A 522,253-nucleotide genomic window follows, 5' to 3' on the forward strand; every position below is an offset into this window, starting at 1 on the left:
AGCTGGGAAACCTCAAGGGAGAAAAGAGATGCTGTAAGAAGTGGTGTTGGCAGTTTAATAGGTGATGCTGCTTCCTCTGAGTCAATACAGAGGTAATGTTCCAGGAGAGAGGTTAAACTAGCAGGGGGTGGCTGGAGGCTGCTGGATGAAATGTAAAATGGATATCCTGACGACTCACGGCATCTGTTGCGAGGGCAATGTAGGTAATCTTGATGTCCTAGGCAAACAAATTGTAGCAGCATAAGCTTCTCTGATAGCCATCGCTGAAAACCACACTCCATTGTAAGACAGTTCACTCCAGAAAGGCTGCATTTTGGCAAAGGAAAGATCAACCATTGCAGTTATCTGTAAAGATGCTAGTGAGGTGGAAGTGACTATTCGTAAGTAAATACTTTATTGTGTTTAGAATTCTTAATCTCTTTTGAGAAAACAATTATTATTACAAAATACCAAAAACTTCTCCAGAGTCACTTTTCCTATGAAGCAAGGTCCTATTTATTTTCATGTCTAAAAAAATTCTCAAATACAAACAAGCAAACAGCAAAGTGCTAAACTATTTACAGGGGATGCATGTATAAGATGTCTGGTGTGCCAGTGCTCTAGTGCAGACTGAGGTGCTCCTCTCTCTCAGATTGTCCCAGGTCCCACTCAGTCACTAGTTCTGAGGACACCTCTGTGAAGAGATGGTCCCAATCCCAGCTGACATCATCCTACCAAGAGGAAAAAGACAAACATGCTGAAACATTACTGGTGACACCCAAAAGTCTCTGAATGATGCCAAATATTCAAGATGAACAGCAAAGACAGAAATTAAATGGCAATTTCCCCAGCCAGGGAAGCCCCAGATCCAGTTGGCTAGGACAGGAATCCTAGCCAGAATGAAATGTGAATCCCTGCTACAATTTCAAGATGTTGACAGAATTATTCATGTTCCAAAATTCCATAAAGGACACAGTTTTTGATACCTGTTAATATTAGATACTCCCAAGCATGGAGTACAGAGGAGCCATAAAAACATTCCACCTTTCTTCACTTCTGCTGAAGCATCTGCAGTTCTGAGCTGCCGAAATCCTTTGCTGCAAGTCCTGACCTCTTGCCTGCCCAGTTGTATTGAGACTGTTCTGTCCTGCTTTAAAACATGCCCCTGCCCAAACCCCAAATGCTTTCTGCCTTTGTCCCTCTGTACCATCCTGTAGAACCACCTGGAGCTCATGGTGGCTACCAAAAGCTAATACGTAACAGAGCACTGTTTCTGCAGGGATCTGTGACAGCGCTAGATCCTTCACATTTTCCTTACTAGCTCTTTCATGCTGAAGGGGGCCAATCATAGTGATGCCGTAACACCACACAGAGAAAGCCCTACAAATCTTTAAAATAATCTGCTGGGGAAGTCAAACCTCCATCAGCTTGGACAAACTACCTCCTCACCTCTCTCCTCTGCCCCACTGACAAAAGGCTTACTTTCCAAGTGCAGTCTGAGACACATAAGAAACTTTTGCCTTGTTGGTGTTCCCACAAAAGACAGACTCACCTCTCGTAGTTCATGCTCTGGAGCCAAAACTTTGGTGAGAAGCTTCAGGTCAATCTCTCCATCCTATGAACACACAGTCACAAGTCTTACAGACAGCGAGAAAGTGGACACCATCATTTCACCAGGTAGGTCTTGCTAGAAATAGGCACATTTGCCTTATAAAGGAAATACACTTTGTCCAGGACAACAGCAGGAGCCTCATCTGAGCAGCAGACACCATACTCACAGTATTTACAGACACAAACAAGCAAGAAAGCCACACTGCACAGAGGAACAGATTAGCAGACACGTTGCAAATTGTTTGTATGATAGGGCCATGCATTTTATGCATCTGAGTATCCCTGCGGAGGATGACCGGAGCTTGGAAGGAGAAGGAGTCACATCGGTCACCCCATAGCCATATCTACTTACCAGAGTTTGAAAGGCAGCATACTTCATTAGATCTTTGTCCAGGTCATGGTAGGTCAGCACCCGGTTCACCTGCACACTGCAACCAGAAAGGGTCAACATACAAGCCTGGGTAAGCGTGGAAGCACATCTAAGGAGAAGGGTGGCATGAACAGTAGTCTGGTGACACCTATCTTGAGTGTCCACATCACCCATGTGGACTCTTTGAGATGGACGTCCCTGGACAGAAGCACATCTCATTCAGCAAATGAACAGGCACTGACAAATTTGCATGCCAGGTTGTGCGTGTGCGTAAAAATAAGATGTGGAGCAACCACAGACTCCCTCAGAGAAGCCAGCATGGCAGAGAGAAGAGCCACAGACTAGCCACAAGGGCCAGGAAGAAAACCGGAACGTAGTGAGCGTTCAAACAGCCCCAGTGCCGTAGCTAAGCCCCACCGTACAAGCTACAGAACAGTAGGGACTTGGTGACTTCCATGTCCGAGCCACAGCTATCCAATACAATTTCTTAAAATGTAGCCTTCAAAAAGAAACACAGTGTAGTGGGTAAAATACTGTTGTGCCACACTCCCCTTCATAGGTGATGCAATACTATAGAAAAGACCTATATTAATTTAATTTCTGTTTTGTGTTTGTCCATGAAAATCACTTGTCTTTTCTGTTGCAGGGAGACTATGGACACAGGAGGTACAGATGGGATTATAAAAAAGAGGAAATAAAGAAATGAACACTGGTGAGAAACAAAGCAATTTTAAATTTACTAAGAAATGACACTTTAAATTTTTGTTAACAGCTATTTAATTACAATAACTACTCCATACTTGTGAGAGAGGCATCTGTGGTCAGGAGTAAAATATCCCACCTCCCCAGATAAGGGCCAACAGAAATCCCAGTCTGTGATCTTGTCAATAAGCCCAACAGAGGAAAGAAGACTTTCTTGATACGTTTAAGATAAAACCCCCAAAAACTTTTGTTTTTGAAAACCTGCTGGTCTCCCTTAAGCTAACCCCAAGACTACCCTGATAACACCTTCAAACAACAGGATTGTACTTTGCAAATTAACTAGGCACTTGAATATCCTTCTGGATATCCTGTGGAGGGCAAAGCAGCCTTACAACCATGCATAATGAAAGCGTGTGTGATAACACAAGTGTACTGGAGGCATCTGCGGTTTTACAGGCAGCCTTAAATCAAGCATTTCCTCACTTATGAGAGTTTGATTTTGCAACACCAAATGTATTAGTCTAATGTAGGGGTTTTATATATAGAGAAAATATGCAGTAATTGCTTTCTCTGTGTAATAGGAAACAAGAAGTTTGCACTGTTCAGCTTGGAGCCCTGCTGCCACAATACACAGCACCAAATCCTGCTGAATGGCACCGCTGCTGACATCCAGAGAGCATGAGATAACATGGAGTTTAATTTCACCAGCCATTTCACACTGCTGATGAGAGCCTCAAGAGCACCTGGCAGTTCTCTTACCTGGGGGGAGCTGCCACTTGCATGGCCAGATCTTCCTCCTGGACTTCCTCCAAGTCGGGGATCACGGGAATGTCTGCAACAAAAGAAAGCAGCAGCAGTAAGTGGAGAGCGTTGTGCTCTCCTCTCACTAGAGACAAAGGTTCCCTTGCTTCACAGATATGAAACAGCCTGGTTTTTTATTAGAGGAAAACACAAGAGAGTTATTTAGCAATGATTAAAAAAATATTGTTTAATATGAAAACAAGACAATAAAGCTTTGAAGCTTGGGGTCAAAAAGAAACCTTGCAAGAGGAGCAGCTCTGGGCTGGGAAGGACCCCACAGGCCACGGACCATGCACTTCAACACAACCTTGAAGCTGAAAGAAGCCAGCTGCGCTAAACGCTGCTGCCTACCTGCAATCATTCTAAGACTGGCAAGAATTTGCTTCTTACGAGACGTGTTATCATTTGCTCAGCTCAGCTGCCAGTTGCCTCGACTGTTAGAAATGAAACGTGGGGCAGAAACTGAGAGAAGCCATTTCAAACTACATGTTGAAGGAGCTGCTGGTGGGGTCTCGGGCTGTGCAGAAGCCCATGACCTTCCTGATAGCTGAGGAGGGAATTGCTTGGTGGTCTGGCTGATACAAAGACTAGGGAAGACGCACCTAGCTGTAATGTCATAAAGCTTTTTGTGATTTCCAGGGTGACCCTGGAATGGCTGATGTCTGGGTCATTCCCAGCATATTCCCTTCCTAAGGACTATGGCTATTCCACCTAAAAAGGATGCTAGAGACAAAAGAATGGAGGAGAGGAGGAAGGACTGGGTGTACACTGAATCCTGCTAAAGGAGCAAGGCTCTGACAGCACTGCATGCTTTTTGATTTGATATAGCACTGTAAACAGAGATGGAGAGAGCAAAAAAGGAGCGAGGAAGAGAAGGGAAAGTAACTGCAGGCACAAAGCAAGGACAGGTTATACCTGCTTGCAGAGTACAGAGCTGCTTTAAAGACTCAAGGCCACAAAGGCTCCCCAGAGACCCCGAGCCCTCAGACCACGGATTTGCTGGCAGCTCAGCTCTGGGAAGAGGTTTCACTTGTACAGTGTGCGGGCAGAGCTGGCACCCTTGCTGCTGGAGCGAGAAGGCTGCTCCGTCGGCAGCGCGGCCATGCTACTGCTGGATGGCAGCAGGCGGCTGGGCCTGGCGGCTGGGCCTGGCTTCGTCCCGTTTTGCAGCCCAGGCTGAGATGAATATTCAGGAGCCGGAGAGACGTTCCTACCTATGATGCTCAGGGCAGGGTCCTCCTGAAAAGCCCCTTGTCCTGCCACCTGTCAAGAGCTTGGCCGGCTCTCGGCTGCCCTTGCCCGCCGCACGCCCAGCGCGTCCCCCCCAGCTCGGGCACGCCAGCCGTGGGTGAGGGGCAGCCCTCGCCCAGCTGCGCCAGGGCACGGGTCAGCCCAGGCCGTGCCGCGGTGGCCGTTTGGAGCCGGCCACACAGTGGGATTTCTCGCTAATTGGCTGCCTGGCGGAAGGCTGAGGGGGACGGGGCTGCCACCAGAGCCTGGCCACGGCGAAAGGCAGTGACAGCTTGGCCGGCCTCGGCAGAGCTGTGCCCCCAGCTCCCCAGCCGCCCATGGAGCCAGGTGCCTGCGGAGCCGCTCTCCAACCACAGCAAACTTCCCAAAGACATTTAAAAGGGAAAATGCAGCAACAGGCCCCAGGCCCCCAGACGGAGGCATGTGCAAGAAATGCCTCACTGGCGTGTCGCTGGGCATCTGGGGCACAGCTCTGCCCCCTCGGCTTGTAGGGACAACACACAGTGGAAGCTGCTGTCCCGATGGCTTTTCCCTGCAGGGGCTCCCGGCTCCTGGTAAAACTTGTAGGAAAATGCAATTAGGGGACAAAAGCATCTCCATGGACAGACAGTGCGACCTGTGGAGGCAGACGGTAAAACCTGCTCAGGGATAATGTGGGAGAAAGTCCCTGCGTATAAGCAACAAAGACCAAAGAGGGAACAGAGAGGTGAGACAGGTCCAAGGGGAGGAATGAAGCACGGGGCAGAGGTGCCCTCCTAACTCCAGGCAAATGGGCATGGGAATGAGGAACAGTCTAAACTCTCCTGAGCTAATTTATCCTTTTCAGCAGGGGACCATGAATGTTGCTCAGCAAAACACAACTAAATGAAGAACTACCTGGGAACAGAGCTGCCTTCACCCGTGGAGCAGCATTCCCTGCAGCAGGAGAAGGTCATATCCTTATCCTCTCTTGACAGCAGAAATGTGGAAGGTGTTTGCATCAAACTGAATTTCTTCACTCACTGCTTGTTCTGGCAGCTATTTCTGGGGTCTCCTCCTCCCAGTTCCCTCTTGCTTTTGTTGATCTCTTTTTGCAGTAGAAAAAACTGTAAATTTAGGGCTCGGATCAGTAATGTCCCTTCCATTTTGCAAGTTCCCAAAGACTCCTGGATTCTCCAGTGATGATTTTATCTCATTGCCATTGAATTACGTGGAGAGACTCCCAAACCCCTTGCCACGTGCTACCTCTACTCTGTATTAGCAAAATCCAGGCAATCACGTATAAATTCTTTCCAGAAGAAATTGAAGGCTCTGATATTTTATAGACACTTTGAAAGTATTTCAGACAGAAGAGCTGGAAACACTCTGGGGGATCCTGCCAGCCCCACCAACAAAGGCCAGTGCATGATTTCCTTACTGCAAAGCGTGGATGATTTGTCCATTTCTAGGCAGAAGCAATACCCTTTAGGACTGTCAGAGACTGACAGAACAAAAACGTCACAAATTATAAGAAAATACCTGCTCCCCAGGCTAACTGCTGTCAGTGGCAAATCAGCCCTAAACTATTTGGGTCTTTATTTCACTTGTTACTCAGCTTCCTCTTCCCTCTGCCAATTCCCATGGTGCCACCTCTCCACAGTCCCTCTCCCTTCTCTCCCTGTACAGTTTGCAAAGTGTCTCAGTTCTCACTTTATCACCAAGGTCCCGGCCCTTCCCCTTAGTCAGTCTTCAGCCCCCTAATTGTTTTCGTTGCTTTTCTTAGGACTCACATCTTTTCATTCCAGTAAGCTCCGGTAACGCAGCCAAGTCACGGCACTGTGTCAGCTGCAGGAGGAAGAAGCACACAGGCTATTGTCCTGCAAGAGCGTAGGCGTATGCTCTACTTTTAATATTCCTGTTACCTGCAGTGATACTACTTATGTATAACATTAGTACATGCAGAAATGTTCACATGACCACATCCTCCCAGTCTCACACTGCAGCTTTTTCCAACGACAAGGTTACATTACAAGCCCACACCCTGTGTGCTTTGCTCTGTGACCCACATTTTTTCCCTCCTGTTCAGTGCAGGGGTGTCAGATCATTTTCCATAAGCTTGTGTTTCTGGCGCAGAATCTTGACACATACTTCACTGTCCAAGCTCTCATGCCTGAATTTAGTGCCCACGTAGGTAAACCTTAGAAATGACTGCACAGTGTACCTACACGCTAAGGAGCCGCCTGTGTGCAAAAGGAAAACCCTTCACAGGTACCAGGTCACTGCAATGAAGTGAACAAATGGCCTGTGCCTCACAAAAAGAAATTTTTTTGCAGCTGAGAACAAGGGGTAGCTTCAAAACCTGGAAACAAAAAATTATTCTCTGCAGCCTAGTTATAGGGGGGGCGGATAGTGGTGGATGCTGCATTTTGGAGGAGAGTGCAGCTTCCATATTGTCTTTAATATCAACAAATTTTAATCAAAACTGGAGGCAAATCTCAGAAGCAACGTGAAAATCTTACAGCTTCAGCTGTTCTTCTCCCACTTCCACATCCTTTCCTGCAGACTTTGAAATCAGAACAAACTGCTGTGATACTAACAGTAAGATACATTAAAATAAAAGTTGAGTTACTGGTAAAAAGTATTTAAAAGGGGATCAAATTGAGTACAAACCATCTTACCAACCCTGGTCTCCCAGCTGGCCTCTGAACGCTGTGCTGCAAAGTGCTGTGACCTATGTCACCTCCCTCAACCAGTCTCCCCCAGACAGAACTCCTCTGAGTCTCTATTTCATATGGGAGATAACATTCCCGGGGTGAGTGCTCCTAAAAATGAGCATTTGGGAATACCCTGCATTCATTTCAGCTGAAGGGAGGGGAGAATAGGTAGACACATCAGGTAGCATTTTATAAACAGAAGAAATGAGTGTATGCAAGAGAAGATGGAGAGGGCAACACAAAAACTCAGTGCCTGCTGTGACCTTAAAACAGGTATAAAAAATAGATAAGGATTCTCTTTATGGCTCAAAATGGCTGGGAACAAAGTAACACAAAACCTTTCCTCATGGATTTCTCGGCCCATAAAGAAACAAGATGTTGGCTTTAGAAACTGCTCATGGCAGAGATGTAGAACGATGAGTGAGCACCAAATGCTAGACGACAAATGCAAACCCCCCTCCATCTCCCAGATGATGGTGAACAGGGTGAACAAAGAACGAAACCAAAATGAGGGTATCCATGCGGTTACGGTGTTACGGTGGGGTAGGAGACACCAGTACCAAACGTTGACTAACAGGGGAGTTACACTGCACCAAACTGATGGTCTCAGAACGTCTAAGTCCCGACATATAAGGGCAGCATTTTTATTACAATACCTGGACTGAGCTAGCTTCATAGCTAAGTTATGGCAAGACACCAACAGCATAAAGCAGAAGCGTGTGGATGACAGGAAGAAAAAGATGAAGAGGGAAGACCGAGGGTGACCCATGCAGGTAGCCAAACCATAAGCAAGGAACAACAGCTTTTTAAGTCAAAATCAAAGGAAGGCTTTTACGCGTTCATATTAGAGCGCATGCAGTAACCATCACCTTTTTTGCCTCTTAGCAAATAACTTACTGACAGCTGAGGAAGACAACCACAGAAAGCAACAAACAGGAGGTGGGGGAACCTGCACCACCTTAATACCCAGCTGCTCCAGCAAACTGGTGAGTTGCAGTTCCCCTCCCACACAGAGCTGATTTTTGGTTTAGTAGCAACACCTGCAGGCTGGGTCCCTTACAATCCTGTAAGCTCACAGTAAGACCTGGTCCTAGCCCCAAAGAGCTGTTCTCTGTTAGACACAAGACAGCACCTAAGTCAGGACAGACAGAATCTGTTCAAGGTCAGGCACTAAATAAGCACCAGAGCTGGACCTAGAAACCACGTCCCAGGTCAGGCTTGCGGTTAGTCAGCACTGTGGTTGCCACTTTCTCCCTGAGCTGCTTTGAAGTCTCCTGAGCCAACACCTGATACCCAAAAAAATGACTCCATCTCACATAGCCTGATTTGTTTCCCCCAGCTGGGTGAGCATTTCCAAGGCCGGTTCTGAATGGACACTCTTGCCGTGGCGCCCGTGCTGCCCTCCCTGTCCACACACCACCATACCCAGCGCACGCAGAGACGGTAGCAGCATCTGGAGCAGGTGGTCCCCTGCCACTAAGCAGGCATCAGAATGAAACCAACTTTCGTTTAAGTTGCTTGCTCATAAAATGTAAAACTGAAATAATTACAGTATTTCTGCTGCTGCAAAACTTTGTTTTACTGAATGCTGTTACCTTCTGCATCACGTTTGGGGAATTTTAAACAGGCAAATGGAAGAAGGTCTGATTGAAGATGAAGTTAAGTGAAAGAAATTGGTCTCATTTAGCACATGACAGGATTCATCTGTGTTCCCAAGTCCACTGAGGTAGCATCATGGGCGTTTCATATTCATGAGCTGCTGCGACACTGTGTCCCCTCATTTACAAAGCACCGTGTTCAGCAAATTCTGTCCCTGTGGACACTCCGTGCATTTCATGGTCTTGTCAGAGAGACATCAAACACTTCAGTAACCAAATACCAGAAAATGGCTTTAATTAGCGCATCTCAATGCAATAAATAATTTTTCTCTCTAAGTGGAAAAATGGAGAATTAAAAAAAAAAAAAAGAAAAGAAAAAAGTGGAAAGCAACAGGCAAAAAAAAATCTTCAAAAAAACATAAGGAACAAGGGACACAGACAGCTTCTGCTGAACACACAAACAAGCTTGAAGCCTCTTGGAAGATTTCTCAGGAGAGCAGCAGGCAAATGGAGAGGATAAAGAACACTTCTTTGGATGCTTGGACATTAATTTCATAGGGATGCCTTTCCCTGACTGAAATTGCCCTACTAGTCGGCCAATATGGAACAGCGTACCTGCCTGATCAGCCGGCAGGGAGATGAAAACAGCAGAGTGAAAAGCAGGCAGTACCACAGCTACTAGGGCACTGCCTTAAAAGCTGAGACAAGCAAAAGATAACCCGAGTGTCCCACATCCCAAATCACCCTTTTGAGAAGGGAATGGTAACAGCGTAACCCGGCCAAGCTGCTCGGAAAAGTCACTCAGTGAGCCAGAGGATTCACAGTACCTAGGGGAGGCCACGCAGCAGGTGCAGTGCTGACCCTCTAGCCTTGCCTTAAAAGATTATGCATTTGCCTTGCATCAGACAAAACAGTTTTTTCGTCAGCCACCAAGCTCTGATGATACTGTCAGCTAGGTAGACGGCTGGCTGGGAGGCTGCCTGGTCCACGACACGCTATTTGCTTCAATAGCGTTGTGCTTTCACAGAGTGCTTGGCGTGGCATGGCTTCTTCCTCACCTGAGAGCTTGCCGGGGACGGGCACCAGGCATATTTGTTCCTTCCCAAGGCCGCTGCTGACACAAAGCCCCTGCCCAGTTTCAGCCCCTGGGAAGTGTGAGCACAGACAGGGCACAGAACAGCCCTGTCAGGTGAGTCGCGGGGCTCAGTGCAGGGCTCCAACAGGCAGTAATCCATGGCTTTGTAGTGTGCAAGAAGTAAGAGCAGACACTGGTGGCTTTAAGGATGAGGAATCTCTTAACGCATAGGTTTGTTCACCAGCAGCAGAAGACTGGAGAGACTGGAGGCCAGCCTCAGGACCTGGAATCCACCATACTCCTGAGGTTATCAGCATTTAAGAGTGGTAACACACCTCCTAGCCTTGCCAGCAGCCCGCTGACAGAGCACCGTGCCTGCCCTCCTTTTCAGTAACATCTGTTTTCCGTTTTTCAAAGGCTGTTCCCTGTTCCTTTGCAGTACTCCCCTGCTGAAACACACTCAGAAGGTGGTGGGGCAGCAGATGAGAAGGCATGAGGTGCCCAGGGAGGGTCTGGTGAACTCAGAAACACAAAACCCTCCTCAACAATGCTGGAAGTGAGTGATTTTGCGTTAGAGCATTACTGTGGCAGGGAAAGCAGCTTCTCAGGATGCTCCTGTGGAAGTATGTTCGGGAGCAGGCGTGTCTGATTCTATTTCATCCTCTTCGTGTTACACTGGAAAAACAAGACAAACTACATTTCTTTTATGCTAAATCCTTAGGTTTTTTATTTTTTCTTATATATATTTATTAAAAAATGCCTCTTTGATCGGCAGCACCCATGACACTTCCACATCCAGCAACTCCTCAGAAGCCTCCCTCCCTCCACACAAGGCCAGCGCTGCTGACAGCCAGACGGGTTTGATCAGAGCCACTCAGAATCGGATTTTCATAAGACAGATGAAGAATCTTACTGCTGCTCTCTCTCATATCAGATGAGAAACTGAGGGGGAGGGGGGACGGCTCCTGAGGGAACAACACTACAATCAAGGGCTACGTGGTTCTCTCTCTGTCCCTCCACTGCTGCAATTTTCAAAGGAGTTTGCCTCAGGCAGTTTTAAATGATGGTGTCTCAATTCTGTAATCATCTTTCAAGAGCTTTTTCTTAAAGGGTATTTTAGGTAAACCTAGTCCGTCAACTACACTTATGGACTCGGCAATCACAGACCCAATATGACTGTGTATCTACCATATCACAGAACTTAGTGATGGAAGGTGCTTACCCAGACCACCATTTGCAGCCCCCAAGAAGCTGCATGTGCTGCCTTTCAATTAACCTGCCCACTGCCCCTTGGCTAGTGGTCTGCTGCTTCAAACAGGGCTTCAGACATACCCCTTGGGACATACTCCCTGCTCCCCCCTGCCCACTGTGGCTGTCAGGATGGAGCTTTCCTTGAACACCAGAGGCTCTAGATCACAATGCCAGCAGTCACTGGAGGAGTTCAAACTGGTCTGGACCAACAGCTCAGTGGAAAGCATCAGGCTGGGCAGAGTCTGCCCTTCGTTGACTTTGCACAGAGACTCGGGGTAGCGCGTTAGGGGAGCAGCCAAGGGGAGGACTGCGGGGTGCTGACAGAGCCACACACAAAGTCACAGTGCAGAATCCCAGAAACTCAGCAGACACTGTCACTCCCTGTCCCAGGCCCCTCTCTTCAGCCACTTCCAAAACACCATGTTTTTCACTCTGTCTCCACTGACGCTCAGAACTTTGTGACCATTTAGCTCTCCCCAAACCACTCCACCACTGCCTCCTGAGCCGACGAAGCATCCGCTGGCCATATCCCTGACTGTTCCTGCAAACTGCCCCCCTCTCTTACCCGCATGCTCAGCCAATGCAGCTGTCCTTGCAGCTCAGACCTGGAATCTGCCAGCACTTGGTGTGCTCTGTAAGAGCAGCAGCTCACCGGGGAAACAACTGGCAAACTTTATTGGGAATGACAGAGCCAACAATAACCCACACTGCATTCTATTCTCAGCTCGGTTTGGAGCAATTTTATCATTGGTGTTTATTAGCACGCAGCTCAAGAGGTGTTTGATATTTTACGGCTGTGAATTCCAGGTGCCAAATATCCTGTGAGGGCTGTTCCCCACTTAACAGACAAGACAGACACGGTGTACTCAGAATGATGTGGGGATTGTGCCACATGCCCACTTCCTCCTCTGTTGTGCACACAGCCTGGAATCCCATGCTGTTCAAATGCAAAGGAGCTGCTGGCACACTCCAGAAGGGTAAGAAGTCCTTCTAGAGGTTTGACATTTGTATAGAGAGGTCTAATTGTCAGCTCTCCTTCCTTGAGCAGGCTTCCCAGCAGGCAGGAAGGGGGTTTGCCTTGAGGGCACAGATCTAGTGACTGTCTCCTGGCAGCTTTCCTCACCTGCAGGTCAGGTTTGGGTTGTCTGTGTAGCATAGTCAGGCTTTCATTTCAATCAACTGTCTCATTCACACACACTATCTGGTTTAAAATAACAAGCCGTTGTTCCAGCAGACAGAGGATCACACATCACATCCCAATCCTCCAAGAAAAGCCCTGTTCTAGGAGCTACACATTCCAAGGGTAACAGAGAGAAGGAGGGAAAGGACTCCTGCAGGTGGGACAATAGTCCATGGGGGAAGACAGCTGGGAGAGAGATGACAACGTTAGTTAACAAGCCCCCATAGAGTGCGGAGGAGAAAAATCCAAGGGCAATGTAGTGAGGAGACAGGCACCTGAGGTTGTGCAGCTCAACAGTGCAGAATTGGTGAGCCAGAAAGGAACAACAAAGAAACCTTTAACCAAAAGGACAAAGCAGTTTGCTGATGGGGGGACGTTGGGGGGTGGGGTGTGGAGCGAGGAGGGTGCCAGCATTTCTCACCCCAACAGGAAACAGCCCTTTGTAGCTGCACACCAGAGAGTAAAGCCAAATGAAACACCCAAGGCTGAAGCAGAGACTCTACCGCCCCGGTGGAGAAAGAAGCAAAGGGAGGGGAAAGCCCTTCCACGTGAAGTTGGTTTTTCTATCTTCCCTCCCACCACACGGCAAAGAATCGTTTGCACTTGGGAGAAGCTCTTGGCTGCTACAGAAAAGGAAGCAGTGCTCTGCAGATAGCACTTTTAAAATTCTACCAATAGTCTCACGTCTCCCATCTCATACACGTCCCCCTGCCATACAGAGCTCAGTCACTGCCGCCCAGTTCCCCTGTTGACATGGACAGAAAATTGAGCAATTACCCTTAAACTCCTCTCTCTCAGATTGCCCAGATTGCTACATACACAACATTAAGCCCCCAATTGCCCCTGGCCAAAAGTGACTCAACCAGGTCTGTCCTTTAGGAATTAAACACTTTTGTGTTGCTTGTGAAGGTTTATTACTCCTCAAGCTGTGATGCATTAAATCCTGCTAAAGCAGGCTTCCCACCACGCAGAGGGACTGGGTGCCCCCGCGACAAGGTTCAGCTGGACACACACCCACCTGGCAGAGGTGCATTACCCATCTGCTGTGCCTCTGTACTAGCAGGTACCGGTGTGTGTTCAGGAGGATGGGGACCAAGCTCTCAGCAGGTGCTGTAGGAAAGCCCGATATCCATCACCTAGACACCCCAGAGCTATTTATTTCTGGAGAGACACTGCACTTTTTTAAAACGGTCTTTCCAGCCTGAAGCTTTACAGGAGCAAACAGTGCTTTCAGTCAAACGCAGGTCTTTGCTTTCCTGTAACTCAAAACTGGCTCCTCTTTAAAGTGACTCTCTTGTCCTGGACTAGCCTTGATGAAGAAGAAATATAGATGAGAGAAAATGAATTCTGAGCATGATCTGAGCCAACGTACTTCACTGCTAGTATTTCAGTGGTTTGTATTCCACAGTATGGATGACTTGCACCTTCTGGGTTTCCCTGTGCAACTCTAAGGAATGGCTAAAATTCCAGATAGTTCCATGCATGTCCTGGTCTGATCTGCCCACTTACAATCTCCCATATTACCTCAGTCTTTCCACACAGCCTGAGAAGCGACTGTCCTTCCCTCCCAAACTCCCATGGAGATGGGGAATCAGATGCTATTTCATGCACAGGGTGAACGGCTAGGAGCAGCGAGAGAATTCTACTTTTATTTCTGAAACTAAGAGGCACATCAAGCCCAAAAGTCTCCACTTGGACGTACACCCTTCCCTTCATTCTCCATATGCCAAACCGGGCTCTCTCCAGGCCCTATGCTTTTTTAACACTTTCTCCAATGGACTCCAAATTCTGAGCCTCGGGGTGTTAGTGATGTATAAATGATCATAACTGAGCACATTTCAAATACACAAGAACACCTTTTTAAGGGCATATTGTTTTGTCCTTCATTCTTCTAATGAAAAGGTTGGATGGCGGACAAACAATGTTAATGGAATGGTACAGCTCAGCTTTCTAATAGGTTAAAGGAAGGCGATCCAAATGTATTGGTTGACAGCAGCAATCATTACACAACTGCGCCTGTTCATATTAAGGTGCACAAGCTAACACATTATGCAGCACAAAATAACCGTGACCCATCCTTAGGGATCCATACACCAATGTCTTGATTTTTGTATGTTTAAAATCTGAGCTTCACTGCTACACTTAAGGATACAAGCTCAAGTGCAGTTCTGTGTGAAGGGGAGGCTGATACAGCTCAACTTACTGCACAGTCACAGCATGCTGCTCCCTGCCTTCCACACTGGGCAGTTTTTTGTGTCTCTGCTTATTCAAAAAAGCAATTTTATTCAGGTTCTGGAGTTTGTTTATATGTCACCTTTCTTCACTGCAGTTGCTGAGCCCATATGGAACGCTCCTCTCCCAGAGGAGCTTGCTGAATCTCTCTGTAGAAATAAGACCACAAGCATGCAATGCACTGATCCATTCAGAGATTTTCCACATGCAAATCAGATCCACAACCCCGTATATTTGACTGTACCAGAAACTGCCTGGGTAGGAACCATAATCAGATCAGTGGGATCTTTCTTCCAACACATAAGATGTAATCCACAGCTGAACTCTGGTTTGCAAACAATCCAAAGTCAACTGTTAACCACAGGCTAGGCACAGATAAATAAGTGAAGTGTATCAGGACTTGCCATATCTTCATACCACATTCTGCATCAATTCTATTCTGTATTTATTACCCAAGGTCTTGGACCACTAAAAGTCACGCACCGCAAACATGTGGCAAGCATTTTTATGCCTGGTTAGCAAAGACAGTTATTATACTCTGAGTACAAGACCAGGGTTCAACAAGAAGGACAGCATGTATGCAAACAGTCAAAGAGCTGTTCAGAACAGACTATCAGCCTCAGTGACATACGCTGAAATTTAAGAAGCCCAGGAAACTTCCCAGGGGGAAAATTAAGTCTATTCTGAAGATGCCAATGCTATAAAGGTGCCACTTCTGGCAGTCATATGTTGCAATGCTTAATCTGTCTGGAAGACCCAAATAAGTCTTCATTTAATCTCATTAACCATACTGATGTCTGATCCTTTGTGACTCCTGGTAATTCTTCTGATGCTTGGTGATATTTTACAGATGCAACTTTATTTTATAGACTGTATAAAATTCTTAGCCCTTGAAAACTGAGCTAGCTCCTAGAGACTTTAATGAATTTCTATGCTCCCCACAGTTCTCCAGTGCTCATCTCAAAATTCATACTGTGGATTTTTCCTGAGATTTCTCTTGGCTTATCCAGTCCTAGAAGAGCAGGTGATATACACTATAAAGAAAATTAGTGCTAAGTCAGGAGTCCAGTAGACTTCACAGCAGCCTGTACAGGGATGAGATGGGATTACCCACCAGTGCCTATGTATAGCTTATGATCTATACGATCTTGGGTTAGGGCAAGTGGATTTTTTGTATTAGCAATTGCTTCATGACAGAGACCCCAGGAGAGTGGTGCAGACACTCGTCCTGATGGAAGCAAGACAAGGATGCTACCATAAAACACGAGAGGCTTTAAGTAGAGCATACTATCACCTAAACTAGGGGACAGCAGTGATCTCTTTCCCTGCTCTCAACCTTTTATTGCTCTTTTAGCTCTCTTTTTGCCCCAGCCTACTATTCTCCACAGTGTAGGTAATCACAAAGAAAACCATATCCTCAACGCTTTCCTTCCTCCCAAAGGCGCTTTATCATTCTGTGTTAATGAAGAGCCAGAGTCAGACTACAGGTTCGCTTCCTCACCCTCCTCTCCATCTCCTTTGCTCTTTCTCCCTCGCTCATCAGCTGGGGAGACTTAAGCAGCTCCCCATTTGTTTACCCCCAGGATGGTTCATTTCCTTTCAATTTCTTACAAGATGCCTCTGCTCACTTTACTGATGAACCCCCAGACATGCATGAAGGCACTTCTTGCAGTCAAGTAGGTGTTACCTTACCTCCTCCATCATCTGATGCCTCCAGGCTCTGCTGTCTGAGACGATGGCTGCAGCAAAACACAAGGAAAAAATAATTTCAATTGCAAGCCCAGAAAAGCATTTTGTTGTGTCCCCTTCCTCCCCACAAGTCTCATGGCTTGTCAGGGGGAGAGTTCCCAAGTACGCTTAGCCTGCAGACCGACCTTCTTTCATATCCCTCATTGCTGGACTCAGCAGAAAACTCAGCTTAAGGATGCTTAAGCAAGATGCCTTGTACCTGAGACAAACCCCTAGGCTGCACAGTCAGGCTTGGGGTGTGTCTGGGAGGCAAGCAGCTGCTTTCTACTTTTCCTTCTTTCTGTCATATGGGAGTGACAGACCCTACTCCACATCCAGGGAACTACAGAGTGACCAGCTTTGCCCCATCCCAGGACACGTGACATGAATTCATGCCAGGCTCTGCGCCCTTCCCAAGTTCTAATCTTGGTGCACTGGTGCTTAGAGTCACACATCCCTTCTCCATGAGAGCAGATGTAAAAGCTGTGCAAGAAGTCTCAGCAACAATGGGAACTTACTCTTCTACTTCTTCTGCATGCTTTCTTCCCGACCTGCAAGACAAAGAAAGGCTTATGCTTAGAAAAGGCTAGAGAAAATTAAAACCGCACCTTTCCCTATATCACGTTATTGTGCAAAACAGTTCCTACACGAGGTCCAATAATACATCACACCTTTAAAGAGTTCTGAGTGACCATTAAAATGTATCAAAAAGTCCCTGAGCGCAGCAGATCAAAGCAGAACCATTTGGGTCCAGAAAGACAGCCATCCCCAGACACAGTAAGAGTGTGTCTCTTTTTTTTTTTTTAGCTTCTCAGGTATTTTTTCGTCCTTTCTGCCATCATCAGCAGGTAAAGCTTGCCTTACCTGAGTAGGGAGGTCAGCACGTTAAGGAGTAAAGAAGATGCTATACTTTGTCTGCCTACCCCTGAGAGATCAACAGGTCCTTCCTCCCCCTGGTCATGCATAAAGATTATCTGGTTGCCTTTGTAGGTGAGGAGCCCCACCTGAGCTGGCCAAGTTCAGGTCAGACATGCTGTCGCTGCAGTAAATCAGGGTTGATCTGGCTGAGTTAACAGGAGTTCATAATAACAACACAGGGGGGAGGCGACGACAAATGGCAGCTCCCTTGCTCTCCACCCCAGCAAGCCCAGAAGTAATTCAGTCCCGATTAGGGACGCTTGTTCAATATTCAAAATGTAAAACATGGAGGTTGCTGAACCAGCACTTTGAAAAGTTAATTAAATGCCAGGTTTCTTTTTAGCAGATACTCCATCACTCGCTGATTGCTTTGGCCATTTTGCAGACTGAAGTTTCATCTCTATGTGTTGGGAATAAATATTCTCCCCTCCCTTGAAGTCAGGGTGCCGTGACAAAGAATATGTGGGGCTCTCCCCTACCACATGCCCTGTCCCAGGACACACCAAGATGCAAGAGAAGTTGCTTCATTGCCTTGCACTGCTCCTCTCAAAGCATTTCCATGGGATGGGACAGGCCTCTCCTCACCTGCTCTCTGTTCTAGCAGGCTGTGGTCCTCACTGAGCTCTCCTGTGAATAATCTACTCTTCTAAGAGCAAGGAGCGGGGCACAAGAGGATGTCTAGGTATGAAGAGAAGAAAGCCCCTTGACTCCATTGCTCTCCCTGGAGCTTGCAGTCTGTGAGAAGCTGAATGTGACACTGAATCAGTGATCTAAGCCCAGTAATGTCCACTGCTATAACTGGAACCGCAGCTGTGTAGGTGACTGTATCTGCACCCTTCTGTTCATCAGAAGAGGCAGAACTGCAATGGAGCTGGGGAATTTAGGAAAGAGCTCTTCCAGAGAGGAATAATGGTCCAGCTCCACCCTTCTCCCTAGCGGTACTGCAAAGCACTTTCTGTGCAAAGCCCTTGACGGTACGAAGAAGGAAAGGGATGGATGGCTTCAGAGAGCCTACCACCAGATCTTACCGGAGTTCAGAATCTGCGAAGACAGCGATAGAAAGATGATGCAAGATTTATCCTGTTTCATCCCTCCCTTCTGCCTTCACAGAACTGTTTCCCACACCTTGTCTTCAGAGCCTTTGCACAGCCTTGCACAGTGAGATGTTTTCCTGGAGGTGCAACCTGACCTCTTCTTAGCTTGATTCCGTTACTCTAGATAATTGCTCAGCCCCAAATAACACACTGTTCCTCAGTACTCACACTCCTTACATCTTTGCTCATCTCCTGTCCCCAGGCAGGAGTGAAACACTCTGCATGTTTATACTTCCCAGGAGAGGGTCACTCCTGCTATCCCTGTAAGCAATTTCTGTTTCTTTTTCCTGAGCTCCCTGTCATGACAGATATCCAGACGGCCCGCAGGGAACGCAGTCATATGTTAGTCCTAGAGGCAGAGACTGCTTCACTCATCTTCTGAGACTCAACCTTTCTCAACTTTTCCATGCTATGTTAGGAAAGGACTTCTTCAGGGCAATAAGCAAATACTTCATTATGAAATAGCAGCACTATATTGGAAAAAAAACGGTAACGTAGGGAACAAATTCATAAACCGGTAGGGGAGAATAGTACCGACTCCTTTAATCCCAGACCGCAGGTGTGTTAGAACACTCTGCGGTCAACCAAGAGAGCTCCCTCCTCTCTCCAGGGCAAGCTAAAGCCCTGCAGTCAGCCCCCCGCCCCGAGAACACCCTAGTCCCTATGCCACAGGGTCTGAAGGTGGCAGTGGGTGACACGAGTCTCCCATGCCCACAGTACCGTGGGTGACACAGGGCATTTAAATACCAGCAGCACTACAGCATGAGCTAGAAATGACTGTTGTTTGGTTTAGGTGAGACACCTGCTTCCAGCCGCCTTTTATAGATGTGTTTGTTAATGTATGACTTGGAATAGCATTATTTGATGAAACTGGCATTTCAAACCAGCTGATAAGCTCATGGGTGGAGAACTATCCTGGAAATGTAGTCTGAAACTTCTGGAGCACAGGAAGGAATTGCGTATTTTATGCTCTCTGTGGCCTTAATGATTGAGTTATTAGGTAAAGGAGATATCAACCAACCTACTATTTCCCTTCTGGTTTTTATAAGGCTTCCTTTCATTGTGTTTGATGCCAAATTAGTTTTTCATTCCTTGTTTCAGACTGGCAGGAAAAAAAAATCACAAAATATTTTTGGTTTGTTCCTGACTAATCCTTTGCTTTTTTGGCTCAATTGCATTACCTAAATCTACTAACAATGGGACCCTGAGAGAAAAGACAAACTTTGCCTTGTGTCCTTGAAGGTTAAAAACCTTCAAGGCAGTTATGGAAGTCATAAATAGATCCTCAAAAGGTGCCCTACCTCCGAGCCCCTACATTCCACAAGCTTAGCTGAGGGCTAAGCTATATGCGGAGATACTGCTCCTGCAGAACCTGTCACCTGCTTGCCTCTTTGCCCTCCAGGTGCTACGGAGGCCCCGCAGGCATTCTTCATGAAGTTATCACACTGCTTTAAGCATGATGGAGAACGGGCTCAGTTTACCAATGCCAATTGCAACATTCTGAGACCAACCTTTCATCCTTCAGGACTATCAGGCCTGAGTACACTGCATCCTCCTCTTTCACCACACGGGAACAGCTTTCTAGTGATGAGTAAAAGCAGGCATGGAAGAAACCAGACTGTAAACTCAAGCCAGCACAGACAGATTTCCTACCCTTTTCTTACGGTCTCAGCAACAAGAAGTGCACTGCCCTGGTTTGGTTGCTCACTGTAGCAGGAGGCACAGCCCAAGGAGGGCAGCAACAAGCACCTACAATGAACGATTCTCTATGAACTATAGATACATTCGCTCAAGTTAGGGTAAACAAAACAACAGAATCGTGGGAGCAGTGCTCAGAAATGCCTACAGCGCACCAGTCACCGCCAGTGTCTGTAAGACAGTGATACCTCTGTTTCTTTGTTTCTTTCGTTTCTTCTGATAAACCCATTGCACCTGGAGGACCAAAGAATGTGGACCGACTCTGTCACCTGGACAGCCCTGTTTAATCTCCTTTCTACCGCAGGGCTGTCTGTGCTCCCAAATATAACCAAAACCCCAGAATATTCCCTCTGGTTTTCATCAGCTGCTGACCCCTTCTCTATTTCAAGGTGTTGAATAGCCGAGAAAATGGGCAGAAGACCCTGACAAACCCCATGTAACGTAACTCCTGGTACAGAACACCTATTTCTCTCCTAGCTGTGTCCTGGAACAGAGGATATAGACCTGATCTTGCACTTGAGCATTGCCTTTGCGCAGTTCTGGCCAGCAGGAATCCTCCCTCCACATGAATGAGACGGGGTTTAACCTCAAAACCGAGGCTTTCCCCCCCCACCCCCACTAAGGTACAGCTGAGCTGCCTCAGAGCTGCCTGCAGCTTCTGTGCTGAAGGCTGAAAGGCAGTTCTAATGTAGACATCATCTCTGTTAAACTGTTTCTTTCTCATTTAATGGACTACCACGGAGATCTAAATGGAGATAAAGTAGCAGGGCTCAGAGAACAGCCAGGATGCTATCTTTATGCAGCATGACAATGTGCAGTGGTTAATTAGACACCGTTAACCTATTTTAGCAGGGGACATAACTGGGATGAATGGGGGGAAACGTCCTTGAAATCTTTCAATGCCCAGAGCCGAGGAGAGCCCTGGGCACACTCGCACGCTTGCACCGAGCCACAGCCGGGTGGCCAGCGCGCAAGGTCCGAGGCTCTCTCCGGTGTGCCCGGGGAGGCGTGAGGCCGGGCGGCAGGAGCAATGCCGGTGGCTCGGTCGAGAGAACCGGGAGGCGCCGGGCCAGCCGTGCCTGCGCTGACACCGGCGGGCGGCAGCCGCGGAAGGGGGATGGCCGGGAGCCCGGCCCGGCCGCCGCTGCGGGACGCTTTGCCCCGCCGCCGAGGGGCCTCCGTGCGCCGGGCCCGCGCTGCTCCGCGCTCACCGGGGCCGCCGGCGCCGCAGCATTGCCGGGCCGCGGCCGCCCTCTGCCGGCCCCGGCGGCGTGTGCCCGGCCCCCGCCGCCCGCCGAGACCGCGGCCCCGGGCCGGGCCGCCGCCGGGCGGGGAGGGAGGCGGGCGGTCACCCCTGCAGCCTGCCGGGGGGCTGCCCCTGGGGGGGCTGCCCGGGGGGGGCTGCCCCGGGGGGGGGACTGGGCTGCCGCGGGCGGGGGGCTGCCTCCCCGGGGAGACGGGCTGCCCCGGGGGGTCGGGGATGCTGCCCCGGGGACGCGCACCGCCGCTAGGTGAGACCGAAGGGTCTTTTCGGTGTTTTGCCGGGCCCTGGCAGCGGGGAGAGGATTTCGCCTCGGCCGCCTGTTACCGTGTTGCCCGGCATGTCTCGACCCACTGCTCTTCATGAATCACGTGGAACCAAAAAGCCACCTCCAGCTGCCCTCTTGCTAAAAGGGTGAGATGGAAGGTCCAGACCTTCAGAGAGAGGTTTTGTTTTGTTTTGAGAGAGCTGGGCGATGCAGGGGGGAGCCGAGGTGGGCTGTGTGTGCAGGAACCCCCGCACCGGCCGGCATCCATCCCCTGCGCCCCCAGCCCAACCCGCGCCCACCTCCATGCCAAGGCTCAGCCCGCAGTGAGACATGAAGCCTTCTGCCTCTAGGGCACAGACTGTAATTCAGGTCTAGGCCTGAGGGAGGAAGATTAAAAGGACATTGTACTCACTTGCTCAAGTATTTTTTGAGTGCCCATCACCACAGCGAGTGGGTGGTGAGCAACGAGTTGCAGCTTGTTCGATAGCCTAAGGCACAACCAAGTTACACATCCAGTATGACGCACAAGCGCTCAGTGATCAGTTCTCCTGGCTCTCCAGGCGTGGGTCTTGGTCACTGCTTGTTTGCTCAGGCACGGGGAGAGAAAAACATGTATGTAAACCAGAACTGCAGCCTATGCTGAAAAGCACTACCACAGGGTGTCTTCTCAGCTATTGCACCACCTTCCTTTGGGCTCTGACCACTTTAAGTTTCCTCCCTCTCTCCCTGGACTGTGGCAGCCTGGAAAAACCAGATTTGCCTTGATTAAATCGGGGAGTTCAATCTTCACATCTCCTAAGATCAAGGCGAGTTTTGCCATTGATTTCAGCAGAGTGAGGACTACCATGAGCCTTTACTTCTGTCATTGGATGCCACCTCACAGCCTTCCACATCCAAGCCCTGTGGCACATGGCTATCTGTAGCTCCACAACAGGGTTTTGGGCAGACGCATATTTTTTTAAACTGTCATGGTCCTACTCTCCACTTTCTGACACCTCACAGGCTCCCTGGACCACACATTGAGCACACTGCCCTAGAGCATGAACACTGGAGGGAGAAGGATGCTGGGATGAGTGGGCACGCTCTGGGAGCGGGATCTGAGGTGCTGCGGCTAGCCAGCTCCAGCCGAAATGGGCTTGTGAGGCACTAACCATTCTCTAGCCTGAAGTGGTGGTGTTTCTCCTCATGTCCTAATACGTGGGCTTTCTTAACAGAGACAACAAAGGAGGAAAGCTCTGGAAAGCAGGACTTCAGGAACTGGCACGAAAGAACAAGCTGACAGAGAGTTCACAGGGGTCACTGAACCTCAGCCTACTCACTGCATCATCCCCGTAATAGATGTTCCCAGGGCTCCCCCACTCACTCGCTGGTGGAGAGCTGACCAGCAGAGCTGTTCAGAGCTCCTGCTGAGCAACAGAAAAAACAACAACACTCAATACAAATTCCTGCTGTGTGGGAAAACAGCGCTGCAGTTTCTAGAGGTATCCACCACACATCTTCGGTCCCTGAGAACGGGGGCTTCTGTCCAAGAGATCACATCTTTGGTCTCCAGTAAGCACCGGGGCCAATTCTCACACCAAATGGTTCTTGAGGTTACAGGAGCATTTCAGTTTCCATTTAAAGGGAAGGGCACACTTCTGATCCTCATGGTTACATGGAAGAACTGACTGCTAAAGGAGAACCAGAATGCAAAGAAAAAGTATCTAAGGATGTTTCTTTTTTTTTTTTTTTCCCTTCAAAGCCCACAACAGAGAAGAAACGGGCCAAAGACTTTTTACTTGTGATGGGCCTCACTGAAACCATTTCAATGAAAAACACTAGAAAGAACGAGGTGTTTATTGCTAAATGGCACCTTGTGCTGTCATCTGAGAGCAACAGCTTCTGAAAGAAGATATTTTAAGAACTTGGATTAAGAACTTGAGAACAGTAGAGGGGTTATATGGGGAGGGGGATGGGGGGAGGGGGAAATAGGGCCAAGCAAGTAGATCAGGTCATCTTAGGTCTCTTTCCACAGGTAAACTGCATTAAGCTAGACTTCACAGCCAAATTAGAGGTGACCTACAAAGGCTGGACAAATTTTTAGCCTTGGCTTTGACAGACTCAAAAGGGTTGCAAGTTGCATGTCTTTTTCATGAGGGTTTTGCTTTTTTAAACTAGAAGTATTTGGGACAGGAAGGATAATATCCCCTGAATTTGCTGGTAAATTCCTTGGAGATAATAGAACTAAGAAAGGAAGATGCTTTGTCCTCAATCAAAAAGATCAAAGAGACTTCACCCTGAGCACACTGCCACCTCAGCAGCTTACATGGACTGTTACCAGAAACGTCACACTCCTGCTCAGTTTTTGTCATGCAGGCTTCATTTTCTAGGGGAGCAAGAGGCTACAACCCTACTATTGCAGGAAGGAAGGAAGGAAGAAATCCTTCTTCCATTGCCCAGTGTCTTTCAGGAAAAAGAAGTCAAAGAAAATTTAACTAAAAGAGACAATATAAACAGAAGTCTACCTTAAAAAAAAAGAAAGAAAGAAGGAAAAAGAAAAAACAAGAAAAAAGGCTCCTTTGGGCACTGCAAAGACACAGGAATGGGCACAAGTCTAGCATTTTCCCTTTGCAGGAAACCCTTGCAAGTCACACTAAGCAGGATTAAAAGGAAAAAAAAATTCCATCACAGCCATGGTACTGAGGGATTCTCAGGTGACTCTTCTGTCTTTTAGGGACTTTCCTTTTTCTGCCAGTTATCTTTACTCAGTCTAAACAGAAACACCAAGGAGAGCTCACCCCAGCAATGACATGGAGGGACAAGAGGACAAGAGCCTGTTAGCATTCCTGGAACATCCAGCCTATTAAAAAAAAAAAAAAAAAAAAAAAGGTGGGGGGGTGGAGAGGAAAAAAAAAAACCCACCCTGGGCCTGCACATTGCAGCTTACCGCCATCTTGATGTCCTTGATGCGTGCCGATGGCATGGAGGCGGCTGGCACCAGATCAGCCCAAGAGAAGGAATGAGAGGCCAATGGAGATTTATGTGAGGAGAGTGAGATGGACAAGGTAAAATTGTCAGGAGGAGTTGTTAGAAAGTAAAATATATTGTGACAATTCCACTCCTGCCGTTCATCAATAAACTGACAGATCATTTAGTGTCAATTAGGAGTGATAGATGGACAAGTCCCCATGATCCTGGGCCAAAATTAATGGCTGGGAGGGAGAGGGTGATTGAAAATGACGGCTGACATTGAGAGGAAAGTCCTGAAGGTCCCCAAGGGGCCATTACTTGCCTCATTCCCTTGCAGATCAATGCAGGGACAAACCCAAAAACAGACACTTCAAGACAAAACTTAATCAGACTTCCTTTCCTTTCTTCTCCTTCTAAGTTGTGCCCCCTCACTTGGCAGCCTTGATCCTTTGTGGCTATGCTCTTCACATCATTGAGGACACCCACAGATGGCTGCAAGATGCAGGGTGAGCCTGCCATCTTCCCCGCAGCCAGGCTGCTGACACGGCAGTGTCACAGGGAAGCCCAGCCTGAGATTTACCTCGGCACTGCTGGACGGGGAGCGGAGGGCAGAAGCAACGACACAAGCGTCCCCTACCATGTCAGACAGAGAAACTCACGAGCACTTTACTACTCCCATTTGCAAGACAGGGATGGCTACAGGTTCTATAAAACAGGCACTCTCAGGGGTCATTTCGTGTAGATACACCACAGGATAGTTTAAGCCCGTATTTTTGAAACAGGAGGTTTTTAACTTTGCTTACCTCTAGAGACTTTGAATCATAAACCCCCTTAATCTCTTAAATAACTTTCCGCCAGCTCCAGGGTGCAATCTCATCATTGCCCACCCCCCAGAGCCCTACATGGTATCTACACAGAGGCTGGGTTACCCTGCTCTAAAGGTCACGCTGACTGCATCCCCCCTCCCTTCCTACGGGCCCTTAATACTTGCCTCCTGTTAAACCTATTCCTGGACACTGCACCACCACTTCTGTTCCAAAATACTTCAGCATTGTCATTTTCCTAAACAAAGCCTGATTATTCCAACTCCGCATAACCTATCAGCCAGAAAGAAGACATTTTAGTTGCAGCTGGAGCATCTGTTGCTAAACTGCCACGATCCCTGTAGAAGAAAGGAGGTACATGTGCAGGCACTGGAAGGAACTTCCTTCTGAAAGCAGCACTCGTGTTTGCTTGCAGGGCCACCTGAAACGAGCTGTGCTTTTTTTCCACAACAACCCTAGCTGCTGTCTGCAGAACTGTATGAATTTTGAGGGGTTGACTGCAAAACCAGAGGGATCAAGAACCCAAGTAAACTGGAAGTGTCCCGAGAAGCTGTCCTGGTTTCAGCTGGGATAGTTAATTTTTGACAGAAGCAAAGAAATAAAGATACTAATAGAGAGAAAAATGGAAGAAATTCTATCAGGGAAGTCAGATAGATGAGATCAGCAGAAGCTGGGATTAAATGGACCCTGGAAGCACCTCTCCTGTGTCAAATCCTCACCAGCATGCAAAACTGAGTTCCCTTTTCCTTTTCCCATTGGCAGGCACTTTGTGTTTCTTCCTTCTGATGCATGAGATAACCTGACAATAAACCTCTGCTTTGCTTGTCACAAGTGTCAACACCGATGTCATTACGGACATCAGCACAGCGTTCAGAATGGCACTTGGGCTCCATCCAGTGGTTAGAGAGCTGCTTCTGTAGCAAATCCAGCTGTAATTACTATTATTTACGTAATCTCAGCAGGGTACTAGGCCCCAAGTGGCTGCCTTTGGTTCTTGGCTGGTCCCCTTTCCTCTAATACTGGGGCCAGAATATTGCTGGGGCAGCAATGGGACTGCCTCTTCTCATGGAGACTGATTCTTCTCTCTGAGTACAAATTTCAATAAATACAGCAGATTCAGATGCAGAGGTCCCCATCAGCAAAGAAAAAAGATTCTTCTGTCACTACTCTGCACCATTTATTTGCTGATTGCAGAGAACCAGTCTGAGTGTTTGCTCAGACACTTAACTACAGCCTTCATCATTATCCAGATTTACAAAATGGGACTCCTAGCAATGACAGCTGTTCTACAGAGGTACTGGGAGTCCAAAGGAATCTTTCCATGCTTGACACTTGAAAACTCAGCAGTAAACAACCGCACTTTGGTAGTTCTCAGGAATTTAAATATCTGACACTTGTAAATGCTATGGGAACTCATAATAAAATACTTTATCTTACTTGCACACCATCTGTGCAAAGATTTCAAAACTAATTATGGGCTGGAAAACTTTAAGGTCCCTCCTCCTCTTCCTATCTTACAACAGTCTGAGACAGCAGCAGTCTGATGTAAAGAATCGGCAAGATGGTGAGAATATTTGCAAGTTTACCTAGGGATGACAGGAGCTGGGCAGGTAAGGGACTAAGACAGAGCAGCAAAGTTAGAAAAACAGGTCGTCAATTAAATTCTACTCTAGCATGTGCCAAAATGGAAACAAAAAGAACAATTTCAAGTGATCATTCCACATTGAGAAGACTCTGAACTAGAAACACAGCAGAAAAGACTTTAATTATCCCTGCAGAAAAAGCAACAACTGTGCAGTTGCAACTGGCTGAATCTGTCAGAAACAGAACTAAAAACCTGGACTTCAAATGGGGAGAGACTAACACATAAACAGCTACAAGAACATTGCACAAGTGGCTGCAGTATCCCATCTGATCCACAATATATTTACTCAACACAGAAAACGTAAATGTAGCCACTCTGCTCATCCTTCCTAAGTAAAAAAAAAAAAAAAAAAAAAAAAACACAAAAACAAAATATCCCAGATTTTAACACTGTTAGTTCTGAAAACAAAATTACTTAAAGCATTACAGTTCCCAAGTGTAGGCTCAGTTACAACGGCATAAAAGTGTTTATACCTACATCAGATATATCAATAGAAGCATGTCATTCTAACTACAGCAACACTACTGAAACTGGAGCAAGTTAACTTGATGGGCTTCCAAAGTGAGTCAAATTGTTTGAAAAGCTGTGGGGAGATAGAGCCTGAGAAAACAGAAACAACAGAGCTACAGCAACAGTGGCATGACATCAGCCGATGACTCAGACTTTTCACATGAAAGCTTTACTCTGGGATGTGTCACAAAGACAGCCTTACAGGCCAACATCTCAGACTTTTTTAAGGGAGAGAAAGAGAGAGATCAGCTTGGGCAGAATACACAGCTGAAGGAAAGAAAAGACAGGAGAACTAGTTGTACAAAATCCTTGTACCTCACATGACTAAATAAAGGCAGAACAAACCTCCCCTTCACAAAATTAATTCAATAAAGGCTCTTAACACAAATGAAAAGAATACCGTCAGGTATTACGTGATATTGTATGCATGACTGAGCAAGGGACACATCTTGACCTCGTGTTCCATCTGCAGGGTCTCACAGGTGGCATGGTCTGCAGCCCTCCATCTCCTGTTCTGCTTCTTCAGCTGAATTGTGTCCAACCTCATACAAGCAGCTACTCCAGACACCTGCTCTATCTGTAAACCACGCAACTGGGATGCTGGAGAAGCACCACTGACAGCTACTGCTCCAGATCTATCTCATGAGGCTAATGGCAAACAGTGGAAAACACCCTAAATTAGCACTGGCACAGTGCTGTTACATTAGGAACCTGTGCACTGTCCTTCAGGGCACGTTAGGCACAGCCCTGAATAACTGTATCACCTCCAATCCAGTCCTTCACCTAGCCAACAATTACACAATTTATTTTTCCTAAACAATGCAATTCACCCGTGTTCTATGCTGTCGCACTTCCATAAAGCTTCTGCTGGGTCCTACGAAGATCCAGGATCACTGGTGGCATTTCTTTTATAACCCCGAGGTAGGTACATCTTTGCAATGGCAACTTCTAGCTGCACCCAGCCTATGAAAACTAATACTATTATCAGAGTTAAACTGGAGAGGAACAGAAGGAATTCAGGCTGAGATCTTTATTCCTTTGCTTTAGTCCAGTCTCCAGATTTTCAGCCGATTTATTCTTCAGAGACAAACAGAATGATGATTTTCCCAGAAAAGTACTGTTTTCCCGAAAGGCTACCCCAGAATACAGACCGCCTTGCTCACTTCCCAAGAAATACTGACCATGTAACAGGTTTCTGGATGTCCCCTCCAGAATTCTCGGGGTTCCAGGAAAGAAAATATGTAACTTTTCCATAAATCAGAATGCCTCCAGAGTATATGTCCAAACATATATACTCTTACTACAGGCCTTAATGTACACAAGCAATCTCACACCACTCCATGACTGAGCCCTTCAGCTCTCTGAATAGGAAATACAACACCAGCACAACTTTACAGCTTGAAAAATAACAAAAGAGCTTGAAACCAAGTCATCTCCTCCCAGTCTGAACTGTCCTTTAGTTTTCATAACCATTCTGTTACCATGCCCAGATTTTTCCTTTCCCTTAGGTGTCCTTCATAAACATCAGGCTTCTCAACCTACACTCTACACTTTATATACTTTTTTCCTCCCATCTCTTCTCGCTGACCACCTTCATTCATCTCCATTATACCATAACCCCATACACACATACACATTGACAAATTTCACCTTTACTGTCAAGGCCGATCAGTAAATCCTGAACCGATCACTGCATTCTTGTCAGTGGGGCACTGTCATGTGTCACTCTCCTGGAAAGGACGCAACCAGTCAAATCCTCCCCTCCCAGTTCCTGCATTTAACATGCTTATTATGTTCTTGACTCTTTCCAGTTACTGTACCAGGTGAGGAATACACTGCCTCTGGCAGACAGCACATGTACACAGTTCTGAGCCCCACCAGGCCAATTTATAAAGAGCATTAGCCAGTGGAACCAAGCAAGAGCAATATTTCAAGTGCTTTGAAGGAGCTGCAATGACATTGGAGACACAGGCCATCTATAAGATCCAGAAAAACCGTTCCAATGCCTGTGACAGCAAAGTCCAACTAGTGACGTTCACTTAATCCATGCCTAAGCCCCTCTTAGTAAGGAAAAAGGTGAGGACTCACTTGGTAGATGCCAGTACAGGATCATCTGCCCAGCCTCCTTGCCGGCGTGGGGGTTTAGGTGGTGGACCCTTTAATAAAGAGAAGAGACACATTACAGCCAGCTCCAGTCAACACAAAGTCAATTGAGACACCAGAGATGGGTTACAGGGACCTGTGATCATGAGAAAAGATGACTGGGTAAAAGATGTCCCAAAACAGGGAAAAAAGGTAACTGCAAAGAAGTCCAAGCTGGAATGATGGGGGGGGGGGGGGGGGGGGGGGACACAGGTGGGTCCCACAGCTTTTATTAAGAACGGGAATGAGCTGGGTGACTCATGAGGATTTTTGATTTGACAGAGAGGACCTTGCATGTGTGGTGGGGTCAACTCTGAGCCAAAGCCAAATTACCTCTTGCCACAGATGAGGAAGGGGTTGAACTAACCCCTGATGGTAGGGGTCTCCCGTGTTTATTTCTTGAAGCAGAAGCATTGTTTGTGAGTGTGGGAATTGAAGAGACCCTGCCAGGGGCAGCCACTGCCTGCTGCAGGGAGGGGGCACGACCCTGCATAGCTCCCCGATAGGAGCAAAAATAGTCATCCTCCAAAAATAAACAAGGAGCAGGAATGAGGCAGGAGCTGCAGTCCCAAAATACCAGCTTTCTTCGGCAAAGGGAGCACAGGAGGCCAGAGGGACAGGCAGGGAGCACGGAACGCAGGAAACAGCCTCCTTATACGGGCTCATCCGCAGGGGACAGAGCTCAGTCGACTGGAATGACCATGTCACAGAATGTGAAGCCTTCAGGGGCCCAAGTGAATGGAGTTTTCTGATCTTTAAATGATTCCCCCAGATTCTTAAGATGCCAAACCAGAGAAGAGGCTACAGTGCCAAAAAAGGAGCATTTTGAATTCAGTTGATCTGGACACACCCAGAGCCCAGGAAAAAGGGGAAAAACACACCACATATGGGTGTGCGTGCCCACGTAAACATCCCCATTCCCATTACACACACCCCTACCCCAAAAACACACTCCCTCCCACACCGATCCTTCCCGTGCAAACAACCCCCCTCCCTCCTGCCCTGACACCGTCCCTCTGGCAGCCAGCAGGCCACGTTCCCAACACACAGCCTCACAACTCCTTGCAAAGGTGCACGGAGCTACACAAATGTCACCAAAGAACCTGGGTCGTAAGGCTGAAGGCAAGTCCAGGGCATTCCAATGGCACCTGCAACGTAATTCCCTCATCAAAACTAGCCTTCAGATCAAAGGTATCTCAAGCAGGACACTCCAGATCAGAAGGTGACAAGAATGACTGCCCCAGTCTTTGCACAGGGCACGATTCCATGGCATCCAAGGGTTTGATTCCAGTGTCTTGCCAATATTGTAACGTCTTCCCGTTGATCATACACACCAGGCAACCCTGAATGTCTGTCAGACCCTGACAAACACCTCACATATACCTACAGGTCTTTTATTCCTCTTGCAATAAATCAGGTAATTCTTTTTGAAGTGCCTACAGGAGCACTAGTAACAGGAAAGGCAATGTTAACTGTCAGCTGAGGATAAATAGCTTTTCTTTGCTAGTTGCCTGGAAAGTGCAGCAATAAGGTCACATGCCACATGCATTTTTGTCAAGTAAATAAACTTACCTTCATATACTTTCACATTTCCAAAACCTCAGCATAATTTAACAATTGAGAATGCGATGTTGTGCATTGCCATAAGATGGTGACAGGTAGGGACATTGCAGCTGCAAGCAAGAACTTGAGGCAGAAAGTAGGAAGAACGTCAACCCCAGATGAAGCAGATCCGAAACAGAGGATATTGTTCCTCTGTAATGGAGCAAGTGTGCTCCTGAACACACCTTTTTGGTGAGAAAGACTGGGGGCTTGAAATGATCAGAACCTGTTGGTACCTATGTGTTGTATCTTGGATAAGATTTTTATGTACGTTCCTGAATGCAAGGCTGAGCTATACACCCAAACAGCCTGGTGTTCAAAACACTTGAGATGCCACCAGCTCCTGACAAGTGTTGTCTCTTGGCTCTTGCTGCTCAGTCTCTTTCACAACTAACGCAACTAACCTCTTGCTTGCTGTGGTTTGCTTTTCCACTTAAGTTTTGTCAGTTGTTTATCTCCAGAAGTCCTCTACCTTAGTTTCTGCAGATCGTCCCTTTTCCAAGGAACACTGCCAATGGTCTGAGCCTTTTATTTTATTTTTTCTAGAGATCTAGTTCACCATTTTTGTGAAGGCACTTTTCCAGTATTTCTTAGGCCACACTCCTCACCAACGCTTTCATACTACCACCATGATCAGTATTTTATCTCTCCCTTTGAAAAATGACTGGCCTGAATTCCATCTCACCTGCATTAAAGTAGGAACTCTACCTTCTTCTTTATATGTAGTCAGGGCCTTTCTTATCAGACAGATGTAGAATTCCAATTTGGCTTCCCCATTAAGGCAGAAATTTCCAGGCTACTTGTCAGATCATGTCTGCAGTTCTGGAGGTAGCTAGTTGGATGCTGCTTCCCTCATGGAAGCAACTGCCCTGTGTGACTCTGGATCCTGAGGGAGGGTCCAGCAGTTTCTTTTAGGACCTACCATGACACAGGCAGATTATGGGCATACTGGGTCCCTCAGATTCTCAGGTGGGTCTGGAAATACAGATTAATTTACCTTCATCAACATAACAACTCCTTTGAAACTGTGAGCACTCTGTGCAGGGAAGCAGGGACTCAAATGACATTGACAGTGCGCAACAGAGGACGCATAATTTTTCTGTCATATATATATATATATACTACATCTCCTAAAATGTGCAGGACCTATGTTCTGCTCAATATACAAACACTGTGAGATTTTGTACAGTATGTAGGTGCCTTGTTTTTATCCAGTATTGACCATGGAGCGGAAAGAAAGAAGTATGGCCAGTCTCGACTTTCCTCTTCTCCAGCACGTTGCCTGAGGCTCCCCTGACCGAGGAAAAGCAAATCTCCACAAACAGGCCTGATGAATTAGTTTTGACTGCTGCCAATTAAGGAGCTGTAAGTCAAATAACCCCACTGTCTCTGAGCAGCCACGTAACGCTTACAATCTATACTGATCTCAGAGCATATATGATATCAAAAAGGGTTCAATTCCCAGATCAAAGCCTCGGTTTTTTGCAAAGAACAACCCATCTCTGCTAGCCCTCTTTATCATGTCCACGGATGGTTCAAGCAGTGCATCTGATTTTAATGAATACCCTCCCAAGGATTTCTGCATGTCTTAAATGTCTAGCAGAAAACACTGGATTTCCATTTCATCCCCAAACTGTCCTTCTCTAATGGTCACTGACCTTCCTTTACTGGGGAAAGTGCTATCAAGACAGAAAAAGTTCTCAGGGGGCTTCACATATTCTCTGTCATCAGCAGGTAAAGCAGCAGCTTGTACCGTTAAAGAGCTATCAAGAATTTCTTCCCTCAACCAACGGCAGCTACCCAGTCAGCTTACACGTGCGCCTGCCAGGAAAACTGTCATATTGCAGGCATGGATTTGGCACCTTAACCTGTCTCAAGAGTTACTGCTCTCCCCTGCGTGAAAACAGTGAAGGCCAGCACACAACCATCTGATTCTCTGAGCCAGGGGTTACCAGGTAGAGCCCGCTCACAACCCGCAGTTCCAGGGATGCGCCCCTCCAGCCCCCCCAGCCACGAACACCCCTCACACAGTTTGCTACTACCTTGTGCTACATCCTGTCGGACACGCTCCCATCCATCCCCACCACTCCTACAGTTCTTTTGCTGCCTTCAGGCGGGTCCAGGAATACTCAAAGCATGGAATAAATGTGCGGAAAAGGAAAAGCTCCTCATAAAATTGTTTTCGATGGGATCGTCCCTGATCCACGTCAAGGTAGCCAAGCAGGAAGGATACTGGTGGAAAAGCTGGGAAACATGGCTGACTAGAAATGCTATTTTAGTAGATGTCATCAAAAGGCTAGTAGATAAGCTCGGAAAGCTGGAAATAACTGCCCTGCTAGCCAGCCACTCGGGGTGCACAGGAGAGAGGCAGCGCAAGGCCTTGGGGAGCTCCAGCCCATGCAGTGCTGGGGCTCACACTGGGGAAGTTGGCCTAATTAGGGAACAAAAGTTCAGCCGCATTTTTGAGATTCCTCCTGGAGAATCTGGCCAACTTCCAGCCGAGCGGTCCCCAGGAACAAGCTGGGAGTCCAAGCACTTCTACAAGCAACCAGAAGACCACTGGGGAAAAAAGCAGCAGTCCCTGTAAAATGGAAGCAGGTAAAAAAGTCAGTGCTTCCTTGGATGCTGGTTCCCTTCGGTGGAGGGTGTTTAGTAGCTCAATGCAGGAATCCAAACAGATGACAGAAACTCTGGGACATCACAAATTCAGCTCAGCCCAGGACAAACACGCAGCTGAGAGGGCATTCACAACATGCAACAGTTACAGGAAATTCTGCTTCAGAGAACCCTCCCAGGATCTCAGAGATGCCAGTTGCTTCAAAAGCTATCTGCTGCCAATCCACCCCACTCCCAACTCCATGCCTAAGAAGGCAAAACCCTGGCAACGTGCTGCATACAAAATGCAGCTAGCCCCTGGTGAGGGCCCTTCTGCAAGCTGAAGATCACGGGAGAACAGGACGCTAGAGGAAAACAATGCATTCAGACCGTAAGGTCTTTGGGAATAGGAAATTCTTGTCCCAGCCACACGCCAACCCTCTCTAGATCTTACTTCAATGCAAGCTGTAGATACACAATGGGTTGTAAGGGATGGCATTACAATTACACACAACCTCTTAGGTCATAAACTCTCTGAACTAGAGTGGCTGGGCAGTGCCTAAACCACTGTGATTACTTTTACAAAATTAAGGTCCTTCAGTAAGCCCTCAGCTAAGTGCAGCCAGCGCTGGGCTCCCCAGTCACACGTTTCTAAGTGTCAGGGAACATGGGGAAGAACCCTTGGGGGCTGGCTGCTGTGCAGATCCAGACCGGACCAGACAATGGAATGAGAGTTTGGAGCTGGGTGCCAACCACTGCGTGAGGGTAAGAACTGGGTCAGGAAAACACCGCTCTGATTAAAGGCCCAGATCATATCAAGCCCCAGGCCATGTCTACACCACAGGTGCAGACACACCTGCAAGCAGGATACGTGTGAGTCAGCTCGGATCTGGAAGCAGCCTAGCTTTGGGTGCTTCTGGTAACCAGCTGGTACTTCCCCGGGCAGAGCGCAGGTTGCTTCTCACCAGGAGATCTCTGCATCATCCTGCACTATATTTTAAGATTCAAACACACTCACTCAAACCACCCCACTGAACCGGGCAACTTAGCAACGTAAGTCCACAACCGGCTTCCTATTTCAGGTACTTATTTTTTTGCTAGTTGTTCTTCCAATAAATATTCATTGAAAACAATTGTACCTGACATCATCTCTTAAATCTCTTAAACAGCAACAGCCCATTTTCCCACCCACGTTGGTTTAAAAGCACTGGAAACTAAAACTACAAAAAGCCTTAGTTGTCCCCTCTCAAAAGGTCAGATCCTCAAATCCTCTTTCCTATTGCTGCCTTAAAGCATGTCATCACTCAAACTTCGACTGATATAGAGCCACACAGGTCAGCACCCACCCAGCTAAGAGTCAGAAATCAGATGCTCTCCCTGCTTTAGTCCATGAAGGACCTTGAGACTACCTACAGCATGTCCACCTAAGCACAACTAGAGAATGAGGTCCCAGCTGGACTCATGAGGACTGGAACAGATGCCTTCCCACTGAAATGTTGCTGCCTTCAGTTACAAAGTCCTTCCCTGCAGCCCAAAAATTCTTTTAGTCCCATTTGCAAAGCAGAGTGCTTCAGGAAAAAGGACTGAACCTTCTCAGACCCAGAACAGCTCATAGCTTTGTCATAATATATAATATTCTCCAGGGAGGTAGAAAACATTATTTGATACATTTTTTTAGGAGGAAGAGGACAATAAAATCAGCACCTTCCAGTTTGGAAAGGAGATGGTGGGTTTAAAAGTTGTATAAAGCACGTGGCTTCAACATCAAAATTAACACCTCCATCTCTGGAGGTCCCCAAAGGCAAGGAAAAGCCCTGCTCCACTGCTGAAGGCTACAAAACACAGCACAGGGATCAGGATCACTGCTAGTGCAGGGACATGCGGTCCCAGAGCCACCCCAGTGGGGCCATAACGCCACCGAAGGACAGGGCTTCAGACACACTGTGTCCCCAGCCATCCTGACATTGTCTACATACTACACAGGCACCTAACACAGGCTGTGGATTTTGCTGCGAGGATAAGGCATCTCAATTGCCCTGTGGATCTGCGTTTAGGGAATCCCCACGGTTCTTCTGCATAAAGTTCTAGCCCTCCTTTCAGACAGGGACTAAAGCAAACTAGAAGAGGAACTTCTCCAAGGCCTCAGAGCAATTGCGTGGCAAATCCAGGAAAAGAACCCAGCAAAATCTTGGCTCACAACCACGTTCATACTCCTCCTGCCTATTCTGCCTCTGCAAATTAACTCAGATATTAGGATACACCCTTTATTATACTATTGATCAGCCTTACAGCCTTTGGCTAAATGTCCCAGGCTGCCTTGGAAGGTGCAGCCAAATGAGTGATTCAACTGGCAAAAATTCAGATCCAAGATGAGCGGTTTGCCAGGGGATGCAAAACAAGTCTCAGAGCAGGAAGATGGCTGGAGGGCAGGACTTCAGCAGGTACCTTCACACTGACGGCCCAGATGGGGCTGTTTGCTAGTATTCAGGCAGCCACAAAGTATCTTCAGCACAGCAAGAGGAAAGGGACCAAATCCAGGAAGAGTTCAGATTGTAACACTCAGCTCAGCCCAAAGGGAGTTCAGAGAAGGGTTACATGAGCCATCAGGGGGACGAAGGGGCCAACTTCGGACAAATGATTCAAGGAGCCAAGTATTTCAGCTTGGCCAGGCAATGACTAAGGGAGGGATATACTGCAACAAGTTTTGGATCACACTTTATAATATAAAGCTCCGCTAATAACTGGTTTGGAAGAGACTTAGGATACAATTAACAGAAGTTTGTAAGCATATAGTACTGTAAGTTACAAGTAGCTTACTGACCAGTCAGATTTCTGAATGCTCAGTTAACCGTTTTGTTACCCTTCACAGGCATTTACAAAAGGAAAAATACTATAAAGTGTGACCGCGATGCTTAAGAGGATAAGCCTGAATAAAGGGTGCAGGAATTAGCCAGACAAGAGGGGTTTCAAAGCAGGGATCGCTTCATACCAAGGAAAATCTCCTTGCCAGGCACCATTGCATAACATCCCTGAAGCAACAACAATTGCTCATGTGGAAGAGTCACATCAGTTTAGTTATTTTAATGAAATTTAGCAGCCAGGAGCAAGAAGCCGCCTGTGGCATGTGACCAGCCACCACTCAGTACAGCAGACCTTGGGAATCAATGATTTAGGGCACTGTATGGAGGTAGAATTAGTTCCAGTGAAATGACTATAAGGATTGGTTCCAGTGGGGGCGGGGGGAAGTTTAGATCAATTATCAGGAAAAATTTCTATTGGGTAACCAGTCCCCAAAACTATACCCATCAGTGGAAGGTCTCTTTGCCTGATAAATGGAAAAGTGCTCTGGGCATAGTCCTGAGTCATCCATCACTGATGAATAAACCCAGTGGATCTTTCCTACAATACAATCTCTAGCAGTACCAAGAGAAAACTGAGATAATCTGAATAGTCTTGACACCTTGTGATGAGCGTCCCCTTCCGAGGCCAGAATTAATGAGATGGGTGATAGGGGTTTCTTTTATGGGCTTTAAATTTCACAGAGGAATCTACTATGCTACCAACGCTGGACTGGCGCTTCAGCAGAAGGAATAAAGAGTATGGGAGAGGATGCTTTAATTGTCTAACATATACAGAGAGCAACTCTAGCCAGGAAAAACTGGCCAACACCAATGCCATGGATAGGAAGAGTACAAAACAATTAGCTCACAGACTTTACCAGAAACAGGTGCCAGTTCTCAGGTTGTTCTGAACAGCACCACCCTGGCTTCTAATGCCAAATGAACGTTGAGATGTACTTTAGCTTTGCTGCAGGATGAGAAAGGATATGTGTATTCCTTTTCTCTGTGTAACAGGAGCCTGGTAAGAAGCACTATGCCATCCTATCAACCACAGACGCTAGCATTCCAGTGCTGGTCCAGTAAAAAGGAAAAACCCATAGAAAATACAAAGGCACACATCCTTGTTACTACTGGCTGGCTTTCTCCTCTGGGGCACCAGCAAGACTTCATTATCTCTGAAGACAAGTTTTCCTGTTGTGGGAACAAGTTAACCATACTGGACAGCAAATCCAGGCTCAGTCAGGTTTTGTACTCTACAAGCTAATTGCCGCCCTGACTTTTAAATGAAAATAAAGTGTCTTTCCTAATGGCCACATATACATCTGTGACCTTAGAACAAGATGCAGCAGCTGGTAAGAGCAGCTGTTACAAAAGACAATAAAAAAACCTGACAGCAATAGGACAGAGGATGCAGGAAAGGCATTGCATCTGAGGCAAACTTTGTCTTATTCTCCAATACAAGAGTCTCCACTTAAGGTAGTCTCCTTGATTAGGTTAGTCCTCCTAGTCCCCTTCAGAGAAGCCAGCATCTACCTAGAAAGCCTCTAGTCTTACACGGTCAACCTTTTCCTCAGGGTCTTCATCCTAGAAGGATCAGGAGGGAAAAACAGAGAAAGAAGTTAAAAGGAAGAATGCACAAAATAGCTTGAAGATTGACATGAATGGCTGTCCTGCAGCACATGCTTTGCAACCTTATTCACTTGAACAAAGTACAAAGTTGATCCCACTGTTGTAAGATGTTATATCCACAGTCCATGCACATACCAACTGTGACGCTATAAAGCAGGTCTGTTTGACTGCAACAGCAGGAAAGTCTGCCAACCATCAGACCTTGAAATGCGTACTAAAGAAAATGAATACCTCCAACTGAGAATGAGAACAGACTTAGTTCCTTCTCCATATAACTCAAGAAAACCCAAATTATTCACGTGTGTACGATGCTAGAAAGATTTGTATGGATAGGCTCTGCAACCATGCCAGAGACCAGAAATTGGGGTTATATACTGTAGCAGGCTGCAGCCCTTTTTTCAGGAGCTGTTTTTCAAGGCAACCTGAGATCTTCCACTAAGAGCAGGAGCTGTAGCTGTTAGCATAAGACAGGCGTAGCTGACAACCATATTAGCTTTAGTAGATGAACTTTAGCTAACCACATAGTATAAGGGAGTAGCTTAGTTATGGGGTAGGTGAGTAACTCAAGGAAAGCAGCCTGTTAATCACTACAAAAGCTGCAAACTGGTTGAGAACCTTTCTGATGAGCAGACTGCCAGTACGAGCAGTGGCAAAAACCAGTTGTTAGGTACCAAATGCAAGGAGGAGGCAGTTAACAACTTGGTAAACTCTATGCTGTCCTAGAAAAGACAGTGTTTAGAATCACTCAGGGAGAAAAATCTAGGGTATCTCGTGACCCTGCACAGGATGGCTAGAAACACTACGTTAACCCACCTGACTTTTCTTCTGGACTGCATCATCTCCCCTGTGGAAGAGGGAAGCCATGTGATTCATAAATTGCATGTATCTCTAATTAAAGGAGTTTGGTATCTGAGTTGACTTCGTGTCTGTGCTGTCATCTGGTCTTACAGGTCTTACCATGACAGCAGCAGAGGGAAGCTACATGCAGCTTAGGGCAGCTGGGGTACAGAAGTGTCCCTATCAGTGATCAGTGTGAAAGAGATCAGATTTAGCCAACTGGTAGAATCTATTTGAAGTGTGTATCTGTCAGCCAGGGACCAACGACTTCACACCCCCAAGAGCAGTAAGGCTTCTGTGGGGCCCAACATGACCTAAGCTTCTCTGAATGTATGGAGCCCAAGTGCTACAGAACTCGCAGTAGCACAGAAGGAAATCCAGCTGGACAACACATGTTAGAAAAGCATTTAAATAACCACTACTTTGAGCAATCTGCCACATGGATTTCACCCTCAGCGATTGATTTACAGTTGTTTATTCACTTGGGTTAAATAACCAAGTCCTATTTAAACTATGCCTGGATGTCAGCCTAAAGAATCACTGCCAGGGCTGTTTGTAAGCTGGGTGGTGGAAGTCCAAATAGGTGCTTTGCAAAATTCACCTGTGTTAATATCCTTCCAATATGCAGTGGAGGTGGCACAAGCTTTTGTCTGTCTACATGAATCTGTCCTCAATAAGGTATTTTTTTTACAGCACAGAAATGCGCACTTTTTAACTGTCACCCACGGACCACAAGTACATAGGCAAGCTTAGAAATATCAGGTAGGACAACAAGAGAACAACATATTTTCAGAAGTGAAAGCACAGAGCCTTTCCCCAGCCTGTGGTGAAATGTGGGGAAGAGAACCAGCAGGGAACTTAGAATCTGATTTTTTGGGGCAAACCCCTACACAAAGTGAAAGTGATCCTGTCCTACCCGCATGGAGATATTCTCAACACAGCCTGGAAAACCCTCACCCTTCAGGCTGACACACTGGCTATTACAGCAATCTCCACTCACAAGGATCTACAAAGTGCTTCCAGAGAGACAGCGGCAACATCACACTGGGATTGCAAGAGGTAGAAACCAGGGAAGTCTTGAACAAGGTCCCAGGGGAATCCCATCACTGTAGGATGAAGAGAAAACAGACTGTGGAAACAGGATAACTTAATACTCATGCATACTGATTTCTTACAGAACAGCAAATAGTTCACCCTTGCTGAGAGAAGACACAGAAAAGGAAAAATTTGCTGATACATTTAAAAAAAATGGCTTTTCCACTCAGCTTTCCGAATCAATCTCCTCAAGAGATCTAAACCTGGCCAAACAGCTTCTTTTGGTGGATATCATCAAGCCAGCATTCAGGCTGTTGGATGCACTGATGTTAGAGCCGTGAAAAAAGTTTGACTTTTGTTCTATAAAAGTGTCCAGAAGGCCTGGTAAGATGGGACAGCAAAGATCTTCAGCAGATCTCATTATGTGATCGGCCCCTCCCATTATACAAATAACACGACCAGCTTAAGTTTGTCCAATTTTGTCAGAAACTTGATAGCATCAAGATGAGTAAAAAGTTAACACATCAAGCCAGGGGATGGGAAAGGCCTCCCAATGGAAAAATGGACACATTACCCCTCTGAAAATGAATGTTTGAAATGCGGAGTCCTGGCATGCAGCAAGCAGATTTATCTCTAGGAATTCCCATTTACAGCATATTCCCCTGGGTGCCCAAGAAGTGCCTGCCGATTTGCCAAGGAGCTCTAAAGGCCAGGAACATGCACAGCCATTGCTGTAGGAGGATGCTGACTGCACCAATTACAGCAAATAATCATGTTCCTTCTTGCCTCATGAAATAACACATAGCTGCAGCGTTGTTTGTTAGTACTTGTACTTCTGAAAAGGCAGGAATGCTCCGCATGTCAGATGGCAGACTGTGACCTTTGTGACCCTTAGCGAGCCCCTTGAGAGGACAAGGGTTCTAAATCTGAAGGTAACGCAGATACTTCCACACAGGAATGGGAATTAGCAAATACAGATTTGGGCAGAGGAACTGGAGATACACCACTGTAGCCAAGGAACTTATTGTGGGAGATACATACACACAACAGGCACAGAAAAGACACTTGAGCTTGGGGGAAGTACGTTGAGGCTACAAGGCACAGGAGATGGCAGCTGTGCCCTAAGGAAGGAGGTTTTATCAACACATTTGTGAGAGAAACACAGTTGAGGAGAGGCACCATTGTTTGGAGTCTCTTTTGGAAGACAGAATCCAGGTCAAGGAGAGATCAGGAGTAATGTGGTAAAATCTATGCTCTGAGTCAGATGACTTGCCTATTGACTTCAAAACAAAGATGGTTTTAATTGCATAAAACGAGCTGATCACCCCTCAGAGAGAATTTCTTTGTAATAATACCAAATGTTGAAACATGGACAGACAGGTACTCTTTGCTTCCTTCAAGCAAGCTGCTCTGACTGGAGAACGCTTCCCGCATGGTTCTCAGTGTCACAAAAAGACCAGAACAACTGCACAAACAGTACGTTCATACCAGAAATTTGAGCTGGATGGAAACTTGGTGGATTGACATGGAATTTAAAAAAGTAACAAAAGTAGAGGCGAATCTTAGAACAGTTTTAAAACTCTGAGGAAGTACTGAGCACAGAATCACCACCCTGAACGTGAAACTGCACATGAAGGTGTGAATACAGCAAAGGTTTAAGACAAAATCCTCTGTCTTCAAAATCAGTAATAAGAATAAAACCTCCTATGCTGAAATTAATCAGGTGGGGCCTCCGCTACTACTGCCAGTTCCATTAAAAAAAGTACTGTTCTTTTAATTTTGCATTTCTTTTGGGAAGGTTCCCTGAAAAGGTTTCCAAGATGACCAGATGGCTGAATGAGACACCCGTTGTAACAGCTGACCCCCCCACCTGGAGGCAAGCCAAGGCCAAGCTCCCAGAAAAGGTGATTGCCAATCTAGGTTGAAGGAAAAACCAACATTAGTTCTATTAAATGCTCACTTTGGTATCAAATACAAACATGTATGAGAAGCCTCCAACACTGGAGCAAAGGAAAAGGCTGAGGATTGTTTATAGTGGATTTTGTCTCTTCTCCAGTAGCTCCAAGGTTTTTAGTTAACAGCAACATTTAGCAACAAAGAACTGTCTGAACGGAGACTATTGACACAAATGATTCTTCCTTGTGGTTAAGATCCAGTAATAACATATTTGAATCTTGTAAGGCGTGGAAGGCCTCACCCTTCTTCTGCTGAAAAGCTCGCTGCTTTCAAACAGAAGATTGTAACTATTTCTTAGTTGTCTCCAGGGGTGCCCACGGACTGGAGCCTTTGTGACCCCTTCCCACCTATTATAATGGCTGTGCTGCAAGACACACCAAGTACAACTGCAGTAAGTTACAGTCAGTCAGCTGTACTCCTGCATCACACCCTGGTCTCCTTCTAACCAGGGAATCCGTCCATGAACTAGGACGGCCAGTTCCAGTAAGAGAACAATCTGACAGTGAGCCACCCTAATCTGGAGGCTAACCAATGATTACACCCATTTGAACCACCAGCTGGTTTCTTTAAGACTTTCTTTACCTATGAGGCCCATGGTTATTTCAATTTCTTACGTTACGCCTTCCGCAAACACCTTCACGGAATCCCTCCTGAACTCTTAGTGCATACCCGGGGAGGGGAGAACGCATAGCTGGGAGATGATTCTCCATTTTGCCTATCAAGAGAAAAGAGAATACTTTCTCCAGAAAAAAAAGCCTGTTCTGGGAGGTGAACAGTAAGCTAAGCTAAGCCTTGTAAACTAAGCCTTCAGAGTGTATTTCCAACAGCATCACAGGGACTCCAAGGAAACATCCTCCCACAAAACCATTACGGCAGACACAGTTACTCGGTGTAATAGGCGGGTTTTGGCACTGCACAGAGGATCAGGGAGTAGCCACTTCCACGACAGAAGGTTCCAGGGCTCTGAGCACCGTAGTCTGAAACACGGTTGGTGTCAGGGTGGCCAGCGGGTTTGCAATTTAAAGATGCCAAGGACATGGTACACTGGAGACCATGACTGGCATTGCAAAAAGCTAAGTATTATCTCATTTAAACAAATACCACTGTCAATAAAGCAGAAGTCTAATGGCCCTTTTTTCCACCTGAAGGTGTCAGGGGGCCAAATCTGTATGTCACAGGTGCTTCTTCCTGCAGCAGATGCCTGTGGAGAAGCCATGCTAACATCAGAGAGCAAACTCACAGGTGGAATTTGAGCATTCTGCAGTGCTAAGCAAGAAAGTGAATCAAAAGGGCTTAGGATTCATCTTTCTGGGCACCAGAGGATGTTACCTCACTTTCCCATGAAAGTGTGTTCCAGACCATCTTCTACTTTTTGAAGATGTGCTGACAGAACATACTCTGAACAAAAGTTTTTCTCCAAAGCCAAGCGGGAACAGAGTTTGCATATATTACCCACAAGACAAAGCCTCAGATGTTGCAAAGCTGGCTCCTAGCATGACCTTTGTAGCCTGCGCGGGGAGGAAAGGAAAAGAGTGTCACCACACGAACCTGATAGTGACCATCTCAGATACTGTACTCCGGCTCTAGCACAAGCAAATTGCAAAAGTATGGCATCTGCTTACCTTGCTACCATAGATGGTGGCGCAACTGGTCACAAAATGATGGGCCTGCTCTCCCATGGAAGATAGGCACGTACAGGAGGGAGAGGCCCCAAGCCCTGTTTGATGCTACCCTCCACGCTTCACACATGAGAAACCCTAGCCCCAGACATGAGCCTGTGCGAAAACTACACATCGCACAGAGGGCAACACCAGGAAGGGGACAGTCACCTGGGTCCCAGCGCTAAGGACAAACTTCAGAGGGCTGCGCAGCCCCGAGGGAAGGGCTCTCAGAAGAAACAGAGAATTCCCCGCTGGAGACCCCAGCAGGGCTACAGACACGTTCCCCTGCCGGGACACCCACCTCTCCCGGAGAAGCAGCCGGGCAATTCTTCCTGCTGAGATTTTCATCTGGAAAGAATTCCTGGTGGGCTCGACGGCCCATCTTTAGCACCTGCAGTGCGGGGGAAACGCAAAGGAGCAGAGGGCACACGGTTACCGACAGAAGCGCCTGGCAGCCGGGGGGACGCGAACGGCAGCTCCGCGGCGCGGCCGAGCCCCCGCCCGGCGCCGCGCTCCCCTCAGCGCCGCCGAGCAGCGCCCGCCGCCGGTGCCCGGCACAGCCCCGCCCGCCGCACGGCGGCCCCGCGGCCGGACCCACGGGGAGCCCCGGCCAGGCCTCCCGGGACGGCCGCCGCCGCTTCCCCGCCCTCCGCCGCCGCGCCGCGGGGGCTGCCGGCCCCGAGGCTCCCCCGGCCGGGCCGCGGTTAAACCCCCGCCCCAGCCCCCGCCCAGGGACACCGGGCCCGGCCCTGAGGCGGCCGCTCGCGCACCCGCCGCCGTTAACGGCCAGCGCGGGCCCGGCCTCGCCGCCGCCCGGGCCCGCTCACCCCAGCGACGCCCCCCCGCCGCGGCGCCTCCGCCCGCTCCGCCTCGGCCTCCATGCGCCGCCGCCGGTGCTTCCGGCGGACAGCCCGCCCCCGCCGCCCCGCCACGGCCTCGCCGCGACGCCCGGCCCGGCCCGCCGGTGCCGTCCCCGCCCCGTGTGTGGGCCCCGCCGCGGCCGCCCCCTTCCCCGGCCGCGCCGCGGGGGGCGGCGGGGCGCGCCCCGGTAACCGTGCCCGCACCGGGCCCTTAGCGACCGTAAGCCTCGGCCTGACTAACGGCGCCGCCGCTTGCCGGCCCCGCGGGCCCTGTGAGCGCCGGGCTGTCAGCGTTCCACCGCACCGGCGTCCGGCTCTTCATACACCGGAGCCACCACCGAGCTCCGGAGCCCCGCAAAGCCCCAGCCGTGGGGCTCTGTCTCCTCGCAGACGCCGGTGCCGGGCCCGGTCCCCAGCTCTCCAACGCCGGTTCCAGACGGGAGGCAGGCCCACGGGAGGCAGGTCCACGGGAGGCAGGCCCGGGGGTCGCACAACCAGCATTACACACACGCCTCCCAAGCGTGAGTTGTGCACGGATTTCCACCGACACAACCCCAGTCCCTTTCTCGGCTGGACAGACTGATTGTAAATAGACCTGGGTTTAACGCCAGGTGTTAAATAAACATTCTGTTCTCTGGTGATTTGTCCGTTTTGCCTGTATTCTGCTGGTATCTCTGACATTCCTCCCAATCTTCACCCATCCTCATTAGCCTAAATCATTGTCACCCATTTATCCTGCTGCTACAGTGAAAAACTGCGCCACGCCACAAACTACACCGTTAACACTTTGCCGTGATGAAAATTGACTGTGTAACCCAAAAGTTTTAAGCCTTCCAGGAATACCTTTTACCCAAGGCACCAGATCTCACCCTGTACCTGCTTAGCTTTAGTAGAAGCTCACAGTCTGGCTGAAGAACTTTAAAAAGTCTAAATAAATTGTGTCAAATACTTCTCCTTTTTTCCATTCCTTACTGACATTTTCAAGTCGTTTTGCTGTGACTGTGATGATCTAAGGATTAAGTGAAATAAGATTTGTGGGCAGAGGTAATAACTTTTTATTAGACCAACTGATACAGCTGGAAAAAAACATACGAGTGTTCCTGTGCCTGAAAGCTTGTCTGTTTTTTCCAGCTATATCAATTGGTCTAATAAAAGATACTATCTCCCTTTACAAACCTTGACATGTTCAAGGAATTCAATGTGAGATGTGATTTTCCTTTTTTTGAAGCCAGGCTGGTTAGGCTGTATGAAATGATGATCTTCCAGATACTTTGTTCTTCTCCTTTAATTAAGATTCAAGTCCTCGTGGGGTAGAGAGGGCAGTTTTCACCTAGCCCCATGCTTCACCACCAGGGCCGTGGGAATGTGGCCCTGCAGTTCCCAGTTCCAATCCATGCCTCCGAAGAGCTGCTGGAACAGTGCAGCTACACAGATACCAGGAGATGGAGGGAGCTGTAGCCCCCAGGTTGCAGTAGCAGGATGTCCAAGTACAAGCGTACGCTCACAGCTGACCTTCTTGACCAGGAAAAGAGCATCCTAAAAGGAGCCTGATAGCATCCAGAGCAACATCTGCTAAAGCAGGAAGGGCATCCCTGGCGCTGGGAATCCTTGGGTAGGACTGCCATTGCCAGCTGTGGCCCCAGAGAGGTGGCTGGTGGGGTGTTCCTACCAGCGTAGGAACAGTATGGGGTGCCACTCTGGGCAGACAGACCATGAAGCAGCAGGACCCATGGGTTAACTTGTCTGGAGCCGATGCCCCCCGAGACCCTCCTCACAATTCCCTCAGGTCTCCATCCCACTAGCACATCCCAGCTCCCCCCCAAGACACACCGTGCTGCTTGCTGCCCACCCCAGTGACAGCAGTCTCAGGCTGATTGAAGGAGGGTGGGGTCCACGTGCAGGACCGAAAAAATTCGAGCACTTGCGGAATCAAGCCTTGTCTCAGAACTGTGACTTCTGACTTCAGAGATCCTTGATGAGAGAGAACAAACATGCACAAAAAAATAAACCTAAAATCTGCCCGGCCTTCAGTCCCTCTGGACTTCTCCAGTCATCGCAGTGGGGCTTATCACCCACCCTGATGCATTTTGCCTGCTTGTGGAGGGCAACAAGGCAGAAAGAGTCTTCATCCATCATTTCGTGTGGTGGCCAAAATGGATCTTGCTTGCTTTAAACGCCGGGGTCACCTTTTCTGAACAGCTTAATTCTCCTCTGTCTGACCGGTGACAGCACAGGCAGCATTTGACCCTGGGCCTAGAGCAGCACCACTCAGCTGAGGAGGGGACAGTTAACAGGACAAATGTTTGGTGCTGCTGTCGCTGTCTAAAGCCATTTTCTGTGTTTGTTGTCCATCCAGTTCAGGCCCGTGGTGCCACGGTTTCTCTTTCCCAGCGTACAGCTTCAGGTGTATTCTCAGCTCTCAGTCTGCCTTACTTGTTCAGTTTTGTCCTTGCTATAAATCACACTGCTGCCACCCCCTCTCATCTGAACAGCAAGTAAGAACTATGCAAGCATTCTTTTCACGGACAAGTTCTCACACCTAAGCATGGACTCTCTCCATCTGGTTTCAACCCAAACCCAATCGCGCAGAATAGGACTAACAGGGTCCCCCACTAGTGCTGTTTGCTGTTGATTACTCCTTGACTGGACCTATGAATAGAGCTTGTGTCTGGTCTTCCTTCTACTCAAGAGAAAGCCGGGAGAGTCTGGGAAAGCAATCACACTTGAGCACTCCCACATGCTTCTGGTCCTAGACCACCTTTAGAGCAAGGGCACACATGCGTAGTTAAAGCTACAGCTATGGTGGAAAGCCCACACGTAGCACTACTGTGGGAGAGAACAATGACCACCTTATTCAGCGCAGCCAAAGGTTTTGTTCAGTAGCTCTCTGGCAGCAGTAGGATTTATGGGATGCAGGGCAATTCCAGTAGCAACCAGTGACACAGCGCTGCGCCTTTCTTCCTCACCCAGTGCTCGTGTCAGGCGGCCAGCCAGACTCCCGATTTCAGCGCGGGCCAATTCATTGAAAACATTAAGCTTCCACGGGGAAGCGAAGCACTCGGCGAAGACTGCTGCCATAGCCGGCTCCACGGCACTGCTAGCTCTAAGAGAGCAGCTCCAAGCACCCCAAGTTTGATTTTTCTGCAATTTTTTTCTCCAAGCACCCCAAAAGCATTTACCCCATCCCTAAGGGGTTTTGGAGGAGGGAAACAACTGTAAATATTCTGTTATTTGTGCAGGTTCCAGGACAAAATCTCCTGACAACTGCAAAGCTTCAAACGGGAGGTTCCTCCCTCTGGAAAGTGGAAGGGGCTTTGACAGGCAGAAAGGGCCCACGCATTTGCCTGTCTTGATCTCCATGAGAACAGACACTTTTCGGGTTACATCAGTCCCAGCTCAGACTGTCAAACCCCAGCCAGGGTTGCCAAGTGTGAAATATTTCCTATGATACTCACACGTTCAGTAGCCCTGTCGGGCTCTCCCTCAGCCCAGCTGGATTCCAGCACGTCCAAGACATGCAACCTGTTAGCGATGGCTCCAGTGCATGTCAGGCCACGGAGCTTCCCGGCCTCTTCTCAGCCCAGAGAGAGCAATACCTAGAGCAGAAAATGAGTGGCCCAATACTGGAACTAGCACCACACCTACTACGTCCTTCTCCGCTACTATTTCCGAGCGGCAAGTCCCCACTGTCAACTCCTAAAAGACAAGTCTGCTCTCAGCCACGAGCAACGTAACCTTACATTTCATGCTATTGCATTTCATCCCATTTCTACCATTTCAGCCATCAAAATCGCCTACCCCGTCCTATAGGATATCCCAGTCCTCCCCCATATCGACAATCCCTCCCGATTTTGGATAAGCGGCCAATTTCATTAGCACTTCTATTTCAGCTTGCCAAGATCATTAATGAAAACTGGGCCTGGGACCAGCCACTGGGGAACTCTAGAATAATCTCTTATAATTCCTGTACTTCTCTCCATCTTAACTAATAACTCACCATGCGGCACTGTAGCAAATGGATTACTGAAGTCCAGAGCAATCAGTTCTACCGCATTTAGTGTGACCTCCAACCTGACGCGGGGCAGAGGAGGTCCCAGAATGGAAAAGCATCCAGAAATCATTTCAGAAGCAGCTGGGGAGCTATAGAAACATCCACGCCGATCTACAGAAAAATATTCCACGGACAGTTAACAGCGGCGCTCAGACTTCGCACCTTACTCCAAGTCGTGATTAGCCTGACATCATCTTTGAGCCACCAGATCTCATTACATCTTTGTCTGCTCGGTCAAGGAACTCCAATTCCTCCTCCTAGCGACGCAGGCACAGCTCACCCTTTGCCCCCCTCGGAGCCACAGGGAAGGGGCTCACCGGGCGCCCAGCACCCCCAGCCGCCCCATGCATTTCCTCGACCCTCTTCCATGCTCCGTGTCACCGCTGAGCCACCGCTCCCCGCAGCCCTGCCCAGCGTGCCCAGCCACAGGGTCGCCGCGGACCCCACTGCCCCCAGTCGCCGGGCGCACCTCTCCCAGAGCACGAAGCCCCCAGGCCCTGCTCCCACCTCGCCCGCCGCTGCGTCCCAGCCTGGCCGCTGGCTTCTGCTCCGGGCAGGCGTGAAGCCGTCAGGCGCCTACGCCAGCCCCGGCTGCCCCTCTGCGGGCCCGGGAGAAGCGCCGGGCACCGGGCTGGGCGGCCGCCACACCTGGGGCAGGGGCCGGCTGCCGGCGAAGCCCCTGGGCACAGCGGGCACAGGCCCGCCCAGGGTAGGGGGCTGCGGCCAGACCCCGGGAGAGGAGCCCGGGTCGTGGGCCCGCAGCCCGGCCGGGGCAGGTGGCCCCTCTCCCGCGGGTGGCCCCGGCCCCCTGGAGGGCAGCGGGCGCCCGGGGCAGCGCCGTCCCCTCAGGGCGGGCTGCCGCGGCGGGGGGCTCAGCGCCCCGGTGGTCGCCCACCTGCCCTCGGGGCCGCGGGGCTTCACCCGGCCCGCCCGCCGCCTGCCCCCGGGGCCTCGCAGGGCCCGCCGGCCCCGCCGCCTGCCCGGGCCCCGCCGCCCCCCGCCCGCAGCGCGGCGCCCGGCCCCCCCCGGCCGCCGGGGCCCTCCCTCCCTCCCTCCCTCGGAAAAAAACCACATCAGGAAAATATTCGGGGTATTTTTAGCCGCTTTTAATGCGATTTCGCAGCTGGAAGCGGGAGGGGCCTCCCCGCGCCGCCCGCCAGCGCGCAGCCGACCCCCGCCACAGCCCCGGCCGCCCCGCGCCGCCGCTGCCCGGCCGGCGCCAGCAGGGGGCGCCCGCGCGCCGCCGCTGTCCGCGGTGCGGCGGCCACGTCGGAGGGCGCGCGGGGCCGCCCCGCCGCGGAGGGGCCCGGCCCCGGGGCGCGAGGGGCCCGGCGCCGGCGGCAGCGCGGGGGGCGGCGGGGGGGCCAGGGGGGGGGCTAGAGACGGCGGGGGAGCGGCGGAGGGCGGGCGGCGGCTGCGCGGCTGCTGAAGCCATTAGCGCGGTGCTGCGGGCGAAGGCCGGGCTTGGAGCTCCCTCCCCCGCCCGAGCCCCGTCCCGGGCACGTCATGGGAGGGAGGTATAAAATTTCAGCGGCGGGGCCGAGGCGGCGGCAGTGTGCGCGGGAGGGGCGGCGCGGCGCGGCGCGGCGCCGGTGCGGTGCGGGGCAGGGCACGGCAGCCAGCGCAGCCCGCGGTGCCGGCTGTGCCGCCGGCCGGGCTGGGAGCGGCGCGGTGCCGCGGTGCCGGCCGGCGGGGGCCGGGCAGCGGGCGATGTAGGGCGCGGAGCCCGGCGGGGGCATGAATGGTGCAGCGAGAGGGGCGGGCGCCGCGCTCCCCCCGCGGCGGCGGGGCGGTGCGGGCCGCTGACACGTGCGGCGGCGCGGCGCGGCGGGGCGCCCCCGGCTCCGCGGGACGCGGGGCGGCGCATGGGGAAGGAGCCCGGCGCGGCGAGGCACGGCGCCTGCCGCTTCTCCTTGCGGAGCGCTGCCAGCTCTTCCTGGAAGTCCTGAGTCGCGCACGGCGCAGTGAGTTCATGCACCTCCTCGCCAAGCCTCAGCCTGCGGGATCTGGGGAGGCTGCCGCCAGCACACCGCCCGGTCCCCCGCGCCCGCTCGCCGCCGCCCGGGGGTCTCTCCCGGGGGCCGCCGCCGCCCCCTCGCACATGAAGATGTACGTGCAAAGGGCTCTGGTGCTGCTCTCCCTGCTGAGCTTCGCCACCGTGAGCCTCTCGCTGTCCTCCTGCACCACCTTGGACCTGGACCACATCAAGAAGAAGCGGGTGGAAGCCATCCGGGGGCAGATCCTGAGCAAGCTGCGGCTCACCAGCCCCCCGGAGACCGTGGGGCCGGCCCATGTGCCCTACCAGATCCTGGCCCTCTATAACAGCACCCGGGAGCTGCTGGAGGAGATGGAGGAGGAGAAGGAGGAGAGCTGCTCGCAGGACAACACCGAGTCCGAATACTATGCCAAAGAGATCCACAAATTTGACATGATCCAGGGCCTCCCCGAGCACAGTAAGTGCCGCCCCCCCCCCCCGCCCCGTGCCGGCCGGGGTGCCGCGCCCGCGGGGCCGGCTGCCCGGGATCCCGGGCGCGGAGGACGGGGCGCGCTGCCCCCCTTCCCCCCCCCGCGGGAGGGGCCGCTTTCCCGGCGGGGCGGGCGCGCGCGGGCGGGAGGGGGCCGCCGGGCGTGGGGCGCGTCTGCGCGTGCGGCGGGGGCGAGCGGGGCCGGGGGCCGGGCCGGGGGGGCGGGGGGCGCCGGGCGCACCGACGGGGCGGCCTCGCTGCAGGTGGAGGAGGTGGGCGCTGGCGGCGGCGGGTTGCGGTGTCCCCGCCGGGAGCGGCGAGCGGGGCCGGCGGCCGGAGCCCCGACACGGCGGGGCGGCTCGGGGAGAGCGCTGCGCGCCCGGGCTCGGCGCTGGGTGACGGGCAGGTAGACGGGCTCCTCCCTGCTGTAAGCCCCGGCGCCTGCCGCAGAGAGACGGGCAACCTGTGCGGCACACGCACTGGGCCCAGCGAAGGTGGCGGGGCGGTGTCCGAGTGACGCTGCCGGGGGTGTCGCTCGGAGAGTGGCGGGGGTCGGAGGGTGAGTGGGAGATGACGGGGATGCTGAGCAGGTGCAAAGCAGACAGTGATGCGAAGGGCACCCCTCGAGGGAACGTGGGCACGGAGGAAACGTGACAGATGTTGAGCAGGTGCGGAGCAGATGATGAGCAGGCCCAGATGCGGTTGCTAAACAGATTCAGGTGCAGAAGCTGAGCAGATGCAGATGCAGATGCAAAGACAGAGACTGAGCAGACATGAACCCCAAGCAGATTGCAGATGCTGAGCACATGTAGGCACCAGCAATTCTTTCTGTCTGTGCTTGGGATTCCTTAGGATTAGAAGATGGTCGTGGGCATGCAGTCACAGCACCAGCCAGGGTGTCCTCCTGTGATGCAGCGTGGTCCTGGGGACACGATTTGAACGCCAGCAGTTTTGGGGAGGAGCTGTGACTTGGTGCAGGCAGCCTCAGAATGCAGTTACTCTGCCAGGTTTATGTTAATCTTGACATATGATGAGCTGGAATAAGAGCTACAGCGTGGTAATGCAACAAATTTCACTTAATCTCTAGCAGACTGCGCTCCATATGGTTATATGATTAGCTCTTCCTCAGGAGACACCAAGGCTCGAGGAACAGAAAGTGGACAGGGTATAGCAGCTTACCCTGTTATTTCAACGTTTTTGACCTACTGAAGTGTTGTTTGTGAAATTCTAAAAATAGATGGGGAAATCAAGTGTCTGTGCAAAATAGTACAGCCACCTGATGAACTGGTGTGTTTTGGGGAAGGAAACTGGGAAAGCACAACAGTGGGAAATGAAGTCAGAGGAGTGGATTTGGACGAATAGAGGGGAAAGAGGAATGAAGACATGTGGTGCATGAGAAGGAGCAGTGAGGAGGAACTGTGGGTTGGGAAAAATTCCTATGGAAATGAATGAACCTGTCCCTTGTCCCCGTAGGACACTAGGGGAAGGTGCTGAGCAGTGGGTTCAAAAGACCAAGTAGTGCTGAGATTGAATTCCTGGGAGTGGACAGTGTAGATGCCACCACCCAGAGAAAGAGGGACTTTGGAACTGGGTCACACTGGGAGAGACTAGCTCCAGACAGGCCGTGGTGTAAAGACATGTGCTCCTTCTGAAACCTGGGGAGTTTCATCGCTTACACCATGGCTGCATTTGGCCCTGTGTCTTCAGAAGTGGCTGATGTTCAACTTTCCCATGACTCTGTCGCTGTGCCAGGTGGTGATCTCAGAGCACACTCTGAGCCAAAGCCAGTCTCCTCTTGGAGGGGGGAAGGGGAGGACTGCTCCATTGAGGGAACTGCAAGGATGATATGGACAAGTCTGAAGTGTGTGCGCACACACACGAACTGTTCTAGCTCCAAACTATCAGTCAAGCGGCTCGCTAGCTCAGAGAAATCCTTCTCAAAGACTTAAGGCCCCAAAGTGAGGAGAGCTGAAGAACACAAATAACAGCTGGGAAAGCCCCATCCTTCTAGGAAGGAAGGATATTCAGGTCTGGGTTCCCCATTCTTGCTCTGAGCTGTTTGGTGACTCACAGAACGGTCTTTCTGCTGTGCCTCTCAGAGACATTGCCTGAATCGTAGGGGCCTTTCTTCCAGAGAATAACTTGCTCTCAACTGGCCATTCACTTCAGGGATCTCCTGAAACTCATGGGGGATGTGGCTCCCTTGAGCACTGACTTGGTTCAAGCTCAGAGAGCATCTGCAACGATCCTGCAAACAGCTCTGCTTACTTTCCTGAAGAAAACCAGATGCCATTTTCCAAGCCAGCTTGAGAGACAAGGCAATTAAAGCCATGGGCCAAGCGTCTCTTCCCTCCAAACCTGCCGCCTGCAGAGTTCCAGAAGGATCAATTTTTTTTTCTCCAAAGTTACGCAGCTTTTGCATGAAACATCTTGAAGTACCAATAGTCTCATACAGACTGAAGTGGTACCTGCTTGCAGACCACCTGCCCTTCCTTGACATCAGACTTTAATCACGCAGACATCAGCCTTCTTGGGGCTTGCCAGAAACACCACCTGTGTATCAGCAGCAGCATGTGGAGAACCTGCACCTCGCTGAGAGCAGAGGAAGAGGGAAGCTCCCAAAAGAACCTGCTCCGTGTATCACATCATCTGCGCCAAGAGGCTGCTGGGCTTATTGTTTGTGCAGTCAACAGCTCTGGGCTGCACCGTTATAGCAGGGTCCAATCGTGAGGGTAGGTCCTGTCGTGTCAGGCATAGCGTGGCATGGGTGCACAGGGTGTCACAGGTTTCCTGTCTCCAGGCTTGGTTACAGCCACTGAGTGCTGACTGGAAGAGCTTGCAGGAATATTGCCTGCAGGCTTTGTTCTGTGCTGGTAGTTGGACACGTCTGGATTCCAGTGTGGTTAATACACTTGAGCCTGGGACTGGACCAAGTTGCCTGAAAAATCACCTCGCCTCTTTTGCCTGTGACCTCTTGCAAAAAGTTCTTTGCCCCATGAGAGTCGGCTTCCTGGGAGTGAGACCTGTGCCCTGGACACCATGCTATGAGGAGCAGGTTCCAACCTCACGGTGTGCAGAGTGAAACACCCAACGCAGCTTGATCTCCCCATCACAGAGGGCTTGTTCCCAGCGTACAAAGGGAACATGAAACAATTTCTTAAGGAAAACAGCTATTCCTGGTGCCACTAGGAAGGTCTCCCAAGACACTAGTACCTTGCTCGTGAAGTAAATAAGTAGAAGGCAATGTGGGGACAGCAGGCAAAATACAGTAGATAGTGATCTCTTACTGCCATGGCTGCCTAGCTTGCCAAAAAGCTTAAGAATAAACAGTAAATTACTTTGTCTTATCTGTGCTGTAGGACCAGATCTACAGTCTCTTAACAGCTGGTCAGATAAAGCATTACTTTTGGAAGCAGATACTGGGCTAGACTGTCCGCTGGTCTGATCTAGAAAGGTGACTCTGATGATGACTGGGACACCCCTCGTGGACAGGCAGCCAGGTCTGAAATGGAAGGGCAGGCTGTTCAACAGCACTATTAATAGGGCTAGGAGTGCCAAACAGCTTAAGGGGGTATTAAAACAGTATCTGCCTGGGTCTAGGACACAGAAGAGTTATCAGCGTTAGACTTCAGCTGGGAAGATGCCTTTGGGCAGGCATTTAATGAGATCAGAGCTTGGATTTTCTGCTGTGCTCTTCTGTGGCATAAAACCTAGGACTGGTCACGGTGGTGGAGTCCCCACAGCGGGTGTTCTCACATGCCCCGGTGTACTCTCTGTACGGTTGTGCTGAGCGTACCAGCTCATGGGTGCAATGGGGTCTGCTCTCCTGGGATTACTGTTCAAACATCCATCCCTTCAACAGCTGCCAGAGACTCACCTGTGTGGAAAAGATGTTCCAGTCGTAAAAATGACAAACCCCCCTCCAATTAAAGCCCAGCATAAGCATCTTGTCATTAGCTTATTGAGTAAAACTTTAGCACCCTAAGAACACATCCTTGTAAGCCGGCAGGCTGCTGCTTGCTGAATCTGATTGTAGCACAAGAGGAAGACCTTCATCTTCATGGGCATGACTCTGGAAGTGCATCAGTGTTGCTCAAAGCAGAATTTGGCACGGGAGGTGAACCTCTGTGCTCAGGCGCTGAAACATCTTCAGAAGCTGCTTCCCTGGGGAGACAGTGGTGGTAGTGTGGAGAGGGTCCAACTCTGGGAATGTAACTTGAAGGTTGCTTCAGCTAGGGCTGCCAGCCTGTTTGTCACAGCCTGGCGCGCTGGCTAGGCACAGGTGATAGTTTTTCTTTCTGTTTCTTTTTTTGTTTAAAACAGACTTAAGTATCAGCTGACATGAGAGCCCCGTGTTGCGTTGGACAACAGTCAGAGGTCACACAAGAGGCTCTGTAGGGCTGCCAACAAACCTGCACGTGGTCATACAGCAGGAGCTGCTGTGCCTTGTCTGCAGGAAGCCTTAATGATGCTAGATCCCTGAAGGCTAGCAGAGGTCAATAGGAGAGGAACAACAGCAACGACAAAGACTTTTCCATGGGACCAAAATGGTTCTATTGGAGAAAGGCTTGTTTCCTCTTGAGGGTGTTTGTTTTGGACCTCCTAGCTTTTACCTACTCTCTTTCAGGGCATCTATGAAATGGATTTTTCTGTTCAGCAGGCACACATCAAGGCAGAGAATTGCTGCGTTATTTTCTGCTCCTGTGTCTGATTTCCGCAGGCTGCTCAGCATACTGCTCTGTCCTTGAAGAACCCTGTATCTAGTACTATTCATTAGTTGCTTCTCCAGTTTAGGAGTGAGACCTATCTTAAACCCCAGTTCTTTCAACATACACTGAATAGTAACTGCCCCAAAAAGCCTTCCACGCCTCATGCTTTGTGGATGCTTGGCTGGCTTTCATTCTAGGAGACAATGTCAAGGTTTGTAAAATTAAGATTCAGTGACAACGGGATCACCTCCTCTGTGGCTTCTTATCTCCAGCATAAGCAGAGCCACACCATCGTTGCTACTGGGAATGGGCCCCACTAGCTGCAGGGGGGTTGCCCCATTGCCTTGGCTGGGGTTGTCATTTTGGATGCAGCAGACTCACGACCATTAGCAATATTTGATGAGCAGAGTTAGAAGAGCTAATATTAAAAATACTGTGGTTGATCTCTACTGTTTCTCTGGCTTGTGGCATTGAAATGTATCAGTGGCAGTAGGGGGAAGATGTTGCAAAATGTTGCAATGAAGACCAAGTTTGAGGGAATTCATCCTGTGTTAGCTAGGTAGCCATGCTTCACAGGTGGCACGATGTTTGAGTGACAGGCCTCTGCTGGAAAGCTCTTTCTGAAACGGTATTTATTTGAGATCCCACCCCTCTGACCTATGGTTCTCCACCTTTCCATCTTTCTTTCTCCTAGATGAGCTGGGCATTTGTCCAAAAGGTGTCACCTCCAATGTGTTCCGCTTCAATGTGTCCTCAGCAGAGAAGAACAGCACCAACTTGTTCCGGGCCGAGTTTCGGGTGCTGCGTGTGCCCAACCCGAGCTCCAAACGCAGCGAGCAGCGCATCGAGCTCTTCCAGGTGAGTATTCTTCCCACCTTCCCCTGTGCCTGAGCCCAGAATAGCTTAGCTCCTTAATGGTTCCCTCAACTGGGACGTGCTGGGCCACAGAAGAGAGAGAGAAGTCCCATGCTGTAGCCCAGGCTTCTTCCAGCGTATGCAGTGATAGAGTCACCTACTTTTTCTTTTTACAGTGTGGTGCTGTCCTTTCCCCACTCACATCGGCTGGCTGCTCTGAGCACCCTGGCATGGTGCCCACCGCAGCTCTTCACTGCGCTGGGAAGGGGAGCTCCTCGCCAGTGCAGCAGCCCTGACCCTCCTGTCACGTCCACATGCCTAGGTCCCTTAGCAGTTTTGTTCCTTTGACTGTCGCAGTACAGTTGGTGCTAATCCAATGGGTGGAGCTCTCTATCTTGTTGCAGACTTACTGGAAAAATAATGCTTGCTTTCAACGTTCCCTTCAGCAGCAGTTCCTCAGGGGCACAATTCATGGCACTGTTAATTCAGGTACTTCTCTGGAGTTTGGTTTGAAGCTATGGACTCCCCTGGCAGGACAAGGTCTGGTTCGGGTTTGGAAGTGGTCTTAGGCTGGGCTGGACCATCCAGCTAATTGTGCAGTTTAGCGTCCAGGCAGCACATTCCCACAGGCTGGTGTCTGTCCACTTTGCAGTAAGGGTGCAGCTAAAACTGCCCTGTGGCTGGTAGCTCTTGAGAACTTCCTGGAATTCAGCTTCAAAGGTCAGAGCAATTGTCCACCAGATGACACAACTGACAAGGAGGCAATCCCTCCCAGAGCTTCTCCGTAGGTTCAGTGCTCTGTGGAGTGAAGCTCCTGCAGGAAGGAACACCTTGCACAGGCTGTGGCGGTTTGTCTGGAAGTGGGAAGAGATGCCAGAGCAGGGGGAGAGGTCTCCAAACCTGATCAGCCCTGCTGTGTTGTGATAGAAGCTGAAGAGCATCGGACACTTGAAAATACCACAGTGTAGGACCCGGCAGGCTTGCTGGGCAAGGGACCTGTGGCAAGATACTCTGTTGCCTACTGCTGGTTCTACTCTGAAATCCAGACCCACATCCCACAGGTGTATACGGAATCAAACCCCACCCGTTAGATCAATCACTGTGTGCTTCTGCCTCTGGATATGTGCCCCAAAATGAGGATGAATTGAGGGAGGTGGGCTGCTTAGGACACAGAAATAAGTGTTGTGCAGATCTCTGGAGCTCAGGTTGGTTGTGAAGCACGTCCTTCTCACCTGTGCCAGGGTATTCCTGGTGTCTCGCTCACTGGGGCCAGCCTTCTGAATTAGTTTTTAGCAAGCTGTGAAAGAAAAAAGAGCCAAGGCTGTCCCTTCCTTATGCACGGCACTGGCTGATTCTCTCTACCACTCACTCCTTCTGACGCAGATCCTTCGGCCGGATGAGCACATAGCAAAGCAGCGCTACCTCAGTGGCAGAAACGTGCAGACACGAGGCTCCCCTGAGTGGCTGTCCTTTGATGTCACCGAGACTGTGCGTGAGTGGCTTCTGCACAGAGGTAGGGGTCTTAGCTGGATCGGGTGTCAAAGCATCTGTAGCAGCGTGGATCAATGTTGACAGGAGTATCTCTCTGCTCCCCTTCTTGCGGGAGCCTGGGTCACGTAGAGGACAGCTGCTTTCAGTGTGAGAACAAGCCTTCCCCCAGAGAGCTACCTCAGTGTGTGACGTTTGCTAGATTCCTAGCTCTGTCCCGGAGTCCCCACTGTGTAGCTCTGTGGGCTGAGTCAGAATGAGGATTCATCCTCTGGAGGAGGAAATTGTTTTCAATGAGAGATGCCAGAACGTTTTTGGTTCTTCAGTTCTAAGCCCAGAGGGCACCCCTCTGCTTGTCTAAACTATCATCTGTAATACATATAAAATGAGGGTTGTCCTGGTTTAATTTTCCTGTGGAGCAGAGCAAATCTAGTAGGGGAAAAAACCAGCAAGGATCCTGGTTTCTGTAACAGTTTACAGCTTGTCAGGTATAAAGGTAAGGAAATACCAGAGGCTGACACACCTAGACAGATGGAGGCTTCAGCTCTGCAGCGAACATACCTCTGCCACCACCGGGCAGCCCAACAGATAGTTACGGGGCAGCTCCCAGCAAGAACACTGACCCCATTCACAGCTGGAACACAGGCACCGTGACTCACAGCTGGATTGGCCTCACAGATAGAAGCTAGGTGCCACTGAAAACTGGAATGCAGGTACTGGCAAGCAGCCGCTCGCTGGAAGGGTAAGCTGCGAACTTGCAGGCTCCTCCTTTTTCAAGCCATCTAAGTTGTGTCCTGATGGCTGGAGTTCAGGGCTGGAACTGCAGTGAGCTCTGGGCAGACACACTAGCTGACAAGACATCACAGAGTGTACAGTGCCTAGGAAAAAAGGTGCTGGGCACCTTGTCAATGCCCTGGGGAGCCAGATGTTTTAATTCATGGCACAACATAAAAAAGTATCTTTCATAAGAGCCTTGTATTCCCTTAGTCAGGCCCACACAGCATGACTGGTCCAGGAAGTTATTATGAAAATAGACTTGCCTCTGGAAAGTCTGTGTGACTTAGACTGCTAGCAGTTCAACAAAACAGGAGGTTGCAGCTGCTGAGAAAAATGCTTCCAGTGAAATTACTTGTCCACATCCAACTTGCTCATTTTCAGATCTCTGCTTCAGACACTAACCAGAAGCCAGATAGCAGACAGGTAATGAGGATGGCAAAACTGGTTTAACACAGACGCTGCAAGCCAGCTCTTAAAAATACTTGTTTTCCAATGGAGCTCTTTGAAGCTCACAAATGCTTTTGGATGCTGAACAGCCCAAAAAACATAGCCTGGAGCACCCTCCTCACCTGCCCAGGAAGCTCCCTTTAGCAAGAGCAAGGCTTTTGGCACAGGTGAAGCCACGAGATTCTGCTTCCCGTTCTTCTTTCCAAGGCAGCTTCTGTTCCCCAACTCTGATAGCATCCCTGACTTTGAGTCTGTCAACCCACAGTCTAGCAGTTATCACAGTACATGTCCTCAGTGAAACTTCCCCATGCCAGGAGTTGTCCCAGCTGAGGAAGACTGTTTCTCACAGAGTTCTCTTCTTTGCAGAGTCCAACCTTGGCTTGGAAATTAGCATACACTGTCCGTGCCATACTTTTCAACCCAATGGGGACATCTTGGAGAATTTGCACGAGGTCTTGGAGATCAAGTTCAAAGGTGATAAAGAGCTGGGTTAGGGGAGGCTGCTGGGGAAGCCTGGAATATCTAAAGAAAAAACGAGGTCCTGCTTTGCACATTTGAGCATTTTATGTTGCATAACATTCGTCTTAAAGCATACATATCTGGGTTTGCGTGTTGATTATGTGGGTATATCCACTTTGCAGATAGGTTAGAAATGGAAGAAAGTACGTACAGGCTGGGTGGGGGTTTGCACGAGTGTCTGCAGAAAGAAATAATTTTGTATTTCAGTGTCTCTCTGGGAAGTTCAGCTTGATGCCTTCTCAGATTTCCACGGAGGCTCTGCTTTCCAGTTAGGGTGACTGAAACACAAGGAAGTCAGGCATCCTGTGTGAGGTGGCCCAGCGAGTCAGTGGCTTGGCTGGCCTAAGAACTAGGAACCTCCTGGCTTGCAGCCCTGGGCTGCAGCCACTGGCCCCCACAGGCTCCATTTCTGAGGCTGTTCTGCAGAGTGCCAATGATCTGACATCTTCTTTAAACCATTCATCTTCCTGCCTGTCCTGGGACCGAAGCCAGGAGTGAGTGGGATGGATTAATGGCCCCACCAGCAGTTTGCAAATGGTAAAACAGGTGGCCCACAAGCCTCTATTTCAGGCCTGCAGCAGTCACATTCACCAGGAGCACGGGGGTCCCTGTGAGGGAAGAAGTCCCAGAGGAAGTGGACGTGGTGCCTGAATCCTTTTCACCCTGGTTCGAGGGCAGGCGTGAGGGTTTTAAAGGAAAAGTCTTGCTGCATCCTCCACTTCCATGCTGATTTCTTCTTTGGGGATCCTGTTTTTTCTGAAGGCATTGACAGTGAGGATGACTATGGCCGTGGGGACTTGGGGCGCCTGAAGAAGCAGAAAGACTTGCATAATCCCCACCTCATCTTGATGATGTTACCCCCACATCGGCTGGAGAGCCCAGCATTGGGAGGCCAGAGAAAGAAACGGGCCCTGGACACCAACTATTGTTTCCGGTGAGAATCCTGCCTGGGGTGACCAGGTCCCGTGGCTGAGGCGGGCAAGCATGGTGAGACACCATGCCACGGGGAAGGACAGAGCCCTCTGAGGGGGGTGTGGGTCACCATGGTGCCACAGAGGCCATGTGACATGCAGAGCTTAGCCAGCTGCTCCTTCTGGTGTCCAAGAAGAGGGTGCTGGCCAGCTCAGCAGAGTCACTGTGTGCTTCTGGCTGAGCCACTGGCTGGGGGGAGACTTGCAAGCGGCTACCTGGAGCAGGGACCGGTGGCAGCCCCCTGCTAGCTCCAGGTGCCACAGAGCAGCTGGGTGCTGCTGTGGACAAGTGGGGTGCTGCCTCCCTGGGCTGGTGGGTAAGCTGCCTGCCGGCAGGCACAAACAGCCCCAGGCTGCTGAGCTGCCCACCACTGCTCGCCTGTGCCACTGCCGGTAATAGTCCTGCTCAGAAAGCTGCGTCACACCATCGCGTATAAGGCCCCTCTTCAGATTCGCTGTGTTTCGATGCTGTGTTTCAGGAACCTGGAGGAGAACTGCTGCGTGCGTCCTCTGTACATCGACTTCCGACAGGACCTTGGCTGGAAATGGGTCCACGAGCCTAAGGGCTACTTCGCTAACTTCTGTTCGGGCCCTTGTCCGTACCTCCGCAGCGCAGACACCACTCACAGCACGGTACATCCATTACATTGTCCTGTCAGGGCTTGTGGCTGTGACTCCCCCTTCCTCCCTAAGTCTCATCAACGTTCGGTCACTTCAAAGCAGCAAAAGCAGTTCAGGTCAATACTTGTAAAAAAGCTGTCCAAGAGGCCAGGTGGTTCAGCAGGGAAAATGTGCTTCCTTTGGACTCAATACCAAGTCCGTATTTCCAGCCAAATGTTGAGGAGGGAGGAGGAGGATGCTGTCTCTTGGATAAGATGTGAAACAGCAGGACCGATGGTTTTAGGGTACTTATTTGGTAATGGCCAGAGCCTTAACTGAATTGTTCACATCAAATGTCAAGTCTGGTAATTATCTTCTGCCTAAATGTCTCCTGCAGTTTGCACTGGACAGAGGATTTTCCTGCGCTGTGTGCCATGCTGTCATGCAAAACTGTTGTGCCATGGCACGCAGTTGCCATCTGCTACCACAGGGGCAGCTGTAGCCCAAAAGTGAAGGGAAATCCACGTCCATGTCCAGAAGTCCATACAGCCATGCAGCAAACTCTCCCTTTCTGCACAGGCATCCTTTCCAGCTGTATAAATCCCACCTGAACTATGGCAGGGAGGAACCTACTAGGCAGTGAGATTCACAAGTAAAACTTAACAGAAAGTAAACGTCTTTAGGTAACTCGCGCATTACCTCTGTTTAACATGAGTACACTAGGCAGTCTTTGGGAAGAATACCACCTGAGCCTGGCTGCTGTCTGGAGTGGAAGAAAATAAAAGCAATAGAAAAGCACAAGCACAGGAGAAGTACTAGGAGCCGGTAGTTCATCGCCGAGGTACGAAAAGCCAGAGGAAAAACCCTGCGCTTCTGTCCACAGAAAAGGCGGCAGTGCAGACTGCAACAGCTCACTGGGAGCTTAGCCTCAGGCTTCACTAAAAAGTTACTGGAAAAAGCAGGTTCGGCTAAAGAACAGATAACTAGGTAAAGATGATGTTGCAGAAAAGATGCTAACATTTTCTTGACGGCTTGAGAGTCTGCACAGCAGCAAGGCTCGCTGAAGCTCAAGGACTAATACCAGTGGGAACAGTTGATCTGTGGGAATGAAGGAGTGAACAGATGCTGGGCATTAAGCACAAGACAAAACAGGGGAATGAACAGCTTTGAAAGGGTAATGGGCATGTTGCTTTACCATCTGGTTGTCCTGAGGAGCTCTCTAGGAGATAACTGGACTGAATCAGTGTGAGAGAAAGGAGATTTTAGAATGGTTCCTAATGTTCTTTTCTTGAGCGAGAAAGGAAACAATCAAGCATCAAGGTCAGTTGAGTGATCCAAGAAACTTTTAGAACAATGTAGCTGCGGACAGCTTGCCAGCAACACCTAGAAAAAACATGGTGAAAAGAAGATTTCTCACCAGTCTGTTTTATCTACTGTCTCTGTTGAGTAGAGCAGCCCTGGAGCACATGGTACCCCTCTGGTACAGCCAGGGGTACTTTGCTTGGTAACCCAGAGAGCTTGTAACAGAACGACTGCGATTACGTGGATCTGGATGACAGAACAGGATGATTCCTTAGCATCTCTCAGCCCAAAGACTGTAAAGTAGTTAAAAACCAATGTGCCAGACCCTGTCGTTTATACCAGATATGCATTAATCAGGTCACAGCGGTGCAGGTGAGATCATGGTTTGGCCCTGCAACTCAAGAAGTTGCTTACCACTGAGAAGTGGCCACCTCTGGCAAGAACGTGGCAACTGTTCTGTAGCGGTTACACGGCTGAAGCGTACAGTCATCTGTGGGCTGGGGCCAGCTGGGAGGAGGAATCCAGTGGGGTCCCACAGGACACTGTCCTGGCTCCAGCATTATAGTGTAATGACTTAGAGGACGCAGTGTAGGGAGAAAGCATCAGACCATTCAAAGCTGGGAGGGATTGGCGGATACTCCAGAGGATTGGCATCCAGCCAGTACTATCCAGAGATGTTGGTTGAGATAAGCAGCATTCATGTTCTTTCTCTGAGTTTCTTTAATGGAACCCAGTCTTGTTAAAAGCAAAAATTGTGATTAGACACCATACCAAATTAGAGATGAAAGGAGATGTCTACCTGTACTCCTTCAACCCTTAGGCATCAGGCCAGGGCAGGTGAGTCCCCTTAGAAGTAATCGGGAAGTGACAGGGGACTATTACTTGCCCCAGGGAAATACCCTCTGATGAGCACAGCCCAAGCACGTAGAGGCCTGTTGGCTTTGCTGTCCCTTCCTGTCCTCAAGCACTTAAATGTGTTCCTGACTTTGTCACCACATTTACTTCATCTCTGCAGGTGCTGGGCTTATACAACACTCTGAACCCTGAGGCATCCGCTTCGCCCTGCTGTGTCCCCCAGGACCTGGAGCCACTCACTATCTTGTACTATGTCGGGAGGACCCCCAAAGTGGAGCAGCTGTCCAACATGGTGGTGAAATCCTGCAAGTGCAGCTGAAAGGCACCCTGGCCCGCCCAAAGCCAAGAGAGAAACTGTCAGCACCCACTCTCCTGCTCCCAGGCTAACACAAAAGGAACTGGGGGTCAGAGACTATGCATGCTGAGGGCCGAGTGCCAAACTATGTGGCTTAGGGTCTGGCAGCCCTTGGGGATCTATTCTGGAACATTTCTTGGTCTTGTTGGCAGTGTCATGTTCTTTCTGGGAGTTACTTTGGTGACACGAAGGCCACACTCTCCAAAATGGCTGGACAGTTGGTGTGGAAGAGAAGGACAGGGTAGAGGAACTGCTGTGCGTTTGAATGATGGGTGGTTGAGCTGGAAAAGCAAGGGGATGAGAAAGAGCAGGTGAAAGGGGGAATGGAAATGGGGAGATGTTTTCTATTCTAGCTTTAGCTATCTTAGGACCTCAGCCCTCCCCACTGGCCTGAAGAATTAAAGGTTTCCCCTGGAGGAGGAAACCCTGGAAGTTTCTGTACAGAAAGAAAATGCACCAAGAAGGGAAGCTGCTGAGAGAAGAAATGCTCAGAGATACAGTTAGACTTTTGTTCCTCAGAGCTGTGATCCAGGAGTCCTGCAACTGAAACTCTGCATCTGCCAAACCTGTTAAGTTCAGTTGGCAGATCCTGGCTATTGGTTTCTAAATGCAAACTGCAAGGCTTCCAGCCAGCCTGCTGAGGGTGGGCAAATACATGGAAAGAGGGTGCCGAGTCCATTTTCAGAGGGATTGATGTCTCCATTCAGGTCTTTTCCCTTCCTGGAGTTTCTGAGATGGTTTCTGGGTCAGGGCAGGAGCAATACCTGTGGGTACCTGAATACTGGTCCCAGTCATTCATGGGCTGATACACCCTGAGGACCTCTTGTCTGTTGTGGTTTGTGAGGTGCTTTGGGGTGTTCTGCACCTGTTCTGCACGATGACCTGAACGTGGCCCAGGCCTTACCTGCCAAGACTTAAAAAATAGTAATCTCAAAAACATTGTAAAAAATAAATATTTGGCGGGGGGGAGATGCTCTTTTTTTCACAAGCAGGTTGTTTGTTGGAGGGTTAGATGGTTTGGGGTTTTTAAACTGCTACTGCTGTGGCATACTCTGTCAGTCAAAAATCTTCCCCTTTCCAAAATGTATCTTCAAAGGAACATGCAGAATTTAGGTCACCCAGAGACCCCCATAATGGAAATGCCTTGGTACCCTCAAACCGTGCCTGGTGTATACGTGCCCTGTCCCACCCTGGTCTTTCAGACACGTACTCTGGCATCTGCTTCTGATAGATTTGTATTAAGGTCCCCTCAAACATAAAATACTTCCAACAATAGTGTTTAAATAGCCAGGGCAGTGCAGTTGCCACAGCTGACAAATGTCCTATGTCCATTTGGATATATATGGTCTGCCAGTAAAGTACATACAGGTAAATAACACACTCCTCCCCCCAATTTACCATGGACACTGCAGATGCTCATATAAAGCTCACAGATACTGCCCAGGCAAGAAATCAATGTACTCTTTTTAAAAAAAGTATGGGCTTTTTCAGCTACAGATACTCCCGAGGGTAAAAATCTCCAGCGCTTGCATGCCACGTGACGCTCACCAGGCTACCTCTCTGACTCTCCAAACCACGGCTACTTCAAAGTCATGCTCAGGAGACCACAGAGGTTCCTCCCTGTCCCCTCCCAATTCCTGGCCCCCAGTAACTGCGTGTAAAAGGACACCTCGCTGGTTAATCGCTTGTGGCCAGGGCTCTCCATGGGCAGCTCAGAATCCAGCTCCTCCTTCCAGCCCTTCACAGTAGCGGCTGCTTCCATATACCTCATGTGAGGCTGCCATGACATGTAATCTCAAACATCTTAATAAACTGTAAACAACCCTTCCTGCACCATCACCAGCTTGCTAGAGGTCAGCAAGGATGGGTCAGTGGAGCGAGCCTGCCGACCTGTGTAACCTGTGTTTTTGGCTGGGGCACGCACGTTCTGACAGAGGCACTCCCCGGCGCTTAGCTTTATCCGTTTCATCTCCCTGGGGCTCCCTGACCTGTCATGGGTGCCATGACGAAAGGTGCAGCTCTGATCAGTCCTGCAGCACTACTGCGTTCCTGAGCGCTGGGCAGCTCTCCCTACCCATGCTTCGGGAACAAATAAATGCATTATGACTGTACTACCATGCTGATAGATAGGCCAGAAATTTAGTGGCTGCAGTGGGGGGTGGGGGGAAATCCAGATGCCAATTGGCCTAGGAATTCTTTCTAATCTCCTTTTAGCAGCAGCCCCTGGGGAGGTTTTGGTTTACAAGCTGCAGTCTGTTCTTCGGTCGTTGTTCCTCCTGAGCCCTGGGCTGGCTCTGCTGCCCATCCAATTGAAGGGCTTCCTTGCTAGTAAAGGGGGGGGGAACCACCATAAAAACCCAAACCAAGGAGGGGGAGCTGCAAAGGGCTGAGCTAGAACACTTGCACAGCTCACAGTCCTACGTGGCACTTGGAGCACGTCAAAACCACCCACGGATTAACCCCGGCAAGCCCCTTGAGGTGGGTCTGGTTTACTAGCCCTTGTTCACTGCTGCTCCTCAGTGGCAGGGTGGGTGGCAGAAGGACCAAACCATTTTGTCTCCTTTCCAAGGAGCAATGGAAAATCAGGGGAGAAGAGCCTTGGGGTGTCCAACCAGTAAGTACACCAGTAATCTCATGGGACACAGGTAATCTCGTGGGTACAGTAATCCTCGAAGTCTAACAGGCACACTTCAGTTACTGCTTCTCTGTCCAGCCTTCTGTTTCCCTAGCAACATTTGATAATTAGATTTGTGAGATTCAAATTAAATAGGATTTGAATTCATTTTCTCACAATTAAAATAGCTTTTCTAGGGGTGTTTTCACTGTAATTCAGCAACAAACTACACTATCTACATGGGGTTAATAACAGATTGAACACAAACCTGGGTGCAGGCTTACCAAAACACTTCAGGACTCTCGTATGAGAAGGCAGAGGGCAGTTCTCTGTATGCTGTTACTAGCTGGCAAATTGAGGAAGACAATGGGAAAGAAAAAGTGGGATCTTCACTGCCAACACTGAATACAGCTCCCAACAGTTCCCTTTTGTTGTTTGCAGGAACAAACAAAAGCTGATGAAAACAATCGCAGCACACTTTCTGCCTCTAACAAAGATCAATGGTTAGAAGGAGTAGAAAAACCCTATTCTGCACTGCCGTAAGACAGACCCTACACAGATGATCAAATGACCGTCGTCCCTGCTGCTCTCTGGCACACTCTGTTGTAGCACGCAAGAGGCCTAGACCTTGACTTTGTTTTCCAGGCTGTAGTGCATTGTAAAGCTCTGCAAGGAACACTGCTTCAGCAGTACAGGAACGGACACTGGTATTTCAGCAAAGAACAGTCTTTGCAGACTAAGTCAGTCTCTCTTCCCTGGTCTTGGGTGTCCAGCTATCTCACCGCACTTACAAAAAGCAGCAGCACATCCCCATTACCACTGTGTGAACTGGAATATGCTCCTTTGTGTTTCACCTTTCCATAACCAACAGACATCAATACACACAGTAAACAAGATAGACCGTGTCCAAAAGTAATAAAAGATACAAAAGACAAACATACCTGTCCACTCCTCTGGCAACATCATAGCTCTGTTCTGCTCTGTCCTGTGATGTCTCACATCTCTGTTATAGCTACCACATGTCTATTCTCTCAGTTGACATCCTTTCTTTATCTTTCTGTGCTGCTCTGAAGCTTTCCTTACCTGTCCTCATCAGAGCAGAAACGCAGGAGATCTCCAGGCTCAGACACCTTTGTAAATGAAATCACTAGAGCCATTCCATGACAGAAAAGGATCTATTGCAACGTCTCAAGAGGCAGACGCCTTCAGTATGGCCTGAAGCCCAGTGCAGAGCAGGTTCAGCACCACAGGGTGAGCAGGATGCAGCTCTAGGGCCAGCTCCATTGTGCAGAAGTTTCTTGCCCTCTACAAGTGATTCTAGTGGCATGCAAAACATCAGCTCTATAGTACTGGGGTGTCTTCTATTAACAGGTGATTGAAAGGCAATGAAATACATCAAGAAAATACAGTTTTCAATACATATGGAGGTAACAGTGTGGTATCTACACACCTGCAAAACTATACTGATTTGTGGTAGTGCAAAATAATAGAAGGTTATATGGGCTGCCTAAAACTTCCATTAATTGTGGTTTAGAGTAACAGCAGCAATTTGGGTACAGTGCAAAGAGGAAAACATGCCTTCTAAATCTTTAAAAATAAGACCTACTAATTATAATTTTTTTTACATTCAAAATCACGAGACTACATTGGTCAACAGCTGTACAAAACAAATAACTAACATGCACACTATGGGGTTTAGTAAAAGAACACCTGGACTTTCAGGTCTCTGCTTTACCAATATTTTTTTGTGTATACAGGGAGGTCATTTAAACCCTGGTTCATTTTTGACGCAGCTCCAGAAGTGACAGATGGAAGCAACTAAGCTCAGTGTCTTTTGTCCTCTCTTGAAAGAGGCTTCAGATGCCCTGTACAAATGCAAGATCCTTTATCATGCAACAAGTCAACACAGAAGAGACGAAACAGTTTTACTCATTGGGAAATAGATTGTCTTCGAAATTAATTCAGATACATCAACAAGAAATACAGCAAATTAAAATTGCTGATTAACGGTTGCCATTCTCTTACTTCTCTAAGTGACAGTAAGGCATTTGAGATGCTACTTATGCCCATAATTTCAGAAAGAATATGGTACGGTACCTTGAATGTCACGTGGTGTTTCCAGAAAAGACTAATTTCAAAGATTACAGACCTCAGTTACTCGGCTGCTTTTAGAACATTCTTATCTAGGGCCAGGTTGCGTAGGGAAGATGGCAGAGATGGCCTGAAGGCATTCAGCCAAGCAACTGGGCCTTTTCCAGTACGGGGTTATGATTTCATGGAAAATACACTTAGGGATAAGGACTTTTATATCTAGCACAGAATAAAGCTTTCTTTCCAGCTATAGTTTGTGGCAACCCCCCCCCACATATTATTGGTTTCCCACATCCTTAGTGGGAAGCAGACTTGGTGAACATCTTTCAGGCAGAAACTGTCCCCTGTGGTATGTGCTGGCACTGCTGAATTATACCAAGGAATACCAATCTTTCAAGTGGTATCTTCCGAAGACAAAGATTTATTTTTCCTCCTTTCAGAGGGGTAGTGGTCTTTGTGCAGGGTGATATTCTTCATCTCTCATTCCACTCAGTCGTCTAGGCAAGATGATACCTCGCTGCTGTCCACAGAGACTGACAGAAGCAGTAATTACACGTAGGGGTTACGCATGTTGCAGAAAGCAAAGGTGACTTCCTTTTCTGGTCTGCCAACGCTCAGACATTCCTCACTAGCTGTTTACAGATATTCATTCATCACATATAGAAATCAGCATGAGGCATTATCATAATATATCACAGCCAATGCATGTACATCACTTGATGAAAGAAGCCAGCCGGGTCATACCAAACCAAAGATTTCCTGACATTCTTCAGGAAGGATTTCTTTTTTCTCCTGAAGTTATTATCCTCTTCAGGAAGCAGACAAAACAAAGATTTGCTGTGCAGCCAGGGGCAAATCTTACAGGATTTGTTCAATACATGTAGAGTAATGACTGGGGAATGTCTTGGTAACCATGTTCTGGTTCTTTCTTGAAACAAAAACTTACTGTCTTTTGAAGTGCGGAAACCCTCTTGCAGGTAGACTAGATGCTTGGGAGATGTCCACTGTTTTAAAGAATTTGTAAGAAACTCCACTTGTGGGGGAATGCAGTAGCAGACAGTCTGACTCACAACAAGAGTCTCTGGAAGACATCCAGCTTGCAACAAGCTGCCTTGTGTGACACAATTTGATCTCCGCCCCCTCAAAGAACACTTGCTATAGAAATCTCTACCTATACTTTAGGATCTGAAGATCTCACTTGGATACTACCAAGCTAAGTTCTCTATTATACTAACCTGAAGAACTGGAAACAACAAACAGAACAAACAAAGAGAAACAAAATAAAGGAGATGGCAATAAAATCTCAGGGAAGTATGGTGTGGCAGCAGTTACAATGTGCTGCATACATTTTAAGTTATCTTTCATTTTTATCAGTTTCCCCTGCCCTCAGCCAAGCCATCGTTCAAAAGACCTAAGAAACGTGCAGAGCCACAATTTGGCAGGAGGATCCACCAATCTTTATTCTTAGATATTTTGCATAAGAAATTTTCAGTAGACATATGCAGACATGAGTTTTGTAGGTCTGTGGATAAGAAAAAAAATACTAGCTGATATCATAGACAAAATGTATTCTACATTGAATTTCTGGAATTAGAAATGGTGGAAAGAACACACTTTCAGGAGGGAACACAACCTTGATTTGAATGGGGGAAGAAGCATCATGCAACTGGAAGCATAAGTACTGTAACTAGTGGCACTGATGGGATGCCTACAACTTCATTTGCCCTCCCAGCAGATTCCCAGCTGTCCTTCTGCCCACCTTGAAGAATGGCACAGACAGCCGAGATGTATTAAATACATCTGAGACAACATGACCTTTTCAGAAGCTCATACAAATAAGCCAAAACCCCTTGAAAAATGAGGTGAATCCTATGTAGTAATTGGAAACAAAATTCCTTGTCATTTTTCTTCCCCAATCTCAGAAAAAAATAATTTTATAGTAGAATAAGGGAGTGATGACAGTCAAACATTTGGACTTGCAAGTAGAGGAACTTTTCAAAGATCTCTTCCTGACTTTTGACATGGTAGTACTCAAGACATAAGGATTAGATCTATAACCCCGAAACATTTTTTTGAGGAGATTTTATGACTTTTGAACACAACTACGCTGATTACAGTAACTTGTCTCCTCTTAGTCTGGCAAGAAGGAGACTACAATTTAACGTTGCTATAACTATGGTGAAATGAGATTTTCTAAAATACCATTGCAGGGACACCAAATTAAACTACTGTTCTGGAGTTGCCTTCTATTTCACATCCCAGAAGACCAGTAGGTAAAAGGCCAAATACAATGCTGAAACTGCTTTTAGAGAGAACAGCACCTCTTCCACCTGCCCCAAATGACAAAAATTCTGGTAATAAAAGATACACATTTAACAGCCCCCAAATCGTTGACAATTGCATCAAATATGTTTTAAGGCCAATTCAATCTGTTTGTCTGATAGGTCAGATAAAGAAGCCACTCCTTTTCAAAGAATATAAGATTTCTCAAGCTCATTGTGTGCGGTGTAGGCATGGACTTGTAGAGAAGAGGCCCCGTCAAGTCTACTCCTTTCCCTAGGGAACTGCTATGATTCACTGAATACCACTGGCAAAGGCTTCACACCAGGGTCTCCACAGTGATCAGCGATTCCTTCCTTTAAATTGGAAACAGCAGTGAAAACTCTTTTTCAATGAGGGCCAGTAAAATCCTTTTTTGGTAAGGTAACAGACAGAACAGACTCCTCAGGGCAGACTCAGTGTCTTGTTTGTCACCTTTAATTCAGTAGAGTTTGTCCTCTGTGTTAAAACAGCACAGACAAGCTCTTTCAAAAACTTGGAATCCAACAATTTAAGAGAAGATCAGCTTGTGTTTCCTAACTACTCATCTCCAAGGCAGCAGGGAAACTTAATCTCATTCTTTGGAAAAGGGCAGCAGGGTTCTGAAGTGGGAAGGAAAGCAGTTACCAGGTACTGTGGTTCTTTAAGATATGCTGTGGTTGTGCACATTCACCCTCAAGGTGCTCTGCACTCTAGCACTTTGGAAGACAAAGATGGTAAGAAGTGAAACGTGTATGAGTAAGATAACTTCAGAGCTTCAGTTAGTGGCAAGTATTTTCTTTCCCATATTTAAGCGATTACGCATTTACAAACATAACATGGATGACCTCCATACAGCAACCTACTTCCTCCTCAAATCATAACTGTCTAGAGGCGGATTTGGTGTCCTTTATGCTCTTGCAAGAGCTTCATCATTCTGAGACCCTCTGCAATATATAGTGCCCACCCTGGTGAAGGTGTAGACAAGCCGCATGTGACAACCTGGCAGATGTCAGCAATGGAGACATTTCTTAGAGAACCCAACACCACAGAGTGAATTCTGGGGGAACATGCCACTGTCATGAAAGGCAGCTTGCCTTGGCTATTCCAGTAGGCTGTGCTGCAACTGTCAAAATGAAACATCCATACAAAGTCAGACTACAAGAGCATCTAGCCCACCTCTCGTCTCTGACAGTGGTCAACAGCACATGACTGACAGACAAGCTAAAAATTGGAAAAGCCCATTGTGATTCTTCAGAATAGTCACTTGAAAAGTCTTAGAAACTTCCTGCTTGTTTTCAGTTTTAGTATTTAATATGCCCTAATAGATTACTTTTTCATGGATTTGACTACTTGTCTTTCCAAATCACAAACACTGGTGACAAGGAGTTCCATAGTCAATTACATACTATGAAAAAAATTTCCATACACACATCCCCCTTTTTTTTTTTCTTTTAATCAGATACCTGTTAGTTTCATTCGATGCTCCTGCTTCTTCTTGCGGGCAAGACTGTGAACAATTACTGCCCTTCCACCTTCTCCCTTACACTCCTCACCCATCTCTTTTCCAACTAACCACTTTCTGCATGCAGAGAACTATGAATATTAAGTTTTGTGCTCTTGGTATAACCGATCTCAAGGACTGTTTGACTGACTGGATTCTGTAAGGATAAAATAAGGTCCTCCTGATGTTTGGCATAAACAGAGATGTCTTAGCTCTAGAAAGAAAAAAAGGTGGTCAAGTCCCAGGTTTAAATAAAGCTCAGAAGCTTCTTTTGGAAGAAACTCTTGACAGATCCACAGGAAGAATGTGTCCAGGAAGGAAACAGTATGAAAAGGATCAATCAGCCAGTTACTGCAACCAAAAATATCTATTTAAACATCAACAAATAACCCATTCAGATTCAAACAACGAGCCCAGAATTATCATGAGCAGCAAAGGTAGGACTGACCGAGGAAAAAAGTCCTTGGCAATTTGATCAAATAAATCTTAACAAAAAAGTCAGGAGCCAGATGACTTTTGTTTCCAGCAAATAACCCAAAATGACTGGAACTGCTGTATTAGTACAAGATACAGACCTGAAAGGTGGCAAGCTGAGAATCCAGACTGTTCTGTGAACTCATCTCTAAACTGACGATCTCCTTCACAGGTACAGAAGAGGAATGGTCCAGCACTTACAGCCATTCCACTCCATGCACACAGAGACTATCCGTATTCCAGTATGAGGAAGAGGCACAGCATTAAGATTCCTACTAGTAAACAAAGGTCTCAATACCAAAACCTCCTGCCACAGTATGGAACCAGTATCAGAGATAGGTATGTTGACGTTCCAGGCACCGTAACAAGGAACATTTTCAACAAACCACGATTGTCCAAAAGCCCATCTAGTCTTGAGAATGGAAACTTCAGTATGTCTCACTGACATCTAAGATTAAGCGTTCTATCTAGTTTCACATGATCTCCCACTGATGGTACTTACATGACTTGTGAAGCTGTTTTAAAGGCCAAGATGAGCCATGTGAAAGTGAACTTAATACTTCATGTACTGGGTACAACTCAGCTGCTTCTGGAGAGGGGAGAATCTAATCTCCTTCCCTTAATTTTTTACGTTGTGGTATACTCATCACCTAAATAGAACACAAAATGCTTCTGTGAACTCTGCATTACCTCTGCCTCAGTGACTCTGATGTGCACCTTACTCCTTTCAAGACTAACAAGCCTGATTCTCTGTCACTGGAACAGGCTCCTTAACTTAGAAGTGATACAAACATCACTGTGTAGGAGAGAAGACAATGACCCCTTGGTTATATTATCTAGTCTCACCACTGAAGTAGATGCTAATAGATGTTGGGGGTCTCTCTTAGTAATTTTCTTTTCTCACAGTAAACAAAGGCACTTTTGATGAAACTCATTGATGAATAAAGGGAAGAAAATGTCATAAAAGCAGAGAAAACTAATCCCCACTTGAGGTGCATGTATATAATTGTACTTCCCTCACGTGCAACTATGATAAATTCAAAATGGTTTGCTATTCTCCTGCCCTCCCTTCTACTAGAAAACACTTCCTGTAAAATGCCTTCTCTCAAAGATGTGTGGGAAACGCTTCTGTGCCTCCCCACTGAATCTCTTCACTGAAGCACTCTCTGAGAGGTTTTTGAAAAGGGACAGACATGGAGGTAGCAGAGCTGCAAACAGACAACATAGATATGCTATCCTTCAGCACATAGTATCCACCATGCAAAAAGGCATACACGGTCCCCAGAGTTAGGAGTACAGGGAGGTGGAAAAAAATAAGATGCTGGAATCACAGAATTTGTTCCTGATTCTCTACTGCGTATGTTCCCAAGCATTTGTGCTCAGAGCTGGGACCAGCAGACGCCCAAGGCAAAGGAATACTGCTATTTCCTTGGATGCTCTGGCTGCCCTAATATATCCTGAGGCTGAACAGGACTTCAAGGTCTAGGTGTTTGGCTTGAGGTGAAGGACCAGCCTTGATATCTGGGTGGGTTTTTATTTGTTGGAGGCAGAAGAAAAATTTTCCAGGGACAAAGTATGCAAGACTTCACTGCTACTGAAGCTGAAAAAATTAATCCCTTCGAAATGAGGGCCTTAGATTAAAATGTGTATTTCTCTGAGTAATTCAAAAATCTTAAGAGACAAGATGTCTGACATACTGCTACTAAGTCAACACAGTTACAGATGTGGTGTTGGCTGTACCTAACATGCAATGCAAAGAAGTTCAGAAAACATGCTGGCTATAACTGAGTACAAATCATTATCCCAAAATGAGCAGGTGGGAGACTGGCAGAGCTGACAAAAGAATTAATTATGTTTATAATAAGCCAGCACTGGTTGGTAATTTGCCAGACAAAAATGTAAGAATGCTGTTTCTGCCAATAATCCTCTGAAGACAATCACCTTTCCTGGGCTAACTGTGCACTTAAATCTCTATCCTCCAAACTTCTTTATACTTTTCAGTGGTGGCTGTGACAACCTGAACAAAGAAACTAGAGAACAAAAGCAGAGATGAGAGTTCCACAAGAATGTATTTCCCATAGCTACTCGATCCTGAACATGAAACCCAGTGGAATAAGGGTAACTCAGATCCTCTGGGAGGAAGAAAGGAATGGAATCCATTATTTACTGAAGCTAAATCTTACAGGGAAATAGCCCCTCCAACAGTTCTGGAACAGAGCTGGGTGCTACAGCCAATACCACATGTAGCAGAGCAGGCTATGAGAAGGCAGACCCAAGGTCTTGAAGCCCACAGGTGCTGAGGATGTGCAGAAGTTTGAAGTAACAACTTCTGCAACTAAATTTTCTAATCATGAGCTGACAACTTGATACACCGGTAGAAACATGTCTGAGATACATGGGTGGAATTCAGTGATTACAGACAGCAGGGACATGATCTGAAAGTAACTTACAAGATTCTACAAATCTCTCGGTCACCGATATGTGATGGCAGCACAGGCAGCAGAAAAATGCTGTAGAGATTCTTGAAGAACAGCTGAAAAATGCAGAGAAAGCGAACAGGGTGATTATGACTATCTAGGAAATGAAAGATAAGCCGATGAAGAAAGGGAACAGCTACATCAGAGAACTGCATTTTGGACAACTGAAGCATTCAAAGTGTGTCATATGTGCACATGGAACTGCAACAGAAAAATGCATATTCTGTTCTATGAATTCATGCCTGGAGCAAGCAATAGCAAAACTACGGGGTATGAGCATAACTTTTTCATCTTCTCACAATTTATCTGGTCTTGAAAACCAGAAAATATGCACGATCCAAGAATGAATATGAACACAATCATTTCAAGAAAAAACACTTTCCCCCTCTGACTCTGTTTCTTCTGTCAGCCATTTGGGTTGATCATTATCTACTTGCCAACGCATAAGAACAACCTCTCAACACTGACTATACAGGCTAGAAATGACAGGGGAGCTGTGGAGCATGAAAACAGATCAATCAGTCTGTTAGAATCCAATTTCTGAGGGCTCTGATACAACCAACAGGAGATTTTGTGCCCTTTAAGAATTACAACCGTACCACTTGCTGTTTGACAAGGCAGGAGCTGCAAAATACTGAATTTTCCTTCAACCTGGCACCGACAAAGAGCCAGAGCTGAAGCTGCTTCCTGTTCATTTTAAGGATGGGTGGATCTTCTCTCCAATACATTTCCCAGCTGCTGATGTTGTTTTCTAACACAAGCAAATTAATTTTCATAGCATTAGGCAAAATTTAACTGGAGTGCTTCACCAAGCCACTATTGCAAATGACAGGAGCCACCTGGGCCTTAGGGTTCATGCTTGGGTCTGAAAACATCAGCCAATTAAAAAAAGTTTATAAAGCCTAAACAAACAGAAATCAAAATACAAAAATAAGCCACGCAGAACATAAGCATCCAACAGTGAAACATAAAGACTGATTTAAAATCCTGTCCAATATAACGACAGCAAATATTTTGGGGGTGTGAATTAATAACTGAAATTGTAACCAAAACCAACAAATGAAATGACTTTATTAAAACCAATAATTTCTATGGCTCTGTGCCAAAATGCAAGATGGCAACCAACAAAGATGTCTCCAGTCATATGTTCTAATATTTTTCTCTGCTGATGGTTGCCATGCAATGACAGCAGAGAATCTTGGCTGTTAGCAGGCTGGGACAGACTGAAACGGCTGAGCAAATAAGACTACGTTCAAATTTGGACCTTAGGAAGAATAATACAGACAGCTAGAGAAGCTCCGTCTTACAGGAAGATCTCATGGTTTAGTGATCAGGAAGAGGTGGAAGGAAGGGACTCCAAGAGTCAGCAGCAGAAGCGCTCAGAGGCAATCGTTCACCTCAGCTTGCAGGCGTATCGCCAGCTTCCACAGATGTCCAGGTACTCCCCTCAGTGGGTTGTCCTCTTTCCAGGGCCTCCTTTCTACGCTTTCCTGGGTGTTACGGGAGTGTGGCAGTATGAAGTCACTGCTGCTTCTTCCTCTGCCCCACACTTGAAGCAACATTCTGGATTCCTCACCTGGTGTTCAGTGTCAGTCCTTCTCTGCGAGCAGAGGCTGGAAAAAACACAAAGCAAAGAATCTGAGTAATCACAGGGGACTGTTTTGTGGGAAAACCTGCTGCACTACTCGGCAAATCTCAGTGATCACTAGAAATGTGGACCTCCCTATCACACAACCTCTCTCTGCCATAACAGATGAGATCACAGATGAGTATAACAAAATCTAACTTAACAAGCTACTGGGTGAAAAGGTACGCTTGGCATCTCTCTCAAGGCCTACAACACCTTCTTCACTCTTTGCCTCTGGCTGATGTGACTCATCTCTTCACATGCTCCTCCAATAGCTCTAAATCCTTCCCCCATATCAGTATGCTTTGTCTCTTTCTTTGTCTCTTTTACTCATTTGCTTGCATAGGTGTCTACCTTCCCACTCCAAAACACGCTGAGGACCTTGGTGCAGGAGAGATGGGGGTGTGAAAAGGCTGATCTTTGAAAGAAACAAAACGGGCACAAGGAAAAATTTTTTTCTTCCTGTTACTATAGAGATAGATTTTAATTCCACATACTGTGACATTTTCCGACTTAGGCGTTATGGGAAAAAGTCAATGTCATCTTCATTTCTTTTACTTGAAAATCCGTAGACAGTCTTTTAAAAAGAAAAATCCAAAACACTTCGAAATGTACCAAGTTTATTTTGGACAGTTTGCATTTTACAGCTAATCTAGTAGGTAAAGCTTGTCCTGTGTATTTAGCACATCAGCTTGCTCCTAAATGTGACTGACATTTGTTGAGAGCCATTTATTAAAAATATTGCTATATTTTTAAAAATACACTCTCCTTGAAAGCCCAGCACAGAGCCAAACATCACACAGCAGAGAGGATCTGGAAAGATGTTTAGAAAGCGGGATTGCCAGCTATGTCACTGCACAGAAAGTTTGGAACCTGAATTAGGAACCAAAATGTCAACCATGTGTATTAAGATAGGGTACCAGTCCAGAAACCTATCCCTTGGCAAGATGCTGAAATTAAGGAAACAAAGGCACATGAGAGAGGCAGCCAACTTCAACCTCATCTTCCTGTTTTGAAGAGACTTTTGAGCCTTCCTTTTCCTACAGAAATGCACAGTACATTTTGCCTTTTCTCACAAACAAAATCACTTTATGTGAGTTTCTCTTGTATGGCTACCCTGAGGACTCAACACAAAGAGCGGCGTTCTTACCTTTACGAGTAAATACATAGGTTTCTACCATGAATGCAGTTCATGGCCAATTTGATCATTTCATACATGTTCATGTATATCATTTATGAAGTTTTTTCTCATTTCAAAGCTGCTGGCAAGCATTCCACCTCCTTCTGGTTGAGTAGCACGGACAAAAACCCCCTCATTCCTGCCAGCAGCCAACATTAAGGGCTGATTCTCCCCAGTGATAAGTCATTGCAGTGAATTACCACGTACAACAGAATGGATCTCCTTTATTCTCTGCCTGCCAGGAGATGTTAAAGTATCTGCCTGTACGTCCACATGCTTACATACTATTATGTCATCCATGACTGCACTTCAAAACCTTTAACGCTTTTGGACTTAGAACAGTTACACAGGGGGAAGAAAAAGAATTACCTCTATTTTACGGACATGATTCCGAGTCACAGGAAAATCACAGGAGCTGTGTAACATCACGTACGGGACACCTGCACGCTAAAATTCAGTGCCACATAGACATCCCAGCAGAGATGTACACAACCGTGGTCAGCCACCATCTACTCTGCTTCTAAGCTGCAGGAATGAGAGCAGAGCACTAAGCTAGATGACAGCACTGGGTCAGGGACCCATGCTAACATATCTAGAGCTAGTTTGGGCTGTTTCATCATACCCACAGCAAGAACTGAGAAGCACGCTGAAGCCTCCTGAATGTAGTGTTGAAAACTGGAACTTTCTTTCTCCCTGAAAAGCTCTGATAATCCTAGAAATTCAGGTTTTTTTTATCCTAGAGCAGAGGGAATTTCTAATCCTAGAGTGATGCCCAGCATTCTCTTGATAATATATAGTGCAACTAAGGCAATAAATAGATGGGGTTTATTTATATCCATGTGTGAGTGACACTAGCAAGCCAGGACAGCTGACAACAAAGGCCAGCCTTCCCTCCCCCATCTTTTAGGCACAATTTCAAGTTGGCTTGCTGGACCAGGAGGCAAGGGAAAGCAGCAGTTCTGAGTCATGAAAATTGACTTAGGGGGGGACAGGGGATGAGATGACACACAAACAGTACACACAACTGTATTCAAATGAAGTCTCCCTGCATGGAAAGAGCAGTGGAGCCGCCTCATTAACAAGTGGAGCAATAACAGCGGAAGCCAACATGAGCCTTCCTGCTCCCCACGTTACAGAGAAGACACTGGGTGGGCTCCATAACCTGACTGATAATGCCTTTCTGTACATGACAGCCTTCATTCTGATTTCTCTTATTCAGCGCCCTCCTCCCTGATTTGTTGTGGCTCTCTCTTCTCTGGCTCTTCCCCACATTTCATTTCATAACTTCAGACACTCCTTTACCCTATTCACACACATTTTGGCTTCTATTTTTAGTCTCAATAAAGTAACGCCAGATTAAAACAAAATCCAATTTGGATGGGCAAAGTCATCTTCTCTATAGGTAGCTTAATGCCAAAGGGCCAGATGTGAGACAGAAGCAGCCAAGATATTATATAACCACTCCCCAGTCTTTGCACACCTGATCTTGAATGACATTTCCAACACAGCAAGGAAATACAGGCAGCTCGCCATCACCTAACTACCGAGAACAAGCAATGCTCAGCCTCCAGTCAGGCAAAAATGCCAGCTGCCTGAACTCATTACTTAGCCTGCTTCGGAGTTTTCTTTGAGCCTGTCAGAAGTGAAGGCTCTTAAAATTCAAGCTGGGTTCTTAGTTCTTCAACAGGGAAGCCAATTTCTAGAGACCGTCCTTGCATTTTTTTCCTGCTTCCCCAGTGGTCTTGAGACTTGGAACATCCTTTCAGTGGCATGAGACCTGTAGCAACAGGAAAAAGCTCCTTCCTTTCATAAAACAAAGGGAAAAGGTTGACTGAAGATGTGAGAGGCAGACTGTTCTCACAAGTAAAGGAATAAATGTCATTTGTGAACATGGGAAGTGAACACTGACCCTCAGCTCTAGCTGAGAGGTGACGGCTGAGTTGGACATTATCTTCTTAATCATGTGAGAAGGGCCTGGAATGCTGCTTTTGGGAGAGCTTTACACTCTGCCAGGATTTAATGAGACTTATATACAGTTTTCTGATAACTGGATAAAATCAAACATAGTCATTCCCTGTTGATAACTTTTATCTATTTTAAAGGTATCCTTTAGACACACCAGTATCTGCTCATTGCTAGTCATACGGTAATGGTTCCCTGTTCCTTCAAACAGTACCAAGTAATATGGTAAGGAGAAAGTCTCTTTACCCTTCTTTCCCTTCTGGTCCATCTGACTGCTTGACACGCTGGAGGGAAGGGATGCCATCCAGAAGGAGCCTGACAAGCTTGAGAGGTGGGCCTGCGTGAACCTCATGAAGTTCAACAAGGCCAACTGCAAGGTCCTGCATGTGGGTTGGGGCAGTCCCAAGCACAAATGCAGGCTGGGCTGAAAAGGGATTGAGAGCGGCCCTGAGGAGAAAGACTTGGGGCTGTTGGTGGTCCTGAAGCTCAACATGGCCCAGCAATGCGCACCTGCAGCCCAGAAAGCCAACCATATCCTGGGCTGCATCAAAGGAAGCGTGGCCAGCAGGTTGAGGGAGGTGGTTCTCCCCCTTCACTCTGCTCTCATGAGACCCCACCTGCAGTACTGCACTCAGCTCTGGGACCCTCAACATAAGAAGGACACGGACCTGTTGGAGTGAGTCCAGAGGTGGCCACGAAGATGATCAGAGGGCTGGAGCACCTTCCCTATGCAGACAGGCTGGGAGAGTTGGGGTTGTTCAGCCTGGAGAAGAGAAGGCTCTGGGGAGGCCTTATAGCAGCCTGCCAGTACCTAAAGGCAGTCAACAAGAAAGCTGGAGAGGGGCTTTTTGTAAGGGCATGCAGTGCCAGCACAAGGGGGAATGGCTTTGAACTGACAGAGGGTAGATTTAGATTAGACGTTAGGAAGAAATTCTCTGCTGCAAGAGTGGCAAAACACTGGCACAGGTTGCCCAGAGAAGCTGTGGATGCCCCATCCCTGGCAGTGTCCAAGGCCAGGCTGGATGAGGCTTGGAGCAATCTGGTCTGGTGGAAGGCGCCCCAACCTATGGCAGGAGGTTGGAACTAGATGATCATTAAGGTCCTTTCCGCCCCAAACCATTCGATGATTCCATGATCGGGTGCTAGGGGCTTGTCTGTCATTATTTGACCTGGAACAGATGCAACAACTGGAGCAGGGAAAGAAATTTCTTTCTCCCCTCTGCCTGCTTGCCCTCTTTATGAAACTGTGAAATTCAGCAGGGGAAAGAGAGAAAAGATCCAGGATGTTTTTGTGATGTGTGAAAGAAAGAACAATAGCTTTAGGACGATAAGTCTGAAAACAAATGTGAGACCAAATACCCTCCATTCTAACTGATTCTTTGCCCTCCCAAAAAGGGAGGCACGATAGTAGGATTCACCTCAAGATCCACTGTTTTTCAAACCATGATAAAATGGACTGATTCCATTTCTTAATAACCCTTTCTCTGCATGGAGATGGCACTATAGAGAGAGATGCTGACAGGATGTTATTACTGCTGATGACAAAGGCTGTACGGCTGCACTGAAGAGGTTTGATGCCAGGTGCTGGATATCACACTGCTGTTCCCTTTCAGTGACCCACCCAGAGCTTCTCAGCCAGACGGTTGGTTCTGGAAGTATTTAATAGTGGAAGAGCTCATCGTTACTCCATTCCTCGACCACGCTAAGTAATGAGGTGACATCAAAAGTTGCTCTTTTGCGTCATAAGATACCTTGTGCCTGTGTAACCAAAGTAGTCTGAGGCAGAGGTTACTCGAGGTGCCCATTTGAAGGTCACCTTTCCAAGTCAAGACCACTTGTGCAGTCAGTCACAGCAACAAGAGAGAACCAGGAGGGTGGCAAATGAAGACTGGAATTAACAGGATTAGCGGGAGGGAGGAGGCGTACCAGCAATGTGCTGTGCAGAAACCTGAGTGATTTCTTTTCCCAGCTGCTCCTGATGAAGGATTTGGACAGTGTGGTGAGACCAGCTGAAATCATAGCCACGGTTCCTCTTGAGAATGTGGTAACGACATAAAAATAAATACATTGGTGTTCAACAATCTTCTGCCTTCCGAGGCTGCAGAGGAGCCTGGCAGAAGCTGAGGAAGCCTGGACAAGGCTGGGCAGCTGGGAATTCCACCCTACTGTAGCAAATGGCTTCAAGTCTGACACAGGCCATGCAGAGTGGCAACAGTACATACCCCATCCCCACCCTTTACACTCCAAGAGAATTGAGAGACACTGGCTGATAAAAGAATCTCCAAATCCCAGGCATTTTCTTTTTTTAGATCTGGCAAACAATACAAAGTGATTGTATGCATCTTGTTTAAATGCCTGTTGTGTTTACTTGCCTTCTTTTTTTATTTTCCCTTTTGCTGGTGCAGGACAATTTTGAAGCTTGTACTTTTGCATACCTGCTAAAACAATCTCTTCTATTCTTTCCTTAAGCTTATATAAAAGAGACTGCATTTCAGGAATAATGTTATTCAAGCAGCAGGTGGACAACAGCCAGTCACAGTTTAGCACCTCCAACTTTAACTCTATTTCAGGTCTCCAAAAACAAGACATACATGACCTTAAGAAGGACCATACAATAATCTTGGACAGGAAAAGCTTTAGAAAAACACACTCTACTTGTAGATTTCCTGTGAAAAGAAAAAAAAAACATCTGGAGCATGCTAGATGCAGAGAAGAGTAAGTGCATAATTGCTCCTTACTATCACTAGTTTGCATGCAGGTTCCATTCATTGCTCTATACTGGAGCACACCGCTTGCACATGCATCTTATTTGGATGGCGTTCAGACACTGCTCTCCACCTTAGCCTAAAGAAGGAAATCACTAGAAAACTAAGAACAGCAGCCTGCCTTCTACATGGATTAGATCCAAACCAGCTTATTAATCCTCATATTCTTCAACTAGTCTCTTAGAAGTTCAGGATTCTGTTTTAAGCCCTTACAGATAACGATAAACTTCATTCCAAAGAGTTGCATACCTTCAGGACTTGGCATTCATGCAAATACGGGGGCCAGGTGAATGTCCAAAGTAAACGGACAACTGTGCATCATCCTGCAACTAAGCTTAGATACAAATCTGGGAATTACAGGGAATAAAATCAAGTCTCTACCACCTAGTTCAAGAAGTTTCCTCCCTAGCTTCAGATTCAGTTTTGACATTTGTCCTATCAGGACGAGGGGGAATGGCTTTGAACTGAAAGAGGGTAGATTTAGATTAGACGTTAGGAAGAAATTCTCTGCTGCAAGAGTGGTGAAACACTGGCACAGGTTGCCCAGAGGAGCTGTGGGTGCCCCGTCCCTGGTAGTGTCCAAGGCCAGGTTGGGTGGGGCTGGGAGCAACCTGGTCTGGTGGGAGGTGGCCCTGCCCATGGCAGGGGGTTGAAATAGATGACCATTAAGGTCCTTTCCAACCCAAACCATTGGATAATTCCATTTTTACATTTACTTGTAAATTTATGTGTAACTTTGCTTTATATACCCCACAAAAAACTCAACTTGAACTATACTGTTGATCAGAATCTTTGCCTCAACTATACATATACTACAGTGTTGATAATTTTATTTATTTTGATAATCCCATTATACTCCATTTCTACACTGTCACATTCCAGTGTGCTGTAAGGTCTTTTTTATGGACTATAGCTATTCACCCTATAAAATTTCTGGTAGGATAACTGGAGTTTTTGGCTTGTGGTAGTGCGTGGGAGACAGTTTGGAACTGTAAAGTAAGTGCATTAGCTGAATGTGCTAGAGGATCAGCAATAAAATCACTGACATTAATAATGGAAATGTCATCTTTAAGTTTCAGAGCTAAACATCCAAGAGATGAATTGGGTAGTTCACCCCTGTGCAAATTTTTCTTTCATCCTGTGAAAACAGAGATCACTGCAGTAGCAATACTCAAGTCATGTTTTCATAGCAAAACAAAAGGTCAAAACCGTATTTTTTAAAGCATTCTAGACCATAATTTGTCCATATATTCCATTACAGCACCATCACAAATTACTGTGGGTCATGGGTAATATGGGTTCATCAATACCACATTCTACTTGCTAATAGGTCTGCATCCATGAAAAATTGATTGGGTCCTCATTTACTGAGACCTTAACACCAAATAAACCTCTTTGAATTAATTAGCCACTAGGGAATGATGAAGATTTGATTCTGTAAGCCTCAGTGATTTCCCCTTGGGAACTTTCACCTCTACTGATTGACTTCACTAAGCAGCTGATTCACAAGTCTCAGCTATGTCTTTCTGAACTAAGGGGCTTTTCTGCAAGACTGAAGAAAAATGTAAAGAATGTCCTGGCCCTTTATTACAGGCCAAGCTTAAACAACAGAGCATCTTTGAGCCAAAGCCTAAAGCAAAGGAGCCATTTTAGCCAAGTTTTTTTTCCCAGCCACATTTTTAGGGATCTTCCTCTTCCAACTCTATGAAACTCAGCCTTTGCTCCCTTCTGTTTAGTCTTTTTAATCCCAGGAGAAATAAATTCCCTGCACAGCTGAACCCAGACTGTTACCTAGGAACCATTACATGGAGGTTAGGCAGCTGTGTTTCTTCTTCTTGCTGAGAAAGTTTTTTCCCTGCCAGTTCTTGAGAAAGATGAAAGCATCCCAGCATGCCCACCCCCACTTTCCTAGTCTTCAGCACTGGCACTCACCTGTGGAATTTGTCCCTGGCTCACAGGATGCAGCACTGTGAAGGCTGTTCTGGAATCCGTTCAGTTGCCTTTCAGTGGAGGTCACCCTAACAGGTAAAAGCATCAAATCAGAGAGAGATAAGAAGGGATATACCAAGGAAGAATAAAAGTCTCAAACAAACAAACAAAAAAAAGTGAATTCTCCCAGTTCACGTAATCCAGCAGAATTGCACCTATGTAGCTGTGCCTGAGCATGGCATGAAAAAGGTAGTGACAGCAACTGACTCCAAAAAGGCAAAGCAAGACAGGTGAACACTCAAGCCACCAGCAAGACTTCGCTATGCCTAAAACACTTAATTGTCCCACGTGCCTTGGAAGCTGATTCTGGAGCATAAAGGAGATAGTAAACGGTATTAGACCACCAAAGCACAATTCAACTAGTAATGCTAGTGGTTATATTATTCCAATGATTTGAAGTAAAATGATTAAGCAACCTTAAAACAGAAATGCACATGCTGGCAAAAACATGCTACATTCAAAAGTTAAGTCCTTGCATCTTGTCTGCGCACAGACAGCTCATTTAGGCAACATTTCTCACTTGTCTGGCAAACTGAGACTTACAGGATGCATTTAATCTCCAGCAGTCCAGTGCCAACCTTCAAGCAGATAGTTTATGCAAATCTTCCTGCATTTATCTTAGCATTTGAGTTACATCAAAACTATATTCTGTGGAGGACAACTGCACTTCCTTTAACTGTCACGCAGATTCATTACCAAAGGGAGACATGCCCTCCTATATAAAAAATGGGTCTACTCACAAGGTGAGTGCAAATTATACAGCTGCAATGATCTATTCTGTCCTTAATATCTATATAATGGATCCATCCATTCCTGGTTTGTCCTCTCCTCCCTTATCCTCTCCTTGCCTTCTTTCCTGCCCAGCTCTACTGTGATTACTCCAGACTCGTCTCTGCCAGAGCTCTTCTCCTTCGCTCATCCAGTGTTACCCAGAAGACCACTGTAATCGCCAATCCCCATCTGATGCCCTGATGACTAACAGACCCAGGTACATGCATGCAGTTTCTACAGTTTCGTCTGAAACCTTTTGCTTTTCAAGTCAGCAAGTTGCCAGTAATCCAGGTGCTCCTGGCAGCTAAAAGGCCAGTGAGGGACTCCTGTACTTTCTCTCCATCGGATTTTAGTGAAATAAATTGGAGCCTGTAGAGGAAGGGAGAGGGATGCAGATACAATACTTGCAAAACACAACCCCTTACTTCAGTCAGCCACAATTTGAAATGCTATTGTCAAACGAGGTGCCTGTTTCTATGTTTATTGTCTCTTGGAGATATTTTTGGATCTGTACTTATGGTTTCTTTTGTTGCTGATACTGCACAGTCCTTCTGGGAGCTGAGAATCCAGATGGATCTTTATGCTTCTTAAATAGAGATTCCATGCTCCTAATTAGCTTCTCCGCTTTGCTAATACAGCACAACTGACAGCCAAATTCATCTCACCCTTCTGTAGGTAGAATACAAAACTAGTGATTGAAAATGTCAAGAATACCAGTAAGAACAGCAACAACCTACCAACCCAAACAGACTATAGTCACATTTCTACCTTGAAGTGTGGTTTACGTTTAGAGAATCTCTTTCTACAGACTTGCCCTTCTTCTTTTCTGCCTACCCATTTCTTCTCTCCCACCACATTAAGCTCACCCCTCAAGTTCTCTCTGCTGTCCTGAATGGAAGCTTCAGTGCCAGAACATACTCACTGACTAAACTTAATTAATCTCTTTCCACTTTCTTCCTCCTTGGGTTGGCTGAAACCCTGCTGCCTTTCTCAGTTTCCTGCTTTTAGTATCTCCATTGGTTTTGCTTCCACTTCTCCAATGCAATCCATTGTTATGTTCTCCATTCCTTCTTCCTCAATACTAACAAAACCACTGCCCCCTCCACTTAAATATCTGTCATTGTCCTTTTCTATCTCTTACACAGCTAACTCCTCCTTGAAACCGATACAACTTCCTTCATTTAGGCACTAAACCAGCCCTAAGTTGCCCAGCCTTGGACTGCAAATTTGGAGGACGCTCTTGTCCCACAGGTGACAAAGAAATACCTTGACTAAATTTTGAACACCTTTGTTTTAACCACCTATTCCTGGGATGTTATGAAGGCATCTAATGATCGGGGGGACACACAGAACTGACACTAATAAATTCACATCACAAAAAGCCCAGGTTTGACGAGAGGACAGCAACAGATGTGAAGACCCAGAGCCAGGGAGGATTGTTCCAATTTGTTGCTCTTGGACAGGGTATCTCTGCATGTGTATCTGTGTGTATGATCTGAGGCTAGCCAAGGGCTAAGAGCTCTACAGGCCTAGTGAGTCCAGCTGTGTCAGGGTGTTAAATCAAGGCATGTCTCTCAGATGCACTACTTTTGCTGCCAAAAATGTCTAAGGGTCAGGCAGCCTGATTAACCCAGATGCTCAGGAGCTAAAAACACAAGCATGCCACAGCACAGCAGTAGCAAAAAAGTGAAAGGGGTTCCAGTAACAGTTACATGCTTGCTCTCCTGCTGCCTGTCCTCTTTTCAGTGGGCACTCAATTTGTACGTGTGATGTACCCAGCTCACTTACAACACTTCACACATGCCTATGAATAAGCACACATGGACAAGACAGGATACAAACCAGAATCATAATGTTTTACAGGGCTCAATCTGTGGCCATCATTCTACTTTTGGCACATTTGCCAGGCTTGGCCAGCCTGTCTTAGAACAGCTGGCTACTGCTGTATCCAACTGCAGTCAGAACTCCACCCCGCTGTGGGATGGATTTCCTGAACCCTAGAGAAATGCATCACCTCTACCCTATTTCTGTGCTAGTTACAACAGAGCAGAACTTTGGCTCTTCTGCTGCTGGCACCATGCAAAACAAATATACAAAAGAAGAGCAAGGTAGAAAGATTTTGTGCTGTGGTGTTGGGACTTGAAGGGAATATTCATTTCAAAAGGCTTCCTGAATAGAGTTGTTGGGAATGACATTTACAGACAAGTTCAGTACAAGAAATCATGCCACGTTGATCAACATCCCCAACAGTTTGTGATGTTCCAGTGTATTGCTAGTAAACTTGGTGATCTTCTTGGGCTCTCTCCCTCCCTGATAACACCTTGAACCATACGCTCCTTTACCTGGCACTTCCTCTCTTCATATACAGTGGTCTAACATTGGCAACTGAATTTTTCTGACATCTTTCCTTTGACTGCTAGTTCTGTTCACAGCCTGTTCAAGGTCTTGCTCTACTTGGTGCTGTCATAGTTAGAGAGCATGTTTCTGAAAAGTTACTACTGGAATGACAGTGCAGAAATTTGTATTGGTTGTGCCTTAGTCATTCCTAAAAGCAGGAAGATTTTCTACCACCTGTATCAGTTCACTCTGGGTTCTGACAGTTGAGCTACTATATTTTTCTACTTTGCATGCTGTCATTTGTAATGTGAAGACTTGATGCACCAAATGCTGCTTCCAGGGACATCTGCTTCATTCCACAGCTTACAAATACTACATCTGTGATCTCTAACTCAAAATGTTGCTCTCAGCTATCAGCAGGTCTCTTCGTGGTTCACAGACCTGACAACAGTAGTGGCAACACGAGCCCTGGAAAGGAGCCAGTCTGACTCTTAGAACGAAAGAAGAGCTTTTTGTGTTAGCTGTTCAAAAACTATCTTTCCACTTGTGATACGAGCACATTTAATCAAAACTATGGAGCCTCATGAGACCATTTTATGGGGCTACATTTCAGCGTAGAGCTACATATTAAACCATTTCTCCCAGTTAGTCTTTTTCCACACCTTAATATGGGCCCCCAGTTTTCCACTCTGTTAGCTTAAGCAAGGAGTCTGCTTTGGACACAATCCATTATAAAGTCAACCTACCACCTTTTACAAGTTGAGAGACTGAGAAAACAAGAGAGGCCAGGAACTGAAAAGACAAGACTGAATTGTCTGGCTGTTCCATTACTTTTTTCCTTTATGTTTTAACCAGGGAAGTGTCCAAGTTACTAGATCGTTTTTGAATTAGTCAGTAATGTTCATCTTTAGCATCTCATTCTGTTTGTAGTTAGTTTTCTACTTAGTACTGTCTTCTTCCTCTTCTGGAAGCCACGTGTGCTGGCTGGGAGAGAATTGATAACGCATGCAAGGAAAAGACAGGTCAAAGAGACAAAGTTGATTTTAGTTTGTCTTCACAATCCAATCTCTGGAGAAATCCTACAAAGAAATTTTAGAAAGATTATCTTTATTAAGATGTTAAACAAAAGCCAGGTGGTGCAAGAGCAGACAGGGAAATAAGGTCTGGCTTACTGAAATATATGGGGGAGAGAGGGGAAGACACACGAGAGCTTTAACAACAGAATAGCAGTCATTTCAGTCAATCTTGTGGAAATAATATACAGCACTGAGATCTTCTTTGAGGAAAGAGATCAGGAAAATAGCCAACTAAACAACTGTTAGGGGGTGAGAGTGGGCACTGAATCAAAAATGACCTGACAGAGAAATGAAGCAGCCAAAAAGCCAAAACCATATTAGATGTTATGAAAAGGGGTATTTGCCATGTCATAACCTAAGAATATGGTTGTCCCACACTGAAAAAGTACAATTATGTGTGCTACAATGCAAGCACCCTGACAAACTGAAGCAAATACAGTAAATTCAAGACAATTAAGGACTTGGCAGGTGGAACTAATACCTGAAGTTAACAAAACCTCAACAAGTCTAAGCAACAATAGGAAACTCCAAGAAGTAGAAGGATATTCAAAAGATGGAAAGTATCTGCAGGGGAAAGTGTCTAGGGAAGTTCAAGAAGAAGGAATGAGATATAACAGGATGAAACAAAGGAAAAATTCAGATTGTGCATCAGGAGAAACTTTCTGATGATAAGATTGTCTAGATTCTTCTATAATAGTCTTCTACAGCACATGGTGGGGTTTCTGCCACTGGAGTTTTTCGAAAGCAGACTACACACAGTGTTTGAGAATAGTTTGTGAAGAATAACTAGGGACCATAAGGAATGGGCTGAAGCATGGAAGACATCTTTTTCTTCTCTAATCTATAGTCCTTTGAGGCTTCTCTCCATTCACTCTCCTCTATCGATGCATCTCTGGTCTTTTCCTGACAAAAATGAATGGATTAAATTAGACTGAGACATAGCAGTTTTTAAATTATCAGCTCACAGTATGCTGGAAATTTAGCCGGGCACTTCTGTTTTCCATGTAAGTGAAAAAATGTTCCTGCAAGATCCCATGAATGGCAAGAATGGGTTTGGAGCCTCATGTTGGAGACTGAAAGGCAACTTGGAAAGTATTTCCGGAGTGGCTCCTTGCAGCCTTCAATACTTGGATTAGTTTTCTGAAATTTTGAAGGAATCTTTTGCTTTTTTTCCCCTTTCTGTGCATTTTTGGTGCTGAACTTTTTCCGGTTTTCCCACACTCCTGCCTGTCACAGAGCAGAAACCACAAAAATGCAGCAAAGTAAAGTCTGTCCAAGGAGCTGCAATTCCATCTCACAAGAATAAACATTTCCTCTGCCAAGAAGTGAGCACAGCACACCGGCATCTTCAAATACACATCCCTGCTGCCCGGCAGAGAAACCCACTGACATAGCCTGTCACCTATACTAACATGAGCTACAAAACATAAAAGAAATCAGATAGCAAACCCACCAGCATATACCTGGCCAGACCTGATGCACACATCTGCATTTGCTGAGCTGACAAAGTCTACTAACATCTTGTTTTCTTTTTAAATAGTTTTGGGGGATTAATATAGTGTGCTATCTCTTAAGATAGCAAGAGTACAGGCAGGAAATACACAAGCTTCCCCAAAGCAGTTCTGTCCAAGCTCCTCAAATATGCCTTGCAGTTCTAGATTTGAGCTACACACACACTGACAGTGCCGTAGCATCTTCATAAGCTGTCTTTCATCAGTAATCTTCTACTAAAACTTCTCTCTCTACACAGTTAGGGAACACGGACTCAGGAAACCTCACAGGAACCTGCTGTGAAAGCTTTACAACTCTTCTGGCTGTACAGTAAGTGTAAGGAAGGAAGTTACAAATGCAATTTTTACCCTTCAGTATTCAAGAATGAAATAAGTCTGAGGATATATGAGGAAAAATCTGATGAAGAATTTAGTCTAAAGCAGTTCTGTCATTTTAAAGCACATAAACAGAGTTAAGGAAGCTACCAAGAAAGGTAAAGGATAAGAAGAAAGCCCAGAAGTCTTGCTCACTTTCTCTCATAATGCATGAAAGAGAAGACACACCAAGAAATGGAAAGGAAGGAAACTTACAACCAGTAAGGAACATTTCCTGACGATTTTTTTTTGCTTTTAAAGGTAACACATGCCAAATCCATCTACCTTAGAATGGCAAGCATTGTATAACTAAAAGCTTAGTAAATGTTAAAAGAAAGGTTTCTACAGGTAATAAGGAAAGCTATCATTACATTAGACACAACACAAACACTTTAAACAAAATAAACACCTGTGCTTGAAGATGTAAGTCAATCATTGTGTGTTAAATTTATGGAGAAACTCAGCTCAAGGGCAGATTAGCTTGTTAAGGATATTGTTGGGGGTTTTTTGGTGGGGTTTTTTTGGCAGCCTTTTCTGACCCACCAGATTCTAGCCCCCATCAAAGATTAAACATGGAAGGAGTGACTCAAGTGCCTAAATATAGATGTCTAGTACCATACTTGGTACTGTCAAGTTGAGACATCTGCACGGGAATGGCGGATACAACACAAGATCTGAAGAAGACTTGTGTCTCACCTGGAGATCAGGTGGAAGAGCCCTGGGCATCAAAACATCACTAGCAACCTGTATTTAGGTAAGTGAATCCCACCCTGGATCAGATGCTTCTCTAATTCAATCTGGCAGTTCCTATGTCCTTATGTTTGCCTGATGTTACAGTCTTACCTACCTTACCATTGTGAAACACGAAACTGCAACATAACACGCACCTATTTCAGTACACACTGCTCAAGTTGTTCTGCGATTTATCTTGGACAGCATCACCAAAAAGATCAATGTCAGTCTCACATGGAGACAGGTTCTTTTCCGATATGTCCTTATGTTTGCCTGATGTTACAGTCTTGCCTACCTTACCATTGTGAAACACGAAACTGCAACATAGCGCACACCTATTTCAGTACACACTGCTCAAGTTGTTCTGCAATTTATCTTGGACAGCATCACCAAAAAGATCAATGTCAGTCTCACATGGAGACAGGTTCTTTTCCAATATTCCTTCTTGGGGGAACCAGTGCCAATTCCCTGTTATGGATGGGAACAGATCAAACTTACTTGGAAATCCTCTGGGCTGCAGCCTTTCCGACCACTGCCTGCCTGCTGTTTGGTGGAGGCTTTGGAACCAGCTGAGAAGGCGTACTCCGGGATGGCATCACTTTGTGCAAACTGGCTGCCTTCTGGATACTAGAAGTGGCACTTGATGTCTTGTGGGCATCAGAGCCAGCTGGCACAGATATATGGCTGGTACTGGACTGTGAGTAGTTGGCAAAGAGAGCCTGGGTAAAAAAAAAAAAAAAGACAACAAAAATATTATAGTAGCTGGTTACTACCTCTCTGAATATTGCTGAGAAAGCTGATGGAAGTGGGTGACATTTTTGAGAGGGATATGCCTGGTAAAGGCACCCCAGAGCTCCAGGGTCAGTCCCAGCCACAAAAAGAAGAGTTAAGTGGTCAAGTCAGCGAAGCAGTTTTTAAAGCTGAATTTTATACTCTCAGAAGCTGGGACTAGCTTCTAGGTAGGCAGATGAGCTTATTACTGCCACAGAATGATACAATTCTGGGTTGAAAAACAAGAGGTCCTATCCACAGCCTGATCTTGCAGTGGGCAAAGTAGTAAAGCTTTTATTACTTTGACTTTCTGCGTGTATCTTGCTAAATTATTCTTTGTGTGGGAGGTAGCATTGACATACAGTTCTAGGAAAGAAAAAGATTGTGGGATTGACATACAGTTCTAGGAAAGAAAAAGGTTATGGGGAAGACGGTACAATGCCAGTTCTTCAGTCTAACGCTGTAGGTGCTTGGAATAACAGAAAGGCTCTGGGGTCCCTTCTCTGAAAAAGGAACTTCAGATCAGCTGCTGAGAAAAAGGAAATCCCCAGTAATACCAGGGAACAGAAAATTCTATTCCTATCGCAGGTGGGAGAGTAAGTAAGTTGGAGATTTGTCACAGGCAACAAAAGCATCTGCCTGTTACGAGACACTGGAGAGCTGAGCAGTGGACTAGCAAAGCAAGGAGTGGGGAATGGCTCCCTACGGGAGCTCTGCAAACTGCTCAACTCTTTTCAGAAAGCAGCAACCTGCTGGGAGTTCTGCCTTTCCTCCAAGTCGGTCACATTCCCAGGGCAAAGAGGCAATACCGTAACCGTGTAGTCTGGCAGCTAGAGGTCAGCGATAGGAGACAGGGGAACAGCTGCGCACTCGCCAGTCACCTCAGCGTGACCCTGGGAGCAGCGCCCTTCACTGGGTTTGTCCTCAGTTCCTTCTCTGGTGCAAAACACCCAAAACCACAGCAAGTGGGCTCCAGGCTCCAGAGAAAACCACAGTCTGAGGGCTGGCTGAGTCTCAGCGCACAGACAGGAAAAGCCCCTCTCCCCCGCAATTCTCTGGCAAATGGCAGGGCAGTGGTGTGTGGGAAGGCGTTTCTGACAGGCAGAGCTCTAGGGAGAAAAGGAAGCGCAGGAGCCAAAACAGGCCTGTTTCCTAACTAGACCTCACTGACAAGATGCCCTTGAGCTCCCAAGCCTTCTTAACCTCTCCCTTCCCCGAAGCTCTACCTTCACCGCAGCTTTCAGATTTTGAATAAGTAGCTGGTACAAGTGCAGAAGTCTGGAAAATAGCAGTCACACCCCACCTCCCCCCAGCAAAATAAACTAAAATGGAACTTGGTTTAGTGTCTTGCATCTTAAGAGTCTGACAAATCATGAGGTTGGGATGGAGACCCTCAAGCCACTGCACCCCCTTCTTATTCAGAGTGACATTTCATTGTGCTCTCTTTGATATTATGCGTATTTCCTGTAAGTTCTTTTTCTTGTGATTAAAATCACTAAGATCCTGGAGTCCACAAAGCATACAGTCTTAGAGACCCTTCCCTGTGTTAATGTGCATAGTCAAGGAGGTCCATGACTTTCAAGAAACAGCAAGCGTGGATGCTCTAACGAAGTCTGATCAGCAAAAGCTGGGCTGAGACCTGCCTAAAGAAAGGTCATGGATGTTTTTCTTGAGGAGGATAATGGACTTCCAAAAAGGCCTTTGTCTCCACACTGTGCTGACATTCTGGCTGCCTTCCAGGCAAGGATGGGGAGCCTGGAGGCTGACACAGACCATGGCTTCTGGATTCAGCTACCAAGTATATACTGCCCTGCTGTGAACTCCATGGGGACAGGACAGGAAACCAGGAGAAGCTACCATGCAAACGAAGAGGGCAGCTGGGGAGAGCAGCCCCTGACCACACAAAGGGAGTGCAGGGAAGAGGTTTCAGCACATCTAAGAAGCAGGAGACAGGCCTCATCACTCAGAATTCTGAAGGCTTAGGGTCTAAGCACAGCACAAGCCTAGACAAACGCTGACAGAGGCAGTCCTGAAGCAGGTAGCACCCTACAACTGTTGCTGCTGCACGTAAAAAAACTTTGAACCACACTTCACAGGCTGGCAGATTTAACTTTGGTGCTGAGGAGACATTTGCTTCCCTAACAAGTTCTTAGGGCTACAAATCTGAAAAATACTTAGAACACTATGAGACTTTTTAAGCTAAAAATCACGCAAAGCATTAATGAGTTACTTCTCTTACGTAATTCTCTGGGGAGGTAGGACAGCATTAACCCTGTCCTGCACATGAACAATGTTAGCACTGGCAGAGAAACGGAATTTCCCTAAGACACAGGCTGAAGCAATATGAAAACCTAGGTTGAGAGCTCAGATAAGATTCTGTCTCCCAATCCAATATTTGCCTCATTAGATCACACCTCTCCTTGCTTCCACATCTACACATGAACACCATACACAAAGCGTTATCTGTACAAAACCAGTAGTTTTTAATTAGAAAATCTCAACATGTACAGCTTGTCAGTAAATATGATGCACATCTAAGAGTATTAGCCAGTAGCTGCTGAACTTGGGCTGCTCATGATTAAAAGCAGGGAGGTACTGTAGTACTTTGAAGAAAAGCAGATATATTAAGATCTTCAAAAACAGAAAGAATGTTCCTGGCAGTTAACATCCCTGTATCTAACACCCATCCCTAGCACAGTAACGGAACAAATGTTGCAAGCAAAAACATGTTCATTCTGTGACCAGAGGAGGTAATGAAGCTCATTTCCTGTGAATCTGTCTTGGGGCTGAATCGTACAGCATCTAATATAAAGCATGCCCCAAATTCTGCCTCCTTTCATGGGTTTGGGGCATTCTTCTGTTGATTTTCTGCTGTCTAATTAGGAATGCCCCCCCTGCTGCAGCACCTTTGCCTTAACGGGAACAGTAGTTTAATCCCCTTTCCAGATACATAATCTTTATTTTTATGAAATTTACAAGAAACATAGCTTTGAGATTTTGAACCCATAGTCATTCAGTTTACATTGGACCAGCAAGTCTGAAAACAATGAGAGCCAGCAGTGCATGAGAACAGACAGACAGATGCACACACTCATCTGCTGCATAAAGATCTGTGCAGCGAGTTCCAAATCACTAGCACTGGAAACTGAGATGCTTCTAAGCAATACACAATGACAAAGATTTAAGTAAAAAAAAAGAGAAAAAAAGAAAAAAACAAACCAAACAAAATAAAACCTGCCACTTCTGAAAAGCAACTCTATTTCAGATGACATTGAAAAAACACAGATAATTAAAAGGCTTGGAAGACCTTTGGAGTCATATAAATTGTTTAGTGGAGATTCTTTCAAGCACGTATTAATGAATTCAGTTAAATTAGTTTGGATGCAATAATCAATTGAGTTGCAAATTCTCAAAGTGGCAAAAAAGAACAGGCTCAAAATGTACTATTCACAGTGTTAAACACTGCAGTAAGAGGAACATCTTGGGGTCATCAAAAAACTTATGAAGAAAAGCAAATTCATGGTATGCAGAGACTGTCCTGAAGCATGTCTTCCTTGGTAAATTCTCCAGAATTAGACTAAAATATACTAAAATAAGTTGACTTGGTGCCACCTTCTTTGTCTCTCTTTTGGTACTGGGAGTTCTCGCTTTCGGTACTGGGAGTTCTCTGGGGCAAGGATTGGGCTATATCATTGTATTGGAAAGATACTTAATACATCTGGGAGTTACCATAATTCTAATAATAGTGACAGGATCAGAAACATGGGGACAAAATCTCAGCTGGTATAAACCAGCAGACTACTGCTTTCAGAACAGTTGTTCTGCTTTACTTAGACTGAGACTTTGACTCATCCGTATCACAAGACTCAAACAGGAAAAATGGTAGTTAGCACATTTAGTGGGAAAACAATCTGAGGGAGAAAGCTGCAAAACAAGAATGAACAAGAGACTTAAGGGGAAGAGAGACTGCAAATCTGACAGCAGTCCAATACATAATAGTTAAGAAAACTGTTTAATGATGTTTAAGCCCACAATCAAATAGGCCCTGTGTCCTCGGGCAGGAATAATGTTACTTCTAGCAATACTAGGAATATTGTTCTGAATACTCAGCATTCCCAGTCAGATCTAAACAAACTGTATGGAATTCAGAAGAGAGTCACATACATTCAAAGAAAAAATTTTGCTGAACTTCATGAACTGGAAAACATTTCACAGAACGTACGATTTTTAAATGATTGAGAGGAGAGTTATCTAAGATTAACTTAGCCCAATGTTTTATAACATAAAATCTAGTTAAACTTCTAATTGAAAATGTGATCATAACTGACCACACAAGTCATTAACATGATTTATGTCTTTTTTAACATGAGCTTTTTTTGATATAAGCAGGACTGATGAGGATCATTCCACTATATGACTGTACTTCTCTTGTTTTAGTTTAGTTTTTTTTCCCATGTGAAATGTTTGGCATAAAATTCTAAACCCAGTAGATGCTAGGCTAAGCAGACAGAACATAGCCACACAGAGAAGGAGGAACCTCCCTAACAGCTAATGGCATTTTTCCAGTACAGGAAACAATTAGAGAATAAACAATGATGGTATATTAACTGCCTTGCCAACTGTAGCAGTGATACTAACATCTAGGTCATAACGTGTCACATGAAGTCTCCTTTAAACATTAAAAATACTGCTATAAGCCTGTTTTTCTTGTCTTTTGGTTTGATTTTGTAATTCTTGTTCCTTGATTTTGTTGATATTAGATTTAAGCTTCTTGTCTCCACTTTCAAACTCTGCCCCTTTCTATTTTTTTCTCTCTTCTCAGGCTCTGTATTGCCTCTGTTCTTGGGCCCTACCACTGCATCCATTTGTTTGTTAGATTCTCATCCGGTCAGTTTGGTGTTTTTCTTTTTGTCCAGGGAATGAAGCACCTATTCTGGCACCAAAGCTCTGTTTCCACCATACTACACTGTGTGAACTAACTTCCACATACAATGAGCGAAAACTGTTGGTTATTATTCCTCTTCCTCTACATACACAGAAGAGAAACCATCATTCCTAAGTGTCTGGAAAATACTCAGCCCAGAGTGGGTGCTGCCACAAAGAAGTATGCAATAAGTCTTCCTAATAAGACACATCCACTGCGTGGCAGATGGGGGTATTCCTATTACACAAACACCTGACTAGGAACTTCCATGCTTTCCAACGCATCCACCTCAACTCCAACATATCAAACTGTTTAATGTCCAGGCAGAAGCATTTGCCTATATTATTAGTTACAGTGCTTCTGTTATTTGTTCACATGCTATCCATATACATAGGACCAGTCCATTTGTCACAGAGAGAAGGAAGGACTGGCATCTAGTCATGTTCTATGGTCATGCTATATTCAGGATGTGCCTTTAGGTACATTAATAAATGCACTTCACCTACTGACAGATGGCTAGCCCGCCTTCCAACCGTAACAAGAACTTCAACCATCAGGTGAAACAGGCTTGGAGATATCCTTGCACGCGTTCTCCAAAGCAGAGAGGTCATGACACCCTTTCAAGTGATAGGCCTTTGGGTTTTAGGCATATATTTCTTCTGTTGAGAGAAGGTTGAGGGTCTTGAACACAGCAGGCAAGACAACAAAGGGTGGAGAAGATCTCAATGTGTGGGATGGAACAGAAGGGAAAGAGCTGGCGACAGGAGATAGGTGGCTTACGTGATACTGACTAGGAAATGTGGTAAAGCAATGCAGGCTAGGATAAGCTACATCAGCGTGGGGGAAAAGAAAGGACAAATGATGGCCCGCAGGAAGTTGTGGGATGGAAGCCGAAGCAGTTTGAGCGGAAAAGAGATGTAGGGCATGGAGTGTGTAAGCAGCAGCAAAGAGAAGGCAGTTGTTGGAAAGGCCAAGTTAAAGGACTGGAGGAGTCTGAGAAGCTAACCAGCAGAAGGAATTGCTCGGCGACAGGAAATAAAGACAGAGCAAGGGATAGACAGATGAAGATGAGGGTAGTGCAGTGATTGGGAGGGGCATCAGAGGATCGGTGCAACTGTGACTGGAAGGGGAGGTCTGGTTGGCTCCATATAATGTCTAGTGGGAGAGGAAGCATCCAAGAGACAATAATTTTATTAAGACCTGATTTTCACTACAGAAAGTTTGAAACCCCCCATGTCCAGCAAATACCTTTCTTCATTAACGGCAACTTTGGCACAGCCTGAGCCCTGCGGCATGGCAATGGCCTCAATACTGCAACTCCAAACTGCTTGGCTCAGAAGGAGAAGGGAGGGTGAGAAAGGAGGGGGACGTTGTGGGGGTTAGAGGAGGTTTAACAAAGAATCACTTTAACAGAAACTCCTGAGTAATGGCTCTGCCCCAGGCCAAGAATAACATCAGCTCAATGTCAGCAATTAGAAGAGGGCTCAGCCAGGCCCCATGGCCAGCTCCAGCCTCCTCACAGGCACAAGCCAGCTTACAGCCCTTTCCTGAGCTCATGAGCAGCCACAGCTGCCCACCCAGAGCCCCTTGGATAGAGATGAAAAGAAGACCTCCTGCTCAGAGTGGGAGCAAGACAACTCTAAGTGAGGGAATTTAAGGATGGAAACCGCATAGCTAAGTGAGGGCCTTGAAAGGAGGAGTGCAAGGAGCAAAGGCATAAGGGCCTCTTCGCTTCAAGATGCTCCCAGAAAAGGATGAGGGCAATTTGCCTATAACCTATTCTCAAGGATCCTGACTAGTGACTCATCTGCTTCACAGGAGGGAGCGTGGGTGTTCAGACCTCCACATGTTAGCTCTATTCACAGTTTTGTTGTGAGTCCAGTCCTGCCCCACTGCCCAGCAAACAGCTCCTTCTTAACAGAGACCAATCTCTTTTGAGTGAAGGTTTGTTCACCCAAAGACTTCTTGGACATCACTCAGAAGAACCAATACACATCTCTCATCATAACAAAGAACGGTAACGAGTGCATCGATGAACTCATTGTAACCTTGGAAGATTCCTCAGGCAGGATGGAAATGCTGTTCCAGCCACCGTGGTCCCCACCCTGGCATCTAGATGTTGTCCAGAACATCAATAATACAAACCCTTTTTCATATTTCCTCTAGCTCTTGGACAATTGGCCCATCTTTTCTCCTTGCAATTGTAACAAAGAAGTCATGTATCTTGTCAGACAGTTCTCTGCAAAGCACTGAAAGAAGATCTTAAATGTAGTAATAACAAAATGTGTAGGAGGCCTGGAGAAGATTTTCAGGGTTGCAGAGAAAATTTGCATCTGGCATCAGAGTCAGTGGCCATGCCTCCTGCACACCAAAGACTCTTAAAAAAAATATGTTTGCTCAAAAGAATGAAGATTTTCCTAAATAACTTTTGAGTCCCCTTAACATAGTGCTCTTTTGGTAGCTACATCATATGAAAAGACATCCAGGAGGAGGAGAATTTAGTCGACAAAGCCTTGATGGGGTCTATTTGCCACAGAGGACAAAGCTGCAAACACAACCTCAAGACCCTATGTTTAGAAAGGCTGAAATACAACAGTGAGCCAGCTTGAAGCACCGCCCAGGAAGAACTCAAGTCAAAGCATCAGCGACAAGACTAAGTGACAATGAACTGTGCAAACCACAGACAGTTCCAAGGCTGTCTGAGGAACTATAAGGGGCTGCCCTGAACTGGTGCAGGAAAGCAAACGGCAGCATGCCAGTGGCCAAACAGAAGAGGATGGCAATGCAATGAAAGAAGCCTTTGGAACTACAGCATCAAAGTGCTATCAAAATCAGTGTACATGATACCAGTTTTGTTGCAACCTACTTGAAGAGCTACTGCCTTCATAAGAGCTGTGCCATACGTACTGGCTCTGGGGTGGTTCTGCACATTTAAGACTCGCGCAGCGCTGCTGCATCCCAGGCAGGATTTTTTCTTAGTTACCTGGTGCCGGACTTGGCTTTGCTCCAACAGCTGTTGTGACTGAAGTTTCTGCTGCTGAAGCTGCTGCGCAGCAAAATGGAGCTGATAGTTGGGATGTGGCAGTGGACTTCGTGTCACCTTGTTGTAGACACTGTTCTCCATCTCTCCTTCCCGGGCAAAACGATGACTTTCTGGAGCCCTGAGAAAAGAAGAGCCATCATACTTTCACCACTCTGCATATAAGGACTCCTGCTTACAAAGGCACTGCTGCTTCCTAAAATAATACTTAGCCAGCTACAAATTTGTATTAAGTGGCTCCAGCAAGCACAACACCTGCTACAGGTGTCATGTGCCAAATGCCATCTTTCTAAGGAGTTTCTTGAATTCCAGGCTGGCACTGTATTACTAGCCATAAAACCATGTTTGAGGAAAACAAAGGAAAAAACAAGAAAAAAATCTGAACTGGAGCATGTCTGTGGCTGATTAGCATTTAAGAGAGACAGAGTTGCAGCAGGAAAAGAGCTAAGGACTCCCATCACTAATGAAATAATTATTTATTTGGATTTGTAGAGATTTTGTTAATACACTAACACAAGGCTTACAGGAAGCATACACATGCTGCAGTGAGAATGGAATAGAAGAGACACATTCAGTACAATATCCAAAGAGAGGATAAAGGACTGGTAGGGTGAGGTTGCAACTAGGGCACATACTGACTCTATACAGTTACAACCTAAAAGACCTGAGGGGACTGAAGATAGGCTCATTTCTTCATCGGAGTAATGCAAGCCATTCCCAGAGAAGAAAAGGCCTCCTGCAAAGAGGCAGGAGCTCTCACAACCCAGGCTTTTACAGTGGCAGTTCAGCTGTGGCCTGCAACATGATAAGTACCAACAGGAGCTCACTGGCATGCTTTAAAGTTTGTAAGCCTCGGTGAGAAGGCAGCACCAACACACTTCTACACAAGGCCGAGGGGCTTTGCACAGAGCAGGTGGCAGACTGACAGGACCACAAGGTGTCCTGAAGAGGTTACAGTGGCCCAGCAACTCACACGTCCTGTGCTCACAAGGCGGGATGCCATATGACCCACTGAATCCTGACACTCTGGCTAATAAAACCTTTGAGGCCCAAGTTTCTGCTGATCTCTGTCATGTTTCTCTCAGCCAATCTTTACAAATATTTCCTTTGGATTTCAAGAGCAAACTTCCCTTGTATTTCCTACATATGTTCTTAGTAACTGGGATGTATAAGATATTTGGTATCTTTCACGCCACATTTTGGAATGCAGGGTCATGCTTTTGGCAAAGGAGTTAACTGCAATCTCCTTGCTTCAGGGTCCTATCAAAACTTACAACCTAGATCCTTTGAACATGTCACAGCCTCTCTTGAATGTGTTGCATCTTCCTCCACAAGCTTCATCATCACAGCAAACCCTTAAAATATTCAGAAAGCTGTTTCAAACAAGACCAGAAGCAACGGCCAGCCCTATGCACTTTCCCTCAAAAATAACCTAATGCATCCCTTTCGAAGGAAATAAGAGGACAAGGACAAGGGTCACTCTCCATACTCAGCTCTTCAGCAACAGAAGAGTAAGACAACCCAGTGGAAAAGGAGTTCAGCTACCAGCACCTCCACCCAGCATCCTCTGGGCCTCCTCCTGCTTGGAGCACCACTACAACTTTCACTCTTAGGGGCCACTAGCTGTAGCTAGACTTCCCTAGACTCTGTTCAAGGGATCTCACCCATGCTTCCTCAGTCCTTTGCTTTCACTGTACCACACTGCAACACTAGCTAAATGACTCTCACCCCCTGCTCCCTTTTGCTACAAGAGTCTCAGTCTTTTAGCTCTTTACCAGTGCTTGGAAAAGTGACAACCATAATGCTGCTAACAGTACTCAGGCCTTGAAACCCAAGTTGTATAGGTCTGAATCTGGTTTTGTGGTTAACCTTGGGAGAGCTCTTCCCTCTTCCAAACGTGCCTTCCCCCTTCTGCCCCAGTAACGAGGTCACCACCTTCTACTGCTGTGGTTTTACCTGCAGTTGCTCAGCTCTCAACCCATGGATGCACATGTGCTGCTGGCCGACCAGCACTGTCACCTACTGGGCACAGGATGCCACAAAAAGCATTAACTTCAGAGGAGGACAAGACAAGACACAAGGAATCTTGGAAATGATCGCCAGCTGTCCTCTCTCCAATCCCACCAGCTCACCACACAGGTTATCAGCAGGTTGCTGTCACCTGGACTCAACTCCCATCCTAAGGGTAGTATCTGCTCCTTCCACTGCATAGATACAGGTTCCACCATCCATTCAGATGTTAAAGCTCACTAGACTTCTCCTTTGCACCAAGCAGCTGGAGTCTCTGTTACCCCTCCCAGTAAAGTCAAGTTATGCTGATAGCTGAAAAGCACAAAGGACTGTACTGGGAGTAGGATGCACCCTTCGGGAGATAGCTGGGGGACACTGCAGACCAGCCCTTGAAACAAACATCAACTGTACCAGATACAAAGCTGAAGAGCATTCAGGAGCTCCATCATAGTCATGTTGCTGCTTAGTAAACAGCCCGATTAATTCCTCATCAGTATTACTGAAAGATTATGATCTTCAGCACCTCTGTTTTGAACTAAACAATTGGATTTGTCCATTTGCCTAGACTAACTTTTTCACACCAGCAATTTCTCAGTTGAGGAAATTTGGTAAATTCATTCAAAATGCTCCTAAATAGCATAAGCCAACATCGGTTAAAGGGGTTACGTCTCATAGATTTCATAACTAGTTAAAACACATGAAACCAGAGCTAGAATAAACGGAGAGTTTCCAATGGAGGCAAATTACCACTGGGGTCCCACAAGAATCTGTGCTACAGTCTCTGCCGTTTGAAACATTTGTAAGTGATCAAGGAGGGGGTAAGGAAATAAAGAAATAAAAATAAGTTTGCTGCTGAAAAGCTGAAAGTCACTGAGAAGTATAAATAAAAATAAACACATCACCGAATGATCAGACATTAAGGTGGCAGGTAACATCCAATTTAATAACTATGAAGTCATGTACCCAGGGAAATGCAATCCTAGTTTTAGGCAGTGATGGACTTTGAACTACTTATTTCTATTCAGGAAGGAGATCTTATAACTACAGCTATCAGAGATTTTTCTATGAAAACATGACTAAAATATTCTCAAAAGCAAACTCAAGTGTTAGAAATTATTAGGAAAGGTATAGGGGAAAAAAACACTACTATGCTAACATATAAACCAAAATTGCATCCACCTCTTGCATACTGAGGATAGTTCTAATGCCTGTGCCTCCTCTCTTCTCAAAAAGCATACAGTAGAACTGGAAAAAGTACAAAGAAATGCTGTAAAGATGATCAAAGGTATGGAACAGCTTATATACTGAGGAATGACTAAATAAATAAGGACTCCAGCTTGGAAAAAGGACAACTGAAAGGAAATATGAAAAATATCTATAAAATCATGAGCTTCAAGGAGAAGGAGAATAGGGAACAATTACTCACCTCTCACGATATAAGACATAGGAAAAACCAAATGAAGTCATCAGGTGGGCAGGTTAAAACAAACAAAAGGAGGTAGTTTTTCTCATAACACATAATTAAACTGTGGATGCCTTCTTACTACGGGAAGCTAAGGATGCCAAAAATTTACAGGGGTTCAAAAATTATTAGACAAACTCACAGAAGCAAAAGCCACTAACACTGTTTATATACAAAGATACCATCTCCTGGCCAGAAAAATCACTGATTATTGAGTCCCAGAGAGTACTGGGGAAAGTATCACCATTCCGTGACATCACCTACTGCTCCTCCATGGGCCACTGTCTGAGCAGGACATTGAACCAGATAATCCATCTCGTCTGTGAAAATGCAACTAGTACCGTTTATGCATCACGGGTTTGAAACTAGACTTGTCTCAGGTCTCAGTCAGAAGTCAGAGAATTCAGTCAAACACTCTTTAAAGTTTTTGAGTTACACAATTTATTCTAGAAACTAGTGTCTGTTCCAACTTCTCTTGTATCTACCTCCAGCTCAGAATCTATAAGGCATAAAATTTATCCCTTGATCCAAAAGAATGCTTGGGAAGCTAAAGACTGAGTGATTTGTTCTAAAACAGAAGTAAGACAAAACGCAGGAGATAAAACTGATGAAAATGAAAACTCCACTAAAGTTGGGCCTGCTGATAGCCAAACTGGCTTTGTGCCACAGAGACGACGGACTGTGACTGCAGTCTGTAGTACTGTGACAGCCACTAACTGAATGGGAAAACTTCAGGATCATTTCCTTGACCCTCATTTCTTTTGTTTTGAGATATCTAGCAAAGGAATAACAATCATGGAAATACAAATACTGAAGACTGATGGTCCAATTTTTAAAAATGCACTGGGATTGCTGCCTTGCTCCAACCTTCATCCACTTAATTCTCAAATGCTTTCATTTTGTTTCTAACCCATTTTAATCTACTTTTTCTGTTTTAACCAATATATGATCTAGAGTCCAAAATAAATTCTTTAGTATATAATATTGCCCAGATAAGCTTGGTTTAAACTACCCAGGAAAACACTGTGGAAACTATGGTATTATATCTTTAGGAGGAACTAAATAAATAAATTTAAAAAAACAAAACCAAACACAAAAACTTTGGCTAACATCTTTCTGCAGCATAAACTGTCTTGTATACAACTCCCTGCAGTTCCAATACCTCCTCTCCACACAATGCAGCACAACAGAACTTACTTTTCTGTAGATACTATATTGAAAACACTGTTGCTTGCCTGAGTAGATTTTACTCTCATGGCCTGCAGAATCCTTCTGGACTGAGTATGCTTCCGTTAGCTTCCATACTTCTTTATAGATGGAAATCAATACAAATTCATTATACATCACTTCAACCTTTTCCAATATAAGCATTAAATATTTCACAACAGAAACCTGCATATTTACAAGTCTTAGGATCACTTTCGCAGGAAGATGTTTCATCTGCAGTTTTGGAAAGTCCCCATGTAACATGTTATCAAGTTGCTGCTATTACATCTAACGTAAAGCTTGCCCTGGTACAGAACATGGCTCAGGATCTGAGACTCAATGTGCTGCTGCCAGAGACATACTCCAGCTCTCCATCTATTTGCCATGCTCACAGGAATGAATGCATCATGGTGCAGCTTCTATTCTCAGTCTCTGCCTGTCGGATGATTTATCCAAGGATGACAGCACCTTTGCTCCCTTCCTGAAGTTGGCTCTTCTGCTTAAGGAATTCTACAAGCAGCTCAGCATAGTAATGAAGGCTGGAAAAAAGCGGTAAAGGACCTCACACCTTAACAGATACTATAGAGTTCACATGGAACCGAGACTACATAAATACCCCAAACCGAAGGAAAAGCTTTTTCACAACTCGCACCGTTTTAGGCAAAGCCAAAAATAACCAGAAAAACCCACACACCCCCAATAGAAATGACGATTATAGAGTCAGCACTCACAGACCTGCTTGTTTTCATTTCAGTGCTTGAACACTAATGATTGACTCAATATTCATTTGCTCACATGTACAGATGACAGATATAGACATAGATGCACCTACATGTAAATGGGAAAGAGAAATTCCTGCCTGTGCCACCAGAAGAGATTGGGTTTTGTTCTGTCAGCCAGGCTGGTTGTGAGCAATCTTCTCACAGCTTGCTCAGGATTATTTATGAGTTGCTTAGTTTAGAGACCTGGCCAGGATTCAGGCCTTCACTATGTACAGGAAATCTCAGCCTTGGCATTATGGCCCATCCTTTGTAAGCAAGACTCTGTCCTTCCAGCAGCTCTTAGGGCTACTCAGTATTTTTGGCAAGAAACCCACAGCGTTCCTTTCTTTCAACTGTAGCTTTCATAAAGCCTGGGCCAGAATTCCCTCTTCCTCTTCACTGACAGCATAGGACCTCTCTGCAGCATTTTGCATCACAAAAGACACAGGTTTGCTTCTGAGACAGACTTCAACAGATCTCTGTGCTATTACGATCACAGCCCAGCCTAAAAGTGCTAGAACACCATGCACTCATCTCCAGGTTTTCTGGTTCCAAATTCCCCTTCTGCTCTAGTTCTCTCTTCCAATTCATTAGCCCTTTTCTGATGTAAGCAACACTTACGCGATCAACTGCTTACACCTTTACTAGAAACTAATGCTAGTGCACTAAAATACTAAATGCTAATAAAATATTAATACTTTTGTTCGTTGACTACAGGGGAAAAAAAAGTCTTAATAAAATCCAGCCTCCATACAGAAGGGATGTGGTTATCACCTCTTACAGAAAGGAGAGAGCTGGTTTCCGTTCCCACTTCAAATGGATTTGAAGGCAATACCAGGGACCGAAGCTGTAGACAAGACCAGACCACAGAACACCACTCATAGAATTCTTTGTAACTATGAGATTCTATCTGACAATCAGCAAGTCTGTACTAAAAGACTGATGCTGGTAGCTACTAATGATACAGCTCACGCTTCTCCTAGCATCCATCATCCCTAAGTAACTCATTCAAACACCTGACAAAGCCAGGTCTACTACCACACCACCACCGCTGAGATGAATAATACCATACAATAAAAGACAGTATTAGAGGACAGGGAAACAAAAAATCCTTACTAAAGTGAAACTACAAGGAAATAATCGAGGGAAGGGACAGCAGAAGGGATCCAGAATATGTTTTCTTAATGTGTAATTTGGATATAAATTGGGTTTAAAGCTTCCACTGTTCCCCCCCCAAAATTAAGGATTTTTAAATATCATAAATATTACACATAGGGCTTTCCTTTATATTTCAACTGAAGCCTTCTTCCAATGGCACAGCTGGGCACTTGTTTGACACCAACTCCTCTGTGGCAGGCAACAATACCAATTCATGACATATACTGACGTTCCTCGTATATTGCTCACTAAGCAGGCACTTTTGAAACATTTGAAATGTGCCTACATCCCATTGAAAGGCAGTGCAAACTAGGCTCAAATTACTTGTCAAAATGATACTTCAGCATTCTTGAAGAATACTCATCTATGTTTAACCCTGCTTAGTTTGTGAGAACTGATAGGATCATAGCAGGAGTAAGTATAGCTGGAGGTCTAGCAAACTGAGAAAAGAATTATCCTCCTCTTAGATGAGGAAACAAGCTGACAGCAAAAGTACTTTGCATCCTTTCCTGTAAAGGCCGGAGCTAAGGATGAACAAGGGCCGTTACTGGCAATAAGTTGAACCCAGTACATTTATAAATCAGTGTTCCCACCTTGCCACGGAATGCAAGACAATCTTGGGCAACATTTTCTTTCCCACAGGGCATTCAGGCGGTATGACAAGTCCAGGAAGCTTTCAGTACAAAGTCTGGGCGAGCACCAGCTGCTAGAAAGTAGTTGGCATAGTAACTGATGATTCTGTCTAGTATGGCAGCTCCCAGTATCCTGCTGACTTATGTTCAGGCACTCAGAAAAACACAGAACATTTTCTTTGGCACGCTACATGCTTCTACCATCCCTAACAATAGGCCCTAGATTGGGGCTGGCTATGGAGCAATGATAAATATAGTGGGACAAAGCCCAGGATGCTGGGGGCCTGGCTGGGATGCAGGACTGTCGGGCCTCTCACAGCGCCACTTGCCTCAAGGCCTTTCTTTGTCTTTTCTTCCTCATTCCCTCCCCTCAGCTTCAAAAGCAATAAATTAAAAATTGAAAAACAGAGCAACAAGTCTTTGAGGATGGCTTGCTCCTGGCTTCTACTGTTATCAGGGGCATCTACAAAAGAGTGACTTTGCTGTAGATTAGTCAGCAAGAGTTTGCATTTTAGCATGGTCTGTAGTTCTGACTGCTGCAATGTGCAAGCCCTTAAAGCATCCAGAGGCAGTTATGTTACAAAGGTAAAGGTAGCTTTTCAAAAAACAGGGGGGAACAAAGCATTTTTAATATCCCTAAAAGAGCTCAGCCTAGGACTTGGGAGTTGTCTGAGGCCCAGGGAGCTGTCCAGAACTCGCCACGGTGCAGGCACTTGAACAGGGAAAGGGCAGGCAGGAAGCAGCTGGCCTGTATAAAACAAGGATGCCATCACCTGGCCTGCAGTCTGCTTTTGAGCTCTGCAAGAGAAGTCAAGGAAAAGCTTTTAAAGTTAATGAGCAGCCTGTCAAGGCTGCACTGGCATAATAAACGTGTGGAACTGCATTTTGGGTTCAAATCCAGTTCAAAGTGACAAACACAATCTCCTGTGGTGAAGGTGTTGCAGAGATGTAGGAGTTATTGTCCCAGACCATCAATCAAACTTTCCCTCCTTAGTGATCAGGCACAGATGCAGGCATCTTGTAATAGTTCCAGCCTTAGTTCTTCAGCTCCCCGCTTGCCCAGCAGCTCAAGCTACTATTACCTACACAGAGGCTCTTACCATCAGTATCTTTGTGCCATGAGACAACAGAAGATGTACAAGGTCCATAGGAAAAGCCTTGGGACTAAATTGGTTGAGGCAAAGAACACAAAAAGTTCCGTGGACTTAACTACAATCTCCAGATCCATTCACAGGTTAACTGTAATAGCTACCAGAGGCATCATTCAAGCATCCGAGGACGTTTTAATGTGCATAATTACTAGCAAATGCCAGGAGTCCCCTTCTGCTATTCTCACAATTCCCCCTTTCAACTGAAAGAATTGATGTTGTTACAAGAATTTTATTCAAAAACAAAAATGTGAACAAAAGCATCCAGCTCATCTCCTTGTAGTGCAGGATTAGCACATGTTTCAGTGGCTGGAAGAGTTCATGTGTCACACTCTCAGCTGCATAACTCCACAGGCAGGTACAACAATTTTCCCTGAGATTCCTAATTAAACTTATATTTTCTGTGGTTTATTGCATGACCTTCCTCTTATTTCAGGTCTAAACCTTCACTGCTAGGGCTATGCCTCCCTTGAGCTTAGCCAGCCTTGGCACACTTAACTTCCTTCATCTTTTTCCTCATTTCAGTCCCTTCTGGCCTTTGCTTGTATATTGCCTTTCTCTGAACTTCTTCCACTTTATCAGTGTTTGGGGCTAGGCAAGTGCTCAAAACTGAGCACATTATTCCAGATGTGCATATACAATAGCTATACAGGGAAAGCCCACTGCCTTCTTGCTCCTTCACTTTATAAGTACTATCAAAGTTCATGGGCCTCCTTTTCTGGTATATGGTGCTGTATAATTTATTTCCTGCTCCCTGGCTTCTGAAAATTATTCCTCCTATTTCCCCGCCATTGAGAAACCTGCCTTTTGGAGCAAAAAGATTTTCTTATAACAAAGGCAATGTAGTGCCTACCCAGTTCTGCTGCAGATCAAGAATTAAGTGCATTTTAGGTCCTGGGTCCCCATATACAGGCACATTCATGAGTGTAGCAGGTTAGCAATGGGGTGCATCAAAGCAGCCTTTGACAGTCTAGGAGGGGAAGGGCAGGTGAGATTATGGAGCACTGGAGAACCTCTGCAGGCAAGGCCTAATCTACCTCAGCTATTCCCAGATTTAGCTAGCATTATCAACCTTTTACTTTCAGGAGCACTAAACCTGCCAGTCTTAGCAAATGAAGTATCTACCCTTCAGTGGAGCCAATTTCTGTTGGGCCCCTAGTAGCATCCTTGGCTCCATGTCAGTTACAAAATACTGTCAGTCTCTCTGATCTGGAGAATACTTGGCAGGTAAACACCACTGTATTTTTTTTCTTCTCTTTACATATGGCAGCTTTAAAATTCACTAGCAGAAAGGCTAAATCAAGAAAACTAACAGCCAGCTGGCTGCAGAGTTCAATGCCTTCGTCCTGTTGTGGCTCATCAGGTCACTGGAGAAGCAATGAAGGCATCTGAGCGTATCTCCTCCATGTAATCTAGATTACTGAGCACATCTCCATGTGATCTACATTAACAAAATCATATCACCCTTTCTACCCTCAATTAGTACAAACATAGGGGTGAACTTTACTGAAGTGGAAGGTGGTTCTGGCTTCATGTTTCCTGCACATATAGTGCAAAAGTATTTTAACAAGATATAGATACAATAAGATTGACACAGAAATCTGGTATCATTGTGGTCTCATAAGAAAACCTTGGGGAAGATTAGCTGCTTCAATCTGACATGCAACTGCCTGAACAGTGTCATGTGGTGTGTGTCCCCATCCCGCCAATTTTAAAGTATTAATTAAAGTATTAATTAATGAAGTTCAGACAGAGCAGGAAGAGTCTGAGTGAGGTTACTTGACTGCACTGTCTAGCTGTGCTTTAAAATAAGTAATTCAGACTCAGACAACACATTAAGTGCCACCTTGAATTTGATCATTTGTCTAGCCCAGGCAGAGTTTCTGGGGTGATTATACACAATCCACAGAACTCAAAGTACCAGAAACTTAAGATGGAATACTGCACCATTTACAGAGATGGGAAGGGTATTTCTTGCTGCACAGGTTCCACTGTAAAATGCTACCATGGATCAAGTGGATCAACAAAAACCATGACTTGTACTGACACTCTTCTACTTTTCTGCTATCAATGTAGGCAAGTCTATTGAAAATCAAACTGGAAAAGACTGATAGGCTCTATTTATTCCTAGCCATATATTTTTTTAGTGCTTTAGCCAAGCAGATTTTGCATTTTATGGGTGGATAGCAGCAGTAGCACATAAGGATGGAAACAGTAAATAGACACTGCTATCTGTCTAGAATAGGCTTATGACTGGGTCTGTAATTGAAGTCACTAATCTCTCCTGGAAACCGATATTCCCTACCTCTCTCCAGAGAGGCAAGGGTTAAGTCAGGACCAGTAAGTTAGCCCTGCACCCCGTAATGCCTCCTTTGTAAAGCCGATCACACAGTTTACAGGGAAGGAGTGAGAGTGCAGCTGCTGTCCCAGCCAACATTTGGTTCCTATTACAGTGAGTAAGTCTCCCTCTCCCCCGTTTCTACTCTTCCCCCCCCCCCCTTTTTATATTAAAAGTCCATCAAACACATTTTTTCTCCTTAATATTTTCCATGAAGTTTCCTCCTGCATAGGCTTTCCCAGAGTGTGGTGCTCTTTGCTATATGTGCTCAAGCAGCAGCTGCAAGATCCCACTTGAATAAGAGAATGGAGAATGAAGAAAGCAGCTCAGGCCCCCTGTTCAAGTCTCAAGAGGCAAGCAAGAAGTTACAGTTGGGCTAACCTAGTGAAATCTAGAGCATTTGAGAAGAATAAACAAACAAACAAAAAAAAAACAGGCTGTTGAGTTTTGTAGGGTTAGGATTCATGAGACAGGGTAGAGTAGTCAAAGCACACTGGGTCAGCTCAGAGCTAAATGCTCCTGCCACCATCAGCCTCCCAGAAGACATGGCACAGGATGGTGTTAACACTACAGGGCCTTAAGGGTTCCTCCAGGGTTGTGCTGTCCAGGTGTCACACCACTTGAAGCCCAAATGAATTATTCAGTTGTGCTGTATGACCATGGAGAAGAGATGTCATATGCTCCTAGCTTCAGGTGTTTTGTTGTCCAAATATTTAATACCAAGCACATAAAGAAACCTCTGAAGAACGTGACAAGTCTCTAGGTTCCACAAAATTTCCACTGACGTTCGCTAAAGCAACCAACTTTGCTTAGCATCCAGTACACCTATCATCTTGCTATGCGGTAGATGACCCTCCAACAAACATCTCAGAGAAGACTTGATAAATCTGAAAGCTTAAATGGTCTGTCTATGGGGATGAAGCATGCTGAAATATGAAGTTCCCTGATATCGCAGAACTTCACAAGAGAAGTGACACTTCTACACTTGCAATCTATACCTAAAGGGAAGGCCAGAATCTGTTCTGCACTTCCAGAGCAAAGAGGTACAAATTCACCTAGTCGGGGGCTGTGGAAAGTGTCACCTGGAAGCTAGCTAGGCCAGTCACGTTAGGAGAAATGCTCAAGGTAAGCAGCAGAGTAGCACGGCACCAGCAAGATGCATCTGCTGCTACCATGCGGTAACACAACTAAAGCTGTATAACATCTAGCTGCTGAAATACAGTAAAATAAGAAAAAAAAAAACCCCAAAAAAACCCCAAGAACTAAAGGTCACTTCTCTGGGTCCTTGCCGTGAGGCTGTATGCTTGTGGTTAACAGACTCTTGGTTTTGGACAATTCCCCAAGCATCAGTACAACGGCAGAGTAAAGGTCCTCAAGAGATCTTTTCCCTTAAACAACTGAAATTTATCAACCTAGCTCCAATGTAATGAAGCTAGAGGAGTTTCCCAATAAACAGAAGATAAACTTACGCAGCCTCCTAAGCCCAATGGCATTTATAAGCTGGCCAAAGAAGCATCTCTAGCACTCTTATCCTCCTGACGTTATAAACTTGATTCTGTATGCAGCTTCTGCTCTCCTTGTCCCTCAAGTGGGTTTAGATAAGGTAAGAACACGTGACAAGAAACAGACTGGATTTGAGAGTGATCTTCCCACCTGTTACACAGAACATTTTTTTTCCTCCTCAGGTTCCTTTTGCTGTTATGTTATGCTGGAATTAAGGGAGAAAATATTTTTACCTCTACCTCCTGCACAAAGATAACTCACCTGCTGTGGCTCTCTGAACATTTAACAATGGGTTAAAGAATAGGAAGAGATGACTGTGCCTGTGTCAGCACACACTTTCTAAAGTCTGTCACAAAGTGAATACATAAAATGTAATTGGGGTAAGGGGGTGGGTGGAATACGCTCAGATCCACAAAGAAAGAGTACTAGTATGAGTTACTACCTGTTGCAGAAGCTGACTCAGGAGCTGCATATGCTGCATAGACAAGACCATCCTATCGCAACACGTTGCAGAGAAAAAAAAAAAGCTACTGATAGAGAGAGACCACAGACAACATAAACCATGACATATAGACTTATGGCCAATGGCACATTGGCACCAAAGCAATCCCAGGGCTGCGGTGCTAGTTGTTTTACAGCTATCTTTTTTGGAATCCATGCAAGCCTCGTGATGGCCACACAATGCTGTATTTGTATTGTAAAAGTTAAATACTATTTTTCCCTCTCTCCACTGGTCGCCCAACTTCCTTAGATGTAACAGGAGATGCATTCTGGAATTGCTTATTTCAACCAAGACAGTGTAAGTTTCTAGCAATGGTCTTCAAACTAAAACTGACAGAAGTTTTCCAGGTCTGTAGTGTTCCTTTGCAGAATCCTCCAGATATACCCTACTTGCAGCAAACTTCTTTTCAGAAAAGAATTCTGCCTTAAAAATCCACAAGGTATTTTTCGAACAAATTTGCTGTATTTTGTTGACAGCTGAAGCCTAAAAAATACCTTCAGAACAGAATGACAGGTTCAATTTTGAATTACATGTTATAAATTTTAAATGTGGAAAGAGAAAATATTTTAGAAAAATCCATAGCCAGCACCAGAACAACAACAAAAATACCCCCAGCGCATCTCCTTCCCGAAACTTCTTGTGTATCCATCCCTCACTACTGCCTCCAGAAAGCTGTGGTCACATACCAGGACTGGATTATAAAGAACTACAAGAAAAGAGTGGAAAGACTTTCTTTTTATAAAGACTCACCTGAGAAAGCAAGCTCTTCAAGTACTGCAGCGCAAGAATCTCCCCATTTATTGGCAGTCTGTCCTCAAAAGATTAATACCACAGAAGCATGTTGCCTTGCCAGAAGAGACTATTCAGTTCACAATTTTAGCCTCCTTACTGGTATTTTGTTTTAAGCTCTACAGAATACAGTCCCCACGCCACTCTAATATGTTGTTCCATAAATTCCCACCTCCTATTGGGATCAATCTACTTTACCTGAGAACAGAGCTCAGCTTGCAGCATTTCCAGTAACCCAATGTTTCAACAAGAAAAATCATGGAGGAGTTCACCTTATCACAAAGGAGTTCAGTATTCAATGGAGTAAACCATGTTACAGCATCTTGTTTCTGGCAGAGAAGACTTAAGTGAGTAAAGGGGAAGCTTCCAGCAGATACGGCAGTGAGTAGCGTCTATTCCTGCTTTAATGAAGCTTTGGTTTAGCCACCACATTTCTCTCTCTCTCTCTTTCCTTATTGGAAAGATGATCTGGTCCCTCTAGTCTCCTCAAGAAGTTCTGGGGCATCAAGAATGTAAATCTCTGCCTATTTCATGTGGCCATTACAGGACAAAAGGTTCAAATTACTATGATTATATTAGGAGGGGGCAAAGCAGAAGAATCATGAGGAAGCAGTAATTAGGAAGGCAAAGAAAATAGAAGTGAAATAAATTTATTAGTCTAAAAGGCCCAAGCAAGTGCAAGGTGCTTCACTGACACGTGGCACAAGGCACTATAACTCAAAGAGTAAAATATAATAAAGCAATACTATTGCTAATGCCCACATACTTGGTTTAATTAATTTATTTTTATTTCCCTCTCTCTATCCTGGCACTGTAAAGAAGAATGCAACACACGACGAAGGCTGGGGGAAGAAGTGCTGCACAGGGCTGAGGCAGCATACCTGGCAGCTGCTAAAACAGAACTTCAAAGTCTCAGCTCCTTTTGAAAACCCATCAGGCAAGAACCACTCCTCCCCTTCAGCTTCTTTAGGAGCTGGTACACTTAACCACTTCAGCATGCTTGGCAGTTCTACAGCCACTTCCAAAGCAGGTGGTGGAGTGGAAAATTGTGGGAGAGCCCCAGATCACTCAGTTGTCTCCCTCTTTCCCCAGCAGGCAGCGACACATGTGCTGACCAAGCAGGCCAGCTGACAAACCACAATTAAGCACAGAAAACAGGGATTTTGTGATTACACCTCTGAAACTACAGAAAAGGCCCAGACTTACTTCAGTAAGCTGGGTCAATGATATCTTTCCCCAAGAAACTGTAAATCTGATGACAGACAACATCTGTCATTAGAGGAAGATGAGTAAAAGGATGTTCAGATAATTATACTGTATAGTACAAAGAGCTGGCACACTCTAAAGGCAGTTCCCAGACTTGCCTAAGATTTGTTAAAAGATCCCTCTCTGTCAGATCCTGTCTGCTGAAGATGCTCAAGTTGTACAAAACTTACTTGGATCACCCAGAGCTTGAAATCTTTTAAGTGAGATTTCTGCCTCCATCTACAACTACAGCTAGGAGGTAGAGACTGTAAGCACTGGTTTTATTTGCAGCACCTAGGAAAAAGCTTTTTGATTCTGTCCATTTGAACAGGCACCCATATTTGTGATGTTTCCTCCTCCGGTGTGGCAGAAGAGTCTACGATGCAGTTGCACCAGCTCTGCTGGTCATCCCCACTGCACACTATATCCATCTTTTCCCCTTGGGATTTAAGAATAGGAATCTATGACAGTGCTGCTTCCTTAGGAACGCAACTTTGCTTGATTCCTTAATGACTGATTATGGGTAGGCCTTTCAATTGCTAGGTCTTCTGGACTGTATATGGGTGTTGAATATTTCTAATGACTCTGAAATCCAAAAGCCAAGAGTAGGTATCTTCAGAGGAAGTGCAATAGCTTTCACAGGAATTTGTGGTTAAAGATGAAAAAAAGTTATGCAATTCTATACTCCAGTCCAACCCAATCCCTTTTTCTAGAGCCAAAATGGAATTGTTTCCTACAGTGTACAGAGAAAATTGTATAATTAGTCAGAAGCTCCCAGACTCAGGAACACAGATGGGAACCATGGAATCACTACCTCAGGAATTTCACCAAGTGATTGCACATAAAGCTAAGCATGAGCACATCAAAGATGCAGCTGCAGATACTAAACCCTTATAAGGACAGGCTAAAATATCCCAGCCACTTGGTGGAATAATGTCCTTTCAAGAGTCCCCTCCTAACATAGATAAGGCACATCAAGAGAGGACAATAACAATAGTGTCCACTGTTGGATCAAGACATCTCCATTATATGTCACTTCATACTTGAAGCCTTTTCGTGATGATTCAGCAAACATTCTAAATAGAGTAGACTTTTCTCACAAAGGCCACAACTGATATATTTCACAGAAAATGAGTCTATAGTAAAGGCAAATATGAGTGCAAACATGGCCTCCAGATGGCTTGAGCCGAACACAGGAACATTTACAAAGAGGTTAACCTTCACGTTGTGTACTGTTTATGGCTCTCTAGAGACTGGTTGGAGTATAAGACAATAAGCAAGCTCTTGCATAAAGGTGAATAACAGACATTAGAAAAAAGCTGAAAGTAAATGACGAGAGTAGTTGTTACCTGGTTTTGCTACCTAACAATATACACTATAAACAGAGTGAGATTTTGATAAGCAAGATGCAAAGAACCATGCATTCTGCAGCAACAAGCAGAACAATTCAGTCTATGAAGTTACATGCTATCAGGAACTTAGATAATTTCAGAGTGAGACATGCAAACAACAAAATACCCAGCACCACAGTTCTCTTGCCTTTCACAGAAGTGCTCCTGTAACACAAGCCTAATGTATACACTCATATATTCAGGTTCTGCAATGCTTCAGAGGTTGTAATATGTTAACAAAGATTTTGTTCTGTTTAGAAAATACCAACAAAGAAAACCACTGCACTACATGAATCTTACTCTGCCCCCTATGCCTCAAAATGACCTAGAAAGTCATGCATAGCTTCATAACTTCCCTTGTCTTCACACAGATAAGTAGAAGATACTTTAGTATTTATATAATTTAGGTTAGCAGCAGCAGCAAGAAAGTGGAATTTCAGAAACAAATGAAAACATGACTCTGACCTTTGAAAAAACCAAAATCAGTTATGCAAACAATGTCCTGAACAGGACAAAACACTTAAATGACTAAAACTGGATTAGATCCAAGTTTCTTGAAATCTACCAGAATAATCCAATTATTAAAACTGGGCTTTCAAAACTATTTTAGCAGTATCTATTAAGCTATTTTTTTTAAGAAATAATTTTAAAATGTTTGATATGCATTTAACTAAATTGAAGTATTTGTGAACTTTAATAAATAACAAAGAAAGTTATTGTTCCTTTGGATTTTTAATGAAATTAATTCCACATTAAAACACAGCTCCTTCTTGAGGGTTTTCAAATTTGAAGAAAGATTAGTGAGTTCTCCATATTCAAAACCAAACTCTATGAAAGGCAGCTGTTCCAAAAAATCTTAATAGGCAGCTTTTGTTGGAACTGTTCATAAGGGATAGGCTCTAAATTTGCTTTTCTTTTTTTTTTCTTTTGTAAGGAAATTTGAAAACAGAAAGCTAGGGTGATCAGTGTCAATAGGAAACAAAATCTCACTCTCTTGGAGAATATTCTTGAGATATTATATGTGGTTCTTTATTAGAAAGAGGTATGTTTAGCAACACACCTAATTTTAAGAACAGCACCGTCTCTGAAGAATCACTTTCGGGGCGCTCAGAGTTTCAAGAGCCTGTGCTTAGACCTTACACATGGTTTTCTTTGCTGATTTCTTCCCAACAGATGAGATAGTGTTCTCTTTGCCATGTTGACTGCCTGAGTTGGAAAACCTTTAACTGCTGTTCAAATTATCATCTACCAGAAGGCATTTACAGAGAAGCCAAAATCTGTAGCATCATGAGACTGGCAAAGATTCTTACACCCAAGTGTCTTCTAGTGGAGCTGCGATCAGAAATATATTGAACAGAACACTTTTTAACAAGTCATTTCAAGTTTTTTCTAACACCACAGTTTGAGATTTTAGGAAACAGCCATGGGAAATAGAAGTCAGTATGTTGTCTTTAATGAGTATTGGAAAGTTCTCATTTGAAATTCAGATTTTTTTTGGAAGTGACAGAAGTCATAAATCCTAGATACTTATTTATCAGTACCATAGAAGACCAACATAGGTGTCAAACCCAAGCTTCTGACTAAAGAGTATTATTCCATTTACGCTGTTCTGTGGCTAAAATCTCAGGAAAGAAAAATCCCTTAAGATGTTGTATTAGTTGTAATAATAGATGTGGATCTGAAAGTTCAAACCGTTTCTAGGAATGCCAAGCCTTTGTTGGTATGACTGTTACCTCCTTGCAGATCTACACTCAGTCATCATAAGCAAGAAAGAAAATTCTTAAAACTTACTCATTTCAAGTCTTGGTATCTGCAGCTTTTTAAAACGCTAGTGAAGAGAAGCTGACACCTTTTTACTCATCAGCATCTTTATCCCAATACCAAAAAAGAAACAGAAGGTCCAGACTTGAGGTTTCTTCCTCCTCTTCACATGGTCTACCAAACTGAACGTTTTCTGAGCTGAATTTTGCAGAAAACTCAGTTTTCAACACTGAAATACTCACAGCCCAACTTGGCTTCATTCTTCACAGAGAAGATTATAATATTTTTTTTTCTCAGGAAGAAGCAAATAAAGAATTCTTTATGCATACAAAAGATTTAGACCACATAAACCACAGTCCTTTTGCTCCAAAGGGTGACTCTTGCCCAGGCTAAGCATCCATGACCGACAGCTGCCAAGTAGCGTGTGCAGCACTGCCAGATAACAATCTTCTTCGACTAACTTTTCAGTCAAGTGCCATGTGCCAGACAGCAGAAAGATAGAAAGGGCAGTGGAAGACATTTACTGAGCCAGATGCAATCTGAAATTCAAGCAAAGCTGCCACGCAACATCATGAATGCCAGCAGTTGGAACATAAACAGAGTCTTTGATAAGGCTCTCGCACTTTGAAATTCCTTCTACTAAAGGTTATTGTCCCAGGGCCAGTTTTCAGTAGACTTGGATCAGCCAGGCTGCCTTGGCCTCTCCCCACCTGGTTTGCTGTGGACAGTAATTGGATGAGAAATGTTAATAAAAGTTCAGTGAATACAACAGGAGAGTGTCTGGAAACTGTGGTATCTTTAAGCACTACCTAGCATTCCCCCCCCCCCCCCCGCCCTCTTTTTTTTTTTTTTTTTCTCTTTCAAAAGAGGATATCCATCTTTCAACTATTGTTACAGAATTAAGCCCTAGAAATAACTGCTTGTGGTAAAGGACTCTGGATACGTCGGTGTTTCCACCCTGACATTGCAGAGCCTACCTTTAACAGAGCACTTAAACTTTGTAGTTGGCACTGGTTCTGGACAATCCAATAACCAGCTTTCTTGAGCCACCAAAACACTTTCTTACTCATTACCAGCCAAGCCCTCTTACTCAGAGCACTTTGTACTATCAGCCAGTGAGTAGTTTGACCAGTGTTGGGTAGACTAAGAAAGTACTACTGAGCACAAATGTTACTCATTATCGTAATTCAGACTATTCCCTAAACAAAAAGCTGGCATTCCACAGTGGCATTCTGGTTGCCCATCTTATATAATATACATACCCTTCAAAAGCCTATGAGCTAATCAACAGGATCACCAAGCAAAGCTGTCACCACATGCATAGGGAAGCTGAAATACTTGCTGCTTTACACTTTTTTTCCCCCCTCTCCCCTTTTTCAAAAGAGGTTTCTGTTAAATGCTGGAGCCTTGCAAGGCTCACAAACAGCTGCTGCTTGATACCTGCAGCCCAGGGAAGCCCTGGAGAATAACAGGCTGTCATAGAGCCAACGGCATACAATTCACAAACTCTTGTGTCAGCTACAAAACTCCCCCAGACTGAAAGGTGGGGAAAATTATGTGACAAAGGATCTTCATTGTAAAGGCTGACTAACACTTTCAGGGATAGAAAAGGGGTGTCTGTGCTTTTGGCAGGGAATTCCCATTTATATCACAAGATAAAACACCAAAAAGGGCACCATGTTCATTCTGAGCAAGCCAAGCTAAAGTGTGACCTCAGGCTGGATGGAAAATTTGAATATGCATTGGTGGTGGAAACTTCACTGTACAATGGAAGGTAGCCATGAAGCCTAGCAGGAAGGAAAACCTTTTGGCCCCTTTTGCTGTGTCCTGCTCTGGCATTTGTACTTGGTCACTGAAACCCTTAACTCATCTGAGCATGACTTCAGGCCCTTTGGCTGCTGACTTCAGAGTTGTCCAGGGACTGCCCCACATGAGGGCTGCCTTCTAGAAAGGCTTTCCATGTGGATCTCAGATCACACTCTGCTCCCAACATCTGACAGGCTTACCGAGATAGCAAAATAATCCTAATTCAATTTCTCATTCTCAGCTGTACAACACCAGTGTCTTCAACTCAGCTGTTCAAGACCTTTACTCTCACCAGTAACCAAACCTCCTTTCTAACACAACCCTCTAGACACCTCCATTTTCCTGGAGTGAAAAGGTACATGGCAGGCTTGGAAATCTCCAGAATATTCACAATGAGTTCAACTTCAGGACAGCCCTGGACAACATGAGGCAAATGAAGGAAAAGTTGCAAACCTGCCTTGTCCTTCATAAGCCTGGCTTACAAAGGGGATTTCCATTTTTACAAAGCAGCATTCTGTTGTGTGTCTGGTAGGGAGGATACAGAACATGCAGCTCTGAGATTTCAAAGTGCTTCACTGTGACCCACAGGAATAGCACAGTTCAAAGATGGACCCATTCAATCCCTCTGTTCTTAGGCCAGATGGACCTGCCCTAAGATCAATGCCAGAAAGGACGCTCTTCTGGGAAGCTTCCCAATGCCCTTCTCAGCTGCACAACTGTGAACTAATTCCAACAGCTATGGCATGGAAGCCCAACTTTCATTTCTACCTCACTACCTGCAAGACCAATCAACGGACAAAACTTGAGGTCCTTGTGTGGGGAAGAGCCAGGGATGGATAAAAATACTGCTCAAAAAAAATTAGGAAAGGGGAGAAACCAGACATTCGTGGGATTCCCTGACAGCTCTGTGCAGAAGGAAGGGCTGGGCTGGAAAAAACAGGGCCCCAGGTTCCTGCCAAGCTGTCTGAGGCCCGTTCTTTCCAAATAGCTCAAAGAAACAGCCAAGGCTTCCTCGTAACCCTTTCAGAACTCCTCTAGAGAGAAAGGCTGCTGTGGCCAGAGCTGTTCCCACAGAGCACCAGACTACAGGAGTCCCTGCATTCCTAGAAGGCTGTAAGCAGCAGAGTATCTCCTCCATGAGAGCTACTGAAGTGAGAGCTACAGCCACCTTAACCCTCTGAATACCACTCTGGAAAGCAGCTATTTTAATGGTGATCAAGAAGTTTAAATAAGAAGAAAGGGAGATCTGCCAGTCACTTTGCAATGTGAAATATCTGGAACCTACACAGGGTATTTCAAACAGATTTAAGATCAGAGATGGCTGGGGAGAGGTTATGAGTCAAGTAGCGCAAGACATTAAAAAGATTTCAACTTGTTCTATACTGAATTAGAGGCTTATTAGAAAACAGCATGTGACTTCCATCACAGCCAACAAAATCCACTGGTGGCACCTGAAAGCAGGAAGAGCAAAGTTCACCGGTGAGGGAAAAAGAATATATTGTATCAGCATGAACTTGTGTTAGCATGAGCTGCCTATACCTGTTCCCCAGTTTTACATTTACTGCAATAACCAAAGGAAAACAGCTGCATAATAATAAAAAATTCAGTGTTTAGCATGGTCAGAAGCCAGCAAGATATTAGCATATGTAAGTTATGAGTTAGAAAATACAGATACAATAGCTTTACTTACATAAAACCAATGTTTTACTCCTACTTGATGTACTGTTTTCATTTCTTGTCATCTCTATAAAGACAGCCAGACAATTAGAGGGCTGGGAAGATTTCCATTTAGAACTTGAAGGGGACTGTTTAGTTTAGGAGAGACAATTAAGAAGAATATGATAGAAACAGAGAATAAACAGTGCAGAAAATAAATCAAGCATTCCTGTTTGTCTTTAAGTAACAAGGGCGTAGAGACTTTTGTCAAATTTTTGGGAAAAATAAAAAAAAGGAAATTTTTGCATAGTATGTAATTCACCTGTGGAACTCATTGCTACAGCTCAATGAGACTACAGTTTTTCCAGAATGTAAAATTACATGACTAATGACAACATCCACACTAGACTATGCAGAACAGGGAGTATTGTGAGAACTACTAGCCAGCTCTTAAGAGTTGGAGGGTAAAAGCAAGCTTGCCCCCAGAGAGGGAATTTCACCGCTGCTCATGGGAACGCTCTCTGTTTCTACTGAAGATGGTGGTGGTAGTTGCTCTGAAGCACAAGATGGGCAAACTAGACAGATCAGCAGCCCAGTCCGGGATGGCAAATCCTGTGTGTACATTAGGGTAGGGTCAGTTTGTGCAGGGAGCTGAAAGGAGAAAACCCAAAACCGTTACACAGTATCAGCTTGGGGAAAGGTATGAAGGCCCTGCCACTCGCCTCCACCTACCAACATGGAGTGCTTGCTGGGAACAATGGGAAAGATCCACTTATCTTCTCAGAAAGGAAGTCACGCAAAGACAAAACACGCCCCCCTCAAATTTCAAGAGCTATTTGCAGAAACCGTAATTGCCCAAGGCCAGCAGACACACGTCATGCCGATGTTGTGCCCCCTGTGCTCAGCTAGAGCCAGTCCATGGGAGACCCCAGGCTGCAGCTCCAGCAAAGCCTCCCAGACGTAGCTGAGAGGCCATGCTTGCACAGGCCCGCTGGTGCCCCGCTCTGCCCTGCTGAGAGGCCCCAGCTCTCGCCTCCGGCTCACGGCCCCAGCACTGGCTCCTGCAGCCTCCCTGCACACAGCCCAAACCCCCTTCGCCTCTGGAAAGGGTCCTGCGATTAATCTCACTTATTACCTCGGAAAAGTAACAGCGCAGCGGCTGCCAGCCAAGTCCGACTCAACAGCGTCTGGGGAGCTGAGGCTGCAGGGCCAGGCCTCAGACTGTCTGGGCAAGTCACGAGCTTTCCGCCTTTCCTTTCCTGGAGGCTCCAGGCAGACAGAGCCAAGGCCTAGCTGTGGGAAGCAGGGATCCTTCAGGACTGTGCCAACCCATGGTGCTGAGGCTCAGGGCGATTTCCAAGCAGGATGAAGAGTAATTGGACCTGCCATCACAAGTTTCTTTCGTGTGACTAAAATACGTATAGGAAATAAAAAAAAAAAATATAAAATACAAGGCAAGCCATGTATTTCTGAAGTTTAAGTCAGCCAGTTCACTTCCACAGTTAACAAGTTGTCACCAGTGATCCTGGGAGACGTGTTAAAAGAAAAAAAGAGGTAAGAGGTTGCCGGGGCAGGGGAAGGCTGTTACAGACACAAATATGCATGAGTAGAGAAGAACATGCACAAACTAGAGACAGGATGAGCTGCAAGAACGTACAGCTACCCAGGCAGCATGACAATTTTTTGCTCACCCTTCTTAAACCTCCTCTGAGCAGAAGGTAGTGATAGACTCAAACACTGCTTCTCAGGGACCGCAGGCAGAATTAGCATGATAGAGTTGCCGAGGACCTGCAGACGGGATCAGTCATAGAAAAATCACCGTACCCACCATCAATCACTTCTCCGCCTCAAATAAAGAAACTGAATTAATTTAGGCATTAAGGTAAAGAGAAAAGAGAAGAGGACAAGCAGTATGAGGAGCAACGAGCAGACATGTGGCTACACTAGCACAGGGCCGGACTCAGTGCTGTTGGTCTGCTGCTGCTCTGGCACTTCTGTGCTTCTTAGCTAGGGAGGTGTTAAGGTCAACGCAGTTTGCTCAAACCAAACTGAAGGCCTATTGTGTAACCCTCTGTGCCTGCTGCTTTCTCCTGTCATTTCATCCAGAGCCATCAGCACAGCACAGTCTCCAAGTCAGCTTGCACCTAGATGCTGTTCAAACAAATAGGCTCCAACCACTTGGCAAGTGCGGCACACGACAGCAGCCAGGCAGCCTCTACCTTGCAAGAGACTTCAGGGAGCTTGAAACAAATTATTTGGAAGAGAATAAAGTCACTGTCAACCCTTAAGATGCAGAACTACAAGGCAACACATACATAACAAAGACAAATAGATTTATTCTTATGGAAACTTGGTGTTAGCTACCAAGATCCCTGGAAATTCTCTCCTCGTCACTTCTAGCTACAAACCCATACGTAATTAGCTCTTTCTGACAGCCCCTACTGCAACATCCTTGCTGCTTCTGCCACGCTAAGCCCACCCTGGCCTGGCTCATGAGCCTTGCAAAAAAGCGAGTGTGCCATCAACTGTTCACCCTTCTATCACTGTGAGAATCACCTTGCACGTTTAGTACATCCCTTCATTACTCTAGTATCACTCTTCTCATAGGTCTTCAGAGGCTGTCTAGTTACGGTCCAAGCCTGATTTCTTATTTTACATTCCACACCTGCAAAATTTAAAATAAAACTGAGGAAACAATGACACCACTTTCACCTTCCATTTACATCAAACACATCAAGCTGCCCCTTCGACATGAAGGATCAAGACCAGTGAATCACACCTAGCCTATGATGGTTGTCTGGAATCTTTTGGCAAAACTCAAAAGTCTCAGTGGAAATATAGAAGCCACTTAACACCTGCACAAAACAAACTCTCAAAAGAGGTCAGAGGCTCTTCCACATCCTCACAAGTCCAAAGGATATATACACACACTTAGTATGATCAGAGCAGAGCATCTGAAACCTAGAACACATAGTGCATCTAGCCCAGCAGTAAATGAAATGGCATGAAGCAGTAGCAGGCACTAGGTGGGGGAGGAAGATATTACGTATCCACTATCCAACCAAGGCTAAGGAAGACCAGTGATTAAAAAGAAGGTCCTGGTTTGGGAGACTGTTAAAGCAGTGTAAGATTGTCAGGGGATGCAGTACAGGAGTCTTAATTTGCAAGCAGAGGTATACAGGAGAGGAGTGTACAGTCATTTTCCTGTGTAGAATTTTTGGGATAAAACAGGCACAGGAAGCTAACATTTTAAGTGGTATTGGGTTTCCTGCACCCTATTGTTCAGTTGATTTGTACATGAGCAGTAAATACACACAATGTGACCCAGAAGCGCCTACTATGTGAATGCTCTAACTATGCTGTGAATGGGCACAAAGTCCAATTCCTTCAAATACCTGCAGGGTTCCTACACATTAGGTATTTCCAGAACTTCCAGACACGAGGCATACTGTTTGAGGTTTCTGAAAGCCTGAGATGGCAAATGTCTGGGCAGCATCTCCTAGTTTCCCATCCCATTCGATACATTCAGGCAAGGAAATATAAAAACGAAAATACACAAAGCAGAGCCTGTTTGGGAACCTGAACATATGGCAGGTATGTGCACACAGCCCATGAAACCCTGAGCAGTTGCCACTGCTACTACCACTGAGAACGACACCAGAGCAAATTAAACTCAGAAACGCTTAGATCAGAAAATTGATTAGACAGCCTGCCAACAAAACATCATTTTTTGAGGAACCTGAGCACCTTGGCTAAAATTATGAGCTAAGAAGTATTTCAGGCATGTCAAGTAATGAGAAGAGGAGAATCCCTTCTTTCTGATTGCAGTAGCCCTCCCAGGGTGTCTGTTATAATTTGGACTGCCATTCTACCCTCTGATTGATGACAGGGAAGCGTGCTTGCCTGCCTGTGCTAACAGAGTTAGATAAATCTGTCAGAAGATCCCAGGAAAAAAATACGCAGAGTACTTTAGAAGCACTAGGTTAGTCTTGTCTTCGGATTTGAGAAAGATGTTATGAAAGAACAAGCTAATGAAACAGAGGTCTGAGAAAACACTGTCCCTTTCACTGCTGAATTCTTGCCAACTGACTGTGCATGTGAGTTCTAAAAGATGAACTTGAGCAAGGTTGGCTGCTGCTGAATCCAAGGTGCCCACTGAGAACACAAAAATCTGTACCAGTGAGAAAGAAGTCTTTCTCACTAGCTTTGGTCCAGGTCTTGGAGACTAAGTGAACCACAGAGCCCAAGTTATTCTCTGAGGAGAAACTCAACTTTTATTTTTTTTTTTTTTGGGGGGGTGGGGTGGGGCAGGAGGGAAGGTTAAAAAAAAAAACAAAACAAAAACAACAAAAAAAAACAAACAGCTGCACATTCCAGTGCCAGAAGAGAAGCTTCTAGGAACCTCTACCACCATAGGGATTATGCAACTATTTGCCAACAGGTACTCAAAAGTTAGTTTAGGTTTGATTCAGCAGGCTTCATTCTCCTAAATGCCTGATTTTTTATCTTTATTATGCAGCTAAGAACACTTTCAAGAGAATGCCTTTTCAAGAACAGTTCTAGTAAGGACTTGGCTTCAGTGATGAGAAATTAGTTTCACTGGATAATAAGGAATCACTTTCATATATGTTGTCCTTAGATTACAATACTAAAGTTGTGATTAAAATTATGTATGAGACTCTTAAATACTTCCACTATAAAATATGTAACCATGTTTAGTGCCTTGACATCAGAATATGAAAAGGTAACAATCCTGCATGACGGATAGGGTAAGAAGCTGAGACAGAACTGAAACAGGGCACTGAGACAAGATCAGAGTTAATGGAGGAGCCAGCAGATTTGGCACAGCCTCAATGAGCTTCAGAGGGCAACAAAGGCAGGGCTGCAGCAAATGTGGCAGAGGCCAACAGCTGACTGCCATGTTACAGTAGTCAGAAGGAAGCCCATATACAACTGGGAACATTTCACCTCTTGTGTAGCCCTGGCAGGCTTCTTTGTCTGGGGCACAGTGAAAGCCTAAATCATCATTTAAGTGGGAATAACACTAATGCTTATAGAAAGTGACAAAAAAAATCAATCTCAAAAGGCACAGCAGTACAGATTAACACATCCAGAACTGCTCTCTGTCTCTCTATTACGAACTCAAGATCTCCTTTGCTTTTTGGTGAGCAGACTACCAATTCGGCACCTCATCTCTTACAGCCAAAAATTCAGCAAAAGGGAAAACTTCTTTTGAGAAGCATTTAGAGAAGTCAGTACTGGGAGAGTGGGAACTAAAGAGGCACATTTGTCAGTAAGAATAGTCTGAATCCTATAGATTGCAAGCATCTAAACAAAAATTTTTCAAACCAACATCAGCAGCACTAAAATGACTTAGATTTACCACAGAGGCATACAAAAAACTGAGTTACAGAGGCAGATGTTTGAAGTGGAGCCAAGTGCAAGCCAGATAAGAGATCCATTTACAAAATATTTCCATCCTTGCCCAATTCTACAACTGATAGACCAGAACCTTAATGGAACAAAACAGGAAGCTTTCCTTCAGTCATCCAGCACTGAGCACAGGCTGACATCCATCAGATGACTCTCTATGAATTTCTTGCTCCAACATAGCAAAAAAGACATTTACAATACAAGATAACCATCTCCATATATCATGACCCAGATATTCCTTTTGGAACCCTCTCATTAAATAAAAGTTCACAGCCTAAGTAATCCAGCACTGCCTCAAGAATCCCTTTTTTTCATTTCCAGATTTACATAAAACCTTTAACTCCTGGTATTCTGGCCATTTGATACAAACAGCCATGAAGATAAAGTCATTCAACAAAGCGTCTTAATACATCTTTCTGTCTCTTGCTCAGAGGATAAAAATAGAGCAACTGAAGTACTAAAAGACTAAATGGTTCATAAAAGGTTTGAAGATGAAGTCTTACACCAGCTGTGGCCAGAGAATTCTGAAGTACTTTTGGACTGCTGTACAAAATAAAACAATTCTTAAAGGCACTGAACTATGCATACAATGCTAGATGAGGCACAGCCCTTGCAGTCAGAGTAGAATTCTGGGCATTAAATGGAGGGTTCTTAGATCTACAGGTAACGTGTAACTGAAATGGTTTCAGAGCAACATGGTAATATTACAGTGACATCTGCAGAGTTCTGCAACAGAAGATTTTGACCATGTGTAATCATTTTCCGCCTATTTTTGAGTGCAGGCAGAGGTGCAAACAGAGCTGAGAAAGGAACAGAGGCTCTAGGACAGCCTGCATTCTGCTGCTTTCTCAAGCTATGTTGGAGGGGAAGGCAGTTTACACCTGTTGGATAGGTTCTTTATTTGGATTAGGTAATAGCTCACCTGGCTGGGCTCCAACAGTAGAATCACCACCACCTCTCAATAACTCTAAACCCCAGAGGCAAACATTGCGCTGGAAGAGAAACAGGCCAGGAATTCATTTCTCACATTCCTCTTCTTTAGGCAGGATGAAAAGCAGTGACTGATGAAATAAGAACAATTTCACTTGAGCTTTCCAAATCCCATTCCAATTCTCCTACTGAAGGATCCATTTGGGAAATGATGACCACTAAGGTCACATGCCTTCTGCACTATGTGTCTGCCTCTCTCACCTCCCTCCATTTTCCAGTAGCTTTCAAGCACCACTGAAAAGAGTCAGTATTTTCATGTATACAGTGCCTTCCAGTCCTGAACTCATGTACTGGAGAAGCTCTGTCTCATTATTCTATTTGAAAAGACAAAAGTAAAGGCTTAGGCAAAGGAATAAATAATATTTACTGAAGTGGCAAAGGAAGAACTCAAACCTCTAGCAGTTCTGGGCCTGTATCCAGCCTAGGCTACTGCAGCAAGGTCGCCTTGCTCCCAGCTTCCAAGATCCAGACTCCTTAGGGTAAATCTTACTGCTCTTTCTTCAATCGCAGGAAGAATGCTTTTACTGCAGAATCACAGTCCTCTGCCCTGAGTCCCATGAGTATAAAAGCCATAAATAGAAATTCCAATGTCCAAAGTTAATAGAGAGCATAAAGAAGCCATTTGAAAAAGAAACACTGCAAGATGATGCTCTATCTTTGAACAATCTAAACTTGATATTCAAGGAAAAAGCATTAAGTTGAGGCCTTTGTGGAGGTTTCTGCAGTATCAGGTATAAGTTTGCATTCTACATATATGTCTCAACACCAACAAACCTAAGCTTACAGATGCATGAATGAAAAATGATCAAAAAGAAACAGACATTTCCCTTCTATTCTACACACATTCATGCCCTTATTTCACCGTGAACCTGCCAGCTCTGGGAACACAGCTCTATTTTCACAGGCCTAGTTTCTAGGATAGTCCTGAGAAGAACCTGTACTAGGCCCTTAGACAGATTCATAGAATCATTCAGGTTAGAAAAGAACTTTGAGATCACCCAAGTCTAACTGTTAACCCAACACTGCCAAGGCCACCACTAAACCATGTCCCTAAGCACCACACCTGGATGTCTTTTAAACACCTCCAGGGATGGTGACACAACCACCTCCCTGGGCAGCCTGTTCCAATGCCTGACCACCCTTTCAGTGAAGAAGTTTTTCCTAATACCCAATCTGAACCTCGCCTGGTGCAACTTGAAGGCACTTCATCTTGTTCTGTCATTTGTTGCTTGGAAGAAGAGACTGACCCCCACCTCACTACAACCTCCTTTCAGGTAGTTGTTGAGAGCAATAAGGTCCCCCCACAGCCTCTTTTTCTCCAGGCTAAACAACCCCCCCTTCCTTCAACTGCTCTTCGTAAGACTTGTCCTCTAGACCCTTCACCAACTCCATTGGCCTTCTTTGGATGTGCTCCAACACCTGAGCAAGAAGCTAAACACAAATGACAAATGAGCTCCTGAGCGCATTGCATTCTTCAAAAAGCCACAGCAGCAATTTAAACTTACCTGACTGATGAAGAGACAGATCGTTTGTCAGCTATATGAGCATCTGACTGAACAGCCCACAATGACCCTCTTTTGTTGAGTGGTGACCGGTAGCTCTGTGGGATGGCTGCATTCCCCTTGCTTATAGCTCCACTTCCCCAGGTCAGGTTTGTTAACTAAACGGGTAAAAAAAAACCCAAAACAATAAAACACTGTCAGAAACAATTAAAAGCCAAGAGAAGAGCAAAAGGTGTCATTAAGTAAACTGAACAGAGTATGTACTAAGAGAAGACTGCTAGAGAAGGGAAATCTTTCGATGCAGAAAAACCATGCTAGTTGCATAAAGCAGCAGGAGAGACCACGCCAACAATTCAAGTGCCAGCATTAAAACTACAACTCTCTGCCTGATCCCTGGAACATGAACTAACATTGCAACTGGCAACACAGTTGCCACTCCTTCCCTGGTTTAGTAGCCCAAGGCATCTAAGCACTTTTGTAAATTCAGTCTTAACTCCTACTTCAAGTTCTGGACAGGATTAAATTGTAGTGGTTATGCACTAGGCTTCCGCCCACTTCTCCAAAAGCAACTGGTTTTGTCTCATCGCTTCTCAGCTCTGTCCCTTCCTGTTCTTATTCCTTGCCTGTGTGTCATTATTCCCACCCAGTCAGTCCCAGCTTCCATGTTTCAGGTGTTACTCTCTTTATTCCGCTCATTCTAGTTTCATTCTTACAGACTGCTAGCACTGGCCCACCCACTACTTCTGGCCTGAGTGACACAATGTCTGGCCTGGAACTTCCCACAGAAGCAATCCGATTTGTCTTCCCACACCTCTCTTCTTAGTTCCTCTCCTGGTTGCTCACATGCCCTATGTCCAAATGGTTCTAGTTTTATTCCCCTCTCCAGCCCACTCCTTTTGCTAGCCTCTTTGCTCATCCAGTACCAGAATGTGGGCTCCTCACTGGACCACCTCTACCACCACACTGCCATTCCTTCTGTTTCTGCCCTTTCACCCAAATGGTTCCCAGTGTCCTCTCCCAAATTATGTCCAGGTCCAGTTTCACAACCTACTTATCCTAGCTGTTCTCCATGCTTTGGCAGAATGCAGAATAAGTGGGAATTCAAGTCAGATAGGCTCCCAAACCCAGCACAGACCAGGTCACTGAGAACACAGAAGAACAGGGTCTCAAGCCTCAGTACTCTAGACATGCAAATACAGAGATATTTAGTTTAGCATCCTCAGTATGGAGGGAACCTCCAAGTAGCTGAGAAGCTCTAGTAGGTGTTGCGGAGTATATTTCACCTGAAGCTTTTCAGATAGTTACTGTGCAGTCAAGCTTGGACAGAATTTTAAATTCCAAAATGCTATTCTGAAGCATAGGAGATCCAGAGACTTAAAAGAAAAGTTTTACACATATTAAAACTCACAAAATATATTTATTTTTTTTTTATCCAGCCTTGGTTTTGGCTGGAACACTTCACCTTGCCTGAAGTGTTCCGAAAACTGAACATTAAACACAGAAAACATGCGTCCAAATGGACAACGTTTCAGAACATTACAAGCAATTTAAAACAAGGTCTTACAGTGGACTTATCAGGCAAGCTTAGTAATGGGCAGTGCTGCCTACCTGATACAGAAAACAGCATTAGGTGTCACTTTGGAGCCTCTACCTCACCCTTAAATGTGTTGCCTTCTGTAGAATTTAATTAAAATGTAAAGCATTTTCATTGCAATAACAGAAAGCTTCTAATTACGTTTAGCTCTGACTGTGCCAGGCACTATACAAACACCTAACAATGACAGTTTCTGGCCACAACGAGTATATTGTCTGAAAAGAAGCAAGAATGGCAAATGAGGCAAACAGAGGCCAACATGGTAAATGAAACAGGATATATACAATTCTTAGCTTGTCAGCAACAGCAATCACAACTTTGTTAACACATCCAATGGTGAAATGAAGATGACTTCATCCAATTTTCTCTCCTCATCATCTTGATACCACGACCCACTTTAGTCTGATGAATTACCACCTCACCCCTGCTCTGTTAACACAATATGCTTTCCTCTCTAATACCTTATCACTGTTTATTTGAAAGCTGTCTTTCTAAGCAAAGCAGGTGAGCAAATAGCTTAGCATGGGTAGTAGAGACATTTCACACATTCCAGATAGACAGGTGTTTAAACTACAGCAGGATTAAACACAAGCAAAGGATTCAGAATGAGGGAGAGAACACCAGCAAGAGTGTTAAGGTTTAGCTGCAGCCAGCCCACCCAGATGGGTGTTCCTGCTTGTTACTGTGCCATGTGCTGAGATATTTCAGCTGCTATAATTAGCTTGCCAGGATGTTGCCTTGGTAGATTGCCGGAGCACCCCCAACACATCTGTGCTGAGCCAAGTGCCTTCATTTTCTAGTGATTAGTCCTCCTGTGCACCTAATGAAACTCTATTCTTCCCTTCATACAGGCAAATACTTAGCAGCAAATCAGTTGCTACTTTGGTTTGAAAGAAGATAACATACAACACCTGAACCAAAGCAGGTACCAAAATTTCCATAAAGAATAGCTTTTGCAGCCTCAGAAACTGTGGCAGTGGAAAAAACCCCAACCAACTAAAAAACCCAAAACACAAACCCCAAAAACCAGGTTAACCCCAAAAGACAGGTTAGTGGAGCTCAGCAGGGAAGGTGTTTCTTGGTGTGGATTTACTGGAATAAAATTTTCACATTGATTTGTATCAAGACAGGTTCAAACTCTCCTGCTTGGTAAGGTTCCTGTTTCTCATTAGCAGTGAGGGACTTCAGAGTATTTTTTCCTGACACTGACAGTATGATAGGAGACATGTGTGCTGCACTGCACGCTTCAAGCATCCCTATTTTCAAACACCTCTCCTCACACCAATACGTTCTACGTGGAGCCTGTAAAAGGCAAAACAACACACAGCTAGTGTCTTTCATGATAGAATGATTCATAAAGTTTTGCCCCAATTTTTGAACTGTTGGGGACAGCAAAAAGGTCACAAGCCGAAAGGAACATGCTAAGTAAAGAACACAATGGGATAGTAAATTCCAAAAAGCTCTCATGAAATAAGGAGAACCCACTTGATGTACTTCTATTTATTATATAACATCAAGAAATAGGGGAGGGAAGAACACGTGAGTTGTCACAGCCATATCAGTAAACAGAGCCTTATCTTAGAAAACCTAACAGCATATATATGTACTGTTATAGTTAGTTCAATATAATGGTAATAACCAAAAGACAAATTATTGCATAATGCCATAATTTATTGATTTTTTTAAGCATTATAAGTTAAGTTTATGACTGCAATACACTTGCCTTCTTGACAGCAGAGACACATAAGCTTAAAAGAATTGGTCTCTATGGTCTTGCTTTGTTCAGAGAAATTTATTTCTGAATAAATTTAAGATTGAAAACAAGGCCAAAACAAAGAATGATAACTGAAAGTGCTGGATATAAGAGCTGAGCGTTTTTTTTTTTTGTTAGTCTCCTTTATAATTTAAGTAAGAAATATGAAATCTCCAAATACAGATAGGAAGAAAGTCAGTCCCAGGATAGAACTTGTTTCTAATGAATAGCACCCTACAGATAAAGACCCGTTGTATAGCAAGTTTAAGAAATCACAAGCAAGAGTCAGAAGAGGAGCATAATGTCTTTTCACATTTCTGATCTACACTATACTATCCTTTCAGTAGTTTCCCATTATCATATTCAAGAATCTTTTTTCTATAATAAAGTATTTTGATCTTGTCTAATGTTTCAAATAAGCTAAAGCATCAAATGTTAACAATGTCAAAAAATAAAAAGAATAACAATTAAAAAAAAAAAAGTCAGTGCTGCAGATCAACCCTCATGAACTGAGGAAAAGCCTCCTAAAAGCCTGAGTATGTCTCTTGCTAGTTTGCAGGAGTCAACCAGGGTGAACAGGGACACATCATCGCTAAAAGTTGTTACTCTGCTCCTCTTGGCAGAGAGTGGAAAAGTGACTTAAGTTTTCATTAGCAACATCCTGAACAGCAGATCCTGAGTTTCACTGGTCAGTGTGTGACAACACTGAGGCAGCAACACAAAAAATACAAAAAAAAAATGCCTACTTCACACTCCCCAGCTGGCAGTTTTAGTATTTTTCTGCCAGAGGTCAGTCACATCCTGTCGCCTACAAAGCACTCTGGTTCAGTCTGAAACAGGAGAAGACCTAATGCCACAATGTTTTTGGCACAACATAACCTATCAACAACTTTCAAAGGTATATATGAACATAAACCGTTCACCAAGAAACCTTTTCATATAAAGAAAGATTGGACAGGGATCATATAAGACACACGTTAAGATCACTGCTCCTCTACCTTGTGAGCAGAGCAGAATCTTTAGGTTTTGATGCTTCACACAGGACAAGATGACACTGTATCATAAGCTCAAAAAAGGAAACATTCCACTAGAAAACCAACAATGTGCAAAATGTCTCAGCATTTGTAAGATCTTCTTTGCCTTTTGATCTATTTCTTCCTGTGTGCTGTTTGACTCCTTCAAGATCCTTCAGTCAATCCTTGGTTTTCCATTTTATTACTTACTGTTCATTCAGCAATGTCATCTTCATCCAATAGCTTGTAAAAGAAATGTTTCTTTTCTTCCATGAGCTGGCTTCCACAGTCAATGTATTTTCAACCACCAAGCCTTCCTCAGACACACATACCCCTGAGGCTTTCGAGATCAGTAAAATATTTATATTTGCAGGAACAGAGAAGAAGAGCTAACAACTTGCCATGAAAAAAAATAAAATAATTTGCTGCATTCTTTCACTTATGTTTTTCTTCTTTCAGCCTCCAGAGATCGCTATGACTAGATACTACAACAATACAAATACTCACTGTTCATCTGTCCTCTCCTCAGTCTGTGTGCTGCATTTTCTGGGCTTCACCACAGAGCTCCCATGTACACCTGTGATCTAGCGCAGGCTAGCACGGCTTGGCCTAACAGAGAACCCAGGTCTTCCAGTACTATTGGAAACAGTCCACCTGCCTTGCCTGCCTTCATACACTGAGATACTGGGATCCAACAGGCCATGCCACTATGGGAAACATCACGGGATCTTAAACTACCTCTTCCCTTAAGAGGCCAAGGAAATCCCAAACCACAAATCTCTAATACATACGCTTTCACTGTCTGAATAGTGGCACAAAGTATACCTAAAACAAATTCCTTGAAGAAAACATATAATACAAACATATTTTTTTAGGGACACATTTTTGTTACCCAGGCCAGCTCGCTGACCACACCCCATATTAAAACACCTTCATTTTATGTACAGATTTGAATTTGCAGGAGCAACCAGACAGAAGAAGGGAAGAATTGGGGCTAACAGGCTGGGAAGTGTGAAAACTGTGTGTGTACCAAGGCTGATCTGGCCAAAGGCCTGTGACATTCCTTCTCTGCTCATGGAGCTTACCAGCTTACAGGATATACATATGCATACAGAGCACAAGTGTTCCCGTCTCCAGAAAATGTTTCAAAGACCTGCCAGAGACATTCCTGGGAAACCTGACAAACTTGCAAATTCCTTTGTAGTGTCTCCAGCATATGCATCCATTTAACAATAACAAAAAAACCAAAAAAACCCCCACCAAGTTAGAGCTGCTGCTGTGGATGGCTGAACTCCTCCATTCCTTCTCCTGAAAAAGTCAGGCTTTCATTTAGACAATCTCTGCCTCAAAACTTCCCAGTGGGAGTAATTTTGATAAGGCACAGTCCTGCCAAATGTTTGATGATCAGGGCATAATCTTTCCCATAACATGAGTTCTAGCTGCTCAGCCTGGCCCATTTGGTGACTCTCTGCAGATGTTGCTGCATCCTAACAAAAGCCTCTGCTCCCATTCCCTTTGGAGCCTCAGAGCAGAAGGGGCTCAATTTGAGTACTGCAGAAATTACACTGACATTTTCGCTTCCTACCACCTCTGCTGAGACCAGTTATATTCCTGCTGATGCCACAAATCAGTAGTGTTAAAAGTAATTCTAGATCCTGTGTGAACAGCATGGGGATGAGGAGGAGATGGGGCCCTTCAACAGTACAGAGCTATGTGAGAGAGGAAGGAAAACGTCACCCAAGACTTCACCTCCTGGCTTCTTGCTCCTCTTCCTAGTTACAGTGAGATGCTTTTTTCCCTTACACTTCCCTTCTTCTCCATCAGTGGAGAGGTAAAAGCCCACCAAACAGTAACATAAGGAAAATAAGTCTGATTAAGACTCGGATGAAGTGGGCTGAGTCAAGGTAAGGGACTAACATGGAAAAAAACCCTTTGGTGGGGAAAATATTCCCACCGAATTTCTGCAAATATCTGCTGTACCCCGAGTTTCATGGTCTTTCTGCAGCCACCGTGTTGCACTGCTGAGGTCTCGAACTGAAAGAGTTGATACCCGCTGGCCCACTGGGACTTGTACAGTGTGTTTTGGCACATGAGCGGTTTACTTTGTGGCACTTTTCCTCTGCTGAGGACAAGGCAGGCCAGAGTACCGCACCGTGTAATTGAGACGGGTAACTGAGGAGTGGTGTGGGTTTCCATATTGTTGTAGCTGATATGTTAAGGTGAAGCTCACTACTATGGGATTCCTGTGGCATATTATCCCCACAAGGTCACTCTGGGGCACTGTAAAGTACCTGTTCCAATTCTTCCTCTCTCTCTGCCCTCATCCTAAGGTTTAGCAAACTTATCTACTTCTTGCTAATTTCCACCTTCTGTCCAAGTGAAAAATGTAGAATGAGAGAAGCACCCCATCCTCCTATGAATCTGTCCACATGTTTGCAGGAATCCTGGCTGCCTAATCTTGGGCACTGACTAGCTGCATAGCAGAGATGGAGGCAGCTCAGTATAGCCCTTGCCTGGGTGGTCTGATGTTATCCCTGTGATTAAACTCCCTGGCTAGAAGAATTGGAGCTGTTCCTAATGATAGCTGGGTCCTGAAATCTCACACTCTCCTTCACAGAGAGGGGCAGAGCTCCCACCAGGCCTCCCCTCCTCCACCTCTTCCTCCTCCTCCTCCTGGCGAAGCTGGCCAATTCAACCACATTCTTCAGCTCACTAACATTAATAACTACAAAGTACTACAGCCTGGTACATATCAGCTGCAGCCCCGTACACCAGCCAGTGATAGGGACCTCACACAGATCCAGCACTGCAGAAGAAAACCTTCTTTTTACCTTACAGCATATTTCAGAGAGAAGTAGCATGCTATTTACAAAGAAAAAAATGCATACATATCTAGGATCCTGCCACCTGGCTTCAGATCTACACACATGCTGTGCATTTTAATGTCCTGCCTGTAGAAAGTCCCACAACGCAAGTACAGAGAAATATTTTATGCTAAACATACATGAAATAAAGACTTCAGGATTAATGCCTGGTAAGGAACACAGCAGAGGGAAAAGAAGCCTGGATTATTTTGGTCACAGCCTTCATCCATCTATCCATTAGGATAAGCCAATGGCTAACAGTAGGTACAGCCAAAAAAACCCTCCTAGTTTATCTGTCCAGAAGTAAAATAGTAGCCAGCAAGGTCCCTATAGCACAAATCAAGACAAGAAAAACAATTAGTCCCTCTAGAATGATAGGAACTTATTGAACTGCGTCTTCAGGCTTCATTCCCCAATTCATCACGAATGTATCTGCCTTGATTCTCCAATAGTACTGTTACTGTCTTAGGCTTATGCTAGGCAATGGACAAACTGAACACAAAAATCTCAGGACAATTGAAAAATTCAACTGAGTATTATTAACACACTGACAACACTGCAGGCAAACAATGACAGTACACACATTGACAGAGACATCACCACTTTCAAAAATAATTACCCATCATTTGCATGCCATAACTAAGGAAATTGCTAATTCTAGATACTGATTTCCTCACAAGTGTCTCAGTAACCCACTTACCATAAAGGAAAAATTTAGCTTGACTACAGTAAAGCAATGTAGTAAAGAAGTCATAAATATGGAAGCAGCAGCATAGCACACGTTCCTTAATATTAAAGACAAAAGGTCAGTTCAGAGCAATGGCCCAGCAAACTTGCTATCCTGCCTGACATATTTCAGAAGATAGAAAAACTTCTACTTTCCATGCATCTAACTGAACATCTTATTGCTAAGGAAAATTAATTTGTTGTTTCTGTATGTTAAAAGCTAGGGATCTATCATTTGCAAAATGATCGTTACTCTGTCTGAGGTAGCAATGGCCTGTTAAGCTTTCTGCCTTAATGGTACCTTGCTGTAGGAAGTTTCAGAAAGTATATTCTGTGAAAATAACTATTCACTTTTAGAACCAGTTTTTACTCTGATGTCCTTCTACTAAACTGAATATCCCCTTCTTATAAGAAACACTAATAAAGTGAGCTTTATTTACCTTGTCATCCACTGCTCTGTATAATCCCTTCATACCTACCTCCTCCCTAAACATACTTGGTATTTTTGCTTCCTTGTTAAAAATGCATTTTGCAGTTAATTGTTATAGTCATTCACCTGTGAATCCCAGTTATTCTTCTTACATTCACTTTAGGAATGGCAACCAGAACTGAAACATTTTCCAAGGGAGGGCATGTAATTGCTGCTTACATAATTACATACTATTTCCTATCCTGTCCTTTAAACATGCTGATAATTTGTTTGTTGCCTTTACTGCTTGACTTAGAACACTTACCTTCATGGAGCTTTCTGGAACAAAACTCATTTTTAATTCCCTAAATTATTTATTTGAAGCTTATTACTTTAAATGGTTTAAATTATTGCTTGTCACATCATCAGTTATTTGTAAACACCGGACTTTCTCTGCCTTCGTCTTGTCCAGTTAATGTAGTTAAATTTCTCTTTGTTAAATTAGCTTTTCTCATACTAATCAACAAAAGAATACAGATGTACTGACAAATAACCAGGAGGTAGGCTCAAGTTTAAGTTTACAGCACACACATAGCTTTACACTGGTTGAACATCTGGACACTTGTAGCCCACATTGCACTGAAGGTAACAAGAAGTTACCTTATGTAGTGAACATGAGCTGCACAAGCATCTGTTCACACGGATGAATACTATGGAGTAGTTAATCTACTGTAAATTCACACCCCTTATTACCTTAAAATAACTTGCTTTTATATTCATTCTTTAGATAAAATACGCCAGTCATTATGAACCTCCTCCTTGCAAATCTTTGATTTTACACTCCAGCATGTGTATTCTGAGTTTTCAGTTATCCACTTGCTGTATAGCAAACTGGCCAGTTGTTGGTTTTGAGAGGGTTTCTTTGTTGTTGGTTGTGTGGTAGGGGGTTTTTTTTGGGGGGTGGAGTGGTGTTTGGGTGGTTTGTTTGTTTTCTTTTTTCTTTCTGTTTTTCATCTGTAACAAAACTTTACCTCCCACCTTACAGAGACCTGGCTTGCTTAACAGCCCTTGCTGAAAGCTTGTCAAAAACTTTTTTGAAAGTTTGAACTCCACTTCCACTAGATGCTATTTTTTTCAGTTCCAATTCTAATAGATCAAGACACAGGTTGGGTAGTTTGGAGAGTTTTTTTGATCTGAATTATGTTTATCTGGGTGAATTAAAATTCCATTTTAATATCAATTTAATATATATCTGCTAGTGGAGCGAGATTCGCTGCTTTAATTTACAGGAAACGTTAGGATCCTTATTACAGGTAAGTGCATTTATTGCCTTTCTGTCCTCTTACACCAGTTTTACCACACCTTTCAGTAGAAACTTTGTCACTTTGTGGTTTGTTTCTGAACCTAAATGTACACTGTCCAGCCACAGAAGTCTCACAAAACATTTTTTTGCTCATCGTTGCTCCTAGGAGCTTAACTTCATTACCTGGAAAGAAAAATATTTCTCTTCTGTACGTACTACAGTGAAAAATAATGCACAAGATATTTAGTATCTCTAATGCCCATATCCTCTAAAATTTTGTTCTACAAACCTAGACTATATCCCCCCTAAACGAGAAATTAACCTATCCATAGCATATTTAAGGAAATCTGATTTCCTGTGGCATTCCCACACATCTCCCTGGCTAATAACCACATTATTCACAAGTCTGTTACATTTTATATTTTGAAGATCTTTCCTCTCTATGTTCCCCCAACTCACAAGGAAGTAGCAGCACACGTTGCATCTAGATCCAAATTAGAAGCCTGTTCACTGCTAATTAATATATACATTCTGACTGGCTAGGCAGCTGTCCAGCATGTTGAATTTCCCTTGATTTTAGCCCTCAACAGACACATTCTCATGGGCCTTGCACTTCTGTACACTTAACATTTTTCATAAAATGGAAAGATGTTACAGGTAAGATGTACTATCTTCAAGACGGATTTAGTTGAAATTAGTTGGGGAATTTGGACAGGGGCTTTTTCTTCCTTATATGTTAAGACCTTTTGAGCTCAGATACCTCCTTATTATCCTACTCAGCCATGAACCTATCAGGTTAATACTGGATCCTCAAAGATACACGTTTTCCATAGAGATCCCTGTGCTGCTAACTCCCAAATGTCCTGGATAGTTAACTAGAGGAACACCTTGTTATTTTTGGATACTATGGAGTACTATAGTTAGATGGTGAGTACTGCAAAAATCAGACAGTGTTTGAAAGACCTCTTATGGACAGAGGTACATAACTCTCACTTTGTCACAAACTTAAAATCAGCTTTTTTATTGGACTTATGTAATCACAAAAACATTGCAAATTTGTGGTTTTAAGTAAATAAAATGGAATAAGATTCCTCAGAAGTAGAAACTAACATTCCTTCTTAACAGTTATATTTAAAGATTCTCCCTAGCAGCTTCACTGCATTTATTAATATGTAATGCTGAATATTTTATCTTTCTTATTTTGACTGCAGACTGTCATACTCCAGTGTGTCCTCAAGGCAACACCTTTCCTGCACTTACTATTAAAGACAGCTACAAAAGTTACCCAAACAGCTGCTCCTTTTCTAGTCTAAGATATAATACTGCTCCTCTTTTCTCTCTATTCATCTCTCTTTCATTCCTGCAACTGGGCAGTAAGGCATCATACAGTGAGGCAGGAGATTAAGTGATGACTTACAGGTTTCAGACCAATATTTCTATTGTGTAACACTGTGAAGGCACCTTTGTTTTTCCATGTTATAAGCCTGTAGATGCACTGTGAAATTTTATAATGAAAAATATTTTTCAAAAATACAAATTAATGAAACGCCAAATGTTCTCACACACTTTTTGAGACAGTCTGTGAGGACTGAAAACTGTGTACAAGGGAATGAAATCGCACTTCAGTAAGGCTTTACCTTCCTACCATCTCCACCTCCCACATTATAAGAACTGTTCATTTTATGAGTATCACTGTGAAGTTCCCATCTGGCATTTCAGAAGTGAATGAAGAGGACTGACAAGACAGAAAACTGATGTAATCACAAAAATCTTGTTTTCTTAAGATGACAGATTTTAAGTGTCTTGTTCAAAGCTTGGCAGATACTTACACATAAAATCTTCCCTTTGAACATTTGTCACTTCAGCGGTCAATTGGCTTAATAAATTAAACCGTTCTAAATCAGAAGGTAGAATACAAGAGAGCAAGAGAGAAAATGTGAAACAGGTGCTTTGGGCATGGGTAGGAAGCTGTGAAGAACAGCAGAAACTGGACAAAGACAGAGGTGGACTCCCAACCATAATGGCAACATCATTCCAAGCACAGCTGCTGAGGTTACATTGCTGGGAACCCCGGAGACCCATGCTAGTACACAGATACCAGAAGCAATTATTGCAAGAATGGGAATAGAAAACAAGCTTTCCAGCTGCTCTTGGAAGGAGATAATGTATTCAGAGTGCCCCCGCCCCCAAGACACAGCTGGGCACAACACAGGGAGCCAAGGCACAGACAAAGGCATTCAACTCTCATAGATGTTCTTGCCCTTGGAAAAGAAACACGGTCGACAGCAATAGTAGTATTTTCAAAAGTCTCTCTTTCATACACCCCCCCAGATCAATAGTCCTAATCTTGCCATTAAACATAATTAAATCCAAATATCAAGTCCCTTTCATACCAGCCAGGTACTTTCCAACAAGGTAGACTAACTACAAGTTTCTGGAGTGGCTTAATTGTACTATTTTTGTTATTTAGGTAAATGATGTTCTTTTCCAGGGGTCATCTTCATGCCAATTTATTTTACAATGCTTTTAAAGTAAAAGGACTATTAAATTTCAAGTGACTTAAACAGAGGGGTGAAAAGGGGGGAAATAACTCAGGCTCCTGTCTAAAAATGCATAGGGAAGTAGTGCCCTGATTAACTAAATCACCCTCATACAAGCTCTATCTCTAACCTCCTCTCAGCCTTCAATCCCTTACTTTTCCTGTCCCAAAGCCATCATTTTCATAACCCAGAGTTCTTAAACGCTCCCATACTAGGTCTTTTGCCCTTTCAACACATACCAATGGCCTTTGACTTCTTACTTCTCTCCAGCTGTTTACTTCTACATGTTTCTCTACCTCCTCTGCCCCTCCTGGTTCAGACCAAATCCTTGTCTGCCCAAATCTATAACGATGCAGTGCTCAAAAATAACTTCACTAATATCTACCCTTCTGCAAATCACTTCCCAGACTGCCAGCCTACTCCGTAAGGCCTGCACTTCTCCTGTTCATTCCATCCCCCTGCTTCAAATCAGCATCCACCCCTACTGGCTCAGTGCCAGGTGTTCCGGTTCCAGGTCCCTCAACAATCAGCCCAACACTTGCACAGCTCCTCCAGTTTTGCCTGTACAGGCATCTGCTGCCATATTATGCTTTTATTGTATGCTGGTACCTCTTGTCACCCCTCATTGTCATACCAGCCTTGTCATCCCCCAGAACTAAAAGCCTTGGTCCTTGTTGCCAGCAGGCTTTAAAAGCCAGTCTTGGATCAAAAAAAATAATCAGAATGACTTAGATGACAGAAGAGTTGAATATGTCTAGGGAAAAAAAAACAAACACAAAACTCAAGTAGCAGCCATACGCTTGAGCTGCATTCCTTTGGGCCTTGCAGTTACACCTGAACCTTCCAAAACATCACCGTTTCATGTATGATTAAAATAATAGTCTCAGCTTAGTAATTAGTGTGCCATAAATTCAGTATTGAAGAATCGGATTGCCTTAAAAGAAAAACTGTTCTCAACTACACCACACAAATTTTCATACTTAGCAATCAGATTTCATCTCTCCAAAGGGATTATAGCATAAACATGGCCTGGAGAACCACAGCAGAGAGCAGATGTCTAGGGCTGAATGAATGCGGGCTCAGGAAGAAAATTCATTGTCAGATAGAGCTCCAGCTCTAAACTGTTCGTTGACTTGTGAATCCCTTTCTACACGGATCTTTTTCATGACAAGAGAAGACCACTAAGACACAACCCAACCCCTGTTTCTGTATTTCCCTAGAGAAGCAAAGCCTGTACAAACACTATGTAGCCAAATACAATATATATCAAGGTCACTCAGAAAATGTACGCTGTCTGCTAGGAGCTAAGGTCTTTATTGTTTGCTTGTCTTGAATAAGGGAATCAGCACCTTCATTCTCCTTCCATACATCTCCCACCTCTTCTATGGTAAAGTATCCTGGGAGAACCCAGAAGCAAAAAGCAATGCAGTCATATTTACCATGACCAACACATTTCCAGAGCTACCACAGCACTTCATATCCACTTTCAGACTTGAGTATACCTACCTACACTGACTGACTGACAGGTTTCAGCCTCCACCACCTACAATTACCTTTGTCACCCAACACAGCTGTGCTCAGGAAGCTACACAGCCCTTCCCATGCAGATCTTTGTGAATTCCGTTCTGGACTCCCCCTTTTATACTTCCTAATTTAACTAAAAGTAACTAGCTATGGTAGGAATACCAAAGTTTAAAAATCATCTAATAGCTATATAAATGGCAGCAAGAGGACAACTTCGGTTCTCTAGACAGACCTAACAAACCACAACATTTGGAGCCAAGTGGGAAATGAGTGATTTTATGGAGAGAGTCTATGAATTTATTTTGAAAAGCTCTTTTCTGAAAAGACTGAAATAAATTAAGATTCATTTCATTTTTTTCCCCAAATATTTGTTTAGACACTGATTTTTATCCGTGGAAGCAGTTTCCACCATACATTTAGCTTTCAACAAATCAGCATTTCCTAAATGAAAATGCTTCACTACCAAATCTCTTTGGAACAATTTTACTGACAAAGTTTAGCTTAAAAAAGCTGAATTCTGATTTCATTAAGCGAACCAGACTAACAGCTCTGAATATTACTGGACAAGCAAACAAGCTTCTCCCAATGTTCCCCATTCCACTTCAAGCTCTGAAAGATCAAATTCTCTAAGTACGGTCTGGCTTGATGCAAGATCAGGACTCAGCATCACTGGTATATTCAGCGCTCACATTCTCTGCTGAGTCCATCATCAAGATGGTGGTTTGTTTTTGTGATTTATCCTTTAAAGTTCAAGACCTATCTGCAAAGATCAGAGTGCCATGTTAGTTTTGGAACTGCTCAGACTGAATCAAAGCCTTTAACTAGAATGTAGAAGGGTCCAAACATCTATTCAGCTTCCTAAAGTTATAAATGCACTCCACCTTTTGAAAAAGATGTACTGCCAGTCACGCAACCAGATATTCAAAATCCAAACATATAACAATAAAACTGAAAGAAGCAAAAAACAGTGAATAACAGTAGCTATTACAACTACTAAACATGCCTCAGAAAACTTAGCAAAGTATCACTGTTAAAATAATACTTCCAAAAATCAAAGTACCAGAGTGAAGATACTTAAACTGTTTGTCCCTAGCAAGTAAAGAGGGGAAAAATTTATTTCCAAGGTGAAGTGCCTACCTATCCTGGAGAACATCCAGTTGGCAGCTTAATTAACTGAGAAGCGTCCAACTTGAACACATCTGATGAACTCAACTACAGCATATTTTAAAGAACAAAACATGACCACGTGTGTAGCCATTTAGGCCATAACAACTCAAACAGAATTACAAAACTAAGTGGAATTCTACCAGAAGCCAATGTAAATTTGATCTATACCACACGTTTAGCAGAAGGATTATCATATCCTACGCTAAGCACTTCATTCTGTCTTTACGATGTTATGTGAATATAGGATTTACATCAGAACCCATTCTGCAGACTTCCATTCCCAGCACTGTGATAACACACTGGAGGAATGAGGAAGCAAATTGCACAAAAGCACAAATCTGAGAAGACTTAGGTTTATTGTTTAATGAGACCAAGCATGGATTTGGTTTTTTAGAACATATTTTCTAATCCAGTCTCACTTTCTTCTATACAAGGACTTTACCAACATTCTTGTCATCTCACAGAAAATCAAAATTCTATTTGCTGTAAACACTTTAAAACAATAATACGACAGAAATAGATTTCATGAGATTTACTCCTTCCAGTATGTCTCAGCCCAGTGCTGACACAGAAGCCTGTGACAGACTGATGGCCTTTTCTGCTGTCACAGGGACTCCAGCTTTACTGCTTACATACCTGCTGTGTAAGGAGACTGATGTGGCTTGGTGGGGAATACTGACAGGCTGCTTGCTTTTCGGCCAGCTGCTGCAGTTCTGCTGCTACTACACTGGGGCTATAACGTTTGCCCTGGGAAGAAGCATCTTCTGCATCTTTGTGCATCCTGGCTGAGCCCACGCCCTGCCCACTTGGGCTGCGATGGCACAAACCTAGCAAACAAACATTTGGATATGCTTAGTGCGTGGTATGTCAGACTCTCAGCCTGCTGCTCACAGAGATACAAAAGCACATATGATACTTTCTGCAGATTCTAAGGAGAATACAACCCTCTATTCTGCATGGGTATTGCCTATATAAGCTTTCGTCAATTCCAAGCCTATATTCTCTTTATTATAATGTATCTAATGGCACCCAATTCAAGAGAATATTGGCTGCTGACACCTAAGATAAGTCTATAGAGTTTTTCCTTAAAAACAGATGCCCTTAAATAAGCTACTCAGTTGGAAAGTCAGATTTATTTTAATGCTAGAAAAGTTGTCAACAGCAACCCTAGTGAACATTTGCTGACCCTGATGTACAACCTAAAGCAAATGTATACCATCGTTAAAACAAAAATTAAAATATATGTATCAGGACCACAGCTATTAACCTGTGTGTCGTTCCCAAAACTTTCCTCATAGATTACAGTCTGCATCTATAAATCCTACAGTTTCTTCTACCCTTCAGATTCCTTACAACCTAAAGCTGCATTGGTAAGCCATGTTCTACAAGACTCAATTCTGGAAATGTAAAATTTCTAGCTAATCCAGAACAGAGATTACACGGTCTCTATACCGAACTAACAGGTTATTACGCATCTCAGAATACTTACCTACTTTTGCAGAGGATGGTCGGCACAACCTTTGGCTGTAGATCTGAACAGCTCTCTGAAAAGATGAGAACGGGCCAATGGTGTAGCTACCAGAATGACAATGGCGTAACCCTGCAAGGCTAGAAGTATCACTGGACACTGGGTTTGTGGAGACAGAGCAGCTGTCAGGAGCTGTGCTCTGTGAGGAGGGCAGTGGGGATGAGGACTGAATCGGCCTGGAACCCACTGGAGGAGCCAGCAATGAATGGTGACCAGGCACCTGTGAATTTTCAGAGGCTGCAGGCGGAGATGGTATCCAGGAACTGGTACTTCTCTGGAACGTGGCACCAGAAACAGAGGAAGAAGCACTAGGAGCACTGCACCGAGGTAATTTCACTTCAGCATTTAAGGAGAAGGTGGATCCTTCTGGAACTACACAAAGATAATGAGCACACTTCATGAGAAAAACCTGCATTTCAGGTCCTTCAAATAATAACAACATACCAAAGATAACTCAAACACAGTGAAGCCAAAACGGCCTCATCTACCAGCAAACACAAGAAGAGGCTCTACATGATGCATATCCTCTTTCAAAGCTTGCCATATCTAGATCTTCCCTCACAGAAGAGCAGGTAACTTTCATACTGCTCACTCTACAGTATCTTCTCTTGAGTTTAAACAAAAAACCTACAGAATCTTCCCCAGGACTGGGCATTTGAATCCCCAGTTTGAACCTGAAGGTTCCAACCTTTTTTTAAAGGACTATTAAAAAGAGTATGTGCAGTTGTTATTTTTCTTGATGATTATTTAAGCCAGTTCACTTACAGGTTGTTTTTACTTCTTTGGGTTTATAGCCTTTTAATGCTCCTTCTGCAGGCAGACCTGCAACTGAACTTTTGGGCTGATCACCTTTTATTTTTTTCACCACCTCAGGATGCTCTATAACAAAAATCAAGGAGTTAGAAAGTAGAACAATGCAACCGTGATATCTTTAGAATAGGACTGCAGAATTTAAAACTTGTTACAATGGACTTTCTTGCTAATATTTACTGTAGATCATGCAACTCTAATGATCACAATTGTACTGACATGGACTACTGGATATGTATAGCTGGCAATGAACTTCCTCCCATGGAACACCTAATTAGGGTCAAATATACAGACTCTGCATCCAATGGGTATGCTCACTGTAGGTAATACAGTTTAACAGGCCTTGATTTCTCTCATCCCTTACTTTGATTTCAGGATTCCCTGTTCATTTCAAATCTCAGTGCCTTCAGTCTGTTCATTCAACTTTTAGTCATGAGCCACCGTATCTATTTCTTTATAAACGCTAATCCAGATTCATCCCACTTTACTTCAGGCAAAGAAGGTATGATTACAGTTACTCTAGTCTTCCCAAAGTCAGTGGGGGGGGCAGGGGGGAAGATATGCAACCTCAAGAAACCTTAGCAACATTCTGGGGGGCCTGTTCTCTTTCCATAGACTGAAGTTATACATTTGTCTGGGCAACATCATCTCAGAACTGCCTGTAAAACTTACCACCTTGAAGCTGTTTCTCTGACTGGTTACTGGTGTTGCTGGGTTTTGTGCTTGTGGAATTTGCTCCTAGGAAGACACTTGCTGACTTGTTTCTGTGTGTGTAAAATGTCAGCACTTCTTCCAGGTCACTTTCACTACAGTAAGGAAAGAAGAACAGATATAAGTGAGGATTCCAAGCTTTCCTGCATTCACCTAACAATCAAAGACAAGAAATTATAAGGAGACTGAAGAAGGGAGTGTGGAAAAAAAGGTGAAAGTCAGACAAGGTGATGATTTGCAGTAATGATTTGCTCAGTTCTGCACGGTAGGACCAGAAGGAAAGGAACACGCCTTGGTTAAACCTGAGATTCCCACTGAAATGCCATTTTCTTATGCACTAGAAAATCCAAAGCATTCAGGAGCCTTCTCAAGATAAACAAAGAGTGAGTGAAAACGCCAAACATATTTTTGGTGAGATCAACAGGAGAGATTCAGTTCACAGCTAAATTTGTGAATCTTCCCCATGTGTTCTCTAGAACAAGCAGCTATCTTGTTTATGACAGAACTCAGCTCAGCTTCTGTTTTATAGTCATTGTTAGTAATTTCAACTCAGCAGTGGGAGGAGGAGAAGAAAGAGAAGGGAAGAGCTTTTTAATTAGCCAAAACTGTAGGACAAACAAACACAACAGTCCATATTTTTGTAAATCTCACGACACTTACATATGTTTCTTGTTTTCTTTACAAGAATAGAGCTTAACTGCCCCGACGTCCTAGGCATCTATGGGTCTCAAACTAGTATCAGTTACTTGGCCATTCATATTAGAGCTCGTGCAAGCTATAACTCTAATTGTTTTTATATCTAACATGCTTTCCTTTTGCTTTATAGTGTTGCCTCAGCATTAGGTAGTGAGTATATGGCACAGCAAACACCAAAAGCGAGAAGTATAGTGCCAGTAACACTACAAGATAACATGACACAGGAAGATAAATTTGCATAGCAGCAATTATAATCAATCCTTCAAAATGCCCTCTGCATATCACACTTGCACTAGTCTAAGCCTGCCTGAGCTTTGGTAAAAGCAATATCTAGAGCTGAAGCCACTGGCTTTTGGACCTTCTGCACGCTGCAGAGTTCACCTTTTCTTCCAAACCAGTGAGAATAGAGGTGAAGAGGAAATGTAAGAATGAAAAGTCGCTGGTGGAAAGGTGCTTTAAGCTTGTAAGTGAATTTACCAGCATATACTTTCCAAATTGCACTGAGAATGTTTAGAGGCAATAGCTGTAGCATGTGTATAACTAAACACAATGCCATCCATGTGATATCAAAGTTAGAGAGTCAATGAGACAATCCCAATTATTAAGTGGCAACAACGATTACCCATTTTCTCCAGTGTTGCGTTCACTGTACTGCAGAACAAACACTCAAAAGTGGAAATCTACACCCTTTGCTTGGCTCCAAATAACCAGCTCACTGATTTAAGCTTCAAGCACAATGCCAAGTAGTGTCAGGTATCAGGTTTCAAATGTACCTACTACTTCATAAGAAGCAAAAAATGATCGCTAGAAATTGTCTTAACGTTGGCAAACCGGCTTTTGCTGTTTTTTATTGCTCAAGCAGGTGATCCAGAAAAAATTTCCAGCCCCTGCCTAGACTGTGCATCAGGCCATGATGGCACAGTAGCCCATAACACAGAAACAGAAGAGTATGCAGTTCTGCCCCAAACAGTCATCTCTTAGCTTTTCTGGCCAAAAGCAAAAAATCCTGCCCCAAGAGGCAGCAGTCATTTTAGTGGCCAGAGATGTCAGAGAACCAAAAGCATGTTGTGGGCCCATGTAATCTACATTTCTAGTGACAGGAGTAGATGCTATGGTGTACGGTAGTCAGATGTCTTGAGTATGGTTTCTTTTATAGAACATTATCTGAAAAGCAGCGAGATTTTTCTTGGAGCCCATGAATCCGTCACAGTAATGACTCCATCAATTATATTAGCAAAATCTAAAACTCGTTTCCATGAGAATGTAGCATCAAAAGAGAGTGTGAAGCCTCCTGAACTTTAAGAAGCCTCAGCTATCATCCACTTCTTATCAGTCACTGAGAGTGGTATCCAAACAGAGAAAAAGAAAGAAGTTTTGTAACTGATTACAAATAAGCAGCAGTGACTGTCAACCTTCCCAGAGAAGATAGAAGGGCATTAAAAAGGCCGGTGAACTCCAGCTGTGTTCAGATACTGATGGGGGTCCTTGCCCATATAGTCATGTCATATATGGGTCAAATAAAGGAGTGGAAAGGAATTGGATTTTGTGCTCAAGGGCTAGAGACTTTGAGGACATAATTCTGGTTTGCTGAATATTTTCAGATCTCTCCATAGTCAGATAGCTCTAATACCATTGTTTTTCATACAGTGCCTTATGCCATAAAGAGTATTTACCTATTTTCAAAGTATGTTTCCTATCAAACTCCTGATAAGTTTAAGGCAGATAAAGTTCAGAGCATGCGCTATTCGAAAATGCTGCTTTTTCATTGTGACAGTAACGGCTTGCACTGAACTGCCTTAGCAAACCAAACAAGAGGCTAGGACAAAGACAGGGAGTCTAAATCCCTTCCTTCCTCACCTCAGAAAGTCCAGACCTAGAGAGTTCCTGAAGAGAGGCAGCAAGCATGAGATTTGTTTCCGACAGCAGAAACTTGAGAGCCAGAGCCACAACTGTTCAACCACAGCACCTCAAGGCCATCTGAGCAGGAGCTTTGTTTTCATTCTCCTTCCAAAGTACTGCCACATTTGCTCCAGCATCACAGGAAAGGAGACCATTAGCTCACCAGCACCAGTTTGAAATTTACACAGACCAGGGCAACCACTGTGTCATGGTTTAACCCTGGCCAGCAACCAAGTACCACACAGCTACTCACTCACTCCACTCCCCTCCCCTGCTGGGATGGGGAGGAGAAACAGAAAAGGTTAAAATCCATGGGTTCAGGTAAGAACAGCTTAACAATTGAAATAAAGTATACAATTACTGTTGTTGTTGTTGTTAATGAAGAGGAGAGGGAGAGAGAGGAATGAAACCCAAGGGCGGGGGACACGCACACCAAAAAACAGGTGACGCACGATGCAATTGCTCACCACCCACTGACCAATGCCCAGCCAGTCCCTGAGCAGCAATCGGCAGCCTCTGCCCTAGCCAACTCCTCCCACTTTATATACTGAGCCTGCCTGACATTCTATGGTATGGAACATCCCTTTGGCTAGTTCAGGTCAGCTGTCCTGGCTCTGCTCCCTCCCAGCTTCTTGTGCCCTCCTCACTGGCAGAGCATGGGAAACTGAAAAGTCCTTGATTTAGGGTAAGCACTACTTAGCAACAACTAAAACATCAGTATGTTATCAACATTCTCATACTAAATCCAAAACACAGCAGCGTACCAGCTACTAAGAAGAAAATTAACTCTATCCCAGCTGAAATCAGGGCACACTGCTGTCCTTTGGGAATCTACTTAATGGTCAAAACATCCACTGTATATCCTCTATGCACCAGATGCCAATGCTACAAGTGTTTGGCTGCTGCAAGGGAGAAAAGACAAGTTCTCTGTCCCCCAGCAAGAGCAGGAGCAGATGCTATGGTCAAAAAAGGTATCTAGAGGCTTACAGATCAATCAGATCACCTTTAGAACAACTCCATCACATTCAGAGCTGGGACATCCTTTATCAGAGGGAATAAAATCCATTCCTACCTTGCTCTGGTAATAAAGTTCTGAAAACCTTCAGGATTCACTCCTTCCTCCTCCTCTTCCTGTTTCTTTTTTGATCGCTTCTGAACCATCTGCTCTGTTTCCTGTTAATAAGCGGTATCAGTAAGTGTCTCTATGTAGTCACTTTATGTTCCACAGCATAGCTACAACTCAGAGAAGACAAAAAAGCAATTTCATGGGATCTAAGAAAAAAACCCATCAAGTCCAGAGAGCCATATTATAAGCATTTCACTATGTGCAACAGAATGGATAAATATAGACAGCCCCAGAGACAGCATGCTAAGCATACACTAAACTCGTTCCTCCACCTGACATAACTTATTAGAACTGATTTGCTGAGAAGAGGTCAAGTCTTCACAAATACATGCTGCTCCTTCCAATATACTCTTTGCTGGGAAATAAGGAAGTATGGAGGGGAAAAAATAGAATCATTCTTTACAGATATTAGATCCTCTTTCTACTTTTGCTGTTTCTGTCACAAATACAGAGCTCTTCAAAATAGCTTTTATTTGAGCGTCTTTCCCAAAAGGAGATATTCAGGAAGAAAGGAAAACAAAAATATAAAATTACATTAAAAGAAACTCAATCAAGGAGGTATGCTGAGGGTATCCACATTTCCTACTGTAAACTAGGAGTTCTCATTTGAGTTAATTTCTCTTGTCACGCAGCAAATTGCCAAAGGCTTATCTACATACCAGAAATACACTGCTTTAGCAAAAGCAAAGAAAGTAAAACAGTATTGTGGCAAATATGGATTTACACACTAAAACATACTGGAATAAAGCATGCTAAGCCTTTGTGTGTGAGAATGGGAGCAAGCTCTCAGATAAGTGATCTTTCTATTTTACACAATAGAACTTGTTGACACTAGAAGTTGTATTGATACAAACATTTTTGTTAATTAAAAAAAACCCTACAGGCCTGTCTGAAATACCTATACCAGCATACAAACTTTATCTGACCAGACTTGACCTCCCCTTCATTGTTTCCTACTGGTAGTTTGAGCATTCCCAGGATGAAAGGGTCAGATAGACCTTTTGAAAGATAATTCAAGAGGGGGAAGAAAAAGCCACTGTGGGACATGTCTCTACCCTTCACTACTCATGTAAAAGTCAGGACAATGTGATCTGTTTTACTCAGTTTGCTGGAGGTATTATTTTTTCTTCTGTGTCACTACGGAAGATACATAACTGCTAGTAGGAGTCCCCTACTAAATCTGAAGTTACAAGTCAGTTAAAGAAGTCTGTATGTTGGACCCTGACATCAAAAAACCTCATAGCCTAAGAGTCTCTCAATGGCTTAAAATGTGTACGTCCTAAAACCTCAAGTGATCTGTTCTCACTTGTTTTAACTGAGAAAATATGTTTATGCACTGATTTATTACCAGTTACACAGCTTTAGTTTGTGAATTTACTCAAGAGTTAGCAGAAAATCCTGATGCTTGAATACAATTTGAGTGGAAATTAGATCCAAAGCAGCTGCGTTCTTCACTCACCACAGAACCACCCAAGTGTTTTGTGGTTACTCCTAACAGAGTAATTCCGTGAGCATTAGGCATACAAGGCACTCCCTGGAACAGATTTGGTTCAATACCAACCTTGCTTTGACAGATCAAGTTACTAGATGTCAGTTCTGACAAGGTAATGTAAGTGAACATCCTCTGCTAATGTAGGAGCTTGGAGGCCTGTGGGCACAGCAGCCTCTGAAAGCAAAATTTAAACTACCCTTGTTCTAACACTAAAGAAATGCTAGAGGGCAAAGAAAAGGGGAAGCTGCTCTTGCAAAACAAGGATTAGCATGAAACCACTATGCTAAATACATCTTTTACATCTAAAGAGGTGAAAATTATTTAAATTAGGACCTACTTCTCCTTATCACTGCACATGCAGAGTCCCATACTACAGACAGGTAGCAGTCCCTCCATATACCAAACAAAGGTAAAATACATATTTCATACTGTTCTGTATTAAAAATTTAATCTCTAAAAGAAGCATCACAAAAATAGGGAGAAATGGGAAGAGGCATTACAAAGCACTAAAATCAAAGACAAACCAAAGAAAAAGCAAGGTGCCAGTTAAATTCCACTTCAAATCAACATTTCTTTTTACTTTTGTGTACATGATTACCGGACTGCATATATGATGTAGTAAAACCGTTGTCATTCTCACAATTTGAACAGACAAACTACCATTACTGGATGCGCAACTGTGAACAGACCACATAAATTACAGAACAGAGCCTTAAAAACACTCTGCTTGACAGCAGCCAGCAGGAGATACTTTAGAAGATGACAACAGAAACCAGAAGAGCTACCAAAAGAAGAATCAAGAAAGAATTAATCACCTTGTTATAACAGATTATGAACTCGCCCAGCTGGTGAGCCAGGATACGACGACGATCATTTAGTCCTAAACGACGGCTGGGGAGCAGCATCCTCAAGGACTGCTGGAGATTGCTGGCAGCTCGTTTCAGAAAGCGCACCACAAGTTCCTGCAAGCAAGACAGATGGAGTTAACATCGGACCAGCTTCAAGATGCGGGTAGAAGAGAACAGAGCAGAGGTACTACAGCAGCTAATGACTGGCAAGAACTAAACACACTGTCCTGCAATGTATATTTTTAATATAGCCCTACAAATCCAAGGTGGGGGGAGAAGACTGACAGCGTATCTTGCCTGAGGTGGGTCAGAATTGGGAACACTTGTGGAGTGTTTGTCTGAAAAGCATGGCAGATGAACAAACAAAACCACCAAGCAGCAAAAAGCAGCAACACAAAATAACCTGTGAAGTCCAATACCTTAGCAGAACAATTTCAAAAAATTTAACCTCCAATGTGTTAAAGAAAGCCTGTGGTGAAGTCTACTGACATAAAACCCTCTCAGCTCTATCACAGGGAAGGGGATCTTGGTCAGATATCTCCACTACAGAGATGAGCCCCATTTCATCACTTTTCATATATGTATACCAATTGCCACAGCCTCTCCACAGCAACAGATTACTGCATCTACAGCCATGTAATTCCAATCCCTCACCATGTCTGTTTGACCTCTGGTGGGGAAAACATATGGCAAGGCAAGATGCATCCTGTGGGTGTTTTGAACCCTTTCTGTCTCCCCTCTGGATTTGCTTTTGGTTAGGAGCTCTGCTAATGCATAAATGAGCAGTCTCACGGCCAAACTATTGGATTTCACAGCTCGCCTCTCACTGCCATTACTCCAGGCTGGTTTGATCTGTTATTTTAAACATTATTTTTCACAGTACAGCAGACAAAGTGACTCTCAAAAAGCCAGTTTTAATTTCCACTTGGAAAGAGAAGGGGTAACATTTTCCACTGAGTCGACTGATTATTCTTGACACACAATTTTATCTCTGAACTGCACTGGCTGCTTCCCTGCAACGTGCGTTCAGCAAGAATACGTTTGGATTTGCAGAAGGCTCAAGAGCCTACTGTATAAAGCTCTTTTTAGGAAGGTTTGTGAGGAGATCTGGGCTTGCTGCACTCTAAAATGTATATACATTAAATATAGGGCCTCAAAATACTGCCTAGAAAAAATAATCACATTTAAAAAACCAAACAAACAAACCAAAACACACAAAAAAATAAACAAAACCACACAACCACCTATGCTAGAAAGTAACTCTCTCTCCTCAGAAGCTTTTATTCCCCCCCACCCCCACCCCCACCCCCCCTCTATCTAGAATGCAAAGAAGATTCCTAAGCACAGACATCTGCAAAGAGTAAAACACTACATAGGAGAAAAGCAGGTACCTGTTTGAAAAAGCTTAACTAGGTACCTGTTTTATTTGAGTAGATGCATGCTTTCTTTAACACAGCCAAAACCAGATACTGCCAAGTAATCTTAAAGAATCTTAGAAAGAAGAATTCAAAAGTAGGTAAGCTCAGATCAGTAAAGGAGAACCAGAGAATCAGCAAAAGATCTGAGCAGCTTGGATGTCAACCACACTCTAGCCCTCAAGAGCTGCCTTCTTTATCGCTGCTCAGGTATCAGTCAGCAGCCTTTACCTTGTCTGTATATTAAGAAATACAGCACTGGCAGCTGGACAAAGATAGAAAACTATAATCTCAGTTGGACTTCAGTTCTTCCAAGGAAGGGAATTGGCCTCAAAACTCTCAAGGCAGATTTCAGCTCGGCTTCTCAGTCTGACCAACACAAAGTTTCTTACCATTTGCTCATCCTCTTTGGCAGCCCAGGCAGGATTCTGGATCTGGTCACCAGCCTCCTTCATCAGTCGCAACTGAACGTGCTGTAAATAGGCAGAGAAAGCCCTGCGAGCTTGCACTTTGCTGTGGACCAAAAGAATCAGTCAGATATCTTCAGAGTATTAATGGGAAGAGTTACAGCAGTCAGGCATAGCTTATGGACCCAAGTACAGTCAGCAAGGACCTCCTAGGTGCACAAATGTTGAAGCTCAAGGCAAGAAAGACCCCTTCACCCCACCAGTATTGTCAAGGAGACCTTCAGTTCACCAAGATGGGGTAGGTATTGCAGGAGATAAAAAAGGCAGCAGACTAAGTTCTAAAACAGTCACCAAAAATGGAATGTTCTCCTTCCCTTTTCACATCCTTAACCACTCTCCTCCAAAAGCCAGTAACATGAACATCAGCAAAACTGTGTATTTTTAAACCAAATTGAAGGCTCTCTTGGGCCTCTGTCTTCACAAGCATTTTGAACGCCACAACAACAGACCGTAAAATAAATAAAGGGCTCTGTACTGGTGCCAGAGCTACAACAAAGGCCCTGCAATTCCTATTGGAAATGAAAGAATTAAATCTGTGAAAGTGAGCCCTTCCCCTGCTGGCCCAAGGACACAAGCCAAATTTCATTGAGCAAGGCACCACTGGAGAATGAAAGAACATCAGAGAAGTCTGCTGTGCAGCTGGCTGAACATGTTGGGAAGCTGTGTGCATGAACTGAGGAGAGGATTGGGGTAGGACTGGGAGGGACACGTTGCTTTTCATTCCCTCACAATGGAAGTCACTTTAGCATATGCATCTGTTGTGAGAGAAATTGCTGAAGGTTTTGCCTAAATCTGTTCATTGTCATCTTGGCCTAAACCCTCTCCTCCTCCACTCTGCTCTACCAATCTCCACTCTTCCTCATAGTTTTTCCCACACTACAAGCTGTCCCTTGGATTGCCAAGCATGACTTCTCCTTTCCTTTTCATAAGAATGTAGAAGCAGATGGGCTTTAGTGTCAGTGACAGACTCCCCTTTCATCACAGAAAATGTCATCTTTTCTATAAAATTATCAAGTTTCATCTTTTATTATTCCTATCCTCAAAGTCACCCAGTTCTTCCCATATTTATTCCACTACTTTTCTCTCCTGTTAATGACTCAGAACTTTTTTCCAGCAGCAAATTTCATTAGCACATTTCTACATTTGACTTTATTATTAAGATCAGCTTCAGACTGATTCCTGAGGAACCTCACCATTTTTTCCTCTACTTGTTGTCTGATTTTTAGGAATATTCTCAGATACTTACACAGTCCTTATGACTCCAGGTACATGAGTCCCTGAAATTTCATTAAAAACTCAGTCCAGAAATATCTGTAAATTTCATGATCACTTTGTTAGGGTTACATAAAAATCATACAACATAGTAGCACTTACAGAGATCGATGCATCGATTTAATGTATTTTAATTTTTCAGTTCTTATCTAAAAGTATCCATGCATCTGCTTAATCATTAGCTTTTGATGCTTCTGGAAGACTATGCCAGGCCCAAAGGGGCTAAACAAATGATGAGTTCACAAAAGTCTCAAAACTAACATCCTCTGTGGATAGCTGTACTAGTACTGCCAGAACTAAAACATGATAAAAACACCCAGTTACAATTCCTGTCTTCCAGTGAACTACAGAACGCACAGCAGGTCTTGTAACACCTTCGAGCTCTATATACTGCTAGCCACCACACCGACCTATGTTCCACGTGTGTGGAACAACAGGAGAACATTCTAAACCCAGACTAAGAATTAATGCTCTATACATCAGGCCATCATATATCAGAAAAGGCTTTCCCCTGAAGGCTCTCTAGGGCTGCCAGGTTTGTTTTAGGTGGAGCTCAAACAACTCATGACCAGAGGTTCAAGATTTGCACTAGCAGGAATTAAGGAGCCCCTGTTATCAACATCAGCACAGTAATACAGTTCTTTGCCTGCACCTGATAATTCCGTGATTACAAAATGGGAAACTGGAGAAGGTCCTTGTGTAACACTGCCTCTCCTCTGGCGTGTGGAATATTGAAACCTGAGGCCCTAAATGCAGGAACTAGTAATTTCCTTTTCATTTTACTTCCCTAGGAATGGCACAGTTGGGGGAGCATGTTTCATTCAACTGTGACTTCTTCATGAGTAACACCCAGTGTGTGGAAGGCAGAGAGACTGCCTCATCAGGCCGACTAAAGGAGAGAGTAAAGTCCTACCACTTGAAAAAACAACTGACTACAACAAACCTGGTTTCTTTTGGATGAAAATTTCATTACCCCAGCTCCTCTGCCTGTTGATCCCACAAGCAAAGCTTTCATCAATGACAGATCAGACGGGGCCAAGCCCAGCACAATCCTGGAACAGGAGGTCACCACACTTCTGTGGGGAATCCCAACAGGACTGGGTACTCAGCAAGATTCTGCCAGAACATCAGACAAAGCTCATGTTCTTGGCAGGAGTCGGTTCTATATATAGGTAGATGACAGCATTGCTATGTTCATCCTCAAAACAGGTTCCAGAATCTTCCCTGTCACGACAGTAAGCGTCCTTGCCACAAGAATACCAGAACAATCCCCAAATCCATTTAATAATTCATAAATCCTCTCAGAAACTAATCTAAGACAGCAACAACAAGCAAAATTATTTTCTCTACCTTTGGACGTTTTTCCACAGAAAACATAACGTTGCTTCTTATCTAGATGTAAAATCCTCCTACACAGATATATATGATAACTCTTGTTGCCCTTCCTGTCCCTCTGCAGACAGACAGTTTTACTACACACATTTCACGCAAAGACCATGCTTCTAGACATCTAGTAGGACCCTGGTTGCTGTTATTCTATAGAATCTCCAGCACCTCTCTTTCTCAAGCGACAGAGCCATGCAGGAGAACGTGCCCTGCTTCACACAGTCATACTCAACAGCAGGCAATGAGACGTTTCAGTAATTTGTCTCTGTCAAATGACCTCCTGCCTTGTTCTCAGGAGGTGATGACCTTGAGCAGAGATTTTATCAGAGATAAAAATTCTATCACCAAAAATGAGAAAACTAATTTTATGGAGAGGCGACACTGAGGTATTCCTACCCAACCGTTCTTGGATAGTTTAACATATGTTTATACCCACTTTTTTGGAAGTGCAAAGAATGAAAAGCCAAATTTTAGAATTCAATAGCAGGCATCCTGCATTAAGACAGAGGCATTTCAGAAGCCTGAGCTGACCAAAGAACAGCTTACATCACCAGACTAAAGAACAGCAATGGAAACTATGGGTTATGCTTTATACTAATCAAACAGGTCAGGTATTTAGGTAAACTGTCAGTCTTTGCAACTATCTCCCTTCTGTGCCAACTTCTTGCTGTGGCAGCCCAGAGCTAAAACCAAAATCCAGGCCCCTTTCTCTAGGGTCCTCTTACCTCCTCACATTCATCATGTGGCACATTTTAACTGATACTAGTTGTTAGTCAAAACTCAATGCAACATGCAAAATTCTCTCACCTCAGGTTTCCATGCTTTTGAAGAATTTGCAGCAAGTTAAACTGAGATTCTGAGTCTTTTTTTTGAAGCAACGGCTCTCCTCCATCTTCAGTTTTCTTGTCAAGTTTTTTTGGCAACCTCTCCTTACAAGTAGTTTTCACCAAGTCAGAGAGCTTTGCCTTGCTTTTCACCTGGGTGTCCGAAAGAGAGCCCACAGTTCTATCCAGCTCTTCATCTGCATCTGCATCTACTGCCTCTTCCTCCTCACCTTCTGTGTCTGATTTGAGGGACAGTTTTGTTGTTTCTGATGTCCCTGTAGCAGAGGAGAAATTACTTACGCTGGTTAAGAAGAAAAAAAAGTGGGGAAGACTGCTCCGCTACTTATGCCCTTTGGTTTACTGCTAGGACAGAACACTACCATTTTAGAACATCATCTTCAGTATCACTACATTTTATTATTTTCTGTCTTTCTGCTTGTGTATCAGGCAGTTGAGAAGCCCATTCTCCCAGTATCAGAGAAAACAGACCAAGATTCTTGTCTTAACTTTACAAAACGGTGTGGGGAAGACACAGGACAACACCACAAAGGCATTTTCCTGACTCTTTATATATTTACACACACACATAGAGACTCATACTTAACATATATACATGAAAAAACAAAAAAGGAGTATCAGAAAAAACACAACTATAAAATATAAATGTGCCAATAAACATCACTTATCTTCACACAGCACTAAAAATCACTTCATGACATACAATCTCTCCCATTGCAGTCAGTATCACATAGCTACTAGAAAGAATTTAGATAACGGCTTTGGGAACAGCCACTTGTGAGGACCATTCACCTCTGTACACCTCTTTAAGTTCTTCCCACATCAGTTTGGATAAGGATTTCTCTCTTTCCAACAGCTTAGAGTCACTGCTATGAAGAACCACCAGCCTGGAAGGTCTCAAGTTTTCATCTTTCTCTGAAAAGCTGGAGGACTAGAGAAGCACACATGATGTTGAATTCTTGTGCCCAAAAATGCAACTGCAAGCTTGCCTTCAAGAAAATATTGACTATCTTTAGTCATATACATGGGGATGTGGAATGGTGGGAATGAAATCCTAGGCTAAGAAGACAGGAAACTCAGAAGAGTAATGAAGTGAAAACTATTAACACTTGAAATGAAAACTATTAACTTCAACCTGCGAATCCCTTAAGGGACTACAAAGGCCAGAACAACCCCATTCACACACATTTCAAATGAGAAGAAGTTGCTTGCTTGCTCTTGACTAGCTGCTCATCTAAGACTCTAGCCATGCATACCTGATGATCTTGCCCGTGATGCTCTAGTCTTGCCATGACATCGCCGGCGCTTCCGTAACTCTAGCGAAACAAGCTTTCTCTCATAAAAGAGAGCATGAGAGTCTACAGCTTCCAGCCTCATATCCAGCCTTCCATTAAGACTTGCTCTGGGAAGCATAATACAGAGACATCCTCAATCTCCCTCTCTCCTTCTCTCCCTGATGATAACAAGAGACTTGGTAGATTAAACTTCTTCAAAGAAAGTTTCCCTGACACAGGGAAAAAATATTTATTATCAGTCTAACTTTGTTCTGTTTAAAGCCTGCAAATGTTTGAAGGGAGTCTTTACAAGACATCGTCTCCTAAAGCCCCAAAATGCACTTATCTAATATGTCATGCTTTCATGACTGAGCAGCATCTCTCCATTGTGTAGCAGCTCAAAAGCACAATTAACAGGGAAAACGGAATTGCAAGAGTACAAAACAACGGAGAGGAGCGGAAAGAGTGTACATGGACCTGAGTCCAGTCTTCTGAACCTTGTATGTAGACAGCTTGTTCTTCACTGTTTTGTCAAAGATAAGAACATTAACATAATCTGAGTGGAAAATTACAATCTTTCTACAAGTTCTGCCTAAACCAAGGGAGAAGGAACCCTGCCAGACTCCTTAAGAGAGACAAATCTGGGTGGTAGGAATGCCAAAGTAGGAAGCCTAAGAACAATTTTAAGGTCTACTCCTTAAAAATTAAGCTCTCCATGTGCTGGGATACTCTTTGCTCACCCTATTTACTTTTCTAAAATTATTTTGACAGATTTCAGGTAGCAAAGGTGTTAGCCCAGGACTTGGAATATGAAGCTGTGGAAATCTAAATTCAAAATAAATCCTACAAAGTATAAGTTATTTAATTAAGAAGCCATTTACCGGGATCTCCCAGTGACAAAGTCTCTTTTCATCTTGCTCCTGCAAAGAGAAAAACAGCAAAAATTACCTTCCATTCTGGGTCATCGACTGGATTAAAAAGCCTCCAAAGTCTTTCATGTGTACAATGAAAAGGCTTTTCATTGTACAGATGAAATTTACAGAATTCCTTGTGAGCTCTAACTTAAAGGAGAAAAAAAGGCTCCAAAAGAGGAAGTCTGAGCAGCTGTTCTATAACTGATGCTTGCATTTGTCTGGTGTAAATTGTAGGTGTCGTCATTTGGACCTACCCTCCAGACATATCCCAAAAGTGCACAGAAAAAAAAAAATGTACAGTGCTGATGCAGGAAGACTTTCTGTAAATACCGTCTCCTCATTCAGCAACCTTACCCTTACTCGACGGTTACTTAATTGTAGATCTCAAATTTGGATAAGAAAAATCAAGAAGGAAGGGTGTTAAATATACAGTGAAAGATACTGGATACAACTCTCAATGGAAGTTCAGCTAGTGGCATGAATCGTAATTTCCAACCAAGCACAACCCAGAGAAGGAGGCATCTAATCATACTTGCACAAACAGGAATACTAAACCTTTGACAAATACAGATACTAAATCTTTGGAATAGATTTTAGTGCCTACTTTGCACGAGGACAAGCTCTAATGTGACTTTAGCTTTGAAACAAAAGGTAAGCAAGGACCACCTATAGTCTCTTCACAGAAGAGCCCAGGTGCTTGAAGGTTTTTCATATCTATAGTCATTTTTTTACTCCAGTGACTCCCATGCCCTTTGTGTATTGTCTGTTTTGCCCTTTGATTCAGAAGCTCAACATGTAAAAAATGTGAGAAACCTCCACAGCCACTGGCACACTAGAGAAGATACAAACAAATATTATCACCCCTGTAAATCACAGGCTGGTGTTTACAATACCGGTTAAAGGAGGAATCAATCCTTTTCATTCTGTTTGTGCCCTTTGCCTCCCTCCCAAACGGAAAAGCTTTCTACCTGTCCTGAAACAGACGTGTAGCCAGCATGTAGTTCATTGATGTCTTGTGCTCTAAAAAGGATCTAGAAAAACAAAATACAGGATGTGCCAAGATAAAGCTCAACACAATGAAAGGCAGCATAATACAGAAATAAATGACCTATAAAAAGCATCCCAGAAGTAGTTTGACACAATATGCTGTACCATAACAGAAAAGAGGAAAAGAGAGCTATCACTTCTCAGCTGAAGTTCCTGGTGAGGCAAGAGACAGAGAAACAGTGCAGACTGGAAAAAAATTAGAAAAGTGTAATACAGTATCACTCACAGGATGAGTCCTATATTATGCTTATGGCCTAATGACAGAGTACACAGTATATACAGCTCTGGGATGTAAAAGCAGGTAGCAGGAATAGATTACATGAAGTGAAGAAATTTTTGTTCTGACAGAAAAGCAACATCAGAAACAATGCTTGACAGCTTTTCATGCAGTGCAGTTAGGTGAAGCAGCAGCAGTTAAAAACAAGGATGCTTTTTTTTTTTTTTCTGATCCCTTAACACTAAAATACCTCTACCAAATCCCTCAATATATGTCCATCTGATTGTTAAGCTGGTTGATCTACATATACCTAACACAGAATATCCCTCAACACAGAGCAATCAGTGCAACACTGAGCCATCCAATTGGGTTCATATTCTTACCCATAAAGGTCCCATGTTAATGGGGTAGGGAATATCCGGATGAAGCCTCCCCTCCGTTCATTCTCCTCTCTCACTCGACGAAGAACTTTTATCTTGGAATAAAAACAGGAAAAAGAAAACAGCCAGTAAAATAGATACAATAAAAAACTAACCTTAGAAAAATCCCTGTTTCGGAGGACAAGACTATTACTGCAGTCCTGGGAACAGACTGGGCACATATGATATTCTTAAGAAATTTTATCTTGCATTTAAATTCTAAAGGAGTTATTCCACTGCTTGGAGCACATATGTATGCCTGGCACGACTGAGGGCAAGGTCAGTACCAGCAGTAAAACTCAGCAGTTCCGTTTCAGAAATTATACTACTTCTGCCATGTTATTCATATACATCCACTTGCTCTTTCCTGAGCAAATAGCCCCACATATTGCGTGAAAGCCAAGGTAAATAAAAAAATATTTAACAGTCTACTTACCTCCTCCATGGAGAGACCTAGCACAGAGCTGCCTTGCCTTCCTGTTGCTTTTTCCCTGCCTGAGGGCACTGGGTTTTTAATTTCAGCATCACTGGCAGACAGAGGACGAGTACGCTGTTGAGACAGTGTGAATCCAGATTTTCCCCTTTTCCTCTCTCAACTTACTTTAAGAAAAAAAACAACATTCAAATTCCAGGACCCCATTCCCAGCAGAATTTACACTCCAGAGTACTACAGCCAGAATTCACAATTCCACACTCCAGCTGTTGAAAACTCCACACCCCAGCAGGCATTAAGTGTGAGTACTTACATTCCCAGTTTTTAGCACAGCAGGACTCAGAATTCAGGCATCAGTGCCAGTATTTACACCCCTGGCCCCTTCCGGAAGAAAACCAGATGCACCATTTCCACGATTTCATACATGAAAATCCTCACCCAAGAGGCGCACTTAGAGCCAGCATTCACACTCACAGGCCCCACATACACTTGGATTCACACCCTAATGGTACCAGAACCTTGATTCTCTGTTCCAGTTCTGTTGCTGCACTAGAAAAACAGAACTGTTAATTCACTGGTAAGAAAGTTGCAGGGAAAAAGTGAAAAATTCAGTTCACCACCTGTTAATTCTTTTGTTGCTATACTGCTAGATCTCAGCTTGCTACTTAGTGCACTTAATGAACAGATCTCATATATGTACATAGGTATCTCATGCAAATTTGTATGCATATGCAAATTTAAAAAGTAAAGAAAGAAATAATGTGCAGTCAGTCTCTCTAAGCTCCTTCTTAACCTGATGGGCAGTCCTGACCAATTCTAACAAAGAACAGAAATTCAAAGTGTCTTGAAGTTAGCAGGATTGTAAAAATCTTAAAATCCCAGCAAGACTGAAATCTTTGAATGTGTTCTCAAGTACATTTCAACTGGTCTTAGGCCCAGTTCAGATAAACTACCTCTGCAAAAATAACATTGAAAGGGCCTAACTGAGAAAGTCCCATGCCTTTATACAGAATTCAAATTCTCTATTAGCATTACACTGAGCAAAGAATGCACAGAGGCTTCTTAATCTAGAAAGAAGAGAAAAACATGACAGAAACCATAAGCTGGATAAGGCCAGGGGAATATTCCATATTGCTCAGATACAAAAAAAACAAACTCATGGCAAGATCAGGCTGTACCTTTATTTGTAAGGATTACTGGAATTGAATCCCATTCTCTGTTTCATTAGAAATTGCAAGTGGCTATTCAGAATCTGCAGATGAAGCGATTGCGAAAGGAACAGGCACTGCACTAGAATGGGTTACACTGCAGCGACTGGCACAGAAAGAGGAAAAAAAAAAAAAAACAACCAAAACCAAAAGGAGACAGACATAGCAGGTGCCAGCTGAAACATTTTGTTAAGCCCAGTGAAAACTGATTAAATAAGCCAAGTGAAAACAAGACAATCTGAAAGAAGGTAGGAAACACAAGCATTTGCAGAAGAAATAAAAATGTCAGTAGTCAAACGGGTTTTCTTGATGCTGTAGATGGCATTAAGTTGAAAGGCTTTTAGTCTTTCTTCCTAAGCTTTCCTGCATTTCAAAAGCACAGCTCAACAACTTTTTTTAGTAGCTTCTTCCAAAACCTCCTACTAGGTAACCTCCTCTTAAAAACCATTTCCTGATGCTACGGTAACAATTATCGTGTGAGAACTGCTGCTCAAAGACAGTATTACAGGAAATTTTTCATCGTATCAGATTATCTCCTTCATTAAGGAAATACTTCAACGAAATCATCTCCAGTATTTCGATACAATTGAGATGATTTCATCTGTTACAAACAGAAAATGTATGCCTACATATTGGCAGTTCTGGCTCCTATGACTAGTGAAGCTCTGGCACCTGAGAATAAAAAACTACACTACTGTCAAAATACTAGAGAAAAACTTTACTGAACTTCCTGCACAAACACTTTTTTTCAGTGTTTCACTACAGAATTCTCTCTGGCTGTACCATAGAAGTATCTCCAACTTCACAAAGATCTTGTTTCCTGTTTGACCCAGCTTATCTTTATAAGTATATATAAATCCAACCACTTTGTTTTATCTCCAAATTCTGAAAGCATCTCTGGTTCCCACATCATGATTCTAATTATACTAAGCACTGACAGCAGTTGGCACAAAGATCCTTCCTATTCTCTATGAAACCTCATTATTCGATAAGACTCATCTTAGCCTCAGCTAAACTTACGGAGAATGACATAAACGGCAGCGCACAGAATGAATTAGGTTCTCAAGATGATTCCATCTGTCTTACCTTCCTTCCTGCTGGGAAATCTCAAAAAAAAAAATTAGAATCATTGCTATTATGTTCATGCAGGAAGCCCAGCAGCAAAATAATGCCTACCATGCCCCCAGCCAGCCAGGTGGTTAGACTTGTAAAACTAACATTGATTTCTCCATATGGCTTTGCAAGGAGGGTGCCAAATACAACATTTGGAAAGGTAGATCAGTCTGATTTATGCTAAAAATAGTTCTACATTTTTCTATTACCTTTAATAAACCCTTCTTATCTCTCTATCTATTTTGACCCAGTGCAGTCACATTTTTGCAGTTTCCTTCAGATGACTGTCTCACAGAAAATAATTACTTCTCTCATAGGGCCACCTGAATTTTATCAATACAAATTCACCTGTGCTATCCTTTTCAGTCAGACTTATTCTAACCCTGTAGTACACAAGAAAAAAACCTACTTATCTCCTTTTTGGTGGGACACTCCTATTTGCTGCTGCTTTCACCAGGTCTTCCTTTGTTTTTGCAATTTCCTTTTCAATCACCTACCAAATCCAAAACACTGTGCTGCCACTGTCTTCATTATTTGATGATCAGAGTGAAAACTTCTATCTTTAAACATCTACATCCAATCTCTTTAAAATGCAGCTTAGAAATACTTGTAGGCTTAAAAACTTCAAGGCGTATGATCAGCTGACCTTGACTCTCAGCACACCTCATCTACTCTGGTTTTAAGCTACTAGAACAGATGTAAATGTTTCACCAACCTTCGCTCTTGCCACATGGAAATGCATGCCAGTACCTATTCACCTCCTCTTTTCTTTTTGGCTACCCTCCCTCCTCACCCCCCTCCAGCTATTTAGCTGCAAAATATATTTTGGGACCAGCTGCACCAGCAGTATTGTATGAGGTAACATCTGAAATTGCATCCTTTATATTGATGAAGGGAGCTGAAGGTTACTTACCAACCTGGCGTTTGCTGTTTGTGACTGCGCAGACACAGGACGCTGCAATAGACACAAAGATAATAAAAAACTTGTGTTTTCCAAGACACCATAATCCCTGCCCAAGATGCAGAGAAGTGGTGAGTACCCTAAAGCAAAAGGGTATAACTGAAGTCCAGAGATGTAACTACTAGCTCCTATCGTCTCAGTTCAGATCTCCCATATATTCTCCACAAATGTATCCTGTCCCCATTCCAAACACAGCACTAATCCTAACCTCAGATGTGCTCAACTGTGCAGAATGCATCTGGACATACATGTAATTTTCAAAAGCACACAAAAGAGCTCTGCAGAATGGATGAATTAACTCATCTCTGATGAGCAAAATTCATATTTTTGTAAGATAAGACTTACCCAGAGGAAAATATTTAATAGCTATGTATTAAGGAGAAACAGATGTTGTCAAGTAGAATTGTTCATAGAACAGAGGGTATAAAAAAAAAAAGTAAAAATCCTGAAATTCCAGAAGCCATTTCGTTTAAATATCTCAACAATATTCCAGTTCTTGTGGAGAAACATGATGCTGTTTAACATTCCAAAACAGTGTAGAAACAGCAGCAGAATGTCAAAAAGCACCCTGTATTACTTATCTGGCATCAGGCCTACAAGACAGACCAGTTTAATGGTAGGTTCAAGAGAAAATTACTACCTTAGGAGTTTAGATTTTTCTTGCCTTCAGTGATACTCAGGCTGCCTTCCTCCTCTCCAATGCCCCAGAGGAGCAAATGGTGTAAGAAAGAATTCTCAAGAGACCTATCTATCATTTCTAGCTGTACTACTGCCGATTTCTTCTCTACAGTTGGTCTATACAAAACATGTTCAAGGTCCCTTTATTACTTACAACTAGTTAAAAGAGCTTCAACCCAAATCAACAAGAAGTTACAAAGGAATCAGCTAAACTGTTCATTTCCCTAGAGGGAGAAATGCTCAGCATCAAACCAAAGAGATTGCACAAGGAACTTGCAGTACAGTCTGGTGAAACTCAAAAAACAGAGTAAGTATCTCATGATCAAGAATGCTCGTATCAGCATTTCTTTCCCAAGAAGCAACTTTTACAATAATTAAAGATGGCCTACATGAACAATCAAAACTTAACACATGAAGGAGTTAAGGAAAACAAAAAAAAAAAACTCAGAGTACCCTTTGCAACTGAGAATGGGAACAGAAGTATCACAGATACAACAATCTAAGACAAAATGCATCAAGCAAAGAGCAGATCAAAACATTCTTGAACCATGGAAAGACCCATAAACCTATTTAGCCATGGGACTTCCATTTAGGTACTTAAAAACATGCCATAAAACGTTATTACTGGATTACAATCCTGTTCCTGCAAGGGGGACACCTGTCCCAAAAGATAAGTTAATCCCATCTCATAACCACTGCTCTGTCATATGAATCTTTGCACATTTCAGCTGGCTGCACCTTATACACATTTGTTTTATTTAAAAAACCCGAAAAGGGGTAAGTTTAAAGTCTCCTTAAAATTCAAAGCTCCCCAACAATTCCATTTTCTGAAACTGTCCTGTGTAATTTTTTTTCAGATAAGAGACATCAAGTAATCAGAATTTGATTGATTACAATCGCAGAATCTGATCACAGAAGTTACTACTTCTGAAATGGTTCCTAATTTATCTGACACATCTTATGGTCAGAGGGATCTGTCTGAAACCCTATCTATTAAATTGGCCTTAGAAGCTTTGGACTCAATCACACATCCTACAGATACTCAAATCTCACCTTACCAGCTATCCGCTTCTCTCCCAGTAACTCAAGAGTTTTACAAGAAGCAAAATTGCTATTTCTGTGAGTGTTCCCTATACCAAAATGGAAAGTGTATTGGTACTCTGCCAATGAACAAAAATGACTTTTCATTTCCAAACTGAACTTGAGCTACACAGCCATGCTGCATGTCCCTCACAGGAGCATACGCATCAGCTGCGGAGAGTGCCAGGATGTACCATTTGCCTGAGGAGAAGTGTGTCTGAGTGTCCAAATGACACAGGGGACCTCCCCGGCTTTTATGAGTGCTCCACTTCCACAGATATTCATGAAATCCATCTCATAACCAAAAAGAGATAGAGTGCTATCTCAGCGCAAAAGGTAATGGACAGTCACAGCAAACCACCAGTCCTCAGTCCAAGGATCCAGGGGAAAGGAAGTGAGAGATTCCAGGAGCAAGTGAATGCATTTGCAATGCAAAAAGCTCTTTCTGCCCAGAAAGTGGTCTTGAAGACATTCATAAAACTTTTGGGTTCTGGAAGCTTGTGGTCCGCACCAAAACAAAAGTGGCTGTACAGCCTATGGATCAGGTGCATCCCCCGAGTCTCTTCTGTAGTTACGCTAGAAATCCAGATCATCTCACTCATTCAATGGCTCTCTCACCAGTGAGCCAAAATCAGTTAAGAATGACTTTCATGCTACCCTCGTCAGCTCTGGCTTGTTGACATCACTTACCTGCAGCTTCTGGTACGGATTTCTCCTGACAGATTCAGATGAATGATAAATGGCCCGACTTGACCGCTGGCCTGGATCCTGGCACACGAAGCCTATGGGCATCAGGAGCCACATGAGAACTTTAGGACAGGCAAACCCTGAAATACAAACCTAGCATTCCTGTTAATGATCTCAGTCCATATATGACCATCCTGTCCCTGCACAAGAACCAAAAAGGATGCTTTCCTTTTTTATACCTTGCTTTGCTTAATGCCAAACTGTACATTGCCTTAGGGTTGTGGGTTTTTTTTTAATAAAACTGGAATTTGCTTCAAAACCAAGTACTTAAATAAGATGGGTTACTGAATAGCAGCACAGTGACATTCTTGAACAGCTGAGCAAGCTACGTGAATTCTGCTTTTTTTAGTATTAGGGGTAAGTTGCATCAGGTAACGTAACTAAGATGTACTAGGGACACCTAAAAGGTGCTGTGCACTAGACATCACACAGCTTTCAGGATCATGACTCCATTTCTAACAGAGCCTAATCAGAACCAACATATTCAACCTTAAAAATACATGAATACTGATTCTGAGGGCTAAACAGAAGTCACCTGCTAAAAAGTAGTGTCTTTAAATACCAAACTAGGGACTCTTAATACCACCTAAGCATCACAGCCAGATTATCCTGAAGCAGAGATGCCCACGTATAACTTCCCAGTGCTAAATACAGCTGCTCTCCTTAACTAGAGTTCTCCTCTATTACGTTCTTCTAATAACATGCAGCTCATAAACCTACTTTTTATTGCTTTTGAAAAGCAAGGAAAGATTGAAGGAGCTTTTTATTACACTCACCTACAAGAGTGAACATATCGGAGAGCATGCTAGCTTTGATCTTCAGGTCCAAAGGAGCATCACTATCCCCACATGCAACAGAGGACAAAAGGAATTATTTGTCTGGCATTAAATGAAAGGAAAGCATCAATATTTGAGATATCCTCCAATATAGTTGCTTTGTCCTTAACACAGACATAACCAACATGGGAGGAAAACTAGATGATTTTCATACACAGAGGTAAAGACAAAACAGCAACAGATTATCTGTTTATCTTTTTCACAGCTTTAGTCTTCTAATGCAGCAACATACAGCCTTGTTTTAGCTCTGCTTGGCTACAAACATTTTCTTTGAATGTATCTATGCTACATTTCATGGAGTAGACAGAGGTCTTTGTCATAGTATTCTTCAAACTCACAGTTACCTATGCCTCTTCCACATAACATCATAAAATTGGATAGGTTAGTTCTAGTGGATAGGAACAAATTATATGGCAAGGTGACAGACAGGAAGAGGTCAGACAGTGGGGACAGATGGGAAGCATCCAGCAGAGAAAAAAACCCTAAAAAACCCATCCACACATACACAAAAATCAATTAATACAGTTCAGATCAGACAGGCAAAGTTTGATTCCTTACAACCAGAAAAGTCAGACATATCTACAGCACAGTGATAGATGCCAACAGCTTGGACAAAGAAAACTGCAATCATAACTGCATCCTTTGCTCTGCTTTAAGTAGTAAAGGATGGAAATAGTTCAGTGTGTATGTATATAAGCACAAACCACCAAACCAGGAAATTGAATGTTGTGGAAACATTCTAGCTGCACCTGAAAACAAAATAGGTACTGTGGAAGCTAGAGAGTTAGGAACAGTGTGTGAAAATATTTCAATGCAGGATAAAGATGAAGGGAGAGGGTGGGGGGTGTAAAAAAAAAAAAAAAAAAAAAAAAAAAAAAAAGAGAGGAAGGTCAGATATGGCTATTCCAGGAACACATAACTTAAAGCTTATTTACACTGTCATGACTGAAATATTACTCACAGTATTACAAAAGTGTATTGTGCATCTGTGTCCTGTAAAGCTAAACAGTAGTCCAGAAAACACTCTTTAGATTTTAGCAAAAAAGAGTACTAGACCAAAAATTTGAGCTCAAGCATACATCTACGTACTCAAGTTAAGCATAATGCCTGAACTCTGCTTGGACTCCAAAAATCTTCATTTCTGCTCAGCCAATCAGATTGAAACCCCACACAATAGTCTGGAGAGTTTCAAAATTTGCCTAAGATGGGAGATTATGAAGTGTTAACAATGATGACGGACTGTGGAGGAAAAAGAATTAAAAAGAAAATGGAATCCCAACTGGGTTCTTTCAAAACCTATTGCTGCAATAAGTTTGTTTACGCAAAGGGAAAAGCAAAGGACTGTCCTCTCTGTCAATAAGCAGTGGAACAAATACTCCGCAGGCATCATGAAATTATGCCCTCCTAGGACCACAAGTTTTAAGGACAACCATCTCTAGCAACACTCCCAGCCTCATATTAAACTGGGAATCACTTACCAAGCCAATGACGGGGATAGGTTCACTTCCAACAGCCAGGGCTTGAGAGTGTCGTCAATAAGGACATCAAAACCATACAGCTCTAAAAATACAGCAGACACTGCAAGTTTACCTTACTGCACCTTTAAACATTCAGGTAAGGTCCAACACTAGTCTCTGTCAAGTCATTTCTAGCTATATAATTTATATTAAATCCAGCAAACTCTCTAGGGCTGAACAAATAACATTCACAAGTGGGAAATTTCACTTCCTCAGAATCAAGGTTAAATATATTCTGTTTGTGGGGGGAAAATGGAAGCAGAAAATTAGTCTTAGGAAAGTATTATATAGAAAAATAAACTCTTTTGCTGACCCAACTGCAGTTAACGTAGAACTCTACTACTTATTTTCACAAAGAATTGACAGAAGCATAGCAGGTCCAATCTACTTCTTCCACTAGATGCTGGAAACCAAAGAACTTCATTCTCCTTTTCACTTTTTAATCTCTATATACATTGTTCCAGTCAGGTATAGAAAAATCAGCTTCTTTTCCATTATTCTTGTATGTTTTTCTGCAATAACCCCATGGGAGTACAAAAGTCTTACCCTCAGCAGCTCCATCTACATAGACAATGTCCCTTTTTTTCCTTTTTATCTTACTGACAGCTTGCCACTTTGCAGCAAACCACTACAGAAATATTTTTTTCCTTAGTTTCTAAAACATTCATAACATATTACATCTGCTAGATGTGTTCTGCTCTACACAGGTCAGACTGAAGCCAGCTTCCCATTCCAAGACTGATTTTACTATTTCAGTCTATACAACACGTTCTCTCTAGCTTGGAAGGAGTTGCAAGAAGGATGCTACACAAAGATGACTATAAATCACAAGTTGGCATTAATGCAATTCTCTCTTCCAGCATTAAGAAATACAGTTAATGATCATCAGGGCAACTTATGCACATTTTTTTAAAACACCGCAGAACAGGGTATTGGCAGGGAAGAAGGATTTCCATGGAATTAACCAGTTCCCTAGTGCCTGGAGTGAAAACAGGAGAATTTCTTTGCCATGCTGCTTTCCTTGAATTCTGGCCTTGGCCTTTTGTCACCTGCCTGACGTTGATGCTGGCTCCAGGGAGCTGGAGCGCTTGACAAGATCTTCCTATGCAGGCAGCTGTGCAAAAAGCTCATGTAGCTTATAATGGGAAGTAAATGAGCTGGGGGGAAGGGGCTTGGAAGGGGAGGAAATGGCAGCAGAGTGAGTATTGCCTGCTCACTTTTCTAGACTGTGTAGCCAGACACCAAGTGGTAAGTAAACCAGCACAGAGTTAGAGTTGGTTCACTCCAAAGAAATGAGGCTGAGTCTACATTTGGCTCTCTTGCTCCCCAGACTAGAAAGGCTGCGGTAGAGGGAAAAGGAAGAGGTGGGGATTACAAGTGTAAACATTAGCAAATCATTTTGACCAGGAGAAACCTCTGATGATTTTAATACGTTATTTCAAAATACAATCTCAGGTTTGGTGAAGACTTGTGACTCTTAAAGGCACAGCAAACTCCACTGGGCAGGCAGCTGATGCCTGAGGCAGAGACGCAACCAGTAGACCTGTAGCAGCTGCTGGTTTGCAACCTCCCAGCCCCAGTCAGGAAGCAGAGCATTTTGTTTTGACTAGCTGCTACTTCTGTTGCTGCTGGCCATTCCCTCCCTCTGTCCCTTAAAGGACCTTTCCTAGTATTTTGGCTCCTCTGGCTTTGTCCTCCTCTCCCACACTTCTCTCCCTTCCAAACCACTTGCTCTTTAAACCTCCCTCTTTCCCACCCAGTTACTCACTTAGTTCATCCACTTTTACAAGTATACATGGGAAACCTGTTGACCAGGATGCTAGTGCTTTACACTCCCTTCCCTTGTAGTCTGCCTTGTTTTCTTAGGAGAGTAAACTCTTCAGGGTATCCCTGCTGAATCAATTCCATTGTTAGACATCTAATGCCATCTGCAGTGCCTTAGGGTCTCCTAGGAAAACTCCACTGCTGCTGCATAATGCCCCAAGTCTCCTGTATTCTAGGTCATACCTACAACCCCTAGACAGATGTCACTCCCACCTCAGGGCATCAGGAGCTATGCAATAACCACGTTCTGGCAACAGAATCAAGCCTCACAGCTTGCCACACAGTGCTCAGCACAAAGGGATCGTCAAGTCCATCTGGGATACCAGGGCACAAGCATAGGAGAAATTGCCTGTGGTTTCAACTACCCTAGAAATACCTCCTTGGCCCTCTTCCACATTTGGAAAATGCACTACCTAGATTAAACACTGAAGAGTATCCTTTCTACTGTGAAACTCCGCTATCATTTGTAAAAATAAATACATAGGCAGCACAAAGACAGAGTCACATGAGCATAGCAAGATCAGAACTATATCCTCTGCAATTACCAGCTTAAGCATGACTGCCATTTCCCTCTGTAGAGAGGGTAAAGAATACAGAATGACTGAAACACATGCCTTGAGCTGTAGCAATGCTAAGTTTATGACAACTCACCTTGCACTACTAATATTAAGGCACAAACAGAAGAAACTAAGATACCAAGTTTCTGCAGTGCCTTCCCTTGCTCCCCTCCCCTTGCTACTACAATCCAGAAAGACATATTTCACCCTTGCAGTTTGTTAAACAGACTGGAATTGTATCAGGAGGTACCAGCTGCTGCCAACACACAGCAGGAACAGCCTGCCTCTCCACTCCGACTCCCATACAGAAGTCACTGCTGACCAAGCTTCCCATCCTCCCCAAGAGAAGGGCTAGCTTCAGACCAAAGTCTAACTGCAAACAGATCAGACACAGATTCTTTTGCCAATGAAATTATTTAAGACTAAGAGGAAGGCTAGAGACACAGTCTCAAGCTTTTTGGAATACATGCAGTTTTCTAGAACCAAGTTTGGCTTATATTCCTGTCAAAGACTGCACTGGCACTCCCTTTTAGAAATTATCCCCAAAGAATTTGGTATTCTCTAAGTCTGGAAACTAAGTCACAAGTGATAGCCTGGTAGCACAAACAATGTTTTCATGATTTTGCATAGAATGAATAAGCTCAATTCCTAGAGGATTGCTGTAATTCTGGTCTTTGTTTTCAGCTTGTTCACTGGGGAAAAAGAAGCAGCTTTACTGCAGAGTACATGGTCTGCAATTGAATGGAGGCAACCTGAGGTTAAGGGACACATACACACCGAAAAAAGCTGCATAGTATGCAACTTTTGCAGTAACAACCGATTGTCTCATTTTAAGCAGGAGCATATTTACAGACATTCCTAATGCAAGGAACTACACATGTGCCACTAAAATTGATCTTGCCCTCGTACTTCTTCTGTGCTTTATCTAAAGGTATCCTACAGACTGTGTTTAGAGACGAGGTGTACCAAGGAGCTTCAGTTAGAAAAGTTAACTGTGCTGCAATTTCATCCAAAGCAGCAACCAGCCAGTGCAAGAGAGGAAAAACTAAGAGTATAGCGATGGATGTATTGCTTTCTTGAACACACTGCCAAACTTGAGGCTTCAGAGACTAAACAGTATCTTGTGAATTAACTCCATCACTTTATCTAGTGATGGTACAGCACCTGCTTCAACTCTGGTAGACCACATCTTGACAGCTATGAGGACATGAACAGGTCTACATCTTGGGGGGGTTATCAGAGTCAGGTCCCAAATCATTCCTGTTACCCTACGAAAGCCAGCATAACTGTTTAGGCTTTCATAAGCAAAAGACCACACTGTCATATCAAGTAATAGAGTTGAAGCCTCTACTCTGGAGACTAAAGGCTTTGGGGAAAGTACTGGTGCTGTAGTCTCGTGCAAAAATTTGTATTGCACTCCAAATAATACAGCTTAACTCCTTTTTAGATAAAGCCTTTCCCTGTTACAATAAAGTTCTCTCTCAGTGGTATTACAGAAAAGGACCAAACAACAGAGGACAGATTTATTCCACACATTGGGTATTCTTGCCTACTTCATAAGATGCAGCCTGCATCTGCCAGAGTCTGTCATGCTAGCTTGGCCAAATGTGTAATAGCATCACTTAGAGGCACTTTCTTCACAATAGGTAACCAGAGAAAGTCTATCGCTTCTAGGATTACTTCTCAACCTTTTTTCCTTCTACTGAAGCCTGATGGACACCTAGGCACATTCCCAATAAAAGTCTTCAGAAGCGGATTAATTTCAGAGTGCCTACATAGAATATCTTGAGTTGAAAGGGACCCAAAAGGATGACCAAGTCCAAATCCCTGCTCCTCACAGGACAACCTAAAACTAAGTTATATGACTAAGAGTATTGTCCAGACACTCCTTGAACTCTGACAGGGTCGGTGCTGTGACCAGTTCCTTGAGGAACCTGTTCCAGTGACCGACTACCCTCTCAGTGAAGCATCTTTTCCTAATGTCCAATCTGAAATTCCCCTGACACAGCTCCATTCCATTTCCTCATATCCTATCAGTAGTCACTAGAAAGAGGGGATCAGCTCCCTCCACTGCTCCCTTGAGGAAGTTGTGGACTGCAATGAGGTTACCCCTCAGCCTTCTGTTCTCCAAGCTGAACAAGCCAAGTGACCTCAGCTGCTCCTCATAATTCTTGCTCTCAAGACCCTTCATCATCTTAATCGTCCTCCTTCTCTCCATAAACCACTGTTTTTAGTGAAGAGAAGATTGCAGTCAGGCTCATCACCTATACCAGACTCTGAATCAGCCTTCTGCTCTGAAGTCAGAAATGCTAGTAAGGCCATATTCAAGGCTAACATCAGAGAGCAGGAATCTTGGTGCAAGTTGGGCTACTTTTATAATCCTAATCTTAGAGGGTAAATACATCATCAACCATGAAGGGGAAAGCTCTTCAACCCAGCGTGTGAAATCATAGTGAGCAAAGAGGTTAACATCCCAATAACCACCTTTGGCCATCACTTAGCTTCCCTTATGCCACTGAGGAACAGAAGAGTAGATAAGGCTGCTGCTACTTCTTCAACAAACTTGGTAGCCAAATTAAGAAAATGGACTAGCAGGTAGATCAAAATAAAAGCCAGCTGACTCCATAGATACACCAATACATAAGGTGAAGGAGAAAAAACATGTCTCCTGCCTTCATTAGCCCAACTTCTGATTTCAAGGTCCTAAACTCCAACAACTTCAGTCCCAAGCAAACTAGCAGACAAGAATAACCTGCTGTTCCTGACTTCCATGTTCTCATCTATCTGCTAAAGACCTTAACATGACTACAAGAACCAATGACAGTAGAAGATGGAATGAGAAGCCATGATTGATTCAGACCTCGATAACACAAGTCCACTGATGATAAATTGACGATGCTGGTCATTTCATTATGGCTGGTTTGAGGAAAGTTAATGCTTCCCAGATCTGCTCAAGCACCCTGAGAAAGTAAACTGATGCTACCAAGCGGAGAACAGCTTCCTAAAGAAACCAGAAAGCTCCTGCAGCAACAGGGATCCTGACTCTTTTGCTGAGCTCTGGGTGCTAAATCATCAGCAATCAAATACCATTCAGAACTATCAAGTGATAAGCAAGGAAAACAGTGTATGATAGACCCCTACTCCTACAGGCTCTATCACTAGAAGACCTATGTCTTGAACTAGTTTTACCCTTCAGGCTCAACTGACAGTTGTGTTAAATTCTGAAGATCTAGTTATATTACAAAATCTACCTGGGCACACTGGATCATCAAAAGACCTGTCCTGAAAGGCACAGGGTTCCTGAATCTGGTGCCAGAGGACTCCAAGGACAACCTTTTTCAGATTCAAAATAGCATCTTTACATACCGGCTTTAAAGCAAAGCTTGACAGTAAGGGTATAAAAATAGAATGGATTAAGCTTTGCAAAAAAAAGATAAGCGGAGGGAATACCTGCTCTGCTTTTCCTTGACAGGTCACCTATGAAACCAGAAAAAGATATAGGGTCTGTGTATAGTACATGTATGGCTGACCTAAGTCTCCAAGTAGGGACTCACCTATACTCATGTCAAGCAACTCTGCATAGAAATTCCTTAATAATCTCAAATTTTTAGTGTCCTGCAAAATTCATTATGGAGCAGGCCAGCACTGTTCAATACTACAAAAGGCTACCATTCCCCCAAACAGGTCAGTTGCTGCTACTAAGAAAATTAAAAGCTTATGAAGAACAGCACCACAGATGGTTGAGAACTGGTGATTACATACAAATGAAGACTTTTTTTAAGGATTTAGCTCCAGGTCAGCACCACTCAAATAGTACAATAGTTTGTTTGCTCTATACCATCTTAATGTAGATGCGAGTAGAAACATAAACCTGACCAATTCAGCTTTAGGACACAGGAGCAGCTAAGTAAGAAACTCATTGCTTTGGTGGGATCAACACGTCTACTATATCCTATCCTAACCTACCTTCTTGATTGCAGAAGAGCTCAACAGTATCATGGCTGGGTGGACCAGAGCTGGGAATGAAGCAGGGGGACATAAATCTATTGCTTCTTCAGGCTCATGTTTCAGTGAGTACAGAAAATGGTGCTACACTGGATGCTGGCAAAAATATGTGCTGCACCCATTTCATCCCCTACTAAACAACGCTAGTTTTTCAGACTGTCTGACAGCAGGCCTCATTGCCTTTTTTAACCTACCCAGAAGTGCTTACTTCAGGAGCGAGAACTCCTCCATCCTTAATCAGCTCAGGTATATGTATTCCCATCATCTCTCCTGCTCCCACACTAAGATGTCACGTCCCTCCAAGTCAATGCAAAATCCAGCTTCTCTTAAATAAGGCTCCAGAGGCAACCAACTCCTGAGCTGGTGACCAGCTTCAGGACAACACAGTGGTTCAGAGTCCTGCAGCATGCCCTTCTCTGGAGCTCCTGGTTAAGGCAATTTTTACTTGCAGCTTAATTTTACATGAGGAATTATTAGCTAACCATAAAGAACAAAATAGAGGCTTGAGATCACATTGATAATAACAATGCATGAACAAGGCTGCAACAAATCGCATAGTACTTACACTACTTTCTGCAATGCACTTCAGAGGAACAAGACTTCTGAGCATCCCAAATCCTCTGAGAGCTGATTATTACTAGAATGCAGCAGCTCACATGACATGGTCAAAAGGAGAATCACTACAATCTTTCCACAAGTTGTCAGCAGCACTCCACTTTGACATTAGAAAAAGAATCATCCTGACCTACAGCTCATTTTCTAGTCAAGCATGGGTAGATGGAACCATACAGACTGTTTCACTAGTCTTATTTTAAAACATGAAGCAGCCATAAATGGAGTATCTTCCCTTAAATCTAGAAAACAAGTATACAACAAAAATACATTTACTTGGGAAAGGAATGAAGGACCACAACGGCGCTAAACTGTTAGAGGAATAAAGCGGGCAACCTAATCTAGACAAATAAGTACTTGTGATTTAATTTTTATCTAGGTGGCCATTATGCTGAAGTTCTACTTCCTAGAACAGCATTACAAAGACCAGAGTAGAATACACACTAAGTTAGTTACATTTTTCTAGAAGCTTTCCAAGCAAGGCCTCTGTATCTGAGTCTCAGATACAGGTTTGTGAAATCTGAGATAGTGATCATTTGAAAAGTTTCTCAGGACACACATGCAGTTTCATTGTTCACAGCCCAGAATTAAAAAAAAAACCAGAACACCACACACCACCACCAAAAAACAAAAAGTACAATGGGTCTTGGGAACCTATGCATGCTGCCTTGAAATCTTCATTCCCATTTTTCTCCATCATGTTAACAACTATGAATTCAGCCATTCTGAACATTTCCAGCTAGAAAAAAAAAAAAAAAAACTGTCTTTTTTTACAACAGAGTTAGAAGTAGCACAACCAGAAAGTGTCAGAACAAGACACACAGATTAAAAATGAGCCGTACAGCACAACACGGGCAGTTCAAATCCTTGGGACAAGGACCATCACTTAATTGTGGGGGAAGGTGGCAGAAAGTATTGAACTCTGGAAATGCCTCAGGCTCCCTAGGGAAGCAGTATGGCTCCTACTTAAGCTCTTTTTCCTGGGAAGCTCTTAATTTATGTTTACACTGAAATAAATGGAACAAAACAGTTTATTTGTGGGGGAGCGAGAGGGTGGTTAGTGCAGCCCTGGGGAGGCAGCAGGAAGTGGAATAACCTCAGAGCCAGGCCCAGCAGAAAGTACATGAGGAACATTAGTTTCCACATACACAGCTCAGAGGCATCTAGAGGCACAACTGAAGGAGGAAAAGGGAGAAGCCAAAAAAAAAGCAGTTAAAAGTTTTTGGTGTGCCTTTTTTTTTTTTTTCCAATCCAGTTGTTGATATTTCTAGAGTATCTAATAAACTGCTACTTCACTAAAACTATTATCTAACTCATAAATCCCCATGTATGCCAAGGTTCTCCACTTGAACAAAGGCATCAGAGTCAGTCAGGAGAAGCTAAGGCCAGAGAGGCAGCTAGTTTGGCAGGTCACTAAACAAGACATCAGCCATGGCTCCTACTTGATTCTTGATTTTCTCATCACCCCAAATATCCAAAGATGACAGCCTTTACGGTAGTGTTGAGTATTGATAATTCTGCAGCTTTCAAGTGCAATACAAGGGCCATACAAATGGACCTACCTTCACAGCTAGTTTAAATATTAAGTCCCAATACCTAAACACAGGATAGCTTAAGCCAAGTTTGATCTTTAGTTTAAGCGCTGAATGAGACTAATTCTAGACTCATCTCCCCTGCCCTGAGACTCCATCTTCGTGTATATATCCACATGAGCAAAAGGCAGCTAAAGAGCAGGAGGAGGCCTCTTTAGGAAAGATTGGGAAGCAGCCACTGGAAAGCAGGAGAAGGCACACTGTGGTACCAGCCACTGCTTTCTGGACCTCATCCCAGCAACTGCTGCCAGCCAGTTCTCAAATCCTTTTGCCAGCACATAGCTCTGCATCAAGCTTCTGCCAGAAGCAGGCTTTGACGCCACCATGCGGTACTCTCGCACAAGCACAAGCCCAGAAGCATGTACCACCACCGGTCCTTCCAAGCGCGGCATTTGCACTTTCGTCCCCAGTCCTCAGGCGCATGTAGAGCAATAACTCAGAACTACACTGGGCTAGATGGATCAACAGATAACATTAAGTGCTCTAAAGGGATGCTTAATAATCCACATCCATCCTTTGCAAGGGCACTAGTGGGTCAGTAACTTGAACTTCCCAGCACTTCCCCAGTTCCCTTTCAAGTCCCTTTTCATCATCCCATTTTCTAGCATGAGATGCTGATGAATGACGCTGGCAGAGGGACAACCGAGATTCAATGTCCCCTGCCCTCACAGAGATCTATACTGAGAAAAGAACCAGCATCCAGCCTCCTTGCAATAGGCAGCACGTGCTCCTCTGTAGCATCAGATGCCTCATCCCTGGAAGTGTTCAAGGGCAGGCTAGATGTGGCTTTGAGCAACCTCGTCTAGTGGAAGGTGTCCCTGCCCATGGCAGGGAGGGTGGAACTATATGATCATTAAGGTCCCTTCCAACCCAAACCACTCCAAGATTCTATGAAAGCTGAAAGTTTCAAACAGTACTTGAGTCAATCAACAAAGATGCCCTCAGTGTCTTACCAAAGCAGCTGCCACGATGTGAAAGAAAGGTTTTACAAGCTGTGGCAATGGCCAGCTCAGCAGAAACTACAGTCTTGATAATCAGGTCCTCCACGCTGGCCATCAGTGCTGCAAGGGGGGAGGAAGAAGGAGAAAAAAAAAAAAAAAAAGTAGATTGTGAAGTAGCACACAATATCGAGAAAAGCATGAGAGTATGCATATGGACAGATACCTTTGTGAATCAAAGCACATGAGAGCCTATGGATGATAAAGCAGTGATATTTAGAAATCCATGCAAGCATAAGCATATAGATACATGCATAAGTATCCTTGTACAAAAATACTCACAAATGGGAATGACAGAAGTGAGTATATGTACAGTGCAAGTAAGCAGAAACATGTGGCAAGCACATCAGCACAAGTCAGCTGGAGCCCGATCATTGCCCACTCAGAGTATTAGGAAGGATTAAAGAAGAGTGGGTTAGTGAGATAAGCCCTTAAACTACAGAGAATAAGCCACAGCCACAGAGATACAGAAATTTTTCTTGTGGACTTTAAGAGATAACTGTTCTGTGATGTTGCACCTTCCTCTAAAGCAGCTGTTCCCATACCATGATTCACAAATCATTTCAAAATGATATGACTGGTGACAACTTCCAGTCCTGCTGACCTACAGATAATCTGCAGTTTCAGTAACAAAGCTCTCTCCAACTCCTGTATGAGACTGTAAACAGAGCTCAGGACCACAAATCCGAGCTGACAGAGCAAAAGGCAAGAAAGATCCACATTAGATGTAGACCTGGATTCTACACTGGGCTTGGAACAAGTCATGCAACAGAAAGAACACCACACTTAGTTTCTGTTTTCAAGTATAATTAATAAAGTGAGAGGAGGAGGGAATGAACAAACACTAGAATCCTAGTCTGAAAAGTTAGCAGGGATGATAGGACAGCCTTCCTCACCCCTCAAAGGGAGCACAAGCAAACACCCAAGACCTCCAGCAAACCCACACAAACATTTGGTAATCCCTGTCCCAAAGAACATCTAGTATCAACCACTTGACTAAAGAGTCCGATTTAGGCCTACAATTACTATTTCTTATGTTCAGATAATGACATGCAGGAACCTGAATAATTACAGAGGAGCATGCAAGCAAATTCAGATGTGAATTTCTGTGCCAGAAGAAAACTAAGTGGAAGCAACTCAGCATGGGAATATCTAAGTGTATATAAACATCCCAGAGCACAAAAATCTTGCCAGCCCAGACAAGGCCAACACTTTCCAGCCAGCATTCTGCCTCCCTATGACCAGAACCAGATGCATCAGAGAAAGGTGCAAGAAGCCTTGTAATGGATAGTTAGAGAAACCTGCTTGCCTTGCTCAGCAGTTTACTTAATAATTAGGAGTGCAGTTTTATACTTTAGGTTCGCGTGTGGTGTGGAAATGTGTTGATATAAATAATTACGTGTGCACAGCTTACTGAGAACACATGGTGCATGTGACTGGACATCCATGCACACGTATGATGGGGAAAAGGTCTACTCCATCTGAAAGCCAGATTCAAACCCCTTCCTCCAATGTCTAAGTGTTCCCTCACAACATTTGCAATATGGACATAGCTGCTATCAGTAGTGTTACTGATGCCTCAGTATCACAGGTAATTTATCCCTTAAAGGATATACCTGGATTGCGCTCTGCAGATGCATTTATTCCCAGCCGACCTGGCAAAGGTGTGGAAGAGGGAGCTATTTTATATGGAACACAGACTGAAATGAAAACACCCAGCAAAAACCTGAGCCATGGAAAGATGACACCACATCCAAGAGTCATTCAAACTGGCACAGCTCTCCAGAGGTTGGTCACTCATCAGACTGAACAGGCCATGGGAGCAGTAGAGGGAGGGAAGCTTTTAGAAGGAATGGAATGACCTTAAGAAACGGGAAATGTAGGTAAAATATTAAGAAACACACCCTGAGAATGTCTCAGAATACTATTTGCAAAAGGGAAGGGGTAGGCCTCATCTCTGGGGATAGGACTCATCTCTGGGGATAGAGAATGAAAGCCACAGCTTTAGTGAGCAAGCTGTAAGGAACAATGAATGCTTCCCTCCACCCTGCTCTGGTGCTAAATGGGACTCACTGGGGCTCTTCCCTGACTTCTTAGGATTCACGCTAGTGAGATGATTAAGATCCAACAAAGGAATAAAACAACAAGATCTGTACTGACCTGCAGTGTCTCTCCCCTCTTGTTTTAAGTACCTCAGCATTGCACTCATGCTCCACTTGTTTCCATAATCCTCTACTTCAGGATCATCACAGCTAAAAACAAATGAAAGCAGCAGGTTGACACCACTGGCCTACCTCTATGGATTTGCACCAGCCTTAGACCAACTTAGGTAAATTGACCCAACCTCTAGAGATCAAGTTCCAGTTTCCAGCCAAGTACCTGACGTAATCTCCACTCTTCTTGTTGACGCTGTAATTAGTCAGATGCATGAACTGGTTTTTAATGTTCTTGGATGCCTGGTCATACCTCACTGTTGCGAATCTGTAAAGAGGGATAAAGATTCACAGTATTTCTTGAACAAGTGACATGCTTGTAATTATGACCTACTACACAGACGACTCAACAATAACAGCTAGGAGATAATGCATGTAATGAGACTCCATCAAATGCAACCTCTCCTCACAAGAAATAGTTTATTCTCAAGGGCCACATCCAGGTGCATTTAGTCTCTTTTTCAGTGTCTTGGAACAGAGAGCTCCATTTGTTCTCCTGGGAGTTCTCACAGCCTAACAGCGTCCACATCGTGGTAGGCACATTTTTTTCTCAACTGCTTAGATTTGTGGTCCTCAGGCATTCTGGCAAAACAGGCCACTTTGCTTTAGACAAATCAGTGTCACGGTCACTTCGATTTCGCAATAGGACCCACCACAAATACGTTAAGATCCATCGGTCCTGGGAAAGGAACACATTCAGAGCAATCATATACAATATGCATACCACAGTCAATACTTCCTGAAGTCTCATACAAGCACAGCTCAGTTCTTACATACTCCAAGGATGCTTTCGGAAAGGCTGAGGGTGGGAACAGATTTCTAGTGCCACCAACTACACAGCCTACAACTGCCAATCCTCCTTCTCAAGAGGCATCCAGGAAAACAGGTACAACCTGCAGGCCAGATCAGTTTGTCCAACAAGGCAGCATCTGCTGCACTGTCCTGTCATTCTCAGGGACTACAAAGCCCTTCCATATCTCAAAAACGTCACTTAATTGTGTACAAGGAAAGAGACTGTAGGGAAGATCACAATCAGGAGCAAGACACTCTTACATGCTTATCTAGTCTCCATATGAACCCTGTTACAGCCAACAATACCACAGTTAAATCAGCCTGTTTATTATGGAAACAGTGGTAACCTCCTGATTAAAAGGCATTACCTGTCCTGTAACCACGTACCCCATCACCACTCCCTTAGCCATACACTACCATCACAAATGTTTGTGTTGAAATGAATCAAAGAATTGATCCAACTGAGAAACAGCCCAGTGTTTTGGTCTGTAAGGTGTCTGAGGGATTTTGGTGGTGGCGGTGTTGTCTTGGGAAGAGGCAGAGGGAACAGGATGTGAGAGGTAAAAAGGGGTGCATAAGGATAAAGGTAGATCAGCTCCCTGATCCAGCTACAAAGTTGTAACTTGATAAAAGCTTTTTCTTTTCCTCCTTTCCCCCTCTTCAGCAGCCACACAGACTTAAGCTACGTCTAACTATTTCCTCAGCTATCTGCCTTTATCTTACTTGCATAGTACTGGCACAAGAGCATCCTGCACAGCAAGCCATCTACAACCAGCCTTTTTTGCTAAGTTATTTATCAAATCAGATCAGTTCACTGCATGGGTCCAGAAATGCTTGTGGTGGCACAATACAATGGACACAAGCCCCTGAATGAGCACAGGAATACAGCGCAAAATTGCACTGAAGCCATTTAAACAGTACTCTTATCAATAGCACACCTCTTTGAGAAGAGGTTGAATGAATGCTGAAACAATACAAGCTTCTGGGGGAAGCAAAGTAGCTTCCTGCAACCAGGTGTTAGTACAGTTGACCATGCTACTCCTCCATTCCAATTTGCACTGTGCAGTCAGGGAAACTGATCATATACCTGTTCCAGGAAAGGAAAAGGTCAACATGAGAATGGGAACAGCAGCCAGGAAAGGTGCAGGACTGTTTCTCTTGATAGCCATGCCAATTTAAGATGCTTAAAATTACATCTTATGCAAAAGTTGCTTTCTAAAGATGTAGCTGCGTGATCAGCCTTTGTCAATCAAAGGATGCACAGCAGCTGAAAGCTCATTACCTGCTTGGTTGCATACTCAAGCCACTCTAGTTGATCTGCTCCACAAATTACATAGCCACAGGCAAGTCAGAACACTTCATAGATTTGACTAAACACCCATTTGAGCAAATATAGAAAGATTAACTTCCAATCAGATGCAGGTACGCCCTCCTGCAGCCATAACATAGGAGAGAGTTATAATGCAGAGTCAGGACAGGAAGAGGGCAGCGCCTCCGTTTTAAGAGCAGGCCACAAAACAACTTTTAGAAATTATCAAACATTAAGCAGACAATACTACTATTTGTGGTGATATTTGAAAAATCTTACATCCAGACAAGGACACGCCGTCAAGCTAAATACGATATAATAGAATAGTTCCAGATGGAAAGGACCCACAATGACCATGCAGTCCACATGCAATCATTTTCTTATTCTGCCTGTAATCAAATCCTGTTTTGAAATATATTTTAGGTCTCAGACTTCGGAGAAAAAGAAAACAAAAAACCAAGGGCAGAATCCAGGGCATCTGGTTGGCAGAATGACCAGTACGAGCCACTGCTAACCACCACAGCTTGTAACAACAAGCATGTTCTATCTAGTTCAAAACCAAAGTCAACAAGAGAAAACACACTTTCTTCTTCACTCTGACCATCCTCCCATACCACAATAGCTTAAGATGCTAATGTCTCGAAAGAGATGAAGGGGGTTAAAAAAGGGTAAAGGGGAAGTCAGACATACACTATCCTAAGAAGCTCTGGCAAGAGGGAAAGAAAGTACCAAGGAGAGCAGGGTTAGTTGCAAGAAGAGGCGAGTAGATTTGGGTGAAGCCTGAAAGAAGGAAAAGGGCAGCAATGCTCAAGAAAAACGGAAGAGAGAGAGGGAGGGGAATTTGGGACATCTGGCAATGAAGTTAAAGTCCAGAAAAGAATGCATCCCCAATTTGCTTTATGAACAGTCATCTCTCTTCATCCTTCCCCTATTATTTTCCATAGTTCAGAAGCTGAACTATACAAGGACATCTAACAAGTTACACACACAAAAAAATCCTTCCTTTAAAAGAACTGCCAAAAAAAAAACCAAATCTCATTTTTCAGTGAAAACAGAGCCACTACTGCCCTCACTTGGTAGCCATTTTGAGAAATATTTCTCTCTCCACAAGAACTGTACCAACAAATCCATGAAGATGCTCATCAGATTAAAGCTACCCTTAAATATCCAGGTGGGAGCAGGAAAAAAAAAAACAACTCCATGATGTAACTAACTCTAAGTAGCAAGGTTAAAAAAAGTAAAAAAGATTTTGCAACGTATTTTTCTGAGCTTTAACTACATATGAAGTCAGAGCAGTTGGCAACAGAAAAGAGTTTGGAAGTTTGGATTCCCTTTCCACATATTTCCACAGCTTAAAGTATTTGAATTTCTTCTCAGTTTAACTATAAGTTTCCTGGATTTAGCACTTGTGTTTTGAAAATCGTGACAACAGCCCTATATATTTTGTTCTTAATTATGACTATCATCTCCACCTTAACGATAATTTATTGGCAGTGTACTGAAAACATTTGTTGATCATATACTTTCAGCTAGATCCTGGAAGATACTGAGCACAAGCAGCAAGCTATTTCACAAAGTCATGGCTCCCGCAATACTTTGAAGTACAGGGCAATTAAGTTCACCATGCCTATCAGCTTCTTATTGTTTTTAATTATGCACATAATCAGAAATATGAGGATATAAACCCCTGGCAGATGTAGACAATACTTCCAAGCAACAGTATTTCTCTACTTTGCAAATGCTTTCATTAGCTTTCTTCTACAGAGACCATCCTTAATTATTAGGTGGTCTAAGCTCCATGCCCATAGAATTTACATTTCCATGGCAACTGATTATTCAGAAGGATTTCAATGTGCTCTACACCTCTCAGTACATAAACCTTTTCTTCTACTGGGATGCTGTCATCTTAAGAGATATCACAGGCCTGTTCAGCAATGCATCAAAAAAATACAAAACATTAAATGATTCAAATCTACTATCAAAAGGCCCCAAGCTTTAAACAACAGAATTGAGTGCCAGCTTTATATATCCTCCAAGACCTGGTTAGACAGTCTTACTAGCCTCATGCTAAGTTCAAGTCTGCAAATGGAAAATCCAAGTTATTTCTAGAGCCTCTATCAATAGCCTCTGGATGTCAGAATGGTGACAGATCCAAGTACAATGCTCGCAATAGCCCACACCCCTTACACTTGTTTTTCACACTTGCTTGGGATGGAAGAGCGTTACTACCACTGAAATACCAGTTACAATTACCTTCAGTACTATATAGTTCTACAGCTTTTCATACTGTATTTCACTGTATCTTTCTTCCACGGTAGTAACAAGGCCACTCATCCAGCATACTACTTCTCCCCAGGAAAGAGAAGAGATCTGCATGCTACAGAATGCCTTTCTTCAACAAAAATTTACAGGCTATTTTGAGAGAGACCTAAGGTCATAGGAACAAGCCTTACAGTAAGAGTGGAAAGTAGGAAAACTTAAACGCTCGTAAAATACTCTGACCTCAGGTTAACACCTAGAAAAAAAAAATCTTACAGTCTTCTAGATGATTATTTCATTTTGGGAGCCCCTTCTTTCCTGATTCCGGGCCACTTACCATAATAGAATAAATAAAGGCCAAGATCCTAAAAGCAATTTAGGAACTATATGGTAAGGTGGCACAGAAAATAAAGGGTGAGCCTGTTGTTTTCTCCCTAACACAATTTACCACAAGCACATGCCGCAACATTCTGCACGAGATATTTTCCTAAGCACTAAAGGCTTCATGCCCAGGTATCTCATATTGCTATAATCCAGCCAAAGAGTGATGAAGGCACAAATAACTGAGGCCAGGTCATCATCTGCCAGGACAGGACTGTTTCCTAGCCAAAGCATTACTTGTGGATGCTGCTATGTGGGAACCTGCAATCAGCCAGGAATCCAAGAGTACTCCTAAACTGGGGGCTGGACTGTCCACACGCAGAGGTGCATCTTCAGCCAAAGGAGACTATTTTATCAAGTGAAACTCTTCAAAACACCATTTCCTGCTCACTAACGCCACCTCTTCCTTGCTCGGCTTCAAACAACTCTTGTTTTCCCCCACTGTGATCTGATCCTGTCCAAGTTCTAGACTACTCCATAGGCCTTGCAATGCAGAGACCCAACACACTTAGCACTGCCACATATCGCTGGTAGTTAAGTTTGTGTGGTCTGAATGGTTAAACAATTGGATCCACATTGCTTTGAATTCTTCCAAAGAATTTTTCTGTAGGACTTATCAAGTAGAAAAAAAATATCTAGCAACAGGTGAAATTTTCCACCTCAGAAAAGGTTTCCTACTCTTCGGTGCATTCTTCTCACCACAACTCACCTAAACCAAGCAGTTCTTGTTACCAATGTGAAATATCATAGAGGTAACCAAGAAAGGAACGGATGTCTGTTCTGTATCCACCATTAGAAGGTTATCAACTATGTTTTGGTCTAAATTCAGATTTGCTTTCTCCATTAACACAGGTTCTAACCACAAGTTTTCAAACTTGGATTTCTCTTGTGTTGACTGAATTCTCTGTCACCTGCCAATGAAATTGAGAGGTGGAGGGGAGGCAGGCAGAAGGTGCAGAAGGAATGGTCCCCTAACACAGTATTAACCTGGGTCACCTCTATGATATGTATTACACAGAGATAATAGAGCTCATAGCAGCAAGGACATAGGAAGCACCTTCCCCTGTCTTCATGTTACATACTGCTTGGATCTTCACTTTCATTCACTTGTTTCCCTGGCCTTACTGTACTCCCATTCTCTCAAAGATTGTCCCCTTCTAATGAATCTTGTCCTTTTAAAATCTGAGGAAAGAGATAAATTAAGGAAATCAAGGACACCTACTAACATGATTAGATTTCAAATCTAATCATGATCAAATAGATTAGATTCCAAAAGCATCTAAACAGAAGTATTTCAGGAAAGCTTCTACCCCAAAAATACAGTTGGAAATAGGAAAGGTTAAACCAAGGTTGACTGTGCACTGTTCAGTTTCCACACAAAACTGCTGCCAGCAACGCAGCCCCCCGGGCAGAAGTAGCAGCAATCATATTGTGAACAGCCCTTGGCAGCCTTCCTCCCGTTCACTGCAGCTCCTCCTTCCTCTGCAGGACAGAGGAGATGCCCTTCATTTCTGAATTCAAAACTTAGAATAGAGAAATTACACTCATACATTCAACTGTTTCAACACATGTGCCCATACCTTAGCTGGTTACAGCCAAGTCACACAGACACAGCAGCTCGGACAAAGGCAACAACCAGTTCCCTTTACCAGGAACTACACACCACTACAGAGCTCACCTTCAGCAACAGCACATTTGCCTTCCCTCCATACTTTCTCTTGGATCAGACAGGGGCAAAGAGCATTCAAAAGCAATCAGTAGAGTGGCAGTAGTGGCAGCAGGATCAGAAAGTCAAAGGAGAAATCCTTAATAATCCCTTCAGACTCCAGAAGTACTCTCAGCCTCTAGACTAACAGTATATCACCTAGAGGCCTCCAAGCTCTCTGCCTCCCTGTCATGCTTCAGACCTCCCCTCTTAAAAAATCACCTTTGACATTCCGATACAACAGATTACTGCCCTCCCTCCCCATCTTGTAACAGTTCACTATAAGCCTAATAGGCAAGCTTAAGCTTCACCTTCAATAGGCCACCTACTCCACAAGTGACATGCAGCACTTTTCCCCGTTGACCTAACAATCTACAAAACACATCACAGAGCCCACACTTATCTCTAGAAATCCCCAAATCCACCACACCATGCCAAACATTGATCTGCCCTTAACGCATGTTCCCCACACTGCCTTAACTCAAACAACTCACCCTTTTACTGCCACACATTCAAACAGAACACTACTCAAGAGGTTGTACACCACTTATCCCCAGCATTATTTCAGGAAACAAATTGACCGCAAGGTAAAGTTTGTCATATGCAAGACATTTTGGAGATACGTAAACTGGATCATTAAATATTTACATAAGATGTTACATGGTTTTGCATGAAACTTGGTAGCTCTGGAATGCTTATTTGAGACATCTAGCCAGGGCCTGGGAAAGGAGGAGGAGAAAAGACCCTGGAGTGGGAAAAAGGAAAGAATAGTTAATCCTTTTTTTCTCAAACAAGTACTACAGAAAAAGCACACATTATGATAGTCTTTTCCATGACTGCACACAGAGCTCCTGCTTAAATGTCCTAGAAATAACCAGTGTAGTGTTTCTATAAGCACGTTCCTCACATTTTAAGCTTGGAGTCACTTTCTCAGTCCCTCATCCCTCTTCCCTCCCCTCCACACATGTTAGGCTTTGGCTTCACTGACAGTCTATTAGCTGCCGATTTGTTTATGAAACTAAGGCCACAGAGAGAGTTGTTTGCACCACTCAATTCTCTTTCTGGTTCCCATGAACTACTGTTAAAATCAGGATGAAAATACACAAGATGCCCTAAGGGAATTGTTCTATGGACTAGAACTGGTAGAGGAGAACTACAGATACTTCCATTTTAACATTATCAAGGTCAGGACTCCAAAATACCACCTGCGACCCAGTTCCCTTGCAGTACAGGACAGAAAACAGAAGTCTTGAAACCATCACAATCCCACTATCTCCAACATGAGTATTTTCCACAGCATCCACCTGGTATGTCAGTTAGCAACTGAGCATGAATAGGAGCCAAAGCTTGTAAGTGATTTATTAAACATAAAAAAAAGTTTTGGTGATATCTCTTATGATGGCAGTTTCTCTAACCAAAGCTGGATAAAATTATTCAAACAGTTCTATGTTAAAGAACAAGATCCAGGAGCAGTTTTACCAGATGTCTCCAGCAACAGGAAAAAAAAATATTTTCCTTTTTCATCTTCTCATCACAGATTTGTAAGTTTTCAGCTCATGCACTGCTATTAACAGTGTTTTGAACCTGCGATGCGTAAGAAAAGACCATGAAGGTGATCAAACACTAGCACATGCTGCCCATAGAAGTTGTAAAGTCTCCTTCCAGGAGATACTCAAAAGCAGTCTGGACACAGTCCCAGGCAACTAGCTCTGGCCCTGCTTGAGCAGGGGGGGCCAGACTGGGTGACCTCCAGAGGTCCCTTCCAATCCCAGCCACTCTGCGATTCAGTGAACCTCTTCTGTTCTGTTTCTCACAGTACAGACTGTCACCAAGAGTTGCCCAGCCTCCCTGATTCTTTAGGACACCCATCATGTCTGCTAAGTGCAACAGGAGTGTCATGTAGTTATACCCAGAGACCCACTGTGCCTGGGCAGACCACCCTCTGCTACCCAAACAGATTCAGAGGACAGGGACAGGGCTGGGGGGGCGGGCTGGGGGCGTGTAGTTTGAAGTACATGGAAGATAGGGAGGGGGGAATCTATAGAAGATATCAAAAATGATTTTGCTAGTTAGTCTTTAGCTACCTTTCCTTCAGGATTTCCTAAAACATGCCCTCAAGAAGACAGGTTGCTGAAGGCAGCAAGACACTTTTTACTGGACAACAGTGACATGCTATGTCAATATTGTAACTACACCCCTACAAGGTATACAAATAGTGCTCAAGGAGCCATTTTTCCCACTCCTTTTTTTTAACAACTCTTTCAACCAAAAGAGGAGATTTGATGATGCTCAACAGAAGTAGGTTATTCAAAATGAAACCCCTGTCCAAGGGCCCTAAGGGCCACTCCTACACCACAGACAAGTGTCTAGCTACCTGACACAGGAACAAGATTTAATACAGGGCATCAAGGGGCCTGACATATATAGTAAAAAATATTTTAAAATGCTTGTATTACATATATATGAAAATACATATAGTAGGCTTCCTTGCAACCCTCAAACAGTAGCAGGCTGAAGCCAAATGATCCCATTTTACAGAAGACAATTCAAAGGAAAAACCACATGGTCTAAAAATCAGGTGTCTCTATAGGCAGTGAATGTCTATTAAAAGACATATATGGATAAACAGAGAGATCTGTCCCCTCAGTGACTCTGATCCTGCTTATCTTAATTAAGAAGCATGAAAGCAGCAGAAAGTCTCCCGGCTCGCTACACTACCCACTCGCCAAAAGTCCATTAGTGAAAAAGACAGTGAAGAATACTGCTCCGCAGCTTCTGCCGAGGCGATTCCCACCGGAGCGGCCGCAGCCGGAGCCCGGTGTCGGTGCAGACGCCAGTCACGCTCCCTCTGAAGCGGAGGCCGGCCAGGCAGGGGGACAGGGCAGCTGCGGCCCAGCCGGCTCTGGCCTAAGCGCAGCCTGTGAGGTAATGTGAATTCCTTGGCTCCAAGCGAGCACCTGAATTCTTTGGAAACCACAGGAATCCAGCAGAGAAAAGGTAAATATCCCAGTGGAGCCAGGGCTAATTAGGAGGCCAGGCTTACAGAAGGAGGGGTCGATGTGAGGTGAGGGGGTGAGCTCAGGCAGCCCCGCCATTGTGGCATCTCCCCTGTCCCTCTGGAAAGCCTCCCCCAGCGGTGGGTCGCTGGGGCCTTGGCAAGAACATTTGAGTTTCAGCTCAGTTTTGCCTTTTTTTCTTTTTTTTTTTTTAAATCCATTTTTCAAATTCAGTGTAAACCTGACCATGAAACCTGCTGGGCTAGGCCCCTTCTGTTCAGGCTCAGAAATAAGGCTGCCTAAACACCCAGGTTTAGTAGACTATAGAGAATTCTCCCTAAAACAAGGAGCCATTTCATTATGAATTCCCCACAGTGTGTGTCAAGTCTCCATTACGTACGCAGGCACCAAACAAGATAGATCCACTAGGCTCCTTTCGGCCCTACAAGGAGGGACACAGGAAGGAAAGTTTGGAAAAAAAAGAGAAGCATCTCAAGCTGTCAGAACGGGGAAGGCTCACGAACAGCAGAGGCTGTCCCTGGCCCCATTTCCTCTTCAGCAGTACTTCAGACACAGGTCAGGCTTGTTATTCTCTCCTTGCATGGATGCCCTTGCAAAAACCAGCATAATCCACCAATTCAACAGTTGGCTGTAACAGCAGCCATGGGACCTCCACGTAACTGGGCTTGGTGAGTCACTTTCAAAAGCATTGCAAAGCCTGTTAATAAACTACGGGTTTAATTACAATGTACCTTTTATTCATAATAGGATATAAAAGGCATGCCAATATAGTCCATCACATATTTTGCAAGTCTCAGATAAAACTACGTAGATTTTTAACATATGATCAGATGACTGAGTTACACACTTTAAGCAAACCTGGACCAAGCTTGCCAAGACCATCTCGTTCTCCAAACCTTTACCTTCGATGCAAAGGTCCCAGCTACAGTTCTCTGAGTTGTAAATCACAAATAGCCAATCTAGACAATAACTTCCCTCTCCAGCACCAACTTACTTAATATCTGCCAATTTAACAGATGTACAGCAGCATGCTTTGTCTACTTTTTTTTTTAAGAGTATGTACTAGAAAAGTGTTTGACAACACATTTTTCAATGCAACAGACAAGGATCGTCAGTCACCCAGTGCTGCTTTATGCCTTAAGCACAGCTTCAGTCTTGTTTCAAGCCTCAAGAGAGAGGAAAAACCCTGCTCCACTCCCTCCAAACAGATCACTGAATATGCCCAAATGAATCTATTAGCAGCATTCCTTCTAGAGGTGGACCAGGCCCAAAATATGCAACAGAAGGTTTGACGGTCTGAGGGAGGCGAGACCAGAAAAGTACTGTTGTAATGAAAGATGAAAACATAGAGCACATTCACTGATACCTTTCTGGTTAACTCTCAAGAAGTCTGATACCTGGCTCTGCTGACCTAAGGCTCTGTCCCTACTAAATTCAGCTTATTCCACGGGGAGTAGGGTGGAAATAGCTACAAAATGAACCTACTCAACATCAGCACTTCTTAAGTTGTACTCAATACGCTTTTAGGGGGTAAGCAAAAAAAAAAAGCTTTGATGTCAGTTATGTGCCTTAAAAATTGCATTAGAAGAATGAAAAAAAACCCACCCAAAACCCGCCCCCAACTTTGGCCAGGGCAGCACAAATCAAGCAACATCAGGTAAAGGCTTTTCTTGTTTTGTGGGGTATTTAGTTTTGGTTGAGTGGGGTTTTTTTGTTTTGTTTTTTGTTTTGTTTTTGTTTTTACACACATCTCTGGGTACATACCCTTTACATCTTCCTCAAAGGAAACTTTTTCTTCACTCTTCCACATAGAAAGCAAAACACAGGTTGCACATGCTGGATCCATAATCCCTTTCTTCTCCTCAGCACTGAAGCTTCAAATTCTACTCTAGATCATGTCATGACAAGTCTAGCTGTGCCAAGAGAAACCAGGCCTAAGGAAGTATCTAGTCAAACATCACAAATGTGTGTTATACCAGATCTGTTCCTTTTAAAGTTGATTACATCTTATGGTTTCCTGAAAGCACTCCTTTCCTGGTAGAGGTCACCAACTTCACTGAACAACCAGCTTTCTCTTCTACTTGGAATATGCAAAGCATAATACTGGAAGGGAACATTACCTTTCAGACAGACTAAGAAAAAGGGAAAAAAGAAAATTAAGAGAACATGGAAGAGGTCACCCTGACCACAGTTCAAAGATTACCTACCTTCAGAAAGCAAACTCAAAACATGGAAGTCACCATAGTGCACCACAAGCAATAGCGGAGGTCCCGAAAACAGTTTCTTTTGTTCTGCTCGTGGGTTTCCTCTTAGATTGCTTCAGTATCACCTTTGATTCCAGGTCCTGATCTTACCTCCCAGTCTCTGCTACAAATTGCTTCCACTCTTAAGCAGCGTGGGGGTTTTTTTCTTAAATGAAGAGTAAAAGATCTTCTACTCCCAAAGGTTAAAGCATTTCCCTCTCCCTGCACAGCTGAAGTTTTGTCCCAGCTTTAAACCAAAGCATTACACTGTGTGAGGCAATAAAAGGGTCTCTTCCAGCACTTAACTCACACTATTTAAATGGATGGCAAAAAAGCTAAATACGAAGCCAGAATCCAGTAGCTCCAGGTTCCTTACCTCTCTCAGACTGAAGCTGCAAATCCAGGGTATGGGAAAAATCCAAATCGCCAACGCTAAAGACCGCTAGTGCCATCTGGAGGCCATACAGAACAGCCCACCGAAAGTTTTCCGTCAACCTCTACTCACGCAGGAGTGTTGTCACAGAATGGTCGAGGTTGGAAGGCACTTCTGGAGATCTTGTCAACCCCTTGCTCAAACAGATTCACCTACAGCAGACTTCACAGTGTCGCATCCAGGCAGGTTTTGAACGTCTCCAGGGAAGGAGACTCGACGATCTCTCTGGGCAGCCTGTTCCTGGGCTCTGTCACCCTCAGAGTACAGGAGGTTCTCCCCATATTCAGAAGGAACTTCCCAAGTTGCACTTAGGGCCCATTGCCCCTTGTCGCTGGGCACCACTGAAAAGAGCCTGGCCCCATCCTCTTGGCGCTCACCCTTAAAGATACTTGCATTCATTGATAAGATCCCCTCTCAGTCTTCTCTTCTCCAGGCTAAACAGACCCAACTCTCTGTGTCTTTCCTTAAAAGGGAGATACTTCAGTCCCCTCATCATCTTTGTAGCCCTCCACTGGACCCCCTCCCAGCAGTTCCCTGTCGAACTGGGGAGCCCAGCACTGGACACAGCACTCCAGATGCACCTCCCCAGGGCAGAGCAGAGGGGCAGGATCACCTCCCTCGACCTGCTGGCCACTGTCCTCCTAATGCCCCCCAGGGTCCCACTGGCTTTCTTGGCCACCAGGGCACACTGCTGGCTCGTGGGCAACTTGCTGCCCACCAGAACTCCCAGGTCCTTCTCCGCAGAGCTGCCCCCCAGCAGGTCCCCCCCAGCCCGTACTGGTGCACGGGGCTGTCCCTCCCCAGGGGCAGGACCCTGCACTGGCCTCTGCTGAACTCCATCAGGTCCCTCTCCGCCCAGCTCTCCAGCCTGCCCAGGTCTCGCTGAATGGCAGCGCAGCCTCTGGGGTACCAGCCGCTCCTCCCAGTTCTGTATCATCAGCAAACTGGCTGAGGGCACCCTCTGCCCCTTCATCCAGGCCACTGATGAGTGAGTTGAATGAGACTGGACCCAGTACAGACTCCTGGGGATCACTGCCAGTTAGATGCCTCCAGCTAGACTGCGCTGCTGACCCTCTGAGAAGGGTCGCCCTCTGAGCTCTGCTATTCAGCCACTTTGCAATCCACCTCACTGTCCATCCACACTTCCTGAGCTTGCACCTGAAGGAATAACCCTGTTCAACAGTACGGGCTGGATGGATAGAAAGCAGCTCCGCACAACAGATAAGCAGTCCTGGTGGACAAGTTGAACACAAATTAGCAGTTTGCCTTTGCCACCATGAAGGCTAACCATGTGCCAGGCTGTATCAGCAAGAGTGTAGCCAGTAGGTTGAGGGAAGTGAACAGTACCTCTTATTTGTGAGTGCTTGGCAAACACTGGACACACATCTAGAACATCGTGTCCACTATGAACCCTCCCTGTACAAGCATTGACTAATAGGTACAAGTCCAGCAGAGAGCTATTAAAATGGGCTGAAAAACACAGTGTGCAATGAGAAGCTGGGTAGGAAACAATTGTTTTGCTAAGAAAAGAACTGAACTGCTGTGTTCAACTCCTTAATGCATGGCTATAAAGACAGAGCCAGACTTTTTTCAAATGCAAACACCAGAAAGACAAGGGGCAAGTCTAACTACAGCCAGGGAAATTCTCATTAGATATAAGAAATACACACATTCACAGTAAGAGTGGTCTAATGTTGGAACAGGTTGTCAGGAAAGACTATGGAATCTCCATTCCTGGAAGATATTCAAAACTTTACAGTGTAAGGCCATAAAGCACCTGCCCAAACTTTTAAGAAAGTCTTGAGAAGAAGGTTAGACTAAAAACCTCCAGACTTCCCTTCGCACTTAAATAATTAGATGAGTCTGTCTTAAGGGATTCACTAGAACTGTCCGACCAGTGTGTTTCAGTCAAAAGAATACACCTATTTCCTTCCTCATTTCCTTCCCTAGACCTAGAATTGTTAAAAGAAAAAGAAAGCGTGCACTTCCGCACATACACTTTCCCCTCCAAGCAAAACATGTTACTGTACAGCCAGAGAAGAACGCTGTCTATCATGGAAATAGCACACCTGCCCCCAGAGTAGAACACTTTTCTCTTACACAGCTAGATATTTCTAGAAGTAAACTCTTTTGTTGAAGAGGATCAGCAGAACCACCCTTAAGAAATTAATGATGGTGCAAATCCTATTTTGGAGGCCTGCTGTGCACTACCCATTTTCAGAACGTCCTAGCAATCTCCTCATGTATTCACAATTGATGATCTTGTTTTCCCTCTTCACTTTCCAATAACATGCAATATTAGCAACTAATAATTTTATTGCCAATTTCCAAGAGAAAGTCTTGCATGCCAGGCATGTTTAACACTCCTTTTCTAAAGTGAATATAGTTGTTTTCCACTGATCAAGATGAGCTACCTTCTCCTGCCCTGTTTTAGGGAAACAATTTGTTCACATTACCTTTGCAGATGGAGGCACACCACAACACACCTGAAAGGGATCTGTTAAACAATTTAAAGGACAATTTTTCTTGTATTAATATATCTTTTTGGATTCATTATCTGCTCTTGATAAAGATAAGCTGGATTCAGTATCTGTATAATGCAAAGCTGTGCAGGCTTGAACCCCAGAGATACTCTTTCTGGGTGTGTCAGATGGGCTTCTAAGACATATTCAGCATTGTCTAAAACTGTTGCAGAAAACGGTCCTATGGTGCAGTCTTCTCAAACACCACTACAGTTAAGTTTCTGATCTGTTGGAAATTCAGTGATTATTTTAAATGTATTAGTTACTACAGAAAGGTATTTAGCTGAACTTCTGTGATGAAGAGAAACAGGTATTTTTAGTAGACAAGTGTTCCTCCTGGGAATCTTAAGTATCTTTCAAGACTTACATGCAAAAGAAAACTGACACCTTGCAGGGTAAGAACAGTGAACTAGTCTAAACCCATTTGATACTGTGGAAAATAAAAATACTGACCTGAAATTTAGAAGAGCAGCTGAAAGTATTAACATAAAGGCCAACACACCCAACAACAGGTCTCCCAACTGCTTTTGTCTTGCGGATTAAACAGTAATTTAGTAAGTCTAGGTTCCCTTCTCCTTGGGAGGATGGAAAAGGGGCACAAAGGCACCAGAAGTCCAAAGAGATTTCAAGAACATGAACTTGAGAATGAACACACCAATGATGGCGTGTGGTCATTGAAGCCTTAAGAGTTGAAAACTTGCTTTATTTATTACATATGTAATAAAGTGCCTCACTAAAGATCTTATAATCTATATAATGAAAACTGATGGGACACAGCACAATGAAGTATCATATTTCAACTGCAGAACTCCCTAACTGGCACTTCCCTCATTTGTCATGGTGTCAGGAGGCAAGCCAAGACATCTTTGGTTCACCAAGTGCAGTACACTGAGAAATAAGAAACCTCCCCTACCTGGCCAATCCTTCCTCGTAGAGATAGATGACAAGTGGATCATAGGATGTAACCAGAACATAGAGGCGCACATCGAATTTGAAATCTGGAATACAGTTGTCATGAGTCAGTGACTGCAAATATCTTTCAGACATCATATCCAGTTGAGGAATTACAGCAGACCCTGAGAGCAATAAACTGTTATCTGCTGCTGATGTAGGTGCTTGAAGCTTTCATGGTTGAAAAGCTTCCAGATTTTAAGGAATTCTCTAGTTACATTTTTCAGGTACTAGAAGATGATAGACCACTCCATCATTCAACTAAATTCCTGCAAAGTTTGCAGAGATCCTCAGGTCTGGGGTTGGGGGAAGAGAAAAGCAATTCCTATGCACACTCACCATCTATGAGCAGGGGGTTGCTGATGTAACGAGAAACCAGGATGTTGTCTTCCAGGACAATCTGGTTTGGCTACAGAAAAACAGAGAATCCAAGAGTGAAAAAATAGGAGGCTTAAAGAATAAGAAGAATGCTAGATCAAACCCACCATTTCTTCCAGCCTTTCCCCCCTAAAGCAACTCTGTAGCAACAACTATGTCTGGGGAGGGAAGAAACAAACACAAAATGAAAAAACCCTGTCAGTCACAACATATTTAAGGTAATTATACCCTAACCAGAAGCCTGGGAATTATTACATTACCAAAAAACCTGCCCATTGAATCTTCCAGTTAAGTGCTCCTTAGAGTAGAATACAGACTTAACAGCCACATGGCAATGATGTAAGAAAATAGGCAGGAAAAAACCACATCTAAAGAAGTGACTGGCATTCTGTTTGCTTCTCAAATTTTTAACCAAAACACATGGAGTAGGGGTTTAGAAGACACTGAAAGGAGTCTGTAAGTATCGTTGGTGAGGAAGTCACAAGTGAAGAAAATGACTCCTCAACTTGTGATCTTTATAGCTAGATCCTGGGCTGGTAGCCAACTTTTTTGCCTACACTGAGTAAGCACCACACCTTCTACTGAGGTTCAGTTCACAGCAGTGGCTACTGTACCAGGAAGACGCTATCCTTGTAGGTCAGAACAAAAAGCTCTACCTGTGACAAAGCAGCTCTATCTATGACAAATACACATCACAAAGTCATGGGATCTGTTGAAAAAGCCTTTACTTTTTGCTGCATGCAAGCCTCTCTCTTGTAACCAGTTCTAACTACTCATACAAACAGTTTCTTGCAAAACATTTTCTTGCCTTCAGTTTGAAAAAGAGCCAAGAGAACCAGTCATCCTGCCTTTATTTAATTTTGCATGTATTCAGCCACATCACCAGCATCGTGAGCAGGAAGCCTAGGCATATAAAGTGCATATATGCAATGTGAGGGAACAACCTCAACGTCCCTCAGCACATCGCACAAAAGCGACAGCCTGTTTTATTATGGATCAAAGAAATTCAAAGGTTTGCCATTTTGTTGCGGGTTTTGTTGTTGTTTTTAAACACTTCTGTAATGAGATTCTAGAAGACACTCCCTTAATGGCATCACACTGAAGGAAAGTGAAGTCTTTGGGCCAAACTAGCTAAAGTGTTTCTGGAACAGATATACACAAAGGGAGATTGGTCCCAGAAGGGTCTTTTCCCCAGTTCATGGCCAACTGCCACATAAGCCTGAGCTCGTTCCTCTCTTTCAAGCAAAGAAAAAGCTGAGTGCAGCTCTGGAAATACTTACCTCATACACTTGGCGAATTTCTCCCTTATTTTATGGGAAATGATCCAAGTAGAGAACAGATGAGGCAGCATGACCCCTTCAGTGCAGGGGAGGCTAAAGGGGTTTGAGTGAGTGAAAACAAAATGACTCACCAGTCAGTTTTGCTGCTGAGAATATTTATTGGAATCTTCTCATGTGTTTGGCTCCTGCCCAGATGTATTTGTTACCTATGACAACCTAACTCCCTGCGAAGCCCAAAAAGGGCAAAAGACACTATAAGCAGCACACTGAATACAAGAATCAACCCCATTACACTTCAGTAAGGGCACACTGGCATTTAGATAACAGCTCTGTGATGGATATACATCCTAACGCATCACATAAGGTTTCATTTTAACTGGCCTTTTCAAGGGGGAAGAGGGAGACAAGACTGTTTGAGGACTGTTTAGGTCACATGGTGAAACAACTGAAGAAAGTTCTGGGAACCTTCCCAAAGCAGGCCTACTGTCAGCCACAAGGACAGCATGAGGCAGCACAGCTTCCCAAACTGTCTCAGGGAGCACGAACGTGCTCCTAATAAGCTGACTTGAAAGCAGGTTGCAAGATAAGCACAGCATACAAAGAAATAGATTGCTTTTGTTACACAGCATAGGCCCAAGCAGGCCTTCTTGAACTGCTCACCAACATATGGTTGAAATCCAGAGCAGGGCCAGTGCCTGGTTAATATTTTCATGCCCCTTGCCTAGAAGCTGGCATAGTTTTGCAGACAGCGTTACTGAAGAGCAGTCCTTTTGCTGAACACTTACACTGTTTATCAGGTAGACACCTCGACCCCTGGAAGAGGCTACGGGCTTCACTATCCATGGGCCTCGGTCCTTAGAATAGGTATCTGGTTAGAAGAAAACAGCAGAAGTCTGAAATATCTTCAGTTTTGCTTGTTTACAGAAGAGCAGGAATCAAGAATGCTGCCTACCATAAAGGCTTTAGAGAGCTTCACAAGGAGATCAAAGTCTACTTGTTTGATATCCTATTTTACCCCCTGGGACTCACAGCAATTATTATGGCCCCTCCCTGAAGCCCCTCCTGCTGCTCCAATAGATCCATTTCTCTGCCCTGTGCCTCCTTTTGGTACTTCTGTCTTTAGTGCTCCCAGACATTAGTCAACAATATTGTGAAATTGATATCAACAAAACTGTGCACACAAAAAAAGCTCAATTCTGGAGCCTTAAGCCCCCATCAGTTTCTTAAGGACTTAGGTAGGCATCGAGTAAACAGCAGAGTAGAAGCTATATACAGAAACAATGTGGGCTTTTTCTACTGTCCTTCCAGCTTCCTCTAATTTTGATGTTTTAACCATTGGCACAATCAACAGGCTAGGATATTAGAAGTAATTCCCTTCCCCCCCATCCAGTTATTTTGCTTTAGGTCTGGGCATCATCAGCCCAGACTTACTGCAGAAGTCCTGGTACTCCGTTGGGAGGATAAAGGTCTGAGGTAAGATATGGAACGTCTTGAATCCATGGGCCAACTGCATACGACTGACATTCTTGTATAGTCTGTCCTTCCGTGTCAGTTCATATGACCTGAAGTCCCAAAACAAGAGACTGTATGTATTTTTTCCCCACGTAAAAACACACCACATTACAGCAACCCTTCATCCTAGTTACTAAAGCACCTGAAGCCCTATCAGATGTCTAAACCCTAACCTGCAACTACTCTCCAGTTTTACTGTCTCTGTACTATGGCCGTACCGATACCCATCCTCACTTGTAGCACCTATTCCAATTCCCATTACAGACCAAACCACAGCAAACTTACAATGTTTGTAAACTTTAGCAGGTGACACATCACTATGTCTAACTAAGAACCCAAAGCCCCAAATAAAGAAAAAAAAAATTGTATTTGGGCTACAGAGAAGCACTTAACTCACACACTATCTCCCCAAAACACCAAAGACTGTTTAAATGAAGACTGCATGTAGCACAGGCCCAGTGCATTGGGACTTTACAGTATCATGTATACTCTATCTTTTTTTTTTTAAAGCTATCTATGTTCATATTTTTGCAAACCATCACAAAGATGCTTAGAAAAACATGATATCAAGGCCTTACCTAGGGAAATGATTGACTTTCTGAATATCCGTAAGGGAACGCAGCAAGTAGGGCTTCAAGTGTGATCCTGTCCACATGAGATTATAATCGCTGCTATTAGGGTGCACCTAAAAAGCAACATAAAAACCCCACACAAAAGCATGGAACTAACGAAAAGCACCACTTATCCTACAGATCATGACCTTTTGTTTATGCAACCAAAGCAATCCTAGTTTAAGACAATCTCTCCTACCTATCTCTAATATTAGGACAACTCTAGCCAGGCTCCTGTTCTAAGCTACTGCACAGTAGTACTGGGAAATAAACATGTCATATTTTTCTAAACAAACTTGCTGTTTTGTTCTTTTTATAGACTGTTTAAACCCAATTTGTAAAGTGTTTCAGATTTCTCCAGGAAACTTGTCAGACCTTAACTTGATGTTATTCAGAAGAAAATCCACCATAGACACACATCTCTCAAACTGTCATTAGCTGCCCATAGGACATTTTTTAGAGCAAGGCAGGTGCTAGAAAAGAAACGTGAAGCACTACATCAAATGCTTCTGTGAGCTTGCAAAGGCTAAGAAATTAAATCCTTCAGATCTTCCCATGGGTGTGAGATGACATTTTGAAAGAGAGAAGAGAAAAAACACATGACCTAATTTCAGCATCCGTTTTTCCTTACTTTTGCAGGCTTAAGGCTAAAGGGTACTCCTTTGAGAGAGCAAAATCATGACATATTTCCTGTCTGACTGGCTGAGTATGCAAGAGAAAAAAAAACCAAAACCAAAACAACTTACAGGGGTCCACAGCAACTTCTTCGTTCTAACTCTGCAGAGTGAAAAAAACCCACCAAAACAAACCAACCACAAAAAAAAACAAAAAAAAAAAACCATAATAATAATCATCATCCCCTCCCAGACCAGCGCATAATCAGATCTGAAGCTCATTGTACTCACCTCATGGAATCCATGGGCAGTCAGAATGCTTCGAACCAGACGGCTGTCTGTTCGCACAATCTTATAGGACAAGTGGTAGCGCTCTGTTAAGAGGGCAAGAGACACAAAAATAAGAGTCTGCATCTAGAAGAATAAACTGAAGTTACCTCTGCTGCCAAAGATGAGAGCAGAACATGACAGGAGTCACGACAGTACAGCTACACTTCATCCACAGTGGAGCACCCACACAGTAGTGGCACATAACAAGCAAAAGATGGTAGGAAATGCCCGTCCATCTCCTGGGGCATTAACTCCAATGATGGCATTGAACTGACTTACATCAATCCTTAGGTATAATATTGCTGCATCACTGAACTTATATCAATATACAGCACAGGACATCCTAAAAAATGCCCAGATTATTTTTTATTTTAAACAGCTTTTTACATAGACTGCTTTATAACACTCCAAACGATTTCAGCTCTTTATTCAAGATTGGTATTCCTAGCTAAAAGTAGTCATGCCATATGCTCCTCATTGACATGGCTAGCTTATATGATTGCTTTTTAGATCTTGAAAACCCAAAATAAAACACCAATTTTTTATTCACATCTCAGGCATCTGTACTGATCTTCCAATAAATAACTGCAAAAAACAGTAGGAAATAAAGCAAATGGGACAAGGTAAGAAAAAAAATATCACTATCCAAGTCATAAAAACCAAAAGCAGTAAGCAGCACTGAAGGTGTAAGATAAACAGCAAGCAGCAAGACCAGAGGCCAGTTGTCATATGGAAGGATGTGGCAATCCATAAAAGTGTTCAAAGAAAGCAGAGGCAGAAATTGTAATGCTAGAATGAAGAATCACTTGGAAAAGGCACTTCACAAATCGGTTCAAACTGAGAACAGAAACATGAAAATTAGACTAAACCTCAGAAAATATGTTCTACCAGTAAAAATAACTCTAAAGAAAAGAGTAAGAAGCATCATAATCTGGGACTGGACAAAGCTCAGAAGTTTAACAAGTTGTACTATTCAGCAGTAGACTTGTGAAACTATAAAAAGCCTCTACCTCCTGAGAAAAAGCAGAAGAGACACCACACTCCAGTTAGGATACAAGTTACTATTACCATCAGCTTCTGCCACCATTTAAGTATGTTTTTAACTCACATGAAAAGGATCAGGAGTTTCCACACACAAATCACCTTTTCCACCCCTTACCCCAATGAGCCAGAAGCATTTCTGCTTGGATAGGATATTAGAAATGAGGGCACCAATTACCTAAGAAAGGGAGAAGCAAGAGAAGAAAGAAGTGTCAGCATCTTCACAGAAAGCAGCTGAGTAGATTTTAGCTTTTCTCCAACTCAGCACATCCAGAATGAGCTCCCAGCTCTACATGCCCGCAAGCACTAACTCTCACAATCCAGAGTGACTGTTTATAACAGCTCTGCCTCTTATTTAGAGGCTTTCCCTTATATGACACTAGACAGGTTTGGTCTCCCAACTCAAGTGCTGCCAGAGCAGCAATCATTTTGCTTATGGCTTTACTCACAGTTGTGAGCATGTAGACAAGAGATTTGTTACTACAGCTTCCCGCTGTTCTTACCACTGTGGGGCTGACTGCTTTACTTCCCAGTGAAATCCTCTCAAAATTCACTGCAGTGACTGATTTTAAGTTCTTAGCTACAGAGTGGTGCATTTATATTCTGGTCGTAAGTTCTAGCACGGCCTCCAAGTCTGACTTGCAAGCAGACAGTCTCAACTCAAAACACATCAGGACCCAATGGAGGGACAAACAGACACTTGTCACAACCCAAAGCTGCGATAAACATTCACCAGCTGATCAAGTGTTTCTGAACATCTCTACTCAGAAGCAAGATAAGACTGTAATTTCCTTTCTACCATGTCCTCTTCCCCACCGCAAAGAGAAGGGAACATCCAAGTAAGAGACTTCCACCTCATGCCTTCAGGCCAAAAGCTGACACGTAGCTGCACCCACCTCCAATTAGGCGGAGGTAGCTGTCGTTGGTCAGAATGGCTTCAGCGTGAAACACCAAGACAGGGATTCTCCTGCAGCCACCACCAGTCCACTTGATACACGGATGATCCCTGAAACGGCAAGACAGTCTGAATAAGCAACTGCCGAGCCTCACACACACAGCAGTTACTTACAACAAGGACACACCAATTCTCCATGCTTGTCCACCTAGCCTGTGGGCAGGACACAGGTAAACACACTGTGGGAGAATAACGGAAGACTGGCAAGGAAGACTGCAAACATGCTCAAGTGATTTGAAGCTGGGGTGTAACAAAATACAAGTATCTTTCTAATTGTTGTCTATCCTTATGGATTTGACTAGTAGAACGTCTGTGTTCAGATGACATAGGCCTGCGATAGACGTAGGGACACCCTACTGAACATGCTTTAGACTTCCTGCCTTGCTGTGGGAAGATCAAAGCACAGTGGTAAACTACATCTGTGTGAACCCCTGAAACACAGGCACAAACAGCAGGTTTGGTGATCCTCTGGCAAGGATCGAGCTCCACGGTCTGCATCCCCACTTGTGTACCTCTGCCCAGGTGCTGCTTTGGGGATCCCCATGTTGGCAAGGTAGGAAAAAGAAATTTAGTCTTTGCATTTTAGCTGCTGTTTTGTGGTTGTTTCTGTGCCCTGCCTATGCTGACTCACACATAACGCTAGGCACACTTGGTATTCAGCTATACAGGGAATCTTCCAGATCATCCTCTTTTTAGGTTGGTCTCGCCAGTCTAAGTCGGAGTTCCATTTAATTTGTATTTATTTTGCTGAGTGTAATTTGGGAAAAACCCCATGAGTTTTCACAGCTACAGTTCTCTGGATTTATAGCCTGAAAACAAAAATCTATGATTCAGAATAAAGCATAATGGCCAACATCCACACAACCAGACCTTACAACCCACATTCCAGTCTCAAATTTAAGAACTGCAAATCAGTGCATGCCACCTGGTTGTAATCCTGGACTCTGAAATGCACAAAAAGGCACTCATGCAGAGTTTGACAGATGAGAACAGGCTTGGCACAACACAACAGATAACTTGTGTGTTCTTCCTTTTTAATTTCTGCTAGATGCAGTGGAATGCAAGCCCAGAATTCAACAACGATGCCCCCAATCAGTCACTGAAGCTACAGGTTACATACACAATCACTCCTGTCCAAAACAGTAAGACTACATTGGAAACTATCACCTCCTCAGAGGAATTAAGGACACACAAAAACCATTAAGATCTGTTATATAAAATGCTAAGATCACAGAAAGAAAACCTGTTGACCTTCCTAAGCAAATAAAGCTCAGACTGCTTACTTTTCACTGTGCAAGGAAATGGATCCATGGAAAAGTTAACAGAAAACAGAGACGGAGGAGTTACATAGACACAACTATCTACACAGAGAAAAAGAAATACAAAGATTGGCAGAGGTACACAGAAGCATTTGTCCATAAAATGTGCACAATCATTGTCTGCCAAAGGTTTGGAGAAACTACAAAAGACACTTAGAACACAAGAACAGAGATAAAAGGGCAACCTTCTGATGCTAGGACGAGTATTCTTAAGTGTAACCTTGGTCCTCTTACCCAAGTTATTACCATTACCACCCAGACAAATTAATTTTACAGCACTCCCACCATCTCTAAAGGAAAAAGCTTTAAAAAAAGAATGAGCTACTAGGGTGCAGTTAGCTGTTCAGGCTGGAAGGAACCTGAGAAGCTTCCAGAATTTACAGTACAGGCCAAAGCCTTATATAACAGGAAAATGAGCCGAGGCGACGGGAGTTTGTGTTAAGCCTGTCCTGAGGATTTGCAGTAAGGCTCAATCCTCCAGGTGACAGTCATTCATTCCTAGCATGACCCTTGGTCACATGATGCAGACACACTGTTACAAGTACATTCTAGGTGAAGTCATCCGGACCTTTCCATCCACAAGGCTCTGGCAAGTCTGAGCCAGCTACTTGGTATGAAGCAACATTCCTCTAAACATCAAAAAATTAAGATCTGTTATATAAAATCCTATGATCACAGAAAGAAAACCATTACTGCAGTTTGCAGCTGGGCACTCAGTCACAATATGAACCCAAAAGAAAACAAACAGGACATACTAAAGCAAGTCCAGGCAAAACAGAAAAAAGATTCCACTCGGGGAAATATTTTTTTTTCTTTAAAATTAATGGAGCGACCCCTTCACAAGCACAGATAAGTTACTACACATAGACAGAACAAATGTTAGTAATAAGAAGTCCAGGAGTTGAGTTCTCACAAGACAGGTTTTTAAAAAGTTTTTAAAACATTGCACATCAGTCCACTGTACAGTCGATTTCCATTCTCTGCAGCAAAGTAAAAACTAAAACAAAACACTAAAGAAGCAAAAAGAAAGGATGCTCATATCCTTTGCTTTCTTAAACATCATCAGGAAAGTTCCCAGCTCAGGAACACAACCGAGAAAGACCAATGAAACTATGGACTTTAGAGGAGCCAAGGAAGAGCTGCACCTCCAACGCCGATAAATACAGTGGTCTTCTAGGCTACAAAGGCAGCTAGCCTGCTCACTGGCTCGAGGGTCAAACCAACCATCTTCCACTTTATAGATAAGTGGAGACTAAGGAATGCAACTGTCTTTTCAGACGAGTAAAAATCCTGCAGGAAGCACAAGGAGATAGAAACAGTTCAGAAGTGAGGCTTTTCCTACTTACTCCAGTCCATTTAAAGCTTCCTCCTCCTCCGAGGACGAGCCAGTTTCCTCCAGGTCTCGAGCCATCCCAACTGACATCTCCTCTGAGAGCTTTCATACAGCCCGGCCACAGCAGCCTCTCCGACTCCTTCCTGCAGATTCAAGGGATCCTGCAAGGGCAGTTACCTGCGATAAGGATTAAAAGCACAGCTGAGCAGCGCAGCCGGAGAAACGAAGGAACCGAACTCCCAGCTCCTGTCAATACTCATTTTCCACAGGACTATCCACAAGCTCCCAGCCCGGGGAGCACAGGGAGAAGCATCACCTTCCAGCGGGCCATTCCCACAAGGCCGCGCCAGGCCCAGCCCCGGACCAACTCCTGCCTCTGCCCGGCGCCGAGCCTTCCACTCAGCCGGGCACTGCAAGGCCTCCACCGGCCCGGGTACAGCCCTCCGGCCCGGGCGCGCCCGCAGCACGGCCTACCCCGCGGCGGCCGGGCCCAGCGGCCTCAGGAAGAGAAAGAGCGGCGGAAAGGCCGGAGAGGCCGCCAGCCAACCACCCCTGGCACTGAAGCCGCAGCTCCCCGTACCTGCTCCCGCATCGCCCGCCGCGGGCGGGACACGGCGGCCCGGCAGCCGCAGCCCCTCCCGCCGCTTCCCCGTTACTACAACAACCGGCGGGCGCCTGTCCCGCCTCGCCAGCGCACTCAGCCCGCCCCGCCCCGCCCGCCGCCGCCGCCACCGCCCCGCCCCCCGCGCGGCGGGCGGGGCCTAGAGGCGGGACCGTTTCCCGGGCGCCCAGGGCTTCGATTGGCGGCGAAGGCCGTCGCGTCAGCGTGGCGCGTGGGTGCAGCGGCGCGCCGCGGCCAATGGGAGCGCTAGGCGGCGGGGCGTGCCGCGGGAGGCGGGCGCGGGAGGGGGCCGGTGGGGAGCGTGGTCCGTAATGGGCGGCGCCGGGCAGCGACGGCGGCCCGGTTCTTGCGGGCGGGTTGTGCGGCGGCCGTGAGGATGAGCCGGTTCCTGAGCGTGCTGCGCAGCTGGCTGGTGATGGTGTCGGTGATCGCCGCCGGCAACACCCTGCAGAGCTTCCGCGACCACAGCTTCCTCTCGGAGAAGCTGTACACCGCCAGCCCCGGCCTCGGTAAGCGGGGCCTGGGGGCCGCCTGCCAGCCGCGGGCCCGGCGTGCGCCTCCCTGGCGGGGCTGGGGGGCGGCCGGCGCGGCGGTGCGTGGTCTCTATGTGCATCCCCCCTTCTCTGCGCAGTGAACGGGCTGCAGGCTCGAAACTTCGGCGTCTGGACGCTGCTGTCATCGGTGATCCGCTGCCTCTGCGCCATCGACATCCGCAACAGGACGTACGTACGGGAGCGCCGGCGGGAGCCTGCGGTTTGCGGGCCGGTGGCCCGCCGAGCGGCTAGCTCCGAGGGAGCGGGGCGGGGGCGCTGGGCTCGGCTGAAAGGTGCCCCGAGACCGCGTAAATAGGGGGGGGTGGGGGGTGGCCACTGCTGCACCCTCCTGCCTCTGCGAAGGGAGCCTGCGCACCGGGGCTCCGGCTCTTTGCTCTGGCCGAAATCGGGAGAACTGGGAACTTGGGGCACACATTTCAGAGCTCCAGCTTGGAAAGCAGCTCGCTGCTCTGTTGACATGGCACTGCTGCTCCGTTGACGTGAAGCACTGGCTACTGCTGTGGCCTGATGGACGGGCAGTGCTGCTTTTCCTGTGACAGCTCAGGTAAAGGCTGTGGCAGGGTGAGGAGCCCCTTGCAGTCGTCTCAGCCCGCTGCCTTCTCCCATACATGCTCCTCTGGGGCTGAAGACCATGCTCGAGGTGCAGCCTGATGCTGCGGTGGGGGGCACGCCATTTCTCCCTGCGGTAGCAAGTATTTACGAGGGGGCTTTCCAGGCAGCCTGATTCTGGGTCTGTGAACACCTGTGTTGGAAGTTGCTAGAACTCACCCTTTTGTCAGTGCCTCCCCCAGCCCCACAGCAGAACTCAGTGTTCACCTAGCCTGCGTGTCCTTGGATTGTCTGGGCTTGTCTGTGGTAGGGAGGTACAGATACTTGATTTTATCTGTTTTTAGGAGGTGGTGGCAATGCCAGTTACCATGAAGCCAGTTGTTTCTTGCATTTTTTATCTTGCATCTCTTGGACCTGCTCCCTTTGAACAGCTGTGGCCCCTAGAGAGTAGCAGAACACAGGTGGGAACATGCGCTGGGTGATGCAGCCTGGGGGCTGCCAATTCCTGTCGCCCTAGTTCTTATCCAGGTCTCGCCCTCTTTTTGTGTGCGCACATGCTTCTCACTTCACCAGCACCCTACCCTTGCTCTCCCCTCTTCACCGGCTTCCAGGCCAAATAACGCCTGTGACTTTCAATGCACCACTGAACACGCCGCCAGTTCTCCTCTCAGCTGTCGCCCAGGGAGCTTTTGCACTCCACTAGGCAAGGGACGAAGTGCCCTCTGTGCTGCCACAGTGAGGACAGATGGGGCAGCAGCCATGCTGGTGCACATGCTATGGGCTATATAACCGGCTTCTTTGTGCTCTCCAACAGCCTCTACTACATCACGCTCTTCACCTTCTTTTTGGCCCTTGTTCACTTCCTCTCCGAGGTCTTCATTTACCACACTGCAGCCTTGACAATTGGAATTATGGCACCCCTCATGGTAGCAAGTAAGTGGAACTTGCTCTGCATCCTCCCCCCACAAACTCCCCTTGGAGCTATGACCCCTAGGAAAACTCTCCGTGGGGCTAAAAGCTAAGGGAAGGTCTGGTGGGAGGGAATGCCTCATCTCCTGTCTAGTATTTTCAACACATTTCATCCCCTGTCTCCGCCACAGGTTTCTCTATCATGGGGATGTTGATTGGGCTGCAGTACCTGGAGGTAGAAGCACTGTCACAGAACAAGAAGAAAAACTGAAGCTGAGGGCCCTGTGTAGGTCAGCGTTGTCTCCTAACTTCACTGCCAAACTTCCACTAAAGCTCGGCTGAACTTCTCCAGGACACCAGTTCCACTGGTGGATCATTGTTGGGACTCTGTCAATTGTTCTTCATTACCAAGTGTTTTCTCTTGCCCAGGCAACATTGCAACTGACTGAACTCAAAGACCAAGCCCCAGAGGAGTCTGTGTCAAAGCTTGTCAGGGGGCGGTTGGTGACTGCCTCCCCGGATGGCCAGCAATGTCTCAGGCGTGCCCAGTGCACTAAGGAATTTTCTCCCAGTATACCTGTGGGGAGGAGGTGTAGAGCTACCCGGGATCCACTGAACGCTTCAGAACGGAAAGAAAGAACGCGTGCTGCCCTGGCGCTGCTGTGTAACTTGCATGTCTGTGTTCCTCAGGGGCCATTTCTAATAAATGACAGAAAACTGCAGGGTGCTTTGTCTGTTTTTCTGCTACACTACAGCAGGCAGATGTACAATCTCAGAGCAAACAGCAGTTTGTCCTGTACGTTGCAGGATCGATCATCTCTCTTTACAGCAAACCCACCTTTCCCTGACCTTCCTGCAGAGTTCCAGGTCTGAGCGCTCACATCATGCACGCACACGAACAGAGTTGTTGCAGCTCTTGCTTCCACAACATACTGGTGACAGTAACCTGCATGCAGCATCTGTGAGCAAGGACTGAGCTACTTTTGCAGTGAGCTATAACTACAGAAGACAGAGAAAACAGGAACAGGTTGCTGAGACCTAGATGAAACAATGCCCAAAGCAGATGGGCAGCACACAAAGGTAGGAAGGAACCAGCAGGATCTCCTAGCTGGGAACACGATGTAATGCAGAAGAGAGGAAAAACACAGAAAGAAAAGAGCACAACAATAGCAGAGCAGAAAGATTATTTTTTTCCCTTCTGCAAAACGTTTCAGGCCATTCAAAAAGCCAGATGCAGACACTTGGAGCTATTTAATATGAATATATCAGGTTTCATTGTACAGTTCAAATATTTTTATTTTATATAAAACCTTCTATTGAAAAGCCATTTTAGACCCCCATCCTCAATCCCAAGCTATCACAGATAGGATTTAAATTTTTTAATGTGTCAAAAGACTGTTCAGTTTCACCCAGAAAATGATTTGTAAAAAATGGTGTGTCAGAGGACTACTTTTGTCCATTGCCACCTGGTTGTGGTTTTGGTGTCTGTCCCCTCCAATGACACACACATGATTTGAGGAGTACAAGGACACTTGATGTATCCACCAGCGGAGGGATGCTAGAAAGGAAGAAGAAGGGATTTCAGGGTATGTATTTGTGTTTAGAAGATAAACAGCAGCATACAGAGGGGCAGTGTCTATGAGACACAAATGCCAGTAAGAGGGCTTCTCCTGTTCTCTGTTAAGCTTCCACAGTGGAGCCGATCTGGATTCCCATCATACTCAAACCCTGCTCTGTGGCTGTGAAGAACACCAGAGCCCTGGCCAGTTATCTCAATATAACACTTCACAAAAGTTTTTACGTAATATTGAAACACGCAAAAGGCACTTCATCATTAAGGAGGAAAACACAGTCCTAAGCCCAGGGAGCTTGTGGTCTGACTCCTGTTGCTGGTGTACCAGGGGGCTGGGCTTAGGCTGCAGCTTTGACATAAGCTAAAGAACTAGTCCATGCCTCTAGGCAGAAGGAAGCATATTGGTATCTCCCAATTACTCCTAATATATAGGAATATCAGGGCAACCTCAGTGAATTCTGAGCAGAGGTTTATCCAAAGACTAAGAGTGCTTCATCTGGGAAAGCCACATAATAAAACCAGAGCTGGCAGTGGCAGATGCACTGCTTTGTACTTGCTGGTGATGTGCCGAGGCCTCTACCATCACGTGTGCAACAACAGAGCATCACGGGCATGAAGGCAGAAAGCCAGCTGAAAACTCTTCCAGGGCTGTTCACAGAGCAAGTGTGGTCCAGCTTCTGCATTTCATGTCACAGCTTGCCTGTGAGAGGAGACACAGCCACGTGCAGGGTGCCACCCTCATGCGCTCAAGGCTAGCCTGGAACTATGGCTTTTCCCAGCATGTGCTCTTTCTCTTTTTCAAGTGGTGGTGGGGGGGGAAGCAGTGGATTTTCCCAACTTTTCCTCCCAAGCAGCGAAGTCTCCAAAACAGCAAGATGCAGAGGTGATAACTAAAGAGTGCAACTCTCTCCTTGTTTTGCTCTTTCACACCCTCCCTCCACAAGCAGTTCACTGGGCGCCTGTCCTGAGGCTGCCCCCTCTGCCATGGTGTGCATGTAACAGGACGGTGCAGGTAGCAAAGATGGGAATGAGAGGGCTTGCATCTCCCAGCTCTGCTGCCTCTCCATTTCATAGCTTTGATTCCTCAAGGACTATGGGATCAGTGTGTGCTTCTGGCATCACTTTCTGCAAGTCAGAGAGAGAAAAACAATATGGTTAGGGTCCTGGCTAGCCAGACCCAGGCCTCAGAGAGACCAGCTGGTAATTTACAGCTCCTGCTAGTCTGCAGAAAAATCCCCAGACAAGAATCACCATCCTCAAGGAGTGCACCTGGTTCCCTTCTCCTCTAGACCATTCTAGACAAGGGCTGCTGGGCAGCAGGGCAGAGCAAGGGTCCCTCTTCCCTGAACCTACTTGCTGTAGTCCTCAGACCACAGTTAATTCACAGAAGCTGGGCCAGCCCAGCCAGGTATCAGCCCCACAGTCATCTCACTGAAGACATTTCACTGTGACACAAGATCAGCCTCAAAGTGGTGAAGCTGCAGGGCCTGTTCCCTGGGCAAGGGAAAGAGCTGGGAGCTCCTCCGCCATGCCATGGGGCAGCGCAGTGTCCCTACAAGCACCAGAAAGAACCTGCATCCTATGCACCCTCAGGAGGCTCAGCACAGCTACTAGCTCCTCTCTGTCCTTACTCTAGTATATCTGAGGGCCTCATCAACTCCCAGACAGATTGCTGGTTCTGCTCATCTTCAAGTCTTTTCATCACCACCTCCCATTCAGGGCTAGCACCCTCTGCCCTGCTTCTTCCCTGTCCCCAGCTTGGACTTAACAGCTGGGATAATTCCACACAGTGGTACAGATAAGGCCTTTTCCAAAGTTCATTACTCATATCTTAAAAAGCCCTAAGAAATAAGAGGCAAATATTCACTTATTCATAAGACAAACAAACTTATGCAGAAATTTTCTGCATAAATCCTATAGAAGAACTAGTCTGATGCCTTGAACCCTCCTACAATTTCTTCCCTTAAGATGGAGGAAGCTGTAGAGTCATTTCCCACACGTTTCCCAGAGGAAAAGCAAAGACAACCGAAAACTCCTGCCCAGTTACCACCCTATCCTGGGCTGTATGAAACTGCCAAAACTTTTGCAATTCCAGTTCAGCCTTCTTGGGTGGAGCTTGATGAGCTCCTCTGCTGAGCCTTTCTGGGGTGTGTTAGGATTAAACCCGAAGCTTCTCCTTCCCCCAGGGGATTTTGGATAATGTCTCTTCAAGTTCTGGCTCTGCTTACAATGAGACACCCCAGTTGTCACCGATTCAGAAGACAGCATGCAGGCTTGCAAGGGTAAACACGGAGCCTCCCACAGCCTGGGTTCTGAGTTAACTCACTGTGGGGCAAGACTTGACATCTGAGGCAGGAGTCAGAGGTGCACAGGACAGAGGTTCACATCCCCACTGCAGTTCAGGAGAAGTTCAGGCAACATGGAAGCAAGAAATAGGAAACAGTTTCATTTTGAGTAGCCTCTTAGACAAACTGCCGGTGAAAACGTTTTACAGAGGTCAGCAGCAAGATCCCAAAGCTGAGGAGTGAGGTCAGGAAAGCTTCAGAGAGATGCCTGGAAGCACAAGCCAGGAAATGCAGAGAGGGAACTCCTACCAGCAGGAGGGGTAGCAGCGTGCATGAAGTAGTGCCAGCGGGAGGAGTAAGAGGAAAGCTGTATTTAGGCTTGGGAAACCCCACCAGAATGCAGCATGGAAACACTCTGGCAACTCTGAACAGGCTGCCCAAGGACCTCCGGGGTCTGAACAGCTCTCGCCTGCCGTGGAGCTACAGGAACAAAGGTGTAGGAAATCAGGCAGCCTGCAAGGCTCCACCGCCTTGGGAAGGGAAGGCTGCTCTCACAGCCAGGAGTCATGGTACTGGAAAAGGGGATGCCGATGGCCTGCCCATGGCTTTGGAATAGGAGGGAAAGGTTGCTTGCCATACAGTAAGCACAGAAATGGAGCAGGGAAGTTTAGGAAGCAGAGGATGGCGTGCACACTTTCTGCTTGCTACACAAGATTCCAGCAGGGTTTTTTTTTATTGGCAGTATTTCACTAGAGAGTAAGCATGCTACAGCTTGCAAGGGACTCCAGTAAGCTCCTGAGGGCTATTAGGGCTTGCCCTCATGCCCTAAGCCAGCCTCTAAATCACGCTGGCCCCGGGAGCAAAAAGCAACATGCTTTTGGGTATTGCACTGAGATCCCTCAGATGCGTCTTTACATCCAGGCAGATATAGAACCAGCAAAAAAAGGTACTTGGCCCTGATCGAGTCCTGATTTATCCAGAATATGGTTTCAGGACACAGCAGAACTTCAGTCCTGTTTTAAACAAATCACTTACTGTGGCTGTACACCCAGAGCAGGTCCCTGGTCATCCAAATCATCCATTCACCAGTGCTCAGTTCTGCTGGTAGCATAATACTCCAGACAAAAGTTTTTAAATTTTATTACAATTCAAAAACCAGGTCAAAGTCTGAAACCACTTTGTTCCTTACTCTCTGCTATCAAGAATAGGTTCTTCGCAGAAACACACACAAAAAAAAATTCAGTTTATCTACCACTGTATAAGACCAGCACAGAGTAGTCTCAGGTGCCTTCAACACATTAATCACATTTGCACGTTTCAAAGAGGCCTAGCAAAGCCAAATTTGAACAAAAAGACAGTCCTGCCACTTTGAAATCTTGCACTCTGTATGATAGCTGCTTTCTTAAAAACCTACACAAGCTTATAAGTATTTCCAAGATGCTGCCCGAGACTCTTCTTGAACGACAATACAGGAAGGTTTGCACAGACTGGAAACCAGGAGCAGATGAGCACAGGCTGAGCGCAGCATATTTGTCAGCGTCACGTGCATGCTGAATCAACTGACAGACTAGGAAACCTAAAGGCACAATGTTGGAAGGGCTTCAGATGTACTTACAACAAAGGCAACCCACAAAGAGACTCATTATCATGTAAAACGGGCATTTGATCCAAGCGTCTAGAGATGCAGAAAGCTAACCCTGCTGGCACTCTGGGAACTGAGGCAGACACAAGTGGGAGGATTACTGGAACCACACTACAGCTTTATTAATAGAGGACAAGGTGTCCGCGATGCCATTAGGCTAATTTAGTTCCCACTACAAGTTCCACTAATTGCAACATCTGTTTGATTATAATCATAAGCAGATAAGGGCACTGATAGAAGACAAACTGCTTGTAAACACAAGGTAGGTCCTGCAGGAAGAAGGGAAAACATCCTGCAGTGTGGACGCAGTAGCCAAGAGCTCTGACAGGTGCCTGTTGAGAGGCTGTGATTCCTGGACAGAAAGTCCAGGCTGATAAATGCTGATTCTTGCCACTGAAGCTGTTGGCTTTATGTATGGCTTTGCTCTTCTCCCTGCAAAGTCAACAGCTCAGCCAAATTCTAGGCTTTCCATTTTGTCACTGGAAGTCACTACCAGGTGAAAATGGAAGCCCTTTCCCTGTGAGATCAACATGTGGGTTTTTCCCTCGTGTGTTCTTTAATACACTGGGAAATCGGGCTGTTCCACAGTCCTACTCTCCACCAAAGCCACTCAACAGCTGAGCATCCATCTAAAGATTTTAACAGTTTTCCAATCAGATCTTTTCTGCTTCTTCACCAGGAAGAATCACACTTTGTAGATCAATGCTCTGGATGATGAGCCCCCAGAGAAAACAGTAAGCCAGCTGCCTACCTCTACTGTGGGACTGCACCTCCACTGGGTCAAGACAGGGGAAGACCCACTGTCATTGACTCCACAGCACTGCATCCTCTGGAAGCTCACATCTGACTCTGCATGTCAGCATTGTCCTTGCAGCAGCCACAGAATCACAGAATGGTTTCAGCTGGAAAAGACCTTTAAGATCACCCAGTCCAACCATTAACCCAGCACTGCCAAGGCCACCTCCAGGGATGGTGACACAGCCACCTCCCTGGGCAGCCTGTTCCAATGCCTGACCACCCTTTCAGTGAAGATTTTTCCTAATATCCAATCTGAACCTCCCCTGGTGCAACTTGGGGCTGTTTCCTCTTGTCCTGTCACTTGTTACTTGGGAGAAGAGACGACCCCCACCTGCCTGCAACCTCCTTTCAGGCAGCTGTAGAGAGTGACAAGATCCCCCCTCAGCCTCCTGCTCTCCAGGCTACACGACCCCAGTTCCCTCAGCCGCCCCTCACAGGACTTGTGCCCCAGCCCCTTCCCCAGCCCCGCTGCCCGTCTCTGGACACGCTCCGGCACCTCAATGTCCCTCTTGCAGTGAGGGGCCCAAAACCAAACACAGGATTCGAGGTGCAGCCTCACCAGTGCCGAGCACAGGGGGCCGAGCACTGCCCTGGTCCTGCTGGCCACACTGTTTCAAGCACAAGCCAGGACGCTGTTGGCCGCCTTGGCCACCTGGGCACACTGCTGGCTCCTGTTCAGTGGCTGTTGACCAGCACCCCCAGGCCCTTTCCCCCAGGCAGCTTCCCAGCCGCGCTGCCCCAGCCTGTAGCACTGTGTGGGGTTGCTGTGACCCCAGCGCAGGACCCGGCACTGAGCCTTGTTACACCTCACACAGTTGGCATCAGCCCATCAGTCCAGCCCGCCCAGAGCCCCCTGCAGAGCCTTCCTGCCCTCCAGCAGGCAACTCGGTGCCATCTACAAACTTGCTGAGGGTGCACTGGATCCCCTCATCCAGATCATTGGTAAAGATATTGAACAGAACTGGCCCCAACACTGAGCCCTGGGAAACACCACTTGTGACTGGCTGTCCCACAAACCTTTGGGCTTGGCCACGCAGCCACTTTTTTACCCAGTGAATGGTATGCCTGTCCAAGCCACGAGCAGCCAGTTTCTCCAGAAGAATGCCATGGGAAACTGTGTCAAAGGCGTTACAAAAGTCTAGGTAGACAACATCCACAGCCTTTCCCTTATCCGTTAAGCAGATCACCTTGTCACAGAAAGAGACTGGGTTTGCCAAGCAGGACCTGCCTTTCATAAACCCTGGCTGGTTGTCCTGGACAAGCTGTGTGATGGCATTCAAGATGATCTGCTCCATAACCTTCCCAGCACCAAAGTCGGGCTGACAGGCCTGTAGCTTCCTGGATCCTCCTTCCAGCCCTTCTTGCACATTTGCTGACTTCCAGTCAACTGGGGCCTCCCCAGTTAGCCAGGACTGGTAATAAATTTGATTGAAAGTGGCTTGGTGAGCTCTTCTGCCAGCTCCCTCAGTGCCCTTGGGTGGATCCCATCCAGCCCCTTGGCCTTGTGTGTGTCTAAGTGGTGCAGCAGGTTGCTAACAGTTTCCCCTTGGATTATGGGAGCTTCATTCTGCTCCCTGTCCCTGTCTTCCAGCTCAGGGGGCTGGGTATCCAGCAAACAACTGGTCTTACTGTTAATGCCTTCTTCGCCTGAGTCTTTATCCTTTGTCCTCATCCTTTGCCACTAGATTTCCCCCCCCCGCCATGTCTGATAAAGGATGGAGATCCTCCCTAGCCCCTCCTTTTGTATCAATGAATTTATAGAAACATTTTTTTATTGCTTTTACAGCAGTAGCCAGATTAAGTTCTAGTTGGGCTTTGGCCCTTCAAATTTCACAACATTGTTGTAGTCCTCCTGAGTTGCCTGCCCCTTCTTCCAAAGGTCATAAATTCTCCTTTTTACCCTGACTTCCAGCCAATGCTCTCTGTTCAGCCAGGCTGGCTTTCTTCCCCGCCAGCTCCTCTTTCAGCACATGAGGATGTCCTGCTCCTGCACCTTTCAGATTTCCTTCTTGAAGCCTTTCTGGACCCTTCAGGACTGCCTCCCCAGGGACTCTGCCAGCCAATCTCCTAAATACACCAAAGCCTGCCCTCTGGAAGTCCAAGGCGGCATCTCTGCTGACCCCCTCCTTACTTCTCCAGGAATCAAAAACTCTTATCATTTTGTGATCGCCGGGCCCAAGACAGCCTCCAACCACCACATCATCCACAGGTCCTCCTCTGTTCACAAAAAGCAGGTCCAGCCAGGCACCTTTCCTAGTTGGCTCCCTCACCAGCTGTGCCAAGAATTTATCTTCCACACACTCCAGGAACCTCCTAGACTGTTTCTTCTCTCTGTACGGTATTTCCAGCAGACATCTGTTAAGTTGAAGTCCCCCATGAGAACAAGGACTGGTGACTGTGAGACTTCTCCCAGCTGCTTATGGAGTATTTCATCTGTCTATTCTTCCCAGTTGGGTAGTCTACAGCAGACTGCCACCATGATATCTGCCTGGTTGGCCTTCCTCCTGATTCTCACCCATAAACATTCAACCCTAATGTCACCATCATTGAGCTCTAGACAATAAAAACACTTCCTGACATACAGGGCTACGCCACCATCTCTCCTTCCTCACCTATCCCTTCTGAAGAGTTTATAGCCATCCACTGCAACATTCCAGTTGGAGAAGTCATCCCACCACATTTCTTTGATGGCAACTATACCCCAGTTTTCCTGCTGCACAAGGGCTTCCAGCTCCTCCTGTTTGTTGCTTGTGCCACGTGCACTGGTGTAGACATTCACTTGGGCTATCTATCCCACCACCTTCATGGGGGGAGAAGCCCTAACTCCTACACAACCATTCTCAGGTGTTTCCACGGTTTCTAACACATCAATAACCCTTTCTGTCTCTGCTGCTGTGTGGTTCTCCATCCCCTACCCCCACTGAAATGGCAGACCAAAGGACCTTGCTAGCACACTGTCCCTCAAACGTTGGTGTGCTGCCCCCAGGTTTACCTCTAGCAAGCCTGGTTTCATCCCTTTCCCCCTTCAAATCTAGTTTAAAGCTCTTTCAGTGAACCCTGCTAATGCCTGTGCAAAGATAGCTTTCCCACTTTGAGACAGGTACACCCCACCTGTTGCCAGCAGGCCTGGTGTCATGGAAACCAATCCATGACCAAAAGAACGAAAATTCTACCCGTGACACCAGGCTCGGAGCCAGATATTGATCCGCTGGCTCTTTCTGTTTCTTCACCCATCATTCCCTGCAACTGGAAGGACAGAGGAGAACACTGCTTGTGCTCCTGATCCCTTAACCAGCCATCCCAAGGCCCTCAAGTCTCTTGATTGCCCTCAGACTTCTTGTTGCAACTCACTGCCTACCTGAAAAATCAGTAATGGGTAATAATCTGAGGGCCATACAAGGGCAGGAAGGTTTCTTTTCACATCTTTAACCTAGGCCTCAGGGAGGCAGCAGACTTCCCCAAGAATGGGCTTTCTGTTCCCTTCAGAAGGGACTCTCCTGTTACCACAACCTTTTTTTCTTTATGGAAGCAGTTTTGACACAGGGCATACGCAGCAATATGCCTGAGCCTCGCAGTGTCTATTTTGCAACTGGGATGTCAGTGGTAACACTGGCAACTGTACCAAACTAGGTCTGCTAACAAACGTGATGACATAAACTTCAGCCATCAAAAAAATACCAGCATACCCCAAGCAGGCTCGCCCAGCTCATGCAGCTACATCTTCTCAACTACTTACTCCCAAATCAAAACCACACATGTACCCTGCTAAAATTGCCACAGACTGCAGCACGGAGACAGCTTCAGAAGCATTCAGCCTGGAGTCGGATCTTTCCCTGCCCATGGGACTTTTCCTCACATTTGCACAAAAGGGCCGCAGCTTCACGCTCCCTGTAGCACACGCTGTAGTCATAGCAGTATTAACGCTGTTTTTGCCAACAGACTCACTCTGCTTTTTCCTGTTAGTCCTGTTGGCTGTGGCCCTAAGTGATACACACACTCAATGAACACCTTGACAAGCAAAGGGTAATGTAGTTAACTTGGCAGATTAGCCAGTGAGTGCAAAGCAGAAGGCAGTGAGTAATAAAGCGTTACACCCCGAGCAGCAGCTGAGAAAATGTCAAGTGCCATTGAGATTCACAGATCAGCAAGCACAGAGCTTTACGATTTTCAGGTATTCTTATACCAAAAGGCACCAACCCAATGTCTCTGTTATTACTAGATGTTTTTAAACTTCCTTCTTGAAGCTGGCCATGCGCCCTGGCTGTAATCAAAGCCAGACTCTTCTATAGGGCTCCTGGTATCACTCCAGCTATGAATCTGGACTGTAAAAGTAATGTCAGAGAAGAGTCTCCAAACACCTGTAACTCCTCTCCTCAGTAACTTCCTGACAATTCCGTTCTCCATCTGCTCCAGCGCCAGGCTTTGGCTTTGGCTGCACCTAATTGAATCCCTATGGCCCTGTCTGACATAAGTCTGGTGGGATCTCCACTCTGTTCTTGAAAGCTGTCTTGTCTTTCCTCTCAGATGGGCATCTGAGAAGGTCAGAAAGATTCTCAGTACTCTACAGCCATTGCTGTCACCCCAGAAGTGCCATTGGCTTGGTGCCTGCGCCACCTGTGAGTGTTCAGAGAAGCAGATTAGTGCGATTTTCCTACCTTTGTGTATGAGCTAGTGAGCAGGAATGGGAATTGATGGGGTTAGGGTTACAAGCTACAGTCCCGTAATCCGTGAGCTGATTGCTGCCTTGGAGTCTCTGTAACAACAGCCAGAAGTCACCATCCCAGAAAAGATGGAGGCAAGTAGGGAGGGAAATAAGAGGAACAGGCAAAGGAAGAAACCAGTAGTCACCCAAGCATGTGAGGCAGCTGTGCCATGCAGAAAAGCTCCAGTACCTGACACTATCAGAGCTCTTCACGAAGGCAGCACATAATGCCCAAGCCCAGCTGGCTGCTCCCCTGATTGCATTAGCACAGGACATCAGGTTCAGCCTGCCTTCAGCTGGCTGAGCACCCGGGGTTGTTTGTTGAGCTTGAGAAGTACCCAGGTGAGTTCAGCCACATGGAGGCCATGTTTGGGGGAGCGATGGGGTGTCCCTTATGCCCTCCTCAGAGAATGTATCAGAACGGACTAGTCTTTACCCCTGCTCAGCTTAGCTAAGTGTGTTCCAGTTACCCCCATTGACACCAGGATTCTGGGAGAGCAGCTGTCTTTAACTTGGTCCCGTAGAACATGATGCTCACCACTGCTAAAACCAGCCAAAGCTGTAAGCCTCAGAGCAGAAAAAAAAGCAGGAGTTCTTTTTAAGTTATGACAACGAGGGGAGCCTCCTTTACCCAAACTGAATACATTGTACAGCCTTTCCCCACCCACCCCTCCCCCCATCTAGTCTGGAATTATATATGCAAGAACTACTCAAGGCAGCATCAATTCCCTTTACTTCTCCTACCCTCTGCATCTGTGCTCAGACAGTTCAGTAAAAATAAATAAAAAATAAAAGCAAAATAAAAATAAACCCCCCCATATATTTTGTAATTGAAAATCCACCTTCCTGGGCAGCTGTTGGAGCAGAGCTGCTTCTTGGACCTTCTGGTCTCTCTCCAGATTGGACTGGTTAGATTATCTGGAGGAAGGCAGCACTGTCTTCTGAAAAGAACTGACTTGAGCCAGCAGAGAACAGAGCTTATGCACTTTGCTAGTCATGGTCGCTGATGGCTTCATGAACCTTGAGTGGATGTCTCTGCTAACATCCTAGAAGAGGAGCCCAGAGCAATAAGGAAGAGAGCCTCAACAACCATGCCCTTTCCCTGCAGGGAGAGGTTCTAAGAGTATCCACTGCCATTAGTTTACCAGAGGCCCTCTCCCACGTGCAAACAGCTGCATTTATCGCACAGCGTGCCACAGGGACATCATACCCCAAGCTCTGGTGTGCACATATGCACTAGCAGCCTTGTCGGCAGCACTGCACAGTGTGGGGAGCCAGGCTGCTCAAGCCCTCATTTGGGCTTTGCCACCTAGCTTCCTCCAGGTCCATACACTGAACCCCACTTGGCGGCTGAGGACAGGGAATAAGAGGAACAACCCACCTCCCTAGGGGCCTGGAAGAATAGTTACCCAGCTCTAAACAAGGGCAAAGCACTGGAGGGCTCAGTGCATTATCAGGGGAGAGAAGCAAGCACAGCACTGCCCTACATCTGTCCCTAGTCAAGACAAAGATGTGTGAAGCCCTGCGGACTCCCAAAGGACCAGAGCTTACAGATTCTGCATGACGTTAACAGAAAGCAAACAAAGGCCCTGGTGGCTGGCAGAGCTGGGATTACAGCCACCTGTCTGAAATGCCAACAAGGAGCTTCCCCACAGGCTGGGCAAGAAGTAGTGGGATAAGAGAGTCACAGCTGCAATCGTAACGGAAAGGGCCAGCCCTGTTCCTAGAAAGGAGAGAGGCTGGGTGTTGTCCTGAGCTAATATCAGGGGCACGGCAGGGATTCAAGGCAGGGTTTACTCACCGTCTGTTCATTATCCAAATTGGCCTGCTGTCTTCGGAGATCAGCCTTAATGAATGCTGGGACAGAGGGAGGAACAGATATGTGAAGGCAGTTAAGTCACAGTGCAGAGCCCAAATCAATTTTACCAGGACTCAAAGGGGCAGCAGAAGCCCCAGAGGAGGTAGGAACACATTGTGGTGAGCAAGGGAAACCACTCTCCTGGATGAGGCAGACAGCACTTCTGAAACAGGCAGGACAGACTCCTTATATACCTCCAGCATGTAGAAGGTGTGTCTTTGAGACCTCGGCCAGCAGCCAGAGCAAGAAGTGTTGCATGTTCTTTGTAACACAGACTAGATGCTTGAAGAAGCACAGCAGCATTGCTATGGGACTGCTGTGTGGGTCCTGCCCTCTCCTGCAGGTACCACTATGCACAAAAAGACCTCCAATTCATATGCCAAACCCAAAGGGAAGAGTCACAGCAGAGGAACAATTTAATTTGTTGATTTTTGAATAAATTGAAAATTTTAATTACCTGTCATAATGGTCCCCAGGAACAGGAAAGAACAAAGAAGGATGTTTCCTTCACTCGGCCCAAAGTGATCCATGATTTGCCCTTGGCCAATGGTGAAGGCAATACCAAAAATCTACAAACAAAGGCAATGTCAAGCTGTACTGTTATTATAAAGCAGCCTGAACAACTTCCCAGCTTTACCAAAGTATCAGAGCATACAGGCAGGCTAAGCAGTTGGCCTAGCGAGGCTAAAGGGTGGTTATAACCACATCCAGAGGCACCTCCTTGCAGCTGATAGGAAGACACATGACCCTTAAGGCTGGAATCCCATCTCTCAGTGGAGAAAAGCCAGGTCCCAGAGTGTTAGGAGCAACGTTGGAAAAGGCAAGGATGACTAGCATCCCGATAGATTTTCCTAAACAGAAACTGAATGGGTGCCAGTAGAGAAATGCCATGAGGAACATCATTCAAAAAGCCAGGTCCCGGGGTGCATAGACCTGCAGTACATTACAATAGTCATGCACAAGACATAGGAGTCAAGCCTGGGAACTATAGGCAGAGAGATTAAATCATAAAGAGGCAAGCAAAGGGAAAACACCTACCTGTGCTGAGACATTAAGGAGCCCTGATGATGTTCCTTCCGATTCTGGGTATGTCAACTCTGCAGCAAACTCAAAGCCCAGGGGAAGGTATCCTGTCATGAAAAACCTGTAAAGAAACACAGAGAAAGGAAGACTCAGCAACTGTCTGAAGGAAGACTGAAGAGGCACAGTATAGCCCATATCCTTTTTGGGATGCTTCACTGACTGCACAGGATGTGTCCCCTAGCATTGTCATAATCTGGGCAGTGGTCCGACTCCCTCACCATGGCACCTCCTCCTACCCAGAAATACTTTTGCCCACAGCCTCAAGGCACAGAGGCAGGCCAGCAGGGAGCTGCTGATTGCTGCAAGAACAAGGCATTAAAAGCAGCATCTTCCACAAGTAACTCTAAGGGGCATCAGCCCCAGCATGGTCAAACAGCCACCCAGGCCCACATGCTTTTTACTCCTGCCCATTGGTCATCTCTGGGGCTTTGATACCGCTTGCCTTCCCAAATGCTTTCACTTGATTACCTGGAACATTTAGGGCAGCCGCAGCTGAGCAGGGCCATACTAATGTCCCTGACTAATGAAACACAAGAGGGAGATGGGAAGAGCAGGTCAATTTGTCCTTAAACCATGCAGGAGCCACACACAGGTTACAGCTCTCCCCAATCCTTCCTGCACCATGACCTCTGCCTCCCTGCTCACCCCCTAGCAGCTCGCGTGTAGAGGAAAGCAGCCTGCATGTGAACTTACCCCAGTATGCCTGCAGTCACAAAGACCACCCAGAGGTGTCCTAAGCTCAGAGTGAAGGTGTAGGCTATCATTCCCATGAAAGACATGATATAGACAACTAGCGTTGTCTGTCTGCAAGGAAAAGCAGAGTCAGGGTTTTATTTAATCCAGTCCTCCTTTTTGCCCACAAATCTTGGTATAGTTTGCAGCACATGGTTTAAAGAAAAATAAAAATCAAAAAAAGCGGCACAGTGCTCTGACACCCTTACCCCAGACAGAGGAACTGGACTGACAGAGAGCACAGAAAGGCCTGCACACACAGCAGGGCAGCAGGAGAAGCAGGAACAGGACCTAGGAGTTTTAACATCCCTACCTCATGACCGGGGGCTTTGCTCCCTGTGGGGTCAGGGCATCACATCTATAAGGAGGCACCTATGAGGCAGCCAAGAAGCTGAGATCCTACCATGGGCTGCATGTCCCTGGTCACATACCGTACATACCTCTTGAGGGGGAGAACAAGAGCCAAATAAAGAGATCACTAATCTTTCTTGGGCACTCTGTACTATAACCAGTTGAACACACTTACTTACAAGCAGGAGCCAAGGGGATTGAGCACTTCCAAGCAGGAAAGCAAAGGGAAGAAGTGCCAGTGTTTCAGTGCTATCCAAAACACCTTTCATTGCTGCTCCTTTCTGTGTTTAAACTGCCTTCTGTACTTAGAGAGGTGATTTGCAAGCCATGTTGCTCTCACAGCCTCACACCCAAGCCACAGGAGCATTGAGCAGGGCTAGTGCCAGTTCCATGGCCAACAGGAGCTGAGCCACAAGCTCTTGTCTCTGGGCAGAGGGGACAAAGAAATCCCATGCCCAGAAATCATGCCAGGCAAATCCTGGGAACAAACAGACCTGCAGTCTGGCCACAGTAAGGAACGTCAGTCAGCTCAGTACTGTGCAACACATGCAGCAGCCCAGGCCAACATTACCAGAACTGAAAAGTTAGCAGTTGTCATCCCTGAGTAGATGCCAAGAGAACCCTTGCCACATAGGAAGGAAGGAAAAGGTAAACACTTTACCTGACTGAAATTCCACCAGGATCTAAAAAGCAGAACAGTTACCAGAGCTGACAAAACTTTGGCCATCATCTTTTAGGAAGAAGTTAAATGTATAACCACAAGCTATTTGTGTACTTTCTACCGTATTAATCTTAATCCATTAAAGAATGTGTTGCGTATCAGTTCCTAGAATGCTACTAAAGCAGCTAGACCTCAAACTTTTAACTTTGTTTCCTCCTTTTTAATGCAAGTGGCCACTGTCAAAAATCCAACCCCAAACAAGCAGCTAGTTTTATATTGTGTAATAAAATGTCTCCAGTACACCAAAATACTACAGATAAAACCAGAATGTTCCAGCTAAGGTTCTGTCCTCCCTCACTGCTGCAATGAGGTCAGCGAGGCTCATGCTCATATGTCAAGTCTTACTCAAATACAGGCTTAGCAGCTAATTTCAGACTTCAACTATCGATCCATGCTTGCAAAGGTTCACCAGACACATTTAAGGTACTGAAAGGCTAAACAACATTTTGCTGTAACAACTAATTTTGTTTTGTAATAAAGTGGTAGGCAAATTCCTTAACCTCCAATACTGTTATTTCTAGAATGTGTTCTTTCCAATGCTTTCATGGAGGAAAAAAGTCATCTGTGAAGGCAGCATAGAGAGGCTTTTATTTCTGCTATAACCCATTCTAGAGCTGCTACGTGGCCAACACGCAGCCTGGAGGCTGCAGAAGAAGAGATGAAAGACTGACAGAGGAGTTAAGGAGCAGCCCCAGAAAGAGAAGCAGGTAAAAGCCTTTTTCTGCTCAATACAGGTTCCTCAGATATCTCTGATGAGTTCTTATGTCTCCCATCTCTTAACAAGTAGCTGTGGAGGAAAACTGCTGACTAGGTAAGGGGCTCAAGGCCAGAATTACAGCTCCCTGTGGGCTGCACAGACCAAGTTTGAACCGAGTGCTCCATCCATAAAACAGGAGTCTCCAAACTACACAGCAGTCAGTGCTACAACAGTGCAGGCCTCCAGGAGGGGGCTGTGGCCCTAAAAAGCTTAGTCCCTGTCAGCAGGGACACCTGGCACATGGAAGGGGCTTATTATTTTTTCTCCCCATAGCCAGTTTTGATCTCAGCGCAGAGCTCTAAGGATAGTCCCACAAAATCTCACCCTGCTTGCTAGGCTTATGGTTCAAATATTCCAAGTAGTTTATATCCGATTCACTCTATCATTGCCAGCAGCTGCTCGTGGCCAGATGCGGTCAGGAATTTGCTTCACATTGATGCCATGTCATTAGTCAAGCTGCAAGAAAGGAGTTCCCAGAACATGCAGTCCCCCACTGAGAACTAGAGCAAGCAGGCTCGTAGAAGCAGGCAGCTCTTGAAGGTGTTATTGGAACCGCAGAACTAAGTGGGAGACAAAATAACATTTGGTCTTGCCGTGGGCACCTCATCTACCGCACATTAGCTGGCTCTAGGAGGCTACAAGCTTTCCTCACTGACCTCCCCAAATCATTAGGATCCAGCAGGACAAAACAAATCAACAGAGCCTTGCGAAAGAACCAGACAGCAGACTTGTGTGCTGTGGAACTCACACATCAGGAAGCACCCTGAAGCCACAGGCTGAGCAGCTACCTGCTCTCCACGGGACTGAACAGACAGCCCTGAATGCAACTCCTGCTGCAGGAAACAGCCTCAAGCACACAAGGAGGCTTCTGCTAAACCAGACCTTAGCAAAACCCTGCTCTGCCAAGCTGACAACAGAAAAATAGAAATTTAGTGTCCAGCAGTCCAAGCAAGACCCAAAATTTTGAAAAGGGTTTAACTGGGACACAGGTAGGCACTGGTGCACAGGGAAACAAGGAAATCCCTGGGGAAAGACATTAAGGCAGTGTCACCAGTTTCTCAGAAAACCACCAGTTTTTCAGGAAGTGGCTTTTGTCACCATGTTCACTAGAGGACAAGAAGAATGCTCCATGGCCCTCGGGGCAAATGGACTGGAAGAATGCACAGTTCTGCTTGATAAGCCTCTTATCATAGCCATAAATCTTACAGGAGACATATAAACACAAAAGAGGAGAAGCAGATTCACAGAGGACATGTGCACAGCGTTCTAGTGTTTTTAGCAACCTGTTCCCATGACGGCCCTCCAGGGACTGATAATTATCCTCGCCTGGAACAGGTACCACCCGTCTCCTTCGTAGGCTCATTAGTGCAGTGAGTGCAGGCTGAAGCTACATCACCTTAGGACAACGAGGGTCAACCCACCCTCGTGTTGTGTGGGAAGGAAGCCCAGAGCATCAGTGCAGAAGCAGTGGTAAGAAGGCACCAGCTGCCAAGTAAGTCTCTGCAGCAGAGCCAGAGGGAGATCGGCGAAGGAGCCGACACGCTTGTCACTTAGGTGAACCTAAGCTGCCCCGACACTCATCTGCCCTCCCAGCCACATTCCCTACGCTCCTGAAGGGGCGGATTAAATAGTTCACACAAAGGGCTGTGAGAAAAGAGAGACCTTAGGGAAAAAAACCAGCCAGGGTCAGCACCAGCAGGGAACAGGACTGAAATGGAGAGTACAACTGCTGTTCAGCCAACTCCAGAGGAAGCTCTAGGGTGAGGAACGGGCATGGCCCAGCCCAGGAGTGTCTCACAAGGTCACTTGGACAAAGAAAGCCAAAGGCACAGGACCAGACTCACAGGGGACTGGCACTGCAAAAACACTAGTCAAGCAACATCTGAAGCAACAAATGAACAAGGGGTAGGGGGTAGGCCACAGCCAAGTGCCACGGCTTTAGCTGCTCACGGGGATGTTGTGTGCAGCTCCAGAGCGCTCTGCTGCATGGACTGGGATGACAGACGGCCTCCACAGGCTTTGCCATGAGGACGGCACATACCAGACTGAGCAAGACCCTGAACCTTGTCCCTATACTCCCAGAAGGATCTCACTGCTGAAGACATTGAGGTGTCAGATGCTGGAGAAGGGAAGAACTGAAGGGAGCTGGTTTGGTTTTCACCACCCCATCGTCCTTTGGCACTCAGTGTTATGCCACTCTCTTCCTGCATGAAGGTCACAAAAAAGGACAGCCTTGATAAGTTATTTACAGAAAACATACAGCAGGGCAGGGTGAAGGCATATCCACCACACAAGTACTAACCTGGAAAAGGGCTACAAGATGACCCGAACAGCAGGCCAGGTAGGCTGATAGAGCATTCGCCTTCCAGTGGAAGAGACACAAGTGCCCCATTCTCCAACATCCAAGTCTTTCCTCCCTCGCCCAAATTTTAATGCGCTTTGGGCCTGTACAGACCTAAGTCTAAAACACCACTGGTGGTTCTCTGCTGAATCAATGGAGAGGGACGGTTATTTCTGACATCTTGCCTTACAGATACAGCAATGACAGTGGAAGTGCTGCCTGGAACCAGCTGGACTCGAGGCCATGTAAACACCGCCCTTAAAAGCAAAATGTGACCAAAGTGAAGTGCTGATTAATCCAGTCCCCAAACCCCTGATTCTGAGCCAGACTCCCCTACAAATACCAAAACAGTCAGCTGTCTACAGCTGTCACATCTCTCCTATGAGCCAGGAACTCGAAGGATGTACGTGAAGCCCCGTTTAACTTGATGTCAAAACATGTTCTCTCAAAGAGGTGGGCTGTTCTCAACAAACCGTCCCACCAGAGGCAGCTCCAGTTCAGGGACCGCTCGCTCATCACAACATATATCGCATATTTGTACAGGCCAAATCTGTGCCTGATAATTCCAAAAATAAAAACAGCACAGGGGCTGCTGCAGGGACTTGCCTGCCAAATAAAAGCAAGAATGCAAGGCCACTTGGTGCCTGAGCATGACAGATGGGGAAAGCCTGACTTAGCACAGCCTCACCCTTTCAAGGAACTGCTGATGGGACAGTAAAGATCAAACACACATACAGAACTCTGCAATTCCTTCTGTTATTAACCTCCCCCTGCTTCCCTCAGTCACAGCTGGATCCCATTCATTTGCTTCCCTCTCTCTCTCCAAGCTGACTAAAAAAAGGACTTGACATCTTTCCTTCCTGATTTTCATGTGCTTATGATTTCGTTCTTGACACTATCTGAGCAGCGGAGGGAAGGGGGAGGGTACCTACCTAGAACATCTGGCATCTTGACAGTTTTTTTAAAATAGACTTTTAAATGGAGCTAAATAAAGACTCTGTGGCACTCGGAAAAATTTTGCTAGTTCCACAGAAATCCACTTTGTGGGCTGCAACAGAGAACAAATTCTTAGCAGTGTTTTTCCTCAGCTAGGGCTAAATCTATCCCCAGATAGCCCCTGGGGTCTGTAGGATAAATTCCATGGCTGGCATAATCCTATTTTTCTGCACTCAGCCTGGGGAACAAATGCAGGATTTATACTTTTCCCCTCTCCCATTATGCTAAATTTTAAGTCCCAGTTCTGCCTGGTGAGCCACAGAAAGCTATTCAGCCATCGTGCTGCAACCTAGATCCACTCAGGGAGAATCAAGAAGACCATCTGCCCTAGCAGGGCCAGTTGAGGCTACCTTACCACTAGCCCCCAGGCTGGAAAGAGACACCAATTAGATTGCACAGTTAGCTAGTGCAGTTCATAACAGCTGTGTTTCCATCTCCCAGGACTGCCAAATGAGAACTACTCAGTGGTACACAACAATCTAGAAACAGTAACATGCGACCTGCCAGTCTCTGTATTAGTCATCTGCTCTTCTTTCCAGCGCCCCCAGGAGTCCTCAGCTGCCATTCTTTCGTGTTAGAGAAGCCCATTTCCTCTCCATTTTTGATCCCTGTACTTGACAGCTAGGGACGCTTCAGAAGCTGGAAGCCCACAGCTAGCCAGATTCATCCAAGCTGCCCGCAACGAGAACATGCTTTTCTGGCCCAAGGTACCAGGTAGAATAATGGCAGTGGGACTCCCCAAGGTGAAAAGCTGTCGCAAAGAAAAGAACTCCAAATTGCCTCAGCTCACCACCAGTAAAGCTCCCTCTCACCCAACCTGATCAGACAACAGGTTGTAGCACAGTTCCCAAAGCCAGCGGGGCAACTGAAAAGCTGATTACATGGACCCCAACATAAGACAGAAGAGGTGTTCTCCATCCCCTCATCCCCTGGGACACCCTGCAGAGGTGTGACAGTGAGGTTTGAGTTCCTGAGGACTGGGAGTTGCAGGGCACCCAAAGATTCTTAGCTGTCCCTTTGCAGGTGGCAGAACATGCTGGCCAGATCTGTCTCCCCAACCCATCAGGCAGTAAACTCGGAATCATCCACTTACAACCCCAATACTCCTTATGCCTGCCCTAAATACAGCAACGCGCCCTCACACAATGCCTCTGGGCACTGGATTCAATGTGCCTTTCATTAAGCTGGACAAAGATTCACAGAAGCTGATTTGTAAGGGCTGAGAAATGGTCTGGTACAGTCTTGATTCTGCTTGTGCCAAGAACTCTCTCATCCCTGATTAAGCAGCTGCTGGGCCACCTCATCCTCCCCCGGGGCCTCTAGAACCAGATCTTCTATGGGCCCAGTGCAGACTAACACACACTTCCAAATTTCACTTTAGACTAAATGGATTTTGAAAAACAGTATTTTTTTTCCCCCCACAAACCCTCCCAATGATTCAGTCCCTGGACTGCCGACTTGCAACTGCACAGGGTTACTCCCTGCACAGTATGGGGGAAGAGCACAGTCACTAGGGACACAGAGGCAAACAAGGGACTTACTTGTAGGTTTTGGTTCTGTCCAACCAGATGCCGGAGATCAGAGCCCCAACCATCCCCGACAGTATAATGGTGAGTCCAATCCTGCCAGCATTCACCTCCTCCCCCTGTGGCGAGACACACACACACTCACACAAATGCAGGAGCCAAGTCACAACCAACAAGAAGCAAAGTGCAGAGAACCCAGAGAGGAAAAGACACCAAGGTTAGTGTCCATACGCCTCTTCTGCTGGTAACACGCTAACCAGAACTAGCCTTTGCAAGAACACTTTTGGGCCCGCTATGAGCCAATGCAGCATCCTATTCTGGCCCATGAAGAAAAGTGGTTTGACACTTCTCTCTGAGTCAACCCAGAAAAAAAGGAGAGCACTGGCCAGCACAGACAGGGTTTGTGCTGACTCCTCTGAGAGTGTCTATGAAGCTTGCTGTCTGGTGTTAGGATTTGAGCCAGTTCAACCCAGAAATATTAGGATCCACAATAAGGCAGCACGGAAAGGAGCTCTCTGGCACACAGCCCCAGCAGTAAGCTCTACAGTAGCTCAGTTTCCGAGGCACCCGATCCTTCTGCCACCAGAGCACAAGTGTGGGCAGCCTCCTGGTACAGATGTCCCAGCAGAAATCACTATCAGGAACAGGGTGAAGGAAGAAAATGCTGTCATTTAGGGTGTAAAGGAGCTGTGTCTGCTAGAGCTTACCAGCTTTTGCATGGGGTGGTGTAAAGAACTAAAAGGAACGAACACTCTTCTGCCAGCCAGCCAACTTGTGCCAGCACCAGCCAGAAGTGCTATGACATTGCATTTCTCACAGACTTCCCTTTGGCAACCAGTGCTGGACAACAGCAAGTATCAGAGAGCCATGAGGGTTGGATACACTTACTGGGTAGTGATAGATCACCATGCTGTTCAGCAGAGTGGACAAGGCGTAGAAGCAACCTGTATTCAGACCTGAGAGGGGGATAAAAATGCAGTACATTCAGAGCCTGCTACTCTCCTGCTGGATAGTGAAAGGCTAGAAATGCAGAGAGAGATAGATTTGGGAGCAGTGATCTGTAACAAGGCTGCCAAGTCTCAGGAGAGCCAGCCAGACTGGCTAGACACAGGTTACTGAAAGAAATGCAGATCAAGGTCAGCCAGATCTCCGCATGCAGGAGGAAGCACCCTGCCATTTCAAGATGGTTCTTACCTTAGCAGCGAAAGGGCTGTGCGCGTTTCTGGTACTGAAAGGTCTCACAAGTCCTTCATAGGGTCTCAACCCTCCCTCACAGCCAAATCCACCTCTTACCACCCCAGCCAAGGTAAAATACTAGAAAAGCACCTGCCTCAGCATCACACATTAATAAGGACCTGGGATTCAATTAACACCAGTGCCATTGACCTGTGTGGTTTCTTCCCCAGAGAAGAGCCCGATAGCGCTTTCCCTGCTGAGAGCCAGTAAAAAACATCCTCTCCAAGCCAAGAAACACCAGAAGGCAAGCAGGAGCAGGGCTGATGATGAAGCACAGACAGCACTTCCCCAAGACACCTGGTGTGTGTGTCTGCATGGGAAAAGTCTTGCATTTTAAAAGATATCACTGAAGCCTGAAAAAAAAAGAAACAAACCCAACTGTGAAAGTAATTGTCTTTCTGAAAGGGAAGTTAGATTAACTGTTAGAGGCATCAGCCACCTGGTGAAGGTTTCTCAGTATCACCCAAGGTGAGAATGGAAACCGTTGGGGTGATACTGGTCAAGTCCCATTCAGACACTCTGCTCCAGCTTACGTGCAACTCTGGTTGAGTTAAACGCCTTCCCAAAGCGCACAAAACCCAAAAGCTTTGCTTATAGTCAACAAGAACATCCACATGGGCACTGGACCAGCAGTACTGCAACGGCTACACTCTCACCTTGGGCGATACTGAGAAACCTTCCCCAGGTGGATGAGGTCTGTAACAGTCAAAGCAACTTTCTTCTCAGAAAGTCATTTACATTTGCAGTTAGTTTCTCTTCAAGGCTTCGGTGATCCTGATGGGGGGAAGGGATGGGGACACAGATTTCACCACTGCAGTTCATACATCTACAGGCTCCATAAGGAGGCATGGGTTTGAAAAACTCTGGCACAGATGCCTGTAATCCTGACAGAATGATACACGTCAGGTTCCCAGTTCCTACTTTTCTTCTTTCAGCCTCAGCTAAAAGCAGAAACATCACAATACAGGATACAGAAGTGCAGTGTAGCAGGCACAGCTTTGACAAAAGAACAAAACCCGGAGCTCCCCTAACCCTGAAGTACTCGGCGATCCTGCACCTAGCCCACTCCTCCAATGCGACACTGGATACGCATTGCCCTACATAGCTCACGAAGCACTCTGAGGAGCCTCAAGATTGGCAGCAGGGGGTATCACACTTCCTTCACATGCCATCTCTGACAACATTAAGCAGAGCTCATTCCACAGCTTCATGGCACAGAGAACAGATGAAGAATCTTATGCAAGCGATCCCAAACAAGGGGATCACAATTGCCTGTGACAACATTCCCTGCTTCAAAAGCATGTGTCAGGTTACAGGAGAGGCTAGTAAGCAGAGCAACACGTTCTTTAGGCAGGAGGAATCCACCTAATACTTTCCAAAAGTTACTCAAAAAGGCTGGAAACCCAGCAGGGGCAGCAGCCAGAGAGAGAGGAGAGCAACTGGAGAGCCCACAGCAAGAGGGCACCCTCCAGTCTTGAAAGCTGGCTCTTTGCGACACTTGGCTATGGCAAAACAGCCCACAAGAGCCTAACTCAGCTTCATCCTATCTCCACCTCTGGAGCACCTTGCTCACTAGGAGACACCACAAACTGCAGTGCCAGGACATGGGAGTGTGGCAGATCAGCACCATCCCTCTACCCACTACTGCTTCACTTCAAAGCTGAGAATAAACACAGACCAGTCATTTGTGTACCTCTACTTCTTGCCAAGCCAAGAGGACAGCAGCCTTGTGAGGACAGCCAGACGCTGCTCTGGTAGCTGATACTGTCAGTACGCCAGCTTCACAGCAGCTCTCTGATGCACACGATTTCCAAGAGAGAGAAGGGCCCCTGCTCCCAAGCTGGGCAGAAAGCGATGCAGAGTTGGCAGCAACACTTGGCACCAGAGTCAGGCAAAATATTCTAAGAATCAAGACAATGTGCCGAATTTGCATTTGTGAGGGCTGGCAAAAGCTGTAGGCATTTCACATGTCACAGTTGCAGTGAAGTTTCTCTGTGAATTACAGCTGTTTCAATGCCCGTAAAACAGGCAATAGTTGCTTCCAGTGGGGCAGTGCCCATTGCCCATGCAGCTGAGGAAAACCAGTACTATTAGCTGGGAGCAGGACATCCGAAGGTCCAGCCCCACCTGATTCATTAGCTAGTTACCATGGTTTGCTTGTAACGTGCTGTAGAAGAACATTCTTGAGACCTCACAGTGTCTCCTCTATTTCACAGAGGCCAGAAAGGGAAAGTTTATTGCCTACAGCTCCAAAAGGAGCCCTTATTAAGCCTCAGAGTAGAACCCAAGTCTTCTATAGCTAAACAGCTCATTGCCTGCATGCCAGACTATTGGTCTTCCTCTTCTTCACCTTCATCGTCCTCCTGCACAATGGTTCCTTATGCAGATCTCACTGCTCTGCCTCCTCCTCACTGCACCATCATCTTTCCAAATGATGATTCTTTGGGGCTGTCTCATCACTCCCACTTTAGCAGCCTTTCCCACCCTTTTCCTGGCTACTGCCTCCCAGTAGCAACATGCTCTCCAGTGTAGAGCCCAACCCAATAAACTCAGAATTTCTTATTGCCCATTCCATGTTATGCCTCAGCTTTATGGAAGCGTCTGCAGCCTTTGGGAAAAGGCTGTCTGAGGGTTTTCCTGACAAACAGTTCACTAACACTAACATAGCTGCAGCGCCACCGATTTTTCCAGCACTGCAAGTCTTACCGCAGGAAAGGAGTTGGCAGCTGCTGGTAATATCAAGACCTCAGAGTCTGCAGACTTGTTCTGATCTGGCATCATGTAAGGACCCCCATTCTTTCTACAGCCAGGCGAGATGAACAAGCAGCAGGCTTCCCCCTCTCTCCCCTGACACACATATGCTAATACAAAAGCTAAGAGAGGCTGCAGGTATCTCTGTGTTAGCTAGGGAGGATGACTCAGTTACACTCATGTGGCTGCAGATGTCTTACATCTTGGCCAACATAGCTTTTGACTTGAGTAGGAAAATCTTTCCCCATTTTAAAGCCAGACTAGTTTTTTTTAAAAAAAAAAAAAAAGTTTCACAGCATAGTTCCCTCTCTGAGTAACAGTCACCACTGCAAATCAAGCTGGAGATTGACTTGAAGCTCACACAGAGAGGAACAGAATAAATGCACAGACCATCAGGAAGACAGACTGAATTGTGAGCCACTGAACAGCCTTTCCACACTGTGTGTGACCATCAGAAAGGGATTATCCCAGAGATGTCAGATTCTAAACATCCTCTTCGTACTCAGAGCCCTCCTCTCTGCTCTAGGGCTTGTTCAGATTTATTGGAACAAATGCTTTCTTCTTTATTTTCCCTGAAGGTTAAGTGTGAACTAAGTAGATGACACAATCCAACTTCCAGACATAGTCTGCCTGACAGTTTTTTCTATCTCCATCTTCTAAGAGGACATCATGTATTATCATAGAATCATAGAATGTTTTGGGTTGGAAGGGACTTCAAAGATCACCTAATATCAAACCCCCTGGAAAAAAACCAAAAAAACCCAAAAACAGCAGCTGCAATGCAAACCAACAGAGCTTAAGGGCCATCTGAGAGGGGCATTTCCAGAAGACTACTGCACTGAGAAGGGAGCAGAGATTTCAGCAACTCCAAAGACCATTAGCACACTCAGCAGGTACAAAGCCACCATCTCACTTTCCACCCTGGCTACTCATCCACCAGGTCCTTTAGGCACAACTGCTGGCAGAACTTCCCACACTATTTAACTTTGCCCCTGAGGAGCTTCCACAGCAAGCTGGCTGGAAGTGAGGACAGAAGTCCCTGCAGGCTAGCTGGCTACAGTATATCCTATTATGCAGGCAAGCATAGTCATGATGGCCTTTCTATTGAACAGAAAAAACACTTTTCCATATGACAATTCAGCCTCAGGAACAGATTTAACACATTGCACTGCCCTCAGAGAAACAGACCAAGACTGCCGAAGAGCGGTAAGCAACAAACCCAGTGTGCAAGGACAGCTGGCAAAAGAAGATGTCCTCCAATCCTTCCTTCCATTTGCTTCATAGAGACTTCCAAGGAAGCTGATGCAGTCTGCACATCTGCATGCTCCACATGACCTCCACCGGGATCCTTGGCAGCCATACCCTTGCCTTGGGAAGTGACTTTTACTCATTGCTGTGACTTGCACTCAGACACAGCTCCATATATCTTAGGTAAGCGCTTAGGTTAATTGATTGCAAGCAACTAAGTGACCAGGAAAAAAAAAAGACAACAGGCTAAGGGGATTTCCCTAAGCAGAGAACAGTCTAAGACTGGGAGAACAGTAGTGGGAGCATATTGTCCTCCGTGTACTTGCCTTGCTTTTGTTCTTCCCCAGGCATTTTCCTGTAACCGCTGCTGGAGATTACTGGGCTAGAAAGACTCCTGGTATGTGTGGTAGCACAGTTATCCTTACGCTCCCCTAAAAAAAACTCAGGCCAGCTACCTTCCCAGCAGAGGACAGAGAAGGAGGGAGAAGCTAAGCATGTCTAAGTGGTGATAACTGCACACAAGAAAGGCCGGACCTTACCGTAAGTGACCATAAGCAGCAAAAAGTTGGCATTGCGGAGCAGACGGAGGATTGATTGCACGTAGGAATACTCCTCTGTTGGTCTTGACTGGATCAAGGCCTGAGTTCGGCTCGGAGGGTGTGGGGGTTTCTCCTTGAAGACTGAAACCAGACACAAAGCACACCTGTTTGTAGCAGTGCAATCAGGGAGCCTGAGCACACACTGCGGGTAGAGCCATTTGAGGGATGGCAGAGGGGCTAGTAAAACCAAGTCTACAAAACACACCGTCACCCTTAAGTTTTGGTCTCCATGCATGAACTTGTCCACAAACAGGAAGGAATGGGGTCTCTCCAAAAATAACTCCTGCTGCTGGGGAAACACTTGCCTTCAATTAGCTTTTTGTGTAGACAGTGTCTGGCAGCAACAAAGTTGCTGCCAAAATGTTGTGTGGAGTTACAAATGCAAAAGCGGAGTGGGAAAATCCAGCTGGTGAACATGGCCTGGTGCCCTGCAGTGCCCAGTGCCTAGGGAGCCATGACCTATGCCAGGTTTTATTTCAGGCCTGGCAGTTCTTAGGCTGGCCAAGCCATCTGCTGTCCCTAAGCAGCATTAAAGTGGCATGCAGAAATCCCAGTCAAAGGCGATACTGCTGTATCAGGTGCTAGACAGCCACTTCTGTAACTTGTCTATTCCCTGTCCCAGATTCTTTAAAGTCTACATCTGATTCAGCCACCAGGCAACATGAACAAGCTGCCAAGATGTGCCTATTAAAAAAAAAAATTACACAAGTTCAACAGACAAGCTCAGCTCTCCAGTGAGCATGCCAGCATTTCATGTTAAAGATCTGGCTTCCACTTCATGTGTTAAGCAGAGGAACTGTACCTCTGGTGTCCGGCTACTGCTCTTAATGCTTCCTTCTCTCCCATTATAACTGGTAACCTTTTTTTTCTCCTGGGAACAGCTTGTTTCTGTGATGCCATATAACCTGCCCATTTCTCCCTGCCCTTAAGAGTTAGTCAGATCCAAGACATAACCCAAAGCCCAGCACCCTGTTTGCAGGCAAGAGGACTGTGAACCTTTGAAAATTTCTGTTGGCTTTTAAAGGCCATATTCACACCAGTGTTTTATTATGCAGGTAAAGGATGAAATGAACACTTTGGCAGGCTCACTCACAATCTCTTGCACTCCCTTCTGCATTTGCTGTTCATCAAAGGCTTGAAGCAGCAATAAATGATATTGCATGACCCTGTCAGCTGCATGCTAGGACACATCCCCAGGTGACCTCCCCAGCCCATTTCCTAGGACACAGGCCCCTCACACACAGAGGCTGATTTTCCCAGTCCCACGTGGTTCCACGTGCATGCTCCCACCTCCTTACCTATAATGACCAGGATGAATAGGGCTGTGGCCACACCTGCGGTCATGAAGAACATGATGCTGATGTGGTAGGCCAGCTTCTCCACATCCTCCACATTGGGAACCAGAACTGGAGGGACTAGAAAGCCCACAGCAATGCCGAGCTGAGCAGGAGAGAAAGAGGACATGAAGAGGTGTGGCATGGAACCACAACACTGCCACCACCCCACAGCCCAGCCCCCTGATGCCCAGTAAGGTCTCAACTGAGAGTAATCCAATTTCACAACCAAGTTGAAAGTCTTCTTTACCACCCAACAACTGAGAGATAAAAGCCAGCTACCCATTGCAATTACATCAAAAGAAGCACCCCCTTGCACTTGCAACTGTCAGGATATTCAAGGCAACTGTCAGGATATTCGTTCATATTACAATGGAATTGAGCAGAATGAATACCTGCCTCCACCAAGATGAAGGACTTGCTTCCCCTCTCCTCCCACACACATGTATGTTCCTGTCCATACACACATCCCACTCTACCTTGCACCTGCTCTGGTGCTGGCCTGATCAACTGGTAATCCAATTTTGCTCATCAAAAACGGCAGAAAACAAGACCATCAAAACTCACCACGATTCTTTGCTGGGTTAATGAGTTGAACAAATTTATTTTCCAGCCAGACAAGCGCAATGGCGGAGACAGAAACCTGCTCACTCCTAACGAGGGAGATATTAATCTGGTTCAGCCACTCTATGACGCTGTTTCTTAATGAGCCCCCTCCCAAGACAAGGCTCACCCTGTGACCAATAGGTGAACCTAGAAAAACATCAAGGTTGAGAGCAAAGGAAGCACGACGGCACGTACCCTAAACATGAAGATTGTGTAATGGGGCTTGGCAACTGCACCCGGATAAAATGCTTGATCTGAAGGGCTGCACAATGAAACCCCTGCAGCTCTGGCCTCCACTGTGCTAAGAGCCCCACACGTCCAGCTGGGGAGCCCCTGCAGTGGCAGCTGACACTTTAGTGAGGACATTAAGGCTTTTAACTCCACAGCTATTTCTCTAGGATAGTGACAAGGAGCTGCAGCAGCACAGATTTTGCCACACTGATAAATGGGACTGACAGTGGCACAGACCTTCAATGCCACCCTCAAATGGGAGAGGTAAGAAATAGCTACTTTGGTGCTTATGAGCACACCTCATAAAGTGAGTCCCAAAGTGCACTCAGCACATTCATGCATAATCTGAACACAAGGGGAGCCTAAAAAAAAACCACTTCCCTCCACCCCGCTTTGTGTTTCACTGTTTGTGGCTGCATTTTAATCATCATTTGGTTCCCAAGCACCGTGTATTTACCTGTTCCCTGGCCCTGCCCAGCAGTTGCAGCCCTCTCAGGTATCAGAAGAAAAGCCATGCTCAAGCTCAGCTCTTGCTTGCTCTTAATGCTCTGCACACTCACCCCGGTTCAGGGCAAAAGCAATTTTTTGTTTCGCAACACCCTCATTTTTGCTATTTCCTGATTTAAGTCTATGTTCGCTGTTGTGGACAGTGACAAGGCACACACAAGAGCCTCCAATAGATGGAAGGACTGAGAAAGCACCCAAGAGAGATGCCAGATGGCCATGCAGCCATTTTCATCCTTGCCTGAAAAGGAGATTTCCAATCTCTTTTGCAGACTGTACCATTTGCCTGGAGACAGAAAAGCATGAAGAGTACCAGAACAGTGCTAACTGAACCAGTACAGTCTAGCAGCATAGAAAAATCCCACCCACAGTAGTTATTCATGCTACACCAATAGAGCCTCTATAGATCCGCTGCCCTCATCACACTCAGAGAGGTGGTAGGAGAATGCAAAACATGGAACTGAGGATATAGTCAAATTAAGCCCACTGCATTTACTACTTCCATGTAAGAAACATTAGATCAATAGGAATCAATTAGCACCACCACGACCTGTTGTCCCAAGATAATGGACTGGAGAGGATACTGTTTATGCCTCAGTGAGGACTGAACAGCAGCACGACAGCACCACTAACCAGCTGCTGCCCTACAGAAGGATTCTGCAGTGCTTGATGTCTTCGTAGTCCCTGGAAAGGGTCTATTACTCTACAGGTACGGAAAGCAAAGACTAAGAAAGGCAAGGAGCATGCTGCCCATGAACCACAGCCAAGCATGCCAGCATACAGAGTGGAACGACCCAGGAGCCCTGTAACCCAGGCACAAGTGCAGACACGTTGCCTGGGCTGCTTTCCAGCAAAAACTCCTTGTGCTTTCTGCATGCTTTCTCTGTCATATCTCCTCCATGTTTCTGGGATGCCGATGGACTTATTTTGGAAGGTCTACTCACTGGCCAGGATCAAGATCAAATACATTTCAGAACAAATACATTTCAGGTACCATACCTGGTAGATAAAAATCAGCCCTGGAAAACTCTCCACAAATTCCCTCCCTTATGCATCCAGCTGGTGGATTTTTGAGGCAGGAAGAACGCTTATGTTTCAAACAGAGCTATCTGCTAGACTCAGACACCCTATTTAGCTTATGAACAAGTCATTTTCAACCACGTCTGGCCAAACTTCTGTGTCAAACAGTGCCCTCCACTGGGACCTGGAACAGCCTGGGTCCGGATCAGCAACAGGCATCTGTGCCGAGTCCATTCTTGGTGCTGGGACATCAGAGGGAGCCGGTGGGAAGAGTCACCAAGAGATCACAGGTGTGCACCACTAGTTCAGGGCACTGTCAGGAATGAGAACATTCAGGGGTTGGTTATATGGACTGAAGACAGACATAAGTTGTGCTGTCCCAGATAGCAAGTCAGGGACTGAAAGAGCTTAGGAGGAAATTTAAGAGACCATTAGAAGGCTGAACCTTCCTAACACCCACACAGCACAGGCAGCCTCTGACACAGGACTAAACTTGCCAGAGCTCAACTTTGTGCAGATGTGGCCTATCCCCAGCCTCTTGTCACAGTGAGTCACGTCTGCTCTCCTCCTCTGCACTGCCCACTGATCTCTGAGGTTCACTGACTACCAATAAGCACAACTATCAGCTAGCTTAGAGGCTTCAAGCCCTTACCTTCATTAAATTGCATGCCTCCTCCTCCTCTGCCCAAGGGAAAGAAGCCTGCAGCTGCACAGAAAAGGCAACTGCACCAAACAGATGCTCAGAGAGATCACCCCTAGAGGGTGGAAGCCGGTTTGTCTCTGCAGCATGTTTGTTTTGCCCTGCTTGTCACCAAAGTGCAAGCCTGTGGCTCTGGCATGCCTGCTTAGCCCAGGACACAGCCACAGTGGGCTTCACTCCTATCTCCTTATCATTCCCAAAGGTCAAGGGAAAGACTCTCAGCATTGCTCCTTTCCATTCAAGGGAAGAGTCCTACTGGGTCTTACATACCAGGTCTCACACATGCACCTCCACCTTTCACCAAATAAGGTCTATAAATACATACCTCCCTGGAAATTGCTCCTTTGTCTTACCAGCATTTCATTCTTGGAAGAACTGGGCAGGATTCCTGTCCTAGGTGCTTCTTGGCTTCCTGCACTCTGCAATCACATGCTAATTCCACAAGGTGCTGAACCATAGTGAAACAAGAATAAGAAAGGAGAGATTCAGGCTTTATTTAAGTTTCTCCAGGACCAAAGTAAGGATTCCCTTGATGTACCTAGCAGAGAGGGCATTGAGAATCTGTTTTGCAAATTGTTCAGAAATCCTTTACTGGGAAGTCACATAGTCATCACTTACCCAACAGGACACTAACTTACTCAAGCCTTCTTGGAAACTGCTGTTGTCTTTTCAGAAGATCTGAACTATTTCTCTAACCATAAATCAATGTTTTGTACTCTCCTTTCCCCTCCCAAAAAAGGAATCACTTTTATCCATCAGGAGTTTGTTAAACCCTTGAGAAGGACTAGGTGATAGAGGGGAAAAAAACCCCAGCAGTCATAGCAATAAGGAGCTACATTTTGTATTTCAGAGCAACTAATGTTATTCATCCTATGAAAATGAGGCCCCTCGACTTGACTAAAACTGAAGATTTCCTGGAGGATAATCACAGACCCTGGATTGATTATTCATACCATTTTTAGCAACGAAGCCAAGCTCTCAACAACACAATGTGTATTATACAGCGGGTACTTTACCTTTCCCAAGGAGATCTTTAGCCTGGTTCTCAGCAGGCCAGTACCCACATCACCATCAGCCAAACAGACAGCACTGTAACCAGTTAACCAGAAAATTTAAAGATGCCTTAGCAAGGGAAAAATAACTTGTCTCCCTTCATACCTATCACATCATGGCTAGGAAAACATAGCAACGTGAAAACAAGGTTGGTGCTGTAACAGTGTGTGCTACCTTCCTCACAGAGACCATCCATCAGTCATTACAGTTCAGGGTGCAGTCCCTCTCACCAGCATACAAATTAGCATCTCCAACTTTTGTACAGGCAGAAAGGTTTCCAAGACCTATATAGACAAGCTCTAGTTCCCAAAATTTAGCACATCATTCAGCATCCCTACACCTAAAACACACAACACTGTCTTGATGTCCAAGAATCTGTCCTCAGGAGCCAGGCTGCTAGCACTTTATTTCAAGGTGACTTTGGGGTAATTTTTAAACATAATACCAGGGAAGTCAACAACTACAGCAGAGTGCACTGTTCAGATACCTTATTCTTTAAAGGCTGATAAAGAATTGAAGGAGTGCATTTCCTACCTGAATTTTGTCAAGGACCAATCCCAACAACACCACCATATTCAAGATTCAAGCGTATACAGGAACAGGCAACAAAACCAAGAGCAAGTGGCTAATAAGATGGTATAAACATACCTGAAATCTTGAAATGGAAAATGGGATGTCTAATTTAAGTTTAGCTGTTTGAATACGAAGAGTCTGCTGCAGGAAGATAATCGGTGCAGTATCAGCATAAAAATAGTAAATGAATGATCGATGGAGGAGTGGGTCTCCACCTCAAAGAAAGCTAAGAGTCAGCAACAGGAATACAGAAGCCCTATAAAAATCCATAAGTAAGCACAAATATTGACAGAGGAGACCACCAAACCCAGAAGGTCAATTAAAGTGTTAAAAGATAGAAAGAGAGAGGTACTGCAAAGGCAGAAAAATACTACAGTGAGAAATTTCGACAATGCCCTTGCAGGCTAAGCGACAGGGATGATGCAGACACTGCATTTTTTGATTCCATAAATACTCTTTTCTGAGGATAACCTATAAGAGGCAGCACAATTTGTGATTTAGACCTAGAACAGCACAGTGTGACCACAATCAATATTACAGAACAGTTCTGCACTGCACTCAAATTCAGCTTCCTTGCAGCAGCAACAAAAAAACACACCCTCCAAAGCACTATGGCAGTATTTAACTCGCAAGAGGGAGCTGCCTGAAAGGGAAAAAGCTTGTTAAAATGAAATTATTAAACAAAAAAAAAAAAAAGCCAAAGAAATTAAATGCTTGCAAGCGCCATTAAGACTGTAAAGACACTGCATCAGAGGCTCAGTGTAAGCCTAGAGAATATTAGCAAAAGATTTTAGAACAGACTAAAGGAACCACAGCTGGGAGAAAAAAAACAACCAACACACAAAAAAAAAAAAAAAACCCCAACAAAAAACAAACAAACCAAAATAAAAACACCAACCACCATCCAGTTCAAAACCCAGGCATTATTCCTTGAAGCAAAGAAAAAAAGAGAGCAAGCTGGACCAGACTAAAGTAAAACCATTATTAGGCAAAAAAAGGCAGGGGAACAACTTTACAAACTAAGTCAAAACACAGCAAAATCAGGAAGCCTGCCAGAAAGTCTGTAGGGCCAAAAGATGATCACTGTGGAAGGAGAACATTCAAGAAAAAGGGAGAACTATATGAAGTCTTGCACCCGTGTTCATGACACGATATTTATGGGAGATTTCTGCATCAACAGAATCTCTTCGCATGGCAAAAATCTGAAGTGCTATCAGTGGAAGATCTTAATCAATTTATTTCAACTGATTTCATCTATGAGGCGTCAGGACCAGAGGGTATTCCTCCAGGAGTAAAACAGAACAACTCAACAGAAACCCCATGCTGCTCGCTCACAAACACACCAAACGGCTAACTCTGCTGTTACAAATACTGAAATCAGGAGGGAGGAAGGGAAATGTGATGCGAAGTTCCAAGAGGCCCGGTGCAGGCACGAGTGCCAGGAAACCCTGGGGCCAGCAGCATGCTAGTTTGGCCAAATGGACAGGAACTATAGCAATCAAAATATTGACGTTTACGCATCGATAAACACCATGCAACAGGCTTTTCAGACACTATGATTTCAACACAATCTCAGCAAGTTCCCAAGCCAAGACTTCAGAGAGTTAAGAGGACACACTCTTAACTGTCCTTCCCTGAGCACTTTTCACCTGCTCCCAGCAAAGAGAGCCCATTGCTTTTGTCAACACACCATTGGAGTTCCTCTACCTTTCCACTCCCAGAAGAGCGTCTTTTAACACTCATTTTGACCTGAGAATTAAATCTTTCACACACACCACCACCACCCCAGATGAGCCTGGAGAACAGAAATAGAAGAATCTAAAGTACCCACTGCAGACCTCTCTTTGAAGGACATTTGTGAAACTCCACCAAATTCAATGTTTTAAAGCATGAATAAAAAAACAACGCTTCCCTCCTGGCAGCCCTACACTGAGCCACAGACACAGTGCCACTGCCAGAAGTCTTCTGAGGGTCACACCAACCATTTCCCTCCAGGGCCACCCCTCCATTTCTAACAGAGCCTCCTCCACTGCCTCCAAAAGCAGGGGAGCAGAAAGATTCATGTAACTGCTGGAGAGATGCAATACCAGTCTTGAACCATTTACTTACAGAACGCACAATGCTACCTCTAATCCTCAACACCCACATCAACCAAGGAACACAGAGATGAAGAATGCTCTAGAAAACCAGAGGGACTACCATGCTTTGGAAGAAAATGACTGACATCATCATTTTAACAAGTCGGTCCTGCTGTACACACTGATGTCCGTGTTTTCTGACAGATACATCTAAGTCTACAGGGCTTCACATTTTCAAGTTGTTGTTCTCCAGACACAACAGTAAAAGTGGTTTGGGGTTTTGTTTTGTATTTTTTTAATTATACTTGGTTCTAAGATAAGTGGCTTCAGATACAAAGAGCTTAGAAACAAATCCTGTTGAGATTCCCCGAATGAACGATGAGAACTGACCCGACAATATTATCACCAGGGAAGATAAGGTTCTCAGTGAAGAGTAGGAGCCTGCACACTGCAACTGCTGTCCTTCTAGAAACCTCCATCTCCGATCACCACTACCTCAATAGTTTGTCTCTCCAAAAATCTTACAGACAAAATGCACAAGCCAAGTACAGCAACGTCTGTGCTGTTCAGTAACAGCTGAGACTAGATCAGGGTGTCACAAAGCCCACACCAGCTACCCTGTAACGCAAACCAGTGCAAAGATGCAGAACATAACTGGTAGCGGCAAAAGGATACATCTGACAGGTGGGAGGAGAGGGAAGCTGCAGAGTTTGCTCGATCTGAACAATGCACCTCTTGTTGGAGTAAGAAAGTCCTTATGAAGGGGAACAGAAGGGCTCTCCTCACTGCATTGCTGTTACATGTATGAGAGGGGAACTCTGAACCAAGGTCAAAACACACGGGACCCGTGCCAGATGCCTGTCCGACAGTTCTGCCAGCATAATTAAATGCAGCAGACCTGGATTTCCATTCACTCAGGGAACCCCTCTGAGGAGGTACCTATTCCAAAGCCCTGGGCAACACAGCCTCTTCCTCTACTCTTGTCTGCAGGACAAAGCTCTGCCCTGTGGTGCGCCCTCCTTTTCTAACTGTAGGTGCCTCCCACGCTATAACCATGACGTTTTTACAGGAGCAGCTAAACTTTCTGACCCTACAATTCATGTATCGCAATCTGCAGAAAGCAGACAGCCACCCCCTTCTCACACCTTGACTCCTATCATCAGCTTCCCAGTCCTTTGCTATCAGCACAGGTCCCAGCTGCCTTTCTATATAAAATGCTACAGTAGAATTGAAAATACTCAGATGAAGAGCTGTGTAAAGTAGAAGCTGACAGTTCCTACCCAGCGTATTTTTGTATGGATTGCTGTCCAGGACATGCTTCTTCCATACCACTGACAGCAAAACTAAAAGAACCTGTGAAATCCAAATAGTCAGAAAGTCAACATACCTAAATGTTTGGGAACCAGTTTAGTCACCTTTCTTGCAGTGTTTTAAGAAGCAGAAAGGACCCAAGTTGTGAAAGGAAAAATTGTAATCCAGGCCTTGTGACAAGATAAGATAGGGCTTAGGCTCTTTTTTACTCTCCCACTGATGTGGGAGATAATGTATTTTTTCAAACTGCACTTGCACAATTAAAGCTCTTCTGGAAGCAAGGCCAACTCCCTTCCTCAACACACTTCTGCTTCTGTGACATCATCTCATACTGCTTAATATGATGAAAACTACTTCTTCATGCAAGTCATTCAGGGCCTCTCAGCCTTGAATGCACCTTCCCCCAGTTTACTGGGAAAAAAACGCAACGCAGCAAAACAACAGCAGTAGATAAAAGAGTAAAGCTGAAGGGAGGGGTTTCAGCTCTGACAGATACCTCAGCTGCTGCTGGAATCCTCAGTTGGGATGTAACACTTTGGTCAAGGACTAATTACAGTCATCAAACATAGCCATCCCCGAGGGGTCCTGCAGGGGCAAGTGCTGAGGGTGCCACAGAGCAGCCCCTCCCAGCAAAAACACTGCAGCCATTCATTTAACTCCCATGCAACTTCCACAGAACGTAACCCAGAAGCCTACTGCTTCTGTGAGGGAGAAGGGGGAGCTGCCTTTGCTGTACGGCTGGGAAAGGAGCACCAGATAAATGAGTATAAAAAGTTCATTTCAGGCTCCAGTGTCCATTTACAGAAAATTAGGCATTCCTGAGAAAGCCACGTTGCTATTTGGTCAGCACGCCCTCCCACAGTAAGCCATGTCCAGGATCTCGGAGAGCTGGCCACACAGCACTCCTTGTAATCCAACTGCTCTGATGCACCCTGCCCTTCTTTACAGGGGAAAGGATCCAGGGCTGGAGAATGTCAACCATTAACTACTGCCACTACCAGCTTCTCTTGGTTCCTTGCTAAAGTCTTCTCTATTCTAATAGCTAAAACCCTGGGAGATACAGGGCAAAGCTACAGAGGGATGTGAGGCAGACCACCACCTGCCCTATTTCTAACAGGGATCAAATCTCATCTGAAGACTTGGGGAACCTCCAGCAGGGACAGAACAGCCAAAGAGATCTAGAAGTCCACTCGAAGACAGGAAATCCACAGGTTGTGCTCCATTTCTACACCACTTCTTAGGCTTTCAGATGCTGGCTTCCCTGAAGGGCAAAAGGTACAGAACAGTTAGCAGTGAGGCAAATAGCAGCACATGCTCAGCACAAACAGCACAAAACCAATGGCAATTCAGGTACTGCAGACCAGATTATTCAGCAACACCCATCCCACCCACTACCCCACGAAGACTCTTTCCCCCAGTTCACAAGAGGAAAGGACCCATCAGGAGAGAGCACATTTCAGGGTTTATAATCCAGTTTGTCCACTTTAAAAGCCATCATCTAATCACTGCCAGACTGATAGCCCCATCAGTCTGCAGGTAGCACCTCAAAGCTCTGCCTCAGGCTGTCTGTTACGGAAGCCCTAAATGTCTGAAGTCACATGCCAGCTGCATCAGAACAAGGACCAGAACATCAGTACGGTGCTGCATCATTTTTTCCCCAGAGGCAGAGTTTCATATGAAGCTAAAGGCTTCTTTCCTCCCAAACCACACCAACACCCTTCATCAATCCCTGTCAAAAAGTGAAGAGGCAAAACTGCAGCAGAAAGATCATCTAACACACCTGCATCCTCACTCCCAAGCCCATCAGCTGCTTGTTTCTCTTTGTCAGAATGGCACAAGCCAGGAACAAGGTCTCTTTCAATCAAAAATTTACCACCACTGGTGGCAATACAAGGTCATAAACACAGATGTTCTTTCATTGCCCCTGTGCAGCACAGTTACACACTCCCAGTTACTGCATGCCACCCATGTCCCTTGCCCACCAAGCGACAACAGGGAGATACAGCAGTAAGAATGATGCATGAAGACGCATGGCCCAAGCACAGCAGTCCAGCACACACCATGGAAGCTGAAACAGAGAGCTGGTTACCTGGCCACCCAGGCTCCAGTTTATAGATCTCAAAAAGCCATGAGAATTTAACTCGTTATCTAAACATCCCTCACCACCGTGTTAGTGCTGTCATGCCACAGCACCGTGTTTCTTCATCTCCAAAAGACAGAAGAGCAAGTATGTTAAAGGAAGGGCAAGGCCTGCTGCTCCAGCAAGGACATACTCCTGCAAATGCTAGTACGTCAGCATTTCTTCCCGCTGTGGTCCTGTCAGCAGAGAGGACAAGGGGACAGTTTCCCTCCAACACAGAAATCAGAAGCCCGTTTGCTCCAACCCGTCAGGTCTGAACCGTGGCCCTAAACAGGGAACAGCCTGGTGAATCAATACACTAAATGTATGGCCTTACACAAACCGCTCTCTCCTGCCCACCTCTTGTGCATGGGAATTCATGTAGATGCCCGGCACCAAGCTCCTCCACAAGTGACACTACTGAGAATGTAGCGCACACGCTACTACTAACGGCTGTATTTCACAAGCGTGTCAGACATACTCAGCCCAATATTCAAAACACATCTGAAGGACATTAGTGAACTCTCCAAAACACTTCTGGTCCCTTACCCTAGACTTTCAGCCTGAGGAAAAGACCGCATGTAGATTTTTCCTAGTCTTTTAAGCAATGAGATGCTGGTAATATTTTAGTAACACTAACATTTTAATGCCAAATTATCCAACATGCAAGTAAACGTCATTCTACACCTCCCCATAGATGCACAATGAAAAAGAACAGAAAACCCTATGCATCTCCCTTAAAATGGGGAAAAGTAAACTGTCATAAAAACCAGCAGCAGGTAAACAAGAGAATGTGATCTCTTCTTCCACAGGTGTTGATGCTCTTCTCTTCTAGAAGCTCTCCAGCTTTGATTCAGGAGTGCTCAATCTAAGCCTTCTTTGCACTTCAGATACCACAGCCAGCACATGACCAGAAACAAGTGAGGAGAATCTGATAATCTGCTAGGGTTGGTTTGTTTTATAAAAGATATTTCATACCCAGTCTGACAGATTCAATGATTTACTCTCCAGGGCTAACTTTGAACCTGAAGGTTACCATCACTCAGCAAGCAGCAGTGGCATCCTGAGCAGACATCACCCTGGCAGATCCTCGTGAACCAGCAGGCAGGGCTCTCCTCGGGACAGTGCTGCTTAAGTGCTGCCTAAGGCTGAGAGGGTAGGAGCAGAAAGACAGCAAGTGTATCAGAGAAGCAGGGACACTGCCCCACTCCTCCATGTAGCTGGCTGCAGTTCTTGATGTAGAGGGACACTGGTGCTCGGCATTCAATAATCACCGTCATGGTAACAACTCACGACAGAGTTTTCCACCCTGATGACTTGTAACTGACGTGGCAAGGAAAGGAAAACTGTCATACAGTTGCAGAGGAATGAGCATAGGGAATAATTTGCCATACTGGCATACTGCAATTACAAACCCACTATATTATATCCTTTGCTAACATTCCCTAAAACACAGCCTTTAACTGCAGAGTCAGGATAAAAGGATGCCTCTGTTTCTTCACCCCGCTCAACATCAACAGCAAACAAAACAGCTACTTTTCACTCACTGTGATTACGCACCTCAGGACCCTTGACTAAGGGAATGAATAGGTCCTTCCTATGGAGCACACCCTGCCTTAAGCCACTGCCATTTCTGACTTCTCCAATTCTCTAAAATGAAAGTCTGGGCTTACAAAGCCAAGACTATGTACTAAACTGAGGTCTCATTGCCATGTCATTTCAACCCCCAGGGCAGTGTGCAGAGCAAAAGTTCTGCAAAAAAAAAAAAAAAAAAAAAAGTTTGCTTTTCACAACCATTATATTAACCCACTCCTTTTAGGACAATGAGGATACCACATACGGTTGAGTTACTGCACCTAAACAATAAAAAAAAAATCTGACAGCAAAATGCGTAGTTACTTATTTACTCCTAAATCAGCAGAGTGCTCATGCCAAGTTAAATGCCTTCCACACTAACTCATTTAAAACACATAAAAACCAGCCCACTAGGCTGGGTGGTAAGAGCAAAGAGTAAAGTAGATTCACACAGAGAAAGAGAAGTATGCTTCCTCTTTCCAAAAGATGTAAACCATGCTTCCTCTTTCCAAAAGATGTAAACCAGTCTCCTTAATTCCCTAGTGCTGTTCCACAGACTTCAGCTCTTCAAGTACCATCTCCGAGTATTCACCTCTTTTTGCCTCAGCAGTATTTAAATAAATACAGAAACCCAGGAATGTGGGGAAAGGAGACCTCAAACCTATTGCACACATTCCTCTGTGAGGAAGGACCACACACTAGAAACTACCCAAATTGCAAAACATTGCAATCCGAATAGCAGCCACACACAGGCTGAATCAAGGATGGTCCAGGATGGTGCACAGATATGTGCAGGGTAGTATATTGGGTCTCAAAGCAAGGGGCACAGGTCCAGCCTAGCAGCTAAGGCCAGGTTCTGCTTGCCTCATCTCTGCGTCAGCATTGCAGAGCCAGACTTGCTTCGCTTACGCCCCATTGCATCACACTATTGGCCTATCTGCTTCATGCAACAGGGCTGAGTGGGTGTTCTGGTGCAAGGGTCAAGAAGCTCTTTTCCTGGTCCTTTCAAAATTGTGGAAAAAATTATCTCCTCTGAGCACTAGGTGGCTACAAGAAAAGCCCACCACAGCTTGAGCAACTGCGGGCTGCTGGCCTCCCTGACCCACCTTGATACAAGAGTGCTCAGGGAGCTTGCCTCGTCCTAACCTGATGGAAGGTTTGTTTCTTTCCAAAGCAACTGCTTGTGGAAACTCTGTACCTACTTTTTAGCAGGTATGATAGTGCTAAAGCTCTTTTTCCCCAAGGCTCAGTCACAAGAACTCTTTTCAGCAAACAGCTAACCTCCTTCGTCCCATCTTGTCATCAGTGGGAGGATATCGCAGCGTCAAGTCCAGATGCCACCGCAGATGGGAGGTTTACAGGACCCTCTGCCTAAAGCCCATTTCCCAGCACCACACATTCCCCTCCAGTCCATCCATGGTTCCGCTGAACCAAAGCCCTGGCCTGGAGATTCCCACACGGAGGAGGAGAAGGGCAGCACTGGAGAAGACCCCCAGTCCACACACTCCCCAGAGCCAGAGCCGTACCCAGCACCCACGCTGCCCCCAGCCTCGCAGCCTGAGGCCCCGCTGCCCTCGGTGTGCCGGCCCACCGCCAGCCCCTGCTGCGTCCCTCCAGGTGCCGGAGGAGTTTCCCAAGGGGAATTTTGTGCGTGCGCCTCACGTCCCCGCTGCCGCCCTCCAGGCCCTGCCCGCCTCCTGCCGCCCTCCCCGCCTTGGCTGAGGCCAGTGGCCGTTACCTGGTTGCCGAAGACAGCAATGGAGCAGGCGGTGGAGACCTCGCGGGGGCCAAACCAGACGGAGGCGATGCGCGAGGGCATGCCCAGGATGAAGACCTGGGCCAGGGAGCAGATGACCTGCCCCAGGACGGTGACGGGGAAGAGGTGCGGCTTCAGGCTGCCCAGCTTCACCCAGGCGCCCAGGGCGTTGAGGGCCGAGCCGGCCAGGGCGATGAGGCGGAGGCCCCTCCTGTCCAGCAGCCAGGCAACGGGGAAGAGCAGGGGGATGTAGGTGAGCATGTAGCTCATGGAGAGCCAGTTGATGGCGAAGGCACTCACATCGTAGAAGCGCACGAAGATGTTGTGGATGCTGCCGTACTGGATCCACTGGAAGGCGTTGCACAGGGAGTAGCTGCTGAAGAGCAGCAGCACGGCCCAGCGACGCCGGGACAGCCGCACCTCGGCGCTGACAGCGGCGGCCTCCCGCGCCGCCCCGGCAGGCTCCTGCCGCACCATGCCGCCAGCGAAGGCCGCCGGCCCGGCCCGGCTCAGCCCTTCCCGGCCCGGCTCCGCTCCTCGCCGGCACCCACCTGGCCGGGAAACCCCGCCCGGCCGCCCCCGCCGCGCTCACTGGCTGCCACCGCGCGGGGAGGCACCGCCGCCGCCGCCGCCACCGCCCCCGGCCCGGCCCGGCCCGGCCTGCCCTCCGCCCCGCCCCGCCGCGGGGGCGGGAAGCGCCTCCCACCGCCCGGGGGCACGGCCGGCCCCGCCGCCGCACCTGTGGAGCGGGGGTAGCGGCCCCGTCCCCACGGCCGCCGCAGCCGGGCCTCGCCGAGCGGCCCCGGGGCAGGAGCGGGAGGCCCGGGGCAGGAGCGGCCAGCCTGGTGCAGGAGAGGCCGATGGACACAGCCGGCCCCAGCCCCGTGTCCTGGGTGCAGGCCGTGTGCCTGTGAGCAGTGCCTGACCCAGCCAGATGCCAGGGTGGGCACCCGGAGGATGAACCTGGGTTTCATTTGAGCTGGCTCCCGATTTTTTTATTACTTTTTTTTCATGGCACGGCACACTACAAAGTGAAAACATCCAGTGAAGTCAAAATCAAAACATCTCAATGCAACTGAAGCAAAAGCCAAAAGTGATGTTTGTTTTCATCCTCATGGGGATCTTGCAGTTAATGAGTCAGCTCTTGTTTTCCTCTTTAGCAATGTACCACACTGATGGATTCCTGCCTGGAGATCACTTATGACCTGCAGTTCATTTAATTAACATAGTGTTATCTGAATTGTACAATTACTCGGCATGAGCTTTAAAATGTGGGCTTGGTTGCATGCTAGCGCTGTTCAGCTCTCTTCCAGCATTAAACATACAGCTCAAAGTTCACTTGGAAAAATGGGAGCAATGACCTGTCTTTGGGATGCGATACTCCTGAAACAAAGGCTGGGGTCAGAGAATGAAAAAGTGAAGTTTCTCAGGCTTGTATTTACTTTGTGGAACGCTGTCCTCAGCTATCCACCTGACTACAGCCAGGAGCAAAAGTAGACACTTTCGCTTTGGATAAATTATTCCCAGAGGAGCAAATGTCATTTTCAGTGGTTCTTGCTGTATATCCTCCCAGAGCTCACTTCTTGTCACCCCCTTGTGTTTCCTACTCCCAGCAGAGTGGCAAGGAGCACAGCTGGAGACAAGCAGAGCCGGCGCAGCCTTCCCTATGTGCTCTGCTGAAAGCACCGCAGGGCAGAGCTGCAAACCTTCCTACTCCCCCTCCTCAGGCCGCAGCTTTGCCAGCAAACCTCCAGCCTCACCTGGGATGCTTATGACAGTACAACATAACCATAATACGGTCCTTTTACATAATAAACAGGAAAGGCAAATTCAGAAGCAAAAGCCAGAAAAGAGGTTTTCAGTCCCACTTATTATTAGGTTAGGCACCCGAAGTTACTCCAAGTTCTGTCCTGAGACAACAGAAAGAACAGGAATTTGTTCTAATAGATTTGTGATTTAAATGTATCAGGAATGCAGTAAGCGATAGCAGTACAGAGAGTGCAGAGGTGAAATGGAGCAGGAAAAGGACTGTCACGGTCCAACAGCTGCTTAGTCTGAGAACTCTAAGGATATAACAGTAAAATAGCACAGAAAATTAACTTCTAGGTTCATCAGATCTGAAAAGGTCTTTACAAAACTCTCCACACTATTATAAAGAAATCAAAGTTACCCAGAGATAATCACCATCATTGATTAAAAAGCAGTCAAAAAGCAAAGATGAAGAAAAGAAATAAACAGGCTGGGTTTAGCATGGCAAACTTGAGTTTGCTCAGAGGAGCATCACTTATTAATAATCCCGAAAGCCAAGCGAGGAGCAAAATCTGCAGATGGTAAGACGTTATTTAAGTTGCTCTAGGCTAACTTAAATATGTCACCTTCATGCTATATTTAGGTCTGTATGGCTTCAGGACTGTAGCTTTAGCTACCTGTAACTGAAAGTGTTATCAGAGTCTGTGGCACCTTTAATTTGTAAACTTGGATAAATGCAGGATAACGGAGGTAGGACTGTATGGCAGTCTGCTGTAGTGAAAGGTCTCTGGGCAGCAAAGAGGAAGGTATCAGTGGCTAACAGGGACTCAATGTGGGTTTCAGGCTTAAGTCACAGAAAAAGAAAAAGCAGAAAGAGTATGCAGAAAAAATAAAGGAGTTGAGGAGACATTGTCATACGTCAGGAAAACTGGGAACAGTTAAATTTCTTTACATGTGACTTAAAAAAGCACACACATCGAAAAAACTTTAGATACATGGGAGAGGAATAAGAAACACACGCTGGGTCCTTTGCCTCCCACCAGCCCTGCTCCAAACTGGAGTCAGAAGCAGTTTGTCATCTTGAGCTGTGTTTTAGTCCCACCTTCAGCTCATAAATTTCTCTGGAAAATCCTCAGTTTTGCCCATCACCAACAAAAAGTCCATAGCAAGCCAGAGCCTGCCAAGCAAGGTGCATTTGTTCGCACTAAACCGATGTCTTAGTCCAATCAGAAAAGGCAAACGGTGAATCAAAAACAACTAAAACACAGACCCTGCTGAAATTACAGCTGAAAGTAGGTGGAAGAAGGTAGCTCCCAGCCCCTGGTGCCTGCAGCCTGTCAAGTGAACATGAGCCAGGCGGGAAAGCAAGCCTGGCTCCCCCAAAGCCAATTTAGTCAAGTATTTTTCATACCTATAGGCCCACATTTCCCAGAACTCCTCTGATTTCAGGACTGTTTTGTTTTGTTTCTGACTATGTGAACTGTTCAATCGCCCCTTTATATCCTTCGCCAGTTTCTGGACCAAAATAGAACTCCTGTGCTTTGCATTTCTTTCTTTCTTCATTGCTGCATCTGTTTCTACTCAGAAGAGCCTCTTTCCCTTCTTGAAGCAATATCACAGCTGCTTTTGGATTTCCCTCATCAGAGCGTCTTTATATAAAAATTTCTTAGCCATGAAAAATTATTTATATTCCAGGACAACCCCTTGAAGTGGATTTTAAAGCTAGAGGGAAATCTCCTTTAGATGGAGACTGACACAAGTGCTTAAAAGGTTACAGGATCCTGTCGCCAGAAGTATCTGTGAGGTTGGAAGGCACTAAACCAGAGGCAGAAGCAGGGCCAAATGCTACAGTTTTTGTACATATGTACAAATGTACAATGTAATGCTCAGGCCATCAGATAGAGCCTAACATCTCTGGCTTCCTGACTGATCTCAAGAAATCCAACCTCTGACACTCTTGGAACATACTCCACCTTTATGACCAATGAGTACATGCAATTCCTTTATGTTCTATAAGGCCTGAAGAACATTCCTTGGAACAAGCTTGGTTTTCTGAAAGCACACCCAATAAATACAAACGCTAGGGATGATGCAGGCGATGGTAACCCAGCTTTCTGATTTCTAGTGGGTGGAAACAGGCCTCAATGACAAGCAAGGCCACAACAAATGGGGGCTGGGAACTGGCCTGGAAGGTGTGCAGGAGGCATATTAGAAAATTATTGTGAAAAGAATAATTCCTTGATGCCTTTTCTCTCCCACACTGGACTAGAAGTTCAAGGAGTAGGTGGACAAAGGGTGAAAGTTGCCAGGGAAAAGCAGGTACTGGGGAATCTTACTGGATCTTCTGGCCATGCGGTTCCTGTGGAGACTTAAGAGGATGCTTAGGTTCCCTCTAAATGGGAAGTGTGTAAGCTCCCAGGATCACAGGACGTCCCTTGCTCTCAAGCTCACAGCATTGTGTTTTGTGCTTCTAAATCTCACCATGGCACTTAGAAGGCCTAGCTAGTGCAGGTCTTCAGGTGGTCTATCCCATTTTGACTGATAGGATTAAGGTCTAGAAGAGGTGTCAGGAGACCTCCCAGTCTATCCCACACACAGACATCGCAGGGGAGATCACAAGGTCTTTGGTGGTGGAGGAAGAATGTTTTATACGGGTTTCAGCACCCAAACTGCTTTAGTGGAGATGTTCAGAAGTGAGATAGTTGTATCACTAGACCAAATGGCAAGACTAGCATAGCTGGCAGAGCCACCCAGTTGTTCTGGTCACACTGGATGCACAGCTGGGGACACTCGGTGCAGCATGGGCTGGCAAGGGCAGCCCGGTGGGACAAAGGCCACCTTGTTGTCACTGGAGTGGGGCGGGCTGCGAGTCCTCTGCTGGCACCTACAGCTTCTGCATCCCAGGAGCAGCCAGAACACAGGACCCGGCGTAACGTTTATAAATGCAGTGGGTTAGTGTATTGCTGTGGGTTAGATACATGATTCTTTTGATAGCCTAAACCCTCATGAGTCTTTCCTGTTACTTTTCCTGTGTAAAGGTATGGGGCCACGCACAATGATGGACAACTACATTTATTGTGGTGCACCATGCAGCCTCTGACAGCATTCAAAATTTTGCAAGAATTACCTTCCTCTACACAGAACGTGATGGCTTAGTTGCACCATCTAAAATCTCATCTAGAGAAGACTGCAGCCATCAGAACCACCAAAGCTGGGGTGTGGCGGAAGGATAACATTGAGCACCAAACCTAGCCTCTTCAAAGTGTAAGGCCTTTCAAAAACATAACTCAAGGAAGGGAAATAATGTTTTGCATCTTTTCAGCATATCTCATGTGTAGGTCTCTGAGAACTTCACTGGGGATGCATCACTACATCTGTTTTACAGGGGAAACGGGGGCACACAAAGTTAAGGTGATTTGCCTGTGGCCCTGCCAGGGGCAGGACCATTGTTCCTAATTACCTTCAAGCCTTAGCTGCAAGGGCTTGCCCAACAGCAGCTTGAATTACCACCTCTTCACAGATCTTATTTCCTCGTTCAAAGCCTGGCTTTAACACAGCAATGGCTTTAATTTAACTCTGTCCAGTTGAAGTTTAACGTTTGTATGGATGGATCATATAGGTCTGAACTGCAAAGAGTACATGGGACGGCATGGCTGAGGTGCTAATATTTGCAGCTGCCTTCTTGCAGCCAGAAAAGGCCGTAACAAAGGAGCATGCGGCATGGAAGAGCCATTGTACCCATGGTACCTCAGACGTGCCGTTGTTGGTTAGTGCACAGCCCTCAAGAGACAGGGTGGTTATACTACCTCTGCGTGGCCTTTTGCAAACAGATATTAACTTACTCAGCCCCATGCTCTGATCTGGCCGGATGAGAACCAGCTCTAATCCAAAAGCTGTGTGACTGTGGTTAGCCTGCTGCACTGCTTGAGCATCTAAGCCCAGTTCTCAACCTTTGCTTATGAAAAGCTGCGGAGATACAGCTAGTTGTGAGGAGAGCCATGCATAGGCTCTGTTTGCTCTGCCATTGGAGCAAACCCACCTCACTCCTCTGCTGCGCACCAGGCATGCACATGGGACACAAAGATCTCTTCACTCAGCTCAGAATAAAAGAAGTGAAAAAAAGAGCCAGCTAGACTCAAAACTCAGCCACAGTCTAGATTTACATCCCCAGACCAGATCAGGGTCACAGATTAACCCCAAATACCAAAAGCTCGAAGTATATATGCCCTTCTTACTCAGCATCCTCCAGCCTCCATCTCAATGAGTCATACCAGTTCGTGCCAATGACACAAAAAAAGCTTTTCATCTCCTAATGCTTGCAGCTGGCATTAATTAATAATTAAAGAATGCTGGAAATGTGCATGGCTCACTGCTGAACATGGGCATGTTCCTCTTCTTCCTCCCACTCACGCTGCAGCAATAAAGACAAACCTGGGACAAGTCCTGGGGACCAGGGCACGATACCATCACTGTTGCGAGAGGAGAAAAGTTGATTGCATCTTAGGAAAGAGTACAGAACTGGTGCAGGAATTAGGAGGAACATGCATTCTCTGTTCAGATGTCTCTGAAGCCGTATGACTCTCAGCAGCTGGCATCTGCAACCTCAGCTGCAAGAAGAATTACAGTCTCGTGCAGTAACCTTAACGCACTGGTTGTAATCCTGCCCTGGCAAGAAATGAATATACATTCCCTACAGTTTAGTTAGGTAGATTTTTGATTAACCTAAAAAACTTTATGTATACACATATTGCTGCCTCACTGCTCAAATCCCCTCCAGATCATTAATCAATAAGGCAACAACAACACAGCAGAAGAAGAACCTGGACAAAGCGAGCACAGTGCTGTTTGCTAGGAGAAAGTCTCGCCATTTCATGCCATGCTTTGCATTTTCTCTTCTCTCCAGCTTTCGATTCATAAAAATACTCTGCCTGTTAGCAGTGATTCCTGATCTTCTTTGATCTCAGTGTGCTGAAATATTAGCATCCAGACAGCATTCTTGTAATGACAAGGGCTGCTTTGGACACTGTGATCATTGTAAGAGGCAGAGAGAGTGTCTCTTTTGTGGGCTGCTGCTTTGGTTCAGTATGCAGGAGATTATCCTCTGCTGATGCAGGGCTGGCAGCACTAACAGAAGTGACTTCTGAGACAGGATTTGCAAACAAGTGCATAAATATTTTGAAGCCACGGCAAAGGGGGAACAGAGCTGCTTAGTCTGTCCTTTGCCAAACTGAAGACATGCCTCTACTTCTCTTCTGACTCTATGCATACTGCGTTTGAGTATTACCCCTTCTTCTGTCCCACAAGAAAGAAAACTCACATATGAATCAATTTAGAGGGAAGGCATCATAGCGATGACAGCTGGAATCATAACAGCCCAATTCAGTAGGATGAATGTACCTTCCCCTGGGTGGGCTGGCTCTGTGTCTCCACACCTTGGCACCTGTCACATTGGGAGCCTGCAGCTGAGCTGAGAAGGACAAAGCAGGAAGGGAATACCAGGCATAAAAGATTGCCCTGGGCTTCCCATCTGGGGAGATACGTTAAGCTTAAGTCAGCACCAAATGTCGTATCTTTATTTATCTTACCATGGAAGCAGCCCTGAAATGCTGATGCTGAGTGCTTGTGAAGTGCTGAGCATGTCCTTTTAGGGGGATGGAAAGGGAGAAAATTACTGCACCCTCCATGTTTTGTGACTTGCTGTCCTTCTACACAGACTTGCCAGCTTCCCTTGATCCATAGGAGGTACTGAGATGCAGTGAAGGCCATAAAGGAAAACGTAACTCATGTCCCCTGGTTCCCATTTCTACCTTCTGATCGTATCAACAGATGTTTGCCACACACCTCTGTTTTGCCCTCACAGAAGACATCAGCCAGCAAGTAAATGTAAAGGCAACAGTCACTGAGGTTTGAAAAGTGCCCATGGCAGGTGCCCTCCCAGCGCCAAGTTCCACCCGCCCTCACTGCCCTCCCAGCCCCAGGTGACCAGGCTTTCGGCTGGCTTTGCCCAGGATTCACCCACAGCAAAGCCCCTGTGACAAGACTGCAAGGCAGAAATCCAGCCCAAGTGCTTTTATAAATACTTTCCTGGGTATCAAAATGCTGAAACCCACCGTTCTCATCACAGGTGTCCGTAAAGGCGATTACAGCTCACCAGGGCTGCGGCCAGGTCTGTGTTTATTTAATTCAGTGCTCGGTCCCCACATCCAGCCCGGCATCGCCAGCACCCAGCTCTGCAAGCCCCAAGGGAGCTGGGGAAGGTGGGGGACACCAAACCAAGCCCCCCCACACCCTCACGCAGCAATGCAAACGTGCCAGGACCACAAGGCACGACTGGCCCCTTGCCCAAGCTACACGGTCCTCGGCCAAGGGAGCTCGCCGCCCCACATCTGGGGTGGCTGGGACCCGGACAGCCCTTTCAGGCAGCTCTACCCAGCCCTTGCCGCCACGCACGTTAACCTTGAGGCTCCCGGTTCTTTTCCCAGCCCCTGGCAGCAGCCCGGCCACCGGGAGCGCGGAGCGGGGCGCTGCGGGAGCGGGAGCGGAGCCTTTGCCCAGCAGAGGCCAGCACAGGCGCAGTGTCGGCAGGCTGCGCTCGCAGGGAAGGGCTGCCTCGCCACCCGGCCTTCCCCAGCTCGGAAAGAGTCTCTCAGCCTCCTGCGAGCCCTCATCCCTTTACTGCTTTCAGGCGCTTTTCATTGGGGGACCGTGCGGTGCGACAGAAAGCAGTGACACCCCGCGTGGGTAGGGACAAGCTGCCCCAGGCGCAGCCATCACCCCATTTCTCCACTTGCGTGCCCAGAAGCACCCCATTCCCTTGAAGCAGCGAGCAGCGCGGTGCTCCTGCAGGCTGGGCATGGCCAGATAATACTCACACAACATTTCAGAAATGCCCGATGCCGGGGGAATGAAGATCAAAGGGAACTGCAAGTAGGAGCAGGCAATCGAAAGCAATCAGGGGTGATTGCCCTGGTACACCGCCCTGCCCTTTGCTCCTCGTTTGAGTTCATTAACAGTTCATTTGCTGACAACAGTGAGGGCCACACCAGAGGACAAGCACTTGGCTACTTAGAAATCAAAACTAGTTGCCTGGAGGAGTCTTGAGTGGGGGCCAGGAGCCTGGGAAAGGGAAGCAAGAGGCAGCACCTGCGCAGAAGTGCGGGAATCTCCCTCCATAGCCTGAACAGGCAGCTTGTGCAGCTCTGCAAGCAGCCTCAGGAAAAGATCTCTTTCTCAGAGGCTGGATGAAAGGGGCTGATGGCCCTGAGAGAATATGTTGTCCCTTGTTGCTTGGGTGATAAAGACGGTCGCCCGGGGGAACCGTTCTTAAATAAAAGACACTGCATCTGAGACACCGAACAATCACCAGAAGCAACTGAGAGGTCAAAAACCGCTTGAAACATGCAGATCATCTTCTTTGATCAGGTTTTTGAGGGCAAGACTGGGGCAGAGAGGAGTAAGACTAGAAGATGCTTCCCTTAGCACCAACATACACCCAGTGCTTGGCCAAACGGCTGACCACAACACTGCTTGGAGGCCTTCCAGCTCACAGCCAGCCATGCACCATGCAGAGGAAAGGCATCTTAACTGGTGATGCCAAGAATATTGTTTAGGTTCTGGAGAGGATGTTGTTGCAAACCCGTCTCCCAGTCTCACCATTTACCACTTATTTTCATTCTGAGTCGCAGCTGAGACATTACCAGTGAGTAGTCTAGCAATTCTGTGGGCATTACACAGAACCCCACCCAGCCTGCAGGATCTCAGACTTCGATGGCTCTGCAACAAAAATAGTGGCTTTGTGTCTATGCAGGCGTAGCTGATACATGCACATCAGGGTAGGACCTTCTCCGTCTGCAACTAAAACCAAGGTTACCATTTTGTAGCCGTGAGAAAACACAAAGGTCACAGCAAGGATGGAGATTTCTCATTATTGTGGGCAATGCTGTGTTCTAAGTCAGTGCAAGCTTTGCCGGGGCTCTGTTGCATCCTCCAGTGCGGAGCATGAGGCTGCAGTGTCCTGCACAGCAAACCCCAAGCAAGGCAGCAGTCGCTGGTTTTCTCTGATGCTGTGTAACCCAGGAAGCATGGGAGCATCAGAGCTTTAAGGAACAGCAAGTGAAAAAATCTGTGAGGAAACCCACCAGAAGCTGAAGGAGCAGAAATGGAGCCTATGAAAACAAGCTTCTTTAGAGCTGCAGCAGGTTGTCTCTCCCAGGCTTAAAGGAACAAATCCCATAGAAAAGCAGTTTGGGAAGGGCCTTTGTAGCCTGGGCTGAAAGCATGGCCTGTGTGGGGAATCTGCAGCTCTGGTCATTGTACCAATGGATGAAGTGAAGCCTGGGTGTGAGATCTAGCAGAAAGGGGTGGTGTAAGATACACTGAAATTGTTCCTGCTGCTTTTTTGTGAATGTGCCTAGAACCATTTTGCTGCCCGTAGATGTATTCTGTATGTCCTGTATGCAGAAACCCAGCTGCCCACCTGGAATAACCACTCTCCTCCCCTATGTGTGAGCATCCCTTTTGGGGCAGGGGGCAGAGCTGCATCACCCGTTGCCTCAGCGCTGCTTTTGTAGGGTGGTGACACCCAGGCCAACGTGCTAACACCAGGCATCCCTGGCCACGATGCTTCCCATGCTAGCGACAGGAGATTCACAAGCCTGTGGCAGGAGAAATGGCAGTGCTACCTGCGCCTCTCCCAAGGACAGCTTGCTGAGGCATGGCAGTGTTTGGTTATCATTCTGCTAGCGCGAACCAGAGAGAGAAAATGGGGACAGCACAGCACATCGCACTTTTCCTAGCTGGTTGAGGGCTATGATAATGGCCCAAAACCCATTTGGAAATATGCTGCTTTATTGTGCCTGAAAGAAGGGTGTCTGCAAATTGGGTCCATTTAGCTCAGTTGTTGGCATGTTGCCCATGTTGGCAGCGCTGCTTGTGGTATCCTGTGCTGAAAAAATTGCAGCCGATGCTACTTGGAGATGGCAGCTGTCCTGACCCAGCATTAGCAACAGGACCTGCACTGGCCGGTGGGCTTCAGCCTTGTACACAGAGGGAGAGTGACAGGCAGACTGCTGGCTGATGGGGTGTTAGTGACAGGCTGGCTGGTGGGGCATTAAGTGCAGAGAAGGTCTGTTTGGACCAGCTTGTGCTTCCAAGTGACCAGACCCAGCAGAAATAATCTGCTCTTCACTGACCTTTCAGATTTCAGCTGCTTCAATGCATGAGGTAGTACAGCAGCCTTTTGTGGAGCTGCAACTGGTGGGGAAGAGGAAAAAGTGTAGGCTGCAGCTACATGCCTTACAGCAGGGTGCTTTGGAGCAATGGTCCCGCTAGGTCCTGCTTCCCCTGTGTACTCCAGCACAGCGTCACCACCCCCCTCCACGCTGCGATGCACCTTCCCAGCTGTGCTGCTGGTCAAGCTGAAGGCTCCAGCAGCCCACCAAGACCCGGAGATGTGCGTAGCCATCGGCCACAGGAGCTAAGGCGGTCGGCAGGGAAGAGATCTGTGATGCTACATGGCACATCAGACTCATTAGCCAGGTCCAGCCCTGCAGCGAGGAGGTACCCCAGGGACCCCATCACCTCACAAAACATTGCTCCTCAGCCTGCCCGCATGCACATGGGCCCCCCTTCTAAATGTGGGGCTCTAGCTGCTGGCCCTGGATTAGACCCCAGCATATGCAGGGCTGTTCCCCGGACTCCAAGCTCTCCCCTACTGCTGCCTGCATCCTCACTGTGTCACGCCAGGCCTCAGGAGCAGCTCAGGTCCTATTTTGGAAACAAAGAGTTAAGCATTTTCAATCTTTATTTTACAAAAATAAACCAGTTTTGCTCTGGTACTCTGTGGCCCCCAACCTTCCCCTCTGCCCCCGCTCCCATTCCTCTCCCTGGAGCTCCAGCTGTTGCGTGCCGCAGCCAGCTGCTCGCACGGAGGCTGCCAGTGCCACACGCTCCTGCGAGCGTCCCCAAGCAAGCACCGGGGAAGGGGGTTGGTGCCCTTTGGTGAATGCCTCCTCTTCCCAGGATCCAAGCTGGAAACTGCCCAAAGATGCCTCCCGGTGGCTCTGCCATTTCTGCACAGGGAGCAAGTCTTTGGCAAGTCACTCAGAGTACACACTTTAAGAAGGGGTGTCCGTCCGCCCGCCCGTCCGTCTCTCTCCCTTGGATGGAAAAGCGAGCCCCACAGAATGTTGCTTCTGGCCATCAGTGGAGCTGGCAGGCTGCCGTCCTGCTGGCTGGCTCAGTGCTGGAAGCGTGGGGAGCTGATGTGAGGCTGGTGGAAGGAGTGTGTGGCGTAAAGCACTTCTGGAGGTGGTGGAGGGGACGTCAGGATGGAGCAGAGCGGTTCGTGGGAGCTCAGCATCGAGGCAAAGTGCTTCATCTCCTCTGTCAGCTGCTTGATCTCCCGGCGCAGGGCAGCGTTCTGCCTCTCCAAGTCTTCGCTCTCCTGAGGAGACAAAACCACAGGGGCTTCCTCAGCACAGGAGCCACAGGGATGATCTGGGGACACAGGGCTCGCGGCGTCGCGCCTCTATGCCCCGCAGAGGTTCCAGAATGACATGTTTCTGGTAAATTCGGCACAGAGCCGCGCTTGGGCAAGCCCCCCCCTCCCCCAGGCGGCCGGGCTGGGCGCGGGTGCGATGCTGGCAGCCCCAGCCATGCACCCCAGCTTACGAGAAGTGACTGTGGCGTGTGCTCCCGCCCAGGCTTTCTCGCTCCCTCTCACGAACACCGGGGCACGCTTCCCGGGCCACGCGGCCGGGGGGAGGGCGCGCTCAATAACTGCCGTCTTTAACCAGAAAACCACCTGCCACAGGAAACCTGTCATTGCCCTGGAAAGAAAAGACTCACTGCTTCCTGCTAGCAGCCGGGGAAACCAGCGGCGCGGTGAGGAGGAGGGGAGATGCTTGAGTCAGAAGAGAAACCGAGGCCTCAGAAGAACTGAATTAATACTGTTATTAATGAGAATAACAACAAAGGTGTTGGTAACGATGCTCAGCCTTGTCTCGACGATCCTGAGCGTTGCAGCCTTTGCTGCTTCTACTGCTGCTGAAGTGCAGCCAGCTCTAGGCTGGAGCATCCCGGGGCACCAGCTGACCATGGAGCCAGCAGCCTGGGCAGGACCAGAGGAGGGAGGGAGGGAGGATGTGGCAGCAGGCTCTGCAAAGTCAGCAAAGACAGCTAAAGTAGGACCCAGCGCTCTGAAGCGCTGAAAAGCGGCACTACTACCTTGGCAAAGCAAACTGCCACCCCTCTGCTGCAGCGCTGACTTCTGACAGTGCCCGCTCTCCGTGCACCGGCTGAAACGCACCCAGCGGTGACAGCGGCTGTCAGAGAAGGAATTTGCACAGCAAACGAGCATCTCTCAGAAGACGCTAAATGCTTTGGAAATTATGACTGCTGTTGAACTCGGGAGATGATGGGAATCACCAGGCACTGGGAGCCCCAGCCTCCCCATGACTCATTCCCCTCAAAACAAGAGCTACAAAGCCCTGGGGCAGATGGAACTGCAGGCTCCTTTTATACCACCATAGCTCAAGCTGAGCCATGCTCTTCTGAGCAGAACCACATCAGAGAAGCAAAGTCCACGGTGCAGAGCCAACAAGGAGCCGCCAGGGAATGAGCCCAGGAGCAGCAGGGGGTCACTGTCCGCCAGGAATTAGAAAGACATTAGCAAAAATTCACCATCCATCCTCCACTTGCCTGCCTGCATTTCTCCAGCTCCCTGCCACGATCCTCTCTGTCTGACCCAAACTGGCCAAACTGGGCTTAACCCCCCTGCTCCGATCCCCATGGGAAGATAAGGAACGTGTGCTATCAGTGCTAGCTGAGCAGCAGTGATCTGGTAAGCAAGTGGTTTGTCATCTGCTCTAAGAAGGGCAGCCCAGTTCTTCTCGGTGCACAGCTAGGCAGGATTTTCCTGGGGGAGGATCAGAGCCCCTCTCCACCTCTAGGATTACCTTGGAGAGAGCACTGTCCTCAAGGAAAGGGCGTCCCTTCAGCCCTCTCATGCACAGTCGCCCAGAGCCATCGCTGCTGGCAGATGTAATGCAATCGGCCTAGAGCCATGTCAGCTCTAGAAGGATCATCAGCTACTGAGAAAAGAGTGAAATCTCTGTCTTAAACCCCAGCTCCAACCACGGACTGAGGGCATTATGTAAGGAAGGAGGGTTTAGGACTGGCTTCTCAAGAATTCTTCCCAAAAACAGGGATCCTGGGGAATATGAAGACTGTTAAATCAAAGGATGTTTTTTTCAAAAGCCTGACTACAACTTTCCAAAGGGCAGCCAAGCCCAGCGCAGGGATAAAGATGCTCTGTGCCCAGTGCAGGCTGCGTGTTCTGCATCCTGCCCACCAGTGGCCCAAAACACACGGGACTGCACTTACCAACACATGAAATGCCAAGGAACCCAGTCCCTGTGCTCCGACACTGATCACACACTCCTGCCCAAACACATAGAGCCAGAAGTGACCATCCCTTCTGAAAAGCAGACGCCTAATTCTTCACACTGGGGAGAGCCTCAGGGGTGCCAATGGTGCCACAGGAGGAGATTGGGACAGCAGAGTGAAACCAAAAGGGGGAAAATCCATGCTAAACAACAGGAAAAGCCTCCAGGTGCTGTACAGTGTTTAAATGGAGAAAGGGATGCAAGGACTACCATGAAGACATTTAAAAATATTTAAAAATTATTAGTATTTATTTATCTACACTGTGTAGCATCTCAGGGAACAAGCCAGAGGAGACGGCCCATTTCACTCTAGGTTGCACCATCATCCATACCAATTAATTCAAAGTACCGTCTCAGAAAAGCATCTGTGTATGCTTTTATGCCGCTGTGTAAGTGACAGCAAAGCACAAACCCAGGGAGAGCCAGCCTGGGTGAGCCTGTGCTTTCAAAGAGCTTCTGACTGAGCCGGTCAGAAGAGGTTAGGAAAGGAAATCGGTACTGTCAGACTGAAAGATAACGATGGATTCAAAACTAGCTGCAAAACCGAATGTTTCACTGGCAGTTATCCTGGGCTGTGTGCTCTTGCTGTGAGCACAGACTCCTACATCCTGCCCTGTCCTCACTTTTCTTGTCCTGCCTCAACTGAGCATCTCCACTTCGAGTCCCCAGGGGAAAAGCACGTTGTCCTCTATGTGAGCCCTCAGCGCTGGGGACAGGGAAGGGTGGGAGTGCTCACCAAGTGCAGTGTGTCTGCTTTCTGGGTCTGCCTCAGGCGGCTCTTCTGGGCAGCGATGCGATTCTTCTCCCTCCTTTGGACTTTCCTCATGTCATCAGAAGAGTCCTAGGGAAACAAGGCATGGAAGTGCTGGGGCATCCCCTCCCTCACCCTGCCCCTGCAGAGCAGTAGGTGGGAAGGGGACACAGCAGATAACCCCACTGAGGCACAGGACATGGGATACGCACCCTCCGCACCAGGATAAAGCCATACCCCAGGGATGTGTGATGCTTTTGGCATCCCCGTTGCTATGAGGGGCCAGTCTGATACCCTTTGGCATCCCAGCATGGCTGGGGAATGACCGCTCCCCCTTCACCAAGACACGGGCCTGGGATATGGCTTGAGGGACCAGAGTAAGGACCTCTCTCCAGAACAGAAACAATTTAAATTCCTTGAACAGGAAAGCTTTCTCTTCCCCTTCTCTCTGCAGGCATACGGCACTGCAGAAATTCCAGCTCCTTGGCTAAACCATCTTTCCAGAGATTCAGCCTGTGTTTTCCTCCTTTCATCCCTTCCCCTCCTCCATCACCCCTGTCCCTCAGGCTTTATCTGTTGCAGGCCTTTACAGTGCAATGTGACCCCTGCTTAGTTTAACTAGACAGTCTTGGAGCTTTTGGGTTTTCCCCAGATCTCATTTGCTGCAGCTCCTGATCTCTGTGCTTGCTCTTTTCTGGAGTCCCTTGGTAGCAGCACCTGCAGTGCTGACTGCTACGCTTCTGAGCCCCCTGGGCAGGGGAGAACACAGGTCTCCAAGGCTCCAGGTCACAAGCTTCATGCATCAGCCATTCTTTGCTGAGATCGGGTCCTGCTGCTGCCTTCTGACAGTTGAAACCGTCACGCAGACTCTTTCATCTTCTATTTTCATACTGCGCTGCCTCTTTTGTGGACTCTCTAACATTCACACCACCACTTCTCCACAGGACTACAAAACTCAGCCACAAAAGTTATCTTCCCAGCCCATCAGTCTGTCCACATCCTCTCCCTCCTCCACCCCGCCCAAGATCTTTTCTTTTCTTTGAACCTCTTTTATCCTTGCCTTCAATATCCTACAAACGTCTCAGAGCTCCCACATCCTGCACCAAGACCCTATCCTGCAGCAACCCCTGTGCTTTATTCCCTTCTCTACCAGGATGCCTCCCCATCCCTGCTTGCAAGACAAAAATCATCTGCCCTGATCATCCCCAAGGTTTCTGAGCAAAGTCTCAGGTTGCCACCATTTCCAGCCCTAGAGAAATGGCAAGCGACGGATATAATAAAGCTTAGCCAGAAAAGGCAGGGGAAATTCCTCAGACTCGTGTCGGTATCTGCCAGGGAAAGACCTACTATTAAGGTGCTCCATGCAGCAAAACAAAATCCCTCTGTCGAGCATTACTGAGACAAAAAACCTCTGAGGCTGAATGAGAAGAAGGCAGCCCCAAAGTGGCAGGGCTTTTCTGGGGGCTTTTTCCAAGGGCTGTCCACGGCAGGGGGAAGCAGGCCAGTTGCCCCTGAGCCATCCTGCTCCATGGCGAGGAGGTGCCTGCTCAGGCTCCTTCCCGGAGCACCGACGTCCACGCCTGGCGTGTATCACAAGGCCCCCCGTGCCCCGGGGTCCCGACCCCCCAGTTGCCCCTGGCATAGCCCAGGCAACCAGACCTCCTCTCTCCACCTGTAGCCAGCCTGGTGGCCAGGGCTCCTGGCGCTGGGCTCAGCCCTGCATTCCTCTCCCCACAGCCGTTCCTAGAAAGCCCTGCCATAGTGCACTGTGAAAACGCCAGCGGTGGCCTTCCTCCTGCCCACACATGGCCCACCCCAAAGGAGTCTCCAGCCAAGGGCAGCTGGGGAAGGGTCTCCGCTTTACCTGCTTGCTGGGGGGGGGAGACTGGCTGAAGCTGCTGGAGTCGCTGCTGTCAGAGCTGTGGGGCATGGCTCCCGTCTTTGGCTCCCAGGGCCTCTTCAGCTTCCTTTGCGCTCTTGGTGTGCCTGCCTTCTGTCTCGCTTGTCTTCCCTCTCCCCTGCCCTCCTCTGCCCCTCCGGAGATGGTCCTTGGCTTCCCGGCTCTTGCCCGTCCCGGAGGCACGCTGTCCTCCTTCCCCGCCTTCTGCCACTTTCTCTGCCTCTCCTCTCGGAGCCTCTGCACCTTCCCTTTAGGTCTCAGCCTCCTGTGGTTTCTCAGAACCTCGGGGATGTAAGCTGAAAGTCACGTGGCCGGAAACTTTAAGGCGAAGAAGAAAAGTTACAGAAGAAGAAAAAAGAAAAAAAAAAAAAAAAAAGAAGAAGAAGAAAAAAAAAAAAGCACATCTGGGAAAAATGAGCTTCAAAATAGCCTGAAAAACCCCCGAAAAACACCTTCGGGCAGTTGAAAAACAGCAAGATGGGTTTTCTCCGAGACAAACAGCAGAGATGGAAAGGAAGAAAAGCCCCAGCTCTGGCTGTGAAACCTGGACCCTCAAAGGAGGGCAGTGCGGAGGAGGTGCTGCCGGGAGCCCCAGAAATTCCAGGGGCACCACGCGCCGTGCCAGCCCTGTGCAGGCAGGAGGTTGGTCCAGCTCCGAGCAACCTCTGTCACCCCAGCCCAGCCAGGGAAATTCCCAGGCAGCCACCCACCTCCCCACAAGCCATCCACCACCCCCAACCCCCCCCGCCGCCCCCACCACCACTGACGCGGGTCCCGGGGAGGGGACGGGTACCTTCCACAGGTGCCACGTAAACGCTGTTTGTACAGACGGCTCATGTGTGTGATGAAGCACCAGTCCCACCTAAAAAGAAAGGCTTGGGAACGTAGAATGTTTGGACTGGTTTGGTAGGACTGGTGTTTTCCAAAATCTCTTTAGCACTTTAAATATTCATTAGTACCTGGCTGGTAAGGGGAAGATCAGCTCTGGCACACAAATTAAAGTGCTGTAAATGTAACAGTCTATGGACCCAGAAGCTAAACCTGAGACCTAATTCACACACCGCGCCATGACGTTGACCTTGGCTACAGCCCAGGGGGTGCGACTGTTGTGCAGGGGTCCTGACTCCCTGCCTGCTCCCCTCCAGCCCGCTCTCACTGCAGCTGGCAGAAGATGTGAGACAGGACTACGGTGAGACAGGAGCATTATGGCACATTGGAGGTCGTTTCCTTGCTCTTCTCTCTCTGCCAGCACCCAACGTGACCGTGGCCCATGCAGACAGCAGCAAAGAGAGGGTGCTTTGCATCCCCTTGTTTCTCCCCTGGTCTGTGCTGTGTGGGACTGCTTCCATCCTTAGCACGAGCCTCAAGTAGACTGAAGATGTGCAAGCAGCCCTGGGACAGCAGTGCTTCAGGAGTGCCCTCAGGTACCCCATCCTAGTGGCTCTGGAGGTGTCAGTGCAGGAGCAAGGAGTGCCAAAGAAAGAGCCATTTGCTTTCTGACCTGCTCGTGTCACCAGAGCCAGTGGGACAAACCAGGGCCACGTGCCCAACAGGCTCTCCATCCATGCAGAATCACACATCTTCAGAGCAGCTAAGTTCTGTCATGTGCCCTGAGGAGCAGATACAGAAACAGGCATGAACCCATCCACAGTAACCCACTCCTGTGGAAAGCAGCAATTCCCAGTTCCCACTTACCGGTTTTTGTTGCATATGGGTATTTTGGTTGAGTTTCTCCTGCCTCAAGCAGGAGCAGAGAGCAAGTCTTAGGAGCAGGGCATCAGCAAGGGCACTCGAGATGCCGTTGTCATTAGGGCAAAAGTATTGGCAGCTTTGGGTTTGCCGCCTTCTTGCAGCACAGAAGGCACACACGCAGAGAAGCACACGCTTGGCACATGGTGCAGACTTGTGTGGGCATCGCTGGCATTTCTTCCCAGCCCTGCCACTCGTAGAGCCAACACAGGGGCAAATGTGGCCAAAAGCAAGAACCACATGGGGCTGGCTGTGGGCTGGGCAGCTCGGGGAAGTCACCTAGCCTAGCTCCAGTTGCAAAACTGCTCTGTTTTGCCCCATTTCCCTCTTTAGAAACATGCTGTGATGCTGGTGCACTACCCTTGGCCTTATTATCTGAACATTTCACAGCCTTGAGAGTATGTTTCCTCCTGGTGTGCTGTAGGGAAACGCTAGGATCCTCCACACTTTCTAACATGGCTGCAAGTGTTTGCTTGCTCAGCATGAGGCACCCTGAGGGACCCCGTGTCTCCCGGCAGCACAGCCCCCCTGCAGCAGGCAGGGCTTCTCCACCGCAGCCAGCTCTGGGGAGGGAGCAGCCAAAGGCACTGGTGCCACAGGGGCTCATAGGGCATTGACTTCAGGCCCCCCAAGGCCCTGGTGCTGGTGGCACAAGCACTGAAGCATCCCTTTGCTCGCTGCATCACTACGCTTCCTCTGAACTCTGCAACCCTGGGCGCCGCTTCCTTTCCGGGAAGCATGCCGCTGGATTCCTGCTCTCCCAAGGAAACCCACCACCACCTGGGCCCCCTGCTGTGCAGGCTGCTGTTGCTCAGGGCGGGATGGAGGGAAGCCCTTCCCCAGGGAAAAATATCCTTGTTCCATTATTGGGCAAACAGGCTGCATTCCCTCCTTCTGCACCCAAGCAGCTGAAGGCAGGCGATCGGGAAGGCGGCGGGCGCATGGGCAGGCGGCCGTGCAGGGAAGCTGGGTGTCCTGGCAGGAGCTGGACCGTCAGTGCAAAACTGCCCAGAACCTGGCTATGGCAAAGGCTATTCTTTGATCCGCAGAAGGAAAGTTTTGAGCTGTACCCCAGTTTGCCCAGAGCTGGGCTTTTATTAACAGCTGGTTGAGAAATCTCAGGAGAGCATGACGTTGGGAGAGGGTTTGGCCACTTGGTCTTGCTGAGCAGGAGTAAGAGAGCGTCCCTCTTCCCTCCTTGACCAAACACACTCCTCGCCCTCAAGCTGGCTATGATGCTAATGAATTCCAGTCACTTATAAGCAATGAATAAGCATGCTGTAAATGAGACAGTATCTCCTGGTGGGAAGGAGGACAGAGCCTTCACCTCACTGCCCTGGGCTGGGCAGGACCCACGTTGCCTCCTCACAGGCAGCGCCCTGTGCCATTCCTCCAAACAGAGCTACGACCCCGCAACCCAGAGCAGCAGAGACCACCGGTGTGGCTCCACCAGCATCGGCTCACAGCTCTCGGGGTGCTGCCCTGGGTGCCTGCTGCAGGCACAACATGGGGAGCTGATATCCTGCTGTCCCTCCCCAGGCTCTCCCTTTCCCCCGCTGTCAGGGGGAGCTTCAGGAGGCAGCCTCCTGGTCTCTGTGCTTGACTTAGGTGACTGAATTTACACCATGAATAAGGTCCCCTGATTTTGTCTCTGGGATCGTTTAGGTTTCTTGATCTTAATCGCAGTCACTGCGAAATCGCCGTCAGTGGCACTGGCTGAGCTCACGAGTGTTAGGCTACCACCATACCAGCAGCTTGATGGAGCCGGGATATTTCCAGAGGTTTTTAGGGGAAGGATGGGGCCATCCAATTCTGCATTTATCCCTTCTAAATAACAGCAGGCACTGCTGAAGGGAGTCCTGTTCTCTCTGGGACAGGGTGGCTGCAGGGACTCTAGAGGCTGGGCTTAGCATGATCTCGACTGCTGGAGAAATGGTTTGAAAGCAGCAAGATGCAGTTCAGCAAGAACAAATGCAAATGTAAAGCAAGGTGTAGGTAGAAGAACTGGGGAATCACTGACTGGGCAGCAGAATGGCAGGGAAAAATCCGGGGGTTGCAGAGCATCATAGACTGAAGCTTCAGCAGCAGTGCAGAGGCGTCGCAAAGGGGCCGGGTACTGGCCTGGGGTGCTGGGGGCCAGGCAGAGGAGAGGGCAGCCCTGCGCTGCCTCTGCAGGGCCAGGACCCCCCCCACAGTCCCAGGTCCAGAAGCGGAAAAGTCCAGAAGAAACCAGTACAAAGGAGAAGTACACAGAAACCTTGCTCTAAGAGAAAGGAGTGAAGAAGTTGGGTCTGTTTAGCCGAGAAAAGAGGAGTCTTGGGGGCGGAAGAAGGAGCAGTCTTTGATATGTTGTAATGGAAAGGGTGGTCAGCTGTTTTCGGTGGAAAGGTTCAGGTCTGAGGTTTGAAGCAAGATGAGGTTAGAGGGACTTTGGGATGGGCAGTTCAGGAAAGTTATTCAAGCCCCTTCATATGAAGTGGCTGGGAACAAACCTCTGTCAGAAAGGGTCCAGGTTGAATCCTGCCTCTGCAGGATGGATTAGAGTTATGTTCCCAAGGTTTAAAGAAGGAAAAATAAAATAAAATAAAATAAAATAAAATAAAATAAAATAAAATAAAGCTAGTAAGATCGGCTCCTCAGAGCCCAGAGAGCACATGGGGCATTTCTCAGCCTTAACTGCAGCCAGTCCCTTTGCCTCCAAAGCCCAGAAATATCCCTTCATCTCAGCAGAGGTGGTTGCTGGTTTCCTTGTAAACCCGCTGCTCCAGCCCTCTCACCTGCTGCAGGCTTATGGCAGCAACGCTCAAAACTGCGTCTCACCCCATCCATCTCAGCCCTCTTGTTTGCATGACCATTCAGTGCATAGTGCTATTTAAAAATCCAACCTAGAGCAGCTACCTACCACCTTCAGCCTCCTGTAAACCACTGAGGCTGTTTCTGCTTCACATGCAGCATTTTATGCAAATCATTTCTTACAATATTTGGACAATTGCAACAATTTGTTTACCATTCCCCCCATGAGTTTGAAGACTTTTGTGTGGCATTCGGTGCTGGCAGGCGGTGTTAAGTGAATGGTGGTGTTGATCAAAGTCCTTGCTCTCTACCAGACAAGCTTCTGCCACGTCCCACTCTGTCACACGTGTTGGTCCCATCTGCGATGCAGGCACCTTCCCCAGCTGGCAGGATGGCTTGTCTCCATCACCAGGGCTATGCCATCTTGGCCGAGCTGAGCGAGTGTGAGAGCGAGGTTGGGGCAGGAGAGCTCAAGTATAGTCCCACCAAATTCATCCCACCTAGCAGAGAGCAAACGCCCATCACACAAACGCTTTCAGTCCTTACTGGGGGCAGCCAGCCAACGTACAGGAAACGGGCCCTTTACACCCCAACCATCTGATAAATGACGAGGACTGCAAGTCAAGCACGCAGAAGTGTGGAAATCCCAGAATTAGCTCCCCTAAGCGTGCTGCATTTACACCCTCATGCCATATAACATGCTGTGCTGCCTAACTGCGTGATCCACAAAGGTTCCTTCCCTAGGATGGCTGCGTTACCTTCATTGCTGTCCTGCGGTCAGAGCCTGCTCAGACATTCTGCTGCTCCGTTTCTCCACTGACTCGTTCCAGTGCTCCTCACTTCAGCACTGAGTGCTTCAGGGATATTAATTAAGCTGTTTCCTCAGCCACCTTTTCAGGTGCGGGGGTGGAGTTACCCCTATTTAACAGTTGCAAAACAAGAGACAAAGAGAGATTTAGGTCATAAGTACTCATTCATTTTGGGGACACAGGCTGAACCAACTAGGATCTATTTTTTCAGTGTTTCTGGCTCTACATAGCGCTTTATTTAACCAAACCCCAGCTCCTGATACCTTGCAGCTGCAACCTTTTATCACTTTTGTAAATCAGCTCTGGCAAATGAGGAAGATGTGGCTGCTCCTGTGAAAGCTCTCGCTGGTGCGGCTCACCGACTTGGAGAGTAACTTCGAGGCAGGGGCAGGCACAGATCCAGCTTCCAGGAAGGTACCCAGTGCCTAGCCAGGATACCTTCCTTTATCTTTCTGCACTCCCCTGCTTCTCCGACTGGGCAGGAGCTTCCCGGCCCTGCCAAGACAGGAGGCAGCCTAGCTGACCAGCTCACCGTTCCCTCTGGCTGAGGCAGCCTCTTGGGAAGAGGTGGCAATCCAGGGCAAAATGTAAGAGGTGATGGCACACACAAGACCGCTGAAGCTCAGCTGTGCAGGCAAACCCATTTCTGGCAATTTCCAGCTATTCAGTATTTGGCTTTGCCACTTCTATGGGTTTTTTTGAATGTCATCAGTAATGCTTTTTATGTCTAGGTTTGAAAAGAAGGAAGCTATAGAAAGGAAACCCCAGCTGTGCTAGCTTTCCAGATACGGACACAGAGCTCCAGGTAGCTGGGGGGGTGACCCGCTGCAGGGGACAGTGAGCCTGGCCAGAGCCTCCTGGCTCAGGGGCTCTCGGGAAGGTGTCAGGGTCTGGCCTCCGAGACTTACGGGAGTTTCAAGGCACAGATAATTAGAGTTCATCCCAGGCTACTGAAGGGATGAACCACAGTCTCCTCCTGCCCTGCCCTGTCTGTCTGTATCTACTGGTTGGGTAATTAGTTGAGCAACCTCTGATCTGCTCCTGGTGAGGACTTAGCAGCTGATGCGAGTACTCAAGACGTGCACCTACATGGCTGGCTTTGCAGGTCAGCAGATCCCAAATCCTGGTAGAGTACATCCATTTTAAGGCCAAACTTTCACTGCTGTCTTCACAGACCCTGTCTAGTTTCTGGGATCTGACCAGAAACAGGCCAGACCGCCCCACCATGCTGGGTACATGAGGCCTGGGACACCGAAAAGGCTCTGCCACCCTCCCCCCCCTCCTCCCCAGGCTTCTTTGCATCCGCTGCCTGGGCTGAGCCCCCCAGCTGAACTATCCAAGCGCATGGACGGGGCGTGCAGAGGGTGCAGATGTTGTCTGACAGTTTGACTCATCTTGGTGGCAGTCTCGTTCAGTGATGATGGGGAAGGCCCAAAGAGGAAGGGCAATGACCCGTTTAACCAAAAAGGCTGATCCACCCAGGGGTAAACTTACCGGTGCTGGTAAGGGGCCACAGCCCCAGCTTCCTTCACGCTGCCCAGCGTGCGCCTGTCCAGGCTACGTGAGGGCAGGAGAGATGTGGCTGCTCCTGTGAAAGCTCTCGCTGGTGCGGCTCACCAGCCGCTGTCCAGCCCTGCCACCGCGGCAGCAGGACCCAACCTTGGGCCTCTGCTAGTGCTACAGCGAATCCAACCACAGCAACCAAGCAGCAAGAATTGTGCTCCAGGGGATGACCACAACCTGGCGGGGCGTTTGATGTTCACTGGGCATTGGTTGCAGCCATGGCCTGTGGCACGGGGGCAGGGGCGCTGGATGCATTACTTATCTCTTAAATTAATACATGACTCTTGAGTGTATTGTGTGGCTGCTCCATGATTCCATTCAAAGGAAGGTGTTCTTCGACATCACCCATCACCATAAGACACGTGCAAGCTTCCCAAGGACTGAGTACAGCTTGCTTAGGCCTTGTTCTTGCAGCCAGACTCCAAGACACTCATCTCAGCAGGAGACACCCGTGAACGGCACTCACTGTACTCCCACCCCAATGGGATCTGCTTTGGCTTAGGGGGATGTATACACTGGTTCTGCCCCTCACCCCCTTTGGTGGGAACAAGTGCTTCCCGAACCCTTCGGCTCATGCAGCGTGGTTGGAGGAGGTGTTCAGCACAAGTGCTGGTGGGCGCACGTGCAGTGAGCTGGCACCCAGGGCATGCGTGGTGCTCGTACAAGCGGTGCTGGAGCACAGCGTGTCGGAGGTGCGCAGGGGGACGGCAGGCTGTGTGGAGCAGACCAGCTGTGAAGGAGAGGGCAGAGGAGCTGTGCAGAAGGTGCCCCTGGCACCCACGTAAGTAGCGCCGATGGGCAGTTCCACACTGGCAGAGTTACCAAAACACACCCAAATGCAGAGAAGCCCTGTCTGCCCGGGTGCTGCTTTGGCACGTGCCGGTGCACCCGCCGGCTGGCACGCATGGCTCTCGCCTGTTGGCAGCTCACCAGGAGACAGCCCATCCCCAAGCGGGCTGCCAGGGCAGGCAGCAGCAGAGATGAGCCCCTGCCCTATGGCTGGTCCATCCCTCGGAGCCCCAGGCCGGCTCAGAGCTCCTCAATGCCTTTTTGAGAGAAACGCAAGGAGAGAGGTTCATGCTGCACTGCCCAGACACGAGGGAGGACCTGCTCAGTGCTGGCTACTTCAGAGGGCTTGCAACCCCCCCGCCAGGTTTCCCAGGGGGCTCATAGCAGCAGATGGATGGAGGGAGAGAGGGTAGTTTCTGATGACCACTGATCCTGTGCTTTCCACCCCTGCATCCTGGTGCCCCGGCATGACAGAGGTGCTCCTTAACCAGCCTCTTGGGTCATGGATGCTTCTCCTACGGCTTTGGCAGTGGCTGCCAGTGCTCAGACACAGCTGACCTGCAGGCTCTTGGCAGTGCCTCATCCCTGACGGTGCTTTGGATGTGGGACGAGGGAGAAGTGCTGCACCCTAAGCTGTGTCAGCAGTGCTGCTGCATGGCCCGGGCTTGAAGAGACAGTCCTCCTGCCATTACCAACTACCAGCAACACTGGCTTCAAAGAGGGGATGAAAAAAGACGTAAAGTCCTTCCCACTTTTCTTTACCTGAACCCCAAAGCAGATGTCTGAGAACCATGCCATCTTCTATCTTTTTTAAGCCAAACTTCTTGAGTTTTGGGTATCCTTGTTTTTCATATCAGTACCTGATGCCTTGTGAGCCCTCTGAAACTGCTGGCCAGCACGGCATCTTGTCCACTTGCACAAACCAGTTTGCTGGCTCTGTGAGAAGTGTGTCAATTTACCAGTTTGAAATGAGTTGTCTTTCCATTTCTTTGAACATCTTGTGAGGGGGTGAGCAGAGGAACAGACTTATCTCTATGCCAGGCATTGCTCTGCACATCTCTATCACGCGGCATTTCACCAGTTTCCGCTCTAAACTAGTGGGACTTTTATTCTCCACATAGGGAAATTTTCCTGCAGCCCTAATTTAGGTCAGCACCCATCTTTGGATGTCTCCTGTTTTCACAGCAGGGCAACCAGAAGCAAACACAGCACGCCAGGGAAGCTGCCTGACAGCCATCTATGTTGGTATTACAGTTATGAAGGATGGATGTGCTTTTCTTCACCCATTCCTCAGGAAGCCTTTCTCCTTTCCCCAATGCTGCACACTGAAAGGGACCCACTGGGTAGCTCTACCCTGAATTTAAAGCACAGCCGTGAACCCATTGGAACTTTCTTCTAAACCACCTATGTACCAGCTGGTGCTTATGCACGCTCCAGAGGGTGGCCAGGAGAAATGCTGAGGTGCTGCTACCCCAGCATATGCACCCAGCCAGCCAGCAGCCCCGGTCCTGGCCCCGGAGGGTGGTTGCTCTCAGGTGAAGAAACGTGCCCCAAAGCCCTGCCTGAACAAGGCTCCACGTTCCACACACGGTGGCCCAGCACGGTACACTGGCAGCTTGCGTTGCTCCTAAAACTTGAGCACATGGGCCAGTGACCTGCAGGTATCCTACGGGCAGCGGAGCGGGTGCCTGCAGCCCAGTTGTGTCAGCTCTGCACCTCTCCCGCACAGTCACCTGTTATTCTGTTGACATGTTGGTTCTGCCAGCCTGTTATAGCTTGCAGCGTGAGGTGCCCTTGTCCTGCCTGGTCACACAGCAGTGCCATCGTCCTGCCGGGTCACACAGCGGTGCCAGCACGCACCAGCACCTTGACTAGCTTAGCCACTCACCCGTCATCTGCTGGCTGGAGCTGGCGAATGAATCAGGTCACTTTGCTCACAGGGAAGGTCTGCACAGAAGAAAAGGGATGCCTCGCTCAGCAAACATCTACGTCACGTGGCAGTGACTCTGCCCGGCACCCACGGAGTTTGCCTCTGCCACAGAAGCCGGTAGCCCACGTACTGAGAGGCACTTGCCGATACCCACACGTTAGCTCTGGCACAACCCCCCCCTTGCTGCTGTGTGGTCACCGGGGGAATACACGGCCTCACCTCGCCATGAGCTGTCAGTAGCCATTTTATCCTCAACCAGAAACTACACGCTAGCTTGCCTAAAGGCTCTGCTGGATTTGGAAGCCTGGGGGCCTGCAGCAGAGCCTTGCTCCCCACTTGGTCCTGACAACCCCGTGGCATTGCAGCGCAAGCAGGTGCTCGGTAAATCCAACCAGCCCGGATGATGCTGTTGGAATTGGGGCCATGGCAAAGCAGAGGCAGGAACTGCAGTGTCAGGAGCCAGGACTTCCCCTGACAGTGCCACAGATGACAACTCAGCAAGTTCATTCTGCAGAAACCAGATAACATCAGCACAAGGTGGTGGTTACTGACAAACGATCCTGTTCCTGAAGCTTCATCTGAGACGTGACAGGCTGCAGTGAAACCTTGCTGTCACACAGACCCAAAGTCTGCTTTTGCCGAGACCCGTACAGGCTTCTGGAAGTAGCTTCTTCTAGGAGCTCCTGCTCACCGTGCTGGGAGCCAGGGCTGGAAAATCCCGTCAGCTTGCTAACATGGGGGATTTTTGTCCAGCGGAGTCCCACCCTCGAGCTGGACAGGGATGTGGAGCTGTCAGTCCTACTGACAGTGACCCACCTCAAGCCTCAGGTGGCAAGAGGTGTGTCCTTGTCCTCCTTGTCCCCAGGGGTTAACATTTCCCCAACCACACAGCCCCCTGCTCGAGCTCTGTGCACAGGCAGCTGGAGACAGGGCTGGAGAGAGGAAAGGCATTTCTTCACCGATGGGGAGCTGAGAGCCTGGATGTGCATGAACATTTGAAATGGCTAAGCTATATGAAACTTGGAAGCGACTGAAGTGCAATAAACCCCTTGGCAGATGCTCTTATTCAGAATTCAAGCGGTCTTGGTACAACTGGGCTCACTCCCTGGGCAGGCTTTGCTCACAAAGAGCTGATCACCGTGGGCAGTCATAGCCACTGCCTGCTCCGCCGCGTGCACCCTCTGGACTGGAGTCCACTTGGGTCGGTCACTCCACTTAAAAAAGCCAAACCAAAGTAAACCCACTTTAACGGGGCAGCAGGGCGTCTGGTGCAGGGTTTTACACTACGGCACTAGCCCACCACTCTAATTTTTCTTATGCTCTCTGACAGACAAACCCAAAGGCTCAGTGACTTTACGCTCTCTCATCCCACAGCCACATACTGCACCTGCAGCCAAGCTCTGACCCAAACTGTCCCAGGCGATGCCTGGGCTGCAGAGCCTGGTTTTGGCCGATGAAAGCAGCTCTGTGCCTCCCTGCCAGCCCCAGCTCCTCCTCTGCCCCCAGCCGTGCTGTCACGGGTGCCAGCCTTCCCCAGCAGCCCTGCCCCACCAGAGCCAGGGAGACCTCCCAGCTGTGGGAAGGGTTTTTTCCTGGGACAGAAAGCTGCCAGCAAGCTCCCTGCTGGTGGGGCTGGCTACACACTGATAGCACCCACTCTGTCTGCCCCCAAATCCCAGCTGGGAGACGCCCCCGGCCACCCCAACAGCCACACGGTGTGTGGACACTCATGCCCTTAACCAGGGACAAGTGACCCACCCGTCTCTGCCCTCCAGGGATGTTTCCCAAGCCCAGAAGGAGCCTTGTGCCTCCATGGGGGCAGGGGATGCCCATGGTCACATTCTCATGGCCGGTGCCTGTCTCCCGCTGGCTCACCCCCACGCTCCAATTGCTGCCAATCAGTGATCACAAAATAAGCAAAAAATTCACAAAGGCATGGGGAGCCAGGCAAAATTTCCAGGCTCAGGGAAGCAATGGTTGTTTTTTCTCATTTCTCTGCCATCATCCTGGCAGCACAGGAGTTTTCTCCAGCTCAAGTTCTGCTGCCCAGCCATAGGCCATGCTGGTGCCAGCATCGCTCTGCGCAGTCTGGCACCCATGGTAATCAAAGCAGTTTTCGTGTCTTTTGGTAAATATCAAGGCTGGGGATTTCTGGGGCTTGTTTTCCAGCAAGTTGTGTAGAAGAACCAATAAGGACAAAGATCAATGAATACCTGCTGCCCTTGGCTCAAAATGAAACAAGAGTGGCAGGTCACTGGCAAAGGTTAGTTAATACCTCTTACCACAAAGTCACGGAGTCACCCTCAGACCCTGCTCAGAAGGGCAGAGGAGGCAGTTTTTCAAACACAAAGTGAGAACGGTATTATAAAAAACCGCAAAGTAACGTCCTCCAAGCATCCCTTGCCCCTGACTGGCCAGTGGAGGCTGGATGCTCTTGGCCCCTGGGCAGCACACAGGGGCTGGTGCCTGCAGGGGGACAGGGCAGCAGGCAGGGAGAGAGTGAGAAGAGGAGGGAAGGAAGGGAGCCACAACTAAGTGCTTACTCCAACCTGCAGGAGCTGAACCCTCAGCCCATCACCCCAGCACTGCCTCAGGCCTGGTGCTTTGGGGCAAAGTGGCACCTACCTTTCCCTGGGGGAGAAGAGGTGAGAGTGGCTTTGCAGAGAGAACCGAGGGTAGTATGTGAAGGACACCAGGGAGTTGGGACAAGCAGCTAAGCAATGGGAAGGTGATGGGGCTCATCTGCCTGGGCTTTGGGAAAAATGTGGTGTCCTACCCTGTGGAAAACTCCTGCCTGAATTGCTGAGTGTGGGAAGGGGCACAAGGGTTCTTACCTCGCCGTGGATCTCATGGAACAAGAGACAGGCGTGTGCTGGAGGGGGCTGCTGGCACCCCAGGAGCTACTGCTGGTGGCCACGGTTGTTGAACGACCTCAGGGATCTTGCAAGCAGAGGGGCCTATAGGTGAAACGGCTGGGAAGCACCAGCGAGACCAAGCAGGCTCACATCTCTGACAAGCACCATCTGGCACCATGGAACAGCACCACAAACCACAGAATCACAGAAAGCTTTGGGGTGGATGGGGCCTTCAAGGATCATCTGGTTCCGCTCCCCTGGCCACGGGTAGGGCCACCTTCCATGGGCAGGGACACCTTCCACCAGGCCAGGTTGCCCCAAGCCCCGTCCAGCCTGGCCTTGGACACTGCCAGGGCCGGGGCACCCACAGCTGCTCGAGGCAGCCCGTGCCAATGTCTCGCCATCCTCATGGAACGTTTCTCCCTTATACCCAGTCTGAGCCCACCCTCCTTCAGTCCTTTGCCCCGTCAGTCACTCCAGGTGCTGGGAAGGGTTCCCTCCCCATCTTCCCGACAAGCTCCCTTCAAACGCCGCAAGGCTGCGGCCAGGTCTGCCCGGAGCCCCCCTTCCCAGAGCGAACAAGCCGGCGTCCCCGCTGCAGCCCCCCCCCCCCCCCCCCCCAGCAGCATCGTGTCCTGCGCTGGGGCTCCGGGGCTGGGGGCACGGCTGCGGGCGGGCTCTCGCAAAGCACCGGGGCATGCAGCCCGCGCTCCGGGACAGGCACCGGCGCTCCCTGGCCCCTTGGCACCGCTGCTTGGCCGCTGCTTGGCACCGAGGGGAGCCGCTGCTCCGTACCGGGTCGCGGCCGTGACGGCCCGGCCCTGCCCTTTTCCGCTCCCGCCGGCAGGCGGCGTCCTGGTGCCCGCCCCGCCGGGCCCGCAGCCGCGCAGCGCCTCCTGCTGGCCGCCCGTGCTGCCGCCCCGTGCTGGGAGCATCGCGTCCCCCGGGGCCCCGCCGCCTCCTGCCCCCGGCAGCCCCGCTCGGCGCCCGCGGGGCCGGGGGGACAGCACCGGCCGAGGGGACGCACGCAAGCGGGAAGCGGCACGGCCGCGGTGGCCCCGAGAGGGACCAGCGGGGGGCGCGGGGCACAGCGGGAGCGGGGCCGGCCGGTGCCCGGGACGCGGCAGCAGGCGACCAGCCGCCTCCGTGCAGGCGTGCGAGCACGAGCAACCGTCGGGCTGGAGCGGCCAGCGGAGAGCCCAGCGTGCGGGGGGGCTGCGGTGCCCCGGGCCCTGCTGCCTGCCCTGCGGCGACCCTCTGACACCAGCTACGGCGGGGACCTGCAGGTCTGGGGGTGCCCGTGCGCCCAGCAGGGCCGGGGGTTCAGGCTGGCGACTGGCCGGAGCGGGGGGCGTGGGGCTTGCAGCAGCCTCATGTCCATCAGGCTGCCTCAGCGCCACCAAGCCCTGCCGGCCACGCCATCGCCTCTGCTCACCCACAGCACGCCCAGCACATGTGCGTGGGCTGCGATGGCCGGGGGGTGGTCAAGCAAATCCCCGTTGCCAGACCTTGTGTGAAGGGGACCCAAGTAGGAGGACGCTGCCGCAGGTACAGCCTCTGGGTTGGGGAGCTGTCATGCAGCGACACAGCGTGTGCCCGCTGCTCCTGCCCATGCCCAGGGGCTGCCCTGTAATGCACCAGCCTGACAGGGGTCCTGCCACAGCACCTGGCCCATGGCAGCATTTGTACCTCTGCTAAGGGGGTGGGTGGGTGGAGGGGACACATGCTGCCAGAGTGAGGAACATCAAATAGCCCATCTCCTACAGGGACCGGGAGGGGTTTTCAGCCCAGGGCTGAGCAGACAGAGCCTTTTCCATTCAACGCTCAGGATATGGCCCAAACCCTCTGCTCTGACCTCACCGGGTCACAGCCTAACCAAGTCCCCTAGAAAGAAATGCCCTAAACTGAGTGGCAAACTCCTCGGCACTGACTGAAATGCAGCAAAAGACTGGAGGATATACGGGAGACCGCGCAAAAAACTATCTGGGCTCTGCCAGGATTCAGCTCCTGCCTGAGCCTTGGCTGGAATAGCAGATCATTAAACTGATGTAGATCCATCACTCTTCTGGTGCTGCCTTTGCTAGCTGCTGCTGGCACGCTTGGTTTCAAAGGGCACCTTCTATTCCTCTTTCAAGCCGGCTGTTTTCCTAGCAGGACGTTTTACTGCAGTGTGGCCACTTGCCAGAGAAGGGCCATCACCCGCACCTGCAGTGCTGCTGGAAGGTGTGTGGCAGGTGGGTAGGAGTCCCCCCACATGGAGAGGAGTGCACAGGCTCTCCAGGTGAGCGAAAAGCATGAGATGCCTGTGGCTGGATCATCTGATGTCCCACAGGCAGCTCCTGCTGACCGCTGAAGAGGAAACTGACACTTACAGGAGCCTGGAAATTCACTACCACGTAAGTTCTGCAGAGGGAAATAAAGCCTGAAGAGGGAAGCAGCCCAGCAAGTGCTCTGTGTCCTTTCAGCAAAGCTTGATAAGAAGCATCTTGTTCCTCAAAGCATGAAGACTGGCTCCTGAGAGCAGCTGAGAAATGGGTCATGTCTGAGCCGCTGCTGCAGGGTCTGGGCAGAAGGACACGCAGAGGAACAGCTGCCCGGCTTCCAGGGCTGCACGGCAGGCAGTGGCAGCCAGGCCAGACACTGCTTTGTCCACCAGCTTTGTTTCAGGTCCTGTCCTCGTACATCCCTCTAGAGCACCTCAGCCAACAACTCCTCCCCAGACAAAAACTTTACCTGTAACAGATCCACCATGCTTCACAGTAAATAAGGCACCTGACAGCATTTTGGGAGGTCCCAAAGACAGAAGCTGTGGAAAGGGAGGGGAAATCCAGGAAGAACATACGAAATGGAAAAAGGACTAATGTCAGATATCCCTGGAGGTTAAGGGTTGGAAAAGGAGGCTACAGAAAAACATGCACTAGAGAAGCAGTCGTGCTCAGGGAAGACCTCCTCCTGCGCTGTTGTCACATTTAGGTCAAGCTCATCTTCTCCTCGCCACTTCAGTGCTCCTGGCTGGAGCGTGCATCTGTACCAGATGCTGAAAGCTTCTTTCACTTGTAGTTTGCATCAAAGCGGCCTCATCCACACTGGTAACGGGTAGGACACCAAGTGGGCAAAGACTAGGCACACCACTGCTCCTCTGAGACAACACTCAGTGGTGCCCACATGTGAGATGGGTCTGCTCCAGTCCAGACCAAGGCACCTTCCCACTGCCTTCGTATCTAACGGAAACACAGCAATAGTGTCAGGGCTTGGTTAGTCGTAGGAGGATGCTAACTCTTTCAAGTCCTAGCTTCTGAAGCACACCTGGCTGATTATCTTCTCAACCTCCACACTCCTGTGCTCAAACACTGGCCAAAGCCCAGGGCAAGCTTTAGGCTCTCTTTCAGCTTTCCCAGCACATCAGTTAGGGGCAAGGCTAGGACTTGACAGAGACCCAAAGGAACAATTCTCCACCTTCTTCCACAAAGGCAGCATCACCACAAGGACATTGTGACAGCTCCCCCATCTCCTTCTCATCCCTGAAGTGAGTCTAAGCTACTGTACTGTAGTGTGAAACAAGAAGAACCAGGTAAGGGTGAGATAGATGTTCTCCCCATCTCACAGCTCTGCCTTGCCAGCTGGCAAGCCACGGCCTGCCTGCCCTCTGCAGTGCAGCACAGAGCTACTTCTTGCTCGGCAATGGTCAGAGCTGCCTCCGAGGGTCCCAGCTTCCCCAGGGCGAATTCCCCTGGCCTACACCTGCTAACACAAAGAACCACCACAAACCAGCTCTGGGATCAACTCCACCACCCCACTCAGCCAGGAACGCAGCTGGCACGGTCAGACCTGGCACATGCTGCCACGGTGCTGAGCGCTGGCCAGAGCCCACCACGGCCTGACCCAGACAGAGCACAGAAGGGTGCCGTACGTAAAGGTAACATTTACTGAGAGATACAGAACTGAGTATTATGAAGGACATACATGGATGGAGAGGGTAGCGACACCACTGCGGAGGGCAGCTTGGACCCACTTCCCAGCACGCCAGGGAAGGAGCCAGACACTACCGGACAAGTAACACAATGGAGATAACTGTGGCATATGCGTTTGTAACAAACAGACCATCATAACATACATTTCTATGGGATCACATCTAGTGATTATATAAATCCATATAGAGATCGCTGTATAAAAACTTTGTAAAAAATACTTTAAAAAAAGTGTAAAAATGTGCATTCAAAAGCACGGCCGACACGGACAGCTGGGCTGTAAACATTATACTGAGAGTGTGCTTATGGGGGGCGCCTGCGCCACCAAGCCCCGACAGGCCTGCCCACCAGACGGGGCTGCGTCAAGTGTTTGCGGTTCTTGGGTTTGGGTTTCCCTCTGGAGCGTGCGCCAGGAGTGGCGGCAGCCTCCGGGCAGGGCACCACATGGCTGCTGCTCCTCTGCCTGCGGCCCCTGCTCCCCACGGGCGCGTGGTCCTCATGGGACGCGCTGCAGCATCATAGGTCCCCGGGGCTGTGAGCGGGCTGAAGGGCCATGATGAGGTATCACAGGGAGGTTGCCCTCACCGGCACCACCAGCCCTGCTCCTGGGTTCAGCCTCAGAGTACATGGTTGACAGGTTCCTCATCTTCTCTGTCCCCATATTTGTTTGGTCCATAGTTCCCAAGGAAGCCCGCTGGGTCCTGGCTGCACCAGGCCTGGGTGCACAGTTCTTCATACAGTACATACATTAAAGACCCTGGAAGACCCTGCGCCACTGTCTCCTCCTCCTGGCCCAGTGCCACCTTCACTTCTTCTCTAGCTGCTCCAGCAGTGGGTTGGCTTCACTCTCTGGCGTCTTGATGCTGTCCGTCCGCACGATGCAGGTGGGACGGTGCCGGTTCAGCATCAGGATCAGCTGCTGCCTCTCCTGTTTCAGCTCTTCTATCTGGGCCTTCAACTCAGCATTCATGAGCTCTAGACGCTCAGACTCCTAACAGGACAGAAACACAACCACATGGGACTTTACTCCAACAGCACAGGATACAAGGAGAAGCGATTTGGCCAACAAACCATCTCTGCTCAGCACTGCCACTCAGCCCCTGCAGCACAGAGGCAGCCCAAAGACACGCTGAGGCACCAGGTCCCTCCAGGCAGTTCATCCCCAGCCCTGCTGCCTTGCCTTACCTAGCGCCACAGCAAGGAAATACAGTGTCACCTCCTAGGACAGGTCTCTGCCGAGCCACAACAAAACCCCTGCCTGGCTGCGTTCCATGGTCTAGAAGGGTGTTTGGAAACAAACCCACATTTAAGTTTTCACCCTCCATCTGCGAGGATCTGGCCTTGTGAAATGGCTCCTTGTCTCCCACTGTGTCATTTGCCCATGTCCCACCACCCCTTGCAGAAAAGCAGCAAGGTGCCGTGAGAGTTCTTCTGCCTTGGGGGTCACGGGTTGAGAGGGCATCTGGCCTCCCAACGGGGAAACCTTCAGGATTTGGGCAAGGGGCCAGCATGCTGTCAGCCCCTGTCGTGTGCCACACTCCCACGCGTGCTCTTGCTCCAGCACCGAGGCAGGGACACCATCAGCCCTCTCTCCCCCAAGCCCAGAGGCCGCTTCCAGCCCTCTCCATCCCTGGTACCACAGGCAAAAGGGATACCTGTGAGCTCTGCCTAGGCACACATGGCCACCACCTTCATCCCCTCACGGAAAGTGGGGCAACAGGCCAGAATTTTCCCAGAAAAGGGCACAGGAGGAAGGGGAGGCAGAGGGGCAGATCTGGAAGGAGCACTGCCCACAGATGGGGCACCTTCCTAGGGAAGTGCCCCCACCAAGGTCCCCGCTGTGTCCTAGGACAGGTCAGGGCACCCACCCGCTGCAGGAACTCCGTCCTCTCCTTCTTCTTGTTACGACATCGTGCTGCTGCTACTTTGTTTTTCTCCCGGCGCCTTTTCCTCCTCTCCTCTTCCTCATCCAGCTGCAATGAGATGGAGAAGCCCAGATCAGAGCCGGCAGGTGTGGGGCAGGGTGAGAGGTAGGAATGAGCACCCGGCAGCCCCACTGGTGACAGGACAAGGAGAGGGGTGGCAGCCACCCATGCCAGGGGCCACTAGCAACATGGTCTAATCCTCAGCAGGAACCAGGCGTGCTGCTGCCACAACCTCTAACTCCACGCTGTGGGGACATAGGGAGGGAGACCAGCGCAGTACCCACAGCCGGGGACCTGGCTGGCAGGGGACAGACTCTTTGCAGGGCTGCTCCCTCCTCGAGAGAGCACAGGGACAAGAGGAATAAAGCTTCATCCTGCAGAGACAGGCACAGCTCGTCACGCAGCTCTGTGAGCGCAGTCATTCAAAGCATCAAACGTGCAGGGAAGAGCAAGAAGCAGAGGAACCTGAAAGCTCTCCCAGCTGGGCCTGGCTGTTCCCTCCTTCCAGTACACAGGACTGTCTGCTGCAGCTGCAGCACTCGCTGAGTCACGGGGCCACTGCAGTAAGGTGGGGACAGGTCCTGCATCCCCTGTGAAGAAGCAGGACACGGCAGTGCCTGCGCTGTTCGCCATGACTCAGTTGCTCTGTGCTGTTTGACTCAAACCGCACAGGCCAGGCCAATAAGCCCTATGGTTTGGAAACCCATAATCAAAGTATTTAGGGATATTTACTACAAAGCCTGTGTAAATGGCCTATGGCATGCTTACATCTGAGAACCCAAACCAGCTCCTTCAAGAAAAATCTGAGTGCTGGAAAGCCCCATGAGGGCAGCATCCAGGTTACACGCTCTAGCATGGCTAGAGAAGACAGGTCCCCAGTGCCTTCATCCACATTTGGTCTTGGACTCTGAAATTTTGAGATGTCAGACCAAACTGCCTCATTCCTATCAAGTGACACCTGACAGCACACATCTTCTCAAATGCAGTGGCAGCAACATTTGCTTTATGAGCACTTCCACAGCTTTTTGCACCTTCTCTAAGGGCAGCTCCAGCTTGAGAAGGCAGCCACATCCCTCTCTTCATACTTAAGTGTGGTTGAGGGACACATCTCCCAGATGAGCCTCTTGCAGCACATCATCTGAGCAGCCTTGTTGCTCTAGTACCTGGGCTTAATCATCCCAAAAGGAAAGTCAGAGAATCCCAATGCCAAGGCCACAAAGCGGTGGTGGGAGCATGGGGCCACCAGATTACCCCACACATAGGTACACCAGTGCTGCCTGCAAGAAACAAAAGCTGCAGGTCCCATCATCCACAGCAAACTGCATGCTGCTAACATTCACCGAGTCCAAAGCCCGCTAATCGAAACATCTCAACGTGATGTCCAAGGACAGGATGAAGCATTGACTCAGCAGAGCGAAGGTGAACGGGGCACCTTAAGCTGCGTGTCCAATATGCAGCACGTAGTATGCTTTAGAAGACCGTGTCCAAGTCTTATAGTGCTAATAGCTTTTGCACCTTCTCTAACTTCCTTCCCAAGCATTATACCAGAGTTGCTACTTTAGCTGAGGCTAAAATATTAAGTCAAGTCACCTCAAGCTGCTACCGCTCCTTTGCCACGGCCGCGCCATGGGGCATCCTGCGCTACATTCACAAGAACCAAGATGGGAACCGCACTGATGCCCCAAGCGCAGTTAGGCATGGCCAGCTCTCACTACATCCACATAGCTCAGATGTGGCAGGTGTTAGAAGTGACCAGGAGGGCTCTAACTCCACGCTCTGCTGCCTTTTCCTTCTAGCCGGACCAGGATACCCCATAGCAAAGGCATAAGCAGCCTTTACAAAATTTCCATGCAGAGTTTAAGAGGAGGTAGACATCAGGGTAGCCACCATTCCCCCCCGCATATTTACTAACCACTCATCTAACCCCCTTAGATAGCTTCACAGCCTTTCAGTTCGATTATTTAGGAGGGTGTAGAGTGGGAACATACACTCACAGCTCCAAACCTCAAGAAACACACCCCAAAACTTTCCTGCAAAGTACACTGTGGGTTGTAACAGGAACTGGAAGAGCAAACAGACCGCACAAGCCTCAGAGTATCCCTGGGAGCTACCTGACATTTCCAAGCTCTGTTGCTCCATTCGGTGAGAGTCAAAGATTAAGTGACCTGCCCACGTCCCCTTCAGCCTCCCCTCCACCCCACAGAGGGCCCAGCAAAGGGCAGTGACCTTTAGATGGCTACAGATGCTCAAAGAGGGTGGCTCAGCACAGACAGTGGCAGCTTGAACTGTTGGCTCTGTTTTTTGATCACAGATCCTGTAACTTCAAGATGGCAGGTTTTCCCCTCTCCGCTTCTGCTTGATTTCAGTTCAGAAAGGTGACATGGCCCTGGTGTTGGGGGGGCTTAGGAGCCTACTCAGGGACAGTGATGGTGTACCACCCCACAGCATGTCTCAGCCGCCAGTCTCCAGGGGAGCCCTGTGGGCAGAAGGTCTGGGGTTGCCTCCTGAATCGCTTCAGTCAGCAGCATCAGGGACCGAGGTGATCACCAGCCTGAGGGGCAGGGTTTGGTTCCAGAGGGAGCACCCCAGGTGGATTTAGGTGACAGAGGAACTCAGCCACACCTGCCTCCAGCTGCCCCAAGAGGAGGGCAGCCTGCCCACCACACTGCAGGAAAGCCAGCGCCCAGCACCCACGCCCAGGCACAAACACCCCACTACCAGGAGATGACGGTCCCCCCAGCACAGCCGAGAAAGCCGCCCGTGCCGCAGCTCGCGGGGAGCAGCCTGCCCTCGCAGGCGGTGCACAGAGCATGGCGTGCCAGCACCCAGCATCCTGGGCTCCGCTCCCCGCAAGAAGAAAGCAGCTGCGGGCTGCATTGCAAAATCATGCGTGGGCAGCTTCTTGGCTACTCATGGGATAAGCAGCTCCTGCTTCACTCCCCCAGGCTTTCGCTGCAAAGCCTGTGCCAGGGGCAGCTCCATTTGCTGTCCTCAATTCCTCGGCTTCACAGGCCATGCAGGGGAGGAACTGGCTGCAGGAGAGGCAGCCGTGTGGGTGTGGGGGCTGCCAGTGGATTTCCCCTTATCTGTCCTCCACACGGTGTCTCAGCAACCGGCTCGCCACTTCCAGTACCTGCTGTGGGACAGAGTTGCCCCGTCCCTGTTATGCAGAGGCCAGTGAGACCACATCCCCCCACCCAGCAAGCAAAAGCAGCTGTTGCAGGGCCAGCTCAGAGGTCCCCGAGACGTCCCAGGGAAGGAGCTGTGCCTGGGAAGATAGCACAGCTACGGACTCCCTCTTTCTTCCCCAGCCCAGGAAGCAAGGCAGGCACTGCGCCCCATTTGCTGTGTGACACCCGGGCCAAGAGCCTGGGACAGCATTCGGCTTCAGCTGCCAACCCACAACAGCTTTGCCTGTTGAAGGACCAAAGCCATTAGCATCCCTCAGGCCCTCCTGATGGCCCACCACAGCATCCTAGCCTCACCTCCTGCTACTGCAGAGCTGCGCAGTCCTTCCCCAGGGGATCTCCATGCAATGCTGCATGAGCCGACCGGACACCCCCTTGGGCACCAGGCTCCTGTGCAAGGTGATCAGATGGACTCAACTCCATCATACCAGCTCTGCCTGCAGAAGTCCACCGCAAGGGGCTGGGGAGAAACAACAGGCACCCCCCCACAGGTGGACCTGGGTGCCGCTGAGCTTTTGCTCTAAGAGTTGGGCCAAATCAAGCATCAGCACCCTTTGGAGAGCGGCTGCTCCCTGGAACTGATGGTTTACGCCCTTCCATGCACAGCTCATCACAGGCAGCTTCTCACATCATCTACCACCTCCTCGCTGATGTTTTCAGAGAACGCACAGTCACCCTCACACGGCATCATCTGATGCCTCATGCAGGAGGACACCCTCACTGTTCAGAAGGGTTGTTTATTCGACTTTGACAGCAGCCACCACCCTCGCCAAAGTGGAGCCTCTGAACTGACATGTGGAGGTGCAAACACTCACCACCAGTACAGCAATGGTCAAGGAGTCAAAGACTGGACAACCAACACACAAGTCAACCACACCAGGAAAATGCTGTGCAAGTGTCTCCCAAGTCCCTGCAGCCTGGTTCCAACATGCCAGCCTACGATACTGAGCAGAAGCCACCAACCTTCCCTGTCCCAGGAGCCCCGAGGTGAACCCAGGCCCCCCCGAGGAGAGGGGCAGGGGCAGCCCCAGCTGATCTGAGTCACCACTACCGTTCAGCACTGCTCACCCACCTGGCTCGACCCGTGGGAAAAAGGCAGCAACGCCAACGCCAGCAGCACCAAAGACTCATTGGCAGCAGAGATGGGATGAAAATATCGCACAAGCCCTCTGACAGGCTGCTCGGCCTCTCCTTTGGGTGCATGCCCCAACCTAGGGACACGCTGGCTGCACCAGACCCCACTCCGCAGGCAGGGATTGAGTTCAGCCAGCTGCCAACAGCTGTGTGGGACCAGTCAGGCCTGGGACACGAAGGCCACTACTCCCAGCCCATGCTGCAGGGACACAAATTCAGACACGGGGGAGAGACAGCCAGTGGAGCAGCTGCCAACACATGTGCACATCACCAAACAGGTGGCGTGGCATCCTTATAGAACACCTTGCTGGCCACCCTGGCAGGAAACAAGCACAGGCAGGACAGAAACCCAGGCAGGTGCAGGCAATGGCCCCGCAGGGCCATCTGTAGCCAGCAGCCCCCGAGACTCACCTCACTTTTCACGGGCTGGGGTCTCTTCCCAAGTTTCACCTCCAGAAAGTGGAGCGGTGAGATCATGGCCCCGATGTTGCGGATGTCGGCGCACTTCAGCTCCTCGGCGGTCAGGGCTGTGCCAGGCAGTCCCGTCAAGGGGCCGAGCCCGGGCAGCGCGCCAGCCGTCAGGGACGGATCAGGGATCTGCCCTGGCATCATAGCAGGGGAAACAGCTTCGTAGGCTGGAGGGAGAGCAAGACACAGCCCGTTACAACCCAGCGACAGGGTCTCACGACACAGCACAGGCCAATCCTGTTCTACAGTCCCATCACCTAACAAGAGTGTGAACCAGGGAAGAAGCCGCTCTCGCCCAGGGATGGCAAAGGAAAGAATTAAGTAGAACTTCTGTGAGAGAAACCAAAAATGTATGAATCCTGCTAGAAAGGATATGCTCCTGGTGTGTAAACCAGGAAGGGAAAAGACCTGAGAGGCAAAGCACCAGAACAGGAGCTGGCTGCAACAACAGTGATGTGGTCCCATGGACTACTGGTTTCAGCACACCTTTCTCTGGAGTGCAGAAGGTGAAGCTTTGCTCTTACCTGAGTTTTGATTAATGTGTATGTTATTAGGACAAGAAGAAAAATAGCACAAAGAGGAACATAACATGCCTTGGGCTGGATTTCTTCCGGGCGGGCTGAGCCTGCTGGTCAGGGCTGGGACACAGCGCACAGCAACCAGGGATAAAACCACGAGAGAAAAACTTGTCACTGAACAAACATCTCCCAGCACAGAAATGAGGAAGCAAGGGCTGGAGGGGAGGGGAAATAGAAGCAACCTTTTGCACCTTGCTCCATCAGGAAAGAGAAAAAATTGCAGCACAAAGTGAGAACATGACAAACTTTGGCAAGTCACTTACAGGCAGAAGAAAGCAAGTTACCAGGAAATATGAAGAACAAGCAGCTAAGAGAGAAAGAAATACAGTTATATCTAAAATGGAAAGCCCACAGAGCAGAACCTGTTGTATTAGCCAAAAAGCAAAGGGACAGGTGGTTGTTGGCTACAGCACAAGTACATCCCTGCTTGTGCAACTGGCCTGGGACACTCACGAGTGACCCAGTTCCAACATGCAGGGTCAACTTCTGTCCACACAGCAACCATTCCCACACACATGCAATACAACTCAGCCACATGTCCCAGTGCTCGTGCACGGCTCTCCTTGCTCTGCCCAGCCAGACCAGTCCCAGCTGAGAGCTTCCAGGCACCCACCCCATCCTGCCCCTGGAAGCACCCACACAGCAGGCAGAAACGGGCTAATGGAGCAGACCCAAAATCTCATGGAGCAGCTTTCCATAACCACTACAGACAGTCACAAGGCAGGGTTCAATGAGCAGCTGAATGAGAGTTGAACGAAGGCAAACTCATGGAAGAGGGGTCCACTAAGGACCATCAGTCACATTGGTCTGCACAAACTCCTGGAAGCTTTGACAGCACCATCTGCCAGAGTGAGGTGGTGCATTAAGCAAGGCATAACATGCACTTGCCCTGCTCTTTCCAAGGCATCCACTCTGAGCTGCTGAGAGACCAGGTGACAGGTGATGCAGACTTTTGGTCCAGGCAGTACAGCTGTGCACACACACGTTGTCAAGCCAGCTGCCACAGTTGCTCAGCACTTGCCATCCTGGGGTTACAAATCTATGTCAGTACCAGGCTGAAAATTTGCCTAAAGCTGCGTGTGAGACAGGACTGTTGGATCATGGAGTCTCAGAACAGCTGAGGTGGGGAAGGAGCTCACCTGGTCCAACACACACACACACCCCCCCCAAGCAGGGTCAGTGGGAGCAGGTTGAACATTGAACAGGGTTAATCATGACAAGCAGAGAGTTAAGGATTTCTTGGTGCTGGTACGTCTCTACCCAGGAGATTATTTGGTATATTTGTTAATGTGAGGGAACAGGAGATGAGCAGCAGAAGGGAAGGAAAGCCAATCATACAGGTTAGTCAAGGTTAGAGGCGCTAATGCAAGCTCCACAGCTGCCAGCGCAGATGCTATGCAAGCCATCCTGGCATGATAGACAAGGGGATTTGCATCAGAGAGTGTCTATAAGCCCCAGTATGCTGAGCTGTCATACACTCTAATCTGCCACCAAAAAGGTCCAGGTGTCAGCATGAGATGTCCCCTGGCAGAGTTTGCTCAGCAGATGGCAGCGGTGACCAATGGGATTTGGGAAAGAGCATGGAAAGCAAATGCAGCAAGAGTGTGACCCTAAAGAGGTGGTGAGCAGGAATCAAGTCGTCTGCTTCCATCACCCATTAGAGCCTGAAAAGGAGAAGATGGGAAAGATAGCAGAGACAGTGACTTCTGAAGCAAAGTGATACCACCCGAAGAAGAGGACTCCTGCCCATCTGGTGCCAAAAGAGAAAGAGAAAATTCTTGGTAATGACATTTGACCTCCGAAAAGACTACACATCAACTTGTTGAGATTGTAAGGACCTAAACGGATCCAAACTACACATTCCTCCATAGCAATCTCTAAACAAACAGCTGTAATTCCACAGCTGCAGCAGTTGCCTTGTATGGTGTCAGGAGATGCCTGCTTGCAGCCAGGCTCTGAAGCTGCAGGCTGCCTCCCTCCCCTTCCCTTCAGGCTTACACATGGCTAAGATGCTTCACTCCTCCAGAAGCTGGGCACCATCCTACCCTAGGCTGCACTCCAGGCGGAAAAATCCAAAAAGTTATTTGGGGACTGTGTCCAAATCCTTACCATCCTCCTCACTGCCCCTCTCCAGCAGGAGAGCACGGTGGCATGGTAAAGGGAGATGACTCCAGAGGCTCTTCCCAGGACATACTGCCACAGGCCTCAGCTGCATGGAGTTAAATTCAGCCTACCATTCTGAGATGGCTTTATGCACTGCAGAGTTAGCCATTTCCCAGCCGCTGCCACTAAGCCGACATGCTGCGGCACTGGGATGAAGCCTGCTAACAGCAGCACACCCCAGGCCAGCTGCTGCACACCTCCTCACCAGCAATCCCATAGAAGTCCATCCCCAGCTTGAACAGTTTGGACTTAAGTGAAAACAATAATTAAAAAAAAAATAACAAAATCAGTAGCTGAAGTATATGAACACTGTCTTGAAGTCTCCCTCCTGCAAATACCGCACGTGAGCTGCAATGGCACACACTGGTTTGGGACCCCAACCCACCCTTTCACAGGCTTCAGGCTGTGACCTGACTTGAGCCCAGCACTGGATGCCTAAATCCATTCTGGACTTGGGGGACCTGGTTTTCATTTATTGTCTTCCATCACAAGATGCAGCTGACAGCACCCAAGCACTGGGCTGGCCAGTCCCGGTCCTCAGCTAGACCAAATTCAGGGTCACTGCGATTTATGAAATGAGGAGGGAGGAGAAACCTGGCCACTGAGCATCCCATTGTACTCCTGAGCCTGGGGCAGCTCCCCAGGAACAACTGGCTAAAGATTTGAGAAAACATTGTGTTTTCTCTGGCCCACCTTTTCCCCTCTGCCTCTTTGATCAGATACTTAATATGCCTTGAAATAGCCCCTGTAGTAGCGTGACATGTGGCACAGGTCGGAATGAAGGAGCTGGCCCACCTAACATGCTCTAAAAATTTATCCTGGATCCAGGGACTGCACTGCCAAAGCCCACATCACACCCGCATTGGTGTAAACTAAAATCTAAGGCTGTTCCAACCAAAGTGCCAGGAGCCACCTGGAAGAACATGAACCTGCACATTAAGATGAGCCAAGAGCTAGGTGGGAAGAGGGAATTAGCTTCTACAAGTGAGATCTTGCTCAGGGGTCACGAAGCTCAGGAGCACATTGAGACCTGCCAAGAGTCAAGCAGAGTTAGACCTTGGAGAGGTATGTAAAACCATTCCCAGCAGGACCATAACCATGGAAATAAGGATGGAACAAAGAGAGATGCCATCCCTCTCTGCAGAGCAGGGGTGCAGTGAGAGATCAGCCCACCTAGCGCTCGATGACCCTCAGCCCCAGGCACTGCCACTGCCTGCTGACCGGAGGGACTGTTGTTCTGCTTCTTTTGCCTCTTCTTCCTGTAAGAGAAGCTTTCCTTTCATCCCAAGTCCCACATACTTCCATTTTCTTTTCTGATTAACACTAGAGGCAAGACGTTGTACTACGATTGTGTCAAAAAAGCCAAAGCATGTCATTCTATTAGATATTTTGGTCCTCTTCCTGAGGCCGTTAACCTGGAAGATGTTGACAAGCCTGCCTATAGCTCCACTATATTCCTACCATGTTTGCATCATAGGGCAGAAATAACTTCAAAGTTCAACACCTGAAAAAAATTTTTAATTTGCAATTTTTCAATACCCATATCATGCTGGATGGGATGAACAGGGCTGGTGCCTTGCCAATTCCCAATTTCTTTCTGGATATTCCCTTGCAGTGTTTGTTATTTCTAAGGCACATGAACCAACTCACCTCTGTATTCCTTCACTTTCTAACACAGGGCTTTAGCTAGGATTCTTATTAGATTTTTTTTTTTCTTTCCAGATCTGATTATTAACACAGTCTTTTTTTCCCCCTCAGTGCCAGACAGTCTTTCAGTGTCTCCTTACATGAGCCGAGAAACATTGTGTCTTCAGTAAAACCTAGCTTTCTGGTGTCCTACGGCTGAACCACACAATTCCTGCATTATACCGGCTATGCTTTTTCACATAATGAAGCCAACAGCAAAGCAAAGCAGTGAGGGGAAAGAGAATGTGTAGTCTTACATCTGACACTGGGATCTGCGTGACGCCAGCTGCTCAAGTTTACATTCGCTGTAGCCGTGCCTTCTGCACTGATGCTATTCATCATTCCGTGCCACAACATCAAGATGCTCCAGAGTAAATCACGAGACAGAGAAGGCTTTCTTAAAACTTCAGTTCAGTGATGAGCAGCCTGTGTCATTCAATGCTCTCTTCAGCAACTATCCTTGCAGCAAAAATCTGGTCAACACGTGATTTCATGGGTCAAAATTCAGTTTGTATTTCCTTAGCTTTGCCTCTGTGCTCCCCTTGTTCTGCTTAAAATGCTGTAACACAAGACTTGACCTCTTGCCGAAATGTCTGTAAACCCTCCTAATTATTGCAGTCACTTTTGCATCCTTGCTTTGGCACTGTTGTCGTCGTGGTCTCGGTCAGCCTCTGGTCAAGCTTGGTTATTTTATCAGCACCCTTATCCCCAGAGATGATAACAGTACCGCTTCCTTGGCTCACCTTGGTTTTGCTGCATCTTTCCCATCAGTGAAAAGCGTTTCTGTGCTTCATCCCCCAGTTATGTCCTTATGGTCAATGGTCTGTGACACTGCTTGGTTTATTATTTCTTAAAGGCAGTGCCCATTACTCCTAAGTTTTTCTCCTACTGCCAGGGTCTGTTATCTGCTGGAGCCTGCGACCTAGAGGGAGGAAGCTTTACCAAGTCCATACTGTCCCATACAGTTGCTCAGCTTCCTCGGTCACACCGTCCCTGCATACCCTCCTATTCTTTCTCCTGTAGTTCCAATCTTCATCTACTCATGGTTTGAGGTTTTTTTCCTTCCCATACCGATTTCATTGCTGCTTTTTTCTGGTGGCTGCTTAGGGTTTTTTTGAAGGAGCTGATGTTTGCACAGCAGTCACGGCATAAATCTAACGTGCAGCATAAATCTAACGTGCGTAGGCATAATCCACGTAACCCAGTGCCTCCGGGGGCTTGTACTCTGGTTGCTAGCCTGTATTCACACCTCTCCTGCCACCTCTTCAGTGCTATTCTTACCCACAGACGAAAACTGGCACAGGAATGCCTATCTGTGTTAAAAGCATACATTCATTTCCTTGTGCAGAAACTGCCATAGTTTGTATCCACTGTTCCCCCAGGACCATCCTATGCATCCTCACTTACCCAGGGATGCTTTTTTATAAACCCAATACAGTTGCTGTATCAACAGCATTGTTGTGCAGATAGGACCATGCCACCCAAAAGCAGGCTCCAACAGTCACATTTCAATTTAAATTGCCATTACTGTCTTATCTCTGCTGTCAGCCTCCTTGGCAAGAGCGAGGGCTGTTTGCAACCTTATTTTCAATTTTGCTGTCTATAAATCACAGTTTCTTCCAACATAATCTATTTTACATGCTCTGACATCTGCAGTGGTTGATCCAAGTACCCTTCCGATGCTCAGAGAGCCAGTCTAGCACCTAATATTGCCAGCCAGCAGATTCTGACACTAAATACCGGCATGTTTCTTTTTTGTCCATGTTAAGCGCTACACTAAGGCGAAGGCTGCCCTACCAGCCCTTCTCCACGCTGCCTGCAGGACCAAGGCCATGCTTGCCTGCTGTTCTCTCACTCCAGGCTCAACCCGGGCGCCTGCCATTTCTTGTCAGCTGCCATGCGTCAGAGCACTGCCAAAGTCTGCAAGACACCATACAAGCAATCTTTGATCTCTTCATTAGCGTGTTAGCACTTAATGTACTATCACCATTTGTACCTACTGTCTGGGAGCACCTAAGTCACGGCAATCGGCCTTTCATCTGCTCCTGGCCAGCACACAATAATTCTGCTGCGGAGATCAGAAGTAGTGTTATCATCCATGAAAAGCAACTTCTGGTTCCTTGGATTTTACTATGGCTTTATTATAATTTTCTAGCTTTTTTTAGCTCTTGGTTATCAAGTTTGCTCAGCCTGTATATCACACATTGCAACTTTCTAGTTCCTTCTGTTAGCAGAAGGATGATTTATAAGAAAGCCCTTTCCTGACATGCCCAACTTCTCATGCCCCAAGAATGTGACTTCCTAAACAAAGACAGGGCAGTTGGCTATCACTGCTCTGAGGCAAAAGCCGCTTGCTTTTTTTCCATCTGGACTCTTCGGGCTGGGGAGACTGCAGGATGCTGAGGGTCAACAGCCTACAACGGACTTTCTTCCACTTCAAGACGCAGCCCTCAGTGAATGCCAAATTAAGCACGACAAAGTTGAAGGCATAAAGTCACTACCCCATATTCCCAGTGCCACAAGTACCTAGCCATGCAATTAGTTTTCTTCTGTTGCCTAAATTGCGATAGTCTCCCATTCTCACACAACTGCTATCTGCTCTAGATGCATCTGGTTTTGACTAGTACCTTACAGCAGGTCACCCCGTCTCCTGTCTAGCTTCTTCTGGTCTGCATTGTTAGAAGCAGTAACTTGCAGTGCCAGTGCCAGCGGCCACACCGATCAGGATCAGTTATTTGCCAACCATCAGAACACAGCAGCAGCCAAGCCCCTTGGCTGTAACCTGTCTTTTCAATACCCATGCAGCAGCGCTGGCAAACATGGTCTCTAACAGCCACTGTGCCTTCATTCATTCATTCCTCTGCCGAACCTGGCGATGCCAAGGAACCCTCCACCTGTAGCATACTGAAGAGCTGCAGTGACACCCACCAGGGTAAAACTGTGCACGCCCTCTCTTCACCAAGGACCTAACATTACTTAGCATTTTATGGCATCAGGGAGATTCCCCTTCATTTAAAGGCCAGTTTAAGGCACAATCGCAGCATGGCTTACCAAGTGCACTGAGCGGCAGCATGCCACCTCAGTGTGCTAGACACCGTAGTACCTCACGGCCTCCACACCCCACTTCCAGGAGAGAGACAGCTCCTACATCAGGTCCTGAGCTTGCAGGGCCAAAGAAGCATCTGTACCTTTCCCCCCAGCTGCTGCCCTTGCTGTTCCCTTCCTCCCACAGGTAACCCCACACAGCGGGAGAAGAGCTGCAGGGTTTGTGAATGCCGGCACATGTGATGCACCATCCCAAACTCCCAAAGCTCCAAGGAGAGGATTGCAGGGCCACAGTGCTAGAGAGGAAGGAGCTGTGAAGAACAGTTCCTCAGGAGATGGAAGTCTAAGCCCATTTGTGCGCCAGAACAGTCTGGCTCAGTCCTGCACATCTAGTTTCACACAGATGGCAAGAGGAACATCCGAGTCATTCATGGACAGGCGGCTATGAAAAGCTTTCTGAAAACAGGAACGCAGAGAGCCTTGCTGCCTCCCTCCTCTTCTCCATCAGGGAGGCATGCACAGGGCAGCCCGGAGCAGACAGCCTCTCCTCAGCAGAAGTGCAATTTTGCAGCCCCCAATGCAACTGATTTCCATTGTCAGGCCCCCACATCTGCCTGTCTGATGCTTTGACTCCTTATCGCCATTATGAGGAGGGGAAGACACTGGCCCTCCAGTCCTCAGCTTTAGAAATAACTCCCTCTTTGCCGTTAGCAAAGCAGTCGGCTCACAGTCTTTCTTTTTCCCTGAGCATTTTCCTCCATACCTTCACAGGATAGTAAAAAAGCTCTAGTTTAGCATTACACTGCCCCCACCACTGCAATGCAGCGATTGACTTGTAAGCAACCTGTGACAGCGGGGTTTTGTACAGCACCTAGCATAGCAAGGCTTCTCCATTGCAGTAATTCATTGTGATAACTGCAAAAAAATGCAATTAATTATCACAGTATACTATTAGCAATTGCCAGTTAATTATTTCTGGCAGACATTTAATAACGTTGCACCACCTGCTGGATGGCAGTACAGAGCAGGAGGGTAAAAACTCTCCTGTTTCTACCTGAAGCAGCAAAAAGTGGTTTGAGGAAGGAGGAGTATCCTGGTCTGAGCTGGGCTGCAGCTCAGACACTGAGGTTAATGACCGACTTGTTGAAATCCCCCAGGACCTTCCATGACCACATGTGGTCAGGGCTGGAATCTTCAAGACGACAACTCTACTCCGGCACAGAGCTCCTGAGAGGCCAAGAATGGACTCAAATCAGAGGGCCTCCCCCTACAAACTCCTCAAAATTATGCCCTGAATGTCAGGGTCATCCACAAAGACCTCTAACCCATATGGGTCTCTATATAGAGACGAGCTCTGGCTAGTTTGCAACAGTCCTGCTCAGCTGAGAGGACCATATGGACCCTCAGCTCCCTGGCTGCATGTTAAAACAGTCTGCAATGTTTGGATTGATACTCTGGACAGCCGAAGCAACTGAAAAATCCACGCAAGCAGCCAAAGACAGATGGCATCAGATTTGCCGTGCCCCCTCCTTGCCACACTGGCACTACAGGACACATGCAGGCTGGCAAGAGGTCCACATCACACACCATGAGCGTCTCCATTGCTCTTAGGGCCAGGTCCACCTGGAACAGCCTACTGCTGTGAAAAGACCCTCTCAACAGCTTCTCACTCGAGACACTGCGTGCTGCCAAGTACCTGGCCCAGGCAATGCAGCTGAAGCAGCAAACACTAGCACAGGGAAGGAGACCACAGAGCAGATGCTCAGCACTGCCCACACTTGAGCGGCCTAGATGGACACGCTGCTCAGATGGAGAGGGCGGTAGGAGGTAAGAGGGAATATCTACTCTTGGCAAGGACCGCAGCACAGAGACCTTTGCATCCTGTGAGGAGGGAAATGCTCAATGCTCAGCCGTGAAGAGCAAGAAGCATCCGTGGGTGTCTCAACGAGGCAACAGCGGCAGCAACCCTCACGGTAACTCTCAGCAGATCATGTCAATCCCCCAGATCCCAGGAACAACCAGTCGCTGTGTGACACAGGGATGGTTTAGATGGTGGCTCCTGCACCCACCCACTCATCCCCAGACGGGCAAGGTTTTTGCTTTTTTAAAATCGCTACAAGCCTCACTAAGAGTCTGAACTCCAACGACTGGCATTCCCAGATGTCCCCGTGCAAGCGTTCCCCAGCAAATTCCCAGAGCAGGCTCCAGATCGAGTTTTTCATGAAAGTTTTTCTTGCAACTAGCTAAAAAATCCTAGTCTGAGCTGCAGAAGCATTTGTTTCTGCTGAGCTCTCGGAGTCCAAACACACACACACACACACACACACACTGTTTGGCAGTGGTTGTGTTCCAGGGCTGGTAATGCAAGCCATGGAGCAGGCTGCCAAGACAAGCAAGAGAACGAGCCAGGCCCTGTTTCATTGGCCACCATACGCTGCATATGGCCCTGGAACCAGCCAGCACAGTGTTCTCACCCTCCTTGAAGGCATAGGAGACCCTGTGTTTTCAAATACACCTCCACAGGGCCTTCATTAAAAGCAAAATGGAAACATAACGTGGCTCTTGCTCTCTTGGTATTTCTCCCTTTCCCCTAATTTGCTCTCAAACCCGTTTCCCTCCCATGGAAAAAGCAAACCGCCTCCCGGAGCAGACCGTGCAAAAGAATGCAACTTCCATTCAACTCCATGCCTCACTGCTAAAGCGGACTTGGGACCGCGCGGTGGGGGAGCCCCGGGGCCCCTTCCCTCCCCCGGGCCCCGCGGGGCGGCCCGGCCGGCAGCGCCCCCCCCCCGCCCCCGCCCGGCAGCCCGGCCCCCACCTGCGGCCCGGCCGGCAGGTGAAGCGGCGGGAGGGCGGCACCGGGGCGGGGGGGGAGCGCTCCCCGCCGGCCCTGCAGCGGGGCGGGGGCAGCAGCCCGGGCCCGGGCACCCCCGCACGGCGGGCCCGGCCCCCGCGCAGCGCCGGGTGCGGGGGCAGCGCAGCTCCGCTCCCGGCCGGCTCTGCCCGCCCCCCACCCACGCGCCCACCCCGGGGGTCTCCCCGCATCCCCGCGGCGCGCCCGGCCGCGGGCACCGGAGCCCCTCCCCGCCCGGAGGGCAGCACCCAGCACCCTGCACGCTGCCGCGGGGCGCCGGGATGCTCCGCGCATCCCCCCGCCCTGCCACAATCCCGGCGCTTCCCCCGCTCCGCGCCCGCACCCACCGTGCAGGGGGACCGGGCTGCCGGGGTGCCCGCGGGGCCCGGCCGCAGGGGCCGGGCTGCAGGCTCAGCCCCGCCGCCTCCGCCGCTGCCCCGACCCCCGGGCCCCGCCGGGTGCCGATGTCGGTGCCGATGTCGGTGCCGGCCGCCGCCGGGGCGCCTTGGCCCGCCGCCGCCCCCCGCCGCCCCGGTGCGCGCCTCCCGCAGGCTGTGGCAGGCGGCGGGGTGGGTTGCATCAGCCCCGGTTATATAGCGGCCCCTGGGCTGCGGGGAGGGGTCGGGAATGCGGAACCGGCCGGGCTGCCAGCGCCACACGTCAGGGAGGGCGGGGGAGCGGGGCCGCGGGGCGGGGAGCGCCGCGCAGGGGTGGGACCAGCCGGGACACCGGCACCCCGCATCCCGCACCCGGCACCCCGCACCCGGCACCCCGCACCCGGCATCCCGCACCCGGCACCCCGCATCCCGGCACCCCGCATTCCGCACCCCACAGCCTGGCATCGCCGCATCCTGCACCCCCGCACCCACACACAGCACCCCGACATCCCGCACCCGGCACCCCACCATTTCGCATCTGACACCCTGCACCCCACAGCCCAGCGCCCCACATCCCGCAGCCCACAGCCTGGCATCCCGGCACCCCGCATTCCACAACAAGCACCCCGACACCCCACACCTGGCACCCCGACATCACACACCCCATATCCCGCACCCCACAGCCCAGCATACCCGCATCCCGCACCCTGCACCCAGCACCTTGACATCCCACACCCGGCACCCCATCATTCTGCATCTGGCACCCCACAGCCTGGCATCCTTGCATGCCACACCCCACACCCCACACCAAGCACATCCTGCACCCGGCACCCCACACCCCATAGCTCAGCACCCCTACATCCTGCACCCCAGGACTCCACACCCACCACCCCTTGGCAAGCCCGTGCCCTCACAGCCGGCACCCCTGCACCATGGCACCTCGCACCCCTCCACCGGGTGCGGGCCCCCTCCCACACTCCTATTTGCGCTGCCCCCCCCCCCCCCCCCCCGGCTCTCCGCTCCGTGCCCCCCAGCCCTGCCAGGACCAGGTCCTGGGCAGCCCCGCTGACACAGCCTGGTGCCGCCACAGCCCTGCCCGGGCCTGCAGCAGTAGCTGTGTGTGGAGCCCCCTGCTCCTCAGTCCTGCGCCTGCGAACAAGAGGCAAAGGACCAGGGAGAGTGACACAGCTCCCCAGCGCCGACCCCATGTCACCCAGGGAAGCAGCGACACAGGGGCAGGGGGGGCCACGCCACTGCCCCGTGGGAAGCCAGCTCCTTCTCAGCTCATCCCACCCCAGCCCGGCCTGCTCAGGTTCCCCCATACACCGGTCAAGGTCTGCCAGCCCCAGCTCTGCCAGCCCTTTGACTGGGATGGAGAGGAGCCAAGAGGGAGCAGAGGGGTTCAAGGCTCCCCTGCCCAGCTGCTTTGGTCTTCCCTTATCATCACTGGAATATCCCAGGAGGGCCGTTGCCCAAGGCACATGCACACTCATGGTGCCTGGTGCTCTAGCACCATGATGTCAGGAGGAGGTGTGGGAGCAGATGGTGGACTGGAGTCTTCCTGATAACTTATTTGCATGGATTTGAATTGTCTCCTTCCTCTTTCTCTCTAACATTGGCTTCTTCCCACCTGCATCTGCCAAACTGCTCTGAGAAGCAAAGCTCTGCACACCCACAGGGCCACACTAGACCCGTCACAGGTACTGGATGCTCCAGGGCTGGAGCTCCTAAAGCATTTCAGGACAGAAATACACCTTTTAATTTGGAAAGAAAAAATACTAGAGTGGTTAGCAAAACCGTCGGGCTGAGCGGCACTACCCAGCTCCCTGTGCCTGAGCCCGTGCCCAAAGTAAATGGGGAAAGAGATGAGATGTGTCTCCCAAACAGGATGAACCACAGCAAGGACTCAGGACCAGCAAATTCCTCTGAGCTCTCCTGCATGCCCCTGGGCCCTGTGGGCAGGTCACTACAGACAAAAGGAATCTGTCACAGAGCAGAGCAATACCACCATCTCTTTGACCTATCCTCCCCCCTCAGCTGCACAGTGAGGCACCATACACCCTACCTTGTTTGCCTTCTCCTGGCTTGTCAGTCCTTGTTTCTTTTCTGAATTCACCAATTTCATTTCTTTTCACCGCTGACGATGCATGCCATTCATCATCCACGAGGTCTCACCACCAGCACTTCCAGCCTTGTCCTCTTCATCTCTGTGTCAGCAAGAGAAAGAGAATTCAGCTGGGGAGCTGGGACCGAGCAGGAGCAGGGGGCTAGAAACGCTGCGTTCAATATAGGATACACTTTGCCCAAGTTGTCCTACAGAAATAGGTAACAGCCTGGCTCAGCAGGACACAGCACATGTATCCTTATTCCTACTCTCCTCATGCCATTGTTCTTTCATCTTTTTGTTTTCAGAGAGGTAGAATACTTTCTATACACCTTTGCATACAAATCCAGTATTTCTTTACCCTTGGCATCTCATCTTGGGGAGAAGGGAGAAGTGTGAGCTGAGATGTATTTTTCCCATATACATTCTTCCACCTTCCTATATCAGATAGGGCAGACTTTTCTAGTGCCTTAGGCTGGAGGGATCCCAATGTGGCTGATAAACAATATTTCTCTCTAGCAATTCACACAAGTTGCCTCCAGCGCATGGCAGCTCCCTCACACCTGCTGCCTCCTGAGCGGAGAGGGGAAAAACAGGGGATTTCAGAGGAGGCCGATGACCTGGCTGAGCAAGGTCCAGTCCAGCACGTGGCTCCTCCTGCAGCCCTTCCCTGCCCTGAGGAAGGTGGGAAAGTGCCATTTCCCCTTCTCTGCTGGGGGCTGGAAGAGAGACAGCTCTCCCGGCTCTGCCTTCCACTGTTTTCCCCTTTTTCATTTCCCTTTCTCTAGTGGGCAGAGCTGGGGGATCTCACGGCAACACAGCCATCTACAGCCCCAGCCTTGAGTATGGACCTCTTCATGGATGCTCTCCCCTGCCAGCAAGCCCCCGCAGGGTGGGAACAGGGACCCCACACCTACCAGTCTGTATATGACCAGCACTTGCCGCATGTTTGCAGTGCACTGCTTTCGAAGCTGTGTACCTAAGGCTGTGCAGAAAAAGGTCAGGAAGCAGGAAGGAGAGGGTATAGCTGAACCCTGCTCTCCGGCCTGAGATGTCTTTCCTTCCCTAAGATGTCTTTCCTCCCCTAAGACATCTTTCCTTCAGGCTTCCCCTCTGCAGGTCCTGGGGACAGCTGAGCCTCCATTATTATGATAATCCAAGTTAGCCCTAACTGGAATTTGTTTGACTTAACTGTTGAAGAGCTAGTTCCAGGGAAGCATCCTTGTTCAGGACAGTGCTTACGCACATGTTTAAAGGGACAAACTTGCATCATTCCTTCTTGAGTTGGGAACTCTTGTCTCACAGGGGAATTTTCCTCCTTCTTGCAGCCGCCTGTGCTTGAGCTGTTCTTTTCCCAAGCCGGGTTTTGCCTCATGTAAACACCAAACATGTTTACTTTTCAGATAGTCTCATTTGGGTTAGAAAAGGCGTAAGAATTCATTGAGAATTTGTGGCTTCAGTGGGTAAAAGTGAACAGAAAAGTCACCAACAACAGGCTGCTCGACGAAGGACGCGGAGTGGTTGGGTAAACACAGCTGGCCCTACCAGGGCCGGTCAGTCTTGCCGCTGCTGTGGAAACATGTGCTGACAAAGACAAATTAACCAAGTAGGAATGGCAGCATCTGAAACGGAGACAGGAGTAGCTAAGAAAAAAGCAAAAGTTCCGCTGCACAGAATATAAAAAGCTGTCAGTACCTCGCTGCCTGGAAATGGCTTTCTCCTCAGACAAAAGGGATGATTTGCATATTTTTGCCCAAAATAAAGCATGTGGAAGGTGAAGGTTCATGGATGTGGAAACACAGCCCCTGCAACACAACACATGGCCAGAAAGTTATCAGGAACAGAGCGAACTCTAAAGCAAAACAGAGCTGCACGAGCACAGGAGTTTGGTTGCAAAGGAGCTGCTCTCAGTCCTTTGCTTTGCCTGCCAGCACGCGTTTCTCTGCCTTCCACATGTGGATGAATTGTGTGGCTCATCAGCGGGATTCAGGCCTAGGCCAGGACGCCACGTGACGGCACTGCAGCCATCCTTGTCCTTCTCACCCCTCTCTTCTGAATTGTCCGGCGGCCCTCTCACCGCAGGAGTGGTGCTGCCTGGGGCAGGCCCACATCTTCTGAAGGTGGGCGGGGGAGGCAGTGTCAGTACTGGTCCATCTTGCCAGGTTTCTCAGCATCACTCTTGCTGTCACAGCCCTGCCTGTGGCACAGCCAAGAGCCAGAGCACTGACAAGGTTCCTATGGGTCCCTGACATCCAAGCGCAGCGAAAGCATGCTTAAGACCCCAGCAAGGATAGTCCTTTGCTTGACCTCCGTACCCTCCTGATGCCACAGTCAGTGGAGATGAGCTCACAGTAACCTCCCTGGGACATTCTTGGCCAAGAAAGCCAATGATACACTAGATCTAAATATCTCTGTTGCATGTCCATGCACAGTTTTATGTGCTTGATATTAATGAATATTCTAGGTCTAATCAGGATGTTAGCCACTCCAGTTCACCTCCCTTCCATAACCTCTTCAGGGCTGACCAGTAAAAACAGTGTGTGCGTGGGACATGCCTGGCAGACATAAACGCACACTGACCTCCTACATGTAAAATTCCCTCCCGCGTTGCCTCTCAGCGCAGGCTCACAGGGTTAATGATTCCCCTCCCACCCACTGGGGCTCAAAGAACTGAGCTGTGGCACTGCTTAACCTGGATTCCTCAGACCTGCGCCTTGCTCCCACACTTGCCATCTAACATTTGCTACCCGAAACAGTGCTTTTCATCTGCCACGTGTCCACCTAAATCACCCAAATCCTCATGAATCTGCTTCCCTTTTTGCTGATGTTTGCCTTCAGTATTAGGATTATCCACAGTCCTGGTGGTCAATACTGAAAACCATCCACTGAAGGATGCAACCTAGGACATACACGTTCAAACTCCTGTAAGAGTACAGCACCTATTGGCAGCACGAAAGAGCTTCAGCCTGCAGGGGAGAGTGGCAGTGATGCAAGTCAAGATGTAGTTGCCCTTCAGCCACCTCTGGCTGCATCACACCATCCCCACCGGCCACGACTCAGTTCTGATTTAGCTGTTCCCTTCATGCAACCCTATCTCGTTTCTAGTCCAATTTCTCTTTTTAAACAGTTATTTCCAGTTATTTTGCAAAACTGGGCTGGGGAGCAAAGAGACAAATGGTGCAAGCCGTAGGAGTGAGAGGATGGTAAATTGCCCCTGAGTCACTGGGGGAAAGCAGCTGGGTCTGGGCTGGTGGCAGTGCCGAGGCCACAGCAGTCACTGCCACAGCGGTCAGATGGCATCCTGATGGACACAGGCTGATGGGCTGATTGATCTCCAGGCTGCTTGTTTATAAAAACACAACTGATTAGATATCCAGGCTGGCAAATGCTGTGCAAAACCTTGTCTCTGACAGTGCTGCATCCTTAAGTTACATGATCTTTATGTTGGACAGTTGTGGAATAACCTCTCCTGGGGGGAATTTCTTTCTTATCTTTGTCAGTTAGGCATTGACTTAGACTTTGAAATATATAGTCTTTCCTAAAAAAGTTATAGTCCTATCTAATTCATATCTCTTCCCCATTTATCTTCTCTGCAAACTGAACATGTTGTGCTCCTTGCAATCCCTACTTATGTGGAAGGGGCTCCATCTTTTCAGTAACTTTCCTTATCCGCCTGTATCTCCCTTATTTTCGGCAGCAAGGGTGATAAGAAGCACACAGAGTATTCCGGCTAAAGGTCTATCCCAGACTCACTCATTGGCATTACAATATTCTCTGGATTAGTTTCCACCCTACTATAAAGCCATCCCTCCATGGGTCCCAGAGACAAACTGCTCTGAGCCTTCAGGGCCTATAGTTTCCACTTCTTTGCAGCATTTCAGCAATGCCAGCATAAATCACTTATGGCCGCTTAGCCTCGTCAAGAAGTTCCTGTGAAAGACACCAGTCCTGGCTTTTTGAAAATCCATGTCCTGCTGTTATTTCCTACAGCAGGAAATACTCCATAACTTCTAGCAGCTCCAGGAGCATGATTTTCCTTTGCAGAGGAAAGCAAGCTGCAGATTTCTTGCTGCAATGTAGTAGACCAGGTGAGTGTGCAGAAGGAACCTGCAGATCTTTAATAAACATCCCAGCAATTTTCCTGGGATCGATATAATACCAGTGTCCACAATTCCTTGGCACTCTTTGCCCTCCTCTATTTCTGCACACAGCTGCTGGTCTCTAGGACTCCGCTCCTCAGGTGCTGGTGCTGAGTCCTGGGGACTGTTGTTTTCTGAGGCACCAGTCTTTGCTTTCAGAAGTTCTCACTGCCTGAGGATGCCTTGTCTGTAGCAGCTGAGCTGCACTGTTGGGGGCGGGGGGGGGGCAGTATCTGGGGTATCTGGGAGTTTTTTGGGTGTATGAATTACGTAGCTTCTCTGCAGTGCCCTAAGCTTCCTTTGCTGCTTTACTTTCTTCCCTGTTCCCACAAAACCTGCCAGCCCTCTCCCAGGCTTCCTACTTCCAACAGACTAAAAGAAGGTCCTGTGATTTTTTTCTGGGTCTTTGTGTTTCACATTTTCCCCTTACCTGCCAAATTCCCGTCTAAAATTTTCCCTGCTGCAGCCTGTGCTCCTACCGGCTGTTCTAGGCTTGGATGTTCATTTTCTGAAGGATCTCTTTACCTTGAATAACCTCTCATGCCTTGTGTCCTAGACAGATGGGGGGTGTGGGTGTGGGGTAGAGGTGTCCTTCCCTTCCTCTGGATATTGCTGTCTGCTGCAATAGTGTTATTAGTAAAAGAACCATTGAAAAAGCTCTCCTTGATACTTACCCAAAACTCTTTCTCTCCACCATGCCCTCTATCCTCCTTCCCCATTTCATTCCTCCACCATCTCTTCCTTACCCTGCTCCCCTACACACTTTCCTTTCCCACTTTCCTGGTTTTCTTCATCCCTCCCCTTGTACTCCTCCTTCTTTCACTGCCTCCCTTCTTCCCTCCCTCTCCTTGGCTCAGTATTTGAAATCCCTGCCCATAGCGACGAAAGGAAAAACAACAACACAACACTCCAGCCTGAGGAGGCCAGAGCACGGGATTCCTTCCGAGAAAACTCAGAAACCAGGGAAAAGAGGGAAAGCAAACAGTGAGACCAGGAAGAAGTCTGAAGAGAGCAAGGATATTTCAAGGGAAAGGGATGAGCTGGTATCTCAGGGAAACTTGGTGGGGTCTGAGACAAACACAGAGGCGCAATCACGGGTCCAACCCAAACCCAGCAGAGCAAGTCCTGCTTTCTGAGGGCAGGAGCCGGGTCAGGAAGCCCAGCTCCCGCAGAAGGAGCCCCAGCACAAAGTTCTGCAAAGGACCAAAGGACGGAGATAACTGTACAGATGGGGAGGAAAGAGAAAGCAGTGACTTGCTCTAGGGCGTGGATGGGCTAATGCCCTGGGCCACAAACAGAAGTCCCTGCAGCAGAGGGAGAAGGGCTGATTTGCCCCAGGGACGGTGGGGAATTCTCCATGCCAAAGTGAGACTGTGGGCCCGGGGCTGAAGGGTTAATACCCCACAGGAGGGCCCTGGGGAATCCACTGTAAATAGGTGTGGTTTTCTCCGCAACTCCAAGAGGCATTTTCTCTCTGTACCAGTCTGGACAGGTGAGAAATCGGAAGAAGTTGGAGCCTGTGCTTCCCACTAACACAAAGCAGGGCTGTTAGTACAGGTCTCGATGTTTGTTTGCACACTCCAGCCTGGCTGCTTAACTCCGTAGTACCCGGTGCCAGGAATCTCTGGCAGTCAGCATGGTGGTCCCCCGGGTACAAGCACCTGCCTGTTAATAGAAAGCCACAGATTAATGGTGCAGCACAAGGAGCCTTAGTCAGTTACTCATTGCAGAAAGGATAAATTCAGTGATAAGCAAAAGAACCAGATGCAGTACGTGCAGGAAAGGCAACTCTCTTCCTTTCACCTCCTCCCGTACCTCATGGACCTGCACCCCGTTCCCCAGTATTGCACTCAGCCCTCCTTCCTTGCCCCATCACTCATAATTGCCCTCCCCAGCGCTCTGCCTTGCCCTCCCCACACCACATCTCCATGCCAAACTACAGGAATCTTGTTTCTTTCCACAAGCCAACCTCCTCGCTTAGCCTGGCTTTGCAGCCTGTCTGCTGCTAGGCAAAGATAACCAGGAACCACAGTTTTCAATCACCTCTGCTCCATTTTCCATTTTTAATTCAGAACATTTGAACCTTGAGGATAATTTTCCCATCTTCAAACAGATTTTAAATATAGCTGGCTCTCAGTAAGGTAGAACTGGAAGAGACACTGGGTCACTAAATTCAGCCACAAGCTCACAGCATCATTTATATAACCCCCTTCATAAACTAACCAGGCTCAATCTTGAAACCAGTTGGGGTTTTGCTCTCCCTGTTACAACTAGAAAGCTGCTCGAGGACCCTACTGCTATGAAAGGAAAAAATATTCTGTCTCCAGCCTAAATTTGCCCATTTCCATTTCCTCTGGCAATGAAAGACAGCACCCAAGCAGCAAAGTGCTGGATAGGATACAAGTCTCAGAACAGAATTCAAACAAATCACATTGAATCACAAAGAGTAACACCAAGGAATGAAAGCAGAACTGTTCGCAAAGCAATTAATCTCAGGCTTGGAAGTGCTGAATCCCCCAGCCATTTCAGACCCCAAAGGCTCCTCAGCCCTATGGAGTCCCCACATCTCTTTGATTCCCCAAGTGCACATTGGAGTCATGACCCCGCTTTGTCTCTGTACCAACAGCTCTTCTGAAAACTGCTTCCCAGGAAAAGTATTTGCATGAAGATTAAGCCCCCACCCAGTTCCCCAAGTCCTACCTAGCCTAGCTGCTGCCGAACTGCAGCTGAGCTTCAGCCCAGGAAAGCTGCAAGAAAGGAGAATACCAGTGTCTGCAGAGAGTACAAGGCACATATTGTCCCAATTCAGCCTATAAAACAATAAAAAGAGCTTGCACAGGGCTGAAAGCTTAAGGAGAGATACTACAAAGCCCTGGGAAACAGAAACTGCAGGTGCTGAACCTTTCTTCTGCCCGCCGCACATAGACACCACTGAAGTCAGCACAAAGTTGTTTATTTCAGGCTTTTGGTCAAGTTCCATTTGCAAAAAGCCAAAATGGTGATGCTAGACACAAAGGCATGTCATATCCCAGCAGAAACATGGCTCCCCAGCTTACATGGGTAGATACAGCCGGGCCACAGATACTTGCACTGAACCACAGATTCCTGTCATCCAACTGTGGGTGAGGATAATGGGATGGGGGAACAGAAGAGATGGGGGAAACCATCTGCTCCTCTCGCTTGATTGCGCTGTGAAACTGTAGGCTCTGTTTGGGATAAAACAGCACTTATTTCCAAGGCAACGAATTGCAGTATCACAAACAACAGAGGACCAGGAGATGCCTGCAGGTTGGAAGCTCAGAGAAAGAAAGTTCTTCATGGAGGCACAGGCGGACCGAGCAAAGATGAGGCAGGACTCTGAACTCTTGCCCAGAGCACCGGTTTTGCCAGTATCACCATTCGAGACCTCTCCCCTGCTCCTCTCAAGTACAAGGCACCCTTGTGGGAGGGCCCCAGCTAGTGACCCTGTAGTCCAGCTGGTGGTGTTACAGCCACAGAGGGGCTAAACTGCCTTCCAGCTTGGTGGGGGCATTTATCTGCAACCTGGCTGAAGGAACAGCCACAAAAACCACAGATGCAAAGGGTCTTTCTGGTGCCCAGTACCTAGAACTACAAGTGGTTGTGGCCAGGTCACAGCAGAGAAGTTGTTGGGACAAAACCCATGTACTCTGCTGCACCTCCCTGTGACAAGTGCTCAGACCAAAGCAGGGAATGGTAAAGCTGGCTCTGACAGCCTGACATGAAGGAGACAGAGCTGGACAACTGTAGGCTGAGCCGAGAGAGGCAGAAGGTAAGCATAAGCAGAACACATTATCTTGCATGACCTGCTGTAGGATTGTCCTCCCTCCACTGTGGTGACCCTTCTGGAGCATAGCTCCTGGGCTCATATAGAAAACAAAATGCAGCTGGACCTGGGAGAGACCAAGGTGGATAAAAGATGGAGGAATAAAGCTGCAGCAGAAAAAAGAAGCCTTCTTTAGGGGAGGAATGAGGCTGAGCAGGAGGAACAGGAGTGATAGGCACAAGTGACACTGATTTGGCTAAGCCACGAAGTGCTAAAGAGATAACGCCCTGCAGAAAAGCACCACCAGTTCAGGAGAAAAAGATAAAAAGGAGGAGAGCTGGGCTATTTACTGTGGATGGAGTATATTTTTGGTGGGGCAGGTGGACCAGCTAAGCACGTAAGTTCAATTAATGGGGCTAAATGCGGGGTGCAGTGAAGAGAGAGGAAGTTATTGGGTGAAGAGAGGGAAGCCAAACCAAGAGGACAAGGTAAGAGTGGAACTCCAATAAGAGAAGGCAGAAGCTGTGATCCCAGGAGATATGAGCTCCAGGGATTTTGACAGCTTAAGTGTCTGTTTAAAATACAGACTTGGGATCCAAAAGACCTGAGTACATCAGTCTCTGTATGTCCACCTGCAGAATGGGGATGCCTTAAATTCTGCATCATTTGCATCATTCCCAGGGAGCTTGAGGACTGGTGTGCTTCCCTCCCAGACCGCCACTGCTGCAGTTCCTGAGATGCTCGCCCCATGTCCTCCCAGCACTTCTGGGACTCTCAACCCTAACGTACAGCAGAGGCACTCCCACAGTGGGGCCAGGTGAGTTCTGCTCCTACACGGCGGAGAGCAGACCCCAGAGCTGAGGAAAGCCACTGGGCAGAGGGCGGGAAGAGAAGCAACAGCAGGGTAGGGAGCTGCTCTGGAAGGATGCTGAAGACCTGTATGTGAGAAGAGGGTTGTGTGTACGAATAGACGTGGGAAGTGTCAAGAGTGAAATGGAGAAGGGTAAGGGAAAAAGGTGCCAGAGCCGACCTGCTGGGACTGCAAAAGCAAACAGAAGAAACCCAAGAAACTGGAGGATGACAGAGAAAAGTGCAGGGCTTATGACTACCCACAGAGAAGGGAAGACAGCTGGCCAGGGAGAAGGTGCAGTTGCTCACAGGTGACTTTACCGAAGGCTCCTCTGAAAAAGTCATTAGTAGCAGAGTCTCAAGAGTGAGAACAGTTAATGAGTTACAGGAGAGATCCCAAGGCAGAATCAGGATGGAGCAAGCAAAAGATCCTATTGTGTGAGTTTCCAGTGGGGCAAACTACAACTTCTTGATGAGTTTGACAGTGGGACAAGGGGCAGAGAAGCAGAACATCATCCCTCGAGACGCTTCAGCGATCTGCATGCTCTGGAGTTAACAGGCTGCCAGTACGGCCCGCATGAGCCAGCACAGTTGTACAAGCTGGACTGGACTTTCCAGGAACCGAGGAAAACCACAAACCACCTTTGTGACATGGATGAAGCATGTGTGGAGTGGACAAATGTCTTGGCTCATTCCATTTGATAGCCATCAATAGCTTCCCCCAAAGGCTGGGGCAGAAACATCCCATGTGAGACTGGATTCTCCACTGCCACCAACACACACGAATTGCAAAACCAGTTTTAGCACGAAGGACTCAGTGGCCCCTTAAGGGTTTTTCCCTGAGAAATGCAGTACCTCCATTTTAAAGTGGGAAACGTTTCTGCCTTTCCTTTCCCTGCTCAGTTCTTCCATACAAATGTCTTGCCCCATGTACTCTATGACTCCTATTAACACTGAGAAAAAGGAAGTCTTCCTTTTGTGCACAGCCAGCCCTGTGTCACTGCTTGTCACTGCTGGTTGGATTTGTGTTCAGCCCTGAGGAAATCCAGCCTGGGATGTGGCTAGATGCTGCACGGTCAGATAAAACGGTACACAGAGCCAATATACAGATTGCCCTCAGTTGTGTGAGGGGTTAAGTCCACCAAGAAAATGTTTCTGCTGCTTAAACCAAAATTACTCTTTTTTTTTTTTTTTTTTTTTTTGTTTGTTTTGGTTTTTGTTGAGGAGTTCATGAAAAGGGGAAAAAAAAAGCTACTATTTGTTTTGCCCCTGCTGGAGCCATGAAGGGAGCTCTGCAGAGTGGACAGTACAGTCACTGTGGCATCGCAGCAGCGAGGGAGCTGAACCGGGAGCTGTGAGGTGAAGGTCCCTGTTTAACAGCTTTCCGTTTGTTTACCGAAAAAATATTGTTCCATCATAAAAATTCCCAAAATAGTTCATGTCTTGACAGACTGACTGGCAGTTGCCCAGCTCTGCAGGATCCTGCTAAATGAAAGGAAATAAAAAGAGCTAATCTGGTACCCACGGCCCAGCGCTTGCAGCTTGGGAATCTGCACAGTCCCAGGGCTCAGCGGCCCCGGTAGGTGCAGGGTAGGGTACAGAGTCCCCTGGTCAAGGGGCTGGGTTTACTGATGGCAACAGCTTTTCCACGGGTGCTGGGCAGGCTGATGAGGAAGGCAGCGCTCGCGTTGCAATGAACGATCAGCTTCTGCTTTTATTTTTATACCAAGTTTTTTTCCCCTCCACCCAGCTCTGTAAAGCTTTACCTTGACAAGTCAGGCTGCCCCACACTAATGGCTGCATCCCTCTGAGGTTTTCAATTCCTAAGATCCGCCAATGGCTCCGTTGGGGAAGTTTTTCATACAGGCATCATTCTGGACCAGCACGACTCCCAGCCAGCTAATGTACTGCTTGTTGCTGAGAAGACCTTAGGACGACAACCTCCATTGCTGCAGATCGTGGTGATCCTACTACACATAAATGGAAAGTGTCAAACAGCACATGGCGGCCAAGTCAAAGAGAGTCACCCTCTCTAGGAAGAGCAAAAGGCCACTGTGAAGTCCTGCAGCCTGTCACAGTGACCAAAGGACCATGTGCAGTGTGACTCAGTGCAGAGAAGCAGCAAACGCAGATTAGGTCATGCAGAATTAACAGCCTCTGTGGAAAGAACCTATCCTCGCCAAATCGCAGCTGTCTCCCCAGCTGCAGAGTTAACTTCTCCATGGCCCTCATGGTGCCCAGGGCAGGTCTGCTTTAGGGAGGGACAGGGGAAATTTGCACTCCAGATCATTCCCAGTATTGGCCTTATGGGAATCTCCATTCATTCCTGAGACATTTTAGTACCCGGCCTCCAGACCAGGCCAGGCTCTAGCAACAGAGCTAGGGGAGCGTGGAGGGATGGCCATTCCCCCAGTGCTTGCCCCCATCAGTGGTCTGCAAAGCCAGGCTGGCTGGTGCTGTAGGAAGGCTCAAGGTGTGCAGGGCCAGGCTGGCTGTGGTGGTTCTTCTTCCTGTGACAAGACCAGTTTGGCCTCCTGCTGCGGGACACAGAGTTCTGAGCAGTGTCACCAGCTCAGCAGCCAGGTGTGGGAGCCGTTTCAGTACAGATGAGCTCAGAGCTACCCATGCGTGCTTGGTTTAGGTACCCCTGTGACAAAAGAGAGGTGGGGCTGGTGGGAATGGGACAGCCGGTCAGCTCTCTGCCAGGTCATCCACAAGCCAGACAGAAGTGACAGGTGACATTGCTAACGGGTTTCACACGACTGAGGTTCCTTTCAAATTGCACATGGTGTGCAGGCTGCCAGTTGGGACGCCCTTCACCTCTTGGTAGCATCTGGGAGAAAAGATGACCACCCATTTTCCACTGGAGGCACACTGCCACTGCAGGCTGGCTCTGTCCCGTGATGGGCCACTCTTCTTGATCCATTTCCAGGTACTGAGTTGGCTCTGGGTGAGCCATGTGGGTTCTTACGATGGAGAAAGACCCACACGCATTGGGTATTACTTCTGTCCTTTCAGCCTCAAGGGCACAGGGAGCTGAACCCTTCACAGCACAGAAGACAGAAAGAGAGCCTTTAGCTGAGGAAGGGCTGTGGAGGAAGAGGAGGTTACATATCAAGGCAAGTTGGAAGCATCCTCTGAAGCCCCTACAAGCAACACACAGTTTGCAGCCATCCCCTATGAGCCTGGGGGAGCAGGTCCACGTCCCGGCTGGATCTCCAAGCAAGCGTGCTGTGCTCCTGCCCAGGCTGGCCACCACATCCAAGCCAGCAGCCACTCTCCAACCTTTCCGCTCTACACTCAGCTTCTGCAAGCTCTACACAAGTTTAACAAGTGCTTGGCAGAGGCACGGTGGGGGGGTCTGGTCTCTGGGTGAAGGCAGCAGGACAAGGGGGAGAGGAAATGTCTCCGAAACGATGCAGCCTATTTGGGGAGAACTGTGGACAATGGTTTTCTTAATCTGGCTGAAGTGTCTGATTCTTAGAGTTTATGATCCCTTTGTGCATGCTTTCCTATAGACTGTGGGAGGACCCCTTGTGCAGCTGTGGGTGTACTCCAACGAACCTGCTCCAGGATAAAAAAGTGACTTCAACCACCAGCCCCTTTTCTTGCCTTTCTTCCCCGCGGTTGCTTGTGTCTCACATTCATTCACACGGTCAGCTGCCTCTTGGTTTGACGTTTTCATGAGGTGCGGCTGGAAACTCCTCTCCCTCAGCCCTCACAGAGCTTGCTGGGGGACAGAGGCTGACCCCGTGGGCAGCATTCAGCCACTCTCAGCCGGGACCCTGTAAGGCAGCTGCCACCTCCCTCCTGTCCCTGCTGCGCTCCCAGGCCCTGAGTCACCCATTTCCTCTTCCACTGGTGGGGCAGGTGATGCACAGGACTGGCACAGTTCTCCCAGTACCCTCTGTCATATTTTCCCTCTTATCTTATGACTACTATTTAGGACATAATCATGGGCAGACCAAGTGGGCAAGGGTGCAAGCAAAGGGTGTTTCCCTTACATATTTTAACCCTCCAGGGCTGGCACTACGGCCCATGCCAAACAAAATCAAGGCTTCAGGCCTGTAAAGAAGACAAAATGCTGCCATCTTGCTCCAGGGTTACCAAAGCAAATCAAGGACTCATTATTCACCAAAACCAAAAGCCCCAAACCACTAAAGAGCCCCGGCCTTAACCCCACCTTTGAGTGGTGTATAAATAAGAGATTGTTACTAGTCTCTTTCCAGGAAACTATCTGCAGGGGAACCTTGGGGCTTGGCCCTGTAATTTGGGTGTCTGGGGCTCACTTGAGCCCATAGACCCAGTTGTTCCTCTCATCTACAGCTCTGCCTGCTCTGTCGGCAGGGCTCCCTTTGACCAGGATGTCTAGGGTCTTGGCCGCATCTCAGAGGAGATGCTTCCCACATAATCCTGGATGTGACTGTCCATTTCAGACCCCATTCCAGCCCTTGCGTCACATCACAGAACAGCCCCCAACCAAAACACACATTTGCCTTTCAGCATTCTTTGCTGGGAGATCCTTCCACTCCAAACAGGATGGGAGGGAAATAAAGCTGGGGGCGAGGCAGGGCGGCGTGTGTGTCTCCTGGGATCCCATTGCCAGCAAAGAAAGCACAAATTGATCATTGCTGTACCAGATTCCTCCTTCAAATGAAAAACCTCAGAGAAGGGGCCCAGGAATTGAACTTACCCCTGCTCTGAAGTACTGAGTGAACAAAAGCCGAAATGCAGGCTCAAGGAAGTCAGCAGAACTCTCAGACGCACCCTACCAGCATCAGAAAAAAACCCAAGTCCCACTCTGCTCATCATCTGGCTTGTGCATTTGGTTGCTATCAGAGAACTTCAGCTCTTTATCAAGACTCGTTTTATATTATTTGTTATCATTACATGGCAAGTAATCAGATTTGTTATTACTTATTGCTGTTCCCATCTTGCCAGATATGGGACTCCCACCCCCTCCCTGGGGAGACATGGTTCATTTCTAGGAAGTACTTTCCTGATGCTCAGTCTAAATTTTCTCCTTTGTTAACATAATCCCCATCCCCTCACAGATGTTTGGAGACGACTATGCTTTCCCCACTTTAGTCATCTTTTGGCTAAACTGGTTAGCACTATGCTCAATTGATCTCCGCTGTCTGTCAACAGCTCCAATTACCCCAATTCAGATCACAGTATCCGGTGAACTGTTCGAGGAAGATTCTCACTCCCCTCCTCGGAGAGGAAAATCCCACTGACCCTACCTGCAGCCAAAACACAACACAACCCCACGCCTGACCTGCTCCCCACTACTGTCCTTTGGGCTGCGCTCCAAAAATCAGTGAAAGTTATTGGAAAGTCAATTCCATCTCTTTTCTTTCTGTTTCCATGATGGTAGGACCATGCTTGCTACCAAGCTGATGCTCACGACCATAAACAAATTATCACAGTCCTTTTTCAGCCAGCCTGAAAGCCAAGTGTCCATGCTGGAATCGGTGAGTCCAGGTCATGAGGTTTTGTGAAAGCCGTACTGAAGGGTTGTTATTTGCTCTGCCCCTTCCTCGAATTGCCCATGACATTGGCTCTTTTGCAAGCATGAGGGCAGGAGATCCAGACTGATCTCATCCATTACAGATGGTGGAAGGAAGACCAGCCCATGCTCCTGAGCGCTAGGGAAGGGGAAAAGCAAGACTGTGCATTGGCAATGAGCAACCTGTTAAAAGAGAAAGTTCCCCCTGTCAGAGCAGCTAATGGGCCCTACTTTCACTTGTTCTCAGTACAACACATCAGCCCTGTCAGTCTGCACGACTTTTTGCGTGAAGCTCTACGAAGAACTTTCTCACACATTCTCCACATTTTCATTTGAGAAAAATCACAAAGATAATCGCCTAGTTCAGGCAGTCACTGCCTGACATCATTCTTCACTCTCCTTGTGCCATGCAGGGTATTGCTCACTCAATACACATTAACCGGCTTCAGCTATGGGCTTCTTCTTCCCACCCTCCAAAGATCCTGTGACAGTGGATGGATCACATTAAAAAAGCAGAGCTGAGAGCAACTAAGTAATCTCTGAACCGATTAGCAAACCCCACCCCCACCCCCAGAAAAGAGACGCTTGCTTAAGCAGGTGGGGATGCGCTGTGCTGGCCACAGTCACAATGAACAGGGAAGGCCTTGCAGCCAAGCAGACCTCCAGTGCAGGTCTTGGAAGGGGCTTCAACAGGGGCTGGTGGTCGTGCAGGGCAGCTGGGGGGTATGGAGAGCCGCAGAGAGAGAGCAGCCACAAAGGAGAAGTAGCATGGGAAAGCTCCTGAAGAACTTAATCTCTTTTTTGCATGTTCTGTGGCAGCACTGGAAGCACCGTCGCTTGTTTATCTCTTCTGGAAGTAGATTAAGCAGTTCAGTGTCCTCGCAGGGAGTTCGTGCAGAAGAGCCACTGCTCTCACACTGTCTGCCCTCAGCACTCTCCACTACATGTGGTAGAGAGATGGCAGCAGCAAGGAGGGGAAAAAAGAGAAAGAACCATCCCTTTTGATGCCTGGTGGTGAATGAAAGCCATTTGCAAGCAGAGCAACAGGGATGGGAAGAGGGAGCATTAACTCCTCTGCTTTACAGATTTGGAAAGGACTTGTGAACATTTCCTTTCCTGCACTCTGCCGTTAACAGTTCTGCAGGGTGATATCATCGGGGCCTTTTCCAAACTCAAGAGCGTCTCAGACATTACAACACCAGGTTTTGGCTGCCTATACATATCACCAGCTACACCCACTCCAGCCCCCTCCCTGCAACACCCCCGGAGGGACCAGTGAACCTCCCATTGCTGGACTCACCAGAGTTCTGCTCAGCATCTCAGCAGTCACAAGCCCCCAAGACTTCATCCCCGGACACTGTACCTACACCAGCTCAACTCCTCTCAAAAGCAGCTCAGCTAAAAATAGACTCTAATTGCTCCAAAGACCCTAACACTCCGAGCCCCATCATTTTTAAGGCCGAATGCAAGTGGCTCATGCAATCATAAGCAAGCGGCCCATGATGCCGGGCACCAGGATGCTGACAGGTGGGTATGCAAGTAGAGGGAAGAAGGAGGAGAATGGGTAGCTCTGAAGAGTATCTCCAAACAGGCCACGGTCAATGCAAAGGTCCATCTCCCTAGTGCTGTAGAGCAAGTACTGGGGAAATCAACATCCCCCAGTTGAAAAATGGCTCTTGGCAAAGTCACTTGCAAGCCAGAGGAAGGAGAGCTGCTCTCCCTAGTCTCCAGCAGTTATGTGCTCCCATTCTGCACTCCAGCAAGTTCACCTCTGTTGCACAGACCTTGCTAGCTGCAGCAGGGGAGAGCTGTGACTCTCCTCTGTGTATGGTGGGGGCTCACATCCAAACTAGCTGTGCGCCAGCATAAAGAGGAAATATCTCCACTGACATTAATGAAATTACTCCAGAGTGTCAAGTTAGGCCAAGTGAGAGCAGAATCAGGGTACATCAGTATGCTGGGGATTTGCAGCCACAGAGCAGCCTACCAGCACAACAGACAAAAACAGTGTGTCAGGGAAGGGGTTTTAGTTTCAATTTGTCCAAGAATCACAAAAAGCAGCAGTTATTAAAACAATGCCCAAGCTGGGTTCCTCAAAATAGTGGGAGTTTCGTTTAGTGCTTACTCCAAGTGGTGTGTTAGCAACACGCTCAGGCCACCTTCTGTAAAGAGCAAAAGCGCCAAAGGCAGAAGAAAAATAAACAAACCAAATGCCTGGGCTGTTCCACTGGCCAGCCCAGATGTCAGATTTGCTGTTAATAATGCCGATGATTTGACCTGCTTCCCTGCCTGAAGTCATGTCCAGGAAGGTGTGAGGAGCCCCGGAGATGCAGACAGCATGTGCTTGAAGTGTGAGATGGTCCCCCAGTGGGTTTGCATGACAGCCTGGCAGCTCTCCTCTACAGATGTGCTCTGTCAGTACAAAACCTCCCAGGGCTGTCAGCCTGCTCCCGGCAGCCTCATCCACTCCCCCTTATGCTTAAGGATCACAAAACTGCAAGGATTTCTTCTGTTTACTGTAAGGAGATGTTGCCTGGATTCTTTTTGGATGGAAACTCTCCACTACTTTGCTCTCTAGCAACCTTGGTCAAGGTTCCCCAGAGCTTTTTCCAGCCCACCGGACAGTTTAGTTGCTCCAAAACAGGACTGGTTTGGTTCAAATCCAGTATTTGATCCAATAGCTCAGCTACATTCCTGCTAGGATATTGCCCTCAGTATCACCACTCTGCCTGTTTAGCAAGCAGCCCACAGATGAGAAAGACAAGCACATGCCAGTGGTTACCGGGTTCACCAAAGCAAACTAACCACAGAGGTCCAGAGCTGGCAGCCTTTAGTCAGGAAGAGATCTGCTCCTAAGGCTCTGCTCTGCCATCGCTCTGGCAGCTTTCTGCTGCTATTGTTTCCTCTCTCTCTTCAAAGATTTATTTTGGTAGACAGGGACACTGCAAGGACTTTTCTTTCCCTGTTCTAAAGCACTCTCTTTTCTCTCTCTCCCACCCTCTGTGTAGACAAGAGAACCCATTTCCCTGTAGTGATTAATCCCTTTTGGACCTTACAACTCAGAAAAAAATTTCGGTTACTGTTGGCTTTGTCCCTTTCTGATTCAACATGCACCTTGCATCATATAATATGGCTCCAAGCACTTCCCTTTGGGAACATGAGTAAAATCCAGCCTGAGTCCTCACAGTAGATACTCAGAGACGGGCATGGTGGCTAGGGGTAAAGGAAGGTACGCAAGGCCAGTGTATACAGCAGTGGCAAAAGCATTACTTCCCTGCTTTAGAAGGGATGTTGATACTGGGGGATGGAGAGGGAAGAGAGGCTCTGGCGGCTGAGAGTTGCATTATTTGCCCCGTAGTAAACTCAGCCTGTTTAGCCTCTCCAACAGTAGCTTTATCCCGCTGTAATCCCAGGGAGTAAACACGGGACACTCGAAAATCTTTGAAAAAAAAGAAGTCTTAAATCTCCTGAAGAAAGGAAGAATGGGAACCACAGCCAGATGCCATAACCAGGCAATTTCTGATTAGAAATAAAACACTGTTTTGTAAAGTGTGGCTGATCAACCCGTGGACACGGTAGATTCCCTGTCTCCATTTGATTCTGCACTGAGGCTAGTTAACTTCCCCAAAGCACTGCTGGCAAGCACGCAGTATTGGGTGCGCAACAGGGGTAACTACAAGAAATGAAGGGGCCAGTCTTATACAAGAGGTGAGGCTGGATGATTGCCTGTCAAACCTGGGGAGCCTGTGCGTTACCAGAGCTCTCGTTTTGCCTGTGGCATTTCTGTAAACCTGCCACTGGTGCTGGTTCAGAGCTGGCACGTGTCCTGGAAGCACACCTTCTCCAAGCTGTTCGTTGTTCCAGGTCTGCTGGAGACTGAATTTGCTCTCCTGCCTCTGGCAAGAAAGTTTCAGCTTTCCTTGTATAACCTTGTAGGAGCAGGGGGCACGGAGACCAGAGGGGGCTGGCTGCACCCTCCAGCCACAGGCCAGAAGCCGTGCACTCCCGATTCAAATGGAGAGGAGAGTGGCTGGTCAAGGTGACCCCAGAATGACAGAGCACATGGACAACCCAGCAAATTAGCCCACATGAGAAGGGCTGCAGTGTGGCCCAGATGAAGGAGGAACCCCCAGGGTGTGCAGTTAATCACGAGGATCCACTGGCATCAGTTGTACAGCAGGAGATACCTTGCAAAACAGAGCTACAGCCCTTCCAGAGTAATGCGGTAAGGTACTCCATAAGGCAAAAACTATGATTCCTGCTTGGGTATGAGGTTGTTTATGCAAAAACAAAAACAAACAAATACATAAAGCTCTGGGCCTGTGAACTTTCTGCATAGGCAGTACCTAAGGAAAACTTCACCCGCCTTGTAACACCCCCCTAGGCTTCTTTTTCTCATACACTTGAGGAAAGGGAACAGCATATATAGACCAGGCAGCGAGAACTTCCCAAAGAGAGAAGCCATGACAGCTTGAAAACTTGCCAGGAGCTGCTGGGCTGCACCTAAATCACCCCAGATTCCCCCAGGATGCAGGCACCTTTTTCAAGCTTCAAACCCAGCTAAAGAGGAGCTTAGGCTGCAAGCAACCAAGTGAGTCTCACACTGAGTGCACAAAGCTACAGAGGTGTATCTAAATCTTCACTTCGAGCACAGACTGTAGATTTCTTTCCAGAATCAAGAGCCACAAGCCAGTCTGGATAAGGAACTTGGAACAAAAGAAAGCGGTGGGTGAGCCAATTTCCACATTGGTGTCTTTTGGCTTTGTATGCCTCTCCCGCACTGCATTAATCCTGGTTTTCTCTTCGTGCCTCTTCCCATCCCCTGCTATGTCTAGTTCCTGATGCATGTGTGCACTGGCTGCTGTACCAACGTATGCGCCCCGCACAGAGGGGTCACAGCTGCCAGACCAGGGTCCATACCAGCTGCACTCTCCATGCCTCAGGCATGGCACTGAACTGGGACCCATTCTTCCGTCCACCTGTAGAGCATCACAAAACCTGTAGAAACATAACAATCTTGGAAAACTCTACTCCCCTCTTAAATTTGGTTGAAACTGTCCAACATGTTCAAAAGTTGCCAGAAGGGCCCCATGGTAAATAGCATGATTACATAGGCTTTGTCACCTTAGAACATCAGCCAGAAACAGCTGAGAGGCCCATACACTACATCCACAGCCCTACAGGTATCTTGCTGTGACAGGACAAGGCGAGGAGCTGCCCTACGTGCACGGAGCACAGGCAGCTGCTTCCCATCAGCGTTTTGCTGCTTTTCCAGTTCGCCTGCACATTGGAACTTCGATGAGAAATAAGCTGCTTATTAAGCAGCGACCCCAGGTTTGTCTGGTTTTGTTGATGGTGGCTGTCAGTCCTCACTGAGATGATTCACGACTTGACACTATTTTCTGTGCTTCCCTTCTGTCTCCAACCAGAGCGCCCGCTCTCCCTGGCTCCCAGCCAGGGTGCAGGGTGAGTGTCTCTCACTTGTTTATAGCAGGGCTGGGGGATGTTTAAACGAGGGTGGTGATGGGAATCTTGGGAATTTCACAGCAGACATAACTGCAGCAACAATCCTCCCTGCATCTGACAAGTTCCACTCAGGGCAGAGTATAGAAAATTCTTTATCTAAAGACAAATCCACTGATCAGCTACTTCTGGAAATAAAGGCACTCACAGGGATCGTACTAGTTGCAAAGCAAATTTAAAACCCATAATCACTCACGGACTGATCTCTACAAGGCAGGAGTCCAAAGCAACAGGAAAAACCGTGCGTGCAGCTGCACGCTTAGTTGACACATGCAGCTATCAGGATTGCCTGCACAAAGAAACACTTTGACAGGAGAGAGTGAAAGAGCCCGGCCCAGCCGCTATGGCAAAAGCCCTTTGGAAAAGCAGGTCCATGCTCAACTGTGCAGGCTTGGCAGTGATGGTGTCAAGAGTACAACCCCAGCTTTAAGATAAAAAAATTCTCACGTCATTCATTTAGTAAGGAATCGCTACAGATTATTACTAAAACTGAAAGAATTTGTTTAGATCCACATTGTGTTTCACTGCAAATGTTTATTTTCTTTCAGCACTTCATTCAGCTTGAACAATGACACCAAGCTAATTAGTTTCACATTTGTCCATACTTTTAAGCCCTTCTCCTTTGCAGGATTTCATGGCTGCAATACCAAGGTTGTAAACATGATGGGCAAAGGCACATTTGTTTTTTCAGAAAAACTCTTCGCTCGATCTCTATTTTTGATCATCAAGTGATCCCTATAAGTTTGCCACTAGATAAAGCTGACATTGGAGGGCCAAAGCTGACCTGATTGTGTCTCCTGTCAAAAAAAATTTATAGCTGATGCCTAGCTTAGGAGACTGAAAAGCTTGCAAGCAGAAAAACTCTTGCAATCAGAGAAAGAGGAATCAACTCTGACATATTAGAAAATTATTTTTTAATGCCTTACTACTGAGAGTGGTACACTTCATGCTTGGAATGGCACCAGATGCCAAGACCCAGCAACATCAGTCCTATCTACATTTCCAGTTCAGGATAACAAACACATTCAGGGTCTCTGAAGGACTGTCTGTTAATGATCCTTTTCAAAAAAGCATCTGGACTCCTAACAAACCACTCTCAGACACAGGAGTTTGGGGAAAACCTGGACAAACAATGCACTAGAGTGCCTGAAGCTCTTTTTGCACGGGCAGTTCTGTCTGAAAGTGCAGCTAAGCACTGGATCAGTGATGGGCTGCTTATTTTCTGGGGATGCGGCACCAAGCACAGGAGGCCCAGATCCCTCACTGGCCATGACTGCCTTCACAGTACCGCTTAAGAAAAGACAGAATCTGAGAGGCAGAAGGAGCTGGGCAGCAGCGTGCTCCAACTCTGCTGCGTGTGTTCCCTGCGCTGGCATCGGCATCACCACCACCACTGGCAGGAACCGCGGCACAGCAGCCCGGGTGCTGAACTCTGGGTCACTTCCCAGGGTCTTGGGTTCACCTTGGCAGGGACTTCTCATTGCTGGGGAATTCCCAGAGCAGACCTGGGCTCCAGCTACCACATGGAACCTTCAAAGTGCCAATGTGGATCAGGCTTAGGCCAAGTAATTCCACAGGACAATAATGTTCTCCAGCCTGCTCTTCCCTGTACCTACACAGTGGTACATAAAAGCCATATGTCACACCTGCCCTACCCTCCTGCAATTACCTTCTACCGATTTTATTTTCTCTTCTCTCCGCTTCCTTCCCACATTCTGCCTCAGCTTCCATGTCTCACCTTCAGTAATTTCTACCGATGGACAGTCCGATTGCCCATCAACGCCAACCTTTTGAAGAGTAAAAGCACCACACAGCTGCATCACAAACAACCAGAGAGCCTACATCGCTTACATGTAAAATCTAGGGACCCATCAATTGCTGCTCTCATTACACATGTCACGAGCTGATCCATGCACCGGTAACAGCCACCTGTCTGCATATCAGCATGCTGGGGGCTACCACTGCCATTGCTTCACCGCATTGCCTGGTGCCACAGCTCTGGCCACATCACTCGGCTCAACAGCTTACAACAGCAGTTGGGCTGGCTAGTCTCACCAGCTGATGGAGTGGTGTCAGTACGATGGGCTGCATGGGCAGATGAGGTCAGGTAAATTTGTAACAGCTGAGACCGGGGATAAGTTGGAAACAAAAGTCTAACCTGAACGTCACAGTGGTAGGAATCTGCTGAAGCTCTAGAAAATAAGGTCCTTCTGACTTGCCCGCTGAAGGCTAAAATAAAGAACAAGAAAGTGGGTTCCTTATAGCAGAGAGCAAGAGATAAAATTCCCCCCCAGAAAAAGTGCAGTATTTTCCACACCAGTGGCTGTCTCATCTTGGAAAGACATCTGAGACACTTCATTAGTCACTGCCTGCAGCTTGCATCCTCAAACACATCCCCAAAGCAGTAAAGACCAAAAATACAATGAGAAAAGAGGAATCTCTGTATCTCCTCAAAAATGTGGAAATAACTGGAGTGGCAGTTTAGATGCCAGGCAAAGAATTTTCTTTACATATTTTACAGGCCAAACTCTGACCTCTTCTCCATGCTAACTAATTTCATCTGCAAACAACTCCTCCAGAACAGGGGCCAGGTCTAGAACTGCTCTACTGAAAAAGCCCAGAAGTCATTTTTTCTAAAAGGTGTCTTTACTAGTAAATCCAAATCCTGCGAATAATTTAAAGCTGCCAGTTCTTACTGGAGCATCTCTCAGAAGCTTGGAGATGTGCTGGTAAAGAAGCCCACATGCTGAAAGCTAGGCTGGGTGTGAATTCTCAAAGCCCTGCCTGCCATCCCTGTAAAGGGGGCTGCAAGTCTTCACTGGCAAGGTCAACAGAGACCACTGGGAGGAGCCAGAAGAATGGAGAAAGCAGGAGGGATGGAAGAAGGTACTGTAGTGCCTAAAATTTTTCTTTACATCTCTGACTTGTATTTTATTTAAAATGTTAAGAACCAATAAGGTAGAGCACACATACCCACCCTTTCAACTCTGCCCTAGACCCTAGCCTGCACATCCAGCATCAATCCACACATGAGATAAACAAAAACACCAAGTAAAGTAGGGAAAACGGCTCGGTATCTTTTCTGAGCTCTGATAAAGGGCAAAATCATGATGCCAGTCTCCCAGGCTCCACGGTATTCTGTGGTTCTTAGCTGCCATGCACTCACCACTTCAAAATCAAACAATAAAATTGGACTTGTTCTTATAGCTCTGGCAAAGACTGTATATGAGAATGCTGCCCTGGGAATCATAGAATTATATAGAGAGAATATATATATATATTTATATATATAATTGGAAAACACCTTTGAGATCACCCAGTCCAACCATTAAGCCAGCACTGCCAAGGCCACCACTAAACCATGTCCCTAAGCGCCACATCTGCATGTCTTTTAAACACCTCCAGGGATGGTGACACAACCACCTCCCTGGGCAGCCTTGTCCCAATGCCTGACCACCCTTTCAGTGAAGATTTTTCCTAATATCCAATCTGAACCTCCCCTGGTGCAACTTGGGGCTGTTTCCTCTTGTCCTGTCACTTGTTACTTGGGAGAAGAGACGACCCCCACCTGCCTGCAACCTCCTTTCAGGCAGCCATGGGGAGCGATCAGGTCCCGCCACAGCCTCCTGCTCTCCAGGCTACACGACCCCAGTTCCCTCAGCCGCCCCTCACAGGACTTGTGCCCCAGCCCCTTCCCCAGCCCCGCTGCCCGTCTCTGGACACGCTCTGGCACCTCAATGTCCCTCTTGCAGTGAGGGGCCCAAAACCAAACACAGGATTCGAGGTGCAGCCTCACCAGTGCCGAGCACAGGGGGCCGAGCACTGCCCTGGTCCTGCTGGCCACACTGTTTCAAGCACAAGCCAGGACGCTGTTGGCCGCCTTGGCCACCTGGGCACACTGCTGGCTCCTGTTCAGTGGCTGTTGACCAGCACCCCCAGGCCCTTTCCCCCAGGCAGCTTTCCAGCCGCGCTGCCCCAGCCTGTGGCACTGTGTGGGGTTGCTGTGACCCCAGCGCAGGACCCGGCACTGAGCCTTGTTACACCTCACACAGTTGGCATCAGCCCATCGGTCCAGCCCGCCCAGAGCCCCCTGCAGAGCCTTCCTGCCCTCCAGCAGATCAACACTCCCACCCAGCTTGGTGTCACCTGCAAACTGACCGAGGGTAGGTGCCTCCAGAGCCAGCCAGAGAGCAGCCAGATGACCTGGCGAAGGGGGAGCACGGCTCTGGTTCCTTCAGCGGGCTAATGCATCCATCCTGGGAGTCAACCCATGCTCCGCTCTTGCTGGGACGCCCCTCCCTGTGGGCGACAACAGGAGAATCCCTGCAGAGGCCAGCCGGGCTGCGGAGCACAGGGACAGCGCTGCCGGCTCAGCCCCCCCAGCCGCGGGGCTCCCCCAGGTCCGAGGGGCGGCCGGCTCAGCCCCCCCAGCGCTGCGGGGCTGCGGCTGCAGGAGCGCCCACACAGCCCCAGGCCAGGCCGCCACCCCGAGCCTCCCCAGCTGCTCGCCGAGGCTTAGCTGGGGGGGCTTGTTCCAGGAGCGGGGGGCGGCTGGGGCCGGCCCGGTGCCCCCGCCGCCCGCCCGATGCCGGCCCCGGGCCGCCCGCCCGCACCCTCTACCGGCCGCGGCTCGCAGGAGCCCCGGGGCGGCGGCAGCGCCCACCGCCCTCACCGCCAAGCCCCGGGCCCCGCGACCCCACTGCCAGCAGCGAGCCGGGCTGGAACGGGCCTGGGGGCGTTGGGGTGCCTCTCGTTTCAGGCACGGCGAGTGTAGCGGCGCCCCGGACGCGGCACACCTGCGGCTGCTAGTGCCAGCGCCTCCGGTCCAGCCCCTCCGCCTTACCCCGCTTCCCACCCGGCCAGAAGCGCTCCTGCAAGGGTTTCCTTCTGCCTGGATTCCCCTTACTGGAAGAGCAGCAGCCCCAGCTGTACGGGAGCAAAGGCACTGCTTTTGTTCTCACAACCTCTGCGGGCTCTTAAGAGCTTTTGTCACCAAATCTTCACTGCAGGGTACTCATCAAGCACAAAACCAGTGTGACTTGCTAAACCACAAGGCCTGGAGCTCACTTCAAGAGCAAACGCCCTGCCATCGAACCAAGCATGTCCGTGGTGGCACGACAACCCTCACCAGCACAAAGAGCAACCCTCCGCTTAGGTGCCTGCAATGCCCTCAGTGCTCTGCACCCCCAAAACTGCAGGATCCAAGGAGCTTCCAGAAAGGAAACAGGGCAACAACAAGTATTTTAAAGAGGGCAAAGGTAAGGGTGGTGAATCCCTTTCCTGGTGAGCCAACACCCATTACTTGATCAGCTCCAACTTTCTGGGGTGCCAGGGCCCCATACAGGTACAGAGCACTCCCCGCAGCTGGCAAGCCACAGTCACAGCAGGACAACACACTGCGATACACGTTATCAGCCCCAGCACATAAAATATTTGCCTTTTTCCTCACCCCCCTTTTCCCCACAAGGCAGCTCGTAATTCCCAGATGCAGCTAACAGCAGAGAGTCAGTTATCTGGAAAAGACTAGTTGCAGTTTCAGGCTATGATAGATACACTCACTGGTAATCCTTCCCTCCCTCTCACCATTAATACTCCTCCCTCCAGTTACCAGAAAATGCAGCAGTGCTCCCTTCTGCCTGCCCATCTCTCCTCCCTCCAGGCTACTCCTCTGGAGAATTGGCTCCACAGCTGGATTGTAAAATAATCCAGCTGTTCCTATGACAACATGCTGGCAGAGGGCAGAGATGACGCCAACACTCAGTGTTGGCCCATTCACTACCAACACCCAACTCTGTTTGTTTTGGTTTGGGATGCATTTGTTTTTCAATGTGGGCAGCTCTGCCGAGTACATTTCTGAAGGCTGGAGGGGCAGGAGGAGCCACAGTCCTGGAGACGCCAAGAAAGTTGCTGGCTCTGTGATTTACCCGGTGTTTTTTGGTTGTTGGTTTGTTGTTGTTTTTTTTTTTTTTACCCCAGCTCCATCTGATGTGAGGATAAAACCCCCTCCAGCAGTCTGGCAGCTGCACCCAATCTTTGCAAGGCTTGATCCAAAGCCTGCATTGAAAGGCACAGTGCAAGACTTTGCGTGTAAGACTTCCACGGGGGGGGGGGGGCGGGGAAAAAGCCTTGGGTAGAATCAGTAGGGGCCACACAGTCTGTATTTTAACATCTTGCCCGTCAGCAGAAGGATTGCAGTGTACAGGGAAGCAAAAGAGAAACTTGCTCCTTGCGAAGCATTAGCCAAACACCCGGCTGGACTCATCCAGCCTCTGGCTTTGATAGGAGCTAGCTCACGTACTGAGAGGTTGGGTAGAGGCCATCAGCAGGAGCAGAAGGACCTTACTGTCAGGCTCAGCAAAAGGAGGAGGCTCCTCAGGTACTGCTGCTATTAGACCTCCTTCAGTGAAGCTCGCTCCTGTGTCATTGAGATCATCCGGCAGACACCATCTACAGCTCTGCAACTCCAACGACAGGGCTCCCAAAGGGAATACGTCTGACAGTCCTCAGGAGAGGAAGACCATTTCCCAGGGACTAACACCCTTCACTCACAAGGGAACAGCACAGCAAAATGCCCCTGCTCCCAGCATCAACAAACAAGAGATGGCTTTTATTACTGCCTGTGCATTTCACTAGGTCTCCATTTTTACTCTGAAGGTCTTGAGAACAGTGGAGCTTGTATGACAGGCAGGACTCTAGCTGCGTAACTGCTAACAAACCATTTCTTTTCAAACTCAAGTAATTAACCATCATTACCAGCACAACAGTGGCCATTTCTGTTGCATGGCTGACTGCAATGACCAGGGCTCCCACTGCTCTGCTTTCAACACACTAAATGTCAGCAGATAGAGGCGGTGAAGAAAGATTGTCCTCAGCGAGAAAAGAAAATAATGAAATTAGTTACATTGTTTTTGAACAGAGACCCCCATGGGCCACTCTGAAACAGGACATGAATGGCCAATTAACCCAAGCAAGTGCAACAAAGGGAATGTATCTCAAACTACACAGGGCCAGTTCTCTGATCTGGCATGGTGAGCAACTGGGCATAGCAGGCTGTCAGGTACAAGGGAAGGCAAGATATCAGATTAGCTTAAACCTGCAGATGCTTCTTCCATGAGAGCAAGGAGAGAAGAACAACTAGAAGCATGACTGTTTCTGGAAATGCCTTAGAAACTGCAGATCCAACGAAGCACCGTAGCAGCTATCACAGAGGACTCAGTTGGGTTCAGACAGACTTTACAGGCTCAGGAACCTATCCTTCTAATGCTGCGCCTGACACGTCTCTACTGCTGCTTTGGGGTGCCTCACCGCTTCAGCTCTCCACAGCCATTTCCACGCTGCCCTCAGCATCTGTCCCCTGTCCACTCTTCCACCATGTAAAAGTCCTGGCCATGAGAAACAGCAGCAGAGCAGTGCTGGGTTCAGAAGACTTGCCTTCCCTTCTCCACCGTGCAAGGAGTGAAGAGAAGATAATTTTGAGAACTGGTTGCAGTGCTGCTGCTCACACAGCAGGAAGCTCTACTATACACCCTACCCAAACTCTTATCCAAGTCTTACTCGCAACTTCCCTTCTTGCCACACAGGGATTTCTGTTCTGGGTTCAAAAGATCAAAAACAAATGTCACGAGCCATACACAGACAAGGATTTTTTCTTGCTACCCATTTTGCAAGGACATAAGTAATTCCATAGCAGTGCAGAAAGTTTTCAGGTACCTTCCACCAGGAATGTATTTTCCTACCTTTTTCCTTACTTCAGAAGTCACCCCCGACTTACACACAGAGTGCGGTATTTGAATCCAACAAGCTCCACAGCCTCCTCTCTATCTGAAGAGCCCTTCAGCCTCACTGCCACCTGAACAGCCTCTGCCAGCACAGTGATTACAGCAAGACACTCCTTCAAGGATCTAGCCTCTGTCGACCGTTCAGTATTGGATTGTCTCACCAGCCCAAGACAGGCTTAGCCCAAGATATCCCTCCTGCAGAACACAGCTCACAGAGTCAAAAAACAGACTTCACAAAATAAACAAAAGCAAAGCTCTTCCCCTGACTAGCATAGCCTGTGGGAGTCCAAGCTCCTTGTGTGCTGTGCCTTAGTCTTCAGCACTTTTCACAAGTGCCAGATCCCAGCCCCACAGTCTCTGCCAGATCCCAACCCTACAGTCTCTCTCAGACTTTTTACTATTTCCTAGGGCAAAAACTGATAAGAAGTTGCTGGGCCCCTGGTCTGCATGGTGTTTACAGGAACAGACCACTCTATCCAAAGCTTCATTAGGTAAACTAGACTCAATATCAGCACAAGTACATATTTGAGAGGATTAAGAACAAGATATCATCTAAAGGTATTTAAATTAACAGACTGCACAGCAGATACACAGCAAGGCAAAGGACTTTGAAAGCAAGTCTGGCCATGTATCAACAACCTGTCGGTTCCATGAGAAGTCTACTTACCTACCTGGTCCTGCCCCAGGAAGCACCCTTGTGAGGCTCGGCAATTGTTGGAAAGCAGATGGGCAACAGCAAGGAGGGGAGCTGGAGAGCAGTGTCAGTGCAGGTGGGTGGGATCAGGTGAGGGACTGGGGTAGAGGTTTTGCGGAGAGGACTGGAGGGTCTGTCTGGGGCAGCTTGCAAAGCAGGCTGCTGCACTGGGGGTGGAGCGCCAGCTCTTTGGTTCTGGTTGAGCCAGGGACGGACTTTAATGAGGATCTCAATGCCATCTCCCCTAGTAACCGGACAGACAAATGAGAGTCACTGGGTACATGAATAATGCAGTGGGTTGAAAATTGGCTGGACCACTAAACTCGAAGCTGATCTGCAGTACAAAGTGACAACCAGTGGACTCGAACAACATCTCTCAAGGGTCAACACTGGGGCCAATACTCTGTGATGCCTTCACTAACACCCTGAGTGATCTGACAAAGCATACAACCAGCAAATTAATGCCCAATACCAAATTAGGGGTAGTGACTGACATACTTGAGAGCAGTGCTACCATTCAGAGGAATCATAAATGCCTGGTAGGAACCTCATAAACTTCAAAAAGAATCAAATGCAAAGTCCCCCATTTGGGACAAAACAACTCCATGCAACAGTACAGGGTGCCACCTGGCTGAGGAGCCACTCTGCTGAAAAAGTGTTTGGAATTTGTAGTTTGGGAACGCAGTGGCAAAGTACTAACTCTTCAAAGCATGTCCCCAAGATTCTGATAGTTTACTATGAGGCTGGTCAAACACCGGACCGAGTTGCCCAGAAATGCTGTAGCAGCCCCATTCCCAGGGATATTCAAAATCCAACTGGTCAGCCCAGTGAGCAACACATTTTTGTTCGACCTGCTTTGAGCACGGGGCTGGAGTAATGACCTCCGCGGTCAGAGCATCCTGCTTCAATCCTCCTCACTAGAACCAGTCTCTCCTGCTTACCGCCCCCCCGGCCAAGAAGTGCTCGGCGTCCTGGCGACCAGCAGGGAGCAGTGAAAGGCGAGGAATGAAGGCTTACCCACCGGGCCGGCAGCATTCCTGCAAGGCTGCAAAAACACGCCGGGGCCGCCCAGGGCTGCGGTGACGGGTGCCCGGCCCAGGGAAGCGGGGCAGGGACCCGGCCCGCAAGGTGGGCGCTGCGGGGTCCCTGACACCCCTCCCCGGGGACCCGGCCGAGGCACGGAGGGGCTGGGGGTGTTTTCTTCACCCGAGGGGGGTCAGGTGGGGGGGCAGCCCAGCCCGCTGCACCCACGGGTGCCAGCCCACCTGCCAGATCCCCAGTAACACCTGAGATCGGCTCGATATTGCTGCTGTCAGCGCGCTGAGCGCTGCTTGTTGCTTCAAGCATCTGGGGCTACGGGGTTCGTATTGCCCAACTCTCCTCCTTGATCTCGAGATCTAAACACATGCTTAACAAAACCCAAAATTTAAACTCTTACATAACCACATGACTCCAGGCACGGGGATGATGAAATCCCAAGTAGCACCAAGACCAGTGACACAGGACCTGGAGGGGACTGCCAAAATCCAGGAGACACAGGCAGCCCTGTGCCGTTTTACTGGGCAGCTTCGCTACAGCTCACGATCGATTGTGCTCACACCCGTCACGCAACTGAGCACCAAGGCCACGAAAACATTTACATGCTTCTGTCAGTTCCAGTAAAAACTATAGCACATTGGTTTAAGCTAAGACGCTTTATCCACAGATTACAAGTATGGAAAATCAGACATGGTGGAAAGAAACCCCAGTGAATGGATGTCTCCGGACCCCAAAGACCTGGGGTTGCTGAGCCTAAAAGCGCTGCCTCACGGGTCTGACTCGTGTGTTGATGCAACTGGCAGGGTGGTTTCAGGCATCCCCACGCCACTCTCCACACTGCTCTCCTGGCCTGAATTAGCACACCCATTCCAGGGGAGGCAGAAAGGAATGGCCAACATCAGCCTTTGCCACTGGGCATCAAGAGAGCTCTGCACAAGCCCCCTTTCCCCAGTCACTTGTCTAGCTAACAGCGCTGGGGACAGGGGAGGGTACAGCACAAGCTCCCTTATGTCACCTGGGAGAGCTAGCAACTCACTATAGACAGTAAAGACAGTATTTAAAACTGCTAGTTAGATCTGTCAGAGCATGCCATCCAGATCTTAGAGATGCTCATACATATACAAAGAGATGTTTCATATATCTGGAGTACTGCCTTGCCACAAACCCTGTGTGTTACCACTCAGCTGCTTTCACACCAGCACCACCACCAACACGTAACGCCTCTCCCTGAAACCGATCCTGCCAATCACAGACTTAATGCATCACATAGGTTGGAAGGGGTCTCCGGAGACCACCTAGCCCAACCCTGCTCAAAGCAGGGCCATTTAGAGCATGTTGCTCAAGGCCTCGGCCAGTCAAGTTTTGACATGCTCCAGGGGTGGAGGTTCCACAACCTCTCTGGACATCCTGCTCCAATGTTTGACCCCCTTCATGGTAAAACATTAGGTTTTAGCACACAGTCTGAAGAGTGAGCGCTCCAAACTGGGTTCAGGCAAATCACTTATGCCTTCAATATGCTGTTCCACTGGACTTTATACAGCTCTGTCAGCTACAGGGTCTGCTTCTTCCATTGCTCTGGTATCAGCATTTGACTGATCCTGCAGTAACTTTGGTCAGGGACTCAGACCAGCTGGAACTTAACCCTCCCACATAAATGTGATTTTTTGTGCCAGTGTAACTTCCTGAACCATTTCATTGAGAGGTCAGACAAGTAACTGTGGAGAAACCAGGAAGGAAACAGAATCACATAGATAGGAGCAGAGAAGATAGCAGGACCACACATGTAGATCGATTTAAGCTCGCCTGGATTAGTAGTTCCAACACTTCAATCTACCTGGCCATTAAGATGGGATCACACTCTTCACCCACTTCATATGGCTCTGGGGGACAGCTGAGTCAGTCAAAAGCCGAGGTTGTCATCTTCAAGCCACTCAAGTGGCCTGGAACCAGTACATTAAAAAAAAAAAAAAAAGTCTCCTGAAACACCAAGATAGACTGTAGGCAACAACTGTGATCCTCTGGCACAAGACGACTCTGCAATAATGTAATACTTGCCGTGCAAGAGACCCCATTTCCCAAGGACCTGTCCAAATTTGAAGAACAAGCTCCCTAGGGACTAAGGACCCTTCAGTACCTGCCCACCCAGACTGCAAGCTACGCTGCTTTCACCTGTAACGCAAACACACTGCAAGATCCACAAGATCCACTGGGGAGAGGAGAAGGGAACAAACCACACATTTGTGTATTAGTCATATTTGAGGTTAATTGGAAAGTACTCAGATGCTGCTCTGAACGGCTCACCGTAAGCTGCAGAATGGAACAGAACACTTCAATCAGTGCCCATAAGGAGCTCCGGGATCCTCAAGTGGAAATCATTATATAATACTTTGTCCTCATAAACACAGATGATTATTTCAGTGCATAATGTATCTTAATAGGAAATACAAACCTTTGGTTAAGAGTCAGAGCTGGTCTTTACCACATTCTGTGCCTGATCACCTGCAGGGCACAATCTGTCATGCAATATCCAGTAATTAAGCTGTATTTATGACAAGATTGGAAGCTGTGAGGTCATTCCCTGTGCAACTACACGTGCCTTAAATTAGCTATGATAATCATTCTCACATGCATGCAACAGTTCAGGCCTTTAGCAGCAGCCAATGTCTGATATTACAACAACAAATGACAATGTGGCACTGAGAGGAAAAATACTGTAGACTTTGGTCATAAAGAGGTTTAGAAAAAGGAGATTTTGCTGGGGTATGGCTGCATTGAGTTATACGCAATTCTGCATATCCAGCAAATGGAATTGGTTGGCACTTTGTTCACAAACACAAAAGTATCTCCGATTCTAGAACTGTCTTGTTAGTATCTACTATCTATAAGGAATCTGCAAATAAGCTGCATTTATTTTTGGCATGAAAACACTTGCACAGTAAAATGTTTCTCAAATTATAGATTCTAAAAAATATGAAAAAAATTAAACATTTGAATTCTGAAGTGCTAAAGCCCTCTTGGCAAAAATTACTTATGTTCACAATGTACGTCAGGTTTATCAAGAAATCGTGTTAATCTTGCTCTGGTGTAACAAGCGACAGTCTTGCGCTCCTGTAGTACCTTTCCGCAACAAGGACTAAAGCTACAACAAAAGGACTTTGATCCACCAGAAGGCTGTGCTGCCATTCAGCAAGACCTTGGCAGGCTGCAAGCCTGGGTGGAGAGGAACTTTTCTCAAATAAATGTTTCTAATCAGGAGCATCCCTTCCGGGGGAGGCAGCTTGTATCAGTATCATTCAGAGTTCTCAAAGCTATGGAAACCATCCCATCAGCTTGCTATGCCCCTCAGCTCAGCTCGCTGGCTAAACGGTCTTGAAGATAAACAACCAGGTAGAGTAGCATGTTTCCTTGTGTGTTTTTTCACTATTTGTCTCTAATTTGTATTTGTCTCTTAATTACAGCTACGTATCTACCTTTCAGTGAAAAACACTGGTTCGTGTTTCCCTTAAACTCCACACAATACTTAGGATGATTGGGAGGTAGTTTACCAAAACACTGCATCACCAGGATTCCTTTTGGAGCACTGAACAACTCACACAACCCTTACAGTGAGGTAAATCCTCTAAGCTGCCAGAGCTCGTTTATAAAGTGGTGACACAGGCAGCACCTACACCACCAAATGCAGCAGGGCCAGGAACTGCCGCTCTGTGGTGGCAGGGCCAGGCGGCATACTCGCCACATCCACACCATGCAGCGCTTGGCCTGTGGTCACCCCCGAACTACACGTGATGTCTGCCCCTGTCACCCTAAAGCACAAGTATTATTCGAGGGGTGTCATTTCAAACACCCTGAATGGAAGAAATAAAGGCTGTGCTGTAGCCCAGAGGGGTAATTCACAGCATGAAGCTAAAGGGCCTGTCATACGCCACAGCACAGAGGGGTGTTTGCCAGTAAGAAACCCGCCAGGGTATTGCTGGGTGACCCAGCGGAGTGGAGGGAGCCAGGGTTCACACAGCCCTGCCCGCTGCTCATCGGACACACACTGCCCTCTGAACTACACCCAAGCACCGCCTTGGAGATTGCTGCTCCACACAGGCCAAGACTGTTTCAGGGACCAGAGGTATTACTGTGTAGTAGAGCAGGGTGGCAAATCAGCAGCCCAATGCCCAAGCTTGCTGCCTACCCCCTTCAATTTAGCAGCACAGGCATAGCCAAGGAACCCAGGCTTGCGGCACCTGGAACTTGCTGAGAGACAGTAGGGAAAAGAAGAAAAGGGGGCAGAAGGGAGGATGGGAGGATCTGTGACTCCCATGAATAGTTAAAGCTGTGAAGAGCTGAATTCTTTGAAAGTCTCAGAATGAAATCCTTATCTGTGCCTCCGAAACCCCATTCTTGGCTTTGCACTCATCTCTTATGTAACGACAGCAAATTACTTTGGTTTATCTCCCTTGGTGTCCTCGAGGTTAGTGACACATCATCATTAGGCTAAGTTACTATTTTAATTCAATTGCCATACCACATGCTTAAATGCTGTAACAGATCTTGTCCTTCCTTCTTCTGTGTGCTACTGGCAACTGTCATTTCTCCTACAATTAAGAGTTCAAACGCTTCACAGCAGGAATTGCATCATTCTCATGCTGAAGCACCCGCTATACTTCAGAGCGGTGTCAAAAGATGTTTTACTCAAAACCTCCAATAACCTGGCAACATCTGAATCCTGCACGTTTCAGATTATATGTTTTAAGACTGACACTGCCACTGTATTTTACGGCCTTTGCAATACTGTTACTTACTCAAAACAAATACTTGGTTTTGCAAACAAAACCAGAGAAATACTATATTATGAGTTGGTTTCACTTCCCCTATTCCCTAGCACGAGAAGATTCCAGATGGGCTCTTTAAAAAGAGCTAAATACTTATCAAATGGAAGATGTGATACAATCAGAATTAAAAGGACTCCTTTAATGTTGCAGCCGATTGTCTTTAGCCAACAGGATCAAGTTACAAAGCATTTGTATAAAAACAGAGCTCAAATACAATCAGCGAAGAGAAGCTGAAAATCTGCTGTTCTGTGGACTACAGATGCGGCAGGGGGAAAACAGAACAAGAGCTCCATAATTGGAAATAATACAGATACTTTGTCCACACGCTAGTTATGACCTTCTTTTGTTTTCCCATGATATCCTGTTGATATAATATCCAGATCCCTTGTGGACATCTGCTGTTTCCAAACGAGAAGAATGAGTGTTGTTAGTTTCACTTCAGCACCTCACCGGGTCACCAGCCTACCTACTATGCCTGGAAAGCCTGCCGGGAAGCAGCGTCAACCAACCACCTTATCAGTTAAAGATCTGAACGGATGAGGAGCACGGACATATGAGATCACATCTTGTGGTAATTTAAACAAATTTCAAATACCATTACAATAAGGAAGAACAGAATAAGAACAAAAGTTCAGGTAAATACAAACCTACACAGGAATAGTTAATGGATGACATCAAGTGCAACTTTCCTCCCTTTCTGACCAGCCCCAGTCTTCTGAACACTACCTGACAGCAACCACCCGAAGAAGGTTGCAAGGACAAAGCCAGGGTGTAGTGCTGCCTCCCCGCAGCATTCCCCAAGGCCCCAAAAATCTACCGAAACACGGACTTCCACAGCCAAAGGGGATATTTTTGTATTTAACAGTCCTCATGAGCTTTTTCTTCTGTTAATCTTCTGGAATTAACGTTCAGCTCAAAAAAAACCCCTTGTAGTATCCACAAAATCACGCAACAAGATTTTTCATGAGTAACCACAATATGAAATAAGCAATTTTGTCAAGTATGGTTTTACCCCACATCTCCCCCAACTGTCATTCAATGCCCAGCATTCTTATGTTGAAAGAAACCCCCCTTACCCATGTCTGTAAGGATGAAGAGTCCTAGTTAATTTATCTGTTTCTCACCCAGAAGCTGTTCCACGCTTCAGAACACCCATGTACTTCTCTGCACCTCTGTGTCCTTCTGAAGGCGAGATCAGAACTGCACACGGCGTTCAAAGCACTGGCACACTGCGGGTTTACCCCGTGCTGGAACGATGCTCTCTGCTTTGTTCTCTAGCTCTCCCTACTTACTGCCTAACATTTGATTTGCTCATTTACCAAGCCTTCAGCTGAGATTTTCACAGAACTGTTTCTATGCCAAGGTCTTGCTCCTAAGTGATAAAACTGCTTCTAGACTGTTTCTGTGTATTTTAAGTCAGGATTGTTCATCTGTCATTTTAAACACTTCACATTTCTGTACACCAACTTGTATTACCTACTCTCTTTGTATTGTGTTGTTTTACTAAAGTTCCTCTCAGACCACAGGCTCCAATTCAGATGCTCAGTTCAACATGTGGAACTTCATATATTGACTCCTTCCACCAAGTAAACATCTTTGCCCTGTTTTACAGTGACCTGTCTTTAACCCAGTGTCATCTACCCACCTGACAACTTCTCTTATACCATAGTTTCTTCTGCTGAAAATTTTGTTAAATGCTTTTTAGAAACCCAAGTACGTGACATCAGCTGAATCTCTCTTGTCCACGTTTTCCCGACTCCTCAGAAGAGTCCAAACAAGGTATGAGGCCAGGACCTCTCCTTAGAAAAGCTCTGCCAGCTCTCCTGGTACCATTTTCTCCCCACACCTACTAGAGTTCACCTTTTTTAAACTATTTTCATTAACTTGCTAGGTACAGATAATAGGCTCACTGCTCAGCAGCTCCCAGAACTCTTCTAGCCCACCTTTTTTTTTTTTTAATTGGCATATTAACAATCTTTCCATTCTGTTATCAAAGCGCTTCTAAATGTGATGTTAAACGAAATCATTAGTAAGCAGCTCAGCTATTTAAATCTTGACTTCTCTTAGATCTCTCGGATGAATATCATGCAGTCCAACTGTTTAGTGCTTTTTATTTTAGCTATTTGTTTCATAACCTTTTCTACAGGCACTTCAGCTTGAGGCATACTCTCTGATAAATCTTTCACAAAGTAAGTGCACAAGCACAGAAATCTTCTGAAGTTCTTCTACAGTGAGCACAGAAGAAAATACTAATTTAGGGTTGGGGTTTTTTTTCTAGAACCTTATCTCCTCTGAACAATCCATTTATTTTTGACTGTCCACTGGCTCCGAGAACTTTTTTTGGCAGGCATCCTGTTCTATTTTGACCGAAAGCAAGAGTCAGCTTTATTGGCAAAGTAACAACAACACAAACAACAAGAGAACCGGCAGAACAAGTGTTCAAGGATACAGGTGCCCGGTCACCTGCTACACTGAAGTCAGGGTAATTCCTGTACCACGAGCGCAGTAAAAAAACCCCAGTAATTATTTTCGTTTACCCAGTTCCATATGGAAATAAAAGCTAATTATTATTATGCCAATTTTTCACGTTAAGTTATAGCACCTTTGTTTTTCCACCGTCACGGGTCCAGCCAGGAGCCGAGCATGGGAACAGGCAGGCAGGCAGGCCATGCTCGGGGGGCGCGGGTAAGGCCAGCAGGAGCTACAGGCTGGCACCGGCAAACCCGCCCGGGATTCAGCCCCGCCGGCGAGGGCGGTACCGGAGGGCGGGTACCGGCGCCCAGGGAGCCCCCTCAGCCCGCCGAGGGCGCCCACCTGCCGGGAGCCCGGTGCCTCCCTGCGGGACAAGCCCAGGCCAACGGCCACGGCCCCCGCGCGCGTGCACCGCTCCCCCCCCGCGGGCCGCCCACCTCCCGTCCCTTCTGGAAGCTTCCGCCGGCCAGCCGCACGCGCGAGCCGCCGGCCAGCGCCCGCCGCGGGGAAGAAAGAGGCGCCGCCGTTTATGCCATATATGGGCACGGCCGGAAGTACTTGCGTCATGGCGCTGGCTCGTAGCGCCTCCGCGGGGAGCGGAACGTCACGTCCCTGACGCGCCCGCCGCGCGGCGCCCTGGCAACCAAACAGTAAACACGGCGGGGCGGGGCGGGGCGGAGCGAGGTGGCGGGCGCGCATGCGCGGTGCCTCGGCTCGGCCCGGCCCGGCGGCGGCGTGAGGCGGAACGAGGCGGCTCCCGCAGCGGCCTGCGCCGGGGGTGCGCAGTGGGGCCCGGCCGACCCAGCGGCCGCCACTGAGGGAGGGCAGCGGTGACGGTGACGGTGGCGCTGGCGGCGGGGCGGGCCCGGCCCCTAGGCCGGCGCGGGGGTCACGGGGAAGACCCCGCCTCAGCCCTGCTCTCGGTCTCTCCGCCGCGCGCCCGGCTCCGTGAGGGCGCCCCGCGGGGTCGCGCTGGGGCCGTGCCCGACGCTGGGAGCCGCCGCGGTGATTCAGGTATGGGCAGCGGGGGCCGCCCGGGGCCCCGCGCCCGGCCCGCAGGCTGCGGGGAGAGGGGCCGCCCCGCCGCGGCCCGGGGCAGGAGCGCTGGCGCCTAGGGGCGAGCGGGGCCGCCGCGCCTGGGGGGGGCCGGAGCAGCCCTGGAGCCCCAGCACCCTCCTGTACCCTTCCATAGGCTGCTAGCAACGTGTTTTAGGCTCTGCGTGTTGCCTTACTGCCCTGCTCCTTGTCATTCGTAATACAAATTCCACCGTTCCTTGCGTTGCAGTTTCATTTCTAAGAATTAATTACACTGCTGCCCTCAACGGGATCAGGAGCACAGGAGGCGTCAGAAATAACACAAGCGTTACCTGCTTGTCTTATCTCGTTCCATTGTTTTGTTTCACAAAGCTTTGTGCCGGTATCTGTGTGATGTATCAGATACAGCTTATAATTGAAGCACATGCATGTAATCCAAGCAGAGATTGCTGCATTATTCCCTCTCATGGCTCTGTTGAAGTTAGTGGCAAGTTTCCCACTGCTTTAAGTGAGCTTTTACTACAGAGTTCTCAAACGCTAGGAAGCAGATAAATCACATTCATGACATGCCATACATTTTATGTAGCACATCCTGAATTTTGGATTGTCGAGGGAGGGGCAAGGCATCGAAAGACAAGGAGTGGAGCTGGAGCTTGGGGTTAAACGTAAGGTGGCTCATGTAGTGCCACCCCTGAGTTTGACATCATTGCGTAACAAATGCAAAAGCTGACACACTTGGCACTTGCTGTCGCTGCTGTTGGAAAGAAGAGCCTCAGCTAGGCTTCAGGACTGCTGTGTATCAGAATTCAGATTTTGTTTTAACCTCTCCAGTAATTATGAGAGGTGATGAGGACAGGATCAGTCCACCTACTTTGAAGGGACTGTGTGGTATTTTGGGATGCTAGACCCCTGCTCCGTTCTGCCTCTGCTGAACGTCTGGTGATTTCAACAGCATGTGCGGGCTCTCTGAGACCTCTGGGTTCTCTAGCTCTGAACCTGATGGTCTTTCAGCAGAATGCATGTTGTGATTCCAGATTTACTGACTTCACCGGGTTACTTGTCATTTAAGTCTCACTCTCATGCAGCTACACCAACACGACTGTTTCAGGGGTCAGTGTGCACTTGCTGCGCCTGGGTGTTGCCCCTGTAAACTCAAGTGGCGGTGTGAAAGTAGTTGCCTCTCAGTGGGTGGCATCTCAGTAGCAATTGGAGTCATTCTTCGTCAGTTGTCAGTGCTGCCTCCAGCTTAATGTTGAAAGACGGTAAGCCGCACACGTAATATTTGCTTTTGCACAGAGCAAGCCTTGTTGAGCAAGCTGTGAAGCTGCAATACACGCTATTGAGATGAGATACATCCTGTGCGTGTTCTGATTAGGGAAGGGGTGAAGAAAGCAGAGCCTGCTGCAGTGACCAGGAAATGTGGAGTTACACAAACCCAGCCCTGAATGCCAGCCTGCAGAGATTTCCTGAGAACACTGCATCAAGGTGGCCTTCAGCTGGACACACACGCCCAGCACAGGTGGTGTCTGTGCCTCCACCTTGAGGAAGGAGTTCTCAACAGTGAAGGCCACTCTTGTGGGACTCTTCATACGCCAGCATTAGGGAAGGAGCAAAGTAGTGCTCTGCACACAGGTGTGACCTGCCCCAGCTGCTGTCCTGCCAGAGAAGCCCATTTCAGTGGGCAAGCAGCAGGATTAATGGAGGGTAGCAGCCCCCCTAAACTGACTCAGGCAGGAGAAGGTATGTTGCATAGATCCCAGGGAAGGAGCACGTTCCCAGAGCACGTGGGCTGGTTGCCCTAACTCATTCAAGGACTAGGCCAGCTTTAATAGAAACTGAGAGGCAAAGGAAGGGTCAGTCATTTGCCTTACGCCACTTAGCCCAAAGTCAGAAGAAAGTGCAGCACTTCTCCCCTTGTGGCCAAAAGAAGATGGGCTATAGCTCCTCTTAGAGGTGCTAGACCAAGTCCAGGGGCACCCAGCACCAGGGTACATGTCCTCTGCTCCCCAGCCAGGAGGAAGCTGGGCTGCTAGGCACATGTGAGCCATTGGGTGGGCCCCAGCCTGGAGGCGGCCTCCCTGAACTCACCTGCCCTTTTTACCTCCTTCCTAGTGAGGCCTCCAGCTTGTCACCAAAAGGCCACACCAGGTGACACACAGGGGAGCAGATCCAGACAGAGCAGATAGGGAAGGCCATGAGGAATGACCCTGCTTGCCCACCAGGAGGGGTGGGAAGGGCACAGCCACAGCCAGTCCTGGTAACACCAGGGCAAGGACAGGTCTGGCCTTAAATATTCACACCCCAACACACCCTGTGCCTCAGGCAGCTAGCACCAGCCTGCTGTTGATACAGCCCAGCCTAAATCAGAGAGCAGGGAACCCCCTCAGGGTCACCAGGGAAGCAATGCAAAAGGTAACACTAGGACAGCTTCAGCAGTCAACTTAAATGCTTTTATTGACAATGTCTCTGAACAATAATAAGCAAACAATGCTTAAGTTTCATCCAAATTCACTTTCCACATGTCAAAAAAGACCTCAAGGTAGAAAAAAATAAAATAAAAATATAAATATCTGAGAATCCATCTTAATAAATAAATTAAAAACACAATAAAAACGTTTTCATGGAAAACTTATGTCAGAACATTCAGACCACCTCAACAATGCATGATCAGTAAAGTTACAATGAACATCAATGTAGAACTACAGTACATGGATATAGCTATTTATCTACCTACTAGAAAATAAAAGAGTCTCTTTCCCCCCATGTAAGATGGGTCATTGCTAAGTCATCAGAACACGATATTGCCAGGAACACAGTAGTTATTGTTAATCAGCTGCACTAGATACGAGTTGAAGATACCCAGCACCAGGTTAAATTCCAATCATTTAAAACCAAGAGATTAATTAGTTAATGCTAGTGATACTAAGGAGGGGAGGGAGTCACCTACCCAGCCATGTGGGACATGCTACAGACTACCAGCTCTCATGGATGGGCCATTGGGGACGAGACAAACTCCATGCGATTTGCTACATCTCTGGAAGAGGTACGATGCCTCGGCGCAGGGCGCTCTGCCAGGCCCCGGGGCACCAGGCCAGACGGGGGGCAGGGGTGGCGGTGGCGGGGCCCTCCCCAGGCCCGGGGAGCCCCATGGGGCACAGCAGCGAGTCCGTGGGGGTGCACAGGCAGGGGAGGGGGCCCGACAGGTCAGTCAATGCTGGAGCCCCTCACAAGGCCAGGAGGGTGGGGGAGCTGAGGGAGTCAGATGAGGGCTCATTGCTGCTGCTGCCCTTCCGATGCGCAGCAGCGCAGCTGGGGAAGGCGTCTGCCTCGGGGTAGGTGAAGACGAAGGTAGAGGTGTAGGTGCTGGGGCACGGGGTGCAGGTCACCACGGGGGTGCAGAGGGGCTCCAGCTCACTGCTGGGCCCAGCTGCCAGCGACTCCCAGTCCGACGCATAGAAGGAGGAGGCCCCGGGCAGGTCCATGTCAGGCACGGAGCGAGAGGCCTCCCGCGGCCCCGTGGAGAAAAGCAGCTCGTCGAAGGGCTCAGCCTTGAGCTCCAGCCCGCTGCTGCCAGTCTCCTTGGGCAGCACGGCCGGCGGTGCCTCGGGCATCAGTGGCAGGGTGAAAGCAGCATCCTCAGCCACGGTGGGGCTGGGGGTGCCCAGGTCCAGCGCAGTGGCAGCTGCCAGCTCCTCGGAGAAGCGCAGCTCCTCGGGCATCTTGCAGGCGGGCCGGTGGGCCGCCAGGATGAACTCCAGCTTCTCCTTCTCCTTCAGCAGGTTAGCTATCTCTGCCTGCAGCGCAGACTTCTCCTCCTCCAGCTGGTCGGTCTCCTGCAGAGGGAGCGAGGCTGTCAGCCAAGGCTGGCATCACCCCCAGCTGGAGTGTGTGTCCCCCTCCTCCTGCCACCCCCCCCCCCCACACCCCCGCCCTGCCTGCCGGGCGGCACTTACCGCCTGCAGCGTGTCGGTGAGCTCCCGCCGCCGGTTGCGGCACTTGGCCGCTGCCATCTTGTTCCTTTCCCGGCGGATCCTTCTCTTCTCCTCCTCCTCCGGTGACAGCTGTGGGCAGAGAGAGGCCGCTCAGTCCCGTTGCCAGCCCGGTGACCCCCGGCCGGGGCAGCCCACCGGCCGCATCCCCCCCATATCCCTCCCCCCCCCTCCCCCCCCCAAAACAACCCCGGTCCTGCCGCTCACCTGCTCGACTTTGCCCCTGCGACCGATGCTTTGCCCGCGGCCGCCCGGCGCCTTCAGCACTGCGGGGCGGGAGTAGGCGGCGGGGGCGGGCGCCGACACGCCGTAGGGGTGCCCGCGACCCTGGGAGGGGGCCACCGAGGAGATGAGGGCGGGCTGCACCAGCCACTGCAGGTCGGGGCTGCTGGAGATGGCAGTCACCGTGGGCACGAAGCTGGCGCTGGAGACGGCCAGGTCGGTGCAGAAGTCCTGCGGGACAGAGGAAGGGGGGGCTGCCGTCAGCGGGGCGCCCGTACCGCTCCCCGCCGCCCCCGGGGCCGCGCCGGCCACGGCGCCGCGCTGCCAGCGCCGGCTCCGCACGAGAGCGGCCTGTTATAAATATCTCTGACGTCCGCGCTGACGCAGACGCTGCTCCGGAGTCTCCTCAATGAACTCGCGTTTTATCAATGAAGCCGCTTTACACACCCGCCGCAGAGCGCGGCCCGGGCCACGGCTCCCCCCGCCCTCCCCGCCGCGGCACTGGGGCCGCTCCCCCCGCCCAGCCCCCGACCCGGGGCAGCCCGCCGGGGGCCTGCCCGTCCCCCCGCGGGCACCGCGCCGCCCGCTCCCGTCCCACCCCACCCCGTCCCCTCCCGCCCCGCGGCGAGGGCGCAGCCGGCGTACCCGGCGCCTCACCTGCGGGTTGACGGGCGAGCCCATGCTGGAGAAGGAGTCGGCCGGGGAAGGGTAGTAGGTGAGGCTGTCCCCGGCCGGGGAAGCGCTGCTGCAGCGGGAGGAGGGCGCCTCGTACTCTCCGGCGAAGCCCTGGTACATCATGTCGGCTCAATATGCGCAAGCCGGCGGTGCGGGGCGATGCGGCGGTGGCGGAGCGCTCGTGGGGAGCAGGCGAAGAGGGGGCCGGCTGCGTGCGTCCCTCTGTCCGGTCCGCGCCGCGTGTCTCTCCGCTCCGCTGCCGGGGCTGCCTCTGCTGCTGGAGTACCGCGCGGCGCCTCCATTTTATACCCTCCCGCCGACGTCACTGGGGACGCGCCACCCGTGCCCGCGGGTGGGGCCGCCCGCCCCGCGCCCGCCCGACGCCGCCCCCGAGGCCGCTCCGCGAGCCGCCCGCCCCCGCCTCCCGGCGAGAGGAACCGCGGCGAGGGGCGGGAGGCGGCCGCCGGGCGGGAGGAGCCCCGCGGGCGGCGCGGGGGGGGAGCGCCGGCGGGGTTCCCCCCCCCGCGCGCAGTGGTACGGCCGGGCTCGGGAACCCACTGACGCAGATATCCTTATATGGGATACATCCTGTGCGAGGGGGCGTGACTGACGGGAAGCGCTCCAGGCTGCAGCCAAGTGCGGCGGGCGGTGCGCGGGCCGGGACGGGCCGGGACGCGGCGGCCCCTCCCCCTCCCCACGCGCGGCGAGACCCCGCCGGGGGCCCCGTGGGCGCCGTCCCGCCGCAGCTGACCCCCGTCCCGGGGTGCGTGGGGCGGGAGAGGGGGCGGCGGCACCGCAGCTCGGCGGGAGCCCCCACGCAGCCCCCGCGGCGGAGCCAGGAGCTGCGAGGGAGGCGGCGAGGCCGGGCCGGGGGCCGGGCCGCGCGGGGGGTGAAGCCCCGTCCCCAGCACGAAGCGGGGTCTGGCCGCGGCGGGGCACGGGGCCGCGGCGCGCCCTGCGTGCGGGGAGCCCGAGCTCCCCCCCTCCCTGCAGCGCGGAGCGCGTTACGCTCATGCGGCACTATTTACTTGTCTGTTGTATACACAGAGTAATCGGCGGGAGCGAGGGTAACGGCACCGGGAAGCCCTGCCAGGGCAGCCTGGGGGGGCCGCAGCCCCCCAGGAAGGTTGGGAGAGCTTGGGAGCAGCCCTCGCGGGCGCTGGGACACCCGCCAAGGGCACGGGCAGGGGGCCACCGGGAAACCACCGGCGAGGAACGAGGGGTGAGGCTCGTCCTTTCCTCCAGTTTGGGTTTTGTTTTGATCCTTGTTGCAGCGAAGCCCGGAGACACCCACCCACGACGGGGATGTCAGGCAGCCCTGGCTCAGGTCAGGCTAAGCTGGGAGCCAGACCGCAGACTCGCCTTGCACGGGAGCCAAGAGATCGGGCTATAGATAGTAACAGGGAAGCTGCAGCAGCGAGCGTGTTTACAGCAACAAACAGAGCCTGCAGCGCAGTCTCCAAGCAGGAGCGTCACCCAGCCAGGCTGGGATCCTGCTGGCACCCTCTCCCGCTGTTTGAGCTCATGGGCTAAATGCAGCGCCTGATGCTGCTGCTGTTGCTGTTGCTGTGCGAGCAGCCTCTGTTCTTAGAGATCTGGGCCACGGGGGCGGGAGAACTGGGCCAGCTGCTATTTCTGAGCTGCCCGTCAGAGCGGAGGGGACAGCCAAGGACTGCCGCAGCTCACGGCCTGCACCGCTCCCCGGGAAGGACCCGCGGGGGCCAGCGCTGCCTCTCGCCAGCTCGGAGCCAGCCCGTGGGCTAGCCCCTGGCAGGGCACCCCAGAGCCCGGGCTTCCCCGGGGCTGCCCTCCCCGGCCAGCATCCCCCGGGCCAGCATTCCCCCCGTGCTGCCTGCCGAAGCAGTGGGGCAAGCGGGGGTCTCTTTGGAGGTCCCTCAGCTTTGCCGGGGGAAGGGAAGGGACGTGCCAGCAAATTAGCAAAGCCACGACCCTGCTGTCCCTGCCAGCGGCTGAACCTCTGCGGCCGCTGGGTTGACGCACTGGTGCCCAGCATGGGCGAGAGCCTCCAACACAGCTTCAAGTCCCAGACATTTTCCAGGCTCATTTCAGAAAATCCCTGCTTAGCCCTGCTGCCATCTACAAACTGCCCCAGGGCTCCTCTAGCCAAACTGCCACACACACACCCACTCCGAAAGAAGTGTCTCGAAATCAAGGAGGGGGATCCCCTTCATCAAAGCTGAATATATTTTTGTGGCGCCCATGCAAACCATTTGTTGCCGTCTCCACTGGTGACCGAGCACGCTCTGTACCAAATGGAAAGTGCATGGACACTGCACATTTCTAACACGTGGAGGCAAGGAAACACTGAAAGCGAAAACACATGACGTGGGTTTGTTGTTTCCTCCAAACACGGGGTGCACACGTTTTACCGCAGTGTGTGTGAGAATAAAAAAAGGAAGTAAGCGGTACCGCAGGGACAAAACATACTCAGAGCTCAAAACCTCCTGCCCAGGTGACGGGGTTGCCCTTGCCAGCATGCCACCAGAGCCTGATGAAGGCTCCTTGCCCCCTCACCAGCCAGGAACAGGCAGAGGCATTTGGCCCTTGCAAAATAGCATGATCTGAGGAATGGACCACGAGTCCACCGAGCGCTGCAACACTATTAAAGCTGTACAGCCTGGGTCAGCAGGGTTTCGCTGGGCTCTGGCAGTGCTTGGCTGGGCCTCAGCTGTAGGGATGCGCCACCATAGGGACTGGGATTCCCCCCAGCCCAGGCGTAGGGGTCCCCCATCCCAGCATGACCCGTTCCTGAGCTCCAGACAAGACCATGGCATGGCTGGGCCCTGGGCTGGCGAGGAGGTGGCTGCTGGCCACTACCAGCAGAGATGGCTCTTCCTCTGGGAAGGCCAGAGGAGGCCACGGACACTGTACTGCTTGGGCATCACAAGGGTGCTGGCAGGGCAGAAGGACAGCATGCATGCAGCGAGGAACTTGTCGTGAGTACAAACGGGACCCCTCCACCTGCCTGGCCCCAGCTTTTCCTCCCGCCAAGCAGGGAGATGGGGAAGCTTGGAGCTCCCAGGCTTAGGAGGGAGCAGCGAGCTCCCTGGCCCCAGAATGCAGCATGGGAACTTGGCCCTGTTTTCACACCCCTCCTACAGCTGGGCTTGCGACTGAGCCTGGGCTTGGAAAACCACAGCAGAACAGCACCTGAGGCATATGGGTCAGTGCAACCCGCACAGCCAAAACCTGCTTTGGGGCCAGGAGATGGTTGTGCTTAAATTTGGCCACTCACCAGAAAAAAGTTCATGCCAGCAGCATGGCCCTTTGGCAGCTGCGTGACAGCCCTGACCCACCTCTGCCAGTGGCACGGACCACAGTGTGGTTCCATGTTCCCTCTCCGGGCACGCACTGTGACAGATGTCTGCCTCCAGCTAACCCAGGGCTGCTGGAGTGGGTGGGAAGGAGACCTGGGAGGCAGAGTCCAGCAGCAGGGCTGGCACGCAGGGGGTACTGCTGTGGGCACCACAAAATAGCTCCTCGTTGTAAAACACCCCTCTGCACTGAGAAGCCATCACTGCTTGGCCAAGCGCCCTGCCCATACCATCAGAGGATCCGTGCAATAGCCCAAACACCCGTTGCAGTACAGATTTCATGGGCAGGTTCCTATTAGTGCAGCTGCCCCTGGACACCGGCTGTTCGCGGTGTCCCCTGCTGCATGTGCTCCCAGCATGGCACAAGGGACCCCGCTCTGTCTGCCTGGTGCCAGGCAAGTTTGCGGATCCGGGCTGGGGCTGCAGGGCTCAGGAGCAAACAGGATGGAAAAGCAGGAAAAGGGGCTGATAAACCAGTGCTGGGGGCCTGCCCCCCTCTCTTGATGTGGCCAAGGAGCAGGGAGTGGAGGAAGGGCCCATAGCACATTATCCGGGGGGGGCTGAGCTCCCCCCAAGACACGCTGCAGCTATCGCCTCCCACCTAGCCTGGGAGCCTCCAGGAGGGCAAGGTTCCCACCTCTGCTGGCATTTAAAATGCAGTGCATACCCAAAGCAAAGTATAAATAGTAATTAATAATCACAGCAGCTGGGTGTGTGACAGGGACATCCTAAAGAATAAACACTGCGAGTGGAGACATCCTGGCATCTCGTGGTCGTGCCACCGCATGCCACGGGCCGCCAATTACTGTAGATGACGCTGTCGAGCCCTCCCACCCATTCTTGCCACTCTGCCTCCTGCTTTTGCCTGCACCATGGGGGATGCTGGCTCACCAGGCATGGCTGGACCTCGCTCCGCACACTAATGAAACCACACACTGCTCACAGCCAGCAGGTCCAAAAGGCGGCGTCACCCATCGCGGCGCTTCCCCCGCACCCCACCGCCCTGGGGCTGGGCTGGCAGCCATTGCCCCACGAGCGAGGGTTCATAACCCAGAGCAATTCAAGCACAAAGTTCTCCAGCTGCAGCTCCTGCCACTGCCAGTACCGTCCCTTCGTGCGCTGCAGCGGTGCGACAGAGCTGGGGCACCACGGCCAAGCTGGCCTCTTATCTCCCCACCGGCTCCAGGGCCATAGGCCCATCCCAGGGCGTTGTGCATGCTCAGGTTATAACCCCAGGGCACTGCCCAGCCAGGAGGAGAGAACACCTGAAACAAAACGACCTGCGCATTTGTAGAACCGCTCAATGTTTTAGAAGTGAAGTCCCTGAAATGAAAGGCAAGAAGTTTGCACTGGGTGAGAGGCAGCATGTTCAGACCCCGTGACAGGCTGATGCAGGTCTTTTCTGATAATCAAACAAGATCCCAACGAGGCAAGTACAGCTGTGCTTTCCTCAGTGGAACCCCACAAGGAGCCTGCAATAAACCCACACACAAGCAAGAGAAAGTTTGGGCATCTCACTGTGTCCAAGAGCTTTCTGTAGGTGGCAGCTGGATGGTCCCATTGCTCAAGCGGCCTCTTCTCTGTGGGTCCAAGCATCCGCAGCAATGCTTATGCCATGGGCTGGGGTCTGGGTAAAGGGGTCCCACTCCTCCATTGGTGTGGTGGCTCTTGAAGAAAGTGGGCCAAGGGTAGCAGAGGAGGAAGTGCTGAGCTGAAGGAGGAAAAGGCCACTGTGCTTAGCTAAGGAGATTTTCTTGCGGGCAGAGAACAAAGCAGCCAAACTGAAGGGAAGGGACAGGATGTTAAAGATTGTTTGGCTTGGGACAGAAAGCAACTCTCTAGTTGTTGTGACTGGGGAGTGCTCCAGGGAACAGCTCAAAGGGACTCAGGACAAACAAAGGATCACAAAGCTGAAGATAGCCTGGGAGGGAGGAGGACAGCCTAAGGCTTTGCTACAACCTAGAGAGACAGCCCTGCTTCACTGGAGGTAGTCTCCACGTCACCTTCCTCCTGTACCATTCGGTGCCACAGACCAGCACTTAAGTGGGTTGCTCCGTAGGACAGCCATTAACACAAGCAAAGTGTCTTCTAGTGATGGGGCAGTTGCAGGGACTCACAGAGACTTGGCCCACCCTGGCCTGGAGGGAGTCACATTCAGTTGCTGCTTCTAAAAGGCAATGGCAAGATTTGAAAGCGAAGTGTTTGCTCCCTGCTCAGGCTGAGCTGTACCTCTGGCTGGACAGTCAGACTGCACACAAGGCAGAGCTGAAGGAAGCTGTCGGCTCTGTGGAAAGGCACTGCCACTGCAGGAATAGAAACCCCCGTAGCACAGCAAGGGAGTAAGTGATGAGGCATGGCTACACAGAGAGTTGGCCTTTTCTGACCTAGGAACAAACACTGGGAATACCCCAGGAAACTGAGGTTCCATAGATGGTATTTAAGAAATGTAATAAATACAAAATTCAGTATTATTAAATAGTCTGGGGTTAACAGTGCCATGAATATACATACATGTAAACAGCATGGAGCGCTGCCAGCCCAGCCCCAAGGCTTTGATCCTCCCCAAGGATCCAGATCTGCCAAGCAATTTGGTTTGGCTGGGGGGAACTGCTGGGAGGAGGAAACATCTTTTGTGTTAACTCATCCCTAAGTATCTGTGCAACTTCACCAAGAGCTAAGCATGCCCTTGCACAGAGAGACCTAGGAGTATGAGACTTGCAGATCACCTGGGGTGCTCTGCTCCCTCTCTGCACGGTGAACGGGGTCTGGAGGACAGTCTCTGTTGCTCACTGCTACCAGCCCGCAGTTCATTCCAAGTCGAGGAAAGCACTTGCCCTTATCCAGGCCCACACCAGCACCCGAAGAGATCGACCACTTCCCTCCCTGCCGAGGTCAGACAGAAATGTAAACAGGCCAGAGAGTACAGGCCTGGAAACACAAGTAGGTGCTCCCCCAGAAGAGGCACAGTGGTCCTGAGTGTGACAGCATATGGAGGGCCCGGGCGCTGCGGGAGCTGGGCTGCCAGGGCACAACTGCCAGGCCGGCAGGGACAGGGTAACTCGCCTTCTCCGGGCCTGGTTTAGGGTCCCAGCGGAGCTCAGCATGCTGCAAATCTGGCCCTCCCCGCCAGTGCGACATACCCCTCGGCCCTGCCAGGCTCCCTGGGCACCAGTGTGCCAGCGCCGGTGTGGGCCCGCACCAGCGGGGAGACACTGCAGCCTGTGCTCCAGCACAAGGCCCCAGCCAGCCCGCCACGGGTCCTGTCAGCTGGGATTCCCACCTGCCTTCCCCAGGCAAATCCCGCGGCTCCCGGGGGCTGGAGGCAGCGGCCCGGCCCGGGTGGGAAAGCAGAGGATGGAGCTGTGGGTTTGGGCTCCAGCAGCTGAAACGCGGGGCTGGGCACGGCCGGTGCTTGGCCTCCCACGGCGCACACCGCTCTCCTGGGGCCTGCGCCTCCGTCCTGCCCGGCGGCAGGGCTGCCCGGGACCCCCGGCCCACCCACGCTGCCCACCGCGGTGCTGAGGTGCTTGCTGAGGCCTCCGGCACACTTCCGGCTCCCGCCGGGCCCCGCTCGCCCCCTCGGGCCGCCGTGGGGGGCAGGCGGGCGGGCCGTGGGGCCGGTGACACAGCCCCCACCGCCCCCGACTGGGCGCCACCCGGGGCCGCCGTGCCCCCGGCCCGGACACCCGACGCAGCGCCCCGGGCCTGTGCCCGCCGCCCCGACCCCGCCGCGCCGAGGGGGCGGCCCCGCCGCCGCGCCGGCCCCGCCTCCCGCCCCTCCCGGCGAATCGCGGCGCTGTTGCTGGGGCCGGGGCGACAGCCTGACGTTGCCCGGGAGACGGCGGAACGTTGAAAACACACAAACCTGTTGACGTTAGTGCGTGGTTTCCATAGAAACGGGCCGGCAACGTCATCGTTCTCCCCCTCCCTCCTCTCCCCGCCGGAGCTCGCGGGCGACGCAGGCGGCGGCGTCAGCCGCGGCGGGAGGGGCGGGGCCACGTCGCCATGGCAGCGGCGGAGGGTGGGGCTCTGTCGCCACGGCAGCGGGAGCGGCTGTTGTTTGTTTGGGAGGCGGCGGCGGCGGCGGTCGGGGGCCTGGCGCGGGGGCCGGCGGCGACTCCGGCACCTCCCGGCTTCCTACGGCCCCGCCGTCGGGGCACCCCTGCCCGGCCCGCCCCTCCGCCCGGCTCGGGGGAGCCCCTCGGCCTGGGGACCCCGCAGCCCACGCGTCTGGCCTCGGGGAGCTCCCACGGGCAGGCCGCAGTCTGTGGCGTGGGCTGGCAGCGGAGCCTGCGGCCGGCAGCCCCAGCTGAGGGCAGGGGCTGGGTAGCCTGAGGAGGGAAACGGGCTCAGGGTTAAAAATAAGGCTGCTGAAAAGCAGGATTTATTTTTAACCCAGGAGAGTTGTGCGGCTGCTGCACTGGGGGGCCTGACCAGCAGTGGTGAGCCCAGGGCAGGGAGGGATGGGTAGGCAGACGAACGAACGGACAGATGGACGAACGGACGGATGGATGGCTGGACGAACGGATGGACGAATGGCCGGATGGATGGATGGATGGATGGACAGATGGATGGCTGCAGAGGCCGCCCTGCAGGCACTGCTCTATGAGGAGCAGGCGTTGAGCTTGTGCCCCGTTGAGCTTGTGCCCCGCTGCAGGTGTGGGCCGAGCACCCGCAGCATGTGTGGGTGTCCAGTGCTCGCCATCTGGGGTGCTGCACGGGGCAGGCGTGTGAAGTGCGTGTGCATCAGACCTCAGAGACGCGGCGCTGGAACAAAAAGGAAAGAAACTGCAAAGTGAACCACAGTTGTTGCAGTGTTTTCTGGTCCGTCTTTTGAAGAGCAGCCGGGTCCACCCGTCCCCTCACAGCAGCATTCTCAGCAAAGCCCGCTCTGCCAGAACAGCCCCACAGACCGCACAGCAGTGCCAGACAGACCAAACATTCCTCCCTGTGTACCTGGGCAGCACCAGCTGATGCCAAGAGCCCTGCTCCCAGCACTGTGCCTCCTCCCTGTCTGCCAGCCTTCGGGTGTGCTCCGGGTGTCTCTGCCTCTGACATCAGCTTCCCACCCTGCAGCTCTCCTAGGTGCGACGCCTGGCGAGGAGACCTGGCTGGGGGGGGACCCACCGGGGGGACCCACCCATGGGCATTTCTTCCAGCGCCAGGGCCAGGTGGGTGGGTCACAGCGACCCGGGGGCTCCCCTGAAACCCCAAAGACTGTCTTCGCACCGGGGGTTGCACAAATGCCGCTAGCAGATGGGAGAGGAGGGAACCTTGGGGCCACCCCGGCCGCCTCGGCCACTGCGTCGGTGCCTGCGGGGTGGGAACTCCCAGCGCCTGTTCCTGCTGCCGCCGCCATCTGCTGAGGCCAGCAAACTGGAAACCAGCTGCTTGCCCAACCCTTGCCAGCAGCCAGGCTGTTGTCATTGCTGTTCGCTTTACATCAGCTCTGTTTGGTTTGGCAGGCTGAGGGCAGCAGGTTCAATCCAGGCGATTTTACGAGGGCTGGTTCCTGTCCCACACCCCTGTCAGTGAACACAGTGTACATTGAGGATACCCTCGCCCTGCAGCCCCAGGGCAGGAAAGGGTGCGGCTGAAATTAGTGTTTGCTTCTCAAGGGCAAGCCTGAAGTGCCGGTGTTTAGGAAGGTAATCACCAGGCATGAGAAAAGGCCTTCTGCATGGTCATGGCAGCTCCCCGCATGCCGCAGGTGCCCGGTCACCTGCACCCAGGGACCGTCGACAGCGTGGGAAAGTGTGGGTAGGTGACCAAAGGCGGGGAGCGTGCCTGGGGTCTGGCCAGCTGCAATGCAGAGCACGTCCAAAGTCACCTGCCAGAGTGGCTGAGGCCAGCAGGGAGGATGTCCCACCGGGACCTGCACCCTCCCACAGCCCTTGCCCCAGGCAGCTCCTGCTGCTGATGCCTGGCACACGGTGGGGGATTAGTGGTGCCCCATTTCCATCTGAGATGCATCTTGTCCGGGCAGCTCACAGCTGTGGTAAGGGGGATGGTTTCTCCTCCATGTTTCACACCGAAGTGAGAAAGTAAAAATGCCACTAGTTTCTCCTGCTGCTCCCTTTTTCCCAGGACAGGCTGCCTGCGTTCTGGCCCCATCCCATCCCATCCCAGGGCACAGGCTATCACAGCTCCCGGGCTGCAGGGAGCCACAGGGGCTAATTAGCCCGGTGTCCTCCTCGTTAGCTCCTGCCTTGTCTCAGTCAACCAGGCAGCCCAGTGTCCCATGCTGCCAGTCAAGTGTCCCTGCAGGGCTGGGGTGTGCCCCCCCCCCCCCATCTGCTGTAGGACCTCACCCATGGGCAAGGAGCAGTGGGGCAGGAGGACAGAGGTCAGTGTGTGGCAGAAGTTCAGGTCACCTCCCTCCAGCCCTGCCCCGGCTGCTCCTTCCCAAACTCGTGCTGCCCCACACCGCATGGGCCTGGCTGAGTGACATGGGACAAGAGCAAGGGGCTGGAGATCTGGGGTGTGAGGAGGGTGGCCACGCAGCCCGATGTTGCTCCGGGTCCTCTCCTGCCTGAGCCACGCGTTTCTTTCCCTTGTGCTGGCTATAGGGGCACGCAACCACATGGCAGGCTGGTTCAGAATGCTGACCCAGCTGGAAATGCAACGCTTTATTTCAGCAGGTTGGAGGTCAGCTCAGGCTGCTTGCTGCTCAAGCTTGCCATGGGCTGAGCTTCTGCCAGGGTCCCCTCCCCACTGAGGAACCCCACTCTTGACCAGGTCCGGCTCTTGGCTGTGGGGTGAGGAGCCACCCTCTTGTGCTACCTCAGCGGAAAACCCTTTGCTGCCTTTTGTCAGCTAGTCCTCTGCTGGCATAGCAAGGTGAAATGGCTGGGAGCAAAGTCAGGAGTCAGCAACCGGTGCAGGAAGAAGGCTGGGTCCCGTGCCAGGAGGAGCGTGAAAAGCCAGCCTAGGGCAGCTCGGCTCGGACTGCTGCGGAGCTGCAACCTGGGCGGCTGGGCAGTTGCCTGTGCCGGCACGGTGCAGGGTGCGGTGCCAGCAGCAGCCCACCTCCTTCTAAATCAGCTGATCCCAATCTGGGAGGAAGAGCAGGCACATCCTGGGCCAAGCCAAGGCGCACGGCGCTGCTCTGGAGCCTTGCGGTGAGCTGTGCTGGCAGGCGGCTAACCCCTGGAAAACAAAAGAGGATGGCTTTTCTGCCAGATCAGCTCCTGGATCTGGTTTGCCAAGTAGCTGCGCATAGTGTTGTGCCGGAGCAACAGAGAGGATGTGAATGTGTGCTGAGGAGCTGGGATTGCTTAGACCGCTTCTAAGAGCCCTGGCACCAAAACAGTGTCACCGTGGCCACACAGAGGACCCCGAGCTAATAGGACTTCAATTATCTGCAGAGCCTTTGTGAGTCCCAGCCTGGGACAAGTCTTTACTGAATTGGCCTCACTAGGACCGGCTTTAATGAGTGCTGGAGCTGGAGGGCTTGTGGGGAGAGGGGCATCACCTGCCCTTTTACACAATATTTCAATCCATTTGCACTTCCCTGCAGAACTGAGAGGAGGCTGGCTGGGTGCTATCCCATTCCAGTTTACCCCGGGTCTGTAACATTTTCACTCCATGAAGCATTTTAGTTTCTTTGTGCATTTCTTGGTTGCTCTGGTGTCAGTTTGGGCAGTTTTAGTGGCTTCTGCCCTTCAGGCAGCACTCACAGTGAAGTGCATCCACAGCGGCATTGCAGGGGGCTGCATAATAGCGTCACTCCTTTCCTGTCCCTTCACCTTGAACACACAACATGATGTTCGGCCAGCACGACAGGGGCTTACAGAGCTGCTGCGCTCCGTGCAAATCCTCTCCCTCCACACAGACCAAATCCATCCACATGATCTTCAGGATGCTCCCCCGTATCCCAGGCTGGGCTACACTCATCCTCTCGATGCTGATTGTCCCCTCTGTCCCCAGCAAGCAGGATCACTCAGGAGTGAGCCGCTTGCTGCAATCGTGACTGTTGTGAAACAGTTTTAACTTCCTATGGGAGCGGCAGCCCTCGCCTGTCAGCCTGTGCCTGGCGCTCACAACGCCTCCAGCACTCACAGCCCGGCTTCCTTCTCCCTGACGTGCACACATGCACGCTCCTGCACGCACTCCCGTCCCTCCTCCAGCATGCCTTCTGCGCCTGCCGCTTTCCCAGGGGCCTGCCCCGGCAAGCGTGCTGGCAAAGTGGATGCGGTGGCATGCTGGGGGTCCCACAGCTCCCAGCACCCACGGGGGGTACACGAGGAAGACATATACAGGTCCTGCAAGGAAGACCCTAAGGAAGCAGCACTACCACCCCAGCCAGCAGGTCCTTGTGTGGGTGGGCGGGGGTTGTACACGGCGCGCAGCCCCCTTCGCCCTGTGTGTTATCCCGCACCCAGCAGTGCATCCTCAGGAGCAGCTGGGCCGCAGCGGGCAGGGGCTTTCAGGCAGGGACATGCCCTGGAGGGGGTGGGCATGTTGGATGCCGTGGCCACCGTGGAAGCTCGGCAGTGTTCCCAGGAGGTGACTCTTTAGGAAATGGGTGCATCCTGCCAGTGCCGCCACAGGAGACTCAGCGGGAACTGCGTGGGAGCGAGGAGAACCAGGGAGCAGGCTGGGCCCTGGCCTGACCCCCGGTCATTAGAGAGAAGGCAGCTTTGACATGAGTCAGCAGGAGAGCTGGGCACTGGGTACGCAGAACCCAGCGAGCAGAGGAGCAGGGAGGTGCCAATCGGATAGTGACACGTCCTAATTACTTTAGCTTCCAAATCCATATTGTGCTATTAAATTTGCTTGCTTGCACGAGAAACCGAAGCAAGGGGCATTCCCCAAAACTTCCCCCAGGCAGCGGGCTCCAGCACCTAACCCAGATGTTGGCAGACCCTGCCTGCACCAGACAGAGAAGAAGGAGTTCTGGTCACGCTGCCGCCTGCCAAGAATTCCCCAACCGGCAAGCCCAAGGCTTGCTACCCTGTCTCGTCAGCCTGGGACCAGGCGCTGGAGCATCGGTGACGAAGTCACCGCTTGGGAGGGCCAGGCGTGGAGGAGCAGCAGCCCCTGCATGTGAGGAGCCCTGCGTAGCCTACGCCTTTGCTCCCCACAGTTGGGAAATAGCTATTGCGTGGGTGCTGTGGTCAGCTAGCACGGGACAGAATTGCTGCCAGCTGCTTACCACGTCCTACCTGACGTGTGGGAGGGTCAGCCCAGGGAACAGTCCCTGGGACCTCACTGGGGCTTGGCTCCCGTCAGACGGAGGTACCCCAGAGCCCCAGGAAGCGCAGGCAGGAGCCCCCCACATCCCCTCCACCCTATGGGGTCCCCCAGCACGCTGCGCAGCTCCCGGTGCCAGGTGCTGGGCTGGCCCAGCCAAGCTCCTCCATGGCCCCACTCTCCCTCCTGTGCACCCACAGAGGTTCCATGGGGAGAGCAGCCTCCTGCTGCTGCTGCCGCTGCTGCTGCTCCTGCTTCTGCTGCTTCTGCTGCTGCTGCTGCTGCTGCTGCTGCTGCCACCTAACGGAGCCGCTCCTCCCGCCCGGGTGAGATGAAAGCTGCAGTGCTCTGCACCGGCAGGCCAAAGCTTGCAGACCCCGGGCAGCCTGTGCCCATGCCCATGCTGGCAGGGAGCACGCGCGATGTGCGGGGCGTCGGAACGGGTGAAACCCCCAAGTGCATGTCACACCGCACGGCGAGGAGGAGACCCGGTCTCCCCCTATAGCTGGTTACCCTTGGATCTTGTTGACACGCTCTCTCCGTACGCATGCACGTACGGCACACCTGGCCCATGTGGCTGCCGCACGTGTGCAGGTCTCAGCTGCTGGCAAGCAGGGATCTGAGCCCCTGGTCTGTGGTGGCTGGGACGGGGACAGCGAAGCAGGTCCTGAGCAACGCAGGTCATGGCAGGATGCTTTATATAACCCACAGCCACAGAGAAAACCAAAATAGCTGCCTCCCTGCTGCTCAGTTCGTCTCTTCCATCAAACACGGATAAAATTAGAGCAGGCAGTGACGTGCACCTACGTCTGCGCAGGGACTCCAGGGAGACAGAGGGAGCCGGCTCAGGGCTCTGCCATTAGAGGCACAGCCTGCCAGAGCTTTCAAGTAAAATCCGTCAGCCAAGCTGGTGTGTGGCCGCAGGGGATCCATGTGTGGAAGAGGAGGCAGTGGCGGGGGGTGGGGGTGGGGCACGGCTGCCGAAGGCGCTGGGGGATCACTCCACGCCTCGCCGCTGCTTTTTGGGAACACAGGCTGACCGTTCGCGGGCTCCGGTGCTGCGCTGACCCTCGCCCACCCAGCGCGGACACCACAGGGGTCGGAGCAGGCCTCCCCCCGAAAGCTGAGCTCTGGAATGACCAGTCTCACAGGGCTGAGCCCCCGAGCAGGGGAATGCTGGAGCGGGAATACTCCAGCCCAGCCGGAGCGTTCTTTCACGCAAACCTGCCTCTGTGAGCTGGGACACAGAGCTGCTGCTGTCCCCTGGGAGGTGACCGCCTGAGCTGGCCAGCCCTGCTTGTCTCTGCTGACTTTGCAACTTGGTGGAGCCCCAGGCTATGTAGTGCTGGAAAGTGGTGAAAAGCTGCTTCAGCAAACACTTCGGGGAGACTCAGACCCCTTAACAAAAAAAAACCAAAAAACCAACAACAAAACAAAAAAACAGGAAAAAAGAGCCAGGAAAAAAGCCTAGGCTAGAAGCTTATAAACAGTCACCTACATCCTTGCACAGACACCCAGATAAGGTCTGAGCCTTTCCCTGATGACATGAGAAACTACAATAGCTCAAAGCCTCTGAATACCAGATAAAAATAATAGTGTCATTGTCCAAAGCACACACACAGATGGAGGCGTCTAACTTCAGCTCTCTCTTTTCAATGTGTCGGCTTTGATTTTTATTGTCTGGTTTGCTGGCTGAACAGAGGAGAAAGAGCCCGGAATGCAGTTGTCCTCTATATGCTGTGACATTGCCCAGATCTGTGACCTTGGACATATCTTTCCCTGATGTCCATGTGGCTACATGGGTGCTTTGGTGTCCCGTCATCTTCTCTGGGGCTGATGTTCTCCACCCTCATTCAGCTGACAGGGAAAGGATTCAGGAAGGTGAGCTATTTGTCAAACACTGAAGATGACAAGAGCCCTGGAGAAAAACTCTATGTTAATCCTTATTTACGGGAAAGCAATTAAAAAAAAAAAAGAATTAAAAAAAAAAAGGGCAAAAGGTTTAAAACTACTTTCATGGTCTGAGAGATGTACCCACTCGTGAAGGTAATTTATGCCCCATCCCCTGGAGCTTTGCCACCTTCCCCCTCTACCTCTGTCACACGGCAGTGCTGGGTACCTCTGCTCTCGGAAAGGTGGCTCAGATCCCAGCCAGCTCCTGGAGGCAGGAATCGCAGATACTTATAGCGGTGTGGCAAAGAGATGAACTAGGCAGCCACAGCAGCAGCTCCTAATGCCAAGCTTGAAAATAAACCCCAAAGCCACACGGAGCAAATGAGATCTGGTCATTTCCCCCATGAGTTCCTGGATTTGAACAGCTCAACGGGAGAAGTGACCAGATGAGAGGAGGGACACCTGTGTCATGCCAGGGTGTCCCTCCTCAGTCCTGCTTTCAGCCGGCAGAGGCCACCGGGTAGTTGCTTGCATTTCCATGGGGACATTGTTTGCTAAGTATCAGTCTCACCATTATCTTATGGTTATTATCACTGTTATCTTATCTCACCATTTCTGAGGAATTGCCCTGCAATCCAAATGTCAACCATACCGTGCAGAGCCATGGGCCTGTAGTGTCCCTGTGTCCTCCGTTCTCTTCTCCTTTGGCCCATGACAAGGCTGTGGGAAGTGTGCACATGCACAGCACACTGGAGCACCTGAAGTGGCACAGGCTGGGTTTGCGTATTCAGTGAGGCCGTTCGGAAAGAGTGTTTGGGAATCAAAGGGCTTCATGTGTAGCAAAACCCAGCTTCTCTGGGTTGGTACCGAAGGCTGTGTGACTCCTCCCAGCCACAAACAGTTCCACCTGCATCCACATGACCCAGCATAGCCTGACGCCCCTGCAATGCTGCCCCAAGAGGGCTCCTGCCCACGCTGCCCACGCTGCCCACGCTGCCCACGCTGCCCACGCTGCCCATGCTGCCCACGCTGCCAACACCGCGTGCAGGCAGAACTCCGGGTGCTGCCTGGCAGCTGGACAGGGGGCATTCATCCTGTGCTTGCTCTGGTTACCAGGTTCCTTCCTTTTACTGAAATCGCTAGTTTATTAGTAGCCAAAAGCCTCTGAGAGAGCAGAGAAGACAGAGGTGGAAGGGACCAGGATGGATGGGACAGGCCAGAAGGGCCCACAAAACACATCCTTTCCCCACAAGCCACAAACCCTCCCTCCTCAGACCATGCTGGCTCGTCACTCTTCACACGAGGCACCAAAGCAGGTGAGGCAGCTGGAAAAGCAGAGAGAGGGTTGCACAGCTCCACGGCGCGGAATATGGGAAGCCTTTGGTGTGCTCACACCTCACCTGCATCTTCTCCTGCACACCAGCCCCTGAGGGGTGCAAGAAGTAACAGGCGAACACTGAGCATCAGGCGTAGCTGTTGCAGGTGAGGGCAGGGGAGCACTATGATACAGTCTGGGATTCCCCTGCGGCTGTTGGAGGACTGGTTTTTACTAGCGGGATCTCTGCTGGGATGAGATGAATGAGGAGCAGGATTAATTTGCAATCCGTCTTACGTCACTTGACGGAAGATTTAATGACTGGGATTTCCCTCTGGTTATCCTGGGGGAATCTGAGCTCATTTTATAAGCTCTCGCCGAGCATCAGGCAAGGAGCCATTCTCAGGCTGTTTGGGTCTCTTTAGAAGACATCAGGAATAAAAATTGATTCCCGTGAGGAGTAGCAAGGAGCAGCCTGGCACAACTGTGGTCTGAAAAGGATACTTAGAACAGGAGCATCCTTTTCCTCAAACCCTCAGCACATTGCTCTTTCATAACTGTTCTGTAGCCCAAAATAACCTGTCCTGGCAGCTGGCGTTACCGGCATAAAGAGGAAGCTGAGGCCCCCAGTGAGGTCAAAGGGAAGAGCACCCTGTCTAGACTAACATCCCTGGGGATTTCAGCCCCAGGCTCCTGGAAACCCCCCTGGTCCAGAATTGCCCTGGTGAGTCAGAGCCACTCGCACAAAGCTACCACTGAGACAAACTCCAGAGTCATCCCACCACTCTGACACCTCTCCTATGACCTGCTCCTCTTGGGAAGCCTTCTGTAGGGCAAAGGAGATTTCCATGTTGCTCTTACTGCTTGACCCTTATCAGCTTTTCCTAGCCCTGCTGCAGGATAGGTGAGAACCCGTGACTGCACATCGTATCCATCTTCATCACGAGGTTTTCCCTTCCCTCCAGCTAGAAGGCCTTCCTTGTGCTGCTCACCAAAGGTCCTCTCTACTAACATTCTCCGTATCAGATGTTACACACAATGGCCGGCCATGTCTTTGGTGCTCACTAAGCCCACCACACCGGCAAGGCTTGCAAAGCCCATCAGTCTTTGGTACGATGCTTAGGAGTGACTTCTTGCCTGCAGCCAGCAGTGAGAAAACCAGCAACCCCGAGGTACCTCTTCCCTGGCTGTCGGGGTGCCTCCTGCACCCCCACAAACAGAGCCAGCAGCTCCGTTTGCCCTTGCAGAAGGAACTCTGCAATGCAGAAGTTGCCCATCTGCACCGAGTGGCCACAAGGGCTGTGGTTTGGATGAGCCATCCTGCCCTGCAGAACTCTTGCTGTAGAGGAGTTATTAATATTCCTGTTGCCCACGTGCCATGCTGACTAGCTTCCAGGGATAAGTGCTCTCCTCATGAGCCTGTGGAGAGAGGGGACTTCCCAAGCCTAATTCAATGCTTCCCATTCCTGCTTCCTTACACACCAATCTCTGCTGAGGCTATGAATATGTCCTGCTGAATCAGTGTTCATCCAGCCAACTTCCCCTTTTCACAAGGGGGAATATTTATAATCTAACACTCAAGCCGCCACACAGTGCAGCTGGGTGAAGGCATCCAATAATACATCCCAGCTAACTGCTGCCCGTGCTGCCGAGCCTCCTCCCAAGAGCTGGTGACTCGAGCAGCGTTCAGCTGCACTGTTGCTGATACGTACGAGGTGGTGTTCATGAAGCCATTTGCTAGATGCTGACTGCTCTGATGAGTTGCATGTTCTTCATGTTAATCTTAAAATAATCAGCAAGGCTGTTCTGAGCTGAACAAAATCATGTCAGCCTGCAAGAATTCGTTAAGGGTGGTTTTCACTGGAGAACCCGGCTTGGTACTCTGCATTGCGTCTAGCATGAGGGTATCTTTGAAAGATATCTTGTAGTGCCCCTGTGCATAGGCATCCTCTGTTTACTACTAACAGGTGACAGGAGGATACTGTCATTCAGAAATAGTGGCTCCATAGCTACAGCTGAGATCAATTTTGTGTTTAAAATTGGAATTTGAGCGCTCTCCTGTCTTGATGTTCCCTCCCCAGGGTTCTTGCACTAACCTGCTACATATAAGAAGGAAAGATCTGAGAATAGACTGATAAAAATGCTGAGAAGCTGAGAAGCTAAAAATAATAATAAAAATTAGCCCTTGAAGAAATGCAGCCCCTAGTAACAAACTTTTTTGACATTTAATCATCACTGTAGTAGAATAATAAAAAGACTTCAGGCTTCCTACATCGTAAAAGCTCACTGCTATCATGTGCAAAGCCTACACAAGAATATTTATTTTTTGATTCCTGGGTATTTTTCGCATTACTTTTGACACGTGAAAGTCTCTCTGGATGGTTACATTAAGAATCCCGTTTAAAATTTTCCTTTTGGATACGCGACTGAAGTCACAACTCATCTTAACTGGGGCTCATCTGGAAGAGTCGCACGTAAACACACACATACACGTGCCTTTCCTCACACCTACTCACGCATTTCTCCCCGCAGCTTGGGCAGCCATCCTCCCTGAAAGCCGGCTTGGCGACGTCCCCCTCAAGCACCACTGGAGGACAAGTTGTATGACAGATAAGCTGATAAACTTTCAGTTATTAAAAATTGAAACTGATTTAAGGAAATACCTTCACAGGCATCGGACAGCGAGTCTGGAAAGCGTTTAATTCAAGAATTCAGAAAGTTATATGGCTGGTAGGGAACATCCAGTTCGTTACAAGTCAGTGTATGTTTTAAAATGGGTAGTGAGTCTTCTGCTGAGGTCCTCTAGTTAGCTCCAACTAGTAAGGACTTGATGCTGGAATGAGTAAGTCCTGTATTTCTGCTGTGGGCTTCTCCATTCTCCTGTCACGTCCATCACTAGCTGTCATCAGAAAGAGGATGGTGGAGGAGCTGGTCTGGGAGGTCTGGAAGTAGGTCTGGGGTCCCCCGCAGTTGGCAGGGATGAGGAGAGTGAGAAGTCCACCTGATCCGCAGGAAGGTGGATCTAGCATGGCCAACTACCTTGTATTCAAGGTGCCGTCCATTATAAGTTGGCTTTATCTCTCCGTTTCACTCATTTTTTTTCACAGGTGAGGACACTGCTCAGTCAAACTTGTACAGAGCAGCAATATATGATGTAACCGCTGATTAGACCTTGATTTCAGCATAAATTTAGTTTGAAGAAACCTGGGGTGGGATTTACTGCACCCCATTTAGGTATCTGGTTCAGGATGGGATGACCTTCTCTCTACAATAACCTCTTTCTCCCCATTGCTTGGAAAAGGGACGCAGCACCTGCGCCTGGCTGGATGGGGATTTGATCAGATCAGGTGTATCACACCTCTAGTCTTTTAAGAAAAAGTAACCATGAAGTGATGCCCCAAACCTCGCAACGCACTCTCTTCTGTGCTGTCCTGAGCCTGCACTGTGTTTCATAACTGAAAGAAAAATAATGGTATGACTTAACATTGCAGACCTTGCCTGTTAAGACATGACAATACCCTAAGCATCTATTTTTTTTTTAGAGTTGTGGCTCAGGTAAAACAAATTGCATGCAACGTTTTGCAGAGCATCTTGAAAGCCTATGCAAACAGCAATGTTTTACCCTCCCTGAGCAGAGGCATATTTATCACAGAGGTCAGAGGAGGGCAGGACAGGGTTGAGAGGAGGTAGCAAGCCAGCTGCTTCTCGCAGAGGGTGGAGGTTTCTAGGTGGACTCTTTTATCAGTGTTTGCTGGGCGAGTTCATCCTGATGCGGAGGACAGGAGAGGCCAGCGGAGCCGCGTGGCTGGGGACTCGCATGGTGCACGCTGCTGCAGGAGGAGCGGAGCTTCGGCTGGGGCTGCCTGCTGGGGGTGGGAAGGGGAACCGGCTCCCCTTGAGCTCCAGAAGGGCAGGAGGTGAAAGCTGATGTGAAGTGAAGGGGGAGATTTCCTCAGGAAGCTGGGAAAGAGCCTTGCGAGCCAGCCAGGCTATTGCTTGAAAGCCAAAAGCCTGCCTGGGAGCCGGCAAAGCGCTGGGGAGAGATGGGAGAAGCATAGTGAGCGCTCGCCTCCTCGCCGTGGTTTGAGCGTGATGGAACCTGGGCTACCTTTGATGAAGGATGTTTTGTTGCCTGAAATGAACTCATGCTTGAGATCAAGCCTCATACGCTTGATTTTAGGCAAAACCAATTCACATTTCTGCAGGATTTTTAACTAGGTAGAAATAACTTCAGTCACTGGGTGAAATGGAAGCAGATACGTGTAAATCCATTGTAACAATAGTTTGCCTCCTCCAAGGAATTACCTTACATGATTCTTGATATCTAAAGGTTATTTTGTTCCACACCTCCTATCCGAGCGCTATATATTTTAGCTATAGGGCCAGCACACAGTGCCTGGGGTCTCTGGGGCGGATCACAGGGGAGGCAGAGCAGTGCAATGCTGTTTTATGGCTGTTTACCCACTGATTTATTTTTAGTTGATTGGATAACATCCCCATCTGGATTGTGATCACGATGGTGACTGTGATGGTTATATCCCAGCAATGAGTTCAAATATAGCCCCTTAAAAGAAGAGGCCTTGCACTTTCCAGAAGTGGATGAATAATTTTGCATGGTTAGTAAAAACAGCTATTAGCATCGTAAAGCGTATGTAGTTTTTATAGAAGTTTCTCAGTAGCTTGTAGTGGATTGCCAGGTGCAAGGCAGAATGCAAAAGGATTAGAGCATAAAAGTAAGTCTAGAATAGTTTTTAAGAAGAAAATTGTTTCAACTTTTAATTGTCCAAAAGGAGAAAATGCAGAAATGCCACAGCAGCTGACGCAGAAACAGTAAAAAAAAATAAAAAATATTGTAATTACATCATTCACACACATTCATACACATTGTTTCACGGAGACAGCAAATTAGTGCTGCTTTCTGCCATTTATGTAGACAAAAGATATATTTTGGTATGGCAAAATCTGACTACTGCCAACACTCTGTGAACTTCTTTTTCATTTGAAACAAAATCAGAAATGTGGTGGGAAAGGGCATATTTTCTTCAGTGGCCATTGCTGCCTCAAGCCACAGAGATACCCAAAGGTTTCCAGTGCTCCCTCGTTAACACAGGGCTGAAAGCTGAATAATTCATTGCTATCTTCCTCATTTTCAAGACAGCAATGAAACAGCATTAGGGATATTTGGAAATATAAAAGGCATACTCAAACAGAATGGTTTAAATTTTGACAGTTTATCATGACTGGGTGATGACAGAGTAATACTTACTTTGGGGATACGCCCATTTGTCTATGGATTAGCGGCAGTGAGAACAAATACCTGCCTCCAGCTAACTGCCGAGCTCCCACAACTCTTAACACAGCAGATTAAGCTCAACTAGGTCATCGCTTCATCTGGAAAGTTGCATAACAAGTTATCAATCTCTCCTTCTCCTCTGTGAAGTGTTTCAGAATTCCAGGAAGCGTTTCATTTTGCCAGCCTCCACTATGTGGAAACGTTAAGGCAAGTCCCTGCAAGACTGTTATTTCTAAATCTGCAGCTGAAATGATCTTAAAATGCTTCCCCCTCTGCTCTAAGTTACTTTGCACACTCAAGGAAGATTGCCTCATTGGATGTTTTAAGAGCTTTAAAGAGGGAAAAGCTGGGGTTTGTGAAGAGGCTCGCTGCAGCTCGGCACTGTTTTCTTCCGCAACACGCTAAAGCACTGAAGCATCTCGGATGGGGTTTTAGAATTGGATCTGAACTTGCCTGCATGGCAGTTTCTAGCTTAATGCATCCAGACGAGAGAAGGCTACAAAGAAACCGGGGGATAAATTTGTCAGTCGTAAATGTAACTCATCTAAAAACGTACCGTGACAAAACAGCCGCAATAGGAAGGGACTGGAGTCAGAAACATCTTTGCTCTTTGATGTTTGACATCATGCTTTGATTTTAGAAAATGAGGCTACCTAAACATGAATGAGCCACTTTCTCTGATATTTGCCCCAGACAATAAAGCATTATTGAGTGTTTTAAACATGCTAGAAAGCTGGGCACATATAATTGGTATGAGGAATGTTCTGCACAGAGAGATCGGCCATGCTGTGTGTGTTTCATCAGGAATTTTGTGGCACAACATTACAACATTTCATATCTTCAGATTCTAGTAATCTATATTTCTTAAAGCTTGTGAAATAATAGCTATTTCTGCCTTAAGTGCTGCAATGGAAAGAATGTTTTTGTTATGCAAAAATACTTTGACATATTGCAGAAAGAGCTAAATATTTATCTTAAGGTGAAGTTTCCAAATAATTGAATTGTCCAAGTAAGGAAAGGTTTGCGAACCAATTAGAAAAATAGATTTATTGAAATGTGCAACAAGTGACCATAAATCCCATGTCAAACAATAAAGTGGAGCATAAAGCAAAGCAACAAACTGAATATTTGAGCACGTTCGACCTTCATGTAAAAGATACACGCTCTGCTAAGGAAAACTGTGTTTCCTTAACATGCCATTTAATGAAGGGCAAAGATCTAGTGTTGGGATTTTTTTTTTTTTTTGTGAGGGTTCTCTTTATGTCCCGCCAAGCAAGGAGGTCACTCCCTCACTGTACAGTTGGGCTCTGTTTCTTTTCCTTCACATGGATGGCTTCATCGTATTGTCGGGCAGATATGAGCACAAGGATGTGAAAGCACAGGACTTTTTTAAAATGCTCTGGCCGTGACGTGGCCTGTCTGGGTCTGCACAGGAACATCCAGGCACTGACTGCTGCTGTGAGCCACTTCAGGCCGGAGTCTGTACCGCTTCCTAGTCACTGCTTATCCTTAAAGGCATGTTTTGCCTGGAGAGAGATGACTGGAGGTGTTTAAGAATTAAAAATGAAACAATGGCGTAATTTTTTTAAATTCAAGTTACTAGAAATACAAGAGCTTTTTTGCTTTCCAGCGATGTTACTGCCTTTTTCTTTCCTCCTGCCCTTCCTTACATCTCAGCACACCCAAGTACTTGCAGGTGATGCCTGGAGCTGACTGCAGCCGTGGCGATCACAACCGCACACCCAGGAAACTGTCCTGTGCTCCGTGTGAAGGCAGGTCACCCCCCCAGCAAGGTGCTTCTCCCACCGGTGCCCGTTGTCCCTGTGGTCCCTGTAGTCCTTGCCTGGGGAGCCAGGCTGAGGCTGGAGGGATGCTGGTGGTGCAGTGCGGGGCAAGCAGCGGCGCAGAGCTGGGTGGGGTTTTTTTAGTGCTGTGTTGCTAAAGGGTAAAATAGACCAAGAGGGGAAAAAGGTAGATCTGAGCATATGCTGGAAAGGGAGAGAAAACATCGCATCCTCGGAGTCTCTCTAAAAAATCATCGTAATTTTCTTTGCTGGCTAAACCACTCGCACAGCTCTGCTGCTGTCATATGGTATCTGCAGGGTGCTGATGCGAGGAGGCGAGATGTCAGATAAAACGGAATTTTGTTGGCTGGAGAAGCTGAGAGGGAAATTACTCTGAAATTAAGATGACCCATAATTTAAACAGCGCGTGCACCTCCCAGGGGAGGACCTCAGCTGCCTGGAGGTCTCTGGGCAATCCAGGCTGCCTGTCCGCTCCCAGCCCGCTCCTCCGCCTCGCAGCACGCTTGGATTTGTCATAATTTTTCAATTCTTTAACGAAAGAAACGATCGCCACTCATTATCTTCCGTTATTAATGAATTATTTTCATTCACAACTGATGTAACAACAGAACACCCGCTCGAAGGGCCGGGCTCCAGCGCCTGAGCCCAGAGCAACCCCCCCCGGGGGACACCGAGCAGCCCACCCCGCAGGCCCTGGGCGCCCCCGCGGCCCCGCCCCGCCAGCCCCAAGGCCCCGCCCCGGCCCCGCCCCCCGTGACGCGGGCGGCGGCGCGGGTCACGTGTGGCGGAGGCGGAGGCCGGGCCTGCCGCACTCGGAGCCGCCGCCATGCCGCTGCCGCTGCCCGGCCGCCCCCGCCTCGGGCAGGCCCCGCTCCTGGCGCTGCTGCTGCTGGCGCTGGTGGGCCCGGCGCGGCCCATCTCCTTCCAGCTGCCGGGCAAGGCGCGGAAGTGCCTGCGGGAGGAGATCCACCGCGACACGCTGGTCACGGGCGAGTACGAGATCGGCGCCCCGCCGGGCTCCTCCACCGGCCCCTCCGCCAACCTCAAGGTGCGGCCGCGGCGACGCGGGCCGGGGCGGGGGCAGCGGGGGCCGGCCGGGGCGGGCGGCGTGGCCCCGCCTCCCCGGCGTGCGGGGGCAGGGCGGGGGGTGGTGGTGACGTTTTCCACGCGTGACAGCGACCCACGCGCGGGGCTTGCGGCGGCCCGGCCTCTCGCCCGTGGCGCGGGGGGGGCCGGGGCAGCGCTCGCCCGGCCATGGGCTCCGCCGGCTGGAGCCACGTACACGGGTTTGCCCCCGGAGCCGCGCTGCAGCGGCCGCCCCCGGCCGCCACGGCACCTGCGTGCCCGGGGCCCTGCGCGGCAGCCGGGTGAGGCCGCCCAGAGGCCACCGGCCCCGCACGGGGGAAGCGGTCGGTGACGTGGCTTTCCCAGGGCCCCGTCCCGCGGCCGGCCGGGCACGGCGGGCAGGAGCAGCAGGCTGCGGGGACGGGGCCAGCCGGTGCTCCGCCACCGGGGCTCGGTACGCGACATGGCCGTGCAGGAGGGCACGCTTGCTGCCTGGCGGCACGCGTGGGATTTAAGGGGGCAGGTGGTTGCCACAGCGAGGAAAATAATCCTAAAGCGTCTTCGCGGAGTACAGGGGAAGGGTCGGCACAATATATGCCGCTAACCGATGTGACAGGCAGCTATTAAAACTAGAACACTTTGCGTTAATCCTGTCCGCGGTCCGCCTGCCCTGGGCTTTCTTCATTTCCCACCTCACTCCCTAAGGTCCGTGGCTACGTCATCAGTTGGTAACAGCTTTCTGTCTGGTTTTTATTTCTGTCTGGGTGCCCAAAGGCTTCGAAAAGTGTGCAGACAGGGAGCGAACGGTCTGCTCGGGAGTCTCAGAGCTCAGTGTTACTGAGTGAGGATTTGAGGTCTGCTGAAATCAGGTTGCCCTTCCAGCATTGGCCCACAGACGCCTGATGGCCTCGCGTTACTGGCAGTCGTCCTTGGTTATGGCTAGAGAAGGCCATTTCTGGAGTCTTGCTTTTTTAAAAATCTTGTTCTCCTGCTCTTACATCATTTGTAAGAGGAAACTTGTCTGTATATAGGCGGAGGCCTGCAGCTTTAACGCCTTAAAATGTTGCTGTAGTACTTGCCTGGTAAGGAGCATGTGTTTCAGACTGCCACGTTCCCATCTGTCTCTTAACACTTGGTGGTCAGGCCTCCTGGTTCTCTGGTTGCCTGCTCTTAGGTCAACTGACCCCACACAGTCTCTTCCAAAATTCACGGTTATGACAGAGGACTTGTCTAGGGAGGCGGTGAAACGATGAATCCCACGCTTGGGTCTTAGCCTGGCTTTGCTGCTGAAGCTAGTATCCAGGCAGGACTGCTCATGGAAGTTGTTTTTTGGGTTTTGGCGGGTTTTTTCTTCTTTTTATTTTTTTGCAGTTACAATAAAAGTCCTTACTAGTTCAAAAAGCTACAAAGGAGAAATAATAATTCATGCAATTCTTGCTTTCCTTCTTGTTAATATATGCCGTGGCCTCCCAACATGCTGGGCCTATTGTAGGTGCGCTAACCCCTCTGCTAGGTGTGTCTTTGGGTCGATGGGGGAAAGGTTAGCTCAGACATCATGTCTGCAGGTGGGCTCTCTGTCTGCACTGGATGGTCTGCTTCAGTCCCCTGGATCAGGCCACCACATGGAAGAGGTTGGTAGTTAATTCTGGTGGGGCTCAGTTGAGTTCCTGCTGGTGAGCTGAGCTTTGTGTGTGCGCGATACCCCAGCACTAACAGTGGCACCCTCTGTTTGGGAGGAATCCGTGGGCTCTGCCAGCTGGCTGCTGAGGGGCAGCGTTGGTGTGGCTGAGGTCTCCTTTGGGCCTGGCCATGTGCTTCTGCCCCATTGTCAAGGCTGGCAGTTTGGGGAACCGTCGGGCTGTTTGTCAAGGGTGAACAATGCCCTGTCTGTAGGGGATTGCGTTACCGTAAATAACGTTAGAATAGAATGAAAAATCCCTTTCAGGTCAACTCCCCCACACTCATTCTGGCTGGGCTATTAGCAGCTTCCCCCACCCCCGCGTCCCAGCTGAATGGGCAGTGCATTTGGCTGATTTGGGCGATGCTATTCAGTTTTGATGAAAGCAGATAGCAGAGCTTACGCTGTCCAGAATTCTGTTTGTGAGCAGGCTATTGCTAGAGCTGCAAAGGGCAAAAATGGATCAAACTGCATAATATTTGCTAGCTAAAGATTAGCTCTGGTGGCTACAAAGCCCTAAGGGAACAGTGCTTAAAATAATAGGGACGTTTGAGAGCTTTACTGTGTTCTTGTGCCTTGGGATGGAGAACCCAGTGTGCAGATTATGCGGCACCACGCTGATCAAGCATCTTGGTTAATCAGGACCGCTCCGTAACATGCACCATATGGTGAACCAAAACACATGCTTTTACGTTGTGTCTGCGTGGTCCAATGTGGACAGTCGTGTCCTCCAGTGGGGCTCACTCACTTGAGCCGAGTGCTCAAGTGTTCAATAGCCTGGTGACTTCCAGACAGGAGGTGGCTTGTGTCTGGTGGCTTGTGGCAGGAGGTTGGCATCACAGCTGCCCGTGCCTGACTACGCAGGTGTGCTTTCCTCTGCTCGCCGCTTGACTACAGGTAGAGCTCTGAGCAGGCAGCGCGGGAGGAGAACCATGCTCCTCGCTGTTCTCCGACACTGACAAATGCCATATGGTTCAGGGCAGCTACAGCAAATCTGTAACAGGCAATTACAGGATAAGCTGCATCTAGAGGAAGCTTGTTCCTGAAGTCTTGCCTGCTATGGTTTATGCCTGAGGCATGAGGATTTATATGCTTTATTTTTCCTGCCTAATGCAGCAGCTCTCGTTATCCATGTGAAGGTCCGCATCTATTCCAAGTCCAGCAGGATGCTGGCATCAGTGGTATCCCGTGGCAGGGAGTTAATAAGCTTGTTCTAAAAAGAATAGTGTTTCCTTATAAAAAATTTGGGTACATAGCCCTTTTGTATGGCCTTTGTACAAGTAAAAAAAGGCTGTTTTGCTGTTGAAAGGTAGCGTAAAGGAGAATGTCTGACTTATCTTTTCCATACCACAAATTATTTTGTGTACTTCTGTCTTATGTACCTTTAAAATTATTCCCAAGCTTTTTAGTCTCTTCACCTCTAAGACTTTCAAAAGCCCCTCCTAACTTTAGCACCCATGCTTTTTCAGACCTGCTGAAGGATAGAGTTGAGGGAAACTGGGAAACATTCCAGTGGAACACACGCAGTTGATACTCATGCAGTATTGTGACACCTTCAGGGGTTTTTTTACCTCTCTCCATGGTCAGAGTATTTAAACTGGACCGAGCCTTTAATTGAGCACAATGATTTTCAAGTCTGCGTCATGAAATGTGTGTCTTTGGGTTTTTTGTTTTTGTTTTTACTCTTTGTTGAAGCATTTTTGTAGACCTTCTACAGTTTTTGCCTATTCTTAGTTAATTTCATAGACTTAGTGCAAAGCAGTCATTATTCTGTCTGTGTAGTCTGAATTGTCCTGGAGTGGCTGCTTTTATGGATCTTGGCACCCAAACCTTGTATAACTAGGGGCCACACTGGTGGTTCATTTTGAGAGGAATGGACGTGCCCTTCTCCATTTCATCTTCTGGGGAATGAGTCTTTTTTTTTTTTTTTTTTTTGTCCCGTAAGACTTCTCCATATCTCTGTTGCTATGGGAATTTATGAATTGTGTGTGCAAAATGAAGGCAGTGAATAACAGTTTGGTTCAGCTAGAGTTCCTAAATGTATTCTGTATTCGGAGGTTATAGGAGGAAGAGGAATTAGTGTGGTTTTCAGTTTTGGGGTTTTTTTGGTTGGTTGATTGCTTTTTTCCTTTCTTTTTTTTTGTTTTTTTTTTTGTTTAAGAGTGAGTAATTTACCTTAGAGGCACTCTGGATTTTTGCAGCTCCTGGAGCAGGGATGAGGAGGGGAGGAATTCATACAGTTGCAAGGAAGGAGGGAAACTGCTGAAAGGAGAAAGCAGCAGATCTAGAGGGGAGGCTAGGAGAACCCTTTCTGCATGGGCAGTGTGAGCCCGTGGTGGTGAGGCACTGTGTTTCTTACCCTTGTTGTCTCTTACAGATAACCGACTCTGCTGGGCACATCCTGTATGCCAAGGAGGATGCCACTAAAGGCAAGTTTGCCTTCACCACTGAAGACTATGATATGTTTGAGGCCTGCTTTGAGAGCAAGCTTCCCGTAGGTAAGTGCAGTGAAAGGTCTGTTGGCTGCTTCTATCTAGTTTCTGATCAAGCTCGCATAGATGTGTGGTTTAGGGGTAGTGATACTGAGTGTGGCCCACAAAATGCTGTTTGGTTCTTAAAGCTGATTTTCAGGAGGCTGTAGGCTCACTGCAGAATATCTCTATCGGTGTTGCATTTGAAGTAAAGTAAAATTCTCTGGCTGTCATGTAGAGCGCTTGGGTTTCATCTGAAAGGGGAATTGCGTGTTCCTCCCACGGAGGTCACCACAGTTGCAGTGAGTGGCAGTACTGGGGATCAAACCACTTCTCTTTCGCCCATTTCATGCTTCTCCCCATCTTGCAGTCGAGCCAGGACAGAGCAGGATGCCATCGTCTTCAGGACCCTGTCTTTCTCCCCAGCTGACCATCTCTTCCCATTTGGTGGAACGTGATCTCTCCACAATGCATACTTGGCAGCAATTCTGTGTTAGGTTAGCAACCGTTTTCTGGGGTTGGGGGGAGTGTGTGTATAGAGAACGTGGCCTTTGTTTGCACCCGCAACCGCTCTCTTAAGCGGTCAATAAAGGGAAGGGGAAATGAGCAGAACGTCAGCCTTGCATTTGTGCTGCAGGGATGGTTGCCTAACGATCTCAGCGCTCGTTTCCTGTGAGTGTGACGCATGTGCTGCTTTGAGTGGCTGGGCTCAACTTAAGGAAAAATGTGCTGAAAACAGTGAACACGTGGGCTCCAGTCTCATCTGCGGTGGTGTGAGTGCATGTAAGTTTGTAGGTGCTCACATATTTTCACAGTTGCTTTCGGAGTTCTGCTCCCTGGAGCCAGTTCTTCTTAGGTCTTACCCTATAAGATCTCAGAGCATTTCACAGAGCAGTCACTAGCAGCATTCCTCATACCTGTTGAAAGGCAGCCTCTCTTTTGGTGTTCTGTTCCACGTATAAAATGCAAATAGTTTGCAAGTTGAAGAGAACTTTCCAGAAAGAGAAGGCTGTGATCTTTGTTGGGATTGGGAGGGATCTGGCTTGTAACACCTCTTCTATAGCGTTTTATAGATAAGGCAGTGACCCCAAATGTTCATGATTTTGCTTTTACTTCACTCCAGAAGTAGGGCTTCCAAATGCTCCTTAACACATCGAGACATGCAGGCACTAATGACTCATCTAGGAGTCACTCGTGCTATTTACTGTCCGACACCTGGGTATTTGGGAAGTCTCCAGACAGTCCTGCAGAACCTTTCATAGCTTTGCTGTGATCACACACTGAAGTGGGAAAGGCTTCTTTCTTTAGTTGTGTCTAGACTCTTATTTCAGGGCTTATGACCAGGGGTTTCTTGCCTAGGCTGGGCCCCTTATAGCTCTTTTGGTTGTAACAAATATTTGTTCTCTGGCTCCCTTGTATTGTTGCAAGTTTGTTTGAAAGCTTTCAGTACTGATGAGGATAAAACATTTCTAAATGCAGCTTCTGCCTGATGACCAGTGGGGCGTTGAGGTGCCAAAGTCTAGAGCTGTTCAATTGAGCAGCTGGATCCTCTTCTGCAGGCTTTCTCTTTAGGGGCCTCCAAGCTGCCAGTTTCTTTTTGGACCCAGGTACCCCAGTACTGCCTTGCTAAAGAGAGATGCTGCATGGTGAGTATCTTCAGATTTCCCGTGCCTGTGCTGGAAATCAAGGCAGTATTAAAGTAAGGGAGGCAGTACTGTGAGGCTTGATCATCTGCAGGACTTGGTTAAGGTACTGTGGGAGAAGTAACCACGTCACAGGGAAGCGCATGGTTTCCTCTGTAAGGTCAGCATGGGAATGGGGGAACTGACCAAGTGCTGTTTTATCCCCATGTTTCTCTTTAAAGGTTTTGGGTTTTTCCCCCCACAGTCTCAAGTAAGTGGTCAGGACTTGTGCGGCAGCCAAGGAGGATGTTGGTGGACTGGAAGAGAAAAACTGTTGGCAGAGGAAGCCCAGAGCCGTTGGGACCCGAGGGATCTAAGCAACTGGGATTTCTCAATCCCTAACCACAGAAATGAGGAAGAGGAAGTGAGGAGGAGGTCCTGTTTAGAAGGTCCACCTTATCAGAGTGGAGGAGTTCTTAGGGTGCTTTTTGGAACTTTGGGGGTTTGCATGACAGGCTTTTTCCCCTCTCTTCCACCGTGGAAGAATCCTGTCTTCCTGAGCAGTGCTCTGTTCCCAGACATGCTTACTCTCACACCGTATGCTAATCTCTGAGACAGACAGCCTGGCCTTGCTACGTGCTCCCCTGTAGGGCCTGCGTGCTAATCTCTACCTCTTTGCTCCTTCTATAATCTGTCTCTTTGCAAATTTTCTTAAGAGTGTTATGGCTTATTTTTTCTGGAATTTCTGTGGGAAAATTTTCTGACGTCCAGTTCAACCATCGTGGTTTTCCACTGACTTTGCAAATTAGGAGCTCCCCTAATCTCCCTGGAAACAGTTCTGTGCTCATGTGAGATGATCTCTTGAAGACCTCCTGTGGGAAGTAGGTATCAGTTTAGTTCAGGATCTCTGGGATTTAACTGTTTTTCTCTTTGCTGCTGATCCAGGCTGCTCTGGTGAGCAGAAGGAACAGGGAGTTACTGAGGATCTGATGGGCATGAAGGGAGCTGCTTAGTGCCCTGGGCTCCGTAAACTCATAGAAGAGCAGCTTGAGTTTTTCCAGGCCAGTCCCTGACAACATTAACCTCTTTCGGAATGTCTGCTTTCCATCCCTTTGCACCCAGCAGCTCTTCTGGTTTCTTACTGCCTCTTGGCAGCTCTCTGTTCCAGCCTGACAAATTAATCCTTCCAGTTCTGTTCTCCTGTTCACTAGCCTTTTCATCTTTCTCATCTCTTCCTGGAAGCTCCAGCTCTCCATCCAAGTTGCTGTAATTTAAACAACTTTAAAAAAAAACCTCTTGCTGAACTGTGTGCTTTGAATTTTCTTCTCTTCTGCAGCTACTGTTGGCTGCCCTACCTGCCAGTCTCCAGGCGTGCTGGTATATGTATGGCATAAGCGGTCAAAACTTGTGGTTGGAGACAGGAGCACTGGGTGGTTGTCTACAGCCTGTCTGTTAAAGAACAGTGCAGGGATTTTAATTTGTTCTTACAGTAACCGGTCTTCCATAAGAAAATACAAAATTTCATCCTAATCCCGATTTATCTGTTGGGCTCTTACATAGCTGGGTTTGAATTTTGAGCTCCTGAAAGTTAAGGAACAGTTTGTAGTTGATAGGGACCACCTTGTCAGTAGGTTATTCTGTGTTCTGCTAGTGGTACAGGTGATTCTGGTCTGGTGTTGAGGAGCTGTTCAGTGGGTAGAGAGAAAATTGGGGTTGTTGTATTGAAGACCGGGAGTATCTTCCTAGCTATGACTGGAGTGACCCAGTGTAACCTGTACATTTAATTTGTTTGTGGACTGAGGGAATGTCCATCTGGCAAACTCCTAAAGTAGAGTGTGAGTATTGGACGTGCTCCTGGATAAAGACTCTGAAATTCATAGTATAAGTGAATTCGGACTTGGTGTTTTGCTGGCAGCCAGCTGAGGACAACTGTATGGCCAAAGTGCTGGGATTTGGGAATGTGTTATGTACAGACATTTCCTTGGTGGGTGGTATAGTGGGATATGATACTTGGGTCAGATGATGTGCTGCATTCTTTGGGGTATGTTGTATGCCTATCCTATATATATATATAGATACATAAAAACATAATTTTCTTACGAATGTTCTCAGATATGACAGTCAGATGAAAGTTCTCAGATATGACAGTCAGAAGAACCGATTGGCCATAGGTGTCTCTAGCCTGGGGGCTACAGCCTTAAAAGATACCTGCTGTGCTGTTGACTGCAGCCTTATTCTACGCACTGTTTGTGGAACTTCAGCTGGCAGTTCTCTGAAGTGGTGTTTTCTCAGCTTCAGAAGCCTCTGCCATCTCAGGGTTTGCGTTAGCAGTGTGGATCTCAGCCATCTGAGCTGTTCTTTCCCTGAAAAGATATGCTGGTAAAGGGATTGCCTTCGTTTCTACAAACGCTGCAGCATGCAAGGGTCAGTAGTCCCCATATGCCATATTCCTCAATTTGGAGCAGTTTACCTTCTGCTCCTTTGGATGGAAAATCATTTACAACCCAGTAACCTTGACAAGTTGCCGGTGCGCTTCCTACTAGGAGGACCGTGGGCTTCCCAGTTGAATATCTGTCCCTCTAGTGACTTGTTTTTCACCAGGCTGTCTCATAGCAGCTGGTATTCATCTTCTAATCCTCTGCAGTTTTTACAGTGATTTGCATCCTACACACATTTAGTGCTTTTAGTTACAGCTTGTTCTCATTATCTTTGGGAGGCTCTCCTACAGTCAGGATTTATTGTGAAGTCTCTGTATTTTTAGGCTGGACTGTGCTGCCTTCGCAGTTAGCTGCAGACATGGAGGGAGGGGAGGGATATTGTGAGCTCTTCCTCTGTGGTGGGGAGAGCTGGTGATTTCCTGGCAGGCTGAATGTTTCGCACAATGAATCCTTTCATTATGCTTCCAGGAACAGGGAGGATGCCGGACCAGCTCGTGATTCTGGACATGAAGCATGGAGTTGAAGCAAAGAACTACGAGGAGGTATGTCCCCTGGCTGCCTGCACTGCAGGCTCCCCTTTCCCAGCACTCACGTGATGCCATTTGTAGATCTGGGGCTCATGATGGGAAGCTGTTTTCCCAGTGGTGATGAAAGCCTGTCTGCAACCTACAATTCCAGTGAAGCTTTGTGTGTTAGGAGAGAGGGGAAAAAAAAGACAAACATCAACTGAAATTAATTCTCTACTCTGGGAACTGGAGCCTAATGTGTGAATTTCTTTGCTAGGACAGCATGACCCAGCTTCTGGGCATAGGCATCAGAAGCAACAAGATACGGAGATGTGAAGTTTCCCAAGCCCCAGCAGCGGAGGGCATTTTAGGTTAATATCAGATCCTCCTAAAGGTCAAGTTGTGATGTTACTGTTCTTACTTTCCCGACTGTGAGATGTCCCAGCTCAACAGCCCTGAAATGGCGCCTGTGCGTTTCGAAGAACTGGCAGCGTATCAACATAAAGGTGTTTGGCAGACTAACAGCTGGTGTGAAATGGGTGTTTGGTTTGAAGGCGTGACATTGCAAATAGGCATAAAGCCTAAATGTTTCCATCTTAAGAGGACATAGTTTTCTTAGACCCAAGAGCCAGCTGTGTGGAATAGCAGCTGCTTTGTGGCTGGGACAGTCCTGGCTGGTTTGGATGCTGAATTTTGATGGTTGCTACTATGCTTTTGGCTTACTAGAATTCGGGGTCAGTGAGCCCCCAGCACAGAGCCTGTGCCTGAGAAAACGAGAGTTGTTGGCAGAGAAAGATTCCTGCAAATGATTGTGTGTCTGCTGTGCACAAAAGCATGGAACATGCCTTAGGGAGGGCAGTGGGTAGCAGAGGATGCTGTTTATGGTGCCAGTTAGAAAAAGAAAAATTTCTGAGACGGTAATGCTGGAGTTTTTGTATCTTTTTGAGCTTTGGGCTAGCTGGTCCTGCATGGCTGAAGTCAGTCTAGAGCACATCCTACGTGGGGAGTAAAAAAGCACTTGGGGTCAGGGAAGAGCAGAGCAATCATTGCACCAGCTGTCTGGCAACCCGCTACTAAAGGATTACAAGATGTTGAAATCTTATGGGATGACCCCATAGAGCGTAAGTGGGAGAATTATGGTGACTGCATTTACAGAATCTCTTTAAATACAACCCCACAGCATATTCTGAGTTATATTACTGTAGCACCACCTAGAAGTGTTGTGCCTGTGCAGAAAGGTTCTCCTATGACTGTATATCTACATGCTCACTGTTTGTACTGATAAAATTGTCTTGGAATAAAAGTAAATATCCATTATGCATGTCAGCTTAGTTAGATCAATGGAAAAGGTCCACAGACGAATGTGAGAAAAGAAGAATTTAGATTTGCAGTCCCACCTGATACCAAATGGAGATCTTGGCAGCCCTGGCAAGCGTCCTTGACTTGTGAAGACCTCTCAGAGGGGCAGACTGTGTTGAGCCTTGTTGAGCAGCGTGTCTGCAAAGGACTCAGACTGGTTTAATGTTTGCACAGCTGCTACAGATGTTTAGCCACACTGCTTTGCAGTCTGTTTTCTTTTTTTTTTTTATTCCCTCTCCCCAGGTTGCTGTAGTATTTGTGGGTTTTGACTTGACTGGTTGCTGTAAGGCCTCAGAGGGCAGGACTGTTGCTCAGGTTTCCTGGAATTGATGCCTTTTTGAGCCTTTTGCTTGTGATGTTCGTGTGCTGTAAGGTGCCAATGACCTGTCTTCTGTCCCGAGTTGTTCTTGTTGAATTGCTGCAAGGAGACTTGATGGGGGGAGTTGAACGAGGGTCACTGATACCCTGCTTGTGCATGGATACATGCAGTTAGAAGAGGGGTAACATCCAAGTCTGGCTTTGTAAGCTTTCATAGATCTGGACATTCTTGGAGCAAAGCAACTTGGAGAGTGAGCTGGGTTAGAAAAGCTAACTGCATGGCAGTGTTATACCTTAGTTCTCTGGGGTAGGGAGGAATAACTTTCTGTATTTGATAAGTAGAAATGAAGGTAGGGAAGAGTGAAAAGACTTTTCAGAGGGCACCAAGAAGGCTTGGTGATCTGGGTTCCTTTCCAGATCAGCTGTTCCTTGTCAATTCTTGGCTACAGTGTGTCTCTTCCTATGCTAGGAAGAGAGTTAGGCTTTGACAGATCTTTGAGTGGCCCCTGAGGAGTTCAGTGGAGTTGTCATGTCAGTTCTGGTGGTTCAGATGTTCATTCTAGGAGATGATGGTGTTCCATCATCACAAGTGCTTGGTGGGTTTTTTACAAAAATCCCTTGGAGCGGCTGTGCATATTGGCTTCTCTAGGGACGAAAGAGGTTCCGGGATGTGCATTTCAGAGTGCACGCAGCACTAAAAGTAGCTATCAGATGATCCTAGCTACACCTATTAAGAGCAGCTGAAGGGATGCAGGATGCAGCAGACAAGCCTTGTTTTTCCCCAGTGGAACCTTTATAGCCTTCTGTGAATGAGGAAAGGTGCCCTCCAGGAACATCGTGGAGCTGGTCAGTGTGGGGCTCTCTTGTCAGTAGAGCTGCCTGAGTCTTTGTGTGTGTTACAGACCTGCTGCTCTAGCTTCCTCAGCAGTCTGGGCCATAGGCATGCTTAAACGGGTGCGAGTTTTTCAGCAAAGCCCTGCTGGCAGGTATGTGTCCAGGCCACTAGAAAGCAGCAGGGGTTTAACCTCCTGTTTCCTATCTCTCCTCACAAACGTTCACCAAATTGACACTGCCGTGCTGGCAAAGCTGTAATATACAGCTCACCTCAGCATAAAAAGCCTCAGATGACTGCTTGATGGCTTGCTACTTGCCAGGATATGTGTGTCATGTGAAGACCCTTCAGTGAAACAGCTGATCAGCTAGCACTGGCCTGGTCCCGAGCATCTCCTCAGGTGGGCTCTGACACCCAGGCAGCTGCCTCTGGAAGTGGTGTTTTGGTGATGCTTGCACCCTGGGCACCCTGTTGCCTGCCTGTCAGCACAGACCACTGAGAGATGCTGTCCTGTGGCTTATGTCTGAGTAATTCTGTGTGGCTGTGAGACCGTTGGTAAGCTGCAGGTGTCAATGTGCTTTCTGTAGTTTTCTGTAGCACATCTTTCTTCTGCTGCATTACTTGGGGACACGGCATCTAGCCTTCATGGCAGGTGCCTGTCGCTTCTTGGCAATAGCGGCAAATTCTATGCAAGAACCAGAGTTACTCAAACTCCATGCTGTAGCAGTGGCAGGAGTTGCAGCTAGCTTCCTTTGAGCAATGTCCTTGTGTCACAGATTTTACATAATGTGTAGTCAGGTTACAGCCAGGACGGGTGAAGGCACACATGTTTTCACATCCAACTTTAAATAGCTGCTGTTGTGGACCATGCTTTCTAACTGTATTTCCTGTGGACTTTTCTTTTTTGGATACAACCCTGTGACTTGTAGGACTGTGGGTTGCCTGTGCTGCGCAAAAATGATGTCCTCTAAAACCAGCTTTTATGAGGGAAGTGTATTTTTCTTTTTTCCTTCTTCAACTGGCTCGGTGGCAGCCTGTCCCATACGTATTCCAGCAGCGCCACCTGGTGGCTTGAGGCAGATGGAGCACTTCGTAGCGGCGTGGTCCCTACCAAGAGCCTATGCAGCCCTTGAGGTTGTCAGTCGTAAGTGATGAAAAAAGCCCTGAGCTCTCGTGGGTGTAATCAAACCATTACCCTTTTATTACTACTGGGAATCAGGCTGCTTTCTGGGGCGTGTGGCAACGGTGAGTCTCGGTGCTAATATCCTATGTGCCTATAGAACAGTATCGTATGCGTATGTAAGTTAGTCACCTATATCTCACTCTGATTTCTATTCACTGGAGGTTTAGTCATGTGGCAGGCTCTTCTACCCACTCCTCAGAAGCCAACTGTAAATAAGCTAACGTTAGGCTGAATAAGGAAGAAATGTGCTTGTAGGCATGCTGTGCTCCTCCGTTGTGTAGGAGGGGTAGTAGGAAAGTGTGTTTCAGAGAACAGGTGGGAGAAGTGATAGTGTTTTATGCAGTGGTAATTTCTGGCTTGTAGAGGTGCTTCCCTGGGGGAAGGATGTCCCAGATTTGTAGTGTGTGAGGAGGAGTGGTTCAAACTGGCAGTAAAAACCCATGTGGGGGAGCTTTTGGTTTTGGCTCGGTGATTGCCTGACTCTTCTGTTTTCTAGATTGCTAAAGTGGAGAAGTTGAAGCCTCTGGAAGTAGAACTGAGGCGCCTGGAAGATCTTTCAGAGTCCATTGTTAATGACTTTGCTTATATGAAGAAACGAGAAGAAGAGATGAGGGACACGAATGGTAAGTGACTGTGTGCTCCTTCAGAGGGATGGAGCTCTAAGACCCCTTACTTACTTCTGCTGGGTGTGTTACTAGCACGGCATTTGGAGAGCAAGCCCTTGTAGCGGTCTCTGTCCCTTCTGTTCCTAGTAAGGGAAACCTGCTGATACTTCTCTCCTTCTGAAGCAATCGCTGAGTCTCGTGTGTCCCACCTCCAGAATTTCTTTCTCCATCCTGAATGTGGGTTACTCTGTACCATTTAATGTTGCCCACTGACCACAGTTTCACCTTGTTCTCTCTCATGATCCTTCTTGTTCCCTCTGTGTTTACTGAGTACTGCTGGTGCTTGGGTGCCCTTGCCTTCGTGCTGTATGATACCTTGCCTTCGAAGGGTGGGGAGAGGAAATCCTGGGAACTTTGCTCTCTTGAGGCACATCCTGTGATGCAAGCTCCTGTGCAATGGTATATTGTCTGTTTCAGAGTCAACAAACACCCGGGTTCTGTACTTCAGCATTTTCTCCATGTGCTGTCTCATCGGACTGGCCACCTGGCAGGTTTTCTACCTGCGTCGCTTCTTCAAGGCCAAGAAACTGATTGAGTAAAGGAGCAAGTCCTCCTCCCCCTCCTCTCAGACCCAGCTGGACACCGCTGGGACCCAGCTGTGGCCCCCTGGAGCCATCTCACAGATGATACCCACTGACTGGAGCTTTTCTGCAGGAACTTGGACCCTAAAGGGGGAGGGGAACCTAAACGTTGGAGGCAACGGGGGACTTGTGAAATCCTGTTGGATGTTGAGGGTGGGGGAGGTTTTGATGGGTTTGGGTATTCTTGGGGCAGTGATTAAATAAAAAAAAAAAGATGTTTCCACGACAGCTGCAGCAAGTTTTTTGCGCTGTCTGTTCTCCTTTTATAATCTTGGCTTGATGATGTCTCCCATCTGTCTGTGACTGTAGTGTTACTCTGAGCCACTTGACCCTGCTGAGCTCTTTAGGTGCCATGCAGTGGGCACCAGGGCAGAGCGGGACATTCCCTGTTCTGACCAGCCGGGATCTAAGCCCTGTGCAAATGGAGGTGAGTACAAAGCGATAGGATTCATCATTCCAGCAGGGCCTGAGGATAGAGGGAGGTCCAAGGTTTGGTCCCTGTCGTGGACCTCTGTGTTTCTCCCTGTGGGAGCTGGTGTCTGTGCTGACGGGTCAGGGCACTCGAGCATACGGTGGTTCAGCCTGGAGGAAGGGGAGCCTTGGAAGTAGGGCTTGGGAGCATGTTTGAGCTTGGAAAGGAGAAGCCTGCTCTTGCTCAGATAAGCTGTCCAGCCTTGGTCCTGCCCTTGCTCCACATGTTTGTCTTGGATTTGCCTCTCTTGTTCTGAAATGGTGCAGCAGCTTTCCTGAAAGCCTTGGTCAGGGACGGCCTTTTGTGTAGCAGACGGGAGGCCTCCATCAGATACAGTCACAGAGCAAATAAGAGCAGGTTGTGCTGCAAAACTTGGGCTTACATTGAGCAGGAGACTTTTCTTATCTAACAGTGTGGTGTTTATCCAGCAGGCAGCTGGCTGGACCTCGTTTTTGAGACCTCAGAGCCAAGTGGGCTGCTGCTCACATGAAATACGAGGGCCTGTACCCTGTGTTGAGCTCTGAGGGTGCAAGGGTGCCTTGCAGGTTGGCAGAGGAGTTGGAAGAATGTGGATGAACTCAGAAAAGCAGTACAGGGTAGGAATAGGCTAATTCTATGTCTGGGGGAGTCTGAACTGTGCCCTTAATGTAATTGTTATTCTCCTTTGCGGTACTAGAGAGAGCAAGTAGCTTCTTGTCGTTTCTCAGCCATCCAGATGGCATGATGTTAAATAAGCCAGGCTGGGAAAAAACAGGCAGGTTAACTTCCTGGACTTACTTGCTGCAGTTTTCAGGCAGTGATTAAAATTCTTCCACCTTCCCTGCATTCCTTCAGTGCAAATGGTTCAGCAGCACAGCATTCTGGTGTCATGTGCCTAGACACTTCTGGCTAGGGAAGGGGTTGTCATGGCCCTGGGCCTGGCCTACCATTCTGAAAACATGGATTTATGATTTCTGACCTGAATCTGATCTGTTGCTGGGAAGGAAATGGTTGTCCGGGGGGAGGCAATGGGAAAGAGGATGAAAAGACGACCTCTCATCATCTAAATACATTAGTACTTTCCCTCCCCTTTGCCATTGCGAAGTTACTGGAGTTGTTAGTTCCACCGGTAAGTGCTTAGATTGCTTTTAATTTGTTTCTTTTTTGATAAAGCCATATTAAGAATCCACATCCACTCCTCTGCCCTTGCATCAATTTTATCCTTGTATGTTTTTGAAAGCTGTTATAGTGCAGAACAGCAGTGATGCCACAGGACTGAATTACAGAAGTCATTTGAAGGTAGTTTAAGGTCCTACAGTTTGAAGCCTGTAGATCTGTTAAGGTTCTGCTTTTGTTTTTATATAACTTGAAAAGACAGTACAAGAAAGGGGCTTTTCCAGTCTTGTCTGTTTTGATATCCTCTCCCCGTCCTTATCTGAGTACAAAGATACCTGTATCTTAAAAATGGTGGTGAGGCCTTAAGTTCCCCAGGTGACTGTTACAGTGTCATTGTTCTGGTGTTACGTTTTGACCTTCACTGTACTGGTATGGTTACTGGGGAGCAGGTGCGGGGGACTGGTGTGGATTTACCTGTAATGACTGGTTGGGGGATTTTTGTCAACTTTCTCAAATAAAATTTCTTTGGGGAAAACCAACCCACCACAGTTGTCCGTGTGAGTCTTTTCCTCTTACATGCACATTCCTACCAGATGCCGTTTCCTACAAGCTAATGTGTCACAGGAAGCAGCAAGTACACAGACACCCACCATCGCCACCGCCCCTGCAAGCCTTTGGGTTACTGTAGCAACAGTTAATTTCTAAAGAATTTGAGAATTCTGACCTGGGAAAGGTACCGGCTGCAGAGACTTCCCTGGGAGTGGGACTGGCACAGCAAGCAAGGTGTCTCTAATGCAAGTTACTCTTGGCCTTTCTTCTTTCCACTTCTTAATTATATCCCCTTATGTGGAAGAATTTTGAGGCTGAGAGTGAGAGGGCTGGCACTCTAGATAGAGATCCAGTTTTTCCACTGTCAGCTCCCACATAAAATGTAGTTCATTAAGACAAATGGAATTACTTTGTTTTGTGCTTTAGAGGAAATTTTACATTGTTGCAAAGATGAATTGGTCCTGTGTGAGTAGCAGATGCTTCCTGAAGAGAGTGGTCAGGTATTTACTGAACTGCTCTCAGATCTCCGCTGAGCCTGTGAGCCTTTTGTCAATGCAGCAGTCAAGTGAGATATGCTGTGTAACAGGACTGGGGGGCACATAAATGCTATGTAACTAGTAAGTATTATTGGGGAGAATTTCAAGAAGGGAAATTCCCAGATCTTTGGATAAGGATTAGCCTCTGCAAGTTCCTTCCCGGATGAATATTTGAGCATGTGGAACTGCACAGCTGTTCTCATGCGGTAGGTTGGCTAGGTTGGTGGTGGGTCTGAGCTGTTCTACAGCACTGCGGATGCAGAGCCTGGTGTCTTCGTTCCATTTTACTTGTGGGAAATGGGCTAAAGTTGAGCTGTTGCAGATACTTGGGTCTGAGCCCATCTTTGCGTGTGACAGATGCGTTGCTGGCAAATCTATAATTGCCCGTAGCAAACTGCATCAGACATTTCCAGCCTCTTCCACCCACTTGTCAATGTGACTAACGATTTAATTATCACGCTACTTGACACAGCGCGTGAGCATTCCTAAGTAAGGTATATCTTTGCATATTCCCTTCCCCCCCCAGCCCCCTGCTATGCCAATGTAGGCTGCACCCTGTACAAAGTTCCTGCTGCAGCTGCTGTTCACGTGCATGCATGAGGGGATGAGCATTTTACACACTCTGCTCATTTCTTACAAGCTGCTCAGCTATGTGAGAAATAACCCAAGTGTATGTATGTACACCTGTGTTGTTTCCTAACTAGTAGATTTTTCAGCTCAAAACTAGTTTGGCAACTGGTTGGTGAGATCATTAGGGGATTCCTGCCTGTGCATTTCACGGGGTCCTACTGCAGAGGTTTTGAAAAGTAGCGTTGCCTCTCTTCACCCCTGCCAGTTCACGTGATGTATTTGTCTGTCTCCCGTACCTTTAGTTGTGTCCCTCTGCTGTACTTGTCTTTCAGATGTCTGATGTGGCCTTGCCCTTAGTGAACAAAGTCTCTGGGAAATGAACTTCCCATACATTGAAGGTGGTTTGTTGGGAAGGAGAGAGCACGAACCTGAAGTGGATGAATATTTCACAGGAGAAAAAACAGTTGGGTCTGGTGAAGACTCCAGGAGTTCAGGGTTGGTAGTCTTGTCTCCTGCCCCTTCTCCACCTGAAAAATTTGTCAGGTTTGTGCTTGTTCTTTTATTGCTCTCCCAAACCACCACCGGTGGTGGTGTGGTGGCTCCAGCAGGCCTGCCTTTCTCTGAGTAAGGTGGAAGGAGCAGAGGATTTAGAAAAACTGCCTGTTGGCATTTCTTGGATCATTTTGTAAACCTGAAACGGGTGAGCCCAAGCTTTTGTTGCAGCACTAGAATACTTGCATTTGCTCAGCAGTGTTTGTAGGAAGCCTGTTTTGCTTTGCACTGGAAGTCTGCTGCGCTGACAGGAGCTAGGAGTTGCTCTGTTTCAGTTGTAGCTGAAGCGACTTAAACTTTCTGCAAAATGGCGGTAACAGATGTCTGATTGCTCCTTCTATTGCCAGAGGCCCATGTGGTTTATCACCTTAAACTCGGCTTCAGCGCTTTCAGCTTGCTGACACCGCCTGCCAGGGGACCTGTGGTCTCTAGGTGTCCGTCCCAGTGATCTTTGCTGTGAGGATCATTTGTTTAGCTCATGTTTGGAGAAAACTGCTGTGTCCTGAAGGACCCATCGGACTTCTTGTATTTCAGGTTTTGCAGTAAAATGTACATGTTGAATGTACATGTAAAATGTTGAATAACTTCCTTTGGGGGCACATTACTCAAAAAAGGCAACAACAGAACCATGCTCGCATTGCTCTGTCTCATTTCTGCGGTTTCCTGTCACTTAATTTCCTTTCATAGCTGCTATTTCCGAGGTACTTTTTCCCTGAGCTTTTAAATTGATTGCATTACGTGATATTTGCATAAGCTGCACCAAGCTATGCTGTTGGCATCATAATGAGATGAATTTGTTTTTTCTTCGTTATATGGGGGATGCTGTTCCTAAGGCTGCCACGCAGATGAGGCAAGCAGAGGGGAGGGCCTGCTTGTATTCTCCAGCTATGTCCCATCGCTGCTCTGGTCTTATTTGCTGCAGAGCTTTACCCGCTAGGGTTTGCTCACCCATACTAGCTGCTCAGTCTTGTATTTCCCCCTGAATCTGTTTGGATAATCTTCCCCCAGGTATAAGGTATTTGCTATACATATGTAACCGGAATCTGATGGTATTGTCATCTTAATTATAATGAACCATGTAGATGCCTTGTCATTTCTTCCTTCTCAGTGTGACCTGCTGTTTCCTTGTCTTAGTAACATAATCAATGTACTGTCTTGACTCTGAAAACTATGAATCAGATCTTTGAACTGAGGCAGATACCTGCTATAATTTGGTTTAAATGACAGTGTTCCTACCCTTACCAAATTCATCCTTCAGTAGTGATTTTGCAAGAGGCAGAATGGCACATTGCCTCTAGGTGGTGAGATTTCTTCAAATGCTAGAGTAAAAAATTCAGTCTGAGGTTGGGTGCACATTCTTCAGTCATACTCCAATAAACCTGAGCGGGCAGTGGCTGCTGCTTCCCTTAGGGGCATCTTGCTGTGAGAATTACTGCCCTGCTTTTTAAAGCATACTAAAGGCAACGCTCTGGGGCGGCTAAACCTGATTGTAGCTACTACTGTGATCGTTTTATGGAAGAATTTGTATGATACCATAGGTAATAATGGGCAAGAGAACTCTACTTTTCAAATCGGAAGAATGAAGATTGACTTTTTCAATTAGTCTTCTGGCTTTCTACAACTGTTTCAGATTCCTTAATCCCACTTCCATGATATTTTGCCATCTAGATTTTTTTTTTTTTAATTCTTATTATTATTATTTGCCAGGTGACATTTTGCCAGGTACTGCCCTTGTAGTGGAGGGAGTGAATGATCCTTAGCAGAATCTGTCTGAACTTTTTCATGCCTTCCTGCAAGCTCCTTAATTCTAAAACCAACATGCTGTCTTTGCTGCTTGGAAGGACAACGTCTTTGTATGGAACTAGTTACGATGCACAGCAAATAAGCTTTGATGGGTAAGTTACTCACTTTTAAAATAGGTGTGTATAACGACAAACAGCTGTTTAACCCTCACTGCATTGCAAGGAACCCCACTTGTTTCATGCTCTGAGCAATACAGCATATTCCAGAGGTAGAGGCACAAAAGCTAACCAGGCTTTGTCATACCTCACTTCAGATGCCGAAGCACAAATCCCTGACGTCTCCTGTAAGCACTGGATCACCTGTCCTGAAGAGAACATTCCCTATCGTTCAACTCTGGCTTCCCCATCCGTGGTTGTGACTGCTGAACTTTGAAAACACAATATTCAAATGATGATGGCATGCATCATCTGTGAAGAAAATAAATCACTTACCTAAGATTCAGGTTGCTAATACTTCTTTATGATGGAAAAGTTGCTGTAGCTCCGGATCTAAGCTATTATTTATGAAGCTTTGAGTTTATTTCATCTTGGCTGGAAAGAAAAAGCCATGGAAGAGCGAGGGGCACAGCAGGGGATGCTGCGATGTTTAATTAATGGTGTGAAACGTGCATCCACCCTCATCTTTTTTGAGCTGGGGACACAGTGGTGGTGTTTATGGGTCTGTTCTCCCTTCCAGCATTTATTTTTCAATAAAGCGCATTACGCATAGCACAGGTAAGCAAGAAGGAAAGTCAGTATCCGCGCCATAAGAAAGAACAATGCCTTTTTTTTTTTGGTACAAATCAGTTACTTCCGCTTTTTAGTACCAAAATAACCATTTGAAAGCTTTTTAGGAAAATAACCTTGAACTTCGACTGCTTGGGGAGTAAAATCCTTCCCCTGCGAGCGCTGAGGCACCTGAGGTGGCGGCGGGCGGCCCGCGCGCGTTACATGGCTTCAAGCGACGGTTTCAGCGGTTCGGGGGCCGGGGCCGGGCTCGGGGTGGCGGCCGGGGCCGAGGCTCCGGGGGGCGGGCGGCCGGGGCTCGGGGGGGGCGGCCGGGGCTCGGGGGGGCGGGCCGGGCCGGGCCCGGGCCCCGGCGGAGGCGGGAGCGCGGAGGTCGCGGCGGCAGGAAACGGTTCCGGGTCGCCGTGGGGAGCCAACATGGAGCCCGTGGGGCTCGCGGGGCCTCGCTGAGGGAGAGCCGGGCCGCGCCGCCGCCATGTCGCTGGGCGAGTACGAGCGGCACTGCGACTCCATCAGCTCCGACTTCGGCAGCGAGTCCTCGGGCAGGGGCGGCTCCCGCGGCGGCGGCAGCTTGCCTGGCGAGCAGGAGGAGCTGCACTACATCCCCATCCGCACCCTGGGCCGCGGCGCCTTCGGCGAGGCCACCCTCTACCGCCGCACCGAGGTAGGCTGCCCCGGCGGCGGGGTGGGCCGGGCCCCCGCCGGGCAGCGGGACAGGGGATCCCCGCCGCCGCCTCCTCCCCCGGGGGCAGCGCCGAGCGGGACGGGGGCCGCCGGCAGGGCGAGCCGGGGGGCTCCGGAGGCTGCGTGCTTGGAGGCCCCGGCGCCCGGAGAGCCCCCGCGGTGACTGACTGACGGCCCTCTGGGCGACTGAAAGCTCTCTGGGCCACCGACGGCCCTCTGGGCGACTGACGGCAGCCCTCTGGCCCACCGACACCAGCCCTCTCGGTGACGGAAAACAGCCCTCGGGGTCATTGATGCCCCTCTGTGCGACTGACGGCCCTCTTGGTGACTGACTGCCTTCTGGGCCACCAGTGGCCCTCTGGGTGACTGACAACAGCCCGCTGGGCGATTGATGCCCCCTCTGGGCGACTGATGACAGCCCTCTGGGCAACTGACAGCCGTGACTTCGGCCCTTGCTGTCGAGGGGCGCAGGGTTTGGGTTTCAGCACATTTGGGAGCCACCAGTCGCTCGGTCCCCTGAAGTTCTGTAGGGAGATGTGTAGACTCTTCTGACGCTAATAGATTCCTCATTTTTCTATGTTTTATTCCAGTCACAGAGGACATGGGGGCATCTCATACAGGTAACTCTCTCGCGGCATCAGCATTTCAGCATAATCAGGGGCAGCTGGCTGCAAAGCCAGTCCTCCTCTCGCTCCCAGGTCGTTTAGTCCTATCCAGTTTGATCATAGTTGTGCTTTTTAGTGGCTGTCAAAGAAAAGCGCTTGACTTTCTTCCCAAGGCAAGTTCTTCAGTTTTTCTCTGGGTGAAGGCCACCCCAAGGTGTCACGGCTTGAACAGTTGTGAGTGAACACTGTTCGCTTAACAGATCACTCATAGCGTGTCTGACAACATGGGTGGGCCTAACAGGGGCAAACTGGATTTGTTCTCATTTCCGTGATATTTTTTATGTATATTTTTTTTAGGAATACCTGGGTGGTTGTAATGGATTATGGTGTACAATATTCTACAGTTATGGGATTGGAAATATACTGTCCTGCCTTTATTGAACTGGAGTCTGTTTAGTCTTCATTGGAACAAACCAAATTATGTGTCTTCCCCTGGAAACCTTGTAGTATGTTTTTGGGGGTTTTAGGTTTTGGTTTTGGGGTGTTTTCTTTTTCTTTTTTTAAATTTTTTTATTTTTGTCAAAGTGAGTGCTGGCCAGCTAGAAAGATGGCTTTAGGCCATCGCTATTCCTAGCAACAAACAGAAAACTTCAAAACTTACTGTTGTTGAGAATCTTTGTCCGAAATCTGTAAGAGGCAGGAAAGTTTTTTTTACCTTTCCTGAAATTTTAATTTCCTGCTCTAAAGGCACATACTGTTCTCTTTGTAGTAGCGTGTTTTTAATTAAAAGATGTTTTTGTGTTTCAGGATGACTCACTTGTAGTGTGGAAGGAGGTGGACCTGACCCGGCTGTCAGAAAAAGAGCGTCGTGATGCTTTGAACGAAATCGTTATTCTTGCCTTGTTGCAGCATGAGAACATCATTGCATACTACAATCACTTCATGGATAACACCACGCTGCTGATTGAGCTGGAGTACTGTAATGGTGAGATCCGTACTCCCACTTACAGACAGGCAGCTGCCACATTGCTGAGTCACCCTCCTGCAGAACCTGCAACAAGTTTTCCTGGGGTGTCCTCTGGGGAGCAGAGGAGTGGAGGGGAATTTTGCTGCATAGCTGCTGAAGAAGAGGTTGAGAACCCTTCGACTGCTTTGTCGCTCGGGTGCCAAAGAAAGAAGCCCAGTAGTTAGCGCAAGTAGTTCAGGCAGTAGGCGATTTCTCAAGTCTCCTGAGTAGCTGGTGCAGTGGAAGAAGTTGGTTATTGGTAATGTGTGCTTCTAATGCGCCTTGCTGTGTTCTTTTAGGAGGACAGCGGGAAAAGATCATAAGGATATTCAGGCCTCTCTGCCAGTACAGAGTGGGGCTGTTTGTCAGTAGCATCACTTAAATAGACCTCTCCATTTGGCAATTATAAATCAGTTTTAAAAATCTACTGGCACACCACAGTCAGGACTTTTTCCTGCCTTGTGCTATCAGCTTCTGTGTTTATTATTTAAAAAAAAAAATCTGGTCCTTCTGGTGGTGGAGAAAATGTTAAAATTCTGTCCAAGAGTAGATCAGGTAGTATTTTTTGGAGTTTGCAGGGGAAACGGTCCCAGATGGGATGCAGAGGTGGAAGGATTTGATATGATGGTCTAAGTTGCAGCTGCTCTTGGGTAGCTGGAAGAGGAGGTCACATACGGCTAATGGTGCTGGAACAGGATACGTACCTAGAACTGCAATATGGTTCCTATTGGGGTGAGTGGGAAAACTCCCCTGACTAGGTATCCTGCGTGTGTTTGGGGGTTATGTTAAGCCTTGGGTCATCAGCAGAAACCTTTTTTTGGTGGAAAAGGCTGTTATCATGTTGTTATCATCTTAGACAGGTTGCTTTCACTGGGACAGGTTGGAGAGTAAGTTACCAAGTATTTTTGTGAGAACACCCTGGTTGGCCGGTTGGCCAAAGCTGGTTTTGCTTCTCTGCTTTTTGTTCTTATGCAGGGTGGAGTTGGGTGCAAGAGTAGGGGAATGTTGGCTCTTCCGTGCTCCCATTTATTTTAGGAATACTCTGTGTGAGTTATTTTGCTGCCCCAAAAAGACTGCATGCTTGTGTCCGTTATAAATTCATTGGAGGGCACAGAGAGAAGCTGCATATACTGATGTCTGTACATGTTTGTTAATGTCTCTAAACTGTTTTACTTTGGAACAATAACCAAGAGATGAGTATATAGCCTGCGTTGCCTGCATCTGAGTGGTACAGGATATTGGTTTTGCTGATGTATTAATAGTTTCTGTGGGTTTTTCACAGTGTAAAAGTCCAAGATAATTTGTGAGTAATGTTTAAAGTGAGCCTGGACTAGTGTCTATCAGACACTCCTCAGAATCCAGAGCTTTTACTGTACAATTGGCACATCTCTTCTGGAAACCTAGGAAAGACTTTCAAATTTGAGTAAATATTGTCCCCATTTTACAGGGGAGGAAGCCAAGTTACTGATTTATTTGCCTATAGTCCTGTATATAAATCATGGTACCATTAAGACTTGGATTTTTCATAACACCAGTGAATACATCTGAAATGGATTTGGGAAGAAACATCCTGTAACATACATTTGTTGAAGAGAGTATAGAGTGTCAGAAGGTTGGATGTGATTAGATGAAACAAAGAGGAAAGTAATTTGGTTTTAGTATGTGTGCATAGAGGTATTTATTGTCTTAGTCAAGAGCTAGTTTGTCCCCTTGTGTAGGATTTCGGTGATGTAGTACTACTCATGTTGCACAAAAAGATGGCAAAAAATCAGAGATGAGAAACAGAATTCACTAAAAGCCTGCACAGTCTGAATTGCTAGGAAAGAGGTTCATAAGAAGAGGCAGAAATTAATAATTTGGTTAATTTGGGAATGTGAAAGGTGATTTGTAGTTAATTTACAAATGTGAACATGAGGCAGAAAAAAGAATTGTTGAGAGGTTATAGCAAGGCTGAATGAAAAGAAATTAAGTGAAGGGATCTTAATTAGAATATCAGGAAAATCTTCCGAACGTGGAAGTCTGAAATAAGTCCCCCCAGTAGGCAACGGAGCCGTTGCGACCTGTGTTGGACATCTACAACTTGATAGGCCCATGGAAATTATACAGCAGAAAGATGTCTTGCACCATGCCTGTGGGAATTGGAAAGGGCCTGGTGTTCCGTTACTGTTAGGACATAATATATGATAATTAGGAAATGGAATAGCAACAGGATGTGATCAGAGATTTGGGATTTACTGGTAGGATGCTAATCTGAAAAGGAGTGTCAATGCCTGCTGCCTTCAGCATCATTTCTTTTAGCTCTCCTTGATTTTCAGTCGGCTGTCTTGAAATTGTGAGGTGACCTAAAGAGTCTGCTGATTTCAGGCTTTTGGTGGTGCTGCTGCTGTTGTCAACACTTTGTGACTTCTGCATTGATGTATTTGACAGGGCAGATGAAGGAGACAGGCATGTCAAAGCTGGGCAGTAAATGGGGACAGACAGTAACTTGTGTTTTCAGGGGCTACTCTGAATTTATAATTGCTTTCTTTCTCTTTTTTAAATGTATTTATTTATAAATAATGCTGAATAGGACAATCTCACACGTCATTTGGTGTACAGGTTATAAATGTTTACATATCCCAAGAGGCACTTACAGGTAAAAAACTTATCTTACTGATTCACTTTTCAGATAGTATTAAATGGTGGTGTTAAAAAAGAATCATCTCTGCTTAAGCTTAGATATGCCAGTAAAGTTCTTCGATAGAAAAACAACTTAATTTTGTGAGTGCCTGACCAGTTTTAAGTGAAGAGTGTTGAGGGAGAGCTGTAGTGATTCATCAGATCTCTTGGGGGATTTGAGTATTCCCAGCAGTACCTGAGCAGAGTAACTGCTACTATTAACTAAGATGAACCTCTCTGTCTTTCTTGCTCTAATTACAGGAGGGAACCTCTACGATAAGATTCTGCGGCAGAAAGACAAGTTATTTGAAGAAGAGGTAATTTGGATCGGCTTGAGGGAGTGGTGGGGTTGGCTTAATGTTCTGGGGATCTGAGTACTTACACAACATTTTTTCTCTAGTGCTGGTGGGGAATTTTTGTGTCTATCTGGGGACTGACATCCTTTCTCGCCTGTTGAATATTGCAAGCATTTATGGACTATCAGAAACTCTTAATTTTTCCTTTTTGGCTGTCTATAAACAGTACAGACTTCCAAGGGAGGAATAATGAAAAAGCATGCTCAAATGGCTTTGGTCACATTATGACCTTGGCTAACTTTTGACTTTAAACCTCTTTTTATGTTTCTTCCTGGTTGGTACTCAATTTCTTTCTCTTCTGAACCGTTTTTTAGGTTCTTTTCTGAGTAATTACCTTGAATCTGTCTCACCATAGATTTTTTTCATGTTACTTCTTTTTTTCTTTATTGTTTTTGAACTTATTTTCTGCTGTCTGCTTCCACCTAATGTTCTGATGCTGAGGTGGTTAATGATTATACTTATTTATCTTACATAATGACTTTTAAGGCCTTGCAGTGCTTGGTGAATATTAAACGGTCACAGTTCATATTCCAGAGAGCCCCACTGTCGATCTTTCCCAGGTGGTCATTAGCTGTCATTCCTAAGTCTTTTCACTCATTGAATTCTTTGGCGCTGATCAGGACAGACACTATGAGTGGCACTAGAACAATCTGCCTTTTGGAATATCTTTTCAGAGATTTCCAAGCCAGGGAATTCTAAATTTTCACGCTCCTGAAAGAGCATCTAAATGGTACAGTCAGGCCCTTTCATTGTGCCTGACAGGGATGTATGGGGTTTTGTGGGGTTTTTTTTTGAGCCTCACGTAAAGCTTTTATTCCTACCTTTGCAGATGGTGGTTTGGTATCTCTTTCAAATAGCATCAGCTGTGAGCTGCATTCATCGAGCAGGAATTCTTCACAGGTAAGTGTGGCGTATCATGAAGCTGAGGTAACCGGTGTGGTTCATGGATGTGAGTGCCGAACTTGGAGTAGCCTTTGTTTCTGTGTTTAAAGCAAGCGCTGAACTTCTCTCCAAAGCATAGCTGGACTGTCTAGATGTGAAGTATCACTTCTGTAAAGAATTTTTATTGGGCTAGAAACCATCTTCTGATAAATGTGCAATAAATGTTGTATGTGAAAATGGAATTGCCATCTTTCATGCTGCAGCTCTGTTAAAAGAGTTCATCCATGCAGGAAGGAAGTAAATTGGCTCTTAATTGCTATAGCATGTAAACAACGTTTGCTAAAGTGGATAGGAAGAGCAGTTACCACAGGCCAAAGGTACTTCCTACCCATTCTGCAATTAATAGCTTCAAACCAACATGTACATCCTTCTGTAATTCATGGAGGATAACAATGATGAAAGCTTTGCATTTGTGCATTGCTGTAATATAACCCATGCAAAGATCTGTCCTGTATTTTGCTTCATCTCATTTCTCGGGCCTATTATTTAAGGAGGTAACGTAGCTTGTTAGCTGGTAGTGGTAATTTTGACGTTGACTGTGAGATTTTAATGAGTAGCTAATTACCTTTTCCTGTTGCTCTGTTCTGTTTGGGAGGGGTAAATTTCTTGGCTTATGTGTGCTTCAAGGAGGCTGTGGTGGTCTGGGGAGTACCGCATATGTAGACAACTGTTTCCAGCATGGGGTTGGATCGTGTGCTGCACAACATCCTTCTCTAACTAATGAGCATAGCTGTGTGAGGATGTTTTCTGTGGGATAACATCCTGGTTGCTGCCATTCTGAATGTCCAGTAATTGGCAAGCCTTGCTAATGAAGGGTTGGTACCCTACTGTCAACAAAGTAGTGCCGAAGTTTTTGACCTAAAGCAGGTGTCGTGTCTGCCCTACTTTGTGATGATTTCCTACTTACCAGCTCTGTTGCCCATCTTCACGGCAAGGTTCCCAGTCTAGGAACATGTGTGGCCCCAGATCCTTCCATAATAACGAATTGAACAGTTATTTAAATGTTTGCAGTGATTTCCTTCTGCTGCAGACATTGTCAGAGTGACCCAGGACTTTGCGATGCCCCAAGTGGATGAATGCAAAGTGCTGCTTTACTTGATGTTGTCCTGATCTACACTGGGAAGTTGTTGATGGTACGTTAGGAAAAGGGGGTGTTACGAAGTGTTGGCCATGGGAAGCATATCATACTGCGGGGGCTTCCTCTCTATTTACAGCCTCTTATATTAATCTGTGAAACTACATATAAATTACTCTGTCTGGGAGAAAGTGTTTTCAATGAGTTTCAGAACCCTGCATTTTCGTGGCAATCAGCCTTTTGATCTTCTGGGCATAGTACATCATATTATAAAGAGTTGTTCCTGAGGCGTAAGGTAGAGGGATGTTACACTTGTAGTTGTAGAATGGCATCTGTTACACACCCTTTGTGTGTGTATTTATATTTGCATACATAAATATTCATGCACAATTTACATTTTTTGGTGAGCTCAGTGACTCCTGGCTTAGGTCTGTTTATAAAACCAGGAAAAATAAGACCTGCTCAATGACCTTCATATGAGAAGAGACTGAGAGGGGGAAAAGAGCTATCTTTGATCTGTGGCCTTTATATAGGTGTCTGGAGCCTGAGCTTTTTAGACTGTGTTGTGTTTATGTGGGTTATTGATAAAACGTGGGTAACTACCCCAGTACTTGGGGTCAAATTGCCTTTGGAGAGCTCTGTGTGTGTGACAGAATAGCAAGTACCTCATTTTGGGGGGGAGGTGCAGTAACGTGTGGAAAACTGTGAAACCCAGAAATATATTCGAGTGTCTGCATTTCTTTTTCTCCTTTCAGAGATATAAAGACATTAAATATCTTTCTAACCAAGGCAAACCTGATTAAATTGGGAGACTATGGGTTGGCAAAGAAGCTGAACTCCGAGTACTCTATGGCTGAGACTGTGAGTATCTGCTGCCTTTGTGTGCAAACTGAGGTTTGTTTTTCCTTTCATCTCGGCATGCCTTGCAGAAGACCAGGGATGGTGTACATTCTTGCTGCTTGTCTTCTGTGGTTTTCCTTTCCCTCTCTCCTCGATTTCCCTCAGTGTTGTCTCGCTAACGTCGGCGTATTTGCTGGGATGTTGTAGCCTGCAGTTATCCTTGCTCTAAGGTTACCTTTTGGAGGTCTGTCTCTCTGCAAAGCAGCAGTAGACTAAAGATAAGTGCCACTGTGGTCGTGGAATTGTGCCAGAGCCAGTGTGGCTGTGCTGCAGAGCACTGCTTTTCTTTCCCTGGTACCTAGGCATGGTACTTCTATAGGTGAATTTATGTAATACAAAGGCAGTGCTATCTGAAGGTACAGAGATAGCAGTGGAGTCACATCGGTACACCGCTCTCCCTCTGGGCTAGTTAAGTGCAGCTTAGTCAGTTAAATTAATTTTGTCATGCTGTTGTGCTAACAGGGGCATTTTACCTCAGCTGGATCTGAGATAGCTTGGACTTGCTTGCATGACATTGCACCATGCCATAGATATATCTCCTGTCTCTTTAATACTCAGGCTCTGAACTGAATTACGAAGAAGTAAGAAGGCACTTGTGCTTCTTATGGTAACCAGGTGTATGGTTTATTGATAATGCTCTTGGAGGGGGGCGAAGCTTTGCTGGAGAGATTAGTTCTACCAAGCTGTCAAGCTTGGCTTTGTTCCCGACCCTTCCACAAAGCAGTTTGGCAGCCAGAGTTATGACACAGGGTAAGCTGTATTGCAGGCACCTGGAAGGCTCAGCTTGGATTTCCCAGCTCCATGAATTTCTGTGGTGAGCACTAGGCTCAGAAGGGGAGACGTCTGGAGCTCCTATCTGCTGAAGGCCTTTATTATAGTTTGGGATGCAAGCCAACCAGCTTGCACTTCCCCTCATCAGGCCGTATTATTAGATTTAATGCAAGCTATTGGTGTTCTGCTAGGATGTGTAGTTCAACACTTGCCAGCCTTCTTCCAGAACATGAGCGCTATTGTGCAGTTGCACGGTAAGTGGGAACTCAAGGCTACTGCATAAAGCTCTCACTTAAGCTGGGCTGCAGCAAAACCACTTTTGTTTGTCGTTTTTTTCACAGTCTTCTAGTTCTCAGAGAAAGTGAAGTCTATGCTGTGAATGTCTAGGCTTGGTTTTGCCTGTGTTGTGTGTGTTCCATCTATACCTGCGAGCTTTTTTTTTTCCCTTTTTTACTTCTGAGACATACCTTCAACCATATTTCATCCTGTATATGCTGGATGTGCTGTGTCAGGGCCAGTGGCTCAGTTTGTGATCTAATGACCAGTGGCAGTCTGGAAGTAATTTTTTTGTGAAAACGGTGCAAAACATGTTATTGTCAGTATTTGTGATTGCAACAGTCAAACTGTGATTTTGTAAAAAGTTTGCTTGCTAAATGCTGATCTCTTCATTTATCATTCTTTTTCGCATTTACCAAGGAAGATTTCGAAAATACACCTCTGTGTTACAGAAAGCGTACATTATCCTTTGCTTTAAAAAGGTTTAGGTGCTGTGTCCTAGTTCTCCGTCTGATACTCCCAATAGCTGGGCTTCTAAACCTTCCCGTGGCCAGGACTTGCACAGCTCTCTAGCTGTCACGCTTGGTAATGGGAAATGGAAGGGAGATGGAGGTTCTAAATGTGCCCATTAGGTATCCAGTGTACTAGCAGAGTCTAATGAAGGGCAAACTTTGTAGTCCTTGGAGCTTTGCTGAGGGTTGAAAAGAGGGCAACTATAAATATTTCCCCTTCTTCTAAATTGTCTTTCTCATTTTATTTCGCTGTCTAGTTCCTTGCTAGGGAATGAGCTCCATTCATCTGGAAGCTTCATTCTTACACCTTTTATCTTGTTTGTTCTCTGTCTCCTTGTTGTGAGCTGTGCCGCTATTTCTGTTGTTCCTGGGGGGGCTGCTGTAGTTCTGTGCTGGATTTGGGGATTTTGTGTGTGGTGAGGGGTGTTCTGTTTTAAACCAGTTGTTGAGGAAAGTCCACTTCTGAAGTGAAAGCCTTTCAGGTGGGACTTGAGCCAGCTTTCTACTTACTGAACCAAAAGTAACCCCTTTTTTTTGTCAGAGACAGAGTAGCCTTTGTCCTGGCAGTACCTTGTGATGCGACAGAGTGGCACCATCGCCATGGGCTGGCATCTGTGTTTAGAAGCTTTGCTTGGTACCTTTTCCTTCAGCCTCTTAGGCAGGTTTCCATATGCCTGGGGTTTCCATATGCCCAGTCAGTACGTAAGCCCCTGATTACCTCTAAATGTAATATATTTAAGAGAGGGGGCAGTCCTCACTGTGTTCTCATGACTACTACTCTACTGAGAACTGTGTACCACATCAGAATCTGAGCAGAGAGGTGCCTAGGATCTTCTAAGAAACTCAGGCACAGGCTTGTGGATGAGAAGCAAAGAAGCATGCTCATTGTTCGCATCCCTCCAGCGCGTTGGTGAGCTTTGTCATCTGTGTCACTTCAGTGCTGTGTGATAGCTGCGTCTAGCTCTAATGCTCATGGTGTGAACATGTGTGAACGTGATGGATGCAGAACTCCTGAAAATCATTTCTGATTTTTAAATGTTATTTTTCCTAGCTGGTGGGAACTCCGTATTATATGTCCCCAGAACTCTGTCAGGGTGTGAAATACAACTTCAAATCAGATATTTGGGCTGTGGGCTGTGTCATCTTTGAGCTGCTTACTCTGAAGAGGACCTTTGATGCTACTGTAAGTCTGCAAATGAGGATGGACTGAGTAACCTTATTTTTTTATCACCCTGAGATTCGCACTTGGCTCATAGCTTTCTTAGCTCATGTTTTTCTTTCATTGTTTGAATCTGCTGATTAAGAAAACAGTGGCCTGGGAGGGCCAACTATAGCCAAAGGAAATGTCTGCACGATTTCCGCTACCCTGCACTGCAGGTGTGTCTCTGGCTTCTGCCAAATCTACCCTTCTCTGCAGCCCTGGGTTTACCAGATGCAGAATACAAGCTGTGGTCATTTGTATCATGGTTGTGAATGAAACATCCTTTTCTCTACAAGGAGGAAGTTTGTGATTGTGTAGTTTTTTGGGTTTTTTTCAGCGTTACTGTCCGCGAATTTTCTGTGCAGCATTCTAAGTGAAAAATTCCAGCCTTCGGATTTCATAGGATTTAATCCTCTTACACTTTCTCGAAGTTTGGGTGCAAGAGAAGGGTGGTCAAGCTGGCATGAGGAGGGTGAAAGGGAGCATTGCTGGCTGGCATGTGTGATTTGCGAACTTGAGCCCATAGATGGGAAAAGCTGGTAGCTGCCATGGTGCAAAATTTTGTAACCCTTGAAGAGACAATGTGAAAATACCATCCTTTCCTGACATCCTCTCATCATGGCTACCAAGTCGCCTGTAACTTTGCTGCTGTGCAGTGTTTCAATGGCAATATGCTGCATAGGAGATTCCATGCAGAGAGACACCTGTCCTCCCTCCACTGTTAGGGAATTTGGTGAAAAGCTGGATGTTGCCACCAAGTCCTGCCTATCAGAGGTACCATTTCTGCAGGAAGTATTATTAAGTTTTTGGAGAACCTGCTAGGCAGGGAAGCAGAGGGATGTGTCCTGATCAGAGAAGGAGCAAAAAAAAATAATGGTGGCCTTATAGCATCTCTCCCCAGTGGACACATTGTCCAGTTCAGTTCCCTTACAGCTGGTTTTTGGTTTCTGCCTAGAATCCCCTGAACCTTTGTGTGAAGATTGTACAGGGAAATCGTGCCATGGAGGTTGATTCCACTGTCTACTCCCGGGAGCTGATCCAGATGGTGAATTCCTGCCTTGATCAGGTTGGTGAAGTACTTTTTAATTTTCAAACACCCCTTCCCAGCTGCCTAAGCCATGGAGTTCAGGGGTGAAGGGGAATGACATGCCTGTTTCAGCATGAGGGCTGTTGATGCAGGGTAATTTCTGTGAGGCCTGAGGCATCGCTGGGGCTGGGCTTCCTCCAGGTCTCTGAAAGCATTGTCTCAAGATGCCATTCAGTCCGGCAGGCTCTGGACAGGTGCTGAGTTTACGCTGACACCAATTATTTAATGGGCTGGCAGAAGCAATTATTTTCTAATGCAATGCTGCAGAGGTGGGAATATTGTCTCTACAGTCTCTTAAGGTTCTGACTTTCTGACTGTGACTGGCTTGCTGTAGGGAACTAATGCCTTGAAAACAAACATATTATTGATACTGTCAGAGCATGGAAGTCCCTCCTGCACATCCTTGGCATTTATCCCTATTCATTCCTAATATTTGAATGAATTCCTTTCCCTTCTGAACGGAGTCAGGGAAGGAGGTCCATGTAGGCTTGAATGAGGTCTTCTGGCCCAAGATTTCCTTGTAGATGATGAGCATTTCCCAGAGAATGACTTGTTGCTCACTTCTTTCAGGATCCAGAGAAGAGACCCACTGCAGATGAATTGCTTGAACATCCCCTTCTCAGCAAACGCAGGAGGTAATCAGATGGTCTTGCCTGAAACCTGGACAGGTGTTGGGGAGAACAGCAGGGTTTGTGCAGCCTAGTGGCATTTATGCTTTGAGGCAAAGTCCTGAAGTTAATTTGGGCTGATGTGACGCAGTTGTTGAAGTATACTTTACCTCTTTAGGAGAGGAGTGCATTCTTGCTGTCTTCTGATCTGATGTTCTGTTGGTGCATGGGTATGGTGAGAAGGATCTCAGCATCCTTTGTCTTAGAAGCTGTTGTACTGAGAACCTTGAGGCATCCCTTTCTGAGGCTCCTCTGAGGACTGCTGGTTCCGGCTCTTCAAATTTCTGTGAACGAAGGGTCACAGAGATCCTCCTATGCTCATTGGAAAAGGCCTTTTAAAATAGATGTATCATCCAATGTAGAAACTTGCACTTTCTCCCTTTGTTGCCTCTGTCTTCTGGAGAAAGTTGCCTTGAAAGTGGCCCATTTTACCTTAGTTTGACATCAGCCTGCACATGCTGTCTTTTTATGAAAGGTGGACCATAATTCTGGACTGTTTGGATCCCACATTGGTGACTTTGGGAACGGCAGACTTAGTCCTTTATACCAAGATTCTTTTTGGTGGTCAGCAAAGTTTGCGTTTTGTCTTGCTGTATGCACTGGTAAAAGCTCAGATCCTGATATTTAGCCATATAAGATCATTCTTGTGCTATATGGGTATTGGTTGGCCACATTCTGGTATATATGTAGTTTGTGGTTCTCAGCTCTTCTGGAAGTTTGTTAGCTGTATGGTACATTACTTCTGCCCTACTTACTGTGTATTGCTGTGAGCTGGTAAATAACTGCTACATTTCTTCCAAGAGGGAGCAGCATTTGATTGGAAAGGAAACTGGTCTGTGTGTTCTGCTTGTCAGTAAATTGCTTTGGGCGACGTTACTGTTTCCTAAAATGCTTTTTCTCCTTTGGCAGGGAGATGGAAGAGAAAGTCACACTGCTTAATGGGCCAAATAAGCGACCAAGGTAATTATTTGGGCATGTGTCTGAAAGGAAGTCTGGAGAGAACAGCTCCCCAGAGAGGAACTTTGCTGAGAGTGTTAGTTCGTGACAATCTTAATGGAATAGTGTAGTTCAGAAGATCCCTAAATGCTAGGAATTTGATATAGTTGTTACGTGGTTATTGTCCCACATTTTACTCTGCCTTTTTTATCCTGCTTATATGTATGGCTGGAGCCTTACCTCAGCAGGTCCCATACAGCTCTAATCTGCCCTACTGAGGATGTAGTCTTTACAGCCTGCATATCTGAGGATGTAATGTAGATCCCCCCTTTCATGCAGATTCCCTTCAGCAGGAGGAATGTGACTGGATGTTGAATATTAAACAAACGTAGATATCTTTCAAAAAACTGGATATATGCAGAGGTTCTCCACAGTCCACAGTAAGCCTGTAGGCGGGGTTGCTCCATGAAGCAGGTAGCTTCTGTGACACATATAGCTGTTTTTTCTGTTGATTTGTCAGATAGAATTTAACCTTTTTTTCCCTCTTAAACTTGGAAGTACTATCTGAGCGCTTAATGTGAAGTTATCCCAATTCATGGGTTGCTTGCAGACTGCATACAAGAGGAAAGAGGGAAGTTTGAAGCTTTTGGATGCTGCTGTATTCTGAGCTAGATTTCGTGACCATTTGTAAGGCTTTTTTTTTTCTCTTTCACAAATGAGGATAGCACCGTGGCCATTCAGTGAAAGCCCAGTCTTTTTAAATTATGTCAAATTAGACTGTAGGCTTGTTAAAATGCTTCCTGGGGGCTACTTTCTGTGCTGCTCTGAGACAGGTTTGAACCTGAGTCTCTCTATAGCAGTTGAGGCCTCACAACCACTCAACAAAAAGAGTTCAGAAGTTTGTGAAAAGAAAAACCATGAGTGGTCATGAAGGGGAAACCGATAGACAACAGTAGGAAAATGAGTGATGACAGTGAATGCGAACTCCTCATTAAAAGCCTGTGTGTTTTGTCGGGGGGGATCTTGTGCAGGTCAAGTACCATGAATGAGGCTCCCATTGCAGTGGTGACTTCGCGCACTAGTGAGGTGTATGTTTGGGGGGGTGGGAAGTCCACCCCCCAGAAGCTGGATGCCATCAAAAGTGGCTGCAGCGCACGCCAGGTGTGTGCTGGTAACACTCACTTTGCTGTGGTGACGGTGGAGAAGGAGCTCTACACCTGGGTGGTAAGTGAGAGAAACTGCAGGAAGGGGGTGAGGGTGGGAAAGGAAGGTCCAGATCCACCACAGACCATTCAGTAAGCCTGTTAGAATTAGGTGGGAGAGCGGCTTGGAAAAGGAGAAATGTTGCTTATAGTGGACGCTGTGAGGCCGTCTGCTTCGGGGCTGACCCCAGTCTCCAAGGCAAGTGTGTTTCTCAAGTTTTCCATCATGACAGGAGGTGTATTGGAGACTTGCTGTGCACTTGAGGATTGTAAATGGTGGTCTTGTGGGCTCAGACACAGAATCAGACACCTTTTCCTCCCCTTCCTGACTACTAGAAATGCAGTGGAGGGTTTAGGATGTTCTGTTGGCTTTATGCGTTTTTGAGGAAGTTTTTCCGAGATCAGAACGGGTGACATGAGTGACCTCATTGTAATACAGGCAACTTGTGGGTGAAACTAGATTTGTCTTATACTAAACAACTCCGCTTTTTATGATGAGTGGAAGTTCTGTAATAGTTTAAAGTGAGTAAAAAAATGTTGGCATATAATGCATTTAAAACAATTGAATCCAGCCTTCTCAGGCTTGGATGGTCAGTGACGTGGAGGTATTCTGCATCTCCAGGCTTCCACAGGCTTTTGTATTGATGATACAGAAGCTGTTAAGACAGATTAGAAATTACTCTTAGGTGGGTGACAGAAGAAAGACATCCAAATGGGAGGAGAGCAACCTGAAGTAATTTGCTGGATGTTGCTGCAAGAATGGCCACTGAAAACTTCCAGCTGGCTGTTAATGTTTTAGTTTTAGCTTCACACTACTCGGAGTTGTTTTGTTTTTCCTGTAGCACTGGTAGGTCTGGCCACTTCGGTGACATTTGTTTTATGTTATGGGTTTCTTTCAAGCCATTAGGGTTTAGAAAAGTAAGTCCAAAAGCCGAAGATAATTTCAGTCCTGTATCAAACCTGGCAAATGAGAAAGGAGCAGGGATTCCTCACCAGCTGGTGGCCTGAGACCAGGTCACTCCTTGTTAGTACCTAACTGCCTGAAAGCCTGTGCTGCATTTAGAATGTTGTTACGCTACACAGATAGCAGTCTCTTCCCTAGAGTAGTTAACACACTTTCTCTTGCTCTTTGTTGTCTTCTGGTTTTTGTTTGAGGTGCTGTAACTATCGGCACTGTCTCTGGAGTTGTGGGTACATAACCTTACCAGAGGTTTCTGTCTTGCAGAATATGCAGGGGGGCACCAAGTTGCACGGGCAGCTGGGACATGGAGACAGAGCCTCCTACCGGCAGCCAAAGCATGTTGAGAAGCTTCAAGGAAAAGCCATTCGCCAGGTGTCCTGTGGAGATGACTTCACAGTGTGCATCACAGGTGAGAGAGGGAAGGGAACCAGCATCCCCTCGCTTTGCTGTGCTGTGGAGGTGTTTGCCTTCACAGTAAGATTAGCAGAGCAGCTTTGTGCACAAAGGAGAAAGCCCCGTATGTTACTCACCCTTCAGTTTTGACAGTAGTAGGTACAGTAGTGGAGATAGATCAACACTATTTTACAGAGGACGATGCTGACTCCCTAGAAGGCTGGGTGTTTTGCTAGGGATGAACTTTGTTTTGATGATGATGCTGGGTGCTGAGCACAGCTCCTTGTGGCTGTGCGGAGTCCCTGCTGTTGCATGTGGTGCCTCCATACATGCCTGTATTAAAGACAGAAGAGCCGGAAGTCATGAATGTAAATGTGTTTGAGACTCGTTTTGGACTGTGTGGGGAAAGAATCACCCAATGATAAAAGAAGATGTGTATCTGAGATTTGCTATTTAATTCAGAAAGCTTGAGACTTGGTAGCTGTCTCTAGTCCTAACCCTGCTCATACTTCTGAAGATCTGTTAACTGTGGTGTTGTCTGTTATGGAAGAATTTGATTCTTGCTTTACCCATGAAAACAAATCTTGAAGAAGGTAGTTTCCAGCTTATTTTGCCAGTGCTGGAAAAGCAGAGGCTTGACAGATAAGCTCAGATGCTTGGTGTGCTGGAGGAGTGACTTAGGGAGCTACAGGATTGATTTTTGGGTTTCTGTTAAAGAAAGTGGCAGGTTCAATGCAAGATCTTTTTACGCTGGTGGCCTGAAATAGCTGAAGGTGGTGGAGTAAGGTCATCCATCTTAACATGAACGAGAAAGCACTCCTTATCTCCTGATCACATTGTTCTGCACTAAAGAGGAGGAGGATTACAGAAAAGAGGTTGTTCTGGCCATGCCCTAAGAGGTTAATATGCCGCCTAATACAAGCTCTTTGTGCTGACCAAGCTTCCCTTGTGTCCTTCAGATGAGGGCCAGGTGTATGCCTTTGGCTCGGACTATTACGGATGCATTGGCGTTGACAAGGCTTATGGCTCTGAAGTGCTTGAGCCCCTGCAGCTGGATTTCTTTCTTACCAACCCTGTGGAGCAGGTCTCGTGTGGAGATAACCATGTGGCAGTGCTGACCAGGAACAGAGAAGTGTACACATGGGGCTGTGGAGAGTATGGTAGGTAGAGTCTCCCTGGAACCTAGAGGGTTTCTGGGGCATGCCTCGAAAAAGTGGCTTAGTGCAGGTGTGTAATGCAGGGCCTTGGTGAAGGCTGTCTGGGTGCACCAGGAGGCAAAGAACATTGTATCTTTGGGGCTTTCTTTCCTTGTAAGAAAGGGGAACCGGGGACTGAGTACTTGGGACTTTAGTTTTGCCTTCCATCTGGGTAGGGCAGTTTTTCTGTGAGTGGGATTGGGTTACCTTGAGGATTGGCAGGCAGCGGTGCACGTAGGGGAGCAGGTTTCTAGTTCTGGAGGAAGATTCCTTTGGGACTGTGGTGAGACAATACCATTCCTTAGGGATGGGCAGCTGGTGAGGCCATTTCTAACTGCAGTATTTTCACTGGTGCAGGGCGCTTGGGCTTGGATTCAGAAGAAGATCACTACACCCCTCAGAAGGTAGGGCTGTGACTACTTCTCCAAATCTGCGTGGCGTAAATCCAAATTAGTTGCTGTTTAGAAATATTAACTGCCTGAGGTTCAGGTGTTTTTCTGAGATATCATAGAGTTCGCGAGGGTTTTAACTTTTCTTCATCACTTCATTTTGCTTAATTTCTTCCTAGAGATCATGGCAGAGGGGCATACCACTCCCAATCCAGCCAGCATTGTGACTTAGAGCTTGATTGCTCCGATCTCTATGCTGGAACTGGAAATGCCAAACTTATTGTTGTAGAAATTGTAGTAGGAAATACCAAACTGTGTACCTCGGGGCTGTAGAGGAAACTTGCAGCAGTGCAAACAGCTGGGGGTCTTTCAATTTGACATAATGAGTTAAAGATGAGTTGCAAGTAAAACCCTCTTGAAATACAGTGCTAGGGGTAATGAGATAATATAACCCATTGGGGGTTAGAAAGGAACAAATATGTGCCTGGAAGCCAAATATCTGCGATCACATGGTATTGCACCCCCGTAGCACAGACCCAGCCCTGCTCAGCTAATTGGGTCTGGTGCTTGTGGACCCCAGCTGGCCAGGATGCCTGTGCACCACGTTTCTGGTTCCTGTGCTGGCTCACTGGTGTCTGGACGCAAGGTCTAGGATGCCTTGAGTTTCTGCATTGTGACCAGAGTTTCGGTATGCTATAGACTTCATGGTACCCCCTCACTCAAAAGAACTGCACTGGCTATTGTCAGGGCCCAGACTAGCTGAACCGCTGCTCTAACCCTGTATGTTTTCCATGTGCCAGCTTCAGTGTAGTAGGTGTTGGGATTTTCATTTTTTGGGATATATTTCTTCCACACAGGTGGATGTTCCAAAGACCTTAAACATTGTGTCCGTTCACTGTGGCTGTGATGGTACTTTCCTGCTCACTCAGACAGGCAAAGTATTGGCATGCGGACTCAACGAGTTCAACAAGCTGGGCCTGAATCAGTGCACATCAGGGATAATCAACCATGATGTAAGTGCGTTTGGGTCCCTGGCTCCAGCTCCCAGCAGTCAGTAGTATATGAGACAATGGAGGTCCTGTGAGAGTGACCAAGCCTTCATTAGCTTTGTGCCAATTTGTTAGTTCCAGTCCAAGACAATGGATACTGGGATTGTGGGAAGAGGTAGTTTGTTCCTCAGTTTCCTGTCTGCCCTATGGGCTGACATCAGGTCTGAGGTGGTGAAATGGATAGCGAGCTGCTCCAGGGTGACTTAGCCAGTGACACGGATTCTGGCAGTTCTTTTCCATACCCATGTTGGGATTGTCTAGGTCAATGTTGTGGTCTGCCAAGACCTGCTTGAGTAGATCTTAGCTGATGAATGTGGGTTTTGACTCTGTGCTTATCCGCGTGTGTTTTCTCAGACATACTGTGAGGTGCCATACGCCACTTCCCTTACTCTGGCCAAGCAGCTGTCCTTCTACAAGATCCGTACCATTTCTCCAGGGAAGACACACACAGCTTCCATTGATGGTGAGCCCTGTGTATTAAGAAGTGGATACTGGTTGCTGGATTACTTTACATCAGCTTTGCCCTTTCAGCCTGACCCTTGACACTGAGGGTTGTGCTCTTGGTAGCAAGGCTTACGCCTGCTCCAGGAGCCCAGGATTCCTGTTCCTCAGTAGCGTTGCCTCCTGGCTAGCTGAAGCAGCAACATCAGCTTCTGGGTCAGCCTTCATTTTTTTTAAAGGGGAAAAACAAAGGTTTGGGGAAGGATTATGCTAGTGAAGGAATTGTTTATGACCGAGTTAGGCTTTGCCCAGGTGACACCAGTCAGAGGGCTGGGAGGAGTCCCAGCCCCCAGCATCAGAAAAGGGGAGCAATAGGAGAAGGAACTGGGGAAGTGTTTCCAGGCTGAAGCCATTCCTCTTGGGTGGCACTGTCCCCTCCCATCCTGGCTGGCTTCTCAGCAGAGTCGTTCCTGGTCGTGGGCTGTTGCTGCTAGTTCTCTGCATGCATGGCTGCTTCCCAAGTTGGGCCCTTGCTGTGACTGTCTCCTCGTTCCTCCTCTCAGAGCGAGGCCGCCTGCTGACCTTCGGCTCCAACAAGTGCGGACAGCTTGGTGTTGGGGACTATAAGAAGCACCTGGGAATTAACCTGCTGGGAGGCCCCCTGGGGGGTAAGCAGGTGATCAGGGTTTCATGTGGAGATGAATTCACCATAGCCGCTACTGACGGTGAGTGGGTCTTTGCAAAGTTGTGGTGGGTTCCTTTGAACTAGATCTGCAGGGTGGTTAACTGACTCCCACTGATCATTTCCTAGACCACCCCCGCAGCACTGCACTGAAATAAAGAAATCCTCCTAGACTGGAGGCTGTTAGCTGACCCAGCACAGTGCCAAGCATTTGCTGTCCCTGGGGCTGCAGAGTGCCAGCTTGGTGGCTGCCTGTTTTACCAGTTTACTGTTGTTACCAGTTTGTTCTCCCACTGGCAAAATGGAGCTGGTTGATTAGATAGTTTGGGATAGCAGTTACAGCAGAAAGGCTGTGATCCCTGTAGCAATTACTGGTCAAGAGGGAGAGAGGGAGGGAACTGAGGCTTCTGAATCTTTTTCCTCAGACAACCATATCTTTGCCTGGGGGAATGGTGGGAATGGGCGCCTGGCAATGACATCAACTGAGAGAGCTCACGGCTCGGATATTTGTACCTCGTGGCCTCGGCCAATATTTGGATCGTTGCATCATGTTCCAGACCTGTCATGCCGTGGCTGGCACACCATCATCATTGTTGGTAAGTGTAACTTTAGGATGAAATTTTGGGATTTTGGTTATGATGATGTATTGCTTGCCAGGACCTGGGCTATAAATCCTGCCTGGGAACAGGCCAGGGTGGTGTGGGGGAACGTGGCAAGCCGCTCGGAGCTCTAGGCCTGCAACATTGGCTTTGTTGTGTGCCTCTGTAGGAGTTGTCTTGCTTTCCATGTGGCACTCTAACTGAAAGCATGCTTCTCTCCTTACAGAAAAGGTGTTGAACTCTAAAACAATCCGATCCAACAGCAGTGGCCTGTCCATTGGTACTGGTGAGTAACCTGCCCTAGGGAGCAGTGGTTTAAGTCCGTTCAGTGGTTGGTTTGAGTGGGTGCAGTTTGGTCCTGCTGCATTGTTTCTCTGTGTGAAACTCCTCACAGAAGAGGTGAAAAGGAGGAAACCCAGTTGGTGTCGTGCATGGGAATGGATGGCCCAAAGCTGGGAAAGGGAGAACTGTTAACGGGCGGAAGAACATGGATGCAGAGAGGCGTTTGTAGTTCTCAAACTTCAGTTTCGCAGGGAAAAGCTGAGAGGAAGTCACTGAAGGGAGCTGATGAAGGAACGATGGCTATGGGGCAGCTGCTGGGAGAGATGGAGTCCAGTTTCTTGGACCTGTGGGAGGGCTGGGGCCAAGAAGCTGCAGAAAACTGCTGCACACAAGCCCTTTTGGGGAGGCCTGCGGGGAGTGTTAGGAGATGAGCTGTTGAGGGAGGTGCCACTAGCATGTGCTCTCATCCTGGCCTTACAGCCCAAATTCCTGCATCTTCTCTACTCCAGTTGGGGTTTGACAATGGGAATAGCAGAGGTGGGGAAAGTATAAAGTTTTCACTCTTGTTTGCTAGTGGCTCAGAGCTGCACAACTGGAGGAGGAGAGGAAGAAGATAATGAACAGGAAGCAGAGACCCCCAATCCCAGTGGAGGCTTTCGGGGAACAATGGAGGCAGATCGTGAGCTGGGGGGCTGGATCAGCACCACAGAAGCTAAGGGAGGCAACAGTTCCGACAGCAGCTCCTGCCCTGGCTGGCTACGGAAGGTAAGTGGGGGTCTCAGAAACGCCTTAAATTGGGGATCTAGGCTGGGGAAAAACAAATGGCCCCTTCCACCTTTAAGGGATGCTCTGAAAGCTTCTCAGAGCTGTGCTGCACGGGGAGCCCTTTAAGCCTCACTGCCTTTTTTACCACAAGAGGGTGTGGGTGCATTGGTTGAGGAGATGAAGGCAGGCAGGCCTGACAGTGCTGCTTTTGTGTATCCAGGAACTGGAGAATGCTGAATTCATCCCCATGCCTGACAGCCCCTTTCCTCTGAGCATGGCATCTTCAGAGCCTGAGAAGGAGACTCTCCCCTACCAGAAACTTCAAGGACTCAAAGTGGCCTCTGAGGAACCTGTTGGATTAAACAATCCCAAAATGGAACCCTGGGTAATGTTACCCACCCCAAGATGTTTGGGACCATAAATGGCAACATCTGAATTATGGGGAGAGCTGAGAAGAGAGTGTTGGATTGGCCTAATTCATCTGGATGAGGAAAAGAGGGCTGTTGATAATCAGAGATGATGCTGCAAAGAGAACAATTCATAGGAATCTAGAACACGAAGCTTGAGCTTTGTCAGATTGAAAATACTGAGATCAGTTCTGTGGAAAAATATGGTTAAAGAAGAGAAGCCTAGAGCCCAGAAGCCTAGCAGAAGATAGACATTTAGAAAGCAGAAATTGCTGTGAGATAGAAAGAAGCACTGATACAGGAAATCACTGAGAAATTGCAACCTGTGAGACTACTTTATTCCAGGAGTTTTCTGTCCCAAGAGCAGGCACAAATCCCAGGCTTAGGGAAAGGGGGGTAAACCAGGTGGATTTTGATGATAGGAGGACAGGAGCAGCTTTCCCAGAAAAAGGAGGAAGTTTATGGCTTTGTATTGAAGACATAATGACTAGTAGCTTGCTGACCTTGGCTGCTAGAAGTTTGGGAAGCTGGGAAATGAGCTGGGGTGACATTTTCTGTGAACGGTTTCTTCTTGTGGCCTATATAACTCCTGGCCTTGCAGTCAGATCTGGCCTGACTTCTCTCCGTGTCTCTGCAGCCTGCTTGTCTGAGTCCAACCCTGCCATGCAGCGAAGGGAAGGCTACGTCTCCTGTTGTGGGCTGCATGTGCAGTGCTCTGCAAGTGGAGGTGACGCACCTCCGAGGCCTGGTTTTACAGTGTCTGGATGATCAGAAGAAGCTGCAGCAGGAAACTGTTCGTCTGAGTGCCCAACTCCAGCGGTTCTGCAGGGGGATGGAGGGAATGCAGCAGGTGAGGACTCATCACCTGGGTGCACATCCATGCTCGGGGCTCACTGCACTCCTGCATGGATTGTAGAGGCTGCACAGCGGGAAGCAGCTCTTAACAGATGTCTCCCTTAGAGCAGAAGGGGGACACTGAGCATGATGCCTGTCTCTGGTCTGAGCTGCTGATGTAGGCTCTGGTAGTAGCAACAGGAATGAAGCCAAGAAGAGAGTTTCCTGTGAGGACAGCCTAGTCCTTGAGGGACCTGCAATTCCCTCATCATCTGGGATTCCCTGGGATTCTCATCATCTCCTGATGAGAAGGGATGGGTGGTCAGATGTCGCGGGGAGTTACAAAGGGATGTGGAGAATAGGAACTGTGCCTTCTGTGGCTCTTAGCTTCTTTGCAGCTAGTCCTAGAGCTGTTTGGATAACTGCTGTGTGTTTTGGCAGGTGGAGGTTCATTCCAAAGGAACACAGACAGCCAAAGAGGAGATGGAAGTGGATCCGAAACCTGACTTGGATTCAGATTCCTGGTGTCTCCTGGGAACGGACTCGTGCCGCTCCAGCCTCTAGTCTCCTGAGCCCACTGGGATCCATCTAATTTCACAGCACACTAACCGAATGCAGAGAGCGGCTTTCCTGGCTTCAGGTCACTCGCAGACAAGGAGCGAGGCCGGAGGCTCCAGAGCAGCACCCATGTACGTTTGATACGAACTAGGAGTGAGTTTGAGAGAGGAAGGGCCCCTGAGCTCTAGGCCAGCTCAGTGGTTGAAGCAGCAGCAGCTCCTCTTTGTACCTTACCTGTCAATTCTGCACATGAGGCAGAATGGCCCCATTATGGCAACAGCTCCAGTAGCAGCTTGTGGCCCTTTCATTGTTTCACTGCTTCTTGGGAGCTGCCTTTGGGACCCCAGTATTCATCACTGCATCTCTAGATGAGAGGAGGAGACTTGTTTTGTACTGAAGCTGGCTGAACCCTAAGACTCGCCACTTTCACTTCAGAGGGGTGAAGGACTTGGATCCTCTCCCTACCATATGGTAAGGCCCAGCCGGTGAGGCTGCTCCCCGCTGCCGAGGGGCAGAGGGAGCAGAGAAGGTCTCATTCTGGAGGCAACGGAGATCTTCCTCTTAGGGAGATAATGGTAGACAGCATGTCCCTGGCCTCGAGGCACAGCTTCTGGCCATACGGCTGTGTCCAGTGGCCCACACAGACAAGAGTTTAAAGGCTTTATTCTGGGTGCCTAGAGCTTTCCAACTTCCAGGCAGTGCGTCGAGATGAGTGAATCGGGTGTTGTTTCCAACAGCAGGAGCAGGGACTATCTGAGATGGGATCTCTAGTTCTCGGTTTCAGACCACCTGCTTCCCAACCAGATGACAAGCACCTGGGCCTCAGACTAAGTCACCCATTTCTTGCTCCAGCTGTTCAACTTGGATTGGTTGCCAGAGCTTCTGGTTTCTTGGCATAAGCCTGTAGCTGCTCCCTGCTTGGCTTCTGTTCTCCTCAGCCCCTGGTGCCCACGCTCTGTGTGGGTGTGGGAAGAATCAGTGTTTTTCCACTCAGTGTTTTGATGAAGCTGGAATGCAGTTTCCTACCCAGAATAGGGTCATTAATGCTGTGGTCACAGGATGCAGCCTTCCCCAATGACCAGGAATGATCAAGTCTCTGTCTGGAATTCACCTTCTTTCTAGAAGCAAGAGGCTTTCCCAAGAAAATTGGAGATGGGAAGAAGTATGGTCAGATGCTCAAGATTTCCTCATTTCCTGTTTGAGAATGAGGTTAATTTTATTCCCCTTAAATTTGTTAGCAAACTGACTTTGAAGTAAGCTTATGGGATTGGTAGGATCTCTGGGAGCAGCTTGCCTCCTCCGCCTTACGTGACGCCTCTAAGGAGTCCTGAGTGCCTCTCACCTTTGCTGTGAGAGTGAGGTGATTTCATCAGGCTTAAACCATCCCCATCAACGGCATGTCACTAGAATTGCCTTAGGTCTAGTGGAGTTGGATATCCTGTCACCTCTCCTAGACTACTTCTTTCGAGAGACTGTTTGGGGGGAGCCAGCATTCCCCATTTGTCTCTAGAGGTGGATGTCAAACCATTTGCTTGTAAAACTTACGCTCCTTCAATACTTCTTCGGTGCCTATTGCTAGTATCTTGGAGCTGAATCAAGTGTAGTCTCTCCAGCGCAGTGTCCAGGGCACGATTGTACCGGTGTGCCCATCCATTGTTCCTGAAGGAAGGGCAGGAGGGTAGCCCTCCTGGGAGGCGGTGGGTGCCGGGCACCCTGGCACAGCCGCATCACTTGGTTGCCCTTGTGGCTGCTCTCCTTTCCCCCATGTGCGTTGAAGCCAGTTCTCAGGTTAGGGTCCCGGCTTGAGGGTTGTTGTTGCAGTTGGAAATGATTGAGTTGGTCACATTGCAGCAGTGCCTTTGAGGAGTGAAGAGTTGAGCCTGAGCCATGTCCAATAAGCAAGCACCAAGCTGATGGGAGTCGCTCTCCTGCAGTGCACTGCTATCCTCATTTCTCAATGCTCTGCAGTTGGGAAGCTAGGTGCACAGACTGGATTCCCCTTGGATCTAGTGGAGGATGAGGGTTCCTGACAGAGGATGCCCTGTGTTCCACAATCTCATATGTGCCTTAGAGGATTCACGCTATCCAGGTTGTGCCTGTTACAGACCACAGATTTCACACCAGCCAGCTATGCAACCAAAAAAGCAGTTTAAAGCCAGCACCTTTGTCTTGGGCTGAAAACAGAAGGGCGAGTGGGCAGAAGTGCCTTTGAGCAGTTTCAAACCCCTTTTTACTTCTCCCCTTCTTGCAGTGCTAGCTGCATATGTGTTGGTCTCCTGCTAGTATTGCTACTGAGTTGTTATAGTGGAACACAACTTATGCCTGCTCTGACACTCTGGCTGAAAACTAGTTTGTCGTTGTCTTTTTTTGAAAGGTTAAAGGGTGGAGTGGTTTGGAGTTTCTGTTTAAATAAATGTTTAAACTCATTCTCCTGTGTTTGGAGTCTTGGTTTTTTGGTTTGGGTTTGGTTGGTTGGTTTTTTGGCAAGAGAGGTAGGGAAAATATGCATATATTCAGCTGGCTTCATGGCATTCTGTTGTTTTGGGGTGGTTTTTTTGCTTATAGAAAGAGGGCCAGTGGGCTGGCAGGTTCTTTGGTGTGGGGAAACAAAAAAGTCACGTTCTGTGTCCCTTCATTAAAAAACCAAACAAACAACAAACTGACTTTTTTTCTCTTGCTGCTACATCTCTTCCTAGTGATGTCAGGGGGCTTTTGTGCTTGTGTTTATTTCAGTGGTGCCAAGTGGGAAATGAGTAACAGGAAGAGAGAGGCTCAAAGGGAAGAAGTACCTGTTTCTCTCAGAACAGCTTCAACTGAGCATTAAGGCCCACAGAAGGGAGAACCTGCCTGACATCTGCTTGGCCAAATGGTCCTGCACACTGTACTTAAAGCCTGTCATACTTTATCAGGGTTTTTAGTAAACTGTAAAATATCTTGAGAGGTAGAGCTGGGTCAAAGCCTTAAAATACACCAGAGATGTGGATGCTGAAAATGCAGCATGTCTTTAAGAGGGATTGTACTGCAGTAGCCAAAGAGGAACTGAGCTGCCATGAATAACATAGCTTGAGCAGTGCCGGGCTAACACTGCCTATGATAGCAAAGTAGTGGAGTAAATCTCGGTCCTGAGCCTGATACTTTGGCTAAACTGTTACTAAGTTTTAAACCAGTTACCAGAGACTTCCTGGGTACTGCTGTCTGTCTTGACCTGAAACAATAGCTCAGCAAAGAGGGGTCAGCTGCCCACTGCTAGCTTTAAAACAAATATGATAAATGAAGCCTGGTGATTTAATTCCAATAACTTTCATTTAATCTACAGTTTCAGTCTCTGTGTTAGCAGTTTGCCTGTCACTTTAGTCCCCAACAGATAGATTTATTTTACAGTATCAAAAGCTTTTCTGTATCTACCCCAGTCACCATTTGCACTCTGCTGACTTTTAGAGTCCATTAAATACGGTCAATAAAACATAGCACAAGAGAAATTAGTTAATATTATAAGACAGGCAGTGGTACTGAATTTCTTAACTACCTTTTGTTAATTCAGTTGCACCTTTCATCAAGGAGGCTGGCATAAAGGTTCCACTTCACCCCTTTCCTACCTCTTGCTCTCCTCTATTTTGAAGCTCTGAAGTTAAAGCATTGGTTGGTCTTCCTTCGCCAATTAATTTGGATATAGCAAATTATTTTCCCTTGTTTCGAGTCTGTTTTTTCTCTGCTCTCTAGGTTTGTACGCTCCTACCCACTGGCACAGCACAGCACTGACCCTTTCTGGGACCTTCGTGCTTTTCTAGGATGTGCCAAGGGATTGAGATTTCTGCCCACATATTTATAGGGTAGAAGCTCTCCAACTTCTTTCAGGAGTCACATCCACCCATGGAGGGCTGGAGTGTTTTTTCAGCTTCTGAGCAGTCCGGTTTAATCTAGTCACTTTCATCTTTTTCTAGGTTCCCATGAGCTGCTGCTACCTTACTAAAGGACTTGCAAAAGGAGCTGCTGGTTTTTTTTTTTTTTCCTTGTTTCCTTCCTGTTGCAACTCTGTCATACAAAGTAGTCATTCTTTGAGAACACAAACCGCTCTGTGACCATTTAAAACAACTTTACACAACAGAACTAATCTGACATATTAAAAATCAGAATCTGGAAAAATAACTGACTTAAAAAATGTGCAGGAACTGGCACCAGTTACAAGCAGATGGTTCTCTAAAAGGGTCTGTAGGACACCTATTTCCTGCAAAAGACCCTCTGACAGTGTGGCAAACTAAGACCTTTACTGTGAGGCCAGAATCCCCAGGAAGTATCTTGCGTCTTAATGAGAAAGCAAAAGAAGGGTTTTTTTACATTAAATCTAATTGTTGATTTAACCCTGAACATATGAGTGAAACAGCTAACGGGTTTTCTGATGTGAAGTTCCTCAGTGTACTGTCCGGGGGTGGTGTTTGGGTTTTTTTAACTGTAACAGTTCTTAAATATTTTGGATATAAATTAAAAGATAAAAAAATCAGAAGCCAAGTTAAGAATTGAGGGGAGGAAATTCCTTCTCAGATCCTGAAAGTGATGCACTGAGGCACAGAACTGCCACTGAGCTGTTGTTCACACATTATACAAAAAGCCTGGAGACAGCAACAAACGCTCTGTATGAAAATTTTTTATTTCTAACTCCTGCTGTATGCTCTGCTCCATGATCTTCTCCAAGTCCATCTTGAAACAATGTAGGTTCCTTGCCTGTGCTGAATTATTTGGAAGGTTTTTCCGTGATCTCACTCTTCTCCTGGTTAGAAACCTAATTTCCAGTCTGTGCTTATTCATGACCTATTTTTGATCTCATGTGCCATTCTTCTTTAATTAATTATTTCTTCTTCCACCCTTTCCCAGCTCAGAGCCCCAGCTGTTATACATGGTAGGTAACGCATTGGGATGGTTGTTCTGTTGCCTCTAGGGCCTTGCTGGTCCAGAGTACTCAGCTGTTAAATGCACGTGAATTGACATACGGACCCAAACATTAAATGCTTACTACTGGTAGCTTTTCTAACCCCCTGAATTTCTGATCCTGGGCTTCCTGTGTTGAGGAAGCATTTAATAATACTCCTCCCAGTTCTTCTTTTCCAACCAAAACAAGGCACACTGGATTTCTAAGTGGTCACATTACAGATCTTCAACTGGTAAGACATAGCCCCAGGATTGGCACCAGTATTCTAGAAAAGCATCTAAATAAACTCTTGGGCTGCTGCAGAACAAGCGTGGAATAAACCTACCTATTCAGCTGAACACTGCTACAACAAATAGGACAGAGCACTAGCAAGGATGAAACGACAGCTCTGGATCCTGTCATCTAGCACAGGTATCATGGACAGAACAACACAGCAGTCTGTGTGCTGAAAAAGTTAACTGCTTACATAGTTTCCTCCCCTCCCTCCCTCTGACTTTTCCAAATGTCTTGTCTAAATGCTAAAGTTTTGAAGAATGTGGACTCCTTTCTATGACAACAAAAAAAAAACCACCTCAAAACCAAAGAGGCAGCCCCTGCATCCCAGTCTCTTGCAGGTAGCTACAATAAAAATGCTACATTAGCCAGAACCACCGTTGCTGTTAGCATGTCCAGGGTTGAATACTGCACCTACAGAGCTGCACAGCAAACAAAAGACAGATGCTTTGTTTGGCCCAGCCCTTCTTCTCACAAACAGCATTACTCCATGCTTTTGGAGAAGGGAAAAAAAAAAAAAAAAAAAAAAAAAAGAGAGTCTGTAGCCACTGGTGAGCTAAAGCAGCTCTCTTCTCAGCGGGCAATAGTTAAAAAAAAACAATCAGCACCCAAGCCACCTTAACCCACAGGGCGGCACAGGTCAAAGTACAGGTGTTCTAGTATCCTGCTTACACGTCCCAGGTTGTTCACTTGCTGCACTACAAGCTCAATGCTTGCAGCCAGTGTTGAGACTAGGGAAAGCAGGAAAATCACAAGTGTCTGTGGCTGGAAACCTGGCAGAAAACAGGCAGGGAATGACAACAGCAGGTACAGTGGGACACCGTCTCAGCAGCGCTTCCTCCGTGGTGGGGGTGGCGGCCTGTTCTTGATGGTTTTGCATTTGGGAATATGTCTCTCAGCTGCTCGGGGAGAAAATCGGCGGGTGCAGTAGGGGCAGGCAACGTAGTCTGAGTTTTCGATGGGAGGCAACGAGGGCGGGGCAGGTGCCTTTCCTCCCTTGGAGACTATTTGCTGAACCTGACGGGCCTGCTGCAGGGTCCGCATTAAATAATCATGCTTCTGTCTCCAGTTGTTCCTTCTGGGTGGCTGCTTCTGCAGAAGGGAAAGGCAGTCAGAGCAACTGGCACCACCATCAGCCTCCATTCTCATCTTATGCTCAGGGTCCAACCCAGGTCACCCTTCCCTGGCCACTCCCTGTCGATGTAAAACCCTCCCTGAGAAACTGAGGATCAAAGGGGATCAAAAAGACCAGCACCGAGAAGGATTTGAAGGAAATACTGATGGAGACATCAATACATAGAAAGATCTTAAGACTAACCAGAAAAGCAAGCAGTAGGGCCATGGAACTGGAGCAGGTTGCTACAGCTGCTTTACAGGAACAGAGCTGCATGTTTCCACTGCCTTCATTTTAACAGCCTGTGTTACTACCTGGATTTTCAGTCAGTTCTCTGCAGCCCTTCCTGTCATAAAGCTTTACTGCAGCAGACCTGGTCTGCATCCTGAGCACCCTGACTACAGCAAGGAGTAAGCTTTCTCTGGGAGCACACACCCTCAACACATTATAAAGACAAGTTAGGACCCTCACCCTCCCATCTATTAGATTTTAAATGGATCTATTTGGCAAGAACCTTTCAGAGGCAATAGCTGGATTTTATCCCTTAGCCCCACGTACATGTGAAGGCGCTCACATCTCAGTCAGAATTAGATGTCAAGGTGGAAGGAATGTGAGCAGCAGATGTGGGTTGAGGGAGGCAAAGGGACTGCACATTACCTGAGGCCTCTCTGAGCTCTTCCACCGCTGAAACTGTTCCAGTTCTGTGCCCCTAGCTCTGGCTTTGCTGGAGTCAAACACTTTCCTCTTGGAGCGTTGGACCTTGCTGCAGATACTCATATGCTTCTCAAGCCTTCTAAGGACAAACCTACGTCCGCAGAAGCTGCACTCTCCAAGATCCTCCTGCACCACATTACTGGCAGCCTGCATGCATGGCGCCTCTGCAAACGGGTGGTCACCAGAACCTTGGACTGAGCGGGTGGCAGGACAAGAGCTACCTTCTGTGGCCAGCTCTGAAGAAGAGCCTGAAAGCTCCTGGGGTACGTGGTCTCGAATTCTGCTGTTGCTGGCCACCAGCTGTTCCTTCTTGAGTTTCCTCATAGCCAGTTCTTGGGGGCGGCGGGCAGTGCCAGGCTTGGGGACAGTGGCCTCTGCGGACTGCACCCCACCGAAGACCCTATCACCTGGCCTGACTGCAACTCTGAAAGTTTTCTCCTCAGGGTGCCTTGCAGCCCTTTCCTCATGGATCCTCTCTGCTTCTCTGCGTCTTCTCTCCTCTGCTTTGACAAGCTCCTTCTCTCTCTGAATCCTCCTAAGCTCCTCCTTTGTTCTACTCAGCTTCTCTCTAAGGATGGCCTCTTGCTTTCGAATTTCCCGTTCCATTTTCCGTCCATCTTCCTCCAACTTTAGGATGTAGGCTTGCCTGCTCCTGTATAGGTGGGAGGCTGACTGTTTAGGTTCTTCTGCCCAAGGAGAGAACACTGTAGCTAGCGGAAACCTCCCTGCTGGAAGCTGCCCTTTTCTCATTGAGTTAAGCCTACTATTTGGAGCTTCCTCCATGTATGGGGAACTCCTGAGCTGTGCTGTGTTGACCACTGGACCACTCACATTCCTGTAGTGAAGAACTGGCTTCAAAGGATATGCACGGTCCACTCCTTCTTTCCGTCTGGCTACTGATATAGGTGGCAGAGTCTTGGCCTGGCTGGTAAGGTACTTGCCGTGCAGCCCATTAGAACAGAAGCCTCCATACCTAGAGCTGTATTGACTACTTTCTGGAGAAAGAGCATATAAATAGCTTTGGCTCTTTTGGGCATAGTGATCCTTTAAACTTTCCTCTTTATCAGATAGGAATTTATGCTGAAAGTTGTTCTGGTATGCCAGCTGGGAACGGGGAACAAGCTTAGGAGTTGCCATCACAGAACGCACCGGCGGAAACCAAGCCATTCTGTGCCTGAGAAAGAGCCTGAGGTTAGAAGCAAAGTCATTACAGACTATCTTATCCAAAACTGGACACATTTTCTCTGAACAGTCTACACCTGGAGGCTACACTGAGGAACTATAATGAACGTTAGCGAAGGTTTTGTAACTTTTCCAAGTTCTGTAAAGTTCTTTACATTTGTTCCATCTAGGGAGCTCCCATACTGCCTCTTCTAGTCCCAATCATTTATGCAGCCAGAAATAAGGTATTTCAGTTAGCTTTCTGCCTGAGCCCTGTCTTATCACAGTAACAGCAGAAATATGCTGTACTGCCACAGAAACTGTTAGACCCCCCCCTCAGGGAGTTTCCTGTACGTGTCCCTCCAGTTTCGGCACGGCAGATCCGCCAGTGCGGCACACGACTGTGACACGCAGGTGTCCGGTAGAGCTCAGTAGGCTCGTTCTACCGCATCCCCCGGAGCGTGTGCGGTACCCACGCCTCAGGCCGGCGTCGCGGGGCGAGTGGGGTTACCCGCTAAGTTACCTGTGGGGCTGCGCCCGGACTCCGCGACATGCGGCGTCGCCACCCGTTTCGCTTCTGGGTCTGTCATAACCCGCAGGACCCGAGACCCGCGGCTGCCGCCGGTCGCCCGGGAAGCGCGGGGCTCTGCCCGCCCCTGTCGCTGCGTTGCCTGGTTACGGGCACGCGAATGCCAGTTCGTGCGCCGCTCTCGCTGCTGAGCGGCCGCTCTGTGGTTCCTCCGCAACGGTCATCATCCACTCTGCTCTCTGGGAGGACCGCACCTCTATGGCCGGGGAGGGGAGAGTGAGCGGAGGGCGAGTCAATATACATTATTCATGAGGCCGCTTGCCGGTCCTGGATTTTCATTGGCTCCAAGGTGGGGGGGCGTGGGAGCGAGGCCACACCCCCAGCGAGAGGACGCCGAGCAGGCGCAGTGGGGCGTGGCGGCGGCGGCGGCGGCGGCAGCAGGAGGAGGCGGGCGGCGCCGCCATGGCGGAGGGCGAGGGCCTGCTCTCCGTGGACTACGAGGTGTACGGCAAGGTGCAGGGCGTCTTCTTCCGCAAGTACACCCAGGTGCGGGGCAGGGCTGGCGGGGCGGGGTCCTGGGCTTAGCCCCGGGCTGGGGGGAGCCGTGAGGGGCGGCCGCAGTTCCTGTGGGCGCCTCGGTGGGTCTGAGCCAGGGGCGGGCTGGGTGATGGCCGCGGCCCGGGCTCCGGAGTCAGGGCAGCCATCCTGTCAGTGCTGCTGGCAGCCTGTGCTGTGTTACGTAAGCACGGCTGAAAAGTGCTTTTCAGCCCCAGTTTTTCATGCGGAAGAATATTATGAAGTGCTGGGGTGTGTCCTCTGCTGCTTTCCCGCTGCCTGAGCCTGAGGAGCTTCTTGGAAGTCTGTGTCTTAGCTATAAAATTGACTGCTGTATGTGAATGTCATTCTGTAGCTCTCTTACAGTTCGAATTAATCTCATTTTGCTCTGCGTTGTCTTCTCAGGGGGAGGCTAAGAGGCTAGGACTCGTTGGTTGGGTCCAAAATACTAGCCACGGCACCGTGCAAGGACAAATTCAGGGTCCAACAGCCAGGGTGCGGGAGCTGCAGGAATGGCTCAGGAAGATAGGAAGCCCCCAGTCCCGCATCAGCCGAGCCGAGTTCAGCAATGAGAAGAAGGTCACGGAGTTGGAACACCAAGACTTCCAGATTTTGAAATAACTTTGTCTGGGAAGGAGCAAAATCTGCAGCGTGGCGTCCCCTCACAGAATGTTTCCCCTCTTACCCCTTAGTTCAGTTAGCCAATATTCAGCTCTAGAGAACTTTATTTTATTACGTTTCTAATTTATTGATTCGTTGTACTGTCGGTCTAACTCCCAGCCTTTCACAGAGTTTTGGCAGGTGGAGGAAGAGGTGTGCTGCCTTTTTTGCAGGGGCTGTGCAGGGACACGGCCTCTTTATTTCTGAATGTATGCGCAGGGTGGGGTTTAGTTGCACATCAGTAAAATTCTTTCTATTTTGTATAGTGTTACGCTCACATGAAGGAAATCACAGAATCAGTGCTGGTAGGACAGATTGCTAAAAGCGTCATTTCTGTGCTCTGAATGCCTCAGAAACATGAATTTTGCTCCCGACCTTGGCTTTTAATTTAGAATAAAATTGCTTGGAGCTTGCTTCTTGTGTGGAACGGGTGCGTCGTACGTGGGTTGAGTGGATCGCGGCCCTGTGGCCGGGGAGGTGCCGCGGGGGAGCCCGGTGCGGCCGTGAGGGCGGCGGCGGGGGGAGGGGCGCTGCCCGGGTCCGGGCTCCGGCTGCCCTGGGGCGGCTCCGCAGCTCCCGGCGTGCACCGCGCGGCGCGCCCAGCCTGCTGGGAGCCGTAGTCGCCGCCGCCTTCGGCCGCGCCGGTCCCGTGTCCTACCGCACCGCGGGAGCGGCGGCCGCTGCGGGGCCGCCCCGCCCAGCCCGGTACCGAGGTGTGAGAGGGGCCGCGGGGCCGGTAGGAGCGGGATCGCCCAGCCTGGCAGCGGCGGGGCCCAGGTGAGGGGATGGGCCCGCTGCTGCGGCCGCCCTGGGCCCCGCCTGTGGCAGCGAGGCCGGGCGCGGGTCTCCGCTGCCCCTGGGGCCAGGCAGCCCCTTCGCCTGTCACGGAGGGTCTCCGCTGCCCCTGGGGCCGGGCAGCCCCTTCGCCTGTCACGGAGGGGCCGCCGGGCCCGGGGCGGGCGGGGGGGGGGCGGCGAGCAGCGATGCCGAGCTGCAGGGGAGCTCCGCGCCGGGGGCGTGAGGGGGAATGGCGCGCCCTCTTGAATGAGAAACCTGTAGGCATGAGGGACTTGGGAAATAGTGGGTCCTTTCTCACATAACCAGCTTACTCAGCCATCCCACAGCCGTTCCCAAGCCTGCTGTATTCCTTAGAATTGCAGCAGATGTTCTTTGGCCGGAGTGAGGCATTGTGAGTTGATGTGAGGGTGCTGAGGTGAAAGCCAGAGGAAAGCAATGCTCTGCCCAGTTCTTGGTGGTACTTTGTATTTTTTATACAAATAGAAGTAGAAACCTTTTACTTGCAGGTTCTTTGAGTTTTGCCTCATCGTGGTCGGAGTTTGGTTTGGGTGCGTTACATTTCAGAATCAAGTATGTTGTTAGTAAAGAGCATAGACTCATATTCTGAGCTTTTACCCAGAAGGCACCAATGATGTATAGTCAAAGCCTGAGCAGGAAAGTCACCACAGAAATAGCCTCTGAATACCTGAAAAACTGAGAAAAGTGTATTTATGAAGGTGAATGCACTAAATGAAAGTTTTTCCAGGCCTTTAATTTGTATTTCTTTTTTTTTTTTTTTTTTTTTTCTCTCCATCCAGAGCATAATTTTAAGGAACATGGAGGAGTGAGCTCCTGGCAGTTTCTTGAATTTCTCATCAATCTGATTTTGACATGATCAAATGTTTGGTGAAAGATGTGCGAGCCAAGCTGCGTTCTGGAGTGACTGTCAACTCACTGGGGCAGTGTGTTGAGGAGCTTGTCCTCAATAGCATTGATGCCAAAGCAACATGTATAGCTATCAGGGTGGATTTGGAAGCTTTTAAGATCCAGGTGGTGGACAACGGCTCCGGGATGGGGAGAGAGGACTTAAATCTAATGGGAAAGCGGTACTTCACCAGCAAGTGCAGCTCAGTGGGAGACTTGGAGAACCTGACATTCTACGGTTTTAGAGGGGAGGCTGTGGCAAGCATAGCCAACATGGCCAGTATAGTGGAAGTTTCATCTAAGACCAGCAGGACAGCAAAAACATTTGTGAAACTGTTTCACAATGGGCGAGCACTGGAAGTCTGTGAAGCTGAATTGAGCCGACCAAGTGGTGGAACTACAGTCACTGTGTGTAATCTGTTCCATCAGTTACCGGTGAGGAGAAAATGTATGGATCCTGTGCTGGAATTTGAGAGGGTGAGACAGAAAGTAGAGGCTGTTTCACTGATGCATCCCTCTGTTTCCCTTTCTTTAAGGAATGACATTTCTTGTTCTATGGTGCTTCAGCTCCCTAAGACAAGAGATGTATACTCACGATTTTGTCAAATTTATGGGTTGGGCAGATCTCAGAAGTTACGAGAAATAAAGCATAAGTCTGGGGGATTTGAGATAAGTGGTTATATCAGTACTGAAGGACATTACAACAAGAATATGCAGTTCTTGTATGTGAATAGAAGGCTTGTTTTAAAGACAAGACTACATAAACTAATTGATTTTTTATTAAGAAAAGAAAGTGTCATTTGCAAGGCAAAAAGTGGCCCTGCGAGCAGACAGGCTAGTTCAAGTCCCGGTCGCCATCGTTGTGGCCCGGAATTGTACGGGATCTTTATTCTCAATGTGACCTGTGCGTACAGTGACTATGATGTGTGTCTGGAACCTGCAAAGACTCTGATTGAGTTCCAGAACTGGGATGCTCTTCTAAATTGTGTAGAGGAAGGAGTGAAAATATTTTTGAAACGAGAAAATTTATTTATTGAACCGTGTAGTGAGGACATCAGAGAATTTAATGAAGATAATGACTTTTGTTTGCATAACGCTCCGGTTCTGAAGCCCTCAATTTCTGATGAGAAAAGTATCCAAGACAGTTTTAAGAAAGCGTGCAATGAAATTGCGGATTCCTATGAAATGTGTAACTTGCAATCAAAAGATGTAAAAAGGAAATCTGTTACTGCAAAGAAATCTTCAAATCTTACAGAGTTAAATAAAAATTTACAGGAAACTGAAATCACCCTGAATCAGAAGATTGCTGAACCATCTGATCCGTGTAGAAACAGTGAAGTGGAGATTTCACTGCCCAGCAAAGATGACACGACTGATTTCATTGTATCACATATCTCTGAGCAGGAGCCAAAAGACACTAACAGTTCCCAAAAAGCATCTGATACTCATCTGAAACCTTCAGAAAATCTTCGTTCCTCTTTCACTGGAGGGGCCAGATCAGAAATAAGAAAAATAGACTGTTGTGGTGACCTGCAGCATTGTGCAGAGAGTTACATAAAAGATGTGGAAAGCCAGCAAGGCAAAGCAGTGCACAAAAGTGATAAGGTCTGTATCTTAAATAATGATATTATTCAATTGCCATCTGAGGGAGAAGACTCTAATGAAACAGCAACGGAAACTGTTTCCGGAAGTTCATTGATGAGACTCTGTAATGCAGGAGGAGGAGACAGGGAAACAGTTGAAGTGACAGATGATGCTAGAAGAGGACCTGTTAGTTCAATACCGTTACGATTGTGCTCTACAGGCTTCATAACATGTGCTAGGCAAAGTGAGCCCCCACATGAATGTGAACAAACAGAAACAAATCTTGCATTAAACATGCAGTGTAGGCCTGGCCCTGTCGGTGCCAAGGATATTTTTGGCAACAAAGTGAATTTTCAGATTCAGTCTTTAAATGGTAAGAATATTTCCAGTAATACAAATAAAGAATATCCACTTCCTCACACCAGAGAAGTACGCATGGCTCATGGTAATGAGTGGTTGGGGAAAAAAACTTTGTCAGATCAGGTGCATGAGGAGATAGCTATGCCTACTGCCACCGGTAAAAGACATGAGACATCAAATGTTACAGAATTGCCGCTGGCAACTTCTTCAGGTATTCCTCACTATAAAGTTACAAAAAGCCCTAGAAGACAAATAGCTGTGTCAAGATCTCAGCCCTCTAAGAAGTTGAGCTTGTCCACACAGCTGGGTTCATTAGAAAAGTTCAGGAGATGTTATGGGAGAATAAGGTGTACACTACCAACACCATTGTCAGAGCGGAGTGTAGTTGGTCTCCCGATTTTAAATTCACAAGCTAATTGTGACTTTTCAAAGAATGAGAATAGTCACCATGGTAACTTGAGCACTTGTGAAACTCCAGCTGTGGAAGATAGAGATTCTAATAATAGTAGCCAAGTTTTTGGTTCTTTGGAAGAGACTTTATTCTGCATTGAAGAAACTTCACAGGACAAACAAGCTCTTTGTCAGAATCCTTTGACATTGTCTGATTACTCTCAGGTTAGTAACAAAAATGCAAGTTGTAAAAGATCTCCAGGATCGTTGTCGTCCAAACTGTCCAGGATGAAAGGTGGCGGCAAAGTAGAAGGACAACTTGATGAACAACTCCAAATAGGTCCAAGTAGAAAAGATTACTATTTTGATCTTGAATCTTCAAATAACGATTTTTTTTATAATACTTGTCAAACATATAAATCCTCAGTGGAAAAAATGGGGGGATATAGTTACAGCATTTCTAAGGAGGGTGCGTGCTGGCAGTCAGACAGTATAACAGAGTTCATGAAAGGTACTGTTAGCCCATCACCGCTCAGCAATGTAGAAGGGGAATGCACAGTCTCTTCAAGCAATATTTTATCATTACCTGCTAAAAAGGATTGTGCAAACATAATCTGTAAAGATAAAAGCACATTAGATGAATCCTCAGAACAAAATTTGAAAGCTACTGAGGTTCCCCATATGACCTTCCTAAGTAACTTGGAATTCTCTGCAGACAACACAAGCACAGGTGATCCCAGAAATGACTTATCTTGTTCTGAGTGGCTGCAAGATTTTGATGTTTCATCGGGTAAGACAATATACATCAATAAAGCAACAGGACTGAGCACCTACAGCACTCCTCCTACGGAACAATTTCGAGCTGCCTGCATTCAAGATATAACAACAATGGCTGTGAATGTTGTTTCAGAGAATGGTAAGAGAGGTGGTGGTAAAAATGGGAGAGGAAAGCCATTTGTTTTCTGTTACGTGCATAAAACATCTTGCTGGTAGCACCTGACTGTATACTGAAATAACTGCTGCCCTACATGTAATAGCTGTGTGGAAAACAGGAAAGTGTTGGGAACTATGGAGACAGTAAGACGTTAACATTCAAGATACTAAAAGATGACTTTTTAATAAAACAGTAAAAATAAATGTCAGCAACTTGTCAATTACCAGACAGCTGCCTAGTTTTCACTGGGCATCATGACATTTACTGTGATCACAGTTATATATAATTGATGCCATATATAAAATGAGAAACGTACTTCAAAGCAAGCGTACCAGAAAAATATTGTGGTTTTTACCATTTTGTCCTAAACAGTTATGTTTTTAAGCATATGTTGTTACTGAGAGCCCCATATGAAGATGGTATTTTTTCAATCTGCATAGACAATTTAAAACAGCCTTTGGAAAATGAATGAAAATCTTAACTCTTCGTTGAGAATATGTAATCTCCTTTCTGCAGATTTTGGAAGGCTGTTCCTTCACACTTGGCTTTGTAGGAGGTGTTGTACAGTGTTGGTGGTGGTCTGATGGTGGAGCTTTTCCAGGAATGACAAGACACTACATTGCATTGTATTTTTCAAGGGTGTGGTGTTCATGAGTCTTCATTGATCTGTCTGTTGGGTCTAGCTTTCTGTGTCCTCCTGATCTGGCTCGGCAGAATAGTGTTTTTGATAATTCTCCCTTCCATGGACGTATCTTTGTTCAAAGTTGTTCTTTGTTCTGTCTATAGGTAGATTTTATGAGTGAAGATCCAGCTATTCCACATGTAGACTATTTGCTGCTGCATAATTTGCCCTGAAAAAGTAGTTTGAACTTCTTTCTACATGGTTCTCCCATGAAATATTTGTCTAATCAATCATGACAGCCTCTGGTTTGTTTCACTTTTTCTGTTATTTCCTTCTTTATCACCAGTTACAGAAACACTGGTGCGGTAGGTGTTTCAGTTGTTAAGCTATTCCCTTTTAATGATAATAATTTATGCCAATAATTCTTAATATTTATGGTGTTCCATTTAAGTAAATTTGTTAGAAATTTGTTCATAAATGTCTCTGGTTTTATTAGGTAAAACTACTTGCAAGTGCAAATGTACTCTCCCAGACTAACACTTTTAATTTCTGTGGGTCAGTTGCCCACAGTGCTGTTTGGTAGCCAGCCAAAGCACTGAGATGTGAAGCTTGACCTTCCACCCAGGGCGTTTGGGTAGCACATTCATGTTTATGAAGAGAATACCTCATGTACCCTTTCAGATTATGTATATAGCCTGTAGTCTTGAAGATGTGTATTGTGTTGTATCTTTTTACCTTCAATGGCACTGTTCTTTCTTAGCCTTATCACTGGTGTTACTCTCCATTGTACCAATGGTGCCACTCTTCCTTAGCTCTGTCAATGGTGGTGTTCTTTGGTGAGATGTCCACTGCAGCTTTTTTTAAGTTGAAGGTTGGACCTCCTAGACCTTCACAGGGTGTTTGCACTGTGGCTAGACCCTATAGAGCTGTGGATTTTTGAAGTTCAACACAAACGTTCAGACACATTTTTCAAGCAAAGGATATTAATTCTTTTAAGCAGTAGGAATAAACATAGCTGTATCCTAATGTAACCTTCATGTCTCTTGCTGTTGAGCAGTTTTGGACTGCTGTTAAGACCCCGGAGTGGAATAATTTCTTCACTTGCTATGTATGCTTTCACTTTGCTTTTTAGAGTAATGTCAGTAACCCCATTGTGTCAACGTAGAATTTTGTAGCCCCATGATTTATTAAGAACGGCATCTCATACACAAATTTAGGGAAAGTATGTTGGTGGGTGACAGGTGGAAAAAGGTAGGAATAATCAATATCATCTTTTCCATTCCAGTGGTGGCCATCTGCCATCTTGTCCAGTCACAAGCCATGTGCTCAAGAGAAATGCTAGATTTTGTAGGTTAGCCTCAGGCATCTTTGTACTGATTAAACTGAGTGCTATGGGAAAATCCATCAGGCTTCATTTCACCATCAGATGCTTTTTTGAATAATTTAAAGCTATGCATTTGTAGGTTAACATCCCGGTTCAACTTGGTCTTTCTTATGCCAGCTACAGTTACATTTTTTGTTACTTTTATTACATTATTGACTGATGTGTCATTACAGTAAGGATATTTTAATGATCTAATTGAGGTTAGTGAAAGTGAATACTCAAGCATGGTAATTGTATGTGGTTTGCATGTATTAAGTAGATACATTATTATCCTCAGCACCTTTTCTGACGTTACTTGTCAGAAAAATCATATTAATATCTCTGTCAGCTCTGAATTCTTACTGGCCTTCGGGCAAGAAAATCCTAGCTGTGTGAGCAATGCATATCCTGAACAAGGATTTTCCTGCAACAAGAAGCAGGGAGATGACTGTTTATTACATGTATAAAATACTGGACTTCTGTTCATATAGATCATGTATGCTTCTGTCAGCTTGAGAGATAATACCTTTCTGTGACAATAGCTATAAAAGTTCTGCCAGCGTCTGAATTAGCCAGCATTCTTCAATTGGCCACTTTACCAGGAATCATGTCAGGCCATCTTGTCCTCTCTTCTGGATTTTGTGACAATGGGATGCTGAGTTACTCTCCTGTGCTGGGCTGCCAGTTTGGATTCTTGAAAAGATTCTTGGTCCCCAGGGTAGGACTATCAGTGGTCCTTACTGGAATGGAGCCAACACTCAGGAGTCTACGGACTGGCCTAGGATCTCATAGAGCCTTTTCACACAGCTTATCAGCACGCAGCTGTTTTTCTTTGGCGTTATCACTCTGCCACTTTTCCTGAATGCACACCCTTAATTTCTCAGTAGAAAGGAACTTTATTAATTCATTATTATTTCACAAAGAATAGAAGTCTGAATTGTACCAAAGGAAGGGTGAAATGTTTACCACTGTGCTGGAAATGTGGGCCACTTTTCTTAATAATCTTGATAACAGTGCAGGTTTGTAATATCATTAAATCATTTCTGGGTGGGTAGGAACATGTTGTTAGGCTAACTCTGATATCTCATGCAGTCTCACTGACTTGTAGTTTTCAGTTTTACAAGTTCCTGATAACTGTGATAAATACTGATAGGAGTGGTGATAGACTGACAGTTTTGCCACTCCTTAATGGAGGGAATTCAAGAGTGATTCAGTATCTGACAGACTCCTATATGCCTCCTCTTTTTCTTTGGGGATAACACTTCTGATTGCACTAATTCTGGAAATAGTTGTTACATTTTTAAAGCAGCAGCCAATTTTTAAGGACAGTCCTGCAGAAGCCACGGTACTATTTTAAAATGCATTTCCTGGTGCGAGTCTGGTAATTCTCAACTTTTTACATAAGCACTTTTAATTCTCAATGTTAGGTTGCAAAATCTGTGGGATACTCTTAATTTGTACAGGGCTAAACACAGGCTTATTTACAAGAATATAATAATTGTACAGCTTTTGTAATTTTGCATGCTGTTGAATCTACAGCAGTAAATTTGTATTGTGTTTAGGGATTCAGTTCAGGTGCCATCCCTTTAGAAGTGAGATTGTGCTACCCTTCCTTCCTAGACCTCGAAAAGAGAAGACTCTAGCAAGCCAGGATCTGCGAGGTAGGGCCAGCTTTCCAGGACACAGTGTTCTGTGGTAAAAACAAATCAAAGAATTCTCCCAGATGTCCCAACAGGAACCCAGAATTACTCAAGGTCTGTTAACAATGGGACCGTGTGAGTCATCTCAAATCTAGAACTGGAAAAAAAATATCTTTTAGGGTTGAAGGCAGGTTAGGGGATACTTATTTACAGGATGAAATACCCAGTTCTTTGTTGAATTATGTCAGTAGTTTAAAGAATAATTACCTACTCCCTTCTTTGTACTTGTTCCAACCTTGGAATGTGAAAAATAGTTTCAATCCTCACAACTTTTTTTGTGGTGGAAAGGATGAAATCATCGTTTTGGTATGTGGCTTTGTCCAGAGGGAGTGGGTAGCTAAACAGGTCTTTCTTCCCCCCTTCCCTACACCCCCCCACCCCCCATTTCTAGGGCCTGTTGAACTGTGCTGCAGCAGTCTGAAAGTTGCATAGTGTCCTTCCTAGTTAAAGCAGAAAGTTAAAGCCCAGTCTCACGTTCCATTATTTATTTGTACATTCTGCCCTTTTTATGAAGGAAAAAAGTAAGGTAATACTTGTGTGAGGTAAAGGTACCCAATGCACCTTCCACTGATGGATGGTGGTAGCCCCTGTGTTGTGTATGTGTTCTTTCCTAGATGCTGAAGGGGAGTCTCTCCAGTCGTTGCTTTCAGAATGGCATAATCCTGTTTTTGTTCCCTGCCCAGAGGTGAGTGTTACCTTGCATCTCATGCTAAGGTAGGAATCATTTTAGCCTTCGGTTATTTTCTGACATGGGGGCCAAAATTGCAAATACTGTAATAATTACATGTAAGGTCTTCAGTGATATATTAGACTGTAGACCTGGCAGTTATGTGTTTTTATAGACTAAGTAGTCATGAATTTGTTCAAAGTCAGAGAAGCGGGTATCAGGCTAATCTTTTGCTTATGTTATTTCAAAAGCAAAACATTATTGTAAGCTGTCTTTCTTTCTACTGTCTAAGAGATAGTAATCTTAAAAGTTATCAAATGGCAGAATTGTAATATCGTGTCTGTTGTCTGTGGACAGAATTAAAATAATCCACCTTTCTTCTCTGGGATGCAATGGGTCTTAGAAGTGTATTTTACTATAATTGTTTTTATAGCCTGGCAGGATTATAGCATGTGAGAGGGAAACAATGTTGGAGCTTTTAGAAAAACTTCCTTTGTTGTCATGAGATAGCATTATCTTTCATCATCATGCTGTGTGTGTGTAAACATACGTATGTAACCATTTCCACCTGCAAACAATAGGGATGGAGTAGCAAACCACCTGCTGGTGAGTTTCTGAAAAGGAACAGTTTTGTTCAGTTGTTGCCGTGATGTGTACTCTGACTCATTTCAGGGTAATGCATCTTTTGTAATGCGATCCATTGAGAGCTCACGTAGGCTGATGATTAACTTCGGGTTTTCTGGTAGGTACTTGAAATCAGCTGAATGCATTGAAGTTAGCAGGTAACATCCAGATAGGAAAGTATATGGGGATGGAAGCAGAGGGTTTGTTGTGTGGTATCTTTAGCTAGTGCTATTCCTTGCAGAAAGCTTGGTTTGTCAAAACACAGACGTAGTTCCAGTTTTTCTTAAAGCTGGTTTGTTGGGAGTATTTTATGTTTGTTTGGGTTGTTGGGGTTTTTTGCCATATCCTTTATAGCCTGCCTGATCTGTAATTCTGTTTTTACAGATTGCTGTTGACGTGACCAGCGGTCAGGCTGACAATCTGGCTGTAAAAATTCACAATATATTGTATCCTTATCGTTTCACCAAAGATATGGTTCATTCAATGCAGGTACTGTATGATCTATTACTAGTTTTTACCGCCAAATTCCCATTCAGCGGATGGGATTTGCTGATGTTTCTGCCTGGTGGGAAAGAGGTATCCAGGGAAATAGTTCATATCCCTAATTTTCACAAACACCAACAGAATTCTTGGTTGCTGTGTGATACCAGCAGACATGTGTCATGCCAGATCTTAGTATCAGCTTGTGGTTAATCAGCTGTCTGCAAGTGACTCTAACATTCCTTGACTTTATGGTTAAATCAAATCAAGAGGCAGCCCTACTACTGCTGCTTAGAAGCACTGTTAACTAAATGATATTTCAATGGGCAGTTTTTTATATTTATTGTAGGCATTTGTTTAGTTTGTACTCCTCTGAAATCTCTGTCCTGCATCTTCCATTTGTGTTGACCTTAGAAATTTAATTCTTCAGCAGGGTAATTTCAAAAGCAAATCTCAGGCTTCAGAGAAAGGCTTGAAATTTCACTTCAAGATTTATGTCTGCCCTAAAAAGTGATTCTTAAAAATGGCATCATAGCATCAAGTTTAACTGTTTTAGTGCTTCTTTATCAAATGTTTTGTATGTTAGCTTAAAAGCTAACGTAAATGTGTGGCTTCAATTTGCGTTCTTTGATGGTCTGCCTGGACAGAAGTGCCACAGTGGATTCTCTCCCTTTGTTGCATCCCAATAACAAAAGCCTTCCAGGCCCAGTTAGCATTATTCTCATGCAATCAGGATGCTGATTTGAGGTTGCAGGTTCTGACTGTGTGGGACATGGTAATGTTGATCTCCAGAGTGGACAAGGATCCAAATGATTCCCTTATTTCTGTTGTGTGTGCAAGAATAACAGGAGTAAATAAAGTTATTACAGTAAACAGGTTATGTTTCAAAAAGACAGGAGAGGAAAGCTGGAAAATGGAAGGTACCATTTTTCTGTTTATTCATAATAAGAACTATTCTTTAAAACTTACTGAGTGGTTCTGTGGTTAACTTTACCTGCGTAATGTTTTCCTTTTTATGTTTCAAAGGAGGTAAAGCTAGAAGAAATTACCACTTCCCATCCCTGAAGAAGCTAAACACTACCTTCAGTGCCCTATTGTAATTTTTAGAATCTCCATAGAAAAGACCAAAAGCACAGAATGTTGCATCATACCGCAGGAAAAGAATAAATAGAATCATTAATGTCTTTCATTCCTGCAAAGGAATAGGATCATCTATTCATTTTTACCTAGGAGGTGAACAATGCACATGTTGTGAGACAGAGAATTCAGTGAGCTCTGTCTATGTGACTTGGGGAGAAATTCTTCCCTAACACCACATCTGTTAATTTACATCTAACAATAAGATACTGAAAGCATTGTGCATCCCTGCTCAGTATTCCCTGTAGCTGTGGTTCATTTCTGATGCTTGAGGGAAAGGTGAACTCAAGTCATAGAGGCAAATTCTACATCAGAAAATGAGATTTAAAAAAAAAATGCTTCCTGACTGCTACAGATGATCAGCACAAGTCCTTAAACACAAGACAGTTTAAAAAAAAAAGGTTGTTTACATTTTCTTTTGGTGATAATCAGCAAATCAAATACTCAGAGTCGCCGTGCACAGCTTTAACTCCCAATTCAAGAAGGCTTCTACACAACCATTTAATCTATTAAATTCTGTAGATTTCCAGCTCCAACTTAGAACAATTAGAGCTCTTGCCCTTTTGACTTTCTTTGAAAAAAATTTGATCCAGAATAATTTTCTTGGATATTTTAAAACTTTCTCTTTGTTCCAGATTAAATTGTTTCATGAGCAATTTACAGTCATTTGACCTTGTGCCAATATTGTATTTTGGCTTAAATAATTGCTGCCTTTTCCATATTTAGCCCCCCACTGTATTTATAAAGAGTAATTATATACCATCTCGGTTTTGCTAGGACAAATTCTTTAAGCCTTTGGGATTGGAAAAGATGTGGTTTCCGCTCTCCTAATCATCCTACTAGCTATTTGTTGCACTTGATCCATTTTGATTGTTGTCTTCTTTTGTTTGTCTTAATTTTAAAATGATTTTACCACTGAGTAGTGATTTTTCTGAGTATCTTACAGGTTCTTCAGCAAGTGGACAATAAATTTATTGCTTGTTTAATCAACACTAGGAAAGAAATGGATAAAAAGGCAGGTAAGAGTGGTTATTAACACAAAGTTGAGGCGTCTGTCAAGTGCATTTAGACTGCGGAGGGAACGCTATCCTGTTTGTATTCTCTTCTTGCCTTGGGATGATACTGTGATTAGAGGAAAATGTTAGTCTTCACTTGAAATTTCCTGGATCTTCTTTATCTTTATTTTGGATGTTGTTGAATGTTCCTACTGCCTTCAGATTAGTGTTATAAAAATAGATTGTACTCAAATTACTAACATCTCCCAGATTCTGTTCACAGTGTCTGGACATATTCATTGTTGAAGCTTGCTGAAGCTGTACAAAAAAGGCATTCAAACCCAGTAGTTTTTGTAACATTTTTAAAGGCTGTATTAAACAGAACACTTTGTGGGTGACCTCAGCTCTCAATCTGGCGTTAGAAGATGTCCATAGACAAGAGTTTCTGACTCAATCTAATTACCTTAATTTAAACGCCAATTTGGATCACTAAAATTCTGTTCTGTAGTGACTTTATGTTCTGCCAACACAGCCTCCTCCTCACTTTATTTCTGTAAAACTGGTTGATAGTTATCTCCTAAATGTGGGCTGTAGAGAGCGGTCATTCTTCCCGACCTGTGCAGTTGTCTGGTGCAAAGTTGCCTATTTCTCATCTGTTGTGGTACATTTTTAGATGGAAACCTCTTGATCTTGGTGGACCAACATGCAGCTCATGAACGGATCCGCTTGGAGCAGCTTATTGCAGGTGAGGGTTCTGACAGTCTTGGGAAAAAAGATAATTAGCGCACATAAAGTACAAATGAGCTGTTTGGGATGTATAGGACCAACAGGATATTCGTGTCTCATCTTTATCCTGATCCCTAGGAGAGTGCAGACATTCAGTATGTATAGCAGTCATAGTATTGGCAGCTGAGAATTGTACAGTGTTTCCAAAAATAGAAGATACAGTCTTTACTGACAGAACTGTCGAACGAAAATAGTCCTGACATAATGAAAGAGCAGGAAGACTGATAGGAAAAACAATGAAGAGGAAATAGAACAACATCAATAAGATTATATGGTTATACTGTAAGGAATAAGACATGAGATGCGGACGAAAAAGCATAATTCATTTAGTTCCTTTTTAGCTGAATACTGTACTTAAAGCCTAAAATTTCCACAGTCTGAAACTGTTTGCAAAGGGATAATAGTCTTCTCTGTAAGCTCATTAGCCATCGGTTTCACTGTTAAAAAGCACAATAGTCATCCATCAAGTACTTAAAAATCATTGACCTTGTCTTTCATCAACAAATACTGCGCAGTTCCTGCAGAGAGGGTTCCGGGAACTCCACTCCTTTTGGTCCGGTAGTGAAAAAAGTTAAAGAGCGAAAGGAGAAACGCTTAATTAATAGTATTTTAATGTCATTTATATCAGACTTTTCTGTGGAAAAATTGCTCTGAGTTGGACTAAATATATCAGTAGTTTTTTTGCTATTTAGGGTGACTCTTTTTTGGAACTGGTGGGAAAAAACAAAGTGGCATTAACCAACCCTTCCCCAGAGACTAGATGTCTGGTTTGTGACATTCCCAGTCCTCCACAAGTTTCAGGAGAAGGCATTCTGTGGTCACTTTTTAATCCAAACAGAGGATTACATGCCAAACCATAGGGTCATTAAGGATAATGCCTGCGTAAATACTCAAAGAGGGAATACTTCTAAATGATTCATTCACAGATTCCTATGAGAAGGAAGCTGCAGCATGTGGCAAGAAGAAATTGCTGTCCTCCTCCATCTCTCCCCCTTTGGAAATTGAAGTTACAGAAGAACAAAGAAGATTTCTGCGGTTGGTAATGGCCAATAGCTCTAAACCTTTGGGGATGGCTCTGTTGATCAGCAAGATCTCTGTGCATTGCTAGGTTACCGTGAAGCTCAGGAAAGAAGCTGTTGATTCTTTCCTGAGCCGAGACCAATTGGCTGTATCTGTGCCGAGGAAAATAGATGTGCTTCTCAGGCATGTTGTTACAACATCTCAAGACAAAACCCTGTGATATGCCATCTCGGTGCTGCCGCAGCGTGCTCTGCTTTCCCTGGGAAAGTAAACCTTCACGGGCAGGCCAGTAAAGTGCCAATGCAGTCTCCAACAGATCCTGCTGTGTGGGGCACAGGACTTGGGAGTGTACACCAGAGTGCAGTGCCCATAGTGTTGATCTAGTCGCTGATTTAACAGGCAGTGTTTGGGAGGGATGGGGTATGGGAAGTCTGTGTTGTGAATCCTTCGAAAACACATTCTTTAATCCTAGGTGCCTGCCAAGCGTAACTAATGAACACTGTTGCCCAAATGTTTCAGAATGGGGGCCTAGCTACTATTAGGATGTTTAACTTTTGTACTGCACGTTTAGATACAGATCTGTTGTTGGACTGTTGCAGACCTATTGGACAATAATCAAGCTTTTTTCCCCAAAATCCCTGCCTGTCACCTGCCGTATGCATTTATGGTTTTCCCCCCCCTGCATTGTCCTTCATTTTCAGGTGAAGTACTATCTTAACGTTCACAGGACTACCTCATTATTCTCAAACTGCTCTTTTTTGTGATGTCTGTGGCAAACTCCACAGCTTTTAAATCACTCCTTGTTACGATTGTTGCCTGTTGTAGGGATACATTTGTTTGGTGTAAAGTCCTTTTTGGGCGTATTCCAATCATAACAGTGTCACTGCTATATTTGTTTGGTAACTCTTTTTTGACAGTGGCCAGTACCAGAAATTCCAAAGGAATGTGTAAAGCACTAGCCTTAGGGAAAAATGTGAGGTTGTAACTGTTGCTGTTCATAGTTCAGGAATATTTGGATGCCTTTGTTGTTCCCACCTCTGAATGATGGTCTTGCTAACCCCACAATATTTGCAGTGCCTCCTGATGTTTGGCACTCGTCTTTGAATGTCTTCGGCTTCTGATATATCTACTTTTGAGAGCAGATGGCCAAAATTTAATACAATATACCAAGTGAGGGTATCATGTTGATTTGTATGGTAGCTTTGCAGTTGTACCCATATTTTCTGTCTATTATGTCCACTCCTGATATTTTGTTTGTTTTTTTGGCTACTGCTGCTTGCATGAACTGCTTGTTTGTTGAATAGTCATGGCAATGAAACACACAGAGTTGTGGGGTTTTTTAGATTTTTGCTATTTACCTAGAAACCAGCAAAATGTGCAAATAGATCAAATTATTCCTGATAATTTGCATATATTTGTCTTTGGGAGTAGTGAATTTAGGTTTTTATGTCCATTTTTAATTATACTTTTTTATTCATCATTTTTCTACTTTGTTTACATTCTGATTGAGTTCAATATCATCTTTAGTCTCAGCTAACCAAAATAATTTGTTTTCTACAAATTTGTCTGCTTGACCATGCCTCCTCTTTTCCATGTCATTGATAAACAATTACGAAGATACAGATGAGGACTCATGTTGAACACTGAACATCTGTTGCCAGCATACTTTTTTCCGTAGTTTCTAAGTCACAACAAATGTTACTCTTCTATCCACGACAACTTCCTGCATTGCTTTTCTAGCTACTTTTAAGAGGCATCATCAAAGGCTTTTGAAAGACCAAATAAATTCTGTGAGCTGCTTTTCTTCATCAGCTAAATTACAAATAAACTGCAAAAATCAGAAAGATAAAGTAAATCAGAGAGGCATGGTTTTCTTTTAAGGACACTGGTTAAATTATTCAGCACAGTGGGATGCCAGTTGTAATTTTCCATTATTAAAAAAATTGATTCAAGAATCTTACTAGTGCTGGCTTACTGATGCTTTTATTGTGTTGCTCTTTAATTTATCGGTATTTATTGGCAGTTCATCTCTTTTCAATCATTCTGTGAGACTATCCTTACTAAAAATTATGAATTAAAAAGTACTGTGTACAAATCTAAATACTGTTATTGTTGCTGGCAGAGTATAACTATTCTGTGTTAAAATTGGATGTAATGAAATCAATCAAGTTCCCTAAAAGACCTTTCTCTTCAGCTCTGCTTGCTATTTAACAGTTCAGCTGGACCTCTGGTTCACCTGCAGCTTTGATTCTGTTATTTGTCCACCAAGCATTGTAGTAATGCATTGTTCAGTTGACTCTCTTGAACTTCCTTTCCCCCCAACACCCCCTTAAAAAAAAAAAGAAAAGCCCTGATTGACTTCAATAGCTGCTTGGATTCTGTAATTTCACCACAATGGGCTTTTTCTGTCTTTCTTTGCTTTTGCTAAAGGCTATACTTGTCTTCCTTTTTTGGGTAGAATTACACAAGTCATCTCCATATGGAGGCTAATAATTGCATTATTCTCATGACTGACTGTAGTAAGTCTAGATGAGCTGCTTTTTTGTTCAAAGAATCTCTTTTCTAAAAAGAATCTTTTTTTCTAAAACTGACCTTGACCAACTGTTTTAAGTGAATATTCCCTGAGTTAATAAACTAAACTATATATTGCTACAGTTGTTTTCATTTTGAAGACGAGTTCTCGTCTGACTATGAAGTCCCAGTTTTGCGTGTATTTTTCCATCCACAGGGTGAAATATGTCAGATCCACCAGAAGTTGTTCTTTCCTGGGTTCTCTTTGTTTAATGGGATATAAAGTTAATTATCATAAATCTCTTACAATATTTTTTCCATTGTAAATATTACATGTCAATTGAAATCACAGTTTTTTAGGTTGAACTGAAAGGAGTCTTTATGCTGCATAATTTCAGTATTTGGAGTGTTTGTGTGTTGAACCAGACACCTCATGCATCTTTAGTAAAAGACAGATTTATAAATATAGACATAAAGCTCCACATAATACAGGAACGCTTAGATGTTGTGGCTGTGGAACATGAAATATGCACAACTGACTGGAGTGAAAAAATGCGGCTGAATGTAGGCTGAAAGGGCAAAATTACTTGGAATCTCATGATGCATGGATTCTGAGATCGGAAACTTGCAGGAAGAAACATACATGTAGACTACAGAAATATTTATGTATGCTGTGGAAACATAGCTACTGTGGTTGATGTCTTTCTGGTATTTTTTTTCCTCAGATGCTGCTACAAAAATTTGGAGGACTTGGGTCTTGAATTATCATTTTCTGAGACCAACAGCTCCTTGATTCTAGTGAGGAAAGTGCCACTGTGTTTTATAGAAAGAGAAGCCAACGAATTACGACGGAAAAGACAACCTGTCACTAAAAACATTGTGGAGGTCAGCTGTGGGTATGGGTGAAATTCTGATACGGGGTCTTGTTCTGTGTTAATGGCCCAGGGTATTAGAGTATCTCTGTTATGAGGGAGACAATGAAGTCCCTTGGCAAACATGGGTGTCATCCCTTTTAATAGCTAAATAGTTCCACAGCTGAAGTCCCTGAACTATAACAGAAACAATAAGAGACTGTTTCAGACTTGGACTAGTGAAGAAGCTAAGAAAAACAGTAAATAGTACAGATGTTTCAACAGTTTACTGCTCATGAATGCTTGAATGAACAGTAAAATGATCGCTATTGCCAATACAGAAATATTATTTGTTAAGATTTAAAGTTGTTGTCATGAAATCTCTGCATGGGCAGTACAGCTTTCTAAAAGCTGCTGTTCCAGATGTTCTGCAGTTTGAGGAAAAAACTGCTGAACTGATTACTTGCAGTTCCCATTGCAAACAATTCTCCACAATCATAACTTCTTCAAGGACTCCTTAAAAATTGTTTCTGAAGCACTGTATTTAGCCCCTAGGCTGAGCCATTGTGAATCAGTCCTGTCTTCCCATACATCTTTTGATATGAAAAGAAGAAACAGAGATCATTAATCTGATTTAAATTTTCTTTTCATACCTTGTTATGATCTGGAAGAACTCAAAATGCAATCCCCTGCTGTGATTTGGGAGCCAAGAACACTAAAAGTGGTGGAGGAGGGGATCAGGTCTCTGCCTCGTGAGCACTCATTGTTAGTTGACGCCTCAAGATCTCATAAGCCTTTTGGCAGATCTCTTCTGCAGTCCTTTTTATTTTAATTAGGACTGGTAGCACCTCTTCATGATTGATTATGAATTCATTGCATTTTAGACATCAGAAATGAAACCCTCATAGACTATCATCCAAAGAATGGGCAGCTATTCAAAGATAACATGCATTCATTGCACCCTGAGGTATGAGAGTTCCATTATACCCATTCTACACATAGGAAACTGATGCAGAGAGAAACCAAGTGATTAGCCTAAGGTCTGGTAAGGTATTTGTCAGAGGCCAGGACTTGCAGCTAGATCTTTCACACTGTGCAACAGCATCATTTTTCCTGGTTTTGGCAGTTACACAGTAAATTATACAGATGTGGACAAAGTAGGATATGGGTAATGAAAGGGAGAAACAGCAACTGATAATACCTTTTTTTCTTTCCAGGAGCTTATTCAAGAACAAGTTGAGGTGAGTTGGGGCTGCTTCTAAAACTGACTATAATAATGCAAAGCTTACTGCATGAACCAAAGGGAATGTGTTAAATCTCAAATGAGAGGTGGGCTAGATAATCCACTAGCTTTTCCTCATTTTTAGTCTCTCTTGTGTTAAAGTTCTTCCTTTTTCTCATATTAAATGGAAAGTAAGATGATGTTCCCTTACTACTTTTAGCTAGTGCAGACCACAGGAGGAGGAGCACGAGGGCCACTGCCTCTGACATTTCTGAAGGTGTTAGCTTCCCAGGCCTGTCATGGTAGGGAAACTGTACTTTTCTTTCATTCTTTTTCTTTTTTTTAACCTTTCTGTCTCTACACATCTTCCCTGGGGCAGTGGTTTTAGAATGTTTGCAGGAATTCTAGGATTAGTTTGTGCTTCAGAGGGAAGAGGAGATAAAGGTCTTTTCATGGACTGCACTGTGAGGGACAAGCAATGCTGCTCTGATTTATTCATGTTTTCCAACCCTCATATGAAACACAGATAGAATACAGTTCTGAGCTGCACTCATCCCTGTGAGCTCTAAACCACTCAAGTAACAGCTCTGTGAAGGGGCAAGAGGAGGTGCTAGAAGGTGCTTGAAAGCAAGTAGGAAAGATGACTTACAGACCCTTCCCAAAAAGCGTTTTTTATTTCATGTAAGTACCAAAAGTGCTAGTTTAAGTGTGCCTGTGACCTTTGAAGTATTTTTGGAAGGAGTTCATTAAGAATTTACATCTTCTAAGGGACTACGGCTTTCCAGGACCTGGAAATGAGCAGACCTTACATGTGTAGATGGCAGTAGCTCTAGTCTCTTGTGGCAATTCCTCTGCCATATACAGTATTAACAAGATTATGCTGAAGAGATAAACGTGAACCGAAAGCATCTGTTTTCACAGAGTGTCACTGCATTTTACAAATTGCAGACAGTATATGATTTTCTTTACATCTAAAAAAGTCCCATGGCTGAAAGGCAGATTGCAGATGGTCTTGTGCATCTGTGAAGACTAAAGGTTGTAAACACCTCTGAAATGAGTCCTTAACGCTCTGCTCTGATTTCCTTTGGATACCATTAAGTGCTCATTTCTCGGAAAGGACTTAGTGGCAGGGCTAGCATTTGGTCTTGGAACTGATGCCTGTCAGTGGCAGGCACATCAAACCGGTAAAGCCTATGGAACTGATATTAGGTGTCATCTTGGTTTTTGATTTGTGAACTGCTTGTGTCTTCACCTGTAACACAGGCACACATGCACACACACATGTAAAAAGCAAAAAAAACCCAAACATTTGCCTCTTGCAGTGTCATCTGAAAAGCCAAAAACTAGTAATCTTACAGTCCATCAGACCTAGGTTGGGTGAAGGTTTAGGCCACGGGAAGCTGATCCTTATGTAGCAGTCTGAGCTAAGCCCCAGGTCTGCCCTAATGCAGCCTTTGTGCTGCCTTTGTGCCTCCCCAGCTAATCTTTGGGAGCTGCCTTGTTTTTGTGAAAACCACAGAGTGGAGGGAAGTCAGCTGGGTGGTTTGAATTCTCTTTGGCAGCACATGGAAGAATTTGTATCTTTTTTTCAGGAGCTATTAAGTTTAATGAGCATTTGACTTTGGAGGAGAGCTGCAGGCTTATTGAAGCTTTGTCATCTTGCCAGCTGCCCTTCCAGTGTGCTCATGGAAGACCTTCCATGATGCCTCTTGCAGACACAGACCATCTACAGCAGGAAAAGCAGGTACTGTGTGGGGGACAGATATGCCTCTGATAATCCACACTCTGGATTATCAGAGGCACACCCCATAGGTGTGTTAGAACTAGAAACCATCACCAATGGCTGTATCTTACTTGAATTTTTACATAGCTGATAGCTCTGTCCTGCAAACATTTTAGCAAGGACCTTACCATATTTCATTTGAATGGTCACATTGACTTGAATGCAGTCCACTCGTCCTTAAGAGTTAAGCATATATTTAATGTGTTTGCAGTTTTTAAGTGTAAAACTTAAAAAACAGGTAAATTCTGATATTCTGCTACTGGAAGAGATAATAATTAAATGCCTGCTTCCCTGAAGTTTAAGGTGTTGTAAAAAGGGGGGAGGGGAGAAAGCAAAGAAATGACAACACTTTAAAAAAATATTATTCCTTCTCCTTTGCTATTACTGTGCTATGTTAAGTTATGAAATTGGATTCTGTTGAAAGCCAGGTGGAACTTCAAATTAGATATTAAAAAAACTTGGGAATGACTGTATTAGGGCAACTGTGGAGGCACTGAAGCTCATTTACTTAAATGAGTTATGATTTAGTGCTGCTGAATTTTTCTCCCTCCAGCCTAAACCTAATCTGGCTAGACTGCGGAAGATGGCACGAGCATGGCATCTATTTGGAAAAAAAACCCAACCCTAATCAAAAAAGTTAAGACTGTAAGCTGCAACCACTAGAAGTGTTGGTATGATCCAGGTACGCCTGTTGTTAGCAATACCCTGTGTGGAGCCAAGATTCTGAGCCAGTGCAGTCACTGAACTCCTGCTCCGAGTACTGACCTAAGAAGCAGAGGCCAGGCAGGAGAACACAGCAGAAGGAGCCCACCCCACGTAGCCTGGAGAAGCATCTTCAACATAAGGAATTACATTGTAAGCCTGGGCCTTATGTCAGGGCTTGATGATCGGAGGCAAGGAGTTGCACCCTCTCACAGTTACTAAAGTGCTTTTTTTCGGCAATTAGAGCATGATTCTGCATAAGAGAGAAGACACTTCATTTTATAGTGCCTTGAAAATGGGGAGGTATTTACTAATAAAATTAATATAAACTCATTCCTTGGGCTCGTGGTAGTGGTTGGAATGAGGACTGACCAGCTTCATAGTATATACAGGCCAAGTTAGGATCAAAAAACATTCTTTTTTACTAGCCAATGAATGACACACAGATTTCTCCAGCTCCCTGAAGTTGTGTTTTTGAGTGAGAGATTTCTAAATCTTAGTATAGCCATACATTCCCAGGGTACAGAAACTTACCCCCACAGAAATAACTAAATAGCCCATGGCATTTTTTTACAATAGGCAGAATTTTTTTACAGGTCCCAATTCTATTTTGCATCTCAGTCTAAGGTAGAGGAGTAGAGCTTATTTCACAATGGTAAAAGAAGAAGATGTCTTTGTTTAATCACAGAGATACAACTTAAAACCAAGCCAGAGACTGACAGCTGCTGAATCAAAAGCAAAAGGAGTGGAAACTAATTTCATTTGATGCCTTACCTGTGGTGTAGTGTATTGCCATACATTAATGAAAGGGGACTAATGAAGAGTGATCTGACTGACCTGCAACAGCCTGAGATTTCTAAGACGTTCCATGCTGACCCTCACAAAAATCGAGAGCTTTCCAAACGAGAGAGGTCCACCCAAGAAGAATAATCACAGTCACTCAGTACAGGAAAGGAAAGACCCTCAGACTACAATAAGCGAAACAATAGGTTGAGCTCTGCCTTCTGACAGGGAGGTGAAGCATCTAGCTGACAGGACTTCTCAAGGTCTGCTTTTCATCAAGAATGGAAATTCCATTCCAGCATTGTACAAAAAGCTGGTTTGTATTTCAGCAGGTCACCAAAAATTGTCAGAAATTTCTACCGAAAAAATCCATTTTGAACACAACTGCCAATGGATTCCCATCACACGCATAGATGAAAGCACACCTTAAAGCCCGTTTACTGCATCACGGGTGCAGGCAACTCACTCACTACATTGGTAAAACTCTTGCTAGTTAAAGAAACAAAGTAACTGCATATAGAAAATGTGCTTAACAGTGAGATCATGGTAAACAGCCTTTATTGCAGCCTACTTTGAAGTAACAGCTTAGGTGCCCCAGAGAGTTAAACTCCCACCTTGCTGTTTCAAAAATCAAAGTTAGGTTAGCAGCTCCATGTGGCTTCTAACAGCTGAGATCCAAACCTGTACGAGAGCTCTGCCTTCTGTTGCTTTTGGGTAGGAAAGACATTGCTGAGCAAATTCCCCCAGCAACCTGACCGCAACGTACACTTTAATTAGCTGTTGTATCTTTCTAAAGAGAAGGTTGGGAAGAGTCTAGAGAGTGATGCGCTTTGTGGCCTTACAGTTCATAGTCATCTGGATGGTAGAGCTCACTCATGAGGCGGTAGATGTAGGAAGGTGCGTTACCCCCGATGTTAGAAATGAAGAGAGTAATGAGCTCTGGAGGGACATAGTCAAACACTGGGCAGTGAACATTGATCTTTGCCAGGATCTCCCCTGTAAAGTGAATAGCAGCAATATTAGGCAAAGCAACTCAAAGTACATTTAGCCTGAACATCTTCCTGAGCTCACTGGCTATGTGCATGCCATCCTGAAGTCAGTACTGGAATGTCCTGGATACTTTCCAGCTTCCTCACTGATGTCATGGAATTAGAGGTATACAGCAATCTTGGATGAATGGCAGCACTCTCTTTTGGTAGTTTTTACTGATAAAAGACCACAGATCCCCTGATGTAGTTACTAATTGAAAAAAAAAACCTGCCAGTATGTAACCAGGATGTAAGAGTCCTGATGCTGCCAAAGTTATTATTTAAAGAAAAGCTCAGAAGGCCAAAACCAAAAACCTGTGCCAAACCTGGTAGTCTTTGTCACATAGAAACAGGGCTTTGAAGGAGGCTTTGCTATCTGAAAAGGTACTTGGGAGCTGGTGCCTTTCTGAAGATGGTGCTTCTGTGGGCAGCCCATTGCAGAGATACTGGGCTTCAACAAGTGGATCACACAACAAAGTTTCAGGAAGTTAACATGAGTTGTAGAAAGGAAAGGAAGCTGCCCTCAGTGCTGGGCATCTGCTCTGTCCCACAGGAAACTTCCACCTGCCTGGCACCATTATTACAATCCTATAATAAAACATTGACTATTTCAGAGCAGAAGCAAAAGTGCAAAGATAGTGTTCAAGGGAAATCCTTTCTCTGTACTTCCTGTAATAGAAAGTTATGTATAAAATAGGATGGTTCCCAGCACTTCTCTTCTGCTTAAGACAGTAAGAAAGGATTTTCTGTCTTGGGTTACAGGACAGTCTTACGTTTAAGCTTTATGTGAGCTATTAAAAAAAAATTCTTTTAAATTATAGTCTGAACCAGATTGACCAGGCTATATAAAGAAGAACCAGTACCTTCTGTGAATGGCAGCACTTCCTGTGGTGACACAAACTTGTGGAATGAATCTTCTTCATTAGGGAACTGAATGAGAAAGAGTACAGGAAGGTCATGGGGGGAAAAAAAAAAAAAACAAACCCAAAAAAACCCCCCACCACTGCCTCATTATCCTAGTGAAAACAGAACCTGGGTTCTGGAAGGAACTAAAGCAGAGGAAGATGACTGCCAGGTGATACGACACTTGTTTACAATAATTACATAGTGCTTGTGCCTAGAACCTCTGTAACATCTACAGGTGAAGGGTTTTCCCTCAGCACTTTTAGAGCCACCTACAACCTGACTGCCTTTCTGCAAAGCCTAGGGGACTGGAGCAGAGAAGCTAAATCCTCGGTCTGCAACTTCATCTGGCAATACTGAGAAAGCAGAGTGTAAGAAACAGTTTAGAGCATCTCCATCTACCTCCTCTGTCAGTACACAGGGTCTTTCAACACCAAAGATATAAATTGAAATCCGCTGTGGTTGAAGAAAAAATAACTATGGTGATGTCAGTCTCTAGTAGGCAGTGGTCTACATCCTTACACCTCATGCACTGCTTACCACACGTGGCAGAGGGTGCTTCAAGGAGACCCTCCTCCAAATGTGGCATGCGTCAGGATTTCCTATCTGAAGTAACAGCACCAGATGGGGGAGATGGCTCATTTACCAACCTCCCCTTGGGACAGATGGTGCTGTCCATCCTGAGCTCCCACAAGCGTAAAGTCACCCCCCATCTCTACGTAGAGCAGGCTTAGTCCTGAATTGCTGCTGTGCCTACCTGTGGTGACAGCTTGAACATGGGGGCACACACAATGAGCGGAGTGGAGTGGTGTTTAGCTGCCAGCGCTAGAGTGTGAGTCCCGCTCACAGCGATCAGGGCACCGTTGGCCAGGATTGTCTTTGTACCAATGATGACCTTAAAAGGCAAATGAGCATTAGATAGCATGTTCCACAGCAGAGTGGGGAAGGAACGCTTCCTGGCTCGGACCCTGCTGGATGAGCTGGAGGAGGAGTTTGTCAGAACAGCCAGCCAGCCAAAGGCTGGAGTTACAGGACAGTTGGATGCCTGATCTGTTTCATCTGGCACTGGCTCTGCACCGAGACGTTCCTCTCTAACAAGAACATGACTCCAGCATGGTGAGGCCAGCACAGAGAACTTCAGAGGACAAATGTATGTTCTACTGCAGGGAACACTGAGCAGAAACTGGGCTGTGTTCCTTGTTGTTCTACAAGCCCGCAAAGTAAGCATTGCACAAGTAACTTGAACTGCTGCCTGCAACAATGCCCTTGCTGTAAGTGGTGCAGCTAGATTTTATTAAGGAAAAAGAATTTTTTTTTGAGTTTGGAGTGCCAAGTCTTCATCTCTATAAAAGTACAGAACAGGTATGTTGTTTGAAAAAACACACCTTGGCGATTCCCTTCACCACCAATTTTGCATTCCAGACAAGGAGAGTTTTTCCTCTTTGGAAATGCTGCTTTTTGTTCCATCTTCTTTAAAAACTAAGGTTAATCCTTTTGAGGCTCTCCTGGCTTCGTTTCTTATAACTGTTCTGCCTGTTAGCCACTAAGGCAGAAAAACCTATCACTGTGCAGTGAGCACTGTGCACTGACTTGGGATTCCACCCCAAATCTCCACCCCAGCTGTAAACAGGGACTATTACAGTTTTGAGTTTTCAGTGAAGAAATGCATCCATCACTGCTGGGACCTGTGGCTGGTGTGGGAGGCCAAAGCACCTAACCTCCTGTGAACTCCCTCCTCCAGTGGAGCCCTCCTTACCTTGTTGACTCGAGACATGACCGCAAAAATAGCTGCATCGCTCATGACAGTAGTTTCAATGTTCTCTTTAGATAGTCGGACAGCCATTTCGTGACCCTAAAAAGGAGAATCCAATTGGTCCCCTGGGACACAGCTCCTTGCAGTGCAGTTGTAGAGATATTAGCACTCAATTCTTGTCTGAACTGCAAAAATACCAAGCGATGGGGCACAAATACAGCCCTCCAACTGAAGGGCACAGGGTACGATAACAAGCCGTCTTCAATCTCTCAACTGCAAAGGAACTTCTGTAACACTCAGCTTGCCTCCAGAGACAAGATTTCAGTAAGAATGCGCAGGACAGCGTGGTGCCTGGAGACGACAGCCAGCTGGGGCCTTACCTGGCAGAACGGTGCACACTCTGCCACGATGACCTGGAATTTCCGCTTGCGGGCAGCTTCCTTCAGGAAAGCCTCAACAGTGCGCGAGTAGCCAATGGTCATGATCACCTCATTGGAGTGGATGTGCTCCAGCGCCTGCATAGCGATGTTTTCAGTGGTGCCCTCTGTAACAGAAGGAAGCCATAGGTAGAAAAGCAACACTTGTGCTGCTAGGGCTGTCCAACAAGATCATTTTTTACTACAGCGATGCTACAAGCACTGGTAGAGCAGGAACAGCTTTTCTCCCTGTTCTTTTTACCAGTGGACAGGGACCAAGAAGCTGGCCCTTGAATACCCTGTGCTCCCCAGCTACTCCTAGAAATAGCCACACTAAAAACTCTATTGTGAGGGGAGTGGATTATGTCAGCACAACTCCAGATAACCACCATGCCCATGCAACAACTAGTGACAGTTCAACAGCACTAGAACCACACAGAAAGGAGAGGCAGGGCAACCTGTGCCTCAGATGGAGAGCTGGACACCTGATCTGTCACAAGATCGCAGAAAAAGAAAAATGTATCACAGTGCTCTGTGACAAGGGTCAGGTTATATGTGCATAGGGATTAAGTCCAACCTTGGTGTATTTTTTAGACTCTTCCTCAGAGGACTCAACTTCCCAGAAGACCAAGAACACAGGCCAACAGCCCCCACTCTGTTCCCTCCACAGTGTTCCACCCATCTCCCTGTAAGCCAAACTAAGTCCTGGGAGCAGCAGGACTTCAGTTCCTTAGTTCCTTCAGGTTAAGCCTCCCTGATCCTTGTTGTTTTCTTTCCACCCAAGAGGAGAGGAAAGCATCACTCCCATCCCATCAGAAGCTCCACCCCTGGGGCAGTTCAGACCCATCCGTTACCTAGCTCTACTAGCAGCTCATTAATAGCTTCAATAACATTAGCTTTGAGGGGAGGATAAGGGGTGTTGAAATCCTCGCTCAGTCCTCCAGAAGTCAGCAGTTTGTGCAGAGATTCTTGCTGGTCGCTTTCCTCACTGCGCCCGTGAAGCCTGGGGCGAGATGAGAAACAGCCTTTCAGCCTCAGGAGAGAAGGCAGGGGCATGGCCAGGCTGAGTACCATCCCCACAGCACAGCACACCTGGATGTCAACAGAGAGGAAGGAAAACCACACACAGGAGGCACGCCACAGTGTGCTGAAGAGCTTCCCTAGCCGTCTCTAGCAGAAAGACACCCAAAGCTCTGCCATGAAGTGCCTTCCTAAGTTGTGTGCAAACGCTGCAGCCCACAATGAGGAGCAGGCTCAAGGTGACTGATCCAGTAGGATGGACCCTCCTGGGAACGCAAGGAGAGAATAGCCCGAGGTCAGGGCACAGACTGTTCTCGTGCACCCACAGCACTTACGCCAAGAGGAGTTTCACTAAAGGAAATGTTATCAGCTATGCTGAAAATGACAGGTTTCCTCTGATGTTAAACTCACCAAGCCCCTCTACAGGAGAGGCGGGAACAGGGGGGTGATGGAAACTACAGAGATCTCACAGAAGCAGCAGGACACAGTGTGTGGGAAGGCTGTTCTGGGCTCCTAGGAGGCGTACAGGCAGCAAGACCTGTCAGTATAGGGTACAGGGGTACGCCGGGGTACAGGGGCACTTCACCTGCCATACTCTTCCCGAATGACCTTCAGCACTCGCCGCACCATGTTGCCCACGGTTGTCTCAGACGGCTGGGCTGCCGTCATCCTCTGGCCCTCTGTCCGGATCAGATCCATGAGCTCTCCTGAAAGAGGGAAAGGCCTTGGTTATTGGTGCCCAGAGCAAACCCACGCAAACATCAAACCGATGCGTGTGCCCCACAGATGCCTCGCAGCCAGAGACTGGTGCTGCCACTAGTAATGCAACGCCAGGAAGCACAGAGATGCCAGCTGAAAACTGCTCACAGGGCTGCTCATTCCACTGCGGTGTCTGTACTGTGAATCACCTGGACGCAGCACACACTCAGAACTTACGGAAAACCATAAGCAGTAAGTTGAGTGACAGAGGAAACCGGCTGCTGCTGGAACAGCCCATGCTCAGACCGACGCATCGAGAGATGAGCAAGGCCGTGGGGTGGGAGGCTCTGCGGCTCAGCAGGGCAAGTGCTGGAGCCCGGACCCACTGGCAGCTGCCAGCGAGGCTCCCGGCCGCACCGGCCACCGCACACGCACCGGCCGCCGCACCGGGCCTGCCCCGGCCTTGCCACTCCCTCTGCACCCCACGGCCGCCACCGGAGCGCCGGACCCGGCAACTGCCGAGCCCCTGCCGCCGGGCTCTGCTGCCGCCTTCCTCCCAGCACCCGGGAGAAGCACTGCGTCCGCCCGCCGCCACCCTCACCGGCCCGGCTCCATCGCCCGTGCGCGATGATCTTCCGCAGTAGCGACAGCGTCTGCCGCGCCGTGTCCTCAGAGCGCGGCCGCTCCCCGCCGCCCCGCAGCCGCGCCACGAAGGCCTCGATCTGCTCCGAGAGCTCCGAGCCGCGCTCGGCGGCACCCGGCATGGTGGCTGCAGCGCTCCTGCCCCGCTGAGCTCCGTAGCCACTCGCCCCGCTTCCGCTTCCGCCGCCCCGCTTCCCCATTGGCGGAAGCTGCCAAAGCGCTCCCACCCTCCTGCGGTGGCGCAGCCAATGGGAAGCGCGGGCGGGCTGCGGCTGGCAGGGAGTGGCGGAGGCCGCGCGTGGCCTGGGCGGCGGGGGGCAAGGAGTGGGTCCGTCACCGGGGAAACGGGGGTGGTGACCCCTGACCCCGCGTGGCGCGGGGGCTTGTGGGCCGGCGGTGGGCCGGGCCCAGAGGGGCGGGGGGCGGCCGGGCTTCGCTGCAGGCCGCGGTGCCGGTGCGGGGCGGCCGGGTGGGGAGTTCTGGAGCCGGGCGGGCGGGGGCCGCGGGCCGCCTCCCTGGCGAGGTGCCCCTGGTACAGCCCGGGGGGCGTGGTGCTGGCGGGGTTCCCCGGGGCGGAGCGGCGGGGCTGCCGCCGCACGGGGAGGGGCCGGGCCTGCGCGCTGCCGCCTCGGTGGTGGGAATGCTGCAGGCCGGCGTCGGGAAGGGCCTGTGAGAGGGAAGGCAGCGCCTGTGCCGTAGGGCGGGAGGGAGGGAGGGACGGAGGGAGGGAGCCAGGCCTGTGCCGAGCAGCAGGGAGAGCCCATGTGCAGGGATTTACTTTGGACGGTGCGGTGTTCCAGGCGCAAGGAGCCAAAGCAAATGGGGTGGGAAAGGCGCAGTTCCTGGCAGTCCGATTGTTCTTGCTGGCAGAGCCAGAACCGGCCCTGGATAAGGCAGGAATGTAGCTCCTTTGTGTCTAGTTCCTGGAGCGCTGTGTCCAGGGAACAGGCAGGAGCCACGGAATAATTCTGATTGCGGCACTGCTGTACTCCGTGGTGCTGCTCTGTGTCCTGTTGGTTTAGATTAGGAAATCAAAGCAAACTGGTTTATGCTGGAAGCTTTCAGTAGGTGCTTTCTGTAGGGGCCTGGAGGGCCTTGGGTGCTCGTCACATCTATTTCGTGCTTGTCTGATTCTTTAGGACTCACCAGCTGCTCTCCAAGGAGTGTCAGGTCCCCAGGAAGGTGCCAACAGCCAGTGGGTTGGGTCTTGGGGACATATTGCAAATGATTTGTGACCCAAAGCCTGGGATGGACTGAGTCCTTCCACACCTCTCTCCTGTGGCTTCCTCAAGTGCCCCTTCCTCAAGTGTGCCTGGAAGCCAGAGTGCGTGCCAGCCTGCGGAAGGAGGCTTGCTGCATCACCTGGTGAAAGGCCACATGTCTGGGTTTGCCTGGATGTGCTTGGGGGGTGCTGCTGCCCTGGCTGAAAGTCACAGTTTCCCTCCTTGATGAGCTTGTCTCGTTCTTCGCCCCTGGAGAGAGTCAGTGAAGGGTAACAGGGTTTGCCTTGCTGTGGGCTCAGCTGTACTGGGCCCTTCTGTGCCAACCAGGCATGTTCTCGTTCCCTGCTGCCTTCCCTTCTCTCCCCCTTTTCCCCAGCTTTAGGGATCTGTTTTCTTCCACCTTGTGTAAACTGGAGGCTCCCTGGAGCCAGGCCTACCTGGCTCTGTATTTGCACAGGGTCACACACTTCATGCTTTTGCCTGTCCACACAGCTACATGGGAGGCAAGGCAACCCATCGGCTGCCTGCCTCTGCTGCTGGCAGTGCCTGCATATTGCTGTGTGCCAGCTGCTGTGGCGTGCAGAGACCGCTCCCATGTGTGCACCCTGGGACTGGGACATGCAGTGAATTGGTAAAAAAAAAAAAAAAAATTGCTTCGGAGCTTTCCTTTGTTTGTTTACTTATCTCACTAGTAAACAGAGCAGCTCTTGGAGATTAGGCAGGAGAGGGAGAAGAAGAAGGGAAACCGGACTCTGAGGTTATGACCTCCTTGTGGATGCTGGGCTGTTTACATTCCCTGCTCCGGTCCCAGTAACTATTGCGGGGCAGTTTCTTCTCAGCGCCTTGCCAGGCTACAGAGGTTTTTCCCTGCTCGCACGGTTCCTGCCCTGCTCCCTACAGCACTTTCCGCTGGGCATTGCTGCCACAGCCAGCCAAAGACGGCCAGCAGTCTGGTGTCCCTTGAGGGACAGAGTCCTGCACTTGGTCTGCTGCCTTGTATTTCATGAATGAAAGGCTCTGAATGGGGATTTTGGGAGCTGTTAGCCCCGTGGAGCTGAGCTGAGCCAGATCCTGTGGCTCTCTGGAGAGCTGAAAGGCAAACTCCAGGCTCTGGCTGCTCAAAGGGACTGCAGCTGAGAGACATCTGGTTGTCGTTATCCAGCAGCTGCTGCCAGGACCCATGAGTTAGGCAGGGAGTGCCCAGGAGGACTGAAAAGGAGGGAGTGGAGAAGAGGACAGGCAGTGTGGGGAGCACAGGGCAAGTGGGGAAAGGCAACTGGAAAGATGCATGTTGGTGTCCTGGTGTACTTAGCTGAAATCTTGCTGCCTTGCAGGCGGTGCTGGCCACTGTGGCAGAGGCAATGTGGTGGGATGTGCACGTGTTCATCCCTGAGCAGCTGGAAGGAGACTCATCTAGTGGTCCAAAATTGCCAGGTGTTGCAGACTAGGACCCCACTCTCCTGCTGCAGCCACAGGCAGCTGCCTCCTGCATAGCACACCCTCCTTCCCTTCCCTTCCCAAGTGTATCCAGGTCCCCTCCGGCAGAGTTGGCTGCTGCAGCTTCCCAGTTGGTGCGTGAGCAAGCGAGGAGACTGACACGACTGCAGGGGTTGCTGGTGCTGTGGGCAAAAGAGCTGAGCAAGGGATGAGCTGGCCAGCTGAGCAAGGCAGCACATTTTCGGGGCCTGCAGAGAAGCTGAAAACTGGTTCATCTCCTTGGAGAGCTGCCAGCCTGCCCAGGATGGTGTCCTGCTCTGTACCCTCGGGGTTGGCTGCCGGAGACACTGCTCCCCTCCACCCAGTGAACTCTGCATCCCAGGGGACCAAATGTCATCCCCCAAGTGCTCGTGTGAGGGAGGAGAAGGCAGGACAGAGGCTGGGTAGAGCCCGAGCGCACTGGAACATCCTGTGCTGGGAGGCTGTTTGGATTAGAAACTCTCGGCAGATAAGTGGGCTGGATGAAATGCCAGGGAGGGGAATTGGAGTTTGCTGAACTCTAGTAATTGGACTCGTCTGCAACACCCGGGTAAGCAAGGCGGGATGCTCACGCGAAGGGAAGGAGCCAGCAGGACAGAGCCAGCACAGCCACGGCCCAGCAGCAGCAACAGGGCAGGCTGTCAGCGCAGCACGGGCTGTGAAGGCTGGATAGGTGACATGGGAAGACGCAGCATAGGGTCATCGCTGGATGCCTAAGCCACTCGCTGAGCACAAATGACTGAGTTAAGGATGGCATGGGAATGGGGGGAATGCAAAGCACAGTCTAAGGGGAAGGGTGCACCAAAGGTGCCTTTGGTGTGGTAGGATTGCTCTGTGGAAGGTCTGTGCTCAAAGATTTGAGACAAAACCAGAGGGGACAACTGAAGCCCAAAGCTCTTACAGCCAGAGATGCGGAGGCAGGGCTGTTAAGGAGGCAGGAGTGAATGCTGAAGGTCTGAGGAAACTAAACCAGTGTTTTCTGCGTGCTACGGGGGAGAAAGTAGGTCGCTTAGTAGGTGAAGGGGGTGGAAATGGTGGGCTGAACTGAGCACCGAATGCACGTGTAAAACTGGAGCTTCCAGGGAAAGAGAACAAAAAACCCAAACAAACAGCTGGTGATCAAAAGCAGGCGTGTGAATAGCTGGAAGGGTCAGCTCTGGGGGTCTGGAGGTGCACGCACGTGTTGCCTGCGTCATCGGCAGTTTTAGCATGCTTGAAATTCATGGGTGACGCTGCAGGTACCGGGGCACATGTTCTGCTGGTCCTCGCTGATGACCCCGTTAACAACTGTCCCCTAAACTGGCCATCCTTGGGAAAGTGTGGCTGCTGTGACTGCCTGGGTGGCTGAGGAGAAACAGGCAGGGCGTGCTATGGGGACTAACTGGGTAGATTCGGTGCCTCACGTTAGCGAAGGGTTGGATGCAGCTCCTTGCTCAGCAGCCCTCGTGTACGTGCGCCTGTCTGCCTGGAAAACGGCTGCTGGCTCATCCTGGTGTCAGCGCAGTGCCCGCGGGCAGGCTGAGCCCATAGCCAGACCCTTGCGGTACCGACGGAGTCTGCGATCCCTACGGGAAAAGAGTAGGCGGTTCTGAATCTGGCCCAGGGACCATCTCTCCTGCCAGCAAGTTTGCCGTTTGTGCCCCTCTCCTTTTTAGAGCCTTAAAAATAGGGACCAAGGCTGGGAAGCAGGAAGGTTTTTCTGGGCTGCCCCGCGCCATTGCCAGTCTGCGGGAGAGGCATGGGAAGCTGGCGTCCAGATGCCTCCCCTGGATGTGGAGCCTCACTCGTCGGCTCGTTCATCTGTGGCAGTTCCCCAGGTCTCCTCTCAGGGATGCAGGCAGCTGGAAGCAGCTGGTTCAAAGGCCAGGCTGGTCAGGAAGAAGCGAGGGAAGTGTGGGAAGTCACCGCATGTCATGTAGGAAAACAAGCGCCGGCGAGGGATGAGGGACCGCGGCGCAGGGCTGTGCGGGCGGTGCTGGCCCCGGCATTGCTGATGGTGTGCCAGTTCTTTGTACCCGGAAAAGGCGTCGGTTTGGTCGGTGCCACCAAAGGCACGAGTGGCTCGGGGGGCTGGCTGGCACCGTGCAGGTGTTGGCCATGGCTCTGTCGCCGCTCAGAGGGCACGCAGCAGGCCGGCCACGCCGGGGAGGAGGTGGTGGCAGGGGCCCGTCCCTCCAGGCTGGCTTCAGAGAAGCCTCCGAGCAAATGGCGGCGCGGCTGCAGGAAGCCAGGGTTTTGGGTCGAGACAAAGCGCGGGCTGGCCGCTTTGTGGTCACCGAGGGGTCCGTGACACCAGCAGTCTGGGCTGCTTCCTGGTCACCGGCCAGGTCCCTGCAGTTCCTCCGCTCATGCGCTCCCGGCGCTGCAGCTGGCCCCGGCCTCGCTTTGCTCATTGTCTGCTGCGGGTGATGGCAGCTATTCAGCGGCTGCCAGGTTTCAGGGAAAGGGAGAGATGAGCCACTCCTCCACCCACGTTCTGGGAAAGCCTCGGGGATGAAGCCCTGCTGATGCACACGTTCGCTCCCCGACGGGGAGAGCGTGCTGCGGAGCCTGCATCCCCCTCCGCTCGCATCCCACAGGCCCCCCCCTTATCAGCAGGCGTGATGCCGGGGAGCAGAACTTGGAAGCAGCCTGGGCTGCTGCCCCGTCCTGCACAATAGCAGAGCCTGCTGCTCCCTGTCTCCTCGCCTGTTTGCCTTCCAGAGCCAGGCAGAGTCTCGCCATCACTATTATTTTGCTTTATGTCAATATTATGACAGCTAAAAGCAGGAGAACTGCATCCACATGATAAGCAGCCAGAAGCTCTGGGCTGGGTGTGGATGGGGATCGAGTTTGGCAGGGGAGAGGAGCTCCTGGCAGCCCCTGCCCACCGGCTGGCTGGGCCGAAGGGCTGGGAGGCGAGGGGCAGCAGCGGAGCAGCTTCGTGCCCGTGTGCCTCTCCTCTCCATCCTATGCTCACCGCCCTCCTGCCAGGAGAGATGGAACAGGGTAGATGTGCAGAACGTGCTTGGTTCTCCGGTGGAAAAGTAACCTCCATCTCTTTCCTGGGGAGAGGGGCTGCTCCGCTCCTGCTGGGAGAGTCCTGTTCCTCCTGGGGTTGCCAGACCCTGTCCCTCTTGCCCCATGAGACAACGTGGGGTGTTTCGTCTCTGCCGGTGGTGGTGGGTCATGTACCCACTGCTGTGCCAGTCTGTCCTGGTCGCAGCCTGTTCGGGCTTTCCCAAGCACAGCACACTGCAGCCACCGGAGAGAAATTCCTGCAGGCTTTCTGGGGTCTGGGGCCTCTGCTCCCACCCAGGCCTTCAGGAGCGGAGCTGGGGCAGCGGGAGGTGAGCCGTGCTGTGGGAGCTTCCCGCTCCGCACTCTCGGTACCTCTCGTACAAGGGGCTGTTGTTTGGCGCAGGCACTGCACGCCCTGCGGAGGCTGCTGACAACGCGCTTACCTGTAGGCACCCACGTATGCTTGGGGCTGCGGTTCGGCTCTCCGGTGCCTCGCCCTGCTCCAGGGCTGTGCTCTCCTGCAAACACCCGTGGCCTGGCCAGTCCCTTTCGTGCAGGGCTACCTGGCCGGCTGGCCACCGAGCAATGCGGATGCAGCCGGCAGTGTCACCAGTGTCACCTCCCAGCCAGGCACACCTGACTGACAGCTGGGCTGGGAAACAGCTAGGCATCATTAACCCCCCTGTCTGCTGCTGGCGTTGCTTTGCCACCTGCCCACAGCTTTTTGCCGGGTGGGAAGGTGACTCTGTCCCCTGCCCCAGGCTCAGCCTCAGCACCAAACCCAGCCGGTGCTGGAAGAGGAAGCATTAAGCTGAGCAGTGCTGGGTCCGCCAGCCACCGACCTGTTCTGGAGCGCTGGCTGGCTGCGGGTCATGGCTTTTCAGGGCTTGGCTCGGGCAGTCTCAGGGATCTCCTCCTGAGTCGCATCATCCCTGACCCCACAGAGGATTTAAACGGTGCCTGGATGCAGCAGCTGGGCTTGCTGCGGGCTCTGCCTGGCCAGTCTCCTGCCTTGAGTGCCCCCGGGCAGCCCTAGTGCCCGTGACCCAGGGGCAGCCAGACCCTGCTCTCCCCAGCCATGCGGCGGGGCCATCAGGTGCCTGCGGTTTCGGTCACAGGTCCCTGGGGAGGCTGAGCTCCCCTCCCGAGGAACCAAAACAAACAGCAGAGTTCCTGCCACGTGCAGCCGGGGCTGACTAAGGCCGGACGCTTCCGCCTGCCGCGGGCAGCAGCGACTGGGACCGTGAGCCACCACCATCGGGGTGTGCGGCATGGCTCATTTCCCCCTATTGTCAGCCTCCCCCTCGGCAAACACATCCCCCTGCGCACCTGGCCTGGGAGGAGGCATTGACTCCACAGCAAGCAGCCGCCGGGAGCCAGAGATGTGCTGCTGCTGGCGCGTCTCTGAGCTGGAGCCGCTTCGGCATGGCTCCAGGGAGTCCTTCAGGGTGCCCAGGCAGGTGGTTTGCAGGTTGTTTCCTTGAGGAGCAATGCTGGCCACCCAGGGGTTACTGGTGCAGCCCTGCTTGCCTGTAAGGGCACTGGAGAGCCCTGTGTTTCGCAGAAAAGATCAGCAGCGAGATCTCTCAGCAGGGAGGCCTGGGTTTCCCTGTGCGGAGAGGCTGGTGTTGGTGAAGCCTCTGCCAGTCCATGCCCATCCCCTTTCCCACCCCCACACAGCTCCAAGCAGCCAGCCTCCAGCCCTCTACTTTTTGCTTTCCATCCCCACTCCAGAGGCATCACCTGCAGAAGATGGAGGGGGTTTATCTCAGCACTAGCTACGAACAAAGCCCTCCGTGCTCACTGATGGGGGGGCTTAGGAGGCTCGAAGAGCTGGATCACAGGGCCAGGGAAAGCAGCTGAACGGAACGCCGAGGGTGAAACATGGGTGCTCTGGGATGAAGGGCGGGCGTGAGGAGCCCAGTGCCTTATGTCTTCGTGCTGACGTGGAGGTGAGCCCGTGCCCTGGCTGGGTGTGCTTGCAGCCAGGTACCGGGGCTGGGGCTCACCCGCAGCAGGGATGCACCGTCACTGCCCACCCGCCTCGCTCCCCAGCGCTGCGAGCGGGGCAGGGAGGTGGCACAGGCGAGCGGTGGCAAATTGAGGCGATGCTCTCAGCCCACACATGGGGCTCACCGTGTGGGAGGCATCTGCCCTTTAAGGAAATGTCTCTATTTGCCTTATGTCCCAGGCTGGTCCCTTGAGCCTTCTCTGTCCCTTGTTCCCAAAGTGCGTAGTTCTGCTCCCCAGAGCCCGGTGGGCGGCAGCGCGCGGGACTGGTGCATTTATAGCATCGACCTCCAGCCCTGTCCTGCAGCTGGGGAAGGGTAAGCTTGGCCCCCAGGGAAGGAGCGCAGCAGAGGGGAAAGCGAGCGGCCATGGCCCCAGCCAGCTGGATATTTCTTCCATTTGCAGAAGGATGTTGCTGGTCACAGGTTACCAGTGTCCAAATATTATTTCTCTGCTCCTGTCTCTGCTCCATGCTGCCTAGAAAGGGGATGCTCATCCCAGGAATGTAAACTCTGCCCAAGGCCTCTGAGGAAATAGCTTCAGACCAGGAACAGGATTGCACTCAGCAATTAAGGGCTGGTCTCCCCAGCCACACGGCTCCTGGGGGAGAGCCCTTTGCTCCAGCGCCAGAAGCTGGCCTTGTGTCTGAGGGGTGGCCCCGAGGGACCTTCCTGCAAGGACAGGCGTGAGGCCCCATGTGGTCACGGTCTTTGCAATAACAGGATTCTGTCTGTCCAGTGAGTTGGCAGCAGCTGCTGCTCAGGGCAGCCTCTGGTCTGGGCTCTCAGGTGGGAGGAAATGCTCCCGTCTCAAAACCATCCCAGGGGAGGTGTGGGGGGGTGCCTTGGCCCACGATGGTTGGTGGGGTGGCAGAGGGAGAGCACAGCCATGCTCCAGCCACGGCAGTGGGGGCATTACCTGCTCCCTGCTGCCCAGCTGGGGATGAGGGTGAACAGGCAGCCCCCCGCAGCCAGCTGCCACGCTGTGCCGATGGGTGACGAACTGCAGCGCACCCGGCCCCCCCACCTCGGCGGGGCCAGGATTTCTGCACGCTTATCTCTGCAGCATCTCCCTGCTAATTTGCCAGGCCCCACTCCAGCAGCTTTCTCACACACTCAGCAGTACCAAAGCCTGGAAGCTCCAGCCAGAACTCCTGGAAGATCCAGGCAGGACCCAGCTCCCACTGATGCCTGAGCCACTGCCACCTGCATGGCCCGGTGGGGCTGGGGACAGGGGGCTGGCGTGTCCTGCATCCCCTGGGGACAGACCCCACAGGTCTGGGGACAAGGCGCAGGGACAGACCTCACATAGAGGTGGGCAGGGAAGCCCTAGAGCAGCCTCCCCACGCTCCCGGGAGGACAGAAATGTGAATCCTGGCAGGGACACAGAGCCGTCACATCCCCAGGACCTATGGCCCACAGGGGATCATGTTGCCCGCTGGCATCTCTTCGCTTCCCACTTTTCCTGGCTGTTGGGGCTTAAAAATAGAACAGAAAAGGCCACAGAGCTCCTTTGGGCTTACCCTTGGTGGCAGCATTTGGCCCCAGACCCACTTGAGGGCACAGCTGTGCCCCTGCCCTCCCCAGCTGGAGGGACCCCCCACAGCAGCCAGGCCCGGCTGGTTCCCCAGGATGCTGTTCCCGGGATGCTGTCCCCTGGGATGCTGCTGCCCCCGGGATGCTGCTGACCGGGATGCTGCCCCCGGGATGCTGTCCCCTGGGATGCTGTCTCCCGGGGCTGAGGGGGCTGGAAACCCCCTGCCAGGGTCCCGGCGGCGGGGGCTGGCAGGGGCAACGGGCTGGGTGGACGGGCAGGGGGTGCCCGGCTGGGCGCGGGACAGCGCACCCGGGAGGGGCGGGCAGGACCCGGGGCAGCCCCAGCACTCCCCGCCCGCTGGGGATGCACCGGCCACCGGCCGGTACCGAGCAGCCCCGGGGCGGCCGGGGTGGGGAACTGGCGGCGGGGCTCCGCGGCGCCCGGGGGACACCGAGCGGCCCCGCTGCCGCCGGGGCCGGGCACCTGCTCCCGCCCCGCGGCGGGGCTGGGGCGGGCGGGGGCGGGGCGCGGCGGCGGCGGTGAAATACGGCGGCGGAGCGGGGCGCGCTCCCATGGCCCGGCGGCGGCGGAGGCGGCACGGCGGGGCGGGTGGCCTGGCGGCGGCGGGGCGGCGGCATGCCGGGGCGGTAGCGGCGGAGTCCGTGCCGGCGGAGTCCGTGCCGGCGGAGTCGGTGCCGGGAGCGGCGATGCGGCTGCTCGGTGCCTTCCTGCGGCTGCTGGTGGCCGGGACGCTGGGCGCGCCCCCCGCCCCGGTGAGAGCCGGGGGGCGGGAGCGGGTCGGGGCGGACGCAGCCTGGCCCCCGCCGGTGCCGCTGCCCGGGGCGCCGGTGGCTGCCGGGGCGGCTCTTCCAGGCGCTGGGTGAGGGGCCGGCGGCGGGACCCCCCGCTCCGTGCCGCCAGCGCCCGCCTTTCCCTCCCTGTAGGTCCCGGAGGCGCGGGGGACGGCCAGCGCGGAGCCGCCCGGTGAGTTGGCAGCGAGCGGCCGCCGGTGCCCCGCTGGGAGGGGGCGGCAGCCGGTGGGGGGGCTCCGTACCCCCGGGGCCGCTATCCCCGCGGTGATGCCCGGGGGGGGGGCGGGCAGCGGGGAGCTGTGCCGGGGCGCGGAGCAGCCTGTTCCCCTCGGCCCCGAGCGGAGCGCAGCCCTGCCCCGGTCTTGCCGCTCCTCCGGTGCCGGGGTGGGGGGGTCCCGGGCAGGAACACCCCGCTTCGGCTGCCCTCTGCTCTCCCCGCGATGAGACCCGAGGGGACGGTGTCCCCCGCGCTGCGGGGTGGGCTCCGGCGCCCGCCGGGGAGGGCAGGGGAGCGGCGGGGGGCGGCGGCAAAGCTGGGGGTCTGTGGAGAAGGGGCAGGAGCTGGCGGGCAGCTGGAGAACGAGCCCGTCGGGGTGGATGACACCCTGTACCCGTGCAGTGATGGACTTGCGGGGAGTACGAGGGGGTCCCCTGCATCCCTGTGCCCCCGTGAGGGATGTAGGACCCCGCCACGGCTGCTGCACCTGCCCCAGCGCGGGCCGGGGGGTGGGGGGCTGGGCTCAGCCTCTCCGGGCTGGGTCCTTACAGCCCCCTACCCCGGGATCTTGCAGTCCTGACCTTTCGGGAGATCTGGAATCGTAGTTTCTGCCGGCCTCTGGAGCAGCTGGTGGACGTCATTACCGAGTTCCCCAACGAAGTGGAGTACATTTTCAGACCCTCCTGCGTCTCCCTGCAGCGCTGCGGTGGCTGCTGTGGGGACGAGGGTCTCCGCTGCGTCCCTGTGGAGACAAGCAAGGTCACCATGCAGGTAAGCACTGCTCCTGTGGGGCTGTGGCTGCACTGGGGAGGCGGTGGGCTCCTCGCCAAGCACCGGCAGGGTCAACTTGCAGCTCCACATCCTCCAGCCATCGTAGCAGCGTGGGAAACATGGGAGGGGGCTCGCTTGCAACTGCTGAGACACATGCCAAACCAGGAGGGGTCCCTTTGCCTGTTCTTTGGGCTTGTCCTTGAGGCCAGGTGACGTCCCTGGTGGTACTGGCCTTGCTCCCTGTTCCCTGCCCTCTCCTCTCTGCATGGTCCATCTCGCTGCCTGCCGTCACCTTTTCAGACCTTCCCTGCCCTGCGGTGGGGCTAGGAGTGCCCGGGTTGCCCGTGACTGTGCTTGCCGGGGCAGAGTGGGAGCTGCCCCTTGGTTGCAGGGAGCAGCAAGGTTCTTGTTTGACAGGAGATGCCCGTGGTGGTGATGACAGTAAATGTGTGCTGGGGGCACGGCGAGCGTGAAGGGCTGCTTTTCCAGTCCCCACTGTAGGAGCAGTGCGAGGTGGGGTGGGAGATCCCGGGCTGCCAACAAGCTGCTGGTTGGCTCTGCCCCATGTGCCAGGCAGCCATTGTCCTCACACTGCAGCCCTTGTGCCGCGCTGCTGGAGATCAACCCGCTGCAGCAGCAGCGAAAAGCTCTGTTTTGCTGTGGGTGATGGACTAGAGAGTGCCTGCAATAAATCACCAGTGATTTTGATCCCCTGGGGGCTGAAAATGTGTTGGAAGGTAGGGTGGGAGTCCCCCAAAAAAATTTTGACTGAGGTGGAGCAAGAGCCTGACATCAAGGGGAGGTAGCTCCCCAAGTGCAGGTCTGCCTCCACCGGAGGGATCCCACTGCCATGTGCGGGGTGGCAGTGCCAGGCACCGCTGTGGGGACTAGGGTGGATCACACCGATGATGAACATACCCTGTGAAGCCCCTGGATGTCCAACCTGAACTCCAGGCTGGGCTGTGGACTGACATGTGACAGGGCAAATCCTGCACCCTGGGGCTGGGGTGGCATGGTGCTACTGAATCCAGGCTCTGTGCTGTGGGAAAGGGAGCCAGGAGGAGGTAGCAGCACCAGGAATGGTCTGGAAATCGTGACTAGGGGGATATTTCCATCAGAGAAGGGAGGAGTGCAAAGTGGTCAAATACGTGAAAGCTTCACGAAGGCAGAGGCAGAAAAAAATCTCCTCTAAGGCTGGGAAATCCCGAGACCGTGGGCCTTAAATTCCAGCCCTGAAGACACGGGGCAGCACCGGCAGAGCCTCCCAAGCTGCCGGGGCAGCCGGGCCTGGCTGGCGCTGTCTGCGTGCGGAGGTGGCGTCTCTGCTGCCGGAGGTCCCGAGGAACAGGTTAGACACGCGTCTGCCCGAGAGGCTGGGGTGGCGAGGCAGTGCCGTGGGAGCCCTTCCAGCCCCCTCCTGCCGCCGGCCGGGAAGTAACCTTTGCTCCTCTTTCAGCTCCTGAAGATAAAGCCAAATGGGGAGGCACCCTACGTGGAGATGGTGTTCACCGAGCACAAGCAGTGCGAGTGCAGGTAGGGACCCCCAGGCTCATCTTGCACCCCTGTGACCCTGCCAGCTTGCCTTGCACATGGGGCAAGGATGCCCTGGGGACACCCCGACCTGCTGGGACACCCCTCAACACATCCACCCGCTATCTCTGGACGGGGGGTTGCCAGTGCTTATGGCTGACACTGCCTCCGCAGCCCGCTCCCCCTGCGCAGCATTGTGCAGCCCGGGCTGGAGCTGCTGCGGTAGCCTGGCTCTGCGAGCAGGGATGTCTGTGACCCCCATCCCTGCGGCTGCCTTGGCATGCCTGGCGTGGGCTCCTCTGGCTGGAGGAGCTGCCTGTGGGTAGTGGAGCAGGGCTGGTGGCTCTGAGGCAGGCGTTTGGTGTGGGACAGCATGCCCAAGGCGGTGCCTTAGCAGAGAGCTCCATGGCTTGGCGTACCTAAGCGTGACTGTGGCCTGAAGGGGAAGCTGAAGGGCTGGGCCTGGGGCTTCCATTTAAGGGGGGCTGCCCAGCTGGGGCTGGGGAGCAGGGGCTTACATCCAAGCTGACAAATGAAAATTTAAAACATGCAGTGTCAACCTGGCGTGGATATGCAGCACTGGCCTGGGATGGATGCACAGCACCAAACTGCCACAGACTTCTCGCACGTCGTTAACCCCTCCAGGGTGCTCATGTTGGCCCAGAATTGATGAGAGCTTGGGCAGGGGCCTCAGCCTGGGGGCTGTGGTGCTGTGGGAGCAGGGGGGGGCTCCAGTGGGTGCTGCCCACAGCCTGTCCCTGCCGCAGAGCCTCTCCAGCACCAATGGTGGGGGGGGTCCTGGCATTCGCTCTCCATCATAACCCAAGGGCAATGCAGTATTGCGAAAACTGGGGACTGAGTGTCCTGCTGGGCAGCTGTTAGACAGGATCCTTGCCTGGAAGAAAAGCCTGAGGATCCCTGGGTCGGTATTCCCCTGCAGTTGTAAGAGCGGCTGTGCTGGAGCAGACCCAAGGCTCATCCAGCTCTGTACCATCTCTGGAGCATCTGTTGGTGGATGCAGAAGGGGGAGCGGGAAGAAGCACATGTGTTACTTCCCCCTGCTCCACTTCCAGCTATTTTCCGTGCAGGGAATTTCCTGAGCCTGTTGTGGTTTTCCCACCCAGGGTAACTCCCAGGAGGTCTACACGCGCTTGTGCAGGCTGCCTTTGAGTCTATGTAAAGTTCTTGCTTTCGTAGCACCTTTTGGCTTCTCCTGAAGTGGCCCTCCACACCTTTACATCGCTCCCCTTTGAAGTTTAGTGTAGGCACGGTGGATGTCCTGGCCTTGGCCCCTGTAGGGGATGCTTAAGCCAAGTATGTCATGGCTGCTGTCTGAGAACCACTGCTGAGACTTTGCAGCAAATCCCACGTGTTACTCAGGACTTTGCATCTTGTTTAACCAGCTGAGCTATGAAAGCTGTCACTGAGAGCAGCTGAAACTGAACCTCTGCTTCCCGGCCTCATGGGCAAAATGTCACATCCCCAGGGGAGTCACCAAAGCTGACCATCCCCTGCTCCTTTGCTGGCTCTGCCTTCTCCCTGCCTACTGCAATCGGCTCCTAGTGGAGGAGTTGATAATGTGGGGAAAAGTCATATCGGGTCTGTTTTAAGCATGAGCAGTAGATTGTGTTGCGCACTGGGGCATCTCAAGGAACCACCTCCAGCAGCTCGACAGACAGTGTTGCCCAAGTAACCGCTTCACTTTGTCCTTTTCCCACCCTGCAGGCCCCGCCAGGACCTGATGAGGCTGGGAAGGTAAGCGGCGTCGGGGGCAGCGTTACCGGCTGGGGTTGTGGGTGTCACCTCCCACCCATCAGCCTCTCCTGTGGTACTTTCCTTTCCAAGGAGGAGGTCCAAGGGCAGAGGTAAGAGAAGACAAGACAAGAAGAGACGTAAAGACTGTGAACTGTAAGTGAGCAGGGGCAGGTATGGGTGGTGGCTGGGGGCTCATTTCTTTGGGATGAGCAGCTTCATTAAGCCTTTAGGTTTTTACTGACACTGTGAGCAGTGAGGGGCAGAGACAGGAGGACGGAGGGGACGGTGGGCGGCTGTGGGGAAATGGGCCTTTTACTGGAGGCTCAATAGGTGCTCCGTAGCCTCCACAGCTCAAGGCTGGCCAGCCCCACCCGGGGTGGGGATGGATGGAACAGGTGACTGGATGGTGTGTAGCTCTATTGCCATCACAGACCACGCTGGGTTTCCTGGATCCGTGAATTTCCAGATTCAACCTCATCTTGCTGCTAGCCGTGTCCTTCCTGCTGTCCTTGACTGGCTGTTATTTGGGTTACTCTGCCCTTTCCCTTCTTACGTTTAGCTGACTCTCCCAAACCGCCTGCAGTAACAGCGCAGGCTGGACGCTTACTGCGGACGCTTTGGGGTATGGTGCCCATGCCTGGCACTTCCGTGTTGCATTTCCCCATTTTGTCTGAATCCCACTGCTCAGGGCTCAGCCCCGTTGCCCTCACTCCTCCCCATGAAGGTGCTGCCTGCGGTCCCTACCCCTGCAGGCTGTCAGGGGGGCCAGGCACAAAGGGACTTGGGGCAGAGCAGGTGAGCCTGGAAGTCCAAGTGTCCCCCCAGTGCTGGCAGGGCTCACCCCATGCCCTGCTCTCTTTGCAGATGTGGCACACCACGCAGGTAGCCTCCGCTCTGCCCCCGGCCTTGCTCCTGCCCCCTGGGTTTGAGCTGGCTGCGTTTCCCCCTGGCTTGGGGGACTTGTGGAGCCATGCCCCACCAGGCAGCGGTGGGGAGCAGGACTCTGGTGGGGAAGAGCTGACGGGACCCTTGCTTGGCTCTGGTGGGAACGCAGTCTGGAACAGAGGACTCCCTTGCACCGTTAGCAACAGGACAAAAGGACCTGTGATCAGGCTTGGGGCTGAAGATGAGGACCTCGAGCAGCGTGCTGGTGTTTGAGGGCATCCTGGGGGCAATGAGGAGCGGAGCTGGTGGACATGCTGCTGGAGCTGGCTGGGGACAGCGTGATGTGGGGGGCGAGCGGAGACTGCTCCGGAGGGCTGCAGCTGCACAATTGCTCTGTCGTGCCAGCGCCCTGCAGCTGGGGAGGAAGGAAACCTGGGACAGGCGAGGCTGCAGGGCTGCGTCCCTCCCAGCCTTGGCACAGGGCAGCCCAGGAGGGTGCCAGGGAGCTTGCCTGGGAAGCTCTCCTGCTGGGGAAGGAGAGAAAATTGGGGTTGCCAGAGCTCCTCGCGTACTCACAGCCACATCCCAGCCTTGCCCTGCTCAATAAAACCTGGTGGTCAGATACTGGAGCTGGCAGCGTGAGCACTCCTGTCTGCTTTCCAGCAGCTGCAGGCAGGGCTCTTCCCCCTGGGCACCCACCCAGGCTGGGGGAGGGCACTCCTGTGGTGGCCTAGGGCTTGTCCCCAGCAACAGCTCCTGCAGTACCCAAGAGGCTGCCCTTGGTGTGGTGCTGGAGATGGGCAACCAGCAGGTCAGGACCGAGCTGCTCCCCAGGCTAGAGGCTACCCATGTGCTGGAGCTCAGGAGGGTACTGGGAGACCCCTGGGGAGCTGCCCTTCTCCTCCACACCGTGGTGTGTGGGCTGGTACCTCATTGACCATCCCCATCCTGCACTCCCCTCAATCCAAACGTCTGCCTCTCACTGTCCTGTGGCTTTCCTTCTCCCCGGCTGGGCTGATTGCAAGGCTGGAGGGGGTGCAGGCTGCCCGGGAGCCTTCACACCCACCAAGGGCTCATTCACCCAGAGTGGGACCATCCTGGGGTGTGTAGGGGGGGGGGTGGCTCTCACTGAGGTGGCTGTGGGTGCTGCTGTTCCCTGCTTTCACCACACAGCCAGGTCTGTGCCCATGCCCGGGGGCGCAGCCCCAGCCCCCGTGTCTGCAGACCTGCAGCGGTTCCCCTGGGGCTCTCCATCCCCCCTTCCCCACTGCACGCAGCTGGGGCTGGCTGCCAAATGCATCCCGTGCTGCTCTGTGCAAGCCATGCCCCGAAGCGGTGCACACAACTGCAAGCCTGAAGGGCAAACTGGACACCCCTGGCATGGGGTTAAAACAGAATCAAGGGTTATACTTGAAAACTTCAAGCAAAAGGCTGGCGGGTAAGATGTGCAAAGGCTTCAACATTGCCATCAGATGAGGTGACCTGCTGTTTATCCTGCACTGAGGAACGAGAGTGAAGCCTGAACGTAGCAGGTGTTGGGATCCAAGGCAGCTCCTCCCCACACCTGATGTGGCAGCCTGAAGCCAGGGCAGGCTCCCTCAGAGCCACAATGCTGGGCTGACACAGGGCCATGGGGGCAGGGCAGGTCCTGCGGCAGTGGTACCCTGGCGGGGGAAGCCAGTGATGGGTGTTCAGGTGCTGTGAACCTCCACGCTGCCACCATACAGCACAGCATGGACTGGGTGAGTTGCACATGTGCAGCTGGGCATATCCTCCAGGAGCTTGCTGGATCCCTTTTGGACCCCACTTCCACTTCTGGCATCCCCAGTGTCCCGGGCCCGGCACAGCCTGTGTGGGCTCTGCCCCAACCATGCCCCACAAAGCTCCTCCTTGGCTGCCTCATGGGTGAGAGGGGGCTCTCTGCTCCCCTTCCCACACTGCTCGGGGTCTGTGGGGGCCATGGGACACCCTAGCTGGGGTGGCCTGTGCTGGTCTGGGCAGGATCTCCCCATCCCCATGTGCTGCTTCAGCCTGGCTGGTTGCGCTGTGAGGCTAAGAACTGTGTGGAGTGCTTAAGGGATGTACGTGACGGTTTCTGTATTGTTTTTAACAGTAAAAATATCACCGTGGTAGTATTAAGCCTTTAAAAAGGAAGTTACGCAAACCCAAGAATGTTAATTAATAAAAATAAGCTGGTCAAGAGCTGTGAGTAGGGTTAAAAACAATTCAAACCAACTCCCACCCAGTGGCTTTTCCTACCAGTTCTTGGTGTTGGGCATCACCTCTTTGGCTGTTGCTCGGCACTGAGAGTTTTCAGTTTTTCACCAGAGCCCGTGGGGCTGGACGTCTGCGTCACACAGCCATGTGTGTTCCTCCTCCCTCTGCACTGCCCGAGCCCCCTGGGTGCTGCGTGCACCCTCATCCCCTGCTCCTCGCCTGGTGTGGGGTGGTGGGGTGGATGGTAAGGATGTGGGTGCCTGGGAGGGATGTGGCTGTCCTGCTACGACAGCGATGAGGGGATCTGCTGGGGCAGGAGCAGGGGAAGGCACCACCGGCATGGAAGGTTTGGGAGCTGCATCTCCAGGTGTTGGGGCTCCCTCCAGCTCTGATATTTCACTGAGGCTTCACTGGTGAGAGAAACCCAATGAGCCCTGGCAGCCCCCCGGTGCTTCCCTGGGCTGTTGCAAGCATTATGTGCCCAGGAGAGAACTGGCTCCTGTCCCTGCCAGACAGGAGAGTCCTGGCAGTGCCCTGGCACCCTCCTCATCCCAGGGTGGCAGGGACTTCCAGCAGGACATCACACCTCACGGTGACATAAGGGTCAGGCTGTGGGCCTGCTGCCCTGGTGGGGAGAGCAGGGCTCCTGGCTTGGGGCTTAGGGCCACCACCCATGCTCCTTCCCAAGGGGACCAGCCGCTGTTTGCCTGTCCCTACTCTGCGCTGCTCCCAGTTGTGCCTTTTTTGGAGGCTTACACCAGTAGCTCCTGCCAGCCCTCCCTGGCCACAGCGGAAGTGTCCCTTGAGCACTGTGACAATGTCAGCTGCATCTACGGATCCCCATGTCCCCCAGGCACTGCAGAGCGGGGCTGTCGGAGGGGACAGGTTCACCGGGACAGCCCCCACTCCCAAAGCCAGCGGGGGCCAGAACAAACCCATGCTGGTCCTCCAGGGATAGACAGCAAACGTGCCCTGGCCCTGGTGCTCCCAAATCCCCCATCTTTTCCCCGCCTGTGTGCCCGTTGCAGATGGACAGCTGTCTCAGGGGAGCAGCATGCCGCGGGGTTATCGGTGTCCGTGCGCTCCCTGTCTCGCAGCCTTACGGAGCAAAGGTTTGTTTAATAAGGCTTTAGGAGCCAGAGCTGCAGCCAGGTGCTTTAGAAGGAGACTTATAGGGGAGACAAAACATAAGCTGGGCTCCAGGCTGCGCTAGGAACAAAAACATCAATTATTCGGCGGGAGGTACCTACAAAGGTGATGTGGAGATCAGCCCAGAGATGTAGCACTGTGGCTGACGAGGCCCTGACCTTAAAGCTTTGCTGGTCGCCTCCAGCTTCCCCAGTTCTGGGATGCCAGTGGAGCGCTGCCTCCTAGCACCTTCTCCCTGCTCATGCCAGCGCAGGTCTCCTGCCTGTCTCTGTTCAGATGAAGGTGCTCCAAGGTCCTAACCTCTTCCTTGTGACATACAAGATTTTGCATCCTCAGGCGTGATTTTTCTGCGTGTTGGAGCCAGCGGTGTTTGCAGTCTCAGGGTGTTTTAAGCTTTTGCCATCTCTCATGCATCTATTTTAGGCTGTGAGAAAAAGGGCAGCTCTCACTCCCCTCCCTGTTGTCAGTGCTGGTCTCACTTTGGAAGTTCTTACTTCTTGACAAGGGCTACAAGCTCTTCAGCAGGTTAATCTAAAAATAGCCCCCCAAATTTAACATCCTCCAGGCAGCACTGGCATGGGAATCTGGAAGCCCACAGGTAAGGGCTGCTGTGCCTCAGGGCTGGTGCACGTGCTCTCCCTGCCCTTGCAAGGCTTTTCCTTCCAGTTCTTGGGGCACTTCTTGCCAATGCCTTTGGCTCACTCTCTTCTGCGCCTGCCCCTTGTCCCCTCTGCCTTGCTGGCCCCGCAGTGTGGCTGCTCGGGGACTGCCCAAAGCCAGCCCTGCTCAGCTCTGCAAAGCACCACTGGGGGGTCCCAGGAGGATGTTAACCCCCCATCATCTATCTCCTCCCTTCCCATCCAGAGGGGACACAGCTTTAACTGTGTGAAGCAACACAATGCTTTAAATACAGTCCTGTGACTTTGGGTAGTGGCTGGTCTATTTCTGTGAGGGCTAAAGGTGTTTGGCAATGAACTCACGGCAATTTTATTCCCCTCCCGGTGACTCCTCTTCACAACCTCTCTACCACCATCACCCTGATATCCAAATCCCTCTACAGGTACCTTGCACGGGGGTTTGTAGTTTACCTGTGCCCTCTGTGCACTCCAGGCCCACACAGATCTGCTGAAATCAGGCAGGTGAGTCATGTCAGCAGCATCCCTGCTCTCGTCCCGGGTCCTGCTTCACCTCTCGCCTGCTCGGACTTTTCTCTTGAAGGAGCAGCCCCTGGGCTCTGGTGGGAATTAAAAGGCCCCAGAGACTGGGGGGTATAAACAGGCTGGGCAGAAAAAATTGACCTCTGTTAGGTAGAGATGGGTGGGAAGAAGGAACATGGAAGTGTTTTGAGAAGAAACCAAAGAATCAAGCACACGGATCGCCTTTGGGCAGCAGGTTGTCTTACAAAGCAGAGCCCTTTACATCGTACAGACCTGCCCTCTGAGGCATGGTATTAGCCTTTCACACTGCCAAGCCAATGGTCTTCGCAAGAAAGTGAGCGTTTGGTTGTTCAGTGCTGAGCTGTGCCGCGGGCATGGGCTTGACTTCTGCTGTTAACAGCCAGGGCTGCACGGAATTGCTGCCCAGGGAGCCGAGCCGGGGAGGTCCCCTGCCATCAGCACGCGCAGGGCATGGAGTGACGGCTCAGCCACAAATGGGTGCACCTTGGGCATCCTGGCCTGGTTCTGCAGCCTGCGCTCTGCTCCGGGCTCAGATGCCACCTGCTCGCTCCCTGGGAAGGGCTGGGGCCAGCCCATGGCGAGTCCTGGCTCCAGCAGGGGCTGAGCACTGTCACCATCCAGGCCGGGGTGGCTGCGGTGGCAGGGCACAGGGCCAGCACCTGTCACAGTGAAACTGCCTTTCAGAAACGGTTCCTGTTGCAACGGGACATGCCCATCACTCGGGAAGGGATGGGCAAAGATGCAGGTGCCTCCTTCTTCCCAACCAGTCTCAGCACAGTCTTTCTTAGGGCACCACTGGGATTTCATTCCAGCTTTCCGCCCTTTGCAGGTCCCCTGCCACCGCCCCAGTGAGGTGGTTATTTGGATCCGGACCGACGATCCCATGGATGGACGTAGCAAACCATGTGGCCTGAGCCTGGCTGAGCATTCCTGATTCAGCACGTCTCCTTCGCTGATTACTGCGGTGATCCAGCAGACCTGGCCTTCGCTGATTACTGCGGTGATCCAGCAGACCTGGCCTTCGCTGATTACTGCGGTGATCCAGCAGACCTGGACTTCCAAGAAAAAGCCAGACCAGGAACGCACGCTTCTAGGTTGAGCCAGACACTCGTATTTCCCACGTATAAAGCATTTGCTATCTAATCCCAAGCCTGGCATCTTGGCTGCGCTGGCGTTTCGCAGCACCTTAACGCGTTCCTGCTGGCATTCCTGGCTCCGTATGTTTCAAACAAGCATGTAAACCCAAACGGGTCTGTGAGCGCTGGCGAAAGGGCTGGCAGGGAGCCCAGGGCTGGGGGCAGCGGCACAGGGAGAGCGGGTGGGTGGGAGAGCAGGTGGGTGGGTGGGAGAGCGAGGACCACCCGGGTGGGAGCGCCTTTCCACAGGCAGAGGCAAAGCCTATTTAAAACACGGCTCATTACGTGGCACGGGAGCAAGGAAATAGGGTAGCAAAGGCAGAACTTAATGAATGGGAGCTTTATTAGTTCAGGGTAATTAATGGTGACTAATGATGATGATAACGCGAGCAGAGCAACGGTGCTTATAGAGCGATGAAGACCCTGCGGTGGCGTGGGACCCCCGTCGGGGATCCCCCCGGCCGGGACCTCCCTCCTTGGTGGAGCGGGACCCCCTCCCCCGGCGGGGACACTCTTCCTCTGGCCGGGACGCCCCCGCGGTGGTCCGGAGCCCCCTCCCCCGGCCGGGACACCCCCGCTCGGCGGTCCGGGTCCCCCTCCCCAGGCGCAGCCCCCTGCGGGGGGCGGGACGATGATCTCATCCGCAGCCAATCGGCGGCGCCCCGGCGGCCCCACCGCCCCGGGGGCGAGCGGCGGCGGCACGCGGCCCCGGCGCGGCCCCGCCCCTCCCCGCGCGCCGCATCCGGCGGCACCGGGGGATGCTGCCGGCGGCGCTCGCCCGGGTGCGCGCCCGCGGCGGGGGCGGCGGCAGGGGGCGGGGCAGGGCGGCCGTGCCGCTCAGCGGCGCCCGGTTACCGGCCGGCGAAGGGCCGGGGCGTGCGGCGCGCCTCACCCGCGCGTCCCGCTGTCCGCCGGCGGCGCGGGGCGGCGGCGCGGGGCCATGAGCCGGCCGGAGGCCGAGCCGTGCTCCCGGGCGCTGGCGCAGGCCCGCGTCTACCTGGGGCAGCTGCGGGGCCGCGTGGCGCCGGCGGGCCCCGAGGGCGGCGGGCGCCGGGACTACCTGGTGGAGGCGGCGCGGCAGCTGCGCCTGGCGCTGGAGCGGGACGTCAGCGAGGACTACGAGGAGGCCTTCAACCACTACCAGAACGGCGTGGACGTGCTGCTGCGCGGCGTGCAGGGTGCGGGGCTCTCCGGGGGCGCGGGGCTCTCCGGGGGCGCGGGGCGGGGCAGCGAGGGGCCCGGGGCGTCCCCGCCGGGGGGCGGTGAAGGCGAGCGGGGCATCCCTCCCTGGGGGCAGCCAGGGGACTAGGGCATCTGTCTGAGGAGAATGACAAGGGGACCAGGGCATCCCTCCCGGGGAGCAGCGATGGGACTGGGTTATCCCTCTGAGGAGCGTGACAAGGGGGCTGGGGCGTGACAAGGGGGCTGGGGCGTCCCTTCAGGGATTGCAGGCAGGGGGCCAGTGCCATCCCTACTGGCAGAAGACCGAGGGGACTGGAGCATCCCTCTGGGCAGTATGGCCAGGGGACCAGGGCATCCCTCCTGTGAGCGTTGCAATGGGACCGGGGTGTCCCTCCAGGCATGGTGGCCCGCGGACCAGGGTGTCCCTCCAGGCATCGTGGCCAGGGGACCAGGGTGTCCCTCCAGGCAGCGTGGCAAGCCCCTCACACCCACCCTCTGTGCCCACTGCAGTTGACCCCAACAAGGAGCGTCGGGAGGCTGTGAAGCGGAAGATCACGCAGTACCTGAGGCGCGCGGAGGAAATCTTCAACTGCCACCTCCAGCGGGCTGCAGGGGATGGCAACCCCACTACCACGGTGAGGGGCTGGTGTGGGGCGGCATGGGTGGGATGGCAGTGGATCTGTGGCACTGGGAAACCTGGGATGGACACACACGCACGTAAAGCAGCCCCAGTGAGCCTCCTCAGCTGCCTCTGCCTGGTGCCACGGTGAGGTGGTGTAGAGAAAATGGCAGATTCATGAGCTGCAGAGTGTCCCGGCGTGCTGGTGGCTGTGAGGGAGCCGGCAGCCCCTCACCCTGCCGGGATCGAAGAGCTGAGCTGGGCCCCGCTTGCCTGGGGTGCAGCCAGCCCCCCCTGGGATGAGGGGGGGGGGGGGGCATGTGTAGCTTGCTGCCGCTGCAGTGAAAATGGCTGCGTTTGGTGGGACTGAAGGCACTGGGGGAGACCACCTTGTTTAAAAATGTCATCTGCCCCATCGTTCCTTCCCACCTGGATGGAAACCAAAGATGATGGCTGCTTGCTGCGTTGTGGGAAGGAGGTGGTTAATGAAGGGAGAAGGGATTGAGGCAGGGCAGGGTCAGAGCCTGATGAGAAAGACAGGGGAGAAAGACAACTATCTTCTGTACAGATCCCCTTGGTGTTGAAGCAGTCCGGGTCCAAATTTTGGAGTGATTTTACCCATTCTGCAGGTGCAAGCTTTCCCCAAAAAACTCAGAAATCCAGGAGCTGGCCAGGAAAATGGTTCAGCCGATGTTAGGAGTCAAGCACAGCTGTTGGAACATTGTCTCTGGATGCTGACCGGCCTGTCAGTGTTGCCGCCTCTTTAAAATGTGGGGACTTCTCTCACCTGCTGTCATGGACAGTAGCATCTCCAGGTCCCTCATCTTCTCTCACCGCCTTGCAGGGTTACAGCAGCCTGCGCTTCCGGCCGATCAGGACGCTGAGCTCCGCAGTGGAGAACCTGAGACGGTGTAAGGTTGTGGGCGTGATCGATAAGGTAATAGAATGACTTGACCTGGAATGGGGGTGTGTGTGTGTGTGTGAGGCTGGTGTGGGACCAAAGGGAGTGTAAGCTAGAGGGTCCTGGCAGCTGGGATGGGGGTGCCAGCCCCCAGCACACCCACCAAGAAATGTGAGGGTATCCATCCACGCCACTCCCGCCAAGGAAAATTTGCAGGCAAGGATGCAAGACCCTTTAGGAGTTAGTTGGGAAATCTGTTAATGTGCCCATTACTTCTTACCAGAGCTTGGAGGCTGATGCATTCAGTTCTTTCCCATGCATGGAATCGTGCCTGATGCTTAGGCACCGCGGTGGTGGACTCCTATGGATAATCTAGACTGCAGCAGAAGACAAGCTGTCTGGCTGAACCAGCTAATCAGTAGCTCACCATCTCGGAGTGTGCCAGGTTACCGTCTCCATACACGCACTGGCACACTGCTCTCCTCCGCTGTTCCCACGTCTGAGTTTGGCAGGACTGGCGCGGTCCTCCTGTCCCTGCCGAGGCCCAGGTGGGCAGCCCGGCGCACCCCACCGAGCCCAGAAGGAGCAGTGCGAAACCCTTCTTTTGTGAGAGAAGCAAAAATGGTGTGGGAGTCACCTCCCGATTAACTTTCTGCTCCCTGGTTGCGTGGCTATCTCATTACTAACCTGTGTTTTGTCGTTCAGGAGTAGGGGTTTGAGCACCACCAAACTCTTCGAGTTGGGTGGGAGTTTGTTGCAGATGCAGAGCTGAGTCCCTGGGGTCATTCCCGTAGGCTGTGTGTTGGGGTGGGAGCCGTCACCGCTTCTGACCGGTGCTGCATATACTCTTTCCAGGTGCAGATTGTCCAGGATCCGGCCACTGGTGGGACCTTTATACTGAAGGTGGGTGTTTTCAGGTCCATCTGCCTGCTTCTCCCTGTTGTCCCAGAGCCTCCTTGTCCAAACAGATGGCTGGGACAGGCTGGAGGACCAAAAAATAGCAGCTGACAGAGGTGTTGGAGGAAGTTCATTGTTCATAAAGTTTCTTTTGGCTGCCTCAGCCATCTTCCGTGATCAGAAGGGAAGTGGTTCTCCTCGGTCACCTCTCTCTGCCTTGTAATGCTGCAAGCCAAACCTTATGCCCATGTTAATCTGGGTCAACCCCTGAAACAGGTTGTGGATGAGGTGTGCTCAGTACAAGTCCTAGGGCGTTTTCCAGCACCCTTGAACTAAAAATAAAGGAGTTTAATAATTGGACAAGGAGCCTGACAGGGAGAAGCATCAGCTCCAGAGGAGAGAGGGCTGGGATGGCAGGTTCCTGTCTGAAGGGAGTAGGGGTAGTTGTGGGGGGTGGACCAGCAGTGTCCTCTGGGTCCCACAGTGCAGGTGGGGAGTGCTCTGCCTTGGCAGAGCTTTGCAGAGCCCTGCCTCATCACAGCTGGTTGCTGGGGACTGACAGATCTCTCAGCATGAGCTGCAGGACTCTGCAGATAGGGAGCTCCATCGCAGGTGTCGCAGGGGAGCAGCCGTGGCGTGGGGCAGATGGCACCCTACTTTTCTGGCTGGCCTCCTGCCCAGTGCTAGGTTGCAGGGAGTCCAAGTCTCTACCACGCTGTAACACCCATCTGCCTGTACCTCCTCAGAGCCTCCCCAAATCCCACGTTGAGACCCGTGAGCGACAGACCATCATCCCTCATGGGGTCCCCTTCATGGTCAAGCTGTTGTGCTACTATGTGAGTGAGGACTCCATCTTCCTCCACCTGGAGCACGTACAGGGTGAGTGGAGATGACATTGCCTCCTGTCCGTGGAGCATCCTGCTCTTATCCCCAGCCTCCCTTTCTTTGTAATCTCAAATATGTTTCTCCTGCTGCTTTGGAACTGCACTTTTAATAGTGACAGCACAAGCTGTCTTCTTCATGGAAGGGTGGTGGGTACCGAGGCTGGGAGACTTTGTAGAAGGAGCTGCTCGGCTGTACTGGGGATTCTGGAGGTCTGGTAAGAGCTGACTGGGGAAGTAACTTAGAAATGGGACCTGTGGAGACCTACAAGGGGAGAGAGGTTGTGGGTGTGTTTTATGTGGAAACTGTCCTTAGGGACTAGAGTCCCATAGGAAGAAATGTCATGCCTTGATGTAAAGAAGTTGATGTGGCTCAGCATCTTGAAAAGAAAAAAAACCTTCATTTTACTGACATTGTTTGACCATGACAAGAAGGTGATGGAGAAGAACCAAGTGAAGCAGTTCACCTGGATGTTGTAGAACAAAACAGTCTCTTGATAAGACCTTTGTAAAGCATTTTTTGTTTACAAAAGAAGAGGTCGCACTGGATTCTGAGACCAGACCGAAGAGAGGAGATGGAGAATTGGGGCATAAAGGGCAGGGAGCACATCGGGGTTCGGGTTCAACAAGGAGGCAAACTTAAGGCTTGTCCCAGATCCTGGTGAAGAAGTGTGACAAGGTGGAGGCTTGTCCTAAGGAGCTTCTTTGCTCTCTGCTGGTTGAGTGGATGTGTAGGAAGCTGCAGCTGGAGTCCAGCAATGGCAAATGAAGGCCGATGTGTGTTGAGTCTCAAACGCCCTGTGTGCTGCTGTAGGGTGAATGTGCAGAAAGCAGGGAGCAGCTGAACAGAGTGAGGCTGGGAAACCCCGGCGGGTGCTGCGGGCTCCAGGGCTCGCTGCGCTGGCTCCTCGCTGACCCATGGGCTCTGTGCCGTGCTGTGGGGGCTCGGTGGCATCTCTGTCATGCGGGGAGGAAAGGCTTTCAGGGGGAAGTGGGGGTGGGATCAGGGGTCTATGAAGATGTGGCTCGCCTGTGACATGGAAGTGGCAGAGCTGAGATCAAGACAACTGTGCAGAATGCGGAACAGGGCTCCTGAAAGAGGGTGGAACGAGCCTTTGGTGCGCTAGGTCCCGGGGAGGTGTGGTGTTGAGCGCGGGTGTGCTTGCAGGGCTGGGGAGCGTGCTGCATGGACTTGAGCTTTGCTGCAGGGGACGTTAATGATGCTCGGTCACGTCCCCAGCGTGTCAGCCTTGGCCTGTGCCTGAACGGGCTGTGTGTGCAGCGGGGGAGCCACGGATGCTTTCTGCCCCATCACTTGTTCTCTCTGCTTTCCAGGGGAGACGCTGTGGTCTCACCTCCGCTCCAAGTACTGTGTCCAGCAGGGATCTGCCGATTCAAACACTGTTCAAGCCCTGAGGGACCGTGGCAGAGAGGATGGCGTGGGAAGCTCCCAGGGCAGCAGCCAAGTCTCCATCTTCTCTGCTTGGACAGGCAATGGCCTCCCAGGCTCCGCAACTCACCGAGTACTGGGAAACACTGATGCCTCGCCGCCTGGGGAGCAGTCCCCCAGCCCCACAGACGCCAGCTTAGGGAACCACTGCCAGCTTCGCCTTGCTCCCGCTGGCAGCGTAAGGGCTGCACCCGGAGGGCAGGATCTGTGTGTGACACAGGCTGTGTCTGGCATCATGGACCATGTTCCAGCAGCATCAGCCAAAGCTCCTGGCCACCCTGCCAGCCAGGGCTTGGTCGTCTACCCCTGGGACGCTCTAACAGGTGGCGTGGGCTGCATATCGGCGAGAGCAGCCTCCCAGCAAGACCCCAGGCTTCCCCAGGGACCTGCCCCTCTACCAAAGACTGTGAGAGGAGGGGGCCAGCCAGGGGCAGGGGAGCCGCCGCCTCAGCAAGTGTCTGAGGTCCCCTGGGCTCAGCCCTGCCTGACCTCAGGTCAGAGACAGCTTCATGCAGGAGTTGCCCCATCCAGCTCTGCCAAGCCCGGTGGGCCTGACCCAGAAGCACGGGAGCCCTCGCGGGGAGCAAGGCTGACCTGTGGCCGGCTCAGCGAGCAGCCACCATCAGGACAGCGCAGGGCTTTGGCCTCCCAGGAGCACGGCCGGAGAGCGTGGGCTGTGAAGGAGGAGCAGGTGCAGCTGTGGGCAGCAGAAATCCTCCTGGCCTTAGAGGGACTTCACCAACAGGGCGTCTTGTGCCGGGACCTCAACCCCAGGAACCTGTTGCTTGATGCAGCTGGTAGGTAGTGCCCCAGGCTGCTGCCTTGAGGAGGAGGATGGCCTCTCGGCTGGGAGACTGCCACTTGCCCCATTTCCAGGAGACGAGGACTTTCTAGAGTTTGCTTTGGGGGAGGGTGGGAGTCTGGAGGGGTTTGGATGTTGCTGATCCTGGAAGTGCAGTCTCAGCTGGGATTTCCAAGCGGTATTGCAAGAGATGGCTCTGCAGTGGGAGAGTCAGGGGCTGTAGCCACAGGAATGCATTGCCCCTGTTCCCCCGCAGGGGCTGTCTGCCTGGGAAGTCCCAGCATGGGGAAGCTGAGACCAGCTGAACTGTGCCTGAGGTTAGTGGGACTGCAGTTTTCCTCTGCTTGTAGTTACTGCCTGCTGGGGGATTCTGGAGCCGTCCCATCCCTCAAAGCCACGGCTACTGCTGTCAGTGCAAGCTGAATGCAAGTCTCTGCTCAGCTGGCAACATCTGGGTATCTCTGGAGAGGTACAAATTGCTTAGGAAAAGAAAAACGCAGAGAGCTTTGCAATGGGAAAGCTAACCTTGCCCCCCTTTAAAAACTGCTTCTTTCCTCACTACAGCCTGCACTGAGGTCTGTGAGCTTGGAGCCCACCTGACCAGTCTCACCAGCTGCGAGTGCCTGCTGGGCATCTCGCGCAAGCAGTGGGAGGCTGGGGGATGTGCAGTGCCTCAGCATTCAGGGCATGGCAGGGGCCCAGCGCCCTGGCTGTTGCCATTGCAGGGATGTGGCTTGGCTTTGTCCTAACCTCCCTGCTTTTGGCTCTGGTGATGCTCTGCAGGTCACGTCCGTCTCACCTTCTTTGGCCAGTGGACAGAGGTGGAGCCCCAATACTGCAGCCAGGCACGGGAAGAGCTGTACAGTGCCCCAGGTAAGGGATGCGTCCCCTGCCTTCTGCCCACTGCCACCAACCGGGGAAGAGGGGGCTTCTGCAGGCAGCGAGATAGGCCCAGCGTGGTACAGCCACTGGTGCTCCCTGCCTCCCACTCTAATTAATACCTCTCTGGCTTTTTCTGCAGAAGTGGGGGGGATCGCAGAGCCCACCGAAGCAGCTGACTGTTGGAGCTTTGGCTCACTCTTGTATGAGTTGCTGACAGGAGTGGTAAGAGGCAGCGGAGCCGTGCAAGGAGGGGGGAGGCAGAGGTGACACTGTGGCGCAAGGTCTCCCTGCCATGCCGGGGCTGGGACGGTGCCTTGCCCTGCTGGCACCTCGGTGCTGTGCCAGGTTGCTTCAGGCTTGTGGTTCCTAGTGCCTGTGCACGGCCTCTGGGTCTTCAGTACACCAGGTTTTAAATCCTGCTGTAGAGGGCTGGGGTTGTGTGGCAATGATGGCTCAGCAGGGCCCTCCTACCCTTCTCGCTTCCTCCACTCACCATCTCCTTCTACCTCCTGCAGCCACTGTCCCTAAACCACCCTTCAGGGATTCAACCTCACACCCAGCTGCATCTGCCAGAAGGGCTTAGCCTGGCTGCCACATCGCTGCTCACCGAGGTGAGGGAGGACAGGGCGAGGCACTGCGGAAAGGCAGGGTCCAGCCTGGGTAGCTTTTCCAGCATCCCCATCCTGCTGTCCTGTCCCCTTTCTCCACAGCTCCTGCAGTACAACCCGAAGTGGCGTCTGGGCTCTGGAGGAGGTGGCATGGCGAAGCTGAAGTCCCACTCCTTCTTCAGCACCGTCCCGTGGAACAAGCTGGTGGGCTAGGCAGGCTGTCCTCCCTGCAGGGAGTGGGCACAGAGCCACTGTCCTGGCACTAGTGACCCCGGGTGGCACTGGCAGCTCTGCCTGCTGGGGGGGTTTGCCTGCAAGGGCTGTCCCGGTGCGGGGTACGCATGAGGTTTTGCAGCCTTACGTGTTCTTCTGTCTCTGCTTGTGTTTGCTGGTGTCTCCAAGAGGAGGCTGCAGTCTGGGCCAGGCTGTCTTCTCTAGGTCCTCCCTGGTGGGAAAGGGAAGCCAGGTGCCCACCCGTGGGGTGAGGCTATGCTCCCCTTCTGGGGCATCCCTTGCTCGCCTCGGGACTCCCTCCCTATGGTTTTTATCTCTGCTACTACCACAGCAACCCTCTTCCCTGTTATTTTTTTTGTGGCTTCCAAGTGCATCTCCTCTGGGCCCCACCGGCTGGTGCCCAAGCCTGGGGTCTGTGCCCATCCCTGACTGCATGTGTGTGTGGGTAATGCCTGATGCAGGGGTGAGACAGGAGGGAGCCCTCTGCTCTTCTCCCCTCAGCCCTCTGAAATAAAATAAACCACTCATTATTGCTTGCAGAAGCGTCCTTTTGTATCTGAGCCAGACCAGCCAGGCCTGGACCAAGCGCGCTGAGTGTGGGAGAGCCCCGGGGATGGCATCACCCACTGGCTGTCAGCACCCTGCAGCCAAAACCCAGAAGGTGGCACCGAGCTGCCTGCCCCACAGGTTCCTGGGGCTGCGTGGCCGTGTGGCTGCAGATCAGAGTTGAGAAAAACGCAGAGAGTACCTGTGTTTTCTTCCAGCCCTGATTTTTGTTGTTGTTACCCGTTCTGGCCCCAGCCTCCCGTGCCTGGGTGCTCCTTTCTGCTGCAGGACGGCAGCCCGCTGCCCTCCCCGCTGTGCTCTGAGCACAGTTGCCCCTGGTAGATCAAACAGTAAGCCGTTAACGGGATGAACGCTGAGAGCCAGCACAGACGGAAGAAGGGCAGAAGTAAAGACAAACCAGGATGGAAGAAAAGGCGTCTGCCAACAGCCCGAAGCAGCAGCTGCTGTGCTGATTTGTGCAAGTCAAAGCCCTAGGCTGAAGGATGAGCTAGCAATGGCAGCAGTGGAGCTCTGCATCTCCCCGCCCCGCGGCTCGCAGCGCTCCCTCATCCCCAACGGTAAGGAATTACCGGCACCAGTGAAGCTTCCCTGTGGCTAGCTGGTTCCAGCTCCTGCTTGCCACCGGCCGCTACCACCCTGCCTGCTCCTGGCTGCCTCCGAGTGCTTGTCCAGCAGAGGGGAGCAAAGCCTGGGAGAAACTCCTCTCCCACTCCAGCGAAGGTACCTGAAAGGCCGTGCAGGAGCAAGAGGGCCACCCAGGGACCGCTAATCCCACGCAGCGCCTGGCGCTTTTCCCTCTCCAGGGCAGCCTTTCCTGGCTGCACCCACTGCCACCAGCCTCCTAATCCTGTGTGACTGAGGGGAGGCTCAGCAGGACCCACCCTGTGGCCAAAGCCCCAGCAGAACACTGCCATGGGTGTCACCCAGAAGGGTCAAAAGGCAGCTTTAAGCACAGCAGCTGCACCGCCCTCCGCCAGCAAGCCCCAGCAGGGCGGATTAAATAGAGCAGGCAGATTAAATGATGCAGTTTAGCCAACTGCTCTTATTTTAGGAGCTTGGCTGTACATTCCCAGTTCGAAGGCCCCATTTATTGCAGCCTCCGACAGAACACGGCCATTGCCCTTCCCCAGGCTCACGTACAAAGCCAAGGTGGGCCCCCCGTATCCTAAACCAGCGCAGAGCACTGGTGCTGGCAGCATTTTCTAATCAGAACTTTCTCTTTCAACGTACTTGTGCAAGAGTGGCTAGATTCTTTGCCCTTCCTATACAGCAAGGGAAGGGGTTTTTCCTCTCTTCCTCACCTACCTCAACCAGGGGCAGTCAGAAGCAAGCTGACTCCACGCACCAGTTTGTCCAGAGCTGCCAGGAAGATGCAGGAACCAGCACTAGGCACTGCTCTCACCAGCACGCAAGCTGTAAGTGGAACAGTTTTCTGTTAAAAGGGGCTGCTTTCTTCACTCGTAGCCGGGAAAGGCAAACCATTCTCTGAAGTTGGTGTCGGAGCTGGAAAAACCCTGCCATGATCCAGGAACAATTTCATATTGTTCCAACCCAGACAGCTCCCTGGGGAAAGTCTCAGCACCACAGCCAACTTGCACTTGACAGTCCTTTGATCTTGCCTGCTTTCTCCCTCTGCAACCCCTAAGGGCCTTTTTCCCCACGTGCATGGTTTACAGCTCTCCCCTGTTCTATCAGGGACAAACCAACCCGGCTCCACACCGGTACTGTAACAGCCTGTCCCAAGTCCCCCTCTTGGCCATCATGCCACTTACCACACACTGGGATTTCCTCACCGTCTGCAACGCTTCTCTTGCTAGACCGAGAAACGGACCATTTCCAGCCCCCAAAACCTCATCTTTGCTGGGAACAGCCAACCCTGTGCCAAAGAGGGTTTGAGGACAGCAGTTCACAGCCAGAGAAGCCACAGTTTAGACCCACCTGCGAAGGGCCCAGCTCCCACTCCCTTTCCTCTCACCACCAGATGACAGGCTTCTTACACTACACTTAGCGACGCTGCTGATGCCAGAGCCCTTGTCCAGGAGCTGCCGCCTGCCCCCTCAAACACACCCCCACCTCGCAGCTGTTGCCCATTTTTATTTCATTTAAAATCCGCTGTGTTAAATATTTTAGTTACAAGTTCTGTGTAGAGGGTAAGAGTAATAGAGTCTGCAGGCACTAGCAACCCCCTCACTCCCCAATACATGTGTGCGCTATCAGATTAAGGACTGCCCCCCTCCCCCCAAAACCAGCAGCCTTGGGCTGGGATATACATTGAAGACCTGGCCCTCCCCAGCTGTCTCCCCGCTGGTAGCGGGCCAAGCCCTCGCACGCAGGAAGCCAGCAGTCGGATCCACCATCAGTGAGCTGTGATTCAAGGACAGCTGCTGGGGGCTGGTTCTTGCCCCCGTGTCAGGCATGTAATGGTGAAAAGGGTTGTTCCCCCAGGAACAGTGCTACCTCCACAGAGGTCACGCGCTCTGCCCACCCGGACACGAACATTCATGCCACGGTGACCAGGCTGGAGAGACAATCATCTCCAAGGGAAAGCAGGGGAGCTTGCCGCTGCTGCATTCCTGTCTGTGGAGGGAGTGTAACTAGGGCACTGCTAGAGGCTGACACCTACCTCAAGCCCTGCTCTGATCAAAATCTCTGCTGCAAGCAGCCTGGGGGGTCCCCAGACTGCCCTCGCAAAGCAGATGAGTGTGAAATATTTTTAAGCAAAACAGGGACAGAACAGTAGCCTTTCCTCTCCTCTCCCTCCCAGGAACCTCAGTGCTAGGAAATAAAGCTGAACCCGCCTTGGAGCGGCAGGGAAGGGTACCCTAGCCCAGCAGCAGCAAGCAGTTTCCAGTGGTATAGGACAAGCTAGAGGTGAGAGTTTGGTGCTGTGAGGGAGAGGATGCCATACGGACACAGCTCTGGAAAGGCAGTGCCGTTCAGTGGTTGGCCCACCGCACAGCAATCCTCGTGAGAAACTGAACCTTCGTTAAACAGAATAGGGAAGGAGGCAGGAGCTATCCCCGCGACTCCCTCTGGGACAGCTCCAATCACAGCGGAGGGAGGGAGACTGGAATGACCCCTGCCAGTTCCTGAATGCCCTGCATTGCCCTTGCTGGTGCTGCGGCCCTGCTCTGGGTGGGTGGTGTGGGGGTGCGGCTGCCCTACAGGTCGAGCAGCAGCACGCGGGGATCCTCCACCGCTGCCTTGATCTTGCGCAGGAAAGTCACTGCCTCTCTGCCGTCAATCAGCCGGTGATCGTACGTCAGTGCCACAAACATCATGGGCCGCACCTCGATCTGAAGGGGAGGAATAAGACCGGCATTAGCGAGCTCAGCTCTACTGCCTGCGTGACGCCCTCCTGTGAAACTGAGGGAGACCCTGCCTTCTTCCGATCCTGAATCCAGGGTTCAGGCTCTCCTCGATGTGTCCTGCCTGGCAGGACGACCTACCCACTCACCCACTCAGGCACTGATCGCCACACAAGACTAGGTCCCTTTCTGGACCCGTTCTCTATCACAGAGGCTGCAGCTCCCTCCTCCGCCCCACACCTAAGCAGATTATCCAGTTCTCCCCCTCACAAACAGGACAAGACCCCCTGCACACCTCAGGCAAGTACCGGTGCCAGAAAAGCTGCCTTACACCCATTAGTCTCTGCCCCCCCTTCACAGTAAAGCCTTTCAGAAGTTGACACCAACTCCCTAGAAAAAGCTTACGGGCTGTGGTCCTCACTCCACCGAGCCCTCCCCTCTGTTCACTGAAACCTGCTGCGCAGCTCCACCTACCTTGCCCCCGACAGCCACAGGCCTGTCGAAGATGGCATGCATGCCTAAGATGGCAGACTGGGGGGGGTTAATGATAGGTGTCCCAAAGAGTGACCCGAAAACCCCTCCATTGCTGATTGTGAAAGTGCCACCGTCCATGTCTTCAATGGCCAGTTCATTCTTCCGTGCCTAGAAGAAAAAGTACGGTCTTGGAAAGCCCCACAGATCACAGAAGGCAAAGGACAAGTGTCTGGACATTCAGCCTCTCCAGGAATAAATGCTAATGGCAGGAGCTTCACTTACTTATCTGTTCAGCTGAAAACCAGCACAAATCACTTGCAAATGCACCCTGTCTTTAGATCTGAACATTTACTGGCATTGGGGAAGGATTCTCTTGCCTTCATTTCCAACTCCTGATTTTGTAGGAGACAGACACAGGGACTTCTACCCCAGGGCAGCTCAGCCTTGGCCTCTAAAGACAACGGTGAAGACACACCATGTCACTAATGCATAGTTTTTGGTCTTCTGGAAAGGCAACAAGTAGACAGGCCTGCCTGTAAGGCAGGAGCAGAGCCACAGATGTAACTGGATCACTCCCCACAGCACGACTCAAGTGTGTTAGAGGTCAGAGATGATGACACAGAGGGATTGAATCAATTCGTGCCTGTCCAGCACCCCCAGTTCTTCCCATTCCTCCCAATCTTTTCCAGAAAACCCTCCAACTTTCCTTACCTTCTCCCCCAACTCATAGATAGCACGTTCTATGTCAGCAAAGTTCATGTTTTCTACATTCCTAACGACAGGGACCACAAGACCCTAGGGAGAAGCAAAATGCATGATCAGCAAACTCACTGCAGTGACACACAGGTAACTGTTACGGGGCAGGAGCCTGGCCTCAGCCCAGCAGAGTTCCTGCTGTCTCAGCACACAGCAGGTGGTTGGCAGAGCTGCCTCACACCCTGGCAGCCTGCCAGGAAATCTGCCAGGACACGCACCGAGGGCCAACACGGTAAATGAGACATCATCTTTGCCTTTGTAAGCCCGTCTCATAAAATAAACGTGGTCTGTCTGGATGCAGTTCCACATCTGTAAAAGCAGGTGAGACACTGGGCAGAGTTCAGCTGCCACCTCTTTCTCCGCAAGAATAGTGGAGTCTCTTTGTGCTGGACCTCTCCTAGACTTTGGGAGCAGTGTCAGAACCTCAGTCCTGGCCAAACCTCTGCCTCACAACAGACTCAACTAATTCAACAGCTGTATCTCCATCCCATACCCTCCCTGGACAGGAATATCTCTTTGAAGCAGCAATGTCATCTACAGAAATGGTGGAACAGCACAGCAGGGTTAGCCAAAGGACAGGACATGCAAAGCTTTTACTGTCTATGCCATACCCTCATGGGTGCACAAAAAAAAAAGGGTTTCCCTAACTTGGCCCTACTCATTAGCCACTGAGATCTATAACAACCTTGTTACTATATCTCCTAGTACAGTGGCAGAATATTTTTGGTCCTCCATCTTCTCCCAAAACCCATCTCTGCAGTCCACAACGTATAAGATGTCTCATTTATAGATCAGTCTCATCAGGAAGTTTCTGCTGCAGTAGAGCTCAAAGCTGAGTTGGCTCCAAGTATACGACCATTCCAGACCTGAGGAAGCACGGCCAAAGCATCCAAGGTACCTACCCGGGGAGTTGCTACAGCGACACTGATGTCCACATAGTCCCTGTACACAATCTCTTTGGTCGTGTCATCAATCACTAGGAGAAAAAAAAAAAGCTGTGTTACACATGCAGTACCCAGGATCAAGGGCTCAACAGGCCAGAAGTAGCCACCAAATCGTAACAACTTGCTCGTCTCTAGCTTAAACACAACTCCAGAGAAAAATAAGCCCTCGCTGCCCCTGTGGGAGAAGCATCAGCACAGACAGAAAGGAAACACAGTCCAGATAGGTCAGTTCCCTTCACACGTGCTCTTGGTTATCCTCCTCTTCTGGGTTTAAGCAAGCACCTCTGACAGCCCCAGGAACTGCACTGCACCTAGAGCAGGCACCACTACAGCAGCCAGCAGGCTCTGCTTTCTGCAGGCTGGGTACACACGGCCCCAGCCCCGCTCCTGGCAACCCCGGCATAACAGAGCCCCTCTTGGCAAGCTGTCCTCTGCCTACGTAAGTGGCATTAGCAAAATCAGCTGCAGCACACAGGACCGTCTTCCTTTTTCCTGTGTATTTGACTTGCTTATCCAAAGTATTAGCCCTGCCACTGACCTAGCAACCTGCTTTTCCCCACTCTCCCATGTTCACTGGTGAGACTCACCGGCAAGGGTCCCCACTCACCTGCATTCACAACGGGCTGGTCCTGCAGAGCAAAAGCTGCAGCTTTCACAAAAGCTGACATGAAACCTAGCTTCAGGTTGTGCTTTTTCAAAAAGGTATCCTTGTGTACAGCTCTCATCTCCCGGATGTTGCTACAAAACACATGACAACGCTGGTCAGCAGGGAGTCCAAGAAAACACCACTCCCTCACTCTAGAACAGATTTCAGCACCAGCCCCAAGGACTGCAAACCAAGCGCCGAACACCTGGTCTGCTGAAAAATCCTTCAAATGTCACACCTGAAGTGGGCTGAAGGTGGCTCTAAGGCCCCTGCCAAAAGATCTAACAGGAACTGGTCCTGGACCGCAAACTCAACCTGCCAGGCACAAAAGCAAGATGGGGCATGGTGTATTTCCTGCTTCAGCCTGACATTGCCACCGATTCTCTGGGGACACCAATGCTGATACCAGTGTGGTACCACAGAGAGCAACTGCAGGTGTGGCTGGGCCAACCCCAGAGGGGTGAAAAAGCAGGAAATGCCAAGAGCAGAAAAGACGCACATGGTGATTTGAGGGAAAAAACTTCAATCGTTGTGCAAGTCCAGCACCTGCCACCACAACGATGCCTCAGTACTTAACTCACCGGCTTTGGGAGTTGAGTGAATATGAGAGAAATTTTCCCAGATGCTATGGCAGTGAGTGCCAGCCCACCTATAGCCCTCATCCAGACTCATCATGTTTCCCCACTGCTTCTATTTATCAGAACGTAGGCCATTTATAAAGTCAACCAAGCTGTGGCTACAAGCTCTGGCTATACCAGGCTAATGCCAGATGCTGTAGAATTGCGCGGTCCATCCCTGCCCCCTCCAGGGACCTTGAGTCTTTGAAGAGACAGCTTCAGCTTGGGGCAGGTTCTCCGTGGTTTAGAGTGTTTGTTTTCCCGTGATTAACCTTGTTTAGGGCTAGGATTACCACCCAAAGACATTAGTGCCTCCCAAGACACAAGGACTGCGGCAATAAGGATGAGGTCTGCTATGAAACCGGCTCATTATGGCTTCCTCCTTTCAGACGCTGACCCCCGTGGGAAGCAGGAGGCCCCAGCACAGGTCCTCAAGAGTCAACCTCACAGCAATCAATCCAAACCAGATTACCAGATGCAACGAGAGCCCGAGGCCAGCGTAAAGCGACACCTCAATGAGCCTCCGAGAGGAGATAAAGCTGCAGCATTTCCCCTCCAATCAAGACTATTTTGCCAGCCTTATTGTTCTGAGACCCAAATATTTACATGTTTTGTCTTTAAGGAGCAGAATAGGATTTCACAAAGCAATTTGATTTGGGCACAATTTCCCCTTAATGCACTGTAACATAAGCTGCCCGCCCTCCAAAGCCATTAGTGCGTTCAGTCCATGCAATCGTTTGAGTCAGAAGACCCCCACCTGCCCGAAGGGGATGCGGAAGGATGCTAGTCCGTCTCTGGAAATCTGCACCATCCCACAGCAAATGCCTCAGACCTATGTAAAACTCACCTGAAAGGCTGATGAGCCCTGGGGAACCACCTCACGGGAAGCTAAATAGGCCCACCTCCAAAAGCAGTAACTTGGTGGGGTGGCAGAAAGCAGATGCTACAACTTGCTGTCTTCTAATAGCCACTCTACAAGTGATACCAGTCACACCTGGTCTTCTGCTCAACACCTATCAGTCCTCAACCAAGAACCACGCAGATGAGGAACCAGGCTGCCCCTTTTACAAGCAGCAGATGATTCCCAAGTAAGAACAGGCCATTAGGAAGTTATGCACCCCTCATACTGCAACACCAGCATGGTCCTGGTGAAGCTGCACAAACAGTGGTACACACCTAAGAAAGAGGTCCCAACAGATAGGTTTGCCAATCTCTCTGAAGAGAATCAGCAAGGTCTTGACTGCTATTTCAAGATGACTGCCTGCACCTATTTCTACTCATAAAAGGAAAAAGAGATCTGGTCCTCACCTCATATCGATCTCGTTGAAAGTGGTCAGCATGGCACAAGTATTCTGAGCCTCTTTCAGCCGCTGAGCAATACGCTGACGCATCCTATTCATTTTCACCTGAAAATTAAAAAGATATAATCAGAAGCTGCCTCAAGCTCATCCAAGGGGCAAAACGCACAAAAAACTCAACAAAAAACAAAAAAAGCCCTTCTTCTTCTTGCTGTCTGGTTGACCAGTAAGATGCCTAGGGCCAAGGTTTTCACTCGTCTCTTTGAGGAGCATGACAGGCTGAGAAGTTGATATCACTACAGAGCTTCTCAGCTCAACACCCAGTTCACCTGAAAAGCAGTGCTGAAATGCATCACAGTATGACTACTTCCAACCTATGTGTTTCTCAAAACCTCCAAACATGTGTAGGTTCCCAGCATGAGGCTAATGTGAGAAAAGCAAGATTGCTAAGAAGGCAGCTGCTCAGCCGTGTTCTCTTATGAATGCACAAGGCAGCTGCAGCAGCCTCAGCCCTTTGCTGAGGGCTTGTGGACCAACCAAGAAGATCACACTGAGCCTTCTGTGCTCAGTCAGGAGAGATCAAGACAAGACTTTTGCCTCAAAAAGACCTGTGTCAGATTGGACCTGGCTCTTCCTCCAGCCCCTAAATGTGTGCCTCCAAGCAGAGAATATCCCCATCTGTCACAGCCCCACTGAGCTGGGTGTGAACAGGTAGGTGCAGACACAGCCAGAAAATGCCAGAACAGACTGTAGCTCAGCAACAGAAGCACTGGCAATGCCCCTATTCCCACAGCTTACCCTATGCTCTGATCTGGCACCTTTGCTGGGCACTGTCTCCCCAGGAGGGGCTGCCGCTGGGGCTGCAGCTGGCTTCACCGCAGACACTGAGGGTAAAGAACACATCAGTCAAAAAGGGAAGCCAGGTCTTGATCGCGATGCCCCGAGTTAGAAAGCCCGTTTGAGCTCCTTGCTCAAGTAACACAGCGTGGAAGCAGCCTTGAACAGGGCTAGACGGGTTCCAGGCACAGCTGAGCTCGCCAGTCTGGAGCATGCAGGGCAATAATGTGGGGAGGCCTTCACCATACGCACCAAACTGTTTGCTGTCTTTAACCTTACACACTCTCCACAAGGAAGAAAGGCTTGAAAATAGGAGAACATGGCTGTTGCCTCACCTGGTTTGCTGTCAATGGGCTGAGCTGACACAGGTGGCACTGGTGGCATTGTAGTGGGAATTGGTGCTGCAGCAGGGGGAGGAGCAGCCGCAGCTACAGGTTCAGGGGCTGCAGGAGGAGGAGGGGCTGCTGCTGGTTTGGCCTTGGCAGGAGCAGCTGAAAGACAAGGAAGAACCATGGTAAGTTAAGCCCCCAGCAGAGCGCCTTTATATTCTCAGCACTACTGAACTGACAGGAGCCACCACAAGAAGATCCTATGGTGAAAGTGTTTTACTAATCAACACCTTCGATCTCCTCATTGGTAGGAAACTGGATGCTGATGAGAACAGGGCAGGGAAGAAAGCTGTATCAGGGGAATTCTCAATTAATTTTAGCTTAGAGCTGCAGTCTCCTCCAGAGCGAGCAAAAGGAAAGTTCCCCCCCTTTTCTAATGGACAACAGCAGTATTTTCATCCAGCTAGAGAGGCAGATGGAGGAAACATATAAGCCCTCTCAGGATCCCTCTAAATGCCTTGCTTCCATCTTCAGAAAAAGATCAGTGGAAACAGGAAGGCTCATGCAAGTTATATATGCCTGGCTCACCTCCAGTTTTCCTGAGTTTGAACAGAGGTGTCCCCCCTTCCACTTTGCCACCATCAGGTACCAGAAGGGCTTCAATCACACCAGCTGCTGGGGCTGGAACTTGCACTGATGTCTGCAAAAAGGAAAATCAGTGAAACTTCCCCAGACATTGGATGGAGAACAAGCGCCCAAGAGAAGATGCCAATATGCAGATACACACTGTCATTTGGCACAGACAGCGGCTCTGTCTCGCACCATTGGCACCAGTGTTCATATCCTCCACCAGGATTTTGTGCCAATACTTAGAAGTTTTAGGAGACGCTGGCAGTGTAACTTATAGCCTGACCTTCCTGCTCCAGGGTACAATCAAGAATTGACCCACTGCCAGCATCTTCCTGACAGCAACACCAGAAGCATAACTTGGCAGGGAACTTTAGCAAGAACTTCAAAGCTTAAGAGTCCTTTAAGGAGTGAGTAAACGTAAAGGCTAAATTTAACACAATCTGAAGACATCCTATGGCTCTGCAGATTTCTCCTCTGTTTAAACACAAACAGGTTTCAAAGCTTACAGCACCGGAATTGGAAGGAGTGGAACTGCAACTCCAACAAACATCAGCACCACTGATGCTTAACCAAATGTATGAGGAAGCAAGGGTTATCGAAGAATTCTCACTTAAGGCACATCCAGCTTTCACACTAGATGAGAAAAGCTTTTTTCCGTGAAGGGAGCAGGAGACACAGGCAGGGCCTGCAGGCTCTAGGAGCTCTTAGCAGGAGAGAAGCCATACAGGGTACCCACTACAGAACTAGAAGAAGTTTTGGTCCAGAAAACTCCTACCTTGTCTGTTTCAATCTCACACACCACTTCATCTTCTGCCACTGTGTCTCCAACAGCTGAACAATAGATATGAAGACCACTGTGAGGAGGTAGGTATGCTCCAGCCTCCCCTCTTAACCCACAGCAGTCTCCCCCACTAACCCAGAATTTTCTCACCCCAGCTCTCCAGAACTTCTAAAGAAAAGTCTAGCTCAATCAATCAAGCTATTGCACAGTCACAGTCTGTTTCCAGTTTAGACAACACCCTTCACCCAACATGACCCACGACAGAGAGGTGCCAAGGCTGTAACTGCAATCCTTACCCCTTAGGAGAACTGCAGTTAACTGCCTCATTTGTCACAGACCGAAAGGCACAGAGCAGGTTGTCAGCCAGTGAACTACAATCCATCCCTGAGCTGTCCAGTGCAGCAGTAAAGGTGCTGAGAATTTCAGGGAAGAGGCAGCTGCTTACCTTTCTCCCACCTGACATCTCCTTCTGTGACTGACTCTGCAAAGGCTGGTGTGTTCACCGTAACCACGTCATCCCCTGTGAGAGAGACAGACAGACATGAACGCATTCAGAGCTCAAAACTTACAGCATTGCTTCATTCTTGTCTGCAGGACTCTACTTCGAGGGGGTAGGTCAACAGACATCAAATGTTGGCCTTCTTCCTTCAACACCGATTAACATTTAAATGCCAGAGAAATTCCCATCTGGCTGAAAGTCACATTGTGACAGGAACGCCAGACAAAATCTTGAGGGCCCTGGGACATAAACCCTCAGCCATCCATCGAGGCAGGGCGGCAATGAGCCTAGACTTTGGGTGGGAAGAGGTAGCTTCGGCTGTTGTCAGGACAGCAACAAGTAGCACACGAGCCATCCCGCTGACTCCTGGCTTTTTACTTACTACGTACTGCAGTGGTTCTGAAGTAACGGACAGTGAAGACACTGGAGCTATTTACTCTGCAGAAAGAGAGAAAGAGATGAACACAGAAGGATGTTCCTCTGCAGGCTGCCAGCTCCAAGCCCAAGTACAGAATTTACATTTGCTTAACTGATCTGAAAGGCTGCTCAGCTGTTCTGATGTATTTTTTCCAAGGGACTCCTACTTACCCCTCAAGCTGCAGCAATCCCACTAAGAAAGGAAACATAACAGCTTACCATCACTAGTGCCCTCAGAAACTCAGTGAGAACTGACATTTATGGAACTTTAATTTAGGGAGACAACCCAATGGAACCACTGTGGTTTAAATACCTAGCTGACCTAGCCAGCCCACCCTATGGGTGGGTAACCATTTTTTACCTCAGATCAGGACTGTTGCCCTCTACAGAAGTTGCTAGATGGCTCCAAAACCAAACGAAGAAAAAAAAAAAAACAACAACAAAAGAGAAAGAACCATACATTGCCTATGGCAACGCATCCAGCTATTTCTCTCCACCATGTCCCTTCACAGCGAGCTGGCAACCCCAAGCATTTCAAAGGATTTTTTTGTACCTACTCACACATTTGGAAACCTGAAGCAAACATGCTTTAGCGTCTCCTCTAACACAGGCTACTTGGTGCAAACAGACCAGCGTTTCAGGCTTTTATGGATGCACTGTTAAGGTTATTTCCCCAAATACATTTCTACAAGACCACCCCAGCAATGTAAACCTTGCCATATGACAGCTCCCTAAGCCACCCCATTTCACCTATCAAAATCCTACCAGGAGGCCACCACATAGCAAACAAGACTTCTTATCAGATAATCAAAGGGTAGAGATCCATTTATCAGCAGTCTCCTCATCCCTGTCCTTCTCCTGCCTTGGTATCTGGTTCCAAACAAAGCTTATTTTATTTAAGCATGCCACAGCTCCTGACCTGCAAACCCCAGATTTTGTTAGGGCTAGCTCCACGCTCCCACAATATGCACGGGGATTTTATGACAGCCGACCATATTCTGCCTCCCAGCCCTCAAATCTTATCAGGACTACAGCAGCCCCAACCTCTCCACATCACAGCTTTCCTGGGGATACTTACACAAGCTTCCTGCTGTTCATGTAAGCCAGTCCCTGGCTTCCAGCCACACCTGTGAACGAGAATGGTGTTACCCAGCCATCCGGTCCTCAAGTGTCCCTGTCAGGTAAAGGGTGCAGAGGACACCACTGTTCACCCTGAAAGAAGCTTGGGACTAAGTGGGGAACATAGCCATAGAGAGGCACCTCAGTGCCATCAAACCTGCCCAGAGCTTGCCAGTGGTCTTGTCTTCATCTAGATTTACAGAGGTGGTAAAACCAGTTCTCTCTTGACCTTAAAGCTAGTAAGGATAACTTTTGAAAAGGGCAAACAAAGCAGTAGCTACCCCAGTCAGAACAAAACCAGGAAACAGCTACATGGGACACCTCCAGGACTGCTAAAACCTCAGTTGCTACTGCGTTACCCTCACAAACAGAAAGGGGTTCCTAACAGGAGCAAGGCATCAGTGCCCTAAGAGGCACCCCCAGGGAGCCTCACAGTCTCATGGAACGAAAACAGTGTAGGGCCAAACAGCAAGCCACCGGCACCCCTCTTCTCTGTCCAGCCCCTGTTCCAAAACTCACAGCAGGGAGGTACCTGCATCGCTTCTCAGTTTCACATATCCCGGTGTCCCCTTCCCTCACTGCTCACATGCCCTGACACTGCAATTTTTACTACAAACTGAACTCCTGTCCTTTGTCTCTTTCAGGGCACTGGGCAGTTTTCCAGACTGATCTTAAAAAGAGTCAGCATAGCAACTGAAGAACATAATTATCTCAGTTACACAATGCCAGAAGGAAGAACCATTTCCCCATTTGCTTTTTTAGAAAAGCAATATAATTTTGATGCCATCCCCTACTAAAGAGCTGTTATTGGAACTCTAGAAACCGGAGAAGGTAAGCAGATTTAACTGGTTTCCCAAAGTGGACTCAGGAGTGATGTAACACTATATAAACACTGTACAGCTAGAAAAAACAGCTCTGGGAAAATCCAGTTTAAGCACCAAGGATGAATTCAGAGGCGTACTAGATTTGACATGTCACTTAACATTCACCCCTCATTTTCAAAGGAGTTTATTAGAGAGCTAGGCTCTGCAATAGCATGTGTTTCAGGCACTGCAATGCTTGAAATACACTGTGCTATTGCTGTGAAATCTTCACCAGAGCCCAACGGAATGGACAGCATGTATGTTAGGCAAGGGAGGCACTCACATAGAAACACAGCTCATTTCACCAACTGTTCCTTCGTGACATGATTGACAGAAATACATTCCAATCAAACCTATTACCAACTTCCGTCATCAGCTCTGTTCTGTCTAGGTAGTTTGAAATGAAATAAAAGCGTAAGACTCACCAGACAGAGAGCATCTTGCCAGAGTACAGTTCCCCTGTCAGAGAGAAGAGGAACTATCAGTATTGCCAAGCGATGGACCCACCCTAGAAGAACTTTGGTTTTCTCACGAGACCTGGATCAGAGAGAGACAGGACCCACCATTCCCACGCTCCAGACTGCTGGCGTGCTACTTTCCCATATTGTGCAAGAGCAGGAGATGGTGAGGGCATCTACACCATCCTCTTTGCTTTGTCTGCTTCCAGGATGCTTTCCTGTAGAGTGACGTTAAACCTGATGCACGTGGTTTTCAGCTGTGGCTCCAGCTGCTTTGACCTTCCCATGCACAGTTTCCTCTTTAAGAAGGAACAGATTTCTAAAGAGCAATTCACTAAAATTTGCTACAAATGAGGTCAAGGATAGCTACCGAATACAATGAAAAAACATCCCATGTTGTTTACTCCTACAGTCATGAACGCAGCATTTGGGGGGCTTTGTTTGTTTGTTTTAAGGCTATGGAGCCTTTGAACTCCAGAAGGTCGGAATTTCCCCCGATGGCCAAATTTCTACTGCCTTCAGTGAGCCAGGAATTCCACCTTCTGGTGACGTTTTGTACCCATGTAATCATTGACTGCACTTCTAGCTCAGCGTAACATTCCTCAAAAAGACATTTCAAGGTATTCTAGTTACTTTCCCTATTGTTATCATACATTTCTCTAGCATCAAACCCACAAATCTGCAGAACCTAAGAACTCTTTAAAAGCTATAGGAAAATACCACGGTAAGCATGACAAAAGCACAGCTGACTGATTTGGAACAACAGCTACTCAAGAGCTCAAAACACCCCTACCCAGCAGCTAAGGTAAGAGGTAAAAATTAGATTTCATTCGCATTGTCAAGTGTCTGAAGGGACGTTTGTGTACAAGCCCTGATTTCAACTTCACCGAAGCAAGTAGGATGGGATATAACTGATCTTAAATATCAAAATAATTTCTGGAAATGTGTGTGATATGACAACACAGAGATCAAGGACCAAAAAGATACTTAAGCTTGTCATACCATCTACAGGACTGAGTGCTGTAGCATGCAAAAATACATTCAGTGAACACTTCATATCATCAGAACTACTAACAGGCCTGGAATCGACCCATTGGCAGTTTAATTATCCAAATTTACTGATGGATTTGCCTTCTCTGATATTAAAGCATAGTCAACTCAATGACCGATGGGCAGTTCAACATGGTTATGGTTAGCATGCTACGGATGCAGGCAGCTAGGCTGAGTCACTGCTAAGCCAGCCTGGGTCTGGCAGAGCTCGGGAGCCCCACCAGCACCACGCAGCTACTGCTACCCTGCTTAATGGTCCACTACAGGGACCGATGATCCTGGACTAACGGTTCTGCAAAACTGGCTTCTAGCGGGGCCCGCTGGAGTCCCTGCCCCAGGTCTGGCTGGGAAAGGGAAAGCAGGGAGGAGCACTGGGCAGTCTTTGCAGAGTCATCGTGAACGCTACAACTCTTAATCTTGGTGCAGCACTGGCCCCCTGCTAACTCAGATCTAGTTTGTGTAGAGCTAGCCTCAAGCTGAGATCAGGAAGACAAACTTCAATGTAACCACACTTGGTCAAGAACCTAAAGCACCACAATCCTCAGCACATACATTAGCTCCCGTATTGATCAAATCCTTCCCACTTTCTAGTAGTGTCCCAGATAATAGGAAGTCAAATGACAAATAAAATACCAAGCAACTTGAGCTCCCCTCTGACCATTAATTTCCTCCTGGGTGCTTTATAGAAAAGTGGTTAAAGGTATTCTTAACGTCCCAGACAATAACTTGACAGGAAAGAACTTAGACTGAAGCAGAAACAGCCAATTTTATTTTCTCAGGACCAGTTTATTGTAAAGTTTAACACACACACACAAAAAAATGTTTAGAAGGCCTGTCCTAAAATAAATTGTTGTGAGAAAACACATCTGCATGAGGTGCCAAGTTTGTGTTCCACAACTGGTGCAAAATTAATGAAAAAATTGGTATCACTCTTCCCTTCTGTCTTTTAGGTTACAAAATGAGGGAAAGCGCTCTAATGTGAGGAGGAAGCCGCTCATACAAGATACTGAGATTCCTCTGTCCTGCATTCCACAGAACCATTGCGTGTCATGCATCACCAGGAGATGCTTGACAAGGCTGTTGTTTCCTGTTCCCTTTTTCCCTGAAGGAATCACTATGATTGCACCTGTTCCTGGTATCACCTTGTTAAATCTGCCTTCTGCCTGATCTTGGAGCTTCTTCAGTGAAAATGGAAACATTTAGGTTTTACTAGCTGACATTAGCACTTTGGGTCACTTTAAAAAGGCAGCCTCCACTTGGAAAAGTAAATCCTGGTCTAATTAGCTAGTGACTCACAAACCAACTGATTAATTTTCCCCCATGTTTCACATGACTTCTCAGAATTGTTTTTATAACTGTTGTAATCTCAAAATGACTCTAGCACAGTGTCCCAGGCCACACCTTTCAAGGAGCTGTCACCTTCCAGTAGGTCACTACACACTGAAATAAATTACAGAATAAATCAGCTGAAGTGACAGCCTGCATACTTTCACAAAACTTCTGCAACTGCGGGCACAGGGACCAGTTCAGGTAAGGACACCAAGTGAACAGGAGGCTACAGTTAATTACAACAGAGGCAAAAGAGAAGCCCAGTGCTGGGCAGCTCTGACGGCAGGGACCGCAGCAATCAGTCCTCCAGCCCCAGCTTCTTCTTCAAAGCAAAGAAGCTGTTGCTTTCAAAACAAGGATCAGTCCAAACCACTGCTACACACAAAAAACCCACTGCACATGTTTCATGGATTTTAACACAATTATATATAGCACAGCAGGACAGATGCTAAGATGAGATGGAGATAACAATACTGAGTGGTAAAGGATACTGTTACTAAGACGACAGGCTTGAGAACTCCTCCAGCATGTGGGGAGTATCAAACAGGGATGAAAAAGTTCTTACAAACTCCTCCCCACATAAACAGAAGGACTTGATTCTCAAAGCACTGAATGCAACTCCTGATCAAACCATCTTTTTTCAGACTAGCTCTTCTCTGGACTTTTTCAGGTCATCCTTCAACAGCTGTACCCCCTCACCTTGAGCCTTACATGCTCAGATGCAGGCTATTGATGCACATGCATGACTTCTGCTTGATAGATTAATCCAAGACCTCTTCCTCTTTCACGAGATCATCAAAATCCAGCCAACCCTTCCCTACCCTCGTTTCTTGCCGACTCCACTTTTCTCCCATTCAACCCTACACTTATGAATTTGGTACACGTCTATTGTTCTCACTTCTCCCATCAGAGGTTTGATGTCTGTTCAAAAAGCATGTATTACCCCCTTAGTCAAAACTTACTTCCCATATACCTACACAAATGGAAATTAAACTACTACTACCACCTTGACTTCTCAACTCTTCCAGTACACCTAACAGGTTAGCTAAAATTACCTCCCCTTCCCAGTCCTCAGTTATAATCTCTTGCAACCTCCTGATTTGCAGACTAGTTTTGTAACAGGTTTGAATATTCCATCTGGCTTTCCCCCCCTGTTCTGTACAATTACACAGCACCACTGAGAGCTGACAAAACCTCAATATTGTTAAAATGCCACTTAAACTTATTTTAAACTGCACTATAATCAGTTTGCATGTACATATAACAAAATACAATATAGTTACAAATTGTTTATAGCACAGTTTCATATATACACAAAGTATTTATAAACACAAATCTGTCTGTAGCACCCAGAGACAAGCATTTATACACAACAGCCCTAGGAGGAAGCATGACATAATTAAACGTTCAACATTACAATTAACTGTCAACACTTGCTTGCTTAGACTCACACAATGGCTAAAACCAGATGTCTTGCTCTAAGCCTTCAGCTGGTCACCTGGAAGTGAAGTGATCTTTTCCCACCTGTAGGTATGCATGTATATGTATACATACGCATGTGCATATATATGTACGCACACAAAGCTAGGCACGTTTGCTGTTTAAACGATGTGGCCACAAGTCAGCAAAGGCCAGAAGCCAGGTGGCTGTGAGCAGCCCTGCTGTGGGTGTGAGCAGCTGGCACTGGCTGTTAGCCCCTGCGAGCCCACGGCGGCCCGGCACGGGGCCCCGCCGCTTGCATCGGTCCAACCACCGCTTTGAGAAATGGAGCCCAAGAACCAAATGAGGCAGCGGGCACCGCTGTATCGGCCGGTGCTGCACCGGGCTGACCCCGGCCGGGGAGGTGCGAGGCGAGTGGCGGCTGCCAACAGAGACCCCCAACGCCTCGGCCCAGCGCAGGAGCGGCGGTTTGCGGGAGCTCTGCCCGTCAGCCAGCCCTGCCCGTTGCCGCCGCCCTTCCCTACGGGCCGGGCTCGGCCCGGCGCGGGGCGGAACGCGGGCACCGGCGGCGCGGAGCCCGAGGAGGGGCAGCGCCGCGCTCGCCCCGGCCCCCGCCCCGGGGGCGCCGCCCCCCCCGCCCCCCCCCCGCGGGGCGGCGGCCGGGAGGGGAAGGGGGGGACGCGTCCCGGTGCCCTTGGCGCCGCCGTCCTCGCCCGCCCAGCCGCCGCCCCTCCCTCCTCCCTCTTCGCGGCCGGTGCCCGCGGCGGGCAGTACCTGCCGGAGGGCGCGCAGCGAGCGGCCCAGCGCCCGGCCGAGGCAGCGGGACCGCCACAGCAGCAGCATCGCGGCGGCGGCGGCGGCGGGAGGAGCCGGAGGGCGGACACCGGAAGCAGGCCCGGCGCGAGCCGGAAGTGCGTAGGGCCGGACCAACCTCTCCGGAACGGCGGGAGCGGGGCCAGAGGGCCGGCACCACCGCGGGCGGGGGGGGGGTGGAGGGCAAGGGCAGTCTTAAGGCAGGGCTGTGGGGCAGGGACAGGCTGGGGACGGGGCTGTAGGGTGAGGATAGGCCTAAGGCAGGGGCTGTGGGGCAAGGGCAGGCTGGGGACGGGGCTGTGGGGTGAGGACAGGCCTAAGGCAGGGGCTGTGGGGCGAGGACAGGCCTAAGGCAGGGGCTGTGGGGCAGGGCAAGGCTGCAGATAGGCTGTGGTAGCTCAAGAGCCTCCTTTGAACCTGAGATGTCTGCCACAGCCCCGCATGGGACCCCGTGGCAGGCAGATGGTTCAGTCACGCCTTGTGTCCTGGTTGTCCCTACCTTTGTGCAGCCCTGCCTGTCCACATGCTGTACTGGCCCCAGCACAAGCGGACACAGGGGCTTTCACATTACAAGTTATGTTACCTGTAAGTTATGTTACCTACAGTTCCAGCTATGTGAATGGACACCTGGTAACCAGCGGGTGCCGTTTCATGACGCTGTATTGAACCAACTCTGGATTGCTGCAGGACAGCTGTACCAGTGGTTTTCCTTCTCGACAAAATCATGGGGTCGGCCTCAGGTAGGATGATACGGTCACTAGCATCAGCCAGTGGGATGTTGCATGGCTAGAAATGGGCAAGGAGGCCCTCTCATCATGACAAACATGCACGAGTCCACAAGTAAGCCCCGTTCCTCGAATGCCATCTGTATATTGAAAACATTTGAAAATCCCCCAGCTAGCTTCTGTTTTCTGCCTGCTTCCAGGTGGGGGACCGCTGGTGGAAGAAAACTCAAGGAACCCATTTGCAGAATATGAGAATTAGCTTGGGATAGTCGTAAAAGGCTGTCTGGCAGCCAGACAGCTCTCAAAGAGGCCAAGTTTAGGTTATGCACGTGTCCTCAATTTAGCCATTGCTTAATAATATATGAATGGTAAACTGCAACCTTCAAAATAGTCTCCTAATATAAATTTTCAATGAACATCCTTGGGATCATTTTCAATGTAAGAGGTTGGATAAAAATCAACAGGGGATAGTCTCTGTGGCTTTGAGGTTGAACTGACTGCTTTAATAAAAGGCAAGTGAGCCAGAAAGACCTCTCTGCCAGGGATTTCTCTGCAATCTGTTGTCTGAGGGCTGATATCTTTGAATAAGACCACTTGATGCCAACTGCTTTTAACCACAGCCTCCTGTACCAAATGAATACACCAAACATCACCACGTTCAAGGAAGTATATGGAGGCAAAGGAGACTAAGCCCCAGGAGTGGCACGCGTATGTAGGCTTTGTCCATCTGTCCCATGGCTCCTACACAAAGCTTCTCACAACCCTGCGTGCCCCTGGGGCAGGTGGGTTTGTCCTGGGGCCCGGGACCGGGTGTGCTCAGCTCAGAGCACAGCTCCGGCAGTGTCTCTAAAACACCCTGTTGTAAGCAAGGGACTTGGTGTTGCTGCTTTTCCTGTCTTGTTCCCTTTCCTGGCCATATCCTCCACCGCAGACCTCTAGGCCAGCCGAAATGCCTCTGTCCCGCCGTGGCAGGGATGCTGCAAGTGCCTGGGCGCTTTCCCTGGAAGCTGGGCAGCACCGGGAACCCCTGGGCGGCTCTTCACTTGCCTGGGGCACCGCTTGGCCTCTAACCGCGTGGATTTGCATCATCCCACCAACAGTTCAGCATCCCGAATGCTGGCTGGGGGTTTCCAGATGGAATTCTGGCGGGGGGAACGGCCCTCTGCCCACCCGGGCAGCCTGCAGCTCGCCCCCTTCCCCGCCCGAGCCGGGGTCTATTAGCAGCAGGGGGCTGGCCGGCCCCCGGGCTGGCCCTGACCCCCCGGGCACCATCTGCATATTCAGGAGCCGTTCCCAGCCGGTTGGCCACCTCCCGCCTCCCCGCTCCCGCTTTAAAGGGCCGAGCGCGGCGGGAGGAGGCGCCGCCGCGCCCCCGGCCCCGCACGCTGCTCCCGGCCGCCTCTACCCGCGGAGCGCCGGTGAGCGGGGCCAGGCTCGGCCCGGGGGTCCCCTACTCTGGGCAGGGGGTGCAGCGGCCGGGGAAGGCTCGGAGAGGGGGGTCCGCGTTGCCGGGGGGCGACAGGCGGCTGTCCTGCCCAGGAGCCCCCCTCGGGTAGCTGCCGCGGGGGAGGACGCGCTCCCTTCTGAGCATCTGCGTCTCGTTACTTGGTCTTTTTCTTCAGGTAAGAGGAGCCTCGGCTGCTTTGTAGTGCTTTGGAAGGTGCTACGGTGACGGCTGGTGGGAAGGGAACCGAGGCACCGTCTGCTGTGCCAGCGGGGGCAGTTGGCTGGGGGCAGCAGCTGCCGGCGCTGGCGAGGCTGCGGTGGGGAGCAGAGGGCACCCACGTTGGGCTGCCATGGCCTGAGACCACAGGCTCCGCTCCCACCTTCCAGATCTCCGGCAGAAAGATGCTGGAAGCCTTAGGCAAGCTGAGAGCTTCTGGCCAGCTCTGGGGCGATGTGTGGGCAAGGGGTGTATCACCCCGGCTTTCCGGGATGCCTCAGTGGAGGGGCTGGGTGAGCTCCCTGACCTTGCGGTTGAGCTCAGGGGAGGTGAGAAATTGTGACGAAGGGCCAAAAGAAGGCATTTCTGTAATTAACCAAGCGAGGTAGCAGGACCGGCTGTCTCATGCCCACACCACTCAGAAAGGCTTGAGGGTGGATGAAACCTGCGACCGCATTGCATTTGTTGTGTGGCTTTGTTGGAAGTGGCCGGCAGGCTGGGAGGCGGCTGCGGGCATGGTGAAGCCTGTTGCACCAGGTGATGCCATGAGCTGCCGGCACCCCGGCCTGGCGCTGGCCATCAGTAAGCCAAGCAGTTTGAATGCCCCCATGGCAGACTGTTAGGAAAAGGAAAGTCTACTAGTTGGGAGTGGTGGGGAGACAACAAGGGAGAGCAACAAGTAGTGTTGGACAACCCAGAAAATACTTGGGTTTGTCAAGACTAGAGCTCTACAAAAGGTAGAGCTCTCCCAGATACCCGCCTGGAATACAGGGCTGTTCAAAGAAAGGCACCCTGCTAAAAAGCAGTGAGGAGAAACTCATTTTCTACACTGTTCATTAGCCTGGGGGACTCACCGTGGAGCAGATAATCACGGGGACAGGAGACTGATGGATATGAAAATGATCAGCTATTTCTGGGTATAGCAAAAGTATCTCAGACACTTTAAAGGTGTCTGGAAGAGACACAAACTGTCCTACTTCAGGGATGCAAACCCACTGCTAATTAATGTGGATGAGGAAGAAGCATCCCACAGGGGTGGTTACTTTGTAATTGCCCAGAATACGAGCTTTTGCACCTACTTTTTCAAAGCTGTCCGAGCGAGCAAACGAGAGGAGGGGGTGGACCCTTGCCTGGAGTCAGCGTAACAATTTTAAGCCTGGGGCTGCTGGCTCAGTAGTTTTTCTCTTCCTGGGTAATCCCCATCCCTTTCATTCAGTGTTTTGCCAAGTGCTTAGGAGCCCTGTGCTGTGTTAGCCTGAACATCCCCCTGTGCCCTGCTCGCAGCAGTTCACATCACACCCTCTCTGTGTCCCTTTCCACCAGCCTGTTTGTGCAACCCTGGCCCTGCAGTGCTGCCGCCCATCACCGTGCCCTCTGGGCTGCTGGATGCCGGCAGAAGCAGACAGCAGCCGTGCCCTGGCTGAGCTGCTGTGTGCCGTGAATGCCTTCAGCAGGGATGTCCCTCTGCTCTGCCAGCACCCAGGAGCACCCAAAACCACCTTTGCCCAGGCATGTGTGGCAGGGGGCTCTGTCTGGTGCTCACCACTCTGAGTCCAGAGCCCCAGGGGGAGTTTTCCCAAATGCTCTGGGCACATCCCAAAATGGGCTGCTGGGCACATCTAAGGGCTCAACATGTTAAATGTAGCCTGGGCATAATGAATGCTGGGTTGGCAGGTGGGAGCTGTGAGTGTCCAGGGCGTTGCTGCTGTTGTGTGACAGCCGACAACCTGCTCACAGGTTTTGCAGTGGCTGGAGGTTCCTGCCTGGGTCATTCCCTGGTGCAGTAGGTTTCACAGAGGAGCAGGGATGCCCTGCAAATGTGGAAGGAAAAATCTCTGGCCGTGTGCATGGAAAGCTGCTGTATGAGGTCCTGCCCACTGATGTTTCTTGCTCTTTCTCTAGCTCCGCACCGCTAGCAGTCTGAAACATCAGACACACAGGAAGCCTGCCAGTCTGTCACTGGAAATGATCCCCAACCAGCTGAGGGTCAGCTCTCCGGTGTCGAGGCAGGAAGGAGAGATGATGGATGGCAGGACTGGCTCTGAGCAGGACAGAGACCGTGCTGCTTCAGGACACGGCCAGCGGCTGAAGTCAGAGCCCTGTTTCCAGACCGACTCTCTCTTGCCTTCCCCCAGTGCAACCCTGATCTCACAGCTCCTCAGCCACCCAGCGGCTGGCAGGAGCCTGGATCCCACCATCCTTTTCCCTTCCTCTCAGGCAGTGGCCCTGCCTCAGGACCACGAGTGTGGTGCATCTGCTGGAGAAGGAGCACAAGCCCTGGCATTCCCCAGGACCCTGGCTCCCGTGCCCTGTGCTGGTGACAGGGACCAGCTCTCCGACCAGCACCTACGGGAGCAGCTCTCTGACCAGCACCTCCGAGCCAAGCGGGCCAGGGTGGAGAGCATCATCCAAGGCATGAGCCTCCCACCAACCCCTCAGGCATTTGACACCAGCCTGGAGGCAGCTTTTGGGCATCAGAGGGAGAGGGGTGGCGAGGTGCCCCGGGAGAGCAAGAGGAAGCCGAGGGTGCCCCAGCAGGGCACAGGGGTGGCTGGGCGAGTGGTCCCTGCGGGAGGCAGCCTCCATGCCGAGGACTGCCAGCAGCTGAAGGAGCAGCTTTGCTATTTAGAGCAGCAGCTGAAGCAGCTTCAGGAGAGGTTCTCCCAGGTCTGTGATTCTGGGGACAATGCCCAATCCCACGAAGGTGCTGAGAAAGTGCATCCACTGCCTGGAAAGCCTGGAGACAGACAGGACAAGGACAGTGCCACTGCCACCAGCGACTCACATGAAGTGCCTCTCTGGAGGAGCGTCCTGGACGTGCATGGGCCAGAGGAAGACAAGGACAGAGGTGACACAGGTGGCCTGCCCTTGGCAGTGAGGGTCCTCTCGCAGGCGTTGAAGCACGAGCTGGCTGGGGTGATGTCCCGGGTGGTGGACTCTGTCCTGAAGACCATCTGGCCAAAGACAGCCAGTCACCTTCTGCAGCAGCACCGCAGCCTCCCGGTGCCAGAGCCAGATGCCAAGAGAGAGTCTTTTCCTGCTGGGAAATGCAGAAAGCCACTTGCTAAGCCATCTCCCATGAACACACCAGGCTCGCTGAGCTCACCCCAGGCTGAGGCCCTGTCAGGAGCTTCAGGGAAGAGCCCAGGCTCTCATGCTGGCTCTCTCAGTTCAAAGGGGGCCAGAAAACCCTCTCAGATACCCAGCATGGGTTATTCACTGGGCTCAGCTGCCCCTGTCCAGGACAGCCAGCTGCTGAGCCAGCTGCTGGGCTATGGCCAGCGCAGCCTCTGGGGCAGCAGCTCTTATGGGAGCCCCTCTGCTCCAGAGAGGGGTCCTCTGGAGCCCCTCGACTTGCACTGGGGAACCGTCAAACTGAGGTCGTCGGTTGTGAGACAGCAGCAGCAGCATCCCTTGCCGTTGAGCCCTGCTGACATGGAGAGCCTGGCGCTGCTGCCGGCTGGCAGCGATGGCTGCGGGGAGCTGCAGGTTGTGATGGATGGGGCACCCTTCACCTCCACCCATATATCCTTTGGGGGCAGCTGGAGAGGTCCCTGGGCTTGGCTGGAGGTAAAGACGTCCCTGGGCTTCGGTGTGTTCCCCTTGTCCTCTGGAGCCACAGCGCGGCACAGCCCCTGCTGGTCTCCCCAGGGCCAGGGTCCCCGCTGCTGCACAGAGAGCTACGAAGGGGTGAGCAGGAGAGGTGTCCTGAGCTGTGGAGGGCCATTGCTGCTCCTCAGGGTTGGTTAGATGCTATAGTGTAGCTGGGGGTAAAAGTTGGGAGCTCCCAAGCCTGCTCTTAGGCCATCCCGGCAGTCCCAGCACCCTATGCCAGGAACAAGTGCCTCATGCAAATCTCTGTTCCCACCGGCCTGGGAAGCGCTGTGGGGAGCAGCAGCTTCCCTGGGGATGCCAAAGGGAAAAGCCAGTGGCTGCCCAGCCAGGGCTGAACCCCCTGCACCTTCCTGCCAGGCCGTGGTGGGGGCTTCCTGTGGGCACCAGGCACGTGTGCTCAGGGACGTGCCGAGCCGGTGGAGCTGCTGCGTGCAGGCTTTCCTTGACCCCGAGGCAGATGCAGGAGGCACTGACACCCGGACACCTGAAGAAGGCCAAGCTGATGTTTTTCTTCACCCGCTACCCCAGCTCCACTCTCCTGAAGACCTACTTCCTCGATGTGCAGGTAAAACGGCAGCGCCTGGTGCTGCTGCCAGGCAGGACTCCCGTGTGGCATGGCACCCAGCACCTTCCCCGCCGGGGAACCACGGGGAAGGGGATGCGTTGGTGTGCCCTCCACCTCGCTGGCAGGAGCAGGGGGATGGCACCTGCTTCAGCATGGGCTGCCCTGGAGTGGGTGCTTAGGGCTGTGGCAGACCTGGGCTGCCAGATCTTTGCTTTGTGCAATCAAGGTGCATTTGGGATTAAAGCGCATCACAAACGTGCCTCCCCACCGCGAGGTGGTTGGGATCTGAGCCTCAGCGGTGAGAGGTGCCACAGACTCCCCCACGTTGTGGTCCTGGCTGGTGTTTTTGCAGCCCTGGGGCAGGGCTGGGTGCGCGGCTGGGCTTGCAGAGGCTCCAAGCTGGCATGACACCTGCCCTCCGGCTCTCCCCCTCGGCAGTTCAGCCGCTGCATCACCTCCCAGCTCATCAAGTGGTTCAGCAACTTCCGTGAGTTTTACTACATCCAGGTGGAGAAGTTTGCCCGGCAGGCCCTGATGGAGGGCGTCATGGATGCTGGCACCCTCCGGGTCTCCCGGGACTCGGAGCTTTTCCGCGCCCTCAACATGCACTATAACAAGGGGAATGACTTTGAGGTGAGGAGGGGGAGCTGGGGGGCAGGGGTGGTGGGGCAGTGGGGTTTCGAGGGCGAGGGGGAGCTGGGGACCTGGTGGTGCTGTGGGTGATGCCCGTCTCACTGCAGGTGCCAGGGCGGTTCCTGGAGGTGGCCAGCCTCACGCTGCAGGAGTTCTTCAGCGCTGTCAGGGCGGGCAAGGATGCCGACCCCTCCTGGAAGAAACCTATTTACAAAATCATTTCCAAACTGGACAGTGACATCCCAGAAGGGTTCAAAGCTGCCGACTGCTCCCAGGAACTGCTCCGCAGCTGAGACTCTGTGAAAGCAGCCCTGGGTCCTGTGTGCAGCCACCATGTGCTACGCACCCCATGGGCACTCTGTACAGCATCCATTATCCTGAGTATTTTCTCTCTGGCCTATAAGACAGCTCCTTGGGTGAGGTCTATCACATCCCTCAGGTGCTGGGACTTTATGGTGTGTGTGTTTTATTCCTCTGCTCAAAGCTGGTGGGGTCTTGGTGGGGACCCTTGCGGGGGAGGGACAGAGATGAAGCCATCAGGTTGGAGCCTGGGAAATCGCCTTGCTCCAGCTCTCCCCATGACCCTGGGTGAGCCACCTTCCTTCTCCACAGGGCCACAGCTCAGGGCAAACAGGCTTTCTGTTTATAAAGCAGGCAGAGGTCCTAGCAGTGGGCAAAGTTTTCTTGGCGCAGCAAACTAGTGGATGTGCCCAGTCCAACAGCACGCCTCGGTTTCTGTCCAGATACAACAAGCCCGTGTCCAAAGAAAACAGCTGGTGAATTCCAGCGTTTCAAGCACCCCGAGGGGATAGTTGACCCTGTCTGGGAGATGTAAAACCAGTGTTTGTTGTAGCCAGCATGACCAACACTCCCCCGCTCCCTCCCCTGTGCTGGTTTGCAAGAGCCCCCCCCCCCCCCCCCCCGCCCGTGCAGCTGCGTGCTGTGCCACTGGAAGCAGCCCCGGAGCCACCGTCCAGCAGCAGCGTTACCCGCGGGGCTGGGGGGGAGCAGGGCATGCAGCCGGCACCCAGCCCCCCCCAGCCAGCCCCCAGCCAGCCCCCATCAGCCCAGCGCCGGGGAGGAGGGCAGCACGATGAACACCCACCTGTGTCCCCGTATGCTGTGCTTCTGTGGGCAAAGCTGCCCCAAACATCGCTGCAACCTGCCCGTGGTGAAAGAGGAGCAAATTATCTGGGACCTGACAGTCCCAGTGAGTTTTAGCACAAGCTGGTGAGGAGCTGGGCCCTGAGGTCTGCAGCCCCATTGGCGTAGGGGTGTAAATGCAAGGAGGTTTCTTCTCCCCGTGACCAAGACTCAGTGGCTGCTTTTCCACCTGATGGACCGTGGCGAAGCGTTGTGTGTTAAGAGTGCTGCCGTCCTGGCAGAGGTGGTGGTGGGGAGGGAAAAGCTGTGAGGAGGAGGGAGGTTCTGGGAGAGGCACGGCAAGGGGGCTCCGGGAGGGCAGCGATGCATAGCTGTGGATGAACAATGACGTCCCTGTGCAAAACACTGAGAGAGAAGAGGATTGGGAGGAGGCCAAGATGCTGGATGTGCTGTGAGGTGCCGGCTGGGTACTAGAGCCCAGTGAGTGACACGGGAGAGGGAAATCGCAGCTCCAGCATCAGACGAGAGCACAGGGTGCGTCTGCAGGGGTAAGGAAGCATGTGGTAACATCAGGGCAGGATGGGGTCTCCAAAATAGGGGCAATTTTACAGCAGTTCCCCCATCCCAAGTGCCGCTAGCCAGATTTCCTGCTTCTGTTTGTATGCTCATTTCTTGAGGTTTGTATATTTTGCAACCCCAGCACCAAATTTACTCAATCTGTTTTTAAATAAATGCAGTTTGTTACCCCTTTACAGCCCTAGAGACTACTTGATAACTTCTGCTCTAAAGCGTCACCCTGGGAATTTCTGGCCTTTTCGTTGGGAAAAGAATGACACTCCAGCAAAAGGGTTTACTCCTCCTGCCAGCATCCCTGCAGGGCTGAGCGGCCCCCACTAACTGATGTGCTCGTTTAAACACACACCTGCACCCCAATGCCTTGGGGTCAGTCTGATCCCAAGTGGAACTTGGGGGGATCAGGAAGCAGGGGCTGGAGGCAGACAGAGCCATATCCCAAAGCTTACAGGTGCTGGACTCAAACGTACAGCATCGGGGAAGCACAGTTGGTGGCATCATGGACAGGTTATTGCCGCTCCTGCAGGCAATAACCACCTCAGAGCTGAAGTAACATGCCGGGTAGGCAAAACCTGTGCTGCTGGGAGAGGAAACTATGGCCTGGCCCAGGGAATCAGTAAATTCTTTAGGCCATAGCTAAAAAGTGAGGGTACCCAAGGTACAAGGTTTACTGAAGACGTCCTGCGGAAATAAAGCTTTTACGCCAAGTCCCTGGGGGAAGCAGTTTCTTGCTTCCTCTGATAACGTGTGTTTATAATGTCAGTAAAGCAGCAGGTGGGGGGCTTAGGGCAAGGCCAAACCTGTGACCACAAGTCACAGGGTCACGGAGTGGCTGAGGGTGGCAGGGACCTCTGCAGGTCCAATCCCATGTTCAAACAGTTGCCCAAGACCATGTCCAGATGGTTTTTGAGTGTCTCCCAGGAGGGAGACTCCACAACCCAGCCATTAATGAAGATGTTGAACGGGATGGGACCCAGTGTTCAGAGCAGTATCTGTGCTCCAGTGTTTGCCATGTAACTGCAAAGGAGCAGGAGCTACAGAGCTGTTTTACACTGGCTTTTATGAAACGTGGACCACAACGTGAAATGCATGAAAGCGTGACCACAACAAACAGCATCTCACTTCAGTTATCCTTTGCCAGTGATGAGGCCTTGCCACTTGTATCCACAGGTTGAATTCCCAGGCAGAATTCCCATCCAACAGGAACAGGAAAAAAAAAGCAGGACTAGAGGGACTCTGTGAAGGATGCAGGACCACAGGGTGCTTGTCTGGCTGGCACCTTCCCCAGCAACTTTTCAACCCCTGTCCACCTTCAGCCAAGTGTGACCGAGAACACAGAGCTGTCAAGGATGCAGAGGGAGCGTATACCCACCTTTTGCTCACTTTGTGCTCCCCCTGCAAGCCAGGCTCTTTTTCTGGGGAGCCTGGGGTGCAGCTGCCTCCTTCGGGGATGCTCAGCTGCCCGTGGCCAGGGAGGCTGCACCTGGGTGGGCACAGCTCTGGTGTGCGGCACTGAAGTGGGGCGAGCTGAATCACAGCCCTGCGCTCCTGAGAGAGCCTTGGAGAGCAGCAGATGGCTGGCACAGAAGGAAGGGGGGACTCGCACCACCTTCCCTGCAGCTAGGTCACAGGAGCACCAACATAGAGAAGGCAGCACACCTGCTGGGACACAGGGAGAGCTGGTGTTGCTCTAGGGGCAATGGAGCCCGAAGCCTAAGGGAAACTATGAATTCTTAAGAAATTAGCGTTTTACTGGTTGTGCCACGCAGGGTACACCTGTAATTTCAGTTACATTCTAGCAGTGCCCAAGGTACAGCAGCTAGTTTTCAAACAAAATCTAATAGGGGAGATTGAGAGCCGATGCCCAGGCTGTGACTGCTGTCATGACCCTCGGGCTTGGGTGGGCTCTTGCTTAACTATTCCCCACTAATTACCCAAGAAAGCAATGTGAGTAGCACATGCACCTACTGCTGACTCAATTTCATCTTAAAAAAAAAAAACCCAAACCCAAAAAGCATTTCCTTCCCTCTATCCAAATTTCTGTGGCATATGCAAAAAGCCCACAGCCACCTGCACCTGTCTCCTCTGGGACCAATTCCTCGGGGCTATCCTTTTGCATTTCCAGTTACATTCATAGCCCATCCAAAGCAACGCACCCCATCGATACAGCTAAACAGCAGCAAAGACTGCTAAGCACTACATATTGCTGTTCCTTGCCTCCAGGCTGCTGGCATCTTGCAGCAGCCAAAAGAGGGAGATGTGACCCCACTGACTAAGTTGCTGAGGTTCTGAGAGCACTTACATACTCATCTATGTTATTACTTAGCATAAGAACCCTTATTACTCAAGTACAGCTAATTAGAGCTTGAAGAAGTTCTTAGTGAATGTGCATCCAGTGTGCCAAAATAGCTTGGGGGGGAAACTCTGACAAACAATAAAATATCTCTAGTTTTTCTTGACTCCTGCTAATGACTTGGACCTGTCTGCAGGGACTGAACCAGCCCTAGAGGCTCCCAGCTCGAGCAGATGTTCTTGGAAGGCACCTTCCCTCATATACGCGGCTCAGATGAGTATTTGGCATCAGGGCAGCTCTCTGCAGGTTAGTGTACCCTGGTGAGCCAGTGGCCCGTGCTCACAAAGCCTCAGCAGCATTTGCTGTCCCATTACATGCCTTGGAAGGATGGATTAATCCAGGTTACAGTACAAATACCACATCTGCGAGATCTGACATCACTTTTCAGCTGGAGAAGACACCCTTTCCTCTGCACCTGGTGTGTGGAACTGCCCTGTGCTGCAGACCCAGGGCCACGCCAGGAGAAGGAGAAGCTATGCACAGAGAGACTGTGGAGACAGTCTCAAGGATGAAACACCCTGTGGGGTCCCCCAGGACAGACTGGTATCTCCATGGTATCTCCAGCTGGCAGCAAAAGCTTTTTTTTTTTTTTTTTTTTTTTTTTCCACACCGTGAAATATCACACTGGCACGAGCCAGGGACCAGGGGATGGGAGCTGGGCAGCAGGACTGTGCAAGCTGCTTCCAGCACCAGCTAGCTGAGCTGCTCTCCACTTATGCAATAAAAATACCGTTTTGATGAGATGGTGGCAATGCAGCCACACAGAGAGGGCTGCACTCTGCCTTCTGGGGCACCCCGGCTTGCCAGCCTGCCTGCAGCAGCTCAGGTGCAAGCACTAAACCCTGGGCGCAGGGATACACAGGGTGGAAAAGGGAGATTTCTTGCTGGGAGCTGTGCCCAGACTGGGCAGCACAGCGATATGGGGGCAGTCCTGTAGCCCAGGGGCTTTTGAGGGGGATATTTACTCTCGGCAAGGGTGCACAAAGGAGCGAGGAGAGGACAGACAGCCTCTGCTGAACGCTGAGGACAGACCCAGCAGGTCGGCTGGGGGTAACGCTCGTCTTGGAGGGGAGGCAGCTGGGGTGGGGAAGCTGGGGGGCAGGCTGCCAGAGAACAAGCACATCTGTCCATGCACAGAGAAATACCAAACTAGTAAATCTGTTTTTAAAAGCAGGCCTCACCTAGAACGTTTGAGAATGGCTACTCAAGTAAAGCTAGCAAGAGCTGTGCCGTGGGTCTCAAGGAAAAGCAGATTTGGGTCAACATTCAACATGGGTGACAATACAGTCCATACTCATTCCTTCCAAGCTAACTGGACAGGCTGACAAGTGGCAGGTAAACTCTCGTTATCATCAAGTCTCATGCCACGATTGGCCTTTTTTTTTTTTTTTTAGCAACATACAAATGTTACAAAGACCTAAAATTTGAGCAATTTCCCTTTTGGCTGACTTTCAGCATATTTACAGTAAGCAATCACACCTACCATCAGCATCTGCAGTATTTCTTATAGGCTTCCCAGATTCCGTAATTCCGCTTTTATGAGCTTTTAATCAAAAGCCTAGTGCTAGGGTAATTTTCGTCTTGTGAATTGGGATCAAACACCATTCTGGGTTTTTCTATTCCAATAAAACGGGCACTTAACAGACACTTTCTGTGACTATTTCCCATTACCTACCAAGCAACTCTTAATGACACAGCATTAAATCCAACTGGCACGAGCCCAGCACGGCAGCTTCCCTGCTGGCATTTGTTGCTCAGGCTTTTATTGTTTTCTCACTAGTTGTTCTACTAGATTAACAAGGATCATTATTAAAAGTGCCAGTGTGCGCCCAACAGGATCAATCTTTTCTTATTGCAATCACAGAAAACAAGCAGCTCAAAGCAGGTGATGAAGTGAAAAGCTGGGGGTACGAAAAACACAAGATAGAGGAAAAAAACCTGAAACTTCAAAGAAAATATTTTACTGGATTTCCCAAAGCACGTATATGTCATCCATAGCTTTACACAAAGAACAGAAATTATAAAAAAATACTTTTGTATTATTTTAAAAAACTAAGTGAAATACCTGACAACATATATGTGTATATATGTATCTATACATCTCTATATAAAACTCGTCCTCATTTGGTTCTCAGAGAGCACAGAATATTCAATTAATAATCCATTTCTGATTTCCAGGTCTATGAGTAAGAAACAGTAGAAATAAGTATAACTTTTGAAAACACCATGAATTCATGCTCCAGTGAGAGGCGAGGCCAGCCCTACCCAGCTCCGCACCTACCAAGTCCCTGTGGCTGGCAGCGCAACCCGGCTTCAAATAAAAACAATTACAAAGGCTGTTTTTAGATAAAACGCTTTAGGAATAGTAGCTACAAAAAGGTAACGCTATACAAACTGTATCCTTGAAAGCCACCGTGCTCTCCTCTCCTGAGCAACCATTACAGAGAGCAGGTATCACCCATCCATGCCCAGCGATGCTCCAGGCTGCGGCCGTCAGCATCACCCCAAGCAGCAGCAAAGCCGCGCTTCTCTGCTCCGGCAGAGGTTTTTTGTTGGTTTTTGTTGAAGGCCGTGCCCACGGCATGGCATTCCCAAGCCAGCACAGACCACTGGGGGTTTTTCACTCAGCACTGGGCTCTTCACACAACTGCCGGGTAGAGCCCCTGTGCAGACCCAGGGTCGCCGCTGCTGTCAGAGCGCAGGTGAAGCCCTTCACCGCCTTTTCCTCCGTCACGCTGTGACTTTGGACCATTGGTTCTGCAGCTATTTCTAACCCCTGAGCTTCAAAGCGATCTCACCTCCATTTCTGATTAAACTTTTAATGAATGATGTTATCAAAAAGACCAGAGCAACCGTTGCAGGAACTGGCAGCATCTGGAAGCTGGAAACACCATCTCAGTCACGGTCCAGCCAGTGAAGGTGTCTGTATTCAGGGCACAGGATCGATCCTGGCTTCCCAAGGCTGTAACAAGCCAAACCACAGCAGGAGCGTTTGATCTTGTGCCAAACGTTCTGTTTCGAGAATTTCAGGGAGCTTTGATGAATTATTGAAATGTAAAGGAGCGACAATACTATACTCACCCACGTTAGCATTTCACCAGAAACACGTCCGTTAACACTATATTTTACGATTTGCTCATGCAAGTATCTTCCATACCCGCAATGTAACCAGGATGCTGGTGGCCATGCTTTCTGCATGTGGACGGTTACACCAGTAGGGGAAACAAAATCCTCGCAGATCCTGGGCTTACTCCTCAAGATGGTTGCATTTCGTATTTTAGAAGGGGTCACCCCGTGCAGGAAGGAATTATCTCAGCATCAGTGTTTCTTGAGCAGCTACTCTGGGGAAGACTGCAATGGCACAGAGCATCTCTTCGGTACCAAACAAATCGTTGCCGTGCAAACTCTCAAACAGCTGAGGCAGCGCTCCAGAATCCTGTATCTCCAGTTATCATAAGCTTGCTTTCATGAAACTGCACTGTGTATCTTAAAGAAAAAGACAGCATTTTCTTTCCTTTACATGCTCAGGAACACCAGCAGCCACTCTATTCCCTACCAACACCTTACAGTCTGCCTGCACCGACGCACTCCCAGTGAAGCCCACCATCGCCTCACGGCCTTGATTTACTCCGATCACCCCACCCCCATCTGTGACCATTCACCCCCAGATTTATGAATCACAGGCCAACATTTATGTGAATATTTAGGGAATACCCTAACGTCAAAACTCAAGATTCGCTCCTTAACAAATACCAAACATGAAGGCCTCGGTCAGTCAGTAGACTGGCAGGTACCATCAGATCTTAAGTCTCTTAACACTACCGTTAGCCTGCCATGCCAGCCACAGCCAGCCACCAGCCTCAGCACCATCCAGCTGCTCCTGCTGCAGAAGTTGTTCTCTGGCAAGCGGTGGCAGGAGCAATCCTTTGCAGAGCAGCTCCTCTCTTTGCAAACGAGGCTGGAACCAGTGTGGAAAGCATTCCTCAGGCACTGACATCACCTGAAAGCAGCGTGTAACGTCCCAAAAGTCTTTTCAGAAAAATCTACCGGCCCTTGCATTGCCCCTGGGACATGCTCCGGTGATCCAAGGACCTTGCTGGTTCAGCGGTTGGCAAAACTCAGTTCACCGTCTCACAAAGCTTCTCCTATAAGCCTTCTGGTGCCAGTTCAATTTTCTTATTCAGTTTGTTATTGAGCAGCTATGTGTTTGCAAGAATTCAGTGGCTTTTTCCACCGGAAATAAACCATAGAGTTACGAGCCCCACGCCCAAAACATAACAACACACGCTGGAAGCTGAAGTTGAGAAAGGATTCTCAGACATACAAAACAACAATTAAGTGAGCTGGGGGAGAGGAATGTGGAGAGGATAGATAAATGCAATTATTGTAGATGTTACTGATATCATGCAGGTGCAAAACAGAAATCCGTAAAGTTAATGGAGTAATGACAAGGTAAATATGGCATTACAAAAAAAAAAAATAATCAGGTCCTACATGTGAAAGATCTACATACAATAAATAGCCCTAAATCCTGGTACAAACAAAGGAGCACCGAGATTAACAGGCAGGAAGGTTTTACGCAGACGCCTCTCCAGTATCTGTTTTCCCCATAAGACATTTAAACAGAACTGTAGCATTGGGAAAATCCCCTGCCATGACAACGCAGTTCAGGCCTTAGCACACAGGTGTGTTATCAATACATACAACCGCAGCACAGCTTTGGACACTTGGTGTGCCTCAGCACGTGAATGCACACCACACACAGTTCAGAATTACACGTGATTCATCCACCATTCCACATTAAGGCGTAGCATCCCCCCCCCCCAGCTCATCTGCAAAATAGAAGAGCACCGACTCATGAGGATAAACCCCTAGACAAAAATAAAGTTAATTAGTCTATGAGAAGTTATAAGGTGATTTCTGAGAAGCATCACTGAAGACATGCATCTTTGTGCCACTCCCTCTCTGGTAACAGGGCTTATCTGCTCCACATTAACTGCTCAGAACTTGGCTCAGATGCATCCTGGGCGCAGGACGGAATCCCTGTGTGCATAGGGTTCAAGGGCAACATGTCAGTGACGCTGCTGGAGGTACGCTGCTGCTTCCAAAGGCAAAACTGCTCTTGAAATAAACCAAACTCTGTGACAACATCAGCAAAAAAACCCCAGCCACACACAAAAAAAATCCCAGTTAGTAACACTGTAAGTCAAAAAACGGTGCCCAATTCCTACTGAGCATTCTTCTCCCTGAGATCACAAAAAGCAGAATTTCACATAATATCCTGTTTTCAAAACCTGTGTCTTTTATCAGTTAGAAAGTCAGCAAAGAAAAAAAAAAAAAGACCATAACACTGAATGCTGAATTCAAATTCTTGCTTTTTTGCAATGTTTTTCTACCCTTTTAGGCTTTCCAAAATTCCCTAGAACACTATCCAGTCTTGATTTTGCTTCAAATTTATATCCTTTTTGCCAGGGAAGATGCCGACCAGGTGTGCATTTGTAAAATATTTTAATAACGTTAATGACTTTAAACTCAATGGCAACTTTAGCGTCATTATTTTCAGAGGTCTTCCTTCTCCACAGCTGGCGTATCAAAGGTAGGGAACAATGAAACCAGTAATATAAAAATCAATAAAAAGAAAGCAATGTACATATTGTAGAAAGTGAACAGTGTTTCTACAGTACACGGACTCCATCTGTACATTCATCTATACTGAACTCTTTACTCACCAGGTCCATACAGCTTGACACAAGCACAGAAGGGAATAATAAAAAAAAAATCACGGCAAAGACTGAAATTTGAAAAATAGCAGTGCAGAAGGCTTTGGAGGTCACATACAGGTCTTAAATCCCTGCTGGACTGGACTAATCCAGTCTGGAGAACTGAATGTAAATGAAACTTATCTCAGTATCACACCTTTTTTTTAAGTTTTCTATAATCTACATGAGAGATGCATTACACATTTGTTTATGACCTGCGCTAGAAAATGCAGAAAAAAGGTTAATTAGGTTAATTAACACCAGGAGATAAGTACATTATTTGTCTCTCCTGTACGTTGAGGCTAACAAGTAGCTTCCACTGTTGAAAATAGATTTCCCTCATCTTAATGCATGTAGCCAAGGACAAATTAAGATAAAAGGAAATGACACAATAGTCTAGAAAAGGAAAATCTCTTGTACTACAAGAGATAAGCTATACATCTTTATCTCAGAAAGGTAAATCTCCTAAAATGGAATAACTAATATACCAAAGACTCAGCCTAAAGCATTCATCTAAATAAGACTTATACAGAACTGCTGAGAAAAAGAGTATTTTCCAAGGCCATGACATTTGAAATCAATCCTGCTGTGAACACACACCCCCAGACAGAGAACACACACGAATCACATTCCTGCAAAAATGTAGTCACCTCATCACCAACCCCGGACCTGACACCAGTTGCACAGATTCATAAGGAAATGTATATTTCTGAAGTTCTGTTTCACTAGGAATGGTGAACAACTGTCCATGAACAAGAAGGCAGCACCCTTGGGTTTCTGTTTATGGAACTCAGCACCAAAAAGGTCAGACGCTGAGAAGAAACGTCTGAATGAACACAGATATTCCACAATACTCCTGGAGAGCCCACCTCTAGGAGAACACTCAGCTCGAACGGACACTGCCGAGGAACTCGCCTCCGACACCCTGACTGTGCCGGCTGCCACCGCGGCAGAATATGGAGCGGAGGACAGCCTGAGAGAAACCCCCTGGGCAACTGTGGCTTTTCAATTGAAATTCAAGGCTATGATTTAGATGCAGAATCCAAGCAACTATCCAAGCAGAGTGCAAAGTGACAACATGGTATGGTCAGCATTTCTGCATTTAGCAAAACATAAATCGTGCCAGTCCGTTTCTAGATAGTCCCTTCAACGCAGCACAGGGTTAAGTCCATCTTAGGGACAAGGGACGGATGGAAATCCACAGGACTGAGAATATCTTCTACAAGCCGGTGCCGGGCACAATGACAAAGGAGGCAATGGAGAAATATTTATCACTGAAGGTGGTACCACTCATTTTACTGAGGAAAATCTAGCTTTTTAGTCAGATTTTTATTCTGCTCCAAGTTAATCTTCAAAGAGGAGGTACAGACACGCACTGTTAGCATACTAGTAGCAGTGCAGCATACTCACTGTGTTAGTGTCTTCCCCCCAACAGATTTGTAAGTAAATTGCTTAAAGGGTATCTGAATATTATTCTCAAGCTATATCTGAAACATATATACTGCAATGAGACTGTAACAGACGGACTTTCAAGTAAAAACGAGGAAGTTTATACCCAAGTTTACTTCAGGGCCATCCCTTCAGCCTTACGGCAGATTCTCTCTGCTTGCTGGGAGAAGGGAAAGGAGATACAAATCATTATATTCCTAATAAAGGAACATGTAGATTGTGGACTTATTGGAAAAGGGTATTCACATTCCTCCTTGACTATAAAGTACCTACTACAAAATGTGCAGTAATTGTATCATATATCATGCAAACCTGTTTGAGCTGTTCACAGCAGAGCTTCACGTAAGTTTCTTTGTGAGAGATCTTGGTAGCCTCTCTGATCAAGCTGAAGTTCTGAGATTTCTTAGAGTGAAGCCAGTGGGTTCTTCAATTAGAAGTATCTTTAGTGCTTTGGTTTGGATATTTATCCTTAGGTTTCTTCATTCCAAGAGGAAAAAAGAAAAGATTCAATAAAAAACCCTGGAAGGCTTCAGAAGAACTATTTCTTGCTACAATATATTTAAAGACTCTACAATCCAAAAGCAGCTACCAGCAAGTTAAATCTCATTCTCCATCAGATGTTGGTAGTTCTCAAGCTTTCAAGCAGGGTATAAAAAGACTATTTAAATTTTGATGCCTCTTCTTAAGGCAGAGGAAAGATACTGTTCCATACTTGTGCAGCACGCAGGTTCAACGGAGCGCAAAACCTTGACTGTGGACCGCAAGTGATACTCC

At 48.5% G+C, this 522,253-nt stretch overlaps 17 protein-coding genes across 54 annotated transcripts; 8 read left to right on the forward strand and 9 right to left on the reverse strand.

Moving 5' to 3' along the window:
• Positions 1 to 375: 375 nt before the first annotated feature.
• Positions 376 to 46,625, reverse strand: IFT43 (intraflagellar transport 43). Of its 8 annotated transcripts, XM_080395836.1 has the most exons (11): positions 44,216 to 44,295; positions 40,263 to 40,368; positions 39,239 to 39,269; positions 38,351 to 38,380; positions 29,706 to 29,773; positions 16,969 to 17,001; positions 16,415 to 16,461; positions 3,422 to 3,494; positions 1,943 to 2,018; positions 1,532 to 1,594; positions 376 to 710 (listed from the first exon to the last, which is right to left on the reverse strand). In XM_080395836.1, the coding sequence occupies exons 2-11, from the start codon at positions 40,364 to 40,366 to the stop codon at positions 600 to 602; spliced, it is 636 nt and encodes a 211-aa protein (XP_080251962.1). In that variant the 5' UTR covers positions 40,367 to 40,368; positions 44,216 to 44,295; the 3' UTR covers positions 376 to 599. The 8 variants fall into 8 exon arrangements, with proteins under 8 accessions (XP_080251962.1, XP_080251964.1, XP_080251961.1 ...); XM_080395838.1 differs by lacking the exons at positions 39,239 to 39,269; positions 40,263 to 40,368 and adding an exon at positions 45,079 to 46,625 and having other exon boundaries at positions 44,216 to 44,305; XM_080395835.1 differs by lacking the exons at positions 39,239 to 39,269; positions 40,263 to 40,368 and adding an exon at positions 44,742 to 44,917 and having other exon boundaries at positions 44,216 to 44,305.
• A 3,758-nt stretch (positions 46,626 to 50,383) lies between these two features.
• Positions 50,384 to 65,992, forward strand: TGFB3 (transforming growth factor beta 3). Its single transcript, XM_080395817.1, has 7 exons — positions 50,384 to 51,278; positions 56,694 to 56,857; positions 58,238 to 58,367; positions 59,933 to 60,040; positions 60,848 to 61,019; positions 61,536 to 61,689; positions 63,974 to 65,992. The coding sequence occupies exons 1-7, from the start codon at positions 50,567 to 50,569 to the stop codon at positions 64,130 to 64,132; spliced, it is 1,599 nt and encodes a 532-aa protein (XP_080251943.1). The 5' UTR covers positions 50,384 to 50,566; the 3' UTR covers positions 64,133 to 65,992.
• A 9,905-nt stretch (positions 65,993 to 75,897) lies between these two features.
• On the reverse strand, positions 75,898 to 209,379 carry TTLL5 (tubulin tyrosine ligase like 5). 9 transcript variants are annotated; one of them, XM_080395804.1, is made up of 35 exons: positions 209,154 to 209,379; positions 208,587 to 208,734; positions 205,863 to 205,972; positions 203,887 to 203,969; positions 202,949 to 203,055; positions 202,290 to 202,420; positions 201,644 to 201,726; positions 199,540 to 199,609; positions 199,163 to 199,247; positions 183,755 to 183,856; positions 183,536 to 183,627; positions 181,331 to 181,438; positions 171,749 to 171,830; positions 170,211 to 170,272; positions 169,378 to 169,469; positions 166,882 to 166,923; positions 163,651 to 163,764; positions 163,179 to 163,270; positions 162,500 to 162,562; positions 161,499 to 161,537; positions 160,600 to 160,745; positions 159,309 to 159,600; positions 155,769 to 155,889; positions 153,929 to 154,075; positions 151,568 to 151,668; positions 147,862 to 147,995; positions 147,145 to 147,258; positions 146,341 to 146,751; positions 145,488 to 145,678; positions 129,962 to 130,116; positions 100,609 to 100,786; positions 92,429 to 92,649; positions 85,093 to 85,178; positions 77,203 to 77,239; positions 75,898 to 77,116 (listed from the first exon to the last, which is right to left on the reverse strand). In XM_080395804.1, exons 2-35 carry the CDS (start codon positions 208,661 to 208,663, stop codon positions 77,107 to 77,109), a joined length of 3,978 nt encoding a protein of 1,325 aa, XP_080251930.1. In that variant the 5' UTR covers positions 208,664 to 208,734; positions 209,154 to 209,379; the 3' UTR covers positions 75,898 to 77,106. The 9 variants fall into 9 exon arrangements, with proteins under 9 accessions (XP_080251930.1, XP_080251929.1, XP_080251932.1 ...); XM_080395803.1 differs by having other exon boundaries at positions 208,587 to 208,750; XM_080395806.1 differs by lacking the exon at positions 181,331 to 181,438 and having other exon boundaries at positions 208,587 to 208,750.
• An 87-nt stretch (positions 209,380 to 209,466) lies between these two features.
• Positions 209,467 to 211,929, forward strand: ERG28 (ergosterol biosynthesis 28 homolog). Of its 2 annotated transcripts, XM_080395846.1 has the most exons (5): positions 209,467 to 209,704; positions 209,827 to 209,917; positions 211,113 to 211,231; positions 211,399 to 211,497; positions 211,637 to 211,929. In XM_080395846.1, the coding sequence occupies exons 1-4, from the start codon at positions 209,572 to 209,574 to the stop codon at positions 211,476 to 211,478; spliced, it is 423 nt and encodes a 140-aa protein (XP_080251972.1). In that variant the 5' UTR covers positions 209,467 to 209,571; the 3' UTR covers positions 211,479 to 211,497; positions 211,637 to 211,929. The 2 variants fall into 2 exon arrangements, with proteins under 2 accessions (XP_080251972.1, XP_080251971.1); XM_080395845.1 differs by having other exon boundaries at positions 209,468 to 209,704; positions 211,399 to 211,929.
• An 88-nt stretch (positions 211,930 to 212,017) lies between these two features.
• FLVCR2 (FLVCR choline and putative heme transporter 2) lies at positions 212,018 to 264,698 on the reverse strand. 5 transcript variants are annotated; one of them, XM_080395827.1, is made up of 12 exons: positions 253,249 to 264,698; positions 239,705 to 239,846; positions 238,347 to 238,487; positions 233,461 to 233,528; positions 232,588 to 232,691; positions 225,842 to 225,952; positions 225,104 to 225,209; positions 224,523 to 224,634; positions 224,009 to 224,064; positions 222,161 to 222,258; positions 215,107 to 215,172; positions 212,018 to 213,905 (listed from the first exon to the last, which is right to left on the reverse strand). In XM_080395827.1, the coding sequence occupies exons 1-11, from the start codon at positions 253,741 to 253,743 to the stop codon at positions 215,139 to 215,141; spliced, it is 1,467 nt and encodes a 488-aa protein (XP_080251953.1). In that variant the 5' UTR covers positions 253,744 to 264,698; the 3' UTR covers positions 212,018 to 213,905; positions 215,107 to 215,138. The 5 variants fall into 5 exon arrangements, with proteins under 5 accessions (XP_080251953.1, XP_080251955.1, XP_080251956.1 ...); XM_080395829.1 differs by lacking the exon at positions 222,161 to 222,258; XM_080395830.1 differs by lacking the exon at positions 215,107 to 215,172.
• Positions 264,699 to 264,799: 101 nt separating this feature from the next.
• On the reverse strand, positions 264,800 to 270,373 carry BATF (basic leucine zipper ATF-like transcription factor). The gene is made up of 3 exons (XM_080395847.1): positions 270,077 to 270,373; positions 268,198 to 268,302; positions 264,800 to 265,459 (listed from the first exon to the last, which is right to left on the reverse strand). Exons 1-3 carry the CDS (start codon positions 270,140 to 270,142, stop codon positions 265,253 to 265,255), a joined length of 378 nt encoding a protein of 125 aa, XP_080251973.1. The 5' UTR covers positions 270,143 to 270,373; the 3' UTR covers positions 264,800 to 265,252.
• Positions 270,374 to 286,507: 16,134 nt separating this feature from the next.
• JDP2 (Jun dimerization protein 2) lies at positions 286,508 to 310,411 on the reverse strand. Of its 2 annotated transcripts, none has more exons than XM_080395844.1 (4): positions 306,052 to 310,411; positions 293,227 to 293,450; positions 288,437 to 288,541; positions 286,508 to 287,559 (listed from the first exon to the last, which is right to left on the reverse strand). In XM_080395844.1, the coding sequence occupies exons 2-4, from the start codon at positions 293,425 to 293,427 to the stop codon at positions 287,374 to 287,376; spliced, it is 492 nt and encodes a 163-aa protein (XP_080251970.1). In that variant the 5' UTR covers positions 293,428 to 293,450; positions 306,052 to 310,411; the 3' UTR covers positions 286,508 to 287,373. The 2 variants fall into 2 exon arrangements, with proteins under 2 accessions (XP_080251970.1, XP_080251969.1); XM_080395843.1 differs by lacking the exon at positions 306,052 to 310,411 and adding an exon at positions 303,957 to 304,257.
• A 35,756-nt stretch (positions 310,412 to 346,167) lies between these two features.
• Positions 346,168 to 348,897, reverse strand: FOS (Fos proto-oncogene, AP-1 transcription factor subunit). The gene is made up of 4 exons (XM_080395834.1): positions 348,600 to 348,897; positions 347,928 to 348,173; positions 347,685 to 347,792; positions 346,168 to 347,564 (listed from the first exon to the last, which is right to left on the reverse strand). Exons 1-4 carry the CDS (start codon positions 348,738 to 348,740, stop codon positions 346,956 to 346,958), a joined length of 1,104 nt encoding a protein of 367 aa, XP_080251960.1. The 5' UTR covers positions 348,741 to 348,897; the 3' UTR covers positions 346,168 to 346,955.
• Positions 348,898 to 372,223: 23,326 nt separating this feature from the next.
• TMED10 (transmembrane p24 trafficking protein 10) lies at positions 372,224 to 388,277 on the forward strand. Its single transcript, XM_080395849.1, has 5 exons — positions 372,224 to 372,501; positions 376,574 to 376,694; positions 381,196 to 381,269; positions 385,422 to 385,548; positions 386,008 to 388,277. Exons 1-5 carry the CDS (start codon positions 372,280 to 372,282, stop codon positions 386,127 to 386,129), a joined length of 666 nt encoding a protein of 221 aa, XP_080251975.1. The 5' UTR covers positions 372,224 to 372,279; the 3' UTR covers positions 386,130 to 388,277.
• Positions 388,278 to 392,834: 4,557 nt separating this feature from the next.
• On the forward strand, positions 392,835 to 418,334 carry NEK9 (NIMA related kinase 9). 2 transcript variants are annotated; one of them, XM_080395812.1, is made up of 23 exons: positions 392,835 to 393,137; positions 393,748 to 393,777; positions 394,570 to 394,747; positions 397,688 to 397,743; positions 398,612 to 398,682; positions 400,555 to 400,660; positions 403,310 to 403,441; positions 404,415 to 404,525; positions 405,117 to 405,181; positions 406,124 to 406,174; positions 407,182 to 407,374; positions 408,578 to 408,722; positions 409,666 to 409,866; positions 410,260 to 410,306; positions 411,149 to 411,304; positions 411,695 to 411,803; positions 412,345 to 412,506; positions 412,889 to 413,059; positions 413,289 to 413,348; positions 413,919 to 414,109; positions 414,330 to 414,494; positions 415,154 to 415,366; positions 415,792 to 418,334. In XM_080395812.1, exons 1-23 carry the CDS (start codon positions 392,949 to 392,951, stop codon positions 415,912 to 415,914), a joined length of 2,925 nt encoding a protein of 974 aa, XP_080251938.1. In that variant the 5' UTR covers positions 392,835 to 392,948; the 3' UTR covers positions 415,915 to 418,334. The 2 variants fall into 2 exon arrangements, with proteins under 2 accessions (XP_080251938.1, XP_080251939.1); XM_080395813.1 differs by lacking the exon at positions 393,748 to 393,777 and having other exon boundaries at positions 392,836 to 393,137.
• Positions 418,335 to 420,534: 2,200 nt separating this feature from the next.
• ZC2HC1C (zinc finger C2HC-type containing 1C) lies at positions 420,535 to 424,983 on the reverse strand. 5 transcript variants are annotated; one of them, XM_080395820.1, is made up of 3 exons: positions 424,618 to 424,983; positions 422,877 to 424,101; positions 420,535 to 422,197 (listed from the first exon to the last, which is right to left on the reverse strand). In XM_080395820.1, the coding sequence occupies exons 2-3, from the start codon at positions 424,098 to 424,100 to the stop codon at positions 421,931 to 421,933; spliced, it is 1,491 nt and encodes a 496-aa protein (XP_080251946.1). In that variant the 5' UTR covers position 424,101; positions 424,618 to 424,983; the 3' UTR covers positions 420,535 to 421,930. The 5 variants fall into 5 exon arrangements, with proteins under 5 accessions (XP_080251946.1, XP_080251947.1, XP_080251945.1 ...); XM_080395821.1 differs by having other exon boundaries at positions 422,877 to 424,107; positions 424,606 to 424,983; XM_080395819.1 differs by having other exon boundaries at positions 422,877 to 424,107; positions 424,618 to 424,980.
• Positions 424,984 to 425,022: 39 nt separating this feature from the next.
• ACYP1 (acylphosphatase 1) lies at positions 425,023 to 426,251 on the forward strand. The gene is made up of 2 exons (XM_080395848.1): positions 425,023 to 425,169; positions 425,584 to 426,251. Exons 1-2 carry the CDS (start codon positions 425,086 to 425,088, stop codon positions 425,797 to 425,799), a joined length of 300 nt encoding a protein of 99 aa, XP_080251974.1. The 5' UTR covers positions 425,023 to 425,085; the 3' UTR covers positions 425,800 to 426,251.
• Positions 426,252 to 426,384: 133 nt separating this feature from the next.
• On the forward strand, positions 426,385 to 447,606 carry MLH3 (mutL homolog 3). Of its 10 annotated transcripts, XM_080395800.1 has the most exons (14): positions 426,385 to 426,615; positions 427,434 to 427,974; positions 428,815 to 430,789; positions 434,355 to 434,453; positions 435,107 to 435,177; positions 436,168 to 436,272; positions 438,347 to 438,419; positions 439,069 to 439,140; positions 440,108 to 440,216; positions 443,438 to 443,597; positions 444,781 to 444,804; positions 445,006 to 445,087; positions 446,378 to 446,529; positions 447,122 to 447,606. In XM_080395800.1, the coding sequence occupies exons 2-14, from the start codon at positions 427,507 to 427,509 to the stop codon at positions 447,194 to 447,196; spliced, it is 3,465 nt and encodes a 1,154-aa protein (XP_080251926.1). In that variant the 5' UTR covers positions 426,385 to 426,615; positions 427,434 to 427,506; the 3' UTR covers positions 447,197 to 447,606. The 10 variants fall into 10 exon arrangements, 7 of the variants coding, with proteins under 7 accessions (XP_080251926.1, XP_080251920.1, XP_080251924.1 ...); XM_080395794.1 differs by having other exon boundaries at positions 427,434 to 430,789; XM_080395798.1 differs by having other exon boundaries at positions 426,385 to 426,574; positions 427,434 to 430,789.
• A 988-nt stretch (positions 447,607 to 448,594) lies between these two features.
• EIF2B2 (eukaryotic translation initiation factor 2B subunit beta) lies at positions 448,595 to 454,713 on the reverse strand. The gene is made up of 8 exons (XM_080395833.1): positions 454,474 to 454,713; positions 453,760 to 453,880; positions 453,008 to 453,156; positions 452,118 to 452,281; positions 451,741 to 451,836; positions 450,742 to 450,879; positions 449,945 to 450,011; positions 448,595 to 449,049 (listed from the first exon to the last, which is right to left on the reverse strand). The coding sequence occupies exons 1-8, from the start codon at positions 454,634 to 454,636 to the stop codon at positions 448,892 to 448,894; spliced, it is 1,056 nt and encodes a 351-aa protein (XP_080251959.1). The 5' UTR covers positions 454,637 to 454,713; the 3' UTR covers positions 448,595 to 448,891.
• Positions 454,714 to 465,579: 10,866 nt separating this feature from the next.
• RPS6KL1 (ribosomal protein S6 kinase like 1) lies at positions 465,580 to 484,407 on the forward strand. Of its 3 annotated transcripts, none has more exons than XM_080395815.1 (11): positions 465,580 to 467,092; positions 468,815 to 476,587; positions 477,102 to 477,226; positions 478,055 to 478,147; positions 478,967 to 479,014; positions 479,755 to 479,887; positions 481,225 to 482,136; positions 482,398 to 482,458; positions 482,925 to 483,014; positions 483,163 to 483,245; positions 483,539 to 483,634. In XM_080395815.1, exons 2-10 carry the CDS (start codon positions 476,041 to 476,043, stop codon positions 483,197 to 483,199), a joined length of 2,046 nt encoding a protein of 681 aa, XP_080251941.1. In that variant the 5' UTR covers positions 465,580 to 467,092; positions 468,815 to 476,040; the 3' UTR covers positions 483,200 to 483,245; positions 483,539 to 483,634. The 3 variants fall into 3 exon arrangements, with proteins under 3 accessions (XP_080251941.1, XP_080251942.1, XP_080251940.1); XM_080395814.1 differs by lacking the exon at positions 482,398 to 482,458 and adding an exon at positions 483,734 to 484,407 and having other exon boundaries at positions 465,584 to 467,092; XM_080395816.1 differs by lacking the exons at positions 481,225 to 482,136; positions 482,398 to 482,458 and adding an exon at positions 483,734 to 484,407.
• A 2,106-nt stretch (positions 484,408 to 486,513) lies between these two features.
• DLST (dihydrolipoamide S-succinyltransferase) lies at positions 486,514 to 503,134 on the reverse strand. The gene is made up of 15 exons (XM_080395832.1): positions 503,002 to 503,134; positions 498,376 to 498,409; positions 497,047 to 497,095; positions 495,934 to 495,989; positions 495,498 to 495,572; positions 495,047 to 495,102; positions 494,230 to 494,341; positions 493,648 to 493,803; positions 493,274 to 493,359; positions 492,486 to 492,583; positions 490,522 to 490,652; positions 489,873 to 489,946; positions 488,926 to 489,009; positions 488,215 to 488,382; positions 486,514 to 487,728 (listed from the first exon to the last, which is right to left on the reverse strand). The coding sequence occupies exons 1-15, from the start codon at positions 503,068 to 503,070 to the stop codon at positions 487,594 to 487,596; spliced, it is 1,383 nt and encodes a 460-aa protein (XP_080251958.1). The 5' UTR covers positions 503,071 to 503,134; the 3' UTR covers positions 486,514 to 487,593.
• A 225-nt stretch (positions 503,135 to 503,359) lies between these two features.
• On the forward strand, positions 503,360 to 514,869 carry PROX2 (prospero homeobox 2). Its single transcript, XM_080396343.1, has 5 exons — positions 503,360 to 503,780; positions 507,331 to 509,156; positions 509,188 to 509,608; positions 510,047 to 510,241; positions 510,349 to 514,869. Exons 1-5 carry the CDS (start codon positions 503,463 to 503,465, stop codon positions 510,532 to 510,534), a joined length of 2,946 nt encoding a protein of 981 aa, XP_080252469.1. The 5' UTR covers positions 503,360 to 503,462; the 3' UTR covers positions 510,535 to 514,869.
• The last annotated feature ends 7,384 nt before the right edge of the window (positions 514,870 to 522,253 follow it).

The sequence above is a fragment of the Falco punctatus genome (genome assembly GCF_963210335.1).
Source record: "Falco punctatus genome assembly, chromosome: 7".
NCBI classification, from domain to species: Eukaryota; Metazoa; Chordata; class Aves; order Falconiformes; family Falconidae; genus Falco; species Falco punctatus.

Coding starts and splice junctions, on each gene's coding strand:
- ZC2HC1C (XM_080395818.1), bottom strand. CDS start 424,172: ATGTGTCCAGTTTTGGATAAGATAGTCTGTAATGACTTTGCTTCTAAC. Junction 422,198..422,876: donor AGAGCTCAGAGAGGCCTCAG/GTAATGTGCAGT, acceptor TCCCTTCTGCAG/AAGCAGCCACCCAGAAGGAA.
- DLST (XM_080395832.1), bottom strand. CDS start 503,070: ATGCTGCTGCTGTGGCGGTCCCGCTGCCTCGGCCGGGCGCTGGGCCGC. Junction 494,342..495,046: donor GTGAGATTGAAACAGACAAG/GTAGGAGTTTTC, acceptor TCCTTTTTGCAG/ACATCAGTGCAAGTTCCAGC. Junction 487,729..488,214: donor CTGTGGCTGTCGGGGGCAAG/GTAGGTGGAGCT, acceptor CCTCCCCTTCAG/ATCGAGGTGCGGCCCATGAT.
- RPS6KL1 (XM_080395814.1), top strand. CDS start 476,041: ATGATCTCATCCGCAGCCAATCGGCGGCGCCCCGGCGGCCCCACCGCC. Junction 483,246..483,538: donor ATGAGTTGCTGACAGGAGTG/GTAAGAGGCAGC, acceptor TACCTCCTGCAG/CCACTGTCCCTAAACCACCC. Junction 483,635..483,733: donor CCACATCGCTGCTCACCGAG/GTGAGGGAGGAC, acceptor CTTTCTCCACAG/CTCCTGCAGTACAACCCGAA.
- IFT43 (XM_080395835.1), bottom strand. CDS start 44,795: ATGGAGGCCGAGGCGGAGCGGGCGGAGGCGCCGCGGCGGGGGGGCGTC. Junction 38,381..44,215: donor CGGCTGCTTCTCCGGGAGAG/GTGGGTGTCCCG, acceptor TGATCCTTCTAG/GATGAAGACCCTGAGGAAAA. Junction 3,495..16,414: donor GGCATCAGATGATGGAGGAG/GTAAGGTAACAC, acceptor CTTTTGTTGCAG/ACATTCCCGTGATCCCCGAC.
- BATF (XM_080395847.1), bottom strand. CDS start 270,142: ATGCCCCACAGCTCTGACAGCAGCGACTCCAGCAGCTTCAGCCAGTCT. Junction 268,303..270,076: donor CTCCCCCCCCCAGCAAGCAG/GTAAAGCGGAGA, acceptor TTGTTTCCCTAG/GACTCTTCTGATGACATGAG. Junction 265,460..268,197: donor AAGCAGACACACTGCACTTG/GTGAGCACTCCC, acceptor TTGTCTCCTCAG/GAGAGCGAAGACTTGGAGAG.
- ERG28 (XM_080395846.1), top strand. CDS start 209,572: ATGAGCCGGTTCCTGAGCGTGCTGCGCAGCTGGCTGGTGATGGTGTCG. Junction 209,918..211,112: donor ATCGACATCCGCAACAGGAC/GTACGTACGGGA, acceptor GCTCTCCAACAG/CCTCTACTACATCACGCTCT. Junction 211,232..211,398: donor GGCACCCCTCATGGTAGCAA/GTAAGTGGAACT, acceptor TCTCCGCCACAG/GTTTCTCTATCATGGGGATG.
- PROX2 (XM_080396343.1), top strand. CDS start 503,463: ATGTCTGCCACAGCCCCGCATGGGACCCCGTGGCAGGCAGATGGTTCA. Junction 503,781..507,330: donor AATCATGGGGTCGGCCTCAG/GTAGGATGATAC, acceptor CTCTTTCTCTAG/CTCCGCACCGCTAGCAGTCT. Junction 509,609..510,046: donor CCTACTTCCTCGATGTGCAG/GTAAAACGGCAG, acceptor CCCCCTCGGCAG/TTCAGCCGCTGCATCACCTC.
- NEK9 (XM_080395812.1), top strand. CDS start 392,949: ATGTCGCTGGGCGAGTACGAGCGGCACTGCGACTCCATCAGCTCCGAC. Junction 406,175..407,181: donor GGGCCAAATAAGCGACCAAG/GTAATTATTTGG, acceptor GATCTTGTGCAG/GTCAAGTACCATGAATGAGG. Junction 413,060..413,288: donor GCACACCATCATCATTGTTG/GTAAGTGTAACT, acceptor CTCTCCTTACAG/AAAAGGTGTTGAACTCTAAA.
- TGFB3 (XM_080395817.1), top strand. CDS start 50,567: ATGGTGCAGCGAGAGGGGCGGGCGCCGCGCTCCCCCCGCGGCGGCGGG. Junction 51,279..56,693: donor CCAGGGCCTCCCCGAGCACA/GTAAGTGCCGCC, acceptor TCTTTCTCCTAG/ATGAGCTGGGCATTTGTCCA. Junction 60,041..60,847: donor CTTGGAGATCAAGTTCAAAG/GTGATAAAGAGC, acceptor TTTTTTCTGAAG/GCATTGACAGTGAGGATGAC.
- FLVCR2 (XM_080395827.1), bottom strand. CDS start 253,743: ATGGTGCGGCAGGAGCCTGCCGGGGCGGCGCGGGAGGCCGCCGCTGTC. Junction 225,210..225,841: donor GTGACTGCAGGCATACTGGG/GTAAGTTCACAT, acceptor GTTTCTTTACAG/GTTTTTCATGACAGGATACC. Junction 215,173..222,160: donor TCACTAGCTCATACACAAAG/GTAGGAAAATCG, acceptor CCTGAACTGCAG/TGGGGATGTGAACCTCTGTC.
- MLH3 (XM_080395794.1), top strand. CDS start 427,507: ATGATCAAATGTTTGGTGAAAGATGTGCGAGCCAAGCTGCGTTCTGGA. Junction 430,790..434,354: donor GAATGTTGTTTCAGAGAATG/GTAAGAGAGGTG, acceptor TATTGTGTTTAG/GGATTCAGTTCAGGTGCCAT. Junction 444,805..445,005: donor TTATTCAAGAACAAGTTGAG/GTGAGTTGGGGC, acceptor TACTACTTTTAG/CTAGTGCAGACCACAGGAGG.
- ACYP1 (XM_080395848.1), top strand. CDS start 425,086: ATGGCGGAGGGCGAGGGCCTGCTCTCCGTGGACTACGAGGTGTACGGC. Junction 425,170..425,583: donor TCTTCCGCAAGTACACCCAG/GTGCGGGGCAGG, acceptor TTGTCTTCTCAG/GGGGAGGCTAAGAGGCTAGG.
- TMED10 (XM_080395849.1), top strand. CDS start 372,280: ATGCCGCTGCCGCTGCCCGGCCGCCCCCGCCTCGGGCAGGCCCCGCTC. Junction 372,502..376,573: donor GCCCCTCCGCCAACCTCAAG/GTGCGGCCGCGG, acceptor TGTCTCTTACAG/ATAACCGACTCTGCTGGGCA. Junction 381,270..385,421: donor AAGCAAAGAACTACGAGGAG/GTATGTCCCCTG, acceptor TCTGTTTTCTAG/ATTGCTAAAGTGGAGAAGTT.
- TTLL5 (XM_080395804.1), bottom strand. CDS start 208,663: ATGTCAGTTGGGATGGCTCGAGACCTGGAGGAAACTGGCTCGTCCTCG. Junction 202,421..202,948: donor AAAGTCAATCATTTCCCTAG/GTAAGGCCTTGA, acceptor TTGGGACTTCAG/GTCATATGAACTGACACGGA. Junction 201,727..202,289: donor GGAGTACCAGGACTTCTGCA/GTAAGTCTGGGC, acceptor TCTTCTAACCAG/ATACCTATTCTAAGGACCGA.
- FOS (XM_080395834.1), bottom strand. CDS start 348,740: ATGATGTACCAGGGCTTCGCCGGAGAGTACGAGGCGCCCTCCTCCCGC. Junction 348,174..348,599: donor GCTCGCCCGTCAACCCGCAG/GTGAGGCGCCGG, acceptor TCTGTCCCGCAG/GACTTCTGCACCGACCTGGC. Junction 347,793..347,927: donor GCAGGGGCAAAGTCGAGCAG/GTGAGCGGCAGG, acceptor CTCTGCCCACAG/CTGTCACCGGAGGAGGAGGA.
- EIF2B2 (XM_080395833.1), bottom strand. CDS start 454,636: ATGCCGGGTGCCGCCGAGCGCGGCTCGGAGCTCTCGGAGCAGATCGAG. Junction 453,157..453,759: donor ATTCGGGAAGAGTATGGCAG/GTGAAGTGCCCC, acceptor ATCTCGCCCCAG/GCTTCACGGGCGCAGTGAGG. Junction 451,837..452,117: donor AGTGTGCACCGTTCTGCCAG/GTAAGGCCCCAG, acceptor TCTCCTTTTTAG/GGTCACGAAATGGCTGTCCG.
- JDP2 (XM_080395844.1), bottom strand. CDS start 293,427: ATGATGCCAGGGCAGATCCCTGATCCGTCCCTGACGGCTGGCGCGCTG. Junction 288,542..293,226: donor CCCAGCCCGTGAAAAGTGAG/GTGAGTCTCGGG, acceptor ATCTCATTGCAG/CTGGATGAGGAAGAGGAGAG. Junction 287,560..288,436: donor GGACGGAGTTCCTGCAGCGG/GTGGGTGCCCTG, acceptor CTGTCCTGTTAG/GAGTCTGAGCGTCTAGAGCT.